Source organism: Pseudophryne corroboree, chromosome 10, assembly GCF_028390025.1.
Source record: "Pseudophryne corroboree isolate aPseCor3 chromosome 10, aPseCor3.hap2, whole genome shotgun sequence".
Classification (NCBI taxonomy): Eukaryota; Metazoa; Chordata; class Amphibia; order Anura; family Myobatrachidae; genus Pseudophryne; species Pseudophryne corroboree.
In genome coordinates, this window is record NC_086453.1 from 374424792 (window position 1) to 374993365 (window position 568574).

The 568574-nt window shown below is 47.8% G+C and overlaps 4 protein-coding genes and 1 long non-coding RNA gene across 20 annotated transcripts in view; 3 read left to right on the forward strand and 2 right to left on the reverse strand.

Annotated features, from left to right (window-relative positions):
- The window catches only part of LOC134966769 (uncharacterized), a 61955-nt gene extending 48349 nt beyond the window's left edge, over window positions 1–13606 (reverse strand). Inside the window, exons 1-2 of the long non-coding RNA XR_010188706.1 lie at window positions 13517–13606; window positions 4489–4568 (exon numbers count right to left, since the gene is read on the reverse strand). This is a non-coding gene — a long non-coding RNA (uncharacterized LOC134966769). The remainder of the gene's footprint in view (window positions 1–4488; window positions 4569–13516) is intronic.
- Window positions 1–157308, forward strand: part of PKNOX2 (PBX/knotted 1 homeobox 2) — a 581048-nt gene extending 423740 nt beyond the window's left edge. For 8 of the 9 annotated variants that reach the window (XM_063943772.1, XM_063943775.1, XM_063943768.1 and 5 more), the window contains 8 exons: window positions 24371–24542; window positions 53532–53720; window positions 81815–81947; window positions 85241–85338; window positions 104017–104136; window positions 141491–141567; window positions 149098–149276; window positions 156403–157308. In XM_063943772.1, the coding sequence (XP_063799842.1) occupies window positions 24371–24542; window positions 53532–53720; window positions 81815–81947; window positions 85241–85338; window positions 104017–104136; window positions 141491–141567; window positions 149098–149276; window positions 156403–156617 (1183 nt within the window). In that variant the 3' untranslated portion in view covers window positions 156618–157308. The remainder of the gene's footprint in view (window positions 1–24370; window positions 24543–53531; window positions 53721–81814; window positions 81948–85240; window positions 85339–104016; window positions 104137–141490; window positions 141568–149097; window positions 149277–156402) is intronic. The other variant, XM_063943776.1, reaches the window with a different exon arrangement.
- Window positions 157309–192501: 35193 nt separating this feature from the next.
- FEZ1 (fasciculation and elongation protein zeta 1) lies at window positions 192502–422949 on the reverse strand. 6 transcript variants are annotated; one of them, XR_010188707.1, is made up of 12 exons: window positions 422834–422946; window positions 393905–394022; window positions 274418–274778; window positions 261257–261356; window positions 254719–254805; window positions 242170–242335; window positions 238763–239058; window positions 238580–238660; window positions 237084–237159; window positions 206616–206681; window positions 206189–206283; window positions 192502–193473 (listed from the first exon to the last, which is right to left on the reverse strand). XR_010188707.1 is itself a non-coding variant. In XM_063943777.1 (11 exons), exons 2-11 carry the CDS (start codon window positions 393915–393917, stop codon window positions 193457–193459), a joined length of 1263 nt encoding a protein of 420 aa, XP_063799847.1. In that variant the 5' UTR covers window positions 393918–394022; window positions 422834–422944; the 3' UTR covers window positions 192502–193456. The 6 variants fall into 6 exon arrangements, 1 of the variants encoding a protein (XP_063799847.1); XR_010188709.1 differs by having other exon boundaries at window positions 238763–239034; window positions 422834–422945; XR_010188708.1 differs by having other exon boundaries at window positions 238763–239037; window positions 422834–422945.
- Window positions 422950–423057: 108 nt separating this feature from the next.
- On the forward strand, window positions 423058–436957 carry EI24 (EI24 autophagy associated transmembrane protein). Of its 2 annotated transcripts, none has more exons than XM_063943778.1 (11): window positions 423058–423165; window positions 425372–425520; window positions 425768–425913; window positions 428414–428474; window positions 430582–430648; window positions 431055–431179; window positions 431298–431417; window positions 432233–432344; window positions 432746–432857; window positions 434177–434251; window positions 436113–436957. In XM_063943778.1, the coding sequence occupies exons 2-11, from the start codon at window positions 425479–425481 to the stop codon at window positions 436255–436257; spliced, it is 1005 nt and encodes a 334-aa protein (XP_063799848.1). In that variant the 5' UTR covers window positions 423058–423165; window positions 425372–425478; the 3' UTR covers window positions 436258–436957. The 2 variants fall into 2 exon arrangements, with proteins under 2 accessions (XP_063799848.1, XP_063799849.1); XM_063943779.1 differs by having other exon boundaries at window positions 423100–423161.
- A 33727-nt stretch (window positions 436958–470684) lies between these two features.
- On the forward strand, window positions 470685–503516 carry STT3A (STT3 oligosaccharyltransferase complex catalytic subunit A). Of its 2 annotated transcripts, none has more exons than XM_063943781.1 (18): window positions 470685–470770; window positions 489619–489744; window positions 489875–489935; window positions 493011–493132; window positions 493573–493718; window positions 495761–495851; window positions 495963–496069; window positions 496309–496473; window positions 496786–496966; window positions 497277–497432; window positions 498264–498355; window positions 498729–498884; window positions 499178–499366; window positions 499480–499596; window positions 501234–501336; window positions 502282–502470; window positions 502746–502861; window positions 503253–503516. In XM_063943781.1, the coding sequence occupies exons 2-18, from the start codon at window positions 489657–489659 to the stop codon at window positions 503289–503291; spliced, it is 2118 nt and encodes a 705-aa protein (XP_063799851.1). In that variant the 5' UTR covers window positions 470685–470770; window positions 489619–489656; the 3' UTR covers window positions 503292–503516. The 2 variants fall into 2 exon arrangements, with proteins under 2 accessions (XP_063799851.1, XP_063799850.1); XM_063943780.1 differs by having other exon boundaries at window positions 470729–470835.
- The last annotated feature ends 65058 nt before the right edge of the window (window positions 503517–568574 follow it).

Sequence of the window (568574 nt, forward strand, 5' to 3'; positions counted from 1 at the left end):
GTCAGGCGTTGGTGCGGGAATGATCAGTAGGACATGTTTCAGGCATCAGTGCGGGAATGATCAGTAGGACATGTGTCAGGCATCAGTGCGGGAATGATCAGTAGGACATGTATCAGGCATCAGTGCGGGAATGATCAGTAGGACATGTGTCAGGCGTTGGTGCGGGAATGATCAGTAGGATATGTGTCAGGCATCAGTGCGGGAATGATCAGTAGGACATGTTTCAGGCATCAGTGCAGGAATGATCAGTAGGTCATGTGTCAGGCATCAGTGCGGGAATGATCAGTAGGGTATGTGTCAGGCATCAGTGCGGGAATGATCAGTAGGACATGTGTCAGGCATCAGTGCGGGAATGATCAGTAGGACACGTGTCAGGCATCAGTGCAGGGATGATCAGTAGGACATGTGTCAGGCATCAGTGCGGGAATGATCAGTAGGACACGTGTCAGGCATCAGTGCGGGAATGATCAGTAGGACATGTGTCAGGCATCAGTGCAGGAATGATCAGTAGGACGTGTGTCAGGCATCAGTGCGGGAATGATCTGTAAGACACGTGTCAGGCATAAGTGCGGGAATGATCAGTAGGACACGTGTCAGGCATCAGTGCGGGAATGATCAGTAGGACACGTGTCAGGCATCAGTGCGGGAATGATCAGTAGGACGTATCAGATGTGCCGTGTGGTAAGGAGGAATAAGACCTGTATTATCGGTCGCTGACAAGTCTGTCTGTTTGGACCTGTCCATGGATGTCTGTCTATATGATTTCTGCACATGTCACCTGATCAGGCTATAAATGCTAATAGTATGCAGATTCCTCACGGCATCGGCTGCTGTTACAGGAGGATGGAGACAGGCAGGAGGGATGCCGCCTCTGTTTTATTCTTTTTTATTTTTTTTATTTTTTATTAAAATTTCTTGCCTCTGGGTAGCATGACAGTTCAAAACCACAGTGGGGATTTTTCATTTCATGTCAATAAATTTAACAAGGCCCCATTCAATTCAAATTAACACACGGTCTCTGAGGCTTTCACGCTCCATAGTATCAGCGCAGATAAAAGGGAAACAGTTTTGTGGCCTAATTTGGACTTGGTGACTACTTAATGTAAATAAAATAGATTCCCCTCTTCTAAAACAGCGACACCTCACCGACCCGCCCAGCGGACCCACAGCCAGTCTGCTTGTTCCTCACCAGGTGACAAAACACCTGCAACGGAGGGCTCGTCACTGTGTAAACTCTCCATGTCAACACACGGACGGCCGTTTTGGCAAGGTAGATTTCTGCTGGTCTGCACCTGTCTCATCCTACACCGATTATAATTCTGCCCAATGTCATGTTTTCACCACCTTTTTACACCCTGACAAGTGGGTGCATTTGCCCAAACCACTGTGCAAACATATAACGAATCTGCGTTACATTTTAATGCCGCAGCCAGCGAGAGAGATGTGCTGACCGAGGAACACGCTGCAAGTTCTCAGCCTTATACACTGAAACCAGCACATACATCCGCTCCATCCTAGTCATTTGGCCTCCAGCCCACAAAGTGTTCAAAGCAAAGAATATACTGCAAGGTCATCCAAGCCTGTGCTACTACCGTACATAAAATTAATACTAATTGGGCAGTAATACAGTATCGCCTTGTAAAACGGAATGCACGCTGTAACGGGGATTCATAGCAGAAATCCTAATTAATGCCGGAATAATTATACCACAGCTGCCATGTGCCGCAGCAGAGAACGTAACGGCAATAGTCACAAGTAGTTTCACCAAAGAGCTTCTCATGTGGATGGCTGGCATGGAACCTCTCCAAAAACCTTCTTTTATGGCAATTATTAAGTGATACTTCTGTGCGGTGAAAATAAATCCATGAAGGTGATACATAATAGTGATACATGACAGGTGGTCAGAGGCGTAGCTAGGTGCCATGGTGCCCGGAGCAACAGTATGTTTCGGCACCCCCTCCCCTACACTGAATTGGGTGAATGTTACATTTGAAAATAAAAAATATTGAAAAATCCAAAATTGGTGCTAGGGCCGGTTCTAGATCTTGTGGATCACAGGGTTAAAGTTTTTTTTGGCGCCCGTCAGTGGGACAGATGCGCACCAAAGGAGCGTAACAAAAATATAGGGGAGGTTATGCCATAGTAGAGCAGCTTATAAATGTTACTCTGCAGCTTCTTATGCAGAGAGAGGTGCTGCACAGGGGCAGAGACGGGTACTGCAGCACCCGAGCCAGAAAGAGGTGCTGCAGCAGGCGGGGCAGAGATAGGTGCTGCAGCACATGGGGCAGAAAAAGGTGCTGCAGCAGCTGAAACAGTGTGAAAGATGCTTCAATAGCTGGGACAGAGAGAGGTGCTGCAGTAGCCGGGGCAGATAGAGGTGCTGCAGCAGCAGGGGCAGGGAGTGGTGTAGCAGGACAGAAGTAACCCAGCTGCACAGCTACAAGCAGACAGTATAAGGAGGGCGGCAGAGCTCCGGCATGTGTCGGCTGTCAGTGTCTCCTGCTGACTCCTCTGACCTGCCCTACTCCCTACCTAGTCTGAGTCTGAGTCAGTGTGGCAGAAGGAGGGGGTGAGCAGGTGGCGGTGCGCCCTCTAACTTTTCCGGCACCCGAAGCTTGCACCCGACTGGAGCCACCCTCGTTACACCCCTGCAGGTGGTATGGGGGACCATTGGGAAAAGCAGCGTGTTACGAGTACTACCCGGTGAAGGGGCAGGCCCACAACATAACGCCATCACACCCGCAGCATTGCAGGACCGCTCCCCCTGTTCTCCAGCGCGGTGCATTAGTACGAGCACACAGTGTGTGTTTATGTGTATGTATTAGTATCATTACATCCCAGTGTGAGGGAACACAAACACTATGTCCACCGAGGGCGTAGTAGGCTCCTATTATTATAGAAATTGTTGTGTTACCATTTATCATTGTCTTATGTATTGTTGTATTCATAGCGGTAAACTTTCTTATTTAATCTGATTGCGCTTACAGTCTTTCTTCATTCTGTTTCTCTCCAGCGGGCCTATTTATTAATATTAACACTCCTTGCTGCCACATAAGGCCTGTTTCATATGTGTGCCTCTGTTTTGGTGCATCTTTAGACCCCACCATAGGTCGCACCATCAAAACTTTCATCAGCCCTATGGCCTCTCCCTCAGAGTACGGCCTCCGAAGTCAGCGATTCAGCATCTGTGTGCACAAACACTGCGCTGGTTCAGAATGCTTTTCACCTCCCCCTATTGGAGCCATGTAGAAGACCCTGCCTACGTGCTTAACAATCAGCCTGTCCGTATTCCCCCCTTAGAATGTTGACTTGTTCTGAATACGATGACATTCCGATATTACAGAATGTCATCGTATTCAGAACATATCAACATTCTAAGGGGGGAATTCAAATGTTTGAAAAGTCAGTTGGGTGTCTGTTTTTTTCCTATCTAATAGACAGGAAAAAAACAGACACCCAACTGACTTTTCAAACATTTGAATTCCCCCCTAAGGTGGTCATTCCGAGTTGTTCACTCGCTAGCAGTTTTTAGCAGCCGTGCAAACGCTATGCCGCCTCCCACTGGGAGTGTATTTTAGCTTAGCAGAAGTGCGAACGAAAGGTTCGCAGAGCGGCTACAAAGTTTTTTTGTGCAGTTTCAGAGTAGCTCAAAACCTACTCAGCGCTTGCGATCACTTCAGACTGTTCAGTTCCTGTTTTGACGTCACAAACACGCCCTGCGTTCGCCCAGCCACGCCTGCGTTTTTCCTGGCATGCCTGCGTTTTTTTCGAACACTCCCTGAAAACGGTCAGTTGACACCCAGAAGCGCCCACTTCATGTCAATCACTGTGCGGCTAGCAGTGCGACTGAAAAGCGTCGCTAGACCCTGTGTGAAACTACATCGTTTGTTGTAATATTACTTCGCACGTGCACATTGCGCCGCATACGCATGCACAGAAGTGCAGTTTTTTTGCCTGATCGCTGCACAGCCACCGACTGCAGCTAGCGATCAACTCGGAATGACCACCTAAATGTCACCAAATTGTACCACACCCCGTTCGAGAATACTCTTTAAAAAAACATCGGACCCTGCATCCATTATTTAATGATATTGATCGTTACGCAGAAGTCTAATTTCTGCACCGTTCTGCACAAGGCACGAGAGCATTACATTATACTAATTTAGGAACGCCCGACTGCCTCCTCTTTGCCTGCTCCTGTAAGTACCTGCACCCCTGCTCAGTAATTGTGTCCCTCGCCGGAAACCTACCGTATACACACTTGTACAGATAAGATGTGACCCTGCACAACGTATAGCATGTCCTTTATAAATCACTGCATCTCCTGCCACCATTAATAATGTCACTCACTTAGTTTTTCTTTTGGACCTTTTATTAATCTGCTATAATAAAGCTTTTTTCTTTTTAATTGCAGCAATTTAGTAATAATACAGTTTATTGCCTGGGCAGGTGAGCAATACTGTCCCGGAGGGGTAAACTTGACCTTACCACTTCGCTGGTCCAGACGTGACCCATCTTGTCACTTTGCAAATGTTCCATTTCAGCTGAAAACACCTTTGTTCCAATAACTAAATAAAATAAGTCAATTAAAAAGCAGTAATAATATGAAAAGATAAATGCTATTAAATATTGAAAGTACAATTTATTGAAATTAAATGTTTTTGCATTTGCCATCCTGCGATGGTGATAACCGAGGAAGGAGATTGCGCTGCTACTTGTACGCGGCAATCCTGGATAAATAGAGGTGTCACTAGGCTTTGCCATCCTATAGCCAGCAAGTGTTTTCTGGGGCTCTCTCTGATGGATAAGGCAAAAGCCCAATGCCAGTAAAAGCAGCCTTTTCTCTTGATAAATAGGCCTATTACTCTGTTACTGTTTGATATTCCCTATTGTATATTTACGCCCAAACAGGTTTGTTTCTGCATTGTAAAAAATATCCAATTAAATCTTGCATCTAAATTACCAAAATCTTGTGACTCTAAAGGATATATTTACTAAAGAGTGGGTTTCTGGAAGTGGAGGTATTGCCCATAGCAATCAATCAGATTCTACTTATTTATCTAGCATCTTCTACAAGATAACTAAACTCTTATTGGTTGCTATGGGCAACATCTTCACTTCTATAAACTCTCACTTTAGTAAATATACCTCCCAAGTCTCGCACTCTCTTACATTTGGCTTTAGCTGGCACTTGCACAGACTTTCAATAGTAAGTGTATCATTAATAATTATGGGGGGTAATTCAGACCTGATCGCTGGGCAGCGATTTTTGCAGTCCTGCGATCAGATAGTCGCCGCCTACAGGGGGAGTGTATTTTAGCTGTGCAAGTGTGCGATCGCATGTGTAGCAGAGCTGTACAAACAGATTTTGTGCAGTGTCTGAGTAGCCCAGGACTTACTCAGCCGCTGCGATCACATCACCCTGTCCGGGACCGGAATTGACGTCAGACACCCGCCCTGCAAACGCCTGGACACGCCTGCGTTTTTCCAACCACTCCCAGAAAACGGTCAGTTGACACCCACAAACGCCTTCTTCCTGTCTGTCTCCTTGCACACGCCGGTGCGAATGGATCCTTCGCACAGACCCGACGCTGACCGGCGATCCACTTTGCAGCCGCCCATCACTCCTGCGCATTGCGGTGCATACGCATGCGCAGTTCTGCGAAAACGCAGCCTAGCTATCAGGTCTGAATAAAACCCCTTTTCCACTAGCTCTAAAAACACGGGTAAATGCGCAGGGGCGCGCATTTACCCGTGTTTTTTTTATAGTGGAAATGCCCCCCCCCCCCCCCCCCCTGCAAATTCCCGGATCAAGTGATCTGGGAATCCTACCTGGGTAGCTTGCCGGGATGAACACGTGTTCAACCCGGTAAGCTGTGTAGTGTAAACGGAAGCCGTGTCGAGGTGACACAGCTCCCGTTCACAGTGAATGGAAGAGCGGGGCTGGGAGATCATGTGATCTGCCAGCACCGCCCCTGCCGCGTCAGCAGCAGCATCACCAACCCAGCAATTTGCCGGGTTAGTGGAGCTAGTGTAGAAGGGGGCTGAGCACGGGTCGCAGCTGGGTCAGGCTCCCGGCTGCGACCCGTGATACAAGTGGAAAAGGGGTATTACCCCCGATGTTCCATAGGCTTTTACTGTAGTTTAAATGACCTCATGTTTCTAACTGGGAAGACACCAGAGCTGGACAGGAGTCAGTGTGGTCAGGAACATGACAGATGCTCCCCGAAGCGGAATCAGGATACAAAGTAGTCAATCCAGCAACATAAGGAATGTTCAGCAAACCTGCTTATATATTATACTGTTATCTGTGGTTATTCCTCTGCGGTCAGAGGGTTGCTCAGTACTTGGTTATATTAAACATCAGGCTTCTCTTATGTTCGGTTCCCCTCTATTTTTGAATAAGCAATTATCATAGTATTCTATAGGGACGGCGAATTGGTCATTTATGAAGCTCTAAAACGCATACATTTCCAGAGCTGGTGTCTGGTAGCTAAATCTAGCTAGCCTTAATTAGCCATTGTAGCCTAATCTTTGTATCCCTTCCCGGACACATGCATGACCCCCGGCCATCAGGGTGGTAGAGCCGGATGATCCCGGCTGTGGACCGCTTATTCACAGGCCCGCCAGTTTTTAGTCTGTACTGGGCCCCACAACTTCTGACGGCAGCCATAGTGGCCCGATGGCTGCACATTCACAATAGGAAAGCAGGTTTGACCTCATCAGTAGAGTGATAATTATCACGTTTCCCTGTCCTGTTTATTTCCGCGATATGAGGAGAAAAGAAGTGTTGCCTTTCAGGCCTACATTGTCAATGGTCCTAATTAGATATGGCCATCAACCATCAATGATTCTAATCATCGATGGTTTAAGGCCGATGTCGAATTGTTTTGGCATCGATGTGAGAGAACCAGATGGTTTCCCCCTCCATCGATGTCCTAGCATAAACGAATGTTTATATATATAATATATATATATATTTTATTTTTTTCAAGGTCTCGATACAGAGTTTAGCTCCGCCCCTGACACCCGTGAAGCCCTGCCCTTAGGCTGTGATTGGCCTGCGGGTCGTTCACTGTAATAACAGAATATAGAATAGAATAGTGACCATCGATGGTCACTCACAGTTTAGCAATTGATGGCGACCATCGATTGCGAACACACCGATGGCCATCCCTAATCATAATTAGACCCTGAGTAGAGTGAGCAGGAACTCGATACAGACACCAGAGCGGAGAAGAATCACAGTATAGTGTTAGTAGTATTTATTTATTTCTAGTGTCTTATATAGCGCAGCATATTCTGTTGCGTTTTACAATAGGAATAACAGTTATAGAACAAAACTGGGTAATAACAGACAGACATAGAGGCAGGAAGGCCCTGCTCGCAATCTTACAATCTATAGTATGCTGAAGAGTTTAAACAATCTGCAGCAGGGGCACCAGAACAATATGTCTTTTCAGGTTGGGGGGGATCCAAGATAAAATTTTATTTTGGCGCCCTTACAGATGTATAATAAGATTTTACTCACCGGTAAATCTATTTCTCGTAGTCCGTAGTGGATGCTGGGAACTCCGTAAGGACCATGGGGAATAGCGGCTCCGCAGGAGACTAGGCACAACTAAAGAAAGCTTTAGGACTATCTGGTGTGCACTGGCTCCTCCCTCTATGACCCTCCTCCAGACCTCAGTTAGGATACTGTGCCCGGAAGAGCTGACACAATAAGGAAAGGATTTTGAATCCCGGGTAAGACTCATACCAGCCACACCAATCACACCGTATAACTCGTGATACTATACCCAGTGAATAACAACTGAGCCTCTCAACAGATATCTCAACAATAACCCTTTAGTTAAACAATAACTATATACAAGTATTGCTGACAATCCGCACTTGGGACGGGCGCCCAGCATCCACTACGGACTACGAGAAATAGATTTACCGGTGAGTAAAATCTTATTTTCTCTGACGTCCTAGTGGATGCTGGGAACTCCGTAAGGACCATGGGGATTATACCAAAGCTCCCAAACGGGCGGGAGAGTGCGGATGACTCTGCAGCACCGAATGAGCGAACTCTAGGTCCTCCTCAGCCAGGGTATCAAACTTGTAAAATTTAGCAAATGTGTTTGACCCCGACCAAGTAGCTGCTCGGCAAAGTTGTAAAGCCGAGACCCCTCGGGCAGCCGCCCAAGAAGAGCCCACCTTCCTCGTGGAATGGGCTTTTACAGATTTAGGATGCGGCAGTCCAGCCGCAGAATGTGCAAGTTGAATCGTGCTAGAGATCCAGCGAGCAATAGTCTGCTTTGAAGCAGGCGCACCCAACTTGTTGGGCGCATGCAGGATAAATAGCGAGTCAGTCTTTCTGACTCCAGCTGTCCTGGAAACATAGATTTTTAGGGCCCGGACTACGTCCAGCAACTTGGAGTCCTCCAAGTCACGAGTAGCCGCAGGCACCACAATAGGCTGGTTCAAATGAAACGCTGAAACCACCTTTGGGAGAAATTGGGGACGAGTCCTCAATTCTGCCCTATCCATATGGAAAATCAGATAAGGGCTTTTACAAGACAAAGCCGCCAATTCTGACACACGCCTGGCCGAAGCCAAGACCAACAGCATGACCACTTTCCACGTGAGATATTTCAGTTCCACGGTTTTAAGTGGTTCAAACCAATGCGACTTAGGAAATCCAACACCACGTTGAGATCCCAAGGTGCCACTGGGGGCACAAAAGGGGGCTGAATATGCAGCACTCCCTTAACAAATGTCTGAACTTCAGGTAGTGAAGCCAGTTCTTTTTGGAAGAAAATCGATAGAGCCGAAATCTGGACCTTAATGGAACCCAATTTTAGGCCCATAGTCACCCCTGATTGTAGGAAGTGCAGAAATCGACCTAGCTGAAATTCCTCCATTGGGGCCTTCCTGGCCTCACACCAAGCAACATATTTCCGCCATACGCGGTGATAATGGTTTGCGGTCACTTCTTTCCTAGCTTTAATAAGCGTAGGGATAACTTCCTCCGGAATGCCCTTTTCCTTCAGGATCCGGCGTTCAACCGCCATGCCGTCAAACGCAGCCGCGGTAAGTCTTGGAACAGACAGGGCCCCTGCTGCAGCAGGTCCTGTCTGAGCGGCAGAGGCCATGGGTCCTCTGAGATCATTTCTTGAAGTTCTGGGTACCAAGCTCTTCTTGGCCAATCCAGAACAATGAGTATAGTTCTTACTCCTCTCCTTCTTATTAGTCTCAGTACCTTGGGTATGAGAGGCAGAGGAGAGAACACATACACCGACCGGTACACCCACAGTGTTACCAGAGCGTCCACAGCTATCGCCTGAGGGTCCCTTGACCTGACGCAATATCTTTTTAGCTTTTTGTTGAGGCGGGACGCCATCATGTCCACCTGTGGCCTTTCCCACCGGTGTACAATCATTTGGAAGACTTCTGGATGAAGTCCCCACTCTCCCGGGTGGAGGTCGTGTCTGCTGAGAAAGTCTGCTTCCCAGTTGTCCACTCCGGGAATGAACACTGCTGACAGTGCTAACACATGATTTTCCGCCCATCGGAGAATCCTTGTGGCTTCTGCCATTGCCATCCTGCTTCTTGTGCCGCCCTGTCGGTTTACATGGGCGACCGCCGTGATGTTGTCTGACTGGATCAGCACCGGCTGGTGTTGAAGCAGGGGTCTTGCCTGACTTAGGGCATTGTAAATGGCCCTTAGTTCCAGAATATTTATGTGTAGGGAAGTCTCCTGACTTGTCCATAGTCCCTGGAAGTTTCTTCCCTGTGTGACTGCCCCCCAACCTCGAAGGCTGGCATCCGTGGTCACCAGGACCCAGTCCTGTATGCCGAATCTGCGGCCCTCTAGAAGATGAGCACTCTGCAGCCACCACAACAGCGACACCCTGGTCCTTGGAACAGGGTTATCAGCCGATGCATCTGAAGATGCGATCCGGACCACTTGTCCAACAGATCCCACTGAAAGATCCTTGCATGGAACCTTCCGAATGGAATTGCTTCGTAAGAAGCCACCATCTTTCCCAGGACTCGCGTGCAGTGGTGCACCGACACCTGTCTTGGTTTTAGGAGGTCTCTGACTAGAGATGACAACTCCTTGGCCTTCTCCTCCGGGAGAAATACTTTTTTCTGTTCTGTGTCCAGAACCATCCCCAGGAACAGTAGACGCGTTGTAGGAACCAGCTGCGACTTTGAAATATTCAGGATCCAGCCGTGCTGTTGTAGCACTTCCCGAGCTAGTGCTACACCGATCAACAACTGTTCCCTGGACCTCGCCTTTATAAGGAGATCGTCCAAGTACGGGATAATTAAAACTCCCTTTCTCCGAAGGAGTATCATCATTTCGGCCATTACCTTGGTAAATACCCTCGGTGCCGTGGACAGACCAAACGGCAACGACTGGAATTGGTAATGACAGTCCTGTACCACAAATCTGAGGTACTCCTGGTGAGGAGGGTAAATGGGGACATGCAGGTAAGCATCCTTGATGTCCAGTGACACCATGTAATCCCCCTCGTCCAGGCTTGCAATCACCGCCCTGAGCGATTCCATCTTGAACTTGAACCTTCTTATATAAGTGTTCAAGGATTTTAAATTTAAAATGGGTCTCACCGAACCGTCCGGTTTCGGTACCACAAACATTGTGGAATAGTAACCCTGTCCTTGTTGAAGGAGGGGTACCTTGATTATCACCTGCTGAGAATACAGCTTGTGAATCGCCTCCAGCACTGCCTCCCTGTCCAGGGGAGCTGTCGGCAAGGCAGATTTGAGGAAACGGCGAGGGGGAGACGTCTCGAATTCCAGCTTGTACCCCTGAGATACTACTTGTAGAATCCAGGGATCCACCCGTGAGCGAGCCCACTGGTCGCTGAAGTTCTTGAGACGGGCCCCCACCGTACCTGGCTCCGCCTGTGGAGCTCCAGCGTCATGCGGTGGACTTAGAGGAAGCGGGGGAGGACTTTTGTTCCTGGGAACTGGCTGTATGTTGCAGCTTTTTCCCTCTACCTCTGCCTCTGGGCAGAAAGGACGCGCCTCTAACCCGCTTGCCTTTCTGGGGCCGAAAGGACTGTACCTGATAATACGGTGCTTTCTTTGGCTGTGAGGGAACATGGGGTAAAAATGCTGACTTCCCAGCTGTTGCTGTGGAAACGAGGTCCGAGAGACCATCCCCAAACAACTCCTCACCCTTGTAAGGCAATACTTCCATGTGCCTTTTAGAATCTGCATCTCCTGTCCACTGCCGAGTCCACAATCCTCTCCTGGCAGCAATGGACATTGTGTTTATTTTAGATGCCAGCCGGCAAATATCCCTCTGTGCATCTCTCATGTACAAGACAGCGTCTTTAATATGCTCTACGGTTAGCAATATAGTGTCCCTGTCTAGGGTATCAATGTTTTCCGACAGGGAATCTGACCACGCAGCTGCAGCACTGCACATCCATGCTAAAGCAATAGCCGGTCTCAGTATAATACCTGAGTGTGTATATACAGACTTCAGGATAGCCTCCTGCTTTCTATCTGCAGGCTCCTTTAGGGCGGCCGTGTCCGGAGACGGTAGTGCCACCTTTTTTGACAGACGTGTGAGCGCTTTATCCACCCTAGGGGATGTCTCCCAACGTGACCTGTCCTCTGGCGGGAAAGGGTACGCCATTAGTAACCTTTTAGAAATTACCAGTTTCTTATCGGGGGAAGCCCACGCTTCTTCACACACTTCATTTAATTCATCAGATGGGGGAAAAACCACTGGTAGTTTTTTCTACCCAAACATAATAGCCATTTTTGTGGTACCTGGGGTAATATCAGAAATATGCAACACATTTTTCATTGCCGTAATCATGTAATGGGTGGCTCTATTGGAATGTACACTAGTCTCATCATCGTCGACACTGGAGTCAGTATCCGTGTCGACATCTGTGTCTGCCATCTGAGGTAGCGGGCGTTTTAGAGCCCCCGATGGCTTTAGAGACGTCTGGGCAGGCACAGGCTGAGAAGCCGGCTGTCCCACATCTGCTATGTCGTCAAACATTTTATGTAAGGAGTCGACACTGTCGCGTAATTCCTTCCACATAACCATCCACTCAGGTGTCGACCCCGCAGGGGGTGACATCACATTTATCGGCACCTGCTCCGCCTCCACATAAGCCTCCTCATCAAACATGTCGACACAGCCGTACCGACACACCGCACACACACAGGGAATGCTCTGACTGAGGACAGGACCCCACAAAGCCCTTTGGGGAGACAGAGAGAGAGTATGCCAGCACACACCAACAGCGCTATATAACACAGGGATTAACACTATAACTGAGTGATTTTTCCCAATAGCTGCTTGTATACACAATATTGCGCCTAAATTTAGTGCCCCCCCTCTATTTTTTACCCTATGTAGTCTGGAAACTGCAGGGGAGAGCCTGGGAGCGATCCTTCCAGCGGAGCTGTGAGGGAAAATGGCGCCAGTGTGCTGTGGGAGATAGCCCCGCCCCTTTTTCGGCTGACTTCTCACGTTTTTTTCTATGTATATCTGGCAGGGGTATTTTACACATATATAGTCTCTATGACTATATTATGTGTTATTTGCCAGCCAAGGTACTCAATATTGCAGCCCAGGGCGCCCCCCCCCCAGCGCCCTGCACCCATCAGTGACCGGAGTGTGAGGTGTGCATGGGAAGCAATGGCGCACAGCTGCAGTGCTGTGCGCTACCTTGATGAAGACCGAAGTCTTCTGCCGCCGATTTCCAGGACCCTCTTCTTGCTTCTGGCTCTGTAAGGGGGCCGGCGGCGCGGCTCCGGGACCGGACGACCGAGGCTGGGCCTGTGTTCGATCCCTCTGGAGCTAATGGTGTCCAGTAGCCTAGAAGCCCAAGCTAGCTGCAAGCAGGTAGGTTCGCTTCTCTCCCCTTAGTCCCTCGTAGCAGTGAGTCTGTTGCCAGCAGATCTCACTGAAAATAAAAAACCTAAAATAAACTTTCTTTTTCTAAGAGCTCAGGAGAGCCCCTAGGGTGCATCCAGCTCAGCCGGGCACAAGATTCTAACTGAGGTCTGGAGGAGGGTCATAGAGGGAGGAGCCAGTGCACACCAGGTAGTCCTAAAGCTTTCTTTAGTTGTGCCCAGTCTCCTGCGGAGCCGCTATTCCCCATGGTCCTTACGGAGTTCCCAGCATCCACTAGGACGTCAGAGAAATATGTATTAATTTCTGCTCAGAGGTAATAAAAATCACATTCAGGGACAGGCTCTCTGATACTCCCCACCGCGATGTATAGAGTAAAGTGATTGCATGAGCAGTCATTAGACAGTGTGTGCGCGAGTGGCTGTTATACGGGAGGATCCACTCATAGCGCCCACCCTGTCTGTGGATGTGCATGTAGAGTAATGAGTGTACAATTTCAGCTGAACCTGGTTTATTCCCCAGTGATGTGGGTCCCCGGCGTGGTACTTACTGTCATTCTGACAGTAAGTACTGGAATTTATGCAAATTTGGGGAGACATAAGGACAAATTGCACTCACATTGGGGGTGTTGGTGGGTGTATATATGCCGGGCCCCCACCTCACGGCTGTATTGTGCCCATTCCTCCTCCTGACCATTTTAATTTTCCTCATTGGGACCGAAATTGGAAAGGAAATACACAGAGGAAGCATTTAAATGTAGGAGAGCCTCTGGCTTTCATTTCCCGTGCTGGCTCCCAGGCAGAGCAGTGCTGAATGCGCTCAATTAGGCCATTAGAGAAATGCATTCCTCTTAATTAGCCTGTGTCAAATCCTTTTTATTAGTGGCTGCAAACGACCCTTCGTCTGCAGTAAAATGTCATGCCAGTTCAGCCCTTTTATTTGTTCTGCGCTGACGAGGATCAAGCTCGCCCCAGAAATAGTGGAGAAAAGGGAGAGAATTATTTACCTTCCAGATCCTGCGGCGTGTTAACCCTCTCCCTCCGTAATCGCTGTATCTCCATCTCTGCCCGCTCTGCGCAGCATTGTGTCACATTATATATAACAGGCATTACTGTCAGTTTCACTATTGCGGAGGTTCTCTAACGCCGTCCTCAGGGCACCCCAATGGTCCAGGTTTTAAGTATATCCGTGCTTGGCCACAGGTGACTCAATTAGTACCTCAGTCAGTTTGATTTAACCATCTGTGCTGAGCCATGGCTATACTTAAAACCTGGACCGCTGGGGTGCCTTGAGGACCGCATGTAAGAACCTCTGCCCTATTGTAATGCCCCTAGAAGTCGGCGGAGGCCTTATTTCATCAGTCTTCCCCTGGGGTATGTGTATTTTACCTTTAGAATTTAATCAAGTATATTTTTGTGTTCATAGACCAATAATAAAGCAGCCCGTGCCTTTTAGCCCATACGAATGGAGCCTCGCTTATCTAGCCGTCTCTGCTGTGTCTAGGTGCACCAAGGCTTATTAGCATAATCCTTTCATCTATTGTTCTCAGCTGCAATACAATACAGAGAGAACAATACAGCAGTGGATTAAGGCCCTCATTCCGAGTTGTTCGCTCGCTAACTGCTTTTAGCAGCCGTGCAAACGCTATGCCGCCGCCCTCTGGGAGTGTATCTTAGCTTAGCAGAAGTGTGAACGAAAGGATCGCAGCGCGGCTACAAAAAAGATTGTGCAGTTTCTGAGTAGCTTCAGACCTACTCCTAGCTTGCGATCACTTCAGTCTGTTTAGTTCCTGTTTTGACGTCACAAACACGCCCTGCGTTCAGCCAGCCACTCCCCCGTTTCCCCAGGCACACCTGCGTTTGTATCTGGCACGCCTGTGTCTTTCAGCACACTCCCGGAAAACGGCCAGTTACCTCCCAAAAACGCCCCGTTCCTGTCAATCACTCACCGATCAGCAGTGCGACTGAAAAGCGTCGCTAGACCTTGTGTGAAACTGCATCGGCTTTTGTGAAAGTACGTCGCGCGTGCGCACTGCGCGCCATACGCATGCGCAGAAATGCAGATTTTTAGCCTGATCACTGCGCTGCGAACAACGGCAGCTAGCGATCGACTCGGAATGACCCCCTAAGTCCGACTGCCCTGGCTCAATTAATCCTATTAAAGGGATAGATGAGCAGGGCTCCATCTGTACATAAGTGAGAATTTCTTAGCTGGGAGAAGCAGGGCAGATCAGTGTTCTCCTGGCAGTGTGGGCTAGTCCCAGAAACGCTTTCTGCACATTCCTTGTGATCAGCTCTAGACGTTAACTTCATTTGTCCCATTTGGAAACATTAATACGATTAAAACGTATTGCTGATATATTATTATTATTTTTTTTTAAATGGGGTTGATTCTGATTTGGGAACAATGCCGGGCTGCTTTATTTTTACACTGTTAGATTTCAGTTTGGACGCACTTCTTCCAAATCTAACTCTCTGCACATGTTACACCTGACCCACCTGCTGTGCAGCATGGTTTTACCAAGGGGCACAGTTACTGGCTCTGCTTTGCTTCCAACTAAATGGCCCGACACACTTTGTGACATTGATGATAGATATGAAATATATCATTCAAAAATTAAGATAAATCATTCATATCGTTACGTGTGTATGCATCAACGATGAACGATGCACCTTCCCACAATCGTTCATCGATGGTCGATCATCGTTTATGCATGCAAGCCAATTTGGACAATATAGATGTAATGTACTGCCGTCAAATCGGCCATCGATATCGTTAAGTGTGTATGCATCAACGATGAACGATGCACCTTCCCACAATCGTTCATCAATGGTCGATCATCGTTTATACATGCATGCCAATTAGGATGATATAGATGTAATGGACTGTCCTCCAAATCGGCCATCGATATCGCCCAGTGTGTATGCAAAAATCGTTGATGAAAAATCGGCCAACGATAATATCGTTGGTCGTCAAAATCGCTGAAATCGCCAAGTGTGTAGGGCCCTTAAGGATCAGAACCAATATGTGCGCAGTGACGTTCACCCGTAAACCATCTTGTCTCGTATGGCAGCACTCTCTCACCTTGCTGGGATCTTTAGACCATGCAGTCTATAGCTGTTGCTGGTGTGTGACTGTGTGATTTTATGGGTTCACGTCTGGTGTCATTTGCTCACATTATTCCAGTTACATTAGCTGCGTCTCAGTCGTTCCCTGGTGTTATTAGTGCCGGGATCTATATCGCGCATTCGTTCCTCGTACCCCTATTAAATCACTGGCATGGAATTTGCAGTGGTTTCTGGATTACACCTCTCCGCAGCCCGCTCTCGCAGTTTAATTCTCTCCATAAAGTTGAGCAGAGGTTGGGGGCTCGCCTGTGAACCGCCACCACCTGGCTCTGCTGCTTGCATTATTAGTTTCTGGTAATTTAGTGCCCTTGCACTGGGCCGATTTGAGCCTTTTCATTTCTAATTGATCTAGTGGCTGTTTAAATGGCAGGAGGCATCTGTTGAGAGTTGGAAGGTTCATAAGGCGCAATAATTCATAACACAGTCTGGAATTTGTCTTTCATATCCCTGGGCTAAGCCCCTGCAGGGCTGCCTTGATTACGGCAGGCGAGGCTGTGCTTTATACTCTCTGTTAAGGACTCAGAGCCTTGCATTAAACTGGGATCAGTGCAGATTACTCTATAATATGATGCAGCATTAGAGCCTGCAAATTAGGCCGTGCAAACTCCTTAACCCTTTCATCCCATCGCACAGCCTTGTGTATATATCATTCCTCGGCACGGACACTTAGCAGACCTGCTGGGGTTTTACAGCCAAGCAGAGGGAAACTGCAGCCGCTGCACTGTTTTTGTTTTTGCAATACCCAGATATAGGGGCTATGCATTAACAATTGTGGCAGTGCCGTGTTTATTATCAGCCTGTCTCGTCACTGACTTGTCACTTTTAAACAAAGTATTCTCGTTTTATACTGAAATTAACTCGCAGGGACACTTTCCAAAAAAACGGAGAGGGACCTGTAGGGTCCTCCCCAGCACTCTCCACTGGTGCATGTGTGGTCATGAGACCACAATGCACAAAACGGCACTAGATCCCAAAGGCTGAGTGCGGTATTCACTTTATGGATCACTTGTAAGTAACCCACCACTAGGTCAGGCTCCTTTCCTGACTTTTATCATTCATCCACGTTATCTTTAGTTTCTTATTGCTACAAATGGCGAGGCTAACAAACGATCATTTTCTGGTCTAGAACCGGATAATTACTGAATTTGCTCCATAGTCACCAGCCAATGGAAGGAGCAATGGCATTCCTTGTATTGGGTAAGTGCAGCAGGTTATATAGAGCATATTGGCCCAAATGAGATAAAGTGGAGACGGATAAAGAGAGATAAAGTACCATCCAATCAGCTTCCTAACGGCCATGTCACAGGCTGTGTTTGAAAAATGACAGTGAAAAGCTGATTGGCTGGTGCGTTATCACCTCGCACTTATCACTGCTTTATCACTTCTCCAGGCTTAATACATCTGCCCCTATCTCTTCTTAAGGCTTAATACATTTGAGCCGTTTTGTGACCTTTGAAAACAATAAAGTGGTCATGAGGGAAAATAGCATTCCTTGGCGTTTAGAGGGGCACATGGCCGTATCGTTATTCAGTTCAGCGATGGGGATTCATCATTTTCGTTTCATTTATTATTCTTTATTTTCAAAGAAAGGATTTTGTAATGTACAGATTACAATAGTCACAGCGCAATAATGGCAAAATGCAAATGGTAGAAATACTGTATGATGATCAAGTGACATAAAAATATATAGTGAACAGTCGCATGCAATAACAAAAAAATCAGAGGGGTCAATCCGCATTATATAAAGGACATCAATTTGCAGTTGTGAAGAAGTATGACCTGAATAAGAAGAAAAGAAAGAAACAAGTAAAAGAATAAAGAGTAAGATGAAGGATATTAGGGAAGATATGGGAGAGGTGTGGATAAGGAAACCTGCAGATGACAAGTCAGCAAGAATAAGCCAATAAGACAATTCTCAGAAAAACAAAACAAACCCATAAACCACTCAAAGGTAGCACTCGCAAAAGTAGACCACCAGGAAAATCAGGATTTTGGAAGGGGAGCTGTATATGAATCAGATTATTTAAATTCAATCCACTGAAAGCACAATGCCACAAATTCCAAGTGTTTTTCAGGGGCTGCACAAATTATGTCATCCATCGCCATATAGAAGTCCAAGCGTTGACACCAGTCCCAGAATGTGGGCGGGGCTTGGGTGCACCAATGGTCCGGGAGTACTGCTCTGGCAGCATTATTGAAATGTTTAGGGAGGGACTTTTTGTATCGAGAGATAGGAATGGTGAAATGGGAAAGTAACCAATAACAAGGAATTAGAGGGGCTAAGTAACCCAAGATTTCCAAAGCCAAGGCTATAATCCCCCTACAAAAAGGAACTATCGGGGCAATCCCACCAGATATGTATCATAGTGCCTGGTTCTTTTAGGAACCACCAGCAGAGAGGGAAAACTGAGACCTCCATGAGAGGAGATAAAATGTTGATCTTGTAGATAAATCCACGAGTTCTGACTAGCAAGAGGCGTTGCGGTGTAGAGCTTCTGAAAGGACCGAAACCTATCCTCCAATATGAGATGGCATATTCTAGTCATCCCAGCTGCCTGCCAGGTAGACATCACCCTCCTCGAATTTCCAGTCAGGGTTGTGCAAAAGAGGGGTGAGGGGGGATAGTAAAGAGGAAACCCCGGTCCTAATGCGCAATCTCCTCCATGTTTCCAAGGTAGGCACAACCGTTGGATGTGTGGAGCATATCTAAATGGAGCTTTGAGGATATGGATTCTAGTTGCAGCCACTACAACCCTCCCGAGTCCCTAGTCCCATCTAATATCCTTTTCAGGACAACGGCCTGGTAATATGTCAAGGTCAAAGGCAACTATTTACCACGTCTAAGTCTAGGTTTTCTGCCACCACAGACAAAAAGACGAAGAAGAGCGAGGATTTTGGAGAGAAAGCAAGGAGGAAGACCTATTGGGATCGCTTGTAGCACATTCAAAAGCCTAGGGAGAACATTCATTTTTATAATATGCACCCTAGCCAAGAGAAACGCTACAAGAGCCACTGGTCTAATTCCTTACGGATCACACGAAGGAGAGGCGTGTGATTTAGGGGAAACCGTTCCGTAAGGCGCACAGGGATACAGTTCACATTCCTATAACGCAGTAGTTCACAAATGTTTTTGAGTCACGGTGCCCTATAGTATCAGAAAGACCGCGTCGGGAACATAATGTGACCATAGCGGCATAAACGCACCGTCTGGGCTTCCGCATCGCCGCTCGATGCATCACCTTGGCCTGGAGGGGGTTAATGTTTTTGTGGTGGGAGGAACGTATAGAGAGGCCTGGGTGCCTATTGGCTGGATCATGGAGAGGGGGCTGGCCGGTCATGTATATACTTAGGCAGCTGACCGGATACTTCCTGCCTCTCTTCCAGATCTTTTTCCTGAGACCTGCAAGTACTTCTCCATTTATTATATTTCCAAACCTTATTTTCACTCATATTTCTCCTTCACCCCCCCCCCCCTTTTTAATTCTTCCTCTCTCCTCCTCTGTCCCTGCCCCTTTTTATCTCCTCTTCTCTTTTCCTTCCTTTTCTTTGTTCTTCCCCAGCTTACCTCACTATGGATGTTAGAAGCCGCCCCCGCCGCACTGCTGGCCTCCCCGCCCGGCTCCTGGACGCCTCTGAAGTCCAGCCGGCACGGGGAAGGCCTACTGCGGCTGCCGTGCGGGAGACTCAAGGTGCGCCCGCCCGTGCTCCCCCGAGATTGCGCTCTCCTTCACCGCTGCTAGCCGCGGCGGATGACGGAGTGCAGGGGGATGTCGGGCGCACGCGACGGCTTGCCGGGGACGGTGTCCTGCCATCCCTGAGGCCGCTGCTTGTTACTAACCGCGGCCGCTCCGATCACGTGGGGTGGTCGCGCGCCTGCCAGACCCGTTCAGTCTCGGCAGCGCGCGCGTGCCGCGGTTCTCCCTGCCAGCTTGGGGGCCCTTATGAGGCCAGAGCCCTCTACACTGCCTGCCCTTTCACCGTCAGGTTCGGACTGCGCCCTCCCCCAACAGGGCAGGGCGTCGCCCCCACTCCACTACCACATCTCCCCCTCTGCCGCTTGCGGAAAGGGCAGGGCCCGTCGGGCGAGGGCGTTCTGCGTCCGCCCGCGGCGGGGCGGCCCACCTGCCCTCTCCTGCCGTGGACGGCCCTGGAGCGCCGGCCCCTTCACGGTTGCCTCGCATGGCGGGTGGCGCTGTGGCCGCCGCCCGTGGCCGTGCGTCTCCTCCCAGGGTCAATCACCCCATCGGGGGGCGGCGTGCGCCGTCGGTGAGCGACCATTCTGCCCCTCCCCGTGTCCTGTCGTCTCCTGCCACCGTCGCTGCGGACGGCTTTCATTCCGACGTCGGCCTGCCTCCGTCCAGCAGTGACGACTCTCCGGAATCGAATCCCGTGGCCAATGCTCGGGATCGGAGAAGGTCGCGGTGCTGGCGGTTGGCGCGGGATTCAGCGCAGCTGGTCAGCGGTATCGTTAGGCCCGACAGTGAGGGATCATCCGGGTCCTTGGGGCGCACGACTCGCTTGGCGGCTCTGATCTCCCTCCGCCTGCCCCTGCGGCGGCACCCTTGGTGGACACCAACGTTCTGTCCGCCATTTGTGCAGCTGTGGTGTCGGCAGTGGCGCCCTTGTTATCCTCCGAACCCGGGGGACTGGGGCAACCCGCTGCTTCTTTGGCGGATAGCATTGCGCGATCTCTTACCCCGCTTCTGTCCTCTGGCGCGACGGTTCCCACGCCTGCCCCGCTCCCGGCGGCTGTTGGTCCGATGGGGGTGCAGGGGAACCATGTCTCTTTTCTTTCTCCAGCCGCGGACGTCGAGCCAGGAATGGAGTCTGCCGGTGCTTCCTCGAGTCGTCCGGTGGCTGTTGGGACGGACGGTGTTCCCTCGCGTGCTGGTGAGTCTTCATGGGACCCCGACTGGTCTCGTGGGAGCGCGGTTACACCACGTAGTGGCTTGGGATCGGGTGCTCAATCCGGCTCCTCTAGCGCAGGCAGCAGTGCGCGTAGGCTTTGCAGCAAGCGCAGACGCAGGCGTCAGGGCACGGACTCTTTCCTTGCCTCCACATCCTCGGAGGGGCTGTCCTCCTCTGACGGCGGCTTGCACAGGGTTAAGCGTCGCAGACGGCGCGAACGTCGGTATTCAACCTCGTCCGCCTCCCAGGTCTCGGTGGAATCGGACACCGTGCACTGCGCTAATACGGCCGTGCAACGTGGACTCAGGCCCCGGGTCCGGGACCGTATCCGCAAGGGCCAATATGTGAATATTTTCGCTCTTACTAGCGACGATCGGAAAGCCTTACTTTCAGCTAAGAAAAAGGGGCAGGGCAGCGAGGACGCTTTGCGCTCCTACACGAATTGGGTGCGCTGTATGCTGATCTTTGCTGCATGTTACCTAGAGACCCACCCGGACGAGCACATGAACATAGTTCGATATCAATTCCTCATACACGTGCTGTACCATAAGTACAAAGGGTCGGCCTGGCGACGTTATGATGAGGATTTTCGGCGGAAGCAACACGGGCGGCAGATCTATAACTTTGGTAAGAAAGATGTGGAATTGTGCTCGGAACTGACCCAGGGTTCTGCCGGCGCTGAGGAGGGCGGCACTGCGAGGCGTTGGGCAAAACGTCCTGCCTCTCGTTCTGCCGGCTTTTGCGGCGGTTCGGGCCGCGCGGGGCATGGCAAATGCTTCGCTTTTAATAATGCCCAATGCGACTTGGGCGGCCGCTGTCGTTTTCGTCACTCCTGTATCCGATGTGGCGGGGGCCACGGGATTAAGGACTGTCCCAGTCCTGCGACCGGAGGGGGTCCCGGCCCGCAGTACCGTCAGAGTCGCACTCCCTCGGCCCCTGGCGTTGGCCACAGCCCCCACCCCAATTAGACTCCGGGCGCTCATTCCCTGGCTGCGCCGGTACCCGCGGCCGGCGGACGCCCAATTCTTACACTCGGGTTTCGCGTCGGGCTTCCCCTTGCCGATCCATGGCCGGGTTGGTCCCGGGGCGGGTTCGAACCTGCGTTCGGCCCGGGAGTTCCCGGACGTGCTCCAGCAGAAGGTGGAGGCGGAGGTGGCGTTAGGGAGAATGATAGGCCCTTTCCGGGAACCCCCCTTGCCTGATTTGGTCTTGTCCCCAGTAGGCATCGTTCCCAAAAAGACCGTGGGAAAATTTCGGCTTATCCAACATCTTTCCTGTCCTTTGGGGTCATCGGTTAATGATGCTATCCCTTATGATCAGTGTAGGGTTGTTTACCTATCCTTTGATTCGGCCATAGACGCCATCCGGGCTTTCGGCCCTGGGGCTGTTATGTTTAAACTGGACATCCAGTCAGCGTTCCGCCTCCTGCCGCTGCACCCGTCCGCCTTTCGGTTTATGGGTTTTAAGCCAGATGATGGCTATTACATAGATCGGTGCCTCCCTATGGGCTGTTCTGTTTCTTGCGCCTACTTCGAGAGGTTCAGTTCTTTCCTCCACTGGTGTCTCGAGCAATCGACGGGCGAATGGGGAATTTCGCACTACTTGGACGATTTTCTTTTTATCGGCCCATCAGACTCGGATCGCTGCGTCCTCTTGCTGCAGGGGGCTCTGGCCCTCTTCGCACACTTCGGGGTTCCGGTGGCACCTGAGAAGATGGAGGGTCCCTCCGCCTCCTTGGTTTACCTCGGGATTCAGATTTATACGGTCGCTGGTCTCTGTAGGCTCCCTGCGGACAAGGTGTTGCGTTTACGTGACGGTATCCTATATGCGCTGGCTGCGGGCAAGCTTACTCTCAAACAGGCTCAATCCTTGTTGGGCCTGTTTAACGTTGCTTGCAAGGTGATCCCCATGGGCAGGGTTTTCTGTAGAAAATTGGAACGGGCTACCGTGGGGGTTAGACGCCCGCATCATTTTCTTAGGTTGTCCCTCAAAATCAGAAGGGATTTGCGGATTTGGGACGAATTTCTTGTTCGTTTCAACGGCATCTGTATTTGGCAGGAGGCGCCTGTGTCTAGCCCATCCCTGGAGCTTTTCACGGACGCCTCTGGTGCTTACGGGTTCGGAGCTTATTTCACGGGCCATTGGTGCGCGTGTCCCTGGCCTCGTGCCTGGCTTAGCAAGGGCCTCAAGACGAACATGCTGTTGCTGGAAATATTTCCCATTTTGGTCGCTCTGGAATTGTGGTGCGATGCCCTGCGTAACAAACAGGTTATCTTCTGGTGCGACAATTTGGGCGTGGTTTTTGCCATAAACCGCAAAAAATCCACGTCCTTGCCGGTCCTGCGGGTCCTTGCGCAGATAGTCTTGCTATGTGCCCTATAGTATCAGAATGTTTTTCACAGCACCCCTAGGCCAGACGTTTCTTATTGAGAAATTCAGAGACATTTTTTTAAATTAAGTGAATTGTGCTTGTAGGTCATCCTGAGGTTCAGTTATGTGGTGAGGGACAGGATTCACTTCTGTTTGTCCACGTGTTTTATCACTGGTAGCGACAAGCGCTGGTTTAGTCTATTACATTGACTGTAAGTCATTTGAATTGGTCCTCAACCATGTACTCAGGACACCTCTGCACCTTGGCAGCTACAGACCATAAAAAAGGTACTGTACCTGCCAAAAAAGTACAGTTGGAGGGTATGGTATTACATGCAGGGTAAAACACTGGCATCCGCTATGGCAGGGCATACGGTAACAGTGCCACAGACAGTATGTACGCTATGAACTTGTTTATCTTTCTCCACTAGAGATCTGTAGTTTACCTAAACTACTGTGTGATCCCAGAATTCCTGATTAATATACAGATGTATCCTCATACATCTAGCCTCAGTACGCCATGCACTCTGCTAACGTCAGGCGCCTTTTTTTGGGGGGGGGCAAAAATGTGTCATATTTGCATTGTTATGTTCTAAGACGCGCAAGCCTGTATTCTGTATCTGCATATGTAATGCTATGTTACAGTTTATTCCTGGGGAAAAAATGCACAAAAAGATGCCCGGCGCTAGAAAACACGCTCACGACGAAGTGCGTTGAGAGAGGACACATCTGTATCCTTATATACGCTGTAGTTATAAGATTCCACCTTCAGGAATCCACAGGGTCACGCGAAAGTCTTGCTTCGGCCACCACTACTGAGGTTGATTAGGACACATCCGCACTGGCTAGTCACTGCGGGGTATACTAGCAGCTGCACAGTTGTTACAAAGGCTAATGAGAGAAGGTGAAGGAGCTGTTGATGCTATGGAAGGTTTTCTGCACTGTTTTTATGCAACATACATATACGATAAGTGGGATTTACGCTGCTGGGCTGTTTTTCTTCTGTGTGCTGTCTCCATTCTCTCTCATGGTCACCGCTAATGTGAAATGTTCTTTATTCCCCCAGACACCCCCTGTTCCCACTGTTGACGTTGCTGTTTGAGAAGTGTGAGCAGGCCACACAGGGCTCCGAGTGCATTACTTCTGCTAGCTTTGATGTGGATATCGAGAACTTTGTCCACCAGCAGGAACAAGAGCATAAACCTTTCTTCAGCGAGGACCCTGAGCTGGACAACCTGGTAATGATCTCCATCAGTAATGAGGTCCACAGTTTGCTAAACTCCAGATCTTATGCTGGAAAGGTCAAATGCTGGTGTGCAAGTCTGCCCTGACTGTGCATGTTCCTTCTCCAGCCATTTACTATCGGAAGCTTTTTGGTGCAGTGATTGTTGTGCATGAGCTACAAGGAAATAGAAATGTTTCCTTGGACGCAATTTCATACAGGAGTTATGTCAAGCGTAGCCAGATTAAGGTGGGGGTGCAGGGCATACTGTACATCGGGCACCCCTCTGTTAGAGGGTCCCCCAGCTGGAGCACACTGACATCACTCGCTCTCCCTCTTGTGCAGCAGCAGAACCAGGCAGCCAGAATGTGAGCAAGACAATTTGCAATGTAGGCAAAGACACAGGAGCATCAGGTTTTATGAGTTTCCCAACCAGAGGATAGATAGGATGGAGAAGAGAGCTGTGACGCAGGAATCCCAGCTTCACCTACTCCCTGGCTGTGTAACATGTTAACTAATGAGAGCATTCGGGTCTAGCGAGAGGCACACAGAGAGAGACCTCCTCAGTCCTGTCCCAGTGTGTAAGTAGTACAGAGGCTGCTGCTATTGCATTTTTGCAAGATAAATTATAGATTTTATTTTTCTATGTGTATTTTAAGGTTAAGTTGTCTTTGTTCCACTACAAGAAAACTTGTTGTTTCTCAATTAGGTGGAGCTATAAGCAGTACTCAGTCATTATTAAAATATTAGTTTAAATCTAATATACACTATTGGTTTAAATTTAACATACACAATCCATACCTCCTAATATGACCCATTCCAGGAGGGACAAAATGCTCTCTACCTGGAGTTCCTTCTTAATTTATGATTGCAATCACCTGTGTTGAAAAACCTTTCTTCTTATTATTTTTTTTAATTGTGTAAATATTTTATTAACTTTTTTGAAATACATCTCCTAAAACAACAACAATAAAAAAAATGACACATACAGGTTAACAGTAGAGACCTGCCTTTACATCAGGTGTCATATAACAAAGTAAAGAAATCATTTCACTAAAGAAGGAACAGGTAAAACAAATAGGGAGTAGATACAACTATGCACGATTGGTCAATCCATGAGCCAGACAGAATGTGCTAGCAGCCGGAAGCACATAGCTAATAAAACTTCATAGCTAGGTTACCCTGTCTCCGATGAGGTAATTACCAAGAATAGAGGTGCACCACCTATCCCACTTAGCAGAGTATTTATGCATTGTATTCCTGCTCTTGAATAACTGTCTCTCGTGTCCAGTTACCTCATTACCCAGTGCTCTCCACTGAAATATATTAGGGGGTGCAGAAGCAAACCAATTTCTAGCTATAATCACCTTTGCAAGGTTCGTGAGGCATAAAGTATAGCGGTACAGCACTAAGGAGTGTGTCTCCTCTACATCCAGGCCAAACAGACATATCCTGCGGCAAGCCATGGGTAGAGATGGCTCCGTTGACACAATATCTGCCCAAACAGCGGACCAGAAAGGGGAAACAACAGGGCAGGTCCATAGTAGGTGCCAAAAGTCTGCATCACTTCTCCCACATTTTGGACAAAACTTTTTCGATCGAAGACTTGCTTTAGAAAGTAACACCGGAGTACGGTACACTCTATGCAATACAAAATAAAATACTTGCTGATACCGGACACAGGGAGTAGTGTACTTAATGGAGCCGAGAATTTGCGTCCATTGCTCTGTAGTGAGCGTGCCCAGATTCCGCTTCCATTTAAGTTTAAGAAGGTCGAGCAAATGCATATTCACCGTAACATTCAAGGTACTGTATGTGAGAGATATTTGCCCCTTAGAACCTAAGGTCATAAGCAATGTTCTAACTTGGGATATAGAAAGGGAGGGAGTAGACATCCCAAAATGAGATTGTACTGCGTGTCGCAGTTGCAATTAGCGGAAGAAGGCTGTATAAGGAATGTCGTAGTCGCTGCTCAGTTGCTGAAAGGATTTAAGGCGTCCTAAAGACGGTACACCCCTTCTACTCCAGAATTTATCATTATATAAGGCACTAGTTCTTTATAGGCCGCATTGAACCAGAGCGGGGACTCACTGTCTAATCCCTGCCAATGAAATAAAGAGTGAGCGTAGCGCCATATCAGAAGAGCCTGAGGAACCACAGGAGGAAGAGTAAAGGAGAGAGGGAAGTCCCCGCACACTCGGCCAAAAAGACGAAAAAACTTTCTTATTAATTAAATAGTTCTACACAAGTGACGCCAATCGTATATTAAGAGGGAAATCCAGGTAGGGAGCATTCTGTTCGTCCTGGAATGGATCATGTTGGGAGGCATGCACAATCTAATATACATCCCCCCCTGGGCCCCTCTGCCTTAATTACCCGCCCCCCCTCCCCCGCCGCCCCCAAGGCTTAATCCGGCCCTGACATCACGTACACGTCTGTCCTGTAGGACCAGTATACACTGCAGTGTTCCATTGTAGTCACCTCCCTGCAATTCAGAGCCCAAGTGACTGACGAGTATTCGGTGGAACCCAGTAGGCTCTCGCCTGTCTCTCTGCTGTAGTGTGCAAGTATACAGTATGTAATGCATAGTGCAGGGTGACGGCAGATAATGGTATAGGTGGAGACAGTGGAGGGTACAAGGTGACAGCTGAGGATGGGCAGGGTGACAGCAGTGGACAGTATAGGAGACAGCACTGCAGGCATACTACAGGGGATGGCAGGGTGATTGCTGTGGGGTGTGCAGGGTGACAGCAGTGGACAGTAAGGTGACTGCACTGTAGGCGTACTACAGGGGATGGCAGGGTGACAGCAGTGGACAGTAAGGTGACTGCTCTGCAGGCGTACTACAGGGGATGGCAGGGTGACAGCTGTGGACAGTAAGGTGATTGCACTGTAGGCTTAGTACAGGGGATGGCAGGGTGACAGCAGTGGACAGTAAGGTGACTGCACTGTAGGCGTACTACAGGGGATGGCAGGGTGACAGCAGTGGACAGTAAGGTGACTGCACTGTAGGCGTACTACAGGGGATGGCAGGGTGACAGCAGTGGACAGTAAGGTGACTGCTCTGCAGGCGTACTACAGGGGATGGCAGGGTGACAGCAGTGGACAGTAAGGTGACTGCACTGTAGGCGTACTACAGGGGATGGCAGGGTGACAGCAGTGGACAGTAAGGTGACTGCTCTGCAGGCGTACTACAGGGGATGGCAGGGTGACAGCTGTGGACAGTAAGGTGATTGCACTGTAGGCTTAGTACAGGGGATGGCAGGGTGACAGCAGTGGACAGTAAGGTGACTGCACTGTAGGCGTACTACAGGGGATGGCAGGGTGACAGCAGTGGACAGTAAGGTGACTGCTCTGCAGGCGTACTACAGGGGATGGCAGGGTGACAGCAGTGGACAGTAAGGTGACTGCACTGTAGGCGTACTACAGGGGATGGCAGGGTGACAGCTGTGGACAGTAAGGTGATTGCACTGTAGGCTTAGTACAGGGGATGGCAGGGTGACAGCTGTGGGCTGTGCAGGGTGACAGTTGTGGGGTGTGTAGGGTGACAGCAGTAGACTGTGCAGGGTGATGCCGGTGGTTGATGCAGGCTGTCAGCACTGCTGGATTTACTGTGATGGTGAAACTTACTGTTCTCCACTAGTGCCGGGCTGAGAAGGAATGTTTGATTACATTGATTGGACCTCTACAGAAGCATCTCCCATCAACAGCTAACATACTGTAGGCAGTGTATGACTTTTATATCTTGGTAGACTTGTACTATATTATTATTACCAGTTATTTATATAGCACACACATATTCCGCAGCGCTGTACAGAGCAGTCCCTGTCCCAGTGGAGCTTACAATCTATATTCCCTACCACATGTACACACACACATTCACGCTAGGGCTAATTTTGTTGGGATACAATTAACCTACCAGTATATTTTTGGATTGTGGGAGGAAACCGGAGTACCCAGAGGAAACCCACACAAGTACGGGGAGAATATACAAACTCCACACAGTTAGGGCCATGGAGGGAATCGAACCCATGACCTCAGTGCTGTGCTAACCATTACACTATCCGTACTGCCCATCAATCACTTGGGCTCTGAATTACAGGGGGGTTACAACAATGGAACACTGCTTACTGGTCATACAGGATAGTCGTGTATGTGACTTCAGGGCCGGATTAAGCCTTGGGGGCATACCTTCCAACATGACCCATTTAGGAGGAACAAATTGCTCCCTACCTGGACTTCCCTCTTAATACATGCTTTGTGTCACTTGTGTTGAACTATTTAATTCATAAGAAAGGTTTCTCAACAGAGTTTCTGTCGCCAGCACATAACAGGGACACCGTTACAGGTTTTCTCTTATTTTAGGGAGATTATTCTATTGATGATGTATTCTGTTGCGCATACTGTTATAAATTTACAGCAAGACTTCCAAATGAATTTCTCTTAATTGAGCCTTTTGTCTTTAAAAGTCGCAGTCATTCTACGGTCACTAGTTTTTATTTGTTGTTTGGCTAAATGTTAATGGTTCTGACTTTCCTTTCAAGAGCCGTCCCGTGTTCATTTTGAGTGGGATTGCATTCTAAAGGGCATACAGTCTATTTATTGTCAGAGGGATAATAACCATGAGAAAGAGGGTGAGAACCAGGCAGGAAAAACAAATAATGCATATTGGTTCCAGCTATACTGCAGTGGGGGAAAATTCTCACTGGTGTTATATATATATATATATATATATATATATATATATACGGAGAAAAATCGGCGGCACTCACAGGACTTGATAAGCAAAGTAATTATGAAGGCAATTGCAGCCTATCGTTCATCAACGTTTCAGTTTTATTGTAAAAACTTTCGTCAGGATACAATACAAAAATAACCACATACCTTTATAGAGTGAAAATCCTCACAATGTGGACTCGTGGTCCCGAGGCTGCGGCTGGGGTCTATGACGTCACACCAAGTGCGACGGGTGCCGGGACTGCACCGGATTCCCGTAAGCCGTTGCCAGGAGACCTAACAAACACAGAACACCAAATTATGTGAAGCAAACCACAAAACCTATATACATAAACATAAATAAAAATCAAAAGACAGGAGAATCTTTAGCAAGGTGTGGTGATTATACCGAACAACTAGTAGCATGAGACATACTCGATTGAGACCATACTCGATTGAGATTTGTTCTCGGTTTGGTCTCAATCGAGTATGTCTCATGCTACTAGTTGTTCGGTATAATCACCACACCTTGCTAAAGATTCTCCTGTCTTTTGATTTTTATTTATGTTTATGTATATAGGTTTTGTGGTTTGCTTCACATAATTTGGTGTTCTGTGTTTGTAAGGTCTCCTGGCAACGGCTTACGGGAATCCGGTGCAGTCCCGGCACCCGTCGCACTTGGTGTGACGTCATAGACCCCAGCCGCAGCCTCGGGACCACGAGTCCACATTGTGAGGATTTTCACTCTATAAAGGTATGTGGTTATTTTTGTATTGTATCCTGACGAAAGTTTTTACAATAAAACTGAAACGTTGATGAACGATAGGCTGCAATTGCCTTCATAATTACTTTGCTTATCAAGTCCTGTGAGTGCCGCCGATTTTTCTCCGTATCTAATTCCACTTTTAGTGGTAAGGAGGGCACCAAGGCGAGTATTACACTACAGACTGAGTGCCGGCCACTGCAGCTACTATATATATATATATATATATTTATTTATTACAGTACGCAATATGCAAATGTCCAGCATAATCTCATATGCATAGACTACATCTACAGAAGATCTGTGGTTGGTTCTCCAAGATGTTTGATACAACCTCACTGCCAGGTTCCTTCAAAAACTGTGTGCAAGTGTACCTAGAAGGATTGATGCAGTTTTGAAAGCAAAGTGTATATATAGATATATACAGGTCTTTGGCAGAGAGAGTAGAGTTGGTATGTTAGCAGAAGTACTTTTTATTGGATTCTGGAAAATACAGATAACCAATGTTGGAAATGTTTCCTAAGTGTACAATGGCAGAGAAGGGCTCCCCTGCGTTCTGTACTGGGCCCCACCCCCTGAACCCTTGACATCACTCGCAGGGGCGGGGCTAGTGTTCCATTGTTAGTGTATATTGAAGAGCTGAGTGTCTACAACTGAGTTTTGTCTTTCTCCAACTGATGCTGAGTGGAGGTGGATTCACTTAGGGGTGAATTCAGTTATCCCCAAAAATGAAACAGGGGTAGCCTCAAGCTTTTTCACATCTTTTAGCTTCGGCTATTCAATTAGAGCACTTTTTTTGTGCCCATTAAATTTTCTGTTTCTGGGTGAAAACACATAGAATCCGTGATAAATTCACGTAACTATGTGTTTTCACTGTCACGATTGATAAAACAGGTTGGCGATTTTTTTATTTGTTTTCCTGACCATGCTGAGGTTCCGAAACAAAATCCCCAATAAGACCTGCCAGCTGGCTGCATTTGGGGCTAATTGGATAGCTCCAGGGGGTCAATTAGCCTACAAAAAATTATTGCGGATAATTTATCCCCCCCTTAGAGTGATTTGATAAGAACCAGGATAGGACACCTGCAGTGCAACATGGTTTTGTCCATTAGTTTGTGCTTTTTTGGTTAATTAACAAACTGAATAAGGCTGAATAACCGCATTGACCAGGGAACAACATGCGATGCGAGTATGGTCAAGCCTCTTAAGAAGCTTATAGGGACACGGGAATTGAGAGGCGACGCGGTATTCTGTGTGTTTTGGGGTAATTTAGTTATTTATTTCTCTAACGTCCTAGTGGATGCTGGGGACTCCGTCAGGACCATGGGGAATAGCGGCTCCGCAGGAGACAGGGCACAAAAGCAAGCTTTTAGGATCACATGGTGTGTACTGGCTCCTCCCCCTATGACCCTCCTCCAAGCCTCAGTTAGGTTTTTGTGCCCGTCCGAGCAGGGTGCAATCTAGGTGGCTCTCTTAAAGAGTTGCTTAGAAAAAGTTTTTAGGTTCTTTATTTTCAGTGAGTCCTGCTGGCAACAGGCTCACTGCATCGAGGGACTTAGGGGAGAGAAGTGAACTCACCTGCGTGCAGGATGGATTGGCTTCTTAGGCTACTGGACACCATTAGCTCCAGAGGGAGTCGGAACACAGGTCTCGCCCTGGGGTTCGTCCCGGAGCCGCGCCGCCGACCCCCCTTGCAGATGCTGAAGATTGAAGAGGTCCGGAACCAGGCGGCAGAAGACTTTCAGTCTTCATCAGGTAGCGCACAGCACTGCAGCTGTGCGCCATTGTTGTCAGCACACTTCACACAGCGGTCACGGAGGGTGCAGGGCGCGGGGGGGGGGCGCCCTGGGCAGCAATGTATAATACCTGTATGGCGAAAAATACATCACATATAGCCCTTGAGGCTATATGGATGTATTTAACCCCTGCCAGATATCACAAACTCCGGAGAAGAAGCCCGCCGAAAAGGGGGCGGGGCCTATTCTCCTCAGCACACAGCGCCATTTTCCCTCACAGAAATGCTGGTGGGAAGGCTCCCATGCTCTCCCCTGCACTGCACTACAGAAACAGGGTTAAAACAGAGAGGGGGGGCACTGATTTGGCGATATGAATATATATTAAATGCTATAAGGGAGGAACACTTATATAAAGGTTGTCCCTATATAATTATAGCGTTTTGGTGTGTGCTGGCAAACTCTCCCTCTGTCTCCCCAAAGGGCTAGTGGGTCCTGTCCTCTATCAGAGCATTCCCTATGTGTGTGCTGTATGTCGGTACGTGTGTGTCGACATGTATGAGGAAAATGTTGGTGAGGAGGCGGAGCAAATTGCCTGTAATGGTGATGTCACTCTCTAGGGAGTCGACACCGGAATGGATGGCTTATTTATGGAATTATGTGATAATGTCAACACGCTGCAAGCCGGTTGACGACATGAGACGGCCGGCGAACAAATTAGTACCTGCCCAGGCGTCTCAAACACTGTCAGGGGCTGTAAAACGCCCATTTACCTCAGTCGGTCGACACAGACCCAGACACGGACACTGATTTCAGTGTCGACGGTGAAGAAACAAACGTATTTTCCTTTAGGGCCACACGTTAAGGGCAATGAAGGAGGTGTTACATATTTCTGATACTACAAGTACCACAAAAAAGGGTATTATGTGGGATGTGATAAAACTACCTGTAGTTTTTCCTGAATCAGATAAATTAAATGAAGTGTGTGATGATGCGTGGGTTTCCCCCGATAAAAAAAAAAAAATTATTGGCGGTATACCCTTTCCCGCCAGAAGTTAGGGCGCGTTGGGAAACACCCCTTAGGGTGGATAAGGCGCTCACATGCTTATCAGAACAAGTGGCGGTACCATCTACAGATAGGGCCGTACTTAAGGAGCCAGCTGATAGGAGGCTGGAAAATATCCTAAAAAGTATACACACACATGCTGGTGTTATACTGCGACCAGCGATCGCCTCAGCCTGGATGTGCAGAGCTGAGGTGGCTTGGTCGGATTCCCTGACTAAAAATATTGATACCCTTGACAGGGACAGTATTTTATTGACTATAGAGCATTTAAAGGATGCATTTCTATATATGCGAGATGCGCAGAGGGATATTTGCACTCTGGCATCAAGTGTAAATGCGATGTCCATATCTGCAAGAAGATGTTTATGGACACGACAGTGGTCAGGTGATGCAGATTCCAAACGGCACAAAGATGTATTGCCGTATAAAGGGGAGGAGTTATTTGGGGTCGGTCCATGGGACCTGGTGGTCACGGCAACTGCTGGAAAATCCACCGTTTTTTACCCTAAGTCACATCTCTGCAGAAAAAGACACCGTCTTTTCAGCCTCAGTCCTTTCGTCCCTATAAGAGTCATATCTGCCCAGGGATAGAGGAAAGGGAAGAAGACTGCAGCAGGCAGCCCATTCCCAGGAACAGAAGCCCTCCAACGCTTCTACCAAGTTCTCAGCATGACGCTGGGACCGTACAGGACCCCTGGATCCTACAAGTAGTATCCAAGGGGTACAGATTGGAATGTCGAGACGTTTCCCCCTCGCAGGTTCCTGTAGTCTGCTGTACCAATGTCTCCCTCCGACAGGGAGGCAGTATTGAAAACAATTCACAAGCTGTATTCCCAGCAGGTGATAATCAAAGTACCCCTCCTACAACAAGGAAAGGGGTATTATTCCACACTATATGGTGGTACTGAAGCCAGAAGGCTAGGCGAGACCTATTCTAAATCTGAAATATTTGAACACTTACAAAAGTTCAAATCCAGATGGAGTCACTCAGAGCAGTGATAGCGAACCGGGAAGAAGGGGACTATATGGTGTCCCGGGACATCAGGGATGCTTACCTCCATGTCCCAAAAATTTGCCTTTCTCACCGAGGGTACCTCAGGTTCGTGGTACAGAACTGTCACTATCAGTTTCAGACGATGCCGTTGGATTGTCCAAGGCACCCCGGGTCCTTACCAAGGTAATGACCGAAATGAGGATTCGTCTTCAAAGAAAATGGACGACTTCCTGATAAGAACAAGGTCCAGAGAACAGTTGGAGGTCGGAGTAGCACTATCTCAAGTAGTTCTACGACAACACGGGTGGATTCTAAATATTCCAAAACCGCAGTTGTTCCGACGACACGTCTGCTGGTCCTAGGGATGATTCTGGACACAGTCCAGAAAAAGGTGTTTCTCCCAGAGGAGAAAGCCAGGGAGTTATCCGAGCTAATCGGGATCCTCCTAAAACCAGGAAAAGTGTCAGTGCATCATTGCACAAGAGTCCTGGTAAAAATGGTGGCTTATTACGAAGCGATTCCATTCGGCAGATTTCACGCAAGAACTCTTCAGTGGGATCTGCTGGACAAATGGTCCGGATCGCATCTTCAGATGCATCAGCGGATAACCCTATATCCAAGGACAAGGGTGTCTCTCCTGTGGTGATTACAGAGTGCTCATCTTCTAGAGGGCCGCAGATTCGGCATTCAGGATTGGGTGCTGGTGACCACGGAGGCCAGCCTGAGAGGCTGGAGAGCAGTCACACAGGGAAAAAATTTCCAGGGAGTGTGATCAAGTCTGGAGAATTCTCTCCACATAAATATACTGGAGCTAAGAGCAAATTTATAATGCTCTAAACTTAGCAAGACCTCTGCTTCAAGGTCAGCCGGTATTGATCCAGTGGGATAACATCACGGCAGTCGCCCACGTAAGCAGAAAGGGCGGCACAAGAAGCAGGAGGGCAGTGGCAAAACTGCAAGGATTTTTCGCTAGGCGGAAAATCATGTGATAGCACTGTCAGCAGTGTTCATTCCGGGAGTGGACGACTGGGAAGCAGACTTCCTCAGCAGGCACGACCTCCCCCCGGGAGAGTGGGAACTTCATCGGGAAGTTTTCCGCATGATTGTGAACCGTTGGGAAAGACCAAAGGTGGACATGATGGCATCCCGCCCGAACAAAAAACGGGACAGGTATTGCGCCAGGTCACGAGACCTTCAGGCGATAGCTGTGGATGTCCTGGTAACACCGCGGGTGTAACAGTCGGTGTATGTGTTCCCTCCTCTGCTTCTCATAACCAAGGTATTGAGAATTATAAGACGTAGAGGAGTAAGAACTATACTCGTGGCTCCGGATTGGCCAAGAGGGACTTGGTACCTGGAATTTCAAGAGATGCTCACAGAGGACTAATGGCCTCGGGAGCTAAGAAGGGACTTGCTTCAGCAAGTACCATGTCTGTTCCAAGACTTACCGCGGCTGCGTTTGACGGCATGGCGGTTGAACGCCGGATCCTAAGGGAAAAGGCATTCCGGAAGAGGTCATACCTACCCTGGTCAAAGCCAGGAAGGAGGTGACCGCACAACGTTATCACCACATGTGGTGAAAATATGTTGCGTGGGTGAGGCCAGGAAGGCCCCACGAAGAAATTTCAACTAGGTCGATTTCTGCACTTCCTGCAAACAGGAGTGTCTATGAGCCTCAAATTGGGGTCCATTAAGGTTCAAGTTTCGGCCCTGTAGATTTTCTTCCAAAAAGAATTGGCTTCAGTTCCTGAAGTCCAGACATTTGTCAAGGGAGTATTGCATATACAGCCCCTTTTGTGCCTCCAGTGGCACCGTGGGATCTCAACGTAGTGTTGGGATTCCTCAAATCATATTGGTTTGAACCGCTCAAATCTGTGGATTTGAAATATCTCACATGGAAAGTGACCATGCTGTTGGCCCTGGCCTCGGCCAGGCGAGTGTTAGAATTGGCGGCTTTGTCTTACAAAAGCCCATATTTGATTTTCCATTCGGGCAGGGCAGAACTGCGGACTCGTCCCCAGTTTCTTCCTAAGGTGGTGTAAGCGTTTCACCTGAAACAACCTATTGTGGTGCCTGCGGCTACTAGGGACTTGGAGGACTCCAAGTTGCTAGACGTTGTCAGGGCCCTGAAAATATATATATATATAATTCCAGGACGGCTGGAGTCAGAAAGTCTGACTTGCTGTTTATATTGTATGCACCCAAAAAGCTGGGTGCTCCTGCTTCTAAGCAGACTATTGCTCGTTGGATTTGTAGTACAATTCAGCTTGCACATTCTGTGGCAGGCCTGCCACAGCCAAAATCTGTAAATGCCCATTCCACAAGGAAGGTGGGCTCATCTTGGGCGGCTGCCCGAGGGGTCTCGGCTTTACAACTTTGCCGAGCAGCTACGTGGTCAGGGGGGAACACGTTTGTAAAATTCTACAAATTTGATACCCTGGCTGAGGAGGACCTGGAGTTCTCTCATTCGGTGCTGCAGAGTCATCCGCACTCTCCCGCCCGTTTGGGAGCTTTGGTATAATCCCCATGGTCCTGACGGAGTCCCCAGCATCCACTAGGACGTTAGAGAAAATAAGATTTTACTTACCGATAAATCTATTTCTCATAGTCCGTAGTGGATGCTGGGCGCCCATCCCAAGTGCGGATTGTCTGCATTACTTGTACATAGTTATTGTTACAAAAATCGGGTTATTATTGTTGTGAGCCATCTTTTTTTAGAGGCTACTTCTTTGTTATCATACTGTTAACTGGGTTCAGATCACAAGTTGTACGGTGTGATTGGTGTGGCTGGTATGAGTCTTACCCGGGATTCAAGATCCTTCCTTATTGTGTACGCTCGTCCGGGCACAGTACCTAACTGAGGCTTGGAGGAGGGTCATAGGGGGAGGAGCCAGTACACACCATGTGATCCTAAAAGCTTGCTTTTGTGCCCTGTCTCCTGCGGAGCCGCTATTCCCCATGGTCCTGACGGAGTCCCCAGCATCCACTACGGACTATGAGAAATAGATTTATCGGTAAGTAAAATCATATTTTTTTAAATAGGAATTAACAATATGTTTGAACAATAATGGAAAGATTCCAATGATGTGTCTATACAGATTTTAGTTAGATACTGGTCTGCTAATTTATGAGGCACAAGTTAGAATGGTGAGAAGAGAGTAAGTGCTTCACCTTCATTTGTGGGATCCCCTGAACAGAAGACGCCAGCGGGAACAGTAAAATAACTGAGCCAGGTGCTGCTCAGGATAGAGTAAGGGCATGGGCGCTAGTTAGGGGGATCATTTGGGAGCTTTCATGCAGTGCTGTTACTAGACATTTTAGCACTGTGTGGAAGAAACGGCATCGGAGCCCCCTCCTTTATGCAAGATAGGGGCAGTGTGCGTCGTCGTCACGCCGCAAAAATATAGGGGCGTGGCTTAATGGGGAAGGGGTGTGGCCACAAAATAATACCAATTCATACTACGGTGCACAGTAGTCTCCATTATTCAAATTACGCCGCACAGTAGCGCCACTACACCAGATAGAGCCCCTTTTACACATCACAGTGGACAGATTCCCCTTTTTCAAATTACGGCAGACAGCGTCCCCCTTTTTTTTTTACACATTACGCCAGACAGCGTCCCCCTTTTTACACATTACGGCAGACAGCGTCCCCTTTTTACACATTACGGCAGACAGCGTCCCCTTTTTTACAGATTACGTCACACAATGTCCCCTTTTTACACATTGCGGCAGACAGCGTCCCCTTTTACACATTGCGACAGGCAGAGTACACCTTTTACACATTACAGCGGACAGTGTCCCCTGTTTACACACTACGGTAGACAGTGTCCCCTTTTTACACATTGCGGCAGACAGCGTCCCCTTTTACACATTGCGACAGACAGAGTACACCTTTTACACATTACAGCGGACAGAGTCCCCTTTTTACACATTACAGCAGACAGCGCCCCCTTTTTTACACATTACGGCAGACATCGTCGCCTTTTTTTACACATTACGGCTGACAGCGTCCCCTTTATAAACATTACGGCAGACAGCGTCCCCTTTTTACACATTACGGCAGACAGTGTCCCTCTTTTTACGCATTGCGGCAGACAGCGTCCCCCTTTTTACACGTTACGGCAGGCAGCGTCCCTTTTTACACGTTACGGCAGACAGCATCTCCCTTTTACACATTACAGCAGACAGCGTCCCCTTTTTACACATTGCAGCAGACAGCATCCCCCTTTTTACACATTACGGCAGACAGCGTCCCCCTTTTTACACATTACGGCAGACAGCGTCCCCTTTTTACACATTGCGGCAGACAGCGTCCCCCTTTTTACACGTTACGGCAGACAGCGTCCCCCTTTTACACATTACGGCAGACAGCATCCCCCTTTTACACATTAGGTAGACAGAATAGATAGGTAGGCAGACAGACAGAATAGATGATACTTACTGTCTCCCCGCTGGCTCAGGCAGTCATGTTCCTCGGTGCAACAGCTGCTGGAGGATCCCGGGCAGAGGAGGAGGGTGGTGGAGGAGGGAGCCGCAGCAGCGCAGTGTAAATGGTGGCGGCACCGCTGCAGCTGTCCCTCTCCTTCCACATTGGCTGGCCGCTGCTGTGAATGCTGTGATGAGGGAAGCGCATCCCAGCATTCACAGCGGCGGCGGGCAGCCTATGTAGAAGGAGAGGGACTGCTGCAGCAGCGCCGCCACCAATTACAGTGCGCTGCTGCGGCTCCCTCCTCCCCCTCCCTCCTCCTCCCCTGCCCCTGGAGCTGCTCCTCTCTTTGCTCCAGCACACACAGGCAGCTTGTAATGAGTCAATTTGACTCATTACAATGCAGCTGACTTTAGGGAATGATGGCAGTTACGCCCCGATAAATAATTACACATATATCTGGGTCTGAATGCCCAGTGTAAGACCACATGATAATGGTTCCTACAGCATCTGAGAGCCAGCTTACCTGGAGACACCCCTAGCTTCTCCAATGGCACTCTGGAGTCAGCAATCCCTCCTAATGCTGACCCATCCATGCCTCTCTAACTACAATGCACATATATTGGCAAGCTGCTCAATCAGATTGTGATGTCACTCAGGTGCTAAAAGGGAGGGGTAATTCTGTGTAAGAAAAAACACATTTTGTTATCCCTAATGCACACTGAGTGAAAAATAATACTACATAATAATCAGATAATACGGAGATCTTAGTTGCGTATATCTGCAGATATAAGGTTAAGCCCCCAGGCCGATCGACAAGGCGTCTCCGTCACTGGGGGTCCCTAATACTAGGTATGGGTCCGGGGTGCAGGACCCCATCACATCGGCACAGGTCGGCTACCCCAGGTCAGCACACAGGTGAGAATAAATAAGGGTTAATAGGAAGCACATAAGTGCTATGTAGGTGAAGTGTGATTAAAATAATACTAAAATATATACAAAGTAATGGGGAAAATCATGTGTTAATAAAATGTTAGGGTGTGCCGACCTGAAGCCGCACAGCCATATCGACATACTGTAGGGGCCACCGCACCCCACACCCACCCCATAAATAATTACACATATATCTGGGTCTGAATGCCCAGTGTAAGGCCACATGATAATGGCTCCTACAGCATCTGAGAGCCAGCTTACCTGGAGACACCCCTAACTTCTCCAATGGCACTCTGGAGTCAGCAATCCCTCCTAATGCTGACCCATCCATCCATGTATACCAGCGCTGGCTGTTAAGAGAAGTATAGAACGGCTTATAACATTCAAAATATAACAAATTAATTAAAATTACACACAACATGTATCATCAAAAATTCATAAATAATGGCAACTAAGATATACCAGCACAGAGGATTGGTGATTTATACCCTTATTTATGAATTTGTGATGATACATGTTGTGTGTAATTTGAATAAATGTGTTATATTTTGAATGTTACAAGCCGTTCTATTCTTCTCTTAACATCCAGCGCTGGTATACACATATTTTTCTTTGCTATATACCCATACAGGAACTGACCCTTCCATTCATTTGACTAACTGTTACAACCGTTCTCTGCTAAGTTCCCACCCGACACCCAGAGCCACCCCCCACCCCATTCAGAAATATCCAGCCGGCATCATATTTTCAAAGAAATTGAGGTCCATAAGGCACAATGGTAAAATATAGCAGAGACTGCACCTTGCCGGGGAAGAAGGGGCCCACGCAAAAAGTTTGCACACCAGCCCCCTCATTTCTCAACATACCGCCGGCTGAATTTGTAAATGTGCAGAATGACAAGTATGGGAAGTGTCAGGGGTATGGGTGAGGCATTAGATTTGGTTATATCAGCAGCTACTAGATGCAGGAGACAGAGCCGTAAACACAATTGTTAGATTTCAAAGTTCTTATGTTGTGCTGACTTTCCAGCAATTGATTTGCTTCCCCAACCTGGTTTTGCCTCATAAATGTTTACTGCTTTAAAAAAAAAAAAAAACACAAATTTGGTTGGAATATTGGAGCTTTGGTCGTCTCATACTCCATTACATCCGGTCCATGTAATAGTGGGTGGATACCTGGGATCCAGTGATCATCAAGCAGTATGGTTCAGAATAAAGACAGAGATTGACTTCTCCTACACAAAAACAAAGGTGTTAGATTTTAGGAAAGCTGATATTGTAGGGATGGGGAAATGTGTAAGTGATTCATTGGTATAGTGGTGGAAGAGGTGGGAAAAATGAAAAAGTGCAATATTAAAGGCAACAGACCTTTGTCTCAAAGTGTTAGGAAAAACATAAGGAAAAGGAAGCCAGTGTGGTTTGCGAAAAAAGTAGCAAGTATTGTGACAGCGAAAAAGATGGCCTTTAGGAAATATATGCAAACGTTAAATAATGAAGACAAAGAGCTATATCTTGTTAGACAGAAGGAGACTAAGAAGGCAATCAGGTGTGCAAAGGCACAAGCTAAGGAGAAAAGGGCCAAGTCAGTGGGTAAAGGGGGAAAAACTTCTTCTTTTTTTTAGGTATGTAAGCGAAAGGAGAAAAATAAAAGGCGGAATAATAAAACTAAAGACAGAGACTGGGAGTCTTGTTGAGGGAGACAATGTAATAGCAGATCATCTTAATAATTATTTTTGCTCAGTATTCACTACTGAAAGAGAGGGGAAGAGGCCACGGTTAGGTTGTAGGTATATTCAGAAAAATGAGGAAGAAACAAGTACATTTACAAAAGAGAAAGTCCTAACACAACTCTCAAAACTGAAAGTGGATAAATCAATGGAGCCAGATGGGATACATCCAAGGATACTAAAAGAGCTTAAAGAGGTGCTGGTAGCACCATTAACAGAATTGTTCAACCAGTCACTAGCTACAGGAATAGTTCCAGAGGACTGGAAAAGAGCGAATGTAGTCCCACTGCACAAAAGTGGAAGCAAGGAAGAGGCAAGCAACTACCGACCAGTGAGCCTTACATCAGTAGTGGGGAAATTTATGGAAACGCTCTTGAAAGAAAGAGATATAAATTATCTTAAATCCAGCAATTTACAGGATCCCAAACAGCATGGATTTATTTAGGGGAGATCATGTCAAACAAATCTTATTGACTTTTTTGACTGGTTGACTAAAGTCATAGATAAAGGTGGGGCCATAGATATAGCTTATCTAGACTTTAATAAGGCTTTTGGCACTGTCCCACATCGCAAACTGTTAAATAAACTTGAAAGCTTGGGGAATGGATACTAAAAGGGTTGAATGGATAAGATCTTGGTTGCAAACAGAGAGTTGTAGTTAATGTAGTGCATTCACAGGAGGGAAATGTTACCAGTGGAGTACCCCAGAGATCTGTACTTGGACCAGTGCTTTTTAATATCTTTATTGGTGACATTGCAAATTACATTAAAGTGAAAGTATGCCTTTTTGCAGATGACACAAAAGTATGCACCAGGGTAGCCACACCAGGAGGGGTAAAACAAATGATTGAGGATCTAGGTAGACTAGAGGAATGGTCAAGAGTGTGGTAATTACAGTTTAATGCCAAAAAATGCAAAATCGTGCACTTGGGTCTCAAGAATCCAAAGGCTAAATATAGTATTAATGGCACGATACTGGAAACTACTGAGGAGGAAAGGGATCTAGGAGTGACTATTTCAGGTGACATAAAGGCAGGAAAGCAATGTAACACAGCAATGAGGAAGGCAAGTCAGATGCTTTATTGTATAGGGAATGGAATCAGCAGCAGAATGAAAGAAGTAATAATGCCACTGTATAGGTCAATTGGTACGGCCTCATAAAATACTGTGTTCGGTTCTGGAGTCCATATCGCCAAAAGGATATTGATACATTAGAGACTGTACAAAGAAGGGCAACTAAAATGATGCATGGCCTACATCATAAAACATACCCAGAAAGACTAAAAAAATCTCAATACGTATAGTTTTGAGCAGAGAAGGGAAGACATGAGAGAGACTTTAAAATATATCAAGGGTGTTACAGGTGGATTAAGTTCGAGGAGACCTAGATAGGTGAATTCCCAGAAAAGTACTTCTACAAATAACTTGAATATATAAATATGAATTTATTGTATAATTAGCTAAGGTTATTGATCAATTCAGCAGATGTTCAATACAGCAATCACATCAGCATACTCAGGAGTCTCGCCCTTTGCGTCTAGGGGCTGAGTTATATTCAGATTATCCTGGCATTTTCTGCAGTCAATGTTCATCCAGGCAGATCAAGGCTGATTTAACGTTTACAATGTCTATCTTATATAGGCTGGAAAACTCCTGAATAAGCAATTTCATATGTACAAAGGTCAAATTAGAAAATATACATAAATGAAAAAAAAAAAACAGCAGGGGGCACTGTTGCCTCAATTTTAAGTGTTAGAAATAACATATTATACAATGTGTAGCATGGATCGAATGGATTTAAGGCACAGGGTGTATTGTCCCAGGATTAGAGAGCAAGGATTCTTATGTTGACATATGTTCAACTCCAAACACTTGTCTTGTTTTGGTCTTATATACCAGACAATGGACATTGCCCTTGCTTGTAAAATATACCTCTGTCAGGAATACCGACACACACACAGAAACACATCAGTTTGTAATATATATATATATATATGTTGTGGTGCAGGATTGGGGTCATGAGACAGCTCTCCGACACCACCACTTATGTTAAACTTAATGCCAATCCGGTCCCAATGATAAAACGGAAGCTTGATGCTACAATCAGAAGGGGCCTTGAACAGAGATGGATCTCTGAAGACTTGGCACGATTTTGCACTGTTGAATACCCAAAGTGCCCCATTATATATCTATTGCCAAAAATCCATAAAACGCTTACACAGCCACCGGGACGGCCCATCATTGCCGCTGAGGGGTCTCTTCTTCATCCGCTTGCTATTTTTCTTGATAGTTTACTGCAACCCATGGTTCATTCAATTCCTAGTTACTTGAGGGATACTGGGGACTTTCTTCAACATGTAGCAGACATCAGACATCAGGGTGACCAACCAAACCCTTTTGGCTACCCTTGATGTCTGTTCATTGTACACCGTAATACCCCATCATGCAGGTTTAGAAGTTCTAAGAGCAGCATTTGAAAGTTCACCATGCACTGAATATCCCACAGAATTCCTTTTGGAGTTGATTGAGCTGGTTCTCACACAGAATCACTTTGTATATTTTATATGCAAACTGCTGGCACAGCAATGGGGTCAAACTTGGCACCGGCATACGCAAACTTATTCATGGCATGGTATGAGAGCACATATATTTTTCCAAAATACGGGCACAATATAATTTTTTTCCGTAGATTTATCGATGATGTCTTTCTATTGTGGCAAGGGACGCAGGCTGAATTCAATACGATGGTGGATGAGTTGAATGCACTGCCTAGTCCTATAAAATTTACACAAACGAGTTCCTATACAGAAATTCATTTTCTGGATGTTACTCTTATGAACACAGGCACACAATTGAGTTATACTCTCTTCCGGAAGCCTACGGATCGCAACCAATTATTGCCACCAGCCGTCATCCGTCAGCTCTAAAAGAGAGTTTGCCGACCTCACAGTTCTTAAGGGTAATGAGGCTAAATTCTGAACCGGGGCTAAGAAATGAGCAATGCAATGAAATTACTACACGCTTTTTAGAACGTGGTTATTCCCCAAAACAACTACGGGGGTGTAGACAAAAAGCTGAACAGATATTTACCGGTACTAAACCTAAAAAGAAAATCCAAGATCGTTTGATCTTCCCTACACAGTTTGATGGCAACTCTGCTAAGATGAAAAAGGCATTACAACGTCATTGGCCTATTATCAAATCAGATGAAACTCTACCCTTTTCAAAAACAGGGGTACCAATGATGGCATACAGAAGGAGAGCTAATCTCAAACAGCTCCTCATGAGACCTAGACTATTTCCTGAAGAAGATTCTATCAACACCCATTGGTCCGCTTTGATGCAGTCCAAACCGGGTTGTTTTTCGTGCGGTAGTTGCACTACGTGCCGGTCTATGATCACGGGATCTACATTTAGCCACCCACATACTGGAAGAACCATTCGATTGAAATATCATCTGCATTGCCGCCTAGATTTCATTATATATATTGAAGTGCCCGTGTGGGCTGTACTATGTCGGCCTTACTACCCGAATGTTTCGTGATCGGATGGCTAATCACAGGTCTTTAATACACACAGCCATCCTTACGGGGAAGACTGATAAGCCAGTAGCTCGCCATTTCTTGGAGGCTAGGCACCAAGTGGCGAGCCTCAAGTACAAAATTATCGACTGGATCCCTCCAAATCCAATAGGAGGGGACCGAACTTTGGCCCTGAAACAACGAGAGTGTTATTGGATATACACTCTCGATACTGTTGCACCCAGGGGTCTCGACGAAGCGAATGTATTACATCCTTTTCTGTAGTAGTGGGTTTCCTTCCTGTTGTTGGGTTACAATACAGCAAATAATAAGGGGATCTTCATTCTGATATAGGCTGTTGGTATATAAGCTTGTATATTAATTCAGGTCATTGGTATTTGTCAGGTATTGTTATATGTCTAGATGTTTTTTTGTTACTGTATTACCATTTGCTGTGAATGACTCACCGGCCTCCTGGGTTTCTGACATACATTTGGATCAGATAAGTGATTAGTTACCCACAGTGATGCATATGTGTGTGTTTATGTTTGTGCATATGCATTTACGTAGGGTTGGATGTATGAGGTATTCGAATTGGCACCTGTTTGAGTGGTTTTTTTTAGTTATAATGAATAACTTACCTAATGTGTATGTCATTAGTTGTGGTTTTTATGATGATCTATCAGTGCCTATTGGAAAACCTAGGAACCTGTTGTTAATATGAATATTAGACTAATACTCTCCATTTAATCTTTTTTATGATTGTTAGTAGATTGTAGCGAGCAGGTGGATATACTATTTAGCTTAGTGCTGGGATATTCTAGCACTTTACCCTGGTTGCTTGGCAACGGGGATGCTTTGGTGTGCTGGGCGCTTCCGGTTACTAAGACACACGGAAGTACGCCATTGGAGCGCATGATGACACTACTTTGTTTGACACAATACTTGGATGGCCCGGCGCTGTGGTGCGGTCACTTAGCAACAAGGCCGCTGTGTATGTCTGGGCACTTCCTGTTGCTGAGCCGCGCGGAAGTGCTGCCGCTGGAACGCATGATGACGCGTTTCCTGTGGCATTGCACTGTTGTGGTATTATTTTGCGGTGTGTCTAGGGTACTATAGCGCATACATTATGTTTCTATTACGAGTGAATTATGATTAAGGAGGCGGCGCCCGGAACGGACGTCACTTCCGGCTGTTTGAGTTTAAATAGCTCACCTGTGCACAGGGACAGCATGCAGAGATGCCTGCTTGGTCCCTGGGCTGAAGTGAGTACTGATCTTTTATATTATTGGATATATGATTATTTGCATTTGTGATCCGTATTAGAATGTATTGAGGGTATTTCCCATTTGGTTTTAGCAGGCTGGACTAACTTTGATGCTAATACCATCTGCACCGCTGCTTCATTTACTTTATGATGACTCCAATGAGGTATGGAGTTAATGTCTTTGATGTGGGTTTAAACAATGGAGGTTGGAGTATTAATTTGTTTATTGTTTTATTATCTCTCTGGCAGAATGGAGTACGCATTTTAGTGTATCTTTTCAAGCACTTTATATGTCCTTATATTCTGATATGGGAGGTGTCCGGTGTGAACACCTACAGGTATCCCAGGTAATTGGTATTTTTCCTTTTGATGGAAATACCTTTATGGCACTGTTTCAATAGGTGTGTATCTGTGGTGGTGGGTCCATTAATGTAGCCGTCAGGTACCCTTGGGGGCCGGTGAGGCATATTGCTTGTGACTGTATATTACTGTTCATTTGCAGACTATACACATGCTGTTTCTAATGGTGAATTGATGACATGATATATCACTCGTCTTGATAAAGGCCTGTGACCAGACCGAAACGTCGACAATAAAAGCATTGGTGATTTTATGAAGAAATATCTACGAGTGTTTATTTGTGCGAGTGCACCTTCCAAACTATTTGGAACTTTCTACGATATATATATATATATATATATATATATACCATATTATATTCATAACAAACACCAACCACCTTCCTAAAGATATCAAATAAAGCACTCGTATAATAATCAAATGATGTTAAAATGACTTGTATATAGTCTGTATGTAACCTGACATGTAATGGGTACCTAGTACTTTCTTCAGTATGTTTGCTCATTCTGTTCTTTGTATTTGGTGCTAAAAAACACATGAGAGCATGAGATTGATAATAGTGAAACTTATATTTTGTATCACTCCTGACAAAGGGTTTTACCAAGGTACAGGAGGGAAACATTCTTCAAGGGAAGAGAAGTATTAGAACACGAGGACATACACTGAGACAAGAGGGAGCTAGGTTCAAAGGAACCTTGAGGAAAAATGACTTCACAGAAAGGGTAGTGGGCAAGTGGAATAGGCAGAGGTAGTAGAGGCTAAGGGCCAGATGTACTAAACCTTGAAAAGTGATAAAGTGAAGATTGATAAACTAGCAACCAATCAGCTCCTTACTTCCATTTTTCAAACAGGGCCTGTGACATGGCAGTTAGGAGCGGATTGGCTGGCACTTTATCAGTCTCCACTTTAAGGCTGAAGCTTTAAAGGCATATAACTTCAAAACCGTTGGACATATCAGCCTAAATTTTTGTTCTCTCTTTACACTCATGGCAACATTTAGTATACCAAATTTCATCACAATCTGAAATGGTCAGTCTGAAAACTGTGTTGCGTTAGTGTGGAATGACCCATGTAAATTACTATGTGTGTCTAAGATTCCCTGCAGCATCCAGTGTATGAGGAACTCTTATTTAGCCCACACTAGTGCTCATGTCACAGGCTGTGTAGGGTTGTCCAGAATCTGGTGCACTATTGGCAGTGTCCTTCCTTAATGATTGTATCATTCCTCTCAGGTCCAGCCCTGTAACTCAGGTGTACGATCTGTATCTATCACAACCAGCAATTCTGCTTCAGATATATTTTACATTGTGGCCACGGAACTTCCCGATTATGAGACGTAGTTGCACAGCCCTGCGGAATGTATTGGAGCTATATAAAAAATACATAATAAAAATGTAATTTGATATCACTGTGTAAAAGTGCTTATCATGTACGGATGTGGGCAGTAAAGATTATACAGCGTAACAGGGGGTGAAGTGTTAACGCTTTGTCTTCGCAGAGAGAGATTTCCATATCGAGGGTAAAACCGATTGGTTCTGATTTACATGTGGTTTGGATGGAGGAAGCGTTGCAGTCAGCGGTTTCGCTGTGATTTATGAGATAAATGTTTGCTGCTGGCTTTTAGCAAACCATCGGTAATTTCTAGTTTAGTAGGCAGGCCAGATTACAAATCTCAATGAGTTTGTGTACATGCTCCGGCAACTCTGTTTTACTACCTGCCATACTTCCCTAATCACTGATCCTGCAAACGTCTGAAGAACCATGATGAAGCTGCTATCTCCTGACGTTTTCTGTGTAATTTCTGGTGGTTAGGCATCTGGTAAGGTGGACGCTTTGTTTTCACCATCCATAACTCCGATGGATTATGCTGTTCAGCATTTGTCAGTAATGTGCCCAGTAAGATTAATGTGAGTGATGGAATGAGTACCGGACAATACAGGCGGTTTGTGAACAGCAGAACCTTCTTTAGGCTATATCAGTCCGCCTGGAAGTGTGCATGGTGGAAAAAGTCTAAGCATCAAATTAAAGTCAAGACGGCAACCTTTATCAGGTGCAAACACCTTCACTCATATCAGTGTTCCTTTATTCCACCTAGAATACTGCTTGGTTTCGCCCTTTCTTTACTTACAGCAAAAGAGAGAAAAGTGGGTCTTGTGGTAACACCAACCACTTTTATTTCTCTTTTCTGTAGATGGGTTCTTTTTTTCTTTTTTCTTTAGGAACACACATTTGTACAAGCCAAATTGTTTGCAGGGTTCTTCAATGCAAATGCCAAGTGATATTGATGGTGTAGTTTGCGAGTACTATTGAAGCTCTTGTAATTAGCTGGTTGAGAATGCATTGTGTTTCTTTTTTGTAACGAAGAACAGTGGTATGTGATGCATTAGAGAGGTTTCTTGAAGCCTGTTAGCAAATGTGGATTCTGCAAGAAAAACAAATGAGTTAAAGTAGAGTATATCTGACGTAGATTGGCTCATACGGTATGTTACTGGTCCTTTTTTAGCGAATTCAGTTTGCAGCTGCGGTTTGTGGTGCAGTTCCGGTCAACTTAGCCTAGACAGCAACAAATATTCTTCATCTAGGCCATACAAGAGCAGTATTTCTTATCTGCGACCGTATGGACGGTATTTATTCATCCTCCAGCATTTACTGGGGCAGGAAAAGGCACGATTCATCCATCCGCTTGGATATGAAAAGGCAGTAGTCATCCACTAGGACAGGAAAAGGCAGGACTCATCCACTAGGACAGGAAAAGGCAGGACTCATCCGTCAGGACAGGAAAAGGCAGGACTCATCCACTGGGACAGAAAACGGCAGTACTCATCCACTAGGACAGCAAAAAACAGGACTCATCCGCCAGGACAAGAAAAGGCAGGTTTCATCCGCTGGACAGAAAAAGGCAGGACTCATCCATCAGGACAGGAAAAGGCAGGACTCATCCACTAGGACAGCAAAAGGCAGGACTCATCCATCAGGACAGGAAAAGGCAGGACTCATCCACTGAGACAGAAAAAAGCAGTACTCATCCGTCAGGACAGGAAAAGGCAGGACTCATCCATTGGGACAGAAAAAGGCAGGACTCATCCGTCAGGACAGCAAAAGACAGGACTCATCCGCCGAAAAAAGAAAAGGCAAGATTCATCCGCTGGGACAGAAAAAAGCAGTACTCATCCACTAGGACATCAAAAGGCAGGACTCATCCATCAGGACAGGAAAAGGCAGGACTCATCCACTGGGACAGAAAAAAGCAGTACTCATCCACTAGGACAGCAAAAGGCAAGACTCATCCGCCAGGACAGGAATAGACAGGCCTCGTCCATCTGGACAGGAATAGACGGGCCTCGTCCATCTGGACAGGAATAGACAGGCCTCGTCCATCTGGACAGGAATAGACAGGCCTCGTCCATCTGGACAGGAATAGGCAGGCCTCGTCCATATGGACAGGAATTGGCGAGCCTCGTCCATATGGACAGGAATTGGCAAGCCTCGTCCACCTGGACAGGAAAGGCAGGACTCATCCGCCGGTACAGGAAAAGGTACTCATCTGCTGGTACAAAACAGGGCAAGGCAGGACTTGTCCGCCGGGACAGGAAAAGCCAGGACTCGTCCACCGGGACAGGAAAAGGCAGGACTCGTCCGCCGGGACAGGAAAATGCAGGACTCATCCACCAGGACAGGAAAAGGCAGGACTTATCCGCCGGGATAGAAAAAGGCAAGACTTATCTGCCGGGACAGGAAAAGGCAAGGCAGGACTCGTCTGCTGGGACAGGAAAAGGCAGGACTCATCCATAGGGACAGGAAAAGGCAGGACTCATCCGCCGGGACAGAAAAAGGCAAGGCAGGACTTGTCCGCTGGGACAGGGAAAGCTAAGACTCATCCACAGGGACAGGAAAAGGCAGGACTCATCCGCCAGGACAGGAAAAGGCAGGACTCATCTGCCGGGACAGGAAAAGTCAGGACTTATCCGCAGGCACATCAAAAGGCTGGAATAGCGGTGTCGCTCCTGGGAATAAAGAGAAGCAGCATTGATCCTCTGAGGCAGTGCATGGTACTCTTCATCTCCTGCAGCTTTCATTCAGCATTCTATGAATCGGGCATTTTATACAGAGACAGGTTTATAAAATGTTATCTCCGGAAACTGGAATATCCTACTGTACTTCTATGTATCCTACTGTACTTCTATGTATCCTACTGTACTTCTATGTATCCTAGGAGAGCTACTGTAGAATGTGTGGTCTGACCACAGCTCTTGCCTCTGGTACCCGGTCAGTTTATGTCCGAGAGGTAAAAAAAATAAACGGTGAATAAGAGGCAGAAAAGTTTGTAGTTTCTGAAAAGATGAAAAGAAATGAAAATCTAGTTTTATGCTGAGACATTGACCTTTTGCTACACTGGCCATTTGTGCTGGACATCGTCGCAGGGATATTAACTGACCGGAAATGGCTCTCAGCCCTCGGCATGCTAAATCCATGTCTCCCACCTTATGTTCTACCTATTTTGCTGCCATGTAAATCCTGAGAAATTGTTCTGGCGTAAAGATGATGAAAAGGCCAGCGACATTAGCCATCATTAGAAGAGAAATCATGTATTCCTCACAGCCGAGATGCACATAATTAGAAAATAGAAAAAGGTCAGATCTTGCCATTATCAACTCAATCAGCCGCAGAGTGCCACGCAGTCAATTAATTCAGCATCTGTGTTTTTTACAATCCTGTGCACGTCCTGCAGTGGCCTGTAACTCTTCGGGGGGACAGATATACTGCATGGCCAGGCAGCCACAGAAATGAGAGCTCAACAAATGATCTGAGCTAATTGAGAGATTTATGTCACTTTGTGTCTATGCCGTACAGATAGATCTTTCTGTCCTTTCTCTTTTACGCAGTATTTCCGCTGTAAATTGAAATGAACAGCACCTCTAGTTTTAAAGGGGCATTATGTCTAAAATCTTTTACTTGTATAAGTCTGTCTATAACGTTACCATGGGAGATTAAGAATATGATACATAGGACCAGGGATGTCAGGTATGTCACCCCCCTCCCATTTTGCAGGCATTACATGCTTCATGCCCCATGGTCGTGTCTATCACCATCTTTACCGCCTTTGTCTTCTTCCTTCCTCTGTCCTCATCCATCCTTCACATCCTTCCTACCTCTGTCCTCTTCCATCCTTCACAAACTTTCTTCCTCTATCCTCTTCCATCCTTCACATCCTTCCTTCCTCTGTCCTCTTCCATCCTTCACATCCTTCCTTCCTCTATCCTCTTCCATCCTTCCTTCCTCTGTCCTCTTCCATTCTTTAGATCCTTCCTTGCTCTGTTCTCTTCCATTCTTCATATCCTTTCTTCCTCTGACCTCTTCCATCCTTCTCATCCTTCCTTCCTTTCTTCCTCTGACCTCTTCCATCCTTCTCATCCTTCCTTCCTTTAGCCTCTTCCATCCTTTACATCCTTCCTTCCTCTGTCCTCTTCCATCTTTCACATCCTTCCGTCCTCTGACCTCTTCCATCCTTCACATCCTTCCTTCCTCTGCCCTCTTCCATCCTTCCTTTCTCTGACCTCTTCCATCCTTCACATCCTGCCTTCCTCTGACCTCTTCCATCCTTCACATCCTGCCTTCCTCTGACCTCTTCCATCCTTCCTTCCTCTGTGCTCTTCCATCCTTCACATCCGTCCTTGATCTGTGCTCTTCCATCCTTCCTTCCTCTGTCCTCTTCCATCCTTCACGTCCTTCCTTCCTCTGTCCTCTTCCATCCTTCCTTCCTCTGTCCTCTTCCATCCTTCACATCCTTCCTTCCTCTGTCCTCTTCCATTCTTTAGATCCTTCCTTGCTCTGTTCTCTTCCATTCTTCATATCCTTTCTTCCTCTGACCTCTTCCATCCTTCACATCCTTCCTTCCTTCCTTTAGCCTCTTCCATCCTTTACATCCTTCCTTCCACTGTCCTCTTCCATCCTTCACATCCTTCCTTCCTCTGTCCTCTTCCGTCCTTCCTTTCTCTGACTTCTTCCATCCTTCACATCCTTCCTTCCTCTGTCCTCTTCCATCCTTCACATCCTTCCTTCCTCTGTCCTCTTCCATCCATCACGTCCTTCCTTTCTCTGTCCTCTTCCATCCTTCACATCCTTCCTTCCTCTGTCCTCTTCCATCCTTCACATCCTTCCTTCCTCTGTCCTCTTCCATCCTTCACATCCTTCCTTCCTCTGTCCTCTTCTATCCATCACGTCCTTCCTTTCTCTGTCTTCTTCCATCCTTTCCCTGTCCACTTCCATCCTTCCCCTGTCCTCTTCAATCCTTCCTCTGTCCTCTTCCATATTGCACATCCTTCTTTCCTCTGTCCTCTTCCATCCTTCACATCCTTTGAGTCTTCCAGAATATCACTAGGTAGGGGTGCGATCACTTTGCACCTTACCTCCTATTAGTACTAGGACCAGCATGAAATACTGATGACATGATCACCGGAGTCTGCCACACAGCATCTCTGGTGTTAGGGCATGTGTCTACAGCCACTAATATAGCCTTTAATGTAAACCAATGAAGATACACCATAAAATGGACTTTTTGTAGAATTTTTTTTAAATTGGTCTGCATAAAATAATGAATGCACAAATAATTTAAAAGCTGCATGTCACAGTAAGCGGAGGACTTCAAATTATGAAAAATGACAGGAGCTGATTGGAGTACCATTTATCATTTGTAACGATAACTGGTGTTAAATCAGCCCCTAATTATTTTATATAAATACATTTTGTTCCTATTGTTCCAAGTGACTTGTCAGTTACTTTGTACATACATACAGTACAGTACATACAGTACTGTAGTAATGTTGTATTCATAGTAACTAGCTGAAAGTCTTATTCATACCTGCATTCCTTATTATAGGACTCATACTTAAAGCTAAAAGGTCCCTTTCAGCCATGAACCTACTTTCGGGGTTATACTGGTGTGTGCATTCTGTGTAGCCTGAGCCAGACTAACGAAATTACTAGCGCTAAGGACATCCCGGGGGAGACCTGACTGCTGTACAAGGTTCTTATAGAGACACAGCCATAAACACACATGTGATGCTCCTTTATGAAACTCATATCAAAGTATTGTGTCCCTACACTTGCGGCATTACTCGTGTTCGGCAGCTTCAAACTTGTGGTGGTGTTTTGTTTTGTTTTTTAACGCTTTCTGATCCAGCCATTTCTGCAATTAAATACATTGGGGAGGCCCAGGCAAGATCTGAAACATGAGTGGGAAAGCGGCTAACCAGCTGCATGTAAAATGCATTCACGTTCGGCTTGCACGTCACTGGATTTTGCACGTTTTCTAGCCCAAATCAAACACCAGTGGGTGTAAGGCCTAAAGACTATTGGACAATGGCTAACCTTCTATTCACTGAATTGTATCAACTAGACACTAATCACTTTTCGTATAATCATTTCTTATGATAATCTAATCTATATCCATTTTGGTAAAGTGCTAGTTTGTATCACAGAATAACTTGTCTCTTTCAGATGGTGAAAGCGATTCAGGTTCTCAGGATCCACCTGCTAGAACTAGAGAAGGTGAATGAATTGTGCAAGGATTTTTGCAACCGATATATCACGTGCCTGAAAACCAAAATGCATAGTGATAATCTGCTCAGGAATGACTTGGGAGGACCCTATTCTCCAAACCAGCCCTCCAACAGCCTTCATACACAGGTCAGAGAACATAGATGTCGTCTATCTACCATTCATCCTCCATATGTATTTTTACTGCTGTGACTGTAAGGAATCCTTTCTGTACAGTAACTGGTAAGTATGCCAACTGTACAGAGATGGGGTCAATGCCCATTGTATCCAGTTATACATTTGCTTTTATATTTAAAGAAGAAGAAAAAGTTACAAACTGAGCAACACCTTTTGCTACACAGTTACCTGCGGAACAGATCTAAAAGCCTCTCTACCGTATCCGGTCATTCTGTGACTCTTTTACTGCTGCATGGGTCATTCTGGTTCTGCTATTCCAAAAACTAGATATGAGAAAATCAGACCTATTGCATGAAATCGAGGCACATGCTTGTTTATTGCAGGCGACAAACATAATCTGTAAAAAAAAAACACTTATTTTTATTGAATATACAGTATCACAAATTTACAGAGCACAATTGGCAATGAAAAAACTGTATATCCACACTGACAATAAGGATAAATACAACATGTACTGTATGTGTTCTGAAACAGTATACTTTTACAAAAGAGTAATTTAGTACCAAGAAAAAAAATGTTCCATTGATACATATAGAAAGTGATCACATACTGTATAGTAAAGAAAAAAGAAGACAGAGGGGGAGACAGGGGAAGGGATGGGGGGGGGAGGGGGGTAACTTAGTCCTCCAAACCCACACATTAGTGAAACGAGAATAACACACCTAAGTAATTACACCTGAATGAGCTCATCCCCCAATATGCTGGTCTCATACCAACCCGTATGTGGAAAGTTTTCTACTGCAACAGTATGAAAGAGTGCAATGTGTCCCCATAACTTTCCCATAATTCTAAAAAATTCTGCACCCTTCCACCTTTTGGATGGAGGCCTCCAGCCAATCCATTCTAAACAGGAAAAATTACTTTTCTTGAACACGAGACACACTAGGAGGGTTGTGATGGATCCAGGGTCGGACTGGCCCACAGGGGTACCAATGAAACCACCGGTAGGCCCAACTGCCTGAGGGCCCACTCCTTCCTCTAAGGATCAGGTTCCAGACTGTGCACTTGTATTATACATGGTAGATATGTTGCATTACACTGCACTAAACTATTGTGTATTTCAAGCCTCTGCGGAGGCTGGCCACACCCCTAAGTATGGGCCCCTATCACTACATTACCCCGGTGGGCCCTTCATGCCCCAGACCAACACTGGATGGATCTAGTGCTGGGGGATGTCAGTAGAGATAATAAATTGGAGTTTCTTACTACCTTTAGTGTATCTAGACCCCATGGGTGCTACTCCAGGTATCGCCAATTCAAGTCAAGTAATTGAGGTGCTGGGCAGTAGCAGCGGTTTTCTGCACCCAGAATCTTTTCATTGGTGGGCAGTCCCACAGACAGCGATATAATGAGCCATCTACACAGACACATTTAGGACAAGATGAATGGGATTGTACTGTAATCCCACCAAGCTACGTCTAGATGGGAATAGATACTCTCGGTAAAATAAAATAAAAGCATTTCTTTATACATAGCAGCTGGTAGAGGTTTATTTGTGTAAAGCAATTGGGTCAAACATGATATTTTACTAGAGTTCCGGCCATTCTCCTATTCTGGGTGTCGGCACGGGTGTAGATGCTTTCCCCTTATATTTGTAACTACCAGCCTCTTACTCAGGAAGGATCGGTTGTTGCTGGTGATTGATGGTTACTGGTGGTGATTGATGGCTACTGCTGGTGATTGATGGTTACTGCTGGTGATTGATGGTTACTGCTGGTGATTGATGATTACTGCTGGTGATTGATGATTACTGCTGGTGATTGATGGCTACTGCTGGTGATTGATGGCTACTGCTGGTGATTGATGGTTACTGCTGGTGATTGATGGCTACTGCTGGTGATTGAGGGTTACTGCTGGATGGTTACTGCTGGTGATTGATGGCTACTGCTGGATGGTTACTGCTGGTGATTGATGGTTACTGCTTGATGGCTACTGCTGGTGATTGATGGCTACTGCTGGATGGTTACTGCTGGTGATTGATGGTTACTGCTGGTGATTGATGGTTACTGCTGGTGATTAATGGCTACTGCTGGTGATTGATGGTTACTGCTGTTGATTGATGGCTACTGCTGGTGACTGATGGCTACTGGTGGTGATTGATGGCTACTGCTGGTGATTGGTGGCTACTGCTGGTGATTGATGGTTACTGCTGGTGATTGATGGCTACTGCTGGTGATTGATGGCTACTGATAATGATTGATGGTTACTGCTTATGATTGATGGTTACTTCTGGTGATTGATGGCTACTGCTGGTGATTGATGGCTACTGATAATGATTGATGGTTACTGCTAATGATTGATGGTTACTGCTGGTGATTGATGGTTACTTCTGGTGATTGATGGCTACTGCTGGTGATTGATGGTTACTGCTGGTGATTGATGGTTACTGCTGGTGATTGAGGGTTACTGCTGGATGGTTACTGCTGGTGATTGATGGCTACTGCTGGATGGTTACTGCTGGTGATTGATGGTTACTGCTTGATGGCTACTGCTGGTGATTGATGGCTACTGCTGGATGGTTACTGCTGGTGATTGATGGCTACTGCTGGTGATTGATGGCTACTGCTGGTGATTGATGGTTACTGCTGTTGATTGATGGCTACTGCTGGTGACTGATGGCTACTGGTGGTGATTGATGGCTACTGCTGGTGATTGGTGGCTACTGCTGGTGATTGATGGTTACTGCTGGTGATTGATGGCTACTGCTCTGCTGGTGATTGATGGCTACTGATAATGATTGATGGTTACTGCTAATGATTGATGGTTACTGCTGGTGATTGATGGTTACTTCTGGTGATTGATGGCTACTGCTGGTGATTGATGGTTACTGCTGGTGATTGATGGTTACTTCTGGTGATTGATTGTTACTGCTGGTGATTGATGACTACTGCTAGTGATTGATGGCTACTGCTGGTGATTGATGAGTTACTGCTGGTGAGTGATGGCTACTGCTGGTGGTTGATGGTTATTGCTTGTGATTGGTGGCTTTTGCTGGTGATTGATGGTTACTGCTGGTGATTGATGATTACTGCTGGTGATTTTTGATGGTTATTGCTGGTGATTGGTGGCTTCTGCTGGTGATTGATGGTTACTGCTGGTGATTGGTGGCTACTGCTGGTGATTGGGATTGATGGTTACTGCTGGTGATTGATGATTACTGCTGGTGATTGATGGTTATTGATGGTGATGATGGTTACTGCTAATGATTGATGGCTACTGCTAATGATTGGTTACTGCTGGTGATTGATGGTTACTACTAATGATTGATTACTACTTTTGATTGATGGTTACTGCTGGTGATTGATGGCTACTGCTGGTGATTGATGGTTACTGCTGGTGATTGATGGTTACTGCTGGTGATTGATGGCTACTGCTGGTGATTGATGGTTACTGCTGGTGATTGGTGGCTATTGCTGGTGATTGATGGTTATTGCTGGTGATTGATGGCTACTGCTGGTGATTGATGGTTACTGCTGGCGATTGATGGTTACTTCTGGTGATTGATTGTTACTGCTGGTGATTGATTGTTACTGCTGGTGATTGATGACTACTGCTGGTGATTGATGGTTACTGCTGGTGATTGATGGTTACTGCTGGTGTTTGTTGGTTACTGCTGGTGATTGATGGCTTCTGCTGGTGAGTGACGGTTACTGCTGGTGGTTGATGGTTATTGCTGGTGATTGGTGGCTTCTGCTGGTGATTGATGGCTACTGCTGGTGATTGATGGTTACTGCTGGTGATTGATGGTTACTGCTGGTGATTGATGGCTACTGCTGGTGATTGATGGCTACTGCTGGTGATTGATGGCTACTGCTGGTGATTGATGGTTATTGCTGGTGATAATGGTTACTGCTAATGATTGATGGCTACTGCTAATGATTGGTTACTGCTGGTGATTGATGGTTACTGCTAATGATTGATGGCTACTGCTAATGATTGGTTACTGCTGGTGATTGATGGTTACTGCTAATGATTGATTACTACTTTTGATTGATGGTTACTGCTGGTGATTGATGGTTACTGCTAGTGATTGATGGCTACTGCTGGTGATTGATAGCTACTGCTAATGATTAATGATTACTGCTGGTGATTGATGGTTACTGCTGGTGATGATGTTACTGCTGGTGATTGGTGGCTACTGCTGGTGATTGGGATTGATGGTTACTGCTGGTGATTGATGGTTACTGTTGGTGATTGATGGTTACTGCTGGTGATTGGTGATTGATGGCTACTGCTGGTGATTGATGGCCACTGCTGGTGATTGATGGTTATTGCTGGTGATGATGGTTACTGATAATGATTGATGGCTACTGCTAATGATTGGTTACTGCTGGTGATTGATGGTTACTGCTAATGAATGGTTACTGCTGGTGATTGATGGTTACTGCTAATGATTGATGATTACTGCTAATGATTGATTACTACTTTTGATTGATGGTTACTACTTGTGATTATTGGCTACTACTGGTGATTGATGGCTACTGCTGGTGATTTTTGATGGTTATTGCTGGTGATTGGTGGCTTCTGCTGGTGATTGATGGTTACTGCTGGTGATTGGTGGCTACTGCTGGTGATTGGGAATGATGGTTACTGCTGGTGATTGATTACTGCTGGTGATTGATGGTTATTGCTGGTGATGATGGTTACTGCTAATGATTGATGGCTACTGCTAATGATTGGTTACTGCTGGTGATTGATGGTTACTACTAATGATTGATTACTACTTTTGATTGATGGTTACTGCTGGTGATTGATGGCTACTGCTGGTGATTGATGGTTACTGCTGGTGATGATGGTTACTGCTAATGATTGATGGCTACTGCTAATGATTGGTTACTGCTGATGATTGATGGTTACTGCTAATGATTGATGGCTACTGCTAATGATTGGTTACTGCTGGTGATTGATGGTTACTGCTAATGATTGATGGCTACTGCTAATGATTGGTTACTGCTGGTGATTGATGGTTACTGCTAATGATTGATGATTACTGCTAATGATTGATTACTACTTTTGATTGATGGTTACTGCTGGTGATTGATGGTTACTGCTAGTGATTGATGGCTACTGCTGGTGATTGATAGCTACTGCTAATGATTAATGATTACTGCTGGTGATTGATGGTTACTGCTGGTGATGATGTTACTGCTGGTGATTGGTGGCTACTGCTGGTGATTGGGATTGATGGTTACTGCTGGTGATTGATGGCTACTGCTGGTGATTGATGGCTACTGCTGGTGATTGATGGTTACTGCTGGTGATTGATGGCTACTGCTGGTGATTGATGGTTATTGCTGGTGATGATGGTTACTGCTAATGATTGATGGCTACTGCTAATGATTGGTTACTGCTGGTGATTGATGGTTACTGCTAATGATTGATGGCTACTGCTAATGATTGGTTACTGCTGGTGATTGATGGTTACTGCTAATGATTGATGATTACTGCTAATGATTGATGACTACTTTTGATTGATGGTTACTGCTGGTGATTGATGGTTACTGCTAGTGATTGATGGCTACTGCTGGTGATTGATAGCTACTGCTAATGATTAATGATTACTGCTGGTGATTGATGGTTACTGCTGGTGATGATGTTACTGCTGGTGATTGGTGGCTACTGCTGGTGATTGGGATTGATGGTTACTGCTGGTGATTGATGGTTACTGTTGGTGATTGATGGTTACTGCTGGTGATTGGTGATTGATGGTTACTGCTGGTGATTGATGGTTACTGCTGGTGAATGGTGATTGATGGCTACTGCTGGTGATTGATGGCTACTGCTGGTGATTGATGGTTATTGCTGGTGATGATGGTTACTGCTAATGATTGATGGCTACTGCTAATGATCGGTTACTGCTGGTGATTGGTGGCTACTGCTGGTGATTGGGATTGATGGTTACTGCTGGTGATTGATGATTACTGTTGGTGATTGATGGTTACTGCTGGTGATTGGTGATTGATGGTTACTGCTGGTGATTGATGGTTACTGCTGGTGATTGGTGATTGATGGCTACTGCTGGTGATTGATGGCTACTGCTGGTGATTGATGGCTACTGCTGGTGATTGATGGTTATTGCTGGTGATGATGGTTACTGCTAATGATTGATGGCTACTGCTAATGATTGGTTACTGCTGGTTATTGATGGTTACTGCTAATGATTGGTTACTGCTGGTGATTGATGGTTACTGCTAATGATTGATGATTACTGCTAATGATTGATTACTACTTTTGATTGATGGTTACTGCTGGTGATTATTGGCTACTACTGGTGATTGATGGTTACTGCTGGTGATTGATGGTTACTGCTAGTGATTGATGGCTACTGCTGGTGATTGATAGCTACTGCTAATGATTAATGATTACTGCTGGTGATTGATGGTTACTGCTTGTGATGATGTTACTGCTGGTGATTGATGGTTACTGCTGGTGATTGGTGGCTACTGCTGGTGATTGGGATTGATGGTTACTGCTGGTGATTGATGGTTACTGTTGGTGATTGATGGTTACTGCTGGTGATTGTTGGTTACTGCTGGTGATTGATGGCTTCTGCTGGTGATTGACGGCTACTGCTGGTGGTTGATGGTTATTGCTGGTGATTGGTGGCTTCTGCTGGTGATTGATGGCTACTGCTAATGATTGATGATTACTGCTAATGATTGATTACTACTTTTGATTGATGGTTACTGCTGGTGATTATTGGCTACTACTGGTGATTGATTGTTACTGCTGGTGATTGATAGCTACTGCTAATGATTAATGATTACTGCTGGTGATTGATGGCTACTGCTAATGATTGATGATTACTGCTAATGATTGATTACTACTTTTGATTGATGGTTACTGCTGGTGATTATTGGCTACTACTGGTGATTGATTGTTACTGCTGGTGATTGATAGCTACTGCTAATGATTAATGATTACTGCTGGTGATTGATGGCTACTGCTAATGATTGATGGCTACTGCTAATGATCGGTTACTGCTGGTGATTGGTGGCTACTGCTGGTGATTGGGATTGATGGTTACTGCTGGTGATTGATGGTTACTGTTGGTTATTGATGGTTACTGCTGGTGATTGGTGATTGATGGTTACTGCTGGTGATGGTTACTGCTGGTGATTGGTGATTGATGGCTACTGCTGGTGATTGATGGCTACTGCTGGTGATTGATGGTTATTGCTGGTGATGATGGTTACTGCTAATGATTGATGGTTACTGCTAATGATTGGTTACTGCTGGTGATTGATGGTTACTGCTAATGATTGATGGTTACTGCTAATGATTGGTTACTGCTAATGATTGATGATTACTGCTAATGATTGATTACTACTTTTGATTGATGGTTACTGCTGGTGATTATTGGCTACTACTGGTGATTGATGGTTACTGCTGGTGATTGATGGTTACTGCTAGTGATTGATGGCTACTGCTGGTGATTGATAACTACTGCTAATGATTACTGCTGGTGATTGATGGTTACTGCTTGTGATGATGTTACTGCTGGTGATTGGTGGCTACTGCTGGTGATTGGGATTGATGGTTACTGCTGGTGATTGATGGTTACTGTTGGTGATTGATGGTTACTGCTGGTGATTGATGGTTACTGCTGGTGATTGGTGATTGATGGTTACTGCTGGTGATTGATGGCTACTGCTAATGATTGATGGCTACTGCTAATGATCGGTTACTGCTGGTGATTGATGGCTACTGCTGGTGATTGGTGGCTACTGCTGGTGATTGGGATTGATGGTTACTGCTGGTGATTGATGATTACTGTTGGTGATTGATGGTTACTGCTGGTGATTGGTGATTGATGGTTACTGCTGGTGATTGATGGTTACTGCTGGTGATTGGTGATTGATGGCTACTGCTGGTGATTGATGGCTACTGCTGGTGATTGATGGTTATTGCTGGTGATGATGGTTACTGCTAATGATTGATGGCTACTGCTAATGATAGGTTACTGCTGGTGATTGATGGTTACTGCTAATGATTGGTTACTGCTGGTGATTGATGGTTACTGCTAATGATTGATGATTACTGCTAATGATTGATTACTACTTTTGATTGATGGTTACTACTGGTGATTATTGGCTACTACTGGTGATTGATGGCTACTGCTGGTGATTGATGGTTACTGCTAGTGATTGATGGCTACTGCTGGTGATTGATAGCTACTGCTAATGATTAATGATTACTGCTGGTGATTGATGGTTACTGCTTGTGATGATGTTACTGCTGGTGATTGATGGTTACTGCTGGTGATTGGTGGCTACTGCTGGTGATTGGGATTGATGGTTAGTGCTGGTGATTGATGGTTACTGCTGGTGATTGATGGTAACTGCTGGTGATTGGTGATTGATGGTTACTGCTGGTGATTGGTGATTGATGGTTACTGCTGGTGATTGATGGCTACTGCTAATGATTGATGATTACTGCTAATGATTGATTACTACTTTTGATTGATGGTTACTGCTGGTGATTATTGGCTACTACTGGTGATTGATGGCTACTGCTGGTGATTGATAGCTACTGCTAATGATTAATGATTACTGCTGGTGATTGATGGCTACTACTAATGATTGATGGCTACTGCTAATGATCGGTTACTGCTGGTGATTGGTGGCTACTGCTGGTGATTGGGATTGATGGTTACTGCTGGTGATTGATGATTACTGTTGGTGATTGATGGTTACTGCTGGTGATTGGTGATTGATGGTTACTGCTGGTGATTGATGGTTACTGCTGGTGATTGGTGATTGATGGCTACTGCTGGTGATTGATGGCTACTGCTGGTGATTGATGGCTACTGCTGGTGATTGATGGCTACTGCTGGTGATTGATGGCTACTGCTGGTGATTGATGGTTATTGCTGGTGATGATGGTTACTGCTAATGATTGATGGCTACTGCTAATGATTGGTTACTGCTGGTTATTGATGGTTACTGCTAATGATTGGTTACTGCTGGTGATTGATGGTTACTGCTAATGATTGATGATTACTGCTAATGATTGATTACTACTTTTGATTGATGGTTACTGCTGGTGATTATTGGCTACTACTGGTGATTGATGGTTACTGCTGGTGATGATGTTACTGCTGGTGATTGGTGGCTACTGCTGGTGATTGGGATTGATGGTTACTGCTGGTGATTGATGGTTACTGTTGGTGATTGATGGTTACTGCTGGTGATTGATGGTTACTGCTGGTGATTGGTGATTGATGGTTACTGCTGGTGATTGATGGCTACTGCTAATGATTGATGGCTACTGCTAATGATCGGTTACTGCTGGTGATTGATGGCTACTGCTGGTGATTGGTGGCTACTGCTGGTGATTGGGATTGATGGTTACTGCTGGTGATTGATGGTTACTGTTGGTGATTGATGGTTACTGCTGGTGATTGGTGATTGATGGTTACTGCTGGTGATTGATGGTTACTGCTGGTGAATGGTGATTGATGGCTACTGCTGGTGATTGATGGCTACTGCTGGTGATTGATGGTTATTGCTGGTGATGATGGTTACTGCTAATGATTGATGGCTACTGCTAATGATAGGTTACTGCTGGTGATTGATGGTTACTGCTAATGATTGGTTACTGCTGGTGATTGATGGTTACTGCTAATGATTGATGATTACTGCTAATGATTGATTACTACTTTTGATTGATGGTTACTACTGGTGATTATTGGCTACTGCTGGTGATTGATGGTTACTGCTAGTGATTGATGGCTACTGCTGGTGATTGATAGCTACTGCTAATGATTAATGATTACTGCTGGTGATTGATGGTTACTGCTTGTGATGATGTTACTGCTGGTGATTGATGGTTACTGCTGGTGATTGGTGGCTACTGCTGGTGATTGGGATTGATGGTTAGTGCTGGTGATTGATGGTTACTGCTGGTGATTGATGGTAACTGCTGGTGATTGATGGTTACTGCTGGTGATTGGTGATTGATGGTTACTGCTGGTGATTGATGGCTACTGCTAATGATTGATGATTACTGCTAATGATTGATTACTACTTTTGATTGATGGTTACTGCTGGTGATTATTGGCTACTACTGGTGATTGATGGTTACTGCTGGTGATTGATGGTTACTGCTAGTGATTGATGGCTACTGCTGGTGATTGATAGCTACTGCAAATGATTAATGATTACTGCTGGTGATTGATGGCTACTACTAATGATTGATGGCTACTGCTAATGATCGGTTACTGCTGGTGATTGGTGGCTACTGCTGGTGATTGGGATTGATGGTTACTGCTGGTGATTGATGATTACTGTTGGTGATTGATGGTTACTGCTGGTGATTGGTGATTGATGGTTACTGCTGGTGATTGATGGTTACTGCTGGTGATTGATGGTTACTGCTGGTGATTGGTGATTGATGGCTACTGCTGGTGATTGATGGATACTGCTGGTGATTGATGGCTACTGCTGGTGATTGATGGTTATTGCTGGTGATGATGGTTACTGCTAATGATTGATGGCTACTGCTAATGATTGGTTACTGCTGGTTATTGATGGTTACTGCTAATGATTGGTTACTGCTGGTGATTGATGGTTACTGCTAATGATTGATGATTACTGCTAATGATTGATTACTACTTTTGATTGATGGTTACTGCTGGTGATTATTGGCTACTACTGGTGATTGATGGTTACTGCTGGTGATTGATGGTTACTGCTAGTGATTGATGGCTACTGCTGGTGATTGATAGCTACTGCTAATGATTAATGATTACTGCTGGTGATTGATGGTTACTGCTTGTGATGATGTTACTGCTGGTGATTGATGGTTACTGCTGGTGATTGGTGGCTACTGCTGGTGATTGGGATTGATGGTTACTGCTGGTGATTGATGGTTACTGTTGGTGATTGATGGTTACTGCTGGTGATTGATGGCTTCTGCTGGTGATTGACGGCTACTGCTGGTGGTTGATGGTTATTGCTGGTGATTGGTGGCTTCTGCTGGTGATTGATGGCTACTGCTGGTGATTGATGGTTACTGCTGGTGATTGATGGTTACTGCTGGTGATTGGTGATTGATGGTTACTGCTGGTGATTGATGGCTACTGCTAATGATTGATGATTACTGCTAATGATTGATTACTACTTTTGATTGATGGTTACTGCTGGTGATTATTGGCTACTACTGGTGATTGATTGTTACTGCTGGTGATTGATAGCTACTGCTAATGATTAATGATTACTGCTGGTGATTGATGGCTACTGCTAATGATTGATGGCTACTGCTAATGATCGGTTACTGCTGGTGATTGGTGGCTACTGCTGGTGATTGGGATTGATGGTTACTGCTGGTGATTGATGGTTACTGTTGGTGATTGATGGTTACTGCTGGTGATTGGTGATTGATGGTTACTGCTGGTGATGGTTACTGCTGGTGATTGGTGATTGATGGCTACTGCTGGTGATTGATGGCTACTGCTGGTGATTGATGGTTATTGCTGGTGATGATGGTTACTGCTAATGATTGATGGTTACTGCTGGTGATTGATGGTTACTGCTAGTGATTGATGGCTACTGCTGGTGATTGATAACTACTGCTAATGATTACTGCTGGTGATTGATGGTTACTGCTTGTGATGATGTTACTGCTGGTGATTGGTGGCTACTGCTGGTGATTGGGATTGATGGTTACTGCTGGTGATTGATGGTTACTGTTGGTGATTGATGGTTACTGCTGGTGATTGATGGTTACTGCTGGTGATTGGTGATTGATGGTTACTGCTGGTGATTGATGGCTACTGCTAATGATTGATGGCTACTGCTAATGATCGGTTACTGCTGGTGATTGATGGCTACTGCTGGTGATTGATGGTTACTGCTGGTGATTGATGGTTACTGCTGGTGATTGATGGTTACTGCTGGTGAATTATGGCTACTGCTGGTGATTGATGGCTACTGCTAATGATTGATGATTACTGCTAATGATTGATGGTTACTGTTGGTGATTGATGGATACTGCTGGTGATTGATGGATACTGCTGGTGATTGATGGCTACTGCTGGTGATTGATGGTTACTACTGGTGATTGATGGATACTGCTGGTGATTGATGGATACTGCTGGTGATTGATGGATACTGCTGGTGATTGATGGCTACTGCTGTTGCAGAGATTGCTGAATACAATTGCTGCTAAGTTACACATTTGACAAAATTAACTGAATGGAATCGAGGTGAATATTGTGGTATAAAGCCCGGCCAATGCCTGTCTATAGGTATCAGAGATTGATGTCACTGGTAAAAATGTAAATCCTAAACAGTATTTGCATATTCCCCAAAAGGTGGCAGTGACTGTATCCACTCGGCAGACGTGTCTGTACGGATGGCAGAGAGTCTGAGTGGGGTTTCCTATTGGTTGATACATTTAACTCATTGTATTTTGGTCATATGAAATTACTTTCCAGGACATCGTTTTCTAAACACAGCTATTTACTCAATAGAAAATGAATATTCCATGTTCTGTCTCCCCTGGATTTATATGCGGCCTGCGATACAGAGGCGCTATATGACTTGTCAGTGCTCATCCTTACCAACAAATGGGAATAACATAATCATTTGCTGCAGATATGCAGCCGTGAATCTATAGATCCACTTCATCTTGTGTGGTAAATTAATTACAGAAAGTTCAGTGTCACACCTGAAAAGGAGCACAAATAGGAGTAACTGTATAACTATGACCTATGTATAGATAAGTGAGCGGCTGTTTCTGTTATTCCAACATTTACACGGCTCCTCTTTTCCCAGCTATGTAACCACTACATGTATCCACAAAGGGTTTATAAATGGTATATTTGCCATGTATGCACGTGATTTAAAATTGTACAGTAATACAGTACATTGGCCCTCATTCCGAGTTGATCGCTCGCTAGCTGCTTTTAGCAGCCGTGCAAACGCTAGGCCGCCGCCCTCTGGGAGTGTATCTTAGCTTAGCAGAAGTGCGAACGAAAGGATCGCAGCACTGCTACATAAAAAGATTGTGCAGTTTCTGAGTAGTTCGAGACCTACTCCTAGCCAGCGATCACTTCAGACTGTTTAGTTCCTGTTTTGACGTCACAAACACGCCCTGCGTTCGGCCAGCCACACCTGCGTTTCTCCAGCCACTCCTGCGTTTCTCCAGCCACTCCTGCGTTTTTATCTGGCACACCTGCGTTTTTTCACACACTCCCCAGAAACGGTCAGTTACCACCCAGAAACGCCCACTTCCTGTCAATCACTCTGCGGCCAGCAGTGCGACTGAAAAGCGTCGCTAGACCTTGTGTCGGCTTTTGTGATAGTACCACGAGCGTGCGCACTGCGCCGCATACGCATGCGCAGAAATGCCGATTTTTAGCCTGATCGATGCGCTGCGAACTACGGCAGCTAGCGATCAACTCAGAATGACCCCCTCTGTCATTTTAAAGCCTAAGGGAGCCCAGGGTAAAGGTCTCCTTTCCATGTCCCCATTACTAGGGGTGAGGTATTACTAGGGGTGAGGTATTACTAGGGATGGGGTATTTCTAAGGGTGAGGTATTACTAGGGGTGAGGTATTACTAGGGGTGAGGTATTACTAGGGGTGAGGTATTACTAGGGATGGGGTATTACTAGGCGTGAAGTATTACTAGGGGTGAGGTATTACTAGGGGTGGGGTATTACTAGGCGTGGGGTATTACTAGGGGTGATATACAGGTTGAGTATCCCTTATCCAAAACGCTTGGGACCAGAGGTATTTTGGATATCGGATTTTTCCGTATTTTGGAATAATTGCATACCATAATGAGATATCATGGCGATGGGACCCAAGTCTAAGCACAGAATGCATTTATGTTTCATATACACCTTATACACACAGCCTGAAGGTCATTTTAGACAATATTTTTAATAACTTTGTGCATTAAACAAAGTGTGTCTACATTCACACAATTCATTTATGTTTCATATACACCTTATACACACAGCCGGGAGGCCATTTAATACAATATTTTTAATAACTTTGTGTATTAAACAAAGTTTGAGTACATTGAGCCATCAGAAAACAAAGGTTTCACTATCTCACTCTCAATCAAAAAAGTCCGTATTTCGGAATATTCCGTATTTCTGAATATTTGGATATGGGATACTCAACCTGTATTACTAGGGGTAATCACTCGCCTGATATACTCTGTACTGCTTGGGACCCTGCTCCTCCCACTATATAACTCTCAGTCTGTGGCTTCCTGCTGCCTCCATTCCCCTCCTCACATCATGTCACTGCCCCAGTCACATGCAGCCCTGTCCTCACATCACTCATCTCCTGATACACTCTGTGCTGCTGGGGACCCTGCTCCTCCCACTATATAACTCTCAGTCTGTGGCTTCCTGATGCCTCCATTCCCCTCCTCACATCATGTCACTGCCCCTGTCACATGCAGCCCTGTCCTCACTGACACATCACTCATCTCCTGATATACTCTGTGCTGCTGGGGACTCTGCTCCTCCCACTATATAACTCTCAGTGTGTGGCTTCCTGCTGCCTCCATTCCCCTCCTCACATCATGTCACTGCCCCTGTCACATGCAGCCTTGTCCTCACTGACACATCACTCACCTCCTGATATACTCTGTGCTGCTTGGGACCCTGCTCCTCCCACTATATAACTCTCAGTCTGTGTCTTTCTGCTGCCTCCATTCCCCTCATCACATCATGTCACTGCCCCTCTCACATGCAGCCCTGTCCTCACTGACACATCACTCACCTCCTGATATACTCTGTGCTGCTAGAGACCCTGCTCCTCCCACTATATAACTCTCAGTCTGTGGCTTCCTGCTGCCCCCATTCTCCTCCTCACATCATGTCACTGCCCCTGTCACATGCAGCCCTGTCCTCACTGACACATCACTCATCTCCTGACATACTCTGTGCTGCTGGAGACTCTGCTCCTCCCACTATATAACTCTTAGTCTGTGGCTTCCTGCTGCCTCCATTCCCCTCCTCACATCATGCCACTGCCCCTGTCACATGCAGCCCTGTCCTCACTGACACATCACTCATCTCCTGATATACTCTGTGCTGCTGGTGTACCCTGCTCCTCCCACTATATAACTCTCAGTCTGTGGCTTCCTGCTGCCTCCATTCCCCTCCTCACATCATGCCACTGCCCCTGTCACATGCAGCCCTGTCCTCACTAACACATCACTCATCTCCTGATATACTCTGTGCTACAGGGGATCCTGCTCCTCCCACTATATAACTCTCAGTCTGTGGCTTCCTGCTGCCTCCATTCCCCTCCTCACATCATGTCACTGCCCCTATCACATGCAGCCCTGTCCTCACTGACACATCACTCATCTCCTGATATACTCTGTGCTGCTGGGGACCCTGCCCCTCCCACTATATAACTCTCAGTCTGTGGCTTCCTGCTGCCTCCATTCCCCTCCTCACATCATGTCACTGTCCCTGTCACATGCAGCCCTGTCCTCACTGACACATCACTCATCTCCTGATATAGTCTGTGCTGCTTGGGACCCTGCTCCTCCCACTATATAACTCTCAGTCTGTGGCTTCCTGCTGCCTCCATTCCCCTCCTCACATCATGTCACTGCCCCTGTCACATGCAGCCCTGTCCTCACTGACACATCACTCATCTCCTGACATACTCTGTGCTGCTGGAGACTCTGCTCCTTCCACTATATAACTCTCAGTCTGTGGCTTCCTGCTGCCTCCATTCCCCTCCTCACATCATGTCACTGCCCCTGTCACATGCAGCCCTGTCCTCACTGACACATCACTCATCTCCTGACATACTCTGTGCTGCTGGAGACTCTGCTCCTTCCACTATATAACTCTCAGTCTGTGGCTTCCTGCTGCCTCCATTCCCCTCCTCACATCATGCCACTGCCCCTGTCACATGCAGCCCTGTCCTCACTAACACATCACTCATCTCCTGATATACTCTGTGCTACAGGGGATCCTGCTCCTTCCACTATATAACTCTCAGTCTGTGGCTTCCTGCTGCCTCCATTCCCCTCCTCACATCATGTCACTGCCCCTGTCAGATGCAGCCCTGTCCTCACTGACACATCACTCATCTCCTGATATACTCTGTGCTGCTTGGGACCCTGCTCCTCCCACTATATAACTCTTAGTCTGTGGCTTCCTGCTGCCTCCATTCCCCTCCTCACATCATGTCACTGCTCCTGTCACATACAGCCCTGTCCTCACTGTCACATCACTCATCTCCTGACATACTCTGTGCTGCTGGAGACTCTGCTCCTTCCACTATATAACTCTCAGTCTGTGGCTTCCTGCTGCCTCCATTCCCCTCCTCACATCATGTCACTGCCCCTGTCACATGCAGCCCTGTCCTCACATCACTCATCTCCTGATATACTCTGTGCTGCTGGGGACCCTGCTCTTCCCACTATATAACTCTCAGTGTGTGGCTTCCTGCTGCCTCCATTCCCCTCCTCACATCATGTCACTGCCCCTGTCACATGCAGCCCTGTCCTCACTGACACATCACTCATCTCCTGATATACTCTGTGCTGCTGGGGACCCTGCCCCTCCCACTATATAACTCTCAGTCTGTGACTTCCTGCTGCCTCCATTCCCCTCCTCACATCATGTCACTGCCCCTGTCACATGCAGCCCTGTCCTCACTGACACATCACTCATCTCCTGATATACTCTGTGCTACTGGGGACCCTGCTCCTCCCACTATATAACTCTCAGTCTGTGGCTTCCTGCTGCCTCCATTCCCCTCCTCACATCATGTCACTGCCCCTGTCACATGCAGCCCTGTCCTCACTAACACATCACTCATCTCCTGTTATACTCTGTGCTGCTGGGGGCCCTGCTCCTTCCACTATATAACTCTCAGTCTGTGGCTTCCTGCTGCCTCCATTCCCCTCCTCACATCATGTCACTGCCCCTGTCACATGCTGCCCTGTCCTCACATCACTCATCTCCTGATATACTCTGTGCTGCTGGGGACCCTGCTCTTCCCACTATATAACTCTGTGTGTGGCTTCCTGCTACCTCCATTCCTTTCCTCACATCATGTCACTGCCCCTGTCACATGCAGCCCTGTCCTCACTGACACATCACCCATCTCCTGATATACTCTGTGCTGCTGGGGACCCTGCTCCTCCCACTATATAACTCTCAGTCTGTGGCTTCCTGCTGCCTCCATTCCCCTCCTCACATCATGTCACTGCCCCTGTCACATGCAGCCCTGTCCTCACTGACACATCAATCATCTCCTGATATACTCTGTGCTACTGGGGACCCTGCTCCTCCCACTATATAACTCTCAGTCTGTGGCTTCCTGGTGCCTCCATTCCCCTCCTCACATCATGTCACTGCCCCTGTCACATGCAGCCCTGTCCTCACATCACTCATCTCCTGATATACTCTGTGCTGCTGGGAACCCTGCTCCTCCCACTATCTAACTCTCAGTGTGTAGCTTCCTGCTGCCACCATTCCCCTCCTTACATCATGTCACTGCCCCTGTCACATGCAGCCCTGTCATCACTGACACATCACTCATCTCCTGATATACTCTGTGCTGCTCGGGACCCTGCTCCTCCCACTATCTAACTCTCAGTCTGTAGCTTCCTGCTGCCTCCATTCCCCTCCTCATATCATGTCACTGCCCCTGTCACATGCAGCCCTGTCCTCACTGACACATCACTCATCTCCTGATATACTCTGTGCTGCTGGGGACTCTGCTCCTCCCACTATATAACTCTCAGTCTGTGGCTTCCTGCTGCCTCCATTCTCCTCCTCACATCATGTCTCTGCCCCTGTCACATGCAGCCCTGTACTCACTGACACATCACTCATCTCCTGATATACTCTGTGCTGCTGGGCACACTGCTCAAGTTTAGACGGCCTGCTGAATCCAACACCTGCTGGTAATATAAACTAGTTCACGGCAATACATTTTCAGTATTTTCAGTAGAAAAGGTACTAAACCACCAGCACCAATGTCCAAACTATCCGGACCACTTACCAATCAGATATACTTAAAACCTGGACCATTGTGGTGCCTAGAGGACCACGTTTGAGAACCTCTGGTTTAGCAGATTATTATTATTATTATTATTATTATTATTATTATTATATATATATATATTGAAGTTAGTGGTATGTTTTAAACGCCTACTAGTGCAAATCAATATACACTGTACGTGTTGTTCAATAAAGTGCTAAAGTGAATAAATATGGGTTTTGGGAAACTTTAGCTTTTTTATCGTCGTCTCCGGTCACATGACCACCATATTACCAAGGTACATATGAAAAAGAACAAAAGTAGAAAACATTGTGTGTATTGTCTTAATGCTGCATATTTGTTTCAAAGCAATAACTGTGTGTGAGTGGATGATAGAGCCATCCCAGATAAAGCTCCTTGGTCACCACTACTTTCAAGTTTAACACCGTTTTAATTAACTGAAACATAAAAAATACAAACGTACAAGAAATCAAGTTATAAAAGCTTATCACTCCAAGGTGGCATTCCTAGGTACAGCAGAGGTCCAACGCGTTTCGTCCTCAATATGGACTTCATCAAGTTCATATTGAGGACGAAACGCGTTGGAACTCTTTTTTGGTATTGGTGGTATTCCTCAGCCTGCCTCAATTATGAGCCATGAAGGTGGAGGTTTCATAGATTATTGGATGTATTATGTATTAGATCATTATCGCATGTACGGCGTGAACACCTGAGGCCTACGTTGATAGAGACCTGCACTGTACTCTTCCTCCACACTAGATGCTTTCGGCGAGTTAGAACAATTGTTGGATCACTTCTCACGGTCCATCATTCCAGAAGCTTTTGTTTTACGTTCTGTGTGAGCTGAGAAGAATATTTGAATATTGCATGTGCTGGCGGCTGGATGAGGCGGGGAAGTCGATGGTATCGGGAAATATTTCATGTTCTGCACATGAAAAGATATCGCCATTATAAGCAATTTATTGTCATTTTCACCCTTCTTCCACGATCGCGTAAAAAAATACAAACAAATAATGGCTCGAGCAATCAAATTTAGACATCCTGGAATAACAAAATCACTTAATCACCGATTTTAAAAGTGGGTAGAAAGCTTTTTTTTCCTTGTTTGCTAATATCCTCTGGAAATAGACTTCTCGTTCCTTCTTTGCTTATTGCGGTTTCCCTTATGAGCGAAATTAGCAAGAAACTTGCATAAAGGACGACAATAATTGCTCAACGAGCATCTCGTTTGTAATTTATTAGCTTCTATTATTGCGGGTTGTCATGGCAACAGCTTGCATCCAGGGCGACAAGAGAGATGTTAGATATGAGGCGATGAGGCTCCGAGCGCAGGAAAATGGAGATGCACATTTTTATCAGTAATTCTGCTGGAAATAGTCAGTGAGAAGTTAATGAGATGTAAAGCTGTCCTGTGGCTCTTGCGAATATATATTTTTTTATTATGGTTTTTTTTTTCTTTTTTTCCACTGTTGATCTAATTAGGATGCATCGGTCAGGAATCATAATGAGGCTTTCACTTGTCACAAATATCCCAGATCAGGACAGAAAATATATAATAATGGTAACGAGTAAGTCTGTTCCTCTGAGTTTGCTGGGAACATCCTCTGCAATGTTCCAAATCAAACTTCTCTCACTTGGAATTTATTGTCCGACCGCACTATCGGACAATTGGCGCATTTAAAAAATAAAATGTCATTTCTGAAGCGACGACAAATAAACGAAGAAATTCAGAGAGCGGAGGGTGTGGAACGCTTACTTTCCGCAAACTTGCTACGTTTTTCCGTCGCCGCGTCAACCCCATACAATAATGTTACGCCTTTGCAGAACAGAACAGTTCTTGACCCACTTTCACCAATATAATAAAAGCGTGACTGACACCTATTGACATTTGCGGGTATATTTACTAATGTTCCATTTCAAATTGACTGAAATCGAATCAATTCGAACTTCTTTTTCACTCATCAAATTGACAAATATTCGATTTTGCATTCAATTTCAAAATCGAATTTGATGTTGTTGGATTTTGACTAGTGATTTTGTGTTTGGTTGAGGATATCCGTTTCAAAATCACCTATAAAATTGAATACAGGTTGAGTATCGGATATGCTTGGGACCAGAAGTATTTTGTATATTGTATTTTTCCGTATTTTGGAATAATTGCATTCCATCAGTGCCGTTTCTAGCGGCGGGCGCCCGCCGCGGCACTTTGCAGGTCCTTTTCCCCCTCCTCCCCCTTCCCGAGTACTCCTGTTCGGGGGGCGGAGTTTTGAGGAATGACGCGGTTGCGTCGTGACGTTACAACGCAATCGCGTCATTCCTCAAAACTCCGCCCCCCCCGAACAGGAGTACCGATGACAAGAGGAGGGGGAGCCAGCTGGAAGGAGGAGGCGGCCGGCGCGGGCCGAAGAGCGGGAAGAGCCACTTCATACTGTATGTAAGTAGTCTCTCTCTCCCCCCCCCCCCTCTCCCTTCCTCTCCCCCCACTTGACACTTGCCTGCCGTACTGTAAAAAATTGGGACTCTTGCCTGCAATACTGTGTAAAATGGGGACTCTTGCCTGCAATACTATGTAAAATGGGGACACTTGCCTGCAATACTATATAAAATGGGGACACTTGCCTGCAATACTGTGTAAAATGGGGACTCTTGCCTGCAATACTATGTAAAATGGGGATTCTTGCCTGCAATACTATGTAAAATGGGGACTCTTGCCTGCAATACTATGTAAAATGGGGACTCTTGCCTGCAGTACTATGTAAAATGGGGACACGTGCCTGCAATACTATGTAAAATGGGGACTCTTGCCTGCAATACTATGTAAAATGGGGACTCTTGCCTGCAATACTATGTAAAATGGGGACACGTGCCTGCCGCAATGTGTAAAATGGGGACACGTGCCTGCCGCAATGTGTAAAATGGGCGCACGTGCCTGCCGTATTGTGTAAAATGGGGACACTTGCCTGCAATACTATGTAAAATGGGGACACTTGCCTGCAATACTGTGTAAAATGGGGACTCTTGCCTGCAATACTATGTAAAATGGGGACTCTTGCCTGCAGTACTAAGTAAAATGGGGACACTTGCCTGCAATACTATGTAAAATGGGGACACTTGCCTGCAGTACTATGTAAAATGGGGACACTTGCCTGCAATACTATGTAAAATGGGGACACTTGCCTGCAATACTGTGTAAAATGGGGACTCTTGCCTGCAGTACTATGTAAAATGGGGACACTTGCCTGCAGTACTATGTAAAATGGGGACACTTGCCTGCAATACTATGTAAAATGGGGACACTTGCCTGCAATACTGTGTAAAATGGGGACTCTTGCCTGCAGTACTATGTAAAATGGGGACTCTTGCCTGCAACACTATGTAAAATGGGGACTCGTGCCTGCAGTACTATGTAAAATGGGGACTCTTGCCTGCAACACTATGTAAAATGGGGACTCTTGCCTGCAGTACTATGTAAAATGGGGACACTTGCCTGCAATACTGTGTAAAATGGGGACTCTTGCCTGCAGTACTATGTAAAATGGGGACTCTTGCCTGCAACACTATGTAAAATGGGGACTCTTGCCTGCAGTACTATGTAAAATGGGGACTCTTGCCTGCAACACTATGTAAAATGGGGACTCTTGCCTGCAGTACTATGTAAAATGGGGACACGTGCCTGCAATACTATGTAAAATGGGGACACGTGCCTGCCGCAATGTGTAAAATGGGGACACGTGCCTGCCGCAATGTGTAAAATGGGCGCACGTGCCTGCCATATTGTGTAAAATGGGGACTATTGCCTGCTGTACTGTGTAAAATGGAGACTCTTGCCTGCCACAATGTGTAAAATGGGGACACATGCCTGCCGCAATGTGTAAAATGGGGACACGTGCCTGCCGTACTGTGTAAAATGGGGACACGTGCCTGCCGCAATGTGTAAAATGGGGACTCTTGCCTGCCGTACTGTGTAAAATGGGGACTTTTTTCCTGAGGTGGCCGTGATGATGAGATCAGATGAGGCCACGCCCATTTTAATAAGGTCACACACCCTTGCCGGGAGCGCGTGCGCCTGTGGCGCGCGCATTCTTTTTCTTTTTATATCTATGCGGGGGCGCATTTTTTTAACGTCAATGGGGGGGGGGGGGGGGGGGGCGCATTTTTAAATCTTGCACTGGGAGCCAAATTGGCTAGAAACAGCCCTGCATACCATAATGAGATATCATGGTGATGGGACCTAAGTCTAAGCACAGAATGCATTTATGTTTCATATACACCTTATACACACAGCCTAACGGTCATTTAATACAATATTTTTAATAACTTTGTGTATTAAATAAAGTTTGTGTACATTGAGCCATCAGAAAACAAAGGTTTCACTATCTCACACTCACTCAAAAAAATCTGTATTTCGGAATATTTGGATATGGGATACTCAACCTGTATAAAAAAAAAAAAAAAAAAAAAAAACCTTTCTCATTTATTCTTGTTGCTCCAAATATATCACAGAGCGGCTTCTCTCGCTCTGGTGTGCGATTCTGGGGCACCTGCGGATGCTCAGGATGTATTCTGAGCACGTGCAGAACAGGTCCAATATCGTCGCACACAGTGCCCCCTAACGCTATGCCGCCGCCGCCCACTGGGAGTGTATTTTAGCTTAGCAGAAGTGCGAACGGTTGTATCGCAGAGCGCCTGCAAAAAATGTTTGTGCAGTTTCAGAGTAGCTCAAAACCTACTCAGCGCTTGCGATCACTTCAGACTATTCAGTTCCAGATTTGACGTCACACACCCGCCCTGCGTTCGCCCAGCCACGAATGCGTTTTTCCTGGCACGTCTGCGTTTTTTCGAACACTCCCTGAAAATGGTCAGTTGCCACCCAGAAACACCCACTTCATGTCAATCACTCTGCGGCCAGCAGTGCGACTGAAATGCATCGCTAGACCCTGTGCGAAACTACATCGATCGGTGTGCCCGTACGTCGCGCGTGCGCATTGCGCCGCATACGCATGCGCAGAACTGCCGTTTTTTAGCCTGATCGCTGCGCTGCGAACAAATTCAGCTAGCGATCAACTAGGAATGACCCCCTAAGTGGGGAATCCAAAGACTCCGGAGCTGCACTGCGTCCTTTTTTTAAACCTGTTCAGAGATCCTCAAGTTATTCTTGATTTCTTTGAAAATGTATAAAAACATCTAAAGTCATGTAATTTGGGGCTGTCATATGGAACCTTTACAGTATTATTAGTATCTAGCCTGATTCATTGACAGGCGCTATGGTGATTGCAACTGCAATTGGGCACATCGATGATGTGCTAATTTGCAGGCGCACCCAGCGACACTCCCCAAAAATGACTGTGACACCCCTGTGTTTTTGCCACCACACCCCCATCAACACCCACAAACGGTGCCTGACTGTCAGTCCCTCTGCATAAAGGTAAGTGCTGCATCGTTATTAGGCTTTGGCGCATGCACTTAATTGCAAAAACATTGGCGTAGCGTCCGTCATCTCTACTTTTATAGGCATCATAATGAGGGTTTAGGGAACAGAGTGTTGTCTGTATTAGCCTGTCATTTTTGTGGTTCGATTTTGTGTTAAATTTTAAATTCAGATGTTAGTAAATCAGGGGATCCTATGTTTGTCTATGTGAAAGTACCGATGTTATGACGAGATTCGATTAAGAGTGGGATTTAGTTTTGTATTTGATTTTATGTTCAATTTTCCCTATAGTCAATTTCCAAATGCAAACTGAATGCAAAACCCTTTCTCGCATCTATCATACCCTGTGCCTAAGTTATTGTATGACGCAGGCATTGTCTTATAGCTGTCCTCACTCCTCTCCTACCCTGTGCCTAAGTTATTGGATGACGCAGGCATTGTCTTATAGCTGTTCTCACTCCTCTCCTACCCTGAGCTAAGTTATTGGATGAAGCAGGCATTGTCTTATAGCTGTTCTCACTCCTCTCCTACCCTGTGCCTAAGTTATTGGATGACGCAGGCATTGTCTTATAGCTGTCCTCACTCCTCTCCTACCCTGAGCCTAAGTTATTGGATGACGCAGGCATTGTCTTATAGCTGTCCTCACTCCTCTCCTACCCTGAGCCTAAGTTATTGGATGATGCAGACTTTGTCTTATAGCTGTCCTCACTCCTCTCCTACCCTGAATCTAAGTTATTGGATGACGCAGACATTGTCTTATAGCTGTCCTCACTCCTCTCCTACCCTGTGCCTAAGTTATTGTATGACGCAGGCATTGTCTTATAGCTGTCCTCACTCCTCTCCTACCCTGTGCCTAAGTTATTAGATGATGCAGGCATTGTCTTATAGCTGTCCTCACTCCTCTCCTACCCTGTGCCTAAGTTATTGGATGACGCAGGCATTGTCTTATAGCTGTCCTCACTCCTCTCCTACCCTGAATCTAAGTTATTGTATGACGCAGGCATTGTCTTATAGCTGTCCTCACTCCTCTCCTACCCTGTGCCTAAGTTATTGGATGACGCAGGCATTGTCTTATAGCTGTCCTCACTCCTCTCCTACCCTGTGCCTAAGTTATTGGATGATGCAGACATTGTCTTATAGCTGTCCTCACTCCTCTCCTACCCTGTGCCTAAGTTATTGGATGAAGCAGACATAGGGGGTCATTCCGAGTTGTTCGCTCGTTGCCGATTTTCGCAACGGAGCGATTAAGGCAAAAATGCGCATGTGCATCGTACGCAGTGCGCATGCGCTAAGTATTTTAGCACAAAACTTAGTAGATTTACTCACGTCCAAACGAAGAATTTCCATCGAGTGTGATTGACAGGAAGTGGGTGTTTCTGGGCGGAAACTGACCGTTTTCTGGGAGTGTGCGGAAAAACGCAGGCGTGCCAGAATAAAACGTGGGAGTGTCTGGAGAAACGGGGGAGTGGCTGGCCGAACGCAGGGCGTGTTTGTGACGTCAAACCAGGAACGAAACGGGCTGAACTGATCACAGTGTAGGAGTAAGTCTCGAGCTACTCAGAAACTGCTAAGAATTTTCTATTCGCAATTCTGCTAAGCTAAGATTCACTCCCAGAGGGCGGCGGCCTAGCGTGTGCAATGCTGCTAAAATCTGCTAGCGAGCGAACAACTCGGAATGAGGGCCATTGTCTTATAGCTGTCCTCACTCCTCTCCTACCCTGAGCCTAAGTTTCCTGCCAGAGGTTAGAGCAGAACACTGCTGGCAGCAAATGATGCGGTGAGGCCGGGGACCTGGCTGCAGCACATGGAGTAATTGCTGACATGATGGGAAAGCTAGAGAGGTCAGTTCTACAGGTAAGTATGTATCACATCAGTGATAGCTTTGCATACTACTCTTTTAAAATCAGCATATTAGTTTAGGCACAAGATATGGCTCTGCGTATTAGTCTTGGCCCAGATACAGCTCCCCATATTAGTCTGTGACTCTGCATTTTAGTCCTGGCACCAGACGTGGCATGTAGTATGGTTTTGTACATTTGCTTGTGGCCAGATTTGTTATTTGTCAGGGTTTTGTTATTTATTTACTGTAATGCTAAGTTTTGTCTCCCTGTACTGTCCTTTGTACGGCGCTGCGAAACACTCGTGGCGTCTTCTAAATAAAATGTAATAATAATAATAAATGCTGGTCGTGGCACAAGGTATGGTGTGCATATTACATGTGTCACCAGTGTTACCGCTGCACATTAGTCTTGGCAGAAGATATGCCATCCGATGTGGCCTTGTACTTTGGCTTGGGGCAAAATTTGGCTTTCCGTAGTAGTTTGGCCACCGGATCGGTAGTCTTAGTGCAGATATGACTCTGCCTATTATTAGTCTTGTCAAGAGACATTGGCCCTCATTCCGAGTTGTTCGCTCGCTAGCTGCTTTTAGCAGCATTGCACACGCTAGGCCGCCGCCCTCTGGGAGTGAATCTTAGCATAGCAGAATTGCGAACGAAAGATTAGCAGAATTGCGAATAGAAATTTCTTAGCAGTTTCTGAGTAGCTTGAGACTTACTCCTACACTGCGATCAGTTCAGTCAGTTTCGTTCCTGGTTTGACGTCACAAACACACCCAGCGTTCGCCCAGACACTCCCCCGTTTCTCCAGACACTCCCGCGTTTTTCCCAGAAACGGCAGCGTTTTTCCGCACACACCCATAAAACGGCCAGTTTCCGCCCAGAAACACCCACTTCCTGTCAATCACACTCCGATCTCCAGAACGAAGAAAAAATCTCGTTATGCCGTGAGTAAAATACCTAACTTTTGAGTAAAATAACTAAGCGCATGTGCTCTGCGAACCTTGCGCATGCGCAGTAAGCGACTAATCGCAATATAGCGAAACTCGGCAACGAGCGAACAACTCGGAATGAGGGCCAATGCTCTGCATATTCCCAATATGACTGACTTTAGTATTGGTGCCGGATCTGGCTGTACACACCTTGACGTGGGAAGCAAGGATGCAAGTAATCTCCACGCTTCCTATTTTATTGTACAGATGAAGCCATCTTTATCTTGGAATTAGAATAGTTTTAATTGAGCCAGGGCAGTCGGACTTAATCCCCTGCTGTAATGACTTAATCCCCTGGTGTATTGTTCTCTCTGTATTGTATTGCAGCCGAGAACAATAGATGAAAGTCTTATGCTAATAAACCTTGGTGCACCTAGGTGCAGCATCTGTACTTTTTTTTTCTTTCACCATAGTTCAACCAACGTGTACCTTTTCCGTGTCTGATATAAAATGACCATCCATTGCTAGATTGTTCAGAGGTTTTTCAATCACAGTCTCAATTACAGTGATTGAGTGCATCACAAGTCAGCACTTTCATCCTTTCCGGCATATAAAAGAAACCTGTATGTGATAATTACCTCCGTCCAGGGATCATTGAGCTGTAAGAGTTAATGTAATTACCTCCTCCTGCGGGGTTACAGATGGTAAAAACAGATAGAGTTTGGTGACCTGGAGACCTAGAATTGACCAATGATATGAAGCACAGACTTCACCATCTCCTGCTTATCCGCGTGCTATCCTGGAGCCCTGCCCTGCCAGCACTGTATAAGTAGGATGCCCTGATTTCTTTGTGAAATCATCTGGTGTCTGCGCCAGATACAAAGTTAATCAGCCAGTTATACAGTTTCAGCGCAGCGTATTGGCATTTCATGTGTGTAATTAAACGTGAAGAAGTTGTCACTGCGAAGCTTTGATCTGACAATACGCTGCAGACAGAAATAGAGTGTAAATATTCCCGTGCCTATCTCATGTGGGAGCCTTCTAATACCTCTTGCCTATTAAGTGCAGAATGCGTACAGATAGTGCTACCGTATACAGTAATGGAGTAATAGAAGGGATCAGTACTAAATCCCGCTGGACGGGATCTCGGCGGTCGAAATACCGTCGCCGGAATCCCGACCACACAATTCCGACAGGGGTGGTGAGCGTAAAACGCAGCCCCTTGCGGGATCGCTTCGCTCGCCACGCCTGTCGGGATTGTGTGGTCGGGATTCCGGCGTCGGTATTTCGACCGCCGGGATTCTGTCCGGCGGGATCTTGACCGCATCCCTAATAGAATACTAAAATCTTACCACTTAAAACAATAAGTGCGTCTCAACTAATTATCTACATGTAGAGTTGTACACCTTTATACAACCAGCGCACCTTCTCTCTATCCTTTAGAGGAGGGCGATCCCGATCAATTACCAGGTTCCAGCCACTTGGTGCCAGCGGGTAGAGGTGAGAACTTTTCACTACTGGAATTGAATAGCAGGCAGAATTACATGCACGTTTATACTGTATGGTGAATGTGGATTCTGGTTGGATGAGGAGTGTGTTTCATCCTTTCAGACGCTGGGTTACTACTACACACCTCATTCCTGGTTCCTTGAGGAACTTGGGCCTCACAGCCCTACCAACACTTATTTTCTGGGTGTCCGCTCTGCATGGTTGACATCAGGGGTGTCGGTGAATTACATGGGAGCATTGTCATTATAGAGATAAGTCCGGGATTATTGTGACACTCGCAGGCGGTTTATCACTGTGGGATCTGTAGAAAACTCTTTCTCTTGCTTGTCATTTTAGGATCTGTTGCAAAGTTCTCCCAACTCAATGACTGGTTTATCCAATAACCCGCAAGGAATTGTTCTGCCGTCCTCCGCTTTACAGCAAAACAGTCTCGCCATGACAACCGTCAACTCATCGCAGGTTGTGTCAGGTGGGAAATGTGAATCTGAAATGACATATTGTACTGGTGGGATTGCACATATTGCAGGATGTTGTCCCTTCTAACACTATAATGTGTGTTCTACAGCAACTCTGTAATAAGGGTTTCAGTGAATAAATGGGCCTTTACATATAGTTCAGTGGGCTCTGTCATCATGAGTGTGTTTGTGGGTGGCACCGTGTGACTGTCTGTGGGCTCTGATTGACAGTGTCTGTGGGTTACAAGTGTAGTCACTGACTGACCACATCTGTGGTCTCTAGATGACCGTGTCTATGGATGCTGGCTGACAGCTTATGTGGGCACAGGATCACAGTATTGTTGTCTCAAAGTGTGTACTTTGGTCGTTGGTTGACGGTGTCTGTAGGCTTCAGGTGTAAACACTGACTGACAACGTCTGTGGTCTCTGGGTGACGGCGTCTGTGGTCTCTGGGTGACGGCGTCTGTGGTCTCTGGGTGACGGCGTCTGTGGTCTCTGGGTGACGGCGTCTGTGGTCTCTGGGTGACGGCGTCTGTGGTCTCTGGGTGACGGCATCTGTGGTCTCTGGGTGACGGCACCTGTGGTCTCTGGGTGACAGCGTCTGTGGTATCTGGGTGACGGCACATGTGGTCTCTGGGTGACGGCACATGTGGTCTCTGGGTGTCGGCACCTGTGGTCTCTGGGTGTCGGCACCTGTGGTCTCTGGGTGACAGCGCCTATGGTCTCTGGGTGACAGCGCCTGTGGTCTCTGCGTGACAGCACCTGTGGTCTCTGGGTGACAGCATTTGTGGTCTCTGGGTGAAGGTGCCTGTGGTCTCTGGGTGACAGCGTTTGTGGTCTCTGGGTGACGGCGCCTGTGGTCTCTGGGTGACAGCACCTGTGGTCTCTGGGTGACGGCGTCTGTGGTCTCTGGGTAACGGCGCCTGTGGTGTCTGGGTGACGGCGCCTGTGGTCTCTGGGTGACGGCGCCTGTGGTCTCTGGGTGACGGCGTCTGTGGTCTCTGGGTGACGGCGTCTGTGGTCTCTGGGTGACGGCGCCTGTGATCTCTGGGTGACGGCGTTTGTGATCTCTGGGTGACGGCGTCTGTGGTCTCTGGGTGACTGCGCCTGTGGTCTCTGGGTGACGGCGCCTGTGGTCTCTGGGTGACTGCGCCTGTGGTCTCTGGGTGACGGCGCCTGTGGTCTCTGGGTGACGGCGCCTGTGGTCTCTGGGTGACGGCGCCTGTGGTCTCTGGGTGACGGCGCCAGTGGTCTCTGGGTGACGGCGTCTGTGGACTCTGGGTGACGGCGCCTGTGGTCTCTGGGTGACGGCGTCTGTGGACTCTGGGTGACGGCGTCTGTGGACTCTGGGTGACGGCGCCTGTGGTCTCTGGGTGACGGCGTCTGTGGTCTCTGGGTGACAGTCTCTTTGGGCTCCGTGTAGGCACTACCTGACTGCGTCTGTGGGAACTGTCAGTAAAAGTTTATCTGTGTTGCTGTGAGTGACTGTCTTCCCCACTCACTGCTCTCTCTATTTACTGTTCTTGTGTTCCCGGAGGAAAGGAGAAATGATACAAACATGTCACAGTGTGGATGTATTATTCATGAGCGTGAGATCCGGATCCCTCAGGGAACATTTTAACCCCTCCGAGCCCACTATTTCTTTACATAATGGCTGCATTTAAAATCACAACATCATCCGTGCAAGCAAATGGGATGGGTGTGATCCAGCTGCGGTTCTAGTGACTCTGTGTCTGCTGATTGTGCTTTCTGCAGAGGGAAATTACTACTTGATTACGTGTCATGTTCAGTAAATGCAGCATGGTATTAGTGATAACATGACATGTTCCCGGGGTGTAGCGGTACTGCGCTGAGGACGCTCTGTCTAATATCTGTCTCCATTCCATCAGTATGGATTGCTGGCCGTCACTCGCCCTTCCCACACAGAGCAGCAGGTGGGAGATAATGTCAGAGGCTGAATAAACACTGCACAGAATTATTATTACTATGGAAGGGATGAGTCTGTGGGCAACGTACAATCAGTCGTGTTATTGGTCCAGAACATTTTTCATGTGTTTATACTAACCCCTTGCTGGCCACAACCCTATATACCATACTGATGGGTATCCGCAATGGATTTTGCGCGCTTGCACTGACCTGCACAAAAAGTTTTCCGCCAACATGCAAGCGTTCACCGTGATGTGTGTGGTAATGTGTTCCCTAGCTATAAGGCCCTCGGACGTCACAGTGCAGTTCTCCTACATTATACAGTACAAGGCTATATGGCAGTGCTGCGATGACCTAGAGCAGGCATGTCCAAACTGCGGCCCTCCAGCTGTTGAGAAACTGCACATCCCAGCATGCCCTGACACAGCTTTAGCATTCTCTGACAGAAAAACTGTGTCAGGGCATGCTGGGATATGTAGTTTCACAACAGCTGGAGGGCCGCAGTTTGGACATGCCTGCCTTAGATGTATTGGTGGATCGGTAATCCCTAGCAGGGGCGCAGAGAGGGGGAAGGCGGGTTACTATTTACCTGGGCCCAGGCCTCTTGGTATATGGGATCAGATGCAGGAGAGGGTCAGACGCACAGGTACACACTAAGCAGTGCAGTCTGTGTAAGTTGCCTCTCTATGGCTAAACGCAGCCTACAGATATGCTGGCCCCAGGTCACCTGACTGCGACACCTCTGCACGTGGACTGTAGGGCCCCAGGCCACCTGACTGCGGCACCTCTGCACGTGGACTGTAGGGCTCCAGGCCACCTGACTGCGGCACCTCTGCACGTGGACTGTAGGGCCCCAGGCCACCTGACTGCGGCACCTCTGCGCGTGGACTGTAGGGCTCCAGGCCACCTGACTGCAGCACCTCTGCACGTGGACTGTAGGGCCCCAGGCCACCAGACTGCGGCACCTCTGCACGCGGACTGTAGGGCCCCAGGCTGACGTTGCATACAGGGGGAATGTATTAAATCTTCTAAAGAGTGGAGAAGGTGCCCGTAGCAACCAGTTTCTAGATAGCATATACCAAGTACATTCCAAAAAATAATAGGTAGAAGTGTATTTGTTGCTATGGGCAACTTGTCCACTCTTTGGAAGGTTTGGTGTATCTCCCCACAGTTTGGGAGCCGCCTGTTGTAGGCTCATTGGCCTCCAATATGATTTCTAATATCCTGATAATCTCTAGTGGTGGATTTGGTATTTCTTATGATACTATTACTGGTACCTACCTAGGGGCAACTATAATAACATTGCTACATTAATGTCGGTGGTGTGTGAAATTATATTGGTCTGTTTATGTGACTTCATGGTTACTCCTGTGTTTTATAGGTGGTGCACTTTACCAACCTGTTGCCATGGTAACATCCCAGGGACAAGTAGTAACTCAAGCGATCCCACAGGGAGCAATACAGATACAGAATGCACAGGTGAGTTTTCATTGGGAATGTGTGCGCTGTGGGTGGGGGGTTGGTTGGTGACTCCAACCTCAGACTTCCCAGTAACAGTAGCCGTATCCGTTTTCAGAATGCTGATTGGGAACTTAGGGGGACATTCACTAAGCAGTGATAAGAGCGGAAAAGTGAGCCGGTGGAGAAGTTGCCCCATCAACCAATCAGCAGCTCTGTATCATTTTATAGTATGCAAATTAAAGATGTTACTTCAGTGCTGATTGGTTGCCATGGGCAACTTCTCCACTGGCTCACTTCTCCACTCTTATCACTGCATAGTAAATGTCCCCCTTAATGTCAAGAGTTTTCTACGAAGCCGCCCCCCATGCTTGATAACTCCCTCCTGTAGCCTACTGACCACGTATATGCAGGTTTCCAAGCACCATCGCATCTATAACCCACAGAACTGCCCCCACCGACAGACAATTTTTTTTTTGACTTACACGAAGTTGCCGGTGGCAACCAGATAGAGCGACATTGTGTTTGCTGCTGGATATCTGGGGATGGTATGGTTCCATATCTATATGAAATGTGATATATGCCCTATAAATTAGTGTTCGGGTGAGTGCCATATATTTGTATACCCTTGTAATGGTCTAATGAGTTTATCCCAAATTTCTTCTTAGTGCAAAAACTTGTGCTCCGCAGGACGGTACAGCCCCCGTTAATGACTATGCTGAGACACATGTTACTCACTCCTGAGCCCGTGCTGGGGATATTCTAATTTTAATCAGAAAAAAAGGCAGAAATGATTATAAATGTGTTGTTGTTAGTGTCTCTATAGATATAAAGTGCTGTACAGATGTGTCACATACACTATTGCCGCAGTAGTGCCAAACATCCATTCTCAGTGCCACTGGAGCGTCTTTTGTGCTGGATTGTGCCTCTTAATCGCAGTGTGATACAACAAAGCCGCTTTACGAGACCGCACTGAATACTTTGACATGAGACACTTGGGCTGGGATGTAATGAAGTCAAAATCTAGCGGCGTTGCGGGATACCAGCCGAAACTCTGACTTTTTTTTTTTTTGAAGGGGCAATCGTGTACAATGCCAAACTACTGCTTGTACATGATTATCCCTTTAAACAAAGTCCAAGTTCAGCTGTATCGCGCACAGCCGCCGTACATGGACTTTATTACTTCCTGCCCTTGTTATCTGTGTGCGACTGAGTCTGAATCTGTAGTGCTACAATGCAGTAAAGTGGGTTTTGTTGTACGCCAAGTGCTCCGTAATAGACGCGCTGTTGCCTTTCTCTGTTCCCTGTCTAAGTCTCGGATACTAAATGACAAACCATTTACTCTGATGTGCGCATGAGTTTTAGGAGATTGTCAGACAGGAAGAAGTTGTGATACTGGGGAAGTGCGATAGCAGCATCGGACCGGCTGTAATGCAGTGCGAGACAGCTGGAGCTCCGAGATTTCGGCCGGCCTCGTACGTGTTTTTTAAAGCGCCAATTATTTATAAGGCAAAACCCGGTTATTTGTGCATTGTGAATGATTTTTGCCTTAAAAAAAAAACGTACGAGGTCAGCCGATATGTTGGAGCTCCGGCCGTCTCGCATTGTATTACATCCGACCCAATATCACTAAGATACGCTCGGGTCTGATCTCTACAGGATGTTTGCTGTCATAATGGTGGTCATTCCGAGTTGATCGCTAGCTGCATTTGTTCGCTGTGCAGCGATGAGGAAAAAAACGGCACTTCTGTGCATGCGGCGCAATGTGCACGCGCGGCGTACTATTACAACGAACGATGTAGTATCACACAGGGTCTAGCGAAGCTTTTCAGTCGCACTGCTGGCCGCAGAGTGATTGACAGGAAGAGGGCGTTTCTGGGTGTCAACTGACTGTTTTCAGGGAGTGTTCGGAAAAACGCAGGCGTGGCTGGGAGAATGCAGGGTGTATTTGTGACGTCAAATCCGGTACTGAACAGTCTGAAGTGATTGCAAGCGCTGAGTAGGTTTTGAGCTACTCTGAAACTGCACAAAATTATTTTGCCGACGCTCTGCGATCCTTTCGTTCGCACTTCTGCTAAGCTAAAATACACTCCCAGTGGGCGGCGGCATAGCGTTTGCACGGCTGCTAAAAACTGCTAGCGAGCGAACAACTCGGAATGACCCCCAATATGCAAACTGGCACTCTGATGTCTATGAAGGTTATTAAGAAGCCATATTGTGTAAGACAACTTGTATTATGGGTGCGGTGATCCTCTGAAGTGTGTGTTATATTTCCCTACTGCCTTGTATGAACTGTATGCTGTGTTACCCGTCTGGGTCCTGGTTTGTCATTGGCTGATTTGGATGTTCTACAGTATTTCTCTGTTTTATAGCACTAAGGATTTTTAGTATATAGTAGTGAAGCAAATATACCAGCGACCATTTCATAACATTGTGTAATTACTCGTGTACCATGGAGGTCATTCCGAGTCGTTCGCTCGGAAAATTTCTTCGCATCGCAGCGTTTTTCCGCTTAGTGCGCATGCACAATGTCCGCACTGCGACTGCGCCAAGTAAATTTGCTATGAAGTTTGGATTTTTACTCACGGCTTTTTCTTCGCTCAGGCGATCGTAGTGTGATTGACAGGAAATGGGTGTTACTGGGCGGAAACAGGCCGTTTTATGGGCGTGTGGGAAAAAACGCTACCGTTTCCGGAAAAAACGCGGGAGTGGCTGAAGAAACGGAGGAGTGTCTGGGCGAACGCTGGGTGTGTTTGTGACGTCAAACCAGGAACGATAAGCACTGAACTGATCGCAGATGCCGAGTAAGTCTGAAGCTACTCTGAAACTGCTACGAGATGTGTAATCGCAATATTGCAAATCTTTCGTTCGCAATTTTAAGAAGCTAAGATTCACTCCCAGTAGGCGGCGGCTAAGCGTGTGCAATACTGCTAAAATCGCCTTGCGAGCGAACAACTCGGAATGAGGGCCCATGTACGAAGTTTCCTATATCAGACATGTGTGAGAGGGGAGGAAATTACAGATACAGAAAGTTTCCGTATGTTCCAACAAACGCCTCTATCCGTCCTCTAGATGTTCTGCCTGGACCTAGAGGGTAGATAAGGGGACATTTACTAAGCAGTGATAAGAGCGGAGAAGTGGCCCCATCAACCAATCAGCAGCTCTGTATCATTTTATAGTATGCAAATTATAGATGTTACTTCAGTGCTGATTGGTTGCCGTGGGCAAATTCTCCACTGGCTCACTTCTCCGCTCTTATCACTGCTTAGTAAATGTTCCCCTAAGTCTGGAAGGGCTTTGAAGGCTTCACCTTTCAATGGTCCTGTCCTCTGTGGAGCAGAAGTAGGCAGGGTTTAGGCCACAGGAGGAATAAGCTCTCCCCTCCCTGGCAATGTTTCAGTACTTATGGGCCAGAGATTTTGGTACTTCTGATTTTCGGGGAGAATGAGAGGAACATTTATAAAGGGCTACACTTGCGCACCTCGTGGGGGTTATGTCCATGTCTCAAGACTGATGGCTTCTGGGGTTTTTAAACCAGTGAATCAGACCATCTTTATATATGTAGGGCACAGATCCACTCTATCCAAGTGTCGGCTGTTTCCAAGTCAGGCCTGAGCAAATCATCTGATTGATTGCGCTGGGTGCCCCCCCCCCCCCCCTCCCCCCCATGGTCCCCACCTTTACACACATACACAGCTTTTTAACATATCCGCTACATGTGCTGAGCTTCTAAGCCACACCTCCTAGGTCTGCGTAAGCCACGCCCACTCTGGTTGAGGTCAATCCCCCTTCTTTGCCATTGCTTACTATGGGGGTCATTCCGAGTTGTTCGCTCGTTGCCGATTTTCGCTATGCTGCGATTCGCTGCTAAATGCGCATGCGCATGGTACGCAGCGCGCATGCGCTAAGTTATTTAACTGAAAACTTAGCAGTTTTGTGGGTGTTCGTAGGACGATTTTCAGTCGCACTGCTGATCGGTGAGTGATTGACAGGAAAGGGGCGTTTCTGGGTGGTAACAGAGCGTTTTCCGGGAGTGTGCTAAAAAACGCAGGCGTGCCAGGGAAAAACGCGGGAGTATCTGGAGAAACGGGGGAGTGGCTGGCCGAACGCAGGGCATGTTTGTGACGTCAAACCAGGAACTAAACGGACTGAGCTGATCGCAATCTGTGAGTAGGTCTGGAGCTACTCAGAAACTGCAAGGAATTATTTAGTAGCAATTCTGCTAATCTTTCATTCGCTATTCTACTAAGCTAAGATACACTCCCAGAGGGCGGCGGCCTAGCGTGTGCAATGCTGCTAAAAGCAGCTAGCGAGCGAACAACTCGGAATGAGGGCCTGTGACATTAGGCAGGTGTGTAATAGTTCGCTGTTGTCATCCTGTTTAACCAGTTTCAATAATTTTTATTGTTACTATCCTTTTAGTTATAAGGCGTCATAAAGTTTCGGTAGCTTAGTACAAGGAATAAACATGATACATAGGGAGATATCAATACAGACAGTATATAAATGCACATACATACATAAATACAATGTGCAGTTAGCATAATTATGTAGAGAGGATGAAGGGGAGAGGTCGCTGTTCATATGAGCTTACAATCTATGGGTAGACACAACGGGAGAAGAGGTCAGACCTCAGCAGGTCTGTTTGCTGCTACTAGACATGAGTTTACTCGTTGTACACCACCAGCAACAAAGATTGTCAGACAACGTGTGATGATGAGAGCAACATCTGAGGCCCGCAGGGACCACCCTGCAAATGTGTGCTGCTCTCTGTGTCTCAGGAGCTGTCCCCAGGCACCCTGCTAAGAGCTGCCAGCTTATTTGCAGCTGGAGAGAGCACATTTGGAGCGGTTCTTTTGAGGAGGAACGTACTTTCGGAATTGGCGGCCTGTGTTTCACCTCTGCAAGAAATTGAATGATGGATGAAGAGACATAAAAACGTCTGGCATGCCAGCCTTGTTTATGTCCATAACCGCTTGATGGGCCTGGTGAAACCCATTCATAAATGAAACTGCTGGACTACAAAGTGGCACTCGGGAGAACAAACTTTTCTTACAGATACATCACAATTTCATCAAAAAGTTTTCATTGTTCTCCTGGGAAGGGCCGAGAGGAGGTGAGTCTGTGTGAGTTCCTAAAGGCCTCGTGGGAATGGAAGACTTCAAACGCGCCATCCTGGCCACAGAGCATGTGCGCAGACTTGCGTCTAAACAGGGCCTCTCCGAAGGCGAGGACTTTCTCAGCATCGGGTGTTCATGGCTTCAACAGACCAGACCGAGACGTGCAGTTTGTTAAATGCAAGGTCATTCAGGAGCAATTTTCTATTCCTCCATTTACTACTTAGTATATGGATAAAGGAATGGGAGTACGGCTACAGCTGCAGGTCCCTGGCTCGTGTATATATATATATATATATATATATATATATACTGTCATCACGTGCGTACGTTATAATCTTACAATCTATTCCTGACATGGGCGCCAGTATAGTGTAATCGTATAATAGTGTACAGAGAGGGTGATTATATCCCTGCAATATGGCGGAATTACACATGCACTCATCATGTTATCCGTCTGTTATATGTAAAACATCTGCATGATCCATTGTGTACGTTATGAAATCTGACATCGTTATCACGTTATTCCTCTATTCATTTTGAAATCGATGTAGGTTCAGTGTAGATGTGGAAATATCAGGACAGCGCCTCCTGTGGCCATATTCAAAACTGTAAAGAAATTTTTATGTTAAAATGTATTCTTCATTTTGGCGGCGGCCCTTCGTACTTGGCGCTAGTCTGCAGGTTTTAGCGGCTATTTATAAATAACATTGGCTGAGATTGTGTTACTTTGGGAAGATCATGTATTCCATATTTGGTTTTCTCCCCTGTATTCTCAACTAGTGACGTACTTGTTACTTTAGCAACCTTTAGTCTCGTTTTAAATGTCACCTCTGACCTGGTACTGAATATATACTGTTCTGTGCCAGTTGTAGAATTTCACCTGTTTGCCCTGTCCAACATACACAATGATTGTTCCATATTTACTCTTTAACACCTATTAGCTGTCATTGGGTTACATGGAAGCATGAATTCTCATCTGCCTGTAATTACAATCTGGATGACAGTGACGAGGTTCTCAGTCACCGTGCGCTCTCACAGTACTAGGCTATAGGCGCTTCAAGCACTTTTTAGGGGATCTGGACTGAAAGCCGACAGTAACTAGCCGGACATTGTCTAGGTCGACCACTATTGGTCGACAGTAACTAGGTCGACAGGGTGTCTAGGTCGACAGGGTCTTTAGGTCGACATGTTCTAGGACGACAGGTCAAAAGGTCGACATGAGTTCTTCATAATTTTTTTCTTTTTTTGAACCGTTTCATACTTAACGATCCACGTGGACTACGATTGGAACGGTAATCTGTGCCGAGCGAAGCGGTAGCGGAGCGAAGGCACCATGCCCGAAGCATGGCGAGCGAAGCGGTGCACTAATTGGGGTTCCCGGTCACTCTACGAAGAAAACTACACCAAAATAACATGAAAAACTCATGTCGACCTTTTGACCTGTCGACCTAGAACATGTCGACCTAAAGACCCTGTCGACCGAGACACTCTGTCGACCTAGTTACTGTCGACCAATAGTGGTCGACCTAGACATTGTCGACCTAGTTACTGTCGACTTTCAATACCACACCCTTTTTAGTGGGATACAGTATGGCATGCATGCTAAGTACTCCCCACAGATCACCCACCAAGGGGCACGTTCGTATGCGGAGCTCCCACATTGCGTCATTAATATTTGAAATGTATATTTTAATGTTCACCTTGCAGATTCTGTTTGCTGAGCTGCAGGAAATTTACCACACAGGCAAAGAGTTTAATTTGTATCCAATTACAAAAAGACCTAACGCATAGTAGGATGCCCCGAAGCCGACCGTTCTGGTGATTTAGCTGCAGCATTGTACATGGTAAAAAATCATGTAACATCTACAAATGAAGCATTTTTATGATGAAATTAATGCTGTACTGTATGTTAATATGACCACCGGGGAGGCGTTTATAAGAACAGAGCCTAATATAATCCTGCAGTGTCCGTCCCCGTACGTCTGCTGCATGTGAAAGGAGCTCTGGACAAGTGCTGAAACCAGAGGCTGTATCTTCCAGACATTCATAAACTGCCTGACCGCGCTGCGAGCACTGACGCCTCCTAACATTACCCCTACAGTTATGGGAATGAAGCAAGTAGATCTAACTAGTGGGCGGGATGTACTAAAGCAAAAATGCGGTAAAACCCCTGAAAACAGGGGTTTTACCGCATTTTCATATTTACTAACACCCTACCGCCACGTTTTCAGCGTCCAGGGTATCGCCATCTCTGGATGGCGATACCCTATAGAAGCCTATGGGCTTCTTATCGCCGACCACCGCAACCCGCCGACACCGCCGCAGACGCCGACCCCCCTCTCCCCGGCTTACCTTCCTTCAGGCTGCCCTGGACCCGGCAGGTAATCTCCTCCTCCCCCTAGCAACGCAGCCGGACGTCCTTCCGACTGCATGGGGGAGGAGGAGGCGCCGGGGACAGCCTGCTGCTGCATCCCGGCGTTTAGCCAGTGTGGGGACCCCTGGGAGGTGACGGAGACCCCCCACAGACCACCTGACAGGTATCGCGGGGGGCCTCCGTCACCGCATCGCGATGTTGATCGCATATGTTATGCTTATGCTAATAAACCATGGTGTGACTAGGCGCAGCAGAAAAGCCAAAATAAACATGGCTCCATCTGTACATATAAAGCTATACATGGCTCAGTTTTATAAGACAGGGATATTGAGCTTATTCTCTATAGCGTAAAATGACTTGGTATAAATTAAAACTACTTGTTTACCATGAACATGATTGGTTACAGGATGAGCTAGTTCCTGGCTCCATCGCATCGATACATCGGCCTGGCTTTGTCTCCCCGTGGCGGTCAGGGGGCAAGGACTGCCGCCTCATAATGCCACCCAGTTTGGAATGACTCTTGGGGAACCCGAATAAGCAACTTTGAGCAACTACAGGCGATTCAGAGTCCTATCTGTCTCCATTCCAATATCACTTGTGGCATAGTGGATGGCAAAGGGCGGCAACTGGGCACTCACTGGTATGAGTGTTCCGTGGCGTGCAGAACTGCTGGCTACTTATAGTTGTGCGTAAGGAGAGATCTGTCTGGGTTCAGGTCAGCCTGCAGCCACTTCTGTGTCCCTGATTCCAGCTCCCAATACCCCCCCTACAGTCTGATTCTCCCATATTGTCCGGGTCTCTTTTCCTGCGGGTGGCTTCTGTGGACTGTATTGCCTGTGTGTGTATAAATGTGATCGTGTAACTAATAATGTAACGTCAGTCCTCCGTCAGTGATTTACACTGTAATGCGGATTAGACTATTACACACATGACAGTACAGCAGTGTTGGTGATGTATAATATAGTTATAGTATACACATATAATCTACAGAACGGGACACCAGCTCATTGTTACCTCATAGTACTGACTTCTTGCCGCCTTTTCTTTTACATATGAGAATTATATAGGAAATATAGTTATACATGTTGTGTATTCTAACCAGACAATAACAACACTGCATTATCAATATATCACATGTACACATGTGAATTAATTTATTTTTCTTATTACACTTATTAAGGAATATTGTATGAAACATGAATTAACAAAAATTCCACATTAGAGACCAATTATTTCTAGTTATTATCTTAGCGAAATATTCACAAAACCAGATTTCTTCTTTCTTGCATGTTAGAGGACTAGGGTTTCTTCCCAGAAATGCGATGATACGTGTCGCAACTCACAGCCACACCCACAATCACCTAGTATAAATAGAATGGTACATGTCACATCTTATAGCCACACCCACAATCACCTAGTATAAATACAATGCTACATGTCACATCTCATAGCCACACCCACAATCACCTAGTATAAATACGATGCTACATGTCACAACTCATAGCCACACCTACAATTACGTAGTATAAATGCGATTATACATGTCGCATCTCATAGCCACACCCACAATCACCTAGTATAAATACGATGCTACATGTCACATCTTATAGCTCCACCCACAATCACCTAGTATAAATATGATGCTACATGTCACATCTTATAGCTCCACCCACAATCACCTAGTATAAATATGATGCTACATGTCACATCTCATAGCCACACCCACAATCACCTAGTATAAATATAATGCTACATGTCACATCTCATAGCCACACCCACAATCACCTAGTATAAATACAATGCTACATGTCGCAACTCATAGCCACGCCCACAATTACGTAGTATAAATGCGATTATACATGTCGCATCTCATAGCCACACCCACAATCACCTAGTATAAATACGATGCTACATGTCACATCTTATAGCTCCACCCACAATCACCTAGTATAAATATGATGCTACATGTCACATCTTATAGCTCCACCCACAATCACCTAGTATAAATATGATGCTACATGTCACATCTCATAGCCACACCCACAATCACCTAGTATAAATATAATGCTACATGTCACATCTCATAGCCACACCCACAATCACCTAGTATAAATACAATGCTACATGTCGCAACTCATAGCCACACCCACAATTACGTAGTATAAATGCGATTATACATGTCGCATCTCATAGCCACACCCACAATCACCTAGTATAAATACAATGCTACATGTCACATCTCATAGCCACACCCACAATCACCTAGTACAAATAAAATGCTACATATTGCTCCACCCACAGTGACATCACATGAATGTAATGCTGCATATCACATCTCATAGCTAAACCCACAATGCCATAGTATAAATACAATGCAACATATCACATCTCATAGCTAAACCCACAATGCCATAGTATAAATACGATGTTACATGTCACATCTCATAGCTCCACCCACAATCACCTAGTATAAATACGATGCTACATGTCACATCTTATAGCTCCACCCACAATCACCTAGTATAAATACGATGCTACATGTCACATCTTATAGCTCCACCCACAATCACCTAGTATAAATACGATGCTACATGTCACATCTTATAGCTCCACCCACAATCACCTAGTATAAATACGATGCTACATGTCACATCTTATAGCTCCACCCACAATCACCTAGTATAAATATGATGCTACATGTCACATCTTATAGCTCCACCCACAATCACCTAGTATAAATATGATGCTACATGTCACATCTCATAGCCACACCCACAATCACCTAGTATAAATTTCTCTATCGTCCTTGTGGATGCTGGGGTTCCTGAAAGGACCATGGGGAATAGCGGCTCCGCAGGAGACAGGGCACAAAAAGTAAAGCTTTCCGATCAGGTGGTGTGCACTGGCTCCTCCCCCTATGACCCTCCTCCAGACTCCAGTTAGATTTTTGTGCCCGGCCGAGAAGGGTGCAATCTAGGTGGCTCTCCTAAAGAGCTGCTTAGAGAAAGTTTAGCTTAGGTTTTTTATTTTACAGTGAGTCCTGCTGGCAACAGGATCACTGCAACGAGGGACTTAGGGGAGAAGGAGTGAACTCACCTGCGTGCAGGATGGATTGGCTTCTTGGCTACTGGACATCAGCTCCAGAGGGACGATCACAGGTACAGCCTGGATGGTCACCGGAGCCGCGCCGCCGGCCCCCTTGCAGATGCTGAAGTAAGAAGAGGTCCAGAATCGGCGGCTGAAGACTCCTGCAGTCTTCTAAAGGTAGCGCACAGCACTGCAGCTGTGCGCCATTTTCCTCTCCGCACACTTCACACGGCAGTCACTGAGGGTGCAGGGCGCTGGGAGGGGGGCGCCCTGGGAGGCAAATGAAAACCTTTTTTGGCGAAAAATACCTCACATATAGCCCCCAGAGGCTATATGGAGATATTTAACCCCTGCCAAGATTCACTAAATAGCGGGAGACGAGCCCGCCGAAAAAGGGGCGGGGCCTATCTCCTCAGCACACAGCGCCATTTTCTCTCACAGAAAGCCTGGAGAGAAGGCTCCCAGGCTCTCCCCTGCACTGCACTACAGAAACAGGGTTAAAACAGAGAGGGGGGGCACTGATTTTGGCGATATTGAGATATATATAAAGATGCTATAAGGGAAAACACTTATATAAGGTTGTCCCTATATAATTATAGCGTTTTGGTGTGTGCTGGCAAACTCTCCCTCTGTCTCCCCAAAGGGCTAGTGTGGGTCCTGTCCTCTGTCAGAGCATTCCCGGTGTGTGTACTGTGTGTCGGTACGTGTGTGTCGACATGTATGAGGACGATGTTGGTGAGGAGGCGGAGAAATTGCCTGTAATGGTGATGTCACTCTCTAGGGAGTCGACACCGGAATGGATGGCTTATTTAGGGAATTACGTGAGAATGTCAGCACGCTGCAAGGTCGGTTGACGACGTGAGACGGCCGACAAACTATTAGTACCGGTCCAGGCGTCTCAGAAACACCGTCAGGGGCGTTAAAAACGCCCATTTACCTCAGTCGGTCGACACAGACACGGACACTGAATCCAGTGTCGACGGTGAATAAACAAACGTATTTCTCATTAGGGCCACACGTTAAGGGCAATGAAGGAGGTGTTGCATATTTCTGATACTACAAGTACCACAAAAAAGGGTATTATGTGGGAGTGAAAAAACTACCTGTAGTTTTTCCTGAATCAGATAAAATAAAATGAAGTGTGTGATGATGCGTGGGGTTACCCCGATAGCAAATATTGGCGTTATACCCTTTCCCGCCAGAAATTAGGGCGCGTTGGGAAACACCCCTTAGGGTGATAAGGCGCTCACACGCTTATCAAGTGGCGTTACCGTCTCCAGATACGGCCGCCCTCAAGGAGCCAGCTGATAGGAAGCTGGAAAGATATCCTAAAAAGTATATACACACATACGGTGGTTATACTGCGACCAGCGATCGCCATCAGCCTGGAGATGCAGTGCTGGGTTGGCTTGGTCGGATTCCCTGACTGAAAATATTTTATTCATATAGAGCATTTAATAGGATGCATTCTATATATATGTACGTGAGATGCACAGAGGGATATTTGCTCTCTGGCATCAAGATAAGTACGTTGTCCATATCACCCAGAAGATGTCATGGACACGACAGTGGTCAGGTGATACAGATCCCATACGGCACATGGAAGTATTGCCGTATAAAGGGAAGGAATTAGTTGGGGTCGGTCCATCGGACCTGGGGACCACGGCAACAGCTGGGAAATCCAACCTTTTTACCCCAAGTTACATCTCAGCTGAAAAAGACACCGTCTTTTCAGCCTCAATCCTTCCTTTCCCATGAGGGCATGCAGGCAAAAGGCCAGTCATATCTGCCCAGACATAGAGGTAAGGGAAGTAGACTGCAGCAGGCAGCCCCTTCCCAGGAAAAGAAGCCCTCCACCACGTCTGCCAAGTCCTCAGCATGACGCTGGGGCCATGCAAGCGGACTCAAGGTGGGGGGGTAGTCTCAAGAGTCTCAGCGCGCAGTGGGATCACTCGCAGGTTGACCCCTAGATAGTACAAGTATTATCCCAGGGGTACAGATTGGAGAGTCGAGACATCTTCTCGCAGGTTTCTGAAGTCTGCTTTACCAACGGCTCCCTCCGACAGGGAGGCAGCATTGGAAACAATTCACAAGCTGTATATCCAGCAGGTGATAATCAAAGTACCCCTCCTACAACAAGGAAAAGGGTATTATTTTTCCACACTATATTGTGGTACTGACGCCAGACGGCTTGGTGAGACATAGTCTAAACTGAAATCTTTGAACACTTACATAAAAGGTTCAAATCGAGATGGAGTCACTCAGAGCAGTGATAGCGAACCGGAAAAAAGGGGACTATATGGTGTCCCTGGACATCAAGGATTACCTCCATGTCCAAATTTGCCCTTCTCAACAAGGGTACCTCTGGTTCGTGGTACAGAACTGTCAATATCAGTTTCAGACGATGCCGTTTGAATTATCCACGGCACCCCGGGCCTTTTACCAAGGTAATGGCCGAAAAGATGTTTCTTCAAAGAAAAAAGGCATCTAAATTATCCCTTACTTGGACGATATCCTGAAAAGGGCAAGTTCCAGAGAACAGTTGGAGGTCGGAAGAGCACTATCTAAAGTAGTTCTACGACAGCACGACTGGATTCTAAATATTCCAAGAATCGCAGCTGTTTTCCGACGATACGTCTGCTGTTCCTAGGAATGATTCTGGGCATAGTCCAGAAAAAGGTGTTCCTCCGGGAGGAAAAAGCCAAGGAGTTATTCGACCTAGTCAGAAACCTCCTAAAACCAGGCCAAGTATCAGTGCATCAATGCACAGGAGTCCTGGAAAAAATGGTGGCTTCTTACGAAGCGATTCCATTCGGCAGATCTCAGGGGATTTGCTGGACGAAGGGTCCGGATCGCATTTTCAGATGCATCAGCGGATAATCCTGTCTCCAAGGACAAGGGTGTCTCTTCTGTGGGGGCTGCAGAGTGCTCATCTTTTAGAGGGCAGCACACTCAGCATTCAGGACTGTGTTCTGGGGACCACGGATACCAGCCTGAGAGGCTGGGGAGTAGTCACACAGGGAAAAAATTTCCAAGGAAGTGTGGTCAAGTCTGGAGACTTCTCTCCACATGAATATACTGGAGCTAAGGGCAATTTACAATGCTCTGAGCCTAGGAAGACTCCTGCTTCAAAGTCAACCGGTGCTGGTCCAGTAGGACATCATCATGGCGGTCGCCCACGTTATCAGACGGGGCGACACAAGAAGCAGGAGGGCAATGACAGCAAGGATTCTTCGCTGGGCGGAAAATCATGTGATAACACTGTCAGCAGTGTTCATTCCGGGAGTGGGCAACTGGGAAGATTTCCTCAGCATAAATGAATTCCACCCGGAAAAGTGGAAACTTAATCTGGAAGTTTCCACATGATTGTAAACCGTTGGGAAAGACCAAAGGTGGTTATGATGGCGTCCCACCTGAAGCGCCAGGTCAAGAGACACTCAGGCAATAGCTGGGACGCTCTGGTAACACCGTCGGTGTACCAGTCGGTGTATGTGTTCCATCCTCTGCTTTTCATACCCAATGTATTGAAAATGATAGGAAGGAGAGGAGTAAGAACTATACTCGTGGCTCCGGTTTGGCCAAGAAGGACTTGGTTCCCGGAACTTCAAGAGATACTAAGAAGGGTCTTGATTCGGCAAGAACCGTGTCTGTTCCGGGACTTACCGCAGCTGCGTTGACGCCAAGGCGGGTGAACGCCGGATCCTAAGGGAAAGAGGCATTCCGGAAGAGGTCATCCCTACCCTGGTCAGAGCCAGGAAGGAGGTGACCGCACAACATTATCACCACTTAGGTGAAAATATGTGCCAGGGTGTGAGTCCAGGAAGGCTCCACGGAAGAATTTCAACTAGGTTAATTTCTACATTTCCTGCAAACAGGAGTGTATATGGGTCTCAAATTGGGTCCATTAAGGTTCAAATTTCGGCCTGTTGATTTTTTTCCAGAAAGAAATTGGCTTCAGTTCCTGAAGTCCAGAAGTTGTTAAGGGAGTACTGCATATACAGCCCCTTTGATGTCTCCAGTGGCACTGGGCGATCTCAACGTAGTTTTGGGATTCCTAAAAAATCACATTGGTTTAAACAACTCAAATCTGTGGATTTGATATATCTCACATGGAAAATGACCATGCTGTTGGTCCTGGCCTCGGCCAGGCGAGTGTCAGAATTGGCGGCTTTATCTCACAAAGCCATATCTGATTGTCCATTCGGACAGAGCAAAGCTGCGGACTCGTCCCCAGTTTCTCCTTAAGGTGCTGTCAGCGTTTCACCTGAACCAGCTTATTGTGGTACCTGCGGCTACTAGGGACTTGGAGGACTCCAAGTTGCTGGATGTTATCAGGGCCCTGAAAATATAGTTTCCAGGTTGGCTGGAGTCAGGAAATCTGACTTGCTGTTTATCCTGTATGCACCCAACAATGCTGGGTGCTTCTGCTTCTAAGCAGTCGATTGCTCGTGGGATTGGTAGCACAATTCAACTTGCACATTCTGTGGCAGGCCTGCCACAGTCTAAATCTGTTAAGGCCCATTCCACAAGGAAGGTGGGCTCATCTTGGGCGGCTGCCCGAGGGGTCTCGGCATTACAACTTTGCCGAGCAGCTACGTGGTCGGGGGAGAACACGTTTGTAAAATTCTACAAATTTGATACCCTGGCAAAAGAGGACCTGGAGTTCTCTCATTCGGTGCTGCAGAGTCATCCGCACTCTCCCGCCCGTTTGGGAGCTTTGGTATAATCCCCATGGTCCTTTCAGGAACCCCAGCATCCACAAGGACGATAGAGAAAATAAGAATTTACTTACCGATAATTCTATTTCTCGGAGTCCGTAGTGGATGCTGGGCGCCCATCCCAAGTGCGGATTATCTGCAATACTTGTACATAGTTATTGCTAACTAAATCGGGTTATTGTTGTTGTGAGCCATCTTTTCAGAGGCTCCGCTGTTATCATACTGTTAACTGGGTTCAGATCACAGGTTGTACAGTGTGATTGGTGTGGCTGGTATGAGTCTTACCCGGGATTCAAAATTCCTCCCTTATTGTGTACGCTCGTCCGGGCACAGTACCTAACTGGAGTCTGGAGGAGGGTCATAGGGGGAGGAGCCAGTGCACACCACCTGATCGGAAAGCTTTACTTTTTGTGCCCTGTCTCCTGCGGAGCCGCTATTCCCCATGGTCCTTTCAGGAACCCCAGCATCCACTACGGACTCCGAGAAATAGAATTATCGGTAAGTAAATTCTTATTATAATGCTACATGTCACATCTCATAGCCACACCCACAATCACCTAGTATAAATACAATGCTACATGTCGCAACTCATAGCCACGCCCACAATTACGTAGTATAAATGCGATTATACATGTCGCATCTCATAGCCACACCCACAATCACCTAGTATAAATACGATGCTACATGTCACATCTTATAGCTCCACCCACAATCACCTAGTATAAATATGATGCTACATGTCACATCTTATAGCTCCACCCACAATCACCTAGTATAAATATGATGCTACATGTCACATCTCATAGCCACACCCACAATCACCTAGTATAAATATAATGCTACATGTCACATCTCATAGCCACACCCACAATCACCTAGTATAAATACAATGCTACATGTCGCAACTCATAGCCACACCCACAATTACGTAGTATAAATGCGATTATACATGTCGCATCTCATAGCCACACCCACAATCACCTAGTATAAATACAATGCTACATGTCACATCTCATAGCCACACCCACAATCACCTAGTACAAATAAAATGCTACATATTGCTCCACCCACAGTGACATCACATGAATGTAATGCTGCATATCACATCTCATAGCTAAACCCACAATGCCATAGTATAAATACAATGCAACATATCACATCTCATAGCTAAACCCACAATGCCATAGTATAAATACGATGTTACATGTCACATCTCATAGCTCCACCCACAATCACCTAGTATAAATACGATGCTACATGTCACATCTTATAGCTCCACCCACAATCACCTAGTATAAATACGATGCTACATGTCACATCTTATAGCTCCACCCACAATCACCTAGTATAAATACGATGCTACATGTCACATCTCATAGCTCCACCCACAATCACCTAGTATAAATACGATGCTACATGCCACATCTCATAGCCACACCCACAATCACCTAGTATAAATACGATGCTACATGTCACATCTTATAGCTCCACCCACAATCACCTAGTATAAATACGATGCTACATGTCACATCTCATAGCTCCACCCACAATCACCTAGTATAAATACGATGCTACGTGTCACATCTCATAGCCACACCCACAATCACCTAGTATAAATACGATGATACGTGTCACATCTCATAGCTCCACCCACAATCACCTAGTATAAATACGATGCTACATGTCACATCTCATAGCCACACCCACAATCACCTAGTATAAATACAATGCTACATGCCACATCTCATAGCCACACCCACATAACCTAGTATAAATACGATGATACATATCACATCTCATAGCCACACCCACAATGCCCTAGTATAAATGCAATGCTACATGACACATCAGATATCCACACCAACAATGATGTCATAAATCTGGTATTTGTCACATGTCCGCTCCCAGCATCTGTCTGTCACAGTCCCCACATTGCAGTACTAATAATAGCCTCCATTGCACCACCTGGGTGCGACGTGAATGACTTATCCGCGGCTCTAACACAGGATTATCTATCGGTGATCGGACTTGCACATTGTCTTTCTCACTTTACCTCCACCATCACCATGGAAACCAAGATGCTATTGTGAGGAGACCGGGAAGGGGGTCTCCATGACAACGCATACTGCCTTATAAAGGCCGACTTCCTGGGAAGATAGAGCAGCTTATAGGATAAGTCTTTCTGAGACCAACAACGCTAACTAATCCATCGGGATACAGGACGGACTTTACCACAGGTCTGCAGGAAACAATCCGTCGTCTTGTTCCAATAAAATACTGTACACAAATGTAAGCAGTCCACCTGTAACAAGTGTAAGCCAGAGCGTCTGTAAACAGTGCGTCTGCATTCGCCTCATTTACAGCAACCAAATATTCAGCCGTATCGACGTGCGCCGACATTCCTGGCAAAGCACAAGGTTTGATCTAAAGAGACAGGCGGTCGTATGGGGGATGTGACGGGACTTCTGCACAGTGCGCCCCGGCAGGCCTTGGCGCAGGGACTGGAAAGTAAGGGGGCAGCTTCAAGGGTGTTTAACCAACACAATGATACCAATACTGTTTCCACAGCAGTGGATTTCTGGAATTGACTAGATAATAGATACTACTGGATGGATAGAGAGAATGGTTGGACGCACGGATGTTCCGATGTGTCACAGCCTTACACACAGTTGTAGCAGCGTTCAGCTGTGGGGGGGGGGGGGGGACGACGACAGGATATATGGCCCAATATTCCCAGTAAACAGATCTGTTGCGAGATTCATGGAATATTGAGGAGACATTGTAGACTACACAATAGCACACAAAAAGCTTGTGCAATAGTTCTCCCTTAGTTATTCTCGGATTGTAGCATTTGGTCTTCTTAGTATTATCTATGTCCGTGGTTCTCAAACTTGGTCCTCAGGACCCAAAACCGTTCATGTTTTCTAGGTGACCCAGCAGGTGCACAGGTGCACTCATTACTCACTGACCTTTTTGAAAAAATCCACAGGTGGAGCTAATTATTTCACTTGGGATTCTTTGAGGAGACCTGGAAAACTGTTTGGGGTCCCGAGGACCAAGTTTCAGAACCTATGATCACTACGATAATACATATATCGCCTTTGTCATACTGTACTATACTTATCTCTGGCAGGTGTACTCGTTCCTAAATACTGCTATACTCTCACCATCAGAAATAGGGGTAGAGGACAGAATATGTATAACGTCAGAGGAAAGGCCTGGGCATCTCCAGGGAAGACCCCTTTTTCCCATACAAATGTAGTCCTTTATATAATTCAGATTTTAGTATCTACAGCTTGCTGATTACTTGTACATGAAGGCCTCTGTCCCTTTTTTTTTTTTGTCCGAGGACTCACAAATTTGCTGTTTGTAAACTTCCAGCTTCTCTCCTGTCCCGCAGGTCAATCTGGAACTGACCTCTCTGCTTGATGGGGAAGATAAAAAGTCTAAAAACAAGCGTGGAGTCCTTCCGAAGCATGCCACCAACATAATGCGTTCGTGGCTTTTCCAGCACCTAATGGTAAGAAAGAGCCACTTATTCTGCCTGCTAAGCCGTAATTTCCTGAGCCCTCACATTGTGGCAGTAGAAATGCCCCGTACAGGTACATTACCTCCTTACAGTTCCTGACCTTCAATCTCCGTGCCTATATGGTATTGCTGAAAACTGCATTAGCAATTGGCCTGCAATCCCGAGCCTCGTGGTCTTGGAAATCATTGGGGCATATATATATTTTTGCGGTTGCTTAATGGGAATGCACTGTTAAATCTTCATACCCCTGGTGCTTTCCCACTAGTATTGCTCAGTACTTTAGCAGCTGTGAAACCTCTCAGTGTGGTAGGTAAGGTTGACATTCATTCTCTGGCCACCATCTCTTGGGGTCTGGCGGTGACTTACCTGCTCCTTGCGGCAGTAGTGTTTTCTGGGTCCCTGTGGTTACGGGGAGCAGTTCCAGCACAAACCTCTGATGGAGCAGCTGTTCCAGTAAGTATTATTATAACCCTAATCCCTTACCCTCCTCTTAGTGCCTAAATTTACCAGGCCTCCACCCCCACTCTAACCCTTACGTCCAACAGCCTAACCCTCCCATTCCACAGCCTAACCCTCCCATGATTCCACAGCCTAACCCTCCCATGATTCCACAGCCTAACCCTCCCATGATTCCACAGCCTAACCCTCCCATTCCACAGCCTAACCACCCCATTCTACAGCCTAAACCTCCAATGATTCCACAGCCTAACCCTCCCATGATTCCACAGCCTAACCCTCCCATGATTCCACAGCCTAACCCTCCCATGATTCCACAGTCTAACCATCCCATTCCACAGCCTAACCCTCCCATTCCACAGCCTAACCCTCCCATTCTACGGCCTAAACCTAATGTTGACCTTATAGCTACAGCCCCTTAGTGTATTAGTGGCTAGTTGGGAATGTACTGGGTAAAATGTATAATTAGTGTGTGTCACTGATAATGGACCCAACTCCCTATCCAGTTGGGGGATGGTATTGGGATCCCGGCGATTGGTACTCCGGAGGTCAGAGTAACAACAGCGGCATCCCGACACCTGGTAGGTAAGTACTCTAATCCACCTGACCCTCTCTGATGATGCCTAACCCTAACCCCCCCCCTCGCAGCAGCCTAACCCTAACTCCCCATTCTTAGTGCCTAACCCTAACACCCCCCTTCGCCCCGTGAGACTGACCCTAACTCTGGTTACTGACTACTGAGATATTAAAGCTGAATCCTGAAGCCATGTATTTTTCCCTAAATCGGGGGGGAAATTAGTTTTCATGTATATAGTAGGGAACTGTTGCAGTGGACTGCGGCCTCACAATGTAGGAGCGCTTTCTCCCAGCCACACACAGGCAGGATCATCAGATTCAGGGAGAGACTTCCGTGTCGCTGACCCACCTGCCAATGCTCCTGAAATTAACATTTTCCTCTTTTCATGCTTCATGTTGGGCACTATAATTGTCTCCAGTAGACGTAGTCTCAGAATTTGGTTGTGGTGGTTGGGCATTCGCTAGACCGCAGCGCTGAGATCCCATCTTTTATTTACTCTGCATCCTGAGTGCTGAATTCTACAACACAGCCACATGAAGAGCATTATGCAAGAACATTAAAGTCAGCCATTAAAAGTCACCAGGAAGAGGAGCCTTTAACGAAGGCATAAATTCCCCGGCAAATTAAACTGTCGCAGACAAAAGGGAAATTAAGTCTGAGAATAGACTTGTACAAACGAGACGACATATTAACTCCTTCACTTCTAGACCTGCAGATAGATTCTGAAGAAGAAAGACTGAAGCCTACATAATTAGACAGCCGACTTAAAAATAATAAAGGTAATAATTTCTAATGAATAATCTTTGTATTTGAGACATATCATATACATACATATTTCCATTATACCGTAAAGCTCCGATTGCTGAGCAATGTATTCCCGTTTTATAAGGCATTGACTGCCTTGGTTTATGGTTATGATAAGATGGATGGAGTCATCGCTCTTCAGCCTGCTGACTATAAGACCAACAAATTCGCTTCTCACTCATATTTTTATTATATTTGCTGGAGAATAGATGAGCCGTGCCCAGCTCCGGTTACTAACTGTTTAGTATAGGAGTCTTAATTTGTTGGTGTTAAGTGACCTTTAGCACCTTCCTGCATGGTTGCCGCATAGATCATCATAAACCAACAAAGAGAAGAACAGCCTCAGAATAAAGGGCAGGAGGAAACCAATAACCACAGCTTAGAATCCCAACCACAGCTCAGAATTCCAACCGCAGCTCAGAATTCCAACCGCAGCTCAGAATCCCAATCGCAGCTCGGAATCCCAACCGCTGCTCGGAATCCCAACCGCTGCTCGGAATCCCAACCGCAGCTCGGAATTCCAACCGCAGCTCAGAATCACAACCGCAGCTCGGAATCCCAACCGCAGCTCGGAATCCCAACTGCAGCTCGGAATCCCAACCACAGCTCAGAATTCCATGGCACCTACATGGCGCCCATTCAGAGCTCTCCCACTGTTGATGCAATACTGTGGACTTTAAATGTGAATTTATTCATTAGGTCAAACCCCAATTGTACATGACTGTGATATTAGTGGCAGAGGGAACATCACCTCCGCTACGCAACACGCTGTCTGAGTGTAACTGTGCCCTTTCTATTGAGCTAGAACATAGTTGACATTTATCAACTGAACTGAAGTTCTTAGAGCGTTGATGAGGAGCTTCTATTCTGGAGAAGATCAGAGGACCAGCCTCCCTCACTGATAGTATACCAAAAAATGGAGACTGAAATAGATAAACGTTGATGGACCTGTCCCTCACAAGATCATCCTGGGTTTTGTGGGATAAGAACTGTAACAGATGACAGATGAAAATGGACCTGTCATTGTCCTAGTGACTTCCAAAACATGGGCTCACAGGTTGGATTGCTGCCGCCATAGGACCTCTTTTATGATGCACAGTTGAGGATAGTCTTTGCATTAAAGTTATCTGCTTGGATGACCTGCCCTCTTCCACACATCAATTTGGACAACTACGCTGTCTGGAGACTCCTTTGCAAACTAAAAGTGCATCGAGACCTGTGGAGGGCAAAAGTGTAAATGTCACATAAAAAGTCCATTCTCCTGTCACTTTCATTGAATATAACGTTTATGTTTCCTAAAATATTGTTTAGTTTGGCCTCATTTATGGTTGAACATGATCATTAGTGGTTGGACATCAAGACTGCCTTCCTTGCATGTGGCATTTGTGTGGTTAAAACTTGGTGAACCTAGCAGTATGTTTCTTTGCTCCAGGGCAACCAGAAGCTGCAAAATGTTTCCCATTAAAGGTGTAGGATGAGGCACTATCTCTACCAGCTCACAGCTGGGTTACACACCCCTAAAATCCATGCCTTTATCTCACTTTAGTGATGTAACACTCTGTAAAACTAGGCATAGTGGTGCCCCTGTGTTGTACAAGGTATGGAACGCTTCCATCATCGGGTGTAGACTTTCCTGGTATGTCCTGGGAGTTTCATGAATTAGCAGTGCGATCAGCAGCAGAGAAACTCCGGAGGTACCTAAAGTCATTTACAGTCTAAAAAGCTGTGGTCTCTAAAATGTGTTTTTCACTGGCTGGTATCCAGCTTAAGACATGACTTTACCTTTACAGACAAGTGTAGCATTGTCGGGATCCAGTCCGCCTGCCCAGGAGTCTCTTACAGTATGTAATCCTTTGTCAAATACACAAATGGTGATATCACTTGAGTGGGTGTAGTATAAGTGTCCCAGCAATATAATCTTCTCCAGGAACATTGGAATGGTGAAGCCACTGGGGCACCTAAGGACGGCTTTATGTCAGAGCAAAGTAATGAAATCTTAAATGTCAGTGAACCTTTAATATTCATTAGCCCAGTGGAGAGCCACTGGCTGTTTCCTGCTAGTTCCTCACATTATACCTTCAGTTTCCTAGAGCACAGTAAGAACAGAAATTAACAGCCGCCGTCCATGATTAAAGTTAGATCATCACAAAATAATTTGGAGCTCACTAGGACAGGTTCTCTAGGCCATAAACGTCTCACGCCATGCAGACTGTAAACCTGACCACTCTTGTACAAGTCCAAGCTGTAGACTATAGCCCAATTTTACATCTTCTCAGAGCTTTGTGGGCCCGTGTGTGCGATGGGTTTACTTCTCATGTCTCCTTTGTGCACTGTAAAGTGACTTCTCAATATTCCTGGATGAGACAGCAACCAGAAGTTTGAATGTTCTTCAGAGTGCAGTTTGTTATAGTACAAAGACGTCTAGTGAATTCTGATGTATATAAAAAAGTTGATTGTGGGTTTTAAAATAATCAACAAAAAAGGAAAGGTATGAGGGGGGGGGGGTCTAGTTACCTTGCGAACAGTGCAGTGAAGTAGCGTTAGAGAATTGTAAGGCCAGGATGAGCTTCCCTACATTGTTGGTTGGTGCTGGAAGATGGGAAAAGGGGGGTAGGGATTAAATTATTAATGTTGTCTCCAGGCAGATGAATTGCTGAAAGCAATAGTCATAAACAATCATACTGTACATATACCAGATCTTATTCCTGAGGGACAGGCCTCATTTTCTTGGTGGTATGTAGACCTGACTTCTCATGATTTAGACATCAGTAGCCAACTTGATGTGGGTAGATATTATGACCTAATGTCCCAACGTTTTCAGCTTGATGTTAGAACCCAACATTAAGTTCCTGGTGGTACTGGGACTTGATTTCTTATTCATCGATTGTAGTGTCCCCTATAGATATTTTGTCTGGCTTCTCATTCCACGTGGACATTAGGAAACAGCTTACAGAGGATTCTGCTGGACAGTGGGATCTGCCGGTTACTTCATCATTCTTACTCTATCTCTGAGTCATTTGCTTGGCCAAGTTTTTTTTTTACATCTCTGTCTGAATGCCAACTCCATTTAGTCTGATGTAACAATTTCACGTGGGCACCACTCGCGTTTGGGTGAGGAAAAAGGTCTCCACCTAATATATTGCTATCACCTTTCTGCATCCGTACCAGTCACAGCGGTCCAGGCTTAGATTTACTTTCCTTTTGCCCCCGAGAGATTGTTTTGGGTCACAATATCCAGCTCTCTCCCTCCTACATGTTATATTAATATACATATTCCTGTAGGTATGCCCATAGTTACTATGGGTCTGGATTATTGGATCTACACTCAATAGGCCTACCACTAATGGTAGACATGCATTAGGTCGACATAGAATGGTAGACAGTAGAAAAGGTCGACAGGGTCAAAAGATCAACATGGAAATGGTCGACACAAAAAAAGAACATTTTTGGGGTGTTTTGTCACTTTTCTGCCACAAACAACCCCCACTAGTGCACCGCGTCCCCTCGCCTGGCTCACTTCGCCATGCTTGGGGCAAGGTAATGCGCCTCGCTGCACTCGGCACAGGTTACTATTCCCAATCGTAGTCCCGGTGGATGGTAAAGTATGAAAAATTTGACTTAACAAAAAGCAAAAAAAAAACTTGTGTCGACCATCGTCATTTCAACCTGTTGTCCCTGTCGACCTTTAGAACTGTCTACCTTTTACATGTTGACCTTTTGACCCTGTCTACTTAATGCGTGTCTACCATTAGTGGTAGACCTATTGACTGTAGACCTTTTTAGTGTAGATCTATAGTCCAGAAACCAATTATTACTGTAAATGCTTTTACTATTTGTACAAACTAGGGGGGTAATTCAGACCTGATCGCAGCAGAAAATTTGTTAGCAGATGGGCAAAACCATGTGCACTGCAGGTGAGGCACATGTAACATGTGCAGAGAGAGTTAGATTTGGGTGGGTTATTTTGTTTCTGTGCAGGGTAAATACTGGCTGCTTTATTTTTACACTGCAATTTAGATTTCAATTTGAACACCCCCCACCCAAATCTAACTCTCTCTGCACATGTTATATCTGCCCCACCTGCAGTACACATGGTTTTGTCCATCTGCTAACGAATTTGCTGCTGCAATCATCTCTGAATTACCCCCAATAACTTATATCTGCATTAACAGTAAGTTCTGATTTGATCACTATAGTGGTCATTAAGAAACCTTGTGTATTACAGTAATTACGCTCCCCCTTCTGCAATCTACTATGGAAGTGATCCCAGATATCTGATCTGTATAGAAGAAACTGCTCAATGACTTCTAATATCCATAGATGTGGCTTTGTTCCCCTCTTGCCCCACATGTGGTGAAAATGGGCACCACAAAAGAGTTACTGCCTGGCGCTGCAGTGGTGAGTGGGTTAAACCCCGACACAGTGCACCCGCGGTGTAAAAACTGTATTTAGATTTATTTTACAAGTAATGTGCCGCAGCACCAGACGGAGTATCTTACCCGTTCCCTGGCTATCCTTCGTTCAGCCCAGTGTCTCTGATCTCACCCTCTGCTCACGACTGAAGCAGCCCTGGTCCATAGTAAAGTAAGCAGTTAGCGGGAATTAGCAGTCATCATTCAGGAGGTGCTGCAGCGGCATTATCACACTTACACAGAGAAGTAAGCGCTTTCAGGTGCCGGTGTTGGAACCTGGTGCTGACACATTGCCCAAAATAACCTGGGCTCATCCATTGCTTTGTTTTTTTTTGTTCATACTAGTTTTTGTATTGAGAAAAAACTTTGTTGTAACGGGAGGATGTTACATAACATTGTATTTGCACGCTGGTTGGAAACGTATAACACGGCAGTTTCTGTACATTTGTATCTTTTTAACGCTGCATAAAGTCTCTTGTCACAGGTAGCAGCATAGTGCGGGTCTTTCGGGTGCGGTGACATTAGCTATCACTGCTGCTCCCTTGGGCGCAGCATCAGGTCAAAGCACCCGCCATCAGGCGGCTTGTGGCACCCAATGGTGGCGTGGAAGCCGCCCGTCGCAGAGGCCAGGAAATCTCCATCCTACGACGGAGGTCTCTGGCCTCTTCCGACCCCCTAAACGACGACGACACGCCACCGTGTGTCTATGCGGTGCTCGTCGCCGCCCCTTCCCCACCCAAGAAACAGCATCATCATCTGTGAAGAGTTACAGAGTTGTCTGCTAGCCCACATGACTGCTCCTCCACTGAACAGAAATAAGCAGACACTGGAGACCATTGTCGGGGAGGCCGCGTGACATCACACGTGGCCGCTGCGACAAAAAAAATGGCGGCCATCAGACTGCATACACAGCCTAGCTGCGTATGCAGGGGGTCAACCCTAAGTTAAGACTCAGCGATCGTAAATGACTTGCGATGGAATTGCTGACTGACGATTAGCATTGCTGGGCGGCTCCTGGAATGCGACAGGAAGCAGTAGCAGATTCTGCTGTTTAGCTACTGAACCTGAATAAGGTCCATAATCCTTTATACAGCAATCTAATCCATTTGGCTGGTCTGTGGAAGTCAAACATCCTTTCTGTCTGCAACAGGTCCCGTGCGGTGTGGCTAGCACTAAACATCTTTTTCATGTTAATGCGCATCTTAGTCACAATACTATGCAACAAAACTGCACTGATTGTGTATCTGTGTGTGACTGAGTCTGAATCTGCATACAAAGTGCTATGATGCAGCCACGGCAGCTTTTTTTCACTCCAGGGTCCGTTTTGCCTCGTATACAGATTCAGACTCAGTCGCACACAGATATACAAGTGTCGCACATCAAATCAGTGCATTGCAGGGAAGCGGTTTTGTTGCACTCAGCACAGCTCACATGCGCCAAGCATCTCACTCCGCATAGTGTATTACAATTTCAGCCCTTTCTTGCTCAAGCAGGCTCCAGGACCTTCCACATAAATCAGTAGATAGATCCAACCGTCAATCTATTTCTGTAGAAACAGGGTCTGCTTTGCTCCTCACAAGATCCTCGGTTATATTGATTTCCAATGCATTCACAGCCTGTGTCACACACTTTTTGGGAGTGTCTGTACAAGTTTTTGCCTTTGAGCAGTCCCTGCGTCCTGGTGGTTGTTCCATGTAAATATCCTCCTGCTCACCATGCAGGAGGCTGTTGTGAAATAGTTTCACTTGTATTTTCTTTGTGGTTCCCACTGTAAGCAGAATCCTGATTGTACTGTAGCATGCCTGACTACTGGCGCAGTGGAGCAAACGTCTCGCCGTAATTCTCTCCATACTATTGTGAATATTCCTTGGCCACTAGCCTGGCCTGTAGCATTCAACTCTGACATCTGTTCTACAGATGTGTCCTCATACACTATTGCGCGGTCGTGCTAAGTGTCCCTTCTCGGTGCACCAAGCGTCTTTTTGGTGGGAATGTGCGTCTTAATAGCAATGCAATGTGACAAAATCACTTCACTAGATTGCACTCTCATTTCTCTAACGTCCTAAGTGGATGCTGGGGACTCCGTAAGGACCATGGGGATAGCGGCTCCGCAGGAGACTGGGCACATCTAAAGAAAGCTTTAGGACTATCTGGTGTGCACTGGCTCCTCCCCCTATGACCCTCCTCCAAGCCTCAGTTAGATCTCTGTGCCCGAACGAGAAGGGTGCACACTAGGGGCTCTCCTGAGCTTCTTAGTGAAAGTTTTAGTTTAGGTTTTTTATTTTCAGTGAGACCTGCTGGCAACAGGCTCACTGCATCGAGGGACTAAGGGGAGAAGAAGCGAACTCACCTGCGTGCAGAGTGGATTGGGCTTCTTAGGCTACTGGACATTAGCTCCAGAGGGACGATCACAGGCCCAGCTTGGATGGGTCCCAGAGCCGCGCCGCCGGCCCCCTTACAGAGCCAGAAGGCAGAAGAGGTCCGGAAAATCGGCGGCAGAAGACGTCCTGTCTTCAACAAGGTAGCGCACAGCACTGCAGCTGTGCGCCATTGCTCTCAGCACACTTCACACTTCGGTCACTGAGGGTGCAGGGCGCTGGGTGGGGGCGCCCTGAGACGCAATAAAAACACCTTGGATGGCAAAAAAATGCATCACATATAGCTCCTGGGCTATATGGATGCATTTAACCCCTGCCAAAATACATAGAAAAACGGGGGATAAGGCCGCCGATAAGGGGGCGGAGCCTATCTCCTCAGCACACTGGCGCCATTTTCCCTCACAGCTCCGTTGGAGGGAAGCTCCCTGGCTCTCCCCTGCAGTCACTACACTGCAGAAAGGGTTAAAAAAGAGAGGGGGGCACTAATTAGGCGCAGTATTAACTATACAGCAGCTATAAGGGGAAAAACACTTATATAAGGTTATCCCTGTATATATATATAGCGCTCTGGTGTGTGCTGGCAAACTCTCCCTCTGTCTCCCCAAAGGGCTAGTGGGGTCCTGTCCTCTATCAGAGCATTCCCTGTGTGTGTGCTGTATGTCGGTACTTTTGTGTCGACATGTATGAGGAGAAAAATGATGTGGAGACGGAGCAGATTGCCTGTAATAGTGATGTCACCCCCTAGGGGGTCGACACCTGTGTGGATGAACTGTTGGAAGGAATTACGTGACAGTGTCAGCTCTGTATAAAAGACAGTGGTTGACATGAGACAGCCGGCTACTCAGCTTGTGCCTGTCCAGACGTCTCATAGGCCGTCAGGGGCTCTAAAGCGCCCGTTACCTCAGATGGCAGATATAGACGCCGACACGGATACTGACTCCAGTGTCGACGGTGAAGAGACGAATGTGACTTCCAGTAGGGCCACACGTTACATGATTGAGGCAATGAAAAATGTTTTACACATTTCTGATAATACGAGTACCACCAAAAAAGGGGTATTATGTTCGGTGAGGAAAAACTACCTGTAGTTTTCCTGAATCTGAGAAATTAAATGAGGTGTGTGATGATGCGTGGGTTTCCCTCGATAACAACTGATAATTTCTAAATGTTATTGGCATTATATCCTTTCCCGCCAGAGGTTAGGGTGCGTTGGGAAACACCCCCTAGGGTGGATAAAGCGCTCACACGCTTGTAAGGGCTCTACCTTCGCCTGAGATGGCCGCCCTTAAGGATCCTGCTGATAGAAAGCAGGAGGGTATCCTAAAAGGTATTTACACACATACTGGTGTTATACTGCGACCAGCAATCGCCTCAGCCTGGATGTGCAGTGCTGGGTTGGCGTGGTCGGATTCCCTGACTGAAAATATTGATACCTTAGATAGGGACAGTATATTTTTGCCTATAGAGCATTTAAAAGATGCATTTCTATATATGCGTGATGCACAGCGGAATAATTGCCGACTGGCATCAAGTCTAAACGCGTTGTCCATTTCTACCAGTAGAGGGTTATGGACACGTCAGTGGTCAGGTGATGCGTATTCCAAACGGCATTTGGAAGTATTGCTTTATTAAGAGGAGTTATTTGGGGTCGGTCTTTCAGACCTGGTGGCCACGGCAACAGCTGGGAATTCCACGTTTGTACCCCAGGTCGCCTCTCAACATGAGAAGACGCCCTATTATCAGGCGCAGTCTTTTCGTGGACAAGCGGGCAAAAGGTTCCTCATTTCTGCCCCGTGACAGAGGGAGAGGAAAAAGGCTGCAGAAATCAGCCAGTTCCCAGGAACAGAAACCCTCTCCCGCCTCTGCCAAGCCCTCAGTATACGCTGGGGCTTTACAAGCAGAATCAGGCACGGTGGGGGGCCCGTCTCAATGAATTTCAGCGCGCAGTGGGCTCACTCGCAAGTAGACCCCTGGATCCTTCAGGTGATATCTCAGGGGTACAAATTAGAATTCGAGACGTCTCCCCCTCGCCGTTTCCTAAAGTCGGCTTTACCGATGTCTCCTTCTGACAGGGAGACAGTTTTGGAAGCCATTCACAAGCTGTATTCCCAGCAGGTGATAATCAAGATACCCCTCCTGCAACAGGGAACGGGGTATTATTCCACACTGTTGTGGTACCGAAGCCAGACGGCTCGGTGAGACCGATTCTAAATCTAAAATCTTTGAACACTTACATACAGAGGTTCAAATTCAAGATTGAGTCACTCAGAGCAGTGATTGCGAACCTGGAAGAAGGGGACTACATGATGTCTCGGGACATCAAGGATGCTTACCTTCATGTCAATAATTTACCCTTCTCACCAAGGGTACCTCAGGTTTATGGTACAGAACTGTCACTATCAGTTCAGACGCTGCCGTATGGATGGTCCACGGCACCCCGGGTCTTTACCAAGGTAATGGCCGAAATAATGATATTCCTTCGAAGGAAGTGAATTTTAGTTATCCCTTACTTGGACAATTCCCTGATAAGGGTAAGATCCAGGGAACAGTTGGAGGTCGGTGTAGCACTATCTCAGGTAGTGTTGCGGCAGCACGATTGGATTCTCAATATTCCAAAATCGCACCTGGTTCCGACGACGTGTCTTCTGTTCCTAGGGATGATCCTGGACACAGTCCAGAAAAAGGTGTTTCTCCCGGAGGAGAAAGCCAGGGAGTTATCCGAGCTAGTCAGGAACCTCCTAAAACCGAGCCAAGTCTCAGTGCATCAATGCACAAGGGTTCTGAGTAAAATGGTGGCTTCCTACGAAGCAATCCCATTCGGCAGATTCCACGCAAGAACTTTCCAGTGGGACCTGCTGGACAATTGGTCCGGGTCGCATCTTCAGATGCATCAGCGGATAACCCTGTCACCAAGGACAAGGGTGTCCCTCCTGTGGTGGTTGCAGAGTGCTCAAATTCCTTAGAGGGCCGCAGATTAGGCATTCAGGACTGGGTCCTGGTGACCACGGATGCCAGCCTGCGAGGCTGGGGAGCAGTCACACAGGGAAGGAATATCCAGGGCTTATGGTCAAGCCTGGAGACATCACTTCACATAAATATCCTGAAGCTAAGGGACATTTACAATGCTCTAAGCTTAGCAAGACCTCTGCTTCAAGGTCAGCCGGTGTTGATCCAGTCGGACAACATCACGGCAGTCACCCACGTAAACAGACAGGGTGGCACAAGAAGCAGGAGGGCAATGGCAGAAGCTGCAAGGATTCTTCGCTGGGCGGAAAATCATGTGATAGCACTGTCAGCAGTATTCATTCCGGGAGTGGACAACTGGGAAGCAGACTTCCTCAGCACGACCTCCACCCGGGAGAGTGGGGACTTCACCCAGAAGTCTTCCACATGATTAAAAACTCGACAGGTATTGCGCCAGGTCCAGGGACCCTCAGGCAATAAGCTGTAGACGCTCTGGTAACACCGTGGGTGTACCAGTCAGGGTATGTGTTCCCTCCTCTGCCTCTCATACCCAAGGTACTGAGATTGATAAAATGGAGAGGAGTAAACACTATATTCGTGGTTCCGGATTGGCCAAGAAGGACTTGGTAACCGGAACTTCAAGAGATGCTCACGGAGGATCCGTGGCCTCTACCTCTAAGAAGGGACCTGCTCCAGCAAGGACCCTGTCTGTTCCAAGACTTACCGCGGCTGCGTTTGACGGCATGGCGGTTGAACGCCGGATCCTGAAGGAAAAAAGGCATTCCGGATGAAGTCATCCCTATCCTGATCAAAGCCAGGAAGGATGTAACCGCAAAAACATTATCACCGCAATTGGCGAAAATATGTTGCGTGGTGCGAGGCCAGTAAGGCCCGACGGAGGAAATTCAACTGGGTCGATTCCTACATTTCCTGCAAACAGGAGTGTCTATGGGCCTGAAATTGGGGTCCATTAAGGTTCAAATTTCGGCCCTGTCAATTTTCTTCCAAAAAAGAACTAGCTTCAGTCCCTGAAGTTCAGACGTTTGTAAAAGGGGTACTGCATATACAGCCTCCTTTTGTGCCTCCAGTGGCACTTTGGGATCTCAATGTTGTTTTGGGTTCCAAAAGTCGCATTGGTTTGAACCACTTAAATCTGTGGAGTTAAAATATCTCACATGAAAAGTGGTCATGCTGTTGGCCCTGGCCTGGGCCAGGCGCGTGTCAGAATTGGCGGCTTTATCCTGAAAAAGCCTTATCTGATTTTCCATTCGGACAGGGCGGAATTGAGGACTCGTCCTCAGTTTCTCCCCAAGGTGGTTTCAGCGTTTCACCTGAACCAACCTATTTGTGGTGCCTGCGGCTACTAGGGACTTGGAGGCCTCCAAGTTGCTAGACGTTGTCAGTGCCCTGAAAATATATGTTTCCAGGACGGCTGGAGTCAGGAAATCTGCCTCGCTGTTTATCCTGTATGCACCCAACAAGCTGGGTGCTCCTGCTTCTAAGCAGACTATTGCTCGTTGGATTTGTAGTACAATTCAGCTTGCACATTCTGTGGCAGGCCTGCCACAGCCAAAAATCTGTAAATGCCCACTCCACAAGGAAGGTGGGCTCATCTTGGGCGGCTGCCCGAGGGGTCTCGGCTTTACAACTTTGCCGAGCAGCTACTTGGTCAGGAGCAAATACGTTTGTAAAATTCTACAAAATTGATATCCTGGCTGAGGAGGACCTGGAGTTCTCTCATTTGGTGCTGCAGAGTCATCCGCACTCTCCCGCCCGTTTGGGAGCTTTGGTATAATCCCCATGGTCCTTACGGAGTCCCCAGCATCCACTTAGGACGTTAGAGAAAATAAGAATTTACTTACCGATAATTCTATTTCTCATAGTCCGTAGTGGATGCTGGGCGCCCATCCCTAGTGCGGATTGTCTGCAATACTTGTACATAGTTATTGTTACAAAAATCGGGTTATTATTGTTGTGAGCCATCTTTCAGAGGCTCCTCTGTTATCATGCTGTTAACTGGGTTCAGATCACAGGTTATACGGTGTGATTGGTGTGGCTGGTATGTGTCTTACCCGGGATTCAAAATCCTTCCTTATTGTGTACGCTCGTCCGGGCACAGTATCCTAACTGAGGCTTGGAGGAGGGTCATAGGGGGAGGAGCCAGTGCACACCAGATAGTCCTAAAGCTTTCTTTAGATGTGCCCAGTCTCCTGCGGAGCCGCTATCCCCATGGTCCTTACGGAGTCCCCAGCATCCACTACGGACTATGAGAAATAGAATTATCGGTAAGTAAATTCTTATTATCTGTGCGCATCTGAATCTGTATATAAAGTGCTACAATGCAGCAGCCGCGGCTTTTTCTCTCGCCAAGTTGCATTCTTCGTATACAGAGTCCGACTCAGTCACACACAGATATACAAGTGTCGCATATCAGATTACTCAGCGCAGTCTCATGAAGCGATTTTGTTACATTGGATAGTGATGAAGAGGCACATCCACATGAAATAGACGCTCAGCTCTCTCGCCGCATGGCTTATTGAGGCTAGCTGTATGAGAACACATCTGTACACGGACATTTGAATGTCCATTTGCAGGCTATGGCCATTCTCTCTGCTGGCGGTTCTGTGAGTATCCGTGTTTGGTGGTCATGCGTGGACTTTATTTCCTCTTCAGCTGCTTTGTCCATCTGACGGCGGGAGGGGGCGAGCTAGGAAATGTTTTGAGATAAGTGAAGAGATCTAAGTTGGTGTCGTTTGGTTAATAGCCTTATGTGTAAATAGAATTTTAGACTGAATTCTGTAAAATACAGGAAAGTAGAAGTAATGGCCTTTAGACTTCAGTCACCGCCTCACTCAGTGCTGTCTCTGTTGAGAATGAGTCAGTCTGTTGGGGGTGCAGTGAGTTTTGGGAGGCAGGTGCTCCTTCATGGCTGGATCTTTCACGCAGCTTCTGTAATGTATCCCACATGTCTTTTGCGCTAGTCTCATATCTTATGTGGACTAGCTGGCCATCTTCATGTGGACTGGTCATGCCCGTTTATATTTCTTATCCTCTTTCTGTATATTAACCATAAGTCTGTCTGTGGTTATAACCTTCCTCAAGTGTTCTTTGGATAGCAACATCTCAACCTTCACTTTCCACAGCTTCTAGTTATCATCCGAGCAGACACTGCTAATGTAATAAGATTCTGCACTGCTGGCCATATTCTGTTCTTTGTATTTCTGTACTTTCTTGTAAAATGCAGTGCTGAGTTACTCACATGCACTCTGCAGGTTTCCCTGGACGATCGCTTGTGTGATGTATAAAGAAACAAGCGTGTTCTGCAGCAGCTATGCTCCCAGACACCAGTAAGGCAGAGGTGTCGTGTACTGTAAATAGTACATGTAACACTTTATAACACAGAGGATTAACAGATGGTATTAGAGAGTATACTTCACATCAAAGTGTGAAACTACATAGCGATAACTTGTGATTCCACGCCACCTGCTCTCCCGGCAGGATTGCTACACTACAACATACTCCCAGTCACTATATCTTACTGTCCAGGGTATCTTTTTGTCTCCAAGGCAGAGTGGCAGGTACTCAGGACAGCAGGCTGTGACGGGCAACTACTTAAGGGTGTGCATGTCATGTCCAAGTCCCCTCATACACAGTGTAATCCCACACTGGCATACTTGTAAAGACTAATGTAGCAGTAGAAGAGGATCTCCGGGAATCCTGTATTTTCCTCCGTGTTGTGTCTGCCATCTAGTGTCCATTCTTGTGATAAGTTTTGTTTTTCTTTAAAAGTTTACTGAACTTGTCCAACTACTGATAATAAACCTGAGGAAATATTAAGCTTTGGGTGTTTACATCTGTGAAAATCGGTGAATAACCTTTGCAAACATTTTATATAACATACATTGAGCTGTTCACATACTACCAGAATATATATTTCTGTCTCTTAGGGGTGTATTCAATACTTGTCGGAAACTGACGTCTTGTCAGAAAGACGGCAGTTTCCGACAGGTTTAGGTCGGAATGGGTTTCGACCTATTCAAAGCCGGGCCATTTTTTCCGACAAGTCGGGAAATCAGACAGGTTTTGGCCCCAGGTCTGACAATGTCAAACCGAGTCTTTTTAAAGTCGGATTGATATTGTCAGAACCGGGGAGATGAGACGGGGTAGGTGCCTGGGTGGGGCCGGGGGCACCCCCCTCCCCCGATCGCTCATCGACTTTTGAAGGCAGCTTGCGGAGGCTGATGTTGGCCTAGGGAGGCGGAGGCAAGGGTGGGGGGGTCAGTGTTGCGCCCTGCGTTACGGTGATCAGTGCCGGTGCGGGGGTGGAGAGGGCACAGGGAATGAAAAGGGCACCGAGGGGGTGGGGGCGGAGAGCACGTATTTACCTGCCCCGGGGCCGATCTGCCTCGCTGTTCTCCGTGGTCCACTCTCTCTTGGCGATCCGCGTGCTCACCTGCATCTCTCCCGCCTGTTACCCGCTGTCTCCAGCTGTGCTCTGCGTCCGGGTTGCCTGCGATGCCTCGGTTCGTGGGAGCTTCTGGACGTGTCCTCTTTGCGCGCTTCTCGGCTCCCGAGTAGCGACCTCCTCGCTCACGGAAACGGCCAAATCCGACAGTTGCATTTGGCCGCTCATTGAATACTGACCTGTCGGAGATGATCGGACAGGTATTGAATACACCCCTTAGTCTTAATGACGGTGTCTTCCACTGGTCATTTTATTACCTTTTATAGCATGGCATCCTGCTCTCTTCTGCCTTAGACAAAAAAAAAAATTGTCTCGCCTACATCCAAGAGATCACTCTTAGGGCGGGTTGTAATGGCGTCCGGGTTGGCCGGAGGTGCGGGATGCCGGCCAAACTCTGATGTTTTTTTAACCACTTAACTGACGATTTTTTTCCTTCAAAATTGTTCATAAGAAATATTTCAATATTATATTGTGCACATCTGGAGAACGGATCTCGAGGGGGGGGGTTCACAGTGGGGCAGCGTGGTTGCATGTGATCTGACCATACAAGTTATGTGGTTAAAGGGGCAAACACAAGGCAACACCATGCCAACTCGGACAGCATTGCATCCCACCCTGATATTGTTCTGTACTCCACCAGGCATCACTCTCCCTCATCTACCCACTAACACTCCAATACCAATTTCTCATTTCCCCTCCACTACACACGAACCCTCCCATACTGTACTATTGTCCTACAGACTTCCAGGCACCACTTACCCTCCGCTACCACTAACCCTCCAATACCATCCTCCCAGCACCACTTTCTCATTTCCCCTCCACTACACACGAACCCTCCAATACCATCCTCCCAGCACCACTTTCTCATTTCCCCTCCACTACACACGAACCCTCCCATACTGTACTATTGTCCTACAGAATTCCAGGCACCACTTACCCTCCGCTACCACTAACCCTCCAAAACCATCCTCCCAGCACCACTTTCTCATTTCCCCTCCACTACCACGAACCCTCCAATACCATCCTCCCAGCACCACTTTCTCATTTCCCCTCCACTACACACGAACCCTCCAATACCATCCTCCCAGCACCACTTTCTCATTTCCCCTCCACTACACACGAACCCTCCCATACTGTACTATTGTCCTACAGACTTCCAGGCACCACTTACCCTCCGCTACCACTAACCCTCCAAAACCATCCTCCCAGCACCACTTTCTCATTTCCCCTCCACTACACACGAACCCTCCAATAGCATCCTCCCAGCACCACTTTCTCATTTCCCCTCCACTACACACGAACCCTCCCATACTGTACCTTTGTCCTACAGACTTCCAGGCACCACTTACCCTCCGCTACCACTAACCCTCCAAAACCATCCTCCCAGCACCACTTTCTCATTTCCCCTCCACTACACACGAACCCTCCAATACCATCCTCCCAGCACCACTTTCTCATTTCCCCTCCACTACACATGAACCCTCCAATACCATCCTCCCAGCACCACTTTCTCATTTCCCCTCCACTACACACGAACCCTCCAATATCATCCTCCCAGCACCACTTTCTCATTTCCCCTCCACTACACACGAACCCTCCCATACTGTACCATTGTCCTACAGACTTCCAGGCACCACTTACCCTCCGCTACCACTAACCCTCCAAAACCATCCTCCCAGCACCACTTTCTCATTTCCCCTCCACTACACACGAACCCTCCAATACCATCCTCCCAGCACCACTTTCTCATTTCCCCTCCACTACACACGAACCCTCCCATACTGTACTATTGTCCTACAGACTTCCAGGCACCACTTACCCTCCGCTACCACTAACCCTCCAAAACCATCCTCCCAGCACCACTTTCTCATTTCCCCTCCACTACACACGAACCCTCCAATACCATCCTCCCAGCACCACTTTCTCATTTCCCCTCCACTACACACGAACCCTCCAATACCATCCTCCCAGCACCACTTTCTCATTTCCCCTCCACTACACACGAACCCTCCAATACCATCCTCCCAGCACTACTTTCTCATTTCCCCTCCACTACACACGAACCCTCCCATACTGTACTATTGTCCTACAGACTTCCAGGCACCACTTACGCTCCGCTACCACTAACCCTCCAAAACCATCCTCCCAGCACCACTTTCTCATTTCCCCTCCACTACACACGAACCCTCCAATACCATCCTCCCAGCACCACTTTCTCATTTCCCCTCCACTACACACGAACCCTCCAATACCATCCTCCCAGCACTACTTTCTCATTTCCCCTCCACTACACACGAACCCTCCAATACCATCCTCCCAGCACCACTTTCTCATTTCCCCTCCACTACACACGAACCCTCCAATACCATCCTCCCAGCACCACTTTCTCATTTCCCCTCCACTACACACGAACCCTCCAATACCATCCTCCCAGCACCACTTTCTTATTTCCCCTCCACTACACACGAACCCTCCAAAACCATCCTCCCAGCACCACTTTCTCATTTCCCCTCCACTACACACGAACCCTCCAATACCATCCTCCCAGCACCACTTTCTCATTTCCCCTCCACTACACACGAACCCTCCAATACCATCCTCCCAGCACCACTTTCTCTGACGTCCTAAGTGGATGCTGGGGACTCCGTAAGGACCATGGGGGATAGCGGCTCCGCAGGAGACAGGGCACAAAAGTAAAAGCTTTAGGATCAGGTGGTGTGCACTGGCTCCTCCCCCTATGACCCTCCTCCAAGCCTCAGTTAGGTTTTTGTGCCCGGCCGAGAAGGGTGCAATCTAGGTGGCTCTCCTAAAGAGCTGCTTAGAGTAAAAGTTTTGTTAGGTTTTTTATTTTCAGTGAGTCCTGCTGGCAACAGGCTCACTGCAACGCGGGACTTAGGGGAGAAGAAGTGAACTCACCTGCGTGCAGGATGGATTGGCTTCTTAGGCTACTGGACACTAGCTCCAGAGGGACGATCACAGGTACAGCCTGGATGGGTCACCGGAGCCGCGCCGCCGACCCCCTTGCAGATGCTGAAGAGAGAAGAGGTCCAGAAATCGGCGGCTGAAGACTTCCCAGTCTTCTTAAGGTAGCGCACAGCACGGCAGCTGTGCGCCATTGCTCTCTGCACACTTCACACCAACGGTCACTGAGGGTGCAGGGCGCTGGGGGGGGCGCCCTGGGCAGCAATGAAAGTACCTATGCTGGCTAAAAATACATCACATATAGCCCCTGAGGCTATATGGATGTATTTAACCCCTGCCAGGTTGTCAGAAAAACCGGGAGAAGAGCCCGCCGGAAAGTGGGCGGGGCCTATTCTCCTAAGCACACAGCGCCATTTTCCTACACAGCTCCGCTGCTAGGAAGGCTCCCAGGCTCTCCCCTGCACTGCACTACAGAAACAGGGTTAAAACAGAGAGGGGGGGCATTTTGTGTGGCGATATTATAATATATTAAGATGCTATAAGGGTAAACACTTATTATAAGGTTGTCCCTGTATAATTATAGCGTTTTGGTGTGTGCTGGCAAACTCTCCCTCTGTCTCCCCAAAGGGCTAGTGGGGTCCTGTCCTCTATCAGAGCATTCCCTGTGTGTGTGCTGTGTGTCGGTACGTGTGTGTCGACATGTATGAGGACGATGTTGGTGTGGAGGCGGAGAAATTGCCTGTAATGGTGATGTCACCCCCTAGGGAGTCGACACCGGAATGGATGGCTTATTTATGGAATTACGTGATATTGTCAACACGCTGCAAGGTCGGTTGACGACATGAGACGGCCGGCAAACCAATTAGTACCTGTCCAGGCATCTCAAACACCGTCAGGGGCTTTAAAACGGCCATTACCTCAGTCGGTCGACACAGACACGGACACTGACTCCAGTGTCGACGGTGAAAAAACAGACGTATTTTCCAGTAGGGCCACACGTTACATGATAAGGGCAATGAAGGAGGTGTTACATATTTCTGATACTACAAGTACCACAAAAAAGGGTATTATGTGGGGTGTGAAAAAACTACCTGTAGTTTTTCCTGAATCAGATGAATTAAAAATTGCTAATATCTAAGAAATTATTGGCGTTATACCCTTTCCCGCCAGAAGTTAGGGCGCGTTGGGAAACACCCCCTAGGGTGGATAAGGCATTCACACGCTTATCAAAACAAGTGGCGTTACCGTCTCCAGATACGGCCGCCCTCAAGGAACCAGCTGATAGGAGGCTGGAAAATATCCTAAAAAGTATATACACACATACTGGTGTTATACTGCGACCAGCGATCGCCTCAGCCTGGATGTGCAGTGCTGGGGTGGCTTGGTCGGTTTCCCTAACTGAAAATATTGATACCCTTGACAGGGACAGTATTTTATTGACTATAGAGCAAGTAAGTGCGATGTCCATTTCTGCCAGAAGATGTTTATGGACACGACAGTGGTCAGGTGATGCGGATTCCAAACGGCACATGGAAGTATTGCCGTATAAAGGGGAGGAGTTATTTGGGGTAGGTCTATCGGACCTGGTGGCCACGGCAACAGCTGGAAAATCCACCTTTTTTACCCCAAGTCACCTCTCAGCAGAAAAAGACACCGTCTTTTCAGCCTCAGTCCTTTCGTCCCCATAAGGGCAAGCGGGCAAAAGGCCAGTCATATCTGCCCAGGGGTAGAGGAAAGGAAAAAAGACTGCAGCAGGCAGCCCCTTCCCAGGAACAGAAGCCCTCCACCGCTTCTGCCAAGTCCTCAGCATGACGCTGGGGCCTTACAAGCGGTCTCAGGTGCGGTGGGGGGTCGTCTCAGGAGTTTCAGCGCGCAGTGGGCTCACTCGCAAGTGGACCCCTGGATCCTACAGGTAGTATCTCAGGGGTACAGATTGGAATTCGAGACGTCGCCTCCTCGCAGGTTCCTGAAGTCTGCTTTACCAACGTCTCCCTCCGACAGGGAGGCAGTATTGGAAGCAATTCACCAGCAGGTGATAATCAAAGTACCCCTCCTACAACAAGGAAAGGGGTATTATTCCACACTATTTGTGGTACCGAAGCCAGACGGCTCGGTGAGACCTATTCTAAATCTGAAATCTTTGAACACTTACATACAAAGGTTCAAATCAAGATGGAGTCACTCAGAGCAGTGATAGCGAACCTGGAAGAGGGGACTATATGGTGTCCTTGGACATCAAGGATGCTTACCTCCATGTCCCAATTTGCCCTTCTCACCAAGGGTACCTCAGGTTCGTGGTACTGAACTGTCACTATCAGTTCAGACGCTGCCGTTTGGATTGTCCACGGCACCCCGGGTCTTTACCAAGGTAAGGGCCGAAATGATGATTCTTCTTCGAAGAAAAGACGTCTTAATTATCCCTTACTTGGGCGATCTCCTGATAAGGGCAAAGTCCAGGGAACAGTTGGAGGTCGGAGTAGCAGTACTGCTACAACAGCACGGGTGGATTCTAAATATTCCAAAATCGCAGCTGATCCCGACGACACGTCTGCTGTTCCTAGGGATGATTCTGGACACAGTCCAGAAAAAGGTGTTTCCCGGAGGTGTTTCCCGGAGGAGAAAGCCAGGGAGTTATCCGAGCTAGTCAGGAACCTCCTAAAACCAGGAAAAGTGTCAGTGCATCATTGCACAAGGGTCCTGGGAAAAATGGTGGCTTCTTACGAAGCGATTCCATTCGGCAGATTTCACGCAAGAACTTTTCAGTGGGATCTGCTGGAAAAATGGTCCGGATCGCATCTTCAGATGCATCAGCGGATAACCCTGTCTCCAAGGACAAGGGTGTCTCTTCTGTGGTGGCTGCAGAGTGCTCATCTACTAGAGGGCCGCAGATTCGGCATTCAGGACTGGGTCCTGGTGACCACGGATGCCAGCCTGAGAGGCTGGGGAGCAGTCACACAGGGAAAAAATTTTCCAGGGAGTGTGGTCAAGTCTGGAGACTTCTCTCCACATAAATATACTGGAGCTAAGGGCAATTTACAATGCTCTAAGCTTAGCAAGACCTCTGCTTCAAGGTCAGCCGGTATTGATCCAGTCGGACAACATCACGGCAGTCGCCCACGTAAACAGACAGGGCGGCACAAGAAGCAGGAGGGCAATGGCAGAAACTGCAAGGATTCTTCGCTGGGCGGAAATTCATGTGATAGCAGTGTTCATTCCGGGAGTGGACAACTGGGAAGCAGACTTCCTCAGCAGGCACGACCTCCACCCGGGAGAGTGGGGACTTCATCTGGAAGTCTTCCACATGATTGTGAACCGTTGGGAAAGACCAAAGGTGGACATGATGGCGTCCCGCCTGAACAAAAAACTGGACAGGTATTGCGCCAGGTCAAGAGACCCTCAGGCAATAGCTGTGGACGTTCTGGTAACACCGTGGGTGTACCAGTCGGTGTATGTGTTCCCTCCTCTGCTTCTCAGACCCAAGGTACTGAGAATTATAAGACGTAGAGGAGTAAGAACTATACTCGTGGCTCCGGATTGGCCAAGAAGGACTTGGTACCCGGAACTTCAAGAGATGCTCACAGAGGACCCATGGCCTCTGCCGCTAAGAAGGGACTTGCTTCAGCAAGTACCATGTCTGTTCCAAGACTTACCGCGGCTGCGTTTGACGGCATGGCGATTGAACGCCGGATCCTAAGGGAAAAAGGCATTCCGGAAGAGGTCATCCCTACCCTGGTCAAAGCCAGGAAGGAGGTGACCGCACAACATTATCACCACAGGTGGCGAAAATATGTTGCGTGGTGTGAGGCCAGGAAGGCCCCCACGAAGAAATTTCAACTCGGTCGATTCCTGCATTTCCTGCAAACATGAGTCTATGGGCCTAAAATTGGGGTCCATTAAGGTTCAAATTTCGGCCCTGTCGTTTTTCTTCCAGAAAGAATTGGCTTCAGTTCCTGAAGTCCAGACGTTTGTCAAGGGAGTACTGCATATACAACCCCCTTTTGTGCCTCCAGTGGCACCGTGGGATCTCAACGTAGTTCTGGGATTCCTCAAATCACATTGGTTTGAACTGCTCAAATCTGTGGATTTGAAATATCTCACATGGAAAGTGACCATGCGGTTGGCCCTGGCCTCGGTCAGGCGAGTGTCAGAATTGGCGGCTTTGTCTCACAAAAGCCCATATCTCTTTTTCCATTCGGACAGGGCAGAACTGCGGACTCGTCCCCAGTTTTTCCCTAAGGTGGTGTCAGCGTTTCACCTGAACCAGCCTATTGTGGTACCTGCGGCTAATAGGGACTTGGAGGACTCCAAGTTGCTAGATGTTGTCAGGGCCCTGAAAATATATGTTTCCAGGACGGCTGGAGTCAGGAAAACTGACTCGCTGTTTATCCTGTATGCACCCAACAAACTGGGTGCTCCTGCTTCTAAGCAGACGATTGCTCGTTGGATTTGTAGTACAATTCAGCTTGCACATTCTGTGGCAGGCCTGCCACAGCCAAAATCTGTAAATGCCCATTCCACAAGGAAGGTGGGCTCATCTTGGGCGACTGCCCAAGGGGTCTCGGCTTTACAACTTTGCCGAGCTGCTACTTGGTCAGGGGCAAACACGTTTGCAAAATTCTACAAATTTGATACCCTGGCTGAGGAGGACCTGGAGTTCTCTCATTCGGTGTTGCAGAGTCATCCGCACTCTCCCGCCCGTTTGGGAGCTTTGGTATAATCCCCATGGTCCTTACGGAGTCCCCAGCATCCACTTAGGACGTCAGAGAAAATAAGAATTTACTTACCGATAATTCTATTTCTCGTAGTCCGTAGTGGATGCTGGGCGCCCATCCCAAGTGCGGATTGTCTGCAATACTTGTACATAGTTATTGTTACAAAAATCGGGTTATTATTGTTGTGAGCCATCTTTTCAGAGGCTCCGCTGTTATCATGCTGTTAACTGGGTTCAGATCACAGGTTGTACAGTGTGATTGGTGTGGCTGGTATGAGTCTTACCCGGGATTCAAGATCCTTCCTTATTGTGTACGCTCGTCCGGGCACAGTATCCTAACTGAGGTTTGGAGGAGGGTCATAGGGGGAGGAGCCAGTGCACACCACCTGATCCTAAAGCTTTTACTTTTGTGCCCTGTCTCCTGCGGAGCCGCTATCCCCCATGGTCCTTACGGAGTCCCCAGCATCCACTACGGACTACGAGAAATAGAATTATCGGTAAGTAAATTCTTATTTTCTCATTTCCCCTCCACTACACACGAACCCTCCAATACCATCCTCCCAGCACCACTTTCTCATTTCCTCTCCACTACACACGAACCCTCCAATACCATCCTCCCAGCACCACTTTCTCATTTCCCTTCCACTACACACGAACCCTCCAATACCATCCTCCCAGCACCACTTTCTCATTTCCCCTCCACTACACACGAACCCTCCAAAACCATCCTCCCAGCACCACTTTCTCATTTCCCCTCCACTACACACGAACCCTCCAATACCATCCTCCCAGCACCACTTTCTCATTTCCCCTCCACTACACACGAACCCTCCAATACCATCCTCCCAGCACCACTTTCTCATTTCCCCTCCACTACACACGAACCCTCCAATACCATCCTCCCAGCACCACTTTCTCATTTCCCCTCCACTACACACGAACCCTCCAATACCATCCTCCCAGCACCACTTTCTTATTTCCCCTCCACTACCCACGAACCCTCCAATACCATCCTCCCAGCACCACTTTCTCATTTCTCCTCCACTACACACGAACCCTCCAATACCATCCTCCCAGCACCACTTTCTTATTTCCCCTCCACTACCCACTAACCCTCCCATACTGTACTATTGTCCTACAGTCCGCCCAGCGCCACTGGGTATGGGTTGTTGGGTCGACAGTCATTAGGTCGACCAGTATAGGTCGACATGCATTAGGTCAACAGCGTCACTAGGTCGACATGGTCATTAGGTCAACATGTACTAGGTTGACAGGTCAAAAGGTCGTTTTTTTAAAACCTTTTTCTCTGACGTCCTAGTGGATGCTGGGGACTCCGTAAGGACCATGGGGAATAGACGGCCCCGCAGGAGACTGGGCACATCTAAAGAAAGCTTTAGGACTATCTGGTGTGCACTGGCTCCTCCCCCTATGACCCTCCTCCAAGCCTCAGTTAGATTTCTGTTCCCGGCTGAGCTGGATGCACACTAGGGGCTCTCCTGAGCTCCTAGAAGAAAGTATAGTTTAGGTTTTTTATTTTCAGTGAGACCTGCTGGCAACAAGCTCACTGCACCGAGGGACTAAGGGGAGAAGAAGCGAACCTACCTAAGTGGTGGTAGCTTGGGCTTCTTAGGCTACTGGACACCATTAGCTCCAGAGGGATCGAACACAGGACCCGACCTCGTCGTCCGTGCCCGGAGCCGCGCCGCCGTCCCTCTTACAGAGCCAGAAGCAAGAAGGTGGTCCGGAAAATCGGCGGCTGAAGACTTCTGTCTTCTCCAAGGTAGCGCACAGCACTGCAGCTGTGCGCCATTGCTCCTCATGCACACCACACACTGCGGTCACTGATGGGTGCAGGGCGCTGGGGGGGGGGCGCCCTGAGCAGCAATATTAACACCTTGGCTGGCGAACTGACACCATATATAGCCCCAGGGGCTATATAGGTGTTTATTAACCCCTGCCAGAACTTTTACAATAGCGGGAGAAAGCCCGCCGAAAAAGGGGCGGAGCCATCTCCCTCAGCACACTGGCGCCATTTTCCCTCACAGCTCTGCTGGAGGGATCGCTCCCTGGCTCTCCCCTGCAGTCCTGCACTACAGAAAAGGGTTAAAAAGAGAGGGGGGGCACAAATTAGGTGCAGTATATATATATATATTATGCAGCTATAAGGGAAAACACTCTCTATAGGTGATATCCCTGTGATATATAGCGCTCTGGTGTGTGCTGGCATACTCTCCCTCTGTCTCCCCAAAGGGCTTTGTGGGGTCCTGTCCTCTGTCAGAGCATTCCCTGTGTGTGTGCTGTGTGTCGGTACTGCTGTGTCGACATGTATGATGAGGATAATGATGTGGAGGCGGAGCAAATGCCTGTGAATGGGATGTCACCCCCTGCAGGGTCGACACCGGTGTGGATGGACTTATGGAAGGAATTACGTGACAGTGTCAACTCCTTACATAAAAGGTTTGACGACATAGGACAGCCGGCTGCTCAACTTGTGCCTGTCCAAGCGTCTCACATGTCATCAGGGGCTCTAAAACGCCCGCTACCTCAGATGGCAGACACAGATGTTGACACGGATACCGACTCCAGTGTCGACGACGATGAGACTAGTGTACCTTCCAATAGGGCCACCCGTTACATGATTGAGGCAATTAAAAATGTATTACACATTTCTGATAATACCCCAGATACCACAAAAAAGGGTATTATGTTTGGTGACAGAAAACTACCAGTAGTTTTCCTGCATCTGAGGAATTAATATGAGGTGTGTGAGGAAGCGTGGACTTCCCCCGATAAGAAATTGATAATTTCTAAGCAGCGTACCCTTTTCCGCCAGAGGATAGGTCACGTTGGGAAATAACCCCTAGGGTAGATAAAGCGGATACGGCGGCCCTGAAGGACCTGCTGATAGAAAGCAGAAAACTACCCTTAAAGCTATATACACACACACGGGCATTATATTGAGACCTGCTATTGCCTCGGCATGGATGTGCAGTGTGGCAGCTGCGTGGTCAGATTCCCTGTCGGATAATATTTATACTATAGATAGGGACAATATTTTGCTGAAAATAGAGCATATAAAAGACGCTGTCTTATACATGCGTGATGCACAGAGGGATATTTGCCGACTGGCATCACTAATAAGCGATATGTAAAACCATTGCCGCCAGACGGGGGTTATGGACTCGGCAATGGTCGGGCGATGCCGATTCAAAACGGCACATGGAAGTTTGCCCTAGAAGGGGGTGGAACTGTTTGGGGATGGTCTTTCAGACCTCGTTTCCACAGCTACGGCTGGGAAATCAAAACTTTTGCCACAAGCTACCCCACAGCAAAAGTAAGCACTGTATTATCAGGTACAGTCCCTTCGGCCCCAGAAAAGTAGAGGGCTAGAGGCTCATCTTTTCTGCCAAGAGGAAAAGGTAGAGGGAAAAAGCTGCAGCACACAGCTAGTTCCCGGGAGCAGAAGTCCTCCCCTGCGTCCGGTAAGTCCACAGCATGACGCTGGGGCTGCTCAGGCGGACCCGGGTACGGTGGGGGCCCGTCTCAGAAATTTCAGCGCACAGTGGGCTCTCTCACAGGTGGATCCCTGGGTTCTTCAAATAGTATCTCAGAGGTACAGGCTGGAATTCGAGACGTCTCCCCCCCGCCGTTTCCTAAAATCTGCCTTACCGGCAACTCCCTCTGCCAGGGAGGCAGTGTTGGTGGCTATCCAAAAAACTGTATTCACAGCAAGTGATTATCAAGGTACCCCTCCTTCAACAGGAAAAGGGTTACTTTTCCACAATGTTTGTGGTACCGAAACCGGACGGTTCGGTGAGACCCATCTTAAATTTAAAATCCTTGAACACATATAACAAAAGATTCAAGTTCAAGATGGAATCGCTCAGGGCGATTATTGCGATCCTGGACGAGGGGGATTACAGGGTCTCTCTGGACATCAAGGATACTTACCTGCATGTCCCCATTTACCCTCCTCACCAGGAGTACCTCAAGATTGTGGTACCGGACTGTCACTATCAGTTCCAGACCCTGCCGTTTGGATTATCCACGGCACTGAGGGTCTTTACCATGGGTAATGACCGAAATGATGATACTCCTTCGCAAGAAGGGAGTTTTAATTATCCCGTACTTGGACGATCTCCTGATAAAGGCGAGGTCCAAGGAACAGTTGGTAAGGGGGTAGCACTTTCTCGGGAAGTGCTGCAACAGCAGGACTGGATTCTCAATTCCAAAGTCACAGCTGGTCCCGACGACACGTCTTCTGTTCCTGGGAATGATTCTGGAAACAGACCAGAAAAAAGTGTTTCTTCCAATGGAAAAAGCTGAGGAGTTGTCATCTCTAGTCAGAAACCTCCTAAGACCGGGACAGGTGTCGGTACATCAATGCACACGAGTCCTGGGAAAAATGGTAGCTTTGTACGAAGCAATTCCATTCGGAAAGTTCCACGCAAGGATTTTCCAGTGGGACCTGTTGGACAAATGGTCCGGGTCCCATCTCCAGATACAGCAGCGGATAACCCGGTCGGCAAGAACCAGGGTGTCGCTGCGGTGGTGGCTGCAGAGGGTTCATCTACTAGAGGGCCGCAGATTCGGAATACAGGACTGGGTCCTGGGGACCACGGATGCCAGCCTTCGGGGCTGGGGTGCAGTCACACAGGGAATAAAATCCCAAGGACTATGGTCCAAAACAGGAGTTTTCACTTAACATAAATTTTCTGGAGATAAGAGCCATTTACAAGGCCCTAAGCAAAACAAGGCCCCTGCTTCACCAGCCGTACTGATCCAATCAGACAACATCACGGCGCTCGCCCATGTAAACAGGCAGGGCGGCACAAGAAGCAGGAGGGCGATGGCAGAAGCCACAAGGATTCCCCGTTGGGCGGAAAATCATGTGGTAGCACTGGCAGCAGTGTTCATTCCGGGAGTGGACAACTGGGAAGCAGACTTCCGCAGCAGACTCCACCCGGGAGAATAGGGACTTCATCCAGAAGTCTTCCAAATGCTGGTAAACCGTTGGGAAAGACCACAGGTGGACATGATGGCGTCCCGCCTCAATAAATAAGATATTGCGCCAGGTCAAGGGAACCTCAGGCGTTCGCTGTGGACGCTCTAGTGACACCGCGGGTGTACCAGTCGGTTTATGTGTTCCCTCCTCTCCCTCTCATACCCAAGGTACTGAGGATAATAAGGAAAAGAGGAGTAAGTACTATACTCATGGTTCTGGATTGGCCAAGAAGGGCTTGGTACCTGGAACTTCAGGAGTTGATCTCAGAGGACCCATGGCCTCTGCCACTCAGACAGGATCTGCTGCAGCAGGGGCCCTGTCTGTTCAAAGACTTACCGCGGCTGCATTGACGGCATGGCGGTTGAACACCGGATCCTGAGTGAGAAAGGCATTCCGGAGGAAGTCATTCTTATCCTGATCAAAGCCAGGAAGGATGTCAGCCTGAAGTGCAGACGTTGTAAGGGAGTGCTGCATATTCAGCCCCTTTTTTGTGCCCCAGTGGCACCTTGGGATCTCAATGTGGTTTTGAAGTTCCTGGAATCACATTGGTTTGAGCCACTTAAAACCGTGGATTTGAAATATCTCACATGAAAAGTGGTCATGTGTTGGCTCTGGCTTCGGCCAAGCATGTGTCAGAATTGGCGGCTTTGTCATAAAAAAGCCCTTACCTGACTTTCCATATGGATAGGGCAGAGTTGAGGACTCGTCCTCACTTTCTCCCGAAGGTGGTATCAGGTTTTCACTTGTACCAAACTATTGTGGTGCCTGCGGCTACTAGGGACCTGGAGGATTCCAAGTTACTGGACGTAGTCGGGGCCCTGAAAAATTATATTTCCAGGACGGCTGGAGTCCGGAAAACTGACTCGCTGTTTATCCTAGATGCACCCAACATGCTGGGTGCTCCTGCTTCTAAGCAGACTATAGCGCGCTGGATTTGTAGCACTATTCAGCTTGCGTATTCTGCGGTGGGACTACCGCAGCCTAAATCTGTAAAAGCCCATTCCACATGGAAGGGGGCTCATCTTGGGCGGCTGCCCGAGGGGTCTCGGCTTTACAACTTGGCCGAGCTGCTACTTGGTCAGGGGCAAACGCGTTGCAAAATTCTACAAATTTGATACCCTGGCTGAGAAGGACCTTGAGTTCTCTCATTCGGTGCTGCAGAGTCATCCGCACTCTCCCGCCCGTTTGGGAGCTTTGGTATAATCCCCATGGTCCTTACGGAGTCCCCAGCATCCACTAGGACGTCAGAGAAAATAAGATTTTACTCACCGGTAATTCTATTTCTCGTAGTCCGTAGTGGATGCTGGGCGCCCATCCCTAGTGCGGATTGTCTGCAATACTTGTAAATAGTTATTGTTACATAAATCGGATTATTATTGCGAACCATCTATTCAGAGGTTCCATTGTTATCATACTGTTAACCGGGGTTCCTATCACGAGTTATATGGTGTGATTGGTGTGGCTGGTATGAGTCTTACCCGGGATTCAAAATCCTTCCTTATTGTGTCAGCTCTTCCGGGCACAGTGTCCTAACTGAGGCTTGGAGGAGGGTCATAGGGGGAGGAGCCAGTGCACACCAGATAGTCCTAAAGCTTTCTTTAGATGTGCCCAGTCTCCTGCGGAGCCGTCTATTCCCCATGGTCCTTACGGAGTCCCCAGCATCCACTACGGACTACGAGAAATAGATTTACCGGTGAGTAAAATCTTATTTTTTTGGTGTAGTTTTCTTCTAAAGTGACGGGGAACCCCAATTAGTGCATCGTGTCCCCTCGCATCGGGCAAGGTTACTATTCCCAATCATAGTCCACGTGGATCGTAAAGTATGAAAAATAGAGATTAGCGGGTTCGGATTTACTCGGTTCTTAACGCCAGAATTATCGCAAGTTCTTTTTTTCTGGATTTTTCTTATTGGCTAACCAAAACACGTGACATCCGTGAGCCAATAAGGAGATTCGGGTAAATCCGAGTAAAACCGAACCTGCTCATCTCTAATGAAAAAGTGCAAAAAGTGATTTTTTTTGTTTAAAAAACTCATGTCGACCTTTTGACCTAGTGCATGTCAACCTAATGACCATGTCGACCAAGTGACCCTGTCGACCTAATGACTGTCGACATAAGTGGTGTAGACCTAATGACCGTATCCCGCGCCACTTACCCTCCGCTACCACTAACCCTGCAATACCATCCTCCCAGCACCACTTACCCTCCGCTACCACTAACCTCTAATACCATCCTCCCAGCACCAATTACCCTCCACTACCACTAACCCTCTAATACCATCCTCCCAGCACCAATTATACCCCTTTCACATCGCACAAATAACCCGGTACCGACACGGCATATTGCCGTGTCGAACCGGGTCAGTGTGCGATGTGAAAGCACACTGGGCGATTTAGCGGGTCGCCTGACCCGGTAAATCAACCCGGTAAAAAAGAAGGGTTTTACCCGGGTTGATTACCGGGTCAGGTGCGGTGTGAATGGGAGCCGTGTCGATGCGACACGGTTCCCATTCACAAGATAGGGAGAGGCGGCGCTGGAGATGAGCTCATCTCCCGACGCCGCCTCCACCCCCGCCCCTGCTGCTGCTGCGGCCTCCGTTGTCATGGCAACCGACCCGGTATATTGCCGGGTCGGGAAGCCTGCAACGGAGCACAAATGCCGGATCCCACCCGGTAAGTACACGTTTGTCTTACCGGGTAGGACCCGGCATTTGCGGTGTGAATGCAGCATTACCCTCCACTACCACTAACCCTCTAATACCATCCTCCCAGCACCACTTACCCTCCGCTACCACTAACCTCCAATACCATCCTCCCAGCACCAATTAACCCTCCACTACCACTAACCCTCTAATACCATCCTCCCAGCACCACTTACCCTCCGCTACCACTAACCCTCCAATACCATCCTCCCAGCACCAATTACCCTCCACGACCACTAACCCTCCAATACCATCCTCCCAGCACCACTTACCCTCCGCTACCACTAACCCTGCAATACCATCATCCCAGCACCAATTACCCTCCGCTACCACTAACCTCCAATACCATCCTCCCAGCACCAATTACCCTCCACTACCACTAACCCTCTAATACCATCCTCCCAGCACCACTTACCCTCCGCTACCACTAACCCTGCAATACCATCCTCCCAGCACCAATTACCCTCCGCTACCACTAACTCTCCAGTACCATCCTCTCAGCACCACTTACCCTCCGCTACCACTAACCCTCTAATACTATCCTCCCAGCACCACTTACCCTCCGCTACCACTAACCCTGCAATACCAGCCTCCCAGCACCACTTACCCTCCACTACCACTAACCCTACAATACATCCTCCCAGCACCAATTACCCTCCACTACCACTAACCCTCTAATACCATCCTCCCAGCACCAATTACCCTCCTCTACCACTAACTCTCCAATATCATCCTCCCAGCACCAATTACCCTCCGCTACCACTAACCCTCCAATACATCCTCCCAGCACCAATTACCCTCCACTACCACTAACCCTCTAATACCATCCTCCCAGCACCAAATGCCCTCCGCTACCACTAACCCTCTAATACCATCCTCCCAGCACCAATTACCCTTCGCTACCACTAACCCTCTAATACCATCCTCCCAGCACCAATTACCCTCCGCTACCACTAACGCTCCAAGACCATCCTCCCAGCACCACTTACCCTCCGCTACCACTAACCCTCCAATACCATCCTCCCAGCACCAATTACCCTTCGCTACCACTAACCTCCAATACCATCCTCCCAGCACCTATTACCCTTCGCTACCACTAACCCTCCAATACCATCCTCCTAACACCAATTACCCTCCGCTACCACTAACCTCTAATACCATCCTCCCAGTACCAATTACCCTCCACTACCACTAACCCTCCAATACCATCCTCCCAGCACCACTTACCCTCCACTACCACTAACCCTGCAATACATCCTCCCAGCACCAATTTCCCTCCACTACCACTAACCCTCTAATACCATCCTCCCAGCACCAATTACCCTCCACTACCACTAACTCTCCAATATCATCCTCCCAGCACCAATTACCCTCCGCTACCACTAACCCTCCAATACATCCTCCCAGCACCAATTACCCTCCACTACCACTAACCCTCTAATACCATCCTCCCAGCACCAAATGCCCTCCGCTACCACTAACCCTCTAATACCATCCTCCCAGCACCAATTACCCTCCGCTACCACTAACGCTCCAATACCATCCTCCCAGCACCACTTACCCTCCGCTACCACTAACCCTCCAATACCATCCTCCCAGCACCAATTACCCTTCGCTACCACTAACCTCCAATACCATCCTCCCAGCACCTATTACCCTTCGCTACCACTAACCCTCCAATACCATCCTCCTAACACCAATTACCCTCCGCTACCACTAACCTCTAATACCATCCTCCCAGTACCAATTACCCTCCACTACCACTAACCCTCCAATACCATCCTCCCAGCACCACTTACCCTCCACTACCACTAACCCTGCAATACATCCTCCCAGCACCAATTTCCCTCCACTACCACTAACCCTCTAATACCATCCTCCCAGCACCAATTACCCTCCACTACCACTAACTCTCCAATATCATCCTCCCAGCACCAATTACCCTCCGCTACCACTAACCCTCCAATACATCCTCCCAGCACCAATTACCCTCCACTACCACTAACCCTCTAATACCATCCTCCCAGCACCAAATGCCCTCCGCTACCTCTAACCCTCTAATACCATCCTCCCAGCACCAATTACCCTTCGCTACCACTAACCCTCTAATACCATCCTCCCAGCACCAATTACCCTCCGCTACCACTAACGCTCCAATACCATCCTCCCAGCACCACTTACCCTCCGCTACCACTAACCCTCCAATACCATCCTCCCAGCACCAATTACAATCTGCTACCACTAACCCTCTAATACCATCCTCCCAGCACCAATTACCCTCCGCTACCACTAACCCTCTAATACCATCCTCCCAGCACCAATTGCCCTTCGCTACCACTAACCCTCCAATACCATCCTCCTAACACCAATTACCCTCCGCTACCACTAACCTCCAATACCATCCTCCCAGTACCAATTACCCTCCACTACCATCCTCCCAGCACCACTTACCCTCCACTACCACTAACCCTCTAACACCATCCTCCCAGCACCAATTACCCTCCACTACCACTAACCCTCCAATACCATCCTCCCAGCACCAATTACCCTCCACTACCACTAACTCTCCAATACCATCCTCCCAGCACCAATTACCCTCCGCTACCACTAACCCTCCAATACATCCTCCCAGCACCAATTACCCTCCACTACCACTAACCCTCTAATACCATCCTCCCAGCGCCAAATACCCTCCGCTACCACTAACCCTCTAATACCATCCTCCCAGCACCAATTACCCTTCGCTACCACTAACCCTCTAATACCATCCTCCCAGTACCAATTACCCTCCGCTACCACTAACGCTCCAATACCATCCTCCCAGCACCACTTACCCTCCGCTACCACTAACCCTCCAATGCCATCCTCCCAGCACCAATTACAATCTGCTACCACTAACCCTCTAATACCATCCTCCCAGTACCAATTACCCTCCACTAACCCTCTAATACCATCCTCCCAACACCAATTACCCTCCGCTACCACTAACCCTCTAATACCATCCTCCCAACACCAATTACCCTCCGCTACCACTAACTCTCCAATACCATCCTCCCAGCACCAATTACCCTCCGCTACCACTAACCCTCCAATACATCCTCCCAGCACCAATTACCCTCCACTACCACTAACCCTCTAATACCATCCTCCCAGCACCAAATACCCTCCGCTACCACTAACCCTCTAATACCATCCTCCCAGCACCAATTACCCTTCGCTACCACTAACCCTCTAATACCATCCTCCCAGCACCAATTACCCTCCGCTACCACTAACTCTCCAATACCATCCTCCCAGCACCACTTACCCTTCGCTACCACTAACCCTCCAATACCATCCTCCCAGCACCAATTACAATCTGCTACCACTAACCCTCTAATACCATCCTCCCAGCACCAATTACCCTCCACTACCACTAACCCTCTAATACCATCCTCCCAGCACCAATTACCCTCCACTACCACTAACCCTCTAATACCATCCTCCCAGCACCAATTACCCTCCGCTATCACTAACCCTCTAATACCATCCTCCCAGCACCAATTACCCTCCGCTATCACTAACCCTCTAATACCATCCTCCCAGCACCAATTACCCTTCGCTACCACTAACCCTCCAATACCATCCTCCTAACACCAATTACCCTGCGCTACCACTAACCTCCAATACCATCCTCCCAGTACCAATTACCCTCCACTACCATCCTCCCAGCACCACTTACCCTCCACTACCACTAACCCTCTAACACCATCCTCCCAGCACCAATTACCCTCCACTACCACTAACCCTCTAATACCATCCTCCCAGCACCAATTACCCTCCACTACCACTAACTCTCCAATACCATCCTCCCAGCACCAATTACCCTCCAATACCATCCTCCCAGCACCACTTACCCTCCACTACCACTAACCCTGCAATACCATCCTCCCAGCACCACTTACCCTCCACTACCACTAACCTCCAATACCATCCTCCCAGCACGACTTACCCTCCGCTACCACTAACCCTCTAATACCATCCTCCCAGCACCACTTACTTTCCGCTACCACTAACCCTCCAATGCCATCCTCCCAGCACCAATTACCCTCCGCTACCACTAACCCTCCAATACCATCCTCCCAGCACCACTTACCCTCCGCTACCAGTAACACTCTAATACCATCCTCCCAGCACCACTTACCCTCCACTACCACTAACCTTCTAATACCATCCTCCCAGCACCACTTACCCTCCACTACCACTAACCCTCTAATACCATCCTCCCAGCACCACTTTCCCTCCGCTACCACTAACCCTCTAATACCATCCTCCCAGCACCACTTACCCTCCACTACCACTAACCCCCAATACCATCCTCCCAGCACCACTTACCCTCCACTACCATTAACCCTCCAATACCATCCTCCCAGCACCACTTACCCTCCGCTACCACTAACCCTCTAATACCATCCTCCCAGCACCACTTACCCTCCGCTACCTCTAACCCTCCAATGCCATCCTCCCAGCACCAATTACCCTCCACTACCACTAACCCCCAATACCATCCTCCCAGCACCACTTACCCTCCACTACCACTAACCCTCTAATACCATCCTCCCAGCACCACTTACCCTCCGCTACCACTAACCCTCTAATACCATCCTCCCAGCACCAATTACCCTCCACTACCACTAACCCCCAAAACCATCCTCCCAGCACCACTTACCCTCCACTACCACTAACCCTCCAATACCATCCTCCTAACACCAATTACCCTCCGCTACCACTAACCTCCAATACCATCCTCCCAGTACCAATTACCCTCCACTACCATCCTCCCAGCACCACTTACCCTCCACTACCACTAACCCTCTAACACCATCCTCCCAGCACCAATTACCCTCCACTACCACTAACCCTCCAATACCATCCTCCCAGCACCAATTACCCTCCACTACCACTAACTCTCCAATACCATCCTCCCAGCACCAATTACCCTCCGCTACCACTAACCCTCTAATACCATCCTCCCAGCACCACTTACCCTCCGCTACCTCTAACCCTCCAATGCCATCCTCCCAGCACCAATTACCCTCCACTACCACTAACCCCTAATACCATCCTCCCAGCACCACTTACCCTCCACTACCACTAACCCTCTAATACCATCCTCCCAGCACCAATTACCCTCCGCTACCACTAACCCCCCAATACCATCCTCCCAGCACCACTTACCCTCCACTACCACTAACCCTCTACTACCATCCTCCCAGCACCACTTACCCTCCACTACCACTAACCCTCTAATACCATTGTCCCTCCAAGCGCATCCTCCCATTTTCTCCTCTGCTACACATTAACTCTCCAATAACATATGTGTCCCCCCCCCCCCCCCCATACTGCTTGTACCTATGTACAACCTCCCCCTTTGTTACATTATCTAGCATTTGCTGTAGGATTTGTATTTGCAATGTGATAGTAATGTTTTGACGTGTGATTTTTGTAAAGGTGATGTGCCAATTCTATGTCTCTACATTTTGGGTCCTGTACCTTGTCTACAAGACATTTGTGACTTATTCTTTTCAGTAACAGAATTCCTAATAATATGTTGCCAAATTGCATTGCTCCATCAAATATATTACTAAACATATTTTTAGACACCTTTGTAGACTGTCCCCCAAGAATTTGTATGTACAGTAGTCATTAAGCTGTGTACCCTTCACATGCCATGTACTGTATGTAACAAAGAAAGTTATGGCCGGAAGTTGCACAAAATGTAACATCTCAGGCGTTGGGACTTTAGGGTTCAGAATAAATTGATAATATACATACACATCAGTCTTCTAAGGTACCGCCCTTCCTGCCAGCCAGGAACTTGTGACCTCACGAGGCCTGAGGCATTTGTTATTGTACATTATTATACATATAGGGGTGCCCTTGTCATTAACCGACGTACTATTTGTTTCAGCACCCGTACCCGACAGAGGATGAGAAACGGCAGATCGCTGCACAGACAAACCTTACGCTGCTGCAAGTCAACAACTGGTGAGTGTCTCCCCGGGGGGCTCGATGCCTTGGGTCTTATTACAGGTGCCACTGACGATAAATGAACTCCCTGCCCACAAGAGTGTGCTGCTTCTAGTGAGTATCTCTACAGTGCTCCATTACCCAGCTTAACAATGGCTGCAATACAGTAGTTAATTATTTTGACATATGATAGACTAGTTTAGTACATTATTGATAGTGGGCATGAAATAAGAGGATTTTGATACTTACCAATAAATCCATTTCTCTGAAACCAGTCAGGGACACTGGAGGAGTTCTAGACAGCTGGCTCCTTCCCCTTCACGTCCGCCTCAGTTTGAAAAACTTACGTAGAGAAGAGGGAACATGAAATCAAGAGCCTTACGGGAAGGAACCACCGTAGCAACAAGTCAAACAGCAACCAAGAACCATTAACATAATAATCAAAACTGTTTGAATTAACTCCAATAAGAACACACAGGTTGACAGCACCGAGGCGGGCGTCCAGTGTCCCCGAGTGGATTCAGAGAAATAGATTTATAGTTAAATACCAAAATCCTCTTTTCTCTTTCATCCACTAGGGAACATCCCAAAGATACTCCCATGGGCGGGAGTGGTGTCTGAATCCTGTAGAACCAAACGTCCAAACCTGGTATCTCTAGACGCAAACGTATCAAACTTGTAAAATCAAGTGAACGTGTTCTGATGACCACGTTGAAGCTCTGCAAAGTTGGGTAGTGGAAGCTCCTCTAGCAGCAGCCTATGAAGCACCCACTGATCTGGTAGTGTGAGCACCTACCCGAAAAGGAACACTCTTACCGCTAGAGATATAAGCCTGTCTGATGGTAAGTCTTATCCATCTGGCTATGGTCTGCTTCGAAGCGGGCCAACCCTTCTTGGGCCCATCATACAGAACAAACAAAGTTTCAGACTTTCTCATAAATGTGGTAGTCTGTACATAGATCCTTTGGGCTCTGAACACATCCAAAGACAAGTCCCCTTCCATGGATCCCTGGAAGGAGGGGTACCACAATAGGCTGATTAATGTGGAAACCTGAAACCACCTTAGGTAGGAACTCCGCCTTTGTACGGAGTGCCGCTCTGTCCTCGAGGAAAGGACTTTTACACGACAGAGCCCCCAACTCGGAAACCCTTCTTGCAGATGCCAAAGCTACAAGCAGAGTAACCTTCCAGGATATGTATTTTAAATCTGCCTTCTCTAGAGGCTCAAAAACTGCCGATTTCAAATATATGAGCACTAAATTTAGATCCCACGGGGGCCGTGGGAGGACGAAAAGGTGGTTGAATACTCAGCACACCTTGTAAAAATGTCTGGACCTCCTGTAAGGACGCCAGACGTTGTTGGAAAGGAATAGAGAGTGCCGAGATCTGTACCTTCAAGGATCCCAATCTCAAACCTCCCTCCAAAACATTTTGGAGAAACCGCAAAAGTCTATGGAGACGGAACTCTCTGGAATTTCAACCCTTAGACTGACACCAGTCTATGTACCTCTTCCAAATTCTATAGTAATGCGCCACTGTGACCGGCTTCCTTGCCGGCAACATGGTAGGAATAGCTGATTTCGGAATGCCTCTGTCTCTTAGAATCCTGGTCTCAATATCCACCCCGTCAAACTCAGACGATTCAGGTCTGGGTGAAGAAATGGCCCTTGAGACAGGAGGTCCTGCCTCTGTGGCAGCCTTCAAGGATCTTCCGCTAGCAGTCCCCTCAGGTCCGAGTACCAGCTTCTGCGGGGCCAATCTGGTGCTATTAAAATCACCCACGCTTTTTCACCTTCTTTGACACTCTCTGTAACGGGGGAAACGGCGTAAAAATGTACTCCAGATCGTATGACCAGGGAATCGCCAGCGCGTCCACTGCCTCTGCTGCTGGATCCTGAGTCCTGGCTACATACCTTGTTAACTGATGGTTGTTTCGAGAGGCCATTAGGTCTATTTGCAGTACACCCCACCTTTGTACTACTGCTTCGAAAACCTGTGGGTGTAGACACCACTTTCCTGGATGCATATCCTGGGGACTGAGGTAGTCTGCTTCCCAATTTTCCACTCCTGGGGGTAAATTTACTAAAATGGGAGATCTATTTAAGATGGGATGTTGCCCATAGCAACCAATCATAGTCTACTTCTCATTTATCTAGCACCTTCTAGAACATAATACCTGGAATCTGATTGGTTGCTATGGGCAACATCCCATTTTAAATAGAACTCCCATCTTAGTAAATTTACCTCCTGGAATGAAGACTGCAGACAGGATTATGTTGCGTTTTTCTGTCCAGGACAGAATCTTTGTTGCCTCCCTTAAAGCCAACCTACTTTTTGTTCCTCCCTGACGGTTTATGTATGCCGCTGCTGTCACATTGTCTGACTGTACTCTGACATGTTGAGCCCTCACTAGGTCTTCCGTTATAAGAAGTGCATCGTAAATGGCTCTTACAGTAGTTCCAGAATATTTATTGGAAGACTGCTCATCCTCTGAGACTGGCATCTGTTGTCAGAATCTTCCAATCCCAGATTGGATCGCTTATGAGTGGTCTGAGCGTCTCTGAGTGGTCTGAGCATCTCTGATCAGCTTCGAAGGATGCCACCATCTTTCCAAGAAGTTTTACAGAAAGATGCAGAGAGACCGTCTGGTTCTGCAGAACCTGACGTACCATTTCCCTGATATCTCGAATCTTGTCTTCTGGAAGAAACCCCTTCAGATGTATCGTGTCTAGAATGAGACTCAGGAATTGAATCCTCTGCGTTGGTTGTAGGTTGGATTTTTTTGAAGTTCACAATCCAGCCGTGTTGAATCAGAAACCGATGAGTGGTCTGAGCATCTCTGATCAACTGGTCCTGAGTGGGAGCCTTGATCAGAAGGTCGTTCAGATATGGGATGATCGTTACCCCTAACGATCTCAATTTCGCGACCATGACAGCCATGATCTTCATGAAGATTCTTGGGGCTGATGATAGGCCGAATGGTAGGGCTCTGAATTAGTAGTGATTTTTGCCCACTGCAAACCGTAAATAGGCTTGGTGTGGAGTCCAAATTGGGACATGGAAGTACGCATCCTTTATGTCCATGGACATCATGAACTCTTTTTGTTCCAGTCCCACAATGACCGACTGTATTGACTCTATCTCGAACCTGTAAACAGCCAGAAACTGATTTAAAACTTTTAAATTGAGGATTGGCCTGACTGAACCAACCGGTTTTGGCACTACAAAAAGATTTGAATAAAATCCCGTTCCTCTGTGAGAAGTCGGGACAGGCATAATTACTTCCGTCTGAAGTAATTTTTGAATGCCATATCCAATGCCCTTGCCTTCTGACATTGATGAAGTCTTGTTGTAAAAAATTGAGAGTGAGGGTGGCTTAGAAAATCTATTCTGTATCCCTGGGAGATAATATTGTTGATACAGACTTCTGGTGAGGTTTTGGCCCAGGTGTCCCGAAACCTTTCCAACCGTGCGTCCACCATAGGAGACCCAAGGTGAGCTGGGAGACCGTCATGGCACGGTCTTGTCAGCAGGTTTAGGGTTCTACTTTCTGGTTGGTGTCTGGGAACTGCCTCTCCCTCTGTTTCCATGAGTCTGACCGCCAAAACCTCTTCCTCTAGCACGAAAGGATTGAGACCTAAATGAACTGAACACCGTACTGGAGTAATTCCTTTTGACCGGTGGCGTGGTTCTAGGATACGTGGTAGGTAAAAAAGTAGATTTCCCTGCTGTTGCTTGGGAAATCCACTTGTCCAATTCAGGACCGAATAAAGTTTCCCCTACAAAGGGAATTGCCTCCACTGCCTTTTTGGATTCAGAATCCCCTTGCCATTCCCTGAGCCACAGAATCCTTCTGGCCGATATGGCCGAAGCTGAGATGCATGATGAAGCTATTCTGCTAGCATCCTTAGCGGCTTGGCAGATGAATGTAGCTGACTCACGGATATGTTCTGCTAAACGAACTATCTCTTCCTGATTGTTTCCTCCACAACCTGAACAATCTGAACCAGCCCAAGCAGCAATAGGCTTGTGCACCCAAGCACTAATAATCGCAGGTCTTTGTGATTCTCCTGCAGCCACAAACATAGATTTTAATGCCATATCTAACTTACGATCTGAGACCTCTTTAAGTGTAGTGACGTTTGGTATTGGTAAGATTGTTCTTTTTGACAGTCTAGCCAGGGAAGCGTCTGCAATCAGCGGAACTTCCCACTTAGACATAATACCCTTGGGTAGTGGGTAGTTAGCCGTAAACTTTCTGGGGATTTGGAAGCGTTTATCCGGCTGCTTCCATCATTTGATTTTGGAGAGTCTGAGGGATCGGAAAAACTGCGCTCTGTGGTCTCTGAGACTCAAATACATCAAACTCCTCCAGTACCTTAACCTCTTCTTCTTTGAAGTTAAGGACCTTTTTTACCTCGTCAATAAGGGATTCTAACCCCTTGACCACTGCATCCTCCTCCTCCTCAATAATTGCCTCCACAGACTCTCCCTCCTCCTCCTCTATGAGCCCCTCTTCCTCCTCCGATTCTTCCTGCCGGAGAGGGAGTGGTCTCTTTACCGCGTTACGCACCTGTTTTCCAGCTGTGCGGACGAGGTAACTCTAATTAGGAATTCTTCCATGGTTTTGGCAAAACCCGCAGCCCATTCTAAATGTTGCTTTCGGGATTCCGCCATCTCCCTAGGAATATCTATCAGGGTACAAAGATGGACCACTGCTCTCAGGTTGAGCATCCATTTGTAAACATGTGTCGCACACCCTGGAGCTGCCAACTGTGGTGCTCTTTTTTTCACACTTTGAACAAACATAGGGGGTAATTCCAAGTTGATCGCAGCAGGAATTTAGTTAGCAATTGGGCAAAACCATGTGCACTGCAGGGGAGGCAGATATAACATGTGCAGAGAGAGTTAGATTTGGGTGGGTTATTTTATTTCTGTGCAGGGTAAATACTGGCTGCTTTATTTTTACACTGCAAATTAGATTGCAGATTGAACACACCCCACCCAAATCTAACTCTCTCTGCACATGTTACATCTGCCCCCCCTGCAGTGCACATGGTTTTGCCCAATTGCTAACTAAATTCCTGCTGCGATCAACTTGGAATTACCCCCATAATTCCATGTTAAACACAAACACACACACACACACACACACACACACACACACACACACACACCAATCAGCAGTACTTTCACCCTATTGGAATAGGTGGAGAAAGACTGTAGGAATGTAGGGAGCAATGAATTTATTGGGAGTCACACGGCCGGAATAATTCCAATCAATAAAATAGGAACCCGTCTGGCGTTACAATCCTCACACCACCAAACGCTGATATAGTCTGTGTTGATCCGGCTGAGACTTGTAGTGCTCCTCCTCCACAAGACCTGTCAGCACCAGAGTCCTCTGTCAGTGTCCTATACACTCCTCCCCTCTCTGAGGGGATTCCCACTGAGTCATCGCGCCTAATCACACAAACAAAATGGGCGAAAATCAATTTTGTCCTTCACCTCGTTATTCCTCCTCCATCAGGCTGAGGATTATGCCGCCCCTCTATAGATGCACTGGTCTCGCCTCTAGACATAGCGCCTTTCCACTCCGTGCCGTCCGCCCGTGATCCCCCGCAAGGGACCCGCTGCTCAGCGCCGCTCCGGAGCGCCGTCTCCGGCTATCACCGCCCGTGTCATAGGACTCCGCTGCTCTGTGCCTCAGCGGAGCTCCGTTGCCTGTGTCGGCCTATTCTCAGCGCCTGATGGAGCCTGTACGAATCGAGGCCTAGTTACAGCAGCCACACCAACGCTCCCTATCCTGTCAGCGCCGCTTCTAACCAACGCTCCCTATCCTGTCAGTGCCGCTTCTAACAAGCTAAACTGTGACTCACTGTTTTGTGAATCCACTGGGAGAGCCTCAGATCCCTTCTTTACAGGATCTTTATCTCACCAGTCCCAGCCTGCACCCTCCTTTCAGCTAGGTGGGATTGGGCTAAATTTAAACAAAAATAGTCTATAGGGCCCAACACAGTGCGCGATCCACCGCCGAGCTGCCCGGCGGCGGATGCGGTTGACAGGCGACCCGGCGGCTGGGGGGGGGGGCAGTGACGGTTGAGTGAACCCGTCACCCGGCTCCATAGCAGTGCATGCAAATATGGACGAGATCGTCCATATTGGCCTGCATGCACAAGCGACGGGGCACCGGCGATGAACGAGCGCGGGGCCGCGCATTGTACATCGCTGGTGCCTCCACACTGAAAGATGTGAATGGTATCTCGTTCATTAATGAACAAGATCGTTCATATCTTTCACTAATATCGCCCAGTGTGTAGGGCCCATCAGGAGCAAGGGCTCCTCTTCTGTGCTGCTTCTTCCTAGCACAATTTTTCAAACTGAAGGAATGGTGGGCGTGAAGGGGGAGGAGCCGGCCGTGCAGAGATTTTTATATTGTGCTACTTCCGGTCTACACACTTCACACGCCAGCTGTCTAGAACTCCTCCAGTGTGCCCTAGTGGATGTAAGAGAAAAAAATTAAATAAAAATATATATATATATAATTTTAGGTTTATTATTTGCCATCCTCTCCCGTATCTGCCCCCCTTCTTACCTACATACAGCGTATTCTCCTATAGATATCTGTATAGATACCAGCCGATTGGCTGGTACTTTATCACCGTGATATTTATCACTTTTCAAGGCTTAGTACATCTGGCCCGAGAGAGAGAATACTTACAGAGGGGATTACCGCTCTTCGGCCCACCTCACCAGTCGCTCCTCGCGCCAGCCTTTCCCTCTTTCTAACTTGGATCCCCCTCTGTACTCCGCTCGGGGGGGGGGGGGGGGGGAGTTTCGCGGAGTGACGGGGTTGCGTTGTGACGTAACGACGCAACCGCGCCATTCCGTGAAACTCCGTCCCCCAAGCGGGTTACTCGGGGAGAAATAGGAGGGGGAAGCAGGGAGCCACAGTTAGTGCGGTTGCACTGCTCGCCTGCCCCAAGAAACGGCCCTGATTGTGATCCATCCCAAATCGTACAACTTGCCTTATAGTGGTATGTGCCCCTAACGTAGGGTCAGGATCCTCTAATGGGTACAAAAACAATTGTGTATTCTCTGACACCAGGATAGGAATGGTTAAACATGTCACATTGGCACGTGCTGGTAAAGGACTGGTGTTTCCATTGTAAGGCTTTGTGCTCCCTCTGGTGGACAGTGAAGGCTCAGCAGCTTATCTACTAAATCTTACACATTCAGTGAGTCTAGAGATGGTAGTTTTATATACTTTCTATAACGTCTCCGTTCATAGTGTTTCAATGAGTAGTTCTCTCAGGAGCAGGGAGCTAGGCCGTGAGGGCTGCTAGCAGGCCAGGCATACAGGAAAATGTCTGATCGCAGGCTGGTTTCATGTATATTGTGTGGAGTGAAGTCATTTAGCGCTCAGTACTTGATGACATCACACACAGACCGAGGAAATCATGTTGTACCCTTCCAGCTTCCTTCAGAGTTCATTCAGTAACGAGAGACTAGAGGAACGTCATTGAATGCTTGTGTTCTGTGTTCTAGGTTCATCAATGCAAGGCGGCGCATCCTGCAGCCAATGTTAGATGCCAGTAATCCTGATCCGGCACCGAAAGCCAAGAAGATAAAGTCTCAGCACCGGCCAACTCAGCGGTTCTGGCCAAACTCAATTGCAGCCGGAGTCTTACAGCAACAAGGAGTGTTACCTGGGACCAACCCTGATGGTGAGAGGCAGCAGAGGGGCCTTAGTGATAGATTCCCTATATGCCAGCATTAAGGTCCGGCCCGCTAACCCTAACAGATAGGCATCAGTCATTTTCCTAGTACAGCGTAAAATAGTTCAGCATTTTTTTTATTAGTAGATTTTGGATATTTTAGCTACAGCTGAAGAAAAAAAAAAGCAGGGCATAGCCCTGGACTTTTAATGGTATGTTTATATTGTTCTTTACAGACAGACTATAGGTCCCAGCAAGTCTGCCCCAGCATGCCGTCACCTGTAGAACAACAAGTGCCAGCATGCCCGGATATTACGGGTCAGCTGGCACCTGTAGTTCACCTGTAAAGAAACTATTAAAATGAAGTCAGGACACTGAATGTTGTAGTCATTTATTGAACCCTACTTCTCCTGCTGAGCGAGGGCCTGTTTAAGCTTTTCCACATGGCCACCGCCCCTCCCCCCAGGACTTCCAGCCTCTTTCTTTCTTCAGGAGCTCTTAACTACATCTTCCCCGTTGTCTGACTCATGCTTGCTGATATTAGCCAGGTCAAGGGGGTTGGGGGTATGGTGGCCAATCCCAGGATCTGGATTGCGGGATACCGGGATTTTGGCCAAAAATTGGAAGCGCCAAATTGTTTTTTTTCAACGCCGGCAGTGTTGAGTTTTCTTTTTTTTTTATAAATGGGACAATCCACTATTCTGTATGTAGGGCAGTGGTGGAAACCCACTACGGCTTCCTTACGGCCTCTGCCAGAATCTGAATTTTTGGAAGGTGGATGACAGATCGCCCAAGTCTACCTCTCTCCTGACCTAGAAAAGGACAGACCCCTCATGCCAGCTGAGGGACAGAAGGACAAGCCTGTTACCGCTAGTTCTAATGGAATTAGCTGGAGAAAAAGGCACTCTGAGTCTTCACCCACTGGCCTGTGCAATAATCTTATCCAGCTCTGGACCAAATAAAGCCCCACGTGAGGATGTAGATTAGTCTTTCTTACGTGTGCCTAGCCGACAGGACTATATATTGTGCCACCTGTACACACTGCATGATGCTGTAGACGGCGGCGCAATGTATCATTGCCCACCGCATTTAAAATGGATGCTGTCATTCCCTGGGTTATCCCATTTGGTGTGCAGCATGCCCGACGAGACAACCAGTGGGAGTGCGCAATCAGCTGTACACACTAGACCAGGCCTGGCCAACCTGCGGCTCTCCAGACGTTGCGCTACGATCTCCTCTGCCTGATTGACAGGCAGAGGCGGTCGATGGGTGGGAGGGGGCGAAACGGCGCCGTTTGGCCGCCGTTTCGTGGCCGCGGTCCGGCCAACGCAGGTGTGGCTGGACCGTGCGGGGAGTGGCTCGCAGCGGCTGTGTGACGTCACACGCAGCCACTGCGGGCCGGGGAGCGAAGAGTAGCTCCCGGCCAGCACGCTAAAGCTGCGCTGGTCGGGAGCTACTCTTAAAGTGCAAAAGCATCGCCGCTGTGCGATGCCTTTGCACTTCTGCAGGGGGGGCCAGCACTGACATGCGGGGCGGACTAGCCCTGTGCTGGGCGTCCCCCCGCATGTCTGAGTTCATGATCGTAGCTGTTCTAAATTTAGCACAGCTACGATAAACTCGGAATGACCCCCTTGAAGTCTACGGGACCACCAAACATGGACGCTAGAGACCGACCTAGAAGCCCCCTGGAGGAGGAGGACTCTGACTAACTCCTAGGATCTAGACACTTGCTGAATCAGCCAAATAGGGGAGACGGCCATGGACCTAGCCCTGGGTGACTGCCAGTTCAGATTAAAACACCCTGACGTGGGAAACAAACACTGTGGAACCTCTGGCTGGCCAGTACTTAATTGTGCCAGCAATGGGAGTACTCCACCCAGCCTCTGCTATGGTATCTCTAGCCCCGGCAAGGACTTTGTGGAGCAACTCTGCAGGCGATTCAGGGGCCATGGCCACTCTACAGAGCAAGTAATCCAGTAGAAGAAATAAATCAAGTCTGATGACAGCTGGCATGGGTTATGGGGAAGAAGTGCGGACAGTGTACTGCAGACATTAAGCTGCTACTGTGCTTCTCCTGCACACAGTATTCTCTAATGTCTCTCCAATCAGGGGACTGGTACAGAAATAATGTAACTCCAGACATCGAGGTAATAAAGAGGGCTCTATACCTAGAGGCTCCTGGTACCTCTGGCCAGTGGGTAGCAGGGTTAAAATGTTCAAATATAGGGTGGGATTCAATTCTTTTCACCCCTTTCCACACCCGTTCTGTTTCTGCCCTCAGGGGCGTGGTATCATTATTTCGGCTCGCTACCTCCGGAGTAGAAAGGCACCCAACCCTTTACACAGCTAAACCTGATCACTATGGGCGCAATATGTGCGATAACGGAGATCATTTTAGAAAGGAAATTGGGCGTGATATATCATTTGAATCCCACCCATAGTGTCTGCTCTTTTGGCACTAAAAGTTCCAGCATGCCCTAGTGCATAATATCACTTCCTGGCCGGAATTTAATGAAGTCCGAGTTCGGCGACCGTGTAGGATGACAGACGAACTTGGACTTTTTTTTTTTTTATAGGGGCAATCTGTACAAAGCTAAACCATGGCTTGTACATGACTGCCCCCTTAAAAACATTTCCGAGTTCGCCCGGCACCTCGCACGGCCTCTGGACTTGGACTTCACTAGATCCCAACCTTTATGTTAATCAACGGATGGCGCTATATATGTTTCACTGTTCTAGTGCCTCTGGTCAAAATACAAAGATGGATGCCTTTATTCTAAAAACAAAAAGGCCCCAAACTGCACCATACTGCACGCCAGACCACAAGTAGGTGTGACAGCAATAGTGATTAATGGTGAACAAGCCTGGGTCCGTAATATAACCAGCCATCATTAAATGTATTTCATGCTGATTTATTATGTTAAACAATAAAATACTGCGGGGTATATGCAATTGCGGGAATTCACCGTTTTTAAATTCGACACAATTCGACAGTCGAATCCCGGCCGCCGGGGCCGGAATTCGACATATTCAATAAAAAACGGATTCGACAGTCCCGCTGTCGAAAAACGGACCAATTGACGGATATGTGCGTCCTGGATTCGACTTTTTGGACGGCACAAAAGTGTTTAAAAAACCCCCCAAAAAAATGCGTGGGGTCCCCCCTCCTAAGCATAACCAGCCTCGGGCTGTTTGAGCCGGTCCTGGTTGTAAAAATACGGGGAAAATTGACAGGGGATCCCCCGTATTTTTAGAACCAGCACCAGACTCTGCGTCCGGTCCTGGTGCAAAAAATACGGGGGACAAAAGACGCAGGGGTCCCCCGTATTTTTAACACCAGCACCGGGCTCCACTAGCTGGAGAGATAATGCCACAGCCGGGGGACACTTTTATATCGGTCCCTGCGGCCGTGGCATTAAATCCCCAACTAGTCACCCCTGGTCGGGGTACCCTGGAGGAGTGGGGACCCCTTAAATCAAGGGGTCCCCCACTCGAGCCACCCAAGGGCCAGGGGTGAAGCCCGAGGCTGTCCCCCCCATCCAAGGGCTGCGGATGGGGGGCTGATAGCCTTGTGTCAAATAAAAGAATATTGTTTTTTGCAGCAGAACTACAAGTCCCAGCAAGCGTCCCCGCAAGCTGGTACTTGGAGAACCACAAGTACCAACATGCGGGGGGGAAATGGGCCCGCTGGTACCTGTAGTTCTACTGCAAAAAAAATACCCAAATAAAAACAGTACACGCACACCGTGATTGTATAACTTTATTACATACATGCCGACACACACATACTTACCTATGTTGACACGTTGTTCGGTCCACTTCTCCAAGTAGAATCCACGGTGTACCTGAAAATAAAATTATACTCACCAAAATCCAGTGTAGCTTGTGTCCTCTTCTGTTTTGTAATCCACGTACTTGGCAAAAAAAAGAAAACGCATTACCCGGACCACGCACTGAAAGGGGTCCCATGTTTACACATGGGACCCCTTTCCCCGAATGCTGAGACCCCCCGTGACTCCTGTCACAGAGGGTCCCTTCAGCCAATCAGGGAGTGCCACGTCGTGGCACTCTCCTGATTGGCTGTGCGCGTCTGAGCTGTCAGACGCGCATAGCACATACCGCTCCATTATCTTCAATGGTGGGAACTTTGCGGTCAGCGATGAGGTTACCCGCGGTCAGCCGCTGACCGCGAGTGACCTCACCGCGGTCAGCCGCTGACCGCGAGTGACCTCACCGCTGACCTCAAAGTTCCCACCATTGAAGATAATGGAGCGGCTGTGCGATGTGCCGTCTGACAGCTCAGACGCGCACAGCCAATCAGGAGAGTGCCACGACGTGGCGCTCCCTGATTGGCTGAAGGGACCCTCTGTGACAGGAGTCACGGGGGGTCTCAGCATTCGGGGAAATGGGTCCCATGTGTAAACATGGGATCCCTTTCAGTGCGTGGTCCGGGTAATGCGTTTTTTTTTTTTGGTGCCAAGTACGTGGATTACAAAAAAGAAGACGAGAGATGCTACACAGGATTTTGGTGAGTATAATTTTATTTTCAGGTACCCCATGGATTCTACTTTGAGAAGTGGACAGAGGTCGGCGTGTGAACATAGCTGTGTGTCGGCATGTATGTAATAAAGTTTTACTATCACGGTGTGCGTGTACTGTTTTTATTTGGGTATTTTTTTTGTAGTAGAACTACAGGTACCAGCGGGCCCGTTTCCCCCCCGCATGCTGGTACTTGTGGTTCTCCAAGTACCAGCTTGCGGGGGAGGCTTGCTGGGACTTGTAGTTCTGCAAAAAACAATATTCTTTTATTTGACACAAGGCTATCAGCCCCCCATCCGCAGCCCTTGGATGGGGGGGGACAGCCTCGGGCTTCACCCCTGGCCCTTGGGTGGCTGGAGGGGGGGACCCCTTGATTTAAGGGGTCCCCACTCCTCCAGGGTACCCCGACCAGGGGTGACTAGTTGGGGATTTAATGCCACGGCCGCAGGGACCGATATAAAAGTGTCCCCCGGCTGTGGCATTATCTCTCCAGCTAGTGGAGCCCGGTGCTGGTGTTAAAAATACGGGGGACCCCTACGTCTTTTGTCCCTCGTATTTTTTGCACCAGGACCGGACGCAGAGCCCGGTGCTGGTTCTGAAAATACGGGGGATCCTCTGTCAATTCCCCCCCCCCCCCCCCCCCCCCGTATTTTTACAACCAGGACCGGCTCAAAGAGCCCGAGGCTGGTTATGCTTAGGAGGGGGGACCCCATGCATTTTTTTCTCTTGATTTTAACCCATTCCCACCCCTTCCCACTGAAAACCATGCTCTCTCTATTTTAGTCAGTTAAAAAAAAAATATTCTTTTAAAAAATATATAAATAATACTTGTGTCTCCTAATAGACAAACCAAGTACATAATCCCTTCTAATATAAATAGATATGCTATTAGCAATAAAAAAAACACAAAAAAACATTTTTTATTAGATTCCGCCAGCAAAGTGAGGCGGAATGAAATTGACGAAATTACTTTCGAAAAGCACTGTTGTCGAATCAACATTCTTCAATTGAATATACTTTTGTCGAAAAGCCGCATTTTTACCAATGCAGACATGTCAAATTTTGACAATGTCGAATTGCAAAAAGTCGAATCTGAAACGGCAGGTTTTTTGTCGAAAAGTACTGTATTGCATTGTCGAATCCAATTCGACAGGTTTTTTTTTGTCGAAAATGCCCCGTTTTTCGACATTTTCATGAATTCGACCGCAATTGCATATACCCCTGTATGTCTCCAGGAGATACAGTGACAGGGATGTTAGTTTTAGTAAAGGAACAGAAGATACATAAATAGTGGTGACTTCAGGTGTATAGTGAGCGTTTGTGTAGTGGTTGTGCATTATTATTGTGTATAGTGAGCGTCTGTATAGTGATTGTGCATTATTATTGTGTACAGTGAGCATTTGTATAGTGATTGTGCATTGTTATTGTGTACAGTGAGCGTTTGTATAGTGAATGTGCATTATTATTGCGTATTGTGAGCATTTGTATAGTGATTGTGCATTGTTATTGTGTATAGTGAGCGTTTGTATAGTGAATGTGCATTATTATTGCGTATTGTGAGCATTTGCATAGTGATTGTGCATTGTTATTGTGTACAGTGAGCGATTGTATAGTGTTTGTGCATTATTATTGTGTATCGTGAGCATTTGTATAGTGATTGAGCATTGTTATTGTGTACAGTGAGTGCATTATTGGCAGCGAGCCTAATAACCGGACTCGGTGTATAGTGATCGATCGTTGTTACTGTGTATGGTGAGTGTCTGTTTTCACTGTATAGTGAGCATGTGTAGTAATTGTGTAAGGCGGGTGTGTATTGTGACATCTATAGTGAGCATGTGTAGTGATTGTGTGTTGTCACATGTACAGTATAGTGAGTATATCTTGTTATGTGTATAGGAAGTGTGGCGTTACGGTGTGTAGTGAGCAAGTGTTATGTCTGTAAAATGAGTGTATGTTTAAATGCGTTTAGTGCGGTGTCAGTGAGTGTTGTGTCTGTAGAGTGAGTGTGTAACCGTGTGTGGTGAGCGAATGTTGTGTCTGTAGAGTGAGTGTGTTACTGTGTGTAGTGAGTGAGTGTTGTGTCTGTAGAGTGAGTGTGTTACTGTGTGTAGTGAGTGAGTGTTGTGTCTGTAGAGTGAGTGTGTTACTGTGTGTAGTGAGCGAGTGTTGTGTCTGTAGAGTGAGTGTGTTACTGTGTGTAGTGAGCGAATGTTGTGTCTGTAGAGTGAGTGTGTTACTGTGTGTAGTGAGCGAGTGTTGTGTCTGTAGAGTGAGTGTGTTACCGTGTAGTGAGCGAGTGTTGTGTCTGTAGAGTGAGTGTGTTACTACTGTGTGCAGTGAGTGAGTGTTGTGTCTGTAGAGTGAGTGTGTTACCGTGTGTAGTGAGCGAGTGTTGTGTCTGTAGAGTGAGTTGTGTTACTGTGTGTAGTGAGCGAGTGTTGTGTCTGTAGAGTGAGTGTGTTACTGTGTATAGTGAGTATGTTACGGTGTGTAGTGAGCGAGTGTTGTGACTGTAGAGTTAGTCTATATATTGTGCACATGTATACAGTTTGTCTGTGTTGTCACTGCGTATAGTGAGCGTGTCACTGTTTTGCAGGTTCTGTGAACTTAGACAACCTGCAGTCTCTCTCCTCGGACACACTGTCTATGCAGCAAGCCTTGATGGCAGCACACGATGACTCGCTGGACGGGACAGAGGAAGAGGACGAGGAGGAAGAGATGGAAGACGATGACTTGGAAGAGGACAGTGAAGATCTTCAAACTACAAATGTCAGCGACCTGGGCTTAGAACAAAGTGACTCCCTGGAGTAGCGAAGTGTCTGAGCGACACTGACTTGCGCAATAGAACTGATGCAGCCTTCGCCTTGGAGTATCATTGGTAATGACTTACTGCACCTGCTCGGGTGGGAGAGTAATGTCCTTCCACTGCACATTTGGTGGAAACTAAAGCACCATGATGGGACATGATCTCCCACCACGAGGACCTGGAAGCTGGAACCCGTGTGTAATGCAGTTTCTTGTACCGTCCTGCACACAGAGGAATGCATATTCTCATCGCCCTTCTCCGGCACCTGTCCCGTGTCTGGCAGCGCCCACACCCCAGTCCCCGGCTGTTATTTAAGTGACGGACACATGTTTACAAAGCCACATGTTGTGGCCCATTTTGTTTTCTGTTTTGTTTTTTAAAGAACTTGACTTGTTTTTAGGTAAAGCTTTTTTCTGTATTATTATGACTGAATGCTATTGAAACGTTAAGGTTTTAAGATCGCCCTGTTGGGTGTATTTATAGATATACTGTATATACACACGTGTATCTATATGTACATTTATAAACTTCTCATGTCTATAATATCAAAATAGTTTTTCCCACCAACAAAACTGACATTTGTGTGTACAATTCCACCCCAGATCTTTCAAATGATGTAATATTATTAGACATCTATTTTGGCAAGTAAACTGTTTTATGAAATTTCCATATAAACAGAGTATGACGATTATAAAACTACCTCTGTGTGTGTGTGCGCACGTGGCTACATGTCCCGGGAGACAAGCGCACGGCATCGGCAGCCATGTCTGAGCGTAGACTGTTAACAGAGGCCGCTTCCTCGCTGGTGAGATTGTTTTCCCGTTACAGTGAGCAATGTGTACGGGTAAGTGCAGTACGCTACATCTGCAAGACGCCACAACTGAGATACAGCTATAGAGACATGTGGTGGTGTACTGAAGACTGTGGGCATCATTACTGATTGTACACACTTGCCTACAGGGCTGCGAATGTTTAGGCTACGGAATTGCTGGTCATCGCAAGTGAAACTGCCGCTGAGAAACAAAGATAGATGCCCATCTCGGAGCCATTACAAACTCAAAACAGCCAGGTATATATATATATATATATATATATATATATGTATAGTACATAGGCAAATAAAATAGGATTTTAATTACCTACCGGCAAATCCTTTTCTCGTAGACCGTAGGGGATACTGGGAACCCATTTAGTACCATGGGGTATAGACAGGTCCACTTGGAGCCTTGGGCACTTTAAGAATTTGATAGTGTGCGCTGGCTCCTCCCTCTATGCCCCTCCTACCAGACTCAGTCAAGGAAACTGTGCCCGAGGAGATGAACATACTTTGAGAGAAGGCTAGATAAGGAAAGTGGTGAGATTACGAACCAGCACACACGACAAGAGGAAAGCCAAGCTAACCAAACTTGAAACATGAACAGCAACAGCTGAACAAACCAGACTACTTAACCAAGTAACAGTGAAGGAAGAGCGAAGCACTGGGCGGGCGCCCAGTATCCCCTATGGACTATGAAAAAAGGATTAACCGGTAGGATAATTAAAATCCTATTTCTCATACGTCCTAGAGGATGCTGGGGTCCACTTCAAGACCATGGGGTATAGACGGTTCCGCAGGAACCATGGGCACTTTAAGACTTTTCAATGGGTGTGAACTGGCTCCTCCCTCTATGCCCCTCCTCCAGACCTCAGTTTTAGAATTGTGCCCAGGCAGACTGGATGCACTCCAGGGGAGCTCTACTGAGTTTCTCTGAAAAGACTTATGTTAGGTTTTTTATTTTCAGAGAGAACTGCTGGCAACAGTCTCCCTGCTTCGTGGGATTGAGGGGGCAGAAGTAGGAACCAACTTCCTGAAGAGTTTCATGGCTCTGCTTCTGGCTGACAGGATACCATAAGCTCCTGAAGGGTACTGAACGCTAGCCGTGTCCAGATGCTCACTCCCACAGCGCGCCTTCACCCCCCTCACAGAGCCAGAAGTCTGAAGACAGGTGAGTGTAAGAAGATAGATCTTCAATCAAGTAAAGTGAGGTACCGCGTGGCTGGCGGGAGTGCAGCGCGCCATTGCTGCCCACACACACAGGCACTGCAAGGTGCAGGACGCGGGGTGGGGCGCACTGGGCAGCAAAATACCTATATAAACTGGCTAAAAGGGGGCATAAGATGTCCAGGTACAGCCCTACCCCAGCCAGTATAAATATTATGTAAACTCTCTGAGGTAAAAAGGTCACTTTCCCTCCTTCCCACGAGCTGAATACTCTCTTTGAAGGGGTGTGGGTAAATCCCGAAAATAAATTTCATATTCCCAAGAGGATTCAGATAGCTTATCCTTTCCCTGTAGAGGACAGGAAAAAATGGGAGTCACCCCCTGTGTTAGACAGTGCACTGTCCAGGTTGACAAAGAAGGTAATGCTCCCTGCACCTGGCACGGCTTCACTAAAAGAGCCAGCAGACCGCAAAATGGAGACTACATTGAAATCCATTTATGTTGCCAATGGTACGCTGCTCAGGCCCACAATTGCTTGCGCGTGGGTGAGTCGCGCTATTGAAAAATGGTCAGAAAGCCTGTCATCGGAAATTTACACTATTGATAGAGATGAGATACTCCTTAAATTAGGGAATATCAAAGATACTGCCGCATACATGCTAGAGGCGATGAAAGATATTGGCCTCTTGAGTTCACAAGCCGCTACCATGGCAGTATCGGCTCGGGGGGCATTGTGGATTCGACAGTGGAACGCGGATGCAGATTCCAAACGGAATATGGAGGCTCTCCCATATAAAGGTGAGGCCTTATTTGTGATGGACTGGATGCGTTAGTCTCAGCGGTTACCGCAGGTAAGTCGACTTTTTTGCCTTATGCTCCTGCACCGGCAAAAAAGACATATCACTCTCAAATGCAGTCCTTTCGGCCCAATAAATACAAAAAGGCAAAAGGTTCCCCCTTCTTTGCAGGTAGGGGAAAGGGAGAGAAGTGGTGATGCTTTTAGCATTGGCATCCGCAAGGCGGGTGTCTGAATTGGGGGCCTTGTCTCACAAGAGCCCTTACCTGATCTTCCATGAAGAAGAAGAAGAGAACTCGCCAACATTTTCTTCCAAAGGTGGTTTCTGCTTTCCACATAAACCAACCTATTGTGGTGCCAGTAGTTACTGACACGTTCACTGAGTCAAAGTCTCTAGATGTGGTTAGGGCTTTGAAGACTTGTCACTAGAACAGCTAGGATACGGAAAACAGAGGCTCTGTTTGTCTTGTATGCTCCCAACAAAATTGGGTGTCCTGCTTCCAAGCAGACTATTGCGCGCTGGATCAGAGGTACGATTCAGCATGCACATTCTACGGCTGGATTGCCGTTACAAATGTCGGTGAAGGCCCATTCTACTAGGAAGGTGGGCTCATCCTGGGCAGCTGCCCGGGGGGTCTCGGCATTACAACTTTGCCGAGCAGCTACTTGGTCAGGGTCAAACACATTTGCTAAGTTCTACAAGTTTGACACCTTGGCCGATGAAGACCTCAAGTTCGGTCAATCGGTGCTGCAGGGTCATCCGAAATCTCCCGCCCGTACTGGAGCATTGGTATAAACCCCATGGTCTTTAAGTGGACCCCAGCATCCTCTTGGACGTATGAGAAAATAGGATTTTGATACCTACCGGTAAATCCTTTTCTCCTAGTCCGTAGAGGACGCTGGGTGCCCGTCCCAGTGCATACTTTACCTGCAGTTTTGTTATTAGAGTTACACAAGTTGTGTTATATTAGTTTCAGCATGTTGCTGTTATTGGTTCATGCCTGTTGGCGTGTGTTATGTTGAATGCCATGTTGTGCGGCATGGTTGAGGTGTGAGCTGGTATGTATCTCACCACTAGTATTAAAGTAAATCCTTTCCTCGAAATGTCCGTCTCCCTGGGCATAGTTCCTATAACTGAGGTCTGGAGGAGCGGCATAGAGGGAGGAGCCAGTTCACACCCATTGAAAAGTCTTAAGAGTGCCCATGGCTCCTGCGGAACCGTCTATACCCCATGGTCTTGAAGTGGACCCCAGCATCCTCTACGGACTAGGAGAAAAGGATTTACCGGTAGGTATCCAAATCCTATTTTCCTCTTACATCCTATAGTATACTGGGAATTCATTTAGTACCATGGGGATGTACCAAAACTCCCAAACCGGGTGGGAGAGTGCTGAGGTTCCTGCAGAACTGATTGACCAAACTGAAAGTCCTCAGAGGCCAAAGTATCGAACTTGTAAAATCTTGCAAATGTTTTCGAACCTGACCAAGTAGCTTCTCGGCAGAGCTGTAAAGCCGAGACACCCCGGGCAGCCGCCCAAGAAGAAGCCACCGACCTAGTAGAGTGGGCTTTTACACAATTTGGAACCGGCAATCCTGCCATGGAATAAGCATGCTGGATAGTGATCTTGATCCAGCAAGCGATAGACTGCTTTGAAGCAGGACCCCCAATTTTATTGGGATCATAGAGAACGAACAGCAAGTCGGATTTCCTGTGACGAGCTGTTCTCTTTACATACATCTTCAAAGCCCTCACAACATCCAAAGACATTGAAGTAACAGAGGTGTCCGTCACAGCTGGAACCACAATAGGTTGGTTGATGTGAAAAGCAGACACCACCTTAGGAAGAAATAGGTATGGGTCGGTGGGTAGACTCAACTTAGGTCGACGGTCATTAGGTCGTCCATGGAAAGTCAACATGTATTATATCGACAGGGGCAATAGGTCGACATGTACTAGGTCGAAAGGTCGACATGGGTTTTTGGACTTTTTGTGGTGTCGTTTTCTTCGTAAAGTGACGAGGAACCCCAATTAGTGCACCATGTCTCCTCGCATGGTTCGCTTCGCTTGTCATGCTTCGGGCAAGGTGCCTCGCTCCACTACCGCTGCACTCGGCACTGGTTACCGTTCTCAATCGTAGTCCACGTGGATTGTCAAGTATGAAAAAGTCCAAAAAAAAAAAAAAAGGTGAAAAACTTATGTCGACCTATTGGCCTGTTGACCTAGTACATGTCGACATAATGACCATGTCGACCTTCAGTGGTCGACCTAATGACTGTCGACCTAACGACCGTATCCCGGAAGAAATTGCTGTCGAGTTCTGAGTTCAGCTCTGTCCTCATGGAAAATTAAATAGGGACTCTTGTGAGACAACGCCCCTAGCTCCGACACACGTCTTGCTGAGGCCAAGGCCAACAGTGTGATGGTCTTCCACGTGAGGTACTTTACGTCCACCTCCTGTAACGGTTCAAACCAGTCCGATTGGAGGTACTGCAGTACCAAATTGAGATCCCAAGGAGCCGTGGGGTGCACAAAGGAAGGCTGGATGTGCAGAACACCTTTCAAGAATGTCTGGACCTCAGGGAGAGAAGCCAATTGTTTCTGAAAGAAAATAGACAAAGCCAAAATCTGGACTTTAATAGAGCCTAGGCGTAGGCCCACATCCACTCCCGACTGCAGAAAACGTCCCAGATGAAATTCCACTGCGGAATATTGTCTGCTTTCACACCAAGAGAAATACTTCTTCCGTATACGGTAGTAATGTTTAGATGTTACCCCCTTCCTGGCTTGGATCACAGTCGGGATGACCTTGTCAGGGATCCCTCTACTGGCTAGAATCAGCCGTTCAACTCCCATACCGTTAAACGTAGCCGCGCTAAGTCTTGATAGACGAATGGATCCTGTTGCAGAAGATCCTCGCGAAGAGGTAGAGGCCACGGATCTTCTAACAGCATCTCGAGAAGATCCGCGTACCAGGTCCTTTGAGGCCAGTCCGGAGAAATGAGGATTGCTTGCACTTTTTTCCTTTTTATTCTTTTTAGAATTCTTGGGATCAGAGGAAGTGGAGGAAACACGTACACTAGTTGATAGACCCACGGAGTTGTCAGAGTGTCTACCGCCACTGCTTGTGGGTCTCTCGACCTGGAACAATACAGCTTGAGCTTCTTGTTGAGTCGAGAGGCCATCATGTCGATCTGTGGATATCCCCACCGACGTGTCAACCACCGGAACACCTCAGGGTGGAGGCCCCACTCCTCTGGTTGGTTGCAGGTCGTGTCTGCTGAAGAAGTCTGCTTCCCAGTTGTCTACTCCGGGAATGAAAACCGCCGACAATGCCATGGCGTGTTTTTCCGTCCAGAGGAGGATTCTCGACACCTCTGACATTGCTGCTCTGCTTTTCGTCCCGCCCTGTCGTTTATGTACGTTACCACCGTTACATTGTCCGACTGGACCTGAATGGCCTGATTCCGAAGTAGAGATGATGCCTGCAGAAGGGCGTTGTAGATTGCCCTGAGTTCCAAGATGTTTATTGGAAGGACGACTTCCCGACTTGACCATCTTCCTTGAAACTGCACCCCCTGGGTGACTGCTCCCCAACCTCTGAGGCTTGCGTCTGTGGTTAGCAGAATCCAATTCTGAATCCCGAGCCTCTGACCCTCGACGACATGAGAAGTCTGTAGCCACCACAGAAGGGCGATTCTGGCTTTTGGCGACAGACAGATCCTCTGGTGCATGTGAAGATGCAATTTAGACCATTTGTCCAACAGATCCAGCTGGAAGGGCCTCGCATGAAACCTTCCGTACTGAAGTGCCTCTTAAGAGGCCACCATTTTCCCCAGAAGGCAAATGCACAGGTGCACAGAGATCCGGGTTAGCTTCAGGACAGCCCGGTCCATCAACTGGATTCCATAGACTTCTCCAAGGGAAGGAACACTCTCTGAGACTCTGTATCCAGTATCATTCCCAGGAAGGAGAGCCCCTGCGCCGGCTCCAGGTGAGATTTTGGTAAGTTCAGAATCCACCTGTGATCCAGGAATAGTTTGTTGAGAGGCCAATGCTGTCCAACAACCGCTCCCTGGACGGTGCCTTTATCAGAAGTATGTCCAGGTACGGAATTATGTTCACTCCCTGTTTGCAGATTACAAACATCATCTCTGCCATCACCTTGATGAACACTCTTGGTGCCGTGGAGAGACCAAACGGCAGGGCCTGGAACTGGTAGTGACAGTCCTGCAGTGCAAACCGTAGTCAAGCCTGATGAGGCGGCCAGATCGGAATATGAAGGTACACAACCTTAATATCCAGAGACAGTAGGAATTCCCCCTCCTCCAGACCTATCACTGCTCTCAGAGACTCCATCTTGAATTTGAGCACTCGTAAGTACGGGTTCAATGACTTGAGGTTCAAAATCGGTCTTACCAAACCGTCCGGCTTCGGTACTACAAACAAGTTGGAATAATATCCCTTGTTTTACAGATGAGGTGGAACTGGAACAATGACCTGAGTCTGTACCAGTTTTTGAATGGCGTCCTGTAAGGTTATACTTGCTTCCTGTGAAACTAGTAAGCCTGATTTGAAGAATATGTGAGGTGGGAGCTCCTGAAATTCCAGTCTGTAGCCCTGGGAAATAAGATCTATGACCCAGGGATCCTGGCATGATGTTGTCCAGATGTGACTGAAAAATTTTAGTCGGGCTCCTGCCACCTGCCATTTCTCCAGGCATCGCGGTTCACCGCCATGCTGAAGGCTTTGGGGAAGCAGAGCTTGAGCTCTGCTCCTGTGAACCGGCAGTGGCTGGTTTTCGTGGTTTACCTCTAGCGCCTCTGGTGGCTGTAGAAGAACCTCTGATTTTGCCCTTAAACTTGGCAGTCTGAAAGGACTGTAGATTAGGTCCTGAGTAGGCCTTCCTTTCCGTGACAGCCTGGATACTGATGCATCCATTATCGGTGGATTTTCCCATTTTTTCCTATCCTCAGGAGAAATAAGGAAAAGATGATATCAACCTTTCTCTGACGTCCTAGTGGATGCTGGGACTCCGTCAGGACCATGGGGATTAGCGGCTCCGCAGGAGACAGGGCACAAAAATAAAAGCTTTAGGACTAGGTGGTGTGCACTGGCTCCTCCCCCTATGACCCTCCTCCAAGCCTCAGTTAGGTTTTTGTGCCCGTCCGAGCAGGGTGCAATCTAGGTGGCTCTCCTAAAGAGCTGCTTAGAAAAAGTTATTAGGTTTTTTATTTTCAGTGAGTCCTGCTGGCAACAGGCTCACTGCAACGAGGGACTTAGGGGAGAAGAAGTGAACTCACCTGCGTGCAGGATGGATTGGCTTCTTAGGCTACTGGACACCATTAGCTCCAGAGGGATCGAACACAGGCCCAGCCATGGAGTCCGGTCCCGGAGCCGCGCCGCCGACCCCCTTGCAGATGCCGAAAAGTGAAGAGGTCCAGAAACCGGCGGCAGAAGACTTTTCAGTCTTCATGAGGTAGCGCACAGCACTGCAGCTGTGCGCCATTGTTGTCAGCACACTTCACACCAGCGGTCACTGAGGGTGCAGGGCGCTGGGGGGGGGCCGCCCTGGGCAGCAATGATAATACCTTGTTCTGGCTAAAAATACATCACATATAGCCCCTGGGGCTATATGGATGTATTTAACCCCTGCCAGGTCTCACAAACACCGGGAGAAGAGCCCGCCGAAATAGGGGGCGGGGCCTATCTCCTCAGCACACAGCGCCATTTTCCTGCACAGCTCCGCTGCGAGGAAGGCTCCCAGGACTCTCCCCTGCACTGCACTACAGAAACAGGGTAAAAAAAACAGAGAGGGGGGGCACTTTTTTGGCGATATTGATATATTAAGCTGCTATAAAGGAAACAACACTTCTGTAGGGTTGTTCCTATATATTTTTAGCGCTTGGGTGTGTGCTGGCAAACTCTCCCTCTGTCTCCCCAAAGGGCTAGTGGGGTCCTGTCTTCGATAAGAGCATTCCCTGTGTGTCTGCTGTGTGTCGGTACGTGTGTGTCGACATGTATGAGGACGATGTTGGTGTGGAGGCGGAGCAATTGCCGGTAATGGTGATGTCACCCCCTAGGGAGTCGACACCGGAATGGATGGCTTTGTTTATGGAATTACGTGATAATGTCAGCACGTTACAAAAATCAGTTGACGACATGAGACGGCCGGCAAACCAGTTAGTACCTGTCCAGGCGTCTCAGACACCGTCAGGGGCTGTAAAACGCCCTTTACCTCAGTCGGTCGACACAGACCCAGACACGGACACCGAATCTAGTGTCGACGGTGAAGAAACAAACGTATTTTCCAGTAGGGCCACACGTTATATGATCACGGCAATGAAGGAGGCTTTGCATATCTCTGATACTGCAAGTACCACAAAAAGGGGTATTATGTGGGGTCTGAAAAAACTACCTGTAGTTTTTCCTGAATCAGAGGAATTGAATGAAGTGTGTGATGAAGCGTGGGTTAACCCCGATAGAAAACTGCTAATTTCAAAGAAGTTATTGGCATTATATCCTTTCCCGCCAGAGGTTAGGGCGCGCTGGGAAACACCCCCTAGGGTGGATAAGGCACTCACACGCTTATCAAAACAAGTGGCGTTACCGTCTCCTGAAACGGCCGCCCTCAAGGATCCATTTGATAGGAGGCTGGAAACTACCCTGAAAAGTATATACACTCATACTGGTGTTATACTGCGACCAGCCATCGCCTCTGCATGGATGTGCAGTGCTGGGGTGGTTTGGTCGGATTCCCTGACTGAAAATATTGATACCCTGGATAGGGACAGTATTTTATTGACTATAGAGCAATTAAAGGATGCTTTTCTTTATATGCGAGATGCTCAGAGGGATATTTGCACTCTGGCATCGAGAGTAAGTGCGATGTCCATATCTGCCAGAAGAAGTTTATGGACGCGACAGTGGTCAGGTGATGCGGATTCCAAACGGCATATGGAAGTATTGCCGTATAAAGGGGAGGAATTATTTGGGGTCGGTCTATCGGATTTGGTGGCCACGGCAACAGCCGGGAAATCCACCTTTTTACCTCAGGTCCCCTCCCAACAGAAAAAGACACCGTCTTTTCAGCCGCAGTCCTTTCGTTCCTATAAGAACAAGCGGGCAAAAGGACAGTCATATCTGCCCCGAGGCAAAGGAAAGGGTAAGAGAGTGCACCAAGCAGCTCCCTCCCAGGAGCAGAAGCCCTCCCCAGCTTCTGCAAAGCCCTCAGCATGACGTTGGGGCTTTACAAGCGGACTCAGGGGCGGTGGGGGGTCGACTCAAGAATTTCAGCGCACAGTGGGCTCACTCACAGGTGGACCCCTGGATCCTGCAGGTAGTATCTCAGGGTTACAGGTTGGAATTCGAGAAGTCTCCCCCTCGCCGGTTCCTAAAGTCTGCTCTGCCAACGTCTCCCTCAGACAGGGCGACGGTATTGGAAGCCATTCACAAGCTGTATTCTCAGCAGGTGATAGTCAAGGTACCCCTCCTACAACAGGGAAAGGGGTATTATTCCACACTATTTGTGGTACCGAAGCCGGACGGCTCGGTAAGACCTATTCTAAATCTGAAATCTTTGAACCTGTACATACAAAAATTCAAGTTCAAGATGGAGTCACTCAGAGCAGTGATAGCGAATCTGGAAGAAGGGGACTTTATGGTGTCCCTGGACATCAAGGATGCTTACCTGCATGTCCCAATTTGCCCTTCACATCAAGGGTACCTCAGGTTCGTGGTGCAAAACTGTCATTATCAGTTTCAGACGCTGCCGTTTGGATTGTCCACGGCACCTCGGGTCTTTACCAAGGTAATGGCCGAAATGATGTTTCTTCTGCGAAGAAAAGGCGTATTAATTATCCCTTACTTGGACGATCTCCTGATAAGGGCAAGGTCCAGAGAACAGCTGGGGGACGTAGTAGCACTAACCCAAGTAGTGCTGCAACAGCACGGGTGGATTCTGAATTTTCCAAAATCTCAATTGACCCCGACGACACGTCTGCTGTTCCTGGGAATGATTCTGGACACGGTTCAGAAAAAGGTGTTTCTTCCGGAGGAGAAAGCCAGGGAGTTATCCGAACTTGTCAGGAACCTCCTAAAACCAGGAAAAGTGTCTGTGCATCAATGCACAAGAGTCCTGGGAAAAATGGTGGCTTCTTACGAAGCGATTCCATTCGGCAGATTCCACGCACAAACTTTTCAGTGGGATCTGCTGGACAAATGGTCCGGATCGCATCTGCAGATGCATCAGCGGATAACTTTGTCTCCACGGACAAGGGTGTCTCTTCTGTGGTGGTTGCAGAGTGCTCATCTGTTAGAGGGCCGCAGATTCGGCATACAGGACTGGGTCCTGGTGACCACGGATGCCAGTCTGAGAGGCTGGGGAGCGGTCACACAGGGAAGAAACTTCCAGGGAGTCTGGTCAAGCCTGGAGATGTCTCTTCACATAAATATACTGGAGCTAAGAGCGATTTACAATGCTCTAAGCCTGGCAAAACCCCTGCTTCAGGGTCAGCCGGTGTTGATCCAGTCGGACAACATCACGGCAGTCGCCCACGTAAACAGACAGGGCGGCACAAGAAGCAGGAGGGCAATGGCAGAAGCTGCAAGGATTCTTCGCTGGGCGGAAGATCATGTGATAGCACTGTCAGCAGTGTTCATTCCGGGAGTGGACAACTGGGAAGCGGACTTCCTCAGCAGACACGATCTACACCCGGGAGAGTGGGGACTTCATCCAGAAGTCTTCCACATGATTGTGAACCGTTGGGAAAAACCAAAGGTGGATATGATGGCGTCCCGCCTCAACAAAAAACTGGACAGGTATTGCGCCAGGTCAAGAGACCCTCAGACAATAGCTGTGGACGCTCTGGTAACACCGTGGGTGTTCCAGTCAGTGTATGTGTTTCCTCCTCTGCCTCTCATACCAAAAGTACTGAGAATTATACGGCAAAGGGGAGTAAGAACGATACTCGTGGCTCCGGATTGGCCAAGAAGAACTTGGTACCCGGAACTTCAGGAGATGCTCACGGAAGATCCGTGGCCTCTACCTCTAAGACGGGACCTGCTTCAGCAGGGACCGTGTCTATTCCAAGACTTACCGCGGCTGCGTTTGACGGCATGGCGGTTGAACGCCGAATTCTAAGGGAAAAAGGCATTCCGGAAGAGGTCATCCCTACCCTGGTAAAAGCCAGGAAGGAGGTGACTGCACAACATTATCACCGCATTTGGAGAAAATATGTTGCGTGGTGTGAGGCCAGGAAGGCCCCGACGGAGGAATTTCAACTGGGTCGATTCCTACATTTCCTGCAAACAGGATTGTCTATGGGCCTCAAATTAGGGTCCATTAAGGTTCAAATTTCGGCCCTGTCGATTTTCTTCCAGAAAGAATTGGCTTCAGTTCCTGAAGTCCAGACTTTTGTAAAAGGAGTACTACATATACAGCCCCCGGTTGTGCCCCCAGTGGCTCCGTGGGATCTTAATGTAGTTTTGGATTTTCTCAAATCCCATTGGTTTGAGCCACTCAAATCGGTGGATTTGAAATATCTTACATGGAAAGTAACCATGCTACTGGCCCTGGCTTCAGCCAGGAGAGTGTCAGAATTGGCGGCTTTATCGTATAAAAGCCCATATCTGATTTTCCATTCGGACAGGGCAGAACTGCGGACACGTCCTCATTTTCTGCCTAAGGTGGTGTCAGCGTTTCACCTGAACCAGCCTATTGTGGTGCCTGCGGCTACTAGCGATTTGGAGGATTCCAAGCTGCTGGACGTTGTCAGGGCATTGAAAATATATATTTCAAGGACGGCTGGAGTCAGAAAATCTGACTCGCTGTTTATACTGTATGCACCCAATAAGCTGGGTGCTCCTGCTTCTAAGCAGACGATTGCTCGTTGGATTTGTAGCACAATTCAACTTGCACATTCTGTGGCAGGCCTGCCACAGCCTAAATCTATCAAGGCCCATTCCACAAGGAAGGTGGGCTCATCTTGGGCGGCTGCCCGAGGGGTCTCGGCATTACAACTCTGCCGAGCAGCTACGTGGTCGGGGGAGAACACGTTTGTAAAATTCTACAAATTTGATACCCTGGCTAAAGAGGACCTGGAGTTCTCTCATTCGGTGCTGCAGAGTCATCCGCACTCTCCCGCCCGTTTGGGAGCTTTGGTATAATCCCCATGGTCCTGACGGAGTCCCAGCATCCACTAGGACGTCAGAGAAAATAAGATTTTACTTACCGATAAATCTATTTCTCGTAGTCCGTAGTGGATGCTGGGCGCCCATCCCAAGTGCGGATTGTCTGCAATACTTGTACATAGTTATTGTTACAAAAAAATCGGGTTGTTATTGTTGTGAGCCGTCTGTTCAGAGGCTCCTACGTTTGTCATACTGTTAACTGGGTTCAGATCACAAGTTGTACGGTGTGATTGGTGTGGCTGGTATGAGTCTTACCCGGGATTCAAAATCCTTCCTTATTGTGTACGCTCGTCCGGGCACAGTATCCTAACTGAGGCTTGGAGGAGGGTCATAGGGGGAGGAGCCAGTGCACACCACCTAGTCCTAAAGCTTTTATTTTTGTGCCCTGTCTCCTGCGGAGCCGCTAATCCCCATGGTCCTGACGGAGTCCCAGCATCCACTACGGACTACGAGAAATAGATTTATCGTTAAGTAAAATCTTATTTTTAGGGATTTGAAATTTCCTATCAGGATTAACCCACGGTTCTTCAAACAGGGTATTTAGGCCCTCATTCCGAGTTGTTCGCTCGCTAGCTGCTTTTAGCAGCATTGCACACGCTAAGCCGCCGCCCTCTGGGAGTGTATCTTAGCTTAGCAGAATTGCGAATAGAAATTTCTTAGCAGTTTCTGAGTAGCTCGAGACTTACTCCTACACTGCGATCAGTTCAGTCAGTTTCGTTCCTGGTTTGACGTCACAAATACACCCAGCGTTCGCCCAGACACTCCCCCGTTTCTTCAGACACTCCCGCGTTTTTCCCAGAAACGCCAGCGTTTTTCCGCACACTCCCATAAAACGGCCAGTTTCCGCCCAGAAACACCCACTTCCTGTCAATCACACTCCGATCTCCAGAACAATGAAAAATCTTCGTTAGGCCGTGAGTAAAATACCAAACTTTTGTGCAGATTTACTTGGCGCAGGCGCACTGCGAACATTGCGCATGCGCAGTTTGCGACTAATCGCTTCGTAGCGAAAAAAACTAACGAGCGAACAACTCGGAATCACCCCCTTAGTTCCTTTGAAACAGGAAAAGTGGCTGAGGATTTCTTTTTTATATTAAAATAAGATTCCTCAGTCTCCTCTGTTACCTTATCAGGGATATGCAGAACATCTCTGATAGCTTCTATGAGTGCCTCTATTTCCTGTGACAGAGTATCCTCCCCCATCTCTGAGTCCACCTCCTTCTCCTCCATGTCTGACCCGTCATCATCAGAGTCAGACTGCAGGATATGAGCCAAAGGACGTTTTTGCGGACAAATGGCAGGGGACTGAGACGCTGGTTTGGGTACCGAGTCTCTGTTCATAAACTCAGTCATCGATTGTCTTAAGTATTGCGTCTCTTTCTCATTGCGGGACAACTTAGAAGCATAGCTCCCAACATGACCATCTCCAGGAGGGACACAATGCTCTCCTCTGGACTTTTCTCTTCATTTATGATTGTCTGCACCTGTGTTGAACAGGGTAATGGATAAGAAAGGTGTTTCAGCACAGGTGATGGCAATCATAGATTAAGAGGAAAGTCCAGGAGCAGAGCATTCTGTCCCTCCTAGAGAGGGTCATGTTGGGAGGTATGTAGAAGAGATTTTTGAAATCATTCCCCTAATGCATAGTTTCTCAAACTCGGTCCTCAGGACACCGCACAGTGCATGTTTTGCAGGTAACCCAGTGGGTGCACAGGTGTATTAATTACTCACTGACACGTTTTAAAAGGTCCACAGGTGGAGCTAATTATTTCACTTGCATACCTCCCAACTTTTTCTTCGATGACAGAGGGACACACGCGCGGCGCTCCCAAAAATGGGGCGTGGCCTAAGAAAATGGGGCGTGGCTTCGTGGGGGACCCGCGATCGCGAGCCACGCCCCGTTTTCATCACTGAGGGGGCATGCCCAGCGTTCTGTGAGCCGCTGGCTTGCCCCCTCTCCCTCTGACTCAAGTGAATAGCACAGCGTCTATTCACCGCTGCTTTGCTAAGCAGGGCAGCGACAGACAGAGCCTCCCAACTGCCCCCCCCACCGCGGGACACTGCGGCCCGCGGGTGGGACCGCGTGACAGTCCCCAAAAAACGGGACTGTCCCGCAACAATCGGGACAGTTGGGAGGGCCTACAAAACATGCACTGTGTGGGGTCCTGAGGACCGAGTTTGAGAACCTGTGCCCTAATGGAATCCAGCCAAGCTGGCTCTGCCCTGCTAGCCTGGGAGGCTACACTGCACTGAGTACACAGTAGTGTAGAGGAACACTGTGCCTTACATGAAACACACTCTTTGTATGACATACTGTGACAGTGACAGCACACATTCACAGGAAAAGGTTAAATGCACAATTAACCCACAAAGAGCCCTTCAAGAGAGACACAGAGATAGCCTGGAGCCAAGCTTAGCCGTGTCATAGACTGAGTACCCAGGTTGGGGACTTAGTACACTAGTAAGCGCTCCCCTACTGCTATGACCCCTGGTACCGCTGAGGTAATCTGGAGTCTCTCCGGAGAAGCTGCGCGTCCCTGTCAGTCAGCGTCTGTGTCCACTGCAGAGGTAAAATGGCGCTGGTGAGCTGCTGGATCCGCTCATAGTGAAGCCCCACCCCTTCAATGGTGCGCGGTCTTCCCGCTTTTTTATATTGGCTGAGGTAATTTTAGTGCTTAAAATGGAGTCAGCCCTCTTTTAAGTCTGTAATGCCAGTCTGGGCACTGTGTACACATATAGTGTACTAAGACTCAGTTCACCTCCCCAGAAGCTGTGCGTCTGCACTGTGTACTAAGTCTGGAGACCCAGCCGCCCCCTGTAGAAGCTGTGCGTCTCTGTACCCTCATGCCGCCATGATGTCCAGCGACCCGCTAACCGGGACGCTGGCTCAGTACCCACCAATCTCCAATCTTCTGGCTCTGTTAGGGGTGGCGGCGTGCTGCGGGAATGTACGCTTGCCGTGGGGGGGTTGCGAATAGTTCCCTCAGGAGCTAATGTCCTGTCAGCGGGGAACGGGACCATTAACTCTTTAAGAAGTTGGGCCGTTCCCCCCCATAAGTCCCACGAAGCAGGCAGGCTGGGACCATCCAGACCTGCCTGAAAATAACAGAGAAAATAAATGCAGAGTTTTCTTCAGGAGCTTCCAGCGAAGTGACCGGCTCCTCCGGGCACATTTTCTAAACTGAGTCTGGTAGGAGGGGCATAGAGGGAGGAGCCAGCCCACACTATCAAATCAAAATCTTAGGGGAATATTCAATTGAAGTCGGATCCATTCCGACATTCATTTGTCGGAATGGATACGACCTGAGCATCTTAATTCGACTTTTAAAAAAGTCCAATTGAGATGCGGGATGGGAGACGGGGGAGAGCCGCAGGCAGACCGGGGAGAGCAGTGCTACAGCAGCGGCTATATAGCCGCTGCTGTAGCGCTGCTCTCCCCCGTATGCCCGTGGCTCCCCCCCCCCCCCCCAAGTCCCTCCTCTCTCACAGCCGCTGCTCCCCATCCCCCTCTCACAGCCGCCGCTCCCGGTCCCCTCTGTCACAGCTGCCGCTCCCCGTCAGCCGCCCCGTCCATCCTCTCTCACAGCCACCGCTCCCCGTACCCCCTCTCACAGCCACCGCTCCCAGTCTCCCCCTCTCTCACAGCCACCGCTCACAGCAGCGTACACCCGGCTCCAGCAAGCAAGGTCTCGCTTGCTGGAGCCGGGTGGACGCTGCTGTGTGCGGCGGCTGTGACATCCTCCAGTCCCCGCCTCGGCTCTCCCCGTCTCTGGCGCTGCTCTCCCCATCTCACTCGACTTTTTTTAAAGTCGAACTGAGATGGTTGAAAAGGGGGCCAAAACGTTTTCGACACAAGCACGTGGATCGGCAGCTATTCCGCCGATCCACGTGCTTTGGGGTTATATTGAATAGGTCGAATCACGATTCGACCTTAAAAAGATGAAAACGGACGTCTTTTCGACAGACGGCAGCTTTTGACTTCAATTGAATATACCCCTTAATGAGCCCAAGGCTTCTAGTGGACCCATCTATACCCCATGGTACTAAATGGATTCCCAGTATCTTCTAGGACGTAAGAGAAATTTAGGAAACAAAAGTAAAACCTGTCCTGTGACACATGACATGACATTGTGTCCACTTGGTGTCACAAGATATAGAATACATAGAGGAGGAGGAAAGGAAATCGGGGAACTTTCTGTTTGATGTCTTAGGCGAATGGCCGGAGAATCCAAATGTGACATTGGTATTTAGAGGAACCATTTTTTACACAATAATCTATCTGACCAAGGATTTGAAAAAATGTCACACACAGACGCTATATAGAAGTCAACCCCTACACCCTTTCTAGCTCATTGGAAAATCGTATCCCTCAAAATGAAGCAATTGGGCAGAGAACAGGTGCAATACTGCGGCTACGCTCTGTAAGGGAAGCAGCCGATCTGTCCAGCCGTCACACGCTAAATACTACAAATCTGCACAGTATAAGAGGATAACTCATATGTGCCCTGCAGTTGTGTGAGTGCAATATAGGTGCTAGCATGTACGAGTGGGGAGTTCAGTATGATTTACTGGCGGTAGGGAAGCCGTCCATCAGTATACCAATCACGGCATCCTGGCTGACAGTATACCGGCAGTGGGCCGAGCGCAAAGAGTCCCCTTGCGCTCACCACAGGTTCTATTTCCATTATATGGGTGTTGTGGTCAGCCGGCAAATTAACTGCATTCCCTAGTGCAGGGGTGGGGAACCTTTGGCCCTCCAGCTATTCTTGAACTACACATACCAGCATGCCCTGCTACAGTTTTGCTATTTGGCCATGATACAACGGTTGCAGGGCATGCAGGGATTTGTAATTCAGCAACAGCTGGAGGGCCGCAGGTTCCCCACCCCTGCGCTAGTGGGAGTACAGTAGGCCTTAATGTGAGTAGAATAAGTACCAGTGTGAGTAGTACAGGTGGGAGTAGAGGAGGTGTAAGGGTGTACCAGTGTGAGTAGTACAGGTGAGAGTAAGGGAGGTGTGAGGGTATACCAGTGTGAGTAGTACAGGTGGGAGTAGGGGAGGTGTGAGGGTGTAGCAGTGTGAGTGGTACAGGTGGGAGTAGGGGAGGTGTGAGGGTGTACCAGTGTGAGTAATACAGGGGGGAATAGGGTAGGTGTGGGGGTGCACCACTGTATGGATGTGCCAGTGTGAGTGGTACAGGTGGGAGTAGAGGAGGTGTGAGGGAGTAGTAGTGTGAGTAGTACAGGTGGGAGTAGGGTAGGTGTGAGGGAGTAGTAGTGTGAGTAGTACAGGTGGGAGTAGGGTAGGTGTGAGGGAGTAGTGTGAGTAGTACAGGTGGGAGTAGGGGAGGTGTGAGGGTGTAGCAGTGTGAGTAGGGGAGGTGTGAGGGTGTACCAGTGTGAGTAGTACAGGTGGGAGTATGGTAGGTATGAGATTGTACCATTGTGAGTAGTGTTGATGGGAGTATGGGAGGTGTGATGATGTACCAGTGTGAGTAGTACAGGTGGGAGTAGGGTAAGTGTGAGGGTGTACCAGTGGGAGTAGGGTAGGTGTGAGGGTGTACCAGTGGGAGTAAGGGATGTGTGAGGGTGTATCAGTGTGAGTAGGGTAGGTGTGATGGTGCGCCAGTGTGAGTAGTACAGGTGTGAGTAGGGTAGGTGCAAGGGTTTAGTAGTGTGAGTAGTACAGGTGGGAGTAGGGGAGGTGTGAGGGTGTATCAGTGTGAGTAGGGTAGGTGTGAGGGTGTACCAGTGTGAGTAGTACAGGTGGGAGTAGGGGAGGTGTGAGGGTGTACCAGTGTGAGTAGTACAGGTGGGAGTAGAGGAGGTGTAAGGGTGTATCAGTGTGAGTAGTACAGGTGTGAGTAGGATAGGTGTGAGGGTGTAGCAGTGTGAGTAGTACAGGTGGGAGTAGGGGAGGTGTGAGGGTGTATCAGTGTGAGTAGGGTAGGTGTGAGGGTGTACCAGTGTGAGTAGTACAGGTGGGAGTAGGGGAGGTGTGAGGGTGTACCAGTGTGAGTAGTACAGGTGGGAGTAGAGGAGGTGTAAGGGTGTATCAGTGTGAGTAGTACAGGTGTGAGTAGGATAGGTGTGAGGGTGTAGCAGTGTGAGTAGTACAGGTGGGAGTAGGGGAGGTGTGAGGGTGTACCAGTGTGAGTAGGGTAGGTGTGAGGGTGTACCAGTGTGAGTAGTATAGGTGGGAGTAGGGGAGGTGTGAGGATGTACCAGTGTGAGTAGTACAGGTGAGAGCAGGGTATGCGAGAGGGTGTACCAGTATTAATAGTGTAGGTGGGAGTAGGATAGGTGAGTATTTACAAGTGTGAGCAGTATAGGAGGGAGTAGGGAAGGTGTGAGGGTGTACCAGTGTGAGTAGTACAGGTGTGAGTGTGTACCAGTGTGAGCAGTACAGGTGGGAGTAAGGGAGGTGTGAGGGTGTACCAATGTGAGTGGTACAGGTGGGAGTAGTGGAGGTGTGAGGGTGTACCAGTGTGAGTAGTACAGGTAGGAGTAGGGGAGGTGTGAGGGTGTACCAGTGTGAGTAGTACAGGTGGGAGTAGGGAAGGTGTGAGGGTGTACCAGTGTGAGTAGTACAGGTGTGAGTGTGTACCAGTGTGAGTAGTACAGGTGGGAGTAGTGGAGGTGTGAGGGTGTACCAGTGTGAGTAGTACAGGTAGGAGTAGGGGAGGTGTGAGGGTGTACCAATGTGAGTGGTACAGGTGGGAGTAGTGGAGGTGTGAGGGTGCACCAGTGTGAGTAGTACAGGTGGGAGTAGGGGAGGTGTGAGGGTATACCAGTGTGAGTAGTACAGGTGGGAGTAGGGTAGGTGTGAGGGTGTACCAGTGGGAGTAGGGTAGTTGTAAGGGTGTTCCAGTGGGAATAAGGGAGGTGTGAGGGTGTATCAGTGTGAGTAGGGTAGATGTGATGGTGCGCCATTGTGAGTAGTACAGGTGTGAGTAGAGTAGGTGGGAGGGTTTAGCACTATGAGTAGTGTAGGTGGGAGCAGGGGAGGTGTGAGGGTGTATTAGTGTGAGTAGGGGAGGTGTGAGGGTGTACCAGTGTGAGCACTACAGGTGGGAGTATGGTAGGTATGAGATTGTACCAGTGTGAGTAGTGTTGATGGGAGTATGGGAGGTGTGATGATGTACCAGTGTGAGTAGTACAGGTGGGAGTAGGGGAGGTGTGAGGGTGGACCAGTGTGAGTAGTACAGGTGGGAGTAGGGGAGGTGTGAGGGTGTATCAGTGTGAGTAGGGGAGGTGTGAGGGTGTACCAGTGTGAGTGGTACAGGTGGGAGTAGGGTAGGTGTGGGGGTGCACAACTGTGAGGATGTACCAGTGTGAGTGGTACAGGTGGGAGTAGAGAAGGTGTGAGGGTGTACCAGTGTGAGTAGTACAGGTGGGAGTAGGGGAGGTTTGAGGGTGCACCACTGTGAGGATGTACCAGTGTGAGTGGTACCGGTGGGAGTAGAGGTGGTGTGAGGGTGTACCAGTGTGAGTAGTACAGGTGGGAGTAGGGGAGATGTGAGGGTGTAGTAGTGTGAGTAGTACAGGTGTGAGTAGGGTAAGTGTGAGGGTGTACCAGTGGGAGTAGGGTAGTTGATGTACCAGTGTGAGTAGTACAGGTGGGAGTAGGGGAGGTGTGAGGGTGGACCAGTGTGAGTAGTACAGGTGGGAGTAGGGGAGGTGTGAGTAGGGGAGGTGTGAGGGTGTATCAGTGTGTGGTACAGGTGGGAGTAGGGTAGGTGTGAGGGTGTATCAGTGTGAGTGGTACAGGTTGGAGTAGGGGAGGTGTGAGGGTGTACCAGTGTGAGTAGTACAGGTGGGAGTAGGGGAGGTGTGAGGGTATACCAGTGTGAGTAGTACAGGTGGGAGTAGGGGAGGTGTGAGGGTGTACCAGTGTGAGTAGTACAGGTGGGAGTAGGGTTGGTGTGAGGGTGTAGTAGTGTGAGTAGTACAGGTGGGAGTAGGGGAGGTGTGATGATGTACCAATGTGAGAAGTACAGGTGTGAGTAGGGTAAGTGTGAGGGTGTACCAGTGGGAGTAGGGTAGTTGTGAGGGTGTACCAGTGGGAATAAGGGAGGTGTGAGGGTGTATCAGTGTGAGTAGGGTAGGTGTGATGGTGTGCCATTGTGAGTAGTACAGGTGTGAGTAGAGTAGGTGGGAGGGTTTAGCACTATGAGTAGTGTAGGTGTGAGTAGAGGAGGTGTGAGGGTGTACCAGTGAGAGCACTACAGGTGGGAGTATGGTAGGTATGAGATTGTACCAGTGTGAGTAGTGTTGATGGGAGTATGGGAGGTGTGATGATGTACCAGTGTGAGTAGTACAGGTGGGAGTAGGGGAGGTGTGAGGGTGGACCAGTGTGAGTAGTACAGGTGGGAGTATGGGAGGTGTGAGGGTGTATCAGTGTGAGTAGGGGAGGTGTGAGGGTGTACCAGTGTGAGTGGTACAGGTGGGAGTAGGGTAGGTGTGAGGGTGTACCAGTGTGAGTGGTACAGGTTGGAGTAGGGGAGGTGTGAGGGTGTACCAGTGTGAGTGGTACAGGTTGGAGTAGGGGAGGTGTGAGGGTATACCAGTGTGAGTAGTACAGGTAGGAGTAGGGGAGGTGCGAGGGTGTACCAGTGTGAGTAGTACAGGTAGGAGTAGGGGAGGTGTGAGGGTGTAGTAGTGTGAGTAGTACAGGTGGGAGTAGGGGAGGTGTGAGGGTGTATTAGTGTGAGTAGAGGAGGTGTGAGGGTGTACCAGTGTGAGCACTACAGGTGGGAGTATGGTAGGTATGAGATTGTACCAGTGTGAGTAGTGTTGATGGGAGTATGGGAGGTGTGATGATGTACCAGTGTGAGTAGTACAGGTGGGAGTAGGGGAGGTGCGAGGGTGTACCAGTGTGAGTAGTACAGGTAAGAGTAGGGGAGGTGTGAGGGTGTAGTAGTGTGAGTAGTACAGGTGGGAGTAGGGGAGGTGTGAGGGTGTAGTAGTGTGAGTAGTACAGGTTGGAGTAGGGGAGGTTTGAGGGTGTACCAGTGTGAGTAGTACAGGTGGGAGTAGGGGAGGTTTGAGGGTGCACCACTGTGAGGATGTACCAGTGTGAGTGGTACCGGTGGGAGTAGAGGTGGTGTGAGGGTGTACCAGTGTGAGTAGTACAGGTGGGAGTAGTGGAGGTGTGAGCGTGTACCAGTGTGAGTAGTACAGGTGGGAGTAGGGGAGATGTGAGGGTGTAGTAGTGTGAGTAGTACAGGTGTGAGTAGGGTAAGTGTGAGGGTGTACCAGTGGGAGTAGGGTAGTTGTGAGGGTGTACCAGTGGGAATAAGGGAGGTGTGAGGGTGTATCAGTGTGAGTAGGGTAGGTGTGATGGTGCGCCATTGTGAGTAGTACAGGTGTGAGTAGAGTAGGTGGGAGGGTTTAGCACTATGAGTAGTGTAGGTGGGAGCAGGGGAGGTGTGAGGGTGTATTAGTGTGAGTAGGGGAGGTGTGAGGGTGTACCAGTGTGAGTAGTGTTGATGGGAGTATGGGAGGTGTGATGATTTACCAGTGTGAGTAGTACAGGTGGGAGTAGGGGAGGTGTGAGGGTGGACCAGTGTGAGTAGTACAGGTGGGAGTAGGGGAGGTGTGAGGGTGTATCAGTGTGAGTAGGGGAGGTGTGAGGGTGGACCAGTGTGAGTGGTACAGGTGGGAGTAGGGTAGGTGTGAGGGTGTACCAGTGTGAGTGGTACAGGTTGGAGTAGGGGAGGTGTGAGGGTATACCAGTGTGAGTAGTACAGGTAGGAGAAGAGGTGGTGTGTACCAGTGTGAGTAGTACAGGTGGGAGTAGGGGAGGTGTGAGGGTGGACCAGTGTGAGTAGTACAGGTGGGAGTAGGGGAGGTGTGAGGGTGTATCAGTGTGAGTAGGGGAGGTGTGAGGGTGTACCAGTGTGAGTGGTACAGGTGGGAGTAGGGTAGGTGTGAGGGTGTACCAGTGTGAGTGGTACAGGTTGGAGTAGGGTAGGTGTGAGGGTGTACCAGTGTGAGTAGTACAGGTGGGAGTAGGGGAGGTGTGAGGGTATACCAGTGTGAGTAGTACAGGTGGGAGTAGGGGAGGTGTGAGGGTGTACCAGTGTGAGTAGTACAGGTGGGAGTAGGGTTGGTGTGAGGGTGTAGTAGTGTGAGTAGTACAGGTGGGAGTAGGGGAGGTGTGATGATGTACCAGTGTGAGTAGTACAGGTGTGAGTAGGGTAAGTGTGAGGGTGTACCAGTGGGAGTAGAGTAGTTGTGAGGGTGTACCAGTGGGAATAAGGGAGGTGTGAGGGTGTATCAGTGTGAGTAGGGTAGGTGTGATGGTGCGCCATTGTGAGTAGTACAGGTGTGAGTAGAGTAGGTGGGAGGGTTTAGCACTATGAGTAGTGTAGGTGTGAGTAGAGGAGGTGTGAGGGTGTACCAGTGTGAGCACTACAGGTGGGAGTATGGTAGGTATGAGATTGTACCAGTGTGAGTAGTGTTGATGGGAGTATGGGAGGTGTGATGATGTACCAGTGTGAGTAGTACAGGTGGGAGTAGGGGAGGTGTGAGGGTGGACCAGTGTGAGTAGTACAGGTGGGAGTATGGGAGGTGTGAGGGTGTATCAGTGTGAGTAGGGGAGGTGTGAGGGTGTACCAGTGTGAGTGGTACAGGTGGGAGTAGGGGAGGTGTGAGGGTGTACCAGTGTGAGTAGTACAGGTAGGAGTAGGGGAGGTGTGAGGGTGTACCAGTGTGAGTAGTACAGGTGGGAGTAGGGGAGGTGCGAGGGTGTACCAGTGTGAGTAGTACAGGTAGGAGTAGGGGAGATGTGAGGGTGTAGTAGTGTGAGTAGTACAGGTGGGAGTAGGGGAGGTTTGAGGGTGTAGTAGTGTGAGTAGTACAGGTGGGAGTAGGGGAGGTTTGAGGGTGTACCAGTGTGAGTAGTACAGGTGGGAGTAGAGTAGGTGTGGGGGTGCACAACTGTGAGGATGTACCAGTGTGAGTGGTACAGGTGGGAGTAGAGGAGGTGTGAGGGTGTACCAGTGTGAGTAGTACAGGTGGGAGTAGGGGAGGTTTGAGGGTGCACCACTGTGAGGATGTACCAGTGTGAGTGGTACCGGTGGGAGTAGAGGTGGTGTGAGGGTGTACCAGTGTGAGTAGTACAGGTGGGAGTAGTGGAGGTGTGAGGGTGTACCAGTGTGAGTAGTACAGGTGGGAGTAGGGGAGATGTGAGGGTGTAGTAGTGTGAGTAGTACAGGTGTGAGTAGGGTAAGTGTGAGGGTGTACCAGTGGGAATAAGGGAGGTGTGAGGGTGTATCAGTGTGAGTAGGGTAGGTGTGATGGTGCGCCATTGTGAGTAGTACAGGTGTGAGTAGAGTAGGTGGAAGGGTTTAGCACTATGAGTAGTGTAGGTGGGAGCAGGGGAGGTGTGAGGGTGTATTAGTGTGAGTAGGGGAGGTGTGAGGGTGTACCAGTGTGAGCACTACAGGTGGGAGTATGGTAGGTATGAGATTGTACCAGTGTGAGTATTGTTGATGGGAGTATGGGAGGTGTGCTGATGAACCAGTGTGAGTAGTACAGGTGGGAGTAGGGGAGGTGTGAGGGTGGACCAGTGTGAGTAGTACAGGTGGGAGTAGAGTTAGGGTGTATCAGTGTGAGTAGGGGAGGTGTGAGGGTGTACCAGAGTGAGTGGTACAGGTGGGAGTAGGGTAGGTGTGAGGGTGTATCAGTGTGAGTGGTCCAGGTTGGAGTAGGGGAGGTGTGAGGGTGTACCAGTGTGAGTAGTACAGGTGGGAGTAGGGTTGGTGTGAGGGTGTAGTAGTGTGAGTAGTACAGGTGGGAGTAGGGGAGGTGTGATGATGTACCAGTGTGAGTAGTACAGGTGTGAGTAGGGTAAGTGTGAGGGTGTACCAGTGGGAGTAGGGTAGTTGTGAGGGTGTACCAGTGGGAATAAGGGAGGTGTGAGGGTGTATCAGTGTGAGTAGGGTAGGTGTGATGGTGCGCCATTGTGAGTAGTACAGGTGTGAGTAGAGTAGGTGGGAGGGTTTAGCACTATGAGTAGTGTAGGTGTGAGTAGGGGAGGTGTGAGGGTGGACCAGTGTGAGTAGTACAGGTGGGAGTAGGGGAGGTGTGAGGGTGTATCAGTGTGAGTAGGGGAGGTGTGATGATGTACCAGTGTGAGTAGTACAGGTGGGAGTAGGGGAGGTGTGAGGGTGGACCAGTGTGAGTAGTACAGGTGGGAGTATGGGAGGTGTGAGGGTGTATCAGTGTGAGTAGGGGAGGTGTGAGGGTGTACCAGTGTGAGTGGTACAGGTGGGAGTAGGGGAGGTGTGAGGGTGTACCAGTGTGAGTAGTACAGGTAGGAGTAGGGGAGGTGTGAGGGTGTACCAGTGTGAGTAGTACAGGTGGGAGTAGGGGAGGTGCGAGGGTGTACCAGTGTGAGTAGTACAGGTAGGAGTAGGGGAGGTGTGAGGGTGTACCAGTGTGAGTAGTACAGGTGGGAGTAGGGGAGATGTGAGGGTGTAGTAGTGTGAGTAGTACAGGTGGGAGTAGGGGAGGTGTGAGGGTGTAGTAGTGTGAGTAGTACAGGTGGGAGTAGGGGAGGTTTGAGGGTGTACCAGTGTGAGTAGTACAGGTGGGAGTAGGGTAGGTGTGGGGGTGCACAACTGTGAGGATGTACCAGTGTGAGTGGTACAGGTGGGAGTAGAGGAGGTGTGAGGGTGTACCAGTGTGAGTAGTACAGGTGGGAGTAGGGGAGGTTTGAGGGTGCACCACTGTGAGGATGTACCAGTGTGAGTGGTACCGGTGGGAGTAGAGGTGGTGTGAGGGTGTACCAGTGTGAGTAGTACAGGTGGGAGTAGTGGAGGTGTGAGGGTGTACCAGTGTGAGTAGTACAGGTGGGAGTAGGGGAGATGTGAGGGTGTAGTAGTGTGAGTAGTACAGGTGGGAGTAGGGGAGGTGTGAGGGTGTATCAGTGTGAGTAGGGGAGGTGTGAGGGTGTACCAGTGTGAGTGGTACAGGTGGGAGTAGGGTAGGTGTGAGGGTGCACCAGTGTGAGTGGTACAGGTTGGAGTAGGGGAGGTGTGAGGGTGTACCAGTGTGAGTGGTACAGGTTGGAGTAGGGGAGGTGTGAGGGTATACCAGTGTGAGTAGTACAGGTAGGAGAAGGGGAGGTGTGAGGGTGTACCAGTGTGAGTAGTACAGGTGGGAGTAGGGGTGGTGCGAGGGTGTACCAGTGTGAGTAGTACAGGTAGGAGTAGGGGAGGTGTGAGGGTGTACCAGTGTGAGTAGTACAGGTGGGAGTAGGGGAGATGTGAGGGTGTAGTAGTGTGAGTAGTACAGGTGGGAGTAGAGAAGGTGTGAGGGTGTAGTAGTGTGAGTAGTACAGGTGGGAGTAGGGGAGGTTTGAGGGTGTACCAGTGTGAGTAGTACAGGTGGGAGTAGGGGTGGTTTGAGGGTGTACCAGTGTGAGTAGTACAGGTAGGAGTATGGGAGGTTTGAGGGTGTACCAGTGTGAGTAGTACAGGTGGGAGTAGGGTAGGTGTGAGGGTGTACCAGTGTGAGTAGTACAGGTGGGAGTAGGGGAGGTATGAGGGTGTACCAGTGTGAGTGGTACAGGTGGGGGTAGAGGAGGTGTGAGGGTGTACCACTGTGAGTAGTACAGGTGGGATTAGGGTAGGTGTGAGGGTGTAGTAGTGTGAGTAGTACAGGTGGGAGTAGGGTAGGTGTGAGGGTGTACCACTGTGAGTAGTACAGGTGGGATTAGGGTAGGTGTGAGGGTGTAGTAGTGTGAGTAGTACAGGTGGGAGTAGGGGAGGTGTGAGGGTATACCAGTGTGAGTAGTACAGGTGGGAGTAGGGTAGGTGTGAGGGTGTACCAGTGTGAGTAGTACAGGTGGGAGTAGGGGAGGTATGAGGGTGTACCAGTGTGAGTAGTACAGGTGGGAGTAGGGGAGGTGTGAGGGTGTACCACTGTGAGGGAGGTGTGAGGGTGTACCAGTGTGAGTGGTACAGGTGGGAGTAGGGGAGGTGTGAGGGTTTAGCAGTGTGAGTAGTACAGGTGGGAGTAGGGGAGGTATGAGGGTGTATCGGTGTGAGTAGGGTAGGTGTGATGGTGTGCCATTGTGAGTAGTACAGGTGTGAGTAGAGTAGGTGGGAGGGTTTAGCAGTGTGAGTAGTACAGGTGGGGGTAGGGGAGGTGTGAGGGTGTATCAGTGTGAGTAGGGTAGGTGTGATGGTGCGCCAGTGTGAGTAGTACAGGTCTGAGTAGGGTAGGTGTGAGGGTTTAGCAGTGTGAGTAGTACAGGTGGGGGTAGGGGAGGTGTGAGGGTGTATCAGTGTGAGTAGGGGAGGTGTGAGGGTGTACCAGTGTGAGTAGTACAGGTCTGAGTAGGGTAGGTGTGAGGGTTTAGCAGTGTGAGTAGTACAGGTGGGAGTAGGGGAGGTATGAGGGTGTATCGGTGTGAGTAGGGTAGGTGTGAGGGTGTAGCAGTGTGAGTACAGGTGGGAGTAGGGGAGGTGTGAGGGTGTACCAGTGTCAGTAGTACAGGTGGGAGTAGGGGAGATGTGAGGGTGTACCAGTGTGAGTAGGGTAGGTGTGATGGTGCGCCAGTGTGAATAGTACAGGTGGGAGTAGGGTAGGTGTGAGGGTTTAGCAGTGTGAGTTGTACAGGTGGGAGTAGGGGAGGTGTGAGTACCAGTGTGAGTAGGGGAGGTGTGAGGGTATACCAGTGTGAGTAGTGCAGGTGGGAGTAGGGGAGGTGTGAGGGTGTACCAGTGTGAGTAGTACAGGTGGGAGTAGGGGAGGTGTGAGGGTGTAGTAGTGTGAGTAGTACAGGTGGGAGTAGGGGAGGTGTGAGGATGTACCAGTGTGAGTAGTACAGGGGGAGTAGGGGAGGAGTGAGGGTATACCAGTGTGAGTAGTACAGGTGGGAATAGGGGAGGTGTGAGGGTGTACCAATGTGAGTAGTATGGGTGGGAGTAGGGTAGGTGTGAGGAATTACCAGTGTGAGCAGTACAGGTGAGAGCAGGGTATGCGAGAGGGTGTACCAGGATTAATAGTGTAGGTGGGAGTAGGATAGGTGAGTATTTACAAGTATGAGCAGTATAGGAGGGAGTAGGGAAGGTGTGAGGGTGTATCAGTGTGAATAGGGTAGGTGTGAGGGTGTACCAGTGTGAGCAGTACAGGTGGGAGTAGGGGAGGTATGAGGGTGTACCAGTGTGAGTAGTACAGGTGGGAGTAGGGGAGGTGTGAGGGTGTACCAGTGTGAGTAGTACAGGTGGGAGTAGGGGAGGTATGAGGGTGTACCAGTGTGAGTAGTACAGGTGGGAGTAGGGTAGGTGTGAGGGTGTACCACTGTGAGGGAGGTGTGAGGGTGTACCAGTGTGAGTGGTACAGGTGGGAGTAGGGGAGGTGTGATGGTGCGCCAGTGTGAGTAGTACAGGTCTGAGTAGGGTAGGTGTGAGGGTTTAGCAGTGTGAGTAGTACAGGTGGGAGTAGGGGAGGTATGAGGGTGTATCGGTGTGAATAGGGTAGATGTGAGGGTGTAGCAGTGTGAGTACAGGTGGGAGTAGGGGAGGTGTGAGGGTTTAGCAGTGTGAGTAGTACAGGTGGGAGTAGGGGAGATGTGAGGGTGTACCAGTGTGAGTAGGGTAGGTGTGATGGTGCGCCAGTGTGAATAGTACAGGTGGGAGTAGGGTAGGTGTGAGGGTTTAGCAGTGTGAGTTGTACAGGTGGGAGTAGGGGAGGTGTGAGTACCAGTGTGAGTAGTACAGGTGGGAGTAGGGGAGGTGTGAGGGTATACCAGTGTGAGTAGTGCAGGTGGGAGTAGGGGAGGTGTGAGGGTGTACCAGTGTGAGTAGTATAGGTGGGAGTAGAGGACGTGTGAGGATGTGCCAGTGTGAGTGGTACAGGTGGGAGTAGAGGAGGTGTGAGGGTGTACCAGTGTCAGTAGTACAGGTGGGAGTAGGGTTGGTGTGAGGGTGTACCAGTGTCAGTAGTACAGGTGGGAGTAGGGTAGGTGTGGGGGTGCACCACTGTGAGGGAGGTGTGAGGGTGTACCAGTGTGAGTGGTACAGGTGGGAGTAGGGAAGGTGTGATGATGTACCAGTGTGAGTAGTACAGGTGGGAGTAGGGTAAGTGTGAGGGTGTACCAGTGGGAGTAGGGTAGGTGTGAGGGTGTACCAGTGGGAGTAAGGGAGGTGTGAGGGTGTACCAGTGTGAGTAGGGTAGGTGTGATGGTGCGCCATTGTGAGTAGTACAGGTGTGAGTAGAGTAGGTGGGAGGGTTTAGCACTGTGAGTTTTGTAGGTGGGAGCAGGGGAGGTGTGAGGGTGTATTAGTGTGAGTAGGGTAGGTGTGAGGGTGTACCAGTGTGAGCAGTACAGGTGGGAGTATGGTAAGTATGAGATTGTACCAGTGTGAGTAGTGTTGATGGGAGTAGGGGAGGTGTGAGGATGTACCAGTGTGAGTAGTACAGCTGGGAGTAGGATAAGTGTGAGGGTGTATCAGTGTGAGTAGGGTAGGTGTGATGGTGCGCCAGTGTGAGTAGTACAGGTCTGAGTAGGGTAGGTGTGAGGGTTTAGCAGTGTGAGTAGTACAGGTGGGAGTAGGGGAGGTATGAGGGTGTATCGGTGTGAGTAGGGTAGGTGTGAGGGTGTAGCAGTGTGAGTACAGGTGGGAGTAGGGGAGGTGTGAGGGTGTACCAGTGTCAGTGGTACAGGTGGGAGTAGGGGAGATGTGAGTAGTACAGGTGGGAGTAGGGGAGGTGTGAGGGTGTACCAGTGTCAGTAGTACAGGTGGGAGTAGGGGAGGTGTGAGGGTGTACCAGTGTGAGTAGGGTAGGTGTGATGGTGCGCCAGTGTGAATAGTACAGGTGGGAGTAGGGTAGGTGTGAGGGTTTAGCAGTGTGAGTAGTACAGGTGGGAGTAGGGGAGATGTGAGGGTGTACCAGTGTGAGTATGGTAGGTGTGATGGTGCGCCAGTGTGAATAGTACAGGTGGGAGTAGGGGAGGTGTGAGTACCAGTGTGAGTAGTACAGGTGGGAGTAGGGGAGGTGTGAGGGTATACCAGTGTGAGTAGTGCAGGTGGGAGTAGGGGAGGTGTGAGGGTGTACCAGTGTGAGTAGTACAGGTGGGAGTAGGGGAGGTATGAGGGTGTACCAGTGTGAGTAGTACAGGTGGGAGTAGGGGAGGTGTGAGGGTGTAGCAGTGTGAGTAGTACAGGTGGGAGTAGGGTTGGTGTGAGGGTGTACCAATGTCAGTAGTACAGGTGGGAGTAGGGTAGGTGTGGGGGTGCACCACTGTGAGGGAGGTGTGAGGGTGTACCAGTGTGAGTAGTACAGGTGGGAGTAGGGGAGGTGTGAGGGTGTAGCAGTGTGAGTAGTACAGGTGGGAGTAGGGTTGGTGTGAGGGTGTACCAGTGTCAGTAGTACAGGTGGGAGTAGGGTAGGTGTGGGGGTGCACCACTGTGAGGGAGGTGTGAGGGTGTACCAGTGTGAGTAGTACAGGTGGGAGTAGGGTTGGTGTGAGGGTGTACCAGTGTGAGTGGTACAGGTGGGAGTAGAGGAGGTGTGAGGGTGTACCAGTGTCAGTAGTACAGGTGGGAGTAGGGTAGGTGTGGGGGTGCACCACTGTGAGGGAGGTGTGAGGGTGTACCAGTGTGAGTGGTACAGGTGGGAGTAGGGAAGGTGTGATGATGTACCAGTGTGAGTAGTACAGGTGGGAGTAGGGTAAGTGTGAGGGTGTACCAGTGGGAGTAGGGTAGGTGTGAGGGTGTACCAGTGGGAGTAAGGGAGGTGTGAGGGTGTACCAGTGTGAGTAGGGTAGGTGTGATGGTGCGCCATTGTGAGTAGTACAGGTGTGAGTAGAGTAGGTGGGAGGGTTTAGCACTGTGAGTTTTGTAGGTGGGAGCAGGGGAGGTGTGAGGGTGTATTAGTGTGAGTAGGGTAGGTGTGAGGGTGTACCAGTGTGAGCAGTACAGGTGGGAGTATGGTAAGTATGAGATTGTACCAGTGTGAGTAGTGTTGATGGGAGTAGGGGAGGTGTGAGGATGTACCAGTGTGAGTAGTACAGCTGGGAGTAGGGGAGGTGTGAGGGTGTACCAGTGTGAGTAGTACAGGTGGGAGTAGGATAAGTGTGAGGGTGTACCAGTGGGAGTAGGGTAGGTGTGAGGGTGTACCAGTGTGAGTAGGGTAGGTGTGATGGTGTGCCATTGTGAGTAGTACAGGTGTGAGTAGAGTAGGTGCGAGGGTTTAGCAGTGTGAGTAGTACAGGTGGGGGTAGGGGAGGTGTGAGGGTGTATCAGTGTGAGTAGGGTAGGTGTGATGGTGCGCCAGTGTGAGTAGTACAGGTCTGAGTAGGGTAGGTGTGAGGGTTTAGCAGTGTGAGTAGTACAGGTGGGAGTAGGGGAGGTATGAGGGTGTATCGGTGTGAGTAGGGTAGGTGTGAGGGTGTAGCAGTGTGAGTACAGGTGGGAGTAGGGGAGGTGTGAGGGTGTACCAGTGTCAGTAGTACAGGTGGGAGTAGGGGAGGTGTGAGGGTGTACCAGTGTGAGTAGGGTAGGTGTGATGGTGCGCCAGTGTGAATAGTACAGGTGGGAGTAGGGTAGGTGTGAGGGTTTAGCAGTGTGAGTAGTACAGGTGGGAGTAGGGGAGATGTGAGGGTGTACCAGTGTGAGTAGGGTAGGTGTGATGGTGCGCCAGTGTGAATAGTACAGGTGGGAGTAGGGTAGGTGTGAGGGTTTAGCAGTGTGAGTTGTACAGGTGGGAGTAGGGGAGGTGTGAGTACCAGTGTGAGTAGTACAGGTGGGAGTAGGGGAGGTGTGAGGGTATACCAGTGTGAGTAGTGCAGGTGGGAGTAGGGGAGGTGTGAGGGTGTACCAGTGTGAGTAGTACAGGTGGGAGTAGGGGAGGTGTGAGGGTGTACCAGTGTGAGTAGTATAGGTGGGAGTAAAGGAGGTGTGAGGGTGTACCAGTGTGAGTAGTACAGGTGGGAGTAGAGGAGGTGTGAGGGTGTACCAGTGTGAGTAGTACAGGTAGGAGTAGAGGTGGTGTGAGGGTGTAGTAGTGTGAGTAGTACAGGTGGGAGTAGGGGAGGTGTGAGGATGTACCAGTGTGAGTAGTACAGGTGGGAGTAGGGGAGGAGTGAGGGTATACCAGTGTGAGTAGTACAGGTGGGAATAGGGGAGGTGTGAGGGTGTACCAATGTGAGTAGTATGGGTGGGAGTAGGGTAGGTGTGAGGAATTACCAGTGTGAGCAGTACAGGTGAGAGCAGGGTATGCGAGAGGGTGTACCAGGATTAATAGTGTAGGTGGGAGTAGGATAGGTGAGTATTTACAAGTATGAGCAGTATAGGAGGGAGTAGGGAAGGTGTGAGGGTGTATCAGTGTGAGTAGGGTAGGTGTGAGGGTGTACCAGTGTGAGCAGTACAGGTGGGAGTATGGTAGGTATGAGGGTGTACCAGTGTGAGTAGTGTTGATGGGAGTAGGGGAGGTGTGAGGGTGTACTAGTGTGACTAGTACATGTGAGTTTTTGTAGGTGTTAAGGTGTACCAGGGTGAGTAGTACAGGTGGGAGTATGGTAGGTATGAGGGTGTTCCAGTGTGACTAGTGTTGATGGGAGTAGGGAAGGTGTGAGGGTGTACCAGTGTGAGTAGTGCAGATGGGAGTATGGTATGCAAGAGGGAGTACCAGTACGAATTATGTACATGGGAGTAGGGTAGGTAACTGGTGAGTATTTACCAGTGTGAGTAGTATTGGAGGGAGTATGGTAGGTGTGAGGATGTACCAGTGTGAGTAGTATAGGAGAGTGTAGGGTAGGTTTGAGGGTGTGTCACTGGGAGTAGGGTAGGTGTGAGTGGGTACTAGTGGGAGTAGGGGATGTGTGAGAGTGTATCAATGGGAGTAGGGCAGGTGTGAAGATGTACCATTGGGAGTAGGGTAAGTGTGAGGATGTACCAGTGGGAGTAGGGGAGGTGTGAGGGTGTACCAGTGTGAGTAGTGTTGATGGGAGTATGGTAGATGTGAGGATATACCAGTGGGGGTAAGGTAGGTGAGGATGTACCAGCGGAAGGTGGGTAGGTGTGATGATGTACCAGTGGGAGGTGGGTAGGTGTGAGGATGTACCAGTGAGAGGTGGTTAGGTGTGAGGATGTACCAGTGGGAGGTGGATAGGTGTAAGGATGTACCAATGGGAGGTGTGTAGGTGTGAGGGTTTACCAGTGGAAGTAGGGTAGGTGTGAGAATGTACCAGTGGGAGGTGGGTAGATGTGAGGATGTACCAGTGGGAGTAGGGTACAGTAGGTGTGAGGGTATACCAGTGTGAGTAGGGTAGGTGTGAGGATGTACCAGTGGGAGTAGGGTAGGTGTGAGGATGTACCAGTGGGAGTAGGGTAGGTGTGAGGATGTACCAGTGTGAGTAGGGTAGGTGTGAGGATGTACCAGTGGGAGTAGGGTAGGTGTGAGGATGTACCAGTGTGAGTAGGGTAGGTGTGAGGATGTACCAGTGGGAGTAAGGTAGGTGTGAGGATGTACCAGTGGGAGTAGGGTAGGTGTGAGGATGTACCAGTGGGAGTAAGGTAGGTGTGAGGGTGTACCATTGAGAGTAGTTTACGGGGGAGTAGGTAACTGTGAGGGTGCATTAGTTTGAGTAGGGTTATATCAGTTTGAACAGTATAAGTGGGAGTAGGGTAGGTGTAAGGATGTACCAGTGGAGGTTGGGATTCCGGCCATCTGTATTTCACCGGCTGTCAGGATTCTGGCATTGGTTTCCTGAATGCCGAGATCTTGACAGCCGGCATTTTAACTGCAACCCGGTGTACCAGTGTGTATAGTTTAAGTGGGAGTAGGGTAAGTGTGATGGTGCACCAGTGTGTCTAGCACAGGTGGGAGTAGGGTAAGTGTGATGGTGTACCAGTGTGTCTAGCACAGGTGGGAGTAGGGTAAGTGTGATGGTGCACCAGTGTGTCTAGCACAGGTGGGAGTAGGGTAAGTGCGAAGTTATATCAGTGTGAGTAGTATAGGTTTGAGGGTGCATTAGTATAAGTAGTATAGGTGGGAGTAGTGTGCATTAGTATAGGTGGTGTGGGTAGTATGCTGTAGGTAGGTGTGAGGATGCTTTAGTAACGTTGGTGGGATTAGTGTAAATTTTTTTCAACAAATTGGTCTTCTGAGAAGGTACTGTGATCAGGCAAGGTTGGGTAATCCATGGTTGGTAGCAGCACGGGAAAGGTCTTGAAGGCAGAAGTGAGTGATGACTGGTTAGAGTGCGCAGGAGTGAGTAGTTATACGTGAAACATGGGGAGCAGTATATGGATTTGCAGAGTACTGCAGCAGATGTGGATAAGTGAGTTGTAGAGAGAGGCTATCGTGAGGACAGATGGCAGAGGAGAAGGCCACGTACCAGGAGGTTGCAGTGTTATTAGCAGCACATGATGATGATGATGTTGAGTGAGTGGATAAGAAAATGGCATAGCCAGGCGTCGGGACTGTTGCGAGCCGTGGCTCGTGTTCCCCGCAGCGCCCATTCATTGCTAGGCGACTGGGGTGCTTGCGAACTTCTGCTCCCCGACTGCCGACTCCATGGCAACTTAGACGCCGAGCTGATGCTGCGGTTGGGGTTGCTAGGCAGTGGGGACGCTGAAAGACTCCTGTGGGAGTCAAACAGGAGACTGGTGGACGTGCAGCAGCACAGCTGCAATGAATTAGTAATTAAGGGAGGCTTGGCTGTACTTGACTTTTCATTGGTTCATGCTCCCTTTATATTTTTTTGTCAGTCTCTCACCCCTTGTTGGTCATAGTTCCTGGTTGCAGTGGGAGCCCCTGTCTTTTGGTTCTAAGCTCTAACCTGCGGATGTTCAGCCCTGTGTCATTTTCATTATCGGTTACGTTGCTTATTTGCTATTTTCTGCTTATACAACTCTTTGCCTATTACTACTAGTTCAGAGTATTCAGTGTTTCTGTGTTCACATTTCTTCACTCTTGTCCAAATTATACCTGTCTCGTCCTTGTCTAGGACACACCTGTCCTTATATCTCATGATCTTCTGATATCTTCTGTCACCATAGTGTCTATTTCTACAGTATCTCGTCCTGTATAGTCTTTGTGTACTCTTGTCTTTGGTCTTCCTTCCACCAGCATTGATTCTGGTCACTCAGGATTAAGCTGTTACTGCCATCTGTACTGTAAGTCCTGGTGGCATCCCAGTACCGGTAGGCAGGTCTCGCCTTATGGGAAAAGCGACTATTATAGGCAAGAAGACCTGCTGGTGAGTTCTACAAGTCTTAGTTTGGGGGGAGGATGTGTCAGAGGTAGTAAGCAATGGAGAGATAGGAACCAGGAAAGTTCTGTGTCAGGAACGTCAATGGGGCAACGGTGGAGGGTGATCAATAGTGCCAATACCAGCAGGTCCAGAAGGATGAGAAAAGGAAATGACCCGTAGATGTTGCGTGGTCACTTTTGTGGGTGCAGTCTCTGTAGAATGTTATGGGCAGAATGTTGTCTGTTTATTCATTAAGTTAAGAAAACGAATGGGATCAGTTTCTTTGACATTTGGAATTTTCTGCAAGTATCATTTATATTTCCAAATACATTCATTTTTATTCGGTGATGTAAGAAAAGAAAACAAGAACAGTAATCGCCGTCTATAGCAGTCCTGAGACATCAGACGCAGCGGTTCCTGGGAAGGAAAGTTACCCACTGTGACCCGTCAGTCACACATCTCCGTGATTGATTTGTCCTGAGTGTAGAACCTTCTATGATAATGTGAGATTCTGCCTGTGTCAGAGAACTGCTGCTAATCACATGTGACGCCATTAATGTAAACGTATACGGCCAGCGGGGGAAGGAATAAGCCGGGAAATCACTAATCCGGACAACCAAAAACATCAAATAACAAATTGTGCTGAGTGCTCTTACTGAAGGGACGTTCTCCTTCATACCTGCAATCACATATAACACACCACACATTCACTACATGAGATTTATTTGGCTATCATATATTACATGGCAAGACATGTTCCAATACACTACAATGTACAAAGGCCTTCCGTGTGTCAGTCCCACCTCCTCCGTCCCGCCATCTTCAGAAACCACATTGCTGCTTTATGCCGATGATAAATTAGAGTGTGAGAGCGGACAGGTGTAATACTTTCCGGTGACACTCACAGGTCAGACAGACCTTCCATTAAAGCTATTTGTAGCCGACGCACACAAATGTAACACACATACTCCAGTATCCCCTCGCGGGGAGGACCACAGAATGGCCTATGACACGGATCAGGCCCGTACCTCAGCCATATCGTTAGAGAAAGGGCTGATTTGAGTAAAACGAGTAGTAAGATGTATGCTGTGGCCTCCTAGAACAACGAGGACCGCTACATATAACTGCGCCGGAGGACAATGACACGTGAGGCATCTTCCAGCCATTCTGTATACTACGGATGGTTTTCTGTAAGGATGTGACGTCTTCAGTGGCCAGGTAGTCATCGTTCCGCCACCTCACAGAACAGGTACAACAACTCATCTCCTCAACTAATACCACGGGAAGCCACTTACAGGGGTCACACACGACAGAATGACACATCTGTACACAGCAGAAAATTCTCCTAAATCATCACATTACCTTGGCCATAAAAGGTACAAGTAGAATTCTGCCAGAAGAATCTGACTACTGCCTATTGCCAGCAGGGGGCAGACGTCCTGGCAGGAGACTACTCGGCGGCTCATGAATAACACAAAACAACATGGGTTAAATCCTGGGTTCCTCTGAGCAGGTAGTGGTTAAATTGACGAGAAAGCAATAGGTAATGATCAATACCGGGCCTGTAAATCGGATTAATTCAATGCAAATGTAAATGTTATGTCATGCAGTCCGGATGTAACACGTATGTCCTCCCTGATTGGCGTTCTCGTTGGCACACGTTAGGTTGGGCATAGCACTAGAGGGAAAAATAAAGATAATGAATTTCATAAATAAGATCACCAGCTGTAAATAATCAAATCCCCCTCCCCCCCCCCCCCCCCCCACGCCAACACAGACAATGGTTTGACCCAGCCAGTGGTTCCGTCACAACTCACAGCTGCTGTGTGCAGTCCTATGGCCAGGGATAACCCAGCTTCCTAGAGAAGGTGACGTCGGCCGGAGAAACTCATAATATAGCTGTATGGGTCTAGTCATAAAAAAGGCAAATGGACATTTAGTCCATATTCTATATTTTGTGAATGGCTAAAACATGGCCGTAGTTTGGTTAATGTCACATTAAAAGTTTAACATTTCATATAATCTATTTAACTTCCTGCCGGAACAATAGGAAATGTGCACTTTTTTTTCTGGGAGGGTTAAAAAGACGTTTAAGAATATTTTTACGTATATTCTATAATAGCCCCACATAACAGAGATGACCGTTTTTAACCCGTTCGCTGCTGATGTTTTATCACCCCTGTGCTGAGGCCAGTGTTGGCGCTAACCACAATCCAACATCAATATCACTGATGTTACTCAGCCCCCCGACAAATTAAACATCACACGTGATCACCAGATAACAACTAGTAGGGGGCCACATCATTTAAAAAAGGGCACCTCTTTCAAATGTGGGTCGCCGTGACTATATGGAGGCAGTGTTGGGGAGATTGTCCCCCATCCCTGATCTCCATATGTTTCTGTAGTACAGGGATTAGTGTCTAATAATTACACGGATCACTAGGCGCAGGGGTGCAGGAAATTAATTCCCAGCCAATCAGCTCCTAACAGCTAAGGCTGTGTTTGAATAATGACAGGAACCGATTGGTTGGTACGTTATCTCTTTCCACTTTCTTTAAGATTTGATACATCTACCCCATACATTTCTACGGAGGCACATATAGATGTGTCCCCATACATCTTTGCTGCTGCCACGCCAAACAACCCATCTGGCACGCCAGGTTGCGTGAGAATCTTCTAGCGCTGGTCATTTTTCTTTTTTTTTTACAGAAAAGTAGATTAGTTGCAACGCGATGTGACAAGGACGCACTAGAAGACTGCGCTGAGTAATGTGATATATGGTGCTTGTATATTGTGTGTGACTGAGGCTGTATACGAAGCACAATGTGACTAGGACGCACCAGGAGACTGCGCTGAGTAATGTGATATATGACATCTGTATACTGTGTGTGACTGAGGATGTATACGGAGCACAATGTGACTAGGACGCACCAGGAGACTGTGCTGAGTAATGTGATATGCATATGTGACACCTGTATACTGTGTGTGTGACTGAGGCTGTATACGGAGCACAATGTGACTAGGACGCACCAGGAGACTGCGCTGAGTAATGTGATATATGACACCTGTATACTGTGTGTGACTGAGGCTGTATACAGAGCCCAGTGTGACTAGGACGCACAAGGAGACTGCGCTGAGTAATGTGATATATGACACCTGTATACTGTGTGTGACTGAGGCTGTATACGGAGCACAATGTGACTAGGACGCACCAGGAGACTGTGCTGAGTAATGTGATATATGACACCTGTATACTGTGTGTGACTGAGGCTGTATAAAGAGCACAATGTGACTAGGACGCACCAGGAGACTGTGCTGATTAATGTGATATGTGACACCTGTATACTGTGTGTGACTGAGACTGTATATGGAGCACAGTGTGACTAGGACGCACCAGGAGACTGCTGAGTAATGTGATATATGACACCTGTATACTGTGTCTGACTGAGGCTGTATACGGAGCACAATGTGACTAGGATGTACCAGGAGACTGTGCTGAGTAATGTGATATGTGACACCTGTATACTGTGTGTGACTGAGGGTGTATACAGAGCACAATGTGACTAGGACGCACCAGGAGACTGCGCTGAGTAATGTGATATATGACACCTGTATACTGTGTGTGACTGAGGCTGTATACGGAGCACAGTGTGACTAGGACGCACCAGGAGACTGCTGAGTAATGTGATATATGACATCTGTATACTGTGTGTGACTGAGGATGTATACGGAGCACAATGTGACTAGGACGCACCAGGAGACTGTGCTGAGTAATGTGATATGCATATGTGACACCTGTATACTGTGTGTGTGACTGAGGCTGTATACGGAGCACAATGTGACTAGGACGCACCAGGAGACTGCGCTGAGTAATGTGATATATGACACCTGTATACTGTGTGTGACTGAGGCTGTATACAGAGCCCAGTGTGACTAGGACGCACAAGGAGACTGCGCTGAGTAATGTGATATATGACACCTGTATACTGTGTGTGACTGAGGCTGTATACGGAGCACAATGTGACTAGGACGCACCAGGAGACTGTGCTGAGTAATGTGATATATGACACCTGTATACTGTGTGTGACTGAGGCTGTATAAAGAGCACAATGTGACTAGGACGCACCAGGAGACTGTGCTGATTAATGTGATATGTGACACCTGTATACTGTGTGTGACTGAGACTGTATATGGAGCACAGTGTGACTAGGACGCACCAGGAGACTGCTGAGTAATGTGATATATGACACCTGTATACTGTGTCTGACTGAGGCTGTATACGGAGCACAATGTGACTAGGATGTACCAGGAGACTGTGCTGAGTAATGTGATATGTGACACCTGTATACTGTGTGTGACTGAGGGTGTATACAGAGCACAATGTGACTAGGACGCACCAGGAGACTGCGCTGAGTAATGTGATATATGACACCTGTATACTGTGTGTGACTGAGGCTGTATACGGAGCACAGTGTGACTAGGACGCACCAGGAGACTGCTGAGTAATGTGATATATGACACCTGTATACTGTGTGTGACTGAGGTTGTATACGGAGCACAATGTGACTAGGACGCACCAGGAGACTGCGCTGAGTAATGTGATATATTACACCTGTATACTGTGTGTAACTGAGGCTGTATACGGAGCACAATGTGACTAGGGTGCACCAGGAGACTGCGCTGAGTAATGTGATATATGACACCTGTTTACTGTGTGTGACTGAGGCTGTATACAGAGCACAATGTGACTAGGACGCACCAGGAGACTGCGCTGAGTAATGTGATATATGACACCTGTATACTGTGTGTGACTGAGGCTGTATACGGAGCCCAGTGTGACTAGGACGCACAAGGAGACTGCGCTGAGTAATGTGATATATGACACCTGTATACTGTGTGTGACTGAGGCTGTATACGGAGCACAATGTGACTAGGACGCACCAGGAGACTGTGCTGAGTAATGTGATATATGACACCTGTATACTGTGTGTGACTGAGGCTGTATAAAGAGCACAATGTGACTAGGACGCACCAGGAGACTGTGCTGATTAATGTGATATGTGACACCTGTATACTGTGTGTGACTGAGACTGTATATGGAGCACAGTGTGACTAGGACGCACCAGGAGACTGCTGAGTAATGTGATATATGACACCTGTATACTGTGTGTGACTGAGGGTGTATACAGAGCACAATGTGACTAGGACGCACCAGGAGACTGCGCTGAGTAATGTGATATATGACACCTGTATACTGTGTGTGACTGAGGCTGTATACGGAGCACAGTGTGACTAGGACGCACCAGGAGACTGCTGAGTAATGTGATATATGACACCTGTATACTGTGTGTGACTGAGGTTGTATACGGAGCACAATGTGACTAGGACGCACCAGGAGACTGCGCTGAGTAATGTGATATATTACACCTGTATACTGTGTGTAACTGAGGCTGTATACGGAGCACAATGTGACTAGGGTGCACCAGGAGACTGCGCTGAGTAATGTGATATATGACACCTGTTTACTGTGTGTGACTGAGGCTGTATACAGAGCACAATGTGACTAGGACGCACCAGGAGACTGCGCTGAGTAATGTGATATATGACACCTGTATACTGTGTGTGACTGAGTCTGTATACGGAGCACAGTGTGACTAGGACGCACCAGGAGACTGCGCTGAGTAATGTGATATATGACACCTGTATACTGTGTGTGACTGAGGCTGTATACGGAGCACAATGTGACTAGGACACACTAGGAGACTGCGCTGAGTAATGTGATATGTGACACCTGTATACTGTGTGTGACTGAGGCTGTATACGGAGCACAATGTGACTAGGACACACCAGGAGACTGCGCTGAGTAATGTGATATGTGACACCTGTATACTGTGTGTGACTGAGGCTGTATACGGAGCACAGTGTGACTAGGACGCACCAGGAGACTGCGCTGAGTAATGTGATATATCACACCTGTATACTGTGTGTGACTGAGTCTGTATACGGAGCACAATGTGACTAGGACGCACCAGGAGACTGCGCTGAGTTATGTGATATATGACACCTGTATACTGTGTGTGACTGACGCTGTATACAGAGCACAATGTGACTAGGGTGCACCAGGAGACTGCGCTGAGTAATGTGATATATGACACCTGTATACTGTGTGTGACTGAGGCTGTATACGGAGCACAATGTGACTAGGACGCACCAGGAGACTGCGCTGAGTAATGTGATATATGACACCTGTTTACTGTGTGTGACTGAGGCTGTATACGGAGCACAATGTGACTAGGGTGCACCAGGACACTGCGCTGAGTTATGTGATATATGACACCTGCATACTGTGTGTGACTGAGGCTGTATACGGAGCACAATGTGACTAGGACACACCAGGAGACTGCGCTGAGTAATGTGATATATGACACCTGTTTACTGTGTGTGACTGAGGCTGTATACGGAGCACAATGTGACTAGGACGCACCAGGAGACTACGCTGAGTAATGTGATATATGACACCTGTATACTGTGTGTGACTGAGGCTGTATACGGAGCACAATGTGACTAGGACGCACCAGGAGACTGCGCTGAGTAATGTGATATATGACACCTGTATACTGTGTGTGACTGAGGCTGTATACGGAGCACAATGTGACTAGGACGCACCAGGAGACTGCGCTGAGTAATGTGATATATGACACCTGTATACTGTGTGTGACTGAGGCTGTATACAGAGCACAATGTGACTAGGACGCACCAGGAGACTGCGCTGAGTAATGTGATATATGACACCTGTATACTGTGTGTGACTGAGGCTGTATACGGAGCACAATGTGACTAGGACGCACCAGGAGACTGCGCTGAGTAATGTGATATATGACACCTGTATACTGTGTGTGACTGAGGCTGTATACGGAGCACAATGTGACTAGGACGCACCAGGAGACTACGCTGAGTAATGTGATATATGACACCTGTATACTGTGTGTGACTGAGTCTGTATACGGAGCACAGTGTGACTAGGACGCACCAGGAGACTGCGCTGAGTAATGTGATATATGACACCTGTATACTGTGTGTGACTGAGGCTGTATACGGAGCACAATGTGACTAGGGTGCACCAGGAGACTGCGCTGAGTTATGTGATATATGACACCTGCATACTGTGTGTGACTGAGGCTGTATACGGAGCACAATGTGACTAGGACACACCAGGAGACTGCGCTGAGTAATGTGATATATGACACCTGTATACTGTGTGTGACTGAGGCTGTATACGGAGCCCAGTGTGACTAGGACGCACAAGGAGACTGCGCTGAGTAATGTGATATATGACACCTGTATACTGTGTGTGACTGAGGCTGTATACGGAGCACAATGTGACTAGGACGCACCAGGAGACTGTGCTGAGTAATGTGATATATGACACCTGTATACTGTGTGTGACTGAGGCTGTATACGGAGCACAATGTGACTAGGACGCACCAGGAGACTGCGCTGAGTAATGTGATATATGACACCTGTATACTGTGTGTGACTGAGGCTGTATACGGAGCACAGTGTGACTAGGACGCACCAGGAGACTGCGCTGAGTAATGTGATATATGACACCTGTATACTGTGTGTGACTGAGGCTGTATAAAGAGCACAATGTGACTAGGACGCACCAGGAGACTGTGCTGATTAATGTGATATGTGACACCTGTATACTGTGTGTGACTGAGACTGTGTATGGAGCACAATGTGGCTAGGACGCACCAGGAGACTGCGCTGAGTAATGTGATATATGACACCTGTATACTGTGTGTGACTGAGGCTGTATACGGAGCACAGTGTGACTAGGACGCACCAGGAGACTGCTGAGTAATGTGATATATGACACCTGTATACTGTGTCTGACTGAGGCTGTATACTGAGCACAATGTGACTAGGACGCACCAGGAGACTGCGCTGAGTTATGTGATATATGACACCTGCATACTGTGTGTGACTGAGGCTGTATACGGAGCACAATGTGACTAGGACACACCAGGAGACTGCGCTGAGTAATGTGATATATGACACCTGTATACTGTGTGTGACTGAGGCTGTATACGGAGCCCAGTGTGACTAGGACGCACAAGGAGACTGCGCTGAGTAATGTGATATATGACACCTGTATACTGTGTGTGACTGAGGCTGTATACGGAGCACAATGTGACTAGGACGCACCAGGAGACTGTGCTGAGTAATGTGATATATGACACCTGTATACTGTGTGTGACTGAGGCTGTATACGGAGCACAATGTGACTAGGACGCACCAGGAGACTGCGCTGAGTAATGTGATATATGACACCTGTATACTGTGTGTGACTGAGGCTGTATACGGAGCACAGTGTGACTAGGACGCACCAGGAGACTGCGCTGAGTAATGTGATATATGACACCTGTATACTGTGTGTGACTGAGGCTGTATAAAGAGCACAATGTGACTAGGACGCACCAGGAGACTGTGCTGATTAATGTGATATGTGACACCTGTATACTGTGTGTGACTGAGACTGTGTATGGAGCACAATGTGGCTAGGACGCACCAGGAGACTGCGCTGAGTAATGTGATATATGACACCTGTATACTGTGTGTGACTGAGGCTGTATACGGAGCACAGTGTGACTAGGACGCACCAGGAGACTGCTGAGTAATGTGATATATGACACCTGTATACTGTGTCTGACTGAGGCTGTATACTGAGCACAATGTGACTAGGACGCACCAGGAGACTGCGCTGAGTAATGTGATATATGACACCTGTATACTGTGTCTGACTGAGGCTGTATACTGAGCACAATGTGACTAGGACGCACCAGGAGACTGCTGAGTAATGTGATATATGACACCTGTATACTGTGTGTGACTGAGGTTGTATACGGAGCACAATGTGACTAGGGTGCACCAGGAGTCTGCGCTGAGTAATGTGATATATGACACCTGTTTACTGTGTGTGACTGAGGCTGTATACGGAGCACAATGTGACTAGGACGCACCAGGAGACTGCGCTGAGTAATGTGATATGTGACACCTGTATACTGTGTGTGACTGAGGCTGTATACGGAGCACAGTGTGACTAGGACGCACCAGGAGACTGCGCTGAGTAATGTGATATATGACACCTGTATACTGTGTGTGACTGAGGCTGTATACGGAGCACAATGTGACTAGGGTGCACCAGGAGACTGCGCTGAGATATGTGATATATGACACCTGTATACTGTGTGTGACTGAGGCTGTATACGGAGCACAATGTGACTAGGACACACCAGGAGACTGCGCTGAGTAATGTGATATGTGACACCTGTATACTGTGTGTGACTGAGGCTGTATACGGAGCACAATGTGACTAGGACGCACCAGGAGACTGCGCTGAGTAATGTGATATATGACACCTGTATACTGTGTGTGACTGAGGCTGCATACGGGGCCCAGTGTGACTAGGACGCACCAGGAGACTTCGCTGAGTAATGTGATATATGACACCTGTATACTGTGTGTGACTGAGTCTGTATACGGAGCACAGTGTGACTAGGACGCACCAGGAGACTGCGCTGAGTAATGCGATATATGACACCTGTATACTGTGTGTGACTGAGGCTGTATACGGAGCACAATGTGACTAGGACACACCAGGAGACTGCGCTGAGTAATGTGATATATGACACCTGTATACTGTGTGTGACTGAGGCTGTATACTGAGCAGGACAGAACTTGTATTGGAGAAAGACTGTGGCTGCTACATTGTAGCACTTCCTGTACAGATCAGCGCAGTCTCCTGGTGCGTCCTAGTCACATTGTGCTCCGTATACAGCCTCAGTCACACACAGTTTACAGGTGTCATATATCACATTACTCAGCGCAGTCTCCTGGTGCGTCCTAGTCACATTGTGCTCCGTATACAGCCTCAGTCACACACAGTATACAGGTGTCATATATCACATTACTCAGCGCAGTCTCCTGGTGCGTCCTAGTCACATTGTGCTCCGTATACAGCCTCAGTCACACACAGTATACAGGTGTCATATCACATTACTCAGCGCAGTCTCCTGGTGCGTCCTAGTCACATTGTGCTCCGTATACAGCCTCAGTCACACACAGTATACAGGTGTCATATATCACATTACTCAGCACAGCCTCCTCGTACATCCTAGCCGTATTGCGTTGTGACTAAGATTCATGTTCATTAAAAAAGACGCCTGGCGCTAGCAGAGTTGTACAGGACCTGACAGCTCACTCACACCAGGCATAACCTGCTGCATGGCGTATTGAGGCTACATGTATGAGGACACATCTGTAGTCCCCTCTTTCAAATGAGGGTGCCTCTGTCTTTCTATATCATAGAGTAGGGAATATAAAGAGACTTATAGTCCCTCTCCATATTTTCATTCTTAATATTCATTACACTACAATGGTGGCACTTCCTGGAACTCTCTCCTGCTGGACTGGTGGGGAAAGCAGACCGCTTGCCGGACTGGTGAGTAAAGTAAATACATTTTATATTTCACTTTTTCAAATTTGTATAACCTCTCACAGATGAGTCCCACTTGTTTTCTGCCGTTTTTAGTGTACTGTAGATGACAAGTGAGACTCGTCCTTCACAGCAAATGGGGTTCCTCTCTTCTATGTATTCCAATGACTGCTAAAACGAGACCTCAAGCAATAGACCAAAAAAAAATGTATCAGGCTGAATAATTCTATGCAGACTGCACGCCTGTTTGTATCAGGGTATTAGTACCTATGCATCACAACACACTTGAGAATTTTACACAAAGTCTTGCCAATTACTTTCACAGTCCATCTCATGGGGACCAGAGACACCTAATTTATATTACAACCAGTAAATTTGATGTTGAAGTATTAATTTCTTAAAAGTCACCTCCTCTAATTATTAACCATTTCATTGATGGTCACCATCAATGTAATGACACTTCTCCTTAACTCCTTAGGGTAATTTTACATTCACCCGCTCTTGGTCAATAGGCATCTGGTGCAACCAGCGAATACATTTCTGCAGGTAAGCAAATAACCTCTCCTGGAATTAGAGTGGCCCCCCCTGAGGTAATTATGGACTAAATGACACTTGTTGTGTCTCCAGAAAGACTAGTGGTGAAGAAATATCTGGGTGGGGAATTCAGCAGATCTATAATATATTAATAATCTATGTTCCTCTCCCTGGAAAAACTTGAAAGGAACTGAACCGCTGATTTTGAAAAGAAGTAGAAGGGTTCCGTTCATAGGAACTCCTGGGTGGGCAGAATTTTTCTGTGAGTCTGAAAGCTGGTTACTTAGCTGGCCAAACCTGTTTCCCTCTCTGATTGTCCTCTTTCCCTGCTAAATGTAAAGACAGAAACCTAGGACCACTAGGTTTTGAGCGTTAGTTGGCAGAAAGTAACTCCACCCATAGCATAGCCAATGATATTATCTAGTTCTGGACCAAACAAGAAATGACCAGAAGAATGTTGAGACAAGACACGCCTCTTTCCATCCTTAAATCAGAGTATATAGCATTCCGAGGCCACCAAGACTGAAACCCTAGCCTCAATTAGTCCAGCAACTATAGCAACATCCAAAGATGCCGAAAGCTCAAACAAAAACAATTCTGCTCTGGGTTTTCCTGGCTACCCGCCTTACAAAGGCTGCTCCAAGTAATTCTCTGCCGCCTTCTAAACCCAAGCTGAGGCTAATGGGGGTAATTCTGAGTTGATCGCAGCAAGAAATTGTTAGCAGTTGGGCAAAACCATGCGCACTGCAGCGGAGGCAGATATAACATGTGCAGAGAGAGTTAGATTTTGGTGGGTTATTTTGTTTCTGTGCAGGGTAAATACTGGCTGCTTTATTTTTACACTGCAATTTAGATTGCAGATTGTACACACCACACCCAAATCTAACTCTCTCTGCACATGTTATATCTGCCTCCCCTGCAGTGTACATGGTTTTGCCCAACTGCTAACAAAGTTCCTGCTACGATCAACTCAGAATTACCCCCTATACCGGTACGTGAGCTCCAGCGCAGATCGACTTAAGGAAAATCTTGAATTTTATATCCAAGCTGCAGCATTTGTGATCGTACAAAGGTGGTCGAGCACGAGCATCCACATGCTCACTTGGGGAGGATGAAGAGTCTCGCTACCGGCGGGTGACCTGTACATTTCATTTCAGTTTGATCCATGCTTAACATAGCAAGGGGGGGAGGGGGATTCAGTTGTCCGTTAAAACACAGTAATTTACTGCGATTGTACTTTTTGGCATATCACGCAATAAGTGCCGCTTTTCACCAGGATGCACGCTCTAATTTTTTTTACTTATCCAGTTGCAAATGTGTGAAAACGGGATTGGCACGATAATTCTTGCCAGCAAAACCAGTGAAAAATGTAGATGAAAAATGTGGAAATCTGCCTGTACCCCCCAAAAAAGACAAAATAATATAGGGTAACAGTATAGAAGTGTATCAGTGGTCATAATAAAAGTATTTGGGGTACTCAAATTGGGTCAAATGGCTGTTATATGCATTTTTCCAAAAATGTGGAAAAATTATAGAAAGCAAGTGTTTTTCATCAAAATAAGTGCTCATAATAAATTAGGGGTACGTAAAAATTGATTTAAGTATATATTTGGTAATTTTAAGCCACTTTAAAAAAAAACTTCCCCCCAAAAAAAAACAATTACACCAACTTGCAAGATTAATAGCACTTGTCCTACTCATAAAGCACCCCAATACCTATACCTTGTACCCCAATTTCCATCATTTTGCACTTTTCCACTCAAAAAAAATGACATAATTGTCGGGCAATTAAAAATAATAAAACAAATTTAAGTGCCTAATTAGTTATTTAGGGGGGTGTCCCAGGGGCTCTGAAACAAATCCCAACATTTTTACCTTAAAATAGGGATTTTCTACAACTTTTCATCCGCTCAGTAGGTGGTGAAAAGAAGTGCGCGTTAAACCCATGGAGAATTATTGCCGGTAATTTTTTCATGACAACTGAATAGCGGCTTTTCATGAGAAAAGCCCCATTTGTATTGCGAAAATGGGGTTTAACAGACAATTGAATTCCCACTAAATCTTCCAATTTAAGGGAGATTTTGGCAATTTGGAGTGATACTGTACTTTGAACAAGAAAAGACTTTACGGCATTGCTCCTCCAGACATTGCTCAGGGATTACTGAATTTATCTGACAGATAAGAAGTGGTAAAAGGATAGCTGCAGTTCACAATCAAATAAGTGGATGTGATCCGGTTGATCATGACCTAACATGATCCATCCAGAAAAAAAACGCCATTTTCATCTAGTACTTGCAGAAGAAAGTATAGAAAAGGAAAGCAGGGGACGTATAGGTCTGCGAGGCCTTCCTTTGTTAGGAAGACAACCGAGTAGGAGGTACTGAACTGACTGGGAGCCCTGTCTGATCCATCTCTTGAACACCAGAAACTGCACCACAGTGCAGGCCTCAGTTAATGGGAAGCATGATTGTCAGTTCTCATCTCCCAGCTAGAAAAACACCCACCTAAAACCAGGTCTCCCCAGAGGTAGCCCCTAGTAGAAATGGCCATCAATGTTTCAATAAGAATAAAGTAAAATAATACTGAGCTGTCAGAAGCAGCTCGGTGCAAATTACCCTGATTTTGTGGGTGTTTCAGACTACAAGTAGTATTTTTGAAGTGCCCAGACTCCTAGCTTACCCTCTATACCGCAAGGCTCCAGCAACCCCCAAAGAAATTAAGCGAAAAGGGAATTTGTGAGATGGGTTTCCTATATAATGACCTGCTTACACTTATCCGGTCACTTCCAAATATGGGTTAGCCCATACAGCATAATGTAATGATTACACACTAAGTTGCTTGAATGGACAGTTAAGAGGAAAATCTTGTGTGACTAAAAATTACAAAATAGAAAAAAAAATTGGGGCCATTGTCGCACCCATTGCGGTGCCTTTACACTACATAAAAAATTGTATTGAAATGTGAAATAATTAGCCTTGTGGCATCTGCACCAACCCCTAGGTAAGTAATCAGGGTGATTAGTAGTATTGCCTTGCACCACAACTGTTGTATCACTTACAGTAGGATACTGTATGTCTAGGAATATTAGTACATTATCTTTCTATAGCCAAGAAATCTGACTGGAATGGACTGATGTTCGTTTCTCATGTTGTAAAGAAGACGGTGAGCAGAACTAAATTTGCCTCACTGTCATACATAAACATCCCTAATACCCTCGCTGGTGTACATTCATACCTGTACATTATTTTCCAGTTTCAATACTTGACGTCCCATCATAGTTACAAACTTTTTATGTCTTTATTGTTTGACACATGTTAGAAGATGAAAACAAATCTCCAATGGATATGGACATAGTTACCTGATCCTAAAAGATTAGCTACATGCGGATCCAGTGCTCATACGGTCTGGTGGGTCACCCAACACACCCACTGCTGCCCTGCTTACTGCCACTACCTGTGTGTAAAAAGACCACGTCGGGATAGGCAAGGTCTGTACAGCACAAGGCTCTGCTCCTTCCGTCCTGCTCGTTCTTTGGATTGGCAGCACCATCCAACTAAGAATGTGCTGCCAGCAGGAGCGAGAGGAGCAACAGCAGGTCGCAGTAATGTTTAGGACTGGGATTTACAGAAATGTCCTTTACAAGTGCTATTTACTAGATGTCAAATCATGTATAAAAATAATAATGTTCACATTTAAAATGAATATAAACTAGGCACGGTTTGGGCTACATTCAAGTATTTTTATCTTCTTATAAAATATTTTTGGGCATAAAAAATGTATTTTACCTTTTAAAATGTAGTCTGTTAATAAGGTAGGAACCTTCTCGCTGTCTTCTTTCATTGCAAACAATACTGTAAAGACAATAACAACATACTGTATTAATGACAAAGCTGCAGACACAATAGAAAGTGATAGTACACCGGGCAGCCAGGGCAGCAGGAGTTAAGGAACGATGCGCCAACTCTGAGACAATGAGCCTCCACTGACTAGGTCAAAGCGGTATGAAGTGTTATAGGCTCCAGGAAAAGGCACACGCGGCAGAGGGTGAAGTTTGTGCAGATGAGACGCACGGTACCACCTGTATGGGATGTCGATCAAAGCCAGGAGAGCAGACATGGTGAGTTCTTCAAGGTCTATGCACTGGGGGCAAATGGGCACACCCCACTCATTTATATGGTTTAGGTGTAGTAAGAAGTAGTGTCCTGTGCACTCCCCCAGTCAGTTACACCATTCAGTTGCAGTTATGGTTGGTGACTTAGGGGGTCTGTGTACTAAGCCTTGGAGAGAGATAAAGTGCCAGACAATCAGGCATTGGGTAAAATGTAGCATTGCCTGTCCAGCTTTGTACAGATATATTTTGCTACAGATCCTTTCCGTAAACTAAAAAAAAAACACTCTGGGCTTCCAATGGCTAATAACAGAGGACAATAGGTCAAAACATTTTTTTTTTTGTCATTAGTATTATTTTTTTTGTATTAGTAAATATTTTAGATTTACTGGTTTTGTAAGTATTGTTGTTTAGTATAGACCGCTTGAATCTGACACCACAACTTAAAAAGCAATCCACAAAACACAGACATTAGCACTGTAATATCATTATTATTGCACTATGTGGCACCACATACGGAAAAGAGAGATGAGTAAAATAATAGGATTTTAATTACCTACAGGTAAATTCTTTTCTCGTAGTCCGTAGAGGATGCTGGGTCCAATTTAGTACCATGGAGTATAGACGGGTCCACTAGGAGCCATGGGCACTTTAAGAGATTAATAGTTTGGGCTGGCTCCTCCTTCTATGCCCCTCCTACCAGACTCAGTCTAAAATCTGTGCCCGAGGAGATGGACATACTTCGAGAGAAGATAATACACAGATAGTGGTGAGATTCACACCAGCTCACACGTACAACAAAAGGAAAGCCAAGCTAACCAACTCAGAACAATTCAGCATCGGCTGAACCAACAAACTGAACCAAGTAACAAAGCAGGAATACGAAGCACTGGGCGGGCGCCCAGCATCCCCTACGGACTACGAGAAAAGGCTTTACCGGTAGGTAATTACAATCCTATTTTCTCTTACGTCCTAGAGGATACTAGGGTCCAATTTAGTACCATGGGGATGTACAAAAGCTCCCAGTACGGGAGGGAGAGTGCTGAGGTTCCTGCAGAACAGATTGACCAAACTTTAGGTCCTCAGAGGCCAAAGTATCAAACTTGTAGAACTTAGCAAACGTGTTCAACCCTGACCAAGTTGCTGCTCGGAAAAGTTGTAAAGCCGAGACACCCCAGGCAGCCACCCAGGAAGAACCCACTTTACGAGTAGGGTGGGCCTGAACAGATTTTGGACACGGCAAGCCTGCCATAGAATAAGCATGCTGGATAGTGGACCTGAGCCAGTGAGAAATTGTCTGCTTAGAAGCAGGACACCCAACCTTGTTGGGATCATAAAGGACAAATAGAGCGTCCGACTACCTGTGACGAGAAGTTCTCTTCACATATATTTTCAAGGCCCTCACAGCATCCAAGGACTTTGAGGTAACTGAGGAGTCAGTAGCCACTGGCACCACAATAGGTTCGTTGAAATGAAAGGCTGACACAACCTTCGGAAGAAATTGCTGATGCGTTCTGAGCTCAGCTCTATCCTCATAGAAAATCAAGTAGGGGCTCTTGCATGACAACACCCCCAATTCCGACACACGTCTAGCAGACGCCAAAGCCAACAGTGTGACCACTTCCAAGTAAGAAACTTGACGTCCACGTCCTGTAAAGGCTTGAACCAATCTGATTGCAGGAACTGCAGTACCACATTAAGATCCCCAGGTGCCGTAGGAGGCACAAAGGGTGGTTGGATATGCAGAACTCCTTTCAAGAATGTCTGAACTTCAGGAAGAGCAGCCAATTGTTTCTGGAAGAAAATGGACAAGGCCTAAATCTGGACCTTTATGGAGCCCAAGCGTAGGCCGACTTCCACACCTGCTTGCAGAAAGAGGAGAAACCGTCCTAGTTGAAACTCCACCGTAGGAAGCTTCTTGGATTCACACCAAGACACATACTTTTTCCAAATCCGATGGTAATGTTTTGATGTTACTACCTTCCTAGCCTGTATCAGGGTAGGAATGACCTTTTTCGGAATGCCCTTCCGAGCTAAGATCTGGCGTTCAACTTCCATGCCGTCAAATGTAGCCGCGGTAAGTCTTGATAGGTGAATGGCCTCTGTTGCAGAAGGTTCTTGCGAAGAGGAAGAGGCCTCGGATCCTCCAGCAGTAATTCCAGCAGATCTGCGTACCAAGCCCTTCTTGGCCAGTCCGGAGCAATGAGGATCGCCTGAACTCCTGTTCTCTTTGTGAGCCTGAGAATCCTTGGGATGATTGGAATTGGAGGGAACACATACAGTGACTGGTACGTCCACGGAGTTACCAGTGCGTCCACCGCCACTGCGTGCGGGTCTCTCGACCTGGAACAGTACCTCCGAAGCTTCTTGTTGAGGCAAGAGGCCATCGTGTCTATTTGAGGTACACCCGATCGGCTTGTTACCTCTGGAACACCTCGGGGTGGAGGCCCCATTCTCCTGGATGGAGATCATGTCTGCTGAGGAAGTCCGCTTCCCAGTTGTCCACTCCCGGAATGAAGATTGCTGACAGCGCCACCGCGTGCTTTTCTGCCCAGAGGATAATTCTTGTTACCTCTGAAATCGCAGCTCTGCTCTTCGTTCCGCCCTGCCTGTTTATGTAGGACACCGCTGTGACATTGTCTGACTGAACCTGAATGGCTTGATCTTGCAGAAGATGTGCCGCTTGTAGAAGGCCGCTGTAAATGGCCCTCAGTTCCAGAACGTTTATTGGAAGGAGAGATTCCTGACTGGACCACCTTCCTTGGAAGTTTTCCCCTTGGGTGACTGCTCCCCAACCTCTGAGACTTGCATCGTGGTTAGAAGGATCCATTTCTGAATCCCGAACCTGCGGCCTTCGAGTAGGTGAGATGCTTGCGGCCAACATAGGAGTGAAATTCTGGCTTTCGGTGACAGGCGTATCCGTTGGTGCATGTGAAGATGTGATCCCGACCATTTGTCTAGGAGATCCAGTTGGAAGAACCTCGCATGGAATCTTCCATACTCAAGAGCCTCGTAGGATGCAACCATCTTCCCCAGAAGGCGAATGCACAAATGAACGGATACCCAGGCTTCAGGAGCTCCCGCACCATTGATTGGATCACCAACGATGTCTCCACCGGTAGAAACACCCTCTGCACTTCCGTGTCGAGTATCATCCCCAGGAAGGACAGGCTCACGTCGGCTCCAAATGTGACTTTGGAAGGTTCAGGATCCACCCATGATCCTGGAGTAGTCGAGTTGAGAGAGCAATACTCTGCAACATCTTCTCCTTGGAAGACGCTTTTATCAGCAAATCGTCCAGATATGGAATTATGTTCACTCCCTGTCAGCGGAGGAGTAGCATCTTCTCCGCCATGACCTTGGTGAACACCCTTGGTGCTGTGGAGAGGCCAAATGGCAGTGCCTGGAACTGACAGTGAAAGTCCAGCAGTGCAAATCTTAGATAAGCCTGGTGAGGCGGTCAGATCGTAATGTGAAGATACTGTATGCATCCTTGATATCCAGGGATACTTGGAATTCCCCCTCCTCCAGACCTGAGATTACCGCTCTCAGAGACTCCATCTTGAATTTGAATTCCCTCAAGTAGTGGTTCAATGACTTTAGGTTTAATATTGGCATTACCGAACCGTCCGGTTTCAGTACCACAAACAGATTTGAGTAATAACCCTTGTGTTTTAGGTGAAGTGGAACTGGAACAATGACATCCGTTTGAACCAATTTTTGAATGGCTTCGTGTAGGATGGTACTTTCTGTCAGCGAAACTGGTAAGACTGATTTGAAGAATCTGTGAGATGGGAGTTCTTGAAACTACAGTCTGTATCCCTGGGCAACAATATCCTTTACCCAGCGGTCTAGGCATGATGACGCCCAAACGTGACTGAAAGCCTTTAGTCTCGCTCCCACCTGCCCGACCTCCAGGATGGGAGGTCGACCGTCATGCTGAGTATTTTGAGGAAGCAGAGCCTGGTTTCTGTTCCTGGGAACCCTGACGGTGCAGGTTTTCTGGACTTTCCCCGACCTCCTCTAAAGAAGGTTGGCGGGGGTTTGGATTTTTTTAATTTTGCGGTCCGAAAGGACTGCAGTGTAGGCGAAGGATAAGATTTCTTAGCCGGTGGTGCTGCTGAGGGAAGAAAGGTTGACTTACCTGCAGTTGCTGTGGAGATCCACGCATCCAATGCGTCCCCAAACAGAGCCTGACCTGTGAAGGGTAGGTTCTCCACGCTTCTCTTGGATTCTGCATCCGCCTTCCATTGGCATAGCCAGAGTCCTCTGCGCGCCGAGACCACCATAGAAGTAGCCCATGCATTCAGCATGCCAAGGTCCTTCATGGCCTCCACCATGAACCCTGCAGAATCCTGTATGTGACGCAAGAACAAATCAATGTCACTCCTATCCATAGTATCCAAGTCCTCCAGCAATGTGCCTGACCACTTTACTATGCCTTTAGAAATCCACGCACAAGCAATAGTGGGCCTTAAAGCTATGCCTGTAGCTGTGTATAATGATTTGAGTGTAGTCTCAATCTTGCGGTCAGCCGGCTCTTTCAAAGCGGTTGAACCAGGAACAGGTAAAACCACCTTTTTAGACAACCTAGATACAGAAGCGTCTACTATAGGCGGGTTTTCCCACTTTTTTTTCTATCCTCCTCAGGGAAAGGGAAAGCAATGAGAACAATTTTTGGGATCTGGAATTTTTTCTCTGTGTTTTCCCAGGATTTTTTAAACAAAGGGTTTAAGTACTTGGAAACCGGGAAGGTAAGCGAGGATTTCTTACTGTCTGTAAAATAAGCTTCCTCTTCCTGCTCAGGTACCTTCTCAGTAATATGCAAAACATCCCTAATGGCTTCAATCATTAGTTGCACCCCATTAGCAAGGGATGCATCCCCCCCCCCCCCACATATCCCCATAATTGTCCCCTGTATCAGAGTCGGTATCAGTGTCAGCTTGCATTATCTGGGCAAGTGTACGCTTTTGTGGTTATGTAGATGGGGATTTTGACAAATTAGTGGGGGCCAAATACTCCAAACCCTCCACAGATTTCCTCAAAAACTGCATCTCTTTCTCAGTATGTGACATCCTTGTAGAAATCTGGGATATCATTCCCCTTAAAGAATCCACTCATGCGGGTTCGGATTCGGAAGGCTGAGACAGCACATTGCAGTCCTGAGTACATGGGATAGACTCCTCAGGAGAAGGAGATAAACACTCTGCAGCGCAGGACACAGCGCCCCTGTGTGCAGTTATTATGATAAAAGTCCGGCACTGACTAACCAACCTTAATAATGTAACCAGTACTATAATCACACTCCCCCCCTGTCTATAACACCCTGGTACCGCAGAGGATAACTGGAGTTATGTAGAGGGTCAGCGCCCCCTGTCAGCGTCTTCCTTCTATGTCTGCAGGGAGAAAATGGCGCTGGTGAGTGCTGGATCCGCACTGAGTAGAAGCCCCGCCTCCTGTAATGGCACGCAGCTTCCCGCACAATTGATTATACTGGCTGGAGGTCTTATATGCTAACAGCGGGATTAGCCCCTGTTAGCTGCTTTTATCAGTTTAGGGTGATCGCGCTGGCCCAGGACGCCCCTCCAAGTGCCTACACTGTGTGTTGCTGAGCCTTCATGGAGCGCAGCCTGTCAGAGCTGCGCTCCCACCCTTGTGCCACCATACCCGCCGGCGACCCGCTATCCAGGACGCCGGCGCTGTACTCACCACTCTTCTATCTTCTGGCTCTGTTAGGGGGTGGCGGCCGTGCTGTGGGAGTGAGCAGTCGCCTCGTGGGCTTGCGATCAGCACCCTCAGGAGCTCAGTGTCCTGTCAGCGGAGATAGAGAACCATTAACTTCAAGAGTTAGTTCCTACTCCCCCCCCTAAGTCCCACGAAGCAGGGAGGCTGTTGCCAGCAGCCTTCCTGTACCTAATGCTCTATTAAAACAAAAAAACTAAGAAAACTCCTAGGAGCTCCCCTAGCTGTGACCGGCTCCTCCGGGCACATTTTCTAAACTGAGTCTGGTAGGAGGGGCATAGAGGGAGGAGCCAGCCCACACTATTAATCTCTTAAAGTGCCCATGGCTCCTAGTGGACCCATCTATACCCAATGGTACTAAATTCGACCCCAGCATCCTCTAGAACGTAAGAGAAATAAGATTTGAAGGGGCCGCAGGGAAAGAAACTTCTAGCAGCCAGAATGTAACTGTATGCTGGCGTCCAACACATCCCTCCCCTCTAGCGGCTCCACTGTTCATCTAGTGTAATATTTTGTGGCAGGCGACTGTTACCGTGTAGGGGGGCCATGCTGTTGGGGGTTCCCTGGGTAACGCTTCAGTGGGCTCCACTAAAATAAAAATAAAACTTTATATACGTGAGATAGCTGCTGTTAGCAGAGTGCTTGCACACATCAGGCGCATAAGATACATCTTATTTATTTTTCAACCCTTTAAATTATAAATAAAAATGTTTACTTTTCCAAAATATGACAAACTTTCCATGTTATTTACAAAGACGCCCCAAATATGATACACACCACTAATACCATATCATTCAGTCAGCAATTCACTGTCATCTGTCTGTCCAATGAAGCAAAGAACTGATTAGTTGCTATGGTTATTGCAAAGCGCATCATTGAGCAATGTTAGTAAATTAGTCATTATCCCATTACGTTCAGGTGGCCACCCCGGCTAAAGTGCTTTATCCCTCCTCTCTTAGGGGCCGCGCTGTCTGTTGCTACAGCATACAACCCCTACCCTCCTCTGTGGTGTCAGTCACATCAGCATGTGCCAGAGAACTGAATCAGCAACAGGTGAGCGCTGGTGGGAGGAGTAACTATAACTGAGGGAAGTTAGTGTTAAGAAAAAACGAGATTTATGGTAAGAACTTACCGTTGTTAAATCTCTTTCTGCAAGGTACACTGGGTTCCACAGGGAATAACATCGGGGTGTAGAGTTGGATCTTGATCCGAGGCACCAACAGGCTAAAAGCTTTGACTGTTCCCAAGATGCTCAGCGTCGCCTCCTCTATAACCCCGCCTCCCTGCACAGGAGCTCAGTTTTGTTAACCAGCCCAATGCAGTAGCAGGTAAAAGAGACGACAACCGTTAGTAGCCACATACACCACACACTCACGACAGGAGAAGGTACCAGCGGCTAATGCCACACCAACCCAAAGAAGCTAAGTGCGTCAGGGTGGGCGCCCCGTTGGAACCCAGTGTACCTCGCAGAAAGAGATTTAACAAAGGTAAGTTCTTACCATAAATCTCCTTTTCTGCAGCGGGGTACACTGGGGTTCCACAGGGAATAACATCGGGGTTGTCCTAAAGCAGTTCCTCATGGGAGGGGACGCACTGTAGTGGGGACAAGAACCCAGCGTCCAAAGAAAGCATCCTGGGAGGCGGAAGTAACGAAGGCATAGAACCTTATGAACGTGTTCACTGAGGACCACGTAGCCGCCTTGCACAATTGTTCAAGGGTCGCACCACGGCTTTGATGGTAACAGGAGCTGGAAGACCAGCCTGTACATAAGCATGTGCAATCACCATTCTAATCAATATGGCCAAGGTTTGCTTATGAGCAGGCCAGCCACGTTTGTGAAAACCAAAAAGGACAAAGAGGGAATCAGTTCTCCTAAGTGAAGCAGTTCTCTTCACATAAATACGGAGAGCCCGTACCACATCCAAAGACCGCTCTTTGGAGGATACACCTGGAGAGGTAAATGCCAGAACCACAATTTCCTGGTTAAGGTGGAAAGACAACACCACCTTAGGCAAATAACCAGGACGAGTTCTAAGAACCGCCCGGTCTCGGTGAAAAATCAGAAAGGGAGACCTACCGGACAAGTCTGAAACCCGTCTACCAGAGGCAATACCCAGCAAAAACAAGACCTTAAGGGTAAGCCACTTAAGGTCCACAGACTCAAAAGGTTCAAACGGAGACACTTGTAAAACGTTCAGAACAACCGACAAATCCCAAGGAGCCACAGGCGGGACATAGGGAGGTTGAATCCGTAAAACACAGAGTGAATGTATGAACATCAGGCAGAGTTGCAATTTTTCTCTGAAACCATATCGACAAGGCAGAAATATGAACCTTGAGGGAGGCCAGACGAAGGCCTAAGTCCAGGCCCTGTTGCAGGAAAGCCAAAAGCTTGGGAGTACTGAATTTACTGTATATGCGTCATAATGGTTAGTCGCACACCAGGCGAAGTAACATAGTTTGAACGACCGCCTCAGAAAATCCTTTGGCCCTCAGTATGGAAGCTTCAAGAGCCACACCGTCAAAGCCACCCGGGCCAAATCCTGGTAGACACAAGGGCCCTGAAAGAGGAGGTCTGGGCGCTGTGGAAGTAGAAGAGGATGCTCTATCGATAGACCATGCAGGTCTGAGAACCAATGCCATCTGGGCCACGCTGGAGCGATTAGAAGTAGTATTCCTCCTTCTTGCTTGAACTTCCTTATCACCCTGGGCAGAAGTGACACTGGAGGGAACACGTATGGCAGCCGAAAGTTCCATGGAATTGTCAGTGCATCCACGAACGCTGCTTGAGGATCCCTTGTCCTTGCTGCGAAGACCGGAACCTTGTGATTGTGTCGAGACGCCATCAGGTCTACACCTGGTAGGCCCCACTTGTCCACTAGGAGTTGAAAGACTTCTGGATGAAGGCTCCACTTTCCGGCGTGTACGTCCTGACGACTGAGGAAATCCGCTTCCCAGTTGAGGACTCCCGGAATGAACACTGCCGATATGGCTGGCAGATGGCGTTCCGCCCAACGAAGGATTTTTGACACTTCCATCATTGCCATGCGGCTTCGAGTGCCGACTTGATGTTTTATGTATGCCACCGTGGTAGCGTTGTCCGACTGTACTTGAACAGGCCTGTTCTGTACTAGAGGCAGGGCTAGTGTCAACGCATTGAACACTGCCTGCAATTCCAGAATGTTTATCGGGAGGAGAGATTCCTCCCTGGTCCACCGACCCTGAAGAGAGTGTTGCTCCAACACCGCTCCCCAGCCCCGCAGACTGGCATCCGTCGTCAGAGGGACCCAGTTGGAGATCCAGAAGGGACGACCCCTGCTCAGTTGCTGGTCCTGTAGCCACCAGCTCAGTGACAAGCGGACCTCCGGAGTCAAGGAGATCATGTGAGTCCTGATCCAGTGAGGCAGGCCGTCCCACTTGGAGAGTATCAACCACTGCAGAGGGCGGGAATTAAATTGAGCATACTCTACCATGTCGAAAGCCGACACCATGAGGCCTAGTACTTGCATTGGCGAGTGTACCGACACACGTGGGTGAGAGAGGAAGCATCTTATCTTGTCCTGAAGTTTCAGGATCTTCTCCGGAGACCAAAACGACTGCTGGTTGTGGGTGTCCAATAGCGCTCCCAGGTGCACCATGCTCTGAGCAGGGACCGGGGAAGATTTCTTTCAGTTGATGAGCCACCCGTGGGATTGCAGGAATTGGACCGTTAGTTCCAGATGACAGAGGAAAACCTCTGGACGGTTCGCTAGGATCAACAAGTTGTCGAGATACGGCAGGATCCAGATACCCTGACTGCGGAGCAGAGCCGTCATGACCGCCATCACCTTGATGAAAATTCGTGGAGCCGTGGTCAGACCGAAAGGTAAGGCCTGGAATTGAAAATGTAGGTTGCCAATAGCAAACCGCAGGTATTGCTGATGCGACGCTGCAATAGGTATATGCAGGTAAGCATCCTGTATGTCCAGGGATACCATATAGTCCTTGGGCTCCAAAGCCAGAACAATAGAGCGAAGCGTTTCCATACGGAATTTGGAAACTTTCACAAATTTGTTCAAAGACTTGAGGTTGAGAACGGGACGAGAGGACCCATCCGGTTTCAGGACTAGGAACAGTGTGGAATAGTACCCCCTGCCTCTCCGAGCCAGAGGCACCAGCACTATCACTCCTGTATCCAGGAGAGTTTGTACCACCAAATGTAGAGTTTTTGCTTTTACCTGATCCGAAGGGATGTTTGTTGAGCAAAATTGGCGAGGGGGACGTTTCTTGAAAGAGATGGCGTATCCGTGAATGACGACTTCCCTTACCCAGGCATCCGAAGTGGTCTGTAACCACGCCTGAGAAAACCGTAGAAGTCGGCCTCCCTCCCTGGGAACCCCCAAGGTGAGGACCGCCCCGTCATGCAGCAGACTTTTTTTTGGAAGCAGGCTGACGGGCAGCCCAGGCACGTTTAGGTTTGGGCTTAGAGGTTTTGGAAGTGCGAGGCTGTTTCGGATACGCCTGACCCGTTGCTTTACCTGGAGGTCGAAAGGAAGTACTCTTAGCCTTCGGAGCCGAAGAAGAAATACTAGGCAGACATGCAGTCTTAGCTGATGTCAAGTCAGCAACAATCTTGTTGAAATCTTCCCCAAAAAGAATGTTTCCCTTAAAAGGGATCACCTCCAAGGTCTTTTTAGAGTCCAGATCTACAGACCAGGACCGCAACCAGAGAATCAGTGAGCCAGAATGGACGGAGTAGATGCCTTGGCCGCCAGGACACCTGCATCAGATGCCGCCTCCTGAATATAATGAGAGGCTGTAATAATATATGAAAGACACTGTCTAGCATTATCAGGAAAATCCGACGGTAGTTCCGCTTCAACTTCCTGAACCCAGACTTCAATAGCTTTTTCCGCCCAAGAAGCCGCAATAGTGGGCCTATGCACTGCTCCAGCAAGAGTGTAACTGGACTTCAAGCAACCCTCCACACGCTTATCCGTCGGTTCTTTCAGTGAGGTGAGGGTAGTGACAGGCAGAGCAGAGGACACCACCAGACGGGCGACTTGTGAATCCGCACAAAGGATGATAATATTTTATCAGAGAGCGCATGTAGCTGTATATATCAAATTTATTACATATATAACACAATAAAATAAACACATGTACACATAAAAATAAATAATTAATTAAAAAATCCCCCCTGCTGCAGCGGATTGAATTTAACCGGACGCTTATACTATGTCCAAATGAAAGTGCTTATTGTGACCTTATTCTCAGTTAAAAGTCCCGAACAATATGCAGTCCTATTTAGGAACAATTGATGATGCCTGCTGTTTAAATCCAGCTGTAAGCATTTTTCACATGCTCATAGAGATCTCCTTATGTGTCAGATAGGAGCCGGCTTTCCACTCCCGTTAATTAATGCCGCACTGACTTGTGAATCCACCGGAGGAGGTGTTTCCCAATTTTTACTGAACTAGGTGATTCATCGCGCCCTACGGGCGCTCTTCACACCGTCGTAAGGGGCTCCGCCCCCTTAACCCTTGCACACCCTTGTGGCATGCAATATTTTTATTATATGGAGTATTACATCCAATCATAATTGTGTTAATGGTTAAATATTGCACGGACAAAGGGCGTGCAATGGTTAAGGGGTGGAAGCCTCTTGCAACAGCGTGAACAGCGCACGCAGGGCCTGGTGAATCACCTAGTAGGTGCTTTGGTTGGGGGAGTAGGGGTGTGGGGAAGCGGCGGATGGGATCCTAGGGTGCTGCGGGAGGGGCGTTTGCGGTGGTGCCACAGGTGGGGGAGGGGCTGGTGCGGTGGTGCCGCAGGTGGGGGAGGGTGCGTGGGTGTCACGGGTGGTGCTCCGGAGCTACTGCAGGTGGGGAAGGAACAGTTGCAGGGTTGCCCCGGGTGGGGGAGGGGCAGATGCGGTGGTGCGGCGGGAGGTACGGGGTCGCTGTGGGTGGGGGAGGGGGTCCGGAGCTACCGCGGGTGCTGGAGAGGGTGTGTGGGGGTGCCGCGGATGGGGCCCTGAGGTACTGTGAGTCGGGGAGGGCGGGTAATGCTTCTCCTGCCTCTCCTCCTGGAAGCAGCTAAGCTGCTGTCCTCCCTTTGGCAGTGGCTCTCCCGGAGACTCGCACAGCAGCCAGTCACTCTTGTTAGCGCCGGTGTCCCAACGCGCCGCATTACAGAGAAGAAGATGTACGCAATAAACTACAGTTCCCAGCAGCCCTAAGGATCGGAATGCTTCGGCGCTAAGGCTGCTGGGAGCTGTAGTTTATTTAGTGCGTCTACTTCCCTGTAATGCGGCGCGTTGGGGCACCGGTGCTAACAATAGTGACTGGCTGGCAGAACTGTGTGACTGGCTGAATCAATGTAAAAGGTGAGAGTGCTGTGCAGTGTCAGTGTCAGTGACGCTGCACACAGGCTCGGCGCTAGCCGCTCAGCAAAGGGATGCAGTGCAGGGAGGCACCAGGAAGGAGAGGCATTCTCCCTGCTCTGCATCCCTGTCCTGAGCTGCTGCTGCTATCCCTGCTGCTGCTGGCGGCTGCTGTCACACATGCAGCCGGCAGCACAAAACCTCCTCTCTCCCTCGGCGCCGGCAGCACAAAGCCTCCTCTCCACCTCCCCTCCCCTGTGTGACATTCAGTGACCGGGCGGGAGCCAAAGGGGGCGGAGCTAGACGGGACCATGCTGCAACAGGAGGATGAGCTGCTACAGCTTCGGCCAGCCAGACTCCATTAGGGAAGTGTGAAAATATATATATCAAGTATATATACAGGCGCTGTGATGAGTGGTTTATCCTAGCAGCTGTAAAAATAAGGGGTAGTCAAGCCCTTTTAAACCAAAATGAACAGAGAAAAATGTATACAGCGCTGATTGACACAGAGTGATGTACACAATAAATGTATGTAATATTTGTTAAAAACCTATAAAAATACATTTATTGTGTACATCACTCTGTGTCAATCAGCGCTGTATACATTTTTCTCCATTAGGTAAGTGTCTGGAAAGAGAGTGGGTGTGTGTGTATATACAATGTCTGTGTATACTGTATATATGTGTGACTGTGTATGTGTGTAATGTATGTACAGTATGTATGTGTGTGCGTTTGTATATATATGTGTCTGTTGTGTGTGTGTGTGTGTGTGTGTGTGTGTGTGTGTGTGTGTGTGTGTGTGTGTGTGTGTGACTGCTGCATAATGTGTGTAAGCGTCACTGGTACAGGAGGCGTTACGTGTGTAAGCGTCACTGGTACAGGGGGCGTTACGTGTCTAAGCGTCACTGGTACAGGGGGGCGTTACGTGTCTAAGCGTCACTGGTACAGGGGGCGTTACGTGTCTAAGCGTCACTGGTACAGGGGGCGTTACGTGTCTAAGCGTCACTGCTACAGGGGGCGTTACGCGTGTAAGCGTCACTGCTACAGGGGGCGTTACGTGTCTATGCGTCACTGCTACAGGGGGCGTTACATGTCTAAGCGTCACTGCTACAGGGGGCGTTACATGTCTAAGCGTCACTGGTACAGGAGGCGTTACGTGTGTAAGCGGCACTGGTACAGGGGGCGTTACGTGTGTAAGTGGCACTGGTACAGGGGGGCGTTACGTGTGTAAGCATCACTGGTACAGGGGGCGTTACGTGTCTAAGCGTCACTGCTACAGGGGGCGTTACGTGTCTAAGCGGCACTGGTACAGGGGGCGTTACGTGTGTAAGCGGCACTGCTACAGGGGGAGTTACGTCTCTCAGCATCACTGGTACAGGGGGCGTTATGTGTGTAAGCGTCACTGGTAAAGGGGGCGTAACGTGTCTAAGCGTCACTGGTACAGGGGGCATTACGTGTGTAAACGTCACTGCTACAGGGGGCATTACGTCTCTAAGCGTCACTGGTACAGGGTGCGTTATGTGTGTAAGCGTCACTGGCACAGGGGGGCGTTACATGTGTAAGCGGCACTGGTACAGGGGGCGTTACGTGTGTAAGCGTCACTGCTACAGGGGGCGTTACGTGTGTAAGCGGCACTGGTACAGGGGGCGTTACATGTCTAAGCGTCACTGGTACAGGGGGCGTTACGTGTGTAAGCGTCACTGCTACAGGGGGCGTTACGTCTCTAAGCGTCACTGGTACAGGGAGCGTTACGTCTCTAAGCGTCACTGGTACAGGGGGCGTTACGTGTGTAAGCGTCACTGGTACAGGGGGCGTTATGTGTGTAAGTGACACTGGTACAGGGGGCGTTACGTGTGTTAGCGTCACTGGTACAGGGGGCGTTACGTGTATAAGCATCACTGGTACAGGGGGGCGTTACGTGTGTAAGCGGCACTGGTACAGGGGGCGTTATGTCTCTAAGCGGCACTGGTACAGGGGGTGTTACGTGTCTAAGTGTCGCTGGCACAGGGGGGCGTTACATGTGTAAGCGGCACTGGTACAGGGGGCGTTACATGTCTAAGTGTCACTGCTACAGGGGGCGTTACGTGTGTAAGCGGCACTGGTACAGGGGGCGTTACCTGTGTAAGCGTCTCTGGTACAGGGGGCGTCACATGTTTAAGCGTCACTGGTACAAGGGGCATTACGTGTGTAAGCGGCACTGGTACAGGGGGCGTTATGTGTGTAAGTGTCAGTGGTACAGGGGGCGATACGTGTGTAAGCGGCACTGCTACAGGGGGTGTTACGTGTGTAAGCGTCACTGGTACAGGGGGCGTTACGTCTCTAAGCGGCACTGGTACAGGGGGCGTTACGTCTCTAAGCGTCACTGGTAGAGGGGGCGCTAAGTGTGTAAGCGTCACTGGTACAGGGGGGCGTTACGTGTGTAAGCGGCACTGGTACAGGGGGCGTTACATGTCTAAGCGTCACTGGTACGGAGGCGTTACGTGTGTAAGCGTCACTGGTACAGGGGGCGTTACGTGTCTAAGCGTCACTGGTACAGGGGGCGTTACGTGTCTAAGCGTCACTGGTATAGGGGGCGTTACGTGTCTAAGCGTCACTGCTACAGGGGGCGTTACGCGTGTAAGCGTCACTGCTACAGGGGGCGTTACGTGTCTATGCGTCACTGCTACAGGGGGCGTTACATGTCTAAGCGTCACTGCTACAGGGGGCGTTACATGTCTAAGCGTCACTGGTACAGGAGGCGTTACGTGTGTAAGCGGCACTGGTACAGGGGGCGTTACGTGTGTAAGTGGCACTGGTACAGGGGGGCGTTACGTGTGTAAGCATCACTGGTACAGGGGGCGTTACGTGTCTAAGCGTCACTGCTACAGGGGGCGTTACGTGTCTAAGCGTCACTGCTACAGGGGGCGTTACATGTGTAAGCGGCACTGGTACAGGGGGCGTTACATGTGTAAGCGGCACTGGTACAGGGGGCGTTACGTGTGTAAGCGGCACTGGTACAGGGGGCGTTACGTCTCTAAGCGGCACTGCTACAGGGGGAGTTACGTCTCTCAGCATCACTGGTACAGGGGGCGTTATGTGTGTAAGCGTCACTGGTAAAGGGGGCGTAACGTGTCTAAGCGTCACTGGTACAGGGGGCATTACGTGTGTAAACGTCACTGCTACAGGGGGCATTACGTCTCTAAGCGTCACTGGTACAGGGGGCGTTATGTGTGTAAGCGTCACTGTTACAGGGGGCGTTACGTGTCTAAGCGTCACTGGCACAGGGGGGCGTTACATGTGTAAGCGGCACTGGTACAGGGGGCGTTACGTGTGTAAGCGGCACTGGTACAGGGGGTGTTACATGTCTAAGCGTCACTGGTACAGGGGGCGTTACGTGTGTAAGCGTCACTGCTACAGGGGGCGTTACGTGTGTAAGCGGCACTGGTACAGGGGGCGTTACATGTCTAAGCGTCACTGGTACAGGGGGCGTTACGTGTGTAAGCGTCACTGCTACAGGGGGCGTTACATGTGTAAGCGACACTGCTACAGGGGGCGTTACGTCTCTAAGCGTCACTGGTACAGGGGGCGTTACGTCTCTAAGCGTCACTGGTACAGGGGGCGTTACGTGTGTAAGCGTCACTGGTACAGGGGGCGTTATGTGTGTAAGTGACACTGGTACAGGGGGCGTTACGTGTGTAAGCGTCACTGGTACAGGGGCGTTACGTGTGTTAGCGTCACTGGTACAGGGGGCGTTACGTGTATAAGCATCACTGGTACAGGGGGGCGTTACGTGTGTAAGCGGCACTGGTACAGGGGGCGTTATGTCTCTAAGCGGCACTGGTACAGGGGGTGTTACGTGTCTAAGTGTCGCTGGCACAGGGGGGCGTTACATGTGTAAGCGGCACTGGTACAGGGGGCGTTACATGTCTAAGTGTCACTGCTACAGGGGGCGTTACGTGTGTAAGCGGCACTGGTACAGGGGGCGTTACCTGTGTAAGCGTCTCTGGTACAGGGGGCGTTACGTGAGTAAGCGGCACTGGTATAGGGGGCGTTACCCGTGTAAGCGTCTCTGGTACAGGGGGCGTTACATGTGTAAGCGTCTCTGGTACAGGGGGCGTCACATGTTTAAGCGTCACTGGTACAAGGGGCATTACGTGTGTAAGCGGCACTGGTACAGGGGGCGTTATGTGTGTAAGTGTCAGTGGTACAGGGGGCGATACGTGTGTAAGCGGCACTGCTACAGGGGGTGTTACGTGTGTAAGCGTCACTGGTACAGGGGGCGTTACGTCTCTAAGCGGCACTGGTACAGGGGGCGTTACGTCTCTAAGCGTCACTGGTAGAGGGGGCGCTAAGTGTGTAAGCGTCACTGGTACAGGGGGGCGTTACGTGTGTAAGCGGCACTGGTACAGGGGGCGTTACATGTCTAAGCGTCACTGGTACGGGGGCGTTACGTGTGTAAGCATCACTGGTACAGGGGGTATTACGTGTGTAAGCGTCACTGGTACAGGGGGGCGTTACGTGTGTAAGCGGCACTGGTACAGGGGGCGTTACGTGTGTAAGCGGCACTGGTACAGGGGGCGTTACGTGTCTAAGCTTCGCTGGCACAGGGGGGCGTTACATGTGTAAGCAGCACTGGTACAGGGGGCGTAACATGTCTAAGCGTCACTGCTACAGGGGGCGTTACGTGTGTAAGCGGCTCTGGTACAGGGGGCGTTATGTGTGTAAGCGTCAGTGGTACAGGGGGCGATACGTGTGTAAGCGGCACTGCTACAGGGGGCGTCACGTGTGTAAGTGGCACTGCTACAGGGGGCGTTACGTGTGTAAGCGGTACTGCTACAGGGGGTGTTACGTGTGCAAGCGGCAGTGGTACAGGGGGCGATACGTGTGTAAGCGGCACTGCTACAGGGGGCGTCACGTGTGTAAGTGGCACTGCTACAGGGGGCGTTACGTGTGTAAGCGGTACTGCTACAGGGGGTGTTACGTGTGCAAGCGGCAGTGGTACTGGGGGCGATACGTGTGTAAGCGGCACTGGTACAGGGGGCGTTAAGTGTGTAAGCGTCACTGGTACAGGGGGGCGTTACGTGTCTAAGCGGCACTGCTACAGGGGGCATTACGTGTGTAAGCGTCACTGTACAGGGGAGCTTTACATGTGTGTAAGCGTCACTGCTACAGGGGGCGTTACGTGTGTAAGCGTCACTGGTACAGGGGGCGTTACGTGTGTAAGCGTCACTGGTACAGGGGGCGTTACGTGTGTAAGCGTCACTGGTACAGGGGGCGTTACGTGTGTAAGCGGCACTGCTACAGGGAGCGTTACGTGTGTAAGCGTCACTGCTACAGGGGGTGTTACTTGTGTAAGCGTCACTGGTTCAGGGGGCGTTACATGTGTAAGCGTCTCTGATACAGGGGTCATTACATGTGTAAGTGTCTCTACTACAGGGGGTATTATGTGCGCTGTGCCTTTGTAAAGTATGCGAGGGTGCAAATTTATAGTTTGCAGGGGGGCGCCGAACACCGTAGCACCGGCCCTGACTGCACACCCACTGCACTGCACAGTACTGTCACCTTTTACATTGATTCAGCGTCCAGATATTACGCTCCGCGATATCACCCACTCTATCCGTTACATTAGCCATCTCGGGGCTTCCAGGCCGGCAGCCCAGGTGCTGTGTTGCGGAGTCAGGGCCTCTGGGGATCTGGGTGCGGCAGTGGTGGGGAGGCACTTCTGTGACATCACACGCAGGGGAGGCTCCGGGGCTCAGAGAGTATGCGGCGCAGGGAGGGCTATGAAAGCCTTCCGCTGCGCCGCTTTCATACACATCTATGCCGGTGGCAGCAGCAGCTTTTGTTCCACCTGCGCGGTGGCTAGGGAGTGGGGATTGTTGATGCCGGAGGGGGCAGGTGGACTGGCAGCAGGACATAGGACGCTGCAGTAAAAGGATATTTTTCCCCTATCTACAGCGCAGAGACTTGCTGCAGATGCAGGGGCATACCCTCCAGCTGCACCTTTTTGGCAGGTACAGTCCCTTTTTTTCATGGTCTGTACCGATTTTTGACTCTCCAAGCTTCCATTGAAAGTATATGAAAAGGGGCGTGGCCACGCGGGTGTACCCGTGGCCACGCCCACTTTTCGGATCTGTATCAATGTTTATGTGTAAATTGTTGGAGGGTGTGTTGCTGCAGACGCAGTGGGCCTATTTTGGGGTGTGGACCTGGAGCTGCAGCTCCATCAGTCCCATTGCTAATCCTGCTCTGTGAAAACACAGCAGGCAAAGGGCATTGGAAGTAACCTGTGTAGGAGGGTGTTTCTCACCCAATCAGCTGTGGACTGGGTGTGATAGACCTGCTGCTAACCCAATGAGAGCTCCTAGCCACGCCCAGCATTAGAGCTCCAGGCACAGAGTCACAGGGCTATTATATAGGAGATTCTGCAGCGAGAGGATAACTAGCTAGCATCTTTTTAGACAGGGAAAATTTCTCTCCTGGATTTTCCCAGGATTCCTGACGAATGTCAACCAAGTGGTCAGAATGAGGTAAAACTAATTTAGTAACCTTCTGACGTTTAAACTTATCTGGTTTCTTAGAGGTAGCTGTAGGCTCTTCGTCATCATCGATTTGAAGAATCAGCCTCATAGCCTCCAAGAGGTCAGGAACATCCACTTGTGTCAGAGATTCCCCATCAGAAGCATCTGCATCAGTGTCTGAAGGGTCAGTGTAAGCGCCATCTTCATCGGACAAGGTATCCGAAACGTGTGGATTGTGAGGAAGTAATGGCCCGTTTAGATGACCCCTTGGTCTTAGACGGGCGAGAGTCAGGATTTTGCTTAGCCAGAGACCGATTTAATTGCTGTAATTGAGAGGACAGTGTATCTGCCCATGGCGGATTAACTGCAGGGACTATATGTGGCTGTAATGGCACAGGAGGTCCCATAGTTACTAGCGTAGTCAGTAAATTAGAGAAAGCAGCCCAAGGTGGGTCTTGATTTGCCCCCGTTGCTGCAGACTGACCATGGGGTATAGAACCCCCAGTACCTGAACCCTCAGCTGCTATGTTTTCCTCTGAGCAATCCGTGGCATCAGCATTGCATGGTGCAGGATCAGCCATGGATCTACTACCCTGTTTAGCAGACCAGGGCCGGATTTAGGGGGGGCGAAGGGGGCAACCGCCCCCCTAACACAGTCATAGCCACGCCCACTTTTGAGCAGAAGAGCAGAAGAGAGCTCTCCTGGGAGAGCCTGAGGCAGAACGATGTGCTGCAGCTTATACCACAGCAGCACAGAGGAGCCAGGAGAGCAAGGGTTACAGAGCATTTGCCCCTCACTTGCTGGTGTGTGGGTACTAGGGCTAATAAATACAATTACCCCATAGCACAGTCACATGTACATAGAACAATCACAAAGCTCTATCTCAGTCTCACTCAAAAAGTTCAGTCAGAATTGAGAGAGGAGGAGTTAGGATTGCAGATGGGAGGAGTTGGGACTGTAGAGGGAGGAGTCAAGATTAAACAGTAAACCGCCCCCCCTAAAGAAAAGTCTAGATCCATCCCTGTAGCAGACATTATATGTAAGCGTAACTTTAGGGTGAAATAGTACAAAATAAGCACACAAATTACCTGACAAAAAAATCCCCTGTATAGTGTGACTGCAAAGCAGAGCACAAACAGAGGATTTAAGAGGTATGTGGTGACTGTAAAACACAGAGAAAAATACCAAAGTAGTATATCCTGTGAAACACTACATTATATGATAACCCTGATGCACTTAGCCCCCCCTCAGGGTACAGAATATAGGGATAGCAATATGTGTGAGATACACGAAATAGAAATCACACAGCAGCTATAGGCACACACAGTCACATGTACAATGCAGAAATTATTACAAACAATAAAACTGCACTGGACTAGCAATACTAAGTACAAACTGTACCACTAAGTAAAGCTATATAGGTATATAGATATAACAATGCACAGTAAAGACTGGATGTATATCACAGGATACTTGTACACTAAATATCCCTGAAGGTATGCACTTGTTCTTAACTAACACTGCCTAAATGACATGTAGAATACTTAAGTGTCCTGTAAATGCACAGCGCTGATGAAGCAGGCGGCTTTACAGAGGAGACAGAGACCAGCAGTCCCAGGATCAGCGCAGCTGTGTGTAATGGCGCCCCAACGCTGACAGGGAGTGAGGTAGAGAGAGAGAGATGCAGCTCCAGGGCGGGAACATTTGCAGTAAATGGCGCCTGGGGCTGGGGCTACAGGTCAGAGCCTTATCCCCTTGCTGGACTTCACCACCGGGTACTGCGGGGCCTATTAAAGTGGATTATGAGGTAGTCCGACCTGTGCCCCTTGCCCTGGTGGTCTAGTGGGGTCCGTGTACGGCCACAGTGTCCATGCCAGTGCAGCCCGTCTCCTAGAGACCACGGCGGATCGCGTTTTTCAGCGAGTCCCGCCTGGGGGACCCTCTTATCTCCTCCCTGTAACGCAGCCATGGCAGCGGCCAGTGTGTGTGCCTGAAGAGAAACCGGAGCCCTCCACTGTAAGTACCCGGCAACCAGGGCGCGGGAGTATACAGCGCCGCTGGGGGAGGTGAGGGAGCCGCAGCACGATATGTCAGAATGACATATAGCACTTTTAAGTGCCTGTGCTGCGGCCCTTGAAGTCTTCTGTCTTCTAAAAAAGCTCTTTTCATCCCTGTTAGCTGCCTGCACTGCAGGCATCAACTTACAAACTGAGCTCCTGTGCACGGAGGCGGGGTTATAGAGGAGCCGGCGCTGTGCATCTTGGGAACAGTCAAAGCTTTTAGCCTGTTGGTGCCTCGGATCAAGATCCAACTCTACACCCCGATGTTATTCCCTGTGGAACCCCAGTGTACCCCGCTGCAGAAAAGGAGAGTTATGGTAGACTTACCCTTATTAACTCTCTTTCTTCTAAGTTCTAAGGGCCCACAGGGAACATCAGGGTTGTAGGTGGTGATGAATGAGAGTCAGGCACCAAACAGTTAAACTTTTCATCGTATCCCAGAATGCTTGGCTCTTCTCCCCTATAACCCTGCCTTCAGACTAAGGCATTCAGTTTTGTTAACCAGCTCAAAGGAGGAAGAGGAAAGGAGAGAAGAAAGATCTTAGGCACATACTGAAAGAACACATTCTCACAAACAAGAGAAAGGAACCAGAGGCCATTCCCGCAAAAACCCATAGAGGCCAGGTGCATCAGAGTGAGCGCCCTGTGGACCCTATGAACTTCGAAGAAAGAGCGTTAACAAGGATAAGTCTACCATAACTCTCCTTTTTTTTATCAGGCTTCATAGATTCCACAGGTAATATTGGGGATGTCCTAAAGCAGTACTTCAAGTGAGGGGACCACCTGAGAGGATACATGAATCTGACGTCCAAAGGAAGCATCCTGGGAGGCGAATATATCAAAGGCATAAAATCTAAGAAACGTGTGGACCGAAGACCATGTAGCCGCCTCCCACAATTGTACATTGGACACACCACGACGTGCCACCCATGAGGGTCCTACAGGCCGAGTAGAATGGGCAGAAATTTAAGCTGGTACTGGAAGGTCAGCTCGAATGCAAGCATGTGCAATGACCATTCTAATATATCTGCCTAGCATCTGCTTGTTAGTAGGCCAGCCACGTTTGTGAAATTCAAAAAGAATGAATAGAGCATCAGATCGTCTGATGGCGTTAGTATGGTATACATAGACACGTAGAGCACGAACCACATCCAAAGAACGTACTTTTGTAGATAAATCTGATGAGACAAAGGCTTTGAACCACAATCTCCTGATTAAGGAGGCATGAAGAAACCACGTCAGGGAGGTAACCAGGCCTAGTCCGGAGAACTGCCCTGTCTGGATGAAAAATCAGGAAGGGACGACGACAGGCGAGGACTCCGAAGTCCGACACACTTCTGGCCGAAGCAACCGCGAGTAAAAAGAACACTTTCGCTGTCAGTCATTTGAGATCGGTTGACTCCAAAGGTTCAAAGGGGGACTCTTGTAGAGTGTTTAACACAACAGATCCTATGGAGCAACTGGAGGGACATAAGGAGGTTGTATGAGGATGACACCCTGAAGGAAAGTGCATACATCAGTAATTGAGGCAATTCTGCGTTGGAATCAATTAGACCATAGCTAGATTAAGAAAGGGGCGCAGGTCATACTGTACCCTGGGCTCCCATTGTCAGCCCCCCCCCCCGGCCTGAACACGCTGACTAGCTCTTCCTCTTATGTAGCAGCAGAACCAGGCACCCAGAATGCAAAAAGCACAGTATGCAGTGCAGACAGAGACACAGGAGTATCAGGTTTCATGAGTTTTCCGACCAGAAGAGAGATAGGAGGGTGGAGAGAACTGTAAGTGACACAGGGACCCAGCTTCTCCTGCCCACCTGGGTATCTGGGTCCTGGGTAACATGTTATATTTTGAGGGTCTAGAGAGAAACACACAGAGTCCTCTTGAATCCTGTCCCCGTGTGTAAGTAATAATGAGGCTGCTGCTATTCTTGCATGTGACAAGATAAATTGTATATTTTATATTTCTATGTGTAGTTTAAGGTTGTTTAAGTTGCTTTTTTTCCACTACAAGAAAATGTTACAAAATAGTTGTCTCTCAATTACGTGATACTATAAATAGTACCCAGGCATTATTAAAATATTAGTTTAAATCTAATATAAACCACTGGTTTAAATTTAATATTACCAATACATACATCCCAACATGACCCATTCCAGGTGGGACAAATGCTCTCTACCTGGACTTCCTTCTTAATATATGATTGTAATCACCTGTGTTCATACATCTTTCTTACTAATTAAATAGTTCAGCACAGGTGACATCAATCATATATTAAGAGGGAGGTCCATCCAGAGAGCATTTAATCCCTCCTGGAATGGGTCATGTTGGGAGGTATGTGCAATATATTATAACCCCCCCCCCCCCCTTCCTTCTATCAGGGCCCCTCTGTCATAAGTGCCCCAGGCACCCCCAAGGCTTAATCTGGCCCTGAATTAGACAATGCAGAAATATGCACCTTGAGAGATTTAAGTCGTAAACCTAAATCCAGACCTCTTTGCAGAAAAGCAAGTATTCTTGATTTTTTTTTAAATAGTAACATCATAATGCTTGGCAGCGCACCATGTGATGAAAGCATGCAAGACTCTATAATATACTCGTGCTGAGGCAGGTTTCCGTGCCTGAAGCATACGTTTGAATTACATCATCTAAAAATCCTTTTGTTTCTTAGGATTGATGATTCAAGAGCCACACCGTCAAAGACAACCAGGTCAGGTCCGGATGGAGATACTGTATGGGCCCTGAGACAGAAGGACTCGTTGTTAAGGAAGTTAAAGGTGTTACCTTACAGAGAGGCCCTGGAGATTGGAGAACCAATGCCGTCTGAGGCTACCAGAATGAGGTTTCCTAATTCTCGTTTGAACTTCCGAAGGACCCTAAGAGACAACGGAGGGAAGATGTACTGTAGACTAAATGTCCACTGGACCAACAAGGCGTCTTTAAAGGCTGCCTGAGGATCTCTGGACTGGGATCCGAATACCTGAACTTTGTGGTTGTGGCGTGAGGCCATAAGATCCACGTCTGGTAGGCCCCTACTGTCTACCAGGAGTTGGAAGACCTCTGGGTGAAGAGTCCATTCTCCGGCGTGATCATCCTGATGACTGAAGAAGTCAGCTTTCCCAGTTAAGAACGCCTGGAATGGACACCGCTGAAATGGCTAGTAGATCACGTTTGGCCCATTGGAGGATCTTAGCCACTTCTTGCATCGCCATCTTGCTGCGAGTGCCGCCCAGACGAGTTATATATGCCACTGTCGTGGCGTTGTCGGACTGAACCAGAACAGGTCTGCCCGGAAGAACAGTGCGGCCTAGAGTCAACGCATTGTACACTGCTTTCAATTCCAACACATTGATCCGAGACTCTGCCAAGCTCCATCGTCACCGAAACGTGTGCTGTTCGGTTACCGCTCCCCAGCAGTGAAGGCTGGCATCTGGCGTGAGCAGTACCAAGTCGGGGATACAGAAGGGTCATCCCCTGTTCAGTTGCTGGTCGTGGAGCCACTAAGTTAGTGAAAGTTATCATTTGTGACATGATGTGATGAGGCTGACCTTTCCACCTGGAAAAAAAATCAGTTGATGCAAAGAGCAAGAATGAAACTGAGCGAATTCGACCATGTCGAATGTTAACACCATCAGACCGAGAATTTGCATTGCTGAATGCAGGGATACTCGAGGACAGTGAAGGAACTGGCGTATTTTGTTCCTTAAATTCAAAATCTTTTCCGGTGATAGGAAAAGCTGTTGACTTTGAGAGTCCAGAAGTGCTCCCAGGTATAACATACGCTGTGAGGGTAGTAAAGGAGGACTTCTTCCAATTTATTTGCCATCCATGACGTTGTAGGAAAACAAGTGCAAGGTAGAAATGACACAGGAGAACTTTGCGTGAGTTCGCCAGGATTATCAGATCGTCTAGGTACAGGAGAATCCTGATACCCTGACGATGAAGGTGTGCTGCCATGACAGCCAGGACTGTGGTAAATACTCTGGGTGCCGTTGCTAGACCAAATGGCAGTGCCTGGAACTGATAATGATTGTTGCAGATAGCAAACCACAGGAAACGCTGGTGAGGGAGTGCAATAGGAATATGCATCCTGTATATTCAGTGAAACCAGAAAGTCCCCAGGCCAGAGCTTCACAAACCTGTGTAAAGATTTGAGGTTGAGAATTTGCCGGTCTTACCTGGTGGGCTTTGGGGCCTAATTCAGAGCAGATCGCAGCAGCAAACTTTTTCCCTAATGGGCAAAACCATGTGCAGTGCAGGGGGGGGGGGCAGATGTAACATGTGCAGAGAGAGTAGATATGGGTGGGGTGTGTTCAAACTGAAATCTAAATTGCAGTGTAAATATAAAAAAGCAGCAAACTTTTTCTCTAATGGGCAAACCCATGTGCAGTGCAGGGGGGGTGGGGGGGGGGGGGGGGGGGGGGGCAGATGTAACATGTGCAGAGAGAGTAGATATGGGTGGGGTGTGTTCAAACTGAAATCTAAATTGCAGTGTAAATATAAAAAAGCAGCCAGTATTTTCCCTGCACAGAGACAATGTAACCAACCCAAATCTAACTCTCTCTGCAAGTGTTATATCAGCCCCTTCCCCCCCAGCAGTGCACATGGTTGTACTCATTAGAGAAATAATTTTCTGCTGCGATCAGGTCTGAATTAGGCCCTCGGTACCAGAAACAGGGTTGAACAGTAGCCTCTTCCCCATGGGGACCAAGGAACCGGCACTATCACTCCTGAGTGTAGAAGTAAGTTGACAACGTTTTGCAGTATCTGAGCCTTTACCTGATCTGGTGGAAGGCTCGTGGTAAAGTACTGTTGTGGGGAAAGTCCCTTGAATGAGACGGCGTACCCGTGAGAGACTACTTCCTGCACCCAAGTGTCTGAAGTGGTCGCGGTCCAAACTTGTGCAAAGTGCAGAAGTCAGACTCCCACCCTGAGGTCCCCCATGGGGAGGCCTGCCCCTTCGGGCTGCAGGCTCATTGGGTTTATGCAACCGAAGATTGCTTGGCCTTGAGGTTAGCCTAGGAAACACCTGTCCTTTTGCTTTTCCTTGTGGACGAAAGGTAGGAAAGGGGGATCATATGACCCACTGAGCAGGAGCCGTGGGAAAAAGGCTGTTTTGGAAGCCACCAATTATGCCACAATCTTGTTCAGCTCTTCACCAAAGAGAATGGCTCTCGTAAAGGGTATAATTTCTTAAGGTTTCTTGGAATTTAAATCCCCTTTCCAAGAACGTAGCCAAAAAATATGTTGTGCCAGCACAGGGGTTGCAGATGCCTTTGCTGCTAGAACTCCAGTCTCTGATAGTTCTTCTCCAATGTTCTTCTCCAATGCCGTCTTAACATGCTCTAGGTCAGGGGTAGCCAACCCTGGTCCTCGAGAGCTACCAACAGTTAACATTTTCCAGGTCTCCTCACAGAATCAGAAGTTAAGTAATTAGCTCCAGCTGTGGATCTTTTAAAATGTGTCAGTGAGTAATGACTGCACCTGTGTACCTGCTGGGTGAGTTGGAAAATGTGAACTGTTGGTAGCTCTTGAGGACCATGGTTGGCTACCACTGTTCTAGGTACATCCTGTAATCATTAGACATATGTGAAGGCAGGTCCTCTGCAATTGCTTTTAACCATACTTCACTAGTCTTTGCGGCCCATGATGCTGACACTGTAGGCCTATGAATAGCCTGTCAGATCATTTTTAATTTTTGTATCCGTCGGTTCCTACAGTGAGGAGTTTCCCACTTTGCACACACTGCTGCTGGGAGAGGATAGTGAGCCAACGCACACGTAGACAAAGGGAAATGAATACCAGGAGTATTCCTGGCTATGTTCCCTTAAATCAGGGGTGGGGAACCTTTTTTCTACCAAGGGCCATTTGGATATATATAAAATCCTTCGGGGGCCATACAAAAATTATCAACTTAAAAATTATCCTGCCCCCCAGTAGTTATGCCCCCAGTAGTTATGCCCCAATGGGTGTTGGCAATTAAAATGGGGCGTGATATACATATGCCCCTATTAGTGCAGTGCCAGATACACATATGCTGCCAATGTGCCAGATACTCAAATATCCTACAGTGCCAGATACGCAAATGCCCCACAGTGCCAGATACACATATGCCGCCACAGTGCCAGATACACAAATGCGCCACAGTGCCAGATACACAAATGCCCCACAGTGCCAGATACACATTGCCCCACACATACCCACCCCACTGTGCTGCTCACCGCTGCTGCTGTAAGGGGAGGAGAGCGCAGCGTGCGCCTCTCCTACCCCTTAGTGCACTGCTCAGTCAGGCGCGGTGTCTCAGCTGTCAGGGACCGGGCAGGGAGGAGAGCGCAGCTATGTTGGGCGGCGGTGTGTAGGACCTCAAACCAGCCACCGGTTCATGAGCCAATCAGAGCTTGCGGAACGGCAGCGGCGGCTCCTGATTGGCTGCCAGTCTGTGAGCTCTGATTGGCTCACGATTGGCGGCTGGTTTATGATCCTACCCGCCACTGCCACCGCCCAACATAGCTGCGCTCTCCTCTCTGCCCTGACAGCTGAGACACGCCGACGCCGGACTGAGGGGCGGCGTGTCTCGCTGACACACAGTAACGAGCCGAAACAAATGGGTTTGCGGGCCTTATACAGCCCACGGGCCGGAGGTTCCCTACCCCTGCATTAAATGATCAGAAGGTGAGAATTCTGACTTAATTATCTTTTGCTTTTTAAACACATCAGTTTGCTTAGCAAAAGGTGTGGGTTCCTCAGAAAAGTTGAAGTATCTGTTTAATAGTCTCAACTAGATCAGGGACATCTACCCGAATGGGAGACAGCCGTATCCTCACCCTCTTTGTCAGATGACACATTAGAATCTGATAAGATAGTGGCTTTGGCGGAAGAAGTAGCCTGCCTAGAGTAACCGGTGGCATGTTTTTGCCCCGTCAGTGTCTTTTGTCTAGTCAGAGTTTACGTTAGCTCTTGAACCTGAGTAGACAGGGTATCCAACCAAGAAGGATTCACTATTGGTACTATGTTGGGTGCTAGCGACACAGGTGGGCTCGTGATGGGTGTAAGTCGGACCACCAGAGTACCTAATAGTTTAGAGCCAACCGTCCAGGAAGGCTCCTGCGTAGGAGCAGGAGGTGTGGACTGAATAGGAGGTGTATAACAGTGAGCACAGAGGCCATCCTCTGCAGATAACCCTGCCAGGCAAACTCTACATGAGAGCAACACAGGGGATTCTGCTTTTTTTTTACCCGTTTTGTTAGACATATTAGTGAAACAATATGGGCGCCTGTACACTCAGATATAGTACCGTAATAGATACACAGAGTGTAGTATGCGGAGTATATGACTATAAGCAGCAAATCATTGCAGCTAGAATAACTCTGAAGCACCTTGTCCACAAGGTATAGAGAAAACATGAACACTTAAAACAACTACTCAGCTTTTTTGGAAAGCAGGTAGGATATAAGTGAATGTAAAAACCTGTTTTGTTGCAGACGTTTTTACAGGGAGACTAAGCCCAGCGTTCCCGGAGACCAACTTGCTGCCTATTATAAACTGGCTGCCCGGGTCTCTGAGGGAAGGAGGAAGTGACATGCAGCTTAAGGGTGAGAAGTCTGCAGTAGACTGGCGCCCAAAGCTGGGGGAGGGGCTACAGGTTGAGCGCTTTGTCCCCTATGCTGGTCTTCCACCCGAGGTACAGAAAGGGCCTCACTAAATAGGTGCTGTAACACCTTAACCTGTGCCCAACAAATGCACTTGTGATCTAGTGGAGTCCATGTTTTGCAACAGTGTCCACGCCAGCGCCGCGGTGGATTGCGATTTATATGCGAGTCCCAGAGAGGGGACCCTCTTACCGGCCTCCCGTTGCTGGCCACGCAGTCCTGGGGTCCCCACAGTCGCAGTGTCCACCCCTCGCCGCAAGTTCCCATCTGAGGCTCTGGCCAAGCAGGGGCATTTCGGAGCCAGCGCGGAGGGGGGGGGGGGGGGGGGTAAAGGGCGGGGGAGGTTTGGTGGTGGAGCTGCAGCGCTGAAGTCAGCCAGACTTACAGAGTACATATAGTAAACTTTTAAAAGCTGTGGGGCCTGTAAACAGTGCACCTGCTTTCTGCAGGCACCAACAAAAAAATCGAATGCCTTAGCCTGGTGGCGGGGTTATAGGGGAGAAGAGCCAAGCATTCTGAGATATGCTGAAAGCTTTAACTGTTTGGTGCCTGACTCTCATTCACCACCTACAACCCCGATGTTCCCTGTGAAACCTATGAACCCTGATGAAGAAAGAGATTTGTTATTATTGCGATTAATTATGAGGGTGAAAGGGTTAATGTTCTTAATTAAGCTATGATAAGTGTGTTATTTTAATGAGGCAAGGAGAAGTTACGAGGGGTTAAGGAAAAGGACTGGGATTAATGGATGACGTGGGGATTAATTAAAAATACTGAAGAATGAATTTTGAAAACTGTTTAAGAAAAGATTAAGAGATGATATTGTGTGGCAGTCACTAAAATGCTCTATTGCAGTCACAAGTTCTCTGGTGGTCACTACTATGCTCTGTGTATTGTATAGTTGTCACTGGGATGCTCCGTCTATTGTATGACGGTCAATGGGATGCACTCTGTATTGTATATTGGCCACTAGGATGCTCCATGTGTTCTTTATCAGTCACTTTGACATTCTCTGTCATAGTGACTGATAAAGAACACATGGAGCATCCTAGATTGTATGTCACTGGGGTGCTCTCTATATTGTATGGAAATCACTAGGATGCTCTGTGTATTTTATGGCTATAACTAGTATCTTCTCTGTAATCTTTATGGATAATTAGGATGCTCTCTGTATTGAATATCGGCCACTAGTATGCTGCTCTTACTGTTTGACAATCACTAGTATGTTCTATATATTGCATGGTAGCTACTAGGAAGCTATTTGTATTGTATGGCAGTCACTAAGATGCTTTCCGTATTGTATGGCAGTCACTAAGATGCTTTCCGTATTGCATGGCAGTTACTAGAATGCTCTATTTATTGTATATTGGCTACTTTTTATATTGTACACTGCTAGGAAGAATGTGCATGAACCTACCTGTGTGTTTGTTCCACCTACATTTTATTTGGTCCTGCCTACTTGGGGCCACTTTTTCCAGGGCTACTTTTGTTGCCCAGTCTGCTCCTGCACAGTGATTACTCCTGCAGTATACCTGGCATAACGGCTAAGGATGTGGTGGGTGTCTGAACATATGCATGTCATTGTGTTTTTTCTGACATTTCCTGAATTTGCTTGTGAAAAATAAAATGCGGCCAAGTCTACAAGAGCCCTAATTTGGTGAATACCATTTATTTATTTTGCTTCATGAATTTGCACCGCAAAAAAAAAAAGGCACATCTCAATCGCTCTATCTTATCACCACAATAACGCTACACCTTTTTAATCAGGTAAACCTGCTAAATATACTATGTTTAATAAATGAATCAACTTGGCGCTAGGGGCAGCCTTACTGTTTGTCAGCATCTGCAAGTCTTCAACAGACGGGGGCGCGATCTTCTTCTCATACGGGATGACTGTGTTCAGGTACTGCAAGAGACGCCACCAACACATGTCAATGTCTTATACATACATCACTAAGATCCCTTTATTATGAGGAGAAACCATGGGGGTCATTCCGAGTTGTTCGCTCATCATTTTTTTCTCGCAACGGAGCGATTAGTCGCTAATGCGCAATGTCCGCAGTGCGACTGCGTCAAGTAAATTTGCTATGCAGTTAGGTATTTTACTCACGGCATTACGAGTTTTTTTCTTCGTTCTGGTGATCGTAATGTGATTGACAGGAAGTGGGTGTTTCTGGGCGGAAACTGTCCGTTTTATGGGAGTGTGTGAAAAAACGCTGCCGTTTCTGGGAAAAACGCGGGAGTGGCTGGAGAAACGGAGGAGTGTCTGGGCGAACGCTGGGTGTGTTTGTGACGTCAAACCAGGAATGAAACTGACTGAACTGATCGCAGATGCCGAGTAAGTCTGGAGCTACTCAGAAACTGCTAAGAAGTGTCTAATCGCAATTTTGCTAATCTTTCGTTCGCAATTTTGATAAGCTAAGATTCACTCCCAGTAGGCGGTGGCTTAGCGTGTGCAAAGCTGCTAAAAGCAGCTTCGAGCGAACAACTCGGAATGACCCCCCATATCCAGCTACAACTCAGACATGTTTGTGTCATAGGAACAGCAACTATTATTATCCTTTATTAATATGGCGCCACAACGGTTCTGCAGCAACTTTCAAAGTACATAAACAAATGAGTAAAACAAGAAAACAGCGACTCACAGTATAACACAACGTAGGATAGGTACATATATAAACATTACTGCATCGGCAGACATGACACTTAAATAAGCAACAAGGTGGCAGCAACCAAGGGTGAGGGGCCGCTGTAGGGAGTTATAGGGTAGGTGATAGTATAAGTGAGAGAAGGAAAAGGCCATGAAGGGAGAGGGCCCTGCTCGTGAGAGCTTACACTCAATAGGGGAGGGGCAGACAGACAGGGGTGACACAGGTGGGGTAAACAGTGAGCATGGGAGAGAGGGTTGGGATGATAGATGGCTGGGTTTGGTGAAGAAGTGGGTATTGAGAGCCGTTTGAAGTTTTGTAGAGAGGAGGAGAGTCTAATAGGGAGAGGTAGAGAGTTCCAGAGATGATAAGTAGAAAGACATGGCAAGGTAATGACTGGATAAGAAACTTTTGCCCTTATTTATCAATTTATAAATTTCACTGTGAGTGATAAATTGCACCAGCCAATCCGCACCTAACTGTCATTTTTCAAACCCAGCCTGTGACATGGAAGTTAGCAGCTGATTGGCTGGTGCAATTTATCACTCACAGTGAAATTTATCACTCATTGATAAATAAGGGCATTAGTTTCTACAGTCAGCGCAACTGAGGCAGTTTAATGTAGTAATTTTTTTTTAATTACCAAAACCGCACTGTTCACGGGTTGGCTGCTCTCACCTGCTTCTCGTTTCCCGAATTACCAAACGTTTGTCTGATTCCGGTCTGCAGAATATTGGAGATCCCCTCCATGCTGAAACGCTGGGGAAGAGGACACCATGTGTCAGAACGGTTACAGTAAGGAAAGAGAGAGAGAGAACAATAGCTGAAGTATCACCATCTGCAATATTACTACTCGGGTACCTTCAGGGGCATTTGCCCGTTCCTCTCAGGGCGATTGCTCTGCAAGCTGAGGCCTTTCTCTTTTCTCCTCTTTTTCACCAGCTCTCTCTGCTCCTTCTGCTTGTTCTGGACCTCCAGGAGAGCCGTGATGAAGGAATTCTTCACCTCCTTCTCAAACTCCAGCTCATCCCGCCGGGCCAGCTGCTGGATCAGTTCTTCAGAGAAGTCGCAGATCGCTCTCTCCACGCGGTCCAGCAGCTGCGTCAGCTCCAGGACATTCATGTGCTGCAGACCTGCTGGAGGTGAGACTAGGACATCTGTAACACCATTATTTACAGGTTATTCATGTAGTGATGACGGACAATGTATGTAAGATGCAGTAACTAAAGGCTGAACACAATGGCTTGCGATGGTGTGCGCTGGCAGACGGGAGGTGGGAGCTTGGCTGACGCTGGCTGTGATGCTGGCAATTGTAGGAGGTCACCAAATTATTAGCGGTAATGACGCTGCTTGTCAACAGCTGAAGATGTGACACGGCTCAGTGTTACAAGGTCTCCGGTACTACAGGTTGAGTATCCCTTATCCAAAATGCTTGGGACCGGAAGTATTGTGGATATCGGATTTTTCTGTATATTGGAATAATTGCATACCATAATGAGATATCATGGGGATGGGACCTAATTCTAAGCACAGAATGCATTTATGTTTCTTATACACACAGCCTGAAGGTCATTTAATACAATATTTTTAATAATTTGTGCATTAAACAAAGTTTGTGTACATTGAACCATCAGAAAACAAAGGTTTCACTATCTCAGTCTCACGCAAAAAAATCGGTATTTCGGAATATTCCGTATTTCGTAATATTTGGATATGGGATACTCAACCTGTAATACGTAACATTGTTATTAGTACTACCAGAATAAATACGTGACAAGTGGAAGTATCCATTAGGGAAAACATTCATAGGTCAATTCTCTCTGTAGGGGCTCATTTTAGGGTGGCATTTGTCCTTGGCACAGGGGTACCAGACTCTCCCTTAGACTGGGAACCCAGGGGCGCTGCACCAGCCTATCAGGATAGGTCTACCAAGTTCATGACAATGTTCATAACGGACATTATAATTAGTTGATTAAACTAGTGACACACTGAAATCTATCAATTGTCTTTGTAGATGTAAATGGCACTTAAAGAAAAGAAGAACGAACAGTCTTACCTTAGACTGTGTGATAATAAGTCTAGCAGACATAGTGTCAGAAATAAACAGAGTATATACAGTATACACTATACAGCTGATCACAGCCGGAGGTCATATAACTATTTCAGGGGCTTTTTACTAGATCCTGTCTGTATCAGGTTAACGTTGTGTTTTGTAAATCAGAATTGGGGAAATTACTTCATGCAAACCTAAGCCTTGAGCAGACGCTATTCCCATTTCATTCATAAACTGAAACCAATAACATTATCTCCTCTGTTTCATTATCTGTATATCGTTACCTAATCCAGCGTAAATCTCTGAATTCAGTTAAGGATTTTGAGACTTTGGGGGGAGGCACCGCTGCAGTGAGCCGCCAGCCAGCCAGCCAGTCAATTTACCGGCGGATGGGGGTTGCACTGTCATTGTATTATGTCGGGAAGTATGGGGCGACGCCGCTGATCACATCCCGGTACAGGGGGGAGGCTGCACTCAGGGCCGGATTTAGGGGGTGGGCGAAGGGGGCAACCGCCCCCCTAACACAGTCATAGCCACGCCCACTTTTGAGCAGAAGAAAGCTCTCCTGGGAGAGCCTGAGGCAGAACGATGTGCTGCAGCTTATACCACAGCAGCACAGAGGAGCCAGGAGAGCAAGGGTTACAGAGCATTTGCCCCTCACTTGCTGGTGTGTGGGTACTAGGGCTAATAAATACAATTACCCCATAGCACAGTCACATGTACATAGAACAATCACAAAGCTCTATCTCAGTCTCACTCAAAAAGTTCAGTCAGAATTGAGAGAGGAGGAGTTAGGATTGCAGATGGGAGGAGTTGGGACTGTAGAGGGAGGAGTCAAGATTAAACAGTAAACCGCCCCCCCTAAAGAAAAGTCTAGATCCATCCCTGGCTGCACTGCAAAACTGGCAGTGACTATGCAGTAGGGGAGTGGATTGCAGAGAGGGGGGGGGGGGGGGTGCACCACTTCTATAAGAAGAAATATATCACTTTCCAAAAAACGGTCTCCGCAAAAGGAGCAGTTTTTCGGAAGTGATAAATTTGTTTAACAGAAATGGTGAATTCTGAAAAAATTGTGAGCGAGAAGGCTGAAAATTGTAAACTAAAAATTCTCGGTTCACAATTTTTTTCATGATGAATATACCCCCAGCTCTCTTGTTTGGGCTCCTTGGTCCCTTTAAATATGGTGTAATTTCCAAAACGGATGTACATTTTCCGCAACATCCCCTGTTTGCGTCGAATTTTAAAAGTTACTAATGAGCAGATTAAATTATTTTAAAGCACCAGCTTCCAAATGAGGATAAAATTATTTTAGGATATTCAATATGTTATCTATCCTTTTTTCTTTTTTTACCAATTATAATATAGTAAATGTTTCATAAAACTAATAATTGCAGGAATTCCACACTTGTATTGATCTCAGTTTTTGTAGTATTGGGGGTCATTCCGAGTTGATCGCTCGCTAGCAGTTTTTAGCAGCCGTGCAAACGCTATGCCGCCGCCCACTGGGTGTGTATTTTAGCTTAGCAGAAGTGCGAACGAAAGGATCGCAGAGCGGCGGCAAAGTTTTTTTGTTCCGTTTTAGAGTAGCTCAAAACCTACTCAGCGCTTGCAATCACTTCAGACTGTTCAGTTCCTGTTTTGACGTCACAAACCCGCCCAGCGTTCGCACAGCCACGCCTGCGTTTTTCCTGCCTTGCCTGCGTTTTTTCGAACACTCCCTGAAAACGGTCAGTTGACACCCAGAAACGCCCACTTCCTGTCAATCACTCTGCGGCCAGCAGTGCGACTGAAAAGCTTCGCTAGACCCTGTGCAAAACACATTGTTCGTTGTGCCCGAATGACACGCGTGCGCATTGCGCCGCATACGCATGCGCAGAACTGCTGTTTTTTAGCCTGATCGCTGCGCTGCGAACAAATGCAGCTAGCGATCAACTCGGAATGACCCCCAATGTCCTTTGTTTAAAGAAGCCTGATCAGATACAGCTAACACCCACCAGGGGGCAGCCTGACTACGCTTTGCAGCCCTGGAAATACAATAACACTGCAGATTATGGAAGTGTGCCCTGGTGATGTGTAGAGCTCAGTGCACGAGCCCATTCTACATCCAAGTGACATGAATTAGTAATAGATTCTCTGTTTCTCAGTATTCTGGTTGGATTGCTCTGAAGTGGCAGCTTTTATATATAGGCTGACTGATCTGGGGATAGGGCCTTACCCTCAGCGGTCCAGTTATTATTGAAGGTCTGGCTCAGAGCCTGCATCTCCTGGAGGAGGATGGCGTCTGAGTGAGAGCTGATGTCTTCAAGGTCCTTCTCCTCCTCATCGAGCTCTTCCTCCGGGTCTGGGGAGTTCTGCATCATCTCCTCAATCTCTTCAATCACCTGCAATCACAAGGCACAGCTAGCTGCTGCTTATAGTGTATATGTCAGCACTGTGCTCCTGTCTCTTACATCCACAGCACCCGGCATCGCATTACTGCCTACGCGTTGCTAACTACATAATGCCATATTTCTGGGAAAGTCTGTTTCATAGCCAATATCAGCTCCGAGGAGAACGGCCCATCCCATTATTTATCCTCTATTACCAGTCCCTTGTGTAGCGACATCATATTCTGCTGCACATTACAATTGGGAACAAAACAGTCATCGTATCAAGTAACAGGAACCAAGCAAAGATGATTTGTGGGCGAGAATGCAGCATTGTAATGAATTCATGTCTAACAATTATGCAATCCTGAATATACAGAATGTTTACAGGCTTTTTTTTTTTTTAGCTCAGTACATTCATATAATTGAGAGCCCAAATAGACATGTAGTTAATGTCCTGGGGCACAGTATACCAACGTTCAGGATCCAAGCAGCGGAATCCCGACGCTCAAAATGCAGACGGATTCTGGAAGTAAATACTGTGGTTAGGGTTAGTGCTATGGTTAGGGCCGCAATACACAGGTGCGATTTCTGCTACGGGAGAAATTGCAGCCGATGCCCCTTGAGCCGCTCGCAGGATCGTATGCCGTCCTTTTGCATGTGATATGTCGCATGCGATCCCGTTCCCCCCCTGCCACAGCCCACCCCAAGTCGGTGGTCGGACGTGCAGCACATCCGACCTCTGACTCCGATGCGCATGGGAACGCGCATAGGATCCAACCTCATGTCAAATCACAGACGATTTGGCCAGTTTTCATCTGATCCGTCCGAGCCTTTAGGCTGCGGGAGGGGAATGATATTTGGTTCGGGTTAGGATGCGGGAGGGGAGAGGTTAGAGTGAGGGAGGGGACGGCTAGGGATAGGCTGCGGGAGGGAACGGCTAGGGATAAGCTGCGGGAGGGGATGGATAGGGATAGGCTGTGGGAGGGGACGGTTAGGGATAGGCTGCGGGAGGGAACGGTTAGGATGCGGGAGGGGACAGTTAGGGATAGGCTGCGGGAGGGAACGGTTAAGGATAGGCTGCGGGAGGGAACGGTTAAGGATAGGCTGCGGGAGGGAATGGTTAGGCTGCAGGAGGGAACGGTTAAGGATAGGCTGCGGGAGGGGGCGGTTAAGGATAGGCTGCGGGAGGGGACGGTTAGGGATAGGCGCTGCAGGAGGGGAACGGTTAGGGATAGGCTGCGGGAGGGGAACGGTTAGGGATAGGCTGCGGGAGGGGAACAGTTAGGGTTAGGCTGCGGGAGGGGACGGCTAAGGATAGGATGCGGGAGGGGGCGGTTAGGGATAGGATGCGGGAGGGGACGATTAGGGATAGGATGCGGGAGGGGACGGTTAGGGATAGGATGCGGGAGGGGACGGTTAGGGATAGGTGCTGCGGGAGGGGAACGGTTAGGGATAGGCTGCGGGAGGGGGAACGGTTAGGGATAGGCTGCGGGAGGGGACGGTTAAGGATAGGATGCGGGAGGGGACGGTTAGGGATAGGATGCGGGAGGGGACGATTAGGGATAGGATGCGGGAGGGGACGGTTAGGGATAGGATGCGGGAGGGGACGGTTAGGGATAGGATGCGGGAGGGGACGGTTAGGGATAGGTACTGCGGGAGGGGAATGGTTAGGGATAGGCTGCGGGAGGGGGAACGGTTAGGGATAGACTGCGGTAGGGGAACGGTTAGGGATAGGCTGTGGGAGGGGACGGTTAGGGATAGGCTGCGGGAGGGGACGGTTAGGGATAGGCAGCGGGAGGGGGCGGTTAGGGATAGGCTGGGGGAGGGTACGGTTAGGGATAGGCTGTGGGAGGGGATGGTTAGGGATAGGCTGCGGGAGGAAAACGGTTAGGGATAGGAGGGGGAGGGGACGGTTAGGGATAGGCTGCGGGAGGGGACCGGTTAGGGATAGGCTGCGGGAGGGGACGGTTAGGGATAGGCGCTGCAGGAGGGGAACGGTTAGGGATAGGCTGCGGGAGGGGAACGGTTAGGGTTAGGCTGCGGGAGGGGAACAGTTAGGGTTAGGCTGCGGGAGGGGACGGTTAAGGATAGGATGCGGGAGGGGACGGTTAGGGATAGGATGCGGGAGGGGACGATTAGGGATAGGATGCGGGAGGGGACGGTTAGGGATAGGATGCGGGAGGGGACGGTTAGGGATAGGATGCAGGAGGGGACGGTTAGGGATAGGTGCTGCGGGAGGGGAACGGTTAGGGATAGGCTGCGGGAGGGGGAACGGTTAGGGATAGGCTGCGGGAGGGGACGGTTAAGGATAGGATGCGGGAGGGGACGGTTAGGGATAGGATGCGGGAGGGGACGATTAGGGATAGGATGCGGGAGGGGACGGTTAGGGATAGGATGCGGGAGGGGACGGTTAGGGATAGGATGCGGGAGGGGACGGTTAGGGATAGGTGCTGCGGGAGGGGAACGGTTAGGGATAGGCTGCGGGAGGGGGAACGGTTAGGGATAGGCTGCGGTAGGGGAACGGTTAGGGATAGGCTGTGGGAGGGGACGGTTAGGGATAGGCTGCGGGAGGGGACGGTTAGGGATAGGCAGCGGGAGGGGGCGGTTAGGGATAGGCAGCGGGAGGGGGCGGTTAGGGATAGGCTGGGGGAGGGGACGGTTAGGGATAGGCTGTGGGAGGGGATGGTTAGGGATAGGCTGCGGGAGGGGAACGGTTAGGGATAGGCTGCGGGAGGGGGAACGGTTAGGGATAGGCTGCGGGAGGGGGCGGTTAAGGATAGGATGCGGGAGGGGACGGTTAGGGATAGGATGCGGGAGGGGACGATTAGGGATAGGATGCGGGAGGGGACGGTTAGGGATAGGATGCGGGAGGGGACGGTTAGGGATAGGATGCGGGAGGGGACGGTTAGGGATAGGATGCGGGAGGGGACGGTTAGGGATAGGATGCGGGAGGGGACGGTTAGGGATAGGTGCTGCGGGAGGGGAACGGTTAGGGATAGGCTGCGGGAGGGGGAACGGTTAGGGATAGGCTGCGGTAGGGGAACGGTTAGGGATAGGCTGTGGGAGGGGACGGTTAGGGATAGGCTGCGGGAGGGGACGGTTAGGGATAGGCAGCGGGAGGGGGCGGTTAGGGATAGGCAGCGGGAGGGGGCGGTTAGGGATAGGCTGGGGGAGGGGACGGTTAGGGATAGGCTGTGGGAGGGGATGGTTAGGGATAGGCTGCGGGAGGGGAACGGTTAGGGATAGGCTGCGGGAGGGGGAACGGTTAGGGATAGGCTGCGGTAGGGGAACGGTTAGGGATAGGCTGCGGGAGGGGACGGTTAGGGATAGGCTGCGGGAGGGGACGGTTAGGGATAGGCAGCGGGAGGGGGCGGTTAGGGATAGGCAGCGGGAGGGGGCGGTTAGGGATAGGCTGGGGGAGGGGACGGTTAGGGATAGGCTGTGGGAGGGGATGGTTAGGGATAGGCTGCGGGAGGGGAACGGTTAGGGATAGGCTGGGGGAGGGGATGGTTAGGGATAGGCTGTGGGAGGGGACGGTTAGGGATAGGCTGCGGGAGGAGACCGGTTAGGGATAGGCTGCGGGAGGGGGCGGTTAGGGATAGGCTGGGGGAGGGGACGGTTAGGGATAGGCTGGGGGAGGGGACGGTTAGGGATAGGCTGCGGGAGGAGACGGTTAGGGATAGGCTGCAGGAGGGGAACGGTTAGGATGCAGGAGGGGGCGGTTAGGGTTAGGCTGCGGGAGGGGACGGTTAGGGTTAGGCTGCGGGAGGGGACGGTTAGGGTTAGGCTAACATACTCATCAGGATCCGTAGGAACTTTGAATGTTGGGATTCAGCTGTAAGGAACCTGTCCGTTGGAAAGCTGTGTGCCGGGATTTCGTTCCCAAGCCCCCAAATCTGGCCTTTCAGATGCACTGCAGCCTGGCTCACTCATACACACCGCAGCCCGGCAAAGACGTGAGTGATATTGCACCACTGCGGACCAGTATCAGAGCAGGAGTAATGCTGTGCTGCTTTAGTAAAATACAAATACAGGCAATAAGTGATTTATTTTCAGCACGATGATCACACTGCGGGTACTGTTAATAAATAGGCCCCTACCGTTGTCTGTAAATATACTGTAATACTTTTTGTGCATGTGGAAACTTACCGCACACCCCTCGTAATCTGTGCAAACTACAAGTGCGGGAGTGTGGCTACTGCATCTCATGAAGATACTAGTGCAGCGTTACAGTGTATACAACGCTGTATAACATTCACAGGGGGAAGGAGCTGGAACCTGGCGATTGGAGGCCTCCGTGCTGTTATTACATTACGCAGCTGCACAGCGTACGGTGTGACGGGTCTGTGAGCAGTGGGATAACACAAAGAGATAAATCTTCAGCGATGTCGCTGTGACACAAATAGTTACAGAGCATCTAGCGCTGGTGGGCACATACAGAGAGAGATGTGACATGGGGTGATAGATTACAGGGCTCCGACTCGTTTCCAAGGCAGCAATCTCTGTGCACACACAGCGGTGCAATGACGTCCTCACTACACAGGCAGCCTGGCTCTAATGTACCTGTGTATATCACCATGCTGTGCGCGCGCGCACACACACACACACACACACACACACACACACGTTAGCCGGGGCACCAGGCACGACATATGGTGTAGAGGTACCCCGTGTTCCTGCTCCCAGGCCTCTCCAGGTTTCACTACTACAGCAATCCTGACACCGTCCTCACCTGCTGCATTTAGGCCATTATTATCACATACAAACTAGGGTATTCAATTATCCGCAAATTCGCGGCAATTTTTCGCCCGAAAATTTTTCGCGGCAATCGGCCGAAAATTGCCGCGAAAACGCTCCATTTTTCGACCTATTCAATTCCGACCGGGTTTCACGTGAAAATTCTTGCAGTGAAAAGTGCAGGTGAAAATGGGGAAATCAGCCTGTACCCCAAAAATGCTAAACTAACATAGGAAAACAGAAGAGAAGTGTGTTAGAGATCACATTAGAGAGTTTTTGGGGACTTAAATTGTGTGAAATGGCGGTTATATGCATTTTTTTAAAAATGCAAAAAAATGATAGAAAGCAAGTTTTTTTTAGCAAAATAAATGCTCTCACTAAATTTGGGGTACATGAAAATGGGTATAAGTATATATTTGGGTCATTTTAGGGTACTTTAAAAAAAAGTGGAAACAGACCGATTACTCCCATCTGCAAGCCTAAAAAACACCTGTCCCACTCATAAAGCACCCCAATATACCTGTCCCATACCTTGAACCCCAATTTCCATCACTTTTTACTTTTTCACCCCAAAAATGACATGTCATTATTGGCCAATTAAAAATAATTAAAAACTTCAACGTGCCTAATTAGTCATAAAGGGGGGTGTCCCAGGAGTTCTGTACCATATCCAAACATTTTTACCTTAAAATAGTGACTTTTCCCAACTTTTCACCTGCTTCAGAGAAGGTGAAGTGAAATTAGTGAAAACATGATCACCGATAAATTTTCCAGGATAATTGAATAGGCTGTAATTGCTTTTCACGTGAAAAGTCCGTTATCACTGCTAATTGAATATGGCCCAAAGTACGGCGACATCTACAAGATCAGAGCGCTCACCAAACCGAAAGCAAAAAAGATGAAAGCATAGTGCATCCGGAAAGTATTCACAGCGCTTCACTTTTTCCACATTTTGCTATGTTACAGACTTATTCCAAAAGTGGAATAAATTCATTTTTCCCCCCAAAACATTATACACACAATGGTGGTCATTCCGAGTTGTTCGCTCGGTAATTTTCTTCGCATCGCAGAGATTTTCCGCTAACTGCGCATGCGCAATGTTCGCACTGCGACTGCGCCAAGTAAATTTGCTATGCAGTTAGGAATTTTACTCACGGCATTACGAGGTTTTTTCTTCGTTCTGGTGATCGTAATGTGATTGACAGAAAGTGGGTGTTTCTGGAGATTTGTGCAGATTTACTCAAAATAAAAAACTAAGGTGGTCATTCCGAGTTGATCGCTAGCTGCATTAGTTCGCTGCGCAGCATTGAGGCAAAAAAAGTCACTTCTGCGCATGCGTATGCGGCGCAATGCACACGCACGACGTACTATTACAACGAACGATGTAGTTTTGCACAGGGTCTAACGAAGCTTTTCAGTCGCACTGCTGGCCGCAGAGTGATTGACAGGAAGTGGGCATTTCTGGGTGTCTACTGACCGTTTTCAGGGAGTGTTCAAAAAAACGCAGGCGTGCCAGGAAAAACGCAGACATGGCTGGGCGAACGCAGGGCGTGTTTGTTACGTCAAAACAGGAACTGAACAGTCTGAAGTGATCGCAAGCGCTGAGTAGGTCTGAAGCTACGCTGAAACTGCACAAAATTATTTTGTAGCTGTTGTGCGATCCTTTCGTTCACACTTCTGCTAAGCTAAAATACACTCCCAGTGGGAGGCGGCATAGCGTTTGCACGGCTGCTAAAAACTGCTAGCTAGCGATCAACTCGGAATGACCACCATAGACATCACATGTACATAAGTATTCCCAGCCTTTGCCATAAAGCTCAAAATTGAGCTCAGGTGCATCCTGTTTCCACTGATCATCCTTGAGATGTTCCTACAGCTTAATTGGCGTCCACCTGTGGTAAATTCAGTTGATTGGACATGATTTGGAAAGGCACACACCTGTCTATATAAGGTCCCAGGGGTGGTCTTCAGTATGCCGACTGACGGGATCCCGGCGCACAGTATACCGGCGCCGGGATCCCGACAGCCGGCATACCGACACTTATTCTCCCTCGTGGGGGTCCACGACCCCTCTGGAGGGAGAATAAAATAGTGTGGCACGCGTAGCGCGCCACCGTGCCCGTAGCGTGTTATTTCACCTCTACGCAGGCAGATGTCACCCCACACACACCTCTCCCTCAGCAGGCGTGCACAAGATGGGGGGGTGCGGAAGTCGGTGTCAGGGCACACCAGGGGACCACCTGCATATCTTGCAATGCCGAAATCCACATAACACCGATTTGGGTGGAATTATATCTAAAGTGAATATAATGGACTAAACCACTAATTATGCTCAATGGGGGTTATTCAGGTCTGTTAGCGAACCAAAAAAGTACACTCATGGGTAAAAACTAGAGATGAGCGGGTTCGGTTCCTCGGGATCCGAACCCCCCCGAACTTCACCCATTTTACACGGTTCCGAGGCAGACTCGAATCTTCCCGCCTTTCTCGGTTAACCCGAGCGCGCCCGAACGTCATCATCCCGCTGTCGTATTCTCGCGAGATTCGTATTCTATATAAGGAGCCGCGCGTTGCTGCCATTTTCACTCGTGCATTGGAGATGATAGGGAGAGAACGTGTGCAGCATTCTCTCAGCTGTGTTCAGTGTGCTGCAAATATCTGTGCTCAGTGTGCTGCAAATATCTGTGCTCAGTGTGCTGCAAATATCTACGTTCTCTGACTGAAAAACGCTCCATATCTGTGCTCAGTGTGCTGCAAATATCTGTGCTCAGTGTGCTTTATTGTGGGGACTGGGGACCACCAGTATTATACAGTAGGAGGACAGTGCAGAGTTTTGCTGACCAGTGACCACCAGTATTATACGTTCTCTGCCTGAAAAACGCTCCATATCTGTGCTGCATTGTAGTATATAGTAGGAGGACAGTGCAGAATTTTGCTGACCAGTGACCACCAGTATTATATCAGTACAGTACAGTAGTCCACTGCTCTACCTACCTCTGTGTCGTCAAGTATAGTATCCATCCATACCTGTGGTGCATTTAAGTTTTGCGCAGTATATATATAGTAGGAGTACAGTGCATAATTTTGCTGACCACCAGTATATAATATATAGCAGTACGGTACAGTAGTCCACTGCTCTACCTACCTCTGTGTCGTCAAGTATACTATCCATCCATACCTGTGGTGCATTTTAGTTGTTGTGCGCAGTATATATAGTAGGAGGACAGTGCAGAATTTTGCTGACCACCAGTATATAATATATAGCAGTACGGTACAGTAGGCCACTGCTCTACCTACCTCTGTGTCGTCAAGTATACTATCCATCCATACCTGTGGTGCATTTTAGTTGTTGTGCGCAGTATATATAGTAGGAGAACAGTGCATAATTTTGCTGACCACCAGTATATAATATATAGCAGTACGGTACAGTAACCACTGCTCTACCTACCTCTGTGTCGTCAAGTATACTATCCATCCATACCTGTGGTGCATTTCAGTTGTGCGCAGTATATATAGTAGGAGTACAGTGCATAATTTTGCTGACCACCAGTATATAATATATAGCAGTACGGTACAGTAGGCCACTGCTCTACCTACCTCTGTGTCGTCAAGTATACTATCCTTCCATATCTGTGGTGCATTTTAGTTGTTGTGCGCAGTATATATAGTAGGAGGACAGTACATAATTTTGCTGACCACCAGTATAAAATATATAGCAGTACGGTACAGTAGGCCACTGCTCTACCTACCTCTGTGTCGTCAAGTATACTATCCATCCATACCTGTGGTGCATTTTACTTGTTGTGTGCAGTATATATAGTAGGAGGACAGTGCATAATTTTGCTGACCACCAGTATATAATATATAGCAGTACGGTACAGTAACCACTGCTCTACCTACCTCTGTGTCGTCAAGTATACTATCCATCCATACCTGTGGTGCATTTTAGTTGTGCGCAGTATATATAGTAGGAGTACAGTGCATAATTTTGCTGACCACCAGTATATAATATATAGCAGTACGGTACAGTAGGCTACTGCTCTACCTACCTCTGTGTCGTCAAGTATACTATCCATCCATACCTGTGGTGCATTTTAGTTGTGCGCAGTATATATAGTAGGAGGACAGTGCATAATTTTGGTGACCACCAGTATATAATATATAGCAGTATGGTACAGTAGGCCACTGCTCTACCTACCTCTGTGTCGTCAAGTATACTATCCTTCCATATCTGTGGTGCATTTTAGTTGTTGTGCGCAGTATATATAGTAGGAGGACAGTGCATAATTTTGCTGAGCACCAGTATAAAATATATAGCAGTACGGTACAGTAGGCCACTGCTCTACCTACCTCTGTGTCGTCAAGTATACTATCCATCCATACCTGTGGTGCATTTTAGTTGTGCGCAGTATATATAGTAGGAGGACAGTGCATAATTTTGCTGACCACCAGTATAAAATATATAGCAGTACGGTACAGTAGGCCACTGCTCTACCTACCTCTGTGTCGTCAAGTATACTATCCATCCATACCTGTGGTGCATTTTAGTTGTTGTGCGCAGTATATATAGTAGGAGGACAGTGCAGAATTTTGCTGACCACCAGTATATAATATATAGCAGTACGGTACAGTAGGCCACTGCTCTACCTACCTCTGTGTCGTCAAGTATACTATCCATCCATACCTGTGGTGCATTTTAGTTGTGCGCAGTATATATAGTAGGAGTACAGTGCATAATTTTGCTGACCACCAGTATATAATATATAGCAGTACGGTACAGTAGGCCACTGCTCTACCTACCTCTGTGTCGTCAAGTATACTATCCATCCATACCTGTGGTGCATTTTAGTTGTGCGCAGTATATATAGTAGGACAGTGCATAATTTTGCTGACCACCAGTATATAATATATAGCAGTACGGTACAGTAGGCCACTGCTCTACCTACCTCTGTGTCGTCAAGTATACTATCCATCCATACCTGTGGTGCATTTTAGTTGTGCGCAGTATATATAGTAGGAGGACAGTGCATAATTTTGCTGACCACCAGTATATAATATATAGCAGTACGGTACAGTAGGCCACTGCTCTACCTACCTCTGTGTCATCAAGTATACTATCCATCCATACCTGTGGTGCATTTTAGTTGTGCGCAGTATATATAGTAGGAGTACAGTGCATAATTTTGCTGACCACCAGTATATAATATATAGCAGTACGGTACAGTAGGCCACTGCTCTACCTACCTCTGTGTCGTCAAGAATACTATCCATCCATACCTGTGGTGCATTTTAGTTGTGCACAGTATATATAGTAGGAGGACAGTGCATAATTTTGCTGACCACCAGTATATAATATATAGCAGTACGGTACAGTAGGCCACTGCTCTACCTACCTCTGTGTCGTCAAGTATACTATCCATCCATACCTTTGGTGCATTTTAGTTGTGCGCAGTATATATAGTAGGAGTACAGTGCATAATTTTGCTGACCACCAGTATATAATATATAGCAGTACGGTACAGTAGGCCACTGCTCTACCTACCTCTGTGTCGTCAAGTATACTATCCATCCATACCTGTGGTGCATTTTAGTTGTGCGCAGTATATATAGTAGGAGGACAGTGCATAATTTTGCTGACCACCAGTATATAATATATAGCAGTACGGTACAGTAGGCCACTGCTCTACCTACCTCTGTGTCGTCAAGTATACTATCCATCCATACCTGTGGTGCATTTTAGTTGTGCGCAGTATATATAGTAGGAGTACAGTGCATAATTTTGCTGACCACCAGTATATAATATATAGCAGTACGGTACAGTAGGCCACTGCTCTACCTACCTCTGTGTCGTCAAGAATACTATCCATCCATACCTGTGGTGCATTTTAGTTGTGCACAGTATATATAGTAGGAGGACAGTGCATAATTTTGCTGACCACCAGTATATAATATATAGCAGTACGGTACAGTAGGCCACTGCTCTACCTACCTCTGTGTCGTCAAGTATACTATCCATCCATACCTTTGGTGCATTTTAGTTGTGCGCAGTATATATAGTAGGAGTACAGTGCATAATTTTGCTGACCACCAGTATATAATATATAGCAGTACGGTACAGTAGGCCACTGCTCTACCTACCTCTGTGTCGTCAAGTATACTATCCATCCATACCTGTGGTGCATTTTAGTTGTTGTGCGCAGTATATATAGTAGGAGGACAGTGCATAATTTTGCTGACCACCAGTATATAATATATAGCAGTATGGTACAGTAGGCCACTGCTCTACTACCTCTGTGTCGTCAAGCATACTATCCATCCATGCCTGTGGTGCATTTTAGTTGTGCGCAGTATATAAAGTAGGAGGACAGTGCATAATTTTGCTGACCACCAGTATATAATATATAGCAGTACGGTACAGTAGGCCATTGCTATTGATATATTATTGGCATATAATTCCACACATTAAAAAATGGAGAACAAAAATGTGGAGGGTAAAATAGGGAAAGATCAAGATCCACTTCCACCTCGTGCTGAAGCTGCTGCCACTAGTCATGGCCGAGACGATGAAATGCCATCAACGTCGTCTGCCAAGGCCGATGCCCAATGTCATAGTAGAGAGCATGTAAAACCCAAAAAACAAAAGTTCAGTAAAATGACCCAAAAATCTAAAATAAAAGCATCTGATGAGAAGCGTAAACTTGCCAATATGCCATTTACAACACGGAGTGGCAAGGAACGGCTGAGGCCCTGGCCTATGTTCATGGCTAGTGGTTCAGATTCACATGAGGATGGAAGAACTCATCCTCTCGCTAGAAAACTGCAGTGCCACTCCTAGATGGGCCAGGTGTTTGTGTCGGCCACTTGTGTCGCTTAGCTTAGTCACACAGCGACCTTGGTGCGCCTCTTTTTTTCTTTGCATCATGTGCTGTATGGGGACTATTTTTTAAATCTGCCATCCTGTCTGACACTGCAGTGCCACTCCTAGATGGGCCAGGTGTTTGTGTCGGCCACTTGGGTCGCTTAGCTTAGTCACACAGCTACCTCATTGCGCCTCTTTTTTTCTTTGCATCATGTGCTGTTTGGGGACTATTTTTTAAATCTGCCATCCTGTCTGACACTGCAGTGCCACTCCTAGATGGGCCAGGTGTTTGTGTCGGCCATTTGGGTCGCTTAGCTTAGTCACACAGCTACCTCATTGCGCCTCTTTTTTTCTTTGCATCATGTGCTGTTTGGGGACTATTTTTTAAATCTGCCATCCTGTCTGACACTGCAGTGCCACTCCTAGATGGGCCAGGTGTTTGTGTCGGCCACTTGGGTCGCTTAGCTTAGCCATCCAGCGACCTTGGTGCACCTCTTTTTTTCTTTGCATCATGTGCTGTTTGGGGACTATTTTTTAAATCTGCCATCCTGTCTGACACTGCGATGCCACTCCTAGATGGGCCAGGTGTTTGTGTCGGCCACTTGGGTCGCTTAGCTTAGCCATCCAGCGACCTTGGTGCACCTCTTTTTTTTCTCTGCACATGTTACATCTGCCCCACCTGCAGTGCAGGATGATTTTTGTGCTTTTTTTGCTTTGCTAAGAAAAGGTCTAAGAAACATATAATTGCAGCGTGTTACTGAAGCCTTCATATAATTATCCCCGTCAGTCAGAGCGTTACCTGGTCTGCGGTCAGCAGGGGCTCCTCATTTATACCAGAGTCATTTTCACTCTTCTCATTCAGCTCCTCCTCCTCTTTCTCATGGAACTGGAACGAGATGATGGAGCCATGTCATAGCAATAGATAAAGCCACACACGGCGGCTATTCTCTATAACCGCGTACATCCTGTACATTGTTCTGTTACGGATACGGTATCTCGGTGGCACACACCAGCACCAAAAGTGCAGTAAGACAGAAAGCACCAGTCTCACCTTCCCACAATACGCATTCAGACTCTGCCCTGCCGTCTCACAGCCGGCTCTACAGACAATGGTCAATATGGGTCAAATGTATGCTTTACATAAGGAATGGTTACACACTGGTAATGGGTTTACATGCAGAGCCGGCCGTAGGCATAGGCAAACTAGGCAAATGCCTAGGGCATTTGGTATGCTTAGGGGCACCAGCAGCTTCTGCTGATTAAAATGATATGCAGCATGCCTATATTCTGTGTGTGACTGCGGCTGTATCTGCATACGAAATGTGTATTCCTGGAAATCACTGTAATGTAGCATTGCATATGCAGATACAGCCACAGTCGCACACAGAATATAGGCATGCCGCATATCATTCAGAAGCTGCTTGTGCATCCTAGCCACATAGTAATGCAAATAAGATGCATTTTCATAAACAAAAGGCGCCCGACGTTAGCAGAGCTGCCAGCTGACTCATGCCAGGCATCTCCTGCAGAACTAGCGGCGGTGCTAGGGGGCACCAGCCAAAATCTTGCCTAGGGCATCATATTGGTTAAGGCCTGCTCTGTTTACATGTGTGGCAGCGAGTCCCTTATCGTCCTGATAAAATCAATGTGGAGAGTCAGTTTGTCCTTATGACACCAGTATTAACAGAACAAGTGTTTTGCAGCACCGTACACAGGACAGTACAGGGAGAAAAAACTCAGCATTACAGTAAATAAATAACAAAAATAGAGTACAGGTAACATAGAGCACCTCACATTCTCATACATAATACAGCTAAGATGTAAGTAGCGAGGGAGTGATCATCGTACTACTTGAGGCTGGTGGCCATAGATAGAGATGAGCCTTTACCAGCAGGAGAGAAAGCGGGTAAAGAGGGTCGCTGAGTAGGAGAGAGCTGCGAGTGATATGTGAGGAGATGAGGGCTTAGATAACAAGAAGAAAGAGGGCCCTGCTCTGAAGAGCTAACAATCTAGTGGGGAGGGGCGACAGACAGATGACATGAGGTGCAAGCAAGCGGGAGGTAGCCTGATGGTGGGATGTAAGCAAAGCAGAGATGTTCAAAACATGAGGCAGGGGGATGGAGGAGCGGCCTCAGGACTAGATTATGCATCGGGAGGGTACGCTTTGATGAATAGGTGGGTTTATACTGTCCGTTTGAAGCTTTGCAAGGTCGGGGAGAGTCTAATGGAGCGGGGGAGCGCGTTCCACTGAAAGGGGGCAGCACGGGCAAAATCTTGAACTCGAGCATGGGAAGCAGTGACCAGGGCCGAGGAGAGGTGAGATGCATTATGAATTTTTAGAAAGGCCATGCACGGTGCAGACATATCTTCATACAAAAGTGACACAGACGTTTATTATAGGATGGTGCGCCATTATCACATGTGTTCTGCGGGGGGGGGCAGCGGAGCTGGTGGATGATGGTTGAGGTATGTCTTGTAGTGTACTTGGAACAGAGGTTATAGAGTATCAGAAGTGGATAAAAGCCAGTGTTCTCTGTATAATGGGCAATGCCAGATAAATACTAGGATGCAATAGAGTATGGGCAGCACGGATGGTGTAGTGGTTAGCATTACCACCTCACAGCACTGAGGTCATGGGTTCGATTCCCACCATGACCCTAACTGTGTGGAGTTTGTATGTTCTCCCTGCACTTGCGTGGGTTTCCTCCGGGTACTCCGGTTTCCTCCCACAATCCAAAAATATACTGGTAGGTTAATTGGCTCCCAACAAAATTAACCCTAGCGTGAATGTGTGTGCGTGTGATAGGGATTATATAGAGTGTAAGCTCCACTGGGGAAGGGACTGATGTGAACGGCCAAATATTCTCTGTACAGCGCTGCGGAATATGTGTGCACTATATAAATTACTGGTAATAAATACAAAGGACTTGATGAAAATACAGGCAAAAGGACCTGATTGCCTGCTCAGTGCACATTAAGGTGCCGGTTTACTCCCCGTTCTCAGGAGATACCTCCATAAATTAGACGTACAGCTCAGTGTGCGGGGCAACGTCACACCAAAGGTGAGATTCAGCAAAGCATTTTATGGTATGAAAATTAAGTACCGTGGGGTCACGCATCACTACACTGTGCTGCCCTTACCCTGTAGGTGCTGCTATTGGCTGTTGCCTTAGCCCCTCCCACGGCATACATCCTAGACACGGATACCCATATATACTCTGTTCTGCTGTTGTTATTATTTATATTCTGGATTTTAGTTATGTGTTGGCTTAGCCCACTGGCTCCCAAACTGTGTGCCGTGGTACCCTGGGGCGCCTCGGTGCCGCCCACGGTGCCTTGGATTGATGGTCCAAGACCAATTCAAATTATTTATGGTGAATGTAATAGGCAAAACCAGTTCTTACGGCTGCCAATCATAAAATATGTGGGCAAACAGAAGCGAATCCTGTCCCTCACCCCATAACTGAGCCTAAGGATGACATATGCAGTAAACACATTTTACTTAATTAAATTATTTTTTTTTTAAATTCCCTAATTTCTCAATAAGAAACTTTTGGCCTAGGGGTGCCGTGATTCAAAAAAGTTTGGGAAGCACTGGCTTAGCCCCTTCCGCTTCATATGTCCCTAGCCATATTTCCTGGCATGACAACAATTTCCTGGCATGAAATACTCTGTGCTGCTGTTACCACTTAAGGGCCTCATACACTAGGACGATAATGCCCGATTTCATCCGATTTCGGGCATTTGGCGTACGGGAACATGCATCGGATCAGAGCCTCCAGACTGAATATGCTGCATATTAAATCTGGTCCGACCCCGCAGGCATGGCTGGGATCGCCCAAGAAACATTGTATGCAAAAGAACAGCATACAATGCATTTTGGGCGATCCTGCTGCCCCCTCCCACTTCATACATCCCTAGAAATAGTCACACAACAGTATCATATCATGAAATACTCTGTGCTGCTGTAAAAGTTACATTCTGGGATGGCATTGGCTATGTGGAGGCTTAGCCCCTCCCGCTTCATACATCCCTAGACATGGTTACGGAACAGTTTGTCAAAGTTATATTCTTTGTGTTGTGACCAACATCTCAAGCTGTAATTGCTTGCACACTGCACCAGACGAGCCCACTACCCCTTCCTGAAGAACGTACAGTAGTGGGGGTCATTCTAACCTAATCGCACGCTGCAGTTTATCGCAGCGGTGCGATCGGGTCAGAACTGCCAGACGGCCGAAGGCAGAGGCGATCGCTGGGCGGGAGGAGGTGAAAGGGTGGCATTTGGCCGCCGTTTCGTGGGCGCGGTCCGGCCAATGCAGGCATGACCGGACCGAACGGGGGACGGGCCGCAGCGGCTGCGTGACGTCACACGCAGCCGCTGCGGGCCGGGGAGCGACGAGTAGCTCCCGGTCAGCACGCTAAAGCTGCGCTGGTCGGGAGCCACTCTTGAAGTGCAAAGGTATCACCGCTGTGCGATGCCTTTGCACTTCTGCAGGGGGAGGGGGCCGGACTGACATGCGGGGCGGACTAGCCCTGTGCTGGGCGTCCCCCCGCATGTCAGTGTCAATGATCGTAGCTGTGCAAAATTTAGCACAGCTACGATCATCTCGGAATGACCCCAGTATACAGTTAGTAATGACACTGTTTATCAGTTGCCCCATTTACTGGCCAGTCAGTAATACTATGTGATGTACAATGATCTTGTAGCAATAACTGATTCAGCGTCTTCCAGTAAATGGCTTCTGTCTAGAAGGCCAGCGTGGAACCAACATCCGGCTCTTACACGGGGAACTCGGCACATTACATCCCATTTATAGAATTCCCTTTAGAACAGCAGGAAAGTAAAGTAAGAGCGCCTGAGAGTGCAATCCCTCCCAGAGCATCTCCAACAATGGACACTTATTACAATATGCAAAACATAATTGCTGATAGGTCTGAATAATAGATTAGAGTCCTCAGGACTTGTATAACGTCCTTCTCTCTCTACTCCTCCGATGATTGTTTCACTTGGGTCATCTTTTATGGAAGAAACTGCCCACTATGAGGCCTGGAACACGGGGTGAGCACTGATCCATCCTGAGACATTGCATCACACACCTCCATGTATGTAATATGGCAGGAAGGCCATGCCGTAAGTCACTGTCATATGGAAGGGGGCTGCTACACTGTTTCAGATTTATACTGTAGCTCGGGTACAACCACCGGGAAAGAGGGGAAAGAATGAAGAGGTTTGGTAATCTTCAACACTGGGTAAAGGTATGGCGAACTCACATCGCCCCCAGAGCTTGGGTCACCCTATACCATAGCCATGCTGGTTTCATGTGTAGAATGTATAATGCACAGGACATAGGGGGTCATTCTGACCTGATCGCACACTGCAGTTTATCGCAGCAGTGCGATCGGGTCAGAACTGCGCATGCGCGTCGGCGCTACAGTGCACCGGCGCATGCCAGACGGCCAAAGGCTGTTAGGCTGCTACGATCGCCACTGCCTGATTGACAGGCAGAGACGGTCGCTGGGCGGGGGGTGGAACGGTGGCCTTTGGCCGCCGTTTCTTGGGCGCGGTCTGGCCAACGCAGATGGGGGGGGTATGGGGGGGTATGCCGCAGCGGCTGCGTGACATCACACACAGCCGCTGCGGGCCGGGGATCGATGAGTAGCTCCCGGCCAGCACGCTAAAGCTGCGCTGGTCGGAAGCTACTCTTGAAGTGCAAAGGCATCGCCGCTGTGTGATGCCTTTGCACTTCTGCAGGGGGGCGGCACTGACATCAGGGCGGGATGGCCCTGTGCTGGGTGTCCCCCCGCATGTCAGTGTGAATGATCGTAGCTGTGCTAAATTTAACACAGCTACGATCATCTCGGAATGACCCCCATAATAGCATTACTTGTTTGCAAAGCAGGAAGCAGTAGCGATTAGAGGTATGAACATCTCTTGCGCCGGAGCGGAGGAGTGGAAAATCGCCTCTCCGGTGATCCTTGTCTGTGCCCACAGCACATCCGCCTATGCTGATGCGCAGTGTCTCTCCTCCTAGCCGGCTGACTGGGCGTGCGTGACATCTCGCTACTATCACGAGATCTCTTGTGCAGCCTGGAGCGGGCATCCGCCGCCTCCAGGGACAGAGGGGTAGATGTATTATTATGAGGCGATTAGTGGGGAGAAGTGCTATGTGCACTGATACCGCTTCTACCCCATGTAAGAAATCAGTGATCGCCGGCAAATGCGGGGGGTGCTTTGCGCCGCTGTCATTGGCGTGTAATCTTGCCTTTCCTAAAGTAATGAAATGTCTGTACTATATTATACGAATAACAGTAATTATAACTTATATAACGCAACAAACCCCACTGGCACAACAGGCAGCAAGGGATTGTGTTGTCATATAGTAATACAGAATAAGGTATAGCGGAGTCTGACACACCTCTGTGTATACATATAAGGTCATACAGTATAAGGTATAGTAACATAGTAATTGTAACACAGTAATTGAGGTTGAAAAGAGACATAATGCCCATTGCGTTCAACATGTATACTGTATCAGGTTGAGTTTATTATAATGTACCTGCTGAAGAATGTTTTATGACTAGTTAACAACTATAAGTCATGTTACACCCGGATTAACAACATCAATATTTTAAATGTTGTAACCCTTGTATATCCTTTTCAATCAGAAATTCATCTATTCCTTTTTTAAATGCATTTACAGAGTCTACCATTACCACCTTCCCTGGAAAGGAATTCCACATCCTGATTGCCCTAACAGTAAAGAACCCTTTCCTCCGTTGCGTACAGAATTTTTTTTCCCTCCAGCCTCAACGAGTGCCCGCGTGTCCTAAACAGAGTTCTTTTAATAAATAATTCCTCTGATAACTCTTTGTAGTGCCCCTTTACATATTTGAAGATATTAATAATGTCTCCTCTTAGACGCCTTTTTTCCGGTGTATACATGTTTAACCTAGTAAGCCTTTCCTCGTAATCCAGTCCTTCTAGGCCTTTAATCAATTTAGTAGCTCGCTTTTGAACCCTCTCGAGTTCACCGATATCTTTTTTATACAGTGGTGCCCAAAACTGAACACAATATTCAAGGTGCGGACGTACCAATGACTTATACAGCGGCATGATTACATCCGAGTCCCTTGTCTCAATTCCCGGTTTTATGCACGCTAGCACCTTACTTGCCTTCTTTACTGCGCTTTGACATTGTATGCGGTTATTAAGCTAATTATCAATAAATACCCCAAAATCTTTTTCCAAAACTGTTACCCCTAGACTTTTCCCGTTTAGTGGAATGTATTGGTGACACATAAGGTAATACGAGGCACAGTGTAACACAATCACATACCTCAGAGTCGGAGAGGTTGCCATTCAGTAGCTCCTCACTATGCTCCCTCCATTTCTCCCCGTTTAGTGGAATGTAGTTGTCGGTGAGGGCGTCCCAGACTCTGTGAATGAAATACACATGTCAGCGACCGGCGGCTGGACCAGCTCTAGCCTGAGGATAATGATGTCAGTGCCCAGAAATCTGCAGATGCAGAGGGGAGAACTGAGCTGCCTGAAAGAGTCACATCCACCATTCACACAAGTACATAATGAACAATTAGTCCGCGGTGTAGTCATCCAAGATATGAACAATATCAGTCATATAAAATTAGAAATCTTCAGTTAAAAAGGAAAGTTATGAGCTAAAGCGAATACAGTATATATACCGATCAGGCAAAACATTATAACCAGCTGCCTAACACTGTGTAAATCCCCCTTGTGCCGCCAAAATAGCTCTGACCCATCGAGGTAGGGTATCTGGCACCAAGAGGTTAGCAGCAGATCCTCCTAGGCAAACACAGGGGGGGGGTCCGGTTGCCTGGAAACCCCCCTCGCTAGCCCACACCATGACTACAGCAATTGTATATAATCCAATTTTACTACATGTTTTAAATATCTCCTCAGTATTATAAATAAAATAATTAGCAACACAGGTGGATCTTTTAAAATGTGTCAGTCAGTAATTAATACACATGTGTGCACCAACTAGGATCTGTAAAACATGCACTAGGGGTGCACTGATATAGAACATCAATAGGGTTAATTATTAATAATGTAATGTGTACATACGGTATATGGCCATGGCAGTTTCTAGGTTCTTCTGCCATTCCCTCAGACTTGCTTCCATGCTCTGGTTTGGTGCCCACATCTCAGCTCAGGCAGGATGTCCCTACTACCCCATGTAATGGCTTACTGTGATTGCTGGCCATGTATATGTCAGAATTATGACATACAGTACACTGAACTTTGTATGATGCATGTTATAGCTGCTTCATGCTAATTATGCCCTCTTCATGGACTGGCCACATGCCCTCTAACATCAAGCAGTTGGAAACCCCGTCTAGAAATCCTGCGTTTGCCACTGCTCCTCAGTCCTGCAATGTGCGAGGTGGGGCCTCCGTGGCTCAGGCTAGGTTTCCCAACACATCCCAAACATACTCGATCGGACTGAGATCTGGAGAATCCAGAGGCCACGTCAGCACCTTGAACTCTTTGCCATGTTCCTCAAACCATTCCTGAGCAATGTTTACAGGGTGGCAGAGCGTATTACCCTGCTGAGAGAGGCCACCACCATCAGGGAATACCACTGCCATGAAGAGGTGAGCTTAGTATGCAAAAATGTTTAGGTGGGATGTTCGTGTCTAAGCAGGAACCAAGGTATTCCAGCAGAACATTGCCCAGAGCATCACACTGCCCCCGCTGGTTGCCTTCTTCCAATAGTGCCATCTCTTCCTGGCTGGCCACATGATTTAAAAGATAGCGTGATTTTTTTCATTGTTCATAGGTCGACATGGACACCGTATAAGTGTACTGCGTCCACTCACTGCGATCGCCATGCTTCAGGCACGGAGCCTCGCTGCGCTCGGCACACTATTATATTCACCCTCCAGGTCCACCTGGATGGTAAAGTATGAATAAGTCGGTTTCGAATGAAAAAATCAGGAAAAACTCATGCCAACTTTTTGACCTGTCGACATTTTAAATGTCGTTATTTTGACCTTGTCGGGATTTTGACCTTGTCGGCATTTTGACCGTCGGTCAATGGTTGTTGGGATTTTGACCATCGGGATTTTGATTGTAGGTAAATTGACTGTCACAAGACCGTCTGTTTTGGAGATGCTCTGACCCAGCCGTCTAGCCATCACAATTTGTCCCTTGTCATAACATAGTTCTTTGAGGTTGAAAAAAGACAATTTGTCCATCGGGTTCAACCTATTTGTGGTCTCCTACGCTGTATTATTTTTAGAACTAATTTAGTCTGTTGCTAATGTTGTCCGTTGTGTTTATTCCATAATGCGTGACTATGCACCATAACCCTGTATATCCTTATCCATTAAGTACTTATCTAGCCCATTCTTAAAAGTGTTGTCCGAGTCCGCCATTACTACTCTCTCAGGCAGGGAATTCCAAACACGTATTGTCATTACTGTGAAGAAACCTTTACGTATCTGTGTGCAAAATCTCCTCTCCTCTAACCAGTCCTACGTGTCCTCTGTGTTGATCTTACCAAAAAAAGATCCCCCGCAAGCTCTGTGTATTGTCCCCTTATATATTTGTAAATGTTGATCATGTCCCCTCTTAGTCTCCTCTTTTCCAGTGTAAACATGCCCAGCCTTGCAAGCCTTTCCTCGTATTCCAGGGTCAAAGTTGCTTTGCTTATTACTCTTGCCCATTTTTCCTGCTTCCAACACATCAACTTCATGAACTGCTTACCTGCACTGCTAGGCAATATCCAATGTCCCTAAATAAATCTAAATCAGTGCTAGTCAGGTGCACTCCTGTCAATTAATTTAATAAGTATAGTACATAAAAGATTTGAGACGTACTGCCAGTATAGTTAAGACCGCAAAAACAAATGGATGTGCTGTAAAGCATATAAATAATTACGTGTCAACATATACTGTATATACACAAATGTATGAGATATGTGCACAATAGCGCTCCCCTGCCATGTTTTATACACATTTCGGCAAACGCCTGACTAGCACTGATTTCTAGTTTGTGCTGGGACTCAGCCCTCTCCCTATGTGGCTGCTGCACAATTTATAAATGCGGCCTCGGGAAGGTGTGTACTGATGCACCCAGGAGATGCTCTGATGTTGGTAGGTGAGCTTACCCTAATATACTACACACAATCTCCTACTTATGTATGTGCTGACACATAGTTATTTATATTGTTTTACAGCACTGGACTTTCATTTATTTTTCCTCAATAACTCGGCCAGCTGATGATACAGACGTGTTCTATAATCAGGAATACCGGACAGCAAATAGGGTCACTTGATAGAAAAGGGATGCACTACCGTCTAGATAAGGGGTGGCCAAGTGGTCGCTCACATTCTACAGGGTAACCACTGTACAGTGGCCAGAAGAACGCATGAACACTGATGCGGCTGATTGTAGGAAAGAGTGACTGACTGGCAGTGCTGGAACAGGGTTGGTATATAGGGCTTTAGGGTTAATTCAGACCTGATCGCTCCTCTGTGAACTTGCAGAGGTTTGCAATCAGATAGCCGCCCCCGACAGAGTGAAAACTCGCCCTGTGCAAGTCTGCGTACGCCGTGCGAAAATATCTGCGAATGCCGGTCAGCTGCAAATCCGTTCGCAACTCACTCACCATCGAATGATTTTTCCAGTCTGTGCATAGCCCAGGACTTACCCCTACAGTGCGATACAAAGAGGCTGATCGGGGCCGGAGCTGACTTCACACACCTGCCCTGAAAACGCTTGTCCATGCGGCCCACGCCTGCGTTTTTCCTGACACTCCCAGATAATGGGCAGTTACCACCCCCAAACGCTGGCTTCCTGGCAAACAACTTGCATACGACTAGCGATAAAAAAAGTAGCTGGATTTTTTTTTTTGCGGTTTGTCCTCACGTGTGCGCACTACGATCCATACGCATGCGCTGTCAATCGCTAAACGGCCGCCTTGTGCACAACAGTGATCAGGTCTGAGTCGGGCCTTTAGTCAGGTCACATCGCAATCGCGACCACGTTTTTTTGAGAACAGTCCCGTCCTGCACGTGCAGTTAATGCGATCGGATCGCATTAATTGCGAACTCCTCTGCCTGATTTACAGGCAGAGACATTCGTGGAGCGGTGACCGAGCGTTTTGGGGCTGCGTTGGGTAAACGGGGGCATGTCGGCAGCGTTTTAGGTGCGGCTGCGTGTCATCAAACGCAAACACTCCGATAGAGAAAATGGTGGCGGGACTCCTGCAGCCAGGCGATCGCAATTACAGCGTGATCACAGTGGGTGGGCAGCGGGTCGCATTCTTGGTGGCCTTGCCCTGCGATGGGCGGCCCTAGCATGCGATTGCAAGGATTGCAAAATCTGCTAAAAAGCAGAATCGCAATCCTTACTGAATGAGGGGAGTCATCCCGAGTTGATCGCTAGCTGCATTTGTTCGCAGCGCAGCGAACAGGCTATAAAACGGCAGTTCTGCGCATGTGTATGCGGCGCAATGCACACGCGCGTCGTACGGGCACAACGGATTATGTAGTTTTGCACAGGGTCTAGCAAAGCTTTTCAGTCGCACTGCTGACCACAGAGTGATTGACAGGAAGTGGGCGTTTCTGGGTGGCAACTGGGAATGTTCGGAAAAACGCAGGCGTGCCAGTAAAAACGCAGGGCGTGGCTGGGCGAACGCTGGGCGGGTGTGTGACGTCAAAACAGGAACTGAATAGTCTGAAGTCATCGCAAGCGCTGAGTAGGTATTGAGCTACTCTGAAACTGCACCAATTTTTGTAGCTGCTCTGCGATCCTTTCGTTCGCACTTCTGCTGAGCTAAAATACACTCCCAGTGGGAGGCGACATAGCGTTTGCACGGCTGCTAAAAACTGCTAGCGAGCGAACAACTCGGAATTACCCCCAAGGTCCATAGAGCGCAAAAGAAAATATAGAGGATACTTGCCAGCCAGAAACCCTTAAATACATGTAAATTATTATTCATTATTCCTCAGTGGATACAGAAGCCTTAGCTGTCACCATCAATAACAATATAGGGATTGATGTAGAGTGATAAATACGCCAACCTGCGTAAAGTATCTACATGACTTTGCCCTGAGCAAGCTTGGAAAGAAAATGCGCGCAAATACAACGATTGCAGACCTGCACTGGTATAGGGCACTTGGGAGCTCTTTACAATTGCCCACACATATAGCCTGGAAATAAAAGAATGACATGCCATACAGAAAATAAGAATTTACTTACCGATAATTCTATTTCTCATAGTCCGTAGTGGATGCTGGGAACTCCGAAAGGACCATGGGGAATAGCGGCTCCGCAGGAGACTGGGCACAAAAGTAAAAGCTTTAGGACTAGCTGGTGTGCACTGGCTCCTCCCCCTATGACCCTCCTCCAAGCCTCAGTTAGGATACTGTGCCCGGACGAGCGTACACAATAAGGAAGGATTTTGAATCCCGGGTAAGACTCATACCAGCCACACCAATCACACCGTACAACCTGTGATCTGAACCCAGTTAACAGCATGATAACAGAGGAGCCTCTGAAAAGATGGCTCACAACAATAATAACCCGATTTGTGTAACTATGTACAAGTATTGCAGACAATCCGCACTTGGGATGGGCGCCCAGCATCCACTACGGACTATGAGAAATAGAATTATCGGTAAGTAAATTCTTATTTTCTCTGACGTCCTAGTGGATGCTGGGAACTCCGAAAGGACCATGGGGATTATACCAAAGCTCCCAAACGGGCGGGAGAGTGCGGATGACTCTGCAGCACCAAATGAGAGAACTCCAGGTCCTCCTCAGCCAGGGTATCAATTTTGTAGAATTTTACAAACGTATTTGCTCCTGACCAAGTAGCTGCTCGGCAAAGTTGTAAAGCCGAGACCCCTCGGGCAGCCGCCCAAGATGAGCCCATCTTCCTTGTGGAGTGGGCATTTACAGATTTTTGGCTGTGGCAGGCCTGCCACAGAATGTGCAAGCTGAATTGTACTACAAATCCAACGAGCAATAGTCTGCTTAGAAGCAGGAGCACCCAGCTTGTTGGGTGCATACAGGATAAACAGCGAGTCAGATTTTCTGACTCCAGCCGTCCTGGAAACATATATTTTCAGGGCCCTGACAACGTCTAGCAACTTGGAGTCCTCCAAGTCCCTAGTAGCCGCAGGCACCACAATAGGTTGGTTCAGGTGAAACGCTGAAACCACCTTAGGGAGAAACTGAGGACGAGTCCTCAATTCCGCCCTGTCCGAATGGAAAATCAGATAAGGGCTTTTACAGGATAAAGCCGCCAATTCTGACACGCGCCTGGCCCAGGCCAGGGCCAACAGCATGACCACTTTCCATGTGAGATATTTTAACTCCACAGATTTAAGTGGTTCAAACCAATGTGACTTTTTGGAACCCAAAAACTACATTGAGATCCCAAGGTGCCACTGGAGGCACAAAAGGAGGCTGTATATGCAGTACCCCTTTTACAACGTCTGAACTTCAGGGACTGAAGCTAGTTCTTTTTGGAAGAAAATTGACAGGGCCGAAATTTGAACCTTAATGGACCCCAATTTCAGGCCCATAGACACTCCTGTTTGCAGGAAATGTAGGAATCGACCCAGTTGAATATCCTCTGTCGGGCCTTACTGGCCTCGCACCACGCAACATATTTTCGCCAAATGCGGTGATAATGTTTTGCGGTTACATCCTTCCTGGCTTTGATCAGGATAGGGATGACTTCACCCGGAATGCCTTTTTTCCTTCAGGATCCGGCGTTCAACCGCCATGCCGTCAAACGCAGTCGCGGTAAGTCTTGGAATAGACAGGGTCCTTGCTGAAGCAGGTCCCTTCTTAGAGGTAGAGGCCACGGATCCTCCGTGAGCATCTTTTGAAGTTCCGGTTACCAAGTCCTTCTTGGCCAATCCGGAGCCACGAATATAGTGCTTACTCCTCTCCATCTTATCAATCTCAGTACCTTGGGTATGAGAGGCAGATGAGGGAACACATACACTGACTGGTACACCCACGGTGTTACCAGAGCGTCTACAGCTATTGCCTGAGGGTCCCTTGACCTGGCGCAATACCTGTCGAGTTTTTCCCAACGGTTTATAATCATGTGGAAGACTTCTGGGTGAAGTCCCCACTCTCCCGGGTGGAGGTCGTGTCTGCTGAGGAAGTCTGCTTCCCAGTTGTCCACTCCCGGAATTGCTGACAGTGCTATCACATGATTTTCCGCCCAGCGAAGAATCCTTGCAGCTTCTGCCATTGCCCTCCTGCTTCTTGTGCCACCCTGTCTGTTTACGTGGGTGACTGCCGTGATGTTGTCCGACTGGATCAACACCGGCTGACCTTGAAGCAGAGGTCTTGCTAAGCTTAGAGCATTGTAAATGGCCCTTAGCTTCAGGATATTTATGTGAAGTGATGTCTCCAGGCTTGACCATAAGCCCTGGAAATTCCTTCCCTGTGCGACTGCTCCCCAGCCTCGCAGGCTGGCATCCGTGGTCACCAGGACCCAGTCCTGAATGCCGAATCTGCGGCCCTCTAGAAGATGAGCACTCTGCAACCACCACAGGAGGGACACCCTTGTTCTTGGTGACAGGGTTATCCGCTGATGCATCTGAAGATGCGACCCGGACCATTTGTCCAGCAGGTCCCACTGGAAAGTTCTTGCGTGGAATCTGCCGAATGGGATTGCTTCGTAGGAAGCCACCATTTTACCCAGAACCCTTGTGCATTGATGCACTGAGACTTGGCTCGGTTTTAGGAGGTTCCTGACTAGCTCGGATAACTCCCTGGCTTTCTCCTCCGGGAGAAAAACCTTTTTCTGGACTGTGTCCAGGATCATCCCTAGGAACAGAAGACGAGTCGTCGGAACCAGCTGCGATTTTGGAATATTGAGAATCCAATCGTGCTGCCGCAACACTACCTGAGATAGTGCTACACCGACCTCCAACTGTTCCCTGGATCTTACCCTTATCAGGGAATCGTCCAAGTAAGGGATAACTAAAATTCCCTTCCTTCGAAGGAATATCATCATTTCGGCCATTACCTTGGTAAAGACCCGGGGTGCCGTGGACCATCCATACGGCAGCGTCTGAACTGATAGTGACAGTTCTGTACCATAAACCTGAGGTACCCTTGGTGAGAAGGGTAAATTTGGACATGAAGGTAAGCATCCTTGATGTCCCGAGACATCATGTAGTCCCCTTCTTCCAGGTTCGCAATCACTGCTCTGAGTGACTCAATCTTGAATTTGAACCTCTGTATGTAAGTGTTCAAAGATTTTAGATTTAGAATCGGTCTCACCGAGCCGTCCGGCTTCGGTACCACAACAGTGTGGAATAATACCCCGTTCCCTGTTGCAGGAGGGGTACCTTGATTATCACCTGCTGGGAATACAGCTTGTGAATGGCTTCCAAAACTGTCTCCCTGTCAGAAGGAGACATCGGTAAAGCCGACTTTAGGAAACGGCGAGGGGGAGACGTCTCGAATTCCAATTTGTACCCCTGAGATATCACCTGAAGGATCCAGGGGTCTACTTGCGAGTGAGCCCACTGCGCGCTGAAATTCATTGAGACGGGCCCCCCACCGTGCCTGATTCTGCTTGTAAAGCCCCAGCGTCATACTGAGGGCTTGGCAGAGGCGGGAGAGGGTTTCTGTTCCTGGGAACTGGCTGATTTCTGCAGCCTTTTTCCTCTCCCTCTGTCACGGGGCAGAAATGAGGAACCTTTTGCCCGCTTGTCCACGAAAAGACTGCGCCTGATAATACGGCGTCTTCTCATGTTGAGAGGCGACCTGGGGTACAAACGTGGATTTCCCAGCTGTTGCCGTGGCCACCAGGTCTGAAAGACCGACCCCAAATAACTCCTCCCCTTAATAAGGCAATACTTCCAAATGCCGTTTGAAATCCGCATCACCTGACCACTGTCGTGTCCATAACCCTCTACTGGTAGAAATGGACAACGCACTTAGACTTGATGCCAGTCGGCAAATATTCCGCTGTGCATCACGCATATATAGAAATGCATCTTTTAAATGCTCTATAGGCAAAAATATACTGTCCCTATCTAGGGTATCAATATTTTCAGTCAGGGAATCCGACCACGCCAACCCAGCACTGCACATCCAGGCTGAGGCGATTGCTGGTCGCAGTATAACACCAGTATGTGTGTAAATACATTTTAGGATACCCTCCTGCTTTCTATCAGCAGGATCCTTAAGGGCGGCCATCTCAGGAGAGGGTAGAGCCCTTACAAGCGTGTGAGCGCTTTATCCACCCTAGGGGGTGTTTCCCAACGCACCCTAACCTCTGGCGGGAAAGGATATAATGCCAATAACATTTTAGAAATTATCAGTTGTTATCGGGGGAAACCCACGCATCATCACACACCTCATTTAATTTCTCAGATTCAGGAAAACTACAGGTAGTTTTTCCTCACCGAACATAATACCCCTTTTTTGGTGGTACTCGTATTATCAGAAATGTGTAAAACATTTTTCATTGCCTCAATCATGTAACGTGTGGCCCTACTGGAAGTCACATTTGTCTCTTCACAGTCGACACTGGAGTCAGTACCCGTGTCGGCGTCTATATCTGCCATCTGAGGTAACGGGTGCTTTAGAGCCCCTGACGGCCTATGAGACGTCTGGACAGGCACAAACTGAGTAGCCGGCTGTCTCATGTCAACCACTGTCTTTTATACAGAGCTGACACTGTCACGTAATTCCTTCCAACAGTTCATCCACTCAGGTGTCGACCCCCTAGGGGGTGACATCACTATTACAGGCAATCTGCTCCGTCTCCACATCATTTTTCTCCTCATACATGTCGACACAAACGTACCGACACACAGCACACACACAGGGAATGCTCTGATAGAGGACAGGACCCCACTAGCCCTTTGGGGAGACAGAGGGAGAGTTTGCCAGCACACACCAGAGCGCTATATATATACAGGGATAACCTTATATAAGTGTTTTTCCCCTTATAGCTGCTGTATAGTTAATACTGCGCCTAATTTGTGCCCCCCTCTCTTTTTTAGCCCTTTCTGTAGTGTAGTGACTGCAGGGGAGAGCCAGGGAGCTTCCCTCCAACGGAGCTGTGAGGGAAAATGGCGCCAGTGTGCTGAGGAGATAGGCTCCGCCCCCTTATCGGCGGCCTTATCTCCCGTTTTTCTATGTATTCTGGCAGGGGTTAAATGCATCCATATAGCCCAGGAGCTATATGTGATGTATTTTTTTGCCATCTAAGGTATTTTTATTGCGTCTCAGGGCGCCCCCCCCCAGCGCCCTGCACCCTCAGTGACCGGAGTGTGAAGTGTGCTGAGAGCAATGGCGCACAGCTGCGGTGCTGTGCGCTACCTTATTGAAGACAGGACGTCTTCTGCCGCCGATTTTCCGGACCTCTTCTGCTCTTCTGGCTCTGTAAGGGGGACGGCGGCGCGGCTCTGGGACCCATCCATGGCTGGGCCTGTGATCGTCCCTCTGGAGCTAATGTCCAGTAGCCTAAGAAGCCCAATCCACTCTGCACGCAGGTGAGTTCGCTTCTTCTCCCCTTAGTCCCTCGATGCAGTGAGCCTGTTGCCAGCAGGACTCACTGAAAATAAAAAACCTAATTTAAACTTTTACTCTAAGCAGCTCAGGAGAGCCACCTAGATTGCACCCTTCTCGTTCGGGCACAAAAATCTAACTGAGGCTTGGAGGAGGGTCATAGGGGGAGGAGCCAGTGCACACCAGCTAGTCCTAAAGCTTTTACTTTTGTGCCCAGTCTCCTGCGGAGCCGCTATTCCCCATGGTCCTTTCGGAGTTCCCAGCATCCACTAGGACGTCAGAGAAAACTCTAGTAACTGATTTGGACATCAATATAGGTCTGTCTCTGTTCTTATTAAAGCACCAAAATAATTATCAGCCAGCGATGAGTTACTCTAGAGTGTTTTCTATGGAAAGATCAATGAAGACAGAACGGAAGCTGGCCCACGGGGGCCGACATCCCAGAACAATGATCCCCCAGCACTGCAGCCAGAATCCCAGCCCGAGTCTTGCTCTCCTCTCTGCACGGATCACACCAGCTATGGCCACAACACCGAGCTGGCCGTTACCAGGGTTATGCAAACTTGGCACTGCTCCCACCTACAGAAGAATCTCATTCCACTAATTGCCTGGAGAGGCCAAGCAATAATAACTAATGTAATCACTAGAGGAGTGCGCAGGAAGTCTGGTGATCCTGGTAATGAACCGCGTCAAAAGTCCGGCGCACCATCTACAATTGGTTTATGCAACCTGTGGAATTGTAAGCCCCAGTAAGACAGGTTTGCTCTCTGTAATCAGAGCAGACTATTTTCCTGACATACTGGGAGACCAAAACTCAGCACATAATCAGCCTGATCTTCAAGTCACCTTCTCATCGTCTCCTGATCACAAAAGGGAGGAGGTGGGAATAGGGAACTCGTCGAATGGTCCTGGGCGATTTTATAATACTAATGGTGGCATGCTGCGCACGGTATTGGATACGCCCCTTGGCTGCCCTGGACTTTGGGTGGCCACAGGAGACCAAAGATTGGCCACCATCGATGTTACCAGTCTGATGGAAATGCGTTTTCCATTCAATGACCAGATTTAGATGGTTGCTATCGCCGCATGCTCGTTCCGACGGCTCATCCAATGGCTAATTGGTTCCATTTAGCTGCAGACACCAGAAACACATGCATACTGCACAGACATCAATGGCTGAACCATTCATTGACCATCCTGCCAAGGCTATCCTTACCATGGAGCCACCTCATCTGCAGAGGTAGTTACACGAGTACAAGACATATGATAGTTATTGGTTATTAAAGTCTCCATGAGAGTATTTTTGTAAAAAGTTGTCAATTATGACTTTAACATCACTGTGACTGGCAGCCGCTATTGTGCAATAGTTCCCTTGAGCGAGTAATACAGATATTCTATACACCTGTGATGGACACTTGTGGAAGACTCTCAGCACCAGCAGCTTAGGGGGTAATTCCGACCTGATCGCACGCTAGGTTTTTTCGCAGCGCTGCGATCAGGTCAGAACTGCGCATGCATATGCACCGCAATGCGTAGGCGCGTCGCACGGGTACAAAGCGGATCGTTGGTGTGCGATGGATTTAACGAAGAATCCATTCGCACAGCCGATCGCAAGGAGATTGACAGGAAGAAGGTGTTTGTGGGTGGCAACTGACCGTTTTCTGGGAGTGGTTAGAAAAAAGCAGGCGTGTCCAAGCATTTGCAGGGCGGGTGTCTGACGTCAATTCCGGCCCCGAACAGGCTGAAGTGATCGCAAGGGCTGAGTAAGTCCTGGGCAACTCAGAAACTGCACAAAACTTTTTTGTACCGCTCGGCTGCACATGCGATCGCACACTTGCACAGCTAAAATACACTCCCCTATTGGCAGCGACTATCTGCTCGCAGCGCTGCAAAAAATAGCTAGCGAGCGCTCAGGTCTCAATTAGGCCCTTAGAACAATGCCAGCCAGCCCCCTTGCATTGTTCACATTTTATTTCTTTACATCATGAAATCAAAATGCACTTACAGAACTTTTCCCTCAACCAACACCAAATCCTCTAATATCAAGTAAAAAGAAATAAACTAAAAAATAAAGTAAACAATAATTAAGTTCTTTTGTAATTAGAAATAAAATACAGACAATAATTGATCACATCACCTCTTTTAGTAATTTACACCTAAAAAAACAAAAACAAACACGTTGTGCATGAAACGTTGCTTGCATCCAGCTATTGACATTAAACATTTTCGATTGGTTTCAAAATAAATCCACCAGTTTCTGAGAAGTCCCATAGTAGGTTAATGTATTTCCAAAACAAAAGCTCAAAAGCTTCACCATGGGTGGGGAAAGTGTGTGATCTGAACAAGGCTAAGGCTTAGGTCTGAACAATACTTTCATATAGCACCGCCTACACCACCGAAAAAAAAAAAAAAGTTGCGCACAAGCGTCTCATATCACATTAATCAGCACAATCTCCTGTGCGTCCTAGCCGCATAACATTGTGACGAAGATGATTCTTGGGTACAAATAAACTAAAAAAACACCTAGCGCTTTAAGGGTCTCATGGGTGAAGGCGCGAGAGTGGCTGTTTGGCGTGACTGCAGAAACAATGATCTGTAATGCAGAGATTACTTTATGAACAAGTGATAACTGTGCAGGATATACTAAGACCTCGTCCTGATGTGACATTAGCGCGCTGACATAATTGCAGAATAGCGCTGAATAATAAGGATCGAGCGTAAGTATGCCTCCTGCTGGATCAATATAATGGTGTACTTGATTGTAAGCTTAACAAAGGTCTGGATGAACCAAAATGCATCAAGAAAGCCATCAAAAGCATATACAATGTGTGCATTATACACATACCAACATGGCATACGATCTAAAGGGAAAAGCTGCCATACAGAGCAGTTGGTGGCTACTTTGGTTCCTAGTCAACCTAACAATGGGTCTCCATTCATTACTTCCACTTACTCCTCATCTCGGAGCCGTTCCTCCTCCTCTTGGATCTGCAGATGATTCTTCACAGGAGCCAGGTTCTCAGTCTTGGTATTGTAATTTCGAAAGCAAACATTCAGCTTCTCATCAAACTCGTTGACCAGGTCTTCCATAGACTTGAAGCTGATGATCTCGGAGCTGAAGTTCTCCAGCTCAGAGAGAGATGCATCCTCCATATGTCGGGATGGTGACATGTAGATACTTCTGGACTTGTCTTCCCGATCCTCAGAGTAAGACCTTACATCCTCAAACTCCTCGTCCAGGCACACCAAGGGGGCCTCCATCTCTGAGGACCTCAGGGGTGGAGGCTGAGAAGACGCGGTCACTTTCAGTTTGCCTGTATAAACACAAAAAGATAGGCGGTAAATAAATTGTCCAAGCGTCCGCTGAAAGCCTTACCTTGGTGAAATAATTGCCCTTATACCCACGATTGCCAAGTGTTGCGGGACACACAACTGGCATTATACACCAAGAGGAACCAGTATAATAATCACTTACTAAAATAACAAATACTATGTATTATTCAGTGACATTCTGCAATTATCTAATGTCACTTCAGGACAAGCTCTAAGCCTCTCCTGCAATGGTTGTTAATCGTTCAATTACCTTAAGTGACCTCTACACAGAACATCCCCATCTGAAGACTGAAACACACACAATTGTGTACAGTATATACAGTAGTAGTACTCTGGTCACTTTAATGTGATAACATGGTTTGTACAAATGTACACAACTGATGGTAATATAGGTTCTCAAACTCGGTCATCAGTTCACGTTTTCCAGGTCACCCAGCAGGAGCACAGTTGCATGAGAAATTGTCATACAGTATTTTCAAGATCCACAGGTGACCTGGAAAGCATGCACTGTTTGGGTTCCTGAGGGCCAAGTTTGAGAACCACTGCTGAAAACAATGGGCATCTTTTAAAGTTGCATGTAAAAGGCATAATTTGCATAAGAGCAAATATGCGCATATATTAAGCTATGTGCAAGCTAAAATAAAATGCATCGGAGCAAGAGCATGGTCATTATAATACGGCCTAAAACCATATCTAAAATATCCAAAATAGGACTCAATTAAAGGGGCGTGATCACTGAACTGTACTAGCATGCACTTGCCACTTGCCCGTCTCTCAAAGCATAAGGGGGATATGAGTGCAAGATACAATGTCTGTGCAATTTGTGTGTATACGTGGTGCAACAAATGTAACACAAACATCTTTCAAATGTCTTTGTGTGCAGTTCTAAATGGGGCAGATTTAATGGCTGCAGACTATACTAGTTCAACTTATGCATTATAAGGCATAACGTACGTCCGCTACTGTCAATTGTAATCAGTATTATGAGACAACCTGGAGGATTCTCCTCTGTGACTTATCTTTTCAATTTTCAGTTGTGGTTACATTATCACATATTGGGGTCAATCGAATTTAAAGATATGTGACATCAGATTCTTGCCCTCATAAAACTGACTTGTGCCAGCAGTGAATGAGTCCCAAAGCAGTTACATAAGTTCAACACACACACATATATAATATGTATACTCATATATCTGCACTGGACACACAGAAAGTCTGCACAGATGGCCATTAAGTCTGCTCTTTAGTACATGAACCCACCAACACCCGATGTTTTACCATAGGCTTGACTATTTTCTTGCATCTTAAATGACCCCTCTGTAACTCTCTCCCTTCCACCCGATTCATGCAATTTGTCACACATCCCCTGTATTACAGCACCCATCCTTATGCACAGATCCCCTGTAATGCAACCTACATGCTCTAGAACAGAGCACACATCTCCAGTAAAGCAGCAGACTTCCTGTAGTTCAGCTATGAGTTTTCTAGAAAGCGGTGGCCATTTTCTCGTAGCACACATCCTTCTAATTCTCCCCAGTGTTTCCTCCATGATGGGCAGAGAGTGATGATGTCTACCCTGCGATGAGCCCAGCCTCAGGGAGGTCGCTAGTCTCTCAGGATCCCAAACAGTTCATGCTTTCCTGGTCACCTTTTGGATCTTTAACATGTGACAATTGGTCATACACCTGTGCCCCTGCGGGGTGGACTGGAAAATGTGAACTATTTAGAAGTCCTGAGGACTGAGTTTGAGAACCACAGGGAGTCAGGGAGATCACCATTATTATAGACGGCTATAATTGCAGAGAAAGAATGACGGGTCTAATTAGTTTTCCTATTCGCATAACTTAAATGTCTGTAACTACAACTGAATCTACTACCGTTTCTTATAAACGTCCTCTGCATCACTGGCCACATCTTCAACCACCAAAGTGTGTACTAATTACTGCCAGGACCATCCAACTAATCAGGGGAGAAGCCGGGATTTGTGTCACCTTGGTACAAACACTCAGCTCGACTCCCCCATCACACGCATTCCCATCCCCTGAGATAGTGGTCACTGTTTGCTTGCCTTAATGCAGATATTAACATTGTAAAGATTGAAATATTTATAGGGTGAGAGCAGACCTATATTTAGTCTGCTGCATTTATACCACAGAGCACCGTAATGACCACTATACTATATAGAAAGAACCAGTGACTGCCATATACTACAGAGCTCATCAGTGACCGGCATATAATACAGAAATACAGAGCTCATCAGTGACTGCCATATACTACAGAGCGCATCAGTGACTGCCATATACTACAGAGCGCATCAGTGACTGCCATATACTACAGAGCGCATCAGTGAACGCTATATATACGACAGAGCGCATCAGTGACCGCCATATCCCTGTAATACAGAGCACATCAATGACTGCCATATAATACAGAGAGCATTAGTGATCACCATATACTACAAAGTGCATCAGTGTTTACCATATAATACAAAGAGCATCAGTGACCACCATATAATAATACCGAGATCATCAGTGACCTCCATATAATAAAGATAGCATCAGTGACAGTACTATAATACAGAGATCAATGAAGTGACTTCCATATAACAAAGCATATATCAGTGACTGCATCATAATACAGAGCACATTAGTGATTGGCATATAATACAGAATGATCTGCACAACTAGGACTGTCTGGATTCTCCATCACATTGAATAGATGCAAAAGGCAGACCTGCAGACTTCTCCCTCAAGAAATATAACATCTATCTATCTATCTATCTATCTATCTATCTATCTATCTATCTATCTATCTATCTATCTATCTATCTCCACTTGGGGGAAAGTTATTTTAAAAATCCTGGAACAGGGCTAAAGTCTCTTTATACAAGGAAAATTAGTGTTATACAAGAAGTGTGTCACATCCATAATTAAATATGTTTCTACCTTTCACAGATTTCCAAGATACAGTATATATGGCACTAACCAGAAACATATATAATGACATATAGCAACAGGTGTGAGATAGAAGGATGTAACAAAACGGATTATGACAATTGTATACAGATGCTAAATCAGTGTATTCTAAAATGTGTTGGTAGGTTTGTTCCCATCTTTCTTGTTTATTATTTTTACAAATAGCCCCTTCATATTTCCTCCATTCTCTACGCTGTATCTCTTTTTATTATTATTATTTTTTATATCAGGCCTACAAGAAAATCATAACGCAATAATGACGGAAACTGCTGAACAGGGCCTTGTATTACAGAGTCACTTTCATTACAGCTGAATTCAATGGAATAAACATATAATATTGAAAAGAAAAAAAAAGAATTTCAGAGCACGAAAGGGGGAAGGTGGTTATTTAATGCGTACATTATGAGCTATATCATAGCTTGTAGCCTATAGTATACAATAGAGTAGGATGCTTATAGTACAGTTATTTATGAAAGTCACAGGTTATAGGTTTATTTATTAATCAAGTGTAAATTTTGAAGGAAAAAGGTAATATTTTACCCACCGAGACCAGTTATAATGTAAGTGAATATACTGTGGGGAGTATGGGCAGGTCTGTCCATAACTAAAGAACCGATAATCCTGACCAAACATGCGCCCCACTCTGGAGCTGATATTTTTCATAATTTGATATGCCAAGTGTAGCCTGAAAGTCCTTGCGAGGAGGAGGAGAGATAGGATGTGAGGCCAGTTTTCAGAAAGTGTGGGAAAGATAGTACAGGAGTAAATCCATGGGTCTATTGTGGTTGGGGCATCTGTCATAGAATGAAGACATTTTTGAATTATAACCCTATTAAGTTAACACCGTGCAGGAGCACCAAAAAGGAGCAAAGTACCCTGTGGTCAACATTTCTCCTGCATCTGGGGGGTCTGCTGCTACAAGTAAATTGAACATGAGGGGCCTGGATGGAATGGAAGACAGCCAGAGCTCCGAGACTCCGGCCGAACTCTGTTTTGCCGTGTAAAAGTCTCGCATTCCAATACATCCGGCCCATAGTTTCTGAATGTTGCTTAACAAAGGTAGCGGGAGCTTCTGAAATACCTACAACTACTTCAGAATATGTCTTACTTTGACAACTAATAATAATTAGACAACGCCAAAAGGTTATTTCAGTCTGAAATTTAGAGGAACATTTCCTAAGTTATAAACACTCCCAAGCTCTTAATCGATGCTGACATTTGTTACTAGAGACTCTTTGTCCTGAAGGGAGACATGTACAAGCATGGCTGCTGAACGGAATAGCTGATTTTTGTATATAGAGATTATATGCTGTAATGTAACATGGTCTTTTAAAAGTGGGGCAGGGAGATTCTTGGATGAGATAATGATAATAGGATGTCATCCGCAAACAAATACTAAAGATGTCACCCTCACCCAACTGTATAAGGGTTTAATTCAATGAAGGACATAAGAGGTTCTATTAGCTGGGTGACAATGAAGAGTAAGAGGAGGCATCTGGAGATGGTTTCACCAGGATAAAGATGCCTAGAATGGTAACCATGTCAGCTTGGACCTCATTAGTCAGGATTTTGGCTGAAAGCAAATACCATTCCTAAAGCCTCTAAGAATACCCACACATACCCACATAACCAGAAATAATGTGAAGCAATGAAATGTGCTGGTCAGGTAGTCAGGAGAACAGCTACATCACAGCATGCACTACAATGGACCACCTAGAACTAATGGAATGTAGCCTTGGAAGGTACAGTATGTGCTGTAGGTGGACAGCACACTGCAGTGGACCCTTAGGGATCAAGTTCTGCTTCTCTCATCCACACTCATGACTTTCTCCCATTCAGGCTTACAGGGCTTATTTAGAACTGCGCCAAACCTATGGAATGCCCTCCCACGCACAACAAGACTTTCCTCTAGTCTCCGAGCCTTCAAGCGTTCCCTGACAACTTCCTTCTTCAAGCAGCTTACCAATTCCCAGAGCCACCCACGTATCCTATATAAGCTCAAACCAACTGCCTCTCTTCTACACAGTCTACACAAAACTCACGTGTTTTCTTTCTACACTCACACACCCACGCTGACCCCAGGCCTACATTCCTGTGTGACTGGATCATGCAGCCCACCAAGAGCTCATGCAATCTGGCTGGCCCAATATGCAATATATAGCACTTATACTCCTATATCCTTATAGAGTGCAAGCCTGCGTGCTTCTCTCTTACCCAGTCTCTTTTTATTACCATTATTTCCCTAAACACAAAGCGCAACCAAATATGATGCCGCAATATATATTTACAGATAATAAATGACTTTATGTCCCTTAGGAAACACTGGTGCACATATAAACGGACTTAAAAATGAAGCAAGGTTTATTGACATGTGGAATTACAGGTCAAAATGGGCAGTCATATATCTAAAGTTCCTCCTCCAGTTTGTACATCTTCTACCATTCACACATCGGACCTATTCTTCCAGACCAACCAATCTATTACAAATTAACCATTCCCAAGGGTACCCTGCAATTTCTCCAGCTTCCCCAATGTCTTCAGTCATTTCTCCAACACCCTGTCCCCCACCATCCTTACTATTACTTCCGCCTTTGCCAGTTATACAATATTCCTGCTTCCCCTGACAATCCTGCACGCTATATTTTTTGCTGCACACTTGGGCCTTTAATTGGACCATTTTGCCTGGGAACATATGTAGGAAAAGACAGATGCAAAACAAAGCCTATTTGCTTGTTCAGTCAGGAAATAAGAAAGTCACAATTTCAATATAATGTAATTAAATACAAATAAAAATGAATCAACATTGTTTTCCCTGTGACAAGCCAAATGTGAATCTTATATCATCCCAAATGGAATAAATAACCAAACCACAGATTCATGCAATCAGCCAATCAGAAGCGGCTACAAAGGGTTTGTGTATTGTTGCACCAGCCCTTCAGAACCTGCAAGAGATACACCTCCTTACAGATCTACCTGAGATACGTGAACAATGTTCTATACAGAATTACGCTCCTGCGTGTTCCATTGCCCATTCAAACTCTTAAGGGTCCCATACACTAGAGCCATAATGGCCCAATTCGGCCATTCGACCCGATATATCGGCTGAAATCGGGCATTTTAGAGGCGTCCCCGAACCGATCCGATGAGTGTTTCCGTGAGCATCGGATCGGATCCTCCAGATTGAATGTGCTGCACATTCAATCTGGTCCGACCTGGGGGCATGTCTTGGGATCGCCAAGATATATCGTATGCAAATGGGCAGCATCCGATGTATCTTGGCCGATCCTGCCCCCCGGGAGGCTGCCGGTGTGACCGCATGCGATCACCTCCGACATGAGATCGTTCTAGTGTATGGGGCCTTCAAGGCACAAGCTGTTGTATGCGTGAGATGCGCAAAGGTCTGTATATGGGCATATGCGTCCGACATATCATGAGTGCAGCACTAACAATCTAGGGGCTCCGATCCGATGCTCACGGGACCGTGCATCGGATCGGATGTAAAACACATCCGATTTGCCACTTTTCATCCGATTTATCATCCCGAAAGGTCAAATCGAATGAAATCGGGCATTATCGTTGTAGTGTATGGGACCCTTCACTTGGACTTGTCGGCAAGTTAGGAAGACAGGTCTGATCCCAAAATGTTCAATGGGATCATTGTTATGCAGAGCGTTCTTTTTGGAATCTCACCAATGGCCTCCAATCACAGCACAAGGGTTAACGGTCCGCAGGGTATGGCCAAAATGTAAAACCGAAAAAATAATAATAGCAAATTGCATTGCTGTGAATTGGGGAAGGAGCGGGATAAAGGAAATGTGAGAGAAAGACTAGAGACAGAAATATCCAGCTCACAAGTACATAGGTTGGTAACAATTTTCCACCTGAGACCATAACAACAAAAATGTGCAAATCAACTAATCAGACAAAAGGATATAAGTAGGTTTACTATATAAATGTAGAGAAACAACAGTGCTCTTTACCAGGGCCAAATTCCTCATACGATTGGACAGGGGACCCTATTGCACAATACACCACAATACAATATGTTCTTTTCCGAGTCTCATTTCAATGCACAAACATTCCCATTCATCCTCTCCTTGTTTGTGACAAATCCCCATGTTCCAGATACAAACACATCGTAACCATTCATGTCACGGGAAGACAGTTTTGCTACAGGGTTAATACATGAAAAGGTTTGGAGGGGGGTAAACCCGGCCTGTGTGCTGAGGAAATAATGACAGGGCTGTGTGTGTACCTGTCTGGTCCTGCTTCATGCTGCAACCCCAGAGATTATTGTACATATATATCACATTACAGCACAGTAGACCGATCCACTGGGTCACAGCTATAAACACAGATCATTCCCGGTCTGTTTACATAGTGGCTAAACACCACAAGCAGTGACACAATGTGACAGCTGACCGGTGACCCTAATAATTATGACACCCGCTGTGTGCTACAGGCATCCTATCCGATAGGCACCCAGGGAATGCAGCCGGGACCTCACTGTCTGATGGACACCCATATACAATACAAGCACATGTGTAGATAAAGGCTCCTTAGAACGCAGGGACACGGCAGGCCAGATGGTCTAGGAGAATGAAAGAAACAATCACCTGTATTGAGAACAGGACCAGTCACCAGATTCTCAGCATCAGTACGGAGGTTGCAGGGAACGGAGGTTTATCCTAGCTCAGCATCCTAAACCCTGTATCTCCGCCTGGTCCAACGGGTCCTGCCTGCGTCCTATTGCATTAGCTGGAATAGCAGATTAAACGTACAATGGTGATGATGGTTCAGGCTAGCCTGGGAGAAGAAGCAATCCACCAGCTCAGCCCTGCCTCAGCTGCTCATGAATATTCATTGCATCCACAGCACTGTTGACAAGAGAATAGTCACTCCCCGAGCAGGCAGAGATAGGCAGGAGCGTGAATAGCTGCAGATAGAACCAGTGAGATGTGTCTAATTCACTGCAATCACAGCCTCGATTGTCCTCATCGAGAGAGGGGGTGCAGGCCGGGGATGGCGACCAATCTTATGCCGACACACTGATAGGAATCCAGGGGACCGGGGTTTGGTTTTTTTAAATTTAAATCCCAGAACCCTGGAAGCAGGATTTATCATTCACTACTACTGTATATACTGCTGTACTAGATATAGCTGGGAGGTACGGCCTGTCACTGCACGCGGTACATTCACCGTCACTCAGTGACGTTCATGTCAGTTACAGGAGATGCATGCACACAGATGTGTAGGCCTGAAGAAGGGGCTGGTGTCTGTGCTAGGCCTTCTCATTATTATATAGCGCTAACATACTCTCCAGAGCGGTAAGCACTTACCTAGCAGTAGGTCTCTGGACCATCAGAGGAAACCCACGTATTGATCAGTAAAGCTACGTAGCATGCATAAAGATCAGTTGCTCATATACCTTAGATGGGCAGAAAGAATTATGGATGTGTAAAGCATGATCATGGTAAACAGGGAAACATGTGCATTACACTATAGCAACCAGAGGTTTTACTGTCCAAACTGTGCTAGAACAGTGGCAGAACCTGATTAGTTGCCAAGGGTTACAATGTAAGATATTACACGGTCGAGTCACATTATTATGACCACTTCCTACACATGACATCGGCAGCGCGTAGCCTATGAAGTACGTCAGGTGTCGTGCGCTGGCTTGGTGGGTATGTAAGGTGAGGGATAGGCCATCTACACACATATCAAACGTTGCTGGCTTGGTGGGTATATCAGGTGGCTGATAGGCCATCTACACACATACAGATGTGTCCTCATATATCGTTGCTGCGTACCGCATAGTGGGTGCCATGCAACTCGCGCCAGCTCCTAGCGCTATAACTCCCGTTATAAGTTGCGTTGTAAATGTGACGTCATGTTATAATGTTGCTTTTCCTAAACTCTACAGCGTATCACTCGTTGCTGGCTTGGTGGGTGATAGGCCATCTACACACATATCACTCGTTGCTGGCTGGGTAGGTATATAAGGTGTGTGATAGGCCGTCTGCACACATATCACTCGTTGCTGGCTGGGTGGGTATATAAGGTGTGTGATAGGCCGTCTGCACACATATCACTCGTTGCTGGCTTGGTGGGCATATAAGGTATGTGATAGGCCGTCTACACACATATCACTCATTGCTGGCTGGGTATATAAGGTGTGTGATAGGCCGTCTGCACACATATCACTCGTTGCTGGCTGGGTGGGTATATCAGGTGTGTGATAGGCCGTCTGCACACATATCACTCGTTGCTGGCTTGGTGGGTATATAAGGGGTATGTTAGGCTGTCTGCACACATATCACTCGTTGCTGGCTTGGTGGGTATATAAGGTGTGTGATAGGCCGTCTGCACACATATCACTCGTTGCTGGCTTGGTGGGTATATAAGATGTGTGATAGGCCGTCTGCACACATATCACTCGTTGCTGGCTTGATGGGTATATAAGGTGCGATAGGCCGTCTGCACACACATCACTCGTTGCTGGCTTGGTGGGTATATAAGGTGTGCGATAGGCTGTCTCCACACATATCACTCGTTGCTGGCTTGGTGGGTATATAAGGTGTGCGATAGGCCGTCTGCACACATATCACTCGTTGCTGGCTTGGTGGGTATATAAGGAGTGTGATAGGCCGTCTGCACACATATCACTCGTTGCTGGCTTGGTGGGTATATAAGGAGTGTGATAGGCCGTCTGCACACATATCACTCGTTGCTGGCTTGGTGGGTATATAAGGTGTGTGATAGGCTGTCTGCACACATATCACTTGTTGCTGGCTGGGTGGGTATATAAGGTGTGATAGACCGTCTGCACACATATCACTCGTTGCTGGCTTGGTGGGTATATAAGGTGTGTGATAGGCCGTCTGCACACATATCACTCGTTGCTGGCTTGGTGGGTATATAAGGTGTGTGATAGGCTGTCTGCACACATATCACTTGTTGCTGGCTGGGTGGGTATATAAGGTGTGTGATAGGCTGTCTGCACACATATCACTTGTTGCTGGCTGGGTGGGTATATAAGGTGTGATAGACCGTCTGCACACATATCACTCGTTGCTGGCTTGGTGGGTATATAAGGTGTGTGATAGGCCGTCTGCACACATATCACTCGTTGCTGGCTTGGTGGGTATATAAGGTGTGTGATAGGCTGTCTGCACACATATCACTTGTTGCTGGCTGGGTGGGTATATAAGGTGTGATAGACCGTCTGCACACATATCACTCGTTGCTGGCTTGGTGGGTATATAAGGTGTGTGATAGGCCGTCTGCACACATATCACTCGTTGCTGGCTTGGTGGGTATATAAGGTGTGTGATAGGCTGTCTGCACACATATCACTTGTTGCTGACTGGGTGGGTATATAAAACTCAAATTTTAAACTCTTGCGCTATAATAAAAATATATATGATATGGCTGACAATAATAACAAACTACTAATAATTTAAAATATTTAAGAATACATGAATAATCACAAATTATAAAACAAGACCGGTCTTAATAATTTAAACATCTAAGGTACCAAGTGTAAATGCTTTCCATTAAAAGGAGGTGGACTTGAGCATATTCTGTGCACAGAAGTGTATGAACAAGCTCTGTAGGCAAATGACTGAATATATATAAGTCAAACTAGATCAAATGTAACTGCTAATAGAGCCCGTATATTAGATGGTTACCAATGAACAGTCACTTAGTATCAAAGTTCCTTTGAACATGACAATCCAACATAGGACAGTAAACTGAGTGAGAGCCGCTCCAACCGGAATCTTACGTGAGGTATGAGAAAATACTGTCAGCAGGAAAAAGTCCCGACATCTACCAAGATGGCTTCTGGCTGCGGGAAAACCGGCACCTTCACTGGCGTCTGCTGTAACCTGTCCTGCTCGACCTGAATGCTCCACAGATCTCCACCTCTACGTGCCGTTTGCGGGAACCGATGAACGGCTCCTCTCCACTCGAAGATATTTCAACCAGCAGATGGATAATGCAGCTGGTATACGGGTCTGACTCCAGCAGGGGTCCAAAACGTATATGGGTGGGTATATAGGGTGTGATAGGCCGTCTGCACACATATCACTTGTTGCTGGCTTGGTGGGTATATAAGGTGTGATAGGCCGTCTGCACACATATCACTCGTTGCTGGCTTGGTGGGTATATAAGGTGTGATAGGCCGTCTGCACACATATCACTTGTTGCTGGCTTGGTGGGTATATAAGGTGTGATAGGCCGTCTGCACACATATCACTTGTTGCTGGCTTGGTGGGTATATAAGGTGTGTGATAGGCTGTCTGCACACATATCACTCGTTGCTGGCTGGGTGGGTATATAAGGTGTGATAGGCCGTCTGCACAGACATCACTCGTTGCTGTCAGGGGTAAAATGGGCGATTTATCCGAGTTGCAAAAAGGGATGATTATCAGCTTTCGAGCCAAGGGTGGCAGTATCTCTGACCTGTCCGCGTGCTGCTGCGGTGAAGGTGTATCGTGACTGGACAAATGGCACCATTGCAAATAACAGACGTAGAAACTGCGGAGCACCACGTGCCATTGATGTGAGAGGTGAACGTCAGCTACGAAGGTGCGTAAGGGCCGAACGACGCGCTACAACGGAGCAGCTCATCATCACAATGAACCTGTGCCAACCTACCAGCACCTTACTGAGTCACTCACAGCCCGTTTAGCTGCTGTCCGCGCTGCACACGCTGGTTACTCTGGCTATAAGCTAGTGGTCATAATAATATGACTCCACCGTGTAAATGCAGTTACCTGTCACTGGGTTGCGGAATGGCCCCATGCTGTTTCAGTTTATTTTTACACTTAGATAATAAGCAACTATGGCCCTCATTCCGAGTTGTTCGCTCGCTAGCTGCTTTTAGCAGCTTTGCACACGCTAAGCCGCCGCCTACTGGGAGTGAATCTTAGCTTTGCAGAATTGCGAACGAAAGATTAGCAGAATTGCGAATAGAGGCCCTCATTCCGATTTTTTCGCAACGGAGCAATTAGTCGCAAACTGCGCATGCGCAACGTTCGCAGTGCGCCTGCGCCAAGTAAATTTGCTAAGTGTGGTAGTTTACTCACGGCATTACGAGGTTTTTTCTTCGTTCTGGTGATCGGAGTGTGATTGACAGGAAGTGGGTGTTTCTGGGCGGAAACTGGCCGTTTTATGGGTGTGTGCGAAAAAACGCTGCCGTTTCTGGGAAAAACGCGGGAGTGTCTGAAGAAACGGGGGAGTGTCTGGACGAACGCTGGGTGTGTTTGTGACGTCAAACCAGGAACGAAACTGACTGAACTGATCGCTTTTTGTGAGTAGGTCTGGAGCTACTCAGAAACTGCAAAGAAATTTCTATTCTCAATTCTACTAATCTTTCGTTCGCAATTCTGCAAAGCTAAAATTCACTCCCAGTAGGCGGCGGCTTAGCGTATGCAAAGCTGCTAAAAGAAGCTAGCGAGCGAACAACTCGCCGATTGTTGATGCATCTGTGTCCAGACTCTCAAAGAAGGTGATTTTACCTGTTCCAGGATCTACCGCCTTAAAGGAGCCGGCTGATCGTAAAATTGATAACACACTTTAATCATATTACGTCCCACTATTGCTAGTGGATGGATTGCAAAGGCTATAGTAAAGTGGTCGGCTACCTTACTAGAGGATTTGGATACGATGGATAAGGGTGATGTTGAAGTATATTTACGCAACATTCACGATTCAGCAGGTTTTATGGTAGAATCCATGAAAGACCTGGGTTCCATGGCTGCGGGAATTTCTTCCATGTCTGTTTCAGCTCGTCGGGGACTGTGGCTGCGCCAGTGGTCGGCCGACACGGAATCCAGAAAGTGTGAAGTCCCTACCCTATACAGGTAAGCCTCTCTTTGGTGAAGCTTTAGACGCGTGGATATCCACGGCTACAGCGGGTAAGTCTCCGTTTCTTCCCTCAGCTGCACCTGCTCCGAAGAAATCCTTCTCTTCTTTAGCAACACAGTCCTTTCGGCCTAACAAGCCTAGAAAGGCCAGACCGTCCAATACCTTCTTTAGGGGAGGTCGAGTTAAGTCCAAGAAACCTGCAGCTGCAGGTTCCCAGGAACAAAAGCCTGCTTCAGGTACGCCAAAGTCCTCCACATGACGATGGACCGCGCGGCCTGGAGGTGGGGCCAGTGGAAGCGAGACTCAGACAATTCAGTCACGTCTGGGTATCGTCCGGCCTGGATCCCTGGGTGATAGATATTGTATCCCTGGGATACAAGCTGGAATTTCAAAGTCTCCCTCCTCATTGTTTTTTCAAATCAGGCTTACCAGCTCTGCTGGCAAACAGCACTGTCCTACAAGAAGCTGTCCAAAAGTTGGTGGAGGCACAGGTCATTGTGCCAGTTCCTCCTCATTCGCAAACCACAGGTTACTATTCGAACCTTTTTGTGGTACCGACCTAAAATCGTTGAACCCTTTTCTAAAGGAGTTTAGGTTCAAAATGGAGTCTCTCAGGGCGGTGATATCTGGTCTGGAAGAGGGGGAATTCCTGGTATCCCTGGATATCAAGGATGCGTACCTACACATTCCGATCTAGCTGCCGCATCAGGCTTATCTCCGTTTCGCATTACTGGACTGTCATTTACAGTTCCAGGCCCTGCCATTCGGCCTCTCCACAGCACCGAGGGTGTTTACCAAGGTGATGGCAGAGATGATGGTTCTCCTCTGCAAACAAGGGGTGAACATCATTCCATATCTGGACGATCTGCTGATAAAGGCATCGTCCAAGGAGAAGCTGCTGCAGTCCATTGTTCTCACAACCCGCCTCCTCAAGATCCACGGTTGGATTCTGAACCTTCCAAAGTCAAATTTGGAACCAACCCAGAGGATGTCCTTTCTGGGAATGATCCTAGACACAGAAGTGCAGAGGGTGTTTTTTCCACAGGAGAAAGCGTTGGTGATATAAACAATGGTCCGGGATGTCCTGAAGCCAGCCCGGGTGTCGGTTCATCAATGCATTCGCCTGTTGGGAAAGATGGTGGGTTCTTACGAGGCTCTCCAGTACGGGAGGTTCCACGCTCGGGCCTTCCAACTGGATCTCCTGGACAAGTGGTCAGGATCTCATCTCCACATACACCAGAGAATACGTCTGTCGCCGAAGGCCAGGATTTCGCTCCTCTGGTGACTACAATTACCTCACCTTCTGGAGGGCCGCAGGTTCGGGATTCAGGAATGGGTCCTTCTAACCACGGATGCGAGCCTTCGGGGCTGGGGAGCAATCACTCAAGGAGTAACTTTCCAAGGAAGGTGGTCAAGTCTGGAAGCCGGCCTGCCCATCAACATCCTGGAACTAAGAGCCGTCTACAACGGTCTTCTTCAGGCGGCCCATCTTCTAAGAAATCGGGCCATTCAAGTGCAGTCGGACAATGTAACGACAGTAGCCTACATAAACCGACAAGGCGGAACGAAGAGCAGAGCTGCAATGTCGGAGGTGACAAGTATCATCCTCTGGGCAGAAAGACACGCGTTGGCGCTCTCAGCAATCTTCATTCCGGGAGTGGACAACTGGGAAGCAGACTTCCTCAGCAGACACGATCTCCATCCAGGGGAGTGGGGTCTCCATCCGGAGGTGTTCAAGGAAATAACAGACCTTTGGGGGTTACCCCAAATAAACAAGATGGCCTCTCGTCTCAACAAAAAGCTTCAACGCTATTGTACCAGGTCGAGGGACCCACAAGCAGTGGCAGTGGACGCCCTGGTGTCTCCGTGGGTGTTCCAGTCGGTGTACGTGTTTCCACCACTTCCACTCATTCCAAGAGATCTAAAGCTCGTAAGGAGAACAGGACTTCAAGCGATCCTCATTGCTCCAGACTGGCCAAGGCGGGCTTGGTATGCGGACCTTCTGAATCTCTTGCAGGAAGAGCCGAGGCCTCTTCCTCTTCGGGAGGACCTGCTGCAGCAGGGGCCTTTCGCCTATCAAGACTTACCACAGCTACGTTTGACGGCATGGAAGTTGAGCGCCTGATACTTGCTCGGAAGGGCATTCCAAAGAAGGTCATTCCTACCCTTATACAGGCTAGGAAAGGGGTAACGTCTAAACATTACCATCATATTTGGAAGAAATATGTCTCTGGTGTGAATCCAAGAAGTTTCCTACGGTGGAGTTTCAACTCGGACGTTTTCTCCTCTTCCTGCAAGCAGGTGTGGATATGGGCCTGAGGTTGGGATCTGTGAAGGTCCAGATTTCGGCCTTATCCATTTTTTTCCAGAAACAATTGGCTGCCCTCCCCGAGGTTCAGACTTTTTTGAAGGGAGTTCTGCACATCCACCTCCCTTTGTACCACTACGGCACCTTGGGACCTTAACGTGGTGTTGCAGTTCCTCCAGTCGGATTGGTTTGAGCCTCTACAGGAGGTTGAGGTCACAGTTTCTTCCGAAGGTTGTGTCGGCATTTTATATCAACCAACCTATTGTGGTGCCAGTGGCTACTGACTCCTCAATTACATCAAAGTCCTTGGATGTTGTGAGGGCTCTGAAGATATATGTGAAGAGAACTTCTCGTCATAGAAAGTCGGACTCTGTTTGTCCTATATGATCCCAAGAAAATTGGGTGTCCTGCTTCTAAGCAGACGATCTCTCGCTGGATTAGGTTCACTATCCAGTACGCTTATTCTATGGCAGGATTGCCGTGTCCAAAATCTGTTAAGGCCCACTCTACTCGTAAGGTGGGGTCTTCCTGGGCGGCTGCCCGGGGTGTCTCGGCATTGCAACTTTGCCAAGCTGCAACTTGGTCTGGGTCGAACAGGTTTGCAAAGTTTTACAAGTTCGATACTTTGGCCTCTGATGTCAATCAGTTCTGCAGGAGCCTCCACGCTCTCCCTCCCGTTCTGGGAGCTTTGGTACATCCCCATGGTACTAATGTGGAGCCCAGCATCCTTTAGGACGTAAGAGAAAATAGGATTATGGTTACCTACCGGTAAATCCTTTTCTCGTAGTCCATAGAGGATGCTGGGTGCCCGCCCAATGCTTCGTTTTCCTGCAACCGTTATCTGGTTCAGTACATCTTTGTTTAGTTATGTACTGCATTGTTACTTGGTAAGTAATGTTTCAGCAGTTGCTGAGAGTTTCAAGAAAGTTAGCTTGATGTGCCTTGTATGTGTGAGCTGGTATGAATCTCACCACTATCTGTGTTAAATCCTTCTCTCGAAGATGTCCGTCTCCTCGGGCACAGTTTCTAGACTGAGTCTGGTAGGAGGGGCATAGAGGGAGGAGCCAGCCCACACTCTCAAACTCTTAAAGTGCCAATGGCTCCTGGTGGACCCGTCTATACCCCATGGTACTAATGTGGACCCCAGCATCCTCTACAGACTACGAGAAAAGGATTTACCAGTAGGTAACCAAAATCCTATTTTTTGCAGCCCTGCGATCAGATAGTCGCCGACCACAGGAGAGTGTGTTTTCGCTTTGCAAGTGTGCGATCGCATGTGTAGCAGAGCGGTACAAACAGATCTTGTGCAGTCTCTGCGCAGCCCAGGACTTACTCAGCCGCTGCGATCACTACAGCCTGTCCGGGACCGGAATTGACGTCAGACACCCGCCCTGCAAACGCTTGGACACGCCTGCGTTTTTCCAGACACGCCCTGAAAACGGTCAGTTGCCACCCACAAACGCCTTCTTCTTGTCAATCAGATTGCGAACGGCCGTGCAAATGGATCCTTCGCACAAACCCATCGCTGAGCGGCGATCCGCTTTGTTCCTGTACGATGCGCCTGCGCATTACGGTGAATACGCATGCGCAGTTTAGACCTGATCGCCCGCTGTACAAAAACGCAGCATAGCGCTCAGGTCTGAATTACCCCCAATGTATAGTACTAAGCTTTGGAAGAGATAAAGTGGATGTAGATAAAGTACCAACCAACCAGCTCCTATCACTTTTCAAACACAGCCTGTAACGTGGCAGTTTGCAGCGGATTGGCTGGTACTTTGGGGCAGATTGAACAATGAGTGATAATCTTATTCTAACTCGTCACTAATGATAAATGGTACTCCAGCCAATCCACGCGTGATAATCTTGTTCTCACTCGTCATTAATGATAAATGGTACTCCAGCCAATCCACGCGTGATAATCTTGTTCTCACTCGTCATTAATGATAAATGGTACTTCAGCCAATCCACGCGTGATAATCTTGTTCTCACTCGTCACTAATGATAAATGGTACTCCAGCCAATCCACGCATGATAATCTTGTTCTCACTCGTCACTAATGATAAATGGTACTCTAGCCAATCCACGCGTGATAATCTTGTTCTCACTCGTCACTAATGATAAATGGTACTCCAGCCAATCCACGAGTGATAATCTTGTTCTCACTCATTACTAATGATAAATGGTACTCCAGACAATCCACGCGTGATAATCTTGTTCTCATTCGTTACTAATGATAAATGGTACTCCAGACAATCCACGCGTGATAATCTTGTTCTCACTCGTTACTAATGATAAATGGTACTCCAGCCAATCCACGAGTGATAATCTTGTTCTCACTCGTCACTAATGATAAATGGTACTCCAGCCAATCCACGAGTGATAATCTTGTTCTCACTCGTCACTAATGATAAATGGTACTCCAGCCAATCCACGAGCGATAATCTTGTTCTCACTCATTACTAATGATAAATGGTACTCCAGCCAATCCACGAGTGATAATCTTGTTCTCACTCGTTACTAATGATAAATGGTACTCCAGCCAATCCACGCGTGATAATCTTGTTCTCATTCGTTACTAATGATAAATGGTATCCAGCCAATCCACGCGTGATAATCTTGTTCTCACTCGTCACTAATGATAAATGGTACTCCAGCCAATCCACGAGTGATAATCTTGTTCTCACTCGTTACTAATGATAAATGGTACTCCAGCCAATCCACGCGTGATAATCTTGTTCTCACTCGTTACTAATGATAAATGGTACTCCAGCCAATCCACGAGTGATAATCTTGTTCTCACTCGTCACTAATGATAAATGGTACTCCAGCCAATCCACGAGTGATAATCTTGTTCTCACTCGTAATTAAAGATATATGGTACTCCAGCCAATTGTCAAGAATCTGGTATTTGTGAATCCGGAGTCAGGTTGAAGTCTGTATAGGCTGCTGAGATCTCGCCCCAGAGTTGATGCAGTTGGAATGCAGGCTGATGAGAGGAGACAGTAGATTAACCAGGCTTGTAACTGGGTTATTACTGTAATCAGGATGGTATTAGATTCTCCCCTTGTGCTGGAATCCGATTGGTATTGCAGAAGAGTGTTCAGTAGATTTACCAGGCTTGGACTGGGTTATTAGTATTACTGCTCCAGGAATGGAGTGAACTCTTGTATGATGGTAGGAACCGGAACCGGACTGAAAACTGGAGTAGGATCGGATATTACCAATGTATGGTCAGAAGAATGAGAATCAGGAAGTTAGTTAGCAGGCTGGAATCATCTGTGCAGCCCAGGAAGGATCAGACACAGACTCAGGAAAAGGTGTCAGGTGAATGCAGCTTAGTGAGAAAAAAATAGGATTTTAATAACCTACCGGTAAATCCTTTTCTTGTAGTCCGTAGAGGATGCTGGGGTCCATTTTAGTACCATGGGGTATAGACGGTTCCGCAGGAGCCTTCGGCACTTCAAGACTTTTTAACTAGTGTGAACTGGCTCCTCCCTCTATGACCCTCCTCCAGAGCTCAGTATAGGAACTGTGCCCGAGGAGACGGACAACTTCGAGAGAAGAACTAGGGTGAGATTCACACCAGCCCACACTCTACAGACATGCCGCCTAACATGGCCATAACATAACCCATGCCAACGAGCATGCACAAAGTAACAGCCAACAGCTGAAAGAAACCATAACACATGAGAACTGTGTAAAACAATACAAATGTAATTATGCAGGAAAAAATGAGCACTGGGCGGGCACCCAGCATCCTCTATGGACTACGAGAAAAGGATTTACCGGTAGGTTATTAAAATCCTATTTTCTCTTACGTCCTAGAGGATGCTGGGGTCCATTTTAGTACCATGGGGATGTACCAAAGCTCCCAGTATGGGCGGGAAAGTGCTAATGTTCCTGCAACACCGACTGACAGAATTGAAGGTCGTCAGCAGTCAAGGTGTCAAACTTGTAAAACTTAGCAAACATGTTTGCCCCCGACCAAGTAGCTGATCGCAAAATCTGCAACGCCGACACACCCAGGGCAGACACCCAGGACGAACCCACTTTCCTCGTAGAGTGGGCCTTTACCGAAGTCGGCAGCGGCAATCCTGCCTTTGAATGAGCGTGCTGAATCGTACCTCTGATCCAGCAAGCAATAGTCTGCTTAGAAGCAGGACACCCAATCTTGTTGGGGTCATAAAGGACAAACAAGGCCTCCGTTTTCCTTAACCGAGCCGTTCTTGTCACATAAGTCCTCAGAGCCCTGACAACATCCAAGGACTTGGAAACGGCTGAGGTGTCAGAAACAATGGCACCACAACAGGTTGGTTGATATGAAAAGAAGACACAACCTTTGGAAGAAAATGCTGACGCGTCCGCAGTTCAGCTCTATCTTCGTGAAAAATCAAATAAGGACTCTCTTGTAGAGGTTCAAACCAGTCCGATATAAGGAACTGCAACACCACATTAAGATCCCATGGCGCCGCAGGAGGTACAAAAGGAGGTTGGATGCGCAGAACACCCTTCACGAACGTCTGAACCTCAGGAAGGGAAACCAATTGTTTCTGAAAGAAAATGGACAAAGCCGAAATTTGGACCTTGATAGACCCTAACCTCAAGCCAGCATCCACACCCGCCTGTAGAAATAGGAGCAGACGTCCTAATTTAAACTCCACCGCAGGAGACTGGATTCACACCAAGAGACATATTTTCTCCAAATACGATGGTAATGCTTGGACGTTACCCCTTTCCTGGCCAGGATAAGTGTGGGAATGACTGCATTGGGAATACCCTTACGGGCTAGGATCTGGCACTCAACAGCCATGCCGTCAAACGTAACCGCGGTAAGTCTTGATAAACTAACGGCCCCTGCTGAAGCAGGTCCTCGCAAAGAGGAAGAGGCCAAGGGTCTTCCAGGAGTAACTCCTAAAGATCCGGATACCAAGCCCTCCTTAGCCAGTCTGGAGCAATGAGAATTGCCCGAACCCTTGTTCTTCTGATTAACTTTAGAACTCTTGGTATTAGAGAAAGTGGAGGAAACAGATACACCGACTGGAACACCCACTGGGTCACCAAGGTATCCACAGCTACTTCTTGTGGGTCTCTCGACCTGGAACAGTATGTCGGAAGTTTCTTGTTGAGACGAGATGCCATCATGTCTACTTGAGGAACGCCCCAACGACTTGACACTTCTGCAAAGACCTTTTGGTGGAGGCCCCACTCTCCTGGATGGAGATCGTGTCTGCTGAGGAAGTCTGCTTCCCAGTTGTCCACTCCCGGAATGAATATTGCTGAAAGAGCTCTTGCATGTCTTTCTGCCCAGAGGAGTATTTTTGTCACCTCTGCCATTGCCGCTCTGCTTTTTGTTCCTCCCTGATGGTTTATGTGAGCTACTGCTGTCACATTGTCCAACTGGATCTGTATGGGTAGATTCAGAAGAAGATGCGTTGCTTGCTGAAGGCAGTTGTAAACGGCTCTCAACTCCAGAATGTTTATGTGAAGAAGCGTTTCTTGACTTGACCATCTTCCTTGGAAGCTTTCCCCTTGGGTGGCCGCCCCCCAACCTCGGAGACTTGCATCCGTGGTCACCAGGACCCAGTTTTGAATCCCGAACCTGCGTCCTTCCAAGAGGTGAGATGTTTGCAGCCACCACAGGAGTGAAATCCTGGTTTTCGTCGACAGTATTATCTTCTGATGCATGTGTAGATGCGATCCGGACCACTTGTCCAGCAGGTCCCACTGGAACACCCTGGCATGGAATCAGCCAAACTGGAGAGTCTTGTAGGCCGTTACCATCTTTCCCAGCAGGCGGATGCATTGATGAACTGACACGCGTGCTGGTTTCAGAACTTGTTTGACCATCGCCTGGATCTCCAGAGCCTTCTCCACCGGAAGGAATACTCTCTGCACCTCCAGTATCATTCCCAGAAATGATGATCTCTTCGTCGGTTCCAACTGTGATTTTGGAAAATTCAAGATCCATCCGTGCTTTCGAAGCACCGACAGAGACAGAGCAATGTCTTGCGCTAACTTCTCCCTCGACCTTGCCTTATGAGGAGATCGTCCAGGTAAGGAATTATGTTGACACCCTTCTTGCGAAGGAGTACCATTATCTCCGCCATCACCTTGGTGAAGACCCTCTGAGCCGTGGAGAGTCCAAAAGGTAACGTTTGGAACTGGTAGTGGCAGTCCTGCACCGCAAATCTCAGGTATGCCTGATGCGGAGGGTAGATGGGAACATGTAGATAGGCATCCTTGATGTCCACCGACACCAGAAATTCCTTTTCCTCCAAGCTGGAGATCACCGCTCTGAGGGACTCCATCTTGAACTTGAATCGTTTTAAAAAGAGATTCAAAGACTTTAGGTTCAGAATTGGTCTGACCGAGCCATCCGGCTTTGGTACCACAAAGAGGCTTGAGTAAAAACCTTTCCCCTGTTGCAACTCGGGGACCAAGGAAATTACCTTGTCTTGACACAATTTGTGTATTGCGTTCAACACCTTTGTTCGGTCTTGGATAGAAACTGGCAAGGCTGATTTGAAAAATCGGCATGGGGGAAGATCTTGAAATTCCAACCTGTAACCTTGGGATACTATTTGTAACACCCAAGGATCCAGATCTGAATGACTCCAGACCTGGCTGAAGAACAGTAAGCGAGCCCCCACCCAATCGGCCTCCCGCATGGGAGCCCCAGCGTCATGCTGAGGGTTTTGCAGCAGCAGCAGCTGCTGGTTTCTGTTCTTGTGAACTAGCTGGCGTTGTAGACCTTCATCCTCTACCCCGACCTCTTCCTGCAAAGAACGGGTTGCCTTTAGCCTTTTTGTGTTTGTTGGGCCGAAAGGACTGCATGGTGTTAGAGTGATACCTTTTCTTAGGGGGAACATACGCGGAAGGTAAAAATGCAGATTTGCCCGAAGTAGTTGTGGAAATCATGGCATCCAGCTTCTCACCAAAAAGGGCCTCAATATTCCTTTTTGATTTCAGATCAATATTCCAGTGCCGAACCCATAGAGCCCTACGACCCGAAACTGCCATAGCCATGGCTCTGGAACTGAGCAAACCCACATCCTTCATAGCTTCAACAAAATAACCTGCCGCATCCTTGATGTAAACAAGGAAATACAGCGCTTAAATGGTCACATAAGCAAAAACAGGTAGCATGTAAAATCTTTGTTTTATTAAAACATGGAGTAAAAATGTATTTAAAAAGTATATATATGATGGTTGAATCAAGTGCACATAGTTGGCAACTGCCACATAAATTCAAATATCAATCAAGATAGGTGTTTTTCCTAGTGTCAAAAGTCCTTGCAGAAGGTAGGTATTATATAGAACCTGTTCCTATGATAGTCCCCTTGAATAAAAGGACCCTATATCCTATCCGTGAGTTATAGTTACCACCAGCGTCCCTTGAGGTAATTAGGCGAATCTGCGTCCGCAAATGGCTGTTCCTCAGAGGGTGGTAGATGTGAATCCTCCACGGTGTAATACAGGTTCTTCTAAGGGTCCAAGTTGTTAAAAAGTCAATTGAGGGGGCTTGGTCCAGGTACAATCCTTCCAAGGTCTAGGCAAACACACTGTCAGGCAAGTCCCACCAACGCGTTTCGTTGCTTGCGTGCAACTTTTTCAAGTTGGTGGGACTTGCCTGAACAGGTTCTATATAATACCTACCTTCTGCAAGGACTTTTGACACTAGGAAAAACACCTATCTTGATTGATATTTGAATTTATGTGGCAGTTGCCAGCTATGTGCACTTGATTCAACCATCATATATATACTTTTTAAATACATTTTTACTCCATGTTTTAATAAAACAAAGATTTTACATGCTACCTGTTTTTGCTTATGTGACCATTTAAGCGCTGTATTTCCTTGTTTACATATTGTTTGGGGGTCTGACCAACCCTTTTCTGTATAGCTGCTGTGGGGAACCACCCATCTAGCGCCTGGGCTTAGTAATACCTTTGGGTATTGCTTTTTTATTTCCTCTTGCATCCTTGATGTGGCTGAGGGTGAGGAGTACTTCATCCCTATCCGCAGTATCAATATTAACCATTAAATTGTCTGCCCATTTTTCCACCGCGTTACCCACCCACGCACTAGCAATGGCGGGTCTGAGTAGGGTACCGTTAGCAGTATATATGGATTTAAAAGTTGTCTCCAACTTACGGTCAGCAGTGTCCTTTAAGGAAGCTGACCCTGGGGCAGGCAAGGTGATTTTCTTAGAGAGCCTAGAAACTGAGGTGTCTACCACTGGGGGCATCTCCCACTTACGCCTGTCCTCCTCAGGGAATGGGTACGCAACCCGTATCCTTTTGGGAATAGTGAATTTCTTCTCAGGGTTAGCCCAGGCCCCCTCAAAGAAATTATTCAACTCCTTTAACGGAGGAAAAGTTATCTCCTGTTTTTTATTTAACCTAAAATAATCCTTTTCCTCAGGTGTAGGTGCACGATCAGGAAATTCTAACACCTCTTTAATAGCAACAATCATACATTGTATGCTTTTGGCCAATTTAGGGTCTACCCCTCTTAAGTCCCCGGTGTCAGCATCCGTATCGGAATCTGTGTCAGTGTCCCCCTTCATAATCTGTGCAAGGGACCTTTTCTGGGAACCGGGGGGACCCTCGTAGATGACCCTGAAGCATCATTAAACAGGGCATCCTCCACAGACTGTCTCCAAGAAACAGTTTGTTTTTCAGAGTCTGAGAACTTTTGTGCCAACATGGAAATATGACATTGCAACTTTCTCACCCACTCTGGCTCCCTCTGTGAAGGAAGAGCCATTATATTGCCCTCTTGTGCATCCAATATAGGTTCCTCCTGAGAGGATTCTCCCCCTACTTCTGACATGTTACACGCGTGTACACCCACACACACAGAGCCCTTACACACAGGAGCTATCGGGGACAGACCCACAGAGGGGCCTGGTATAGAAACACAAAGGGATTTGCCAGCTCACACTCAGCGTTGCATATGTAAATGTGCAGAACACACCCAAAACGTTTATATATATATATATATATATATATATATAAAAATAAAATCAATAAATAAGCTACTTCCCTGAACAATCCGTGGTACTTGTAGCAGCCTGGCAGAGAAGAGCAGCGTGGATCCTCTCAGCAGCGTCTGCAGGAGAAAATGGCGCTGATGAGTGAGCAGGACGCCTGAGAAGCTCCGCCCCCTAAAAATGTCGCGTTTCCCTCAGGCAGGGGAATCTTTATACTGGCCCTCGGGGGTCCCTAGCGCTGGGGATAATACATATACACTTTATTACAGCCAGCAGAGAGAGGTATCATGTCGCTCAGAGCACGCCCCCCCTGCGCGCTCTGCACCCTTTGAGAGACATGGCGCACAGCGTCCCGCTGCGCTGTTACCCGAAAAGCCGCCACGATGACCGGAGGACCTTCTCTGTCGGACTCCAGTAATATACTCACCCGTCTTCTTTCTTCTGGCTCTGTTAGGGGGTGGCGGCCGTGCTGTGGGAGTGAACCGCGAGCCATGGGTGAGCTGTGTTCAGTACCCTCAGGAGCTAATGGTGTCCTGTCAGCGGAAAATAGAACCATTAAACTAATTGAGAAGTTGGTTCTATTCTCCCCCCCTAAGTCCCACGAAGCAGGGAAGCTGTTGCCAGCAGCTTCCCTGTAAAACAAAAAAACCTAACTAAGTCTTTTCCTAGCAAAGCTCTGTAGAGCTCCACTAGAGTGCGTCCAGTCTCCTGGGCTCATTTTCTAAACTGAGGTCTGGAGGAGGGGCATAGAGGGAGGAGCCAGTTCACACCAGTTAAAAAGTCTTGAAGTGCCGAAGGCTCCTGCGGAGCCGCCTATACCCCATGGTACTAAAATGGACCTCAGCATCCTCTAGGACGTAAGAGAAAACTGCACCATAGAGGAAATGAAAGCTACTGTATTTGAATAGCAAGAGCTCAGGAACTCTTCACCTAGATGAGACTAGGCTAGACAGTGCACTGGCGATTTTGCATAGCCAGTGCTGGGGATTTATACCACTGGGTTGGCTGTGAGTGGCTGGAGTGAATCAGGTGACAGAGCCTTGTCCTGGCTGGGCATGGATTGGCTGATTTACGGTCAGCTGACCTGGACCAATATGGCAGTACCCCGGCATCGGTGCTGGAATGCATTGCGGCCCCGTATCCTCTAGAAAGCATGGCTGACAGTGCTGCCATGGCAAAGAGGGGAGAAGAAAGAAGGCTCTTGTGTGGGCGCACTCTTAATCAATCGAAATAACTTGCAGTGATTATCAAATTAATCATAAGTAATGCTGATAAAACATGACTTTATTACGATATTCCTTAAAATCAGTGTAATTGCCCATTGTAGAAAATATGATCCAAAATGAGTTCCGTGGACATTGAATTGAATTGAAAAAAATATATAAAATGTTCTGGTCCTGCCTCAGGGAATGAGATAAGAAAGGATGTAGACACTTCAAAGTCATACATCCATTTCAACCCGACCAGTACAGACAATCTGTATTAATGAAACCACTATATGGTCAATTGAGTAGTAAGTCCATGAGGAAGTGAACAAGCCCTACGGGGTAATTTACCGCAGGTGATACTATCGCCGGGGGCTATCCTATTGTCCCCCCAAAAATAGATGGCTTTTCGGCGATGTGAATGCGAAAACACACAAGTTTCACTAAACAACCAAATAGGATTGCCTGAAAAAATAGGATTTTAATACCTACCGGTAAATCCGTTTCTCTTAGTCCATAGAGGATGCTGGGGATGCTTTAAGAACCATGGGGTATAGACAGGATCCGCAGGAGACATGGGCACTTTAAGACTTTAAAAGGGGTGTGAACTGGCTCCTCCCTCTATGCCCCTCCTCCAGACTCCAGTTATAGGAACTGTGCCCAGGGAGACGGACATTTCGAGGAAAGAATTTATTGTTAAACCACGGTGAGCATCTTACCAGCTCTCACAGCCAGTATGCCGCAGAACATGGCATTCAACAGAACACCAGCCGACGGCATGAAGAATATGCAGCAATATGCTGACATAAAACATAACACAACCTGTGTGTAAACACAACCAATAACAGCATAACGCATGCTATGGCATGAATATCGTCAGCAACAGGCTGACTTAAACACAACACACCATGGGGTATATTTACAAAGATTCGTGTTTTGGCCGTTTTGAAGGGTGTTTGAACTCGAATGGTATCGGGTGCATTTTTTACTGCAACTTTTTGAATCCTGATACGATCATTCACTAAGCTGCCGAGTTTTACACAATCGTTTTTTCCGATGTCGATGTGATTCGTAATATCAGGCAGTGTTTTACGGGAGTGATGAGTAAAACACTGCCTGACAAAACACAAGGAATCCCGGCCGGATCTGTGAGATCCGTGCAGGGCTTCATTGTGTACCTTAAAAAGTTGATTAAAGTCTTTAAAATTCTGAGAAAATTGAGTGGGGTCAGCGGTTGACCGAAAGTAACCTCACCGCTGACTGACAGACACTACAGGAGCACACGGCGTGGCGCTCCCTGATTGGCTGTAGGGACCCTCTTTGACAGGAGTCAGGGGAGGTCCTGGCAGTCGGGGAAAGGGGTCCCATGTGTAAACACCGCATGCTGGTACTTGTGGTTCTCCAAGTACCAGCTTGCGGGGGAGGCTTGCTGGGACTTGTAGTACTGCTACTAAAAACAATATTCACATTTTTTCACAGGGCTATCAGCCCCCCATCCGCCGCCCTTGGATGGGGGGGACAGCCTCGGGCTTCACCCCTGGCCCTTGGGTGGCTGGAGGGGGGGGACCCCTTGATTTAAGGGGTTCCCACTCCTCCAGGGTACCCCGGCCAGGGGTGACTAGTTGGGTATGTAATGCCAGGGCCGCAGGGACCAGTATAAAAGTGTCCCCCGGCTGTGGCATTATGTACCTGGCTAGTGGAGCCCGGTGCTGGTTTCAAAAATACGGGGGACCCCTACGCTTTTTGTCCCCCATATTTTTGGAACCAGGACCAGGCGCAGAGCCCGGTGCTGGTTGATTAAATATGGGGGAACCCCTGTCATTTCCCCCCCCATATTTTTTCAACCAGGACCGGCTCAAAGAGCCCGAGGCTGGTTATGCTTAGGAGGGGGGACCCCACGCAATTTTTTTCCCAGTTTTTACACTAAACAGACCCTTTCCCATAGATAACCATGCACAGATCTCACTGATCCGTGCATGGTTATCCAAACTCGACTGGAAAAAGCAGGTCTATTTTTTTGCTGCTTTTTTTAACGAATCGAAAAAAAACAGACCCGCACTTGAGCACTCAGAAACTAACACCCAAATACGAATGAATAGTGAATGCCCGTATTCTATGAAATAACAGCCGCGTTTGATCGATGGTCTATTCATTCGTATTTCTGAACGTTGTCATTCAAACCATTACGAATAGTCCAAACACTGCCGAGATTGCTGCTTAGTGAATTCCCGGATTGGGAATCGGACAAACTCGGATTCTTAGTAAATACTGGCCCATGTGTGTAAACACACCCAATGACTGCAGATACAGTACGCACTGGGACGGGCGCCCAGCATCCTCTACGGACTAAGAGAAAAGGATTTACCGGAAGGTATTAAAGTCCTATTTTCTCATACGTCCTAGAGGATGCTGGGGATGCTTCAAGAACCATGGGGTTTATACCAAAGCTCCAGAACGGGCGGGAGAGTGCGGATGACTCTGCAGCACCGATTAACCAACAAGAGGTCTTCCTCAGCCAGGGTATCAAACTTGTAAACTTCGCAAAGGTGTTTGATCCCGACCAAATAGCAGCTCGGCAAAGCTGTAATGCCGAGACCCCTCGGCAGCCACCCAGGAAGAGCCCACCTTTCTGGTAGAATGGGCCTTCACCGATTTCGGTAACGGCAATCCCGCTGTAGAATGAGCCTGCCGAATCGTATTACAAATCCAGCGTGCAAAAGTCTGCTTGGAAGCAGGAGCCCCAATCTTGTTGGGAGCCCACAGGACAAACAGCGCCTCTGTTTTCCTAACCTGAGCCGTTTTGGCGACATAGATTGTCAAAGCTCTGACCACATTGAGAGACTTTGATTCCGCCAAGGTGTGAGTAGCCACTGGCATCCCAATAGGCTGGTTTACGTGAAAACGATGAAACCACTTTTGGCAGAAATTACTGACGAGTTCTCAACTCCACTCTATCTGCATGGAAGATTAAATAGGGCTTTTGTGAGACAAAGCCGCCAATACAAACACCCGCCTTGCGGATGCCAAGGCCAACAGCATGACCACTTTCCAAGTAAGGAATTTCAACTCAACCTTACGCAAAGGTTCAACCAATGAGATTGAAGGAATTGCAACACCACGTTAAGATCCCACGGTGCCACAGGGGGCCCAAAGGGAGGTTGGATGTGCAGCACACCCTTCACGAAGGTCTGAACTTCTGGAAGGGATGCCAATTCTTTCTGAAAGAAAATAGATAAGGCCGAAATTTGTACCTTAATGGAGCCTAACTTTAGGCCCGCATCCACACCTGCTTGCAAAAAATGGAGCAAACGCCCCAGCTGAAATATTTTTGTAGGAGTCTTCTTGAATTGACACCAAGACACATATTTTCTCCAAATACGGTAGTAAGACATCGCCGTTACTTCTTTTCTAGCCTGAAGCAGTGTGGGAATGACTTCACTGGGAATACCCTTTCGGGCTAGGATATGGCGTTCAACCGCCATGCCGTCAAACGCAGCCGCGGTAAGTCCTGACATACGCACGGTCCTTGCTGTAACAGGTCCTCTCGTAGAGGAAGAGGCCAGGGATCTTCTATGAGTAATTCTTGAAGATCTGGATAGCAAGCCCTCCTTGGCTCGTCCGGAACAATGAGGATCGCCTGAACCTTAGTTCTTCTTATGATCTTTATCTCTTCTGAAAAAGTGGAAATGGAGGGAACACATAGGCCGACTGAAACACCCACGGTATCACCAGGGCGTCCACCGCTATTGCTTGAGGGTCCCTTGACCTGGAACCATATCTCTGAAGTTTCTTGTGAGGCGAGACGCCATCATGTCTATTTGAGGAATTCCCCAAAGACATATCACTTTTGTGAAAACCACTTGATGAAGACCCCACTCTCCTGGATGGAGATAGTGTCTGCTGCGTTTACATGCCTTTCCGCTCAGTGGAAAACTCTTGTGGCTTCTGCCATTGCCGCTCTATTCTTCATTCCGCCCTAGCGGTTTACTTACGCCGCTGTTGTTAAGTTGTCCGACTGAATTAAGACGTTGTAAATAGCCTTTAATTCCAGAATGCTTATTGCAGACAAGCTTCCCGGCTTGACCTTTGTCCCTGGAAATTCTTCCCCTGGAAAGACTGCTCCCCAGCCTCGGAGACTTGTATCCATGGACACCAGGATCTAATCCTGGATCCCGAACCTTCGTCCCTCTAGGAGGTGAGAACTGTGCAGCCACCACAGGAGAGATATTCTGGTCCTGGAAAATAGGAGTATTTTCCGATGCATGTGCAGGCGAGACCCAGACCACATGTCCAACTGGTCCCGCTAAAACCACTCTGGCATTTAACCTGCTCACCGAATGGCCTCGTAGGCCGCAACCATCTTCTTCATCAACCGAACGTATTGATGGATTTACACTGTTGCAAATCTGATCCGACTCTGGATCCTCAGATCTCTTTCCACTGGAAAAAACAAACTCTCAACAGTTCTGTATCTAACCTTGGTGGTCATTCCGAGTTGTTCGCTCTGTAATTTTCTTCGCATCGCAGCGATTTTCGGCTAACTGCGCATGCGCAATGTTCACACTGCGACTGCGCCAAGTAAATTTGCTATGCAGTTAGGTATTTTACTCACGGCATTACAAGGTTTTTTCTTCGTTCTGGAGATCGTAATGTGATTGACAGGAAGTGGGTGTTTCTGGGCGGAAACAAGCCGTTTTATGGGAGTGTTTGAAAAAACGCTACCGTTTCTGAGAAAAACGCGGGAGTGGCTGGAGAAACGGAGGAGTGTCTGGCCGAACGCTGGGTGTGTTTGTGACGTCAAACCAGGAACGACAAGCACTGAACTGATCGCACTGGAAGAGTAAGTCTCGAGCTACTCAGAAACTGCACAGAGAAGTCTTTTCGCAATATTGCGAATCTTTCGTTCGCAATTTTGATAAGCTAAGATTCACTCCCAGTAGCGTGTGCAAAGCTGCTAAAAGCAGCTTGCGAGCGAACAACTCGGAATGAGGGCCCTTATTCCCAACTCCGACATCCGCGTCGTTGGGATCAACAGTGATTCTGGCAAGTTCAGGAGCCAACCACTGTGTTGAAGAACTGTCAGAGAGAAAACAACGATTTGCACCACTTGTTTCTTGACCTTGCCGTAGTCAGGAGAGCGTCCCAGTACAGAATAATAATGGCTTTTACTATTGAAGGAAAACCATCATACTGCCATCACTCCGGTGAATTGGCAATGACAATCCTGAATAGCAAACCCAGGTAAGCCTAAGGCGGAAGAAACCGTACTTAGACCCTCTTTCTCCTTTTACAGATTGGAGATCCCTGCCCTGAGAGATTCCATCTTGTAGTTCAACTTCTTAAGTAGAATTTTTGGGGATTGTTCTGACCAAGCTGTCCGGGCTCAGAAGCACGAAAAAGCTTGAATAACAGTTTCTTTTTTTTTTTATGATAGGGAGAGCAGGACAATGTCCTGATCCTGACCCAACTCTTGTATGGCGTCGCATACTACCTCCCCGTCCAGAGGAGAATCGGTTAAGATCTATTTGAAAAATCAGTGAAGGGAATTATCTGGAAACTCCAGTATGTCCCCCTTGGGACTCTATTCTTAACTCACTGGTCCATGTCCATTCCAGGACTGACTGAAGAGTATTAGACGTGGTCCCACCGGTGTGGGCACTCGCAAGATAGAGCCAGCGGCATGCGGTGGATGTGGTAGAAACAGAGGATGATTTCTGCTTCTGCGAACTGGAAAAGGCTGCTGACCTCTTACCTTTTCACCTTCCTCTACCTGCAAAGAAGGGGAAAAACCGTATCCATCCGGTCGAAATGACTGCATCCATGTTGTGGATCTAATCAGGAAACATCATGGTCGACATAAGAAATAGTATTCGTTGCGATATCAGGGTGTAGTAACTGGGCAAAATAACATTTTTGCGACCTCGAGGGGTCTGAGGGAAATAATAAGAATTTACTCACTGGTAATTCTATTTCTCGTAGTCCGTAGTGGATGCTGGGAACTCCGTAAGGACCATGGGGAATAGACGGGCTCCGCAGGAGACTGGGCACTCTAAAAGAAAGATTAGGTACTATCTGGTGTGCACTGGCTCCTCCCTCTATGCCCCTCCTCCAGACCTCAGTTAGGGAAACTTTGCCCGGAAGAGCTGACACAACAAGGAAAGGATTTGGAATCCAGGGTAAGACTCATACCAGCCACACCAATCACACTGTACAACTTGTGATAACCATACCCAGTTAACAGTATGAACAACAACTGAGCCTCATTTAACGGATGGCTCATAACAATAACCCTTTAGTTAAGCAATAACTATATACATGTATTGCAGAGAGTCCGCACTAGGGACAGGCGCCCAGTATCCACTACGGACTACGAGAAATAGAATTACCGGTGAGTAAATTCTTATTTTCTCTGACGTCCTAGTGGATGCTGGGAACTCCGTAAGGACCATGGGGATTATACCAAAGCTCCCAAACGGGCGGGAGAGTGCGGATAACTCTGCAGCACCGCATGAGCAAACTCAAGGTCCTCCTTAGCCAGGGTATCAAACTTGTAGAACTTAGCAAACGTGTTTGACCCCGACCAAGTAGCAGCTCGGCAAAGCTGTAAAGCCGAGACCCCTCGGGCAGCCGCCCAAGAAGAGCCCACCTTCCTTGTGGAATGGGCTTTCACCGATTTTGGATGCGGCAATCCAGCCGCAGAGTGAACCAGCTGAATCGTGCTATAGATCCAGCGAACAATTGTCTGCTTCGAAGCAGGAGCGCCAACCTTGTTGGCTGCATACAGAATAAACAGCGAGTCAGACTTTCTGACTCCCGCCGTTCTGGAAACATAAATTTTCAAAACCCGGACTACATCCAGCAACTTGGAATCCTCCAAGTCCCTAGTAGCCGCAGGCACCACAATAGGCTGGTTCAAATGAAACGATGATACCACCCTAGGGAGAAATTGGGGACGAGTCCTCAATTCTGCCCTGTCCATATGGAAGATCAGATAAGGGCTTTTTCATGACAAAACCGCCAATTCTGACACACGCCTAGCCGAAGCTAAGGCCAATAGCATGACCACTTTCCACGTGAGATATTTTAGCTCCACGGTCTTAAGTGGCTCAAACCAGTGGGATTTCAGGAAATCCAACACAACGTTAAGATCCCAAGGTGCCACTGGTCGCACAAAAGGAGGCTGAATATGCAGCACTCCGTTAACAAACGTCTGAACTTCAGGCAGTGAAGCCAGTTCCTTTTGAGAGAAAATGGATAGGGCAGAAATCTTGACCTTTATGGATACTAATTTTAGGCCCATAGTCACTCCTGACTGTAGGAAGTGCAGGAATCGACCCCGCTGGAATTCCTCTGTAGGGCCTTCCCGGCCTCACACCAAGCAACCTATTTTCGCCATATACAGTGAAAAAGTCTTGCTGTCAAGTCTTTCCTAGCCTTTATCAGCGTAGGAATAACTGCATCCGGAATGCCCTTTTCCGCTAGGATCCGGCGTTCAACCGCCATGCCGTCAAATGCAGCCGCGGTAAGTCTTGGAACAGACAGGGCCCCTGTTGCAACATGTCCTGTCTGAGAGGCAGAAGCCATGGGTCCTCTGAGAGCATTTCTTGCAGCTCCGGGTACCGAGTCCTTCTTGGCCAATTCGGAGCAAAGAATATTGTTCTCACTCCTCCTTTTATTACAATTCTCAGCCCTTGGGTATGAGAGGAAGAGGAGGCAATACATAGACCAACTGGAACACCCACTGTGTTACTAGTGCGACCACAGCTATCACCTGAGGGTCCCTTGACCCGGCGTAAAACCTTTTTTAGCTTTTTATTGAGGTGGGACGCCATCATGTCCACCTGAGGCAGTTCCCATCAATTTGCAAACTGCGTGAAGACTTCCTGATGAAGTCCCCACTTTCCCGGGTGGAGGTCGTGCCTGCTGAGGAAGTCTGCTTCCCAGATGTCCACTCCCGGAATGAACACTGCTGACAGTGCGCTTACTTGATTCTCCGCCCAGCGAAGAATTCTGGTGGCTTCTACCCTCGCCACCCTGCTCCTTGTGCCGCCTTGGCGGTTTACATGGACCCCTGCGGTCTGACTGGATCAGAACCGGTTGGTCGCGAAGCAGGATCTCCGCTTGACTTAGGGCGTTGTATATGGCCCTTAGTTCCAGGATATTGATGTGAAGGCAAGTCTGTTGACTTGACCACAGACCTTGGAAATTTCTTCCCTGTGTAACTGCCCCCCACCCTCGGAGGCTTGCATCCGTGGTCACCAGGATCCAGTCCTGAATGCCGAATCTGCGGCCCTCGAGAAGGTGAGCACTCTGCAGCCACCACAAGAGAGACACCCTGGCCCTGGGGGATAGGGTGATTAACCGATGCATCTGAAGAGGTGATCCGGACCATTTGTCCAGTAAGTCCCATTGGAAGGTCCTCGCATGGAACCTGCCTAAGGGGATGGCCTCGTATGAAACCACCATCCTTCCCAGGACTCGAGTGCAGTGATGCACTGACACCTGTTTTGGTTTTAATAGATTCCTGACCAGTGTCATGAGCTCCTGAGCTCTCTCTATCGGGAGATAATCCCTTTTCTGGTCTGTGTCTAGGATCGTGCCTAGGAGAGGCAGATGAGCTGTAGGAACCAACTGCGACTTTGGAATATATTGAATCCAGCCGTGTTGCCGTTACACTTCCAGAGAAAGTGATACGCTGTTCAGCAACTGCTCTCTTGATCTCGCTTTTATGAGGAGATCGTCCAAGTACGTGATAATAGTGACACCTTGCTTCCGCAGGAGCACAATCATATCCGCCATTACCTTGGTGAATATTCTCGGGGCCGTGGAGAGACCAAACGGCAACATCTGAAATTGGTAATGACAATCCCGTACCGCAATTCTGAGGTACGCCTAATGAGGTGGATAAATGGGGACATGAAGGTATGCATCCCTTATGTCCCGATTCACGATAAAGTCTCCCCCTTTTTAGGCTTGCACTGACCGCTCTTAGCGATTCCATCTTGAACTTGAACCTTCTCAGGTATATGTTCCGGGATTTTTAATTCAATATGGGTCTGACCGAACCGTCTGGTTTCGGGATTACAACATGGTCGAATAATAACACCCTCTTGTTGAAGGAGGGGACCCTTGACCACCACCTGTTAAAGATACAATTTGTGAATTGCAGTTCACACTGGCTCCCTCTCTTGGGGTGAAGCCGGCAGGGCCGTCGGTGAGGGGGTATCTTCTCACAGTCCAGCTTGTATCACTGAGACACAATATCTATTGCCCAGGGATCTAACAGGGAGTGAACCCACTTGTGGCTGAACTTTCGAAGGCGTGTCCCCACCGGGCCTAGCTCCGCCTGTGGAGCCCCAGCGACATTGGTGGATTTTTGTAGGAGCCGGGGAGGACTTCTGTTCCTGGGAACTAGCTGTGTTGTTCCCGGCTCTGACAAGAAAGGACGCACCTCAGACTTTCTTGTTTCTTTATTCGAAAGGCTGCATTTAATAATGTCGTGCTTTCTCAGGCTGTGCAGGAATATAAGGCAAACTAGCAGAATTACCAGCTATAGCTGTGGAGACCAGGCCTGAGAACCCTTCTCCACACAATCCTCAGCCTTCCATATGCCTCTTAAGTCGGCATCATCTGTCCAATGCATATTCTACAGGACACGTCAAGCAGAGATCGACATAGCTTTGACTCTAGGACCCAGTATACTCATGTATCTTTGGGCATGCTTTATAACTTTATATCTATCACTTAAGACAGCATCTTTAATATATTTATATCTATATGCATACTAGGGTCTCAATCTCTGCTGATAAGGTACCTGTCCACGCTGCCACAGCGCTATAAACCCATGCCGACACAATCGCCGGTCTGGGTAGTATACTAGAATGTGCACGCTATCTGCAGGATCCCTGAGAATAGCAAGTGCTACCGTCTGTGCAAACAGGACACCCTAGGGGAAGATTCTCAAAATATCCTGGCCCTAGTGGGGAAAGGATACAGCCTGAGAATTCTCTTGTAGGAAGCTGCCGTCTCTTGTCTGGAGATTCCCGCTCTTTTTCCTCATGAGAGGAGGGAAATTTACCTCAGCATTCTTCCCCTTAAACCTGTGTACTCTCGTGTCAGGGACAGATGAGTCATCAGTGATATGCAAATCATCTTTTATTTCAATAATCATATATTGAATACCTTCTAGCCATCTTGGCTGTAACTTTGCATTATCGTAGTCGACAGTGGAGTTAAACTCCGTGTCGATACCAGTGTTTGTTATTTTGGATAGTGAGCATTGAGAGACTCTGAAGGTCTCTGTGACATAGGGACAGACATGGGTAGATTTCCTGTCTGTTCCCTAACCTTTTGTGCAATAAATTCACCTTAGCACTTACACATATCCAAACAGGTGTCGGCGTTGTCGACGGAGACACCCTCTCACACACATATCCGCTCTATCACCTCCTTAGAGGAGCCTTTTACCTCAGACATGTCGACAGACGCGTACCGACACACCACACACACAGGGGATGCTCTATTTGAGGACAGTTCCCCCACAAGGCCCTTTGGAGAGACAGAGAGAGAGTATGCCAGCACACACACCAGCGCTATATAACCCAGGGATTACACTACAACTCAGTGTTTACCCAGTAGCTGCTGTATATACAAATTTTGCGCCTAAATTTATGTGCCCCCCCCTCTCTTTTCACCCTTTGTGTACCAGGATACTGCAGGGGAGAGCCTGGGGAGCTTCCTTCCAGCGGAGCTGTGAAGAGAAAATGGCGCTGGTGTGCTGAGGAAGGCCCCGCCCCCTCAGCGGCGGGCTTCTGTCCTGTTTCTGACTAAAAATGGCGGGGGTTTTACACATATACAGTCACAGACTGTATTATGTGTATTTTTATGCCAAAGGTATTTTTATTGCTGCCCAGGGTGCCCCCCCCCCCCAGCGCCCTGCACCCTACAGTGACCGGAGTGTGTGGTGTGCTGTGGGAGCAATGGCGCACAGCTGCGGTGATGTGCGCTACCTTAATGAAGACAGGAGTCTTCTGCCACCGATTTCATCGCTTCTCTTCTGTCTTCCGGCTCTGCAAGGGGGACGGCGGCGCGGCTCCAGGAACGGACGATCGAGGTCAGGCCCTGTGTTCGAACCCTCTGGAGCTAATGGTGTCCAGTAGCCTAAGAAGCACAAGCTAGCTGCAAGCAGGTAGGTTTGCTTCTCTCCCCTCAGTCCCACGTAGCAGTGAGTCTGTTGCCAGCAGATCTCACTGAAAATAAAAAACCTAACAAATACTTTCTTTCTAGCAAGATCAGGAGAGCCCACTAGGAGCACCCAGCTCTGGCCGGGCACAGATTCTAACTGAGGTCTGGAGGAGGGGCATAGAGGGAGGAGCCAGTGCACACCAGATAGTACCTAATCTTTCTTTTAGAGTGCCCAGTCTCCTGCGGAGCCCGTCTATTCCCCATGGTCCTTACGGAGTTCCCAGCATCCACTAGGACGTCAGAGAAATATTATTAATATTATGCCCTCCACAAAAATTACTACGTCTGTGTTCGAGCCACAGATCTATGCAACCGTACCATACATACATATATATATATATATATATATACACACATACATACAGGTATAGCTTTCTGAAATGCATCACATTATCATGTCAATTTTTACCCAGTCAGATTTGGTGCCGACAGGGTCACCCACACACGTCTGTGTCTCCCATATAGTTTTCTCATTGGAAAAGCATACATCCACTGACATGTTGACTCTTATTTACATGAACCAAGTACCATCAGGAGTCGGAGGTGCCGACAGAGACATTCCCATAGCCATTTGTGGCAGAGCCCTCAGCCTCAGACATGCCGACTATAAGGGATAGACCCAGTACTTTCTGTCAGGGAAACACAACAGACGTTTACCAGCTCTTTTACACCACACTCAATATATATTGTGCTTTGTTTTCAACATATATTGCACTAACCAACTCTGCTTTGGCAGGGCCAGCGTCTTTGAGGCAAAAATGGCGCTGGTTAGAGCTGTGAGGGCTAAGCCACGCCCCCTCAATGGCGCGCTTCAGCCACGCTATTTTCAATATATTTATACTGGCGGGGGTCTGTATTTAGTGCCCAGGCACTCAATACCTCTCTTGCCAGTCTCTATCTGAGGTATACATGCTGCCCAGGGCGCCCCCCCTGCGCCCTGCACCCTTGTAATGCCGCTTGTGTGTGGGAGCAATGGCGCGCAGCACGGCCGCTGCGCGGTACCTCGAGCCACAATGTCTTCTGCCGTCACTGAAGTCTTCTGTTCTTCATTTACTCACCCGGTTTCTTTCTTCTGGCTCTGCAAGGGGGGTGACGGCGCGGCTCTGGGAATGAGCAGCTAGGCGTACCAAGTGATCGAACCCTCTGGAGCTAATGGTGTCCAGTAGCCTAAGAAGCAGAGCCTTTGAACTCAGAGAAGTAGGTCTGCATCTCTCCCCCCAGTACCACGATGCAGGGAGCCTGTTGCCAGCAGTGCTCCCTGAAAATAATAAACCTAACATGAAGTCTTTTCCGAGAAACTCAGTAGAACTCCTCAGTGTGTGACCAGTCTCTCTGGGCACAGAATCTAACTGGAGTCTGGAGGAGGGGCATAGAGGGAGGAGCCAGTTCACACCCCTTTTAAAGTCTTAAAGTGCCCATGTCTCCTGCGGATCCCGTCTATACCCCATGGTTCTTGAAGCATCCCCAGCATCCTCTAGGACGTATGAGAAAAAATATTGGCAAAACAATGTGAAAAATTGCAAAACAATTAATTTTTTATAGTTTTTGCTGATAATTTGATAGCCCCCAAAGACTCAATTCCAGGAAGCTCCTCAAAACCCAACACTTCCTATCTTGCCGCTCTAACAAAGATCCCCTGTATGACCCCAAATGGCCTGTGGTAAAAAATCTAAAATTTAGTTAGATCCAACAATGGCCCTCATTCCGAGTTGATCGCTTGCTAGCTGCTTTTAGCAGCAGTGCAAACGCTAAGCCGCCGCCCTCTGGGAGTGTATCTTAGCTTAACAGAAGTGCGAATGAAAGGTTAGCAGAATTGCTCGAAAAAAACTTTCATGCAGTTTCTGTGTAGCTCCAGACCTACTCCTACCTTGCGATCACTGCAGACAGTTTAGTTCCTGTTCTGACATCACAAACACGCCCCGCGTTCGGCCAGCCACTCCCCCGTTTCCCCAGGCACGCCTGCGTTATCTTCTGATACACCTGCGTTTTTTAGCACACTCCCGGAAAACGGTCAGTTACCTCCCAGAAACACCCACTTCCTGTCAATCATTCACCGATCAGCCGAGCGACTGAAAAGTCGCTCGACCTTGTGTAAAACTGCATAGTTTTGTGTGAAAGTACTTTGCGCGTGCGCACTGCGGCCCATACGCATGCGCAGAACAGCCAATTTTTAGCCTGATCGCTGCGCTGCGAACGGCAGCTAGCGGTCAACTCGGAATGACCCCCAATATAAGAAAATAAAAAGGTTAAAAAAAAATGTGTTAATATATTATATACTAACTATATTATACACTATACTAACACTTTAGGATTAAGCACTTAGGGGGAGTTTCAATTAGTCCAATTGCCCAGGAGCTATTCACTTAGCCCGCACTGCAATTTGGTTATATATAACACTTCATTACGCTATACTGAATTTCACTTTTCTCCTTAAAACGATCAATGCCTAGCCATTTCAGTGCGTGACGGGATAATACAGCCGTGCTGGAAGGGAACTGGATGTATCTGAGATATGCGAGACACAAAGTAAACACTAAGGGGGTCATTCTGAGTTGTTCGCTCACTAGCTGCTTTTAGCAGCCGTCCAAACGCTAAGCCGCCGCCCTTTGGGAGTGTATCTTAGCAGAAGTGCGAACGAAAGGATCGCAGCGCAGCTACAAAAAAATAAGATTTTACTTACCGATAAATCTATTTCTCGTAGTCCGTAGTGGATGCTGGGGACTCCGTCAGGACCATGGGGATTAGCGGCTCCGCAGGAGACAGGGCACAAAAATAAAGCTTTAGGATCAGGTGGTGTGCACTGGCTCCTCCCCCTATGACCCTCCTCCAAGCCTCAGTTAGGATACTGTGCCCGGACGAGCGTACACAATAAGGAAGGATTTTGAATCCCGGGTAAGACTCATACCAGCCACACCAATCACACCGTACAACTTGTGATCTGAACCCAGTTAACAGTATGACAAACGTAGGAGCCTCTGAACAGACGGCTCACAACAATAACAACCCGATTTTTTTGTAACAATAACTATGTACAAGTATTGCAGACAATCCGCACTTGGGATGGGCGCCCAGCATCCACTACGGACTACGAGAAATAGATTTATCGGTAAGTAAAATCTTATTTTCTCTGACGTCCTAGTGGATGCTGGGGACTCCGTCAGGACCATGGGGATTATACCAAAGCTCCCAAACGGGCGGGAGAGTGCGGATGACTCTGCAGCGCCGAATGAGAGAACTCCAGGTCCTCTTTAGCCAGGGTATCAAATTTGTAGAATTTTACAAACGTGTTCTCCCCCGACCACGTAGCTGCTCGGCAGAGTTGTAATGCCGAGACCCCTCGGGCAGCCGCCCAGGATGAGCCCACCTTCCTTGTGGAATGGGCCTTGACAGATTTAGGCTGTGGCAGGCCTGCCACAGAATGTGCAAGTTGAATTGTGCTACAAATCCAACGAGCAATCGTCTGCTTAGAAGCAGGAGCACCCAACTTGTTGGGTGCATACAGTATAAACAGCGAGTCAGATTTTCTGACTCCAGCCGTCCTTGAAATATATATTTTCAATGCCCTGACAACGTCCAGCAACTTGGAATCCTCCAAATCGCTAGTAGCCGCAGGCACCACAATAGGCTGGTTCAGGTGAAACGCTGATACCACCTTAGGCAGAAACTGAGGACGCGTCCGCAGTTCTGCCCTGTCCGAATGGAAAATGGCTTTATACGATAAAGCCGCCAATTCTGACACTCTCCTGGCTGAAGCCAGGGCCAGTAGCATGGTTACTTTCCATGTAAGATATTTCAAATCCACCGATTTGAGTGGCTCAAACCAATGGGATTTGAGAAAATCCAAAACTACATTAAGGTCCCACGGAGCCACTGGGGGCACAACCGGGGGCTGTATATGTAGTACTCCTTTTACAAAAGTCTGGACTTCAGGAACTGAAGCCAATTCTTTCTGGAAGAAAATCGACAGGGCCGAAATTTGAACCTTAATGGACCCCAATTTGAGGCCCATAGACAATCCTGTTTGCAGGAAATGTAGGAATCGACCCAATTGAAATTCCTCTGTGGGGGCCTTCCAGGCCTCACACCACGCAACATATTTTCTCCAAATGCGGTGATAATGTTGTGCAGTCACCTCCTTCCTGGCTTTTACCAGTGTAGGAATGACCTCTTCCGGAATGCCTTTTTCCCTTAGAATTCGGCGTTCAACCGCCATGCCGTCAAACGCAGCCGCGGTAAGTCTTGGAATAGACACGGTCCCTGCTGAAGCAGGTCCCGTCTTAGAGGTAGAGGCCACGGATCTTCCGTGAGCATCTCCTGAAGTTCCGGGTACCAAGTTCTTCTTGGCCAATCCGGAGCCACGAGTATCGTTCTTACTCCCCTTTGCCGTATAATTCTCAGTACTTTTGGTATGAGAGGCAGAGGAGGAAACACATACACTGACTGGAACACCCACGGTGTTACCAGAGCGTCCACAGCTATTGCCTGAGGGTCTCTTGACCTGGCGCAATACCTGTCCAGTTTTTTGTTGAGGCGAGACGCCATCATATCCACCTTTGGTTTTTCCCAACGGTTCACAATCATGTGGAAGACTTCTGGATGAAGTCCCCACTCTCCCGGGTGTAGATCGTGTCTGCTGAGGAAGTCTGCTTCCCAGTTGTCCACTCCCGGAATGAACACTGCTGACAGTGCTATCACATGATCTTCCGCCCAGCGAAGAATCCTTGCAGCTTCTGCCATTGCTCTCCTGCTTCTTGTGCCGCCCTGTCTGTTTACGTGGGCGACTGCCGTGATGTTGTCCGACTGGATCAACACCGGCTGACCCTGAAGCAGGGGTTTTGCCAGGCTTAGAGCATTGTAAATCGCTCTTAGCTCCAGTATATTTATGTGAAGAGACATCTCCAGGCTTGACCATACTCCCTGGAAGTTTCTTCCCTGTGTGACCGCTCCCCAGCCTCTCAGACTGGCATCCGTGGTCACCAGGACCCAGTCCTGTATGCCGAATCTGCGGCCCTCTAACAGATGAGCACTCTGCAACCACCACAGAAGAGACACCCTTGTCCGTGGCGATAAGGTTATCCGCTGATGCATCTGCAGATGCGATCCGGACCATTTGTCCAGCAGATCTCACTGAAAAGTTCGTGCGTGGAATCTGCCGAATGGAATCGCTTCGTAAGAAGCCACCATCTTTCCCAGGACTCTTGTGCATTGATGCACAGACACTTTCCCTGGTTTTAGGAGGTTCCTGACAAGTTCGGATAACTCCCTGGCTTTCTCCTCCGGAAGAAACACCTTTTTCTGAACCGTGTCCAGAATCATTCCCAGGAACAGCAGACGTGTCGTCGGGGTCAATTGAGATTTTGGAAAATTCAGAATCCACCCGTGCTGTTGCAGCACTACTTGGGTTAGTGCTACTACGTCCCCCAGCTGTTCCCTGGACCTTGCCCTTATCAGGAGATCGTCCAAGTAAGGGATAATTAATACGCCTTTTCTTCGCAGAAGAAACATCATTTCGGCCATTACCTTGGTAAAGACCCGAGGTGCCGTGGACAATCCAAACGGCAGCGTCTGAAACTGATAATGACAGTTTTGCACCACGAACCTGAGGTACCCTTGATGTGAAGGGCAAATTGGGACATGCAGGTAAGCATCCTTGATGTCCAGGGACACCATAAAGTCCCCTTCTTCCAGATTCGCTATCACTGCTCTGAGTGACTCCATCTTGAACTTGAATTTTTGTATGTACAGGTTCAAAGATTTCAGATTTAGAATAGGTCTTACCGAGCCGTCCGGCTTCGGTACCACAAATAGTGTGGAATAATACCCCTTTCCCTGTTGTAGGAGGGGTACCTTGACTATCACCTGCTGAGAATACAGCTTGTGAATGGCTTCCAATACCGTCGCCCTGTCTGAGGGAGACGTTGGCAGAGCAGACTTTAGGAACCGGCGAGGGTGAGACTTCTCGAATTCCAACCTGTAACCCTGAGATACTATCTGCAGGATCCAGGGGTCCACCTGTGAGTGAGCCCACTGTGCGCTGAAATTCTTGAGTCGACCCCCCACCGCCCCTGAGTCCGCTTGTAAAGCCCCAACGTCATGCTGAGGGCTTTGCAGAAGCCGGGGGGGGGCTTCTACTCCTGGGAAGAAGCTGCTTGGTGCACTCTCTTACCCTTTCCTTTGCCTCGGGGCAAATATGACTGTCCTTTCGCCCGCTTGTTCCTATAGGAACGAAAGGACTGCGGCTGAAAAGACGGTGTCTTTTTCTGTTGGGAGGGGACCTGAGGTAAAAAGGTGGATTTCCCGGCTGTTGCCGTGGCCACCAAATCCGATAGACCGACCCCAAATAATTCCTCCCCCTTATACGGCAATACTTCCATATGCCGTTTGGAATCCGCATCACCTGACCATTGTCGCGTCCATAAACTTCTTCTGGCAGATATGGACATCGCACTTACTCTCGATGCCAGAGTGCAAATATCCCTCTGAGCATCTCGCATATAAAGAAAAGCATCCTTTAATTGCTCTAAGTCAATAAAATACTGTCCCTATCTAGGGTATCAATATTTTCAGTCAGGGAATCAGACCAAACCACCCCAGCACTGCACATCCATGCAGAGGCGATGGCTGGTCGCAGTATAACACCAGTATGAGTGTATATACTTTTCAGGGTAGTTTCCAGCCTCCTATCCGCTGGATCCTTGAGGGCGGCCGTTTCAGGAGACGGTAACGCCACTTGTTTTGATAAGCGTGTGAGCGCCTTATCCACCCTAGGGGGTGTTTCCCAGCGCGCCCTAACCTCTGGCGGGAAAGGATATAATGCCAATAACTTCTTTGAAATTAGCAGTTTTCTATCGGGGTTAACCCACGCTTCATCACACACTTCATTCAATTCGTCTGATTCAGGAAAAAACTACAGGTAGTTTTTTCAGACCCCACATAATACCCCTTTTTGTGGTACATGCAGTATCAGAGATATGCAAAGCCTCCTTCATTGCCGTGATCATATAACGTGTGGCCCTACTGGAAAATACGTTTGTTTCTTCACCGTCGACACTAGATTCGGTGTCCGTGTCTGGGTCTGTGTCGACCGACTGAGGTAAAGGGCGTTTTACAGCCCCTGACGGTGTCTGAGACGCCTGTACAGGTACTAACTGGTTTGCCGGCCGTCTCATGTCGTCAACTCGTAATTCCATAAACAAAGCCATCCATTCCGGTGTCGACTCCCTAGGGGGTGACATCACCATTACCGGCAATTGCTCCGCCTCCACACCAACATCGTCCTCATACATGTCGACACACACATACCGACACACAGCAGACACACAGGGAATGCTCTTATCGAAGACAGGACCCCACTAGCCCTTTGGGGAGACAGAGGGAGAGTTTGCCAGCACACACCCAAGCGCTATAAATATATAGGAACAACCCTATAGAAGTGTTGTCTCCCTTATAGCAGCTTAATATATCAAAAAACGCCAAAAAAGTGCCCCCCCCCTCTCTGTTTTACCCTGTTTCTGTAGTGCAGTGCAGGGGAGAGTCCTGGGAGCCTTCCTCGCAGCGGAGCTGAGCAGGAAAATGGCGCTGTGTGCTGAGGAGATAGGCCCCGCCCCCTATTTCGGCGGGCTCTTCTCCGGTGTTTGTGAGACCTGGCAGGGGTTAAATACATCCATATAGCCCCAGGGGCTATATGTGATGTATTTTTTAGCCAGAACAAGGTATTCTCATTGCTGCCCAGGGCGCCCCCCGCAGCGCCCTGCACCCTCCGTGACCGCTGGTGTGAAGTGTGTGACAACAATGGCGCACAGCTGCAGTGCTGTGCGCTACCTCATGAAGACTGAAAAGTCTTCTGCCGCCGGTTTCTGGACCTCTTCACTTTTCGGCATCTGCAAGGGGGTCGGCGGCGCGGCTCCGGGACCGGACTCCATGGCTGGGCCTGTGTTCGATCCCTCTGGAGCTAATGGTGTCCAGTAGCCTAAGAAGCCAATCCATCCTGCACGCAGGTGAGTTCACTTCTTCTCCCCTAAGTCCCTCGTTGCAGTGAGCCTGTTGCCAGCAGGACTCACTGTAAAATAAAAAACCTAAAAACTTTTTCTAAGCAGCTCTTTAGGAGAGCCACCTAGATTGCACCCTGCTCGGACGGGCACAAAAACCTAACTGAGGCTTGGAGAAGGGTCATAGGGGGAGGAGCCAGTGCACACCACCTGATCCTAAAGCTTTATTTTTGTGCCCTGTCTCCTGCGGAGCCGCTAATCCCCATGGTCCTGACGGAGTCCCCAGCATCCACTAGGACGTCAGAGAAAAAGATTGTGCAGTTTCTGAGCAGCTCCAGACCTACTCCTAGCTTGCGATCACGTCAGACTGTTTAGTTCCTGTTTTGACGTCACAAACACGCCCTGCGTTCAGCCAGCCACGCATGCGTTTCCCCAGGCATGCCCGCGTTTTTATCTGACACGCCTGCGTTTTTACACACACTCCCCGAAAACAGTCAGTTACCACCCAGAAACACCCACTTCCTGTCAATCACTCTGCGGCCAGCAGTGCGATTGAAAAGCGTCGCTAGACCTTGTGTGAAACTGCATCGGCTGTTGTGAAAGTACGTCACGCGTGCGCACTGCGCCGCATGCGCAGAAGTGCCGCTTTTTTACCTAATCGCTGCGCTGCGAATGAAAACAGCTAGCGAACAACTCGGAATGACCCCCCTAAGTACACTATTGTTAGCAACAGAATCTTTACGTGTAAGTTCACAGTCGACAATGAGGAGATTTGTCTGTATACCTTCACTGCTGGTCTAGTTTTAGACAAGAACTGTGAATAACGGCAATCACACGACATATACAGCGTCAAACACACAAAGCAAAGATCACACTCTTGACAAGTCCAGTAACCCTGCCTTTCATAGCTTCAACACCTGGCGTGCAACTAACCCCTCCACCCAAGGTTGTACTTTTTATCTGCTGTCCGTGTGATACATACTCAAGGATAGACATGTTACTGGGCTGCTGATTCATAGTCATAAACCTGGCTAACTATTATACAAAGTAACACTGGTCTTTTTTCATCCAGCCACCACCGCAGACACAATCATGGTAACCCCCAAACTCGGCAAAGATCCCCTCTCCGTGCCAATTACTGTCCAATGGGGGTAATTCTGAGTTGATCGCAGCAGGAATTTTGTTAGCAGTTGGGCAAAACCATGTGCACTGCAGGGGAGGCAGATGTAACATGTGCAGAGAGAGTTAGATTTGGGTGTGGTGTGTTCAATCTGCAATCCAAATTGCAGTGTAAAAATAAAGCAGCCAGTATTTACCCTGCACAGAAACAATATAACCCACCCAAATTAAACTCTCTCTGCACATGTCATATCTGCCTCCCCTGCAGTGCACATGGTTTTGCCCAACTGCTAACAAAATTCCTGCTGCGATCAACTCAGAATTACCCCCCATATCCCAAATTAATGCTGATCAGATCTTTGCCAAATCCTTGCAAACACTTAGCGCCATTCTCCCAAACTTGATTCACCTGATCGGGTGGGCTAGTTCCTGCCCAGACAGGCGCTGGATAACACATGTTGCACTGTCAGCTTTATACATCATATCAATGTAATAAAATTCCCTCTCTGGTGGCTGCTCTGGATGCGGAGAAGGTATTCAGCCGGGTGTCCTGGACATTCATGAATGAAACGCTCCTTAAATTTGGCTTCCGTGGCAAATCTCTTCAGGCTATCTATAAACGACTTTGGCGCTGACTCTGGGTTATAGGGTCGACAACAGTAAAATACGTGGACTTACCCTTTAATTTCCTGTCCCACCCCTAAATAGCTCCTTCTGTTAAAGTTAGTCTTCCAACGGCAAACACACGCTTGGAATCGGCATAAACCATATGACTGTACATTTCCAATTACCCTCCTTTCCTCAAGAAAATTGAAAAGGACCTGGTCCACTGGTGCTAGTATTCATCTCCTGGACAGAGTGCATTAATGCTAGAACAATGAAAGTCCCCCCTCGCATATCACTTCCCATAGCAGAACCTACCCGAACCTCACACTCCCTCCAATCAGTGCATCTAGTAAAAGCAACATGAACATTACAGCAGCACCACTTATGCAATATTCCAAATATTAGACTAATTTGTATTACAAGATGTTTGTCAACCTAAAATTGTATTCTGCGCTTAAAAGCTGACACTCTGGCCTTCCGGACGCCCGCACGGCCCCCTGCTGCACCCTCTATTGATCCCACCGGCCTCTGCAGCCCCCGCCACAACTCTGCCCAGGCAATTACCTACCCTGTTGTGCCTGGGGGACTTGTCCATTCTGGTGCCCTGTGAGACGGCGGTCATTGTGGATCTCCCCTCTGCCTTCTGAGCTGCTTCCTGGTCTTGAAGGAGTCCTGGTCACTGGCTGGACCATGGCCAGACTCCCCGTGCCTTGTGTGCTCCCCGAACTGCCCCAGGAGGGGGGACGCCCATAAAGTCGAAGATTTTTGCCCTACATTGATACCCAATTTGCCTGGTGCTCTTTATTGACTCCCCAATGATTCTCCCCTAAATATCCTACCATCCCCTATTGGCCCTGAGCCGAGCTACTGGAGCAACCCATCTATCTACTCCTTTGTCATTTATTTTCGCCTCCTACATCCTCACAGGATGCCTAAAGGAGGTAAAAAGTCCTTGGGAGTCGACCTCACACCCTTCCTTACTAAAAAAAGGCACCCATGCCAAGCCTAGACCTGATACTCCCGACCATTCTCACGAACATTCCGACTCCAAATCTGAGGCTGACAATCTCGCACCCATTACTCTACGAGATTTTCTCTCCCTTCTCAAGGAAGTCAGGGATGTTAAGACTTCTGTCCAAGCCCTCCACTCGCTGAAGACCGATATTGCAGAGATTGGTTCCAGAACTGATCAACTTGAGAGGCGAGTAGAGGAGGTGGTGACGTTCCAACAATCCGTCGAGACCGACTTGCTTCAGATGCGCCAAGATATCTCCCAACTACAGGAGGATCGTGAGGACCAGGCTAATAGGGCAAGAAGAAGAAACAACTTGAGGATCCGGGGTGTCCCAGAGGATGTAGAAACCACCCATCTTCGCTCACAGGATTCTTCCCGACCCAGAGACATTATCCTCAGAATGCACTTCACTGCAAAGGAGGCTATTATGAAGGAGGTTCGTCGACTGTGTTCTGTTACCTTCGAGAATGCCCCCATACAGATCTTTCAAGACCTCTCCCCGATCACCTTAGCCAAACGCAGAGACTTTAAACCCATCACTTCAAGGCTTTCTTAGCACATCAAATACCATTGGGGTTTCCCATTCCGCATCCTGGTCTGGCATCAAGGGAAATTGCTGACGGCAAGAACCCCACCTGAGGCTCAATCCCTCCTGTCCAAACTAGGCATCCCCACCGAAGAAGGAGACTCTTCCACCGTACCCCCAATCACACAAAAGCAGAGGATGGCACCTCTACCTCCCCGTTCGGAATGGTCCACGGTCCCGGCAACAGCGGCCTTTTCAGCTCCACCTCCGGTGACCTGATTTGTCATCAGGCCCCCCATTTTGTTGACTGATATCTCCAGTTATGACGGCCTATAACGGCCGTACTCCCCTTTCGGGGGAGCTGTTTGTTTTTAGATTTCTCATGTTTTAACCTTACAAACTTTTAGTTTCTTTCAAATAATTATGTTTCCAGCATTTATTGTAACGTGATACCCTGCTTTTTCACTCCCTCTCTACTTTTCTTCTGTCCTTGCTCCACCTGCTCTTTAGTCTTGCCTCCACTTCTTGCTTATCCCTCAGGTTTACCAAGAGGGGATTGTTTGTTTGTTTGTTACCTTCCACTATCCCCGTTGAGATGCACAATTCGGATGCCTTGCCACGCCCTCTCAGGGTTTTTAGCCCTTTAGCTGACCTACATGTCCCTCGGACATGTAGTATCCCTTCCTTCTGTCGGAGCCAATGGCCCTGGCCTCAACTGCCGGATGACCAATTGACCCCCCCTTCCAATATCCTTCTTTCTCTCCCTCCTTTTCACCACTATATCTCTTGCTCTGTTTCTTTTATGCACCTTTCCATTCCTCCATGCCATCTCTACAGTCCAACACCTATTCTTTCTCCGGCAGGGTCCACAGGTTATCCACAGGATAACAGTGGGATATGATGAAGCGGCAGCGGATTTGCACCAATCGGTCAAAGCTTTCCGGCCTCCCAGCATGCAACGGGCCCGTCCATATATCCCCGGCTCCTGGCTCAGGCAAATCAGTTTTTTGTTTGGTGCGGCAGGAGCCGGACCATGGTCAGAGGGCTGCTGGTTTTTAGCAGCCCTAAGCTTTCTTATTTTATTTTTATAGTCTTACTATTTTTTTTTTAGTGATCTTTCTAAACAGCGTCCTATACGTACCTTAGAAAGAGTCGCTCCAACAGCTCTCCGCCGGGTCGCAACAACGCTTACCCACGAGTACAGTGCTGTTTCAGCGGGCGTCTGTGTCGGATAACTAGCAGATCCAGCAGACGTTACCAGGCTGTGTCCGGAGCACGGGGAGAAGGTAAGGCATCAGTTCCGCTTAGTAGAGGGAATACGGACACAGCCGCACTGTTTTGGGAGCAGACTACCAAACAGTAGCTGACATGGCTGCCACCCCGGGTCAACCAGCGCTAGGCCTTAGGGATCAGAGGCTCCAGGAATAGTATGAGGCCGCGAACCCCAGAGTTGATGTCAGCAGTGGGGAGTCAGACGCTCTCCTCGTCACCCCTCCCCCCGGTTCATGACCAGTTTCCTCCGAGTCTCCCGCTGTGAACGGTTTCCCGCTTCCGTCTCAGACACTGTACACGAGGGGACCCGGTCGCAGCATAGGCGGCTGTGTGACTGGTGCGTCTGTGTTCACTGAGCGTCTGTGTTCACTATAGGTTCATGGAGCGGCAGCGTACACTAGTAGCGTCTGGATCCACTCAGCGTTCGCTAATGTATTTATCGGTCCTGGAAGCAAGGTGAGTCTACCTGTATCCCACTCTACTGAGTACGGGTAATACAGCACTAAGGGGGTCATTCCGAGTTGTTCGCTAGCTGGAATTGTTCGCAGCGCAGCGTTTAGTCAAAAAAGCGCCACTTCTGCGCATGCGTAAGCACCGCGATGCGCACGCACGACGTACTTTCACAATAGCCAAAGCAGTTTCACACAAGGTCTAGCGAAGCAGTTCAGTCGCACTGCTGGCCGCAGAGTGATTGACAGGAAGTGGGTGTTTCTGGGTGTCAACTGACCGTTCTCAGGGAGTGAGTGAAAAATATACGTTATGGTAAGAACTTACCGTTGATAACGTGATTTCTCTTATGTCCACAGGTATCCACAGGATAACATTGGGATATTGTCGAGCGACAGCGAAAATGGCACCAACACGGTCACAAGCTTTCTGGCCTCCAAGGATGCATTGGAGCCCTCACCATATAGTCCCGCCCACTGACTCAGTCAGATCAGTTCTTTCCACAGCGATTTTAGGCAGGAACATCAGGCAGAGACCTGTTTAGGCGATAAGAACACACATGCACACCCTTCCATACAAGAAGGAAGAGGTTTTAGTGATTGTCTAGATCCTCAAATCAGATGCGTCAGGGTGGGATCCCTGTGGATACCTGTGGACATAAGAGAAATCACGTTATCAACGGTAAGTTCTTACCATAACGTATATTTCTCTGGCTGGGTCCACAGGATTATCCACAGGATAACATTGGGATTCCCAAAGCCATTTAGTGGTGGGGACGCTCCTGATTGCACAGGAGGACCTTTCGCCCGAAGTCTGCGTCATGAGAGGCAAAAGTATCCAAGGCATAATGTCTAATGAATGTGTTTATGGAAGACCATGTGGCTGCCTTACATATCTGTTCTGCTGAAGCACCCTGTTGTGCTGCCCAAGAAGGACCTACCTTACGTGTAGAGTGTGCAGAGACATTAGCCGGAATAGGGAGATCTGCATGAGAATAAGCTTCTGATATTACCATTCGGAGCCATCTCGCCAGCGTCTGTTTACTAGCAGGCCATCCTCTTCTATGGAATCCGTATAGGATGAAGAGAGAATCTGTTTTCCTGATGGCCCTAGTACGATCTAAGTAGATTCTCAAAGTTCGGACTACGTCCAGCGACGCTTCTCCCGCAGATAGTCCCGATACCTGAAAAGCTGGGACTACAATCTCTTCATTCAGGTGAAACTTTGATTCCACCTTTGGAAGATAACTAGATCTCGTTCTGAGAACTGCTCTGTCTGGAAAAAAAACTTAGGAAAGGAGACTTACATGATAATGCTCCTAAATCTGACACTCTTCTGGCTGACGCCATTGCCAGTAAAAAAAGAACTTTAACCATTAACCACTTAAGATCTGCTCTCTCAAGTGGTTCAAACAGAGGACCCTGGAGAAATTTAAGCACTAAATTCAAATCCCAGGGAGCTGCAGGAGGAACAAATGGAGGTTGAATATGTACTACTCCTTGAAAAAAACGTACGTACATCCTGTAATTCAGCAATCTTCTGCTGAAACCATACAGTTAATGCTGAAACTTGAACCCTCAAGGAAGCAACTTTCAACCCTTTATCCAATCCTGCCTGAAGGAAATCCAAAATCCTAGCTACTTTAAAAGATCTCGGATTGAAATTTTTTCCAGTACACCAGTGAAGATAGGCTTGCCATATTCTATGATACACACGGGCCGAAGAAGGCTTTCTTGCTCTAAGCATGGTTTGGATTACTTGTTTCGAAAATCCTTTAGCTTTTAAGATAGAGGTTTCAATAGCCACGCCGTCAAAGATAGGCGATCCAGATGACTGTGACAACAAGAACCCTGCAATAGCAGATCTGGACGTTGAGGGAGCAGTATCGGTGCTTCCACAGACATTCTTAACAGATCTGTGTACCAATGCCTTCTTGGCCAAGCTGGTTAGAATGATTGCTCCTTTTGCCTGTTTTATCTTTCTCACTACTCTGGGTAACAGAGATATTGGAGGGAACAGATATGCCAGCTAAAACCTCCATTCTACTGACAGTGCATCTACAAGGACCACTCCTGGGTCCCTTGTTCTCGATCCGTACCTCAGAACTTTGTTGTTTAGACGAGACGCCATAAGATCTATCTCCGGTAGACCCCATCTGTTCACCAGTGTCTGAAACACTTCTGGGTGTAGAGCCCATTCGGTTTCCTGAATGGTGTGTCGACTGAGAAAATCCGCTTCCCAGTTTAGTACACCCGGGACAAATACTGCTGACAATGCTGGGAGATGGAGTTCTGCCCATTTTAGAATGGGAGTTACTTCCTCCACCAGACTCCTGCTGTGAGTTCCTCCTTGATGATTGAGGTATGCTACTGCCGTCGCATTGCCTGAGCGAATCTGGACTGGTCTTCAATGTAGATTGTCCTTTGCCTGAACTAGAGCCAAGTAAACGGCCCTTATCTCCAACAGATTTATCGGCAGGCGACTTTCCCTTGCGGCCCATTTTCCCTGGAACCATAGGCTTCCGAGTACCGCCCCCCAGCCTTACAGGCTGGCATCTGTTGTCAGGACTTGCCACTCTTTTATCCAAAAGGGTCTCCCCTTGTTTAAATGGTCTGTCTGTAGCCACCACGCTAGAGACATTTTTACATTCACTGGAATCTTTATCATCTGCTTCTTTATCATCTGATGATTTCCGTTCCATTTGGTCAAAATAAGGTGCTGCAATGGTCTGGAGTGGAATTGCGCATATTCCACCATGTCGAAGGTTGATACCATCAGACCCAACAGTCGCATTGCTGCATGGACTGACATTGTCTGGACTTGCAACGCTTCCTGAGCCATGACCTGCATCTTGACTATCTTTTTCTCTGGTAAGAGAACTTTCTGTAGGTCTGAATCCAATATGGCCCCCAAATGAACCATCCGCTGTGACGGATTCAGGGACGACTTTTCCCAATTTATGAGCCACCCGTGTCTCTGTAAACAAACTGTCGTCTGTTGAAGATGGCTCAACAGTAAATCTTGCGACTGTGCTAAGATTAAGAGGTCGTCGAGGTATGTGAATATTCTTATCCCTTGTTTGTGCAGACAAGCTGCCATAACCACCATGATCTTGGTAAACACCCTGGGTGCTGTAGCTAGCCCGAAGGGCAGAGCTTGGAACTGGAAATGTTCCTGGAGGATGGCAAACCTTAGGTAACACTGATGTGATAGTGCTATAGGCACATGTAGGTAAGCATCCCGTACATCCAGAGATACCATGTAATCTCCCGGTTCCATAGCCAACATTATGGAGCGAAGCGTCTCCATGTGGAACTTCCGGATCCATACTATATGTATTGGTTCAACATTTTCAGATTTAGAATTGGTCGATATGACCCATCTGGTTTCTGGATTAGAAATAGATTGGAGTAAAACCCCTGTCCCCTTTGTGATGTAGGTACTGGGACAATCACACCTGACTGCAGTCATTTTTGGACTGCTTCTTGCAGGGCATTGGCCTTCGACTCTATACGAGACGGGCTGGTGCAAAAATATCTTTGAGGAGGCTGCCTCCTGAATGCGAACCCATAACCCTGAGATACTACCTTCTGCACCCAAGCATCTGTTGTTGACTGTTGCCATATGTGTGCAAAATGAAGGAGTCGGCCCCCAACCCTGGAATTCTCCAGGCGGAGGCCCGTCTCTTCAGACTGATGGTTTCTGTTCAGGTTTGGAAGCTGGCTTCTTGCTAGCCAACTGCTTCCTACCCCTGGATTTAAACTGGGGTTGTTTAGGCTCCTCTTTTGCTTTCGCTTTGCCAACGAAAAGAGCGAAATTTTAAACCCCTGGACTTAGGGTTATAGGTAGCCGGAAATCTGACCTTTTTCGATTCAGCCTCTTGATTCTAGGATATCCGATAAAGGTTTTCCAAATAATATATTACCCACAAAATGCAATGCTTCCAATTCTTTCTTGGATTCCGCATCTGCCTTCCAGGTACGTAGCCAAATTGCTCGGCGAGCGACTACTGTCAAGGCTGATACTTTAGAAGCAACTGTACCTACATCAATTGCTGCTTCTTCCAAATACTGGGCAGATTGTCTTAAACAGCAAAAACGATCCTCTTGCTCCCCAGTAGGAGAAGGGATGCTGTTCTCTAGTTCCTCTATCCATTCGCCCATTGCCTTTGCTACCCAGGCCGAAGCCATAGCAGGTCTTACCACTGCTCCTACTAAAGAAAAAATATTTTTCAAAAGACTATCTACCCTTCTGTCTGTGACATCATTTAGTGAGGTAGATGACAGTGGTAAAGCAGATTTATTCACAAGTCGCAGAACATGTGCATCTACTTTTGGAGGAACTTCCCTTTTCGAACAATCCACAGCTGGAAATGGATAAGAAGAATCCCATCTTTTAGGAATCTTAAACTTCTTACTGGGCGCAGCCCAAGACTCATCCATAATTTCCGTCAGCTCATCTGACTCTGGGAATTCAGCTTTCACTGCCTTTGTTTGTTTAAATACAGGTGCTTTAGCTTTTAACACTGTCTTGGTTGGCTCTTCCAACGAGAGAACAGCCTTCACAGCATTAATAAGTTCAGCTACATCATCTTAACTAAAACTCTGCGACTGATCATCATACGGAGTCGAATCTATTGTCTCATCATCCGATGTATCATCTTGTCTAGTCTGCCACATAGACATCTGTCTTAGTCTTAACTGTCTCTTGGTTGCTTGTAGAGGCTACTGGAACCAAGCCGTAGGAAGGGAGCTGCATGTATGGGTTCATAGTATAACCTAACCCTTGAGGTGGTGCTACTGGAGTTAACTTGTCCACTATAGAAGACAGAGTCTTTGCGAACATATTCCATGGTGACTCTGTTGGTGATTGAACCAACTCCTGTTTTTTACTTCGCTGAAAAGCGAAATAGTTTGCACACAAACCCTCACAAGTGACCAATTGATTCATATCAATTACCCCTGACCTGCAAGATAAGCATGTTAGGGCTGTAGGAGTGCTTGATGATTTCTCCTCATCACTTTTGCCGCTCACAGACATGGTATTAATCTGATATTGACTACACAATTTGTGACTGAAAGTCACCCTATATGTCAATATATAGAGGTGAGATCAATCTGACCACAGTGCACCTGATTTGAGGGTCAGAACAGGACTGACATTACACAGAAAAGTCAGCACACATACTAGCAGTCAGTCACATGTTAAAGCATTAGACATTGTCATATGAGAATACAACCTCCATAACAACTTATACATAAGTAGGAAAATTGTACTTCTGTTTTTTTAACTGGTTCTTTTTTCAACATAACATGCAGAAACACAGTAATACACAGGTCTCATATGCAATAGGTACTAAAAATTAACAATTCATACTAACAAGTAGAAGGAATTCTTAGTACTGTATACCCTGCCTCCGGAGAGCAGGATACAGGGAGACTCACCACACTTCCATATCCAAGCACATACGCTCGTAAGACGCTGAGTGGATTCAGACGCTACTGATGTACACTGCCGCTCTTGATAACTGATAACGGACACTGAGCGACTTCCACGTGTATGCAGACGCTAAGGCCTGCGACTCGGTCTGGGCGGGTTTATATCCAGTGTACACAACCGCAGCGTCTAAGCTGCGACCGAGTACCCTCGTGGTAGAGTCTGAGCCGGAAGTGAGGTCATTCAGTTCATGAAACGAGAGACGCACGGGAACTGGCCATGAACTCGGAGGAGGGGCGGCCAGGAGAGCGTCTGAATCCCCCTGTTGACTTAAACTCCCAGGATCGCGGCCTCTACCTAGTCCTGGCGCCTATGATCCCCGGAGCGGAGCGCTGTCACACTCGAAATGTTCGGCGCATCAACACACTGTTTGTAGTCTCCACCAAATCAGTGTAGCTGTGTCCTGACCCCTCTAGTAAGAGGAAGTCCATAGACTCACCGTCTCCCCATGCTCCGGCCACAGCCTGGTTACGTCTGCTGGACCTGCTAGAACATCCGACACAGACGCCCGTCGAGACAGCACTAATACCCGAAGGTAAGCGTTGTTGCGACCCGGTGGGGAGTTGTTGGAGCGACTCTTTCTAATATGCGTTTAAGACGCTGTTAAGAGAAGTCACTCAAAAAAACAATATAGTAAGTCTATAAAAATAAAATAATAAAAGCTTGAGGCTGCTCTCACAGCAGCCCTGTAACCATGCGGCTTCCTGCCGCACCAAGCAAAAAACTGATTTGACTGAGTCAGTGGGCGGGACTATATGGTGAGGGCCCCAATGCATCCTGGGAGGCCAGAAAGCTCGTGTTGGTGCCATTTTCGCTGTCGCTCGACAATATCCCAATGTTATCCTGTGGATAATCCTGTGGACCCAGCCAGAGAAAACGCAGGCGTGCCAGATAAAAACGCAGGCGTGGTTGGGAAAACGTAAGCGTGGCTGGCCGAATGCAGGGCGTGTTCGTGACGTCAAAACAGGAACTAAATAGTCTGCAGTGATCGCAAGCTAGGAGTAGGTCTGGAGCTACTCAGAAACTGCTCGAAAATATTTTGCTGCCGCTCTGCGATCCTTTTGTTTGCACTTCTGCTAAGCTAAGATACACTCCCAGAGGGCGGCGGCTTAGCGCTTGCATGGCTGCTAAAAGCAGCTAGCGAGCGAACAACTCGGAATGAGGGCCTAAGTCTCTATCTACCTTTTTGAGTACGAATAGTTATATAAAGTGCCTACCTCCCGCATTGATTATTGCAATAGTCTTCTTATACCCCTTTTACACTCGCAGAAAAATCCCGGGATATTGGACGTGAACGCGCATCATCCCGGGATTCTTCTCAGTGTAAATGGGTACAGGGACAATTTCCCGGGACGAGCATCCCGGGATTTCATCCCAGGTCAAAAGCAGGGTTGAACCCGGGACCGTCCCGGGAAGCTGGGTAGTGTGAAAGGGCCCGTCCCGGGATTCACTACCCGGGACTGTTAAAAGGCCTCCGATTGGAGCTTTCATGGGCTCAGAAAAGATGATGTCATCATTCAGAGCCCTGGGGAGCGTCCTTGATGCGTGTGAGGAAGGCAGCATGGCGACCTGGACAGACCAGGAGGTGAGAGAGTTGCTGAGCATTAGGGGAGAGGAGGAAATTATGAGGCAGATCACAGGCACAGTCAAAGATGCAGTCATTTATAAAAACATCTCCAAGATGCTGCAAGCCAGGGGAATCATCCGCACACAGCAGCAAGTGTTAAACAAAATGAAAACTCTTAAAAAGCATTTCCTTAAGGTGCATGACAACAACAGGAAAAAGAGCGGTGTTGGCCGTATCGACTGGCAGTACTATGACATGTGCGCCAATATCTTTGGAAACACAGCTATATGCAGTCCGGTGAGTCTGTCTTCCAGTTCACAGTACACTGCTACAGAAGGCACTCCAGAAGAGACACAGACAAGCAGTGACGTCTGTCCACCATCACCGTTGTTAATTGACGACACACCTGAGGACAGCGACACATCATCCCAGCCGTCCATAAACACATCCAGAAACGACGACAGCATAACTGCAACCATTGAAGACGTCGTGGATGCTCAGACCAGTGACAGTGGGACTGTACAAAGTGCCGTCACCCCAACTTTACAGAAAAACAGTAAGTACATGTTTAGAAATTAACACTCATAGCACAAATCCACAATTGTTAATCATCCGGTTATGTGCGTAGTATGAGTGGCCAGTGTGGCGGCAGCGTGGCGAGCGCTAATGAGCCCCTTGCAGGATCACTGCGCTCAACACGCTGCTGGCACGGTGGCACACTTTGCATTTTCTGCCCCCACGCAGGGGGGCTTTGCATTTTTAAAAAAAGTTCAATGTTGCAGAGTAGCTAGTGTATAGGTGGATTAATGCCACAAACACATGTTTGCTAACGCTGCTATTTTTATATACGCTCATTTTGTATTTCTTCTCTTCTCTTCACAGTTTACACCGTACCGCCTAGAAGGAAGAAATTGAACAGAGCGGAGCAAGTGGCTAAAGCCATGTCAAATGTCCTTGTCGACCAACTCCGAGAGATGGACGCTACAATGTCCGCACAGGAGGATGCAAGGCTTGACAGGTTTCTAGAGGCAGAACGCCAAATGCATGATGCATTCCTTTCCCAAGTCATGACAATGCAGGAACGCATGAGTAGAGAGCAGTATGACCGCCACAGGGAATTGCACCTCAAGAGCACCAAACCAACACCACAACTCACAATACCCCCCTGAGCAGGGTTTTTCATCATTTAATCCTGGTCCATACTATGCCCCAAATACTGCACCATCTAGTGCGCCAAGCCCAGAGTTTACTGTATTGCGCAATTTGCCGTGAAACACAGTGAATTGCTTTTTTTGGTTGTTATTTGTTGTTAAATAACCACAGTGTGGTCATTGTTTATGCACAACTGTTTGTGCCTTCTTTCATTTTTTTCTATGTTCTGTTTTGTATAGTGTCTACATTAAAGCACTTTTTATTTATTTTTTACACAGTGATAATATACTGCAGGGACACTGTGGTTTATGGTGTTGTATCTACAAACCTACCAGTGTTTTTTTTTTTTTTATGCCAATAAAAACTTGTTTGCAAATCTAGGCATAACATTCCCATTTGTGCGTAAAGTAGACCATGTTTACAGTATTTTCTACATTGTTTATGCATATATACACAGTTGCTGGCAATGTGTTTTTTTTGGAAAAACATAAATAATGAACCCAAAGATCAAAGGTGGAATACAAAATAAAAACATTTTCATTCACCAAACATGTTGTGCTGATTCTTAAACACTATTGTACCAGTGCTGCAAGGTTGGACGTAATAGTGTGGCGTATTTGTTCTGCAGCGGAGTTTGAGGCAGTCCCAAACAAAGCACCTTCCACATGTGGGTTTATAACCTCAGGGTCCTGCACAGTCCACTCAGGAAGGAATAGCTCATTTTGCAGTTCACAGATGTTGTGCAGTATACAGCACGCAGCTACTACATTAGGCATATTCATAAGGTCCACATCATTGCGCTTCATCAAACAACGCCATCTTCCTTTTAACCTGCCAAAGGCGTTCTCAACCACCATCCTTGCTGAACTCAGGGTGTGAGTATAGGTTTGTTGCTCTGGGGTTAACTGGACCTGTTGGGTGTAGCCTTTCATAATCCAGGGGCGTAAAGGGTATGCAGCATCCCCGATGATGTGGACAGGGATCTCCACCCCATTCACAATCTTTGCACACTCTTTGGGGTACAGCCAGCCTCCCTGCTTCTCCTCTACGATGTTGTACAGGTCAGAATTGGCAAGAACTCGGGAGTCATGAGATCGGCCTGGCCAGCCAATAAACACATCTAGGAAACTAAAGAACAGTAAAATTGAAAACAATTAGAATGTAAAACTCACACATGCAACTCATCCCACCACCCCAAAAATAAACACTTACCAATATTTGTGGTCCACAACAGCCTGTAATATGATGGAGTGCCAGCCCTTCCTATTAAAATAGTCAGCATGGTTGTCACGTGGGGCAATAATGGGGATGTGTGTCCCATCAATCGCTCCTCCACACTGCGGATAGCCTCGCTTCACAAATCCAATGATGGTATCCTGTAAGCGCTGTCCTTGTGGTAGAGATATGAAGCGCTTGTATAAGGTAGATACAATTGCTTTAGTCACCTGGTGGACTATGACACAGCAGGTGGAGATTGCAACACCGAACAAGCATGAGACTGAGCGGTACTCTCCTGGGGTAGCATACCACCACAATGCAATAGCTAATCTCCTGCGTGCCTCGATGGGTCTCCTAAGCCTGGTGGTCTGCATGTCAAGTGCTGGGGTAATTCCAGGATGTAGTTAAAGGTTGCACGAGACACACGGAAGTTAGCCATCCACTCCTCATCCTGGTAAGCTTCCACGGTCCTCATAAAGGCTTCTCCGTGCCGGCGATCTCTGGACCAAAATGAGCGGTTAGGGCCCATACTCACGCTCAGTATGATACTCATCCTGGATGATATGAAGGCTCTCCTCCTGCGCAAATATTGGCGGCGACTAGCAGCCCTATCCAGCATAAATTGCGCCCTCCTCCTCCTCATAAAATATATGTGCAGTATACTGCACAGTGTGATAAACTGCATCATGCTGTCAGTGGCTGTATGAAACATCTGCAAAGCAGAAAGAATCATGAGCTCAGGCATACACACTGGTACTCTGTCGGCCATGACTGCAGCAATGGTGTGAGCAGGCACCACCCCTCCCTTTGTTGACTAGTGTGACCTCATCAATGTGAGCCAGAAAAGGCCATTTCTAATGACATACATGTGCATTTGCAGGGATATCCCGGGATCAGTGTAAATGGGGCTGTCCCGGGTCGATCCCAGGTCTTAGTGCAGTGTGAAAGGGGTCAGTCCCGGGAAGGCATCCCGGGACGCATCCCGGGAGTGACCCGGGAGTGCGAGTGTAAAAGTGGTATTACTGGTCTTACCAAAAAGAGACTCTCACCTCTACAATCCATTCTGATTGCAGCTGCGAGGCTAATCTTCCTTGCTAGACGTTTATCATCTGCAGATCCACTCTGTCAGTCCCTCCATTGGCTACCTGTATTCGACCGTATTCAACATAAAATACTTTTACTCACACATAAGGCCATTAACCATACTACACCAATGTACATCTCTTTGCTCATCTCAAAATATCTCCCAACCCGACCTCTCCGATCTTCACAAGATCTACGTCTCTCATCCACACGCATTACTTGCTCCCATGCACGATTGCAGGACTTCCTTCGGGCTGCACCCACTCTGTGGAATGACCTACCATGCACAGGATCCGGTCTCTAAGTCGACAGTAACTAGGTCGACAATGTCTTGGTCGACCACTATTGGTCGACAGTAACTAGGTCGACAGGGTCTTTAGGTCGACAGGTCAAAGGGTCGACATGAGTTTTTCACAATTTTTTTCTTTTTTTGAACTTTTTCATACTTAACGATCCACGTGGACTACGATTGGAACGGTAATCTGTGCCGAGCGAAGCGGTAGCGGAGCGAAGGCACCATGCCCGAAGCTCGCGAGGGGACGCGGTGCACTGATTGGGGTTCCCGGTCACTCTACGAAGATAACGACACCAAAATAACATTAAAAAACTCATGTTGACCTTTTGACCTGTCGACCTAAAGACCCTGTCGACCTAGACACCCTGTCGACCTAGTTACTGTCGACCAATAGTGGTCGACCAAGACATTGTCGACCTAGTTACTGTCGACTTAGAGACCGGATCCCGTGCATGGTAGGTCATTCCACAGAGTGGGTGCAGCCCGAAGGAAGTCCTGCAATCGTGCATGGGAGCAAGTAATGCGTGTGGATGAGAGACATAGATCTTGTGAAGATCGGAGAGGTCGGGTTGGGAGATATTTTGAGATAAGCGAAGAGATGTACATTGGTGTAGTATGGTTAATGGCCTTATGTGTGAGTAAAAGTATTTTATATTGAATACGGTCCTAAAGACCCTGTCGACCTAGACACCCTGTCGACCTAGTTACTGTCGACCAATAGTGCTCGACCTAGACATTGTCGACCTAGTTACTGTCGACCTTCAATACCACACCCCCATGCACAATAAGACTCTCCCCTAGTCTCCAAACCTTCAAACGTTCCCTGAAATCTCACCTCTTCAGGCTAGCTTATCACATTCCAGAACCGCTCACTCAACCTTCATAAGCTTTCCTATCCGATTATATTAATGCCTTTCCTTGTGCATATTTCCCTATAGATTGTAAGCTTGCGAGCAGGGCCTTCCTACCTGTTTGTTTATTACCAAGTATTGTTGTATCATTGTGTCCAATTGTAAAGCGCAATGGAATTTGCTGCGCTATTTAAGAAACTGTTAATAAATAATAAATATTGCATGAGTCTGTATACATTTACTGTTGTTTCTTACACAATGCGTCTGAATACGTTCGATATGTTTAAACATGATTCAGTAATATGTTCTCCTACATACTTAAAATGTAATTGTAGTTGATGATGTGCTCATATTGCTTATTATACTAATGTATAACATGTGACTGACTGCTAGTGTGATTGCTGACTTTACTATATGTCTGTCAGTTTGTTTTTTCCGATCCTCAATGCTGGTGCATGGGTAGGGTCGGATTGTATGTAACTTTAAAAAGTTTAAAGTGATTACAGTCACAAATTGTGTAGTACACTGTGCAAGTGCTGATTATTTATCATGTCTAAGAGCGGCAAAGGTGAGGAAGGTACACTCACAGTAACACCAACACTCACATCATGTTTGTCTTGCAAAGCTGTTTTATCCTCTCAGGATCTGGTTCAGGATGGTTTGTGTGCAAATTGTTTTAGCTTTCAACAGGGGTTATTGAAAAATACAAGGCAGATTCAGGTGCAGATGGATCCACCTTGGGCTATGTTTGCACAGACTTTATCCAGTATAGCTGAACGGATAATTCCTCCAACTCCTGTACCAGGGATCTATGGTGTATCACTTCCAGCAGCAGCATCTCAAAAGAAACAAGCTGATAAGCAAATCTTCACCTTCACAAGCTACACGATTCAGATGAGGATTTATCAGAAGATGAAAGCTCAATTAATTCTACTTCGGCATACGGAGAAGAGGAGGAAGGTCTCAGCTCAGTGGATATAGCCAAGTTAATTACAGCAATGAAAGCCATTCTATCCTTGGAGGATTCAGCAGAGCCTGTGTTAAAAACCAAGGCACCTGTGTTTAAACGTCCCAAAACAGTTAAAACTGGGTTTCCAGGGTCAGATCAGCTGACAGAAATCATGGAAGAGGCTTGGGCTGTGCCCAATAAGAAGTTTAAAATTTCTAAAAAATGGAATTCCAATTATCCTCTTCCAGCTGGGGATTGTTTAAAAAGGGAGGTGGCTCCTAAAGTAGATACGCATGTAATTCGATTGGTGTGAAAATCTACATTACCTTTGCCTTCAACATCATTAAATGATGTAACGGATAGGAGAGTGGATGGTTTTCTAAAACCCATTTTTTCTCTGTCTGGGGCAGTCATAAGGCCAGCCACGGCTTCAGCTTGGATGGCAAAGGAAGTGGCTGCCTGGGCTGATGCAATGGAGGGGGATTTTTCTGTAGCTTCTAGAGAACAAAAATCCCATATAGCACATATAAAACAGGCTGCAATGTTCTTGGAAGAAGCAGCATTGGATGTGGGTACTATTGCCTCCAGGGCATCAGCTTCAACAATAGCTGCTCGCAGAGTAGTTTGGCTACGCACGTGGAAAGCTGATTCAGAATCTAAGAAGGTTTTGAAAGCTTTGCCCTTTGCTGAAGATATTCTTTTTGGTAAAGAATTGACAGATATTCTGGAGTCAGAAGCAGACTCCAAGAAGGTCAAGTTTCCTTCCACATACAATTTCAAACCTAAAGGTCCGGCTTTTCGGCCTTTTCAGTCTCGAGAAAAAGCCAAAGGAAAAGGTGATGGCAGACAGTCCCAATACAACAAGTCTCGTAAGACTAAAAAACATTGGGCTACCAGAGGGCCGGCATCCAAATCGGAAGATAAGCGATCAGCCTGATGGTGCGGGCCTCCACCTGGGGGACCCCAGGGTGGGGGGCCAACTTCTTCAGGTTGCACAGATCTGGCAGCAGTCTACAACAGATGCCTGGGTGTAGGAAGCGGTATCTCAAGGTTACGCTTTTGCCTTCAAGAAACACCCTCCTCAAAGGGTTTTTTGTACCAGCCCGTCTCGGGTAGAGACGAAAGCCAGGGCTCTGTTAGAAGCAGTTCAGAAATTGCTTCAGTCAGGAGTAATCATTCCATTTCCTTCGGCACAACGAAGGCAGGGTTTTTACTCCAACCTGTTCTTAGTTCAGATACCTCGGTTTCACATGAAGACGTTATGTTCCATCATTTTGGCCTTGGAGCCAGGGGATTATATGGTATTCCTGGATATACAGGATGCTTACCTACATATTCCTATAGCACTGTCCCATCAGTGCTATCTCAGATTCACTATCCTCCAACAGCATTTTCAATTCCAGGCCCTACCTTTTGGGTTAGCCACAGCCCCCAGAGTATTTACCAAGATTATGGTGGTAATGGCAGCTTCTCTCTGTCAGCAGGGGATAAGAATATTTCCATACCTCGACGATCTTTTTATCCTGGCATAGACGCAGGAATTGCTCTTATGTCATCTGCAACAGACAATAACTGGTCTGCAGAACCACGGGTGGCTCATAAATTGGGCAAATCGTCTCTGGTTCCGTCACAGCGAATGACTAACTTGGGGGCTGTACTGGATTCAAGTCTTGAGAGAATAATTTTACCTCTGAATAAGATATCCAAGATTCAATCAAGGATTCAGGACTTGTTACACAGTCAAAAGGTATCCATTCACGCAGCAATGCGCGTGAGGAGTTTAATGTTGTCAACATTCGATACGGTGGAATATGCACAATTTCACTCGAGGCCTCTGCAGCGTCTGATTCTTGCCAAATGGAATGGGTTGCATCAGATGATAAAAAATAAGAATTTACTTACCGATAATTCTATTTCTCGTAGTCCGTAGTGGATGCTGGGGACTCCGTCAGGACCATGGGGATAGCGGGCTCCGCAGGAGACAGGGCACATCTAAAAAGCTTTTTAGGTCACATGGTGTGTACTGGCTCCTCCCCCTATGACCCTCCTCCAAGCCTCAGTTAGGTACTGTGCCCGGACGAGCGTACACAATAAGGAAGGATCTTGAATCCCGGGTAAGACTCATACCAGCCACACCAATCACACCGTACAACTTGTGATCTGAACCCAGTTAACAGTATGATAACAAAACGAAGTAGCCTCTGAAAAAATGGCTCACAACAATAGTAATAACCCGATTTTTGTAACAATAACTATGTACAAGCATTGCAGACAATCCGCACTTGGGATGGGCGCCCAGCATCCACTACGGACTACGAGAAATAGAATTATCGGTAAGTAAATTCTTATTTTCTCTAACGTCCTAGTGGATGCTGGGGACTCCGTCAGGACCATGGGGATTATACCAAAGCTCCCAAACGGGCGGGAGAGTGCGGATGACTCTGCAGCACCGAATGAGAGAACTCCAGGTCCTCTTTAGCCAGAGTATCAAATTTGTAAAATTTTACAAACGTGTTCTCCCCTGACCACGTAGCTGCTCGGCAAAGTTATAATGCCGAGACTCCTCGGGCAGCCGCCCAGGATGAGGCCACCTTCCTTGTGGAATGGGCATCTACATATTTCGGCTGTGGCAGGCCTGCCACAGAATGTGCAAGCTGAATTGTACTACAAATCTAGCGTGCAATAGACTGCTTAGAAGCAGGAGCACCCAGCTTGTTGGGTGCATACAATATAAACAGCAAGTCAGACTTTCTGACTCCAGCCGTCCTAACTATATATATATATATATATATATTTTTTTTTTAGGGCCCTGACAACGTCTAGTAACTTGGAGTCCTCCAAGTCCCCAGTAGCCGCAGGCACCACAATAGGTTGTTTCAGGTGACAACGCTGACACCCCTTTAGGAAGAAACTGGAGACGAGTCCCAGTTCTGCCCTGTTCAAATGGAAAATTCTAATATGGGCTTTTGTAAAACAAAACCGCCCATTCTTTTTGACAATCGCCTGGCCGAGGCCAGGACTAACAACATGGTCACTTTCCATGTGAGATATTGGTCAACAGCATGGTCACTTTCCATGTGAGATATTTCAAATCCACAGATTTGAGCGGTTCAAACCAATATGATTTTAAGGAATCCCAACACTATGTTGAGATCTCACGGTGCCCCTAGAGGCACAAAAGAACTGTATATGGAATACACCCTTTACAATCTGGACTTCAGGAACTGAAGTCAATTTTTTCTGGAAGAAAATCTACAGGGCCGAAATTTAAATCTTAATGAACCCCAATTTGAGACTCAAAACACTCCTGTTTTCAGGAAGTGCAGAATCGACCTAGTTGAATTTCCTTCGTGGAGCCTTCCTGGCCTTACCCACGCAACATATTTTCACCACATGTGGTGATGACGTTGTGCGGTCACCTCCTTCCTGGCTTTGACCAAGGTAGATATGACCTCTTATGGAATGCCTTTTTCCCTTCAGAATCCGGTATTCAACCGCCATGCCGTCAAACGCAGCCGCGGTAATTCTTGGAAAAGACATGGTACTTGCTGAAGCAAGTCCCTTCTTAGCTCCCCAGGCCCTTAGTCCTCTGTGAGCATCTCTTGAAGCTCCGGGTACCAAGTCCCTCTTGGCCCATCCGGAGCCACTAGTATAGTTCATACTCCTCTATGTCTTATAATTCTCAATACCTTGGTTATGAGAAACAGAGGAGGGAACCCATACACTGACTGGTACACCCACGGTGTTACCAGAACATCCACAGCTATCGCCTGAAGGTCTCATGACCTGGCGGAATACCTGTCCCGTTTTTCGGGCGGGACGCTATCATGTCCACCTTTGGTCTTTGCCAACGGTCCACAATCATGCTGAAAAACTTCCCTATGAAGTTTCCACTCTCCCGGGTGGAGGTCATGCCTGCTGAGGAAGTCTGCTTCCCAGTCGTCCACTCCCGGAAAGAACACTGCTGACAGTGCTATCACATGATTTTCCGCCTAGCGAAAAATCCTTGCAGTTTTGTCGCTGCCCTCCTGCTTCTTGTGCCGCCCTTTCTGTTTACGTGGGCGACTGCCGTGATGTTATCCCACTGGATCAATACCGGCTGACCTTGAAGCAGAGGTCTTGCTAAGTTTAGAGCCTTATAAATTTGCTCTAAGCTTATTTATGCAGAGAGAATTCTCCAGACTTAATCACACTTCCCTGGAAAAATTTTTTTTTTTTTCCCTGTGCGACTGTTCTCCAGCCTCTCAGGCTGGCCTCCGTGGTCACCGGCATCCAATCCTGAATGCCAAATCTGCGGCCCTCTAGAAGATGAGCACTCTGTAATCACCACAGGAGAGACACCCTTGTCCTTGGATATAGGGTTATCCGCTGATGCATCTGAGGATGCGATCCGGACCATTTGTCCAGCAGATCCCACCGAAGAGTTCTTGCGGGAAATCTGCCGAATGGAATTGCTTCGTAATAAGCCACCATTTTTACCAGGACTCTTGTGCAATGATGCACTGACACTTTTCCTGGTTTTAGGAGGATCCCGATTAGCTCGGAGAACTCCCTGGCCTTCTCCACTGGGAGAAACACGTTTTTCTGGACTGTGTCCAGAATCATCCCTATGAACAGTAGACGTGTCATCGGAAAAAGCTGCGATTTTGGAATATTTAGAATCCACTCGTGCTGACGTAGAACTACTTAAGATAGTGCTACTCCGACCTCCAACTGTTCTCTGGACCTTGCCCTTATCAGGAAAGCGTCCATGTTTCCTTTTAAGAAAAATCATCATTCCGGCCATTACCTTGGTAAAGACCCGGGGCGCCGTGGACAACCCAAACGGCAGCGTCTGAACTGATAGTGACAGTTCTGTACCAGGAACCTGAAGTACCCTTGGTGAGAAGGGCAAATTTGGACCTGTAGGTAAGCGTCCCTGATATCCAGTGACACCATATCGTCCCCTTCTTCCTGGTTCGCTATCACTGCTCTGAGTGACTCCATCTTGATTTGAACGCTTGTATGTAAGTGTTCAAATATTTCAGATCTCACCGAGCCGGTTGGCTTCAGTACCACAATATAGTGTGGGATACTACCCCCTTCCATGTTGTAAGAGGGGTACTTTGATTATCACCTGCTGGGAATACAGCCTGTGAATTGTGTGAGGGGGAGATGTCTCGAATTTCCAATGTACACCTGGGATACTACATGTAGGATCCCGGAGTTCCCTTGCGAGTGAGCCCCCTGCGTACTGAAACTCTTGAGATGACCCCCTACCGCACCTGAGTCCGCTTGTACGGCCCCAGCGTTATGCTGCGGACTTGGCAGAAGCTGTGAGGGGCTTCTGTTCCTGGGAATGGGCTGCTTGCTGCAGTCTTCTTCCCTTTCCTCTACCCCTGGGCAGATATGACTGGCCTTTGCCCGCCTGCCCCTATGGGGACGAAAGGACTGAGACTGAAAAGACTGTGTCCTTTTTTGCCGATATGTGATTCGGGGTAACAAAAAGTGGATTTTTCAGCTGTTGCCATGGCCACCAGGTCCGATGGACCGCCCCTTTATACGGCAATACTTCCACATGCCGTCTGGAATCTGCCTCACCTGACCACTGTCGTGTCTTCGTCTGGCAGATATGTAAATCACATTTACTCTTGATGCCAGAATGCAAATATCCCTCTGCGCATCACGCATATATAGAAATGCATCCTTAAAATGCTCTATAGTCAATAAAATCTTGTCCCTGTCAAGGGTATCAAAATTTTCAGTCAGGAAATCCGACCAAGCCCCCTCAGCGCTGCACATCCAGGCTGAGGCGATTGCTGGTCGTAGTATAACACCAGTATGTGTGTATATACTGTCATGATATTTTTCAGCTTCCTATCAGCTGGCTTCTTGAGGGCGGCCGTATCTAGAGACGGTAACGCCATGTTTTTATAAGCGTGTGAGCGCCTTATCCACCCTAAGGTGTGTTTCCCAACTCGCCCTTACTTCTGGCGGGAAAGGGTATACCGCCCATAACTTTCTATCGGAGGAACCCCACGTATCATCACACACTTCATTTAATTTATCTGATTCAGGCAAAACTACAAGTAGTTTATTCACACCCTACAAAATACCCTTATTTGTGGTACTTGTAGTATCAGAAATATGTAACAGCTCCTTCATTGCCCTTAACATGTAACTCGTGGCCCTAAAGGAAAATTACGTATGTTTCTTCACCGTCGACACTGGGGTCAGTGTCCATGTCTGTGTCTGTCGACCGACTGAGGTAAATGGGCGTTTTTACAAGCCCCTGACGGTGTCTGAGACGCCTGGACCGGTACTAATTTGTCCGCCGGCCATCTCATGTCGTCAACCGTCTTGCAGCGTGTTGACATTATCACGTAATTCCATAAGTAGACCATCCATTCCGGTGTCGACTCCCTAGAGAGTGACATCAACATTACAGGCAATTTGCTCCGCCTCCTCACCAACATTTTCCTCATACATGTCGACACACACGTACCGACATACAGCACACACACAGGGAATGCTCTGATAGAGGACAGGACCCACTAGCCCTTTGGGGAGACAGAGGGAGAGTTTGCCAGCACACACCAAAAGCGCTATAATGTATATAACAACCCTAGAAGGTGTTGTTTCTATATATGCGCTCTTAATATATCATTATATCGCCAATTTATGCCCCCCTTCTCTTTTAACCCTGTTTCTGTAGTGCAGTGCAGGGGAGAGTGGGAGCCTTCCTCACCAGCGGAGCTGATCAGGAAAATGGCGCTGAGTGCTGAGGAGAATAAGCTCCGCCCCCTTTTCGGCGGGCTTTTCCTCCCGGTTTTTTAATAACTGGCCTGGGTTAAAATACATACATATAGCCTTAATGGCTATATGTGATGTATTTATTTGCCAAATAGGTATTTATATTGCTGCCCAGGGCGCCCCCAGCAGCGCCCTGCACCCTCCGTGACCGTGTCAGTGAGCCGTGTGACAACAATGGCGCACAGCTGCAGTGCTGTGCGCTACCTCTCTGAAGACTGTGAAGTCTTCTGCCGCCTGTTTCCGGACCTCCGTTCCGCCGTCTTTCTTCAGCGTCTGTAAGGGGGATCGGCGGCGCGGCTCCGGGACGAACCCCAGGCTGACCTGTGTTCCGACTCCCTCTGGAGCTCAGTGTCCAGTAGCCTAAGACTTCAATCCTCCTGCACGCAGGTGAGTTGCCAGTCTCTCCCCTAAGTCCCTCGTTGCAGTGATCCTGTCGCCAGCAGGAATCACTGATTAGAAACCTAAAAAAAACTTTACTAAATAGCTCCTTAAGAGAGCCATCCAGTTTGCACCCTTCTCGGACGGGCACAAAAACCTAACTGAGGCTTGGAGGAGGGTCATAGGGGGAGGAGCCAGTACACACCATGTGACCTAAAAAGCTTTTTAGATGTGCCCTGTCTCCTGCGGAGCCCGCTATCCCCATGGTCCTGACGGAGTCCCCAGCATCCACTAGGACGTTAGAGAAACACAGACTATGGTTCTTACGATAGAAGTAAGAAGGTCATTAGCCTGGTGGCTACAGACATTCCATCTGAACAAGGGGAGACCCTTTTGGATATCAGATTGGGAAATTCTGACAGATGCAAGTCTCCAGGGCTGGGGAGCAGGGACAGGAAGGTTGTGTTGTCAGGGGCAATGGACCAAGGAAGAAAGTTGCCTGCCAATAAATATATTGGAACTTCGGGCCATATACATGGCACTGATTCAGGCAAAGGACATTCTTCGGGGGAAAATCAGTCCAGATCCACTCAGACAATGCGACGGCAGTAGTGTACCTCAACCATCAGGGAGGAACTCACAGCCGAAATGCGATGAAGGAGGTAAAGTCACATACTAAAGTAGGCAGAACTTCATCATCCAGCCTTGTCCGCAGTATTTGTTCCGGGAGTCCTAAACTGGAAAGCGGACTTTCTCAGTCGACACGCCATTCAGGCAAGCGAATGGGCCCTACAACCAGAGGTCTTCCAGACTCTAGTAGACAAGTGGGGGTTGCCAGAGATAGATCTCATGGCGTCCTGTCTGAACAACAAAGTGCTCGCATACGGGTCAAGAACAAAGGATCCCAGAGCGATCTTTGTGGATGCCCTGTCGGTGAGATGGAACTTTCATCTGGCTTATGTGTTTCCTCCAATCACCCTGTTACCAAGGGCGGTGAGAAAGATAAAGCAAGGAAAAAATGCTGTGATACTAACAGCTCCGGCTTGGCCCATAAGGCGTTGGTACACAGATCTGCAGAGGCTGTCGATGGATGCTCCACTTCTGCTCCTTCAACGTCCAGATCTACTGATGAAGGGTCCTTGTTATCGCAGACATCTGGATCGACTGTCTTTGACGGCGTGGCTTTTGAAACCTCTATCCTGAAGTTAAGAGGATTCTCACAACAGGTAATTCAAACTATGCTCAGAACAAGGAAACCTTCCTCAGCTCGCGTTTATCACCGAATATGGCAAACCTATATTTTTTGGTGCAGTGAACGGAAAATGGACCCCAAGTCTTTCAGAGTTTCCAGGGTCTTAGCATTCCTTCAGGCAGGAATGGATAAAGGTTTGAAGGTGGCTTCCTTGTGAGTGCAAGTGTCGGCATTGACTGTATGGTTCCAAAAGAAAATTGCCAATTTACAGGATGTGCGTACCTTTTTCCAGGGAATGCTGCTCATTCAACCTCCTTTTGTTCCTCCTACAGTGCCTTGGGACTTAAGTCTAGTCCTGATAGCCCTTCAAGTTGCCCCGTTTGAACCACTTAATAAAGTGGATCTTAAATGGTTGACAGCTAAAGTTCTCTTTCTACTGGCTATGGCATCAGCTAGAAGAGTATCAGATTTAGGGTCATTTTCCCCATTTCTGATTTTTTATCCAGATAAAGCAGTTCTCAGAACTAGATCTGGGTATCTTCCTAAGGTGGTGTCTAAGTTCCACCTTAATGAAGAAATTGTAGTCCCGGCTTTTCAGGTACCAGGACTTTCTGCGGGAGATGCATCGCTGGACGTGGTCTGTGCATTAAGGATCTACGTGGATCGTACCAGTGCCATCAGAAAGACAGATTCTCTCTTCATTCTCTATGGATTTCACAAGAGAGGATGGCCTGCTGGTAAGCAGATGCTGGCAAGATGGCTTAGGATGATGATTTCAGAAGCATATTCTCAGGCTGATCTCCCTGTTCCGGCTAATGTCTCTGCTCACTCCACTCGTAAGGTAGGTCCATCATGGGCAGCACAACAGATATGTAAGGCAGCCACATGGTCTTCCATTAACACATTCATTAGACATTGGATACATTTGCCTCTCATGACGCTGAATTCGGACGAAGGATTCTCCTGTCCAATCAGGAGCGTCCCCACCACTAAATTGCTTTGGGAAATCCCATTGTTATCCTGTGGATAACCTGTGGACCCTGCCGGAGAAATATACGTTATGGTAAGAACTTACCGTTGATAACGGTATTTCTCCTAAGTCCACAGGATCCACAGGGATCCCACCCTGATGTATCTGATTTGAGGATATTTTTACTCACTAACCTCTTCCTTCTTGTACGGAAGGGTGTGCATGTGTGTTCTTCTCGCCTGATTAGGGCTCTACATGATGCTCCTGCCTTGAGCTTTGGAATACAACTGATTTGCCTGAGCCTGGAGGCGGGGATATATGGACGGGCCCGTTGCATGCTGGGAGGCCGGAAAGCTTTGACCGATTGGTGCAAATCCGCTGTTGCTTCATCATATCCCATTGTTATCCTGTGGACTTAGGAGAAAATAAGAATTTACTCACCGGTAATTCTATTTCTCGTAGTCCGTAGTGGATGCTGGGGACTCCGTAAGGACCATGGGGAATAGACGGGCTCCGCAGGAGACAGGGCACTCTAAAGAAAGATTCAGTACTATCTGGTGTGCACTGGCTCCTCCCTCTATGCCCCTCCTCCAGACCTCAGTTAAGGAAACTGTGCCCGGAAGAGCTGACATTACAAGGAAAGGATTTTGGAATCCAGGGTAAGACTCATACCAGCCACACCAATCACACTGTACAACTTGTGACAAACTTACCCAGTTAACAGTATGAACAACAACTGAGCATCACCTAACCGATGCTACATAACCATAACCCTTTGTTAAGCAATAACTATATACACGTATTGCAGAAAGTCCGCACTTGGGACGGGCGCCCAGCATCCACTACGGACTACGAGAAATAGAATTACCGGTGAGTAAATTCTTATTTTCTCTAACGGCCTAGTGGATGCTGGGGACTCCGTAAGGACCATGTGGATTATACCAAAGCTCCCAAACGGGCGGAAGAGTGCGGATGACTCTGCAGCACCGAATGGGCAAACACAAGGTCCTCCTCAGCCAGGGTATCAAACCTGTAGAATTTTGCAAAAGTGTTTGAACCCGACCAAGTAGCAGCTCGGCAAAGCTGTAATGCCGAGACCCCTCGGGCAGCCGCCCAATAAGAGCCCACTTTCCTTGTGGAATGGGCTTTCACTGATTTCGGCTGCGGCAATCCCGCCGCAGAATGAGCCTGCTGAATCGTGTTACAGATCCAGCGAGCAATAGTTTGCTTTGAAGCAGGAGCACCCAGCTTGTTGGATGCATACAGGATAAACAGCGAGTCAGTCTTCCTGACTCCAGCCGTTCTGGTTACATAAATCTTCAAAGCCCGGACTACGTCCAGCAACTTGGAGTCCTCCAAGTCACGAGTAGCCGCAGGCACCACAATAGGTTGGTTCAAATGAAAAGATGACACCACCTTTGGCAGAAACTGCGGACGAGTCCACAATTCTGCCCTGTCCATATGGAAAACCAGATAGGGGCTTTTACATGACAAAGCCGCCAATTCTGACACACGCCTAGCTGAAGCTAAAGCCAACAGCATGACCACTTTCCACGTGAGATACTTTAGTTCCACGGTCTTAAGTGGCTCAAACCAGTGGGATTTCAGGAAATCCAACACCACGTTAAGATCCCAAGGTGCCACTGGTGGCACAAAAGGGGGTTGAATATGCAGCACTCCCTTAACAAACGTCTGAACCTCAGGCAGTGAAGCCAGTTCTTTTTGAAAGAAGATGGATAGGGCCGAAATCTGGACCTTTATGGATCCTAATTTTAGGCCCATAGTCACACCTGACTGTAGGAAGTGCAGGAATCGACCCAGCTGGAATTCCTCTGTAGGGGCCTTTCTGGCCTCACACCAAGCAACATATTTTCGTCATATACGGTGATAATGCTTTGCGGTCACGTCCTTCCTAGCCTTTATCAGCGTAGGAATAAGTTCATCCGGAATGCCCTTTTCTGCTAGGATTCGGCGTTCAACCGCCATGCCGTCAAACGCAGCCGCCCTGCTGAGGAAGTCTGCTTCCCAGTTGTCCACTCCCGGAATGAACACTGCTGACAGTGCTTGCACGTGATTCTCCGCCCAACGAAGAATCCTGGTGGCTTCCGCCATCGCCACTCTGATTCTTGTGCCGCCCTGGTGGTTTACATGAGCCACTGCGGTGATGTTGTCTGACTGAATCAGCACCGGTTGGTTGCGAAGCAGAGGCTCCGCTTGACTCAGGGCGTTGTATATGGCCCTTAGTTCCAGGATATTTATGTGCAGACAAGCCTCCTGACTTGACCACAACCCTTGGAAGTTTCTTCCCTGAGTGACTGCCCCCCATCCTCGGAGGCTCGCATCCGTGGTCACCAGGACCCAGTCCTGTACGCCGAACCTGCGGCCCTCGAGAAGGTGAGCACTCTGCAGCCACCACAGAAGAGACACCCTGGCCCTGGGGGACAGGGTGATCAGCCGATGCATCTGAAGATGCGATCTGGACCACTTGTCCAACAGATCCCACTGAAAGATCCTCGCATGGAACCTGCCGAAGGGAATGGCTTCGTATGATGCCACCATCTTTCCCAGGACTCGCGTGCAGTGATGCACCGACACCTATTTCGGTTTTAAGAGGTCTCTGACTAGAGTCACGAGCTCCTGAGCCTTCTCCGCCGGGAGAAACACCTTCTTCTGGTCTGTGTCCAGAATCATGCCCAGAAAGGGCAGACGCGTCGTAGGAATCAGCTGCGATTTTGGGATATTCAGAATCCAGCCGTGCTGTTGCAACACTTCCTGAGAGTGTGCTACGCTGATCAGCAACTGCTCACTGGACCTCGCCTTTATGAGGAGATCGTCCAAGTATGGGATAATTGTGACTCCTTGCTTTCTCAGGAGCACCATCAATTCCACCATTACCTTGGTAAATATTCTCGGTGCCGTGGAGAGCCCAAACGGCAACGTCTGGAATTGGTAATGACAGTCCTGTACCACAAATCTGAGGTACTCCTGATGAGGTGGATAAATGGGGACATGCAAGTAAGCATCCTTGATGTCCAGAGACACCATAAAATCCCCCTCTTCCAGGCTTGCAATGACCGCTCTGAGCGATTCCATTTTGAACTTGAATTTCTTCAGATAAATGTTCAGGGATTTTAAATTCAAGATGGGTCTGACCGAACCGTCCGGTTTCGGTACTACAAACATAGTGGAATAGTAACTCCTTCCCTGTTGAAGGAGAGGAACCTTTACAACCACCTGCTGGAGGTATAACTTGTGAATTGCTGCCAGCACTACCTCCCTTTCCATGGGGGAAACTGGCAAGGCCGATTTTAGGTAACGGTGAGGGGGCGTCACCTCGAATTCCAGTTTGTATCCCTGAGACACAACTTGTATAGCCCAAGGATCCACCCGTGAGCGAACCCACTGGTGGCTGAAATGTCGGAGACGCGCCTCCACGGCTCCTGGCTCCGCCTGTGGAGCCCCAGCGCCATGCGGTGGATTTAGTGGAAGCCGGGGAGGACTTTTGTTCCTGGGAACTAGCTGCGTGGTGCAGCCTCTTTCCTCTACCCCTGCCTATTTGGTAATACGGTGCCTTCTTAGGCTGTGGCGGGACATACGGCAAGAAATTTGACTTCCCAGCCGTAGCTGTGGAAACTAGGTCTGAGAGACCGTCCCCAAACAATACCTCACCCTTATAAGGTAAAACCTCCATGTGTTTTTTAGAGTCGGTATCCCCTGTCCATTGCCGAGTCCATAAGACCCTTCTGGCAGAAATGGACATTGCGTTTACTCTAGAGCCCAGCAGGCAAATGTCCCTCTGGGCATCCCGCATATATAGGACCGCGTCCTTGATATGTGCCAGGGTCATTAGAACAGAGTCCCTGTCCAGGGTATCTAACTCCTCAGACAGAGTATCCGTCCATGCTGCTACCGCACTACACATCCAGGCCGAAGCAATTGCTGGCCTCAGCAGCGTACCAGAATGTGTGTAAACAGACTTCAGGGTAGCTTCCTGCTTTCTATCCGCAGGATCCTTTAGGGCGGCTGTATCCTGAGACGGCAGGGCCACCTTCTTAGATAAGCGTATCAACGCCTTGTCTACCCTGGGGTAGGATTCCCAGCGTAACCTGTCCGTTGGCGGGAAAGTATACGCCATCAGCAATCTCTTGGAAATTACTACCTTCCTATCAGGGGAATCCCACGCTTTTTCACATAATTCATTCAATTCATGTGACGGGGGAAAAGCCACTTCTTGCTTTTTCTCCCCATACATATAAATCCTCTTGTCAGTGACAGGATTTTCCTCAGAAATGTGTAACACATCCTTCATTGCCACAATCATGTAGCGGATGGCTTTAGTCATTTTAGGCTGCAACTTTGCATCATCGTCATCGACACTGGAATCAGATTCCGTGTCGACGTCTGTGTCAACTAACTGGGATATTGGGCGCTTTTGAGACCCTGACGGCCTCTGCGCTGTGGGAGCAGGCATGGGTTGAGACCCCGACTGTCCCAAGGCTACAGCTTTATCCAATCTGTTATGTAAGAAGCTTACATTATCATTTAACACCTTCCACATATCCATCCAATCAGGTGTCGGCCCCATCGGGGGCGACACCACATCTATTTGCACTTGTTCTGCCTCCACGTATCCTTCCTCATCAAACATGTCGACACAGGCGTACCGACACACCGCACACATACAGGGAACGCTCTGACTGAGGACAGGACCCCACAAAGGCTTTTGGGGAGACAGAGAGAGAGAGTATGCCAGCACACACCCCAGCGCTATATAACCCAGGGATTACACTGTACCTTAGTGTTTACCCAGTAGCTGCTGTTTTATATATATATATATATATATATATATATATATATATATATATATATATATATTTCTCTGCGCCTAAATTTATGTGCCCCCCCTCTCTTTTTTACCCTCTATTGCACCTGTATACTGCAGGGGAGAGCTTGGGGAGCATCCTTCAGCGGAGCTGTGAAGAGAAAATGGCGCTGGTGTGCTGAGGAAGAAGGCCCCGCCCCCTCAGCGGCGGGCTTCTGTCCCGCTTCTCATGTGTAAAAATGGCGGGGGCTCGCACATATATACAGTGCCTGACTGTATATGTGTATACTTTTGCCATCAGGTATCTTAATTGCTGCCCCCCCGCGCCCTGCACCCTACAGTGACCGGAGTGTGTGGGTGTGCTGCGGGAGCAATGGCGCACAGCTGCAGTGCTGTGCGCTACCTTAAGTGAAGACAGGAGTCTTCTGCCGCCGATTTCGATGTCTTCTTGCTTCTGCTGCTTCTGTACTTCTGGCTCTGCGAGGGGGACGGCGGCGCGGCTCCGGGAACGGACGATCGAGGTTAGGTACCTGTGTCGATCCCTCTGGAGCTAATGGTGTCCAGTAGCCTAAGAAGCGCAACTTAGCTGCAGTGAGTAGGTTTGCTTCTCTCCCCTCAGTCCCACGTAGCAGAGAGTCTGTTGCCAGCAGAAGCTCTCTGAAAATAAAAAACCTAACTAAAATACTTTCTTTTCTAGCAAGCTCAGGAGAGCCCACTAGGAGCACCCAGCTCTGGCCGGGCACAGATTCTAACTGAGGTCTGGAGGAGGGGCATAGAGGGAGGAGCCAGTGCACACCAGATAGTACTGAATCTTTCTTTAGAGTGCCCAGTCTCCTGCGGAGCCCGTCTATTCCCCATGGTCCTTACGGAGTCCCCAGCATCCACTAGGACGTTAGAGAAATACCGTTATCAACGGTAAGTTCTTACCATAACGTATATATTCTGCCTGTCTCTTAGTTAGTTGCCTATGGTTCTGCGAGTTCTTTCTTTTAATGTAAAAGGGCTCAATAGCTCCCAAAAACACGGAAAACTCTTTGCCTCTCTTAAACTCCACAAGGGTGACCTGGTTTTTCTCCAGGAGACTCATTTCTTACACAACTCACATCCTTAATTACGATGTAAACTATACCTTGACTCCTTTCATGCTAAAAAACGAGGGGTCGCAATCATGATTGCTCGTCACCTCACCTTTGAACTTATTGATTCCCACAAAGAGGGCCGCTTCCTTATATTGGTGGGGAAACTGAATAATAAGCTATGTACGCTAGTTAACACATATGCCCCAAATCAACGCCAAGATCTATTTTTTTCCAAATTAGACACTTTCCTAACCCAATTTCGACAGGGAGAACTCATCCTCGCAGGAGATTTTAACTCGGTTCTAAACCCCACATTGGACCGTTCTGCCTCTGTACCCTCAGCCCCCTCATCGGACTCCCTCCACTCTAGATCTCTCCTCCGTCTCATGAAGTCCCAACTCCTCTATGACTCCTGGAGGATGAAGGATCCGTCTGCGCGTGACTACACATTCTATTCCTCACCCCACAATTCATACTCCCGCATCGATATGATCCTGCTCAGTTATGAATTTGCTCTGAATCTTCAATCTGCCCTTATTCACCCACTTATTTGGTCTGATCATGCTCCTATCTCTTGTGATATTTCAGGTTTACTCTCTCGCCCTTGTCCGATGACTTGGCGCCTTAACGATTCTCTGCTTCACAACCCTGAGGTCCTGTCCAATCTTCACGACCAGCTTTCTGACTATTTTGCTCTGAACGACTCCCCAAATATTTCTAGATCTACTCTTTCGTTAGCGCACAAGGCAGTTCTCCGGGGGCATTTGATCAGCAAGGCTTCCAAGAAAAAACAACAATCCCTCACCCAGATTAATGCACTTTCCCTTAAACTCCACGATTTAGAATCACAGCATAAAGCGTCTTCTGACCCGACTATTTTATCTGACCTTCGCACAGTTATGGCGGAACGATCTCCTTCTCTGTAGACAAGTGGCTACACGTCTTAAATGGCTTCGCAAATCTTTCTATGAGAAGGGGGACACGGCAGACAAGATCCTAGCTACACGACTTCAATCTACTAGGGCCCGAAACAATATCTAAAGGCTTGCCATTAGAGCTGCCTTTCAAGCCTACTATACTGACCTATAAAAGCTGACACTCTACCATTATAAAAGATTTAGCGTTATTTAATAAGGTAACTGTGATATGTGCTCTGAAGATCTTGAGGTGGTAAGCAGCTGGTTGTGTTAGGAGCAGTTTGGTGATAAACACATTTTCTACTATAGTGGCAGAGTGTACAGAAGTCAGGTGTGACATCACAAAAGTCTTGCAGATCCGGGTTAGGTGCATTGATGCACTTCACGTTCTCATCCATCTCTGGACACGGGACTTTTTTTGAATTTCCATAACCCGTTACCTAACCAGCCCGTACCTGTCACATAACACCCATTCTCTACTCTCCTTGTTGGCTGCCTGTAAGATGGCAAATCTATTTCAAGATTGGTTTACTGACTTGAGAAGCCCTACATGACCAGGGCCCAAGGTACCTGAAGCAGCTTCTGATTCCTTGCTACCCCACTGACTGCGATCTATAGATGAAAGGAGTATTAGCAGTACCTAGAATCTCGAGCTTTCAACTCTGCAGCTCCGACTCTATGGAACTTGTTTCCTTGCACAGCGTGAGAGGCCACCACCTCAGAATCCTTCAAAAATAGACTCAAGACTTTCCTGTCCACCCAAGCATTTCACTAATGTGCATTTAGTTCCTAAAACAATACACCTCAGGAGCTTAGTCCTTTGTTTTATTTAAACAAAACATTCCCTAGCGCATAACCAATAAAATCCTAAATATGTAAAAATTCCAAAGCTATGAATGTTGCTGTGTGCGTGCCAGATATTATTAGTGCACACCAGCAGATAATAGTCTGGTAGACACGCCCGGCGGATAGACTTAAACAACAACTAGTGTTTATTGTAGTACTCGGTCATCCCAGTTCTGATATACAGACAGTGGTGATGGTGCAGAGTATACAACGGAGGTGGTGCAGAGTATACAATGGAGGTGGTGCAGAGCATACAACGGAGGTGGTGCAGAGCATACAGAGGACCAGCTGGTCAGGAATGTAGGCAGAATCGGGTGTGGATCATAGGTTCGACCACTGTCTAGGACTATCGGTCGACAGTAAGTAGGTCGACATGGTTTCTAGGTCGACAAGACAAAGTTCGACATGAGTTTTTTTTTTTTTTTTAAATGGTGTTGTTTTATCCGTAGTGTGACCGGGAACCCCAATTAGTGCACCGCTTCGCTCGCCATGCTTCGGGCAAGGTGCCTGGCTCCGCTACCGCTGCGCTCGGCACAGGTTACCGTTCCCAATTGTAGTACACGTGGATCGTAAAGCATGAAAAAGTAAAAAAATAAAATAAAATAAAAAATTTGAAAAACTCAAGTCGACCTAGAACATGTCGACCTAGAGACCATGTCTACATACTTACTGTCGACCAATAGTGGTCGACCTAGACATTGTTGACCTAAGTGTGGTCGACCTAGAGACCGGATACCGGCAGAATCACAGTACACAGAATCTATGGGGGGGTCATTCTGACCCGTTCGCTCGCTGCTTTTTGTCGCAGCCGAGCGAACGGGTCCCTACTGCGCATGCGCCGTAGTGCGCCGGCGCATGCCAGACGGCCGAGGACCGTAGCAGGACTGCGATCGCCTCTGCCTGATTGACAGGCTGAGGCATAATGGGCGGGAGGGGGTAGAACGGCGGCGTTTCGTGGGAGCGGTCCGGCCAACGCAGGCGTGGCCGGAACGAATGGGTGGCGGGCAGCAGCGGCTGCGTGATGTCACACGCAGCCGCTGCGGGCCGGGGAGCGACAAGTAGCTCCCGGCCAGCACGCTAAAGTTGCGCTGGTTGGGAGCTACTCTTGAAGTGCAAAGGCATCGCCGCTGTGCGATGCCTTTACACTTCTGCGGGGGGGGGGGGGGGGGGGCGGCACTGACATATTAGGTGGTCAGCCTTGGTCACCATTACAGACTAGTTAAGGGTTATTTATTAATCGTAACACAAAGCACCGCTGCTACTTTCTAAGCATCTTATTTTTGCACTTTCCAGGTCAGGAGCTGCAGCAGTGAATTGCATGTGAATTACAGCCAAAAATAACCTGCAGTGAGGCCCCTGCAAGAGAGATTCCCCTAAGGGGGGGATACAAAACACCCGCTGATTAACTGCAAGAATGGTCCCATTTCCTATCATCCAGACAACATGTTATCAAATGCTCTGCACATTTTCTGCCTCCTGAATATACATTGCAGGGAATAGGCGGCCTGGGACTTCAGCAGTAAATAAACATTACAGGGCAGTCAGTGTTAATGTACATCAGCTGTTTGCCATTCTCACGCGTTGTCTTGGTCCTAGCCATGTAATATGCTGCGGAGCAATAATCACATTTGCATTCTCTTTTGCCGTCTCAGCAACGCGGCCCCTGGCTCTGTTACCATGGAGACAGAAATCCCTTAAGGTGTTCCAGCCAAACAAGGCCCACCGAAGTATCGCCGGCAAAGGCTAGAACTACACGCCGATCTCCATTACGTCACCGGGGTTCACCTCAAAAGACCAGCTACACTGAAACAGACAATCAGTATTCACTTCATCTGTGTGACTCTGTGAAATAATTCTGCACGCCGAGAACTTCTGCGCGCTGTAACGTAACATCACACAGGGGATGTTTTATCGGCTGTACATGGCAGAGAATGGAACACGCAGATTTACTTTACACGTCTAAATACTGAGAAATCATCTGACTGTTACAGTTGATTTCAATCTTAAGGCCCAGATTTATCAAACCCTGGAGAGTGAAAAATCGCATGGTGATAAAGTACCAACCAATCAGCTCCTAACTGACATTTTTCAAACACAGCCTGTGGCATGGAGCTGGTTGGTTGGTACTTTATCATCTTGCAATTTATCACTCTCCAATGCTTGATAAATCTGGGCCTAAACTTTGTCTTAAGGCCCATACACACTGGGTGATTTTGAGCTGAAAGCAGAACACTTTTGGTGTGTTGCCCCGGCGATGAGCGCTATTGCGCGCTCCCGCTACATCAACGGTGGGGTGAGCGGGTTTCCATAGCGTCCTGATATGGAAAGCCGTTCACCCCCGCCGACATCGCTGGGCAGGGGGGGGAAAGCGCTCAGTGTGTATGCACCGTTTTCATAATTCTCTCTCATTCACCTGGGAACAACAACTGCAGACAATAGAAAGCTCCGGGACCCAGTAACAACAAGAGCAAGATGTATCTGGTACCTTATTCGTAATAGTCTGAACATTCATTCCAGCTTTCCAGGGGAGGACATTGGCCATGGATTTGCATGTTTAACTGTGTAATGACCAAATGCTGTTTTTGCTACCTGCAGACATACAGTAGCACATGATCTGTCACTAACAGGACCACCTACATATGTGATCGAAAGGCTGATGGTAGACAGTAGTAACCGAACTGCACCCATTCCACATAGCTAATCACATCAACAGGTTTACTGACCACTGTACTGTGCTACACCATCCTAACAGGTTTACTGACCACTGTACTGTGCTACATCATAACAGGTTTACTGACCACTGTATTGTGCTACATCATAACAGGTTTACTGACCACTGTATTGTGCTACATCATAACAGGTTTACTGACCACTGTACTGTGCTACATCATAACAGGTTTACTGACCACTGTATTGTGCTACAGGATCCTAACAGGTTTACTGACCACTGTATTGTGCTACATCATAACAGGTTTACTGACCACTGTACTGTGCTACAACATAACAGGTTTACTGACCACTGTATTGTGCTACACCATACTAACAGGTTTACTGACCACTGTACTGTGCTACACCATCCTAACAGGTTTACTGACTACTGTACTGTGCTACATCATAACAGGTTTACTGACCACTGTACTGTGCTACACCATCCTAACAGGTTTACTGACCACTGTACTGTGCTACACCATCCTAACAGGTTTACTGACCACTGTACTGTGCTACACCATCCTAACAGGTTTACTGACCACTGTACTGTGCTACACCATCCTAACAGGTTTACTGACTACTGTACTGTGCTACATCATAACAGGTTTACTGACCACTGTACTGTGCTACATCATAACAGGTTTACTGACCACTGTACTGTGCTACACCATCCTAACAGGTTTACTGACCACTGTATTGTGCTACATCCTAACAGGTTTACTGACCACTGTACTGTGCTACACCATAACAGGTTTACTGACCACTGTATTGTGCTACATCATAACAGGTTTACTGACCACTGTATTCTGCTACATCATAACAGGTTTACTGACCACTGTACTGTGCTACATCATAACAGGTTTACTGACCACTGTATTGTGCTACATCATAACAGGTTTACTGACCACTGTACTGTGCTACAGGATCCTAACAGGTTTACTGACCACTGTATTGTGCTACATCATAACAGGTTTACTGACCACTGTATTGTGCTACATCATAACAGGTTTACTGACCACTGTATTGTGCTACATCATAACAGGTTTACTGACCACTATACTGTGCTACATCATAACAGGTTTACTGACCACTGTACTGTGCTACATCATAACAGGTTTACTGACCACTGTACTGTGCTACATCATAACAGGTTTACTGACCACTGTATTGTGCTACATCATAACAGGTTTACTGACCACTGTATTGTGCTACATCATAACAGGTTTACTGACCACTGTACTGTGCTACAGGATCTTAACAGGTTTACTGACCACTGTACTGTGCTACATCATAACAGGTTTACTGACCACTGTATTGTGCTACATCATCCTAACAGGTTTACTGACCACTGTATTGTGCTACATCATAACAGGTTTACTGACCACTGTACTGTGCTACATCATAACAGGTTTACTGACCACTGTATTGTGCTACATCATAACAGGTTTACTGACCACTGTACTGTGCTACATCATAACAGGTTTACTGACCACTGTATTGTGCTACATCATAACAGGTTTACTGACCACTGTATTGTGCTACATCATACAGGTTTACTGACCACTGTACTGTGCTACAGGATCCTAACAGGTTTACTGACCACTGTACTGTGCTACAGGATCCTATCAGGTTTACTGACCACTGTACTGTGCTACAGGATCCTAACAGGTTTACTGACCACTGTACTGTGCTACAGGATCCTAACAGGTTTACTGACCACTGTATTGTGCTACAGGATCCTAACAGGTTTACTGACCACTGTGTTGTGCTACAGGATCCTAACAGGTTTACTGACCACTGTACTGTGCTACAGGATCATAACAGGTTTACTGACCACTGTACTGTGCTATACCATCCTAACAGGTTTACTGACCACTGTACTGTGCTACATCATAACAGGTTTACTGACCACTGTACTGTGCTACACCATCCTAACAGGTTTACTGACCACTGTATTGTGCTACATCCTAACAGGTTTACTGACCACTGTACTGTGCTACACCATAACAGGTTTACTGACCACTGTATTGTGCTACATCATAACAGGTTTACTGACCACTGTATTCTGCTACATCATAACAGGTTTACTGACCACTGTACTGTGCTACATCATAACAGGTTTACTGACCACTGTATTGTGCTACATCATAACAGGTTTACTGACCACTGTACTGTGCTACAGGATCCTAACAGGTTTACTGACCACTGTATTGTGCTACATCATAACAGGTTTACTGACCACTGTATTGTGCTACATCATAACAGGTTTACTGACCACTGTATTGTGCTACATCATAACAGGTTTACTGACCACTATACTGTGCTACATCATAACAGGTTTACTGACCACTGTACTGTGCTACATCATAACAGGTTTACTGACCACTGTACTGTGCTACATCCTAACAGGTTTACTGACCACTGTATTGTGCTACATCATAACAGGTTTACAGACCACTGTATTGTGCTACATCATAACAGGTTTACTGACCACTGTACTGTGCTACAGGATCTTAACAGGTTTACTGACCACTGTACTGTGCTACATCCTAACAGGTTTACTGACCACTGTATTGTGCTACATCATCCTAACAGGTTTACTGACCACTGTATTGTGCTACATCATAACAGGTTTACTGACCACTGTACTGTGCTACATCATAACAGGTTTACTGACCACTGTATTGTGCTACATCATAACAGGTTTACTGACCACTGTACTGTGCTACATCATAACAGGTTTACTGACCACTGTATTGTGCTACATCATAACAGGTTTACTGACCACTGTATTGTGCTACATCATACAGGTTTACTGACCACTGTACTGTGCTACAGGATCCTAACAGGTTTACTGACCACTGTACTGTGCTACAGGATCCTATCAGGTTTACTGACCACTGTACTGTGCTACAGGATCCTAACAGGTTTACTGACCACTGTACTGTGCTACAGGATCCTAACAGGTTTACTGACCACTGTATTGTGCTACAGGATCCTGACAGGTTTACTGACCACTGTATTGTGCTACAGGATCCTAACAGGTTTACTGACCACTGTGTTGTGCTACAGGATCCTAACAGGTTTACTGACCACTGTACTGTGCTACAGGATCATAACAGGTTTACTGACCACTGTACTGTGCTATACCATCCTAACAGGTTTACTGACCACTGTGCTACATCATAACAGGTTTACTGACCACTGTATTGTGCTACATCATAACAGTTTTACTGACCACTGTATTGTGCTACATCATAACAGGTTTACTGATCACTGTACTGTGCTACAGGATCCTAACAGGTTTACTGACCACTGTACTGTGCTACATCATAACAGGTTTACTGACCACTGTACTGTGCTACAGGATCACAACAGGTTTACTGACCACTGTACTGAGCTACATCATAACAGGTTTACTGACCACTGTACTGTGCTACAGGATCACAACAGGTTTACTGACTACTGCACTGTGCTACAGGATCCTAACAGGTTTACTGACCACTGTACTGTGCTACAGGATCTTAACAGGTTTACTGACTACTGCACTGTGCTACAGGATCCTACCAGGTTTACTGACCACTGTACTGTGCTACAAGATCTTAACAGGTTTACGGACTACTGTACTGTGCTACATCATAACAGGTTTACTGACCACTGTACTGTGCTACATCATAACAGATTTACTGACCACTGTGCTGTGCTACATCATAACAGGTTTACGGACCACTGTACTGTGCTACATCATCCTAACAGGTTTACTAACCAATGTACTGTGCTACAGGATCACAACAGGTTTACTGACCACTGTACTGTGCTACAGGATCCTAACAGGTTTACTGACCACTGTACTGTGCTACAGGATCCTAACAGGTTTACTGACCACTGTATTGTGCTACAGGATCCTAACAGGTTTACTGACCACTGTACTGTGCTACAGGATCCTAACAGGTTTACTGACCACTGTACTGTGCTACAGGATCCTAACAGGTTTACGGACCACTGTATTGTGCTACAGGATCCTAACAGGTTTACTGACCACTGTACTGTGCTACAGGATTACAACAGGTTTACTGACCACTGTACTGAGCTACATCACAACAGGTTTACTGACCACTGTACTGAGCTACATCATAACAGGTTTACTGACCACTGTACTGTGCTACAGGATCACAACAGGTTTACTGACTACTGCACTGTGCTACAGGATCCTAACAGGTTTACTGACCACTGTACTGTGCTACAGGATCCTAACAGGTTTACTGACTACTGCACTGTGCTACAGGATCCTACCAGGTTTACTGACCACTGTACTGTGCTACAAGATCTTAACAGGTTTACGGACTACTGTACTGTGCTACATCATAACAAGTTTACTGACCACTGTACTGTGCTACATCATAACAGGTTTACTGACCACTGTGCTGTGCTACATCATAACAGGTTTACTGACCACTGTACTGTGCTACATCATCCTAACAGGTTTACTAACCAATGTACTGTGCTACAGGATCACAACAGGTTTACTGACCACTGTACTGTGCTACAGGATCCTAACAGGTTTACTTACCACTGTACTGTGCTACAGGATCCTAACAGGTTTACTGACCACTGTACTGTGCTACAGGATCCTAACAGGTTTACTGACCACTGTACTGTGCTACAGGATCCTAACAGGTTTACTGACCACTGTACTGTGCTACAGGATCCTAACAGGTTTACTGACCACTGTACTGAGCTACAGGATCACAACAGGTTTACTGACCACTGTACTGAGCTACAGGATCACAACAGGTTTACTGACCACTGTACTGTGCTACATCATCAAAACAGGTTTACTGACCACTGTACTGTGCTACATCATCAAAACAGGTTTACTGACCACTGTACTGTGCTACAGGATCCTAACAGGTTTACGAACTACTGTACTGTGCTACAGGATCCTAACAGGTTTACGGACCATTGTACTGTGCTACAGGATCTTAACAGGTTTACAGACTACTGTACTGTGCTACATCATAACAGGTTTACTGACCACTGTACTGTGCTACATCATAACAGGTTTACTGACCACTGTACTGTGCTACATCATAAAAGGTTAACTGACCACTGTACTGTGCTACGTCATCCTAACAGGTTTACTAACCAATGTACTGTGCTACAGGATCGCAACAGGTTTACTGACCAATGTACTGAGCTACAGGATCACAACAGGTTTACTGACCGCTGTACTGTGCTACAGGAGCACAACAGGATTACTAACCACTGTACTGTGCTACAGGAACACAACAAGTTCACTGATCACTGTACTGTGCTACAGGATCACAACAGGTTTACTGACTGCTGTACTGTGCTACAGGATCACAACAGGTTTACTGACCACTGTACTGTGCTACAGGATCACAACAGGTTTACTGACTGCTGTACTGTGCTACAGGAGCACAACAGGTTTACTAACCACTGTACTGTGCTACAGGATCACAACAGGTTTACTGACCACTGTACTGTGCTACAGGATCCTAACAGGGTTACTGACCACTGTACTGTGCTACAGGATCATAACTATATAAAGCAAAACGTGTGAGTGTAGAGGGGGGGGGGGGGTTGGAAGGAGGGGAAACAATGACTGTACCGAAAAGTATATCTATATGACGCAGGGGACCACAAAGAGCACTGGCTTTCCCTAGGTCAACAACTGGAAATGGATATTTTCTTCTTTCTGGATTGGGAATTAATGATAATCTCAAGAATTAAAATAGAAGTGAATTGTAATTATTGACCAAAAGCCTGATAACACTGTATTAACATCTACAGACTGCGCAGTCCTGTCACCAGTGGCTTGACACAGAGAAGAGGGAAGGGGGGGGGGGTCGTTGACCAATATCCTCCATTGAATCACAACAATACAGCTGTGTTCTAAGAGCCCTTTATTATTATCTGTGTGCGAGAGATGAGCAGAGACTCATCTGTAGGAAAGCAGCACAGACATATTCCCCGTACAATTACAGCCGGTACATAACCTGCGACTCTCCCTCTTTATCTCAGCAAACCGGAAATCCCCCACATGCTTCCGTGGAAATGATTCAAGGTCTTCAAATGCATTAAAGGAAATTGGTGACTGGGTGACATGGGCTACAGCAATTCGGCAGTCAATACCACTCCATGGGAAGAATATTATAACTGCAAACTCTTATACATACTTTTAGAGAAGTTCCGCCAACTCTTATAATTAGTGAGGACCATTTGTCATTATTAGCACACCGAGACAATCTGTAGGGATTTATTTACAAAGCAGCTTCCGCTGGCGGGTAGAAGGTGAAAATTTAAAGGGGCACTCACAGTCAATGGAAGGCATGCCAGGCTGTACACTGACTGTAAATGCTGCTTTAAATTTTTACTTCCAACCCTGCTGGGAAGCGGAAGGCTTACAAAAGCTGCCACATACAGCTGGTAATCTCCAATATCTAATACTTGGGTGGTGATATATTGCATAGTGTCTAGGCGCAATCGTTTTGGCAATGAAACCCGTGTGTGCTCTTTCTCCACATTCTGGGGGTCATTCAGAGTTGATCGTAGCTGTGCTAAATTTAGCACAACTACAATCATCTTTCCTGATATGCGGGGGAACACCCAGCACAGGGCTAGTCGCCCCCCCCCCCCCCCGCACAAATACAAAAGCATCGCACAGCGGCAATGCTTTTGTATTTGTGGAGTAACTCCCGGCCAGCGCAGCTCCTGCAGCTGGTAGGGAGTTAATTGTCGCTGCCACTAGCCGCAGCGGCTGCGTGAGACATCACGCAGCCACCGCGGCCCGCCCCCCCCCCCCAATGGTTTGGCCACGCCTGCGTTGGCCGGACCGCGCCCCCTCCCGCCCTGCGACCGCCTCTGCCTGATTGACTACTGAACGACGGACTTCGGCCGTCCGGTATGCGCTAGCGCACTGCGGCACGGGCGCATGCACAATTCCAACCCGATCACTGCGTTGCGATAAACTGCAGCGAGCGATTGGGTCGGAATGAACCCCTCTGCCCATAGTTCCTACAGTTTACCCTGATGACCTCATTCTTCTTGTGGGTTGACACACGCAAATTCAGTGCAGGGTGGAAGAAAATCGGTAACTTAGAAATAAAAAGTTTGGAGTGTATCGGGTCTTTCAATTTGCTGAAACATCGTGTTGTTTGCTTAAAAAAAATTGTGTGGTAGCGTAATAGTTTTATTACGCTCATCATTATAACATTCAAAACTACTGGCCAGGAGAGACTGAAGAAGCACATAACATATCCAATAAAGTGATGGCCTCAATCAGGACCGCCGGCTGCTTCAATCCGGTGATAAATGATAACGAACAGTCAGGGGAGTCAACAAGAATATATTGCAGGGCGGTATGGGCGTAAGCTTATTTGTATTTCAATATAATGTCTAAGGGAATGATACCCAAAGTAACTTATCATCCCCAGATGTCTCTGACTTTGTAACGGCCCACGTTACAGACTGTCTCAATGCCATTTCATCTTGGATGTCCTCTCGCCACCTCCAGTTCAATCTTTCAAAAACAAAGCCAAAAATATTTCCACCAGTCAACAGAAATTACCGGCCTAATACCTCTATCTCCGTTGACAACACAACAATCAAACCGGCCTCTGGAGCTCTCTGCCTAGGTGTCATCCTTGTATCAGAACTGCCCTTTGTCGTCGTCCCCTATCCAATCTGTTTCCAAATCCTGTTATATACATCCAAGATATATTTCCAGAACACGCCCATAAATCACACAAGACACTGGAAAAACTCTAATAGACACCCTCATTAACTCCCACATTGACTATTGCAGTAGTCTTCTTACTGGTACCTGCAGGTAGGTGGACAGACAGGGTCAGAGTCTCTGGTGGGAAAATGTAGACAGGTGAACAAATGCGCGCTAGTGACAGGGATCGTGCTAGGAGGAGAGAATGACGGAAGAGCGATTACAGTCTGTGAGGAAGGGAGTGGTGAACTGGGAGAGAGTGTAGTTGTATGCAGTAGTGAATATGGAGAGCTTGTCTGAAGGTGTGGAGGCTGGCCGGGAGTCTGACAGAGCGAGGGAGTGAGCTCCATATTAGAGGGGAAGCACGGGAGAAATCTTGAATGCAGAAGTGAGAGGAGCTAAGCAGAGTGTAGGTGAGGCAGCAGTCACTACAAGGGCGGAGAGGTTGGGAGAGAGTGTGGACAGAAAGGTGGTCGGAAATGTACTGTAAGAGGGAGAGGAGTTATTGAGGTCTTTATATGTGAGGGTGAATTTACAGGGTATTCTGTGTTGGACAGGAAGCCTGTGAGCAATTTGCAGAAGGGGGAGTACGACAGAGGTAAATGAGACAGGAGGCAGCGTTCTTGATAAATTGCAGTGGGGAGAGACAAGTGAGAGGAAGACCAGAGATGAGGAAGTTGCAGTGATTAACGTGGGAAATGACAAGAGTATAAATGAGAGCTTTGATGGCACCCATGGTGGGAAAGGGTCATTAGCTAGAGATATTGCAAAGGTGGAAGCAACAAGAATGTAAGATAGAATGAATGTGGGGAGTGAACGAAGAAGATGAAGTCCAGGCAGCAAACTTTGGGGATAGAGGTGACTGTATTGAAGTCAATAGGCAGTGAGAGTGGGGAAAAGTGAGGAGGTCCTGGATTTGTGGGGGGTGGGGGTGGGGGAGATACAGTAAGTTCGGTTATATATACTGAGAAAGCAGCAGTTCTCTACTGGGCAAACCGAGGGGGTAATTCTGAGTTGATCGCAGCAGGAATTTTGTTAGCAGTTGGGCAAAACCATGTGCACTGCAGGGGGGGCAGATATAACATGTGCAGAGAGAGTTAGATTTGGGTGGGTTATTTTGTTTCCGTGCAGGGTAAATACTGGCTGCTTTATTTTTACACTGCATTTTAGATTGCAGATTGAACTCACCACACCCAAATCTAACTCTCTCTGCACATGTTATATCTGCCTCCCCTGCACTGCACATGGTTTTACCCAACTGCTAACAAAGTTCCTGCTACGATCAACTCGGAATTACCCCCCATGTGCACTGCAGGGGGGGGCAGATGTAACATGTGCAGAGAGAGTTAGATTTGGGTGGGGTGTATTATTTCTGTGCAGGGTAAATACTGGATGCTTTATTTTTACACTGCAATTTAGATTTCAGTTTAAACACACCGCACCCAAATCTAACTGACTCTGCACATGTTACATCTGCCCCACCTGCAGTGCACATGGTTTTGCCCAGTAGAGAACAATTTTGCAGCTGCGATAAGGTCTGAATTAGGCCCAATGTTCTGTTGCTGCTCCACTCTGTCAGTCCTTGTAATGGCATCTGTATCTTTTTTTTGTTTGTTAAATGTGTTTATTGACAAATGACACACATAGTATAGACGACAAACAAAGCAAAATATACATAACAACAGAGTCCAAAAATAAGTAACAACGGCATAAGTAAATTTTAACATGCGAAGCAGCAACTTTCATCAGTGTAATACCACAGAAGAAAAAGCACACAGAAAGACATAAAAAGTGCGTGTTTCCATATTGTACCATGCATTAGTCTGACCACTTTGCGGACATGTTCTTGAGTGGAAAGTGGTAGTGTAACTAGATAGGGTAACCATATAGAAAATAATTTGGAGGAGTGGGATTCCGCATCCAAAGAACAATCTACCCAGTCCATTTGGAAGAGAAAAGACAAACGGGGTAACATAAAAGAGAGGGTTATGGTTACCCCATATATCCATTGGGACAAAATAAGTTTTTTTGCTACTGCAGCAATAAGAGCCAGTAATAACTTTGTCCACCTGGATACCAAGGGAGTTTGGGAGTCAAAGTGATTCCAGAAAGCCCAAGCCATCGTGGTCATAAGAGATACCTAAATTAACATTGATATAAACTTGTACTTCCTTCCAAAATGATTGGACCACTGAGCAAGACCAAAGACAGTGAATTATGGGCCTAATTCAGGTTGGATCTCGAACGACTGCGCATGTGCAGCGTTTGCATTGCACACATGCTAGCAAAAACAGCAACAGAAAATGTGTGCACATAGTGATTGCAATGCAGCCGCTGTCTGAGTGACAGTAAGCCAGCGTTTCTTGGCGGAAACCCGCCATTTTCCGGGTGTGTCTGAAAACACGCAGGCGTGCCCAGGCGTTTTTAAGGAGGGCCCCTGACGTCAGCGATGACCACTTCCAGCCTCTTCTTTAGCAAAAATTGAGGACGACTTTGCCTGGAGCAGATAGGAAAAATCTTCGAAGATCCGGTAATTGCGTATGATTTTGCGATCAGCCCGCATATTGCAATGCAGTCGCAATTTTTGTCGATGGGCACTTCTTCTCTATGTCTGGGCGGCAGCTATTTGATCGCCGTAACTGCTTTTTAGCAGAAAAAAAGGCAAAATACTGCTGACAGCGCCTCCAAAAATAAAAACTATATGTGAATAGTATAATAAAAAATAATAGAAATCTCCTGAGAAACTGCGCCGCCGTACACAGTATGTGGACGTGATAGAGAATAGAATTTAAAGCAAAAAACGGCTGCGATGTATATCAGGAGAATATAAAAAGATGAGAGCCGGCATAAACAATATACATTTATTAACCATATAAAAGTTTAAAAAATAACTAATTGTGAATACACATCCATATATTGTATAAACACACCGTATTTGTCTCTAAGAAAGGTCTCTCTTTCAACATAGAGGGACAGTAACTGGAATGAATTCCTTTGGTAAATGTCCACAGTCACTGAATGCTGATAAGGATAGTGGCTGGTAATGGTGAATGATTGCAGCCGTCCCGGAATTTCAATTAATCAGTCTCACCATGCTCAGTAAAATGATTGAAGTTTACCTCTCTTTGTGGGCTGGTATTGGAACCGAGCGTCTTTAGTCCTGGATCTGTTTAAACTGTTGATACTCGCTGATGTGATGTAGGGGAACTATGTGTACAAAATGCACTATTTGGGTTAAATATGTAATGTTCTAATAACCCTCTATGCGCTCACAAACTCCACCGTAAATACCCATACCTAGCGCAGGAACGCGGGAGCCATCATACGCAAATTGCGGATATGTGCACGCACGGCGGAATAAGTGCACGCGCAGCGGGCATGTGTGTGGGGTTAGTACATGGTGTATGTATTACAATATTTTTCGACTTCGACAATCTTAACCATTCCAATATAAAACACTTGTACCAACAGACATAGGATTAAATAAAAATTTATTTTTAAACTCTAGCAATAATCCTGAAATTCTGCACACAGTGCGTCAGCAGTGACCTGTTCATACCATTTATCCTGTATAATTTTTTTTTATCAACTTCTTACCAAAGATGGCCACCAGCTGGGCAAGGGAGAACCCTGCACATGGTCACAAATGGGTGGAGCTTTAACTTCAGTGCCAATCTCGCTGAAATCCTGGCAGTTCTGTATTTTTGGCCTCCTATCCATACATCTCTTGGGTGCGGTATGGAAGGTAGATAGTAACTAGGTCAACAGTGTCTAGGTCGACCACTAATGGTCGACAGTAACTAGGTCAACTTGTTCTAGGTCGACAGGTCAAAAGGTCGACATGAGTTTTAATTGTTTTTTTTGTCGTTTTATCCGTACAGTGACCGTGAACCCCAATTAGTGCACCGTGTTCCCTCGCATGGCTGCGCTCGGCACAGGTTACTATTCCCAGTCGTAGTCCGCATGGATCATTAAGTATGAAAAAGTTCATAAAAAAAAATAAAATAAAAAAAATAAGAATTTACTTACCGATAATTCTATTTCTCGTAGTCCGTAGTGGATGCTGGGGACTCCGTAAGGACCATGGGGAATAGCGGCTCCGCAGGAGACTGGGCACATCTAAAGAAAGCTTTAGGACTATCTGGTGTGCACTGGCTCCTCCCCCTATGACCCTCCTCCAAGCCTCAGTTAGGATACTGTGCCCGGACGAGCGTACACAGTAAGGAAGGATTTTGAATCCCGGGTAAGACTCATACCAGCCACACCAATCACACCGTACAACTTGTGATCTGAACCCAGTTAACAGCATGATAACAGAGGAGCCTCTAGAAAAGATGGCTCACTACAGCAATAACCCGATTTTTTGGTAACAATAACTATGTACCAGTATTGCAGACAATCCGTACTTGGGATGGGCGCCCAGCATCCACTACGGACTACGAGAAATAGAATTATCGGTAAGTAAATTCTTATTTTCTCTAACGTCCTAAGTGGATGCTGGGGACTCCGTAAGGACCATGGGGATTATACCAAAGCTCCCAAACGGGCGGGAGAGTGCGGATGACTCTGCAGCACCAATTGAGAGAACTCCAGGTCCTCCTCAGCCAGGGTATCAATTTTGTAGAATTTTACAAACGTATTTGGTCCTGACCAAGTAGCTGCTCGGCAAAGTTGTAAAGCCTAGACTCCTCGGGCAGCCGCCCAAGATGAGCCCACCTTCCTTGTGGAGTGGGCATTTACAGATTTTTGGCTGTGACAGGCCTGCCACAGAATGTGCAAGCTGAATTGTACTACAAATCCAACGAGCAATAGTCTGCTTAGAAGCAGGAGCACCCAGCTTGTTGGGTGCATACAGGATAAACAGCGAGTCAGATTTTCTGACTCCAGCCGTCCTGGAAACATATATTTTCAGGGCCCTGACAACGTCTAGCAACTTGGAGTCCTTCAAGTCCCTAGTAGCCGCAGGCACCACAATAGGTTGGTTCAGGTGAAACGCTGAAACCACCTTAGGGAGAAACTGAGGACGAGTCCTCAATTCCGCCCTGTCCGAATGGAAAATCAGATAAGGGCTTTTACAGGATAAAGCCGCCAATTCTGACACGCGCCTGGCCCAGCAACAGCATGACCACTTTCCATGTGAGATATTTTAACTCCACAGATTTAAGTGGTTCAAACCAATGTGACTTTTGGAACCCAAAAAACTACATTGAGATCCCAAAGTGCCACTGGAGGCACAAAAGGAGGCTGTATATGCAGTACCCCTTTTACAAACGTCTGAACTTCAGGGACTGAAGCTAGTTCTTTTTGGAAGAAAATTGACAGGGCCGAAATTTGAACCTTAATGGACCCCAATTTCAGGCCCATAGACACTCCTGTTTGCAGGAAATGTAGGAATCGACCCAGTTGAATTTCCTCCGTCGGGCCTTACTGGCCTCGCACCACGCAACATATTTTCGCCAAATGCGGTGATAATGTTTTGCGGTCACATCCTTCCTGGCTTTGATCAGGATAGGGATGACTTCATCCGGAATGCCTTTTTTCCTTCAGGATCCGGCGTTCAACCGCCATGCCGTCAAACGCAGCCGCGGTAAGTCTTGGAACAGACAGGGTCCTTGTTGGAGCAGGTCCCTTCTTAGAGGTAGAGGCCACGGATCCTCCGTGAGCATCTCTTGAAGTTCCGGTTACCAAGTCCTTCTTGGCCAATCCGGAGCCACGAATATAGTGCTTACTCCTCTCCATCTTATCAATCTCAGTACCTTGGGTATGAGAGGCAGAGGAGGGAACACATACACTGACTGGTACACCCACGGTGTTACCAGAGCGTCTACAGCTATTGCCTGAGGGTCCCTTGACCTGGCGCAATACCTGTCGAGTTTTTCCCAACGGTTTATAATCATGTGGAAGACTTCTGGGTGAAGTCCCCACTCTCCCGGGTGGAGGTCGTGCTGAGGAAGTCTGCTTCCCAGTTGTCCACTCCCGGAATGAATACTGCTGACAGTGCTATCACATGATTTTCCGACCAGCGAAGAATCCTTGCAGCTTCTGCCATTGCCCTCCTGCTTCTTGTGCCACCCTGTCTGTTTACGTGGGTGACTGCCATGATGTTGTCCGACTGGATCAACACCGGCTGACCTTGAAGCAGAGGTCTTGCTAAGCTTAGAGCATTGTAAATGGCCCTTAGCTTCAGGATATTTATGTGAAGTGATGTCTCCAGGCTTGACCATAAGCCCTGGATATTCCTTCCCTGTGTGACTGCTCCCCAGCCTCGCAGGCTGGCATCCGTGGTCACCAGGACCCAGTCCTGAATGCCGAATCTGCGGCCCTCTAGAAGATGAGCACTCTGCAACCACCACAGGAGGGACACCCTTGTCCTTGGTGACAGGGTTATCCGCTGATGCATCTGAAGATGCGACCCGGACCATTTTTCCAGCAGGTCCCACTGGAAAGTTCTTGCGTGGAATCTGCCGAATGGGATTGCTTCGTAGGAAGCCACCATTTTACCCAGAACCCTTGTGCATTGATGCACTGAGACTTGGCTCGGTTTTAGGAGGTTCCTGACTAGCTCGGATAACTCCCTGGCTTTCCCCTCCGGGAGAAACACCTTTTTCTGGACTGTGTCCAGGATCATCCCTAGGAACAGAAGACAAGTCGTCGGAACCAGCTGCGATTTTGGAATATTGAGAATCCAATCGTGCTGCCGCAACACTACCTGAGATAGTGCTACACCGACCTCCAACTGTTCCCTGGATCTTACCCTTATCAGGGAATCGTCCAAGTAAGGGATAACTAAAATTCCCTTCCTTCGAAGGAATATCATCATTTCGGCCATTACCTTGGTAAAGACCCGGGGTGCCGTGGACCATCCATACGGCAGCGTCTGAACTGATAGTGACAGTTCTGTAGCATAAACCTGAGGTACCCTTGGTGAGAAGGGTAAATTTTGACATGAAGGTAAGCATCCTTGATGTCCCGAGACATCATGTAGTCCCCTTCTTCCAGGTTCGCAATCACTGCTCTGAGTGACTCAATCTTGAATTTGAACCTCTGTATGTAAGTGTTCAAAGATTTTAGATTTAGAATCGGTCTCACCGAGCCGTCCGGCTTCGGTACCACAACAGTGTGGAATAATACCCCGTTCCCTGTTGCAGGAGGGGTACCTTGATTATCACCTGCTGGGAATACAGCTTGTGAATGGCTTCCAAAACTGTCTCCCTGTCAGAAGGAGACATCGGTAAAGCCGACTTTAGGAAACGGCGAGGGGGAGACGTCTCAAATTCTAATTTGTACCCCTGAGATATCACCTGAAGGATCCAGGGGTCTACTTGCGAGTGAGCCCACTGCGCGCTGAAATTCATTGAGACGGGCCCCCCACCGTGCCTGATTCTGCTTGTAAAGCCCCAGCGTATACTGAGGGCTTGGCAGAGGCGGGAGAGGGTTTCTGTTCCTGGGAACTGGCTGATTTCTGCAGCCTTTTTCCTCTCCCTCTGTCACGGGGCAGAAATGAGGAACCTTTTGCCCGCTTATCCACGAAAAGACTGCGCCTGATAATACGGCGTCTTCTCATGTTGAGAGGCGACCTGGGGTACAAACGTGGATTTCCCAGCTGTTGCCGTGGCCACCAGGTCTGAAAGACCGACCCCAAATAACTCCTCCCCTTAATAAGGCAATACTTCCAAATGCCGTTTGGAATACGCATCACCTGACCACTGACGTGTCCATAACCCTCTACTGGTAGAAATGGACAACGCACTTAGACTTGATGCCAGTCGGCAAATATTCCGCTGTGCATCACGCATATATAGAAATGCATCTTTCAAATGCTCTATAGGCAAAAATATACTGTCCCTATCTAGGGTATCAATATTTTCAGTCAGGGAATCCGACCACGCCAACCCAGCACTGCACATCCAGGCTGAGGCGATTGCTGGTCGCAGTATAACACCAGTATGTGTGTAAATACATTTTAGGATACCCTCCTGCTTTCTATCAGCAGGATCCTTAAGGGCGGCCATCTCAGGAGAGGATAGAGCCCTTACAAGCGTGTGAGCGCTTTATCCACCCTAGGGGGTGTTTCCCAACGCACCCTAACCTCTGGCGGGAAAGGATATAATGCCAATAACATTTTAGAAATTATCAGTTGTTATCGGGGGAAACCCACGCATCATCACACACCTCATTTAATTTCTCAGATTCAGGAAAACTACAGGTAGTTTTTCCTCACCGAACATAATGCCCCTTTTTGGTGGTACTCGTATTATCAGAAATGTGTAAAACATTTTTCATTGCCTCAATCATGTAACGTGTGGCCCTACTGGAAGTCACATTTGTCTCTTCACCGTCGACACTGGAGTCAGTATCCGTGTCGGCGTCTATATCTGCCATCTGAGGTAACGGGCGCTTTAGAGCCCCTGACGGCCTATGAGACGTCTGGACAGGCACAAGCTGAGTAGCCGGCTGTCTCATGTCAACCACTGTCTTTTATACAGAGCTGACACTGTCACGTAATTCCTTCCAACAGTTCATCCACTCAGGTGTCGACCCCCTAGGGGGTGACATCACTATTACAGGCAATCTGCTCCGTCTCCACATCATTTTTCTCCTCATACATGTCGACACAAATGTACCGACATACAGCACACACACAGGGAATGCTCTGATAGAGGACAGGACCCCACTAGCCCTTTGGGGAGACAGAGGGAGAGTTTGCCAGCACACACCAAAGCGCTATATATATACAGGGATAACCTTATATAAGTGTTTTTCCCCTTATAGCTGCTGTATTGTTAATACTGCGCCTAATTAGTGCCCCCCTCTCTTTTTTAACCCTTTCTGTAGTGTAGTGACTGCAGGGGAGAGCCAGGGGAGCTTCCCTCCAACGGAGCTGTGAGGGAAAATGGCGCCAGTGTGCTGAGGAGATAGGCTCCGCCCCTTTTTCGCGGACTTTTCTCCTGCTTTTTTATGGATTCTGGCAGGGGTTAAAATTCATCCATATAGCCCTGGGGGCTATATGTGATGTATTTTCGCCAGCCAAGGTGTTTTTATTGCTGCTCAGGGCGCCCCCCCCTAGCGCCCTGCACCCTCAGTGACCGAAGTGTGAAGTGTGCTGAGGAGCAATGGCGCACAGCTGCAGTGCTGTGCGCTACCTTGGTGAAGACAGGATGTCTTCTGCCGCCGATTTTCCGGACCTCTTCTGTCTTCTGGCTCTGTAAGGGGGCCGGCGGCGCGGCTCTGGGACCCATCCATGGCTGGGCCTGTGATCGTCCCTCTGGAGCTAATGTCCAGTAGCCTAAGAAGCCCAATCCACTCTGCACGCAGGTGAGTTCGCTTCTTCTCCCCTTAGTCCCTCGATGCAGTGAGCCTGTTGCCAGCAGGTCTCACTGAAAATAAAAAACCTAAACTAAAACTTTCACTAAGAAGCTCAGGAGAGCCCCTAGTGTGCACCCTTCTCGTTCGGGCACAGAGATCTAACTGAGGCTTGGAGGAGGGTCATAGGGGGAGGAGCCAGTGCACACCAGATAGTCCTAAAGCTTTCTTTAGATGTGCCCAGTCTCCTGCGGAGCCGCTATTCCCCATGGTCCTTACGGAGTCCCCAGCATCCACTTAGGACGTTAGAGAAATGTGAAAAACTCATGTCGACCTTTTGACCTGTCAACCTTATTATATATTTTTCTCTCTCAAATTGTATATACGCACATACATACATATATATATATATAATATACCGTGCCACTTCTGATTATTTCTACTAGTGAAAGACAGTTCCTAAAGGTCAACCTTGATTCATCACATACAAGTGGCGGATTGATATGCTTTTTTATAACTTTTAAATGTAAGCGTTCTGGATGAATGAAGTGTAACTTTTTCTGGAAAAGGTGTTGCGCTACTGCTGTCTGTTTTTCGGTTTCCATTTGAGAGTAATCTTGCCATTACATCATGTTACGGATAATCTGAAAAGTGCTGAAACTGAATGACCTTCATCTTCCCCTAGTATAAATAAGATTTTACTTACCGGTAAATCTATTTCTCGTAGTCCGTAGTGGATGCTGGGGACTCCGTAAGGACCATGGGGAATAGACGGGCTCCGCAGGAGACAGGGCACTGTAAGAAAGAATTTGGATACTGGTGTGCTTTGGCTCCTCCCTCTATGTCCCTCCTCCAGACCTCAGTTAGAGAAACTGTGCCCGGAAGAGCTGACAGTACAAGGAAAGGATTTTGGAATCCAGGGCAAGACTCATACCAGTCACACCAATCACACCGTATAACTTGTGATAAACTTACCCAGTTAACAGTATGAACAACAACGGAGCATCAGATCAACCCTGATGCAACCAAACATAACCCTTATTTAAGCAATAACTATATACAAGTATTGCAGAAGAAGTCCGCACTTGGGACGGGCGCCCAGCATCCACTACGGACTACGAGAAATAGATTTACCGGTAAGTAAAATCTTATTTTCTCTAACGTCCTAGTGGATGCTGGGGACTCTGTAAGGACCATGGGGATTATACCAAAGCTCCCAAACGGGCGGGAGAGTGCGGATGACTCTGCAGCACCGAATGAGCAAACACAAGGTCCTCCTCAGCCAGGGTATCAAACTTGTAAAACTTTGCAAAAGTGTTTGAACCTGACCAAGTAGCCACTCGGCAAAGCTGTAATGCCGAGACCCCTCGGGCAGCCGCCCAAGAAGAGCCCACCTTCCTTGTGGAGTGGGCTTTTACTGATATTGGAAGCGGCAATCCAGCCGCAGAATGAGCCTGCTGAATCGTGTTACAGATCCAGCGAGCAATAGTTTGCTTTGAAGCAGGAGCACCCAGCTTGTTGGGTGCATACAGGATAAACAACGACTCAGTTTTTCTGACTCTAGCCGTTCTGGCTACATATACCTTCAAAGCCCTGACCACATCTAGTAACTCGGAATCCTCCAAGTCACGAGTAGCCACAGGCACCACAATAGGTTGGTTCATATGAAAGGATGACACCACTTTTGGCAGAAATTGTGGACAGGTCCGCAATTCTGCCCTGTCCATATGGAAAACCAGATAGGGGCTTTTATGTGACAAAGCCGCTAATTCTGACACACGCCTAGCTGAAGCCAAGGCTAATAGCATGACCACCTTCCACGTGAGAAATTTTAACTCCACGGTTTTGAGTGGCTCAAACCAGTGTGACTTCAGGAAACTCAACACCACGTTAAGATCCCAAGGTGCCACTGGAGGCACAAAAGGAGGCTTAATATGCAGCACTCCCTTTACAAACGTCTGGACTTCCGGAAGAGAAGCCAGTTCTTTTTGAAAGAAAATGGATAGGGTCGAAATCTGGACCTTAATGGAACCCAATTTTAGGCCCAAAGTCACTCCCGACTGTAGGAAGTGAAGGAAACGGCCCAGCTGGAATTCCTCCGTAGGAGCATTCCGGGCCTCACACCAAGCAACATATTTTCGCCATATACGGTGATAATGTTTAGCCGTCACGTCCTTCCTAGCCTTTATCAGCGTAGGAATAACCTCATCCAGAATGCCTTTTTCTGCTAGGATCCGGCGTTCAACCGCCATGCCATCAAACGCAGCCGCGGTAAGTCTTGGAACAGACAGGGCCCCTGTTGCAACAGGTCCTGTCTTAGAGGCAGAGGCCATGGGTCCTCTGTGAGCATTTCTTGCAGCTCTGGATACCAAGTCCTTCTTGGCCAATCCGGAACAATGAGTATTGTTCTCACTCCTCTTTTTCTTATGATTCTCAGCACCTTGGGTATGAGAGGAAGAGGAGGAAATACATAAACCGACTGGAACACCCACTGTGTCACTAGTGCGTCTACAGCTATCGCCTGAGGGTCTCTTGACCTGGCGCAATACCTCTGTAGCTTTTTGTTGAGGCGGGATGCCATCATGTCCACCTGTGGCAGTTCCCACCGACTTGCAATCTGTGCGAAGACTTCTTGATGAAGTCCCCACTCTCCCGGGTGGAGGTCGTGCCTGCTGAGGAAGTCTGCTTCCCAGTTGTCCACTCCCGGAATGAACACTGCTGACAGTGCTCTTACGTGATTCTCCGCCCAGCGAAGAATTCTGGTGGCTTCCGCCATCGCCACCCTGCTCCTTGTGCCGCCTTGGCGGTTTACATGAGCCACTGCGGTGATGTTGTCTGACTGAATCAGCACCGATTGGTCGCGAAGCAGGGTCTCCGCTTGACATAGGGCGTTGTATATGGCCCTTAGTTCCAGGATGTTGATGTGAAGGCAAGTCTCCTGACTTGACCACAGACCTTGGAAATTTCTTCCCTGTGTGACTGCCCCCCACCCTCGGAGGCTTGCATCCGTGGTCACCAGGACCCAGTCCTGAATGCCGAATCTGCGGCCCTCGAGAAGGTGAGCACTCTGCAGCCACCACAGAAGAGACACCCTGGCCCTGGGGGATAGGGTGATCAGCCGATGCATCTGTAGATGTGATCCGGACCACTTGTCCAACAGATCCCATTGAAAGGTCCTCGCATGGAACCTGCCGAAGGGAATGGCCTCGTATGATGCCACCATCTTTCCCAGGACTCGCGAGCAGTGATGCACCGACACCTGTTTTGGTTTTAATAGGTCTCTGACCAGTGTCATGAGCTCCTGAGCCTTCTCCATCGGGAGATAAACCCTCTTCTGGTCTGTGTCCAGAATCATGCCCAGGAGGGGCAGACGAGTCGTAGGAATCAACTGCGATTTTGGAATATTTAGAATCTAGCCGTGCTGTTGTAACACTTCCCGAGAGCGTGCTACGCTGATCAGCAACTGCTCTCTGGACCTCGCCTTTATGAGATCGTCCAAGTATGGGATAATTGTGACCCCTTGCTTTCGCAGGAGCACCATCATTTCCGCCATTACCTTGGTAAATATTCTCGGTGCCTTGGACAGACCAAACGGCAACGTCTGGAATTGGTAATGACAATCCTGTACCACAAATCTGAGGTACGCCTGATGAGGAGGATAAATGGGGACATGAAGGTATGCATCCTTTATGTCTAGAGACACCATAAAATCCTCCCCTTCCAGGCTTGCGATGACCGCTCTGAGCGATTCCATCTTGAACTTGAACCTTTTCAGGTATATGTTCAGGGATTTTAAATTCAATATGGGTCTGACCGAACCGTCCGGTTTCGGTACCACAAACATGGTCGAATAATAACCCTTTCCTTGTTGAAGGAGGGGAACCTTGACCACCACCTGCTGAAGACACAATTTGTGAATTGCAGCTAACACTATTTCCCTCTCTAAGGGGGAAGCTGGCAGGGCCGATTTGAGGTATCGGTGAGGGGGCATCTCTTCGAATTCCAGCTTGTATCCCTGAGACACAATCTCTATCGACCAGGGATCCACCTGGGAGTGAAACCACTTGTGGCTGAAATTTCGGAGACGCGCCCCCACCGGGCCTAGCTCCGCCTGAGGAGCCCCAGCGTCATGCGGTGGATTTAGTGGAAGCCGGGGAGGACTTCTGTTCCTGGGAACTAGCTGTCTTATGCAGCTTCTTTCCTTTGCCCCTGCCTCTGGCAAGAAAGGACGCACCTCGGACTTTCTTGCTTTTTTGTGATCGAAAGGACTGCATTTGGTAATACGGTGCTCTCTTAGGTTGTGAGGGAACATACGGCAAAAAATGTGACTTTCCAGCAGTAGCTGTGGAGACCAGGTCCGAGAGACCTTCCCCAAACAACTCCTCACCCTTGTAAGGTAAAACCTCCATGTGCCTTTTTGAGTCGGCATCGCCTGTCCATTGCCGAGTCCACAGGACCCTTCTGGCAGAAATCGACATTGCATTTATTCTAGAGCCCAGAAGGCTAATGTCTCTTTGAGCATCTCTCATATATAGGACAGCGTCTTTTATATGCCCCAGGGTCATTAATATAGTATCCTTGTCTAAGGTATCAAGTTCCTCTGATAAGGTATCCGTCCATGCTGCTACAGCACTACACACCCAGGCCGACGCAATTGCCGGCCTTAGTAAGGTACCTGAATGTATATAAATGGACTTCAGGGTACTCTCCTGCTTTCTATCCGCAGCATCTTTAAAGGTGGCCGTATCCTGTGATGGCAGGGCTACCCTCTTGGATAAGCGTGTTAGAGCTTTGTCCACCTTAGGGGAGGATTCCCCGCGTAACCTGTCCGATGGCGGGAAGGGATACGCCATAAGCATCCTCTTGGAAATCTGCAGTTTTTATCTGGAGATTCTCAAGCCTTTTCACATAACTCATTTAGCTCATGTGAAGGGGGAAAGGTCACCTCCTGCCTTTTCTCCCCATACATATGAACCCTCTTGTCAGGGACTGGGGTTTCCTCTGTGATGTGCAACACATCCTTTATTGCTGTAATCATATAACGGATGACTTTAGCCAATTTAGGCTGTAACTTTGCATCATCGCCATCGACACTGGAGTCAGAATCCGTGTCGATATCTGTGTCAACAATTTGGGATAGTGGGCGCTTCTGAGACCCTGACGGCCTCTGCGATATAGGATCAGGTATGGGCTGAGACCCCGACTGTCCTAAGGTTTCAGCTTTATACAACCTTTTATGCAAGGAATTAACATTATAATTTAAAACCTTCCACATATCCATCCAATCAGGTGTCGGCGCCGACCCCACATTCATTTGCTCCCGCTCTGCTTCCACATAGCCTTCCTCGTCAAACATGTCGACACAAGCGTACCGACACACCACATACATACAGGGGATGCTCTTTTTGAAGACAGTTCCCCCACAAGGCCCTTTGGGGAGAGAGAGAGAGAGTATGCCAGCACACACCCCAGCGCTATATGTCCCAGGAATCACACAGTAACTTAGTGTTAACCCAGTAGCTGCTGTATATAAAGCTTTTGCGCCTAATTTATGTGCCCCCCCTCTCTTTTACCCTCTTCTACCGTGTTTCTGCAGGGGAGAGCCTGGGGAGCTTCCACTCAGCGGAGCTGTGGAGAGAAAATGGCGCTGGTGAGTGCTGAGGAAGAAGCCCCGCCCCCTCAGCGGCGGGCTTCTGTCCCGCATTTCTGTGTAAAATAATGGCGGGGGCTCATGCATATATACAGTGCCCAACTGTATATATGCTCACTTTTTGCCAAGAGGTTCCTAATTGCTGCCCAGGGCGCCTCCCCCCTCCCCCCCTGCGCCCTGCACCCTACAGTGACCGGAGTATGTGGGTTTAACGTGGGAGCAATGGCGCACAGCTGCAGTGCTGTGCGCTACCTCAGTTTGAAGACTGGAGTCTTCTGCCGCAGATTTTGAAGTCTTCTTGCTTCTGTCACCGGCTTCTGTCTTCCGGCTCTGCGAGGGGGACGGCGGCGCGGCTCCGGGATCGGACGACAAAGGGTGAGATCCTGTGTACGATCCCTCTGGAGCTAATGGTGTCCAGTAGCCTAAGAAGCAGGACCTATCTTCAGTGAGTAGGGCTGCTTCTCTCCCCTCAGTCCCACGCTGCAGAGAGTCTGTTGCCAGCAGATCTCTCTGAAAATAAAAAAAAACTAACAAAATACTTTCTTATAGCAAGCTCAGGAGAGCTCACTAAGTAGCACCCAGCTCGTCCGGGCATAGATTCAAACTGAGGTCTGGAGGAGGGACATAGAGGGAGGAGCCAGAGCACACCAGTATCCAAATTCTTTCTTAAAGTGCCCTGTCTCCTGCGGAGCCCGTCTATTCCCCATGGTCCTTACGGAGTCCCCAGCATCCACTAGGACGTTAGAGAAATAAAGGAAGTTAAGAGAATGGGCTGTTGGTGAACTTATCCCAACAGAAGGTGCATTCTTCATATTTACAAGTGTAAGAGACTGAAATCCACTATTGCGATGCATTTTAAAAGGACTGGGATTGTTTACACTTATTCTATGAGCACATAATTATGTAATTATATACTCTGTCAGTAAGGTTAGCGCCATTTTGGAACAGGCAGGTACTTATTCATCATGTAATACCTTCAGGGAGACATCTGATTGGCTCCAAATGTACTCTGCAGCAGAACAAAGACCCCAAACACACAAGCAATGTCATTAAGAACTATCTTCAGTGTAAAGAAGAACAAGGAGTCCTGGAAGTGATTCTATGGCCCCCACAGAGCTCTGATCTCAACATAATCGAGTCTGTCTGGGATTACATGGAGACAGGAGGATTTGAGCAAGCCTACATCAACAGAAGATCTGTAGTTAGTTCTCAAAGATGTTTGGAACCACCCTGCCGAGTTCCTAAAAACTGTGTGCAAGTGTACCTAGAAGAATTGATGCTGTTTTGAAGGCAAAGGGTGGTCACACCAAATACTGATTTAATGTAGATTTCTCTTCTGTTCCTTCACTTTGCATTTTGTTAATTGATAAAAAATAAGATTTTACTTACCGGTAAATATATTTCTCGTAGTCCGTAGTGGATGCTGGGGACTCCGTAAGGACCATGGGAATAGACGGGCTCCGCAGGAGACATGGGCACTTTAAGAAAGAATTTAGATTCTGGTGTGCTCTGGCTCCTCCCTCTATGGCCCTCCTCCAGACCTCAGTTAGAGAAACTGTGCCCGGAAGAGCTGACAGTACAAGGAAAGGATTTTGGGAATCCAGGGTAAGACTCATACCAGCCACACCAATCACACCGTATAACTTGTGATAACTTTACCCAGTTAACAGTATGAACAATCACAGAGCATCAGATAAACTCTGATGCAACTATAACATAACCCTTATTGCAGCAATAACTATATACAAGTATTGCAGAAGAAGTCCGCACTTGGGACGGGCGCCCAGCATCCACTACGGACTACGAGAAATAGATTTACCGGTAAGTAAAATCTTATTTTCTCTAACGTCCTAGTGGATGCTGGGGACTCCGTAAGGACCATGGTGATTATACCAAAGCTCCCAAACGGGCGGGAGAGTGCGGATGACTCTGCAGCACCGAATGAGCAAACACAAGGTCCTCCTCAGCCAGGGTATCAAACTTGTAGAACTTTGCAAAGGTGTTTGAACCTGACCAAGTAGCCGCTCGGCAAAGCTGTAATGCCGAGACCCCTCGGGCAGCCGCCCAATAAGAGCCCACCTTCCTTGTGGAATGGGCCTTAACTGATTTAGGCAGCGGCAATCCAGCCGCAGAATGAGCCTGCTGAATCGTGTTACAGATCCAGCGAGCAATAGTTTGCTTTGAAGTAGGCGCCCCAAGCTTGTTGGAAGCATACAGGATAAACAAAGATTCTGTTTTCCTGACCTTAGCTGTTCTGGCTACATAAACCTTCAAAGCCCCGACTACATCCAGTGACTCTGAATCCTCCAAGTCAGTAGTAGCCACAGGCACCACAATAGGTTGGTTTATATGAAAGGATGAAACCACTTTCGGCAGAAATTGTGGGCGGGTCCGCAATTCTGCTCTATTTGCATGGAGAACCAGATAAGGGCTTTTATGTGACAAAGCCGCCAATTCTGACACACGCCTAGCCGAAGCCAAGGCTAATAGCATGACCACCTTCCACGTGAGATATTTTACTTCCACCGTTTTGAGTGGTTCAAACCAGTGTGATTTCAGGAAACTCAACACCACGTTAAGATCCCAAGGTGCCACTGGAGGCACAAAAGGGGGCTGAATATGCAGCACTCCCTTTACAAACGTCTGAACTTCAGGCAGAGAAGCCAGTTCTTTTTGAAAGAAAATGGATAAGGCCGAAATCTGAACCTTAATGGAACCCAATTTAAGGCCCAAAGTCACTCCCGACTGTAGGAAGTGAAGGAAAAGGCCCAGCTGGAATTCCTCCGTAGGGGCATTCCTAGTCTCACACCAAGCCACATATTTTCGCCATATACGGTGATAATGTTGAGCCGTCACATCCTTCCTAGCCTCTATCAGTGTAGGAATGACCTCATCCGGAATGCCTTTTTCTGCTAGGATCCGGTGTTCAACCGCCATGCCGTCAAACGCAGCCGCGGTAAGTCTTGGAACAGACAGGGCCCCTGTTGCACAAGTCCTGTCCTAGAGGCAGAGGCCACGGGTCCTCTGTGAGCATTTCTTGCAGATCTGGATACTAAGTCCTTCTTGGCCAATCCGAAACAAAGAGTATTGTTCTCACTCCTCTTTTCCTTATGATTCTCAGCACCTTGGGTATGAGAGGAAGAGGAGGAAAATAAGAATTTACTTACCGATAATTCTATTTCTCGTAGTCCGTAGTGGATGCTGGGGACTCCGTCAGGACCATGGGGATAGCGGCTCCGCAGGAGACAGGGCACAAAAGTAAAAGCTTTAGGATCAGGTGGTGTGCACTGGCTCCTCCCCCTATGACCCTCCTCCAAGCCTCAGTTAGGATACTGTGCCCGGACGAGCGTACACAATAAGGAAGGATTTTGAATCCCGGGTAAGACTCATACCAGCCACACTGTACAACCTGTGATCTGAACCCAGTTAACAGCATGATAACAGCGGAGCCTCTGAAAAGATGGCTCACAACAATAATAACCCGATTTTTGTAACAATAACTATGTACAAATATTGCAGACAATCCGCACTTGGGATGGGCGCCCAGCATCCACTACGGACTACGAGAAATAGAATTATCGGTAAGTAAATTCTTATTTTCTCTAACGTCCTAAGTGGATGCTGGGGACTCCGTCAGGACCATGGGGATTATACCAAAGCTCCCAAACGGGCGGGAGAGTGCGGATGACTCTGCAGCACCGAATGAGAGAACTCCAGGTCCTCCTCAGTCAGGGTGTGCCCCTGACCAAGTATCAGCTCGGCAAAGTTGTAAAGCCGAGACCCCTCGGGCAGCCGCCCAAGATGAGCCCACCTTCCTTGTGGAATGGGCATTTACATATTTTGGCTGTGGCAGGCCTGCCACAGAATGTGCAAACTGAATTGTACTACACATCTAACTAGCAATCGTCTGCTTAGAAGCAAGAGCACCCAGTTTGTTGGGTGCATACAGGATAACAGCAAGTCAGTTTTCCTGACTCCAGCCGTCCTGGAAACTATATTTTCAGGGCCCTGATAACATCTAGCAACTTGGAGTCCTCCAAGTCCCTAGTAGCCGCAGGTACCACAATAAGCTGGTTCAGGTGAAACACTGACACCACCTTAGGGAGAAACTGGGGATGAGTCCGCAGCTCTGCCCTGTCCGAATGGACAATCAGATATGGGCTTTTTTGAGACAAACGCCGCCAATTCTGACACTCGCCTGGCCGAGGCCAGGGCCAACAGCATGGTCACTTTCCCTGTGAGATATTTCAAATCCACAGATTTGAGCGGTTTAAACTAATGTGATTTTAGGAATCCCAGAACTACGTTGAGATCCCACAGTGCCACTGGAGGCACAAAAGGGGGTTGTATATGCAGTACTCCCTTGACAAACTTCTGGACTTCAGGAACTGAAGCCAATTCTTTCTGGAAGAAAATCGACAGGGCCGAAATTTGAACCTTAATGGACCCCAATTTGAGGCCCATAGACACTCCTGTTTGCAGGAAATGCAGGAAACGACCGAGTTGAAATTTCTTGATGGGGCCTTCCTGGCCTCACACCACGCAACATATTTTCGCCACATGTGGTGATAATGTTGTGCGGTCACCTCCTTCCTGGCTTTGACCAGGGTAGGAATGACCTCTTCCGGAATGCCTTTTTCCCTTAGGATCCGGCGTTCAACCGCCATGCCGTCAAACGCAGCCGCGGTAAGTCTTGGAACAGACATGGTACTTGCTGAAGCAAGTCCCTTCTTAGCGGCAGAGGCCATGAGTCCTCTGTGAGCATCTCTTGAAGTTCCGGGTACCAAGTCCTTCTTGGCCAATCCGGAGCCACGAGTATAGTTCTTACTCCACTACGTCTTATAATTCTCAATACCTTGGGTATGAGAAGCAGAGGAGGGAAGACATACACCGACTGGTACACCCACGGTGTTACCAGAAAACGTCCACAGCTATTGCCTGAGAGTCTTCGGACCTGGCGCAATACTTGTCCAGTTTTTTGTTCAGGCGGGACGTTTCCAACGGTTCACAATCATGTGGAAGACTTCCCGATGAAGTCCCCACTCTCCCGGGTGGAGGTTGTGCCTGCTGAGGAAGTCTGCTTCCCAGTTGTCCACTCCCGGAATGAACACTGCTGACAGTGCTATCACATGATTTTCCGACCAGCGAAAAATCCTTGCAGTTTCTGCCATTGCCCTCCTGCTTCTTGTGCCGCCCTGTCTGTTTACGTGGGCGACTGCCGTGATGTTGTCCCACTGGATCAATACCGGCTGACCTTGAAGCAGAGGTCTTGCTAAGCTTAGAGCATTGTAAATTGCCCTTAGCTCCAGTATATTTATGTGGAGAAAAATCTCCAGACTTGATCACACTCCCTGGAAATTTTTTCCCTGTGTGACTGCTCCCCAGCCTCTCAGGCTGGCCTCCGTGGTCACCAGCATCCAATCCTGAATGCCGAATCTGCGGCCCTCTAGAAGATGAGCACTCTGTAACCACCACAGGAGAGACACCCTTGTCCTTGGAGATAGGGTTATCCGCTGATGCATCTGAAAATGCGATCCGGACCATTTGTCCAGCAGATCCCACTGAAAAGTTCTTGCGTGGAATCTGCCGAATGGAATCGCTTCGTAATAAGCCACCATTTTTCCCAGGACTCTTGTGCAATGATGCACTGACACTTTTCCTGGTTTTAGGAGGTTCCTGACTAGCTCGGATAACTCCCTGGCTTTCTCCTCCGGGAGAAACACCTTTTTCTGGACTGTGTCCAGAACCATCCCTAGGAACAGCAGACGTGTCGTCGGAAACGGCTGTGATTTTGGATATTTAGAATCCACCCGTGCTGTCGTAGAACTACTTGAGATAGTGCTACTCCGACTTCCAACTGTTCTCTGGACCTTGCCCTTATCAGGAGATCGTCCAAGTAAGGGATAATTAAGACGCCTTTTCTTTGAAGAAGAATCATCATTTTGGCCATTACTTTGGTAAAGACCCGGGGTGCCGTGGACAATCCAAACGGCAGCGTCTGAAACTGATAGTGACAGTTCCGTACCACGAACCTGAGGTACCCTTGGTGAGAAGGGCAATTTGGGACATGGAGGTAAGCATCCTTGATGTCCAGGGACACCATATAGTCCCCTTCTTCCTGGTTCGCTATCACTGCTCTGGGTGACTCCATCTTGATTTGAACCTTTGTATGTAAGTGTTCAAAGATTTCCCATTTAGAATAGGTCTCACCGAGCCGTCTGGCTTCAGTACCACAATATAGTGTGGAATAATACCCCTTTCCTTGTTGTAGGAGGGGTACTTTGATTATCACCTGCTGGGAATACAGCTTGTGAATTGTTTCCAATACTGCCTCCCTGTCGGAGGAAGACGTTGGTAAAGCAGACATCAGGAGCCTGCGAGGGGGAGACGTCTCGAATCTCTGTACCCCTAGGATACTACTTGTAGGATCCAGGGGTCCACTTGCGAGTGAGCCCACTACGAGCTGAAACTCTTGAGACGACCCCCCACCGCACTTGAGTCCGCTTGTACGGCCCCAGCGTCATGCTGAGGACTTGGCAGAAGCTGTGGAGGGCTTCTGTTCCTGGGAATGGGCTGCCTGCTGCAGTCTTCTTCCCTTTCCTCTATCCCTGGGCAGATATGACTGGCCTTTTGCCCGCTTGCCCTTATGGGGACGAAAGGACTGAGGCTGAAAAGACGGTGTCTTTTTCTGCTGAGATGTGATTTGGGGTAAAAAAGGTGGATTTTCCAGCTGTTGCCGAGGCCACCAGGTCCGATGGACCGACCCCAAATAACTCCTCCCCTTTATACGGCAATACTTCCATGTTGGAATCTGCATCACCTGACCACTGTCGTGTCCATAAACATCTTCTGGCAGATATGGACATCGCACTTACTCTTGATGCCAGAGTGCAAATATCCCTCTGTGCATCTCGCATATATAGAAATGCATCCTTTAAATGCTCTATAGTCAATAAAATACTGTCCCTGTCAAGGGTATCAATATTTTCAGTCAGGGAATCCGACCAAACCACCCCAGCGCTGCACATCCAGGCTGAGGCGATCGCTGGTCGCAGTATAACACCAGTATGTGTGTATATACCTTTTTAGGATATTTTTCAGCCTCTCAGCTGGCTCCTTGAGGGCGGCCCTATCTGGAGACGGTACCGCCACTTGTTTTGATAAGCGTGTGAGCGCCTTATCCACCCTAAAGGGTGTTTCCCAACGCGCCCCAACTTCTGGCGGGAAAGGGTATACCGCCAATAATTTTCTATCGGGGGAAACCCACGCATCATCACACACTTCATTTAATTTATCTGATTCAGGAAAAACTACAGGTAGTTTTTTCACACCCCACATAATACCCTTCTTGTGGTACTTGTAGTATCAGAAATATGTAACACCTCCTTCATTGCCCTTAACATGTAACGTGTGGCCCTAAAGGAAAATACGTTTGTTTCTTCACCGTCGACACTGGAGTCAGTGTCCGTGTCTGTGTCGACCGACTGAGGTAAATGAGCGTTTTACAGCCCCTGACGGTGTTTGAGACGCCTGGACAGGTACTAATTTGTTTGCCGGCCGTCTCATGTCGTCAACCGACCTTGCAGCGTGTTGACATTATCACGTAATTCCTTAAATAAGCCATCCATTCCGGTGTCGACTCCCTAGAGAGTGACATCACCATTTCAGGCAATTGCTCCGCCTCCTCACCAACATCGTCCTCATACATGTCGACACACACGTACCGACACACAGCACACACACAGGGAATGCTCTGATAGAGGACAGGACCCCACTAGCCCTTTGGGGAGACAGAGGGAGAGTTTGCCAGCACACACCAAAAACGCTATAATTATACAGGGACAACCTTTATATAAGTGTTTTTCCCTTACAGCATTTTAATATATATACATATCGCCAAATAAGTGCCCCCCCTCTCTGTTTTAACCCTGTTTCTGTAGTGCAGTGCAGGGGAGAGCCTGGGAGCCTTCCCACCAGCATTTCTGTGAGGGAAAATGGCGCTGTGTGCTGAGGAGAATAGGCCCCGCCCCCTTTTCGGCGGGCTTCTTCTCCCATTTTTCTGAGACCTGGCAGGGGTTAAATACATCCATATAGCCCCCAGGGGCTATATGTGATGTATTTTTAGCTAGAATAAGGTACTATCATTGCTGCCCAGGGCGCCCCCCCCCCCCAGCGCCCTGTACCCTCAGTGACCGCTGCTATGAAGTGTGCTGACAACAATGGCGCACAGCTGCAGTGCTGTGCGCTACCTTATGAAGACTGAAGAGTCTTCTGCCGCCGTTTCTGGACCTCTTCACTTTTCGGCATCTGCAAGGGGGTCGGCGGCGCGGCTCCGGGACGAACCCCAGGGTGAGACCTGTGTTCCGACTCCCTCTGGAGCTAATGGTGTCCAGTAGCCTAAGAAGCCAATCCATCCTGCACGCAGGTGAGTTCACTTCTCTCCCCTAAGTCCCTCGTAGCAGTGAGCCTGTTGCCAGCAGGACTCACTGAAAATAAAAAACCTAATAAACTTTTACTCTAAGCAGCTCTTTAGGAGAGCCACCTAGATTGCACCCTTCTCGGCCGGGCACAAAAATCTAACTGAGGCTTGGAGGAGGGTCATAGGGGGAGGAGCCAGTGCACACCACCTGATCCTAAAGCTTTTACTTTTGTGCCCTGTCTCCTGCGGAGCCGCTATCCCCATGGTCCTGACGGAGTCCCCAGCATCCACTTAGGACGTTAGAGAAATACATAAACCGACGGGAACACCCACGGTGTCACCAGTGCGTCCACAGCTATCGCCTGAGGGTCTCTTGACCTGGCGCAATATCTCTGCAGCTTTTTGTTGAGGCGGGATGCCATCATGTCCACCTGTGGCAGTTCCCACCGACTTGCAATCTGCATGAAGACTTCTTGATGAAGTCCCCACTCTCCCGGGTGGAGGTCGTGCCTGCTGAGGAAGTCTGCTTCCCAGTTGTCCACTCCTGGAATGAACACTGCTGACAGTGCGCTTACGTGATTCTCCGCCCAGCAAAGAATTCTGGTGGCTTCTACCATCGCCACCCTGCTCCTTGTGCCGCCTTGGCGGTTTACATGAGCCACTGCGGTGATATTGTTTGACTGAATCAGAACCGGTTGGTCGCGAAGCAGGGACTCCGCTTGACGTAGGGCGAAGTATATGGCCCTTAGTTCCAGGATGTTGATGTGAAGGCAAGTCTCCTGACTTGACCACAGCCCTTGGAAATTTCTTCCCTGTGTGACTGCCCCCCACCCTCGGAGGCTTGCATCCGTGGTCACCAGGACCCAGTCCTGAATGCCGAATCTGCGACCTTCGAGAAGGTGAGCACTCTGCAGCCACCACAGGAGAGACACCCTGGCCCTGGGGGATAGGGTGATTAACCGATGCATCTGAAGATGTGATCCGGACCACTTGTCCAGTAAGTCCCATTGGAAGGTCCTCGCATGGAACCTGCCGAAGGGAATGGCCTTGTATGATGCCACCATCCTTCCCAGGACTCGAGTGCAGTGATGCACTGACACCTGTTTTGGTCTTAATAGATTCCTGACAAGTGTCACGAGCTCCTGAGCTCTCTCTATCGGGAGATAAACCCTTTTCTGGTCTGTGTCTAGGATCATGCCTAGGAGAAGCAGATGAGCTGTAGGAACCAACAGCGACTTTGGAATATATAGAATCCAGCCGTGTTGCCGTTACACTTCCAGAGAAAGTGATACGCTGTTTAGCAACTGCTCTCTTGATCTCGCTTTTATGAGGAGATCGTCCAAGTACGTGATAATAGTGACACCTTGCTTCCGCAGGAGCACCATCATTTCCGCCATTACCTTGGTGAATATTCTCGGGGCCGTGGAGAAACCAAACGGCAACGTCTGAAATTGGTAATGACAATCCCGTACCGCAATTCTGAGGTACGCCTGATGAGGTGGATAAATGGGGACATGAAGGTATGCATCCTTTATGTCCCGAGACACCATAAAATCTCCCCCTTTCAGGCTTGCAATGACCGCTCTTCGCGATTCAGCTTTTATCCCTGAGACACAATATCTATTGCCCAGGGATCTAACAGGGAGTGAACCCACTTGTGGCTGAACTTACGAAGGCGTGCCCCCACCGGGCCTAGCTCCGCCTGTGGAGCCCCAGCGACATGCGGTGGATTTTTGTAGAGGCCGGGGAGGACTTCTGTTCCTGGGAACTAGCTGTGTTGTGCAGCTTCTTTCCTCTGCCCCCGCCTCTGGCAAGAAAGGACGCACCTCTGACTTTCTTGTTTCTTTGTTCGAAAGGTTGCATTTGATAATGTCGTGCTTTCCTAGGCTGTGCAGGAATATAAGGCAAAATATCAGAATTACCAGCTATAGCTGTGGAGACCAGGTCCGAGAACCCTTCTCCACACAATCCTCAGCCTTCCATATGCCTCTTAAGTCGGCATCATCTGTCCACTGCATATTCTACAGGACACGTCAAGCAGAAATCGACATAGCTTTGACTCTAGGACCCAGTATACTCATGTCTCTTTGGGCATGTTTTATATATATATATATATATATATATATATATATATATATATATATATATATATATATATCTCTTAAGACAGCATCTTTAATATATATATATATATATATATATATATATATATATATATATATATATATCTCTATATACATATATATATATATATATACATATATATATACATATATATATATGTATATATATATATACATATATATATACATATATATATATACACACATATATATATATATATACATACATATATATATACATATACATATATATACATACATATATATATACATATACATATATATATAACATATATATACAGGTTGAGTATCCCATATCCAAATATTCCGAAATACGGAATATTCCGAAATACGGACTTTTTTGAGTGAGAGTGAGATAGTGAAACCTTTGTTTTTTGATGGCTTAGTGTACACAAACTTTGTTTAATACACAAAGTAATTAAAAATATTGTATTAAATGACCTTCAGGCTGTGTATATAAGGTGTATATAAAACATAAATGAATTGTGTGAATGTACACACACTTTGTTTAACGCACAAAGTTATAAAAAAATATTGGCTAAAATTACCTTCAGGCTGTGTGTATAAGGTGTATATGTAACATAAATACATTCTGTGCTTATATTTAGGTCCCATCACCATGATATCTCATTATGGTATGCAATTATTCCAAAATACGGAAAAATCTGATATCCAAAATACCTCTGGTCCCAAGCATTTTGGATAAGGGATACTCAACCTGTATATACACACACATATATATATACACATATATATATATACACATATATATATATATATACACATATATATATATATATACACACATATATATATATATATACACACATATATATATACACATATATATATACATACACATATATATATATACGTATATATATACATATATATATATACACACACACACACACATACATACATACATACATACATATATATACATACATATATATATATATATACACACACACATACTAGGGTCTCAATCTCTGCTGATAAGGTACCTGTCCACGCTGCCACAGCGCTATAAACCCATGCCGACACAATCGCCGGTCTAAGTAGTGTACCAGAATGTGCACGCTATCTGCAGGATCCCTGAGAATAGCTGTTACGTCAGGGCTACCTTTTGGGCAAACGTGACACCCTAGGGGAAGATTCCCATCATATCCTGGCCCTAGTGGGGAAAGGATACTCCCTGAGAAATCTTTGTGGGAAACTGCAGTCTCTTGTCTGGAGATTCCCGCTCTTTTTCTTCATGAGAGGAGGGAAATTTACCTCAGCTTTCTTCCCCTTAAACATGTGTACCCTTGTGTCAGGGACAAATGAGTCATCAGTGATATGCAAATCATCTTTTATTACAATAATCATATATTGAATACTTTTCTGCCATTTTGGCTGTAACTTTGCATTATCGTAGTCGACACTGGAGTCAGACTCCGTGTCGATATCAGTGTCTATTATTTTGGATAGTGAGCATTGAGAGACTCTGAAGGTCTCTGTGACATAGGGACAGACATGGGTAGATTTCCTGTCTGTTCTCTATTCTTTTGTGCAATAAATACACCTTAGCACTTAATTACACATATCCAAACAGGTGTCGGCGTTGTCGACGGAGACACCCTCTCACACACATTTGCTCCATCTCCTCCTTAGGGGAGCCTTTTACCTCAGACATGTCGACACACACGTACCGACACACCACACACTCAGGGAATGCTCATCTGAAGACAATTCCCCCATAAGGCCCTTTGGAGAGACAGAGAGAGAGTATGCCAGCACACACCCCAGCGCTATTAACCCAGGAATAACACAGTAACTTAATGTTAACCCAGTAGCTGCTGTTTATATTGATTTTTGCGCCTAATTATGTGCCCCCCCTCTCTTTTTACCCTCTTCTACCGTGTAACCGCAGGGGAGAGACTGGGAAGCTTCCTCTCAGCGGTGCTGTGGAGAAAAAATATGGCGCTGGTGAGTGCTGAGGAAGAAGCCCCGCCCCCTCGACGGCGGGCTTCTATCCCGCTTTTATGTACAATTTTGGCGGGGGCTCATACATATATACAGTGCCTAACTGTATATTATGCAAACTTTTGCCAAAGAGGTCTCTAATTGCTGCCCAGGGCGCCCCCCCCCCTGCACCCTGCATCCTTACAGTGACCGGAGTATGTGGGTGTAGTGTGGGAGCAATGGCGCACAGCTGCAGTGCTGTGCGCTACCTCATATGAAGACTGGAGTCTTCTGCCGCCGATTTCGAAGTCTTCTTGCTTCTTTCACCCGGCTTCTGTCTTCCGGCTCTGCGAGGGGGGCGGCGGCGCGGCTCCGGGATCGGACGACAAAGGGTGAGATCCTGTGTACGATCCCTCTGGAGCTAATGGTGTCCAGTAGCCTAAGAAGCAGGACCTATCTTCAGAGAGTAGGGCTGCTTCTCTCCCCTCAGTCCCACGATGCAGGGAGTCTGTTACCAGCAGAGCTCCCTGAAAATAAAAAACCTAACAAAATACTTTCTTATAGCAAGCTCAGGAGAGCTCACTAAGTAGCACCCAGCTCGTCCGGGCACAGATTCAAACTGAGGTCTGGAGGAGGGACAGAGGGAGGAGCCAGAGCACACCAGAATCTAAATTCTTTCTTAAAGTGCCCATGTCTCCTGCGGAGCCCGTCTATTCCCATGGTCCTTACGGAGTCCCCAGCATCCACTAGGACGTTAGAGAAATAAACTATTAATACTTCAAATTATTTTACGTATTCCTATTTTGCAGTTATTTTTTCCACAACTGCCTACAACGTTTGCGCAGTACTGTATATAAATATATATCATTAATGACCAAACAACCTAATGATGCATAATATATCACTAGGTCGTAGTATGCACCATGGACCTTATTCAGTAAGAATTGCAATTTCTGCTAAAAAGCAGTGACTGCGATCAAATAGTTGCCGCCCAGAAAATGCCCATTACAGAAATTGCGAAATATGCCGCTGTTCGCAGAACCATGCGCAATCACCGTAACATCAAAGAATTTTCCTATCTGCACCAGGCAAGGTTGTCCACAATTCTTGCGACACAAGAGGGTAGAAGTGGTCACCACTGACATCAGAAGCCCTCTTAAAAACGCCTGGGTAAGCCTGCGTTTACTCACCCCCCCCCCCCCCCCCAACAGAAAACGGGAGGTTTCTGGCCAGATACGCCGGCTTCCTGTCAGTCAAACAGTGGCTGCATTGTGATCACGATGTGTACGCTTTTTATGTTGCTATTTTTACTAGTGCATTCGCAGTCGTTCGATAATCGGACAGATTGCGATTCGCAAATTTAGTAATCCTTACTGAATGAGGTCTTATATCATTTGTCCGGGATTTCAAGGAAAATCAGGACGCCCATTGCGTCATTTGTGGAGAGAGATAAAGTACCAACCAATCAGCTCCTGTCATTTTTCAAACACAGCCTAAAATATGACAGTTAGAAGCTGATTGGTACTAGATCTCGCTCCAAGCTTTGATAAATCTCCACCTACGTTCTATATGGAGAGGTATAAAACAGGTGCCATTTCCCTAAGTAACCCATCTGATGTTCTTTACTTTTCTAAATTGGACTGAGAATGTACCTCTGTCACAGAACTGTGTTTTTACTCTTTTTTTTTTTTTTTGCAATTATATGTGCACAATTCTTCAAGACACAAGACCACGGATGACAGGTATTGTTGGGGTCCAGCTAGCACAGGAACACGGGTGTAATATGGCGCCACCTGCAGTCAACTTTATGTAGAACTGTTTTTGCTCATTGATGGATGAAATTCTTCGATGCACTTAAATTACAATCTATATTGCTGTACTATAATATTTCAGCTATTTATAGAATTATAAATTGTGCATTGTCTCCAAAAACAGACAAAGAGGAAAAACACGGTCTCAGACAATTCTGAGGTATATTCATTCAGGTCACAGAACTGCCAATATTACACTCACCTTCCTCACACATCACGTGTTATCTCACAATGCACCCCGCTCCCATTCACAGACCGGCGCGTGCTGCCATTATTGGCAGTTTCCATAGTGACGAGTGCTCCCCTGGGTGTGGAATGGTCTTGAAAGGATGAAGAAGAGAACATGGTTTTAAGAGCTTTAGAAATTTAACTGGCAAAAGACCTTGCATGAGTCAGAAAGGACAATCTCTGCAATCAGCATATTATAGGACATACTGTGTGTAAGGTGAGCTGAAACTACAGGGGAAATAACCTGGTAAATGGATGGAATCAGCTGCAGCTTAACCCTTGTTAAGCAATGTCTAGTACATATTAGAGAGAATGGACATAGCAGGTCTGCAAATACATAAGGGTGTAGTACGGGTGACCGGCGGTCTCCTGACCGCCGGTCACCTTACCGACGCCGGGATCCCGGCGGGGAGGGGCAGTGCAGCAAGCCCCTTGCGGGCTCGCTGCGCTCGCCACGCTGCGGGCTCGGTGGCGACCTGCGGTCGCCACGGGTTCTATTCCCACTCTATGGTTGTCGTGGACACACACGAGTGGAAATAGTCCCTGTTGGTCGGCATGCCGACCATCGGGATAGTGAGCCGTCGGGCTCACGGAGGAGGTCATGTGACTGTCGGTCAGCCGACCGGCGGTCACATGACTACCACCCAATACATAACAATCAGTAGTGCTTTTAAATGGTAAGTGCACAGGAAATCAGAATATAATGCAGCCCTTAATGTGCATGCATCTTTCAAAACTGCAATATTAACATAGGGGATCATTCCGAGTTGATAGCTCGCTAGCTACTTTTTGCAGCGCTGCGATCAGATAGTCGCCGCCTACAGGGGAGTGTATTTTTGCTTTGCAAGTGTGCGATCGCATGTGCAGCCGAGCGGTCCAAAAAAGTTTTGTGCAGTTTCTGAGTTGCCCAGAACTTACTCAGCCGCTGCGATCACTTCAGCCTGTCCGGGACCGGAATTGACGTCAGACACCCGCCCTGCAAACGTTTGGACACGCCTGCGTTTTTCCAACCACTCCCAGAAAACGGTCAGTTGCCACCCACAAACGCCTTCTTCCTGTCAATCTCCTTGCGATCGGCTGTGCGAATGGATTTTTCGTTAAATCCATCGCTCAGCATCGCTCCGCTTTGTACCCGTACGACGCATATGCGCATTGCGGTGCATACTCATGCGCAGTTCTGACCTGATCACACCGCAGCGAAAAAACCTAGCGTGCAATCAGGTAGAAATGACCCCCATAGTACATAAGAGACAAGGATAATGTATTCCTTCATGAAACATCAGTCCGCAGCTTCACCTGTACATCGGATTCCTTATGATCGAGGGAATATTATCTAATAAAGCAATGGAAGTGAACAGAGTTCTAGGTCAGGTTGGGTGCCCGAGTCCCGACACATCCAACATTTTCTCCCTAACCCCTGCAGGCTAGCCCTAGCTTTCCCCTTATGCCTAACCCTAACCACCGGTACTTCCCTCCGGTATGTGTTAGGATCCTGACTACCGATATTTTGACTGGATCCTCCTAAGTCCTTTTACTGTGTTTATTCTACCAATGAACTTGAAACAGACAATACTGTGCCTTAAGATAGGTGCACATTATAGAATTATTGGACCGATTTGAGTAAGGTGATCAGCCTGTTTTATCATATCATGTAGTGTGTAGGCATGAGCATTTTGGTCAAACGCCAATAAAACAATTCTAAAAGTTCTGGTAACGCTCGGTTTCGATTATCCAATAGGTCGACCTTGACAGAAGTTATCGTCTGAAAGGTCCCAATATGGGGCAGTGTGCGCGCATTCTCAATAATCTGCCCTCATTTCCTATGGTTGATCTGGATTACCTCCTCTCCCTTGTTGGCTGTACATATGTAAATTCAGTATGGTGTGACAGAATATAAAAAAAAATAAAAAAAAAAATAGGATTTTACTTACCGGTAAATCTATTTCTCGTAGTCCGTAGAGGATGCTGGGGACTCCGTAAGGACCATGGGGAATAGACGGGCTCCGCAGGAGATAGGGCACTTTAAGAAAGCTTTGGATTCTGGGTGTGCACTGGCTCCTCCCTCTATGTCCCTCCTCCAGACCTCAGTTAGAGAAACTGTGCCCAGAGGATATGAACAGTACGAGGAAAGGATTTATGTAACCTAAGGGCGAGATTCATACCAGCCACACCAATCACACCGTATAACTTGTGATAAACTACCCAGTTAACAGTATGAACAAGTAACATAGCCTTGGTTCAAGACCGACCAACTACAACATAACCCTTATGTAAGCAATAACTATATACAAGTCTTGCAGAAGTAGTCCGCACTTGGGACGGGCGCCCAGCATCCTTTACGGACTACGAGAAATAGATTTACCGGTAAGTAAAATCCTATTTTCTCTAACGTCCTAGAGGATGCTGGGGACTCCGTAAGGACCATGGGGATTATACCAAAGCTCCCAAACGGGCGGGAGAGTGCGGATGACTCTGCAGCACCGATTGAGCAAACAGGAGGTCCTCCTCAGCCAGGGTATCAAACTTATAGAACTTTGCAAAGGTGTTTGACCCCGACCAAGTAGCAGCTCGGCACAGTTGTAGTGCCGAGACCCCTCGGGCAGCCGCCCAAGATGAGCCCACCTTCCTAGTGGAATGGGCCTTAACCGATTTAGGCAATGGCAATCCTGCCGTAGAATGCGCCTGCTGAATCGTGTTACAGATCCAGCGAGCAATTGTCTGCTTTGAAGCAGGAGCGCCAACCTTGTTGGCCGCATACAGAACAAATAGAGCTTCAGTCTTCCTGATCCTAGCTGTTCTGGTCACGTAAATCTTCAAAGCCCTGACCACATCCAGGGACTCGGAGTCCTCCAAGTCCCGTGTAGCCACAGGCACGACAATAGGTTGGTTCATATGAAAAGATAAGACCACCTTGGGCAGAAATTGAGGACGAGTCCTCAACTCTGCCCTATCCACGTGAAAAATCAGGTATGGGCTTTTATATGATAAAGCCGCTAATTCCAAAACACGCCTTGCAGAAGCTAAGGCCAACAACATGACCACTTTCCAAGTGAGGTAATTCAACTCCACTGTTTTGAGTGGTTCAAACCAAGGTGACTTGAGGAAACTTAATACCACGTTAAGATCCCAAGGCGCTCCCTTCACAAAAGTCTGTACTTCAGGAAGAGAAGCCAATTCTCTTTGAAAGAAAATGGATAAGGCCGAAATTTGGACCTTTATGGACCCTAATTTTAGGCCCAAATTCACTCCCGTTTGAAGGAAGTGAAGCAGACGGCCCAAATGGAACTCCTCCGTAGGAGCAGCTCTGGCCTCACACCAAGAAACATATTTCCGCCATATACGGTGATAATGTTTCGATGTCACATCCTTCCTAGCCTTGATCAGGGTAGGAATGACCTCCTCCGGAATCCCTTTTTCAGCTAGGATCCGGTGTTCAACCGCCATGCCGTCAAACGCAGCCGCGGTAAGTCTTGGAACAGACAGGGCCCCTGCTGCAGCAGGTCCTGCCTTAGAGGAAGAGGCCACGGATCTTCTGTGAGCAACTCTTGCAGATCCGGATACCAAGTCCTCCTTGGCCAATCTGGAACAATGAGAATTGTTCTGTCACCGACCTAGGTTGGGGGTGTTGTGAACTCGGGGGTTCTCCCGATGGTAGGGGAGAGGAACCACAGTTGGGTCGGAACAGGGATGACTTAATATAGGTCTTCCTCATACAGGACTCTGACAGTAAAGCTTGGTTTAATATTAAAGAACTTTATTGCAGGAAGAGAGCAACACAATGTCACATAGCAGAGAAGGAACGTTTGGGGAAATGTCCAGGCCTATAGGAGAACTTGTAAGCAATGCTAAGGATTCCAGGAAAAGAAGTATTTGTGAGTGTTGGTACAAGATAATAATGACTGAAGAACTTGTAAGTGATGTTTTTAAAGATACTGGTGATTTGAAGAACTGGTGAACGGTGGTTAAAGACTCTGACGATTTGAAACACTTGTGAGCGGTGGTTAAAGACACTGATGATTTGTATGACTTGAGAGCGGTGACTAAAGATACTGATGATTTGTAAAACTTGAGAGCGGTGGTTAAAGACACTGATGATTTGTAGAACTTGAGAACGGTGGTTAAAGACACTGATGATTTGTATGACTTGAGAGCGGTGATTAAAGACACTGATGATTTGTAGAACTTGAGAGCGGTGATTAAAGACACTGATGATTTGTAGAACTTGAGAGCGGTGATTAAAGACACTGATGATTTGTAGAACTTGAGAGCGGTGATTAAAGACACTGATGATTTGTAGAACTTGAGAGCGGTGTTTAGCCCGCAGCACACGCTGACTCCAAGAAGCACTGGTGACTGGATTGCAGAGAAACACACCAGCCGCAGTATACGCTGAACTGTGCAGCAACTGACACCTGGAAGTGCCGGAGACATTGGGGTACGACTGCAGAGAGATACGTCGGGAACAAGAGCACTGGCATCCACGTCAGGGGAAAAGACGATACTCAGTCGCCGAGGCTCTGCCCGGCGTCTGACTTTGAGTCTCGCGCCTCCGCTGGATTGGCGGAACAGTCTGATGACGTCACCTGCTCCCCGCCCACGTGATGCCGGGTGTCATGGCGGTGCCCCTGCCCCGGGGAACCGCCGGGAGCCGCGCCAGCCCGACGCCCGTGGACCACTGAAGGCGGAGGCCGCAACACAGACCAGCAAGCATGCAGGGGTAAGCGCGGTGAACGCCGCCTATGGCGTGTGACAGTAGCCCCTCCTCCTGGACACTTTCCAGGTTTTGTTGGATGTCTGGAATGGAAAATCCGCACCAGTCGGGGAGCCATAACTTCAGTAGCCTTGACCCAGCTCCTCTCCTCGGGGCCAAAACCTTTCCACTCCACTAAATACTGTAGATTCTTGTGAAGATAACGAGAGTCAAGAATAGCTTTGATTTCAAAGTCCGCTCCAGCTTCAGACTCTGCAGAGGTTGGCCTCGGGGACTTTAAATGGAACCGGTTTAAAATAAGGGGGCCAAGGAGAGAAACATGAAAGGAGTTTGGTATTCGGAGGTGGGAAGGCAATCCCAATTTGCAGACAACCGGATTCAGAACTTGTAACACGGGGTAAGGACCAATAAACTTTGGGGCGAACTTCATAGTGGGCACCCTTAACCGGATGTTGCGGGTGGAGAGCCATACCCTGTCACCAACCTTGTATTGGGGAGCTGCTCGTCGCTTCCTATCCGCAAAGAACTTATAGCGGCCGGAAACTCTCTTGAGATTAGCATGAACTCGACTCAAAATTTGACTGAAGTGCCGAAGAGTAGAGGCTGCAGCAGGAACATCCTCCGGAGGACAAATAGGTAATTCAGGAACTTGAGGATGGAACCCATAATTAATGAAAAATGGGGACTCACCAGTCGAAGAGTGGTACAGATGATTATGGGCAAACTCGGCCCATGGCAACAGTTCCACCCAATCATCTTGCGAGGGAGAGAGATAAACACGGCGAAAAGTCTCTAAATCTTGATTCACGCGTTCAGTTTGCCTGTTGGTCTGTGGATGGTAAGCGGATGAAAACTTGAGTTTTATTTCTAAGGCCGTACAGAGAGCTCTCCAGAATCTTTCAGTGAATTGTACCCCCCGGTCAGAGACTATTTCCTGAGGTAAGCCGTGCAGGCGGAAATGTTCTCGGATAAATAACAAAGCCAACTTGGGAGCTGATGGTAACCCGGTCAAAGGTACAAAATGTGCCATCTTAGAGAAACAGTTGATAATTACCCAGACAGTATTGTGACCCTTGGAGAGGGGCAATTCAGTGACAAAGTCCATAGAGATATGGGTCCAAGCCCTCTGAGGAATGGACAGTGGATGCAACAACCCCGCAGGAGGCAAACGAGGAATTTTGTGCTGAGCACACTGAGGACATGAGTTGACATAATCTTGAATATCCTTCTTCATAGTGTCCCACCAGTAACACCTTCGTAGAAACTCCCACATCTTTTGAACTCCAGGATGACCGGAAAACTTGGAAATATGAGCCCACTGCAACAACCTTGGTCGAAATTTAGCTGGCACAGACATTCTCCCAGGAGGAGGACCCAGAGCGGTGGGAGCCGCCGACATAGAAACTGGACTGAGAATCAAAGCCTTCTCAACGGAATTCTCCTCATCCGAAGCTGTTAAGGAACGGGATAAAGAATCAGCCTTGGTGTTAAAAGTCCCAGCCCGGTACTTAATGACAAACGAAAACCGAGTAAAGAAGAGCACCCATCTAGCTTGACGGGGATTCAAGCACTGGGCCGTCTTGAGGTACAGCAAATTCTTATGAACAGTGAAAATTGTAATTAGGTGTTTAGCACCTTCCAAAAGATATCTCCATTCCTCCAAGGCAGATTTTATTGCCAAAAGTTCTTTGTCTCCAATGGTGTAATTCTGTTCCGCAGGAGAGAATTAGCGAGAATAGAAACCACATGGATGTAACTTCCCATCTGGAGCGTACTGCGAAAGCACCGCACCTATGCCTACCGTGGAAGCATCAACCTCCAAAAAGAATGGTTTTGAAAAATCTGGTTGCTGAAGTACTGGAGCGGACATAAAGGCTGCCTTTAACTGAGCGAACGCTGCTACAGCTTCGGAGGACCAATGACTTGGGTCAGAACCCTTCTTGGTTAGGGCAGTAATAGGTGCCACGATGCTAGAGAATCCCTTTATGAATTTCTGGTAGTAATTTGCAAAGCCCAGAAATAGTTGTACCGCTTTCAAAGAAAGAGGCTGAGTCCAGTCCCGGATGGCAGTGAGTTTCTCTGGATCCATACGAAGCTCCGTGCCCGAAATGATGTAACGAAGAAATGGAATAGAAGAAACCTCAAAGGTACATTTGGAAATCTTGCCATAAAGATGATTCTCTCGTAATCGAAGAAGTACCTCTTTGACCTGTATTCTGTGCTCTGTGAGATTTTTAGAAAATATCAGAATGTCATCCAAATATACCACGACACTTAGGTATAGCATATCCCTGAAGACTTCGTTAATGAATCCCTGGAAGACGGCAGGGGCGTTGCTGAGGCCAAACGGCATTACCAGGTACTCGTAATGCCCGTCCCTGGTATTGAAGGCCGTCTTCCATTAGTCTCCCTGTCGGATACGTATCCAATTATAAGCTCCCCTTAAATCAAGCTTGGTGAAAACTCGGGCTCCGCGAACTCTATCAAAGAGCTCCGTAATGAGCAGCAAAGAATACTTATTCTTAATGGTGACATCATTTAGACCACGATAGTCAATACATGGTCTTAGCCCTCCGTCCTTCTTCACAAAAAAGAAACCCGCCCCCGCCGGGGAGGTAGAGGGGCGGATGAATCCTTTCTGCAAATTAGACTTGATATAGTCCGACATAGCTTGGGTCTCGGGTAATGATAAGGGATAAGTGCGACCCCGAGGTGGCATTTCCCCCGGAATGAGCTCAATGGGACAGTCCCAGGGTCTATGCGGTGGTAGCAGGTCGGCCGCTTGCTCCGAGAACACGTCAGAAAACTCCCGATAGGCCTCCGGAATGAGCCCTTCATCTGACTTGGAAGATACACAGAGCGGATAGACAGGGGTGAGACAATTTGAATGACAAAAAGGACTCCAAGATGTTATTTGTGTCGAACTCCAGTCGACGTGAGGGTTGTGAAGTTTAAGCCAAGGAAGGCCAAGAACCAGATCGTGGGGCATCTCCCGAATCACTAGGAACTCCAGATGTTCTTGATGCAGAGCTCCCACTTGCAGTTTGATTGGTACTGTACAACTTGAAATCAGACCGTTAGAAATTTGGGTACCATTGATAGCAGTCAACGCAATAGGTCGTTCGACAGACCGTAGCGGAAAACCCAGCTTCTGAGCACAGGAAAGGGAGATAAAATTTCCTGCAGCCCCTGAGTCCAGCAGAGCCTTAACGGGTTTGGCTATTGACTCGGAGAACAGAGACACGGAGAGTAAACAGTCCACTGACGGAGAAGGTTTAGAAGAAACCCCTAGCTCGACTCCTCCGGAACAAGCTAGGATTGCCCGTTTCCCGGACGAGACTTGCAAAACTTGAGAAAATGATCCGCGGCTGCACAGTAGAGGCAGCGTCTACCCTCATGACGACGCTGACGTTCTTCTGGGGACAGCCGAGATCGATTAATCTGCATGGGTTCATCAGGACTTGGAATAACCGTTTGCTTAGACGGAAAAGATCGGACCCTTGATCGATCTGACCGACTACGTTCGCCACCTCGTTCCTGCATGCGAAGATCCACCTTTACACAGAGCGAGATCAACTGTTCTAAAGAATCCAGCAAATCTCTAGTGACCAACTCATCCTTTAGACGATCGGAGAGCCCGTTCCAAAAGGCACCCCGAAGGGAATCATTACAGTTCTGAGGCTATGGTCTGAAAATGAATCACATACTGTCCCACTGAACGAGAGCCTTGTCGGACACAAAGCAAGTCTGCAGAGGCAGCGGTCGGCCTCCCTGGCTCATCAAAGACTCCGGAATGATGCAATGAAATTGGTGTAACTAGAAACCAATGGATCAGATCGCTCCCATAACAGAGACACCCAATCCAACGCTGAACCCTCGAGCAAAGAAATAATGTATGCCACCTTGGACCGATCAGTATGGAAGTTATGTGAAAGAAGTTCAAAATGTACCTCGCACTGATTGAGAAAACCACGGCAATTCCTAGGAATCCCATTATAGCGAGAAGGAGTAGGGAGCTGAAGGCGTGACCTGGTTCCAGAGGAGGATGGAACATTACTAGAAACAACCACTGGAGCAGGTACTGGAGCTGGGACCGGTACTACTGAAGCCAGAGAAGTCTGAATTTGATCCAGCCGGCCAGACAATTCCTGGAGATAATGCATCACCTGGCCCTGTGCTGCTTCCTGACTTTGTACTCGAGAAATCAAGTCCTGGATGGTACTTGCCTCTGGGCTCCGATCCCCCGGGTCCATGAGGCCTGAGTATACTGTCACTGACCTAGGTTGGGGGTGTTGTGAACTCGGGGGTTCTCCCGATGGTAGGGGAGAGGAACCACAGTTGGGTCGGAACAGGGATGGCTTAATATAGGTCTTCCTCATACAGGACTCTGACAGTAAAGCTTGGTGAAAATATTAAAGAACTTTATTGCAGGAAGAGAGCAACACAATGTCACATAGCAGAGAAGGAACGTTTGAGGAAATGTCCAGGCCTATAGGGGAACTTGTAAGCAATGCTAAGGATTCCAGGAAAATAAGTACTTGTGAGTGTTGGTACAAGATAATAATGACTGAAGAACTTGTAAGTGATGTTTTTAAAGATACTGGTGATTTGAAACAATTGTGAGCGGTGGTTAAAGACACTGATGATTTGTATGACTTGAGAGCGGTGATTAAAGATACTGATGATTTATAAAACTTGAGAGCAGTGGTTAAAGACACTGATGATTTGTATGAGTTGAGAGCGGTGATTAAAGACACTGATGATTTGTAGAACTTGAGAGCGGTGGTTAAAGACACTGGCAACTTGCAAAACTTGTGAGCGGTGGTTAAAGACACTGATGATTTGTATGACTTGAGAGCGGTGATTAAAGATACTGATAATTTATAAAACTTGAGAGCAGTGGTTAAAGACACTGGTGATTTGTAGAACTTGAGAGCGGTGATTAAAGACACTGATGATTTGTAGAACTTGAGAGCGGTGATTAAAGACACTGATGATTTGTAGAACTTGAGAGCGGTGTTTAGCCCGCAGCACATGCTGACTCCAAGAAGCACTGGTGACTGGATTGCAGAGAAACACACCAGCCGCAGTATACGCTGAACTGTGCAGCAACTGGCACCTGGAAGTGCCGGAGACACTGGGGTACGACTGCAGAGAGATACGTCGGGAACAAGAGCACTGGCATCCACGTTAGGGGAAAAGACGATACTCAGGCGCCGAGGCTCTGCCCGGCGTCTGACTTTGAATCTCGCGCCTCCGCTGGATTGGCGGAACAGTCTGATGACGTCACCTGCTCCCCGCCCACGTGATGCCGGGTGTCATGGCGGCGCCCCTGCCCCGGGGAACCGCCGGGAGCCGCGCCAGCCAGACGCCGGAGCCCGTGGACCACCGAAGGCGGAGGCCGCAACACAGACCAGCAAGCACGCAGGGGTAAGTGCGGTGAACGCCGCCTATGGCGTGTGACATGTTCTGACCCTTCTTAGTCTTATTAATCTCAACACCTTGGGTATGAGAGGCAGAGGAGGAAACACATAGACCGATCTGAACACCCATGGTGTCACCAGAGCGTCTACCGCTACCGCCTTAGGGTCTCTTGACCTGGCGCAATACCTCTTTAGCTTTTTGTTGAGACGGGACGCCATCATGTCTATTTGAGGCAGTCCCTACCGATCCACGATCTGTGTGAAGACTTCTTGATGAAGTCCCCACTCTCCCGGATGCAGGTCGTGCCTGCTGAGGAAGTCCGCCTCCCAGTTGTCCACCCCCGGGATGAACACTGGTGATAGTGCACGTACATGGCCTTCCGCCCAGCGCAGAATCCTGGTCGCCTCTGCCATGGCCACTCTGCTCCTTGTGCCGCCTTTAGCGGTTTACATGAGCCACTGCCGTGATATTGTCCAACTGAATCAGAACCGGTTTGTTATGAAGCCATTCCTCCGCCTGGCGTAGGGCGTTGTAAATGGACCTTAACTCCAGGACACTGATGTGGAGATAAGTCTCTAGGCTTGACCAGAGACCTTGGAAATTTCCTCCCAGTGCGACAGCCCCCCAACCTCGGAGGCTCGCGTCCGTGGTCACCAGGATCCAGTCCTGAATGCCGAACCTGCGACCCTCTAGGACAGAGGTTCTCAAACTCGGTCCTCGGGGGCACACACAGTGCATGTTTTGCAGGTAACCCAGCAGGTGCACAGGTGTATTAATTACTCACCGACACATTTTAAAAGGTCCACAGGTGGAGCTAATTATTTCACTTGTGATTCTATTAGGAGACCTGCAAAACATGCACTCTGTGTGCCCCCGAGGACCGAGTTTGAGAACCTCTGCTCTAGGAGGTGAGCACTGTGCAGCTACCACAGGAGAGATACCCTGACCCTGGGAAACAGGGTGATCCATTTCTGCATATGTAGATGGGACCCGGACCATTTGTCCAATAGGTCCCATTGGAAAGTCCTCGCATGGAACCTGCCGAAGGGGATGGCCTCGTATGAAGCCACCATCTTCCCCAGAACCTTTGTGCAATGATGCACCGAAACCTTATATGGCTTTAAAAGGTTCCTGACCAGGACTATGAGCTCCTGAGCCTTCTCCACCAGAAGAAAAACTCTTTTTTGGTCTGTGTCTAGAATCAGGCCCAAAAAGGTCAGACGCGTTGCAGGTACTAGCTGGGATTTCGGTAAATTGAGAATCCAGCCATGCATCTGCAACGTCTTCACAGACAGAGACACGCTGTCCAGCAACTTCTCCCGAGATCTCACCTTTATAAGGAGATCGTCCAAGTACGGGATAATTGTGACTCCCTGCTTGCGCAGGAGCACCATCATTTCCACCATTACCTTGGTGAAAATTCTCGGGGCCGTGGAAAGACCAAACGGCAACGTCTGAAATTGGTAGCGACAATCCTGTACTGCAAATCTCAGAAACGCCTGGTGAGGGGGGAAAATCGGAACATGAAGGTACGCATCCTTTATGTCCAGGGACACCATCCAATCCCCTCCCTCCAGGCTGGCGATGACCATTCTGAGCGATTCCATTTTGAACTTGAACCTCTTCAAGTACAGGTTCAGGGATTTTAGATTTAGAATGGGTCTGACCGAACCGTCCGGTTTCGGTACCACAAACAGGGATGAATAATAACCCTCTCCTTGCTGGAGATGAGGAACCTTGATTATCACCTATTGAATGTACAATTTGTGAATTGCCGCTAACACTAGCTCCCTCTCTGACGGGGAAGCCGGCAGAGCCGATTTGAAAAACCGGCGAGGGGGCATGTCTTCGAATTCCAGTCTGTATCCCTGGGAAACAATCTCTATTGCCCAGGGATCCACTGTGATTGAACCCAGACGTGGCTGAAAAGACGAAGACGTGCCCCCACTTGATCTGACCCCCCCCCCCCCGGAAAGCCCCAGCGTCATGCTGTGGACTTTGCGGCAGTAGGGGAGGACTTCTGCTCCTGGGAACTAGCTGAGTGCAGCTTTTTTCCCTTGCCTTTACCTCTGGCAACGAAGGACGATCCTCGTACCTTCTTGTTTTTATTGGATCGAAAGGACTGCATTTGATAATGTGGTACCTTCTTAGAATGCTGCGGGGGAACATAAGGTAAAAAATTCGATTTACCGGCCGTAGCAGTAGAGACTAGGTCCGAGAGGCCTTCTCCAAACAACTCCTCCCCCTTGTAAGGCAATGACTCCATATGCCGCTTTGAGTCGGCGTCTCCCGTCCACTGTCGGGTCCACAGGAGCCGCCTAGCAGAAATAGACATAGCGTTTATTCTAGAGCTTAGAAAACAAATGTCTCTCTGAGCATCCCTCATATACAAGGCAGCATCTCTGATATGCTCCATGGTCATTAGAATGGTATCCCTATCTAAGGTGTCCATCTCCGTAGATAAGGAGTCTGCCCATGCCACGACAGCACTACAAACCTAGGCCGACGCCATGGCCGGCCTAACTATAGTTCCTGAATGTGTGTAAATGTGCTTCATGGTAATTTCCTGCTTGCGATCAGCAGGATCCTTGAGGGAAGCAGTATCCGGAGAAGGCAGTGCCACCTTCTTGGATAAGCGTGTCAGCGCCTTGTCTACTTTAGACACAGATTCCCATCGTATCCGATCCTTCAGTGGAAAAGGATACGCCATGAGAATCCTTTTGGGAACATGGAGTCTCCTATCCGGAGATTCCCAAGCCTTTTCGCATAATTCGCTTAGCTCAAATGAGGACGGAAACGTGACCTCAGGCTTTTTCCCTTTATACATGTGAACCCTCGTGTCAGGGACAGGGGGTTCCTCCCTGATATGCAAAACCTCTTTTATGGCAATAATCATGTACCTAATACCTTTTGCCACCTTCGGCTGCAATTTTGCATCCTCATAGTCGACACTAGAGTCAGTATCTGTGTCGGTATCTGTGTCAGCGACCTGGGATATGGGGCGCTTTTGAGACCCTGAAGGTCCTGGCCCCACAGGGACAGGCACGGACTGGCTACCTGACTGATCCCTAGCTTCAGCCTTGGCTAATCTTTTATGCAGGAGATTTACATTTGCATTCAAGACATTCAGCATATCCACCAAGTCCGGTGTCGGTGTTGCCGATGGCGACCTGACATTCAAGCACTCCCCCTCCACATTAAGCGAGCCTTCCTCATCAAACATGTCGACACACCCGTACCGACACACTGCACACACCCAGGGAAACTTTTTCTGAAGACAGTATCCCCTGAAAGGCCCTTTGGAGAGACAGAGAGAGAGAGTATGCCAGCACACACCCCAGCGCAACAACCTGGAGACCAACACAGAATGCTTTTCCCCAGCAGCGCTGTATTATACTTTATCCGCCAATTATGTGCCCCCCCCTCTCTTTTTAAACTCCCTTCACCGTGTGTAAGCAGAGGAGAGTCCAGGGAGCTTCCTCTCAGTGTTCTGTGGAGAGAGAAATGGCGCTGTTGAGTGCTGAGGGAGAAGCCCCGCCCCCTCGGCGGCGGGCTTCTGTCCCGCTCAAAATCGTGTAAAATGGCGGGGGCTCAATTATATACATGTACAGTGCCCAGCTGTACATGTATATACCTATTTGCCATCTAAGAGGTGTTATTATTGCTTCCCAGGGCGCCCCCCCTTGCTCCCTGCACCCATACAGTGACCGGAGTGTGTGAGGTGATGTGGAGCAATGACGCACAGCTGCAGTGCTGTGCGTTACCTCTGTGAAGCTGAAGGCTTCTGCCGCCTGAGACGTCTTCTTGCTTCTGTTCTTCTGGCTCTGTGAGGAGAACGGCGGCGTGGCTCCGGGGGTGGACGCCCAGGACGAACCTGTGTTCACCCCCTCTGAAGCTAATGGTGTCCAGTAGCCGAGGAAGCAGATCCTATCAGTTAAGTAGGTCTGCCCCTCTCTCCTCAGTCCCTCGATGCAGGGAGCCTGTTGCCAGCAGTGCTCCCTGTGAAAAAGTAAAAATCCAAACAAAAATGCTTTCTGTAGCAAAGAACTCAAGAGAGCTCCCTGCAGTGCGCCCTTCATCCTCTGGGCACAGTGTAAAACTGAGGTCTGGAGGAGGGACATAGAGGGAGGAGCCAGTGCACACCCAGAATCCAAAGCTTTCTTAAAGTGCCCTATCTCCTGCGGAGCCCGTCTATTCCCCGTGGTCCTTACGGAGTCCCCAGCATCCTCTAGGACGTTAGAGAAAACAAAAAAAACTATTCTAAATATGTAGCGCAGATATCGGCCCATTTTTCAGTTCGACCACACAAATTGCATAGTGTGTACATAGCTAAAGAGTGTCACCACAGAATGCCAGATAGGAAATACATTGTAGCAACTATTAATACCCACACTTCAAAGAAGGGATGGCCATCGGTGGTTAAACTTGATGGTATAAAACCATCTGCAAAGGAACCATCGATGGTTCCACCCACTAATGGTCATCCCTTATTTTACTATTCAATGGGCTGCGGGACAATAAGAACCTGGGGGTGGGGCTTCACTGGTGTCAGGGTGGAGCTATGTTCCATGTCACTGCACCTTGTAGAAAAAAAAAACAGAACTGGCATCGGGTGGTTTTGTACCATCGATGTTGGGAAACCATCTGGTTCTCCACCAATTGCAAAAGTATTCAACATCAGTCAGAGACCAGCGATTATTTCAAAACATTGATGGACGATGACCATCCCTACTTCTATGAGTACTGCAAGCAACATCATGGTGAATCTGTGGCCTACACAGTGGCAGCAGCCATCTTGTGGGTGGGATTTATGTTTACCATATCATTTCACTATGCAGTTGTTGTTGTTTTTTAATGTTTACTCTATCTAAATAAGAATAGCATTAGTGGGGCATTTCCAGTGTATGTACCGCTGCTACACTCCCCACCGATTTCAGTATTCTACCACGACAAATTCAAAAGGCCAAGTTGGTTGTGCCCTTTAAATGATTGCCACTATAAAACATTGGGCAGACTTGCTGAGATCTCGCCAATGATTGCAATTATATGTGTACGTTTACCCCATGGTGTTCACCTGAACATTGGAACCCAAAGTTTGGCAACCATCGGCGTTTCACATGGTGGAAAAACAATGGTCATATGCAATCAAAGGGCATGTAACAATCCCACTTGGCCATATAGTGTACATTTCATGACTCATATATTAAGCCCGTATTATAATCACCAGCATGGAATACACAATTGTCAGCCACATTATAGACTATAATTGGTCAACGTATATTAATTGGCATATTATAAACCAGTCAGCATGTTTCACCGAGAAATTACCAAAATTGACCAAGCATATTCTACAAAACATATAGGAACTCCACAAGAATCTACCCATGAAGATCAACAGGCTGCACCTTCAAATTCATCCGGACCTACGCAAAGTTCCAATGATAATGCATCAACTTTCAAGGGAAAATATTCCAATCATTATAAGACCTGGCAGTGAATCATGGTCCAAACTAAAGTTCAGGACTTTGCCACATTAACATAATACCCACTCCACCCTATTTGTGTCAATTATCTCTTTAGTTTAACATCTACAGGGAAGAAATGTTTACGAGTGGTCTACTGGAACGGTCTTGCAGTAACAAGAGGTGTAGTAGTGGCTATAAGTGGGGATGAGAATCAAATGATAAAACATTAACATTTTGGTTCCAAAGTTCAGTGAGTTTACAATGTTTATCCACCATCGATAGTTTCCTTCCAATGTCTTCTTCAAGGCTTCCGAAGGATTCCAGTGGCCGAAAATCCCCTGCCCACCTCTTCCACCCAGCTCAGGGCTACATGGCAGGCTCGCAGCACTGATGTTTGGTCAGCAGACAGCTCGCCCCAGCATCGCAGTGTAACAACCAACCAAGGTTCCTGCACACCCCTGTGCAGGTAAATGAATGCAGCTATGACAATTGTTCGGGAGACATGCAGACAGGGTGTCTCTGAGGGAGGTAATGGGGGGAGTGGGGACTCACACACAGGCATGTTGCGAACGTTTCGGGGGCATATCGCAACTGCGATCTTGTACCGTTACAATGGCTTCAGTGTTTTACTTACGATGACCATGACCGTACGTAGGTCAATTATCGTCCAATGTGTGTATGATGATGGTCCTTAGTGTTATGTTATCACAACGTCCACACGGTTCCAATGGTGGTATCCAATGGTAGTCACATAAAAATAAAACATATAATAGTGTAATACTGTAGATGTTATCAATTGCACCAACAAGTGATCAAAGGTATAGAAGGATAGTCCCACCAGCAGACTCAGATACCCTCTTTCCTTTAATCAACACAAAAATGATGATAAATGAGGGCTGTATAAATTCTTACATGGATGCTTACTTGCAATAATAAGAATTTACTTACCGATAATTCTATTTCTCGTAGTCCGTAGTGGATGCTGGGGACTCCGTCAGGACCATGGGGACTAGCGGCTCCGCAGGAGACAGGGCACAAAAGTAAAAGCTTTAGGATCAGGTGGTGTGCACTGGCTCCTCCCCCCATGACCCTCCTCCAAGCCTCAGTTAGGATACTGTGCCCGGACGAGCGTACACAATAAGGAAGGATTTTGAATCCCGGGTAAGACTCATACCAGCCACACCAATCACACTGTACAACCTGTGATCTGAACCCAGTTAACAGCATGATAACAGCGGAGCCTCTGAAAAGATGGCTCACAACAATAATAACCCGATTTTTGTAACAATAACTATGTACAAGTATTGCAGACAATCCGCACTTGGGATGGGCGCCCAGCATCCACTACAGACTACGAGAAATAGAATTATCGGTAAGTAAATTCTTATTTTCTCTGACGTCCTAAGTGGATGCTGGGGACTCCGTCAGGACCATGGGGATTATACCAAAGCTCCCAAACGGGCGGGAGAGTGCGGATGACTCTGCAGCACCGAGTGAGAGAACTCCAGGTCCTCCTCAGCCAGGGTGTGCCCCTGACCAAGTAGCAGCTCGGCAAAGTTGTAAAGCCGAGACCCCTCGGGCAGCCGCCCAAGATGAGCCCACCTTCCTTGTGGAATGGGCATTTACATATTTTGGCTGTGGCAGGCCTGCCACAGAATGTGCAAGCTGAATTGTACTACACATCCAACTAGCAATCGTCTGCTTAGAAGCAAGAGCACCCAGTTTGTTGGGTGCATACAGGATAACAGCAAGTCAGTTTTCCTGACTCCAGCCGTCCTGGAAACCTATATTTTCAGGGCCCTGACAACATCTAGCAACTTGGAGTCCTCCAAGTCCCTAGTAGCCGCAGGTACCACAATAAGCTGGTTCAGGTGAAACGCTGACACCACCTTAGGGAGAAACTGGGGACGAGTCCGCAGCTCTGCCCTGTCCGAATGGACAATCACATATGGGCTTTTGTGAGACAAAGCCGTTAATTCTGACACTCGCCTGGCCGAGGCCAGGGCCAACATCATGGTCACTTTCCATGTGAAATATTTCAAATCCACAGATTTGAGCGGTTTAAACCAATGTGATTTGAGGAATCCCAGAACTACGTTGAGATCCCACAGTGCCACTGGAGGCACAAAAGGGGGTTGTATATGCAGTACTCCCTTGACAAACTTCTGGACTTCAGGAACTGAAGCCAATTCTTTCTGGAAGAAAATCGACAGGGCCGAAATTTGAACCTTAATGGACCCCAATTTGAGGCCCATAGACACTCCTGTTTGCAGGAAATGCAGGAATCGACCGAGTTGAAATTTCTTCGTGGGGCCTTCCTGGCCTCACACCACGCAACATATTTTTTTGCCACATGTGGTGATAATGTTGTGCGGTCACCTCCTTCCTGGCTTTGACCAGGGTAGGAATGACCTCTTCCGGAATGCCTTTTTCCCTTAGGATCCGGCGTTCAACCGCCATGCCGTCAAACGCAGCCGCGGTAAGTCTTGGAACAGACATGGTACTTGCTGAAGCAAGTCCCTTCTTAGCGGCAGAGGCCATGAGTCCTCTGTGAGCATCTCTTGAAGTTCCGGGTACCAAGTCCTTCTTGGCCAATCCGGAGCCACGAGTATAGTTCTTACTCCTCTACGTCTTATAATTCTCAGTACCTTAGGTATGAGAAGCAGAGGAGGGAACACATACACCGACTGGTACACCCACGGTGTTACCAGAACGTCCACAGCTATTGCCTGAGGGTCTCTTGACCTGGCGCAATACCTGTCCAGTTTTTTGTTCAGGCGGGACGCCATCATGTCCACCTTTGGTCTTTCCCAACGGTTCACAATCATGTGGAAGACTTCCCGATGAAGTCCCCACTCTCCCGGGTGGAGGTCGTGCTGAGGAAGTCTGCTTCCCAGTTGTCCACTCCCGGAATGAACACTGCTGACAGTGCTAACACATGATTTTCCGCCCAGCGAAGAATCCTTGCAGTTTCTGCCATTGCCCTCCTGCTTCTTGTGCCGCCCAGTCTGTTTACGTGGGCGACTGCCGTGATGTTGTCCCACTGGATCAATACCGGCTGACCTTGAAGCAGAGGTCTTGCTAAGCTTAGAGCATTGTAAATTGCTCTTAGCTCCAGTATATTTATGTGGAGAGAAGTCTCCAGACTTGATCACACTCCCTGGAAATTTTTTCCTTGTGTGACTGCTCCCCAGCCGTTCAGGCTGGCATCCGTGGTCACCAGGACCCAGTCCTGAATGCCGAATCTGTGGCCCTTTAGTAGATGAGCACTCTGCAGCCACCACAGAAGAGACACCCTTGTCCTTGGAGACAGGGTTATCCGCTGATGCATCTGAAGATGCGATCAGGACCATTTTTCCAGCAGATCCCACTGAAAAGTTCTTGCGTGAAATCTGCCGAATGGAATCGCTTCGTAAGAAGCCACCATTTTTCCCAGGACCCTTGTGCAATGATGCACTGACACTTTTCCTGGTTTTAGGAGGTTCCTGACTAGCTCGGATAACTCCCTGGCTTTCTCCTCCGGGAGAAACACCTTTTTCTGGACTGTGTCCAGAATCATCCCTAGGAACAGCAGACGTGTCGTCGGAGACAGCTGCGATTTTGGAATATTTAGAATCCACCCGTGCTGTCGTAGAACTACTTGAGATAGTGCTACTCCGACCTCCAACTGTTCTCTGGACCTTGCCCTTATCAGGAGATCGTCCAAGTAAGGGATAATTAAGACGCCTTTTCTTTGAAGAAGAATCATCATTTCGGCCATTACCTTGGTAAAGACCCGGGGTGCCGTGGACAATCCAAACGGCAGCGTCTGAAACTGATAGTGACAGTTTTGTACCACGAACCTGAGGTACCCTTGGTGAGAAGGGCAAATTGGGACATGGAGGTAAGCATCCTTGATGTCCAGGGACACCATATAGTCCCCTTCTTCCTGGTTCGCTATCACTGCTCTGAGTGACTCCATCTTGATTTGAACCTTTGTATGTAAGTGTTCAAATATTTCAGATTTAGAATAGGTCTCACCGAGCCGTCTGGCTTCAGTACCACAATATAGTGTGGAATAATACCCCTTTCCTTGTTGTAGGAGGGGTACTTTGATTATCACCTGCTGGGAATACAGCTTGTGAATTGTTTCCAATACTGCCTCCCTGTCGGAGGGAGACGTTGGTAAAGCAGACTTCAGGAACCTGCGAGGGGGAGACGTCTCGAACTTCCAATCTGTACCCCTGGGATACTACTTGTAGGATCCAGGGGTCCACTTGCGAGTGAGCCCACTGCGCGCTGAAACTCTTGAGACGACCCCCCACCGCAGCTGAGTCCGCTTGTACGGCCCCAGCGTCATGCTGAGGACTTGGCAAAAGCGGTGGAGGGCTTCTGTTCCTGGGAATGGGCTGCCTGCTGCAGTCTTCTTCCCTTTCCTCTATCCCTGGGCAGATATGACTGGCCTTTTGCCTGCTTGCCCTTATGGGGACGAAAGGACTGAGGCTGAAAAGACGGTGTCTTTTTCTGCTGAGATGTGACTTGGGGTAAAAAAGGTGGATTTTCCAGCTGTTGCCGTGGCCACCAGGTCCGATGGACCGACCCCAAATAACTCCTCCCCTTTATACGGCAATACTTCCATGTGCCGTTTGGAATCTGCATCACCTGACCACTGTCGTGTCCATAAACATCTTCTGGCAGATATGGACATCGCACTTACTCTTGATGCCAGAGTGCAAATATCCCTCTGTGCATCTCGCATATATAGAAATGCATCCTTTAAATGCTCTATAGTCAATAAAATACTGTCCCTGTCAAGGGTATCAATATTTTCAGTCAGGGAATCCGACCAAGCCACCCCAGCGCTGCACATCCAGGCTGAGGCGATCGCTGGTCGCAGTATAACACCAGTATGTGTGTATATACTTTTTAGGATATTTTCCAGCCTCCTATCAGCTGGCTCCTTGAGGGCGGCCGTATCTGGAGACGGTAACGCCACTTGTTTTGATAAGCGTGTGAGCGCCTTATCCACCCTAAGGGGTGTTTCCCAACGCGCCCTAACTTCTGGCGGGAAAGGGTATAACGCCAATAATTTTCTATCGGGGAAAACCCACGCATCATCACACACTTCATTTAATTTATCTGATTCAGGAAAAACTACAGGTAGTTTTTTCACACCCCACATAATACCCTCTTTTGTGGTACTTGTAGTATCAGAAATATGTAACACCTCCTTCATTGCCCTTAACATGTAACGTGTGGCCCAAATGGAAAATACGTTTGTTTCTTCACCGTCGACACTGGAGTCAGTGTCCGTGTCTGTGTCGACCGACTGAGGTAAATGGGCGTTTTAAAGCCCCTGACGGTGTTTGAGACGCCTGGACAGGTACTAATTGGTTTGCCGGCCGTCTCATGTCGTCAACCGACCTTGCAGCGTGTTGACATTATCACGTAATCCCTAAATAAGCCATCCATTCCGGTGTCGACTCCCTAGAGAGTGACATCACCATTACAGGCAATTGCTCCGCCTCCTCACCAACATCGTCCTCATACATGTCGACACACGTACCGACACACAGCACACACACAGGGAATGCTCTGATAGAGGACAGGACCCCACTAGCCCTTTGGGGAGACAGAGGGAGAGTTTGCCAGCACACACCAAAACGCTATAATTATACAGGGACAACCTTTATATAAGTGTTTTTCCCTTATAGCATCTTAATATATATAATCATATCGCCAAATAAGTGCCCCCCCTCTCTGTTTTAACCCTGTTTCTGTAGTGCAGTGCAGGGGAGAGCCTGGGAGCCTTCCCACCAGCATTTCTGTGAGGGAAAATGGCGCTGTGTGCTGAGGAGAATAGGCTCCGCCCCCTTTTTGGCGGGCTTCTTCTCCCGTTTTTCTGAGACCTGGCAGGGGTTAAATACATCCATATAGCCCCAAGGGCTATATGTGCCAGTATAGGTATTTCATTGCTGCCCAGGGCGCCCCCCCCAGCGCCCTGCACCCTCAGTGACCGCTGGTGTGAAGTGTGCTGACAACAATGGCGCACAGCTGCAGTGCTGTGCGCTACCTCATGAAGACTGAAAAGTCTTCTGCCGCCGGTTTCTGGACCTCTTCGGCATCTGCAAGGGGGTCGGCGGCGCGGCTCTGGGACCGGACTCCATGGCTGGGCCTGTGTTCGATCCCTCTGGAACTAATGGTGTCCAGTAGCCTAAGAAGCCAATCCATCCTGCACGCAGGTGAGTTCACTTCTTCTCCCCTAAGTCCCTCGTAGCAGTGAGCCTGTTGCCAGCAGGACTCACTGAAAATAAAAAACCTAACAAAACTTTTACTCTAAGCAGCTCTTTAGGAGAGCCACCTAGATTGCACCCTTCTCGGCCGGGCACAAAAATCTAACTGAGGCTTGGAGGAGGGTCATGGGGGGAGGAGCCAGTGCACACCACCTGATCCTAAAGCTTTTACTTTTGTGCCCTGTCTCCTGCGGAGCCGCTAGTCCCCATGGTCCTGATGGAGTCCCCAGCATCCACTTAGGACGTCAGAGAAAAAATAAGAATTTACTCATCGGTAATTCTATTTCTCGTAGTCCGTAGTGGATGCTGGGAACTCCGTAAGGACCATGGGGAATAGCGGGCTCCGAAGGAGGCTGGGCACTCTAGAAAGATCTTAGACTACCTGGTGTGCACTGGCTCCTCCCACTATGACCCTCCTCCAAGCCTCAGTTAGGTACTGTGCCCGGACGAGCGTACACAATAAGGAAGGATTTTGAATCCCGGGTAAGACTCATACCAGCCACACCAATCACACCGTACAACTCGTGATATGAAACACAGTTAACAGTATGAAACAATAGAGCCTCTCAACAGATGGCTCAACAATAACCCGATTTAGTTAACCATAACTATGTACAAGTATTGCAGATAAACCGCACTTGGGATGGGCGCCCAGCATCCACTACGGACTACGAGAAATAGAATTACCGGTGAGTAAATTCTTATTTTCTCTAACGTCCTAGTGGATGCTGGGAACTCCGTAAGGACCATGGGGATTATACCAAAGCTCCCAAACGGGCGGGAGAGTGCGGATGACTCTGCAGCACTGAATGAGAGAACTCCAGGTCCTCCTCAGCCAGGGTATCAAATTTGTAGAATTTTTGCAAACGTGTTTGCCCCTGACCAAGTAGCTGCTCGGCAAAATTGTAAAGCCGAGACCTCTCGGGCAGCCGCCCAAGATGAGCCCACCTTCCTTGTGGAATGGGCATTGACAGATTTTGGCTGTGGCAGGCCTGCCACAGTATGTGCAAGCTGAATTGTACTACAAATCCAACGAGCAATAGTCTGCTTAGAAGAAGGAGCACCCAGCTTGTTAGGTGCACATAGGATAAACAGCGAGTCAGATTTTCTGACTCTAGCCGTTCTGGAAACATATTTTCAGTGCCCTGACAACGTCTAGCAACTTGGAGTCCTCCAAGTCCCTAGCAGCCCAGGCACCACAATAGGCTGGTTCAGGTGAAACGCTGACACCACCTTTGGGAGAAACTGGGGACGAGTCCTCAATTCTGCCCTATCCATATGGAAAATCAAATAAGGGCTTTTACAAGACAAAGCCGCCAACTTTGATACTCGCCTGGCAGAAGCCAAGGCCAATAACATAACCACCGTCCACGTGAGATATTTCAGATCCACGGTTTTTAGTGGTTCAAACCAATGTGATTTTAAGAAACTCAACACCACGTTGAGATCCCAAGGTGCCACAGGAGGCACAAACGGGGGCTGACTCTGCAGCACTCCTTTTATAAATGTCTGAACTTCAGGTACTGAAGCTAGTTCTTTTTGAAAGAAAATCGACAGAGCCGAGATCTGTACCTTAATGGAACCCAATTTAAGGCCCATAGTCACTCCTGCTTGCAGGAAATGCAGAAATCGACCTAGTTGAAATTCCTCTGTTGGGGCCCTTTCGGCCTCACACCATGCAACATATTTTCGCCATATGCGGTGATAATGAGTTGCTGTAACCTCTTTCCTGGCTTTAGTAAGCGGAGGAATGACTTCCTCCGGAATGCCCTTTTCCTTCAGGATCCGGCGTTCAACCGCCATGCCGACAAACGCAGCCGCGGTAAGTCTTGGAACAGACAGGGCCCCTGCTGCCGCAGGTCCTGTCTGAGTGGCAGAGGCCATGGGTCCTCTGATATAAATTCTTGAAGTTCTGGGTACCAAGCTCTTCTTGGCCATCCACGAGTATCGTTCTTACTCCTCGCCTTCTTATTATTCTCAGTACCTTTGGTATGAGAGGCAGAGGGGAGAACACATAAACCGACTGGTACACCCACGGTGTTACCAGAGCGTCCATAGCTATCGCCTGAGGGTCCCTTGACCCGGTGCAATATCTTTTATAGCTTTTTGTTGAGGCGGGACGCCATCATGTCCACCTGTGGCCTTTCCCAATGGTGTACAATCCTATTGGAAGACTTCTGGAGGAAGTCCCCATTCTCCCGGGTGGAGGTCGTGTCTGTTGAGAAGATCTGCTTCCCAGTTGTCCACTCCGGGAATGAACACTGCTGACAGTGCTAACACATGATTTTCCGCCTATCGGAGAATCCTTGTGGCTTCTGCCATCGCCATCCTGCTTCTTGTGCCGCCCTGTTGGTTTACATGGGCGACTGCCGTGATGTTGTCTGATTGGATCAGTACCGGCTGGTTTTGAAGCAGAGGCCTTGCCGGCCTCAGGGCATTGTAAATGGCCCTCAGGTCCAGAATATTTATGTGTAGGGAAATAACCTGACTTGACCAAAGTCCCTGGAAATTTCTTCCCTGTGTGACTGCCTCCCAGCCTCAAAGGCTGGAATCCATGGTCACTAGGACCTAGTCCTGTATGCCGAACCTGCGGCCCTCTTGAAGATGGGCACTCTGCAGCCACCACCGTAGAGATACCCTGGTCCTTGGAGACAGGGTTATCAGCCTATGCATCGGAAGATGCGATCCGGACCACTTGTCCAACAGGTCCCTCTGAAAAGTTCTTGTATGGAACCTGCCTAATGGGATTGCTTCGTAGGAAGTTACCATTTTTCCCAGGACTCGCGTGCAATGATGCACCGCTACCTATTTTGGCTTCAGGAGGTCTCTGACTAGAGATGACAACTCCTTGGCTTTCTCCTCCGGGAGAAACACTATTTCTGGTTTATGTCCAGAACCATCCCCAGGAACAGTAGACGTGTCATAGGAACCAGCTGTGACTTTGGACTGTTTAGAATCCAACCATGCTGTTGTAGCACTTTCCAAAATAGTGCTACCCCGACTACCAACTGCTCCTTGGACCTCGCCCTTATAACGAGATTGTCCAAGTACGGGATAATTACAACTCCCTTTTTTTTTTTTTTTTTGAAGGAGTATCAACATTTCGGCCATTACCTTGATAAAACACCCTCGGTGCCATGTACAGTCCAAACGGCAGTGTCTGGACTTGGTAATGGTAATCCTGTACCACAAATCTGAGGTACTCCTGGCGAGGATGGTAAATGGGGACATGCAGGTAAGCATCCTTGATGTCCCAGGATACCATGTAATCCCCCTCGTCCAGGCTTGGAATAACCGCCCTGAGCGATTCCATCTTGAACTTGAATTTTTGTGTTCAAGGATTTTAAATATAAAATGGGTCACACCGAACCATGCGGTTTCGGTACCCTAACCCGTGTGGAATAGTAACCCCGTCCTTGTTGAAGTAGGGGCACCTTGAGTATTACCTGCTGGGAATACCGCTTATTAATTGCCTCTAGCACAGCCTCCCTGCCTGAGGGAGTTGTCAGCAAGGCATATTTTAGGAAACGGCTGGGGGGAGACATCTCGAATTCCAGCTTGTACCCCTGAAATACTACTTGAAAGAAACAGGGATCCACCTGTGAGCGAGCCCACTAATTGCTGAAATTTTTGAGACGGCCCCCCACCGTACCTGGCTACACCTGTGGAGCACCCGCGTCATGGTGTGGCCTCACAGGAGGCGGGGGAAGAATCTTGATTCTGGGAACAGGCTGACTGGTGCAGCTTTTTTCCCTCTACCCTTGTCTCTGTACAGAAAGGAAGCGCCATTTGACCAGCTTGCTTTTCTGAAGCCGAAAGGACTGTACCTTTGTCTGTGAGGAAACCTGAGGTAAAATTATTTCTTCCCAGCAGTTGCTGTGGATACGAGGTCCCAGAGACCATCCCCAAATAATTCCTCACCCTTATAAGGCTCTCTATGCGCTTTTTAAGTCAGCATCACCTGTCCAGTGACAGGTCTCTAATACCCTCCTGACAGAATGGACATTTCATTTATTTTGGATGCCAGCCGGCAAAATATCCCTCTGTGCATCCCCCATATATAAGACGACGTCTTTAATATGTTTTTATGTTTTCCAACTAGTATCCCTGTTTGACAGGGTCACCGACCACGCTGCAGCAGCACTATCTGCAGGTCACAGTCTAGTACCTGAGTGTGTAAATACAGACTTCAGGATAGCCTCCTGTTTTTTATCAACAGGTACCTATTAAAGTGGCCGTATCCTAAGACGGCAGTGCCACCTTTTTTGACAAACGTGTGAGCGCCTTATCCACCCTAGGGAATATCTCCCAGCGTAACTTATCCACCTGGCGGGAAAGGGTACGCCATCAGTAACTTTTTATAAATTACCAGTTTCTTAACGGGGGAACCCACGCTTTCACACACTTCATTTATTCATCTGATGGGGGAACAAAACACTGCCTGTTTTTTCTCCCCAAACCTAAAACCCATTTTTAGAGGTGCTTGGGTTAAAGTCAGAAATGTATAACACATTTTTTATTGCCGGGATCACGTCACGGATGTTCCTAGTGGATTGTGTATATGTCTCCACCTTGTCGACACTGGAGTCAGACTCCGTGTCGACATCTGTGTCTGCCATCTGAGAGAGCGGGCGTTTTTGAGCCCCTGATGGCCTTTGAGACGCCTGGGCAAGCGCGGGCTGCGAAGCCGGCTGTCCCACAGCTGTTACGTCATCCACCCTTTTATGTAAGGAGTTGACACTGTCGGTTAATACCTTTCACCTATCCATCCACTCTGGTGTCGGCCCCACAGGGGGCGACATCACATATATCGGCCTCTGTTCTGTCACCATATAAGCCTCCTCATTCAACATGTCGACACAGCCGTACCGACACACCGCAGACACACAGGGAATGCTCTAAACGAGGACAGGACCCACAAAAGCCCTTTGGGGGGACAGAGTAAGAGTATGCCAGCACACACCAGAGCGCTATATATATACAGGGACTAACTGAGTTATGTCCCTAATAGCTTTTATATAATATACTGTATACAGTGCCAATTTTAATGCCCCCCCTCTCTTTTCCCTCTTACTGTACTGTAGAATTGCAGGGAAGAGCCAGGGAGCTTCCCTCCAGCCGAGCTGTGAGGGAAAAATGGCGCCAGTGTGCTGAGGAGATAGGCTCCGCCCCTTTTTCGCTGCCTATTCTCCCGTTTTTTTATGGAATTCTGGCAGGGGTATTTACCTCATATATAGCCCCTGGGGCCATATATTGAGGTATTTTAGCCAGCCAAGGTGTTTTTATTGCTGCCTCAGGGCGCCCCCCCCAGCGCCCTGCACCCTCAGTGACCGGAGTGTGAAGTGTGTGAGAGGAGCAATGGCGCACAGCTGCAGTGCTGTGCGCTACCTTGGTGAAGACAGAGTCTTCATGCCGCCGATTTTCCGGACCATCTTCTTGCTTCTGGCTCTGTAAGGGGGACGGCGGCGCGGCTCCGGGACCGAACATCAAGGCTGGGCCTGCGGTCGATCCCTCTGGAGCTAATGGTGTCCAGTAGCCTAAGAAGCCCAATCCGGCTGCAAGCAGGCGAGTTCGCTTCTTCTCCCCTTAGTCCCTCACTGCAGTGAGCCTGTTGCCAGCAGGTCTCACTGAAAATAACAAATTCTAAGACTATAACTTTCTAAGAGCTCAGGAGAGCCCCTAGTGTGCATCCAACCTCGGCCGGGCACGAAATCTAACTGAGGCTTGGAGGAGGGTCATAGTGGGAGGAGCCAGTGCACACCAGGTAGTCTAAGATCTTTCTAGAGTGCCCAGCCTCCTTCGGAGCCCGCTATTCCCCATGGTCCTTACGGAGTTCCCAGCATCCACTAGGACGTTAGAGAAATGGTTATGAAGCACATAAAGGTTTCTTTGAATTTCTATTGGGGCCCCTCTGGATATTGATGCAAGCGAATATTGCTTATTTCTCGTAAATATATAACCAGAAAGGGACACACACAGGACATAGGGCAAGACAACCATACCATATAGATGTAACATAGAATCCACTGAGAGAAGATGTAACCCAGGTATCAATATACAGTGGGCTCAAGAATACGGATCGAGATTGTTGTGCCAAATAAAAAACACTTTTCAATGCGTTTCGACGCTCTGCTGAGTCTTTTTCAAGTTGACTGTAGTGTTGTTAACACTTATATGTCAAAAATCCTCAGAGGGATCTTCTGATCCAAATTAGTGTGGTAAACACTTACAACACTTTGGCACATCTGCGATCAAAAGTCACCAAATTTCCAGCAGTATATACTGCTGTACCTTTGTAAAATGCCCACACGAACCCTTGGCCTCATATACTTGCTCCGGTGCTAACCAGTGCTCCCTGAGCCATTTACCTCACCGCACGCCCCCTCCAGTACTATTTTGAAAGAAAAGTGATAACCATCGGTGGGTGAAACCATTGATGGTCTTCCATAGCATAGTCTGTTCCCATTGATGATCACTCATAGCTTCACCATCGATGGTATGCCAATGGCCATCCCTACGCGATGATGCACTACCAGTGAGCTACTGGGAGGTCTTTTTGTACGCCGCCCAGTAGATGGATGGATGCTTCCTCAGCGTCTGGGGTTTATCTACTAAGCGGCAGCTTGTAAAAGTAGCAGCCCCCCAGCGTCGTGTTTAAGCCCAGAATGTAAATGGGCAATGCCTGCAATAGTACAACACCCCATGGTTTGCTGTAAGCATTGTTACCTGAAATTTCAGGCATAAATACTCTGGTGGCAAGAGGCCACTGCTTTGTATAAAAACCCGCCACGCTGCCAGCTGTCACACATGGAGGAGGCAGCATGATGGTCAGGCTCTATTGCTGGACCCTGAGGCAGTGAATGGCACCATGAACCAAAGCGGCACCACATCATATTGCAGTGCCATGCGGTGCCCTCTGTTGTATATGCACATGGTCAGTCACACAGCTCCATGGTCAGTCACAGCTGAGTGCAGTTGTGCACTAGTATATGGAGCTCAGTAGTATTAGCACTGCTATAATGGCGGCATACCGGGTCACACAGCGGCAGCTGTGATAGGGGTGACCCAGGGGAGAGGACACAGACACGGAGTAAAGCATACTGCCAGCAACGCCTCTCACACCCGGCGCACTGGCCGACTGCTGACTGACTGGCGGCGGCGCGCTTCCCGCCTCCTCACACACAGAGTACGTAGACTACACATCCCGGCATGCAGCGGGCGGAGACTCCACTTCCCGGCATGCAGCGGGCAGGGAGCTGGGGAGAGAGAGGACTCCATTTCCCAGGAGGCGTTGCGGGCTGGGGCATGCGCACTGCGGGCGGGGCCCGGGTGTTGTGATCCAGCTGTAGACAGATTCCTGTAGGTGAGGTACCGGGATCTCCTGTGTGTGTGTGTGTGACCCGCATACAGTGTAATGTCAGCGTGTGGGGTGTATATATATATATATATATATATATACATATATATATACTGTGTCTCATGTATTTCATTCATGTGTACTGTGTGTCATATAGGCGGGTGGTGTATGTGTATACATGTCACTGGGGTCCTGTCATCTAAGTGGGGTGTATATACATACTGTGTCCATACACACACACACACACACACACACACACACACACACACAATTATATTATATATATATATAGAGAGAGAGAGAGAGAGAGAGAGAGAGAGAGATATTTGTGTACAGATGTCCTGTCATGTAGATGTTGTGTGTTATACATGCTGTGTTATGTAGGTGCGGTTGTGTTATTGCAGTGTTGACATGTAGGTGGTGTATGTGTACATGCTGTGTGTTATGTAGGTGGTGTGTATGTGTGTATTTTCTGCATATATACATGCAGAGTGGGTATATCCATGTCCTGTCATGTAGGTGTTTGTGTATATTGGGGGTCATTCTGAGTTGTTCGCTCGTTATTTTTTTTTGCTACGGAGCGATTAGTCGCAAACTGCGCATGCGCAATGAACGCTGTGCGCCTGCGCTAAGTAAATTTGCACAATAGTTTGGTATTTTACTCACGGCCTAACAAGGTTTTTTCATCGTTCTGCTGATCGGAGTGTGATTGACAGGAAGTGGGTGTTTCTGGGCGGAAACTGGCCATTTTCTGGGAGTGTGCTGAAAAACGCAGGTGTGTCAGGGAAAAACGCGGGAGTGTCTGGAGAAACGGGGGAGTGTCTGGGCGAACGCTGGGTGTGTTTGTGACGTCATACCAGGAACGAAACTGACTGAACTGATCGCAGTGTAGGAGTAAGTCTCGAGCTACTCAGAAACTGCTAAGAAATTTCTTTTCGCAATTCTGCTAATCTTTCGTTCGCAATTCTGCTAAGCGAAGATACACTCCCAGAGGGCGGCGGCCTAGCGTGTGCAATGCTGCTAAAAGCAGCTAGCGAGCGAACAACTCGGAATGAGGGCCTTTGTGTGTATACATGCTGTGTGTTATGTAGGTGGGGAGTGTGTGTGTATGCATGCTGTGTGTGTATGTATGCATGTACTGTCATGTAGGCGTTTATACATATTGTGTGTATACATGCTGTGTGTTATGTAAGTGGGGTCAGGTGTGTGTGTGTGCGTTATGTAGGTGGGGTTGTGTTATTGTTGTACAGTATGTGTGGTTCTGGTGATGTAGGTGTTTATACGTATTGTTTGTGTGGTATCCGGACTCCAGGTCGACAACAAAAAGGTCGACACACCTTAGGTTGACGTCAATTGGTCGACATGGACAAAAGGTCGACATGGAAAAAGGTCGACATGAGTTTTTCACAATTTTTTTTTCTTTTTTGGGACCTTTTCATACTTAACGATCCACGTGGACTACGATTGGAACGGTAACCTGTGCCGAGCGAAGGCACCATGCCCAAAGCATGGCGAGCGAAGCGGTGCACTAATTGGGGTTCCCGGTCACTCTACGAAGAGAACGACACAAAAAAAGCATGAAAAACTCATGTCGACCTTTTTCCATGTCGACCTTGTTCCTGTTGACCTTTTGTCCATGTCGACCTTTTGTCCATGTCGACCTAAGGTGTGTCGACCAATTGGCGTTGACCTAAGGTGTGTCGACCTTTTTGTTGTCGACCTGGAGTCCCAGACCCGTTTGTGTATACATGCTGTGTGTTATGTCAGTGGGGTCAGGTGTGTGTGTGTGTGTTATGTAGGTGGGGTTGTGTTATTGTGGTACAGTATGTGTGGTCGCGGTGATGTAGGTGTTTATACGTATTGTGTGTATACATGCTGTGTGTTATGTAGGTGGGGTCAGGTTTGTGTGTGTGTTATGTAGGTGGGGTTGTGTTATTGTGGTACAGTATGTGTGGTCGCGGTGATGTAGGTGTTTATACGTATTGTGTGTGTGTATACATGCTGTGTGTTATGTAGGTGGGGTCAGGGGTGTGTGTAATCATGCTGTGTGTTATGTAGGTGGGGTCAGGGGTGTGTGTATACATGCTGTGTGTTATGTAGGTGGGGTTGTGTTATTGTGGTTCCGGTGATGTAGGTGTTGTGTGTGTTGTTTCCCTTGTTCCCTGTCCAGCCTCCAGTGAAAGTGACCGTGTCTTCATTCTCTGCCTTGCAGGCCTGGTGGGGTCCACGCTTCCTCCATGATGACCGGTTGCGGGTCATCCCTCCTCATCTCTCCGTACAGCTGATACGCGACAAACGTGAACGGTTCACAGCTGGAAAATGGCCGACAGTTTGAAGAGTTTTCTGCAGGACCTTGCCCGGGTAGCTCTGTCCATAGACGTCTACAGATATTTATATCTGTCGTTGCCACATACAAGATAAACTAGTAATACCAGTGCAGGCAGCCATGAGGGTGTTAATTACATATATGCTGATATTTTACATAAGATGCGTCTTGTAAGGTTCTTTCGTTATGGGGGCGGTGTTATCCTTTTAGCTGTGCCCTGTGCATTTAAGGAGCCATTTGTATAATGAATTATTAATAATTAACTAACTTTATATCATGTAGGGTATTAAAGACTCCATTTGGGGAATTTGTACGATCTCCAAGCTCGATGCTCGGATTCAGCAGAGGAGGGAGGAGCAGCGGAAGCGCCGTGCCAATAGCGCACTGGCCCAGAGACGGGCGCAGAGCGAGGAGAGAAAGCCGGAGAAGTGAGTGACTATTCCTCACCCCTTATTATAACTTAAACATGGAAAGTAATCCTGAAATCCAGGCAGCAGTGCAGGTTACAGGAACGGTGGAAACAAAGTACACGATCTTTCAAATCTTTGTCGTTTACATATCAAGCAATCATTAACCATCATTCAGTCCTTGCCAAAGTCCTAAAATTACATTCATCTTCTCTAACAAAATGACCTGGAATAGATTTAACTTTTCTTGTCCTTTATCCAACAAAAACACACTAACAGAAAAAGTAAGTACACCCTCAAAGCTTCTGTAGCCAGGCAGAAGGTCATTTGGACCAAGTATTGCTGTTGATTTCAGTGAACCAATTGTTGGGGCTCATCAGAGCGAGACAGGACTATATCCATTACACTGATGTCCACCATCCAGCACTGAGCGGCCATTCAGGCTAGAAAACATTGAAGACAGCTGCCAGTAATCTTAGGAATGGTGGCCTCAGAAAATTCACCCTAAGTGGAGACCATAGAATTATCAGAGAACTCACACAGAGACCAAATAGGGGTCTGGAGGCCTCTATCAACATAACATGAAGAAGACAACTTATGGAACAATGTTCTCTGGACAAATGAGACCAAGTGGAGTCATATAACATTGATACACAACTCTGAGAAATAAAACCGTGTGTCGTCACAAAAACTCAATTCCCCCGACCATCACGCTACGAAGCAGAGAGGTGGTAAGATGGACTTTTTTTGCAGCCAGAGGTTCTGGACCACTCAATCAGTGAGTCCACATTTGAACTCCTCTTTATAAAAGAGTGCTACAACTTTAAAGTGTAGTCAGTGATCCGAAACCCCAGCAAATCTACAACGGAGTGGCTGGAGAAGAGAATGAAGGTTTTGGAATAGCAAAGTGAAAGGCCAGACCGTAACCCGATAATGATGCTCTCAATAATCAGAGAACTGAAGCCGTGGTGTTAGTTTTGGCCTGGTCCTCCAGTATAATGCGAGAGACCGATAAACTAATGCAAAAATTGTCTAAGTTAAAGCTGCCAAAGGTGGTTCTTATGAAGCATGGGGTGTACTTACTGTTCCTCACATGGGGGATCATTCCGAGTTGTTCGCTCGCTAGCTGATTTTAGCAGCATTGCACACGCTAGGCCGCCGCCCTCTGGGAGTGTATCTTAGCTTAGCAGAATTGCGAATAGAAATTTCTTAGCAGTTTCTGAGTAGCTCGAGACTTACTCCTACACTGCGATCAGCTCAGCTAGTTTCGTTCCTGGTTTGACGTCACAAACACGCCCTGCGTTCGGCCAGCCACTCCCCCGTTTCTCCAGACACTCTCACGTTTTTCCCTGACACGCCTGCGTTTTTCCGCACACTCACAGAAAACGTCCAGTTTCCGCCCAGAAACACCCACTTCCTGTCAGTCACACTCCGATCACTTCAACGATGAAAATTCTTCATTTGGACCTGAGTAAATCTACTAAGTTTTGTGCTAAAATACTTAGCGCATGCGCATTTTCGCCTTAATCGCTCCGTTGCGAAAATCGTCAACGAGCGAACAACTCGGAATGACCCCCATGATGTCTTCATACGGGTTTATCTTCTAATGTTGCGTGTTATTTGTCAAATAGGATTTCATTTATTACAGTGTAGGGCTCGATGGCGAAGTAACTGGTAGATAAGTACCGATATGTAATAACCACCCCCACCTCCTCCCTCAGATGTAAAATCAGATGTTCTTGACTATAATCACAGTGGTCATTGTCCTTGTCCCCAACGCTTCCTGTTGCTCAGGTGTTATATATTCCTCACAGCTCTGCAACAGGAATGTGCACAATGGCCCATATTTTGTATATAAAGGGAGGTCTATGGGGGTCCTGCCCTCTAGAGCTTGCAATCTGAGAAAACATCAGGTCAGAATTGGCACAGTGCTTTTGGGCTGTATTGCTGGAACCCTAGATGGAGAGAGACGACAAAAAACAAGCCTAGGGTATGAATTCGGGGCATCACTTTAAGAACGGGAGGTGGCAAGAAAGTAACCTCTTAATGGGCCTAATTCAGAGTTGATCGCAGCAGCAAATTTGTTAGCCATTGGGCAAAACCATGTGCACTGCAAGGGGGGCAGATGTAACATGTGCAGAGAGAGTTAGATTTGGGTGGGGTGTGTTCAATCTGAAATCTAAATTGCAGTGTAAAAATAAAGCAGCCAGTATTTACCCTGCACAGAAACAAAATAACCCACCCAAATCTGACTCTCTCTACAAATGTTATATCTGCCCCCCCTGCAGTGCACATGGTTTTGCCCAACTGCTAACAAATTTGCTGCTGCGATCAGATCTGAATTCCCCCCCCCCCCCCCCCCCCCCCCGATGTCTCATCTTGTAGACCCCAAGTTATCACATTGCCCATGCTCTCTCTCTGCGTTTATCCCTTAATCTCCTCTCTGTGTTATTGTAGTTCTCTAATACAAACTGCATTATATAGATCCTATTATCATTCTGTGTTTCTTTTGTCCCCCCAGTGAGCCTCGTATTGTCACCCGGATCTTTCAGTGTTGTGCTTGGAATGGTGGAGTCTTCTGGGTACGTAGTTTTATACTGTAACTGCCTGATATTTGTTATTTTGATTATTGTCTATAAGGTACACAAGAGTTCCATAGCACCGTACATAGTGGATGGGGTAAAAAAAACCGGAAAATAACACTGTACATGCGGATCAAACAGGACAGTTATAGACTGGTTCACATCTTTACAGATGTAGTTAATAACATCATTCTTATAGTTTATTTATATGGCGCCACCAGGGATCCGCAGCGCCTAACAAAGAACGTAAGCAAATGAGCAAAATAAGAAAACAGCGACTTACAGTACAAGAGAATGTAGGACAAGTACAGGGTATATATACATTGCCTGATCAGGGGACAGGACACTGACATAAGCATTAGGGTGGCAGTAACCAGGGATTGCAGAAGCTCCCATTGTATGGAGTAGAACATTGTCTAAGTAAGAGAAGGAAAAACATGAGGGGAGAGGGCCCTGCTCGTTAGAGCTTACATTTTAAAGGGGAGGGGGCAGACAGACGGGTGACACAGATTGCGCAGAAGTGAGCATGTAACAGAGGTTTAGGATGAGAGACGGCTGGGTTTGATGAAGAAGTGGGTCTTGAGAGTCTGTTTGTAGTTTTGTATCAGGATTACACAGGAAGAGGGCACTGATCGCAGTAGCTGACGGTCTGTGCTAATGAGCCAAAACATTATGACCATTCTCATATGTAGCGAATGATGTTAATCATCTTGTTAAATGGCACGGATATGTGAGATGGTAAATTGACATAAGACTTTTGCAGTCGACGTCCTGAATGCAGAAGATATGAGTAGGTGTAAAGAACCGAGTGACTTTAGTGAGGGCAAAATCATTATGGGCAGACAACTGCGGCAGAGCATTTCAGAAGCAGGAAGGTGCTCCAGGTCAGTGAGTATCTACTGACAGTCCGACTACCGACCGTGATCCCTGGAGGGAAAAACTACTAGCTGCCGAAAGGGGGTTGGGTGGCCGAGACTCATCCATGTGAGAGGTCAACGAAGGCTGTGCCATTGGTAGGAACCAACAAAAGGGCTACGGCAGCACACATCACTAAGAATTGTAATGATGGTGACCGGAGTAGTGTGTAGTAGTGTTCACAGTGCATGGAACCCTGATGTGTAGCCGCAGGCCAGTCAGCATGCACCTGTTCTCCATGAAATGTGCCTACACTGGGCACGCAAGCGTCTGTACAGGACCTCGGATCAGTGAAAGAAGTCCACCTGGACTGATGAATTCTGCTTTATGTTGTGTTATGTGAAAGGCTGGGTACCTGTGCTTAGTTTACCCGGGAAGGAGACGGCACCAGGATGCACTGTGGAGGGAATGTGATGCTTTGGGCAATGTTCTGCTGGGTTACTCTGGGTCTCAGTCATTCATGTGGACATTAATTTAACTCTACCTGATGGACCAGGTACATCTTTCATGGCAGCGATATCCTCAGAGGGAAGTGGCCTCAGCAGGATATCGCGCCCCATCCCACCACATGGATTGTTCAAGAATGGTTTGTGGAACATGAGGAAGCGTTTGAGATGCTGCCATGGCCTCCAAATGCACCAGATCTCGCTCCAGCTGACCATCTGTGGTGTATTTTGGAGCAACAAGTCCATTCCGTGGGAGCTCCAACTTGCTACTTACTGGCGTTAAGGGATCTGCTGGTAACATCCTGGTACTGGATAGCATGCCTCAGTGGGCATCAACATATTGGGCAGGTGGTCACAATGTTTTGGCTCAGTGTATGAATCTAATAGTTATAAATAGTGCCTGTTGTTATTATACTTACCTTGTGCCGGCAAGTGAGTCCCCACTGTTATGCAGCAACATCTTCCCAGTGACATCTTTGGAAAGATGGTGCCGCGCAGTCACTGTGCAAGAGTGTTTGCTATACTGTGTGTATGCACCAGCTTCTCTAATATCAGTTGGAAGATGGCACCTGCAGGAGGGGGAAGCCCACTTGTCGGTGCTAGGGAAGATGTGAGGGGGGTACTGCCCAGAGGAGGGGGTCCTCGGGCATTAATACGCCCCTGCTTGTGGTCATCATCGAGTATACCAGCTGTTAGGGACATTGTCCCCGGCACTTAGTACATTCAATCCTTTGTTTTGTTTCTAGTTGAGTCTCTTCTTGTTCTACCGAATGTTCATCCCATTGCTGCAGTCAGTCACAGCGCGGATAATTGGTGAGTCCCCTCGTTACTCCACTCCTCTTCCCTTATGTCACCTGATTAAACCGGCTTTGGAATCGGACTACATTGGAAGGTGGTCGTTATCTATCTGATTTATAAATTGCATTTTAATATACTGTATGTGTATATGTATACGTGAGTTTCTTGAGTACACCTGCGCCACTACGATAAAGTCTCCGGCATTGTTTCCTGTCTGCGGACAGGTGTATACACTGTGGTGAACGCAGGGTGCTCCCTGACCTCTGGTTTCCCAGGACAGTATAACGCTTTCACCACCCACATGTTCTGCTCATTCATTATAGAGACTTATATTATAATTATGTTACAGAGTGCCTACATACTTTGACGAACTGTACAGGTGATAATGATGATCACTCCTGACTATAGCATGTCTTGACAGGTGACCCGTCATTGCATGGAGATGTCTGGACCTGGCTGGAGTTCATCCTCACGTCTGTGTTTAGTGCCCTCTGGGTCCTGCCGCTCTTTGTTCTCAGCAAAGTGGTCAACGCCATCTGGTTCCAGGTGGGGCACTCCGTTTATATAAGTTGCTGCCTGCCATCAGGTAGTTGTATTACAGGCAACATCAGCTAGGCCTTAAGTGGCAAGTAACACTGAGATACACTCCACCTGTACCTTGCAGGACATTGCAGATTTGGCCTTTGAGATGTCTGGAAGAAAAGCACAGCCCTTCCCCAGTGTCAGTAAGATCATTGCCGACATGCTGTTTAATCTACTGCTGCAGGCGCTCTTCCTCATCCAGGTACTGTCACATGGTGTCCTATTGATTACACTTATAGCCATGTAGCGGTCTGCGGTCAGGCTGTATGGAAAAGGTCCAAGGTGAAAGTGATGGAGCACGAGCAGCCCTGGATCCTGCATTTCAGATCTCTAAATTGATCAGTTGTATCCAAGGCAACAGGATAACTCGATTTTAATTTCTAAGAATTCTGACACTTTTGTAATACGCTATGGGGGTCATTCCGAGTTGATCGCTCGCTAGCAGTTTTCAGCAGCCGTGCAAACGCTATGCCGCCGCCCTCTGGGAGTGTATTTTAGCTTAGCAGAAGTGCGAGCGGTTGTATCGCAGAGCGCCTGCAAAAAATTTTTGTGTAGTTTCAGAGTAGCTCTAAACCTACTCAGCGCTTGCGATCACTTCAGACTATTCAGTTCCGGATTTGACGTCACACACCCGCCCAGCCACGCCTGCGTTTTCCCTGGCAGCGCCTGAGTTTTTCCGAACACTCCCTGAAAACGGTCAGTTGCCACCCAGAAACGCCCACTTCATGTCAATCACTCTGCGGCAACCAGTGCGACTGAAATGCATCGCTAGACCCTGTGCAAAACTGTGTCGTTCGTTGTGCCCGTACATTGCGCCGCATACGCATGCGCAGAACTGCCGTTTTTTAGCCTGATCGCTGTGAACAAATGCAGCTAGCGATCAACTCGGAATGACCACCTATATTCGTTGCTACAGTTGTTCTCCATTCGATATGAAAAACATTTTATTCCTATGGACAGAGCAGTCTTTGAAACAAAGGAATATTCATACAATGTCCTGTGTCTGTTCCGTTGCAGGGCATGTTTGTCAGTCTCTTCCCGATCGATGTCATCGGACAGCTCATCAGTCTCCTCCACATGTCTCTGCTCTATTCCCTCTACTGTTTTGAGTATCGATGGTTCAACAAAGGTAAGTAGATGCTATTGTCACAGCAGGAATCCACTGGGACGTCAGTGTGGCAGTTTGTGATTCTGAGCGTCTGGTGTGTGATCCATTGACACTCGCCCTAAAATAACAGGATAATCTACTAAATCCGTGCTTCTCAACTCCCGTCCTCGGGTTCCAGCGACAGGCCATGTTTTATGGATGTCTCTAATAATGCAAAAGTGAGCTAATCTATTTTGCTGGGTCAGTAATGATCCCCCTTCCTCCGCAGACAGATATCCTCAGAGTGACCTGTTGGGGGTACATGAGGTTTGGAGTTGAGGATTGCTATACTAAATGATCGGGTTGTGATTCGCATTCCTGTCTGGGTCACACACTACTATATACTGTCATATACAGCTGTGCTCCCTCTCTCTCTCTGGCAGGGGTGGAAATGCATCAGCGGTTATCCAACATTGAGCGCAACTGGCCCTATTACTTTGGATTCGGTTTACCCCTGGCCTCCCTGACAGCCATGCAGTCATCCTATATCATCAGGTAAATTGGTAATGCCTGGCTTCTTGGCTTGAATGAAGGGTATGGTGATAAAATTCTATCTTCTCTGAGCTATATTTAGGAACATGGGGCCTGATTCATGTTTGTAAGCAAAGCAAAAATAGCAAATAAATTTGTGTCCGGAGCAAACCGTGCTGCCATGCAAGGGTTGCAAATGCATTTATATTTTTTCTGTGCAGGGTAAATACTGGCTGTTTTTGCATGTAGCCCACAAATGTTAGCTTTATTTTTACACTGCAATTTAGATCTCCTTTTGGACACACTCCACTCAAATCTAACTCTCTCTGCACATGTTACATCTGCCCCACCTGCGCTGCAGCATGGTTTTGCATTGAGGGAGATGCAGGATCGGGTAATATATTTTCCCAGGCAGATTACTGGGCCTGAGAAATTTCCTCCTGTGGGGTGTTACTGGTCCGTGTTTCCATCCACCTCACCGTCACTCAGGGAATAGTGAAGATAATTGTGCGGTTGTAGTGCACTCCCTCCTGGGGATGGTATTGACTATGGGTAGCAGTCAGGGGGTATTATTGGATCAGGGTTACCAACCAACCCTCCCCCTTTACAGGAAATATGAGGCTCTGCGTTATCGCCCTGTAAGCGAGTAACGAGGATCTTTGCACCAGACCATTCTCCCTGGTCAGACAGGTCACACATTACCATTACAAAAAGCGATGAATAAGGTAATTACTAAAATTGCTGAAAGGTGCAATTCTGCAGGTAACCATGGCAGTCCCTTGCACATATGCTGCCATTGTCCCGTTGTCATACTGTAGGTTACTGTACATTTGCCCCTTCTGAGAAATGTAAGTAACCTTGTTTTCCTCTGTAAGAGAACATGGTATTAGTGTACTGAACCCTTTATCCGCACTGGGGGGGTAATTCAAAATTGATCGCAGCAGCAAATTTGTTAGCAGTTGGGCAAAACCATGTGCACTGTAGGCGGGGCAGATATAACATGTGCAGAGAGAGTTAGATTTGGGTGAGTTATATTGTTTCTGTGCAGGGTAAATACTGGCTGCATTATTTTTACACTGCAATTTAGATTTCAGTTTGAACACCCCCCACCCAAATCTAACTCTCTCTGCACATGTTACATCTGCCCCCCCTGCAGTGCACATGGTTTTGCCCAATGGTTAACAAATTTGCTGCTGCGATCAACTCTGAATTAGGCCCTAGTGCTGAGGTGTATTGGTAATTACTAGGGTGTAATAAGTTGCCTGGTTAACGGAGTAACATATTGTGACGGTGTTATTTGTACGCTGCCTTTTCATTGGATTAAACACTGATTTATTTTGCAGTGGCTGTCTCTTCTCCATTCTCTTCCCGCTCTTCATCATCAGTGCTAACGAAGCAAAGACCCCTGGGAAAGCGTAGTAAGTATCCGGGGAGCACACTCCCTACAGGTTTTCTTAGCTGGGGGGAGGAGACCACAGATGCGAAAGTAACGCAATGCACAGATTAGCCGCTACTCCAGACGTTCACAGTGATTTCATGTACAGCAAAGACTAGCGGCTAATCTGCTGTATGGTCGATGCACTGCACAGTACCGGTCGTGTGTAGGCATTAGCCTGCTAGACTGGAGACAGTGGGTCACGTGTATTGGCATTCGCCTGCTAGACTGGGGGGATAGTGGGTAGCATGTATTGATATTAGTCTGCTATTGTGGGGATGAGGTATAATGCAGACCAGGCCTGACCAACATGTGTCTTTTCAGCTGTTGGAAAACTACACATCCCAGCATGCCTTGCCACAGTTTAAGCACTCCATAATAGCAAAACCGTGGCAAAGCATGCTGGGATTTTTAGTTTCACAACAGCTGGAGAGATACAGGTTGACCAGGCCTGATGTAAACATTAGCCGTGGGTAGCATGCATCAGCATTAGCCTGGTGTAGCAGGTACAGCGGGTAGCATGGACTAGGTGTGGCTAATAAATAATGAGACTATACCTGGAATAAAAGAAACCATGCTGCGTCAGATAAAAGGGAGTGAGGGAACTTGGACTATCCCAAAACAGTTTTACAAGTTCCACCCCCTCACACAGATAGTTGCTGTCAGACAACACAGCATTCGAAGAAGTTGTGTTTTTCCCGTGCGTCGTAAAAATGCTTCGCTGTAAAGCAGAGCAACGTCTTCACTCCAAAGTTTTAGTCAAATTGAACAAACCTTCCACCAAATCTTTCTGCAAGCTAACTGAGGCTTACGTAGCAGATTGCATGCCATGTGTGTCTGAGTGGCACAAAAGATTTCTTGACGGTCGTGACGATGAACGTTCCGGAAGGCCTAGCACAGCAAAAACAAACAAAAATGTGGGAAAAACTTTAGAAAATTGTTCAAATTGAACGTTGACTCGAATGATATCAGAAATGGTAAAGAGCGACAGAGAAACTGTTAGGGAAGTTTTGCACCAAGATCTTAATATGATGAAAGTTTGTGCTAAGATGGTTCCATGGCTTCTCACTGCTGAGCAGAAAGAAAATTGAAACATATTTATACAGACATTATGGAACAAATTGGCAATTTTTAGATAAAGTAAATTACTTGTGATAAAACATGGATCCATCAGTACGATCCTGAGACAAAACAGTCCATGCACTGAAAAACACCATTACCAACAATGAAGAAAGCACGTCAAAGCAAATCTAAAGCCATGTTAATTGTTTTCTTAGATAATAAGTGTATTATTTTAGCAGACTGGGTAGCAGAAGGCGCAACAGCAAATCAGCATTGCTAAAAAAAGAGTTCTAGAAACTTTGTGGAAAAGAATCCGAAGAAAGAGGCCAGAGTTGTGGACAAATGGTTTCATCCTTCATCAGAACAACGCACCACAGCCCACACAGCTCTCTCTCTCTCTCTGAAGCAGTTTTTGGCCGAGAAGCAGATTGCAGTGCTAGATCACCTTCCACACTCTCCAGACCTAGCACCGTGTGACTTCTTTCTTTTTCCTAAAGTCAGATCTGTACTCAAGGGAACCCGTTTTGCATCAGTTACTGAGGTAAAGAAGAATTCAACGGAGCTTGTAAGCCAGCTGACAGATAATGAGCTACAGCACGGCTCTGATCAATGGAAAATAAGAATAAAAAGGGGAACAGAGTTAAAAATTGACTTAATATAATTAAACATAAATTATAGCCTCAGTCTTGTTATTAATAGCCACACCTAGTATCGGTATGTGAGTAGTTTAGAACACAGCTCCTGTAAGAAGCGCAATCTGATTCTCTATCCTCTATTCACAGTCACTTCCAGTTGCGTCTCTTCTCGCTGGTCGTCTTCCTCAGCAACCGGCTCTTTCACAAGACCGTCTACCTGCAGTCCACGCTGAGCGCCTCCACCAGTCCACACCAGTCGCCTGCCAAACACAAGGTCACTTCGGGACACTGATCGAACACGGAAGAAGTCCGTCCCCTCCGCCATGTTTCTAACCCTTTGTGACTGGCGCAAATCTTGTGCCATGTTGGTTATTTCTGTTTTCCTCCCTAGTAGCTGGGACCTTTGGATCCGTCAGTTTGTGAACCTCGGAAGTGTGTCAAAATAGTGACTGCGCCCCGGATCCCCCTCTTTTTACAGTTTGTAGAGAAACCTGAAAACTTCGCCATCCCCAACATTCTATTCGCGTAGAGTAACCCGCTCTGGTGCTGAGGTGTATGTACAGACGTGCTGAGTGTTTCTGACCATGTAGTTTACAGCACAGGAACTTGGACCACACTAGGCAGTTAGGCCTCTGTTGAGCAAGTACCGAGTTCATGACCTTGTGATACCTTGTATGAAATGAGCGTGAATTACCCATCTTACGTTACATGGGACTGTGGTGACTTTTCCGCCAGGTGTTTTCCCTTGATAAATAGGAGTCTCTGAGCACTGACAGCCAGTCTGTGAGATTGGTTTTCTGGCATAAGTACGGCAGGTATTGAGTGGTTGTCCTGTAATTACTAAGCACTATGGATCCAGCCTTCAGGGATGAAGAGTTAATTCCTGTTTTTAATGTTAATTATTTGTGTCTAATTGAGCTATGGACAAAATATGTCTGAATTTGACCATTTTTGTGATTTTAAAAAGCAGCAAATGAACAATTTTTATGTGACTTGTGTTTCCTGGTATATCGCGGTATTCTGTGTCTCCGCCGTGGACTTAGCTGTAGCAATTGTGTGCGCCTCCCATCTGCAGGACACTGCGTGACCAGGAGTATAGATCAGCACCAAGCAGCCTATCAGAGGCTTCTAAGTGCGACCCGGGAGTAAAATCCCGGGTCGCACCATTCACACTTAACCCAGAAAAACCCTGGTCAGTAGAATGGGCGCCGACGCGAAAACGTGTTTCTGGGTTGGTTCCTTTCAGACATACACAAGAGCTGATTGGTTTGGCAAAGCCCCGTCAAAGACTCGGGAATCTCAGCACGTCTGAAAGAGGTATTAGAAGCAACATATTTACAAGTAAAATAATCCCTTTGTCTGTTGTGCTGGGTGTAATAAATACATACATATTACACTGATAAATACCAAAATGGGAACCACTGAAGAGGGGGAGCTACTAGCAAATAAAACACACAATATAATACAATATGTTCCTAGATGTAAATTTATGAATGTCCTTTTTTGCTTTCGAATTCAGATATTCTCTTCTTCTTTTCCAAGATAATATATGGAAAGTAGAAGAAGAAAAATAGAAAAAAATAGGATTTTGATACCTACCGGTAAATCCTTTTCTCCTAGTCCGTAGAGGATGCTGGGGACCACATCAAGACCATGGGGGTATAGACGGGATCCGCAGGAGACATGGGCACTCTTAAGACTTTTCATTGGGTGCGAACTGGCTCCTCCCCCTATGCCCCTCCTCCAGACCTCAGTTATAGGAACTGTGCCCAGGGAGACGGACATTTCGAGGAAAGGACTTACTTTAATACTAGTGGTGAGATACATACCAGCTCACACCCTCAACCATGCCGCACACATGGCATTTAACACATGTCAACAGGCATGAAACAATTGCAGCAACATGCTGAACCTAAGATAACACAACTTGTGTAACCCGAATAACTAAACTGCAGGTAAAGTACGCACTGGGACGGGCGCCCAGCATCCTCTACGGACTAGGAGAAAAGGATTTACCGGTAGGTATCAAAATCCTATTTTCTCATACGTCCTAGAGGATGCTGGGGACCACATCAAGACCATGGGGTTTATACCAAAGCTCCAGTGCGGGCGGGAGAGTGCGGATGACCCTGCAGCACCGATTGACCAAACTTTAGGTCTTCATCGGCCAAGGTGTCAAACTTGTAGAACTTAGCAAATGTGTTTGACCCCGACCAAGTAGCTGCTCGGCACAGTTGTAATGCAGCCGCCCAGGATGAGCCCACCTTCCTAGTGGAATGGGCCTTCACCGACGTCGGTAACGGCAATCCAGCCGTAGTATGAGCTTGCTGAATCGTATTTCTGATCCACCGTGCAATAGTCTACTTGGAAGCAGGACACCCAATTTTGTTGTGAGCATACAGGACAAACAGGGCCTCTGTTTTCCGTATACGAGCCGTTCTAGCAACATAGATTTTCAAAGCTCTAACCACATCTAGAGATTTTGATTCAGTGAATGTGTCAGTAACTACTGGCACTACAATAGGTTGGTTTATGTGAAAAGATGAAACCACCTTAGGAAGAAAATGTTGTTGAGTTCTCAACTCTGCCTTATCTTCATGGAAGATCAGGTAAGGGCTCTTGTGAGACAAGGCCCCCAATTCAGACACCCGTCTTGCAGATGCCAAAGCCAAAAGCATCACCACTTTCCAAGTGAGAAACTTCAACTCTATCTTTTGTAGAGGCTCAAACCAATCCGATTGAAGGAACTGCAATACCACGTTAAGGTCCCATGGTGCCACTGGAGGCACGAATGGAGGCTGGATGTGGAGAACGCCTTTCACGAAGGTCTGAACCTCTGGAAGAGAGGCCAATTGTTTTTGGGAGAACACTGACAAGGCCGAAATCTGGACCTTGATTGATCCCAATCGGAGGCCCGCCTCCACACCATTCTGCAAAAAATGGAGCAAACGCCCAAAGTGAAACTCTTCCGTAGGAGCTTTCTTGGATTCACACCAAGACACACATTTTCTCCAAATACGGTGGTAATTTTTCGACGTTACTCCCTTTCTGGCCTGAATAAGGGTAGGGATGACTTCCTTGGTAATACCCTTCCCGGCTAGGATACGGCGCTCAACAGCCATGCCGTCAAACGTAGCCGCGGTAAGTCTTGGTACACGCACGGCCCCTGCTGCAGCAGGTCCTCGCGAGGAGGTAGAGGCCGAGGATCTTCTATGAGCAACTGCTGAAGATCTGGGTACCGAGCCCTCCTCGGCCAGTCTTGGGGCAATGAAGATTGCTCGAACCCTTGTTTTTCTTATGATTCTGAGTACTTTTGGGATCAGCGGAAGTGGAGGGAAGACATACACTGACGGGAAAACCCACTGGGTCACTAGCGCATCCACTGCTACTGCTTGAGGGTCTCTCGACCTGGAACAGTATCTCTGAAGCTTCTTGTTGAGACGAGATGCCATCATGTCTACTTGAGGAACTCCCCAAAGACTTGTCACCTCTGCGAAAACTTCTTGGTGGAGGCCCCACTCTCCTGGATGGAGATTGTGTCTGCTGAGGAAGTCTGCTTCCCAATTGTATACTCCTGGAATGAATATTGCCGACAGAGCTTGTAGATGTTTTTCTGCCCAGCGGAGGATTTTTGTCGCCTCTGCCATTGTCGCTCTGCTTTTCGTTCCGCCCTGCCTGTTTATGTACGCGACTGCTGTTACATTGTCCGCCTGGATCTGCACGGGGCGGTCTTGAAGAAGATGTACCGCTTGTTGAAGGCCGTTGTAAATGGCTCTTAGCTCCAGCACATTTATGTGAAGGCAGGCTTCCTGATGTGACCAACGTCCTTGGAAGTTTTCTCCCTGAGAGACTACCCCTCAGCCTCGGAGACTTGCATTCATGGTTACCAGGACCCAGTCCTGAATCCCGAACCTGCGTCCCTCTAGTAGGTGAGAGCTGTGTAACCACCACAGGAGCGAAATCCTGGTTTTTGACGACAGGATTATCTTTCGTGCATGTGTAGGTGTGACCCCGACCACTTGTCCAACAGGTCCCACTGGAATACTCTGGCATGGAACCTGCCAAACTGTATGGCCTCGTAGGCCGCCACCATCTTCCCCAACAACCGAATGCACTGATGGATCGACACACAGGATGGTTTCAATATCTGTTTTACCATTTTCTGGATTTCCAGAGCCTTTTCCACCGGAAGAAATACTCTCTGAACTTCTGTGTCCAGAATCATCCCGAGGAAAGACAACCTTGTCGTCGGTTCCAACTGTGACTTTGGGTAATTTATGATCCACCTGTGTTGTTGGAGTATTGACAGAGAGAGTGATATGTTTTGCAACAACTGCTCCCTGGATCTCGCCTTTATCAGGAGATCGTCCAGATAAGTATTTATATTGACTCCCTTCTGACGAAGGAGGACCATCATCTCCGCCATCACCTTGGTGAATACCCTCGGCGCTGTGGAGAGGCCAAAAGGTAACGTCTGGAATTGGTAATGGCAATCCTGAACCGCGAATCTCAGATAAGCCTGGTGAGGAGGATAAATGGGAACATGCAGGTAAGCATCCTTTATGTCCACCGACACCAAGTAGTCCCTCTCCTCCAGACTGGCAATCACCGCCCGAAGTGATTCCATCTTGAACTTGAACCTTTTCAGGTAGCAATTCAGATCCTTTAGATTTAGGATCGGTCTGACCGAGCAGTCCGGCTTCGGAACAACAAAGAGGCTTGAATAAAAACCCCGCCCTTGTTGTGACAACGGTACCAGGACTATGACCTGGTCTTGACATAATTTTTGGATTGCCGCTGTTACTGCTTCTCTTTCTGGCGGAGAAACTGGCAAGATCGATTTGAAAAATCGGCATGGGGGAACGTCTTGAAACTCTAGTTTGTATCCCTGGGATACTATCTGCAACACCCAGGGATCCAGGCCAGACAGAATCCAACCTTGGCTGAAGAGTTTGAGACGTGCCCCCACCCGAGCGGCCTCCCGCAAGAGAGCTCCAGCGTCATGCTGAGGAATTGGCAGAAGTAGGGGTAGACTTCTGCTCTTCTGAACCTGGAGCCGCTATGGGCTTCTTTCCCCTTCCTCTTCCCCTACCTGCAAAGAAGGGGGAACCTCTCGTCTTTTTGTATTTATTGGGCCGAAAGGACTGCATTTGCGGGTGATAGGTCTTTTTTGCCGGTGCAGGCGCAGAGGGCAATAATGTCGACTTACCTGCGATAGCCGCCGAGACTAACGCATCCAGGCCATCGCCAAATAAGGCCTCACCTTTATATGGGAGCGCCTCCATGTTTCTTTTGGAATCTGTATCCGCGTTCCACTGGCGAATCCACAGCTCCCGCCTAGCCGATACTGCCATGGTAGCGGCTTGTGAACTCAAGAGTCCAATATCCTTCATTGCTTCCAGCATGTAGGCGGCAGCGTCCTTGATATTCCCTAACTTAAGGAGTATCTCATCTTTATCAATCGTGTCAATTTCTGATGACACGCATTCTGACCATTTTTCAATAGCGTGACTCACCCACGCGCAGGCAATAGTGGGCCTGAGCAGTGTACCATTGGTAACATAAATGGATTTCAATGTCGTTTCCATTTTGCGGTCTGCCGGCTCCTTAAGTGAAGCCGTGCCAGGTGCAGGGAGAATCGCCTTCTTTGTCAACCTGGAAAGCGCACTGGGGGTGACTCCTATTTTTTCCTGTCCTCAGCCGGGAAAGGATAAGCTATCTGAATCCATTTGGGAATACGAAATTTATTTTCGGGATTCACCCACATCCCTTCAAACAGAGCATTTAGTTCGTGTGAAGGAGGGAACGTGACTTTGGATTTCTTTTCCTTACATAAATAAGCCTTCTCCTGAGGTACAGGAGTGGTGTCTGTAATCTCCAACACGTCCCTTATAGCCACAATCATATATTGTATACTTTTTGCCAATTTATGATCTATCTCTCTGGAGTCACTATCGTCGACACAAGAATCAGAGTCCGTGTCGGTATCAGCGTTTACAACATTCGCAAATGGTCTCTTATGTGACCCAGAGGGGCCGTCCGCATAAGGAATAACAGCATCCTGAAAAATCACATCTTCCACAGATTTTCTCCAGCATGCAGCCTTAGATTCAGACTTATCTAATCTTCGGTTAATCAGATGCATACTGTCACGTATCTCTTTCACCCATGCAGGCTCTTGGTGTGCCGGTAGCACCACCACATTACAACTCTGTGTCCCTAAAATGGCTTCCTCCGGGGAGGAACTCCCTGCCTCAGACATGCCTCACACGTGCACACCACACTCACAGACACACTGGGACAGACCCACAGTAAAATCTGTCAGTGGGACACAGTATAGGAGCAGCCAGTTCACAATCCCAGCGCCAGTATGCTATGCCTGTGAACACAGAATGCCCGCACCCAAATAGTGCTTTTAAACAGTAATTCACACTATTAAATGCACCACAATCGCTTTGTGCCCCCCTTAATAGCACCCTGTACTTGTCAGAAGTGGAGGAGAGGACCAGCGTGTTCTCTGCAGCCTGAGGAGAGAGAGAAAATGGCGCTGAGCAGTGTGCTGGCTGCCTGAGGAAGAAGCTCCGCCCCCGCAATGGCACGTCCATACACTCAGTACACATTATGATATTTATACTGGCGGGGGTAGGGCTGTGCCAGCGGCATCTTATGCCCCCTTTTAGCCAGTTTGAGGTATATTTCTTGCTGCCCAGGGCGCCCCCGCGCCCTGCACCCTGCAGTGCCTGTGTGTGTGGGCAGCAATGGCGCGCTGCGCTCCCGCCAGCCGCGCCGTACCTCTGCCGTCACTTACTTGATAGAAGTTCATTCTTCTCATATTCCCCTGTCTTCTGACTTCTGGCTCTGCGAGAGGGGTGACGGCGTGCTGTGGGAGTGAGCATCTAGACACGGCTAGCGTTCAGTACCCTTTAGGAGCTAATGGTGTCCTGTCAGCCAGAAGCAGAGCCTTGAAACTCTTTAGGAAGTTGGTTCTGCTTCTGCCCCCTCAGTCCCACGAAGCAGGGAGTCTGATGCCAGCAGCTCTCCCTGAAAATAAAAACCTAACATGAGTCTTTCCTGAGAAACTCAGTAGAGCTCCTCAGAGTGCATCCAGTCTGCCTGGGCACATTTCTAAAACTGAGGTCTGGAGGAGGGGCATAGGGGGAGGAGCCAGTTCGCACCCAATGAAAAGTCTTAAGAGTGCCCATGTCTCCTGCGGATCCCGTCTATACCCCCATGGTGTTGATGTGGTCCCCAGCATCCTCTAGGACGTATGAGAAAAGTCCAATGTGTATTATGTTCTTCAGTTGTTACACATACAGATGACACCCAGTGCAGATAGTACATGTGGTGGTAGACATACTGTATGTAAAAAGGGTCAAATTCCTGTTGTGTAATGTTCTTAAACAGACAAACATGGCCGTCCCCCACTCACACTCTGGAATGATGGTTTCTACAGATAAAGGTTTCTTTTTATTCCCAAACTCAATCTCTTGTTTACCACACAGTAGTTGTGCTCCCAGTACTATGCCCCCTGTAGCTGTGTCCTCAGTAGTTGTGCCCCCTGCAGAGTTGTGTCCCCAGTACTGTGCCCCCTAGTTGCGCCGCTTACCAAAAAAACAAAAAATTCATAAATACTCACCACCCTCGCTCCTGCTTCCCGACTGCTGCTGCTGTCTCCGGCCGCCGGCACCGCTCCTGGGATCTATGTGAGAGATGTCATGACCTCTCTCCTATAGCACCGCATAGACACTAGATGACAATTATGACCTCTAGAGTCTATGTGCCGCTCCCACAATGCCGTGCGGTGCGCGATGAAGTCATCTCGCACCTTACAGCACCGGCACCAGTAGTGGATCTTGCCACGGCGGCGGCTCCCTCCGGACAGCGGCGTCCCGGGCAAAAATCCTGCTTCCCCGTGGCAAGATCCGCTACTGCATGGGCGTACTCCACTCACTCTGCTTGAACGTGTCAACTACACATAAAGGTTTCTTTATGGCCAAATAGACCCCAAAATATAGTGAGCGTACCTCCACTCCTAGTGTTGTAAACTGTGTGAATCATATAAAGGTTTCTTTAAATCCTAATTTTTACAAGGAAACTGCTTCTTACACTCATGGAATGGTACCCATACAGAAAAAAATCCAGAGTATAATACATTTTTAAAGTTTATTGACAAATTCCCTTACAAGGGATAAAACAAATGAAATCCTATATGAGTAAAAGTTTGGAGCAAGGCTAAATCACAAAAATAATGTTCTGGACAAAATAAGATGGTTCAGGGTGAGTGTGAGCAGCTTATTTCTCCTTTGCTATATCCTGGAGGTTCATGAGAACTACACTAAAGGTCGATTTTGGGCGATTTTAATCGATTTCAGGCTTCCAGGACTAAAACACACATTTACTAATATTTAAAAATGTATATAAAAAATCATCGGTTAGTAAATGTGTGTTCAGCTCTGGAAACCCAACATCTGAAATCAAGTAAAATCAACCTTTAGTAAATATACCCCCATGACATGCATGTGAGCCGCAGTGCGCAGTGAAATGCGATTGCCGTCGCACCAAGGAATTAGTCGCAAAGTGAGTGACAGGAAGACAGCGTTTGGGGGTGGGAACGGAGTGGTCGGCCAAACGCAAGCGCGTCATTGCTGTTCAGGCTGCGTTTTCTGGGTGTGCTTCAATGGTGGCTCCAGAGGTGGGGCTGCAGCAGAGTCCAAAATTCAAACGGTAGCCACACCAACTGGTATGGCAGTGTTTGGGATGACAGTTGGTGCGGCACCCCTTTTTGAATTTTGCACTGCGCTGCAGCCCCCCTCTGGATCTGCCACTGGTGTGCATAAATTAGCAGCTGCGCTCTTACTTGCTACTGGAGAGCCCTCTGCATCCCAGGAGAGCAGCTCAGCCTGAGCGTCTTCAGGAGGCACTCTGCGATATGACCCGATTTCTACCGATATAGCAGCAATTATACGCCGTTGGATGGAAATGATGCAACTGCAGTGGGCGTCTCTACGATCAGGAAAGATGTACTGCTCATGAGGAGGTATATACCGTGCACACTATATAATATACTCTACAGGAGGAGGTATATACTGTGCACACTATATAATATACTCTACATGAGGAGGTATATACTGTGCACACTATATAATATACTCTACATGAGGAGGTATATACCCTGCACACTATATAATATACTCTACATGAGGAGGTATATACCCTGCACACTATATAATATACTCTACATGAGGAGGTATATACCCTGCACACTATATAATATACTCTACATGAGGAGGTATATACCCTGCACACTATATAATATACTCTACATGAGGAGGTATATACTGTGCACACTATATAATATACTCTACATGAGGAGGTATATACCCTGCACACTATATAATATACTCTACATGAGGAGGTATATAGTGTGCACACTATAATAAGAATTTACTTACCGATAATTCTATTTCTCGTAGTCCGTAGTGGATGCTGGGGACTCCGTCAGGACCATGGGGAATAGCGGCTCCGCAGGAGACAGGGCACAAAAATAAAGCTTTAGGATCAGGTGGTGTGTACTGGCTCCTCCCCCTATGACCCTCCTCCAAGCCTCAGTTAGGATACTGTGCCCGGACGAGCGTACACAATAAGGAAGGATATTGAACCCCGGGTAAGACTCATACCAGCCACACCAATCACACCGTATAACTTGTGATCTGAACCCAGTTAACAGTATGACAAACGTAGGAGCCTCTGGACAGACGGCTCACAACAAATAACAACCCGATTTTTTTGTAACAATAACTATGTACAAGTATTGCAGACAATCCGCACTTGGGATGGGCGCCCAGCATCCACTACGGACTACGAGAAATAGAATTATCGGTAAGTAAATTCTTATTTTCTCTAACGTCCTAAGTGGATGCTGGGGACTCCGTCAGGACCATGGGGATTATACCAAAGCTCCCAAACGGGCGGGAGAGTGCGGATGACTCTGCAGCACCGAATGAGAGAACTCAAGGTCCTCCTCAGCCAGGGTATCAAATTTGTAGAATTTTGCAAACGTATTTGCCCCTGACCAAGTAGCAGCTCGGCAGAGTTGTAATGCCGAGACTCCCCGGGCAGCCGCCCAGGATGAGCCCACTTTCCTTGTGGAATGGGCCTTGACAGATTTAGGTTGTGGCAAGCCTGCCACAGAATGTGCAAGTTGAATTGTGCTACAAATCCAACGAGCAATCGTCTGCTTAGAAGCAGGAGCACCCATCTTGTTGGGTGCATACAATATAAGCAGTGAGTCAGACTTTCTGACTCCCGCCGTTCTTGAAATATATATTTTCAATGCCCGGACCACGTCCAACAACTTGGAATCCTCCAATTAGTTAGTAGCCGCAGGCACCACAATAGGCTGGTTCAGGTGAAACGCTGACACCACCTTAGGCAGAAAATGAGGACGCGTCCGCAGTTCTGCCCTGTCCGTATGGAAAATCAGATATGGGCTCTTATATGATAAAGCCGCCAATTCTGATACTCTCCTGGCGGAAGCCAGGGCCAGTAGCATGGTTACTTTCCATGTGAGATACTTCAGCTCCACCGATTTGAGCGGCTCAAACCAATGGGATTTGAGAAAATCCAAGACTACATTAAGATCCCACGGTGCCACTGGGGGCACAACCGGGGGCTGTATATGTAGTACTCCTTTTACAAAGGTCTGGACTTCAGGAACTGAAGCCAATTCTTTCTGGAAGAAAATCGACAGGGCCGAAATTTGAACCTTAATGGACCCCAATTTGAGGCCCATAGACAATCCTGTTTGCAGGAAATGTAGGAATCGACCCAGTTGAAATTCCTCCGTGGGGGCCTTCCTGGCCTCACACCACGCAACATATTTTCTCCAAATGCGGTGATAATGTTGTGCAGTCACCTCCTTCCTGGCTTTTACCAGTGTAGGAATGACCTCTTCCGGAATGCCTTTTTCCTTTAGAATTCGGCGTTCAACCGCCATGCCGTCAAACGCAGCCGCGGTAAGTCTTGGAATAGACACGGTCCCTGCTGAAGCAGGTCCCGTCTTAGAGGTAGAGGCCACGGATCCTCCGTGAGCATCTCTTGAAGTTCCGGGTACCAAGTTCTTCTTGGCCAATCCGGAGCCACTAGTATCGTTCTTACTCCCTTCTGCCGTATAATTCTCAGTACTTTTGGTATGAGAGGCAGAGGAGGGAACACATACACTGACTGGAACACCCACGGTGTTACCAGCGCGTCCACAGCTATTGCCTGAGGATCTCTTGACCTGGCGCAATACCTGTCCAGTTTTTTGTTGAGGCGGGACGCCATCATATCCACCTTTGGTTTTTCCCAACGGTTCACAATCATGTGGAAGACTTCTGGATGAAGTCCCCACTCTCCCGGGTGTAGATCGTGTCTGCTGAGGAAGTCTGCTTCCCAGTTGTCCACTCCCGGAATGAATACTGCTGACAGTGCTATCACATGATCTTCCGCCCAGCGAAGAATCCTTGCAGCTTCTGCCATTGCTGTCCTGCTTCTTGTGCCGCCCTGTCTGTTTACGTGGGCGACTGCCGTGATGTTGTCCGACTGGATCAACACCGGCTGACCCTGAAGCAGGGGTTTTGCCAGACTTAGAGCATTGTAAATCGCTCTTAGCTCCAGTATATTTATGTGAAGAGACATCTCCAGGCTTGACCATACTCCCTGGAAGTATCTTCCTTGTGTGACCGCTCCCCAGCCTCTCAGACTGGCATCCGTGGTCACCAGGACCCAGTCCTGTATGCCGAATCTGCGGCCCTCTAACAGATGAGCACTCTGCAACCACCACAGAAGAGACACCCTTGTCCGTGGCGATAAGGTTATCCGCTGATGCATCTGCAGATGCGATCCGGACCATTTGTCCAGCAGATCCCACTGAAAAGTTCGTGCGTGGAATCTGCCGAATGGAATCGCTTCGTAAGAAGCCACCATCTTTCCCAGGACTCTTGTGCATTGATGTACAGACACTGTCCCTGGTTTTAGGAGGTTCCTGACAAGTTCGGATAACTCCCTGGCTTTCTCCTCCGGAAGAAACACCTTTTTCTGAACCGTGTCCAGAATCATTCCCAGGAACAGCAGACGTGTTGTCGGGGTCAACTGAGATTTTGGAAAATTCAGAATCCACCCGTGTTGTTGCAGCACTACTTGGGTTAGTGCTACTCCGTCCTCCAGCTGTTCTCTGGACCTTGCCCTTATCAGGAGATCGTCCAAGTAAGGGATAATTAATACGCCTCTTCTTCGCAGAAGAATCATCATTTCGGCCATTACCTTGGTAAAGACCCGAGGTGCCGTGGACAATCCAAACGGCAGCGTCTGAAACTGATAATGACAGTTTTGCACCACGAACCTGAGGTACCCTTGATGTGAAGGGCAAATTGGGACATGCAGGTAAGCATCCTTTATGTCCAGGGACACCATAAAGTCCCCTTCTTCCAGATTCGCTATCACTGCTCTGAGTGACTCCATCTTGAACTTGAATTTTTGTATGTACAGGTTCAAAGATTTCAGATTTAGAATAGGTCTTACCGAGCCGTCCGGCTTCGGTACCACAAATAGCGTGGAGTAATACCCCTTTCCCTGTTGTAGGAGGGGTACCTTGACTATCACCTGCTGAGCAAACAGCTTGTGAATGGCTTCCAATACCGTCGCCCTGTCTGAGGGAGACGTTGGCAAAGCAGACTTTAGGAACCGGCGAGGGGGAGACTTCTCGAATTCCAACCTGTAACCCTGAGATACTACCTGCAGAATCCAGGGGTCCACCTGTGAGCAAGCCCACTGTGCGCTGAAATTCTTGAGTCGACCCCCCACCGTTCCTGAGTCCGCTTGTAAGGCCCCAGCGTCATGCTGAGGGCTTTGCAGAACCCTGGGAGGGCTTCTGTTCCTGGGCAGGGGCTGCTTGCTGCCCTCTCTTACCCCTTCCTCTGCCCCTAGGCAGATATGACTGTCCTTTTGTCCGCTTGTTCTTATAGGACCGAAAGGACTGCGGCTGAAAAGACGGTGTCTTTTTCTGTTGGGAGGGGGTCTGAGGTAAAAAGGTGGATTTTCCGGCAGTTGCCGTGGCCACCAGATCCGAAAGACCGACGCCAAATAATTCCTCCCCTTTATACGGCAATACTTCCATATGTCGTTTGGAATCCGCATCACCTGACCACTGTCGCGTCCATAAACTCCTTCTGGCAGATATGGACATCGCATTTACTCTCGATGCCAGAGTGCAAATATCTCTCTGCGCATCTCGCATATAAAGGAAAGCATCCTTTAATTGCTCTATAGTCAATAAAATACTGTCCCTATCCAGGGTATCAATATTTTCAGTCAGGGAATCCAACCAGACGACCCCAGCACTGCACATCCAGGCTGAGGCGATGGCCGGTCGCAGTATAACACCAGTATGTGTGTATATACTTTTTAGGGTAGTTTCCAGTCTCCTATCTGCTGGATCCTTGAGGGCGGCCGTATCCGGAGACGGTAACGCCACTTGTTTTGATAAGCGTGTGAGCGCCTTATCCACCCTAGGGGGTGTTTCCCAGCGCGCCCTAACCTCTGGCGGGAAAGGGTATAATGCTAATAACTTTTTTGAAATTAGCATTTTTCTATCTGGGTTAAACCATGCTTCATCGCATACATCATTTAATTCCTCTGATTCAGGAAAAACTACAGGTAGTTTTTTCACCCCCCACATAATACCCCTTTTTGTGGTACTTGCAGCATCAGAGATATGCAAAGCCTCCTTCATTGCCGTGATCATATAACGTGTGGCCCTACTTGAAAATACGTTTGTTTCATCACCGTCGACACTAGATTCAGTGTCTGTGTCTGGGTCTGTGTCGACCGACTGAGGTAAAGGGCGCTTTACAGCCCCTGACGGTGTCTGAGACGCCTGGGCAGGTACTAACTGGTTTGCCGGCCGTCTCATGTCGTCAACTGATTTTTGTAATGTGCTGACATTATCACGTAATTCCATAAACAAAGCCATCCATTCCGGTGTCGACTCCCTGGGGGGTGACATCACCATTATCGGCAATTGCTCTGCCTCCACGCCAACATCGTCCTCATACATGTCGACACACACGTACCGACACACAGCAGACACACAGGGAATGCTCTTATCGAAGACAGGACCCCACTAGCCCTTTGGGGAGACAGAGGGAGAGTTTGCCAGCACACACCCAAGCGCTATAATATATATGGGAACAACCTTATATAAGTGTTGTTCCTTATAGCAGCTTAAATATATCCAGTATATCGCCAAAAAATGCCCCCCCTCTCTGTTTTACCCTGTTTCTGTAGTGCAGTGCAGGGGAGAGTCCTGGGAGCCTTCCTCACAGCGGAGCTGAGCAGGAAAATGGCGCTGTGTGCTGAGGAGAATAAGCCCCGCCCCCTATTTCGGCGGGCTTTCCTCCCGTGGATTTAGATAATTGGCATGGGTTAAATACATACATATAGCCTTAATGGCTATATGTGATGTATTCTTTTGCCTTAAGGTAATAAAATATTGCTGCCCAGGGCGCCCCCAGCAGCGCCCTGCACCCTCCGTGACCGCTTGGTGTGAAGTGTGTGACAACAATGGCGCACAGCTGCAGTGCTGTGCGCTACCTTCATAAAGACTGAAGAGCCTTCTGCCGCCTGTTTCCGGACCTTCAATCTTCAGCATCTGTAAGGGGGGTCGGCGGCGCGGCTCCGGGACGAACCCCAGGGTGAGACCTGTGTTCCGACTCCCTCTGGAGCTAATGGTGTCCAGGAGCCTAAGAATCCAATCCATCCTGCACGCAGGTGAGTTGAAATTCTCTCCCCTAAGTCCCTCGATGCAGTGAGCCTGTTGCCAGCAGGACTCACTGAAAATAAAAAACCTAAAAAACTTTTTCTAAGCAGCTCTTTAAGAGAGCCACCTAGATTGCACCCTGCTCGGACGGGCACAAAAACCTAACTGAGGCTTGGAGGAGGGTCATAGGGGGAGGAGCCAGTACACACCACCTGATCCTAAAGCTTTATTTTTGTGCCCTGTCTCCTGCGGAGCCGCTATTCCCCATGGTCCTGACGGAGTCCCCAGCATCCACTTAGGACGTTAGAGAAATAATATACTCTACATGCGGAGGTATATACTGTGCACACTATATAATATACTCTACATGAGGAGGTATATACTGTGCACACTATATAATATACTCTACATGAGGAGGTATATACCCTGCACACTATATAATATACTCTACATGAGGAGGTATATACTGTGCACTATATAATATACTCTACATGAGGAGGTATATACCCTGCACACTATATAATATACTCTACATGAGGAGGTATATATTGTGCACACTATATAATATACTCTACATGAGGAGGTATATACCCTGCACACTATATAATATACTCTACATGAGGAGGTATATAGTGTGCACACTATATAATATACTCTACATGCGGAGGTATATACTGTGCACACTATATAATATACTCTACATGAGGAGGTATATACCCTGCACACTATATAATATACTCTACATGAGGAGGTATATACCCTGCACACTATATAATATACTCTACATGAGGAGGTATATACCCTGCACACTATATAATATACTCTACATGAGGAGGTATATACCCTGCACACTATATAATATACTCTACATGAGGAGGTATATACCCTGCACACTATATAATATACTCTACATGAGGAGGTATATACTGTGTACACTATATAATATACTCTACATGAGGAGGTATATACCCTGCACACTATATAATATACTCTACATGAGGAGATATATACCGTGCACACTATATACTATACTCTACATGAGGAGGTATATACCCTGCACACTATATAATATACTCTACATGAGGAGGTATATACCCTGCACACTATATAATATACTCTACATGAGGAGGTATATACCCTGCACACTATATAATATACTCTACATGAGGAGGTATATACCCTGCACACTATATAATATACTCTACATGAGGAGGTATATACTGTGCACACTATATAATATACTCTACATGAGGAGGTATATACCCTGCACACTATATAATATACTCTACATGAGGAGATATATACCCTGCACACTATATAATATACTCTGTATGAGGAGGTATATACTGTGCACACTATATAATATACTCTGTATGAGGAGGTATATACTGTGCACACTATATAATATACTCTGTATGAGGAGGTATATACCCTGCACACTATATAATATACTCTGTATGAGGAGGTATATAGTGTGCACACTATATAATATACTCTACATGAGGAGGTATATACTGTGCACACTATATAATATACTCTGTATGAGGAGGTATATACTGTGCACACTGTATAATATACTCTACATGAGGAGATATATACCCTGCACACTATATAATATACTCTACATGAGGAGATATATACCCTGCACACTATATAATATACTCTGTATGAGGAGGTATATACTGTGCACACTATATAATATACTCTGTATGAGGAGGTATATACTGTGCACACTATGTAATATACTCTACATGAGGAGGTATATACTGTGCACACTATATAATATACTCTACATGAGGAGATATATACCCTTCACACTATATAATATACTCTGTATGAGGAGGTATATACTCTGCACACTATGTAATATACTCTACATGAGGAGGTATATACTGTGCACACTATATAATACACTCTACATGAGGAGATATATACCCTTCACACTATATAATATACTCTGTATGAGGAGGTATATACCCTGCACACTATATAATATACTCTGTATGAGGAGGTATATACTGTGCACACTGTATAATATACTCTACATGAGGAGGTATATACTGTGCACACTATATAATATACTCTACATAAGGAGATATATACCCAGCACACTATATAATATACTCTGTATGAGGAGATATATACTGTGCACTATATAATATACTCTACATGAGGAGATATATACTGTGCACACTATATAATATACTCTACATGAGGAGGTATATACCCTGCACTCTATATAATATACTCTACATGAGGAGGTATATACCCTGCACACTATATAATATACTCTACATGAGGAGGTATATACCCTGCACACTATATAATATACTCTACATGAGGAGGTATATACCCTGCACACTATATAATATACTCTACATGAGGAGGTATATACCCTGCACACTATATAATATACTCTACATGAGGAGATATATACCCTGCACACTATATAATATACTCTGTATGAGGAGGTATATAGTGTGCACACTATATAATATACTCTACATGAGGAGGTATATACTGTGCACACTATATAATATACTCTGTATGAGGAGGTATATACTGTGCACACTGTATAATATACTCTACATGAGGAGATATATACCCTGCACACTATATAATATACTCTACATGAGGAGATATATACCCTTCACACTATATAATATACTCTGTATGAGGAGGTATATACTGTGCACACTATATAATATACTCTGTATGAGGAGGTATATACTGTGCACACTATGTAATATACTCTACATGAGGAGGTATATACTGTGCACACTATATAATATACTCTACATGAGGAGATATATACCCTTCACACTATATAATATACTCTGTATGAGGAGGTATATACTGTGCACACTATGTAATATACTCTACATGAGGAGGTATATACTGTGCACACTATATAATACACTCTACATGAGGAGATATATACCCTTCACACTATATAATATACTCTGTATGAGGAGGTATATACCCTGCACACTATATAATATACTATGTATGAGGAGGTATATACTGTGCACACTGTATAATATACTCTACATGAGGAGGTATATACTGTGCACACTATATAATATACTCTACATAAGGAGATATATACCCAGCACACTATATAATATACTCTGTATGAGGAGATATATACTGTGCACTATATAATATACTCTACATGAGGAGATATATACTGTGCACACTATATAATATACTCTACATGAGGAGGTATATACCCTGCACACTATATAATATACTCTACATGAGGAGGTATATACCCTGCACACTATATAATATACTCTACATGAGGAGGTATATACCCTGCACACTATATAATATACTCTACATGAGGAGATATATACCCTGCACACTATATAATATACTCTGTATGAGGAGGTATATAGTGTGCACACTATATAATATACTCTACATGAGGAGGTATATACCCTGCACACTATATAATATACTCAACATGAGGAGGTGTATCCCCTGCACACTATATAATATACTCTACATGAGATATATACCCTGCACACTATATAATATACTCTACATGAGGAAGTATATACCCTGCACACTATATAATATACTCTACATGAGGAGGTATATACCCTGCAGACTTTATAATATACTCTACATGAGGAGATATATACCCTGCACACTATATAATATACTCTGTATGAGGAGGTATATAGTGTGCACACTATATAATATACTCTACATGAGGAGGTATATACTGTGCACACTATATAATATACTCTGTATGAGGAGGTATATACTGTGCACACTGTATAATATACTCTACATGAGGAGAGATATACCCTGCACACTATATAATATACTCTACATTAGGAGGTATATACCGTGCACACTATATACTATACTCTACATGAGGAGGTATATACCATGCACACTATATAATATACTCTACATGAGGAGATATATACCCTGCACACTATGTAATATACTCTACATGAGGAGATATATACTCTGCACACTATATAATATACTCTACATGAGCAGATATATACCCTGCACACTATGTAATATACTCTACATGAGGAGATATATACCCTGCACACTATATAATATACTCTACATGAGGAGATATATACTGTGCACTATATAATATACTCTACATGAGGAGATATATACTGTGCACACTATTTCTCTAACGTCCTAGTGGATGCTGGGGACTCCGTCAGGACCATTGGGATTAGCGGCTCCGCAGGAGACAGGGCACAAAAATAAAGCTTTAGGATCAGGTGGTGTGCACTGGCTCCTCCCCCTATGACCCTCCTCCAAGCCTCAGTTAGGTTTTTGTGCCCGTCCGAGCAGGGTGCAATCTAGGTGGCTCTCCTAAAGAGCTGCTTAGAAAAAGTTTTTAGGTTTTTTATTTTCAGTGAGTCCTGCTGGCAACAGGCTCACTGCATCGAGGGACTTAGGGGAGAGAAGTCAACTCACCTGCGTGCAGGATGGATTGGCTTCTTAGGCTACTGGACACCATTAGCTCCAGAGGGATCGAACACAGGCCCAGCCATGGAGTCCGGTCCCGGAGCCGCGCCGCCGACCCCCCTTGCAGATGCCGAAGATGGAAGAGGTCCAGAAGCAGGCGGCAGAAGACTTTTCAGTCTTCCTGAGGTAGCGCACAGCACTGCAGCTGTGCGCCATTGTTGTCAGCACACTTCACACAGCGGTCACGGAGGGTGCAGGGCGCTGGGGGGGCGCCCTGGGCAGCAATGTATAATACCTTTTTATGGCTAAAAAATACATCACATATAGCCCTTGAGGCTATATGGATGTATTTAACCCCTGCCAGATCTCACAAACTCCGGAGAAGAGCCCGCCGAAATAGGGGGCGGGGCTTATTCTCCTCAGCACACAGCGCCATTTTCCTGCTCAGCTCCGCTGTGAGGAAGGCTCCCAGGACTCTCCCCTGCACTGCACTACAGAAACAGGGTAAAACAGAGAGGGGTGGCACTTTTTTTGGCGATATTACTATATTTAAGCTGCTATAAGGATACAACACTTATATAGGGTTGTTCCCATATATATTATAGCGCTTGGGTGTGTGCTGGCAAACTCTCCCTCTGTCTCCCCAAAGGGCTAGTGGGGTCCTGTCTTCAATAGAGCATTCCCTGTGTGTCTGCTGTGTGTCGGTACGTGTGTGTCGACATGTATGAGGACGATGTTGGTGTGGAGGCAGAACAATTGCCGGTAATGGTGATGTCACCCCCCAGGGAGTCGACACCGGAATGGATGGCTTTGTTTATGGAATTACGTGATAATGTCAGCACATTACAAAAATCAGTTGACGACATGAGACGGCCGGAAAACCAGTTAGTACCTGCCCAGGCGTCTCAGACACCGTCAGGGGCTGTAAAACGCCCTTTACCTCAGTCGGTCGACACAGACCCAGACACGGACACTGAATCTAGTGTCGACGGTGAAGAAACAAACGTATTTTCCAGTAGGGCCACACGTTATATGATCACGGCAATGAAGGAGGCTTTGCATATCTCTGATACTACAAGTACCACAAAAAGGGGTATTATGTGGGGGGTGAAAAAACTACCTGTAGTTTTTCCTGAATCAGAGGAATTGAATGATGTATGTGATGAAGCGTGGGTTAACCCAGATAGAAAAGTGCTAATTTCAAAAAAGTTATTGGCATTATACCCTTTCCCGCCAGAGGTTAGGGCGCGCTGGGAAACACCCCCTAAGGTGGATAAGGCGCTCACACGCTTATCAAAACAAGTGGCGTTACCGTCTCCTGATACAGCCGCCCTCAAGGATCCAGCTGATAGGAGGCTGGAAACTACCCTAAAAAGTATATACACACATACTGGTGTTATACTGCGACCAGCCATCGCCTCAGCCTGGATGTGCAGTGCTGGGGTGGTCTGGTCGGATTCCCTGACTGAAAATATTGATACCCTGGATAGGGACAGTATTTTACAGACTTTAGAGCAATTAAAGGATGCTTTTCTTTATATGCGAGATGCTCAGAGGGATATTTGCACTCTGGCATCGAGAGTAAGTGCGATGTCCATATCTGCCAGAAGAAGTTTATGGACACGACAGTGGTCAGGTGATGCGGATTCCAAACGGCATATGGAAGTATTGCCGTATAAAGGGGAGGAATTATTTGGCGTCGGTCTATCGGATTTGGTGGCCACGGCAACTGCCGGGAAATCCACCTTTTTACCTCAGACCCCCTCCCAACAGAAAAAGACACCGTCTTTTCAGCCGCAGTCCTTTCGGTCCTTTAAGAAGCGGGCAAAAGGACAGTCATATCTGCCCCGAGGCAGAGGAAAGGGTAAGAGAGGGCAGCAAGCAGCTCCTTCCCAGGAACAGAAGCCCTCCGCGGGTTCTGCAAAGCCCTCAGCATGACGCTGGGGCTTTACAAGCGGACTCAGGAACGGTGGGGGGTCGACTCAAGAATTTCAGCGCGCAGTGGGCTTGCTCACAGGTGGACCCCTGGATCCTGCAGGTAGTATCTCAGGGTTACAGGTTGGAATTCGAGAAGTCTCCCCCTCGCCGGTTCCTAAAGTCTGCTTTGCCAACGTCTCCCTCAGACAGGGCGACGGTATTGGAAGCCATTCACAAGCTGTTTTCTCAGCAGGTGATAGTCAAGGTACCCCTCCTACAACAGGAAAAGGGGTATTACTCCACGCTATTTGTGGTACCAAAGCCGGACGGCTCGGTAAGACCTATTCTAAATCTGAAATCTTTGAACCTGTACATACAAAAATTCAAGTTCAAGATGGAATCACTCAGAGCAGTGATAGCGAATCTGGAAGAAGGGGACTTTATGGTGTCCCTGGACATAAAAGATGCTTACCTGCATGTCCCAATTTGCCCTTCACATCAAGGGTACCTCAGGTTCGTGGTGCAAAACTGTCATTATCAGTTTCAGACGCTGCCGTTTGGATTGTCCACGGCACCTCGGGTCTTTACCAAGGTAATGGCCGAAATGATGATTCTTCTGCGAAGAAGAGGCGTATTAATTATCCCTTACTTGGACGATCTCCTGATAAGGGCAAGGTCCAGAGAACAGCTGGAGGACGGAGTAGCACTAACCCAAGTAGTGCTGCAACAACACGGGTGGATTCTGAATTTTCCAAAATCTCAGTTGACCCCGACAACACGTCTGCTGTTCCTGGGAATGATTCTGGACACGGTTCAGAAAAAGGTGTTTCTTCCGGAGGAGAAAGCCAAGGAGTTATCCGAACTTGTCAGGAACCTCCTAAAACCAGGAAAAGTGTCTGTGCATCAATGCACAAGAGTCCTGGGAAAGATGGTGGCTTCTTACGAAGCAATCCCATTCGGCAGATTCCACGCACGAACTTTTCAGTGGGATCTGCTGGACAAATGGTCCGGATCGCATCTGCAGATGCATCAGCGGATAACCTTATCGCCACGGATAAGGGTGTCTCTTCTGTGGTGGTTGCAGAGTGCTCATCTGTTAGAAGGCCGCAGATTCGGCATACAGGACTGGGTCCTGGTGACCACGGATGCCAGTCTGAGAGGCTGGGGAGCGGTCACACAGGAAAGAAACTTCCAGGGAGTGTGGTCAAGCCTGGAGATGTCTCTTCACATAAATATACTGGAGCTAAGAGCGATTTACAATGCTCTAAGCCTGGCAAAACCCCTGCTTCAGGGTCAGCCGGTGTTGATCCAGTCGGACAACATCACGGCAGTCGCCCACGTAAACAGACAGGGTGGCACAAGAAGCAGGAGAGCAATGGCAGAAGCTGCAAGGATTCTTCGCTGGGCGGAAGATCATGTGATAGCACTGTCAGCAGTGTTCATTCCGGGAGTGGACAACTGGGAAGCAGACTTCCTCAGCAGACACGATCTACACCCGGGAGAGTGGGGACTTCATCCAGAAGTCTTCCACATGATTGTGAACCGTTGGGAAAAACCAAAGGTGGATATGATGGCGTTTCGCCTCAACAAAAAACTGGACAGGTATTGCGCCAGGTCAAGAGACCCTCAGGCAATAGCTGTGGACGCTCTGGTAACACCGTGGGTGTTCCAGTCAGTGTATGTGTTTCCTCCTCTGCCTCTCATACCCAAAGTACTGAGAATTATACGGCAAAGGGGAGTAAGAACGATACTCGTGGCTCCTGATTGGCCAAGAAGAACTTGGTACCCGGAACTTCAGGAGATGCTCACGGAAAATCCGTGGCCTCTACCTCTAAGACGGGACCTGATTCAGCAGGGACCGTGTCTATTCCAAGACTTACCGCGGCTGCGTTTGACGGCGTGGCGGTTGAACGCCGAATTCTAAGGGAAAAAGGCATTCCAGAAGAGGTCATTCCTACACTGGTTAAAGCCAGGAAGGAGGTGACTGCACAACATTATCACCGCATTTGGAGAAAATATGTTGCGTGGTGTGAGGCCAGGAAGGCCCCCACGGAGGAATTTCAATTGGGTCGATTCCTACATTTCCTGCAAACAGGATTGTCTATGGGCCTCAAGTTGGGGTCCATTAAGGTTCAAATTTCGGCCCTGTCGATTTTCTTCCAGAAAGAATTGGCTTCAGTTCCTGAAGTCCAGACTTTTGTAAAAGGAGTACTACATATACAGCCCCCGGTTGTGCCCCCAGTGGCTCCGTGGGACCTTAATGTAGTTTTGGATTTTCTCAAATCCCATTGGTTTGAGCCACTCAAATCGGCGGATTTGAAATATCTTACATGGAAAGTAACCATGCTACTGGCCCTGGCTTCAGCCAGGAGAGTGTCAGAATTGGCGGCTTTATCGTATAAAAGCCCATATCTGATTTTCCATTCGGACAGGGCAGAACTGCGGACGCGTCCTCATTTTCTGCCTAAGGTGGTGTCAGCGTTTCACCTGAACCAGCCTATTGTGGTGCCTGCGGCTACTAGCGATTTGGAGGATTCCAAGTTGCTGGACGTTGTCAGGGCATTGAAAATATATATTTCAAGGACGACTGGAGTCAGAAAATCTGACTCGCTGTTTATACTGTATGCACCCAACAAGCTGGGTGCTCCTGCTTCTAAGCAGACGATTGCTCGTTGGATTTGTAGCACAATTCAACTTGCACATTCTGTGGCAAGCCTGCCACAGCCTAAATCTGTCAAGGCCCATTCCACAAGGAAGGTGGGCTCATCCTGGGCGGCTGCCCGAGGGGTCTCGGCATTACAACTCTGCCGAGCAGCTACGTGGTCGGGGGAGAACACGTTTGTAAAATTCTACAAATTTGAAACCCTGGCTAAAGAGGACCTGGAGTTCTCTCATTCGGTGCTGCAGAGTCATCCGCACTCTCCCGCCCGTTTGGGAGCTTTGGTATAATCCCCATGGTCCTGACGGAGTCCCCAGCATCCACTAGGACGTTAGAGAAAATAAGATTTTACTTACCGATAAATCTATTTCTCGTAGTCCGTAGTGGATGCTGGGCGCCCATCCCAAGTGCGGATTGTCTGCAATACTTGTACATAGTTATTGTTACAAAAAAATCGGGTTGTTCTTGTTGTGAGCCGTCTGTTCAGAGGCTCCTACGTTGTCATACTGTTAACTGGGTTCAGATCACAAGTTGTACGGTGTGATTGGTGTGGCTGGTATGAGTCTTACCCGGGATTCAAAATCCTTCCTTATTGTGTACGCTCGTCCGGGCACAGTATCCTAACTGAGGCTTGGAGGAGGGTCATAGGGGGAGGAGCCAGTGCACACCACCTGATCCTAAAGCTTTATTTTTGTGCCCTGTCTCCTGCGGAGCCGCTAATCCCCATGGTCCTGACGGAGTCCCCAGCATCCACTACGGACTACGAGAAATAGATTTATCGGTAAGTAAAATCTTATTATAATATACTCTACATGAGATATATACTGTGCACTATATAATATACTCTACATGAGGAAATATATACTGTGCACTATGTAATATACTCTACATGAGGAGATATATACCCTGCACACTATGTAATACATACCTCACATTTTTCGGGGACTGTCCCACCCGTGGGCAGCAGTGTGCCGGGTAGGGGGACAGTTGGGAGGCTCCTGTCCATTGTAGTTCTGCGCACAGCGTCTGTTCATTATTATTACTAGTTATATATATAGCGCACACATATTCCGCAGCGCTTTACATGGAATATTTGGCCATTCACATCAGATCCTGCCCCAGGAGCTTACAATCTATATTCCCTATCACATGTACACACACATTCACGCTAGGGTTAATTTTGTTGGGAGCCAATTAACCTACCAGTATATTTTTGGATTGTGGGAGGAAACCGGAGTACTCAGAGAAAACCCACGCAAGTACGGGGAGAATATACAAACTCCACACAGTTAGGGCCATGGGTGGAATCGAACCCATAACCTCAGTGCTGTGAGGCAGTAATGCTAACCACTACACCATCCGTACTGCCCCATGGGACACAGAAGGACTGAGGGCATACCAGTGGCTCACAGAGCGCTTGGCATGCCCCCTCAGTGACGGAATACAGGTCAGGGTGGATGATCAAGGCTGTCCGTCTGCAGCTGCAGATTAAAGATACTGAAGTGCCAATGGCTACTAAGGCCCCCTTCTTCAAAAGGAAGAGGAAGGATCCCGCGGTGTTACCTCCCTCTTCTCACTTAAGCGCAAGCTTTAAGGAACCCTGAGCACACCCAAATAACAATTTTTTTTGCTGTCCCACTGCATTGCTACCTTGTATCCAGTTCCAGAAGAAGAACAGAAAAAATGGGAAACACCTCCTCCCGAGGACGCCCATATAGCCAGACTGGTCAAAACGACCGCCTTGCCTATTCCTGATGTCACATCTTTACGAGTCCTACTGACGAAAAGTTGGAGCAACTCCTCAAGGTAATATTTACTAATGCGGGCGCAGCTACCCGTCCGGAGTTTGCTTCGGCCTGAATGTCTTTAGCCATCGGAAGCTGGGCAGATGCCCTGAGAGAAGGTCTCCAGTCTGGGACATGATGCTCTGACTGACTCTCCTTTGTAGACTACATCAGAGAAGCTAACACCTGGGTGAAGCAGAGCTAGATGCTGACACCTTTGCTTCCAAGATTCCAGCTGCCTCTGTGGCGGCTAGGCGTGCGTTGTGGCTTCACTTGTGGAGAGCAGATAAGTCTAAGAAAGTTTTAGAGGCCAAAGTCCAAACAAACTTTCACAAGGCAAGGTGAGAGGGCAGTCCTGTACAGCAGAGGTTCCCAAACTGTGTGCCGTGGCTCCCTGGGGTGCCTCGGGACACTTGCAGGGGTGCCCTGGGTTGGTGGTCCAGGACCAATCCAAATTATTCATGGTCAATATAATAGGCAAAACCAGTGCTGGTGGCTGCCAGTCATAAAATATGTGGCCAAACAGAAGCAAATCTTGTCCCTCACCACACAACTGACCCTAAGGATGACATATTATAAACGCCATCTACTTAATGTAATATTTCATTCTAAATTTCTCAATAATAAATTTTTGGCCTAGGGGTGCCGTGAAAAAAAATCTGATATTCTAGGGCGCCGTGATTCAAAAAAGTTTGGAAACCACTGCTGTACAGGGATCCATGTCTAAACCAACCAAGCCAAAGGGTAGTCAGTCCCAGGTTGGCCGCCGTCAAACCCCTAAACAAACTGACAAACCGTCAGCGTGACGCTCAGGGTCCCCACCTGGACTCATCCACAGTGCCTGGTCGGCTTCTGCAGTTCTCCGACATCTGGCTGGCCTCCATGTCCGACTCCAGGGTGTCAGGCATAGTATCCAGAGGATACGCCCTCAACTTTCTGGAGCGACTGCCTCTTCAATTTTTCACCACCAATCTGCCTGTGGACGTCGGCAAGGCCACCATCCTTCAGTCTTCCATCAGACCCTCCTGTGGGGAAAAACCCAATGCTGTGTTTTTGTTTTTAAATCCACTTTTAATTGAATCCCCCCCCATAGCGCTCATTGGATGGTTTGCCTAGTGCGGTGAAATGTGTAATCCTAGAGTCACCGCGACACAGGCTCTGATTACAGACCGTCACAAGCACACCATCACTCTACTCCCAGGGTTCTGCTGCGCATGGGCAGTGCACATAAGTGGTAATGAGCGCAGCGGTCAGCTCCGGCCTGCCAGGTCTCCCCCTGGCAGGGCAATAACACCATCTGAAGATGGCGCTGACTAAAGCAAGCAAGCTCCAAAATGGTGAGCTCTTCGGGGCTTGTTAAATAGCCCCTGCAAGCGGGGTGAGTAGCCAGCAAATGGGAGTGGCTTACATGATGGGGACGGAGTTTGTGTGAAATAGGCTCAGGTATTTGGGGAGGGGGTAAATTATCACACATTGGCCCTGATGAAGGTTGGGATTACGCCACGCATCTCCAGTGCTGGATGAAGGATTACTATGTGCGCTAGTTGTACTAGAACACGGGCAGCCGCCATTGGGTGCAGGTGTAGAGCGATATGTAACCGCAACACCCGCCGTGCCGCACCGGCTCCATATTGTGAGGGCCGCCCGCCGTCACCGCTCAGCTGCAGTACATTGCTCGACAACCTCTTCTCACATAGGGAGCTGCAGCATGGGGCAGCAAAGAAGAGAGGAGAGGACTGCCGGCTGGTCAATAATAATAATAATAAGATTATTTATATAGCGCTCTCTTTCTCCAAACAGGACTCAAGGCGCTTAACAGACATTAAAACAATAAACATTATACAGAAGATTAATACAGCAATACACACAGACACAAAAATGAAAACCTAGAACGCATAGAGTAATCATAATGCAGGATTGGTGTAGGCCTTTTGGGTAATAACTTCCGTGGGTTGTGTATTCCACCCTCACAGGGTACCAGGTGCGGCAGCCATCTTGGGTGCACTGCGTAGGATTACCGTGGGGGGAATAGTCCAACCCTAGAAGAGATGACACAAAATGTGGGTGATTGCAGCATCCTAACGTTCAGAGTAGGGTACCAACAAAACTATCAGGTCCATGTATTTTCATCCCATCCACAAGCGTACCAGATGAGGCAGCCATGTTGGGCGCACCACTGGGAGGTAAGCCATACATGGGCCCAATGCATACATGGGAGAATGGGCACTAGTGTAGTCGTATTATATAGCCTGTAGGAACAATCCACGTGAGGCACTGTGTTAGATGCTGCTGGCAGAGTGTGCAATCAGTGGGACACACCTAACAGGAATAACACACGGTGGGGTGGAAGTATGCAGTAAAAGTTTTTTCTTTTCTTTTAAAGAAAGCACATGGTGAGATCACCTCTGCAGGTAAACACCAAAAGGAGGGAAATTATCCTGGTCTAATAGGAGCAGTACGGGGTGGAGTATGAGAATGTGGGGAGCACACCACAATCCGATGAATTGTTCAATGTTTGTTCAACTGTTTTTTTAACTGTTAATTTTCTCTGACGTCCTAGTGGATGCTGGGAACTCCGTAAGGACCATGGGGAATAGCGGCTCCGCAGGAGACTGGGCACAACTAAGAAAGATTTAGGACTACCTGGTGTGCACTGGCTCCTCCCTCTATGCCCCTCCTCCAGACCTCAGTTAGAATTTTGTGCCCGGCCGAGCTGGATGCACACTAGGGGCTCTCCTGAGCTTCTAGAAAAGAAAGTATAAATTAGGTTTTTTATTTTCAGTGAGATCTGCTGGCAACAGACTCACTGCTACGAGGGACCGAGGGGAGAGAAGCGAACCTACCTACTTGCAGCTAGCTTGGGCTTCTAGGCTACTGGACACCATTAGCTCCAGAGGGATCGAACACAGGCCCAGCCTCGGTCGTCCGGTCCCGGAGCCGCGCCGCCATCCCCCTTGCAGAGCCAGAAGCAAGAAGACGTTCCTGGAAATCGGCGGCAGAAGACTTCGGTCTTCATTAAGGTAGCGCACAGCACTGCAGCTGTGCGCCATTGCTCCCCATGCACACCACACACTCCGGTCACTGATGGGTGCAGGGCGCTGGGGGGGGGGCGCCCTGAGCTGCAATAAGAGTACCTTACTTGGCAAATTACCACATAATATAGTCATTAAGACTATATATGTGTAAAATCCCCTGCCATAACTTTCCATAAAAAGCGGGAGAAGTCCGCCGAAAAAGGGGCGGAGCTATCTCCCTCAGCACACTGGCGCCATTTTCCCTCACAGCTCCGCTGGAAGGACGCTCCCCAGGCTCTCCCCTGCAGTTTCCAGACTCCATAGAGTAAAAAAGAGAGGGAGGGCACTAAATTTAGGCGCAATCTGTGTAATATTAGCAGCTATAGGGGAAAAATCACTGTGTGTAGTGTGAATCCCTGCATTATATAGCGCTCTGGTGTGTGCTGGCATACTCTCTCTCTGTCTCCCCAAAGGACTTTGTGGGGTCCTGTCCTCAGTCAGAGCATTCCCTGTGTGTGTGCGGTGTGTCGGTACGGCTGTGTCGACATGTTTGATGAGGAGGCTTATGTGGAGGCGGAGCAGGTGCCGATAAATGTGATGTCACCCCCTGCGGGGTCGACACCTGAATGGATGGACATGTGGAAGGAATTACGCGACAGTGTCAACTCCTTACAGGCCCGTCTCCAGAACTTCAGCGACCAGTGGGCTCGCTCACGGGTGGATCCCTGGATTCTACAAGTAGTATCTCAGGGGTACAAGCTGGAATTCGAGACGTCTCCCCCTCGCCGTTTCCTCAAATCTGCCTTGCCGACAGCTCCCCCGGACAGGGAGGCAGTGCTGGAGGCAATTCACAAGCTGTTTTCTCAGCAGGTGATAATCAAGGTACCCCTCCTTCAACAGGGACGGGGTTACTATTCCACAATGTTTGTGGTACCGAAACCGGACGGTTCGGTGAGACCCATTTTAAATTTAAAATCTTTGAACACTCATATAAGAAGGTTCAAGTTCAAGATGGAATCACTCAGGGCGGTGATTGCAAGCCTGGACGAAGGGGATTACATGGTATCACTGGACATCAAGGATGCTTACCTGCATGTCCCCATTTACCCTCCTTTCCAGGAGTACCTCAGATTTGCGGTACAGGACTGTCATTACCAATTCCAGACGTTGACGTTTGGTCTGTCCACGACACCGAGGGTATTTACCAAGGTAATGGCCGAAATGATGATACTCCTTCGAAAAAAGGGAGTTTTAATTATCCCGTACTTGGACGATCTCCTTATAAAGGCGAGGTCCAGGGAACAGTTGTTGTTCGGAGTAGCACTTGCTCGGGAAGTGCTACAACAGCACGGCTGGATCCTGAATTTTCCAAAGTCGCAGCTGGTTCCTACAACGCGTCTACTGTTCCTGGGGATGGTTCTGGACACGGAACAGAAAAAAGTGTTTCTCCCGGAGGAGAAGGCCCAGGAGTTGTCATCTCTAGTCAGAGACCTCCTAAAACCAAAACAGGTGTCGGTGCACCATTGCACGCGAGTCCTGGGAAAGATGGTGGCTTCTTACGAAGCAATTCCTTTCGGAAGGTTCCATGCAAGGATCTTTCAGTGGGATCTGTTGGACAAGTGGTCCGGATCCCATCTTCAGATGCATCGGCTGATAACCCTGTCTCCAGGGAACAGGGTGTCGCTGTTGTGGTGGCTGCAGAGTGCTCATCTTCTAGAGGGCCGCAGATTCGGCATACAGGACTGGGTCCTGGTGACCACGGATGCCAGCCTTCGAGGTTGGGGGGCAGTCACACAGGGAAGAAACTTCCAAGGACTATGGACAAGTCAGGAGACTTCCCTACACATAAATATTCTGGAACTAAGGGCCATTTACAATGCCCTAAGTCAGGCAAGACCCCTGCTTCAACACCAGCCGGTGCTGATCCAGTCAGACAACATCACGGCAGTCGCCCATGTAAACCGACAGGGCGGCACAAGAAGCAGGATGGCGATGGCAGAAGCCACAAGGATTCTCCGATGGGCGGAAAATCACGTGATAGCACTGTCAGCAGTGTTCATTCCGGGAGTGAACAACTGGGAAGCAGACTTCCTCAGCAGGCACGACCTCCACCCGGGAGAGTGGGGACTTCATCCAGAAGTTTTCAAGCTGATTGTAAATCGCTGGGAACGGCCACAGGTGGACATGATGGCGTCCCGCCTCAACAAAAAGCTAAAAAAAAATATTGCGCCAGGTCAATTGACCCTCAGGCGATAGCTGTGGACGCTCTAGTGACACCGTGGGTGTACCAGTCGGTTTATGTGTTTCCTCCTCTGCCTCTCATACCCAAGGTACTGAGAATAATAAGAAGGAGAGGAGTAAGAACTATACTTGTGGTTCCGGATTGGCCAAGAAGAGCTTGGTACCCAGAACTTCAAGAAATGATCTCAGAGGACCAATGGCCTCTGCCGCTCAGACAGGACCTGCTGCTGCAGGGACCCTGTCTGTTCCAAGACATACCGCGGCTGCGTTTGACGGCATGGCGGTTGAACGCCGGATCCTGAAGGAAAAGGGCATTCCGGAGGAAGTCATCCCTACGCTGATTAAAGCTAGGAAGGAGGTGAACGCAAACCATTATCACCGCATATGGCGAAAATATGTTGCGTGGTGTGAGGCCAGAAGGGCCCCAACGGAGGAATTTCAGCTGGGTCGATTTCTGCACTTCCTACAGTCAGGGGTGACTATGGGCCTAAAATTGGGTTACGTTAAGGTCCAGATTTCGGCTCTGTACATTTTCTTCCAAAAAGAACTGGCTTCACTGCCTGAAGTTCAGACTTTTGTTAAGGGAGTGCTGCATATTCAGCCCCCGTTTGTGCCTCTAGTGGCACCGTGGGATCTCAACGTGGTGTTGGATTTCCTGAAGTCGCATTGGGTTGAGCCACTTAAATCCGTAGAGCTAAAATACCTCACGTGGAAAGTGGTCATGCGATTGGCCTTGGCGTCGGCCAGGAGTGTATCAGAATTGGCGGTTTTGTCATGCAAAAGCCCTTATCTGATTTTCATATGGATAGGGCGGAATTGAGGACTCGTTCCCAATTCCTTCCTAAGGTGGTATCAGCTTTTCATGTGAACCAACCTATTGTGGTGCCTGCGGCTACGTGGGACTTGGAGGACTCCAAGTTACTGGACGTAGTCAGGGCCCTGAAAATAGATGTTTCCAGGACGGCTGGAGTCAGGAAAACTGACTCGCTATTTATCCTGTATGCACCCAACAAGCTGGGTGCTCCTGCTTCTAAGCAGACTATTGCTCGCTGGATCTGTAGCACGATTCAACTTGCACATTCTGCGGCTCGACTGCCGCACCCTAAATCTGTAAAAGCCCATTCCACGAGGAAAGTGGGCTCTTTTTGGGCGGCTGCCCGAGGGGTCTCGGCTTTACAACTTTGCCGAGCTGTTACTTGGTCAGGTTCAAACAATTTTGAAAAAGTCTGCAAGTTTGATACCCTGGCTGAGGAGGACCTTGAGTTTGCTCATTCGGTGCTGCAGAGTCATCCGCACTCTCCCGCCCGTTTGGGAGCTTTGGTATAATCCCCATGGTCCTTACGGAGTTCCCAGCATCCACTAGGACGTCAGAGAAAATAAGATTTTACTCACCGGTAAATCTATTTCTCGTAGTCCGTAGTGGATGCTGGGCGCCCATCCCAAGTGCGGATTGTCTGCAATACTTGTATATAGTTATTGCCTAACTAAAGGGTTATTGTTATAAGCCATCTGTTCGTGAGGCTCAGTTGTTATTCATACTGTTAACTGGGTATAGTATCACGAGTTATACGGTGTGATTGGTGTGGCTGGTAGGTGTCTTACCCGGGATTCAAAAATCCTTTCCTTATTGTGTCAGCTCTTCCGGGCACAATTTCCTAACTGAGGTCTGGAGGAGGGGCATAGAGGGAGGAGCCAGTGCACACCAGGTAGTCCTAAATCTTTCTTAGTTGTGCCCAGTCTCCTGCGGAGCCGCTATTCCCCATGGTCCTTACGGAGTTCCCAGCATCTACTACGGACTATGAGAAATAGATTTACCGGTGAGTAAAATCTTATTTTCAAACCGCTTTGAGTATTGGAACGCACGGCTGACACGCACAGCTATGCATGGTTGAAGCTACAGATATACCATGGTAAATTGACACAACTACAGTTGAGGCAAATGTCCCACTAATCAAAGGTGTTAGATTGCACAGTGTTTGACTATGCAAACACCAGCCCAGTCAGCCTTCATTAAATATGCGGCCCTGACCAAAATTTCAAACACAGGTATTTTAAATTACAAACACATCCTGAAATCACAAACCTATCTAACAAATTGTTTGCATAGTGTTCATTTAGTATAGAAATGGTTTGCAGAGCTTCAGATTGCAGTAAGCAGATTACAGGGTAAAGGGGGGGTACTCACGGTGCGATCCCAGCCCAAAATCCTAGCAATCTGACTAGATTGCCTGATTTTAAGCATTATCTCCCCGTGTGTACCCCCCACAGCGATAGCGATGCGCAGCCCCGCGCATCGCTATCGCTGGTGCTAGATTGGCCTGCATGCAGGCTTAATCTAGCAGGTCGCTCATTTCACCCACTGGTAAATGAGCTGCCCCCCCCCCCCGTCTCCCCCCGCACGCTCAGCACACATCGCGCTGTGCTGAGCGGGGGGAGAGATGTGTGCTGAGTGGTATAATAGAGTATAATAAACACACACACCGTCTCTCCCTATTTCTTACCGTAATGTGAAAAAAGCGGACTCCGCCGCCATAATGTGTCAAAAGGGGGTTCTGCCTGCCGTAATGTGTAAAAGGGGGCTCTACCTGACGTAATGTGTAAAAAGGGGGCTCTGCCTGGCGTAATGTGTAAAAGTGGGCTCTGCCTGGCGTAATGTGTAAAAGGGGGCTCTGCCTGGTGTAATATGTATAAGGGGCTCTACCTGGCGTAATGTGTATAAGGAGCTCTACCTGGCGTAATGTGAATAAGTGGCTCTGCCTGGTGTAATGTGTATAAGGGGCTCTACCTGGCGTAATGTGTATAAGGAGCTCTACCTGGCGTAATGTGAATAAGTGGCTCTGCCTGGTGTAATGTGTATAAGGGGCTCTACCTGGTGTAATGTGTATAAGGGGCTCTACCTGCCGTAATGTGTATAAGGGGCTCTACCTGGTGTAATGTGTATAAGTGGCTCTGCCTGATATAATGTGTATAAGGGGTCTACCTGGAGTAATGTGTATAAGGGGCTCTACCTGCCGTAATGTGTATAAGGGGCTCTACCTGCCGTAATGTGTATAAGTGGCTCTGCCTGGTGTAATGTGTATAAGGGGCTCTACCTGGCGTAATGTGTATAAGGGGCTCTACCTGGTGTAATGTGTATAAGTGGCTCTACCTGGCGTAATGCGTATAAGGGGCTCTACCTGGCATAATGTGTATAAGTGGCGTTAATGTGTGGTATAATTTGAATAATGGAGGCTACTGTGCGATGTACTATGAATTGGTATTATTATGTGACAACGCCCCTTATCAATGAAGCCACGCCCCTAATATATTTTTTCCACGCGATTTCGGCACGCACTTTCCTGATTTTAAACATGGGGGACAGCACCAATTCCCTTTCTGGCACAGGGCACCAAAATGTCTAGTTACAGCACTGGTATCAAGTGTAGGACTAGTGCAGAGTTGCTCTGATTGCTATGGGCAACACCTCTTCTTCTCCCCTTTAGAAATGCTTGATAAATCCCCCACCCCCGCCCCCAAATGTGAGCAGCACCTCCTACAGTATGGTCAGGATAACATGTAATGAGCACTCTCCGACGCCTGGTGGCGCTGTCTCCCCCACAGCACTCGGGGACAGCCCTGACATTGACCGTGTGCGGTATTCCTCCTCCTCCCCGCCTGGTGGCGCTGTCTCCCCTCCCCAGCCCCGCGCGCCTTGCAGGAATGGACACGTCACTCCTCGCACCTCAACCGAACGTGGCCTTGCTGCAAGCGCTGCTGTGACAGTACACGAACATGGACACTCCCCTATCCGGACGCGTATACCCGGCAGCCAATGGCCTGCTGCCCCTTCGGCTTCCCTCAGCCGTCCTTGTTTGTTTCTCCCAATGAGAACGGAGACGGAAGCGCGGCTGGCCAATCAGGGGACGCGGCCGCTGTGGAGGCGGTGGCTGTCCAGCTGTCAGGTTAGGCTGAGAAAGTGTGGGGAGTTTGATGGGGAGAGTGAGGAGAGAGAAGCGGCCGCTACCAGGTGAGCGCGGGGCCCGGGGGTGCGGATGGGGGGGTCGCCGGGTGCCCGCACCCCACCTTTTAGATTACATTACACGCGTGCGTGTACAGGGGGCATCATTACCAGTACATGTATGTGTGCAGCATGCCATAGGGAGGCGTCCATTATGTTCCTGTGTCATCCTATCACTGGCTGGCCGCCCTGTGCGGGTCCCTCAGCGGCAGCACCCCAGGGTGTATACAGTGGGGCATGTGGGGTGGTACATCCCATTGTATACACACTGGCCTCTGTATAGGTCACCCTGTGCACTACCTGTGTGTGTATATATACTGTGTGTATGTATGTATGTATATATATATATATATATATACTGTTTGTGTATATATGTGTGTGTATGTATATATATATATACATACATACATACACACACACACACACACACACACACACACACACACACACACACTGTGTGTGTGACCCCCCCCCCCCCTCAATATACGAGGTGAGTCGGGGGCTCCTCCATTCTGTGTAGGTGCAGATAGCGCTGGCGGTGCGCGGGATGTGTGTACATAGATATAGGGGTATGTTACTGTAGTAAGTACAGTAGGTGCACATATGTGATGACATGTCCCGGGTGTGTTATTAGATGTGCCCCTATATGGAAGCATGCCGTGTGTTACCTGCGTGGCCGCTCAGTGCAGGAGGCCGGGGGTACTGAGTGGGGCTGGCTGGGTACGCTGACTCTGCGTTAGGGAGCTGCAGGACGGGACGCCCATCCTCGCTGTCGGGACTTGACCTGTCCTGCAGAGACACGCCTCAGTAATGATGGATGTTGTCTGCTCGCACATGAAGGTGTTTTCCCTGAAGGGTGTTTGCACCAGGATACAGCGGTGGTGGCTTTCTCTGTACATTGGGGGTCATTCACACTGACATGAGGGGGGATGCCCAGCACAGGGCTAGTCCGCCCCGCATGTCAGTGCTGCCCCCCGTGCTCCTTACGCAGAAGTGCAAAGGCATCGCACAGCAGTGATGCCTTTGCACTTCAAGAGTAGTTCCCGACCAGCGCAGCTTTAGCGTGCTGGCTGGGAGCTACTCGTCGCTCCCTGGCCTGCAGCGGCTGCGTTTGACGTCACGCAGCCGCCGTGGCCCGCCCCCCCAATGGTCCGGCCACGCCTGTGTTGGCCGGACCACGCCCCCTAAACGGCAGCTTAACACCGCCGTCCAGCCCCTTCCCGCCCAGCGACCGCCTCTGCCTCAGAGGTGATCGGTAGGTAACGACGGCTGACATGTGCTGGCGCATGCGCAGTTCCGACCCGATCGCTGCGCTGCGAGAAACTGCAGCGAACGATCGGGTCGGAATGACCCCCATTGTGTGTATCCGGTCTCCTGCTGTCCCGGTGGGGGAGGGGGATGGGGATCATGCTATGTAGGATATACCGAGGAGGGGAGATTGTCAGTGGGGGTAATTCAGACCTGATCGCTGGGCAGTGATTTTTGCTGTCCTGCGTTCAGGTAGTCGCCGCCTACAGGGGGAGGGTTTTTTGTGTATGCGGGTGTGCGTTCGCATTTGCAGGAGAACTGCATAAAGAGCAGTCTCTGCACAGCTCAGGACTTACCCGCTGCGATGATCGGGGCCAAAGATGACGTCATGAATCCTCCCACAAAACGCCGGGTCCCTCCTGCGTTTTTCCGGACATTTCCTAGAAACGGTCAGTTGACGCCCACAAACGTCCTCTTCCTGTCAGTCGTCTTGCGTTTGCCGGTGCAATTGAATTTCTTGCACCATCCCGTCGCTGACCGGCGCTCCCTGTCACTGCGGACCGTCACGCCTGCGCATTGTGGTGCATACGTATGCGCAGTTCAGACCTGATCGCCCCCTGTGCGGAAACACACAGCAGCAATCGGGTCTGAATTACCCCCGGTGTAGGATGTACCAAGGAGGGGAGTTTGTACAGGATGTACCCAGATCATACAGTGTAGGATGTACCGAGGAGGGGGGATCGTACAGTGTAGTATGTACCGAGGAGGGGGGATCGTACAGTGTAGGATGTACCGAGGGATCGTACAGTGTAGGATGTACCGAGGAGGGGGGATCGTACAGTGTACAGTGATCGCGCTAAGACCAAAAAAAAGTGGGTCCCAGGGACCCCTCACTTTTAAAAATTGGGGTCCTACTTGTCCTTTTCTGGGTCCCATCGGAATGAAGGTTTTAATTAGTCTTATTAATGATTCAAACATAAAAACACAAACTTGATTTGGACACTACAAAAGGGGTGCAAGGGGGAGGATGGGGTGACGATGCTGCTGGGCTGTGTAGCATACAGGACACCCCGCACTTTAGATGTACTTAGACATTTTGGTGACCTTGTGGCAGAAAGAGAATTGGTTCTCCCGCACTGAGACTGAAAACTGTGACAGTGCGCGCCGAAGGCGCGCTGGAATTTTTTAGGGGCGTAGCTTCGTGGGGTAGGGGCGTGGTCACATAATAGTACCAATTCACATTATTCCACACAGTAGTGCCGCTTATACACATTGCACCAGGTAGAACCTCCTATACACACTGAGCCAAGGAGAGCACGTTATTCACATTGCACCACACATTGCACCAGGTAGAGCACGTTATACACATTGCGCCACACATTGCACCAGGTAGAGCACGTTATACACATTGCGCCACACATTGCACCAGGTAGAGCACGTTATACACATTGCGCCACACATTGCACCAGGTAGAGCACGTTATACACATTGCGCCAGGTATAGCACGTTATTCACATTGCGCCAGGCAGAGCACGTTATTCACATTGCGCCAGGTAGAGCACTTAACAATTATATGATTAAAAAACAGGACAACATTATTAAATAATACATTTTCTATATGTAATGGCTTTATGGTGCCGCTATAATAGAGCCCCAGACTGGATTTAGACACTACAAAAGTGTTGTGGGGGAGGGAGGGTGACAATGCTGCTGGGCTGTTATCATATCGGAAGTATGCATTCAGGATCCTGGCTGTCGGGATCCCAGCAGCCGTAATACCGATGCCGGAATCCTGACAGCAGCCACAATACCAACACTGGCATCCAGAGGTGATCAGGATCCCGGCAACGATATCCTGACAGTCAGGATCCTGAAGGGAAGTATGCACTGCCGCCACTGGTTTAGCGTGCGGGTGGGAAGGGGGGGGGGGGGGGTTAGGATATGGTGTTGGGGAGGGTTAGGCTGCAGAGGGGGGGGGGGGGTATAAGTGTTAGGCACTAAGGGGGTGGGTTAGGTTTAGGCTGCGGGAAACGGAGGGTTAGGGGTGGGAGGTTAGGGTACCCTCTGCACTCGTCACTCTTGTCGGCTTTGCTGCGATCGGGATGCTGGTGTCGGTATACTAAATGCCAACATCCTGACGACGACTTCGGACACTTGGTACAACCACTGGATTTGAGTCATGCTGCCTGTAATTTATGTGCTGACTGATCAACTTCAGTGACAATCACTGTACTGGCTGCTTTTACAGTAACCAGCGGCAACCAGCAGTAACCAACAGCAACCAGCAGTAACCAACAAAGGCAGCCAGAACAGTGAGTGTCACTGAAGTTGATCAGTCAGCACATAAATTACAGGCAGCATGACTCGAATCCAGTGGTTGTATCAAGGGTCCTGTATGCTGCAGAGCCCAGCAGCACTGTCACCCTCTCGCCTCACCCCCACTCCATACCACAAAAATGTTGCGTTTAACACATGTTTGCAGGCGCCATGCAGCCCCCATCTCCGCCATCCCACCGATATGAGCAGCCCCCCAGCCGCCACCGCAAGTCCAGCTCACCCCTCCGCACAGCAAGCACAGTCCCCGGTCACCGGCGTTCAACATCCCCGCAGCACAGTGTGTAGCGCGCCGCAGAGCCGTCCTCACTGTCTGTCCGGCTCCCGTGAAGCTCCAGCGGGTGATCGGCGGGGGGGGGGCGTCCTCACTCTGTCCGGCTCCGTGAAGCTCCAGCGGGTGATCGGCGGGGGGGGGCGTCCTCACTCTGTCCGGCTCCCTTGAGGCTCCAGCGGGTGATCGGGGGGGGAGGCGGGCCGCACCGCCACAAGAGGACTTATAGAAGACCAGCTTCAGCGGAGCATCTTGCCCCCGGTGTGATGTGTGTGCGCGGTGTAGGGGGCGGGGCCTTCTGGGTGCATGCGGATAGAGAGATGCGGCGGCGATTGGATGAGGAGGCGCGGCGGTGATTGGATGGGAAGACAGAGTCTCCTATTGGTGCAGTGATACACAGCGCGTCCTATGGGACCCGCTAATTTTTTAAAACCGGGTACGTCTCTTCCTGTAGCGCGTAAAAACGCGCTATAGCGCGTATTTTGCGATCACTGAGTGTAGTATGTACCGAGGAGGGGGGATCGTACAGTGTAGTATGTACCGAGGAGGGGGGATCGTACAGTGTAGGATGTACCGAGGAGGGGGGATCGTACAGTGTAGGATGTACCGAGGAGGGGGGATCGTACAGTGTAGGATGTACCGAGGAGGGGGGATCGTACAGTGTAGGATGTACCGAGGGATCGTACAGTGTAGGATGTACCGAGGAAGGAGGATCGTACAGTGTAGGATGTACCGAGGAGGGGGGATCGTACCGTGTAGGATGTACCGAGGAAGGAGGATCGTACAGTGTAGGATGTACCGAGGAGGGGGGATCGTACAGTGTAGGATGTACCTAGGAGGGGGGATCGTACAGTGTAGGATGTACCGAGGAGGGGGGATCGTACAGTGTAGGATGTACCGAGGAGGGGGGATCGTACAGTGTAGGATGTACCGAGGAGGGGGGATCGTACAGTGTAGGATGTACCGAGGAGGGGGGAGGATCGTACAGTGTAGGATGTACCGAGGAGGGGGGAGGATCGTACAGTGTAGGATGTACCGAGGAGGGGGGATCGTACAGTGTAGGATGTACCGAGGAGGGGGGATCGTACAGTGTAGGATGTACCGAGGAGGGGGGATCGTACAGTGTAGGATGTACAGAGGAGGGGGGATCGTACAGTGTAGGATGTACCGAGGAGGGGGGATCGTACAGTGTAGGATGTACCGAGGAGGGGGGATCGTACAGTGTAGGATGTACCGAGGAGGGGGGATCGTACAGTGTAGGATGTACCGAGGAGGGGGGATCGTACAGTGTAGGATGTACCGAGGAGGGGGGATCGTACAGTGTAGGATGTACCGAGGAGGGGGGATCGTACAGTGTAGGATGTACCGAGGAGGGGGGATCGTACAGTGTAGGATGTACCGAGGAGGGGGGATCGTACAGTGTAGGATGTACCGAGGAGGGGGGATCGTACAGTGTAGGATGTACCGAGGAGGGGGGATCGTACAGTGTAGGATGTACCGAGGAGGGGGGATCGTACAGTGTAGGATGTACCGAGGAGGGATGGGGGGATCGTACAGTGTAGGATGTACAGAGGAGGGATCGTACAGTGGAGGATGTACCGAGGAGGGGGGATCGTACAGTGTAGGATGTACCATGGAGGGATCGTACAGTGGAGGATGTACCGAGGAGGGATGGGGGGATCATACAGTGGAGGCTGTACAGAGGAGGGGGGGATTGTACAGTGTAGGACGTAACGAGGAGGGATGGGGGGATCGTACAGTGTAGGATGTACCTAGGAGGGATGGGGGGATCGTACAGTGTAGGACGTACCGAGGAGGGAGGGGGGGTTTCGTACAGTGTAGGATGTAACGAGGAGGGGGGATCGTACAGTGTAGGATGTACCGAGGAGGGGGGATCGTACAGTGTAGGATGTACCGAGGAGGGGGGATCGTACAGTGTAGGATGTACCGAGGAGGGATGGGGGGATCGTACAGTGGAGGATGTACCGAGGAGGGATGGGAGGATCGTACAGTGTAGGATGTACCGAGGAGGGATGGGGGGGATCGTACAGTGTAGGACGTACCGAGGAGGGAGGGGGGGTTTCGTACAGTGTAGGCTGTAACGAGGAGGGGGGATAGTACAGTGTAGGTTGTAACGAGGAGGGATGGGAGGAGCGTATAGTATAGGATGTACTGAGGAGGGGGGGATCGTACAGTGTAGGATATACCGAGGAGGGGGGGGGGGGGTTGTACAGTGTAGGATGTACTGAGAAGGGGGGATCGTACAGTGTAGGATATACCGAGGAGGGGGGGTTGTACAGTGTAGGATGTACTGAGAAGGGGGGATTGTACAGTGTAGGATGTACCGAGGAGGGATGGGGGGGATCGTATAGTGTAGGATGTACTGAGGAGGGATGGGGGGATTGAACAGTGTAGGATGTAACGAGGAGGGATGGGGGGATCGTACAGTGTAGGATGTACCGAGGAGGGATGGGGGGATCGTACAGTGTAGGATGTAACGAGGAGGGGGGATCGTACAGTGTAGGATGTCTGTAGGATGTACCGAGGAGGGATGGGAGGATCGTACAGAGGAGGGGGGATCGTACAGTGTAGGACGTACCGAGGAGGGGGGATCGTACAGTGTAGGACGAACCGAGGGGGGGTTTCGTACAGTGTAGGATGTAACGAGGAGGGGGGATCGTACAGTGTAGGATGTACCGAGGAGGGATGGTAGGATCGTACAGTGTAGGACGTACCGAGGAGGGGGGATCGTACAGTGTAGGATGTACCGAGGAGGGGGGATCGTACAGTGTAGGATGTACCGAGGAGGGATGGTAGGATCGTACAGTGTAGGACGTACCGAGGAGGGGGGATCGTACAGTGTAGGATGTACCGAGGAGGGGGGATCGTATAGTGTAGGATGTACCGAGGAGGGGGGATCGTACAGTGTAGGATAAACTGAGGAGGGATGGTAGGATCGTACAGTGTAGGACGTACCGAGGAGGGGGGATCGTACAGTGTAGGATGTACCGAGGAGGGGGGATCGTACAGTGTAGGACGTACCGAGAAGGGGGGATCGTACAGTGTAGGACGTACTGAGGGAGCAGCCAGTAGAGCACATGGAATCCGGAGACCATCACATGAAATGTTATTGTTGCATGATACCCTGATCATAGCTTTATGTAAAGAGCCTGTCACACATTTATAGATGGATCAAAGAACAAAATGTCACCTGGCGCCAATTAAATATAATATATGTATAAATCGATATCTATTTGCCTGCTGCTCTGTATTATAACAGGGAGTATTCAACCCTTTTATATAAGAAAACAGAAAAGATAAATAAAAAGCGCTGGCAAACAGCAATATATCTAAAAAAAAATTTTTTTATTTATTTATCCTTATTTTTTCTTTTCATTTAATTTTCCATATAAAATCAATAAAAAAGAAACACTCTCAATATCTTCCAGTTGGTCAAAATTAGTGATAACTTTTATATTAATCCTGATGTGTCCACCGCCGCCGCTGACAGCGTCCCACGCCGCCTGACGGGTACCCCCGGCTGCTGCAGTTACTTCTACCTGGCCGCCGCTGATGTGTCCCCCCGCCGCCGCTGACGGCGTCACCCGCCGCCTGACAGGTACCCCAGGCTGCTGCAGTTACCTCTCCCTGGCCGCCGCTAACGAGTGTCCCCCTACCCCCCCACCCCCCCTGCCGCCGTTGACAGCTACCTCGGGTAGCCGATAGCAGCAGCAGGACGGGACACCGTGAGCGGACAAAACCGACAGTCTGATTTGGCCGCTCATTTGAATAGGGCTTGTCGGGTCCATTCCGACAAATGCATGTCGGAATGGACCCGACTTGAATGTACCCCATAATCTGCTATTAAACATACATTGTTTTTACATGTACACAAAAAAACAACCACCCTATACATCCAAGAAAAAAAGTCCTTTTATACAATGCTCAGCATATACATGGTATCCGTTCTCAATATACATTTGCAAGAAAAAGTATGTGAACCCTTTGGAATTTCCTGGATTTGTGCATAAATTGGTCATAAAATGTGTCCTGATCTTCATCTAAGTCACAACAATAGACAAATACAGTCTGCTGAAACTAATACCACACAAGCAATTATATGTTCTCATGTTTTTATTGAACACACCATGTAAACATTCACAGTGCAGGGTGGACAAAGTATGTGAACCCTTGGATTTAATAACTGGTTGACCCTCCTTTGGCAGCAATAACCTCAACCAAACGTTTCCAATAGTTGCATATCAGACCTGCACAACGTTCAGGGGGGATTTTGGACCATTCCTCTTTACAAAATGGTTTCAGTTCAGCAAAATTCTTGGGTTGTCTAGTATGAATCACTCTCGAGGTCATGCCACAGCATCTCAATCGGGTTGAGGTCAGGACTCTGACTGGGCCACTCCAGAAGGCGTATTTTCTTCTGTTCAAGCCATTCTGTTGTTGATCTACTTCTGTACTTTGGGTCGTTGTCCTGTTGCATCACCCATCTTCTGTTGAGCTTCAATTGGTGGACAGATGGCCATAAGTTCTCCTGCAAAATGTCTTGATAAACTTGGGAATTCATTTTTCTGTCTGATAGAAATCTGTCCAGGCCCTGAGACAGCAAAGCAGCCCCAAACCATGATTCCCCCTCCACCATACTTCACAGTTGGGATGAGGTTTTGATGTTGGTGTACTGTGCCTTTTTTTCTCCACACTAGTGTTGTGTGTTCCTTCCAAACAACTCATCTTTGGTTTCATCTGTCCACAGAATATTTTGCCAGTAGTGCTGTGGAACATTCAGGTGCTCTTTTGCAAACTTCAAACGTGCAGCAATTATTTTTTTGGACAGCAGTGGCTTCCTCCATGGTATCCTCCCATGAACTCCATTCTTGTTCAGTGTTTTACGTATGGTAGATTTGTCAACAGAGATGTTAGCATGTGCCAGAGATTTCTCTAAGTCTTTAGCTGACACTCTAGGATTCTTCTTTACCTCATTGAGCATTCTGCGCTGTGCTCTTGCAGTCATCTTTACAGGACGCCCACTCCTAGGCAGAGTAGCAACAGTGCTGAACTTTCTCCATTGATAGACACTTTGTCTTACCGTGGACTGATGAACATCAAGGCTTTTAGAGATACTTTTGTAACCCTTTCTTAATCGTAGGTCTTCTGAGAGCTTTTTTCTGCGAGGCATGGTTCACATCAGGCAATGCTTCTTGAGAATTGCAAACTCAAAACTGGTGTGTGTGTTTTTATAGGGCAGGGCAGCTTTAACCAACACCTCCAATCTCATCTCATTGATTGGACTCCAGGTTGGCTGACTCCTGACTCAAATTAGCTCTTGGAGATATCATTAGCCTAGGGGTTCACATACTTTGTCCACCCTGCACTGTGAATGTTTACATGGTGTGTTTAATAAAAACATGAGAACATATAATTGCTTGTGTGGTATTCGTTTCAGCAGACTGTGTTTGTCTATTGTTGTGACTTAGATGAAGATCAGAACACATTTTATGACCAATTTATGCACAAATCTAGGAAATTCCAAAGGGTTCACATACTTTTTCTTGCAACTGTATAGAGATCTCTCGGTATGGATATTTTATATTCTATTTTTAAACAGCTATTTTTCAATTCTGTTAGCGCAACAAATGAAGCTTTCATGCAGAAGCACACCAGGTTAGATAGTTTGTATCCAATTCTTGAAGTAGGTGTTAGTCTTATAGTTCCATTTAAGAAAAGATAGAGAAGTTTTCATGCAAAAACGTGTAGAATTAGAGGCTTAGTTGTTAATTAGTTATTATAAGCTTATTTGTTAGTAAGATCTTAAGGTCCGTACACATTAGACGATGTCGCTCTGTGAGCGACGTCATCTAATGTTTCCCCTCCCGGGCCGGCCTGTCGGCGGCCGACTGTACACACTGAGTGATATGACCGCTCTTATCGCTCAGTGACGTCACGCCTCTGCCAGCCCTGCATGCAGGTCGTGGACAACAGTCCAGATCCTGCATGCATGCACTGGCGACAGCGCCGATCAATGCCAACCCGTGGGGCCGCGCATCGGTCATCGCTGACGGGCATACACACTTGCCGATAAAATGAGCGACGTTGCTCAGGGAGGGGGAAGATGAGTGACATCGCTCATTTTATCGGCAAGTGTGTGTGGGCCTTTAGAACATGGCCATGTCATAAATAATTAGAGAAAATTTACCACGTCCTTCCTCTGATGCAACTCCTGGACCCCTGGCTCTGGAGCTGAATCCCTTTTATGAAGCCATGTCTGGAGGATATCACAGAAGTCTTCGAGAGATTGCCAGGATCGTGTTCTCCACAGTAGTAGATCAGCTGGTGTAAAATGTGATCTAAAAACGCGTTTCCCTGCCTGAATCACCTGTCAGCGGTTTCCTTAGTAAGTATGACTGCGGAAACTGCTGACGGTTGATTCAAGCTGTGAAACGCGTTTTTATTAGTGATGAGCGGATTCGGTTTTACTCGGTTCTCAAAACCAAATCTTATTGGCTCACTGATGTCACGTGTTTTGGATAGCCAATAAGATTCGGTTTTGAGAACAGAGTATAACCGAGTAAAACCGAATCCGCTCATCACTAGTTTTTATATCACATTTTACACCAGCTGATCTACTACTGTGGGCCCAATTTACCTTCTTTGTTTTCTATCCAGATTCCAGAAGAATCCTCCTGCAATTAGGACAGCTGGGTACACAGGGCAGTCAGGAACACACACATACAGGGCGTGACGGCTTCAGTGCTAAAAGCGATGAGCAGGCGGGATACGGTGGGGGGCCGAGATCTGCGCAGCTCCCCCCATGGACACTTCCCCATCCTCTATCCCTATCTTCTCGTGCATGTACAGAACGGTGAATGCTGATCACGGCAGAAGGGCCAACAGTAACTCATCTGGTGGTGGTGGGCCGCGTTCCATTGTTTTTTGGTTTGTTTTTAAAAAATAAATAAACTTGGGCCACAAAAGTATAGTTTGTGGACCACATGCGGGCAGCCAGTTTGACACGTCTGCACTCCAACATACTGATACTCCCATAGAAGGCACTTCTGTAAGTGATCACACAAGACGACTGGCTAACTACAGGCTTCGCAGCCCCCTGATCTGACCGAATAGTTGGCAAGTAAAAGTCTCGGGTTTGATCTTTATAGATACACAATTCATTTACTCTATGGAACGATTACCTTTTATTTATAATGATTATAAATCTATTTTAGTGCACAAACTATATTTAAAACACAGATGCAAAAAATGAATATTGTGAGAAAGCTGTGTCCTTTACAGTTGCCTGGCAAGGTCGCATCAAGTGTCAGAATGCCGGCATACTGATCAAAAGTATGCTGGACTGGGTTTTAGGATCAGGCTGCGGTGTGTGTGGGAGGTAGGTTTAGGCAGCGGGGGCAAGGTTAGGATTGGGGAGGGGGGGGGTTAAGGTCAGGCTGCGGTAAGTTACGCCGCTTACCCACCAGATGTCTGGATCCTCCACATCGCAATGTCACTGTCAGTATTCTGACCGCCGGGATTCCGATACCAACCCCTGAATGAGACCTCCCCCTACCGTCTGTGCCACTTAATGTCGTGACTGGGATCTCATGATTTTTACCCATTTTGGCAAAACTGCATAAATGAGACCGCACGATTATACATTACTCCATTATCAAAGCAACAATCCTGTTCATATAATGCTCTGTAATACAGATACCACTGAGACATAAGAAGAATCTTGGTATTTACCATTTGTGCAATAAAAAAAAAATATCACCTCCACAGCTACTGGGTGCCTAAACTGAGCAAAAATTGAATTGCTCCATTTTGCTCCCCCTGGTGGTTGCTGCAGGGTAAAACAATTGAATTGGCCCCATTTTGTACAGGCACACGGGGGGGTCATTCTGAGTTGATCGCTAGCTGCCGTTGTTTGCTGCGTAGCGATCAGTGAATAAAACGGCTAATCTGCGTATGCACTGCAATGCGCACACGCGTGTCGTACGGGTATGAAGTCCATTGTTTTGCACTGGTTCTAGCGACGATTCCAATCGCACAGCTGAACGCAAGGAGATTGACAGGAAGTGGGAGTTTCTGGGTGTCAACTGACCGTTTTCTGGGAATGTTTGGAAAACCGTAGGCGTGGCCGGGTGTTTGCTGGGCGTGTATCTGACGTCATTACCGTGTCACTCGTCGCAGCAATCATCGCACAGAATAAGTAACTACAGGGCTGGTCTTGTTCTGCACAAAAAGATTTTGCAGGCGCTCTGCTGCACAGGCGTTCGCACTCCTGCAAAGCGAAAATACGCTCCACCGTGGGCGGCGACTATTCGTTTGCACGGCTGCTAAAAACTGCTAGCGAGCGATCAACTCAGAATGACCCCCCATGATGTAATGAGCGGAGAGGCTTTGGAATGCCTCTCTGTGCTCTGACTTCTATTTATTGTAAGATCATTTCCCTCTGCTTCACGACTGCGCTCGGTATATTTTACCATCATAGTTGTTACGCCGTCATTCATCATGTGACAATAATGAAGCGTCAACATGACGAGAATGTGAACACTGTTTTAAAGGTCAAAGTAGTGCTGACCATGGTGTAAATATCGGCATTTTCCATATGTCGACATTTCAACCATCTTAAGATCATGGATGTCGACATTATCATCGTTGACATGGAGACTGCATCCCCTCACGACTTGCTGGGAGTCTGTAATTTGTAACCTCCAGAGAGATTTTGAAAAGGAGATACTGATTTTAGCTGCCACTGCGTTCACATGATGCAGCTCACTGAATAAAGAGAATATTCAGTTTGGTGTAAAAGTGAGAGCTGTTTGCATCGGAAAACATTGCATTTGCTTTTAGGTACAATATGACTGGTGAGGAGATTGTGCGCAGGAGAACTAGTCAGGCGTTGCAGTCTCACGGGGTTTTGGATTGGTCCACGCAGTCGCACCCAGTTTCAGACCGTGCAATACATGTAATAGTCTGTGTGATTTCAACGACTTGGCCACTAGATGTAAACCGTCAATAATTGAAAAGGCAGAACCAACCAAATATTTCCGCATTAATTCTTGCGGCTACATTGGTGAAACCTCGCCGCTGCCTGCATCTGGAAGGTTATTCTACTCATCCCAATGTTTTGGAAATGTTCCAACCACCTTATTATCCCCCCTTAGAGACACTTTGTTGGCGTCCCTCTCTGGTATAGGCAGAGGCGTCACTAGGGTTGGTGTCACCCGGTGTGGTAACTCATGGTGTCACCCCCCACGGACGTCCTCCCGTAGCACACCACACGGTTTCTTATCAGTGTGTGTGTATATATATATATATATATATATATATATATATATATATATATATATATATATATATATATATATATATATATACACACACATACATACACACACACACACACACACACACACACACACACATACCTATACACACATACGGTGATCGAAGTGGGATTTTGAAGTGGGGGTATGGAAAATTGAAAGGGGTAGTGTCCACTCGATGGTGTACTGTGGCAGATGCCGAAAATGGGGTGTGGTCAATCAGAAGGCGGTTGTCCTTAAGAGGCACTGGGTGAGAGGGAGGACACATGGTGGAGGAAGGGACTGAGGAGGCCGGGGGCATTAGGTGAGAGGGGGATGCAGGGTGGGAGAAAGACATAATGGATAGAGGGACAGAGGAAGGGGGAGATGCTGGGTGGGAGAGGATGCAGAGTGGGAGGACGACAAACTGGGAATGGGGACGCTGGGTGGGAGAGGACGCAGGGTGGGAGGGGGACATACTGGGGATTGGGACGCTGGGTGGGAGAGGACGCAGGGTGGGAGGGGGACATGCTGAAGATTGGGACGCTTGGTGGGAGAGGGACATGCTGGGGATTGGGACGCTGGGTGGGAGAGGACGCAGAGTGGAAGGGGGCATACTGGGGATTGGGACGCTGGGTGGGAGAGGACACAAAGTGGGAGAGGGACATACTGGGGATTGGGACGCTGGGATTGGAGAGGACGCAGAGTAGGAGGGGGACATACTGGGGATTGGGACGCTGGGTGGAAGAGGACGCAGAGTGGGAGGGGGACATACTGGGGATTGGGACGCTGGGTGGGAGAGGACGCAGAGTGGGAGGGGGACATACTGGGGATTGGGATGCTGGGTGGGAGAGGATGCAGAGTGGGAAGGGGCATACTGGGGATTGGGACGCTGGGTGGGAGAGGATGCAGAGTGGGAGAGGGACAGACTAGGGATTGGGACACTGGGTGGGAGAGGGACAGAATAGGGATTGGGACACTGGGTGGGAGAGGGACAGAATAGGGATTGGGACACTGGTTGGGAGAGGACACAGGGTGCGAGTACATACTGAGGATTGGGACGCTGGGTGGGAGAGGATGCAGAGTGGAAGAGGGACAGACTTGGGATTGGGACACTGGGTGGGAGAGGACGCAGAGTGGGAGAGGGGCAGATTAGGGATTGGGACACTGGGTGGGAGAGGGACAGACTAGGGATTGGGACACTGGGTGGGAGAGGATGTAGGGTGGGATGACATACTGGGGATTGGGACGCTGGGTGGGAGAGGATGCAGAGTGGGAGAGGGACAGACTAGGGATTGGGACACTGGGTGGGAGAGGGACAGAATAGGGATTGGGACACTGGGTGGGAGAGGGACAGAATAGGGATTGCGACACTGGTTGGGAGAGGACACAGGGTGGGAGTACATACTGAGGATTGGGACGCTGGGTGGGAGAGGATGCAGAGTGGAAGAGGGACAGACTTGGGATTGGGACACTGGGTGGGAGAGGACGCAGAGTGGGAGAGGGGCAGATTAGGGATTGGGACACTGGGTGGGAGAGGGACAGACTAGGGATTGGGACACTGGGTGGGAGAGGATGTAGGGTGGGATGACATACTGGGGATTGGGACGCTGGGTGGGAGAGGATGCAGAGTGGGAGAGGGACAGACTAGGGATTGGGACACTGGGTGGGAGAGGACGCAGAGTGGGAGAGGGACAGACTAGGGATTGGGACACTGGGTGAGAGAGGACGCAGAGTGGGAGAGGGACAGACTAGGGATTGGGACACTGGGTGGGAGAGGATGTAGGGTGGGAGGACATACTGGGGATTGGGACGCTGGGTGGGAGAGGATGCAGAGTGGGAGAGGGACAGACTAGGGATTGGGACACTGGGTGGGAGAGGATGCAGAGTGGGAGAGGGACAGACTAGGGATTGGGACACTGGGTAAGAGAGGACGCAGAGTGGGAGAGGGACAGACTAGGGATTGGGACACTGGGTGGGAGAGGGACAGACTAGGGATTGGGACACTGGGGGGGAGAGGATGCAGACAGGGAGGGGGACATACTGGGGATTGGGACACTGGGTGGGAGAAGATGCAGGGTGGGAGAGGGACAGACTGGGGATTGGGACACTGGGTGGGAGAAGATGCAGGGTGGGAGAGGGACAGACTGGGGATTGGGACACTGGGTGGGAGAAGATGCAGGGTGGGAGAGGGACAGACTGGGGATTGGGACGCTGGGTTGGAGAGGAACATACTAGAGATTGTCATTTAATTTAAAAGCCTACCAGCTCCAGCGGCGGCAGGTACAGGAACCAAGTGCCCGGCGGTGGTCCTTCAGCGGCAGGGACGAGATCCAGGCGCATCTCCTGTGCGCGCCTCGCGGTGCTCCGGCGGTGGCAGGCAGGGAGGAGAGCCGGGTACCCCGCTAGCTGCAAAGACGGGAGCCGGGCGCACCCCACGTGGGCACCATGCACTCGACTCCCATTCTCCCTCACAGAATGGTCTGCCCTGCGGTGCCGGCGTGCGCGATGACGTCACGGGAGTGATGTCCTGCACCCGGCATCTATAGATTGCGGCTGTACAGATTCGGCGGCGCCGTGGAGGTGAAAATAGTTAGGCCGGGCGGGTGTCTGTATAACTGGCGGAAGTGAGTGTGGGTGTACAACTTTTTTTGGTGTCACCCCATTGAAGGGTGACACCTGGGTGCGGGCCGCACCCCCCGCACCCCCCTCATGACGCCACTGGGTATAGGTTCAGCACACGGCACATCCGCTTAATTTTTATCAGCACTGATATTAACATTGATCCTGGAAGTCAGATTTTGTCTTGCATGCCACGGACACCTTAGTGGGGTGGTGTTTTTCTTTCTTTTAAACACATAACCAAGTCACTGTAGACGAGAGATACGGCGCAATACAACAATTCAATTCCGCCCACTGAATTCAACAAGAGCACGAGCGCATTCTCTCGTGTCTTGCAGGACAGTAATTAGCAAAAGGCCACTGTTAGGTTGTGCACGATCCCAGTAAACTAATGTTGGGCACACACTAAGTGATGTGTTCCCCAGCCGATGGCACGACCAATAGAACAATATATCGCGTGATAGATCGTCAGTGGCCTCATTTGATATGTATGCCGCTGTAGCCAGGACGACCCAACAAACGGCCGGTGGGACTGCGCGATCACAGGTACACACTAGACAATAAGGCCGCGTCCACCCAAGGTCTCGCTTGCGGGAGCCGGTTGGACGCTGCTCTAAGCGGCGGCTGTGACATCCTCCGGTGCTGCTCTCCCCCCGTCTGCCCGCGGCTCTCCCGGGCTCTGCTCCCGCATCTCACTTCGACTTTTTTTTTAAGTCGAATTGAGATGGTCGAAAAGGGGGCCAAAACCGCTTTCGACACAAGCACGTGGATCGGCAGCTATTCCGCCGATCCACGTACTTTTTGACAAGCTGAGTTCCTTGACTTGTCGAATAATTTGGGGTTAGATTGAATCAGTCGGAATCCCTTCCGACTTAAAAAAGTCGAAAACGGACTTCTTTTCGACAGACCTCAGCTTTCAACTTAATTTGAATATACCCCTTAATGTCCTCCAGGGTAAGGGGAGGAACCTGATCCGGGAAATATAGGTGGGTACACACTAGTAGATATATCTGCTGATCAATTGATCTGCAGATATATCTATGGACGGATCGAGCAGTGTGTTCAGCATACACACTGCTCGATCCGTCGGGGACTGACGTCATGAACTGGGCGGGCGTGTATACCCGCCCGCCCAGTTCAGCTGTCAATCACCGCCGGCCGCCGCAGCATATGTACGGTCGGTCGGCCGACCGCCCCGTACACACACAGCGACGCGCCAATATATCGGTAGATATATTGGCCGTCGGCTGTGCTGCGGGGCTGATGCGATACGTCTGTGAACGACGGAGTTCACAGACGTAACGGCCGTACACACTGGCCGACGGTCCCGCGATATATCGGCCGTTCAAGAGAACGGCCGATATATCGACCAGTGTGTACGGGCCTTAAGAGTGAAAGATGCAGGATTCGGAGAGGGACTGATTGGGGGTGAGTGAGAGGAGATTGAGGAGAGGTCATGTGGGATAGATTTATTTTTGGAGGCGAAGCGTTGATGATGGTGAGGATTGGGAGGAGATGAGAGATGTAGGACTGATTAGATAAACCAAGTGCAGAACTGTAGCAGGACTGGATGTAGTTGAAAGGGGAGGAATTCACCAAGAGTGATATTTCATCCTGAGGCGCTCAGCAGGCTAAGGGGAGAAGTTGATTGTTTTTAAGTGTTGGGTATGGTATGCCGACGGCTGGGATCCCGGCGATCAGCATACCGACGCCGGGATCCTGGACACCAGAATGCCTGCAGGGGGGCGAGCGCAAAAAAATCCCTTGCGGGTTTACTGCGCTCACCATGCTGCGGGCTCTACTCCCACTCTATGGGTGTCGTGGACCAGCACGACTCGGAATAACCCGTTAGCCCGGAATTCTGACTGTCTGCATTGTCAGTGGTCAGGATCCCGACTGCCGGCAGTGTTACCGCACCCCGTTTTTAATGCGGCTATTAGTTTAGGGCGCACGACTGAGCGATTCAATTGTTGCTGCGTTGGTGTGCGAATAGCTGCGGCTGCGCACTGGGGCGGCCAATAACGGGATCGGTTGGATCCCGGCCTAAAATGGTCCTAGTTCCAATCCCGGGGATTTCGGGATTGGTCAGCAACTTCGTTTTTTATATGCCTGGTAGCGTTGAGCTCAGACGCTGTTCAGCTCGCCGTGCTCACCTCCCCCCGGCTCCGGCTGGGCGCACTGTCAGAAGTCATGCTGCGCAGCCACCTGCCCAGCCGCCGAACCTCACCGCCACACTGCCTGCTCAGCCACCGGATATCGTAGGAAGTGTCCCACCCTCCCGTCCAGATTGTTGTGAGTTATCTGGGCTGGGGGGATGGGACACATTGAAATGCAGCCAATACCGGGATTGAAAAAATGGCCTGGGATTGGCCACCCTACTGCACACATTTCAGCTCGCAGCCCCTGGAGGCACTTTTCCCGTCCTACCCATTGGGTTAGTCGCTTTACACGGCTCAAACCTGTCTAGTTGGGCATGATAATTAAAGGACACCCAAAGCGATTGAATTGCAGCACTAGGCGCATATTAATTATTGTGTTTTAAAAAAAACCCCAAAAACAATTGAATTCCCTCCTAAGAGCACTGTTGATAATGGCGGGCTGAAGGGGAGTTGACCTAGGATGTTTGTTACTGCCAGGGCAGGAAGTAAAAGATAGAGGTGAGGGTGCGGTTATGAAGAGTGGCCGTTTGGTCAGGGCAGTAATGGGGTAGAGGAGATTCCAACAAGGAGGAGAAGCTGGAGGTGGAAGAGGAACTAACCTACCAGTATGTCATACCCAGGCAAAGTCCAAACGCAGGGGCTTTGTTCCGCTCACCCCCTGCCGGCATTCTGACGGTTCGGGATTCCGGCTTCGGTATCTTGACCGCTGGGATCCCGTACCCAACCCGTTATAAGTAATTAGTCGCGTGACTCCCAGAATGCTGCCTCTCTGTTACCTATAGGAATATACACTGTGTGTCTTGCATTCTTTGTGTACAGTTTACCCTCTTCTGTCTTGCAGGTGTATAAGTGTTGTGTGTCCCATCCCTACATGTGAAGATGACTAGACTAGGATTCCTCCGGCTGTCCTACGAGAAACAGGACACTCTCCTCAAACTCCTCATCCTGTCCATGGCCGCAATTCTCTGTGAGTGTCCGCCTCCTCCTGCGTCTCCATAATCTCTCTCTCGTATTGGTGTAGCCCCTGTATATCTCTATACTGGTGTGCACCCTCTCTGTGTGACTGTATCGCATTAATGTCCTTTATGTGCTTTCAGCTTTCTCCACCAGGTTGTTCTCCGTGCTGCGGTTTGAGAGCGTCATCCACGAGTTTGATCCGTAAGTTGTGTTTTATCACCTAAATGCATGATTATTTATGGAGGTGGTGGCCGGGGAGTAGCTGCACCAGACAGACCGGTTCTTGTACTGTTTTGTGTGTGTGTGATGGCGATAGATTAAAGTGATGACTCGCGTGTCTACATTCCACACCCCTGGTTCTTACAGCCTGCATTATGGTATATACGATGCTCTCTGTAGTGGTTATGCTGCCTGTTTAAATTCCTGGGATTATTCAGCCTGGTCACCTGGGGTCTGGAGCTGTAAATACATTAAGTATGTCCCCATTCCATGATGTCACATTGACGCGGGATTGAACGGCAGTCTGCAAGTAGCTGCTATCTCCTGCCTTGCGTTCAGTCACTGCAGCGCATACACATCGGTGCCCTGTGTTTGTATGGAGTTTGCGTTCAGTCACTGCAGCGCATACACATCGGAGCCCTGTGTTTGCATGGACTTTGCGTTCAGTCAGTGCAGCGCATACACATCGGAGCCCTGTGTTTGCATGGAGTTTGCGTTCAGTCACTGCAGCGCATACACATCGGAGCCCTGTGTTTGCATGGACTTTGCGTTCAGTCACTGCAGCGCATACACATCTGTGCCCTGTGTTTGCATGGACTTTGCGTTCAGTCACTGCAGCGCATACACATCGGTGCCCTGTGTTTGTATGGAGTTTGCGTTCAGTCACTGCAGCGCATACACGGCGGTGCCCTGTGTTTGTATGGAGTTTGCATGCAGTCACTGCAGCACATACACATCGGTGCCCTGTGTTTGTATGGAGTTTGCGTTCAGTCACTGCAGCGCATACACGTCCGTGCCCTGTGTTTGCATGGAGTTTGCATTCAGTCACTGCAGCGCATACATGTCGGTGCCTTGTGTTTGTATGGACTTTGCATTCAGTCACTGCAGCGCATACGCGTCGGTGTCCTGTGTTTGTATGGACTTTGCATGCAGTCACTGCAGCGCATACACGTCGGTGCCCTGTGTTTGCATGGAGTTTGCATTCAGTCACTGCAGCGCATGCACGTCGGTGCCCTGTGTTTGCATGGACTTTGCATTCAGTCACTGCAGCGCATGCACGTCGGTGCCCTGTGTTTGTATGGAGTTTGCATGCAGTCACTGCAGCGCATGCACGTCGGTGCCCTGTGTTTGTATGGAGTTTGCATTCAGTCACTGCAGCGCATGCACGTCTGTGCCCTGTGTTTGCATGGACTTTGCATGCAGTCACTGCAGCGCATGCACGTCGGTGCCCTGTGTTTGCATGGACTTTGCATTCAGTCACTGCAGCGCATGCACGTCGGTGCCCTGTGTTTGCATGGACTTTGCATTCAGTCACTGCAGCGCATGCACGTCTGTGTCCTGTGTTTGTACGGACTTTGCATTCAGTCACTGCAGCGCATGCACGTCGGTGCCCTGTGTTTGTATGGAGTTTGCATGCAGTCACTGCAGCGCATGCACGTCGGTGCCCTGTGTTTGTATGGACTTTGCATTCAGTCACTGCAGTGCATGCACGTCGGTGCCCTGTGTTTGCATGGAGTTTGCGTTCAGTCACTGCAGCGCATACACGTCGGTGCCCTGTGTTTGCATGGAGTTTGCGTTCAGTCACTGCAGCGCATACACGTCGGTGCCCTGTGTTTGCATGCAGTCACTGCAGCGCATACACGTCGGTGCCCTGTGTTTGTATGGACTTTGCATTCAGTCACTGCAGCGCATGCACGTCGGTGCCCTGTGTTTGCATGGACTTTGCATTCAGTCACTGCAGCGCATGCACGTCGGTGCCCTGTGTTTGCATGGACTTTGCATTCAGTCACTGCAGCGCATGCACGTCGGTGCCCTGTGTTTGCATGGACTTTGCATTCAGTCACTGCAGCGCATGCACGTCGGTGCCCTGTGTTTGTATGGACTTTGCATTCAGTCACTGCAGCACATACACATTGGTGCCCTGTGTTTGTATGGAGTTTGCATGCAGTCACTGCAGCGCATACACGTCGGTGCCCTGTGTTTGCATGGACTTTGCATTCAGTCACTGCAGCGCATACACGGCGGTGCCCTGTGTTTGTATGGAGTTTGCATGCAGTCACTGCAGCGCATGCACGTCGGTGCCCTGTGTTTGTATGGACTTTGCATTCAGTCACTGCAGCGCATGCACGTCGGTGCCCTGTGTTTGTATGGAGTTTGCGTTCAGTCACTGCAGCGCATGCACGTCGGTGCCCTGTGTTTGTATGGAGTTTGCGTTCAGTCACTGCAGCGCATACACGGCGGTGCCCTGTGTTTGCATGGAGTTTGCATGCAGTCACTGCAGCACATACACATCGGTGTCCTGTGTTTGTATGGAGTTTGCGTTCAGTCACTGCAGCGCATACACGTCCGTGCCCTGTGTTTGCATGGAGTTTGCATTCAGTCACTGCAGCGCATACATGTCGGTGCCTTGTGTTTGTATGGACTTTGCATTCAGTCACTGCAGCGCATACGCGTCGGTGTCCTGTGTTTGTATGGACTTTGCATGCAGTGCATACACGTCGGTGCCCTGTGTTTGCATGGACTTTGCATTCAGTCACTGCAGCGCATACACGGCGGTGCCCTGTGTTTGCATGGAGTTTGCATTCAGTCACTGCAGCGCATACACGTCGGTGCCCTGTGTTTGTATGGACTTTGCATTCAGTCACTGCAGCGCATACACGTCGGTGCCCTGTGTTTGTATGGAGTTTGCATGCAGTCACTGCAGCGCATACACGTCTGTGCCCGCCTGTGACTTTATGCAACTGCCGGTACAAACTCCGTCCCTTGCCTACATCCGTGCGGCCGAATGTGAAAGGACTGAGACGCCCACTGTTAGTGTCCATACCGATTTGTGCGTCCTTACACGCCACCATCTGTCGCACTCTACTCTTGCACCAGCCGTATAGCAGGTGCCGTTTCTCTGTCTGGCCATGGCCTCCTATGGCTGCGGCTGTGCATTTGGGAACACCGCGTTGACGCACTGTGTATAAGCGTAGGACTGTCCCTGCCACTGTCCTGCTCTCCTTACGGCCGATCTGCCAGTGCTTGATGTTTGGTTTCCAACGTTTTCTCTTCCAGGTATTTCAACTACCGGACCACCCGGTTCCTGACAGAGGAAGGGTTCTATAAGTTCCTGAATTGGTTCGATGACCGAGCATGGTATCCCCTGGGGAGAATTATAGGGGGAACCATCTACCCAGGTAGGTTTGCTGGAAGAGCATTGTTACAGTAATCAGGCGGCCTTTTCTTAAGAGAAACTCTCTTCATTTGTGTTTATCATTATTAAGTTCAACAGCAGCGAGGAGGAGGATATTTAACCATAAGAGCTAGTCACGTCTGCAGCTGCGGTGCTTGGCTTATGCTCATGAGACGAAGACAGAGATTTGTGTTACTGTAATGTGGGTGCAGCTTATTCATTGGGACCATCTTACCAGTGCCTCCTACAGGACAGACGTGGTCATGCAGTACCTGTGACCATCACAGGTCAGGGCAGATACGGGAGGCCCAGGACCCTACAGCCCAGCTGCCAGAATGAAACTTATTGTTGCTCTTGCGACCGCATTATGTCATGCCCACAAATATGAAGCAGTGTGTGAAATCTGTCTGCTAATTCTGCTCGCTCTTCATGCTTCCGCCACAGGTTTGATGATAACATCAGCAGCGTTTTACCACACTATGCACTTCTTCCACATCACCATCGACATCAGGAATGTATGCGTGTTCCTAGCGCCTCTCTTCTCCTCCTTCACCACTATCGTCACTTATCACCTGACCAAAGAGCTGAAGGTAAGTGAGGCTACACTGCGTAGGTCTCCTCTGTGTGTGTCTGTATCTGTGTAGCCGGGCTGATACGGGTAGTCAAGGTGCAAAAATGGATTTCAAATTTCTATCTTTGTTTTAAAGAGCAAATAAAGCCAGTGTATGACATTAATATTAACGGCTGTGTGTCACTCTGCTGGATGGTATACCGGGAACACCTAACTTGATTACACTAGGCCAGTGGTTCCCAAACTTTTTTGAATCACGGCGCCCTAGAGCATCAGAATTTTTATCACGGCACCCCTAGTCCAAAAGTTTCTAATTGGGAAATTTATAAAAAAATATGAAATTAAGTAAATTAGGTTCAGTTATGTGGTGAGGGACAAGATTTGCTTCTGTTTGTACACATATTTTATGACTGGCAGCCACAAGTACTAGTTTTTACTATTACATGGATAATAAATAATTTGAATTGGTTCTGGACCACCAACCCGAGGCACCCCTGCAAGTGTCCCGCGGCACCCCAGGGTGCCACGGCACACAGTTTGGGAACCACTGCACTAGGCTATAGATGTCCTCCATATTCTTTGTTGCTTCTCCAGCAAGGTGCCAAACGGTTATTGATGTCACAGCAGCTAAAAAGACTGCTATCTGGGATAATTTTAACCTGGCTCCATTCCATTTCGGAACTGACTGTACAGGAAGGGACACACACACACACACACACACACACACACACACACACACACACACACACACACACACACACACACACACACACACACACACACACACACACACACCCCTGTTACATGACTGACATTGCTTTGGTTTGCAAGTTGGGTGCCGCTGTAACTGGTGGCTGAGTAACCCTACGATGTCTGTAACTGGTGGCTGAGTAACCCTACGATGTCTGTAACTGGTGGCTGAGTAACCCTACGATGTCTGTAACTGGTGGCTGAGTAACCCTACGATGTGTGTAACTGGTGGCCGAGTAACCCTACCATGTCTGTAACTGGTGGCTGAGTAACCCTATGGTGTGTGTAACTGGTGGCTGAGTAACCCTATGGTGTGTGTAACTGGTGGCTGAGTAACCCTACGATGTATGTAACTGGTGGCTGAGTAACCCTGCGATGTGTGTAACTGGTGGCTGAGTAACCCTACGATGTGTGTAACTGGTGGCTGAGTAACCCTACGATGTGTGTAACTGGTGGCTGAGTAACCCTACGATGTGTGTAACTGGTGGCTGAGTAACCCTACGATGTATGCAACTGGTGGCTGAGTAACCCTAAGGTGTGTAACTGGTGGCTGAGTAACCCTACGATGTGTGTAACTGGTGGCTGAGTAACCCTACGATGTGTGTAACTGGTGGCTGAGTAACCCTACGATGTGTGTAACTGGTGGCTGAGTAACCCTACGATGTGTGTAACTGGTGGCTGAGTAACCCTACGATGTGTGTAACTGGTGGCTGAGTAACCCTACGATGTGTGTAACTGGTGGCTGAGTAACCCTACGGCGTCTGTAACTGGTGGCTGAGTAACCCTACGGCGTCTGTAACTGGTGGCTGAGTAACCCTACGGCGTCTGTAACTGGTGGCTGAGTAACCCTACGGCGTCTGTAACTGGTGGCTGAGTAACCCTACGGCGTCTGTAACTGGTGGCTGAGTAACCCTACGGCGTCTGTAACTGGTGGCTGAGTAACCCTACGGGGTCTGTAACTGGTGGCTGAGTAACCCTACGGCGTCTGTAACTGGTGGCTGAGTAACCCTACGGCGTCTGTAACTGGTGGCTGAGTAACCCTACGGCGTCTGTAACTGGTGGCTGAGTAACCCTACGGCGTCTGTAACTGGTGGCTGAGTAACCCTACGGCGTCTGTAACTGGTGGCTGAGTAACCCTACGGCGTCTGTAACTGGTGGCTGAGTAACCCTACGGCGTTTGTAACTGGTGGCTGAGTAACCCTACGGCGTCTGTAACTGGTGGCTGAGTAACCCTACGATGTCTGTAACTGGTGGCTGACTAACCCTACGATGTCTGTAACTGAGGATTGTTGCTTTGTGTCCCTCCCGTAGGATGCAGGTGCCGGTCTGTTAGCAGCAGCGATGATTGCTGTAGTGCCGGGATATATCTCCCGATCTGTGGCTGGATCGTATGATAATGAAGGTAAGATGTCTTCTCCTAATGGGAAGAACGGAGGCAGCCTGCAGCCCGGTGTGAGGTTTCAGGCTCAGTGTTTTGCACTTTTCTGATACATTGGTCTTTGTTTCCTTTTAGGTATTGCCATCTTCTGCATGTTGCTTACATACTACATGTGGATCAAGGCAGTAAAGACTGGCTCCATCTACTGGGCCGCTATGTGTGCCCTTGCCTATTTTTACATGGTAAGTGTAAAGTACTGGTATCACTGTGCTATCCCTGCGTTATAATCTAGAAGGTAAAGTGTACTGTATATTTATATCCAATCTCTAGATGTCTTGTGTTTTTGTTTTGAGCATGAAGAGGTCTCCCTTTGCAGTTCTAGCTTCATCTTCCGTCACACACCTACGCTGTATTCTAGTAGACTACCGTCATGAAACATAATAATCACACATTTTATATATATATATTTCTGTTTGCGTAGGTCTCTTCCTGGGGAGGTTACGTGTTTCTGATCAATCTGATCCCTCTTCATGTCCTCGTCCTGATGCTGACTGGCCGCTTCTCCCACCGCATCTACGTGGCCTATTGCACAGTCTACTGTCTGGGTACCATCCTGTCTATGCAGATCTCCTTTGTTGGTTTTCAGGTAAGTTGTGACTATGAAGCCGGCCACATGTGCGTTCCTCCTTGTACAGTCTGTCCGTTCTATGGCCTCCTCATTGAACAGTCTGTCCGTTCTATGGGCGCCTCATTGAACAGTCTGTCCGTTCTATGGCCTCCTCCTTGTACAGTCTGTCTGTTCTATGGCCTCCTCCTTGTACAGTCTGTCCGTTCTATGGCCTTCTCTTGTGTAGTATGAGATGCGGTGCCTGGCTCCTCTGTACATTCGCTCTCCCCTACCTGCTCTGTGGCTGCTGTAATGAACACTGAATAATATACGGTCATGTGTTATTCCCAGCCGGTTCTGTCCTCTGAACACATGGCGGCCTTAGGAGTGTTTGGACTGTGCCAGATACATGCGTACGTGGACTATCTGCGGAGCAAGCTGAACCCCCAGCAATTTGAGATTCTCTTCAGAAGCATCATCTCCTTGGTTGGGTTTGTCCTGCTGACTGTGGGGGCCGCGCTGATGCTGACAGGTAGGAGACTTGGTGTTCTGTCACTTTTACATGCGCCTTATCCAACTCTACCTACCGAGCATGTGGGGGTGGGGGGACGCTGTGTGCGGCACACCGTGTGTGTTACCCAACTCTGTGCCACCGCCCTTAGCGGTTGTCTGCTGCCATGGGTGCGGGCAAGGATTGTTGAAATGTGTTGTGTTGTGGGAAGGGTGTGTGGAGTACAAGTGTGGAGTACAAATTTGACAGATGGCTGGCATTAGTTGGGGTATATTCAGCCTAGGGAATGACCCATCTTGGATAGGAAATAACTGTTTGAGCTCCGCCCTAGGTAAAATCTCTCCATGGACCGGACGTTTCTATTCCCTCCTGGATCCGTCTTACGCCAAGAACAACATTCCCATCATTGCGTCCGTTTCTGAACATCAGCCCACTACCTGGTCCTCCTACTACTTTGACCTTCAGCTCCTCGTCTTCATGTTTCCAGGTCAGGTTACACTTCTATTATTCGTATTGTAACTTCTTACTGTGCTCATTTGCAACCTAAGGGCAGATGTATTAACCCTGGAGAAGTGGAAGGTGATCACACACCAGCCAATCATTTCAGGTTTGGAAAATAACAGGAGCTGATTGGCTGGTGTGTTATCACCTTCCACTTATCACTGCTTTATCGCTTCTCCAGGGTTAATACATCTGCCCCCTAGTTACGGATACCTTTCATAGCCTTCATATTTGCGTATTCATAGTCATTTGATTGAAATGTTGATTTATACGTGGCCTATCGTTACTATGCCTAATTTACAATCGTAATCCCGAAATTTATTACATGTTGAGTCTCCCATATCCGAAGTGCTTGTCACCAGAAGCATTTTGGATTTGGAATCTTTCCGTATTTCGTAATAATTTGGACAGGGATGGTGTAAGAGGCTAGTGAGTTTCTGCCCGGACCCTGGCACCGGTGATCTGGTCTGCTTTTACCTCTCCGCGCTCCGGAGGTCCTTGGCTTGCTTGTGTGCAGTTCTGTATCCTTATTGCGGGCACCATCGTGGTATTCAGCCCTGGTGGCTTACTGCTCCTGGCTCCAGTGCTTCTTGCCTGATACGTCCCCTGCGTGCTCTGCCACAGGCTGTGCCAAGCTCTCTGTGTTCCTCCACAGACCTGCAATTCCTGGACCCGGCCGCCATCTTGGTTTGGAAAAACATTGGTGTTAGGAATATTTCAGTATTTAGAATACCGGCTATAGGAGACTCAACAGGTATTGCCTTTTCTAACCACTTATTGTGTACTCGGCTGAATCCTCCTTGTCTTTCTCCCGTAGTGGGTCTGTATTACTGCTTCAGTAACCTGTCTGATGCCAGAATATTCATCATCATGTACGGAGTCACTAGCATGTACTTCTCCGCCGTCATGGTAAATACTGTGGGCATGGGCCGGGGCTTTGTGTAGATTTACACCATTACATGCCGCTACAGTGTGACGGGGAGTTACTGCACTAATATTGATGCATGGGATCCATCAATAGAAAGGGTGACAGGATAGTCTATTGTATTGCTAGGCGGATCTACTGGACTTGGCCTAATTTCTATAAGGACAGAAGAGGAGCGGGGCCTGATTTTGTTTTTACTTCCTGCTGCTTCCTATTGGTTTTGTTAACTCTGCCCACTACAGCTGAAGGGGAAATAGAGCAATAACTCTGCCCACTACAGCTGAAGGGGAAATAGAGCAATTTATCTGCTTGGCTGTGTGTAGTCGGCAACATACAACCTGATCTATCCTCACACAGGTGCGTCTGATGCTGGTCTTGGCCCCCGTCATGTGTATTCTGTCCGGTATTGGGGTATCTCAGGTATTAACTACTTACATGAAGAACCTTGACATAAGCCGTCCTGATAAGAAAACTAAAAAACAACAGGATTCCACATACCCAATTAAAAATGAGGTAAGTGTCTGCAGGCGGTGGGTGGGAGAAGCACTGTTACGCCAAGCTGGCCCTTTAAATGTGACATGGCGGATGCTTTAGATAATAGTCTAGAACCAGGTCTCTATCTGCGCTACCGCCTGCAGCAGCCCAACTGCGGAGTTGCTGACCCGTACTTCTCCGTCACACACACTGGCTTACGGTCAGTATCTTACAGTCGGCATTATCATACGTCCGTTGGAAGAATTTGATACACACAAGTGAAGCTCCCGGCATGAATTGGCGTATTAATGTGAATGTGCTTTGGCCGACAGGTTGCCAGTGGAATGATCATGGTAATGGCGTTCTTCCTGGTCACTTACACATTCCATTCCACCTGGGTCACCAGCGAGGCGTACTCTTCGCCCTCAATTGTGCTGTCTGCGCGGGGAGGAGATGGGAGCCGCATCATATTTGATGATTTCAGAGAGGCCTACTACTGGCTTCGACACAACACCCCCGAGGTAAGCGCTGCGGCAGTACAGTGCGTTACTATAAAAGGTGACTGTTATGGCGTTTAGAGAAGCATTTAATTTAATGTCGTATAACACACATGCTGTCTTATTGGTTTCTACAGGACGCCAAAGTCATGTCATGGTGGGATTATGGATACCAGATTACTGCAATGGCCAATCGAACAATCCTGGTGGATAATAACACCTGGAACAATACGCACATTTCCCGTGTGGGCCAGGTAAGACCCCATCACTTGGCTGTTTTGATGATGAGTGAATAGCATTTGAGTTTTATAGGAGGACTCCCAATCTCCCCAATACACATTACGTGGGACCTCCCCTGAAATTGGCTATGGCTGAAATGACACCAATATGTTGGAATTGGTTAATCGCAGTATTTTGACTAGACCAAGTATACTGGAAAACTCGGCCAATGTAACGTTCCCTCTGTTGTGTTTGTATGGTAGGAGAAATAATCAATGTAACAGTCACTAATCGCTGGGCTGTATCATGTCGTTCATGCGGTCTAACGTAAAAAACGGAACACCACTGATGCACCCATTTATATATAATCCCCTATTATAAACCTTACTGAATTTGTAGAGAAATTGCCATAGTGTTTTTGTTAAAATATTCAGTATTTTTTTTTTTTTTTTTTTTTAAATGGCCCTTGTGCAACATCACTTACAATAGAAGGTTTCTGCCGCTTGAATTTGTCTCTCGGTCAACACAACTAGAATTTCGGAAAGTTGCCTTTTGTCCGCTTCACTATATAACTATAAGGGTTGTCTTGAAACCTTAAAAAAAAAATATCAGCCTTGCTATACAGCTGGCATTTGAATGCTGAACTTTAGATACTAATTGCTTTGGTGGGGGAAGGGGTGTATGTGTTCCTTGCCTCTTCCCCTGACCCCTGTATGTGTTCCTTGCCCCTTCCCCTGACCCCTGTATGTGTTCCTTGCCCCTTCCCCTGACCCCTGTATGTGTTCTTTGCCCCTTCCCCTGACCCCTGTATGTGTTCCTTGCCCCTTCCCCTGACCCCTGTATGTGTTCCTTGCCCCTTCCCCTGACCCCTGTATGTGTTCCTTGCCCCTTCCCCTGACCCCTGTATGTGTTCCTTGCCCCTTCCCCTGACCCCTGTATGTGTTCCTTGCCCCTTCCCCTGACCCCTGTATGTGTTCCTTGCCCCTTGCCCTGACCCCTGTATGTGTTCCTTGCCCCTTCCCCTGACCCCTGTATGTGTTCCTTGCCCCTTCCCCTGACCCCTGTATGTGTTCCTTGCCCCTTGCCCTGACCCCTGTATGTGTTCCTTGCCCCTTGCCCTGACCCCTGTATGTGTTCCTTGCCCCTTGCCCTGACCCCTGTATGTGTTCCTTGCCCTGACCCCTGTGTGTGCCCCTTCCCTTGACCCCTGTGTGTGCCCCTTCCCCTGACCCCTGTGTGTGCCCCTTCCCCTGACCCCGTGTGTGCCCCTTCCCCTGACCCCTGTGCGTGCCCCCCTTACCCTGACCCCTGTATGTGTGCCCCTTGCCCCCCTTACCCTGACCCCTGTATGTGTTCCTTGCCCCTTCCCCCTGACCCCTGTGTGTGTTCCTTGCCCTGACCCCTGTATGTGTTCCTTGCCCCTTCCCCCTGACCCCTGTGTGTGTTCCTTGCCCCTGACCCCTGTGTGTGTTCCTTGCCCTGACCCCTGTATGTGTTCCTTGCCCCTTCCCCCTGTGTGTGTTCCTTCCCCTGACCCCTGTATGTGTTTCTTGCCCCTTCCCATTCCTGGCCTGACCTTGTGCTTTATATTTCCCCATATATAACGGTATAAAGACAATATCTGCGTGTCTTCGGTCTCTGTAGCTCTAACCAGTCTCTCCATTGACGCTAGGCCATGGCATCCACAGAAGAGAAAGCCTATGAGATTATGAGGGAGCTGGACGTCAGTTACGTCCTGGTTATATTTGGAGGCCTCACCGGATACTCGTCGGATGGTAAGGACGCACAATAAACTGCTGGAGAGACGAGGAGGTTAATGTGGCGCCAGCTTCTGTGGTTAGAGCCATCTGTGCGCACAGCGCAGTCCTCTAGTGCAGTAACAGAAAAGCCAAATACTGCACACGTGTGTATAATTGTGCAAAACGTTCTCATGCCAAACTGTTGTGATACAGCCAGCAATGAGCAGACCGGAAACTGAGCGGCGTGTATATGTTCATACAGACATGGGGGTCATTCCGAGTTGATCGCTAGATGAAAATGTTCGCTGCGCAGCGATGATGCCAAAAAATGGCACTTCTGCACATGCGGCACAATGCGCACGCGCAACGTACTTTCACAACGGCCGATGTAGTTTCACACAGGGTCTAGCGAAGCTTTTCAGTCGCACTGCTGGCCGCAGAGTGATTGACATGAAGTGGGCGTTTCTGGGTGTCAACTGACCGTTTTCAGGGAGTGTTCGAAAAAACGCAGGCGTGGCAGGAAAAACGCAGGCATGGCTGGGTGAACGCAGGGCGTGTTTGTGACGTCAAATCCGTAACTGAACAGTCTGAAGTGATCACAAGCGCTGAGTAGGTCTGAAGCTACTCAGACACTGCACAAAATTATTTTGTAGCAGCTCTGCGATCCTTTCGTTCGCACTTCTGCTAAGCTAAAATACACTCCCAGAGGGCGGCGGCATAGCGTTTGCACGGCTGCTAAAAACTGCTAGTGAGCGAACAACTCAGAATGACCCCCATTGTCCAGTATTACAGAGCAGAGTTGTTTTATTCAGCATCTGCGATTATATGAAGCGTCTCAGATGAGAAAACATCGGTCTGTTATCACACACCTCACGTTGTACACAGAATGGAGTATACAAATGCAGATATCTGTAAAGTCTATGTGCCCAAGCTCTTCTTCAGACAAAGAGGATTCTTACCACCGTGTTATCTGCTTTTCAGATATTAACAAGTTTTTGTGGATGGTGAGAATTGGTGGCAGTACAGACACCGGTAAACACATAAAGGAACACGATTACTACACACCAACAGGAGAGTTCCGTGTGGATAGAGAAGGGTCCCCGGTTCTTCTCAACTGCCTTATGTACAAGATGTGCTACTACCGATTTGGACAAGTATACACAGAAGCCAGTGAGTATGTTCTTAGCATGTCCTAGGATGGTGCGTGGCAGGCAGCAGTCACTATGGGGTCCTGCACGTTTGTTAGCACGGCCATGTATAGAGGGGTAAGAATATTTACCCGGATAACAAAATGTTTTCCTCTGTGTGACGGAGTCTCGATCACAGCTGTTGCAGGGGTTTTATCTGGGTTGCTCATCAGGAAAAAGCTGGGTTTTTTTTTTTTTAGTTGGGTCTGCTTTGTGCTCCCGGCTACTTGTGACTACTTTTGGCTACTTGCCTTTCAGAGCGGCCTCCAGGCTATGACCGGGTCAGGAATGCTGAAATCGGAAATAAAGATTTTGAGCTGGATGTCTTGGAAGAAGCCTACACCACTGAGCATTGGCTGGTCCGAATATACAAAGTATGTGTTACTAATCCCTTGCTGTGCGACTCCACAAATCGCTAGGAATAGCTCTAAAAAATTGCTAATAATGATATGATGGTGCAATATAGGGGGCGATGCACACATTAAAGCACATTACATAATAAAGTCACGATTGTCCACTTATATGAGGCATTGTGCATTCACCAGGGCTGCTAGGCACAAATGCCCTTTAAAAATAAATGTGGCGGAGAGGGGAGCTGATGCTGATAGACAAAATATTGATAACTGATTTAATCAGATTTAATAATCTCTTTATTAACCCTCTGGAAGTGCACTTCATGTATTACTATGGTAGCGTTACTATTGTAGTAAGGGCATTGTAAAACACCCGTTTCGTGCTGACTACTTCCTGTTTCATCTGTTACAGGTAAAAGATCTTGACAACCGCGGCCTTTCCAGGACATAACGTTGCCTTCAGCTTTAACACAAACAGCACTGAGAGAGCCCTCGCCTGTGAACCAGATTTTTATACTGTTTCTATTGACGGGAAGAATGAAACTTGATTGGCCAATGGGGTTGCACTGGTCGCTGCACATTCTGCGTGGAATGCTTTTTATCAATATGAATGTGTTACCAAAATAGTTGAATTTGTGGGTATGACAATGGTCAATTAAAGATGGGGATTAAATTCTGTCTTTACTATTTTTTGAGAAAGTTCTCACAGATGATTGTATTACTAATCTCTTGGAGGAAAGATCTTTTGTCTCAGGTTATCAACTATTCCCCCCCATGTTGCGGTTGCTCCCTGTCCAAGGTTTAGGGGGTCATTCCGAGTTGATCGCTAGTTAAAAATGTTCGCTGCGCAGCGATGAGGCAAAAAAACTGCACTTCTGCTTATGCGGCGCAATGCGCACGGCGACGTACTTTCACAACGTCCGAAGCATTTTTACACAAGGTGTAGCGAAGCTTTTCAGTCGCACTGCTGGCCACAGAGTGATTGACAGGAAGAGGGCGTTTCTGGGTGTCAACTGACCGTTTTCAGGGAGTGTTCGAAAAAACGCAGACGTGCCAGGAAAAACGCAGGCGTTGCTGGGGGAACGCAGGGCGTGTTTGTGATGTCAAATCCGGAACTGAACAGTCTGACGTGATCGCAAGCTAGGAGTAGGTCTGGAGCTACTCTAAAACTGCACAATTTGTTTTTGTAGTCGCTCTGCGATCCTTTCGTTCGCACTTCTGCTAAGCTAAAATACACTCCCAGAGGGCGGCTGCTTAGCGTTTGCGTCTGCTAAAAACAGCTAGCGAGCGATCAACTCGGAATGACCCCCTTAGTTACACTTCTGTATTATACATTTCTCTTTCATCCACTAGGGGACACTGGAACTCTTCAGACAGCTGGGGTGTGAAGTATGCAGACCGGAGGTAGCACAATCTAAATAAGAAATGTATGCACAGATGGCTCCTCCCCCTTCACGCCCCACAATCCCCCAGTTTGAAAAATTGTGCTGTAGGTGCAATGCTCCACTAAAGAATTAATTTTTATATAATAATCTTACTTGAGCCGAGCCAACCTATCTGAAATGGGGGCAAAGGCTCCAAAGAGTAGGAGAGACAAAGATCCTGTTTGAAGGGGTCGGCATCTCTCAGAGTGAGTAATCACTGAGGGGAAGATACAGCGGTTTGGCGCCGGGCAGCAAAGGGACACCTGGGCCAAAACCTCACCAGAAGTCTGGGCCATCAATATTATCTCCCAGGGATACCAAATACAGTTTCTACACCGCCCTCACAGTCACTTCTTTACAACAGGCCTTCCTCGGTGTCCTCAGAAAGCGAGGGCATTAGATACGGCGATTCAAAAGTTACTTCAGACGGAAGTAATTATGCCTGTCCCAACTTCTCAAAGAGGAATGGGATTTTATTTGAATCTTTTGTAGTGCCAAAACCGGATGGGTCTGTCAGGCCAATTCTCAATTTAAAAGTTTTGAATCGGTGCCTGAAAGTTTACAGGTTCAAGATGGAGTCAATACAGTCGGTTATTGCGGGACACGAACAGTAGGAGTTCATGGTGTCCATGGACATAAAGGATACGTACCTTCAGGTCCCAATTTGGACCACACACCAAGCCTATTTACGATTTGCAGTGGGCAAGAATCACTACCAGTTCAGAGCCCTACCATTCTGCCTATCATCAGCCCCGAGAATCTTCACGAAGATAATGGTAGCGAAATTAAGATTGTGAGGTGTAACGATAATCCCATATCTGGATGAACTTTTTATCAAGGCTCCCTCTCAGGACCAGTTGATTCGGGATGCTCAAACCACTTATCAGTCTCTGATTCGACACGGCTGGATCATGCATTTAAAAAAATCCAACCTACATCCAACGCAGAGGATTCAATTCCTGGGTCTCATTTTGGATACGATACATATGAAAGTGTTTCTTCAAGAAGACAAGATTCTAGATGTTGGTACGTCAGGTTCTGCAGAACCAGACGCTCTCTCTGCATCTTTGTGTAAAGCTTGTGGGAAAAATGGTAGCATCCTTCGAAGCGATACAATATGGCAGACTACATTCCAGATCCTTTCAGCTGAATCTGATTGCTCAGGGGGCAGGCATGCATTGCCCCAGGCCAGGACCTTGGTGATTTGGTGGTCGGTCCACAAGAATCTAGCGGCAGGAAAGAGGTTTGGAAATTGGGATTGGAAGATTCTGACAACAGATGCCAGTCTCAGAGGATGGGGAGCTGTACTGGAAAACCATCCGTTTCAGGGAAGATGATCACCGCAGGAGAGCAGCCTTCCAAAAAATATTTTGGAATGAAGAGCCATTTACAGTGCACTACTTCTGGCCGAGGACCTAGTGAGGGCTCAACATGTGAGTTCAGTCGGACAATGTGATGACCATGGCATACATAAACCGTCAGGGAGGAACAAAAAGCTGCATGGCTTTAAGGGAGGCCACAAGGATCCTGTCTTGGGCAGAAAAACGCAACATAATCTTGTCAGCAGTCTTCATTCCAGGAGTGGAAAATTGGGAAGCAGACTATCTCAGTCGCCAAGATATGCATCCAGGGGAGTGGTGTCTGCACCCACAAGTTTTCGAGGCAGTAGTACAACGGTGGGCACGACCGCAAATAGACCTAATGGCCTCTTGAAACAACCATCAGTTACCGAGGTATGTGGCCAGGACGCGGAATTGAGCAACAGAGGTGGTGGACGCACTGGCGATTCCCTGGTCATACGATCTGGTGTACATCTTTCCGCCGTTTCCCCTTTTACCAAGTGTTGAGGTAACAAAGGAAAGTGCCTGGGTGATTTTAATAGCACCAGACTGGCCTCGCAGAAGTTGGTACTCAGACCTGAGGGGACTCTTAGCGGAAGATCCTTGGAGGCTTCCTCAGAGAAAGGACCTCTTGTCACAAAGCCCATTCCTTCACCAGACTTGTACCGTCTACGTTTGATGGCGTGGTTCTTGAGACCAGGATTTTGTTCAAACATTTTTATGTAAATTTTCAATGTTAACGTATGAGAGCTGTATAAAAGTATCACCAAATCAGGGAGGTAGGGTACAGAGGTATTCACCATAACAAAAAGAGAGGGTGAAACATATTAGATGCTTTCAGACAATATTATCACAACTTCGTAAAATGAGCAAGTAAGTATATAAGGGGGAAAATAAGATTTTACTCACCGGTAAATCTTTTTCTCGTAGTCCGTAGTGGATGCTGGGACTCCGTAAGGACCATGGGGATTAGCGGCTCCGCAGGAGACTGGGCACAACTAAAGAAAGCTTTAGGACTACCTGGTGTGCACTGGCTCCTCCCACTAAGACCCTCCTCCAGACCTCAGTTAGGATACTGTGCCCGGAAGAGCTGACACAATAAGGAAGGATTTTGAATCCCGGGTAAGACTCATACCAGCCACACCAATCCCACCGTATAACTCGTGATACTATACCCAGTTAACAGTATGAAATATAACTGAGCCTCTCAACAGATGGCTCAACAATAACCCTTTAGTTAGGCAATAACTATAAACAAGTATTGCAGACAATCCGCACTTGGGATGGGCGCCCAGCATCCACTACGGACTACGAGAAATAGATTTACCGGTGAGTAAAATCTTATTTTCTCTGACGTCCTAAGTGGATGCTGGGACTCCGTAAGGACCATCGGGATTATACCAAAGCTCCCAAACGGGCGGGAGAGTGCGGATGACTCTGCAGCACCGAATGTGCAAACTCTAGGTCCTCCTCAGCCAGGGTATCAAACTTGTAGACTCTTACAAAAATGTTTTAACCCGACCAAGTAACAGCTCGGCAAAGTTGTAAAGCCGAGACCCCTCGGGCAGCCGCCCAAGAAGAGCCCACTTTTCTCGTGGAATGGGCTTTTACAGAATTAGGGTGCGGCAGTCCAGCCGCAGAATGTGCAAGTTGAATCGTGCTACAGATCCAGCGAGCAATCGTCTGCTTAGAAGCAGGAGCACCCCTTGTTGGGTGCATACAGGAGAAATAGCGAGTCACTTTTCCTGACTCCAGCTGTCCTGGAAACATATACTTTTCAGGGCCCTGACTACATCCAGTAACTTGGAATCCTCCAAGTCCCAAGTAGCCGCAGGCACCACAATAGGTTGGTTCACATTAAAAAATTATACCACCTTAGGAAGGAATTGGGAACGAGTCTTCAATTCCGCCATATCCATATAAAATACAGATAAGGGCTTTTGTATGACAAAGCCGCCAATTCTGATACACGCCTGGCCGACTCCAAGGCCCACAGAATGACCACTTTCCACGTGAGGTATTATAGCTCCACGGATTTAAGTGGCTCAACCCAATGCGACTTCAGGAAATCCAACACCACGTTGAGATCCCACGGTGCCACTGGAGGCACAAACGGGGGCTGACTATGCAGCACTCCCTTAACAAAAGTCTGAACTTCAGGCAGTGAAGCCAGTTCAATTTTGGAAGAAAATCGATAGAGCCGAAATCTGGACCTTAATGGAACTCAATTTTAGGCCCATAGTCACCTCTGACTGTAGGAAGTGCAGAAATCGACCTAGCTGAAATTTCTCCTTTGGGGCCTTCCTGGCCTCACAGTACGCAACATATTTCCGCCATATGCGGTGATAATAGTTTGCGTTCACTTCTTTCCTAGCTTCAAATAGCGTAGGGATAACTTCCTCCGGAATTCCCTTTTCCTTCAGGATCCGGCGTTCAACTGCCATGCCGTCAACGCAGCCGCGGTACGTCTTGGAACAGACAGGCCCCCTGCTGCAGCAGGTCCTGTCTGAGCGGCAGAGGCCATGGGTCCTCTGAGATCATTTCTTGGAGTTCTGGTTACCAAGCTCTTCTTTGCCAACCCGGAACAATGAGTATAGTTCTTACTCCTCTCCTTCTTATTATTCTCATTACCCTGGGTAAGAGAGGCAGAGAAGGGAACACATACACCGACTGGTACACCCGCGGTGTTACCAGAGCGTCCACAGCTATCGCCTGAGGGTCCTTGACCTGGCGCAATATCTTTGTAACTTTTAGTTGAGGCGGGACGCCCTCATGTCCACCTGTGGCCTTTCCCAACGGTGTACAATCATTTGGAAGACTTCTGGATGAAGTCCCCACTCTCCCGGGTGGAGGTTTCTTAGTTGTCCACTCCGGGAATGAACACTGCTGACAGTGCTAACACATGATTTTCCGCCCATCGGAGAATCCTTGTGGCTTCTGCCATCGCCATCCTGCTTCTTGTGCCGCCCTGTCGGTTTACATGAGCGACCGCCGTGATGTTGTCTGACTGGATCAGCACCGGCCGGTGTTGAAGCAGGGGTCTAGCCTGACTTAGGGCATTGTAAATGGCCCTCAGTTCCAGAATATTTATGTGTAGGGAAGTCTCCTGACTTTTCCATAGCCATGGAAGTTCCTTCCCTGTGTGACTGCCCCCCAGCCTCGAAGGCTGGCATCCGTGGTCACCAGGACCCAGTCCTGTATGCCGAATCTGCGGCCCCCTAGAAGATGAGCACTCTGCAGCCACCACAACAGCGACACCCTGACCCTTGGAGACAGGGTTATCCGCCGATACATCTGAAGATGCGACCCGGACCACTTGTCCAACAGATCCCACTGGAAAATCCTTGCATGGGATCTGGCGAATGGAATTTCTTCGTAAGAAGCTACCATCTTTCCCAGGGCTCGCGTGCATTGATGCACCGACACCTGTATACGTATTAGGAGGTCTCCGTCTAGAGATAACAACTCCTTGGACTTCTCCTCCGGGAGAAACCCTTTTTATCCTGTTCTGTGTCCAGAACCATACCCAGGAACAGTAGACGCGTCTTAGGAACCAGCTGCGACTTTGGAATATTCAGAATCCAGCCGTGCTGTTGTAGCACTTCCCGAGATAGTGCTACTCCGACGAACAACTGCTCCCTGGACCTCGCCTTTATAAGGAGATCGTCCAAGTACGGGATAATTATTTCGGCCATTACCTTGGTAAATACCTCGGTGCCGGGGACAGACCAACGGCAACGTCTGGAATTGGTAATGACAATCCTGTACCACAATATTGAGGTACTCCTGGTGAAGAGGGTAAATAAGGACATGCAGGTAAGCATCCTTGATGTCCAGTGATACCATGAAATTCTCCAGGCTTGCAATAATCGCCCTGAGCGATTCCATTTTGAACTTGAACCTTCGTATATAAGTGTTCAAGGCTTTCAATTTTAGAATGGGTCTCACCGAACCGTCTGGTTTCGGTACCACAACATTTTGGAATAGTAACCCCGGCCTTGTTGAAGGAGGGGTACCTTGCTTTCACCTGCTGGAAGTACAGCTTGTGAATTGCCGCCAGTACTACCTTTCTCCGAGGGCAGCCGGCAAGGCTGATGTGAGGTAATGGCGAGGGGGAGTCGCCTCGAACTCCAGCCTGTATCCCTGTGATACTATTTGCAGAACCTAGAGATCCACCTGTGGGCAAGCCCACTGGTCCCTGAAGTTCCCGAGACGCGCCCCTACCGCACCTGTCTCCACCTGTGGAGCCCCAGCGTCATGCGGTGGACTCAGAGGAAGCGGGGGAAGATTTTTGATCCTGGGAACTGGCTGCTGGTGCAGCTTTTTTCCTTCTTCCCTTGTCTCTGCAGAAAGGAAGCGCCTTTGACCCGCTTGCTTTTCTGAAGCCGAAAGGACTGTACCTGAAAATACGGTGCTTTCTTAGGCTGTGAGGAAACCTGAGGTAAAAAATTTTCTTCCCAGCTGTTGCTGTGGATACGAGGTCCCAGAGACCATCCCCAAACAATTCCTCACCCTTATAAGGCAGAATCTCCATGTGCCTTTTGCAGGCAGCATCACCTGTCCACTGCCGGGTTTCTAATACCCTCCTGGCAGAATGGACATTGCATTAATTCTGGATGCCAGCCGGCAAATATCCCTCTGTGCATCCTTTATATATAAGACAACGTCTTAAATATGCTCAATGTTCGCAAAATATTATCCCTGTCTTAGCGTATTAATATTATCTGACAGGGTATCAGACCACGCTGCAGCAGCCCTATTTATGCTGAGGCAATTGCAGGTCTCAGTATATAACCTGAGTGTGTAAATACAGACTTCAGGATCGCCTCCTGCTTTTTATCAGCAGGTTCCTTCAAGGTGTCTGTATCCTAAGACGGCAGTGCCACCTTTTGACAAACGTGTGAGCGCCTTATCCACCCTAAGGGATATCTCCCAACGTGACCTATCCTCCGGCGGGAAAGGGTACGCCATCAGTAACTTTTTAGAAATTACCAGTTTCTTATCGGGAGAAACCACGCTTCTTTACACACTTCATTCATTCATCTGATGGGGGAACAAAACACTGGCTGCTTTTTCTCCCCAAAAATAAAACCCCTTTTATGTGGTACTTGGGTTCATGTCAGAAAATGCGTAACACATTTTTCATTGCCGAGATCATGTAACGGATGTTCCTAGTGAATTGTGTATATGTCTCAACCTCGTCGCCACTGGAGTCAGACTCCGTGTCGACATCTGTGTCTGCCATCTGAGGTAACGGCGTTTTTTGAGCCCCTGATGGCCTTTGAGACGCCTGGGCAGGCGCGGGCTGAGAAGCCGGCTGTCCCACAGCTGTTACGTCATCCAGCCTTTTATGTAAGGAGTTGACACTGTCGGTTAATACCTTCCACCTATCCATCCACTCTGGTGTCGGCCCCACAGGGGGCGACATCCCATTTATCGGCCTCTGCTCCACCTCCACGTAACCTTCCTCATCCGACATGTCGACACAGCCGTACCGACACACCGCACACACACAGGGAATGCTCTGACTGAGGACCGGACCCCTCAAAGTCCTTTGGGGAGACAGAGCGAGAGTATGCCAGCACACACCAGAGCGCTATATAATGCAGGGATTAACACTATAACTGAGTGATTTTTCACCAAATAGCTGCTTGTATACATATATTGCGCTTAAATTTAGTGCCCCCTCCCCCTCTCTTTTTAACCCTTTGAGCCTGAAAACTACAGGGGAGAGCCTGGGGAGCTGTCTTCCAGCTGCACTGTGAAGAGAAAATGGCGCCAGTGTGCTGAGGGAGAAGCCCCGCCCCTTTTTCAACTGACTTTCTCCCGCTTTTTCTGGAATACTGGCAGGGGTAATTTTACATCTATATAGCCTCTAGGACTATATATGATGTAGATTTGCCAGCTAAGGTGTCATATATTGCCCTCAGGGCGCCCCCCCCAGCGCCCTGCACCCATCAGTGACCGGAGTGTGAGGTGTACATGAGGAGCAATGGCGCACAGCTGCAGTGCTGTGCGCTACCTTGGTGAAGACCGAAGTCTTCTGCCACCGATTTTCCGGATTTTTCATGCTTCTGGCTCTGTAAGGGGGACGGCGGCGCGGCTCCGGGAACGAACACCAAGGTCGTGTGACAGGACGGTACCGTACGAAAGCACTCGCCGCTTTCGCGTCCCGTTGGCTGCGCACAGAATGGAAGGTCATGCCGCACGAGGCCTGACCACATAGGGGATTCCCGCTTACCGTCAGTAACCGCCTGTTACTGACTCCACCCACTGCGCTGTGGGCGGGTTCTCGCTGCCACCACCAAACTCCTAACCTGCCGTGGCGTTTGGAACCACGGTTCTGCTCTGTATGTGCCGACGCACTGCCTTACCACAGCTGTGTGGTGCTGACGAATCCCCACTAGCCACTTGCTAGGCCTCTACCGGTAGCTGGCGGAAGGCGGAGCTTGGAGACGCTAGGTACTTCCCTGGACAGCCGGAGGACGGGGCTAGGTTTAGCCTAACCCTGTTGGTCACAAGATGAAGCAGTCTTCTTGAGGCAAAGATGTTTATTGCTCAATAACCTTTAAAAAGGCTCCTCCCTATTGCTAGGGGTAACAGCATACAATCAGATGTTTTCAGCAGAATAAGATGGAATAATTACAACTCTGGAGGCACGCAGGTCTCCTTTTTATGTCCGTTTTCCACACAGTACCACAGGGGGGTAAGCCCTCCCTGTCTTCTCCAACCAATCAGGTTATTTTACAAAATACCAATAAATCACATTTTACAAGGATATAAGTGCAATAAAACAATATCCTCCTTCCTGTCACCCAGACAACGTTTGGTATCAGATTAACATTCACTATTGATAAATTTATCACATAGCTTCAAAATTCAGATGTTTCTGGTCATTCACATCTCCAGGCAATCCCAGTGTTTGAGATTACAACAGGAATGGCTACAATACAAACAAACGGTCTTCCTTCCTGTATCTGCCATTCAGGGATCGTATATCCATTAAATCACCTACATGAAACAGATTCCAAGCCCATAGACCCAGTGATTATCATCTCTCTCTAAGGAACTTACACATCAAAAGGTATTGTCCTTCACACTAGAGATGAGCGCCTGAAATTTTTCGGGTTTTGTGTTTTGGTTTTGGGTTCGGTTCCGCGGCCGTGTTTTGGGTTCGACCGCGTTTTGGCAAAACCTCACCGAATTTTTTTTGTCGGATTCGGGTGTGTTTTGGATTCGGGTGTTTTTTTCAAAAAACCCTAAAAAACAGCTTAAATCATAGAATTTGGGGGTCATTTTGATCCCAAAGTATTATTAACCTCAAAAACCATAATTTCCACTCATTTTCAGTCTATTCTGAATACCTCACACCTCACAATATTATTTTTAGTCCTAAAATTTGCACCGAGGTCGCTGTGTGAGTAAGATAAGCGACCCTAGTGGCCGACACAAACACCGGGCCCATCTAGGAGTGGCACTGCAGTGTCACGCAGGATGTCCCTTCCAAAAAACCCTCCCCAAACAGCACATGACGCAAAGAAAAAAAGAGGCGCAATGAGGTAGCTGTGTGAGCAAGATTAGCGACCCTAGTGGCCGACACAAACACCGGGCCCATCTAGGAGTGGCACTGCAGTGTCACGCAGGATGTCCCTTCCAAAAAACCCTCCCCAAACAGCACATGACGCAAAGAAAAAAAGAGGCGCAATGAGGTAGCTGTGTGAGCAAGATTAGCGACCCTAGTGGCCGACACAAACACCGGGCCCATCTAGGAGTGGCACTGCAGTGTCACGCAGGATGTCCCTTCCAAAAAACCCTCCCCAAACAGCACATGACGCAAAGAAAAAAAGAGGCGCAATGAGGTAGCTGTGTGAGTAAGATTAGCGACCCTAGTGGCCGACACAAACACCGGGCCCATCTAGGAGTGGCACTGCAGTGTCACGCAGGATGTCCCTTCCAAAAAACCCTCCCCAAACAGCACATGACGCAAAGAAAAAAAGAGGCGCAATGAGGTAGCTGACTGTGTGAGTAAGATTAGCGACCCTAGTGGCCGACACAAACACCGGGCCCATCTAGGAGTGGCACTGCAGTGTCACGCAGGATGTCCCTTCCAAAAAACCCTCCCCAATCAGCACATGATGCAAAGAAAAAGAAAAGAAAAAAGAGGTGCAAGATGGAATTGTCCTTGGGCCCTCCCACCCACCCTTATGTTGTATAAACAAAACAGGACATGCACACTTTAACCAACCCATCATTTCAGTGACAGGGTCTGCCACACGACTGTGACTGATATGACGGGTTGGTTTGGACCCCCCCCAAAAAAGAAGCAATTAATCTCTCCTTGCACAAACTGGCTCTACAGAGGCAAGATGTCCACCTCATCTTCACCCTCCGATATATCACCGTGTACATCCCCCTCCTCACAGATTATCAATTCGTCCCCACTGGAATCCACCATCTCAGCTCCCTGTGTACTTTGTGGAGGCAATTGCTGCTGGTCAATGTCTCCGCGGAGGAATTGATTATAATTCATTTTAATGAACATCATCTTCTCCACATTTTCTGGATGTAACCTCGTACGCCGATTGCTGACAAGGTGAGCGGCGGCACTAAACACTCTTTCGGAGTACACACTTGTGGGAGGGCAACTTAGGTAGAATAAAGCCAGTTTGTGCAAGGGCCTCCAAATTGCCTCTTTTTCCTGCCAGTATAAGTACGGACTGTGTGACGTGCCTACTTGGATGCGGTCACTCATATAATCCTCCACCATTCTATCAATGTTGAGAGAATCATATGCAGTGACAGTAGACGACATGTCCGTAATCGTTGTCAGGTCCTTCAGTCCGGACCAGATGTCAGCATCAGCAGTCGCTCCAGACTGCCCTGCATCACCGCCAGCGGGTGGGCTCGGAATTCTGAGCCTTTTCCTCGCACCCCCAGTTGCGGGAGAATGTGAAGGAGGAGATGTTGACAGGTCGCGTTCCGCTTGACTTGACAATTTTGTCACCAGCAGGTCTTTCAACCCCAGCAGACTTGTGTCTGCCGGAAAGAGAGATCCAAGGTAGGCTTTAAATCTAGGATCGAGCACGGTGGCCAAAATGTAGTGCTCTGATTTCAACAGATTGACCACCCGTGAATCCTTGTTAAGCGAATTAAGGGCTGCATCCACAAGTCCCACATGCCTAGCGGAATCGCTCCCTTTTAGCTCCTTCTTCAATGCCTCCAGCTTCTTCTGCAAAAGCCTGATGAGGGGAATGACCTGACTCAGGCTGGCAGTGTCTGAACTGACTTCACGTGTGGCAAGTTCAAAGGGCATCAGAACCTTGCACAACGTTGAAATCATTCTCCACTGCACTTGAGACAGGTGCATTCCACCTCCTATATCGTGCTCAATTGTATAGGCTTGAATGGCCTTTTGCTGCTCCTCCAACCTCTGAAGCATATAGAGGGTTGAATTCCACCTCGTTACCACTTCTTGCTTCAGATGATGGCAGGGCAGGTTCAGTAGTTTTTGGTGGTGCTCCAGTCTTCTGTACGTGGTGCCTGTACGCCGAAAGTGTCCCGCAATTTTTCTGGCCACTGACAGCATCTCTTGCACGCCCCTGTCGTTTTTTAAAAAATTCTGCACCACCAAATTCAAGGTATGTGCAAAACATGGGACGTGCTGGAATTTGCCCATATTTAATGCACACACAATATTGCTGGCGTTGTCCGATGCCACAAATCCACAGGAGAGTCCAATTGGGGTAAGCCATTCCGCGATGATCTTCCTCAGTTGCCGTAAGAGGTTTTCAGCTGTGTGCGTATTCTGGAAAGCGGTGATACAAAGCGTAGCCTGCCTAGGAAAGAGTTGGCGTTTGCGAGATGCTGCTACTGGTGCCGCCGCTGCTGTTCTTGCGGCGGGAGTCCATACATCTACCCAGTGGGCTGTCACAGTCATATAGTCCTGACCCTGCCCTGCTCCACTTGTCCACATGTCCGTGGTTAAGTGGACATTGGGTACAACTGCATTTTTTAGGACACTGGTGAGTCTTTTTCTGACGTCCGTGTACATTCTCGGTATCGCCTGCCTAGAGAAGTGGAACCTAGATGGTATTTGGTAACGGGGGCACACTGCCTCAATAAATTGTCTAGTTCCCTGTGAACTAACGGCGGATACCGGACGCACGTCTAACACCAACATAGTTGTCAAGGCCTCAGTTATCCGCTTTGCAGTAGGATGACTGCTGTGATATTTCATCTTCCTCGCAAAGGACTGTTGAACAGTCAATTGCTTACTGGAAGTAGTACAAGTGGGCTTACGACTTCCCCTCTGGGATGACCATCGACTCCCAGCGGCAACAACAGCAGCGCCAGCAGCAGTAGGCGTTACACGCAAGGATGCATCGGAGGAATCCCAGGCAGGAGAGGACTCGTCAGAATTGCCAGTGACATGGCCTGCAGGACTATTGGCATTCCTGGGGAAGGAGGAAATTGACACTGATGGTGGTGGGGTGGTTTGCGTGAGCTTGGTTACAAGAGGAAGGGATTTACTGGTCAGTGGACTGCTTCCGCTGTCACCCAAAGTTTTTGAACTTGTCACTGACTTATTATGAATGCGCTGCAGGTGACGTATAAGGGAGGATGTTCCGAGGTGGTTAACGTCCTTACCCCTACTTATTACAGCTTGACAAAGGGAACACACGGCTTGACACCTGTTGTCTGCATTTCTGGTGAAATACCTCCACACAGAAGAGCTGATTTTTTTTGTATTTTCACCTGGCATGTCAACGGCCATATTCCTCCCACGGACAACAGGTGTCTCCCCGGGTGCCTGACTTAAACAAACCACCTCACCATCAGAATCCTCCTGGTCAATTTCCTCCCCAGCGCCAGCAACACCCATATCCTCCTCATCCTGGTGTACTTCAACACTGACATCTTCAATCTGACTATCAGGAACTGGACTGCGGGTGCTCCTTCCAGCACTTGCAGGGGGCGTGCAAATGGTGGAAGGCGCATGCTCTTCACGTCCAGTGTTGGGAAGGTCAGGCATCGCAACCGACACAATTGGACTCTCCTTGTGGATTTGGGATTTCGAAGAATGCACAGTTCTTTGCTGTGCTGCTTTTGCCAGCTTGAGTCTTTTAATTTTTCTAGCGAGAGGCTGAGTGCTTCCATCCTCATGTGAAGCTGAACCACTAGCCATGAACATAGGCCAGGGCCACAGCCGTTCCTTGCCACTCCGTGTGGTAAATGGCATATTGGCAAGTTTACGCTTCTCCTCCGACAATTTTATTTTAGGTTTTGGAGTCCTTTTTTTACTGATATTTGGTGTTTTGGATTTGACATGCTCTGTACTATGACATTGGGCATCGGCCTTGGCAGACGACGTTGCTGGCATTTCATCGTCTCGGCCATGACTAGTGGCAGCAGCTTCAGCACGAGGTGGAAGTGGATCTTGATCTTTCCCTAATTTTGGAACCTCAACATTTTTGTTCTCCATATTTTAATAGGCACAACTAACAGGCACCTCAGGTAAACAATGGAGATGGATGGATTGGATACTAGTATACAATTATGGACGGGCTGCCGAGTGCCGACACAGAGGTAGCCACAGCCGTGAACTACCGCACTGTACTGTGTCTGCTGCTAATATATAGACTGGTTGATAAAGAGATAGTATACTCGTAACTAGTATGTATGTATAAAGAAAGAAAAAAAAACCACGGTTAGGTGGTATATACAATTATGGACGGGCTGCCGAGTGCCGACACAGAGGTAGCCACAGCCGTGAACTACCGCACTGTACTGTGTCTGCTGCTAATATATAGACTGGTTGATAAAGAGATAGTATACTCGTAACTAGTATGTATGTATAAAGAAAAAAAAAAAACCACGGTTAGGTGGTATATACAATTATGGACGGGCTGCCGAGTGCCGACACAGAGGTAGCCACAGCCGTGAACTACCGCACTGTACTGTGTCTGCTGCTAATATAGACTGGTTGATAAAGAGATAGTATACTCGTAACTAGTATGTATGTATAAAGAAAGAAAAAAAAACCACGGTTAGGTGGTATATACAATTATGGACGGGCTGCCGAGTGCCGACACAGAGGTAGCCACAGCCGTGAACTACCGCACTGTACTGTGTCTGCTGCTAATATATAGACTGGTTGATAAAGAGATAGTATACTCGTAACTAGTATGTATGTATAAAGAAAGAAAAAAAAACCACGGTTAGGTGGTATATACAATTATGGACGGGCTGCCGAGTGCCGACACAGAGGTAGCCACAGCCGTGAACTACCGCACTGTACTGTGTCTGCTGCTAATATAGACTGGTTGATAAAGAGATAGTATACTCGTAACTAGTATGTATGTATAAAGAAAGAAAAAAAAACCACGGTTAGGTGGTATATACAATTATGGACGGGCTGCCGAGTGCCGACACAGAGGTAGCCACAGCCGTGAACTACCGCACTGTACTGTGTCTGCTGCTAATATATAGACTGGTTGATAAAGAGATAGTATACTCGTAACTAGTATGTATGTATAAAGAAAGAAAAAAAAACCACGGTTAGGTGGTATATACAATTATGGACGGGCTGCCGAGTGCCGACACAGAGGTAGCCACAGCCGTGAACTACCGCACTGTACTGTGTCTGCTGCTAATATAGACTGGTTGATAAAGAGATAGTATACTCGTAACTAGTATGTATGTATAAAGAAAGAAAAAAAAACCACGGTTAGGTGGTATATACAATTATGGACGGGCTGCCGAGTGCCGACACAGAGGTAGCCACAGCCGTGAACTACCGCACTGTACTGTGTCTGCTGCTAATATATAGACTGGTTGATAAAGAGATAGTATACTCGTAACTAGTATGTATGTATAAAGAAAGAAAAAAAAACCACGGTTAGGTGGTATATACAATTATGGACGGGCTGCCGAGTGCCGACACAGAGGTAGCCACAGCCGTGAACTACCGCACTGTACTGTGTCTGCTGCTAATATAGACTGGTTGATAAAGAGATAGTATACTCGTAACTAGTATGTATGTATAAAGAAAGAAAAAAAAAACACGGTTAGGTGGTATATACAATTATGGACGGGCTGCCGAGTGCCGACACAGAGGTAGCCACAGCCGTGAACTACCGCACTGTACTGTGTCTGCTGCTAATATATAGACTGGTTGATAAAGAGATAGTATACTCGTAACTAGTATGTATGTATAAAGAAAGAAAAAAAAACCACGGTTAGGTGGTATATACAATTATGGACGGGCTGCCGAGTGCCGACACAGAGGTAGCCACAGCCGTGAACTACCGCACTGTACTGTGTCTGCTGCTAATATAGACTGGTTGATAAAGAGATAGTATACTCGTAACTAGTATGTATGTATAAAGAAAGAAAAAAAAACCACGGTTAGGTGGTATATACAATTATGGATGGGCTGCCGAGTGCCGACACAGAGGTAGCCACAGCCGTGAACTACCGCACTGTACTGTGTCTGCTGCTAATATAGACTGGTTGATAAAGAGATAGTATACTCGTAACTAGTATGACTATAAAGAAAGAAAAAAAAACCACGGTTAGGTGGTATATACAATTATGGACGGGCTGCCGAGTGCCGACACAGAGGTAGCCACAGCCGTGAACTACCGCACTGTACTGTGTCTGCTGCTAATATAGACTGGTTGATAAAGAGATAGTATACTACTAATATTATATATACTGGTGGTCAGGTCACTGGTCACTAGTCACACTGGCAGTGGCACTCCTGCAGCAAAAGTGTGCACTGTTTAATTTTAATATAATATTATGTACTCCTGGCTCCTGCTATAACCTATAACTGGCACTGCAGTAGTGCTCCCCAGTCTCCCCCACAATTATAAGCTGTGTGAGCTGAGCAGTCAGACAGATATATAATATATATAGATGATGCAGCACACTGGCCTGAGCCTGAGCAGTGCACACAGATATGGTATGTGACTGACTGAGTCACTGTGTGTATCGCTTTTTTCAGGCAGAGAACGGATATATTAAATAAACTGCACTGTGTGTCTGGTGGTCACTCACTATATAATATATTATGTACTCCTGGCTCCTGCTATAACCTATAACTGGCACTGCAGTAGTGCTCCCCAGTCTCCCCCACAATTATAAGCTGTGTGAGCTGAGCAGTCAGACAGATATATATAATATTATATATAGATAATAGATGATGCAGCACACTGGCCTGAGCCTGAGCAGTGCACACAGATATGGTATGTGACTGACTGAGTCACTGTGTGTATCGCTTTTTTCAGGCAGAGAACGGATACATTAAATAAACTGCACTGTGTGTCTGGTGGTCACTCACTATATAATATATTATGTACTCCTGGCTCCTGCTATAACCTATAACTGGCACTGCAGTAGTGCTCCCCAGTCTCCCCCACAATTATAAGCTGTGTGAGCTGAGCAGTCAGACAGATATATATAATATTATATATAGATAATAGATGATGCAGCACACTGGCCTGAGCCTGAGCAGTGCACACAGATATGGTATGTGACTGAGTCACTGTGTGCTGTGTATCGCTTTTTTCAGGCAGAGAACGGATTATAAAGTAAACTGCACTGTCCTCACTAGTAAACTCTCTCCACTCAGTCTCTACACTTCTACAGTAACAGTACTCCTCCTAGTCAGCTCCAGTAAATCTCTCTCAGTCTCTTATAATCTAAATGGAGAGGACGCCAGCCACGTCCTCTCCCTATCAATCTCAATGCACGTGTGAAAATGGCGGCGACGCGCGGCTCCTTATATAGAATCCGAGTCTCGCGATAGAATCCGAGCCTCGCGAGAATCCGACAGCGTCATGATGACGTTCGGGCGCGCTCGGGTTAACCGAGCAAGGCGGGAAGATCCGAGTCGCTCGGACCCGTGAAAAAAAACATGAAGTTCTGGCGGGTTCGGATTCAGAGAAACCGAACCCGCTCATCTCTACTTCACACCTCGCTGCTAGGACAGGGCCATTAGCATGCCACTTCCTATTTCCAGAGGATAAGAGATGCTTATTCAGACATCTATAGTAACTGCATTTCTCTATCGTCCTAAGTGGATGCTGGGGTTCCTGAAAGGACCATGGGGAATAGCGGCTCCGCAGGAGACAGGGCACAAAAGTAAAGCTTTTACAGGTCAGGTGGTGTGTACTGGCTCCTCCCCCTATGACCCTCCTCCAGACTCCAGTTAGATTTTTGTGCCCGGCCGAGAAGGGTGCAATTCTAGGTGGCTCTCATAAAGAGCTGCTTAGAGAAAGTTTAGCTTAGGTTTTTTATTTTACAGTGAGTCCTGCTGGCAACAGGATCACTGCAACGAGGGACAGAGGGGAGAAGAAGTGAACTCACCTGCGTGCAGGATGGATTGGCTTCTTGGCTACTGGACATGAAGCTCCAGAGGGACGATCACAGGTACAGCCTGGATGGTCACCGGAGCCACGCCGCCGGCCCCCTCACAGATGCTGAAGCAAGAAGAGGTCCAGAATCGGCGGCTGAAGACTCCTGCAGTCTTCTTAAGGTAGCGCACAGCACTGCAGCTGTGCGCCATTTTCCTCTCAGCACACTTCACACGGCAGTCACTGAGGGTGCAGGGCGCTGGGGGGGGGGCGCCCTGGGAGGCAAATGAAAACCTTTAAAAAGGCTAAAAATACCTCACATATAGCCCCAGAGGCTATATGGAGATATTTACCCCTGCCTAAATGTACTAAATAGCGGGAGACGAGCCCGCCGGAAAAGGGGCGGGGCCTATCTCCTCAGCACACGGCGCCATTTTCTGTCACAGCTCCGCTGGTCAGGAAGGCTCCCAGGTCTCTCCCCTGCACTGCACTACAGAAACAGGGTATAACAGAGAGGGGGGGCAAAATAAATGGCAATATATTAATATAAAAGCAGCTATAAGGGAGCACTTAATCATAAGGCTATCCCTGTCATATATAGCGCTTTTTGGTGTGTGCTGGCAGACTCTCCCTCTGTCTCCCCAAAGGGCTAGTGGGTCCTGTCTTCGTATAGAGCATTCCCTGTGTGTCTGCTGTGTGTCGGTACGTGTGTGTCGACATGTATGAGGACGTTATTGGTGTGGAGGCGGAGCAATTGCCAAATATGAGGATGTCACCTTCTAGGGGGTCGACACCAGAATGGATGCCTTTATTTGTGGAATTACGGGATAGCGTCAACTCGCTTAAGCAGTCGTTTGCCGAAATGAGGCGGCCGGACACTCAATTAGTGCCTGTCCAGGCGCCTCAAACACCGTCAGGGGCTGTAAAACGCCCCTTGCCTCAGTCGGTCGACACAGACCAAGACACAGGCACTGATTCCGGTGGTGAAGGTGACGAATCAACCGTATTTTCCAGTAGGGCCACACGTTATATGATTTTGGCAATAAAGGAGATGTTACATTTAGCTGATACTACAGGTACCACTAAACAGGGTATTATGTGGGGTGTGAAAAAACTACCAGTAGTTTTTACCGAATCAGAAGAATTAAATGACGTGTGTGATGAAGCGTGGGGTGCCCCGATAAAAAACTGCTAATTTCAAAGAAGTTATTGGCTTTATACCCTTTCCCGCCAGAGGTTAGGGAGCGCTGGGAAACACCTCCTAGGGTGGACAAAGCGCTAACACGCTCATCAAAACAAGTGGCGTTACCCTCTCCTGAGACGGCCGCACTTAAAGATCCATCAGATAGGAGGATGGAAAATATCCAAAAAGGTATATACACACATGCAGGTGTTATACTACGACCAGCTATTGCGACTGCCTGGATGTGCAGTGCTGGGGTAGTTTGGTCAGAGTCCCTGATCGAAAATATTGATACCCTGGACAGGGACAATATTTTACTGTCGTTAGAACAAATAAAGGATGCATTTCTTTATATGCGTGATGCACAGAGAGATATCTGCACACTGGCATCACGGGTAAGTGCTATGTCCATTTCGGCCAGAAGAGCTTTATGGACACGACAGTGGACAGGCGATGCGTAGAGGAGTTATTTGGGGTCGGTCTATCGGATTTGGTGGCCACGGCTACGGCCGGGAAATCCACCTTTCTACCTCAAGTCACTCCCCAACTGAAAAAGGCACCGACCTTTCAACGCAGCCCTTTCGTTCCTTTAAAAATAAGAGAGCAAAGGGCTATTCATATCTGCCACGAGGCAGAGGACGAGGGAAGAGACAGCAACAGGCAGCTCCTTCCCAGGAACAGAAGCCCTCCCCGGCTTCTACAAAAGCCTCAGCATGACGCTGGGGCTTCGCAAGCGGACTCGGGGGCGGTAGGCGGTCGTCTCAAGAATTACAGCGCGCAGTGGGCTCACTCGCAGGTAAATCCCTGGATCCTGCAGATAATATCTCAGGGGTGCAGGTTGAAATTAGAGACAGAGCCACCTCGCCGTTTCCTGAAGTCTGCTTTACCAACGTCCCCCTCAGAAAGGGAGACGGTTTTGGAAGCCATTCACAAGCTGTATTCTCAGCAGGTGATAGTCAAGGTACCTCTTCTACAACAAGGGAAGGGGTATTATTCCACTCTTTTTGTGGTACCGAAGCCGGATGGCTCGGTAAGGCCTATTCTAAATCTGAAGTCCTTGAACCTGTACATAAAGAAGTCCAAGTTCAAGATGGAGTCACTCAGAGCAGTGATAGCGAACCTGGAAGAAGGGGACTTTATGGTATCCTTGGACATCAAGGATGCGTATCTCCACGTTCCAATTACCCCTCACAGTTTCAGACGCTGCCGTTTGGTTTGTCCACGGCACCTCGGGTCTTTACAAAGGTAATGGCCGAGATAATATTTCTTCTTCGAAGAAAAGGCGTATTAATTATCCCATACTTGGACGATCTCCTAATAAGGGCAAGGTCCAGAGAACAGCTAGAGATGGGTTTAGCACTATCTCAAGAGGTGCTAAAGCAGCACGGATGGATTCTGAATATTCCAAAATCCCAATAAATGCCGACAACTCGTCTGCTGTTCCTGGGGATGATTCTGGACACAGTTCAGAAAAAGGTTTGTCTTCCCGAAGAAAAAGCCAAGGAGTTATCTGACCTGGTCAGGAACCTCCTAAAACCAGGAAAGGTGTCTGTACATCAATGCACAAGAGTCCTGGGAAAAAATGGTAGCTTCTTACGAAGCAATCCCTTTCGGCAGATTCCATGCAAAGGGATCTGTTGGACAAATGGTCAGGGTCGCATCTTCAGATGCACCTGCGGATAACCCTGTCGCCGAGGACAAGGGTATCCCTTCTGTGGTGGTTGCAGGAGGCTCATCTATTGGAGGGCCGCAGATTCGGCATGCAGGATTGGATCCTGGTGACCACGGAGGCCAGCCTGAGAGGCTGGGGAGCAGTCACACAGGGAAGAAATTTCCAGGGAGTGTGGTCGAGCCTGAAAAAGTCTCTTCACATAAGCATTCTGGAACTAAGAGCAATCTACAATGCTCTAAGCCAGGCGGAACCTCTGCTTCAAGGAAGACCGGTGTTGATCCAGTCGGACAACATCACGGCAGTCGCCCATGTAAACAGACAGGGCGGCGCAAGAAGCAGGAGGGCAATGGCAGAAGCTGCCAGGATCCTTCGCTGGGCGGAGAATCACGTGATAGCACTGTCAGCAGTATTCATCCCGGGCGTGGACAACTGGGAAGCAGACTTCCTCAGCAGACACGACCTTCACCCGGGAGAGTGGGGACTTCATCCAGAAGTTTTCCACATGCTATTAAACCGTTGGGTAAAACCAATGGTGGACATGATGGCGTCTCGCCTCAACAAAACACTGGACAGGTATTGCGCCAGGTCAAGAGATCCGCAGGCAATAGCTGTGGACGCGCTGGTAACACCTTGGGTGTACCAGTCGGTATATGTGTTTCCTCCTCTGCCTCTCATACCAAAGGTATTGAGGATTATACGGCAAAGAGGAGTAAGACTAGTGGCTCCGGATTGGCCAAGAAGGACTTGGTACCCGGAACTTCAAGAGATGGTCACGGACGATCCGTGGCCTCTACTTCTGAGAAGGGACCTGCTTCAGCAGGGTACTTGTCTTTTTCAAGAATTACCGCGGCTGCGTTTGACGGCATGGCGTTTGAATGCCAGATCCTAAAAGGAAAAGGCATTCCAGAAGAAGTCATTCCTACCTTGATAAAGGCAAGGAAGGAAGTCACCGCGAAGCATTATCGCCGTATTTGGCGAAAATATGTTGCGTGGTGCGAGCAGCGGAGTGCTCCGATGGAGGAATTTCAACTGGGTCGTTTTCCTACATTTCCTGCAATCAGGATTGTCTATGGGTCTCAAATTGGGATCTATTAAGGTTCAAATTTCGGCCCTATCAATATTCTTCCAAAAAGAATTGGCCTCAGTCCCTGAGGTCCAGATTTTTATCAAAGGAGTACTGCATATACAGCCTCCTGTGGTGCCTAAGGTGGCACCGTGGGATCTAAATGTAGTTTTAGATTTCCTCAAATCCAATTGGTTTGAACCACTAAAGAATGTGGATTTGAAATATCTCACATGGAAAGTGACTATGTTACTGGCCCTGGCTTCGGCCGGGAGAGTATCTGAACTGGCGGCTTTGTTTTATAAAAGCCCTTATTTAATTTTCCATTCGACATAGGGCAGAGCTGCGGACGCGTCCGCATTTTCTCCCTAAGGTGGTATCAGCGTTTCACCTGAACCAGCCTATTGTAGTGCCTGCGGCTACAGACGACTTGAAGGACTCCAAGTTGTTGGACGTTGTCAGAGCCTTAAAAATATACATTTAAAGGACGGCTGGAGTCAGAAAATCTGACTCGCTGTTTATACTGTATGCACCCAACAAGTTGGGTGCACCTGCTTCTAAGCAGTCGATTGCTCGTTGGATTTGTAACAAAATTCAACTTGTACATTCTGTGGCAGGCCTGCCACAGCCTAAATCTGTTAAGGCCCATTCCGCAAGGAAGGTGGGCTCATCTTGGGCGGCTGCCCGAGGGGCCTCGGCATTACAACTCTGCCGAGCAGCTACGTGGTCAGGGGAGAACACGTTTGTAAATTTTTACAAATTTGATACCCTGGCAAAGGAGGACCTGGAGTTCTCTCATTCGGTGCTGCAGAGTCATCCGCACTCTCCCGCCCGTTTGGGAGCTTTGGTATAATCCCCATGGTCCTTTCAGGAACCCCAGCATCCACTTAGGACGATAGAGAAAATAAGAATTTACTTACCGATAATTCTATTTCTCGGAGTCCGTAGTGGATGCTGGGCGCCCATCCCAAGTGCGGATTATCTGCAATACTTGTACATAGTTATTGTTAACTAATTCGGGTTATTGTTTAGGAAGCCATCTTTCAGAGGCTCCTCTGTTATCATACTGTTAACTGGGTTTAGATCACAAGTTGTACGGTGTGATTGGTGTGGCTGGTATGAGTCTTACCCGGGATTCAAAATCCTCCCTTATTGTGTACGCTCGTCCGGGCACAGTACCTAACTGGAGTCTGGAGGAGGGTCATAGGGGGAGGAGCCAGTACACACCACCTGACCTGTAAAAGCTTTACTTTTGTGCCCTGTCTCCTGCGGAGCCGCTATTCCCCATGGTCCTTTCAGGAACCCCAGCATCCACTACGGACTCCGAGAAATAGAATTATCGGTAAGTAAATTCTTATTTTTTCCTTTAAATACATTTCATTTAAACACGTGTTTCCCTTTAAATATACACTGAGCCTGTCTTGAATATAAAATAGATACAGTTAAACATGCATTCCTGCAATGGTGCACAGAGCACTACATATGACATGTTAAAAGTATAACACATCATTAAACAAACTTTTAAACAGTCCGTGCCCAGCGCCGTAAGTACATTTAACAGGGACGCCAAGCGCCTATTGTCCGCAACATGGCGCCGGGCACGAGGGTTAACCCCTTCAGTGCCGCAGACGCCATTACACGTGTGGCTGGCTAGTCTCTCCGGCCACATTCCCCCCCCCCCCCCCCCATTCAAGCGGGTCAACCAGGGACCCATGTCTATACGATTTGGGTCCTGGTCCCGCAGTCCCTTGTGTTGAAGGGGACGCTACCTAGGGGGTGTAGGCTCCGGCCTAGACAGTTCATCCATAGTGCAGTGGGCCTCTCTTCGTGGGTGCACAATGTTCAAATATTCCACCTGAAGTCCAAGTTCAAGGCTCCACCACAAAAGTCTGTCCAATTTCCCCAAGGTAGGTTGCAGCCACCTAACAGGTAGGTGGTAAGTCACCACGGTGGGGGGCCGGTTACAAACAAGTGCCACCCAAGGTGTCCCAATTGTGGCATACCCCACCTCCCACAATAGCAGTATACTGCTCAACCAGGCCACAGGGTGCTCCTGCCCATATGGCTCTTTCTGGCTCGGTACGGCTCCAAGTCTGTGCAGGGGCGCAATAGTTCGTAACACACAGTCCTGGTCAAGAATGTGCGCCATCAGCACTGGAGCGGGTACCCGAGCCTCATTCAATGACTGGAATGCCAACTCGCAAGCGGGTGCAAAGTCCACTGACTTGGGAATGCCCTTCCTAGACATCTCTGTCAAGGGGTTCACTACAGGACTAAAGTCAATGACAACATGTCCGTAGGGCCTTACAGGTTCTAAGGTCAGTACCGGTCCGGGTGATGTGGGTCGGGGACAGCCTCTGGTTGCCTCCACCCCCTCTGGTTTGGGCCTACCCCTGTCTCCTCCCACATGGTGCCCCAGGCACTGCACCTCCGTCATACCTAACTGGCAACTGTCTGCCCTAACCGTCAGACCTGCCCTCCCATCCTCCTCTGTCGACCTATGACTCGGGAAACCTACCCTGTCACCTAGGCCTACTCCTTCCTCCTCGTCCGCTATCTGTGCCACAGTGATGGCGGCCAGACCACCAGCCTCTGGATCCTGTGTGGCATCCACTACAGGGAGGTTGCGTGTCTTCCCCGATCTACGGTGCACAGGTAGGGGACCTGCTATGTCCACAGCAATTTGCTGCAAGGGTTCTCCTATGGGCAGAGGCCCAGAGACAACACAACCGCTGGAGTGCCCCGGCTGCCAACGCATGGCACCAGCCTTACAGTTGGTCTGGGCGTTATCCGACATTCCAGACCAGGGTAAGCTCTGTGTCAGGCACTTCAGGGTACGGTCTGTCTCCGGGTTACTGTCCAAAGGGGTTTCGCTGGCAACCGACACCGGTTGCGCAGGAACGTTCCCTGAGGGGACCAGTTGGACACATTCCCTATCTGGTCTATCCCCTCCCACTTTCCTGTCTACCCTGTACCTTAACCCTTCCCGCCAGGTCAAACTTCCTGCCCCAACCCTGTCAAGGCCGCTGGCAGAGTGGCGCCTCATGCCTTTCGGGGATGGGTCAGAGAGTTGAGCCTCCCTAAACTCCTGCCTGTGGCCCTCAATCTCTCCTAAATTGGGACACTCTACAGGGGGATCTAGGTGGGGACTACTAGGGTCAGTCTGGTAGGGGTCAGTCATGGAAATGTCAGTGTGGTTTCTCATACTCACCGCCGGAGTTGGCAAACCACTTGGGTCAGGAGCATCATTGGGCACCCCCACAGGATCAAACGAGCTGGAACCGACATCCTCTGCGTTGCTAGTGGACGTGGGCATACCAGAGGCAAAAGGCATGCGGAGTCGATGCGCCGATCTAGCCGCTGTAATCTTTTCCTCTGGGCTGGTTGATGCTGTGGTTGGCTGTGCTGGCAGTTGTCTAGCAGCTGTAGTCTTTTCCTCTGGGCTGGGCTGTGCTGGAGTAGCCGATGTCAACGGTGGGTTTGGAACCTGACTCCGGGGAATGGCGCCAATAAACGTAGTGACGATCCCACCACCCAGATCATTTCCTAGGACCACATCAGTTGGGAGACCATCCACGACGGCAACTTCTCGCAACTCTGGTCCAGCTCCCCAGTCCAGGTAGACTCTTGCCATGGGAACCGCTTTCTCTGTTCCTTCTGCCAGGGTGACCGTGGCAGTGCGACCCTGCAATACTGCAGCAGGATCTATAAGGTGGGGGCTCACCACAGTGATTGAGGCCCCAGAGTCTCTTAGGCCTTCTCCCTGCAGGGGTCCCACGTGGACTGGCTGCAGGTGCCTCCACATGTTGTGTAGGGGCTGTTTGGCCATGCAGGTGACTCTCTCCGCAGAGTGCACCTGTCTCTCGCCACACTCCATCGGACTGACTGGAGGGGGAACAGTCTCTGTAGGCTCATCTCTCGTCAAACAAGCGAGCCGGGCTCCAGCACTCTGATTTGGGGCACGAGTCTGGGGTGCTTGGGATGCAGGACAGTTCATCCTCAGATGTCCGATTTTCCCACAGCCGTAGCACTTCTTCTCCAGTCGTGGCACCGATGATCTCTGATCAGTTGCAGGGACGCTGCGGTGCGGTTGCTGGCCAAGAGCAATCGGGTTGGAAGATGCTGGTCTTTGGGGGTGATGAGCTGAAGAGGGGGGTCCCCTTGGTGGTGCAGTCTTTTGGAGCTGGGTGCTGGCTGGGCGCTTCTGCCCCTGTGGCCGAATTGCCACATACTTGTCGGCTAATTGGGCAGCCATCTTTAAGCTGGGTGGCCCCCGATCTAGCACCCACTCCTTCACTTCTTGGGCGCACCGGCGGTAGAACTGCTCCCTGCAGATCAGGTCGATCAGTGCGTCCCATGTAGTGGCTTCCGAATCCTTCACCCACTTCACCACGTACTGCCGCAGCTGGGTGGCGAACTGCTCATGGGTGCTGCTAGGATTCTTGGGCAAGTCTCTGAACTTCTTCCTGTAAGACTCTGGAGTGATGAAGAATCGCTGGAGGAGGGCCTTCGCGACTTCGTCGTAATCCCCACAGTCCTCCGTGGCCACTCCACGATAGGCCTCCATGGCCTCTCCATGCAGAGTGGGCACAAGGTGTCTCACCCACTCTGACTTGGGTAGATCGTGTAGTTTGCAAGTCCTTTCAAAAACTTGCAAATGTCCATCAATGTCCCCATCACTGTCTGCAAACTTGGCAAACTGAATACGTCCTGATCTGTGTACAACAGCTGACAACGGCTCCCGGGGTACCACGGCCTGTGGTGCCCGCTCATCACGCCACATCTGGATGATGATCAAGCGCTCTTGCTCCGTTGCCCTTTCCCCCAATTCCGCTAGCCGATCTGCTAGGGTATCCGGTCCGCCCCCCCTGGGACGTTGGGATCCTGGCCCTGCTAGGGATTGCTGGGAAACATTGCTGCTGTGAGAGAGGGCGGGGCTTGTGGTTCTCACCGGTTCCTTACGAAGGTCCACTGTTGGGCCGTCCTCTGCGATGCTGACGGCGTCAGTGCTTTCCACCTCCGCCCGATGAGACTCCTCCACGCTCCTGAGCGCCGCCTTCATGACGCTTCTGGACGCGTTGGAAGGGATATCCACACCCTTCCCCTGGCATACGATCTCTAGATCCTCCTTGGACATTCCGCTGAATTCCGCCATCTTGTGCGTTCTCCTGCGCTGCAGTTACTCCTCTCCTGAGTAACTCGGCTTCTCCAATCGGGTGATGAAAAGCCGCCTGGGAATATCCCACCACTATGCCTCCAATTTCTGTGACAGGACGGTACCGTACGAAAGCACTCGTCGCTTTCGCGTCCCGTTGGCTGCGCACAGAATGGAAGGTCAAGCCGCACTAGGCCTGACCACATAGGGGATTCCCGCTTACCGTCAGTAACCGCCTGTTACTGACTCCACCCACTGCGCTGTGGGCGGGTTCTCGCTGCCACCTCCAAACTCCTAACCTGCCGTGGCGTTTGGCACCACGGTTCTGCTCTGTATGTGCCGACGCACTGCCTTACCACAGCTGTGTGGTGCTGACGAATCCCCACTAGCCACTTGCTAGGCCTCTACCGGTAGCTGGCGGAAGGCGGAGCTTGGAGACGCTAGGTACTTCCCTGGACAGCCGGAGGACGGGGCTAGGTTTAGCCTAACCCTGTTGGTCACAAGATGAAGCAGTCTTCTTGAGGCAAAGATGTTTATTGCTCAATAACCTTTAAAAAGGCTCCTCCCTATTGCTAGGGGTAACAGCATACAATCAGATGTTTTCAGCAGAATAAGATGGAATAATTACAACTCTGGAGGCACGCAGGTCTCCTTTTTATGTCCGTTTTCCACACAGTACCACAGGGGGGTAAGCCCTCCCTGTCTTCTCCAACCAATCAGGTTATTTTACAAAATACCAATAAATCACATTTTACAAGGATATAAGTGCAATAAAACAATATCCTCCTTCCTGTCACCCAGACAACGTTTGGTATCAGATTAACATTCACTATTGATAAATTTATCACATAGCTTCAAAATTCAGATGTTTCTGGTCATTCACATCTCCAGGCAATCCCAGTGTTTGAGATTACAACAGGAATGGCTACAATACAAACAAACGGTCTTCCTTCCTGTATCTGCCATTCAGGGATCGTATAGCCATTAAATGACCTACATGAAACAGATTCCAAGCCCATAGACCCAGTGATTATCATCTCTCTCTAAGGAACTTACACATCAAAAGGTATTGTCCTTCACACCTCGCTGCTAGGACAGGGCCATTAGCATGCCACTTCCTATTTCCAGAGGATAAGAGATGCTTATTCAGACATCTATAGTAACTGCATTTTCTCTGACGTCCTAGTGGATGCTGGGAACTCCGTAAGGACCATGGGGAATAGCGGCTCCGCAGGAGACTGGGCACAAAAGTAAAAGCTTTATGACTAGCTGGTGTGCACTGGCTCCTCCCCCTATGACCCTCCTCCAAGCCTCAGTTAGATTATTGTGCCCGGCCGAGGCGATAGCGGTGGACGCTCTGGTAACACCGTGGGTGTACCAGTCAGTGTATGTGTTCCCTCCTCTGCCTCTCATACCCAAAGTGTTGAGAATCATAAGAAGGAGAGGAGTAAGAACTATACTCGTGGCTCCGGATTGGCCAAGGAGGACTTGGTACCCGGAACTTCAAGAGATGCTCACGGAGGACCCGTGGCCTCTACCTCTAAGAAAGGACCTGCTCCAGCAGGGACCTTGTCTGTTCCAAGACTTACCGCGGCTGCGTTTGACGGCATGGAGGTTGAACGCCGGATCCTGAAGGAAAAAGGCATTCCAGATGAAGTCATCCCTACCCTGATCAAGGCCAGGAAGGATGTAACCGCGAAACATTATCACCGCATTTGGCGAAAATATGTTGCGTGGTGTGAGGCCAAGAAGGCCCCTACAGAGGAATTTCAACTGGGTCGTTTCCTGCATTTCCTGCAAACAGGACTATCTATGGGCCTAAAATTAGGGTCCATTAAGGTTCAAATTTCGGCCCTGTCAATATTCTTCCAAAAAGAACTGGCTTCAGTGCCTGAAGTTCAGACGTTTGTCAAAGGGGTACTGCATATACAGCCTCCTTTTGTGCCTCCAGTGGCACCTTGGGATCTCAATGTAGTGTTGAGTCTCCTAAAGTCACATTGGTTTGAACCACTCACCACTGTGGAATTAAAATATCTCACATGGAAAGTGGTCATGCTGTTAGCCCTGGCTTCAGCCAGGCGTGTCTCAGAATTGGCGGCTTTATCATATAAAAGCCCTTACCTAATTTTTCATTCAGACAGGGCAGAACTGAGGACTCGCCCTCAATTTCTCTCTAAAGTGGTTTCAGCGTTTCACATGAACCAGCCTATTGTGGTGCCTGCGGCTACTAGGGACTTGGAGGACTCCAAGTTGCTGGACGTAGTCAGGGCCCTGAAAATATATGTTTCCAGGACGGCTGGAGTCAGAAAATCTGACTCGCTGTTTATCCTGTATGCACCCAACAAGCAGGGTGCTCCTGCTTCTAAGCAGACGATTGCTCGTTGGATTTGTAGTACGATTCAGCTTGCACATTCTGTGGCAGGCCTGCCACAGCCAAAATCTGTAAAAGCCCATTCCACAAGGAAGGTGGGCTCATCTTGGGCGGCTGCCCGAGGGGTCTCGGCTTTACAACTTTGCCGAGCAGCTACTTGGTCAGGGGCAAACACGTTTGCTAAATTTTACAAATTCGATACCCTGGCTGAGGAGGACCTGGAGTTCTCTCATTCGGTGCTGCAGAGTCATCCGCACTCTCCCGCCTGTTTGGGAGCTTTGGTATAATCCCCATGGTCCTTACGGAGTTCCCAGCATCCACTAGGACGTCAGAGAAAATAAGAATTTACTTACCGATAATTCTATTTCTCATAGTCCGTAGTGGATGCTGGGCGCCCATCCCAAGTGCGGATTGTCTGCAATACTTGTATATAGTTATTGTTACAAAAATCGGGTTGTTTATTGTTGTGAGCCATCTTTTCAGAGGCTCCTACGTTTATCATACTGTTAACTGGGTTCAGATCACAAGTTGTACGGTGTGATTGGTGTGGCTGGTATGAGTCTTACCCGGGATTCAAGATCTTCCTTATTATGTACGCTCGTCCGGGCACAGTATCCTAACTGAGGCTTGGAAGAGGGTCATAGGGGGAGGAGCCAGTGCACACCAGCTAGTCATAAAGCTTTTACTTTTGTGCCCAGTCTCCTGCGGAGCCGCTATTCCCCATGGTCCTTACGGAGTTCCCAGCATCCACTACGGACTATGAGAAAATAAGATTTTACTTACCGATAAATCTATTTCTCATAGTCCGTAGTGGATGCTGGGGACTCCGTCAGGACCATGGGGAATAGCGGCTCCGCAGGAGACAGGGCACAAAAGCAAGCTTTTAGGATCACATGGTGTGTACTGGCTCCTCCCCCTATGACCCTCCTCCAAGACTCAGGTACTGTGCCCGGACGAGCGTACACAATAAGGAAGGATCTTGAATCCCGGGTAAGACTCATACCAGCCACACCAATCACACCGTACAACTTGTGATCTGAACCCAGTTAACAGTATGATAACAAAGAAGTAGCCTCTAAAAAAAAGATGGCTCACAACAATAATAACCCGATTTTTGTAACAATAACTATGTACAAGTAATGCAGACAATCCGCACTTGGGATGGGCGCCCAGCATCCACTACGGACTATGAGAAATAGATTTATCGGTAAGTAAAATCTTATTTTCTCTAACGTCCTAGTGGATGCTGGGGACTCCGTCAGGACCATGGGGATTATACCAAAGCTCCCAAACGGGCGGGAGAGTGCGGATGACTCTGCAGCACCGAATGAGAGAACTCCAGGTCCTCCTCAGCCAGGGTATCAAATTTGTAGAATTTTACAAACGTGTTCCCCCCTGACCACGTAGCTGCTCGGCAAAGTTGTAAAGCCGAGACCCCTCGGGCAGCCGCCCAAGATGAGCCCACCTTCCTTGTGGAATGGGCATTTACAGATTTTGGCTGTGGCAGGCCTGCCACAGAATGTGCAAGCTGAATTGTACTACAAATCCAACGAGCAATAGTCTGCTTAGAAGCAGGAGCACCCAGCTTTTTGGGTGCATACAATATAAACAGCAAGTCAGACTTTCTGACTCCAGCCGTCCTGGAATTATATATATATATATATTTTCAGGGCCCTGACAACGTCTAGCAACTTGGAGTCCTCCAAGTCCCTAGTAGCCGCAGGCACCACAATAGGTTGTTTCAGGTGAAACGCTGACACCACCTTAGGAAGAAACTGGGGACGAGTCCGCAGTTCTGCCCTGTCCGAATGGAAAATCAAATATGGGCTTTTGTAAGACAAAGCCGCCAATTCTAACACTCGCCTGGCCGAGGCCAGGGCCAACAGCATGGTCACTTTCCATGTGAGATATTTCAAATCCACAGATTTGAGCGGTTCAAACCAATATGATTTGAGGAATCCCAACACTACGTTGAGATCCCACGGTGCCACTGGAGGCACAAAAGGGGCTGTATATGCAATACTCCCTTGACAAATGTCTGGACTTCAGGAACTGAAGCCAATTTTTTCTGGAAGAAAATCTACAGGGCCGAAACTTGAACCTTAATGGACCCCAATTTGAGGCTCATAGACACTCCTGTTTGCAGGAAGTGCAGAAATCGACCTAGTTGAAATTTCTTCGTGGGGCCTTCCTGGCCTCACCCACGCAACATATTTTCACCACATGTGGTGATAACGTTGTGCGGTCACCTCCTTCCTGGCTTTGACCAGGGTAGGTATGACCTCTTCCGGAATGCCTTTTCCCTTAGGATCCGGCGTTCAACCGCCATGTCGTCAAACGCAGCCGCGGTAAGTCTTGGAACAGACATGGTACTTGCTGAAGCAAGTCCCTTCTTAGCTCCCGAGGCCATTAGTCCTCTGTGAGCATCTCTTGAAATTTCGGGTACCAAGTCCCTCTTGGCCAATCCGGAGCCACGAGTATAGTTCTTACTCCTCTACGTCTTATAATTCTCAATACCTTGGTTATGAGAAGCAGAGGAGGGAACACATACACCGACTGTTACACCCGCGGTGTTACCAGGACATCCACAGCTATCGCCTGAAGGTCTCGTGACCTGGCGCAATACCTGTCCCGTTTTTTGTTCGGGCGGGATGCCATCATGTCCACCTTTGGTCTTTCCCAACGGTTCACAATCATGCGGAAAACTTCCCGATGAAGTTCCCACTCTCCCGGGTGGAGGTCGTGCCTGCTGAGGAAGTCTGCTTCCCAGTCGTCCACTCCCGGAATGAACACTGCTGACAGTGCTATCACATGATTTTCCGCCTAGCGAAAAATCCTTGCAGTTTTGCCACTGCCCTCCTGCTTCTTGTGCCGCCCTTTCTGTTTACGTGGGCGACTGCCGTGATGTTATCCCACTGGATCAATACCGGCTGACCTTGAAGCAGAGGTCTTGCTAAGTTTAGAGCATTATAAATTTGCTCTTAGCTCCAGTATATTTATGTGGAGAGAATTCTCCAGACTTGATCACACTCCCTGGAAATTTTTTCCCTGTGTGACTGCTCTCCAGCCTCTCAGGCTGGCCTCCGTGGTCACCAGCACCCAATCCTGAATGCCGAATCTGCGGCCCTCTAGAAGATGAGCACTCTGTAATCACCACAGGAGAGACACCCTTGTTCTTGGATATAGGGTTATCCGCTGATGCATCTGAAGATGCGATCCGGACCATTTGTCCAGCAGATCCCACTGAAGAGTTCTTGCGTGAAATCTGCCGAATGGAATCGCTTCGTAATAAGCCACCATTTTTACCAGGACTCTTGTGCAATGATGCACTGACACTTTTCCTGGTTTTAGGAGGATCCCGATTAGCTCGGATAACTCCCTGGCTTTCTCCTCTGGGAGAAACACCTTTTTCTGGACTGTGTCCAGAATCATCCCTAGGACCAGCAGACGTGTCGTCGGAACAACTGCGGTTTTGGAATATTTAGAATCCACCCGTGTTGTCGTAGAACTACTTGAGATAGTGCTACTCCGACCTCCAACTGTTCTCTGGACCTTGTTCTTATCAGGAAGTCGTCCATTTTCTTTGAAGACGAATCCTCATTTCGGTCATTACCTTGGTAAGGACCCGGGGTGCCTTGGACAATCCAACGGCATCGTCTGAAACTGATAGTGACAGTTCTGTACCACGAACCTGAGGTACCCTCGGTGAGAAAGGCAAATTTTTGGGACATGGAGGTAAGCATCCCTGATGTCCCGGGACACCATATAGTCCCCTTCTTCCCGGTTCGCTATCACTGCTCTGAGTGACTCCATCTGGATTTGAACTTTTGTAAGTGTTCAAATATTTCAGATTTAGAATAGGTCTCACCTAGCCTTCTGGCTTCAGTACCACCATATAGTGTGGAATAATACCCCTTTCCTTGTTGTAGGAGGGGTACTTTGATTATCACCTGCTGGGAATACAGCTTGTGAATTGTTTTCAATACTGCCTCCCTGTCGGAGGGAGACATTGGTACAGCAGACTACAGGAACCTGCGAGGGGGAAACGTCTCGACATTCCAATCTGTACCCCTTGGATACTACTTGTAGGATCCAGGGGTCCTGTACGGTCCCAGCGTCATGCTGAGAACTTGGTAGAAGCGTTGGAGGGCTTCTGTTCCTGGGAATGGGCTGCCTGCTGCAGTCTTCTTCCCTTTCCTCTATCCCTGGGCAGATATGACTCTTATAGGGACGAAAGGACTGAGGCTGAAAAGACGGTGTCTTTTTCTGCAGAGATGTGACTTAGGGTAAAAAACGGTGGATTTTCCAGCAGTTGCCGTGACCACCAGGTCCCATGGACCGACCCCAAATAACTCCTCCCCTTTATACGGCAATACATCTTTGTGCCGTTTGGAATCTGCATCACCTGACCACTGTCGTGTCCATAAACATCTTCTTGCAGATATGGACATCGCATTTACTCTTGATGCCAGAGTGCAAATATCCCTCTGCGCATCTCGCATATATAGAAATGCATCCTTTAAATGCTCTATAGTCAATAAAATACTGTCCCTGTCAAGGGTATCAATATTTTTAGTCAGGGAATCCGACCAAGCCACCTCAGCTCTGCACATCCAGGCTGAGGCGATCGCTGGTCGCAGTATAACACCAGCATGTGTGTGTATACTTTTTAGGATATTTTCCAGCCTCCTATCAGCTGGCTCCTTAAGTACGGCCCTATCTGTAGATGGTACCGCCACTTGTTCTGATAAGCATGTGAGCGCCTTATCCACCCTAAGGGGTGTTTCCCAACGCGCCCTAACTTCTGGCGGGAAAGGGTATACCGCCAATAATTTTTTATCGGGGGAAACCCACGCATCATCACACACTTCATTTAATTTATCTGATTCAGGAAAAACTACAGGTAGTTTTTTCACATCCCACATAATACCCTTTTTTGTGGTACTTGTAGTATCAGAAATATGTAACACCTCCTTCATTGCCCTTAACGTGTGGCCCTAAAGGAAAATACGTTTGTTTCTTCACCCAGACAGTGTCCGTGTCTGGGTCTGTGTCGACCGACTGAGGTAAATGGGCGTTTTACAGCCCCTGACAGTGTTTGAGACGCCTGGGCAGGTACTAATTTGTTCGCCGGCCGTCTCATGTCGTCAACCGGCTTGCAGCGTGTTGACATTATCACGTAATTCCATAAATAAGCCATCCATTCCGGTGTCGACTCCCTAGAGAGTGACATCACCATTACAGGCAATTTGCTCCGCCTCCTCACCAACATTTTCCTCATACATGTCGACACACACGTACCGACATACAGCACACACATAGGGAATGCTCTGATAGAGGACAGGACCCACTAGCCCTTTGGGGAGACAGAGGGAGAGTTTGCCAGCACACACCAAAACGCTATAATTATATAGGGACAACCTTTATATAAGTGTTCCTCCCTTATAGCATTTAATATATATTCATATCGCCAAATCAGTGCCCCCCCTCTCTGTTTTAACCCTGTTTCTGTAGTGCAGTGCAGGGGAGAGCATGGGAGCCTTCCCACCAGCATTTCTGTGAGGGAAAATGGCGCTGTGTGCTGAGGAGAATAGGCCCCGCCCCCTTTTCGGCGGGCTTCTTCTCCGGAGTTTGTGATATCTGGCAGGGGTTAAATACATCCATATAGCCTCAAGGGCTATATGTGATGTATTTTTCGCCATACAGGTATTATACATTGCTGCCCAGGGCGCCCCCCCCCGCGCCCTGCACCCTCCGTGACCGCTGTGTGAAGTGTGCTGACAACAATGGCGCACAGCTGCAGTGCTGTGCGCTACCTGATGAAGACTGAAAGTCTTCTGCCGCCTGGTTCCGGACCTCTTCAATCTTCAGCATCTGCAAGGGGGGTCGGCGGCGCGGCTCCGGGACGAACCCCAGGGCGAGACCTGTGTTCCGACTCCCTCTGGAGCTAATGGTGTCCAGTAGCCTAAGAAGCCAATCCATCCTGCACGCAGGTGAGTTCACTTCTCTCCCCTAAGTCCCTCGATGCAGTGAGCCTGTTGCCAGCAGGACTCACTGAAAATAAAGAACCTAAAAACTTTTTCTAAGCAACTCTTTAAGAGAGCCACCTAGATTGCACCCTGCTCGGACGGGCACAAAAACCTAACTGAGGCTTGGAGGAGGGTCATAGGGGGAGGAGCCAGTACACACCATGTGATCCTAAAAGCTTGCTTTTGTGCCCTGTCTCCTGCGGAGCCGCTATTCCCCATGGTCCTGACGGAGTCCCCAGCATCCACTAGGACGTTAGAGAAATAGAATTATTGGTAAGTAAATTCTTATTTTTCCTTTAAATACATTTCATTTAAACACGTGTTTACCTTTAAATATACACTGAGCCTGTCTTGAATATAAAATAGATACAGTTAAACATGCATTCCTGCAATGGTGCACAGAGCACTACATATGACATGTTAAAAGTAAAACACATCATTAAACAAACTTTTAAACAGTCCGTGCCCAGCGCCGTAAGTACATTTAACAGGGACGCCAAGCGCCTATTGTCCGCAACATGGCGCCGGGCACGAGGGTTAACCCCTTCAGTGCCGCAGACGCCATTACACGTGTGGCTGGCTAGTCTCTCCGGCCACAGTCGGGTGCTGCGGTCGATCCCTCTGGAGCTAATGGTGTCCAGTAGCCTAAGAAGCCCAAACTACCACCTGTTAGGTAGGTTCGCTTCTTCTCCCCTTAGTCCCTCGCTGCAGTGAGTCTGTTGCCAGCAGATCTCACTGTAAAATAAAAAACCTAAATATACTTTCTTTCTAGGAGCTCAGGAGAGCCCCTAGTGTGCATCCAGCTCAGCCGGGCACAAGATTCTAACTGAGGTCTGGAGGAGGGTCATAGTGGGAGGAGCCAGTGCACACCAGGTAGTCCTAAAGCTTTCTTTAGTTGTGCCCAGTCTCCTGCGGAGCCGCTAATCCCCATGGTCCTTACGGAGTCCCAGCATCCACTTAGGACGTCAGAGAAACAATGACAAGACAGGAGTGGGGAAGGGGATAACATTAAGGAGAAACATGAAGTGTAGCCTCCAAATGTACTAGCAATGCACATACCAAATAATATTTAGGAGGATGAGAAGTTATCAGGTAGAGGCTGCGGACCACGTAAGCAATAGAAACAATAAGTATTAGCGAATCCCAAACTGAGATGTCTGAGGATATAGGAAAACATCAAGCTGGAGCAAACATAAAAATCACAGTGCATATACATTCCAATAAACATAGATATACCATGAATGGATAAACCTGACAAAACTCATATAAGACTCAGAAGGAGTTGCAAGGTAGTTGAAAGGATTCCTCCTCTTTCCTTTAACCCTCGATGTGATAGTCTCTTAGACGTCCGTGAGTGTAAACCTTTTGCTACAAGTAACATGCACAACACAAGCAGTAAAGATTCACACTCACGGACGTCTAAGAGACTATCACATCGAGGGTTAAAGGAAAGAGGAGGAATCCTTTCAAGTGGGGGCTCCGTCCGTGATTCAGTTGGTCGTCCCCGGAAGGTAAGATAGAGAATTTATTGTCTGTCTTTGCCGTACGGGATTGCGGTCATACACTGAAGCTGAATCCGTGTCAGTGTTCTGGGAACACGTGACCAAACATCTTTAATGTCTGGGACTTAAAGATACGTCTGAGAAGGGACCGGGGGTCCAAGCGCAATTCTCCAAAGACGTTAGTATCTGGGATACTTAAAATAGACCTGGGAGTCTATACATAACGTAGATTATACCTCGATTTGATTGTCTACTTATTATGTTATGGCCATAACAGATATTAGAGTATAAGTTTCATGTATTCAGCTTGACGGGTGGTAAGTGCACGTCTGTTGAATACCCTTATAACTTTCTTGCTTCCTATCGCAATACGCTGCATTTCCAAGTCCCTGTACGAGTGGTGAGTAAACGTACAGATTATTACTATCAATTGTTTTGTTAAAGTACTATGCAGATGATATTGTGATATTGTCAATAACTAATTAACTGGTTAGCTGATGCATGCATAGAAAGTTGTTGGAAATTGTGTTTTTACTATGGGCTCTGGTCAGCGTAAGAAAACTGTATACCCCCCTCCGAGACATGTAAAGAATACGTGGCCCGTAGTTCTACCCCTGATTATTATTTGATTGATCCCTGGGTGGATAATTTAGCAGGGTAGACAGAGAAAGCAGGACAGGACCCATTCCCACGGGAAGGCAGTAATTACCCTTTCTATATGGAGGATTAAAAATATCAGTTCCCAACAGCACAGAAAAAAGGAAGTGAGAAACTGTAAATCTTTGAAAACCCTCTCGCCTCCCCCTTACATTCCAATATATCCTGCGCTTAAAGACACAGATCTCTTAGCAGCAGTAACCCTTTCACACCAGATGGGATCGCCTCCAACTCCACTGCTAGAAAATGCGTCCACTAGCTCTATCCCTAACGCACCAGTAACCCAGAGTTTAGATAATAGTAAAACACTGTCCCAAGCCCACCATTACCCCCGATGGCTGTATATCTTATTTGCGCAAAGCTTGCAAAGGACGCAGCTATACACATATGAAGGAAGTCTTTAAAACCCGTGCTTCTTTGCCTGTGCTTCTTTGCCTGTCGCTGTAGCTTGTAAACAGAAACCTTCATAGTCTGTTACTGAGTTTTGGAAAAGGTTTAAGGACTGCTGGACAGATGACGCTGGCTTACCTTTGCTTAACTCAGAAAGCTTACTCATTTCCACCTTCATTAACAACCTTCTACCTTCTGTCATAGTTTCTGTTAAGCAAAGCGTCTCTTCCTGGACTTCTGATAGTACGATAGATTTAAAAAAAAACATCTGTATGAGAAAGAGGCTGCAGGGTGTTTTGATGTAAAGAAACCTGCACTCACTCATAACTATCAGAACTCCAGACGCTTTGACAGACAGAACCAACCCCGCAGTCAGGGAAAGATTCACCTCTGCTGCCACTTATTATAAATGGAAGTAAAGTTCCCTTTTTTGTGGACAGCGGTGCAACAACCAGTGTTTTGTGTTCTGACCTATATGATGGTGATTTGGAAAAGACTGCTCCTTCAATGGGAGTCAATGGGATACCCACCAATGCCTGACTTAGCTCAAGTAAACCCCGCTCTTTGGTCGGAAGGTCCATATGACACTGGCCTAATCTCATGCACACCATATAAGGCCAATCTCAAACCCGACTCACAACCTGTTTATCAAAAGCAGTTAGGTCTCCGCCCCATGATACAGCAATTCTTACAACAGGGTATTCTCAGACATATTGTATCACCATACTGTACTCCTGTGAACCCTGTTGCCAAAGCTGATGGCAGTATAAGATTTGTACAGGATCTCAGAGCGATCAATCAGTTAATTGTCCCAATTGCACCAATTGTTCCAGATGTAAACTCACTCACTTCTGCAATCCCTGCAGATGCTGCGTTCTTCTCTGTAATTGATTTGAAGAATGCCTTTTTCAGCATACCTGTAGATTCACAGACACAATTACTTTTTGCCTTTTCTTTTGAGGGTAAACAACTTACCTTGTGCAGATTATTGACGCACCTGTTGTCTCCAGGCCACATTGGGGCCCTGGCAACCTCACCATGGTTCAGTCCTGCTACAGTATGCAGATGATCTGCTGCTCTGTAGTCAAACTGAGGAGGCCTGCCGAGAGGATGGTGTTTCATTACTAAACTGGCTTTGTGAATGTGGACACAAGGTGTCCAAAACAAAAATGCAATGGTGTAAAAAGCATGTTGATTACTTAGGTTTTGTGCTCACTCAGGGAGAGAGGAAAATCAGTCCACAACGCATACAGTCTGTATTGGGCCTGGTCACCCCAACTACCCAGAAGGAACTACTGTCCTTCCTGGGTATGGTAAATTACTGCAGACAGTGGATTTCTGATTGCTCTTATTATGATAACATTTTGAGACAAGCCACACTGAAGGACAAACCTAAAACTGTACAATGGTCACAAGAAATGTTAACTGCATATGAAAGTTTAAAATGTATGTTGATGAAAAGTCCGGCACTTGGCCTCCCCAATTATGTACTACCTTTCCATCTATATGCAAGGGACAATTGTAAAACCATGGCGGGGGTGCTCACACAGTTTCATGGAGGGAAGTTGCGCCCCGTGGCATTTTTTTCCCAAAGTCATGCCAGTGTCTGTGCAAGGTATGCCTGCCTGCCTCAGGGCTTTGGCAGCCTGTGCAATGGTTGCAGAAATGGCCACTACCCTCACTTTAGGCCACATCACAGTACTCCACACCACACATGATGTCCTGGCAATACTTAAAGGCTTACACACACAGTACATGTCAGCACAACGCCTTAGTGGATATGAAGTACTCCTTTTGAGTAACCCTACCCTTACCATCAAGTACACTGCTAGTTCTTCTGGCCCTGCACCCATTCTCAATGCCCTTTTAGGCTTGAAAGGTCCCGAGGATGAACCACCCGACCTACATGACTGTGCTGCTTCCATTGAAGCTGAAACTTCTCCCAGACTTGACATGTCTCCCGTTCCCATACCAGGCACAGACATAGTTTTTGTTGACGGCTCCTGTAGTAGGCCCAATGACAATACATACCAGGCTGGCTATGCCATTGTCACCCTCCCTGACACTGTGTTGGAAACCCTACCAATACCTTATCAGTCCGCGCAAGCTGCAGAACTCATTGCACTCACTAGAGCATGTCCCTCCCTTGACAACGTCCATCTGCTCACTCAACTTCAAGCTGCTGCGACTAATACTGATCTCTCCGACTGGACTTACCCAATTCTGCAGAAAAATCCTAAATCAGGATTAATCTGCAAAGAGGGGAAACCCTGTATACCCCAGTCCAGTGCCCCTTTGCTCATTGCCCATTACCATGGTGTTGGTCACCATAGTAAAGCCACAACACTCCTCCTACTAACCAATGATTTTTATGTTACTAATGCCAAATCACTTGTGGACCAGTATGTTAGCAGATGCATCACTTGCCTCAGGAACAACCCTAACAACCCTAATAAAGCTAAACACCAGCATCTTGAATACCCCACCACCCCTTTTACACACTTACAAATTGATTTTACCCATATCCCTGGTACAGGTAAACAAGAATATGCCCTGGTCATTGTAGATATGTTCTCTCGCTGGCCAGAAGTATTCCTAACTAAGTCAGAGGATGCCAAGACAGTAGCAAGAATCCTAACACAGAAAATCATCCCTAGATGGGGGTGCCCCCTGCAAATAAATAGTGATAAAGGCTCAGCCTTTACAGCCAAAATCACACAGGCCTTAGTAAAAGCTCTGCAGGTGGAGTGGAAGTTTCACATCCCGTACCACCTGCAGAGTTCAGGGGTCGTAGGAAGAATGAATAGGACCCTCAAAGACAAACTAAGGAAGGCCACAGGAGGTACCTTCCACAAATGGAAGCAGGTCCTTCCCATTATCCTAGCAGAAATCAGAATGACCCCACAGAAAACTCTAGGATACTCACCCTTTGAAATACTAATGGGTAGACCCTTCCCCACACCCTGGGCTAAGAAACCGTTGATGATACAGGAAGGAGATCTAGAACTTATAAGGGAAGAGTATGTCAGGGCCCTCATAACCAAACTTGATGAGATTGAACATGATGTCGCTTGTAAAAAACCCTCTGAATCCACAGGAACCAACACACCCTTTTAAGGTCGGAGACAGAGTAGTGGTGAAGATCCTCCCCCGCAGCAAGAGCCCAGGAGACTTCACCTATGGCCCAGAGGCGGAAGTCGTTGCTGTAACCCGAACCGCAGTCCTGACAGAAGAGAGTCCCACCTGGATCCATGCTTCCCGAGTAAAGAAAATTCCTAGACCAGACCTAGAGGAGGAAACAGGTGATTCCAGTGAGGTACGAACAGGGGCGGACAGCCCTGACCTCCCACCTAGCGAAGACAGAAGACCAGAGGAGGTTGAAGAAAATGCCCCCTATCTTTACCCTGGGGACTATCTTGATAGCCCTACTGGCCCATTTTCCCCTCTCAATGACTGAGGTTGATATAACTCAGAATAAGGGAAACTGACACTATGGTATAACTCTTCCACCACATACACCGCAACCTACATACTAGATTATTTCCAATTCCCCCAACTAGCTGCTGTCCAAAAGTCTGTTGACTACCAGATCCGAGCTGACACCACAGACAACCTAAGCCCCGAGGTACCTTATATTTGCGTTACAGGCCATAACTGGGGAAATGATTGCAGCTCATGGTCCGCGGCTGCCTGGAACACAGGTACCCCATGGGGCTATAAGCCCGCTGAAGCCTTAGATGAAAAGGATAAACACGGAACATCATTAACTCAACGATTAACCCTTCTTAAAATGCCCAACAATTACTGCAACTCCCGCTCAGGCTAAAAATTGCGCCATTGGCGTGCAGAAAGACGTAAGCTTTGCAAGAATCATATAGTATAACAATAATGATTCTAAGAGGGGAATGAAAGGGTTAAAGCTCGTCTCTGCTTCACATGTCATAGAATTGTTTGTGTTACAGAACTGTTTGTTCCAGCACATTTTTTGCTACTGTCCTTGTCCGTTATCTTTTTATACCGTGTGAATAACCTTCCTATTTGAGTACCAACTTGCCCATATATGCATATCCTTCCACTGCGGCAGTTCCTAGCCAATCATGTTATGTTAGCCCCCTTTGTGTTCTGTCCAATTAGTTATTGACTTGGGATATACACGCCCTAAATCCTTTCTTTTATATACTTTTGTTAAACAAACAATAAACAGTGTGAATCTTTACTGCTTGTGTTGTGCATGTTACTTGTAGCAAAAGGTTTACACTCACGGACGTCTAAGAGACTATCACATCGAGGGTTAAAGGAAAGAGGAGGAATCCTTTCAGTAGTTATGCCTTAGTATGTAGAAGGTGGAGGAAAATAGAAGCGTACATAGATAAGTGGTTAGACAGACAAGGAGACTAGTACACTGGATTGTGATGAAGAATTTAATGTGGCCATATATCTACCCCATTTCGATACAAATTGACTGTATGATGAGGATGAATCAAGAGTTAGGGAACGTTTGTCAAAGAGAAATAATTGAAGTAGTCTGTCATTTAGTTCACACAAGGATGGAGCTGACCTGTCCAATCCAGTGAATCAGTATTAGTTTCTTTGACAGTGTTAAAATAATAGTAAGTAAGGGGAGAATGGTGCCTCCGTGGAGTGGGAACTTCCAGTTGGAAAAGTTCAGACAAAGATATGCCAATGGGTCAGGGAAAACTGATATTGAGAAAAGCCTATTAATGAAAGCAATAATCTTACGCCAAAATCTTAGAATCTTTGAGCATGACCAAAAACAGTGAAACATTTTTGCATTCATCATTTTACATTTACAACGATCACCAGTTTCGGATGAAAGCATATGCTTTTTTTGAGCAGGGGCGATAATAAGAATTTACTTACCGATAATTCTATTTCTCGTAGTCCGTAGTGGATGCTGGGAACTCCGTAAGGACCATGGGGAATAGCGGCTCCGCAGGAGACTGGGCACAAAAGTAAAGCTTTAGGACTACCTGGTGTGCACTGGCTCCTCCCCCTATGACCCTCCTCCAAGCCTCAGTTAGGATACTGTGCCCGGACGAGCGTACACAATAAGGAAGGATTTATGAATCCCGGGTAAGACTCATACCAGCCACACCAATCACACCGTACAACCTGTGATCTGAACCCAGTTAACAGCATGATAACAGAGGAGCCTCTGAAAAGATGGCTCACAACAACAATAACCCGATTTTTGTAACAATAACTATGTACAAGTATTGCAGACAATCCGCACTTGGGATGGGCGCCCAGCATCCACTACGGACTACGAGAAATAGAATTATCGGTAAGTAAATTCTTATTTTCTCTAACGTCCTAGTGGATGCTGGGGACTCCGTCAGGACCATGGGGAATAGCGGCTCCGCAGGAGACAGGGCACAAAAGCAAGCTTTTAGGATCACATGGTGTGTACTGGCTCCTCCCCCTATGACCCTCCTCCAAGCCTCAGTTAGGTTTTTGTGCCCGGCCGAGAAGGGTGCAATCTAGGTGGCTCTCTTAAAGAGTTGCTTAGAAAAAGTTTTTAGGTTCTTTATTTTCAGTGAGTCCTGCTGGCAACAGGCTCACTGCATCGAGGGACTTAGGGGAGAGATTTTCAACTCACCTGCGTGCAGGATGGATTGGATTCTTAGGCTACTGGACATAGCTCCAGAGGGAGTCGGAACACAGGGCTCGCCCTGGGGTTCGTCCCGGAGCCGCGCCGCCGACCCCCCTTGCAGATGCTGAAGATGAAGAGGTCCGGAACCAGGCGGCAGAAGACTCTCAGTCTTCATCAGGTAGCGCACAGCACTGCAGCTGTGCGCCATTGTTGTCAGCACACTTCACACAGCGGTCACGGAGGGTGCAGGGCGCTGGGGGGGGGCGCCCTGGGCAGCAATGTATAATACCTGTATGGCGAAAAATACATCACATATAGCCCTTGAGGCTATATGGATGTATTTAACCCCTGCCAGATATCTAAAACTCCGGAGAAGAAGCCCGCCGAAAAGGGGGCGGGGCCTATTCTCCTCAGCACACAGCGCCATTTTCCCTCACAGAAAGGCTGGTGGGAAGGCTCCCATGATCTCCCCTGCACTGCACTACAGAAACAGGGTTAAAACAGAGAGGGGGGGCACTGATTTGGCGATATGTATATATATTAAAATGCTATAAAAGGAACACTTATATAAAGGTTGTCCCTGGATAATTATAGCGTTTTGGTGTGTGCTGGCAAACTCTCCCTCTGTCTCCCCAAAGGGCTAGTGGGTCCTGTCCTCTATCAGAGCATTCCCTATGTGTGTGCTGTATGTCGGTACGTGTGTGTCGACATGTATGAGGAAAATATTGGTGAGGAGGCGGAGCAAATTGCCTGTAATGGTGATGTCACTCTCTAGGGAGTCGACACCGGAATGGATGGCTTATTTATGGAAATTACGTGACAATGTCAACACGCTGCAAGCCGGTTGACGACATGAGAGGGCCGGCGAACAAATTAGTATCTGTCCAGGCGTCTCAAACACCGTCAGGGGCTGTAAAATGCCCATTTACCTCAGTCGGTCGACACAGACCCAGACACGGACACTGATTTCAGTGTCGACGGTGAAGAAACAAACGTATTTTCTTTTAGGGCCACACGTTAAGGGCAATGAAGGAGGTGTTACATATTTCTGATACTCCAAGTACCACAAAAAAAGGGTATTATGTGTGAGGTGAAAAAACTACCTGTAGTTTTTCCTGAATCAGATAAATTAAATGAAGTGTGTGATGATGCGTGGGTTTCCCCCGATAGAAAATTATTGGCGGTATACCCTTTCCCGCCAGAAGTTAAGGCGCGGTGGGAAACACCCCTCAGGGTGGATAAGGCGCTCACACGCTTATCAGAACAAGTGGCGGTACCATCTACGGATAGGGCCGTACTTAAGGAGCCAGCTGATAGGAGGCTGAAAAAATATCCTAAAAAGTATACACACACATGCTGGTGTTATACTGCGACCAGCGATCGCCTCAACCTGGATGTGCAGAGCTGAGGTGGCTTGGTCGGATTCCCTGACTAAAAATATTGATACCTTTGACAGGGACAGTATTTTATTGACTATAGAGCATTTAAAGGATGCATTTCTATATATGCGAGATGCGCAGAGGGATATTTGCACTCTGGCATCAAGAGTAAATGCGATGTCCATATCTGCAAGAAGATGTTTATGGACACGACAGTGGTCAGGTGATGCAGATTCCAAACGGCACAAAGATGTATTGCCGTATAAAGGGGAGGAGTTATTTGGGGTCGGTCCATGGGACCTGGTGGCCAGGGCAACTGCTGGAAAATCCACCGTTTTTTACCCTAAGTCACATCTCTGCAGAAAAAGACACCGTCTTTTCAGCCTCAGTCCTTTCGTCCCTATAAGAGTCATATCTGCCCAGGGATAGAGGAAAGGGAAGAAGACTGCAGCAGGCAGCCCATTCCCAGGAACAGAAGCCCTCCACCGCTTCTACCAAGTTCTCAGCATGACGCTGGGACCGTACAGGACCCCTGGATCCTACAAGTAGTATCCAAGGGGTACAGATTGGAATGTCGAGAGGTTTCCCCCCTCGCAGGTTCCTGTAGTCTGCTGTACCAATGTCTCCCTCCGACAGGGAGGCAGTATTGAAAACAATTCACAAGCTGTATTCCCAGCAGGTGATAATAAAATTACCCCTCCGACAACAAGGAAAGGGGTATTACTCCACACTATATGGTGGTACTGAAGGCTAGGTGAGACCTATTCTAAATCTGAAAAATTTGAACACTTGCAAGGGTTCAAATCCAGATGGAGTCACTCAGAGCAGTGATAGCAAAGAACAAGGGGACTATATGGTGTCCCGGGACATCAGGGATGCTTACCTCCATGTCCCAAAATTTGCCTTTTCTCACCAAGGGTACCTCAGGTTCGTGGTACAGAACTGTCACTATCAGTTTCAAGACGATGCCGTTGGATTGTCCAAGGCACCCCGGGTCCTTACCAAGGTAATGACCGAAAGGAGGATTCGTCTTCAAAGAAAATGGACGACCTCCTGATAAGAACAAGGTCCAGAGAACAGTTGGAGGTCGGAGTAGCACTATCTCAAGTAGTTCTACGACAGCACGGGTGGATTCTAAATATTCCAAAACCGCAGTTGTTCCGACGACACGTCTGCTGGTCCTAGGGATGATTCTGGACACAGTCCAGGAAAAGGTGTTTCTCCCAGAGGAGAAAGCCAGGGAGTTATCCGAGCTAATCGGGATCCTCCTAAAACCAGGAAAAGTGTCAGTGCATCATTGCACAAGAGTCCTGGTAAAAATGGTGGCTTATTACGAAGCGCTTCCATTTGGCAGATTTCACGCAAGAACTCTTCAGTGGGATCTGCTGGACAAATGGTCCGGATCGCATCTTCAGATGCATCAGCGGATAACCCTATATCCAAGGACAAGGGTGTCTCTCCTGTGGTGATTACAGAGTGCTCATCTTCTAGAGGGCCGCAGATTCGGCATTCAGGATTGGATGCTGGTGACCACGGAGGCCAGCCTGAGAGGCTGGGGAGCAGTCACACAAGGAGTGTGATCAAGTCTGGAGAATTCTCTCCACATAAATATACTGGAGCTAAGAGCAAATTTATAATGCTCTAAGCTTAGCAAGACCTCTGCTTCGAGGTCAGCCGGTATTGATCCAGTGGGATAACATCACGGCAGTCGCCCACGTAAACAGAAAGGGCGGCACAAGAAGCAGGAGGGCAGTGGCAAAACTGCAAGGATTTTTCGCTAGGCGGAAAATCATGTGATAGCACTGTCAGCAGTGTTCATTCCGGGAGTGGACGACTGGGAAGCAGACTTCCTCAGCAGGCACGACCTCCACCCGGGAGAGTGGGAACTTCATCGGGAAGTTTTCCGCATGATTGTGAACCGTTGGGAAAGACCAAAGGTGGACATGATGGCGTCCCGCCCGAACAAAAAATGGGACAGGTATTGCGCCAGGTCACGAGACCTTCAGGCGATAGCTGTGGACGTCCTGGTAACACCGTGGGTGTAACAGTCGGTGTATGTGTTCCCTCCTCTGCTTCTCATAACCAAGGTATTGAGAATTATAAGACATAGAGGAGTAAGAACTATACTCGTGGCTCCGGATTGGCCAAGAGGGACTTGGTAACCGGAACTTCAAGAGATGCTCACAGAGGACTAATGGCCTCGGGAGCTAAGAAGGGATTTGCTTTCAGCAAGTACCATGTCTGTTCCAAGAGGAACCGTGGCATCGGCCTTTAAGAAAGGACCTGCTCCAGCAGGGACCTTGTCTGTTCCAAGACTTACCGCGACTGCGTTTGACGGCATGGCGGTTTTGAACGCCGGATCCTAAGGGAAAAGGCATTCCGGAAGAGGTCATACCTACCCTGGTCAAAGCCAGGAAGGAGGTGACCGCACAACGTTATCACCACATGTGGTAAAAATATGTTGCGTGGGTGAGGCCAGGAAGGCCCCACGAAAAAATTTCAACTAGGTCGATTTCTGCACTTCCTGCAAACAGGAGTGTCTATGAGCCTCAAATTGGGGTCCATTAAGGTTCAAGTTTCGGCCCTATAGATTTTCTTCCAGAAAGAATTGGCTTCAGTTCCTGAAGTCCAGACGTTTGTCAAGGGAGTATTGCATATACAGCCCTTGTGTGCCTCCAGTGGCACCGTGGGATCTCAACGTAGTGTTGGGATTCCTCAAATCATATTGGTTTGAACCACTCAAATCTGTGGATTTGAAATATCTCACATGGAAAGTGACCATGCTGTTGGCCCTGGCCTCGGCCAGGCGATTGTCAAAATTGGCGGCTTTGTCTTACAAAAGCCCATATTTGATTTTCCATTCGGACAGGGCAGAACTGCGGACTCGTCCCCAGTTTCTTCCTAAGGTGGTGTCAGCGTTTCACCTGAAACAACCTATTGTGGTGCCTGCGGCTACTAGGGACTTGGAGGACTCCAAGTTGCTAGACGTTGTCAGGGCCCTGAAAATATATATATATATAAATTCCAGGACGGCTGGAGTCAGAAAGTCTGACTTGCTGTTTATATTGTTGGCACCCAAAAAGCTGGGTGCTCCTGCTTCTAAGCAGACTATTGCTCGTTGGATTTGTAGTACAATTCAGCTTGCACATTCTGTGGCAGGCCTGCCACAGCCAAAATCTGTAAATGCCCATTCCACAAGGAAGGTGGGCTCATCTTGGGCGGCTGCCCGAGGGGTCTCGGCTTTACAACTTTGCCGAGCAGCTACTTGGTCAGGGGCAAACACGTTTGCAAAATTCTACAAATTTGATACCCTGGCTGAGGAGGACCTGGAGTTCTCTCATTCGGTGCTGCAGAGTCATCCGCACTCTCCCGCCCGTTTGGGAGCTTTGGTATAATCCCCATGGTCCTGACGGAGTCCCCAGCATCCACTAGGACGTTAGAGAAAATAAGATTTTACTTACCGATAAATCTATTTCTCATAGTCCGTAGTGGATGCTGGGCGCCCATCCCAAGTGCGGATTGTCTGCATTACTTGTACATAGTTATTGTTACAAAAAATCGGGTTATTATTGTTGTGAGCCATCTTTTTTAGAGGCTACTTCATTGTTATCATACTGTTAACTGGGTTCAAATCACAAGTTGTACGGTGTGATTGGTGTGGCTGGTATGAGTCTTACCCGGGATTCAAGATCCTTCCTTATTGTGTACGCTCGTCCGGGCACAGTACCTAACTGAGGCTTGGAGGAGGGTCATAGGGGGAGGAGCCAGTACACACCATGTGATCCTAAAAGCTTGCTTTTGTGCCCTGTCTCCTGCGGAGCCGCTATTCCCCATGGTCCTGACGGAGTCCCCAGCATCCACTACGGACTATGAGAAATAGATTTATCGGTAAGTAAAATCTTATTTTCTCTGACGTCCTAGTGGATGCTGGGAACTCCGTAAGGACCATGGGGATTATACCAAAGCTCCCAAACGGGCGGGAGAGTGCGGATGACTCTGCAGCACCGAATGAGAGAACTCCAGGTCCTCCTCAGCCAGGGTATCAAATTTGTAGAATTTAGCAAACGTGTTTGCCCCTGACCAAATAGCTGCTCGGCAAAGTTGTAAAGCCGAGACCCCTCGGGCAGCCGCCCAAGATGAGCCCACCTTCCTTGTGGAATGGGCTTTTACAGATTTTGGCTGTGGCAGGCCTGCCACAGAATGTGCAAGCTGAATTGTATTACAAATCCAACGAGCAATAGTCTGCTTAGAAGCAGGAGCACCCAGCTTGTTGGGTGCATACAGTATAAACAGCGAGTCAGATTTTCTGACTCCAGCCGTCCTGGAAACATATATTTTCAGGGCCCTGACTATGTCCAACAACTTGGAGTCCTCCAAGTCACTAGTAGCCGCAGGTACCACAATAGGTTGGTCCAGATGAAACGCTGAAACCACCTTAGGGAGAAAATGAGGACGAGTCCTCAATTCCGCCCTGTCTGAATGGAAGATCAGATAAGGGCTTTTACAGGATAAAGCCGCCAATTCTGACACGCGCCTGGCCTAGGCCAGGGCCAACAGCATGACCACTTTCCATGTGAGATATTTTAACTCCACAGATTCAAGTGGTTCAAACCATTGTGACTTTAGGAACCCCAAAACTACATTGAGATCCCAAGGTGCCACTGGAGGCACAAAAGGAGACTGTATATGCAGTACCCCTTTTACAAACGTCTGAACTTCAGGAACTGAAGCTAGTTCTTTCTGGAAGAAAATTGACAGGGCCGAAATTTGAACCTTAATGGACCCCAATTTTAGGCCCATAGACACTCCTGTTTGCAGGAAATGCAGGAATCGACCTAGTTGAAATTCCTCCATCGGGGCCTTACTGGCCTCGCAACACGCAACATATTTTCGCCTAATGCGGTGATAATGCTTTGCGGTTACATCCTTCCTGGCTTTGATCAGGGTAGGGATGACTTCATCCGGAATGCCTTTTTCCTTCAGGATCCGGCGTTCAACCGCCCTGCCGTCAAACGCAGCCGCGGTAAGTCTTGGAATAGATAGGGTCCTTGATGGAGCAGGTCCCTTCTTAGAGGTAGAGGCCACGGGTCCTCCGTGAGCATCTCTTGAAGTTCCGGGTACCAAGTCCTTCTTGGCCAATCCGGAGCCACGAGTATAGTTCTTACTCCCCTCCGTCTTATAATTCTCAATACTTTTGGTAAGAGAGGAAGAGGAGGGAACCCATACACTGACTGGTACACCCACGGTGTTACCAGAGCGTCCACAGCTATTGCCTGAGGGTCCCTTGACCTGGCGTAATACCTGTCCAATTTTTTTTGTTTAGGCGGGACGCCATCATGTCCACCTTTGGTTTTTCCCAACGGTTTACAATCATGTGGAAGACTTCTGCTGAGGAAGTCTGTTTCCCAGTTGTCCACTCCCGGAATGAACACTGCTGACAATGCTATCACATGATTTTCCGCCCAGCGAAAAATCCTTGCAGCTTCTCTACGTGGGTGACTGCCGTGATGTTGTCCGACTGGATCAGCACCGGCTGACCTTGAAGCAGAGGTCTTGCTTGGCTTAGGGCATTGTAAATGGCCCTTAGCTCCAAGATATTTATGTGAAGTGATGTCTCCAGGCTTGACCACAAGCCCTGGAAATTTCTTCCCTGTGTGACTGCTCCCCAGCCTCGCAGGCTAGCATCCGTGGTTACCAGGACCCAGTCCTGAATGCCGAAACTGCGCCCTCTAGAAGATGAGCACTCTGCAACCACCACAGGAGAGACACCCTTGTCTTTGGTGACAGGGTTATCCGCTGATGCATCTGAAGATGCGATCCGGACCATTTTTTCAGCAGGTCCCACTGGAAAGTTCTTGCGTGGAATCTGCCGAATGGAATTGCTTCGTAGGAAACCACCATTTACCCAGGACCCTTGTGCACTGCTGCACTGACACTTGGCCTGGTTTTAGGAGGTTTCTGACTAGTTCGGATAACTCCCTGGCTTTCTCCTCCTGGAGAAACACCTTTTTCTGGACTGTGTCCAGGATCATCCTTAGGAATAGAAGACGTGTCGTCGGGATCAGCTGCGATTTTGGAATATTAAGAATCCCAACCGTGCTGCCGCAACACTACTTGAGATAGTGCTACCCCGACTACCAACCGTTCCCTGGATCTTGCCCTAATCCGGAGATCGTCCAAGTAAGGGATAATTAAAACTCCCTTCCTTCGAAGGAGTATCATCATTTCGGCCATTACTTTGGTAAAGACCCGGGGTGCCGTGGACAAACCAAACGGCAGCGTCTGAAACTGAAAGTGACAGTTCTGTACCACAAACCTGAGGTACCCTTGGTGAGAAGGGTAAATTGGGACATGGAGATAAGCATCCTTGATGTCCAGAGACACCATATAATCCCCTTCTTCCAGGTTTGCCATCACCGCTCTGAGTGACTCCATCTTGAATTTGAACCTTTGTATGTAAGTGTTCAAGGATTTCAGATTTAAATTAGGTCTCACCGAGCCGTCCGGCTTCGGTACCACAAACAGCGTGGAATAATACCCCTTTCCCTGTTGTAGAAGGGGCACCTTGATTATCACCTGCTGGGAGTACAGCTTGTGAATGGCTTCCCATACCGCCTCCCTGTCGGAGGGAGACGTCGGTAAAGCAGACTTTAGGAAAACGGCGAAGGGGAGACGTCTCGAATTCCAATTTGTACCCCTGAGATACCACCTGAAGGATCCAGGGGTCCCCTGTGAGTGAGCCCACTGCACGCTGAAATTTTTGAGACGGGCCCCCACCGTGCCTGAGTCCGCCTGTAAAGCCCCAGCGTCATGCTGAGGACTTGGCAGAAACCGGGAGAGGGCTTCTGTTCCTGGGAACTGGCTGTTTGCTGCAGCCTTTTTCCTCACCCTCTGCCACGGGGCAGAAATGAGGAGCCTTTTGCCCGCTTGCCCTTATGGGGCCCAAAGGACTGCGCCTGATAATACGGCGTCTTCTTATGTTGAGAGGCTACCTGGGGTAAAAATGTGGATTTTCCAGCAGTTGCCGTGGCCACCAGGTCTGTCAGACCTACCCCAAATAACTCCTCCCTTTTATAAGGCGATATTTCCATATGCCTTTTGGAATCCGCATCACCTGACCACTGTCTTGTCCATAACAAGAAAAAAGAACCAAAACGTGCGCAAAGGGAAGAGCCAAACAAAAAAATATAAAATCGGATTAATCAATTTTGTTTTTATTAAATATTAATTAATTGTAATTATTAGCAAATAATTTAATTGTAAATATGTTCCTTGGAGTGATCACAATAAAATATTGAAAATAATATTAAAAATGAATAAAATAACATAATCATGAAATATATAACCATCTAATTAATTACTCATATATATGGTTAGTATTCCAAAAGACCAATAATGGATACAAATATATAAAATCCTGAAGAACACTGGCTGGCCAGCCTTAATTAATACTAAATAAATTGTGCACAAACAGAATGTAACAAAAAGATCAATAGAATATACAGATGGAAGATAAATTGTCTATAGGATATCATATGATTGCATAGACAATAAGAGCTCAGAATTCTTCCAACAACGATCTTAAACTAATAGTGGTTAACCATTATACATGTATCCAAAAAGTCTCGTATAGCTCATTAGCTCCTAACCTCGTACGGCTGCTGATGTTAATGCTAAATGTTGGAGCAAATGAATAGACACCAATCCCGTCCTTTTGACCAAATACTATTAAAAAGTCTCGATAAAGGCACCTAGCCTTAGGCAGCCGTTAGTGTGGGCAGCCAATGCCGTAGTATTACTGTCCCGTAACAAGATGATTGATATGAATAAATAAAATTACTAATACTGAAACATAGTCCCGAATGGCTCAAATAGCCCCTAGCCTAATGAGGCCATAGATGTGGGTGGCTATAATGACGGGATAATGTATGAATGAATAAAACCCCGTCTTACTCGTAGCAATCTCACCCGTGCCAGTGAATGCAATAGCCGTCCGTCCGGCCGGATGTTCACCGGACCTCCGCCGTTTCCAATCCACAAGCCGTTCTGTGCTGCGCTGCCTGGGTGCTCCTCCGACAGTGCAGCTGGATAATCCTTTAGGCTGGGATGTAAAAGATGGAAATAGCTGTGGCGGTTTGAGGCGGGTTAGGGCTGTCGGTGATGTCCGTTCGTCTCCAAATAGCAGAGAGATGGTATATATCCGTGGATCACTCCAGAGCCGTTCAACCTAACGCGTTTCTCGACCGTAGGCACTGGTCGTTTCATCAGAGGAAGTGCAATAAAAGAGAGTCCTCATCTGACTGTATTTAAAGCTCCCCGTTAATTGTCTAGACAGAAACAGCTGATGAATTTCCAACTATTCACCCATAGGAACCAAATTAAAATGAAATAGTCCAATATACTTTTCAATACCTATGTATAAATCATAGTGTCGTACTTAAATATATTTAGATCAAAAGCCAATATATATATAAATAATATAAATATATAAGATGAATATATGTGAAAAAATATAGGGATATAAAAATATATAAATAGGTGGATATATAAAAAAAAAAAATTAATATCATTATTATTTAATCATTCAAAAACATATAATACTCAGGAGTGGCGTGTCTAAAGGTGTATAAACATACATAAATATAGTGTAACACATAGAATCAATATAAACTTATAAATAGTGTAGTGAAATAACATATATAAGTACAAATTGAACAGTAATAATTATTATGATTCATATGTAAATTACTAGTTTTCTATATGTGTGTAAATAAATAAAAATTATATATATATATGAAAAATACCCATTGATCTGTACAACAGTATATAACTAATATTTCATTTGTAATCTATAGTTTATTAGATAAAGAATATATATATAGAAAACATATATTAAATAAAATATAAATAGTGATAAAAATAAAAAATAAATAAACACATATATGTCAGCATAAGAATTTGGACTGCGTCACATTATATGACCCGTCTGCGGGGAAAACAAAGGGAAGAACTAACCTAAAGAGGAGAGATATATTTAGACTCATCCAAAGACAATTAACGGGGAGCTTTAAATACAGTCAGATGAGGACTCTCTTTTATTGCACTTCCTCTGATGAAACGACCAGTGCCTACGGTCGAGAAACGCGCGTTAGGTTGAACGGCTCTGGAGTGATCCACGGATATATACCATCTCTCTGCTATTTGGAGACGAACGGACATCACCGACAGCCCTAACCCGCCTCAAACCGCCACAGCTATTTCCATCTTTTACATCCCAGCCTAAAGGATTATCCAGCTGCACTGTCGGAGGAGCACCCAGGCAGCGCAGCACAGAACGGCTTGTGGATTGGAAACGGCGGAGGTCCGGTGAACATCCGGCCGGACGGACGGCTATTGCATTCACTGGCACGGGTGAGATTGCTACGAGTAAGACGGGGTTTTATTCATTCATACATTATCCCGTCATTATAGCCACCCACATCTATGGCCTCATTAGGCTAGGGGCTATTTGAGCCATTCGGGACTATGTTTCAGTATTAGTAATTTTATTTATTCATATCAATCATCTTGTTACGGGACAGTAATACTACGGCATTGGCTGCCCACACTAACGGCTGCCTAAGGCTAGGTGCCTTTATCGAGACTTTTTAATAGTATTTGGTCAAAAGGACGGGATTGGTGTCTATTCATTTGCTCCAACATTTAGCATTTACATCAGCAGCCGTACGAGGTTAGGAGCTAATGAGCTATACGAGACTTTTTGGATACATGTATAATGGTTAACCACTATTAGTTTAAGATCGTTGTTGGAAGAATTCTGAGCTCTTATTGTCTATGCAATCATATGATATCCTATAGACAATTTATCTTCCATCTGTATATTCTATTGATCTTTTTGTTACATTCTGTTTGTGCACAATTTATTTAGTATTAATTAAGGCTGGCCAGCCAGTGTTCTTCAGGATTTTATATATTTGTATCCATTATTGGTCTTTTGGAATACTAACCATATATATGAGTAATTAATTAGATGGTTATATATTTCATGATTATGTTATTTTATTCATTTTTAATATTATTTTCAATATTTTATTGTGATCACTCCAAGGAACATATTTACAATTAAATTATTTGCTAATAATTACAATTAATTAATATTTAATAAAAACAAAATTGATTAATCCGATTTTATATTTTTTTGTTTGGCTCTTCCCTTTGCGCACGTTTTGGTTCTTTTTTCTTGTTACTGTTATTTTTTGGGGATTGACAGCTTCCCCATTTTTCCATATTGTGCGGCATCTGGAAGTTCCCCAAGGTTGTAAGGTACGGGCGCCTCTCCTTCTTCTTTTTTCGTGATTTTTATCCATTGTTGTCGAGGCAGCCCATTTCTTATACCCTGGAGAACATTTGAGCATTATTTATTGTTTATATTTATTTTGGTTATAATTTAGAATATCTGACTATATAATGCCTTCATTGAAATGTCTAGCAGAACGGCTTGAAAGAAGACAGAATTATTTAAAAGAGGAGTCTAATTATCCAGAACAGACAATGAGTACAGATAAGACAGATATGTTTGCTTTATTTAATGAATTAGAAGACTTATTTATTTCTGAGACTCGTCATTGGTGGGACCAAGTTACGTTACAAAAGTACCTTGATAAAGAGATGATCCCAAGGGGTCTCAGAATATTTAAGACTTGTTCTTTTAAGGATGACTCTGATTTTACTCAGGAGTGGAATGGAGTTTTAGATAATTGTTCAAGAGGTCTAATGAAACTTCTAATTAAACATAGGGAACAAAAAGTAGCAAAAATCCAGGAGGAGATTGAGAGGCTACAAGAGTCTCTATTTGCCTTCTCAAAACATCCTGAATTTGAAGCTAAAGATATTAAATTGAATAGGAAAGTGGAGGATTTCGAAAAAACTCTTATTGCACTTAAAGATAAGAAACTACATAGAGATAGGAGCGACTATCAGACGGATCAAGTACGTACATTTAATAGGAGATATAGGACACCCTCTAGAAATAGACGACCCTCAATGTCTCCAATTAGATCCCCTAGAGAATCTACCATGACTCATTACAAACAAAGAACCAATTTAGGGACTTTTGGGTCCTTTAGAAATACACAGGAAAGGAGGAGGAAAAATAGCTATAGACAGAACTATGATGCAGGTAATTCTAGGAATTACTGGGGAAATAGAAGAAACGAGAGGAACTCATGGAGAGATAGTAATCCTTCAGAAAGATCTAACAGGGGGAACTTTAGAACAGGTGACAATATTAACAGGTCTAGACATATGACCAGGTATGATTCTTCAAATGAAGACTTTTCGGACTATGGAGTTAGATCAGATCAAGTCAAACCATCCTCGGTTCATTTTTTAGACAGGAGAAATACATCACCCCGAGGATTACATCAATTGAACCAGAGAGAGCCAATAAGGAGCAGATTCACCCCAAAAAGGAGAAGGGAAGAAGAGTACGAGGTTGTAGAGGAGGAGCTAAGAAACTAAATAAACAGCCAATTAATGCGAAAAAATCAAAGGAATCTGAGAAATCACTAACCACGAAAGGCATTTTCAATCTTTCCTCCAAGACCCTTACTTCAGGAGAAATTACTCTCCTTAGTAAGGGTCTGAAATTTGCCCCAGAGACAAAACCTAATTTATTTACATTATTTGTTGATTTAAATAAGTTTACCAGAACTTTAAGCCGTAAAAGATACTTCACAATTAAATCTTTACAAAGACAAAAAATTGATGGTACTCCAATATGTTTGGACAAGGATGATATCCTGTCACTAGACATTTTGGAGTCTCTATTAGAGGAAAACACTAATAAGATTTATTCAGAACCTATTAAAATATTTGACATTGCAAATTCTGATATAGCCAAAATAACTAAATTTAAGAAAGCGTCTGATTTTTATCCACTCCAACATAGAGGCCCATTTGTTGAGGGCTTCTATACTACTACGATGCGAGACTTTAAGAGTCTCTGCGACAAGCAAGATAAAAAGACATTTAAAGACAATTTATCTAAGGCAGAAAGATCAGCACTTAAGAAACTTACCAAAGATAAGGGCATTATAATCAAACAAGCAGATAAGGGGGGAGGTCTGGTCATTCAGGACCAGACTGAGTACCTAAAAGAAGCATATAGACAATTAAATGATGAATCCTTTTATAGGAAATTGTCTTCTGACCCTACAGGCGGTTTCTTGGTGGAATTTAGATCTCTTATTGACTCAGCACTGGAGCAACAGGTTATCACTAAAGATATTTGGTATTATCTGTGGACACCATATCCTATTACTCCAATTTATTACCATCTTCCAAAAGTACATAAATGTATGGTCTCCCCTCCAGGACGACCGATTATATCTGGAGTGGGATCCCTTACAGCAAACCTTTCTTCCTTCATAGATGCACATCTACAAAAATATGTCACCTCTCTCCCCTCATATATCAAAGATACCACTCATTTTTTACAGAAATTAGAGGAGGTTAAATGGAGAGACACATATATACTATCAACTTGTGATATAGAGTCTTTATATACCAATATATCACATGAATGGGGTTTATTGGCCATTAATCATTATTTAACACGTGATCCAGAAGTTTCTGATAATTTGAGACATTTTATATTACATTCCATTAGGTTTATTTTAGAGCATAATTATTTTTCTTTTGATTCCCGATTTTATTTACAGGTTAAAGGGACTGCCATGGGAACTAGGTTCGCGCCAAGTTTTGCCAACCTCTTTCTAGGCTGGTTTGAACATCATCACATTCCTAACAGCCCCATTGGCGCGAACCTAGTTCTCTATGGCAGATATATTGACGATATATTTATTATTTGGGAGGGTGACATAGGATCATTATTAGATTTCAATACCCATCTTAATTCAAATACTTTGGGTCTGAAATTTACATATATTTTTAGTCCAAATAGTCTTAATTTTCTGGATATTACTATTTCTATTAGAGACTGTAAAATAGAATCTTCTACCTATATCAAGGAGGTGGATTGTGGTAATTACCTACACTACAGAAGTGGTCATTATTATCCTTGGAAAAACAATATTCCTAAAGGCCAGTTTCTCCGATTACGTAGGAACTGTTCCACAGAAGAATCATTCAAGCTACAAGCAAAGGATATGTACACATCATTTGTCAGACAGGGTTACCCCACCCACCTCCTTGATGGGGCATTAGAGGCAGCTTCAAGTTGCTCTAGACCTTTGATGCTGAATTCCGCCAAGAATTTGCCTCAAAAAGATATGAGGTTCAGCCAGGTTCCTACATTCGTTACACAATATAATTCAGCTGCGAGCCAAATCAAGAAGATTATTTCTAAGAATCTCACTATCTTGCAGTCAGATCGGTTTTTAGAGGGTGTCATCACGGATAAGAATCCTGTTATATTCAAGAAAGCACAAAACTTGAAACAGAGGCTGGCGCCAAGCATGTTTAGAAGAACATCTCCATTGTCTAGTGTGGTTATTAATGAACAGGAGTTTAGGTTACCTCCCAGACCAAAGGGGTTTTTTAAATGTGGGAAAGAAAGATGTATGACCTGTTCATATGTGGACCACAAATGCACTATGATTACCTCGCATGTCACTAAAGAAGAATTTGAGATCACTGCCTTTCTAAACTGTAGATCCAATTACGTGATATATGTGATTCAGTGTTATTGCGGGATCCAATATGTAGGCAGGACGATACGCCCCCTACATATGCGGTTTCTTGAGCACAGGCGCAATATTTTGAAAGGTCTGAAGACACATACTCTTTCTAGTCATATTGCTTCATGTCAAAAGGGGAAACAAAATAATTTCATACTGAGAGCAATTGAACAAGTTAAGCCAACTAGTAGGGGTGGTGATAGATTCAATAAGTTGTGTAAGCGGGAGGCTTTTTGGATCTTCCAATTACAAACATTATCCCCACAAGGTTTAAACGACACAGTTGAGCTTAATAATGTGTGATTGTTTGAATCCCTACTAATGAAGATCGCTAGGATCCTAGATTTTAGCAGATGACCAAGTAACAGGTTTTTAGTTGGGTTTTTATGATACCATCATTCTTACAAACTCCTTTTTCCTTTCTCCTTTTCTCTTCCTCCTTCCTTTTTTATTAATATTGGTTGTCCTAATTGAATGAATATAGATTTAGGGTAACTGAATTGATAGTTATATTACCCGATGTTTTACTAGTATTTCATTGATAGTTAGATTACTAGTCTATTTATGCTCATGTTCATACGAATGGGAATTTTTACATCCTCTATCCGTGTATGATCATGCAACATATTTCTATGTATATATTTTTCATATATTGACAATGGATTTTTAGCTATAAAAATATATTAATTTATTTAAATGAGCTTGAGCTTGTAACTTAGTACGTACTCCTATTATATTATAATTTATTTTACTTATTATATCTTCTTTTCTTCATAACCTAGTAGATGAGTATTATATCATCAATTTGTGGATTTGGAGGTGTCATGTTTGGATCTTGTAGGCGGGGTTGACATTTGTTAGACAGACGTTTTTTTGGATGAGTCTAAATATATCTCTCCTCTTTAGGTTAGTTCTTCCCTTTGTTTTCCCCGCAGACGGGTCATATAATGTGACGCAGTCCAAATTCTTATGCTGACATATATGTGTTTATTTATTTTTTATTTTTATCACTATTTATATTTTATTTAATATATGTTTTCTATATATATATTCTTTATCTAATAAACTATAGATTACAAATGAAATATTAGTTATATACTGTTGTACAGATCAATGGGTATTTTTCATATATATATATATATAATTTTTATTTATTTACACACATATAGAAAACTAGTAATTTACATATGAATCATAATAATTATTACTGTTCAATTTGTACTTATATATGTTATTTCACTACACTATTTATAAGTTTATATTGATTCTATGTGTTACACTATATTTATGTATGTTTATACACCTTTAGACACGCCACTCCTGAGTATTATATGTTTTTGAATGATTAAATAATAATGATATTAATTTTTTTTTTTTATATATCCACCTATTTATATATTTTTATATCCCTATATTTTTTCACATATATTCATCTTATATATTTATATTATTTTATATATATTGGCTTTTGATCTAAATATATTTAAGTACGACACTATGATTTATACATAGGTATTGAAAAGTATATTGGACTATTTCATTTTAATTTGGTTCCTATGGGTGAATAGTTGGAAATTCATCAGCTGTTTCTGTCTAGACAATTAACGGGGAGCTTTAAATACAGTCAGATGAGGACTCTCTTTTATTGCACTTCCTCTGATGAAACGACCAGTGCCTACGGTCGAGAAACGCGTTAGGTTGAACGGCTCTGGAGTGATCCACGGATATATACCATCTCTCTGCTATTTGGAGACGAACGGACATCACCGACAGCCCTAACCCGCCTCAAACCGCCACAGCTATTTCCATCTTTTACATCCCAGCCTAAAGGATTATCCAGCTGCACTGTCGGAGGAGCACCCAGGCAGCGCAGCACAGAACGGCTTGTGGATTGGAAACGGCGGAGGTCCGGTGAACATCCGGCCGGACGGACGGCTATTGCATTCACTGGCACGGGTGAGATTGCTACGAGTAAGACGGGGTTTTATTCATTCATACATTATCCCGTCATTATAGCCACCCACATCTATGGCCTCATTAGGCTAGGGGCTATTTGAGCCATTCGGGACTATGTTTCAGTATTAGTAATTTTATTTATTCATATCAATCATCTTGTTACGGGACAGTAATACTACGGCATTGGCTGCCCACACTAACGGCTGCCTAAGGCTAGGTGCCTTTATCGAGACTTTTTAATAGTATTTGGTCAAAAGGACGGGATTGGTGTCTATTCATTTGCTCCAACATTTAGCATTTACATCAGCAGCCGTACGAGGTTAGGAGCTAATGAGCTATACGAGACTTTTTGGATACATGTATAATGGTTAACCACTATTAGTTTAAGATCGTTGTTGGAAGAATTCTGAGCTCTTATTGTCTATGCAATCATATGATATCCTATAGACAATTTATCTTCCATCTGTATATTCTATTGATCTTTTTGTTACATTCTGTTTGTGCACAATTTATTTAGTATTAATTAAGGCTGGCCAGCCAGTGTTCTTCAGGATTTTATATATTTGTATCCATTATTGGTCTTTTGGAATACTAACCATATATATGAGTAATTAATTAGATGGTTATATATTTCATGATTATGTTATTTTATTCATTTTTAATATTATTTTCAATATTTTATTGTGATCACTCCAAGGAACATATTTACAATTAAATTATTTGCTAATAATTACAATTAATTAATATTTAATAAAAACAAAATTGATTAATCCGATTTTATATTTTTTTGTTTGGCTCTTCCCTTTGCGCACGTTTTGGTTCTTTTTTCTTGTTACTGTTATTTTTTGGGGATTGACAGCTTCCCCATTTTTCCATATTGTGCGGCATCTGGAAGTTCCCCAAGGTTGTAAGGTACGGGCGCCTCTCCTTCTTCTTTTGTCTTGTCCATAACCCTCTTCTGGCAGAAATGGACAGCGCACTTACTCTTGATGCCAGTCGGCAAATATCCCTCTGTGCATCACGCATATATAGAAATGCATCTTTTAAATGCTCTATAGTCAGTAATATACTGTCCCTATCCAGGGTATCAATATTTTCAGTCAGGGAATCCGACCACGCCACCCCAGCACTGCACATCCAGGCTGAGGCGATAGCTGGTCGCAGTATCACACCCGTGTGAGTGTATATACATTTTAGGATATTTTACTGCTTTCTGTCAGCAGGTTCCTTAAGGGCGGCCGTATCCGGGGACGGTAGTGCCACCTGTTTAGACAAGCGTGTGAGCGCTTTATTCACCCTAGGGGGTGTTACCCAACGTGCCCTATCCTCTGGCGGGAAGGGGTATGATGCTAATAACTTTTTAGGAATTAACAGTTTTTATCGGGGGAAACCCACGCATCATCACACACTTCATTTAATTCCTCAGATGCAGGAAAAACTACAGGCAGTTTTTTCTCACCCAACATAATACCCTTTTTAGTGGTACTGGTATTATCAGAAGTGTGTAAAAACATTTTCCATAGCCTCAATCATGTAACGTGTGGCCCTACTGGAAGTCACATTCGTCTCTTAATCGTCGACACTGGAGTCAGTATCCGTGTCGGCGTCTGTATCTGCCACCTGCGGTAACGGGTGTTTTAGAGCCCCTGATGGCTTTTGAGACACCTGGACAGGCACAGGCCGAGTCGCCGGCTGTCTTATGTCATCAATCTTTTGTAAAGAGCTGACTCACATAATTCCTTCCATAAGCTCATCCACTCAGATGTCGACTCCTTAGGGGGTGACATCTCTGTTACAGGCAATTGCTCCGCCTCCACCTCATTTTTCTCCTCATACATGTCGACACAACGTACCGACACAGCACACACACAGGGAATGCTCTGATAGAGGACAGGACCCCACTAGCCCTTTGGGGAGACAGAGGGAGAGTATGCCAGCACACACCAGAGCGCTATATATATATACAGGGATAACCTTATATGTGTTTTTCCCCTTATAGCTGCTGTATTGTTATACTGCGCCTAATTAGTGCCCCCCTCTCTTTTTTAACCCCTTTCTGTAGTGTAGTAACTGCAGGGGAGAGCCAGGGAGCTTCCCTCCAACGGAGCTGTGAGAGAAAATGGCGCCAGTGTGCTGAGGAGATAGGCTCCGCCCCCTTCTCGGCTGCCTTTTCTCCCGTTTTTCTGTGGAATCTGGCAGGGGTTAAAATTCATCCATATAGCCCTGGGGGCTATATGTGATGTATTTTCGCCAGCCAGGGTGTTTTTATTGCTGCTCAGGGCGCCCCCCCCCCTAGCGCCCTGCACCCTCAGTGACCGAAGTGTGAAGTGTGCTGATGAGCAATGGCGCACAGCTGCAGTGCTGTGCGCTACCTTGGTGAAGACAGGATGTCTTCTGCCGCCGATTTTTCCGGACCTCTTCTTGCTTCTGGCTCTGTAAGGGGGCCGGCGGCGCGGCTCTGGGACCGAGCTCCGAGGCTGGGCCTGTGTTCGGTCCCTCTGGAGCTAATGGTGTCCAGTAGCCTAAGAAGGCCAATCCACTCTGCACGCAGGTGAGTTCGCTTCTTCTCCCCTTAGTCCCTCGATGCAGTGAGCCTGTTGCCAGCAGGTCTCACTGAAAATAAAAAACCTAAAACTAAACTTTCACTAAGAAGCTCAGGAGAGCCCCTAGTGTGCACCCTTCTCGGCCGGGCACAAAAATCTAACTGAGGCTTGGAGGAGGGTCATAGGGGGAGGAGCCAGTGCACACCAGGTAGTCCTAAAGCTTTACTTTTGTGCCCAGTCTCCTGCAGAGCCGCTATTCCCCATGGTCTTTACGGAGTTCCCAGCATCCACTAGGACGTCAGAGAAATAGAGTCTATGTAGCGACTTAAAATGAACCTCTTGGAGGTATACCGACTGGAGAATCTGCATGGTAGAGAAGTAATGGGAAAACAATGTTTGGGAACCCGTGATACCTGGGATACCAGAGTTCCAGGAAGAAATTAGGGAGGTGTAGGGAGAGCGCTCTACTGACTGAAGTAATTTGGTGTACAGATAGGATGTTTTATAAGCTCTGGAGTATAGCGACATAAAAAGCGGTGTCAAGGGATCTGGGACTGGAGGTGAGATTATAGACGACTTGATAGGGAGGGAGAGAAACGAAACACAAGGCCGTTTGATGCTTAAAGTGATAATTTATAACACTGCTTCTGTGAGTACAGCTTTCCCAAAGTGGGCATCAGAGACATGCAGCCCATAATGTCTGGAGAACGTATGAATGGACGACCATGTTGCTGACGCACATATATCCTTAATCAACACCCGAGCCCTTCTCGCCCAGGAATTAGTGACAGCCCTAGTCGAGTGTGCACGGATGTGTTCCGGAACTGGACGCCCATTTTCCTCATAGACAAACGCAACTAATTCTGTAATCCACCTTGAAATGGTGATTTTCGATGGAGTTTCACCTTTCCTGACTCCGGAGCGCAGAATAAATAGATTTTTTACCTTCCGGAATTCATTTACTCTTTCTAGGTATATAGAGACCGCTCGCAATACATCTAACATATGCAGCTTCCTTTCCTCCTCATTTGTAGTATGCGGGAAAAAAGACTGTAAAACAATCTCCTGGTTCATGTGGAAAGATGAGACAACCTTTGGTAGAAACTCGGGATTAATTCTGAGCACTACTCTATCTGGGAAGATACAGATAGGGCTCCTCAGCCCACAGAGCCTGCAACTCCCCGACTCTTTTTGCAGAAGTTATCGCCGTAAGAAAGACCACCTTCCAGGTTAATAATTTGAAAGGAATTTCCTGTAGAGGTTCAAAAGGAGGACCCATTAAGGTGTTAAGTATGAGATTCAGGTCCCAAGGTGGTGGTAGTGACCTGATCCTAGGACGCTCTTTTTTGATAGCCTGACAAAATTATCAAATTATCCTCTGACAATTTTTTATCCAACAGGACACACAAAGCTGATATATGAACTTTGACTGTTGAAACTGCTAGGCCTTTTTCAAACCCCTCAGTTAAAAACTAATATTTGCGGAATTTCAATCTTGGAAATATCAGTGTCCTGCCCGGACCAGGCGATAAACTTTTTCCACACCCTGTAGTAGGAGTTTGAAGAAACTTTCTTCCTTGCCTTCATCAGCAAACTTATAACCTGCTCTGGAAGGCCTTTACTTTTTAGAATTGACCGCTCAACTTCCACACGTCAAATGAAGGCTTTGTAGGTTCGGGTAAAAAAGTGGCCCCTGCCGAAGTAATCCTGGCTCCACGGATAATGTCCACGGACCCTGTATTGCCATCCTCAATACTGTTGGGAACCATGCTCTCTTTGGCTAAAGAGGTAGGACTACTATCACAATCACTTTCTTCTCTCTGATTTTCTTCAGCACACGAGCTATCACTGGTAACGGTGGAAACACATAACCGAGGCTGAAATTCCATTTCTGGGAGAATGCATCTATCCCACTCGAACCCGGAGTCTGGTACCTTGAGAAGAAACATTCTGTTTTTGCATTCTGATGCGTGGCCATCAGGTCTATCTGAGGCTGCCCAAACCTTTGAACTATCAGCTGGAATGCCTGAGGGCTGAGTTCCCATTCTCCTGGCAACACCTCGTGTCTGCTGAGATAATCTGCGATTATATTGGTTTCTCCCGGAACATGGAGAGCTGATATGGAACTTAGGTTTTGTTCTACCCAGCTTAATATCCTTAACACTTCTTCCCACAGGGACCGACTCCTGGTAGCCCCCTGATGGTTTAGGTAGGCCACAACCGTCAAATTGAGAACACTCTGACATGTAATTGCCTCAACTGGTTCTGAAAATAAACTATCAAATTCCATACTGCCCTCAGTTCTCTTCTGTTTGAGGACATGTGCTTTTCTTGCTTGGACCACCGTCCTTGACAGGTTTGTCCCTACAGATGACCTCCCCATCCTGTAGTGCTTGC

Bases quoted from the DNA above. Each gene is read 5' to 3' on its own strand.
- FEZ1 (XM_063943777.1), bottom strand. The intron at 242,336-254,718 runs GTAACGCTCTGA...TTGTGATTGCAG, and splicing joins CCCTGCTGACCGCAGACCAG to GTGATTGAAGAGATTGAGGA. The intron at 238,661-238,762 runs GTACCCGAGTAG...CCTCTTCCCCAG, and splicing joins ACGGGCAAATGCCCCTGAAG to CGTTTCAGCATGGAGGGGAT.
- EI24 (XM_063943778.1), top strand. From the start codon at position 425,479: ATGGCCGACAGTTTGAAGAGTTTTCTGCAGGACCTTGCCCGG. The intron at 430,649-431,054 runs GTGAGTCCCCTC...ATGTCTTGACAG, and splicing joins AGTCACAGCGCGGATAATTG to GTGACCCGTCATTGCATGGA. The intron at 432,858-434,176 runs GTAAATTGGTAA...TTTATTTTGCAG, and splicing joins CAGTCATCCTATATCATCAG to TGGCTGTCTCTTCTCCATTC.
- STT3A (XM_063943781.1), top strand. From the start codon at position 489,657: ATGACTAGACTAGGATTCCTCCGGCTGTCCTACGAGAAACAGGACACT. The intron at 493,133-493,572 runs GTAGGTTTGCTG...CTTCCGCCACAG, and splicing joins AGGGGGAACCATCTACCCAG to GTTTGATGATAACATCAGCA. The intron at 498,356-498,728 runs GTAAATACTGTG...ATCCTCACACAG, and splicing joins TGTACTTCTCCGCCGTCATG to GTGCGTCTGATGCTGGTCTT.